This window comes from Pipistrellus kuhlii, unplaced genomic scaffold, assembly GCF_014108245.1.
Source record: "Pipistrellus kuhlii isolate mPipKuh1 unplaced genomic scaffold, mPipKuh1.p scaffold_m20_p_8, whole genome shotgun sequence".
Lineage (NCBI taxonomy): Eukaryota > Metazoa > Chordata > Mammalia > Chiroptera > Vespertilionidae > Pipistrellus > Pipistrellus kuhlii.
In genome coordinates, this window is record NW_023425584.1 from 31,570,995 (window position 1) to 32,134,103 (window position 563,109).

The following is a 563,109-nucleotide window of genomic DNA, read 5'->3' on the forward strand; positions in this document are numbered from 1 at the left end:
TTGAAGCCTAACCAATCTTGGGAAAGGGAAATACCCAACTCCAGCCCCCTCTAGCCAACTTCTCCCACTCGGGGGGAAAAACTGAGAAATTGGTGACGTTGACGGTCCAGGGGCACGGGTTCACCAAAAGAGTTGAGATCAGTCATCTATACTAAAAAAAGAGTAATATGCTATCGATAATTAGACCAGACATCTTATGGATGTCCTTCTGGACAAAGCCATGTTGGCAGGGGCTGAGGCAGAGGAGGTTAGGGGCAATTAGGCTGGCAGGGGAAAGCAGTTAGGGGTGAACAGGCTGGCAGGGGAGGGCAGTTAGGGGCAATCAGGCCAGCTGGGGAGCAGTTAGGGGTAGGCAGGCTGGCAGGCAGGTGAGTGGTTAGGAGCCAGCAGTCCTGGATTGTGAGAGGGATGTCCGACTGCCAGTTTAGGGATTGTGCCTAAACTGGCAATCAGACATCCCCCACAGTGTCCTGGATTAGAGAGCGTGCAAGCCGGGCTGAGGACACTTCCCTCCCCCCCCCCCCCCCCCCCCCCCCCCACGGTTCATATGCACTGGGCCTCCAGTAGGACTATAAAATGCTTCCACTCTTTCTACACCTTCCTACTATATTACTAAATGCCTACTCACCAGAGTTCCTTTACTCAATACATTTTAACAGTCATACTAAAAGGAAAAAACACAATTTAAATAGACATAGCAAACATCAAAATTAGACCCCGATATGGCAGGAATGTTGGAATTTGAAAACATAATTTTATTTTTTTTCTTACTGATTTCTTTTTTAAAAATACATCTTTTTGATAAGATTATTACAGTTGTCCCTCTTTTTTCCCCCTATAGCACCCCTCCACCCTATTCCCACTTCACCTCATGCCTTTACCGCGCCCCCCCCCCCCCCCCCCCCCCCCACTGTCCTCATCCATAGGTGTATGATTTTTGGCCAGTCTCTTCCCGCACCCCCCACATCCCTTTTTCCCCAAAGATTGTCAGTCCACTCCCTTTCTCTGCTCCTGATTCTATTATATTCACCAGTTTATTCTGTTCATCAGATTTTTTATTCACTTTATTTTAATTTTTATTATTTATTTTTTAATTTTTTTAAATTTTATTTATTTTTATTTAAAAAAAATTATTATCTATATACATATTTTAACATTGCCCCCCCATATATACCCTCCCTCCCCAGAGTTTTGTGTCCATTGGTTGTACTTATATGCATGTATATAAGTCCTTCAGTTGATCTCTTATCTCCCCCAGATCTCCCTACCCTACCTGCTGTAATTTGACAGTCTGCTTGTTGCTTTACTGTCTTTATATCTGTCTTTTGGATCATCAGTTTATAATGTTCTTTAATATCCATAAATGAGTGAGGTCAGGTGGTATTTCTCTTTCATTGACTGGCTTATTTCACTCAGCATGATGTTCTTATTTTTATTTTTTAAATTTAATTTTATTTTATTTATTTTATTTTTTAAGAGTAACATTGCAGTTATTTTCATACAGGTAATTTTTCTACCGCTTTAACATTTTCCTCTCAAAGATAAAAGCTTAGAACTGGATCACTTGGCCCTTCCTCTTCTTATCTCTGCCCAGTTCAAAATGCTTGCATCTCTTGATTGCCAGCATCCTCTCTGATCTGCAGTTAGGCTCTACACATTCAAGCCTCAGCCCAATCTTCTTTGTGGTTTTAGCTTTCTTTTCGAAAATCGGCCTTGTCTGCCCACCATAGCCACTGCTTCCTATCGTAGCGCCTCTTCCCCTGGGCACACAGGGAATCCTTCCCCTTCTTATACTGGGTCACTTTGTGAGGCTGATGCTTCCCACACTTCTTACAGAAAGTCCTTCGGGTTTTAGCCCCATTGACCATCTTGGCAGTAGAGCCGTCTGTACAGTGGAAACGGGAAAATCGCAGACCTCACTCCCCGCTTCGCTCCCATTCACTTGATTTTTAGATTCACTTGTTGATAAATATATATTTGTTGTTCATAATTTTTATCTTTACCTTTTTCTTCTTCTTCCTAGAATACCTTTCAACATTTCATATAATACTGATTTGACAATGATGAACTCCTTCAGCTTTTTCTTATCTGAGAAATTCTTTATCTGACCTTCAATTCTGAATGATAGCTTTGCTGGGTAGAGTAATCTTGGTTGTAGGTTCTTGCTGTTCATCACTTTGAATATTTCTTGCCACTCACTTCTGTCCTGCATAGTTTCTGTTGAGAAATCAGCTGTCAATCGTATGGATACTCCCTTGTAGGTAACTGTTTTTCTTTTGCTGCTTTTATTATTCTCTCTTTGTCTTTTGCTCTTGGCATTTTAATTATGATGTGTCTTGGTGTGGTCCTCTTTAAATTCCCTTTGTTTGGGGTTCTCTGTACTTCCTGGACTTGTAAGTCTATTTCTTTCACCAGGTGAGGGAAGTTTTCTGTCATTATTTCTTCTAATAGGTTTTCAATATCTTGCTCTCTCTCTTCTTCTGGCACCCCCCATAATTCAGATGTTGATAGCCTGAAGTTGTCCCAGAGGCTCCTTACACTATATTCATATTTTTGGATTCTTTTTTCTTTTCCAGTTGAGTGTGTTTTGCTTCTTTGTATTTCAAATTGTTGACTTGAGTCTTGCGATCCGGTAGTCTGCTGTTGGGTCTCTGTATATCATTCTTTATTTAAGTCAGTGTATGCTTAATTTCTAGTTGGTCTTTTTTCATCTCCTCAAGGGTTGCACTAAATTCATCAGTAGTTTCTAGAAAATTCTTGAAAAACCTTATAACCGTGGTTTTGAACTCTATATCCAGTAGTTTGCTTTCCTCCATTTCTTTCATTTGTGATCTCTTTCTTTATCTCCACATTTTGGCTTCTTCCCTGAGTTGATAGAGTGGCTTTGTGTGTTAGGTGTCCTATAGGGCCCAGTGGCTCGGCCTCCCCAGTTACCTGAGGTTACACCTGACTTTCCTTAGATTTCATACTTTTTGATTGCCTGCTGTCGGATCTATGATGGGAGGAAAAAGATGTAATCTTGCAGTTTGTCTGGCTATTGTTATTGCTGCTGCAAGATGTGATTAATTCTCTTCCCAGATTTCTACATCCTGAAATTAGTTTTTCTTTGTGTTTTAAGAAATTTTTTTGTAATCCATTCATATGTGTTTAATATGCAGCATGACAATTGATGTTTCCTTTTATTTATTTACAGTTTGATTTCCTCTTTGACCTACAATTATTTAGATAGTGACTTTCTTAAAAACTTTTAAGGTAATTGAAATTTTTATTTAACCTCTCGATCTTTATGTGGCCAGTAGGCTGGCTCCGGGGGGCAGTTGGGGGTGAGCAGGCTGTCAGGGGGGCAGTTAAGGGTGATCAGGCCGGCAAGGGGGGGGGCAATTAAGGGTGATCAGGCCAGCAGGCAGAGTGGTTAAGGGTGATCAGGCAGGCAGGCAAGTGAGCAGTTAAAAGCCAGTGGTCCCAGATTTCGAGAGGGATGTCTGATAGGGATTGTGCCTAACATCCCCCAAGGGGTCCATGATTGGAGAGGGTGCAGGCCAGGTTGAGGGACACTCCCTTACCCCATCCCCCCTACACAAATTTTGTGGCTTTGTCTAGAAGGACATCTGGAAGGTCTCCTGGTCTAATTAGCATATCACCTTTTTATTAGTAAAGATTATAGCATTATGGTCAAAGAACATGGACAATTAAATTTCCACTCAATTTTGTTGAGGTTGTTTTTATGACATTTTGACCAGAATGTATATTCTGTATTTACAGAACAAAGTGTTTCATATCTATAGTAAACCAAGTTTATTAATTATTGATAATAGTCAAGTTCTCTATATCCTTGTTTGCTTGATCTGTTAAAGATGGAAAAAAGTATGTTAAATGTATTCATTATGATAATGGTTTTGCCAGTTTTTTCTTGAATTACCTTTCTCCTTGTTTGTCTTAGTTATTTTGTAAGCTGTTATTCAGCCCAGAAATAGTTATGAACGTCTTCATTTTGGAATATCATTAACAAATAATCCTATGATTTCATTTATGAAGTGCTCACCTTCTCCTGTCTATGGAAGGCAGGGAAGTCCAATCCCGACACTGTGTCCAACCTGGTGCTGCTTTTCCCCACTTGCCAAAGTGGGGCTTCTCATTAATAGGAATGGAGATGAAGGTTTCACCCAGATATCATCAGCATTACACTGTTTCACTATTATGAGTTTGCAATACCTGTTCTGCATCACTCCATTTCACTAATACACCTCCTTTGCTTGGACTTTTCTGAAAACATCACTTGTACAAGGTTTTTGTGTGTGCAGCAGAAGCTTGAGAAGATTTGAGATATCAATGGGTGTTTTATGCCATGATGCTTGCTCCTGGCTTTATCTGTCATGAGGACTTTCTTTTTCATGTGTTTGCCAATGTTTTCTGCTACCAACCTCTCCATTATGCATATTTTTCTACTCTTTGGCAAACTTTGATCCAAACAAGTAGAAGAGATTAAATCTAGAACTAAGCTGGCCAATGCAATTAATTAAATATGACTTAAATATGAGTTAAAATGAAAAAAATTGCAAAAATTTTTCACACCACCCCCAGGATTTCACTTCAATAACCACACATGGCTAGTGGCTTCTATATATCTGCTTCTATAATGCAGATATATAACATTCTCATCATCACAGAAAATTGTACTGAAAATATTTGTATAGAATAATACTGCCATTACTTCTTGGCCTTTTGGCTAAGATCAAGTGTAGAATAATACTGCCAAATTCCAGCAGGACTATCCAGGTGTATGTATGTGTAGATATACCTCTTTCTTATTCCAGTTATGCTCATCTGGTAAGTATTAGATTAGACCATGGCCGGAAAACTGCGGCTCTTGAGACACATGTAGCTCTTCCACAAAATACCATGGCCTGGCGTCTATTTTGAAGAAGTGGCGTTAGAAGACGTTTAAGTTTTAAAAATTAGGCTCTCAAAAGAAATTTCAATCGTTGTACTGTTGATATTTGGCTCTGTTGACTAATGAGTTTGCCAACCACTGGATTAGACAAACATGTACAACACAACACATTATTATATAAAGAAGTCCCCTTCTTTCAAATTGTGGCCCTTTTGGGCCTGTCATAAATAAGAATATAAACCTATTTCTGAATGTTTTTCATTTAATGGCAGATCACTTAGCTCTGAAAGGATACAACGGAAGCTTTTCTTATCCCTTTTAAGAGCCTGATGAAATGCTCACCTTCTCAGTCTCTGGATGGCAGAGCAGGAAGTCTCAGAGTTGAGAAGGCCTTCTTGGATACTATAGTTTTTGTCGTTTCACACCTTAACCTCAAAGGAAGTGATTTTTTTCTGGGATGGAGCACTTTAGTTCCTAAAATTCTGAAGTCATTATAGAGTGGGTGGAAGGAGTTGAGGATGATACTTTGGTTTGAACTTTTTGGGTAATCTAGGAGATGATCTATGAAAATCAGAGGTGTTTTTTTTCACACCACCCCCAGGATTTCACTTCCTGTAGATGTGTTATCTCTAACCATATCGGCCTAGGCCCTTGGACATGTCTTGGGAGGGCCCTTCTCTACCTTGAGCTCCTTTTATGCCCCTCCAGTGGAAATCTGGTGGGCAGGCTCTTTCATCTCTTACTTGGTTAACTGAAATGGGAATTAGGATTATTACTACTATGGGTAAAAGACGTTTTGCTCCATGTTGGAGAAAGAGGTAGATAATAATTTTATCTTCCTCTAATACCCATGGGTGTGGATAGAACCATTGCTCTGATGTAGACCTCTCCCTCTATCCATGGTCCTTTTCCAGCTCCTATTTTGTTTTGAGTTCTACTCACTCCATTCTCTGACCCTAACCCTGTGCCACTTCTAGCTGCTGTCCCAGTCTCAGGTTTTGCTGTAGAGGACAATCTCTCAAAGTCAAGGCAAAGAGCTTAAGGGTTAGAGGTGATGCTGAGAGGCAAATTAAGGACATGAGAGAAACACACAAACTATGTGAATGCAAGTACATGCCTGCCAGACTGGACCTTTCATGTATGGCCTTCCTTCCTTTCTGTTTTCCTTTCACAGAGAGCCCTTATCATGACCCCTTGACTATCTAGTACCTTTTCCCTCTCCTCTGTCTCCTACTTGTAGTCATTCAGCTGTGCTTTAGGAGAAATGGCCCATGCACCTACCATCAGGGGCCAGAGAGGTCCATGAGTATGGCAGCAAGACCTAGGCAGAGACATGGCAGGTGAGCAGAGACATGTGGAGTCAAGTCATCTGTGGTCCCAAGTCATAGAGGATCCCCTGAAGAAGGAGCAGGCTCCAAACTTTAGCCTTTGCTTGGCCAACTCCTAATTATTTCATTAAATTTTTTATTTTTTGTTAATCCTCACCTGAGGATATATTTTCCATTGATTTTTCAGAGAGAGTGAACTATAGCAGCTGGGATTCGAACCTGCAACCCAGGTACATGCCTTTGACCTGGAACTGAACCTGCGACCCTTGATGTGTGTGGGCCAATGCTCTATCCACTTCAGCTAGGGTGTATAATTTATTTTTTTAATTGCCCAAATGATGCATGAATACATTCTCTTCTTGTAACATCTTACATTCTCGTAGCATCTTACAAGAATATGCTCTTCATGAAAAAAAAAAAAAGAGAAAAAAGAGAAAATAAAATAAACTTATTTAGTCTTAAGATCATAAATCATAAAGCTAAGTAAAGAGTCATTTGATTGCCTTGTCTGATCCCAATCCTTTCTCCTAGTTCCCACAAGTAGTCACAGTTCTCAAGTAGGTATGTATCTTTCCAGAGCTTTTTCTTATTGACCTTATCTATCTATAGAAAATAGGTAGGATTATTTTGTGCTTTTCAGTTTTTCTTTTTCATAAAGATATACTAATCACTCTGCAGTTATAAACAGATCTCTCCATATTGGTTCAAAGGAACCATGTGCATTTTGAAATTGCTACACAGTATTCTCTAGCATGAGTACACAGCAGTGTATTTATTCATCTCTGGTTGATGAACATGTTATCTCCCAAATTTCATTATTGCAAATGGGCTGCAATGAATATTATTGAATATACTTAATTAATCACAGGATCAAGGATCTTTCTTAGGTAGGTACAAGAAATTAGACTCATAAGTATATGCATTTACATTTGAATCTGTCAACTTGAACTGTAGAGAGAAGATGGACCCACTAACAGCCACTGACATTATTACACACCCACTAATAGCCTGTCGAAACCATTGTCTCCATATTATCAAATGTTATATCCAGAATTTCTGAATGTTGCATTTCTCAAGTTCCTTAGTGATGCTAACTATCTTTTTATATAGCTATTGGGCATTTTTATTTTTTCTTCTGTTCATTACCTATTCATGTCCTTTTCTTTAAGTTGTTAAGGTTTTACTTGTTAATTTTTTGATAATCTTTATGCTTTGGATATTAATTGTTGGCCTGTTATAAATGTTTTCTCCCAGTGTCTCACTTGTCTTTTATAATATCTTTTATTGTACCAAAGAATTTTATTTTGATGGAATGAAATGATCATTTTTTTAAAATGATCAATTTTTAAAATGACTTCATTTTTGTATCTTATTTAAAAAGACTTCCAGATGGTGGTGGGGAGTTGCTGTTGCATGTGCGGTGGGCACGCCCTGCCACTGAAACCTGGCCATGGCAAGGCAACTCTCCCGGGAGCAGAGCATTTTCTCATTTGGCATCAACAGCATTTTATATCAGTGTGGCATTTACTGGTCTGAAACCTTTACTCGAGTGCAGAAATATGGTCTCACCTTGCTTGTAATTACTGATCCTGAGCTCATGAAATAGCTACATAATGTGGTAGAACAACTAAAAGACTGGTTGTACAAGTGTTTAGTTCAGAAATTGGTGTTAGTCATCTCCACTATTGAAAGTGACGAGATCCTTGACAGATGACAATTTGATACTGAGTGTGACAAGACTGCCAAAGATGAACGTACACTCAGAGAAAAGTCCCAAAAAGCTATCCAAGATGAAATTCTCTCAGTGATCAAACAGATCACAGCAACTGTGAAATTTCTGCCCCTGTTGGAAGTTTCTTTTATTATATTCACTTGATCTGCTGATCTATATAGACAAAGATTTGGTTGTTCCTGAATAGTGGGAAGAGTTACGACCACAGTTCATTAACAATTGTGAGCAAGTCCGTCTGCATTCCTTCTCTACTACAATCCACAAAGTAAACAGCATGGTGGCCTACAAACGCCTGACCATGACTGGATATGAGACCAGAACAATAATGAAACTCTCAAATGTGTTTCCTGAAACCAAGTCAACTATAGTTCATGCTTTATTCCATGATTAATTTTTAGATGTGGAAAACTTAACATCATACTTTACTGAGTTGTACGTAATTGTTCCGTTTTTTTGGTACCTGTTTAACTTTCCATAGGGTTGACATAATTTTTCACACACTGTTCAGAAGGGAAGCAGCAGATTACATCAGCACTGTAATGTCAATTCCTTTAAAGGTAGTATCTGCAGATGGAAAATTTATTGTTATGAAGCTTAATTGCCTTCCTAAATCAGACATTTTTCTTTTTTCATAATTTTTTAAAATATATATTTTTATTGATTTTAGAGAGGAAGGGAGAGGAAGAGAGAGATAGAAACATCAATGATGAGAGAGAATCATTGATCAGAGCTGCCTCCTGCACACCCCCTACTGTGGATCAAGCCTGCAACCCAGGCATATATGCCCTTAACAGAATTGAACCTAGGAACCTTCAGTCTGCAGGCCAAGGATCTATCCATTGAGCCAAACCGGCGAGGGCCTAAATCAGACCTTTTAGTCAAATAGCTTGACTCAAAATATGAAACACAGCAAAAGAAGTCTGAATATTCAGAATCTTTGTTTAGGTCCTAAAGTAATTGATATCCACAATCACAAAATATTTCTATGGTCCTTTTGCTATTTATTTCATTTGTATAGTTTTCATACTAAAAAAAAAAATCCCTCTAATTATTTTATTTTAATGTATATAATTTACATTTACAAAGCTATTACTATGTCTACTGTTTAAATTCCAGTGATGTAGAACTCCTAAAAATAAACTTTTGTGTTAATGTGGAAAAAATAAAAAGACTTTCAGTTTCCCCCAAGGTCAGAAACATATTACTCTATGTTTTCTTCTAAATTTACTCTTTATGTTTAGGACTTTAATATATCTGAATTTATTTCTGTGAATGGAATAGGAGGGGTCAGCTCTATTTTTTCTCTTAGGTGTTAACTGTGTGGAAGCTTTGTTGATTACCTCCTTGTTTTTTGCTCTTCTCTTTCTAGCAGTATTCTGAGTTTTCCAGTTGTGTGTTTTGTATGGGATTGCTCTTACCCTCACCTCTTACTGTGGAGCCTGCTTGGCTTAACAATCAATACATCCCATCCTCTGGACACAAGGCTTGAATGGTTCAGATGTTTGGGTAAATGACCCTTAAAGTTTAGGGCCAATGATGCATGAAGTAATGCTTGTTGGGAGCTTCTGAGAAAGAGGATTTTTGTGTGTGTTTTGTGGTGTGTTTGTTTTTTTTAAACTGTTGTTTCAGTCACCACTGACAAACCATCTTACTCCCACAAGGAACCTAATTTTAGGGTGAACTAGTCCAGTGGAAGGCAAAGAAGAGAGAGCAACAGTGATCAGGTTCTTGTTGACATCACTGATCTGAGGATCAATTGTGTTATAAAATCCAACCTACATTTCTTTTACACAAGCCAGTACATTTTTGTATTATTGAGTTGATTTTTATTTTACTTAAAGTAAAAATAGCCAGTGCTTCTCAGTGGTTAGACATTAGCCCATCAACAGAAGGGTTCTAGGTTCTAGGTTCGATTCCCAGTCAAGGATGGATGCCTGAGTTGCAGGTTCCATCGCTGGCATGTTGGGGGGCATGCAGGAGACAACCGATCGATATGTCTCTCTCACATTGATGTTTCTCTCTCCCTCTCCCTCTCCCTCTCCCTCTCTCTCTCTCCTCCCTTTTATCCCTCCCTTCACTCTCTTTAAAAATCAATGAAAAAAAACATCCTTGAGTGACATTTAACAACAACAACAAAAAACACACAAAACAAAACAAAAAAAAATTAAAAAGTATTTCTAACCAATTTAATGATAGTTGTCTCAATATTTTTTGCTAAAAGATTCATCTGTTAGCAAATGAATGGTCGGCTCATCCTACTCACTAAAAGACCCAGAATAAACATAAACAGAAAATTCCAAGAATCTAGAGCTAGGTAAGGATAGGTTTCCCAAAATACTGGCAACATGAAATTTCAGCACCTAGAATATACATATTAGGCACGTGTGATACAGCTAACTGAGAGCAGAATTATTGTTTTATTGGTCGTGTAAGCTATTTCTGGTGCTGACATGGGTGAGATTGTAAAAGGCAGTGAGTGCTCTCTGGGCTCTCTGACCTGGTGGACATCTCACCCTATGCAGACTGCCAAGCCAATTGAACGTGGGGATTGCCTTTGTGAAAAAGCAAGAAAGGCAACAGGAAGCCACAACCCCCGTATGTCCTCATCTTACAAATACCCTTTGTATCCCAATTATTAACTACCTCAGGAGTAAATAAAAATAAAAGCAAACTTCAAGAGAGTCCAAATCAGCATTTTCACCTGTCCCTTTATTTCACTCCATAAATCTCATAAGTATACGAGTCTCTTTTAGGATTCTTTGTCTGGCTTATTGATTTATTGTTTGTTTATGTACTAGTACCATACTGTTTTAATTCCTGCTGTTTTGTAACATTTAAAACAAGTTTTTATTGATTTTTAGAGAGAGGGGAAGGAAGAGAAAGAGTGAAACATCGATGTGAGAGAGAAACATCAATCGGCTGCCTTCTGTACACATCCTAACTGGGATTTGAACCTGAAACTTGGGTATGTGCCTCAACCAGGAATCAAACCAGTGATCTTTTGGTGAATGGATGATGCTCAACCAATTGAGCCACTCTGGCCAGGATCTGTTTTATAACATATTACTGACCCCAGTACACAAAATTAGTGCACGGGAGGTGGGGTGGTTCCCTCAGCCCAGCCTTCACCCTCTCCAATCAGGGACCCCTTGGGGGATCTTGGGCCTAAACCGGCAGTCAGACATCCCTCTTGCAATCTGGCACTGCTGGCTCCTAACTGCTCACCTGTCTGCCTGCCTGATCGCCCCTAAATGCCTCTGCCTGCCTACCTGATTGCTCCTAACTGCCCTCCCCTGCCGGCCTGATCTTGCCTCCAATGGCTCTCCCCTGCCAGCCTAGTCTCGCCCCCAACTTTCCTCCCCTGCTGGCCTGATCTCACTCCCAAGGGCCCTCTCCTGCCAGCCTGATATTGCCCTAACTACTTTCCCCTGCTGGCCTGATTGCCCCAAACTGCCCTCCCCGGCCAACCTGATCTCACTCCCAAATGTCCTTTCCTGCAGGCCTGGTTGCCCCCAACCGCCCTCCCCTGCCAGCCTGATCTGGTCTCCAATGGCCTTCCCCTACTAGCCTGATCTCAACCACAACTGCCCTCCCCTGCTGGCCTGATCTTATCTCCAACTGTTCTCCCATGTTGGTCTGATTGCCCCTAACTGCCTCTGCCAGCCGGATCACCCCTAACTTCCCTCCCCTGCCGGCCTTATCTCGTCTCCAAATACCCTCCCATGCAGGCCTGATCTCACCCCCAATGGCCCTTCCCTATCGGCCTGATCTTGCCCCCAACTGCCCTCTCTGCTCGGCCTCCATCACCATGGTTTTGTCTGTAAGGAAATCGGACATCCAGAAGATGGCTGGTGGACCCGGTCTAATTAGCATATTATCTTTTTATTAGTATAGATAGATTATATAGAATAGGATTGCTTAAGTGGGGAGGGAGGAGCCTTTTTCAGCAGGAGGAGATGCTCTTGGCAGACAAAGATATATAATCCCTATATTTGGATCAATAGCCAGCCAAATGCATTATGCTGCCAAACTGGTCATTAAAAAATTGAACCACTTTCTTACACCTTACACCAAAGCTATTGCCCTTAAAACCCCTCCTCAGCCCCCACCTTAGATTCTGCCTTCACCCAGATTAGGTTTTGACTGGTTGCTTTCTATGCCAGTCATCATCAAAAACTCCAGCCGAAACTGGTTTGGCTCAGTGGTAGAGTGTCAGTCTGCGGACTGAAAGGTCCCGGGTTCGATTCCGGTCAAGGGCAATGTACCTTGTAGGGGGTGTGCAAGAGGCAGCTGATCGATGATTCTCTCTCATCGATGTTTCTAACCCTTTATTCCTCTCTTTTCCTCTCTGTAAAAAATCAATAAAATATATGAAGAAAAAAAAAAAAAGCTCCACCTCCTAGGCAGCCATTGGCTTCTCACAGTTCATCCAGATTTGGTTCTGATTGGTCAGTTTCTATGCTTGTCAGTGTCTCAGGGCCTATCTCTGGGCCTGATCAGAGAGGCCAGGCAGATCAACAGCCCCAGCAGAAGCCTGGAGAGAAAGAGAGGTGTGGCTGCTGGCCAGGCTCTGAGAGAGAGAGTCAAGGGCTGATCAGACAGCTGCCACAGAGGCTATGGATAAGATCCTGCTTCTCTGTCCAGGCCTCTCTCCAGCCTGATCCACAGCTCCCTTGGGAGTTAGTGCTGGGTTGCTGCACACCTGCAACAGCAGCAGTGAGTGCTGCGTCACCACAGCAACCTAGCATTGACCACAGGATTGCCTTCCAGTTGGTCAAGTCTTCTGTCCTTAAGGACCCTGGGTGTTTTTGTTGATGTTGTTTGTTTGTTTTTAATTTTTTTTGCATTTTAATTTCTTTATTGGTTAAGGTATTACATATGTGTCCTCATCCCCCCATTATCTTCTCAACCTCTTCTCTCCCCCTCCCCCCTCATTCATGCCTCACTCCCGTGTTGTCTGTGTCTATTGGTTAGGCTTATATGCATACATACAAGTCCTTTGGTTGATCTCTCTCCCTTACCCCCACCCTCCCCTACCTTCCCTCTGAGTTCTGACAGTCTGATCGATGCTTCCCTGTTTCTGGACCTGTTTTTGTTCATCAGTTTATGTTGTTCATTATTTCCCATAGATGAGTGAGATCACGTGATATTTATCTTTCTCTGACTGACTTATTTCACTTAGCATAATGCTCTCCAGTTCCATCCATGTGGTTCAAATGGTAGGAATTCCTCCTTTTTTTTAAATAGTATTCCATTGTGTAGATGTACCACAGTTTTTTAGTCCACTCATCTGCTGATGGGCACTTAGGCTGTTTCCAAATCTTAGCTATGGTGAATTGTGCTGCTATGAACATAAGGGTGCATATATCCTTTCTGATGGGTGTTTCTCGCTTCTTGGGATATATTCCTAGAAGTATGTGGGTCAAATGGGAGTCCCAGTTTTAGTTTTCTGAGGAAACTCCATACTGTTCCCCACAGTGGCTGCACCAGTCTGCATTCCCACCAGCAGTGTACGAGGGTTCCTTTTTCTCCGCATCCTCGCCAACACTTGTCGTTTGTTGATTTGTTGATGATAGCTGTTCTGACAGGTGTGAGATGGTACTGCATTGTCATTTTGATTTGCATCTCTCGGATAATTAGTGACTTTGAGCATGTTTTCATATGTTTCTTGGCCTTCCTCCGTCTTCTTTTGAAAAGTTTCTATTTAGGTTCATTGCCCACTTTTTGATTGGATTGTTTATCTTCCTTTTGTTAAGTTGTATGAGTTACCTGTAAATGTTGGAGATTAAACCCTTTTCGGTGGTAACATTGGCAAATATGTTCTCCCGTGTAGTGGGCTTTCTTGTTGTTTTGTTGATGGTTTCCTTTGCTGTGCAAAAGCTTTTTATTTTGATGTAGTCCCATTTGTTTATTTTCTCTTTAATTTCCATTTCCCTAGGAGCAGTATCAGTGAAGAAATTCCTTTGCTATATGTCTGAGATTTTGCTGCCTGTGGATTCCACTAGTATTTTTATGGTTTCCCTCTTATGTTTAAATCCTTTATCCATTTTGAGTTTATTTTTGTGTATGGTATAAGTTAATGATCTAGTTTCTTTTTCTTTTCTTTTCTTTTCTTTTTTTTTTTTTTTTTTTTTTTTTTTGCATGTATCTGTCCAATTTCCCCAGCACCATTTATTGAAGAGACTGTCTTGACTCCATTGTATGTTCATGCCTCCTTTGTCAAATACTAATTGGGCATAGTGGTTTGGGTCAATTTCTGGGTTTTGTATTCTACTCTATTGATCTATATGTCTGTTCTTGTGCCAGTGCCAGTACCAGGCAGTTTTGAGAACAGTGGCTTTGTAATACAGCTTGATATCTGGTATTGAGATCCCACCTACTTTGTTCTTCTTTCTCAGGATTGCTGCAGCTACTCGGGGTCTTTTTTTATTCCGGATGAATTTTTAAAGAGTTCATTCTAGGTCTATGAAATATGCCATTGGTATTTTAATGGGGATTACATTGAATCTATAGATTGCTTTGGTTAGTATGGACATTTTGATTATGTTGATCTATCAATCCATGAATGTGGTATGTTCTTCCATCTGTTTATGTCTTCCTCTCTCTTTTTTCAGTGTCCTGTAGTTTTTTGCATATTGGTCATTTACCTCCTTAGTTAAGTTTATTCCTAGGTATCTTAATTTTTTGGTGCTATGGTAAATAGGATTGCTTTTTTAGTCTCTTTTTCTGTAAGTTCACTATTGGTGTATAGAAATACCATAGATTTTGTACTCTGCTATATTGCCCAATTCATTTATTAAGTCTAATAGTTTTTTGATGGAGTCTTTAGGATTTTCTATGTACAGTATCATGTCATCTGTGAATAAGGACAGTTTTACTTCTTTTCAAATTTGGATGCCTTTTATTTCTTCTTCTTGTCTGATAGCAATGTCTAGTACTTTCAGTACTATGTTGAACAGGAGTGGTGAGAGTGAGCATTCCTGTCTTGTTCCTGTTCTTAGGGGAAATGGTTTTGGTTTTTGTCCATTGAGTGTGATGCTGGCTGTGGATTTATCATATTGATATATAGCTTTTATTATGTTGAGGTATGATCCTTCTATTCCCACCTTGCTGAGAGTTTTTATCAAGAAAGGGTGTTGGATTTTGTCAAATGCTTTTTCTGTGTCAATTGATATGACTGTGATTTTTATCCCTCAATTTGTTTATGTAATGTATCATGCTTATTGATTTGCAGATATTGCACCATCCTTGCATCCCTGGGATAAATCCTGCTTGTTCATGGTGTGTGATCTTTCTAATATACTGTTGGATCCGATTTGCTAAAATTTTGTTGAGGATTTTGGCATCTATGTTCATGAGGGATATTGGCCTATAATTCTCTTTCATTGTGTTGTCTTTATGTGGTTTTGGTATTAGGGTGATGCTGGTTTCATAGAATGAGCTTGGAAGTGTTCCTTCCTCTTGAATTTTTTGGAATAGTCTGAGGAGGATAGGTTTTAGTTCTTCCTTGAATGTTTGGTATAACTCCCATGTGAAGCCATCTGGCCCCAGGCTTTTGTTTGCTGGAAGCTTTTTGATGATTGCTTCAATTTCTTCCATAGTTATCAGCCTATTGAGATTTTTAGAATCTTCCTGATTCAGTTTTGGAAGGTTGTGTTTTTCTAGGGATATGTCCATTTCCTCTAGGTTGTCTAGTTTGTTGAAATAGAGTTATTCATAGTATTATTTTAACAAGCTTTTGTATTTCTGTGGGATCTGTTGTTATTTTGCCTCTATCATTTCTGATTTTGTTTATTTGGGTCCTTTTTGCTTCTTGGTGAGCCTGGCTAGAGGTTCATAAATCTTGTTTATCCTTTCAAAGAACCAGCTCTTATTTCATTGATCTTTTGTATCTTTTTTTTTTTGTCTCTATGTCGTTTATTTCTGTTTTGATCTTTATTATCTCCTTCCTTCTGCTCACTCTGAGCTTTTCTTGTTGCTCTCTTTCTAATTCTTTGAGTGTAGAGTTAGATGATTTACTACCACTTTTACTTGTTTTTTGAGGTAGGCCTGTAAAGCTATAAAGTTCCCTCCCAGGACTGCTTTCATTGTGTCCCATAGATTTTATTAGTACCGCGCGCTAACCAATTGCGCCACTAGAGCCCCTGTGTCCCATAGATTTTAGATTGTTGTCTTTTTATTTTTATTGGTTTCCAGGATGTTTTAACTTATTCCTTGATCTAATTGGTAACCCAATCAATATTTAATAACATGCTATTCAGCTTCCAAGTGTTTGAATATTTTGGATCATTTTTATTGTAGTTTACTTATAATATTATGTCATTGTTCTCTGAGAAGATGCTTGGTATGATTTCAATCTTCTTGAATTTGGGGAGACTTTGCTTGCGACCCAATATGTGGCCTATTTTTGAAAATGTCCCATGTGCACTTGAGAGGAATGTATATTCTGCAACTTTGGGGTGAAATGTTCTGAATGTCAATTAAGTGCATCTGACCTAGTGAGTCACTTAGGATTGCTGTTTCTTTGCTGATTTTTTGTCTATAGGATTTATCCAGTGATGTCAGTGGTGTATTAAAGTCTCCTACTATGATTGTGTTGTTTCGACCTCTCCCTTGATATTGTCCAGGAGTTTTTTCTGTATTTAGGTGCTCCTGCATTGGGTGCATATATGTTTACCAGGGTTATATCCTCTTGTTGTATCAATCCCTTTAGTATTATGAAGTCACCCTCCTTATCTCTTGTTATGGCCTTCACTTTTAGGTCTTTTTTTTTTTTTTTTTTTGTCAGATATAAGTCTTGCTACCCCAGCTTTTTTTTTTTCATTTCCATTTGCTTGAAAGATATTTTTCCATCCCTTCACTTTCAATCTATGTGAGTCCCTTGTTCTGAGTTAGGTCTCTTGTAGACAGCATATATCGGGTCTAGTAATAATTAATGTCGTTTTCAACATTCGTTTAAAATCTTGCTTGGCATTGACTTGTATTGACATAACCTTCAAACACGTGGTATCTACAGAACGTGTGAAGTGCAATTAACAAGTTTTGCTTGAAAAAGTTTGTGTTTGGTTTGGTTTTTGTTGCAAAACTAGGGCTAAGAAGATGGTGGATGAAGAGCATATTCGGCACTGCATGCTTTACGAGTTCCAATTAGGAAGAAAAGCAAGTGAGGCTGCAAAAAACATCTGTAGTGCTCTTGGTCAAGATGCAGTTAGCGCCAGAAAATGCCAGCGTTGGTTTGAGAAATTTCGCAAGGGAAATTTTTCGTTAGATGACAAGAGTGGTCGAGGCCGTGTGTCCAATTTTGATCAAGAAGCTCTTCAAGCTCTTTTGGTGCAAAATCCTCAAATTACCCAACAAGAGCTTGCGACAACTTTAAATTGTTCACAAAAAACAATTTCCAGTCAATTGCGTGCACTTGGCAAAGTCCAAAAGTTTGGAAAATGGGTTCCTCATGAGTTGACCGACAACAACCGTAATCAAAGAGTCACAATTTGCAGTTCGCTCCTCTCTCGTCAAAACCGTTTGCCGTTTTTAGAGCAAATTGTTACCGCAGATGAACAATGGGTGCTGTATGTTAATTTGAAAAGGCGGCCTCAATGGTTGGACAAAAATGAGGCTCCGCAGCCCACCCAAAACCTGATTTGCATGCGAAAAAAGTGATGTGTGTTTGGTGGAATTTTAAAGGAATTCTTCATTATGAACTTTTACCATCTAACCAAACCATTACAAGTGCAGTGTGTAGTGCCCAATTGGAAAGGTTAGCCCAAGCTTTAAGAGAAAAAGAACCCGCGCTGATTAATCGGAAGGGCGTAATTCTTCACCACGATAACGCACGACCGCATACTGCAAGAATCACTGCTGAAAAACTGCGCCAGTTGGAATGGGAAGTTCTCCCTCAACCTGCATATTCTCCTGATATTGCTCCTTCCGATTACCATTTGTTTCGTTCTTTGCAAAACTTTCTTCTTGGAAAAAAATTTAATAATGAAGAATGCCTCAAAAATGCATTGACCGAATTTTTTGCATCAAAATCACAAGAATTTTACAACAGAGGGATTAAAATGCTTCCTGAGCGTTGGGCACAAGTAGTAGAAAACAACGGCAACTATATTGTTGATTAAATTTTGTATTGTTTAAATAAATTCGATTTTAAAAAGTATTAGAAACGACATTAATTATTACTAGACCTAATATATGGGTCATGTTTTTTTAATCCATTCAACCACTCAAAGTCTTTTGATTGGAGCATTTAGTCCATTCACACTTAAAGTTATTATTGAAAGGTACTTGTTTATAGCCATTTCTATTTTTTGACCCTGTGTTCCTTCTTACCTTTTTATTTCCTTTTTTTACAGCATTCCCTTTAGCATTTCTTGCATTGCTGGCTTGGTAGTGATAAACTCCCTTAGCCTTTTTTTGTCTGCAAAGCTCCTGATTTCCCCATCAATTTTGATTGATAGTCTTGCTGGATAGAGTATTCTTGGATTCAGAACCTTGCTTTGCATCACTTTGTATATCTCCTTACATTCCCTTATAGGTTGATGTGTTTCTGTTAAGAAATCATTTGATAATCTGATAGGGGATCATTTGTAGGTACCTCTCTGTCTCTCTCTTGCAGCCTTTAAGATTCTCTCTTTGTCGTTAATATTTGCCATTGTAATTGTGACGTGTATTGGTGTGGGTTTTTTGGGATTCATCTTGCTAGGGACTCTCTGTACTTGTATAATTTTTTCTTCCCCATATCAGGGAAGTTTTCTGTCATTATTTCTTCAAATAAATTTTCTAATCCTTGCTGCTCTTCTTGTCCTTCTGGCAGCCCTATTATACAAATGTTACTTAATTTTTCATTGTCCCAAAGCTCCCTTAGGCTCTCCTCCTGTTTTTAAATTTTTTTTCTCCAATTGCTGTTCAGATTGGGCTTATTTCTGTACTTTTATCTTCTAACTCACTAATTCGGTCCTCTGATTCTTATAGTTTACTGTTGAAGCCTTCCATGGTGTTTTTGATTATAGCTATATCGTTTTTCATTTGTTCCTGATTTTTGCATAGGTTGTTGATTTTCTCATCCATCCAGTGTATGAACTGTATGACCATTACTCTGAATTTTTTTCCTGTCATGTTGCATGCTTCCATTTCACTAATTTCCTTTCTTGGTGATTTCTTCTTTTCTTTCCTCTGGAGGTTGTTTTGTTGTCTCCCCATTCTGGCTATCACCAGAAGGTTCAAATTTCGAGTTGCAGGGGCCTGGGACGTGTGCAGTGGGGAGTTTTGCACCCCAAAGGTGTCACTGACGAGCTCTGACACCAAGATGTGCAACTGCTGTGAATTGGTGGGAGCCACATTTGCCCCGGTCAGAGTCACAGGCACTTAGTGTGGCCATGTTTGTGCACACAGGCGTCCTCAAACTTTTTAAAGTGGGGGCCAGATCACGGTCCCTCAGAGAGCTGGAGGGCTGGACTATATGAACTACTAATTCCTACTGTAACACCTCGGCTGCGCTCACTGCCCAAAAAACCTGGCAGGCCGGATCAGACTCCTCTGCGGGCCGCATGTGGCCCGCGGGCCGTAGTTTGAAGACCCCTGAAGAATCAGGAACCCTGCCTGTGCCACACTGAAACAGAGAACCTGCTGGTTTGTGCCCAAAATCAAAGTCTCCTCGTGCATGTCAAGAGTTAAAAACTCCGTGTGTCCGCACCAAGAATCGAGTATCAGAGTCTCTGTTGCTTGATGCAGCCTTGTGCTGAGAATTGGGGTCCCTGTGTGTGCATGCACCAAGAATTGGAGTCACTGGCACTTAGGGTGAATGTACTGGGAATTAGGGATCCCAGGCACACACAATGAGAAACAGTCTAGTCACTGGTGCTCATTTCTGCCTCTTGCGTGGAGATTCAGGTTCCCCCATCTGCTTGGAAGACAGGGTTGCACATTCACACTGTGTCAGCAGGAGGTCCACTCCTGCTCTGTGGAAAACAGCCTTCTGTGTGAGTTTGCCCCGAATCAAAGTCAGATGGCACTGCCGCCTAGTGCGGGTGTGGGGTCTTGTCATGCAGGTGTGCCCTGTGGGAAACAAACTCCCCCCGTCCACGTACCCAGGCTCAAATTCAGTGCTGCCCCCTGTGTGGGCTCGGAGTCTGGTCATGGGAAACAAACTCCCTGAGTTCACACGTTCAGGTTCAGATTCAGCACAGTCTTCCTGCTTGGGTGCAGAGTCTGGTCACGGGAAACAAACTCCCTGGGTCCCCAGGCTCAACTTTGGCACTGTCTCCCTGCGTGGGCAAGGGATCTGGCTGAGGAAAACAATCTCCCCAAGGTCACGTACCTAGGCTCATATTTAGCACAGCCTACCTGCCTGGGCGTGGAGCCTGGTTGCGGGAAACAAACTTCCAGTGTCCGCATACCAAGGCTCAAATTCAGGTAGAGCTGCCGCAGCTGTGTGTGGGCAGAGAGCCTGATTGTGTGGCTGGGGTCTGGCAGTTCCTATGCTACTGCTGTGGGGCCAGCGGGGAGGGGGATTGGCTTTGTGACTCACAGAAATCTGCGGCTGGGGTGCCTGGAGTCTTGGTGTCTCTGGGTCTGCAGTTGTGGTCGCAGATCTTTTACCTGAGCGGCTGTAGGGTCCTGGTTTGCTACTGAGACTAGAAGGGTGGTGGTGAGGCTAGAATCTTAGTCTTAAGCAGTTCTGTTCTTCTCCCTGGGATTTTATATATTAGGATTTTGATATTACATAGGGAAAATCTTCCACTATAACTCTTTTTCAAGAAACTCTTTAATATTCTTCCATATGAATTTTAGAATTAATTTCTGAGAATTCATGAGAAATTCTATAGGAATTTTTATTTTTATTGAATTGGGATATAATTTATTGATTAACTGGAGGAGAAATTATTTTTGTGGTATTTGGGACTTTGTGGTCCTTGCTGATTTTGTTTGTCGACTTTTTTCTAGTTACATTATTCATCTCCTGTTTTTTTTGTGTAGAGAGTCTCACATCGTCAAGAGGTACTATAGTCCTGTGACTAATTAAGAACACAGATTCTGAAGTCAGATTACTTGGTTATAAATTCTGGCTCTGCCATGTACTTTACTTGAATGAGTTAAGATAGGTAAAGCATCTCATAAAGCAAGCAATAATAACAATAATCATCACCGTCATCTATTTACAAATTACAACTTTGTCTTTTTTTAATCCCCATAGCTATTGGGACTTCAGTACAGTATTGAATAATAGCACAATTAACAGGTATTGTTGTCTTGTTTCTGACTTCAATGGTGTTTCTTCTAATGTTTCAATATTAAAATATATTTTGGTATAATCCTTAATTGTCCTAGTATACAAAGAGCTTGCTGAAACAGTGAATGGAAACTAAGCACTAAGCACTAGGATAACCTGCTCACAGTTCATTGGGCATAAAAAAGCAGAGCCACAGAGAGACTCCAGGCAGGCCCTATCCTCCTCTCTTGGTGAGTCCCATGCTTGGAAGGGGCATGGCAGAGATGTGCTTGGACTTTGTAGCAATGGAGAAGTCTCTGGCCTGCCTGTGCAAGCGCATATGCAGAGGTGTATACATGTATGTATGGGTGCACATGTGTGCTCAGACTGGACCTGGTCCCTTTGGGGGACTGCCTGGCTGTCCTTTCTCCATTTGGGGGGGATGGGTTTCTGTCTTTGGGGAAAATGGGCTATATCTCTTTTGGAGCCCAGCCTATATTAAAGTACTTCCTTTGAGTACCTCATTTATTGATATCAAGGCTCCTATAAATCGTGCACCTGATCAGTTTTCCCCTTTGAACTGGCTGATAGAAAGCTCAGGGCAAATAGGTGGTTGATCTCCAGCGAAAGTCTAGAATACTTTTGGTACCCATTTGAGATACAAATACACTGAGTGGCCAGATTATTACGGGTTCAGAGATCATAATAATCTGGCCACTCAGTGTATATTAAAAAAAAGAAAAACTTCTTGATTGTTTAAAAAGAGGTACTCTAGGTGATGACTGAAGCATCAGACCTGTGGTTTCCTTAACAGGAAGTGATTTAGATGCTGAAAGCTAATTTTAGATGAGTTGATATGGGGTTTTCAAACAATGTCTCAGGAGTGCTTTAATGCTCACGGCTCAACCCCTTGTCCTTCTCACTACAAGAGATTAGCTATTTCTCATTATCCTTGTCCCTGTCTAGCTGGGTGAGCTCATGTCCAGCTGGGCAGAGTTCTCGTGTAGAAAGGCAGGGTTGGTTTTCTTTGGATTCCAGGCTGTCTCAATCATTATTTTTGGCCTTGAATTCCAGGCAGACTCTTGTGACTCAGCATAGGCTGGCTGTAGACCAGGCTGACACAGGACCTTGTTCCTGGTGAGGACTGCCAAGCAGCTCCAAGGATCCTGTCAAGACAGAGCCAGCTACCCCAACCCAGCTGATGCCTGGGCCAGAGACAAGATGAGGCTTCTGGGCAAGAGAAGTGTTATGTTAGATGGCAAGCACTTAGATGGGTTGTCTTCTCCATGTCAGCTCCTCCCCAAGCCTCTTAGAAGGGTCACTCAGACCTATTCTGTGTGCTAGAGATCCCATCATTGCTTCCGCCCTGAAGGTTGGAGCTCCCGCTGGTAGCCGCAGACGCAACAGCTGCAGAGGAATAGGCACAGAACTTTCAGAGACTGGTCTTCCTGAGCTGAAGCCCCACTGGTCGGCATCCTCAGAGCTGCGTGGTTTCTATCTCTGCCAAGACTGCTCACCTCCGCAGGGTGAGCAATCTTGGTAGAGATAAAAGCCCATTTTCATCTGCTGTCCTGTCACCTAGAGCTTCCGTAGCGGCCCCTGCAGCAGAGAATACTGCCCCCATTCTCAAAGAAGAAGCTGGCCCTTGCCCCACTAAGAGAGATGGCCAGGGTTACAGTTAGTACAGGCAGCTCCATACTACTGAAGGAAGGAGCTCTGTATGTCTGATCCAGGCAGCAGCTGGCCATGAGCCCCTACAATAAACTTGGGGCCTCTGGAAAGCTGAGGAAAACATAATTGAGGTATCTGCCAGTGCCTGGTGTACCTCTTGCCCTGCTTTAAGGTGAAGTGTAGCCTGGGAGATGAGGCCAGGCCTCTAGGTCTTGTTGGGTAGTTAAGAGGAGACAGTTCTTGCCCTGGAAACGATGTAGACAGACATTTCCAGGGGCAAACAGAAGACAACTTCCTCTTTGGTCAACCAGCTCCCTGAAGAGGACCAACCAGGAGCCAAGGCTGGACTCAGATCTAGAGAGGAGAGCATTCTCACAGAAGTTCCAGTGTTTGTAGCCTAATGACATAGTGTATGGTGTGAGCTAAGTCCTGCTGTGAGAGCTCCATAGAATGTATCTTTGACCTATTTTTCAAGGGCTGTGGTGGCAAGAGGAATTTTTGGCTACATCATAAAGAGTTTTGTGGCCACCTCTGATAGACCCAGCTCAGGAAGTTGTAATTTTCCACAATTAGGTTATTAGTCACCAAAATGATCCCTGCCCCCAGCTCCTGGTGCCTGTGCTGCAGCAGGCTGACGGAGGTTGTCAGTATGCCACCAACTCCTCAGGTTAGGCCTCAGCAGCAGGCCAGGGCCCGGGAGGACTTCAATGCTCAGGTTGGGCCTTCTGTGTGCCTGCGTGTTGGTAGACTTCTGAGCCCCATTCCAAGACTTAGTGCTTTGTCCTCCCCAAGCGGTCTAATTTGGGCAAGAAATACCTTAGGATTCCAATGAAGGAATGTGGGTGGAGAGTAGCTCCCAGAAAATCCACTCAAGGGAAGGCCATGTACTGCACGGGACCAGTACGCTGAGGGCGCAGTCCGTGACTTTCTGGGTCATTTTTATTTTATGAATACATTAACAGAGGTATTTCATAAAGCACTTTCAGGAAACCAACAAGGCCCAGAGCTCCTCACTCCTTAGGAAGATGGGGGATCACTCCCAGATTCTCACGCAGGGAGACAGCATCAGGTGCAGCCCACACCTCTGTGGGAATTTTAGCTAGTTAGTCCCTCTTCCACACTCCTGGGTGGTCTCAACCCAGCTCCTGGACATAGCTGGGTGCCCTGAGGAGCACCCTGCTCCTGCAGTTCAGGGGGCACTTCCAGGCTCAGGACCGAGAGAGCTGGTCCTGAGCTGGGCCCAAAGCCCTGGGAACAGGCATGTACCTCAGTTGCCAGCTGGTGGCATTTACCTAAATGGCAAGGGCCCCTCCTCCCGCAGCCTGCAGCTGTCTCCGGCTTGGCCTCCCTGATGATCTCTCAGTCGGGTGTGGTGGACAAGAACACAGGGAAGCAGAAGCAGCAGGATGGGATGGGACTAAAGGACGTGGGATTTTCCTGGTCTTATTCCTATCAGAAGCAGTCGAAAAGTGGCCACAGGTGATTGTTTGAAAATAATCTCTCTTTTTCTGAATCCTGAACACTGCCTTGATTCTGGAGGGACCAAGGATAGGCCAATGTCCCAGAAATTTTGGAACCTCCGAGGGCCCTTTTCATAGCTGTGAAGTAACACAACCCACTACCCACCCTACCCAGGGCCCTGGTGCTGATGTGGGTCAGAGGAGGGATCTGAGAAGTAACTTAGCCTCCAAGATTTGGACTGTCTTTCAGGGTACAAAAGTCAGGAAAAGCGTGGCTTGTTACAGATGGGGAAGGGGAAGTAGCAAATGAGCAGGAACTGCTTTGAGGGCAGGTTTAGAGGGAGGCTTATCAGGTGAATGGTGGTTCATGGTCAAGATACAGAGAAGAAATCAAGAGGACAATTAGGTAGGAATTAGGTGGCCACTCTGCCCTCAGAAAAACGGGAGTACGAGTTCACAGGGAAGTGATATTAAATAACACAGGTGGGCAAGTCCCAGGCATTACAGTAACCTTCTTTCACAGATTCCTTTTCACAGTGTTTCTCATACCCCTTCCCCCTCCTTAAATAATGGTGCTGACCACAGTTGATGCCTTTTGAGGTGACTCAGGGCCTCTGCTGAGGCTGGCAGTTGTGCATTGAGTCTAGGCAAGGGTGCAGCTGCAGTGGGAGGTGGGACCAGCCTTGAATGGGCCAAGGACTACAAGTCAATCTGCTTTTGAATCCTTTGCTTATTCTTTCTGAGAGACTGGTCTTTGGAGTCCAAGAGAACTGGCTCCAATTCCTGACTCTGCTGCCTATTTGTAAGGCCTTAGACAGTTTCCTAACTCCTCATTTTGCCCCTGTTTATTTGTTCATTAGTTCATTCATTCATTCACTGAACATATATTGCCTGAGCATCTTCTATGTAACAGGTACTAGTTTGGGTTCTTGGGAGTCATCAGTAGAGAAAACAGAGAAGTTTTTTGGCTTCAGAGATGTGTATCATAGCACGAGAGGCACAAAATAGACAGCAAGCCTGATAACATGTTAGAAGGTGATCAGTGCTGTAGGAAAAAAATAGAACATGGTAAAAGGGACTTGGGATGCTGGGAATGGTGGTAGAAGGGGCTATAGTCTTAAAGAGGTGGACAGGGCAGATCTCTTTGAGAAAATAACATCTGAGCAGAGACTTGAAAATGGTAAAGGAATTAGGAAAGACCTAGTGCAAAGGTCCTGAGGCTGGTGTGTTTAAGGAACAGTGAGTGGGTCGGCATGGCTGGAGTGGAATGAGTGAGTGGGGAATGGCATAGGAAGAAGTCAGGTGGTGGAAAGATGAAGGGACAGATGGCATTGAGCCTTGTAGGCCATCATAGACCATTTTGTTCTGGTAAAATGCGGAGCCACTGGAGAGTTTTGAATAGAGCCGCATGATCTCTATTGGCAACAGAGATGGCAACAGGATCACTCTGGCTGCAGAGGTGAGAATAGACTCCACAGCAGGGCACAGGTAGAAACAGGGAAATTAGCTAGATATATCCACTGATGTATCTTCCAGGCAGGAGATAAGAGTGGCTTGACTCACCGTAAGTGCAGTGGAGGTGGTGAGTAATGGATTCTGGTTATATTTTGAAAGCAAAGCTATTAGGATTTGCAGGTGGATTTGATGGAGAGAGAGAGAGAGAGAGAGAGAGAGAGAGAGAGAGAGAGAGAGAGGAGAGAAAGAGAGGGGAGGGGAGGAGATGGGAAGGGAGGGGAGGGGAGGGGAGGAGAAGGGAGGGGAGGGGAGGGGAGGGGAGGGGAGGGGAGGGGAGAGAGAGCCAGTGTCAATCATGACTCCAAGGGTTTTGCTGTGGGCAGCTGGAAAAGAAGACTTGGCATCACTTGAGATAAGGAAAACTATGGAAGGGGCAGGTTTAAAGGAGAAGATCAGAAGTTCACTTTGGAAATGTAAAATGAGATAATATCTACTTCCCAGGGCTGAAGTGAAAACTAAATAAGATCATATATGAAAGTGCTGCAGACTAACACTTAACTAGTGCTCAGTAAGTGTCACTTCCCTTTCCTCTCTCATACAGATGGGTGAAGTGTAAGCAACTGGAAGTTGTCCAAACCAATTCAACTAATTGCCCTCCTATAGAAATAAGCCAATCAGATGCCCAAACAGTCTCCTCACAGGAGGTTTTCTCACCCAAAAGAAAACTTTCACTGTTGCTAAAAGGGTCTTTCGGTTTGTCAAAGGTTTCTTCCCAATGTTGACACACTGGGGTGATATGAGTTTCTGCATTAGTGGCACCTGGGGCCCAGGCAGCCTGTCATCTGTGTGTCGCCCTTTCCTGGAAGTCATTCTGTAGGTGTCAGGGGAGCAGCAAGCAGGACCTCCCCATAACAGTGAGATTAAGGGAAGGAGTTTCTCCCCAAGTTACACTTTTTTTAGTTAGCTGATCCCTCAGCAATGCACATTTATAGTCACAATGGAACATCTGATGAAGTGGACTGGTCACAAAATTCTAGGGAACTCTGTCCCTGGCTCCACACCACTTTCTAGCTATGACACATTTAGGTAAGTCATTCCATTTTTCTGATTCCCATATTGAATGGAGGTCCTTAACAGGATGTGTATAGCATAGCACTGTTTGAGGATTAAAAGTTATAACACATGGGACCTAGCATGAGGTCACCTTCACGAGAATGTAAGCTCCCTGGGGAAGCTGTTTTCTCAGAACCTATAGCATGCCTGATACACAGAGCAGCTCAATAAATATTTATTAAAGGATTTTTTTAAACCCTAGCTGGTTTGGCTCAGTGGATAGAACGTCAGCCTGTGGACTGAAGGTCCCGGGTTCGATTCTGGTCAAGAGCACATGCCTGGGTTGCGGGCTCAATCCTCAGTAGGGAGCGTGTAGGAGGCAGCTGATCAATGATTCTCTCTCATTATTCATGTTTCTATCTTTCTCTCCCTCTGCCTTCCTCTCTGAAATTAATTAAAAAATAGGTATGTATTAAAGAAAAGAAACTTATTGATTGTTTAAATAATTTCATGGTTAAGTCTTATTCTTACATAAACAGTCAAACTTAGTGCCTTGACAAGAAAAAAGAAATAAAGCTGGGACCGGTTTGGTTCAATGGATAGAGCATGGGCTTGGGGACTGAAGGGTCCCGGGTTTGATTCTGGGCAAGGGCATGTACCTTGGTTGGGGGCATATCCCCAGTAGGGGATGTGCAAGAGGCAGCTGATTGATGACTCTCTCTCATCGATGTTTCTAATTCTCTATCTCTCTCCCTTCCTCTCTGTATAAAATCAATAAAATATATTTAAAAAAATAAAAAATAAAAAAATAACATTAGTTAACAACTTCCTCTGAGCACCTTGAATCATTTGACTCAATAAAATTGCTGGAATGTGGCACATTACAATTGCAGAATGAACTAAACAAAAAAGGTTATGATAGGTATAGTAAGAAGTTTTTTCACAAAGTGTGTAAATGTGTATGTTGGAGGAAAGATGGGTGCCTGAAGGATGCTAACCAAAGTGTACTCTCTGTATATGGGATGCTTTGTACTTTACTTGGTTGGATTTTAAACAATAAACATCATTCTTAAGACAATAGAGTAAATGCTAACAAGGCTCTGAAATGTTTGAGTAAGATTTGGGTAGAGCCTGTGTGATGGATAAGCTTTCGTGTGAGATGGTTTTAGTGGCTATATTTCTTCCTCTGGGGGAAAGCCTGGCCCTGCTGTAACCATAATGAGACAGATCCAGCAGGGGTGTGTGAGAGGCGACAGCTTAGGAAAACAGATAACCTTCCTCAGAAGAGCCCAAACTTCCTTCTTACTCTGAATTTGCTGGCTGCTGAGACCCAGAGCGGTGCTCACTCTCAGGGAGGCCCTTTGCTCCAGGCAGAAATGTAGGAGAAACTCTTTTTTATTATGCCTCTGTATGCTAGTTGATGGTGTCAGGCCTCCGGGTAAGTATGGGACATCTTTGACAGCACCAGGATAACAAAATCTTGGTGTCCAGAAGTTCTTTAGGGCTGCCCATAGGACTGGCGTATGCGAGAAGTGATCTTACCCTTATTCTAAATTCTGGGGATTTGTTCTGGGCACTTGCCAGTGTGGGCATTAGCAAATGAATCCCAAATGCACAGGCTTCATTGCCCTGTGAAATATAGGACAAGAGAAAGACTTAAGTTTCCACATGCTCTCTCAAGAAAGCTTTCAAATTGCGCAAAGCAGAGCCTTGGGGTCCTCTAGATTAGGAGCCCTGGCATTGTCCTGATCCAAAAATATTCCCCTGGGATTGATTCTTAAGAGCCCAGAGCAGTTCAGTTCTTGAAAAATTATACAATTCTCATAATCTCTGACCCTTGGAGTCCTACTGCAGGATGCTAAGGGGCTAGTGGCAACAGCACTGAATGGCTCACCGAAACCCTCCCAGCCCCAGCAAGCCGCTTAGCTGTGCAGATGGGAGTGAGTTTTGGCAGTGGACCACTTTTGCCCCAACACTGAATGCCCACACAGCATCTGACATTGCCGTTTATGCAGCAACTATCCTTGCTTCTGTTTCTACCCCCTTCCTCTTGACACCCCAGCCCTCTGCTTTGCTATCTTTGGGCTTAGATGCTGAGTGAGGAAGAAAGCTCTCCTCTGTGGTGAGCAGTAGTGTGAGTAGGTGGTGAGCAGTGAGCCTCTGCTGAGTCTTCCTACTGGCAGCCTTCCCTTCACCACAATCCCCACCCTGGCCTGGTGTTGCTAACCTCCAACCCTCCTTTGCTCTCCCCTGGCCAGGAGCTCAGAAGCTATTCCAGGCAAAGGGGATACCAGTTTGGATGCCTGATGACCAATATGTTACAGCCTCAGGGGTGTCAGCCTGGATCATAGTCAGGTTAAGGTGCTGTGGCAGATAGTCAGTGGGCAAGCAGATATAGCATTCACCCCTCAAAGTTCTGGCAGTTCCAAATATGGAAGGGTACTTGCTGTTTAATTTCTCATGTGACCAGAATCAGGCGGCCCTGGAAGTGAAGGCAGAGCCCAGCTGAATCAGGCCCCAGGACTCCCTCTCCGTCTGTCCCCACTTCCTCCTGGACACTTCTGACTCTGTCTAAGGGCATTTAGCAGAGGCTTTCAAGAGCTCAGGTCAGCTGAAGAGCAGAGTGTGAGAAAGTTGAGGCAAGGAGCTTCCATCCGCCTCTCTCCTGTGCTCCATCCTGTGTCCTTTATTCCCTGTGACCCCACTGCCCAGTTCAGGCCATCATCCTGGCAGGACAATTATAATAACCTTCTTGCTGATCCCCCTAATGATACATTTGTCTGGCACAGTAGCTTAAGTCATCTTTTAAAAACGTAAACCCAGCCCTTGCTGGTTTGGCTCAGTGGATAGAATGTCAGCCTGTGTGGACTGAAGGGTCCTGGGTTCAATTCCATTCAAAGGCACATGCATGGGTTGTGAGCTTGATCAGGTAGGGGATATCCAGGAGGCAGCCGATCAATGATTCTCTGTCATCATAGATGTTTCTATCTCTTTCTCTCTCTCTTCCTTCCTCTCTGAAATCAATAAAAAAAAAAAAATTTTTTTAAATAATAAAAAATAAAAATGTAAATTCAGCACCTTTTTGTCAGTCAAGTCTCAATCCAATGTCACCTCCTCAGAAAGGCGCACATTGATCACCCCCACGCCTCCATGCATCATCTGTTTTATTATCGCCACTAGAGGGCCGGTGCACAAAATTAGCCCAGCCTGCTCCCTCTCCAATGTCTGACTGCCCATTTAGGTCCCATCCTGGTAGGACATCCATTTCACAATCCAGGACTCCCAACTGCTCACCTGCCTGCCTTCCTGATTGCCCCTAACTGCTTCCGCCTGCCAGCTTGATCACCCCCTAACCACTCCCCTGACAGCCTGATTGATGCCTAACTGCTCCCCTGCCAGCCTGTTTGCCCCTAACTACCCTCCTCTGCAGGCCTAGTCACCCCTAACTTCCCTCCCCTGCAGTGAGGACCTCTGGGTCTCCCCCCAACTGCCCTTCCCTGTAGGCTTGATCGCCCACAACTGCCCTCCCTTGCAGGCCTGGTCCTTCTCAACTGCCCTCCCCTGCAGGCCATCTTGTGGTGACCATCTTGTGTCCACATGGGGGCAGCCATCTTTGACCACATGGGGGCAGCCATATTGCATGTTGGAGTGATGGTCAATCTGCATATTACTCTTTTATTAGATAGGCTAGAAGACTGGTGCATGAGTGGGGCCAGTTGGTTTATCCTGAAGAGTGTCCCAGATCAGGGTGAGGGTTCTCTTGGGGCATGGGGCGGCCTGAGTGAGGGGCCTGTGGTGGTTTGCAGGCTGGTATATGGGATTTATTTATCTTCTCTAATTGAAACTTCGTAGCCTTGAGCGGAGCCAAGCCTCCTGCTTGCTCCTTGGCTATTTTTGTTGGGATTTACTTATCTTTTCTCATTGAAACTTTGTAGCCTGTCTTGGAGGCCTGGGCCAGCTAGGTTGTGTGGAAAGCTTGGCTTCCTCCATTGCAGGGGAAACCCAAGCTTCCTGATAGCTCTGTGGCCATAGCCATCTTGGTTGGGTTAATTTGCATACTCACTCCTGAATGGCTGGTGGGCATGGCTTGTGGGTGTAGCGAGGATGATTAAGTTGCATATTACTCTTTTTATTAGATGGAATTGTTCTGATCTTTGACATTATCTAGAGAATCCTTTTGTTTACTGCTTTACTGTCTATCTCTCCCACTAGAACATAAGCATCAAGAGGGCAGAGAATGCCTAGCCAGTGTGGGTCAGTGATTGAGCATCAACTTATTAATCAGGAGATCATGGTTCAATTCTCAATCAGGGCATATGCCTGGGTTGCAGTCTTGATTCCCAGTAGGGAGTGTGCACGAGGCAGTTGCTCAGTGATTCTCTCTCATCATTGACATGTCTATATCTCTCTCTCCCTCTCCCTTCTTCTCTGAAATCAATTTTTAAACATCTGTATTTTTTTTTAAATCTTTTTTTAAAGAAGACAAAGAATATATCTTGAATCAATTCTTTCATCCATCTATCTATTCTTCACAAGAGCTCACTGGGCTGAGTGGAGAAGGGAGAGCCTCTCTTTGGTGGTAAACAAGACATGAGCCTACTATGACCAGGGGATAGGGGGCAAGGGCTTCTTGGCAGGATGGTCATGTCTCTTTAAAAGCAGCAGGAAACCAGGCTCTGCGATAAGAAGCATGACTGCCAGTGTTGATAAAGGTGGGGAGAAGGCCAGAGGGTAGAGAGGTGAGGCTGCTCCGCGGGGATGCCCAGGCCTCTGTGGCTGGCCAGGCAGCACCACATGCTTCCTGTGGGGAACAAGGAGAGGAGATCCCCTCTGCAAAGGCCCTGAAGCTGGGGCTGCCCCAGATGCCTCACCCTGGTCCTCACTGGGGTGGCTGCTGTCCCTATCTGCTATTCACGGACACTTGTGCTCTTGGCCCTGGCTTCCTGTGCTCCTCTGTGTTTTAGCTCTCTGTTGGTAAAATGGCTCCACCACTCTGGTGGTTGTGAAGAGTCTGGGATGTTCCAGAGGAGGGACTTTGGAAATGGGGGGCTGGAGGCTCAAGGGAGAGTGATGCTCCCTCTGGAAGACTGAGAACATGAGGTACGAGAGCCAGATAGCCGGTAGAGGATAAGCCAGCCAAGGTTCAAGCTCAGGGTCTGAGGCAGGCATGGGGCAGACACTTGGAGGCCCAGGCCTAGCTAATCTCCTGATGCCAAATAACAAAGACCTGGCATTCCCCTCCGTATCTTATCCTGACTAGTTCCTGCCAAGTGGCAGGAGGGTAATGGAAGAGCACCTGGCAAGGAGTCTTGAGATGAAGATTCAAGTCTCATCTCTGCCACTGTAGCTGTGTAGCTGTGTATAAGTTATCATATTTTTCTGTATATAAGACACTCCCATGTATAAGACGCCCCTCACTTTTCCAACCCAAAATTAAGAAATTTATATTTTAAACATTTTGCTGGTTTTCCTGTTAAGGCCTTCTTCTTTTTTTGGCATCTTTAGGAGTTGTTCTTCCTGTTTTCTCCACCGTCTGATCATACACTCAGTGGGAGGAGGTCCAAATTGTCTCTCTGCAGCTCTATTTCTATGTTCTTTTGCTGATTACATTTAGTTTGAATTTTGCAGAGTAAGACAATCATGATATTTATCTTTTTATTTTCTGACATCTTTATGGGCTCAGAACACTGGGTCCACGTTGCATCTGCGCATTCTCCACCTCCACCTCTAATTATGGCATCAGCTGACATCAGTAGCAATAAGGCTTATGATTGGAGGAAACCTGCTTGATGAGATATGGGCAGTTACGGACCCTCTGCAGCTCCCTCCTCGGCTGACTTCCGTGTATAAGATGCCACTCAGATTTTCAGTCTAACAATTTTAGAAAAATATATCATCTTATACATGGAAAAATACAGTACTTCTCTGCTTAGAGCTCCAGTTACTCCATCTGTGAAAGAGAGTGTCATGATCTTTCTCTCACATGATTGTGATGAGCATTGAAGAAATGAAGCAATTCCAATGATTCTATGGGTTTCAGCACCTACTCCCACCAGGGCCATCTCTGAGGTGGGGATAGTAAAGGACAGTGGACACAGTGAAGGAAGCCAGAAAACCGCTGGCCTGACTCAGTGGCTTGCCCCACCCTGGCCTCTGGCCCAGATTCTGGAGGCTTTAGTCAAGGGGTAGGGGCCAAAACTGGGGTTTCCCTGCAGGTCCCATGGGGCAGAAGCATTATAGCTCTCTATAAAGCCCTCTGAACAGCAGGATATGGCCCTGCTGGGGAAGAGCTTGGCACTGCCAGAATGGAGAGGTGGAACAGTTGGACCCGCCCCCTGGGGAAACCCAGGCATGAGCTGGCACCTGGACCTGAGCACAGTTTCGGTCCACCCTGCCCCAGCAAGGCTCTGGGGAAAGCTCAGGAAAAGGGGCTGAGGTGATCTGCAGGCCAAAGGCTGCTCACACCTGAACCCTGCTCAGCATCCAGCCTGTCCAAAGACACCAGCCCCAGTGCCTGAACTATCCGGGTCTCTTCCATGCACCCTGAAGCTGTTTATCCAGAGGAGCTGAGTACCTGAGAATAGCAGAGTGAGGCCCTTTTCTGGGCTTATATGTCACAATAGGACAGAGGCTTAAGCTAATGCAATAACATCTTTTTAAAATTTTTTAATTTTTAATTTCAGAGAGGAAAAGAGAGGGAGAGAGAAAACAACAATGATGAGAGAGAATCATTGATCAGCTGCTTCCTGCACATCCCCTACTGGGGATCAAGCCTAAAACCTGGGCATGTGCCCTGACTGGAAATCGAACTATGACCTCCTGGTTCATAGGTTGATGTTCAATGCCTGAGCCACCAGCTGGGCAAGCAATAAAATCTTAATGGGTGATTTCTAACCATCAGGCTTATGACACATTGGGCCAGGAGCTGGTTTTGCCCATGGCATTTTGAAGATAGTGGGTTAATGCTATGATGTGCAGCTCAGACCCCCACTTATGAATGAAGGATTTATTCTACCAGCTGCTGGGGGGTGGGAGGAAGCTACCAGAAGACAGCCTCAGCTGCCAGCCCTCTTTGGGACTTGCAGTTGACTTGTGAAAGATCACATCTGCTTCCATCTAGGGCAGGGGTGGGGAATGTCCAGCCCTCGGGCCATACAAAGCCTGTGAAATCACTTGGTCTGGCCCTGCCAAGGCATTAGGGGTGAGTTAATTAAATGACCACATACAGCAGGCTAATTTTTAAGTTGACAATTTTGTATGGTTTGAGAATGATGTTATAAATATCCAAATGGCTCATGGCAGAAAACAGGTTCCCCACCCCTGATGTAAGGAGTTCACATCTAGTGATTGAAAGTGTGAGGTCATAGTAGGCATGGCTCCCTCCTCCATCATGGTAAAACTCTGCAGAACCATCGCAGGAGAGCTCTTAGGGCTCAGCAGGAACCTTTGTTGGAACAGCATGGCAGCTCAACCTCTCTCTGATCCTGCTTCCAGCCTCTCTTTTCCACGGGTGTTGATCCCAAGAGCTCTTCAGAATAAAGGTCCTGCTTACCAACCTTTGACTTGGAGTCTGCTCAAGCACTTAATTTATAGTGTTTGGTTCTGGGAGTGATTTTTTTTTTTTAAGGAGATGCTAAGATAAGATTTTGGAGTTAGATTACATGTCTGGCTGCCAGTGAGGACCAAGCCCTTTCCAGTTGACAGGTGAGGCACAGACAGCCTTAGGCACCAGGTAGTAGTGCAATTATAACTTTCACTCCTGTTGGAAGAAAATGCATTAGCTGGTGCAGTTTACCAGGTGTTTGAGAAACATGGGGGAATTACTACTCTAAGGACAATGAAATTGGGTAATTATTGCTAAGCCTGAAGACCCTCAGGAAAAGGTAATGAAAAAGGTTAGAGTGATTAATTTTCTTCTTTTTTTTTTTAAAATATATTTTATTGATTTTGTACAGACAGGAAGGGAGAGAGTTAGAGAGTTACAATAGAAACATCGATGAGAGAGAGTCATCGATCAGCTGCCTCTTGCACACACCCCACAAGGGATATGCCCGCAACCAAGGTACATGCCCCTGACCAGAATCAAACCCGGGACCTTTCAGTCCCCAAGCCGACGCTCTATCCATTGAGCAAAACTGGCCTCGGCTAGAGTGATTAATTTTCAATTACAAGCTAAGGATGAAAGCCCTAGGTCTCTGTGGTTCATATAAAGAGCTCTCATCTCTTACAATGGAAGACAAGGAAAAAGCTGAGAACCAAAGTCAAAGTGGTTGAACTCCAAAGAAGGTTAAACTCCAACCAAGACAAGTCTTCTGTGCCAAGGTCAGGGCCCTCGTTGGGAAAGAATGAGACCCTGACACATGGGGTCTCTTTTGCACCTGAAAATCTTGGATCATCAGATTCCTCGTTCCTCTGAGCCTACATAAGTGGCCCATTCATCCCTATTAAGAGCTAGGAACTCTAACTCTTGCCTAACTAAAGATGATGCAAAGTCCTCTATCTTACAAAACATATTCTCTCTTCCTCCCAGGATCTGTTCCCACCCCCACTCTTGGCCACTAAGGCAGTAACTAAAGTTAAGTCACGACATAGCCTGGCCGTAGATGTGCTGGACCTGCTGAGGGAGAAAAAGCTCAATACCTCAAAATGAATGCAGGAGCTAGCCCACAGGTGTGAGCAGGAGTTGAGAGAATATATAGAGGACTGGATTCTGGATCAAGAGGGCAGAACGGAAATTTGGATAAAAGAGTTTATGGATATGGGATCATTCTCCAAGGTTATAGTGTTTAAAACTGTGGCGATGACCCAGGAGATGGTGCAAATACACCATTATGATGGCTCCTAGAAGCATGGAAGTTTTTGATTCACTAGCATGAGATTCACTATCATGTCAAGCCAAGAGATTCACTTTACATCAAAGAATATGGAGGAGTAGGTCCATGACTGGTCATAACACATACTGCACCATCCCAAAGCTGTCAGCCTTCAACAGCTGCGTCATCTTGGAAATGGTGCTTTACAAGAATAATGAGCCATCATCCTAAACACAGTTCTCACTGCAAGTCAAAGACCCATATATGGAACCATGTCCCAATAGGTATAATGCAAAGGTCTGAGAACCAAAAAATAGAAGCAGGAATGGCCCCTTTTACCTTGGCCCCCAGTGACCACCTTGGGAAATTTATACTTTCCCATCTCTGTGACTCTGGACTCTGTGGCTTTAGATATCCTTCCACTGGGAGCCATTGGGAGACACTGTGAGAGTTCTATTAAACTACAAAACTGCTGCCAGGCACTTTGACCTTCTCATGGCTGGGAACTGGCAGAAAAGAAGAGTAGTCACCAACTTAGCAGGGGCACATGAGCCTGACATCAGGAGGAGGTAAGGCTACTACTACAAATTCTACACAGTGAGAGCCACTTGGCTGCCTCTTTAGTACCCCTCCCCAAATTTCGGAAGTTAACGGGCAGCAACCCCAGGCTAAAATGGAATCAGACCAGAAAACAGACCCTTCAGGGATTGGGTCATGCCACCAGAGAAGCCACCAGGATGAGCATATGTGCTAATCAAGGGAGAGGGAGAACCTGGAATAGATAGAGGAAAAGGTGAGTACCAGTTGCAGCCCTGAGAGCAGCTACAGCAGTCCATCTCACTAAGTTTCCTGCTGGAAGAGAAGCCCTAGTAGAGGGTTATTCTCCCAGCTGAGGAGTGCTGCTGGAACACAGCTGTCTGGGGATTTTCTTGGCTGAAAATATTTGTCATGGCTCCTTCCAGGGACAGCCTACATCTAATTACGGGTCAACATGAAGGAATAAAGGACAGGACCTTTCAGACCCTCAGATCTTTGGGCCCAGGGGATATGGAGGTTAGGAGAAAAACTGGCCAATTGGAGCTTAGCATTCTCTGGTAACACAGAAGCACAGGACTGCAGCCTCAGCCAGGCACTGTCCACATTGTGCCCACAGAGACTGGACTCAGAGTGATTCCTAAGGAGACCTTTCCCAGGACAAGCAGGGCCCTGGACCTGCTTGGTGGCCCCAGGAGAGAGATGGGGCAGCCTTTCCCTACCCCATAAGGCTGGGAAAGGGAAGTGAGGACAGGGGATTGGACTAATTTTTGAGCCTGGCTTAAAGGATAGTGAGGTCCTGGTAGACTTCTTGGTCCCTTCTTGGAGACTATGGTGTAGAGGGAATTATTGCCCTAGAAAGAGTCCCTCTAAAACACAGTGCCAAGAGGGAGAAACTCCATAAGCCTCTGGGCTGAGCTCAGAACAGAACTGCCACGTTCCACCCTGACCATAGCAGCTGGGTCTTTGTCCCTGCCAAGGACTCCAAGTCTGTCTGTCCATCTGTCTCAATCTGTCACTGCCATTGCCACTGTTTCCTGCTGGTCGCTCCATCTGTTCCTTCCAAGCTCTGTTTGAATTTATCTGTCAGTGCCAGGGATTCTGTCAGTGCTGTATATCGCAGTGGTCGGCAAACTCATTAGTCAACAGAGCCAAATATCAACAGTACAATGATTGAAATTTCTTTTGGGAACCAATTTTTTTTAACTTAAACTTCTTCTAATGCTACTTCTTCGAAATAGACTTGCCCAGGGCGTGGTATTTTGTGGAAGAGCCACACTCAAGGGGACAAAGAGCTGCATGTGGCTCACGAGCCACATTTTGCCGACCACAGATATATCTGATATGATCAAGAGCCATGAGCTGTGTCTGTTTGTCTGTCATTGTCATGGGCTAACATCTCTGCCTCTGGCTTGTGGATCTTTGGACTGGCCGACTCTAAGCAAAGATGCTCCTTCCCATTGTGGGGGTTCATGATAACTAGAGGACCCAGGTTCATGGCCATTCCTACTGTTTTCATTTGGTCATAGAGCCCAAGGTTGTATCACTCTGTCCTTGAACTTTGTAGGCACAGGAACCTGTGGGGTGACAATGGCCCAAGGGCATGTCCTGGGACTCTTGCACCTTCCTCTGACATCTACTTGGTTTCTTTACTGGTTGGTGTGCATTTACCAATCTTTACTGATTGGTGTGCATTTTCAGGGCTTAGATTGGTAAGAAGGGGTGTTAGTATCCATCTGAGCACAGCCCTTGTGAATCTGGACTGGGTGTAGCTGTGTCCCGGCCCCAAGGAGGGCTAGAACTTCTGTTTCATTTGAGGGCCTTGGAGGGGCCCTCAGCAACTGCCTCAAAGAGATTCTGATGAGAGATGGAGCCGAGGACTATGGGGGTCAGTCAAGGAAAGCTTCTGGGGATGTGGGAGGCAAGGGGAGACTGAATTCTTGAGTAGTTTCTGACTCAAAGCTCTGGCTCCACCACGGTAGCTGTTTTCCCGGCACATAAACGGGCCCTATCCTTTTCCAGTTCCGCTACCAGGAGACTTGGGGCTGCCCCAGGCTGTGGCTGGAGGAAGTGTGATACATTGCCAGGAGCTGGGCTTCCTTCCCTTCTGCTTCCTTTGAGATAGCCCCCCAATTAATTAAGTAGGAAAGGGAGCAGGCAGTGATGCTGCTGTTGGGCTCCTAGTTCCCCTGGCCCCTGGTTGGCCCAAGGCTATCCTCTTTGCTCAGCTCTCGGATGCTCCTGTTGAGAAGGACCACGATCACATCCTTGGCTATGTAGTAAGTACCTTATAGCTTGGTGCTTATCTTTGTTCCACAGAGCATTCTCTCAACTTTGGTAAATTCATGCTACCTTTTCATCCTAATTTCCACGAAACCCGTGTGTTTTTCTTTTAATCAGAGGTGAGAAGAGGCTTACTTTCATCAGACCCTGGACACAGCTGCTGCTGGCATCTATGCAGTGAGGGGTCCTTCGCAAATCTGGGGGATAGAGCAGGGATCAGAACAGACACTTCACAGCACTCCTGAGACCCAGGCCATGGGCAGGCAAGCCCCAGAATAAGTGTTGAGGAAGAGGATGCCCCTTTAGAAGACATGTCCACCCCCCCCCCCCCCACTGGACTCTGGTCTATCCCGTTGTGGGGGCCGGATATCAGTCATGTAGCTGGGATGCCTTCCAGGCACAGGGCCCAGGGGATGTTAGGAGAGCTGTGGCTGCTTTATGTCCCCGGAGCCCAGAGCTGCTATGAGGGAGAATGAGGGCTGTGAGCAATGAAGCTTGGGGGTAGGGTGGGGATGGGAGGGTGTAGGGGCCATGGGGCCACAGTGGCAAGGCAGGGCCTTAGACCAAAGTGCTTGGAGTTCACACTGAATCAGCGGCAGCCCATATGGGATACAGCCAGACTAATCTCCTAAAATGTAAGCACTTCAAGGGTGGGTTTCCTACTGAGTCTGGCAGAGTTCCTGCTACTTCCCAGTCACTAAGTAAATATTTGTTGAATTAATTAATCATACCTTATAGCCTGGTGAGAAACGCATCTGGCTGCCAGGGGAAGAGAAGCAGGAGGGGCCTTCTAGAGACTCCTGTGGGGCACTGGAGGTGCTCACCTGCATGGGAGAGTGGACTGGGCCACGGCAAGACTCTAGGATGGAGAGAACTCCAGATTTGAAAGGGGCCAGGAGGATGAAAGCACTGGCACATGTACTGACTAGGGGACTGAAGCCACAGAGGAACCCAGATCACTACCCAGGGCTGAGCCCCTTGGCCTGGTCTCTACTAGGATGGCAGCCACTCACAGTTTCCTCACGGCCTCCAAGAAGCTCAGAGGTCAGAGACTTGTAGACAAGGGCTGTACCCCACCGTGCCCTGGCCAGACACCATCCACATCCATGTCAGACTGGGCCGTCCCTCCACAGACTTGGCAGCACGGGGAACTGACGAGTGATAATCTGGCTAATTTCCTTTTGTTGAGCAGACTTCGCTGCAGCCTGTCTGAGCCAAGCTCCCCAAGGGCAGGCCCCATGACCTCCGCCCAGGCTTAGTTGGACGTGGGTTTTGTTTCCCAGCATTTGGGTGTCAAAATTAGGCAAGACTGAACCACGTAGAAAAGGCTTTCCAATAATGATGAGGACCTTTGGCAGGCAGCGTCAGGTCACATGAAGGAAGAGCAGACACCTAGTGTCTGATGGATAAGCAGTGTCTACAAAAAGCAGAAAAAACCAACAGCAGTGTTCTTTCTAAAAGACTTTTCCCTGGAAAAATGTTGGGCAATAATCACTAAAGCTAAAATATGTATATCCTATGAGCCAGTAATTCCACACCATTCCCAGCATATTCAACAGAAATGCATGCGTATACTTACCAACATATGAGCACAAGAATGTTTATAGTAGTTTTATTCATCTCGGCCAAAAATCAGAAACGGCCAAAACAGGCTATGGAGTGGGGAAATGCATCGTGGGACTTGGGATAGTCCCCAGAAATGGAAAGAACAGACCACAGCTACATGGGACAGCTAGAAAGAGTTGTACAGACATGACATGAGCAACGAAGTCAAACGTAAAAGAGAGCTCAGAAATGAAGTTCAAGACTGGGTAAAAGGAATTAGGGTGACAGCGGTTGGAATGGTGGCTGTGCATAGAGGGATGGCTTCTGACTAGGAAAGAGAAAGCTCAGGAAGCCTCTGGGGTGCTGAAATAGGTTCTCTGACTCGCTCTGGGTACTGGTTATGTAAGTTTAAACACACATACACACAAATTCACTAAGCTGTACACTTAAAAGTTATGTACTTTATTGGATAATAATTCAACTAAAAATAACATTTTTTTTAAAAAGAACTTTCCCGCCGAGACCAGTTTGGCTCAGTGGATAGATGTCGGCCTGCGGACTGAAAGGTCGCGGGTTTGATTGCGGTCAAGGGCATGTACCTTGGTCGCGAGCACATCTCCAGTTGGGGTGGTGCAGGAGGCAGCTGATCGATGATTCTCTCTCATCAATGTTTCTAACTCTCTATCCCTCTCTCTTCCTCTATGAAAAATCAATAAAATATATTTAAAAAAAAAACAAAACACCACCACCAACAACAAAAGAACTTTCCCCACCTTTAGAAGAACTGCAGGATTTTGAAGGAAATGCTGACCTTCCCATTGGGTGAGGGCCCAGAGGTGTGTTTGAGGGCAGAACCTGGGGAGTTTATGCTCATCTTCCCTTGAAGTTGAGAAAAAAGGAGAGAGATTTTCAACGAATCATCTCTCAGGTTGAAAGAGCAGGTTTAGGCCAGAGATAACATCAGTGGCAACAACATGAAACTGTTTCGCTGCTCTTATCTCAAACCACAGTGAAAAATAACATGTGAAGTTGCATTTTTCCTGGCAGCCATAGCTCCGGGTCTCCTCACAGGAGGGAAATTGGTCAGCTCTTTCCGAAAACAAAGACCATGCCCAGCAGCCCTTCTGAGGGCCCCAAAAAGGGGCTTCTGTGGGGCAGGCCTGATGATTCTACCTGCCTACCACCTGGGTGGTCCTGAGGAAGTCCCCAGACTCCCTTCCCCGGGGGTGGGGAGCTTCCAGCACTGCGGTGAAAAGGCCCCTTCATATCCCAGCTCCATCTGTGGGCTGGCCTTGCTCTGCGTCTCCCCAGAGGGACAGGGAAATCGGGGCACTCCCAGCAGAGAGGTTTCCCCGGCTCTCCCCAGAGGCCCAGGCTGCAGGGCTCTGCGTCTGCTAGGCCTTCTCATGTCAGGCAGGCTGGCCTGAGGCTGGAGCCTCCCTGTTCCTGCCATGATCCCACTGCACAGATTTGAAAGCAGATGGAGAAGAGACCTGCAGGCCCGATGTGCTATTTGTGAAGCCGGTGTAGCAAGCTTGGAGGTTCCAGGGCAGGCGCCATGGGATCCAGAGCGACCAGCCATGGGCTTTCAACACACACAGCAGCTTGCTCAGCAGCTCAGGCTGGCACCGTGTGTGCCTGGCCCATGCAGCCCCCGTCTTCCACTTCCAGTCACACAGACCCCAAGTTCCCAAGCACGTACAGGTGCAGACAGCGGGGAAGCAAGAGGAGGAAGGGAAATGAATTACCGGTATGTGGGTTCCAGGGCCAGGCCTGCCCACCGGGGCTGTGATGCAGGCCGGTATGTCGCCTCCATCGGTGACTCCAGCACAATGACAGTTGTGAGGTTGGGCGAGGATGCCTGGGGGCCCATACTGAGAGCTGCCCTGCCTGCTGAGGAGGAGCAGACAGGCCTCTTCTGCCTTCCACGCTGTCTCTGAAAGAGGGTCCCAGCGCCCGGGCCTTTGAGGTGAGCAGCCCCCATTGTTAGCTAATCACCAGCATGTTGACTGAACAACCAACTTGGGGAATCAGTCGGTGTGATGTGAGCTGCCATGAGGACCCCCACTTAGCTGGGGACACTGAGGATGCAAATTCTCTATAAGCCAGGGGACGGACCACATTACACCCACTGACCTTGGCACTTAGCCTTTCTCCTCAGGTCATGCCGTGGCCACATTTACGGCCATCACAGGGTAGAAAATCCAGGAGGAAGCTCCCCTGCCACCCTCCACCCAAGTCATCATCCCTTTCCCTTCCAACCCTGAGGTCACACAGGGTCACCCCAGCATCAGTGCCATTCTGGAACTTTCACAGGTGCCTTGTCGTGTTAGCTTCATGTCCATCATTTCATTCCATAGACCACATGTGTCAAACACAAGGCCCGCGGGCCAAATCCGTCCCGCCAGGCCTTGCAATGTGGCCCGCACCGCGCTGTCATCACTGCACTCCGCTGCGTTTCCATCACAATGACAGTTTATGACTGTTCAGTAAACCATTCGGCCGGCGATTTAGGCTGGATTTTAGATTTTGGCCCCTTCTCTGATTGAGTTCGACACCCCTACCATAGACTGACCATTGGCTATTTCTGTGGATGAACTTTTCTCCTTCTTTGTGATCCCTCTGAATGTGAACGTTGAGTCAAAGGATGTGGCTGTTATGAGACTACCATGTGGCGGAGAAGGGGGCTGTTCCACTGCTCAAGGTCTAGCATATGAGAGGGCTGCCCTGCTGCTCTGGTGCACACCTTAGATTTCTGGTTCCACCCTCAGAACTCCTGGTTTCTGAGGGGTGATGGGGTGAGCAGGCAGAGGAGATAGAGTTGAGGTGGTTCCTGGGGAGGCCTCTGTGAAGGGAGTAGGAGGGACTGTTTTACTGTCCTGGGAAATCTTGATGTGTGAATGAACCTGTTCCTCAGGCCACCCAGCCCTCTTCTCCCTCCTGGTCTAGAGATGGACCAAGCAATGTTGAGAGGTTGTCCTCAGGGTCAAGGTGGGCCTTCCCCGGGCCTGCTCATGGTTATCTCGCATGGAGAGAGAGAATTTGGACCTGCTCCCTGGCATTCTAGGAAAACGGGGGGTAAGTCAGGGCCTTGCCTCTTGTGCCCAGGTTTCCAGCCCAGAGTTCCAGGCTTCCAAAGTACCGGCCTCTCCTTAGATTCCAAGGCAGCAGTACCAGTAGGCTCCAAGGAAACTATGAGCTCAGAAACTGAGCACATCCCCCCACTCCCACCCCCACGTCCGGTTCCAGCCCTCAGCAGGTTCCCCACTACCATTGTCCAGATCTGAGCCTGGCTGTAGGGTAAACTAGGGCACATAGTTTGAAGGTAGTTTCTTGTGTGGGATAGCCACCTTCCCACCTGGACCTCCCCAACTTTCCTGTTTCTCAGGAGAGGTACCAGAGGCTCTCTGTCAGCCTGTTTCTCTAAAGTTGAGCCAGATGCTTTGAGGCCTCTAGTTTGACCAAGACTTTGAACTTTGGCCATGGTCTGGCCTCTGGGGTTGGAGTCCACCCCACCTTTATGGACTCTGGCTGAGAGACTGAGGCACCTGGCCAGGGTCACACAGCAAGCTAGCGGCAGGCCAGGCTCTGCACATCCTGCTGTCCCAAACACAACAGCAAGATGACAAGGATGTACATGCAAGCCTCTAGCCCTCTACCATTAGGTGCCTGAGGCCAAGAGGAAGCTGGGTCAGTGAAGTGGCAGGTCTTCCTGCCAATGTGTCTCGGCATGCACCCCCAGACCCTGCTGCCTGTCAGGGAGGAGTGGTCTTCAGAAGCCTGAGCGCCCAAGGGACAGGAGCTCACAGCCACTGGGGACAAGACTGTGGGCTTTCTTAGGGCTGAAACCACTCTTAGCCCCATACCGACCCTGACACCAAACCTGAGTCGCAGGGCCACCCTCCATGTTCTGAGATAATGCGGCAGCTTCACTCAGTCACACTTGCTGACCTCCTGCCTGATGTGGCCCCAAGAGGTGGAGTGGCCCAGGACTCCTAGGGCCAGGGAGGGGATGGGCAGGGCGATGGTGGCCTGTGTGCTGGCTGCAGTCTTCATCTGAAGTGTCACAGCTTAGCAAGGTCTATCAATGGGTAGACAGTGCAGACTCTGTAGGTCTGTCCTGGGCCACGTTGTGTTATAGCTTAATACCTAATTATATTCCAGAACAATCCATCTTTGTCTTTTCTGGTTTGGTGAAGGAGCCCACAGTCTGAGAGTTTTAAATTATAGGAAGTTGATTGTGGGATAATCCCACTCACTTCCGATAAACTGTTCAAATGATTAGATTAGAGTTAGACTTGAGGATGGAGGATCAGAGCACGGAAGCACTTCAGGATCCAAGTGCCTGTGCGATCACCACGGGCAGAGCCTTGTGCTCTGGGGTGTTTGGGCATTAGTAGTCCAGGAGGGCTCCAGTTGTGCAAGGAGGCGCCATGTGTGAGGGGCCCTGCAGGCCAGGTGAGGGGCTGTACTTTGAAGTCAGGTCTGGAAGAAGCTAGGGGTTTGGAGATGTCCTGGTCCTTGTGGGCCCCCATCTGGTCCATGTCCCCGGAGCCACTCCCCAGGGCTGACCCTTTGTGGCCACACTGAGCCTGAGGGCAGGAGGGTTGAATTAAACTTCAAGCTCCCCAGGAGCTGTTGTAGAGAAAAAGGAGGGAGGACCTGGGCAGGGGGGTCTGGGCAAAGACCAGATTTGAGTTCTGAAGGACACAGAGAGAAGTGGGGGCAGTAACAAGTTGCACAGACCTTGATGGGGCCCCTACTGTGTGACTACCAGCACTGGAGGGGGTAGCACTGGGGCCATGAGGTGGTTTCCCACTTGCCCTCCTGGGCCTCCTCCTGGGAGACCTCTGGGCCCTGGTGATGGTGCCACCAATCCCAGCCCCCTGCCTTTCAGTCCATCAAGGCCCGGGGAGACTGCACTCTGTCACCAGCGTTTCCATGCTCCAGCTTTATTGGAGCAGCAGGCGCTAATGCATCAGTTACAGAAATATTTCTTCAGGCACAGCCCCTCCATTACCACCCTCAGCCTCCTCTGCCAGCCCAGGGCCAGTACTCCCATCCATCCCAGACGTCAGTTCTTCCCGATGCTCCTCCAATCCCGTTTTCTGCAGCTTTAACCATATATGCCAGGCTCCCACGAGAGGACAGAGTCTCAGAGGCAACCCTCAGTCCTATTACATGATTTCCACACTTCTATGTACATAACAACACTCTTTAAGGCTTCCTTGAACTGTGCAAAATCACTGTCCTCAGAAGTACAGTTCATGTGTGATCTTTTTGGCTAAAAAAAAGAAATATATATTTAAGTCATTGTAGCAGGAAAACAAAGGGTCTCATGGTAAATTCCCCATCTGCTAGGAGGTAACTTAGCGTCTGTCTTAGGGAGGGCACTGGGGCCCATTTGCTGATGTGGAGCCCAGGGCCTTGGGGAAAGAGTCAGCAAGGTGTGGGTAGGTCACGGCTGCCTAGGACAGGGACACAGGGTTGAGTAGGGGACTATGAAAGCACTGGATAAAGAGAGTGGAACACCTCAGTCATTTCCCCACAAGCCTCCGGACCCCAAACCTCTGCATGACTGGGATTGGCACTGCATGGCCTTTTCCTCTCCCCAGGCTGAGTCCATGACCTGGCCTGTCTCAGACCTATTCCACACTGACCCCCGTACCCAGGGGCTTGGCAGAGAGCATGACAGACCTCCGGAATCCCCACTCCCACAAGCCCAGCCCCCATCAGCCAGTGGGCTTTTGAATTGGAAAGTAGTTCCAGAGGCCCCCGATGTAGCAAGCAGGGGCTGTAAGAAACCCTTTGCTCTGCTGGGCCTCTGGCTGTAGCAAGGAAAATAATGTGCCAGGTTCCCCCAAGAGCAAACAGCAACTTACTTGAAGCTTTGTGCAGATTTGGGTAAGGTATTTCATGTTCTCATAAACCTTTTGTAGGTGTTCATTCTTGTTACCTTTCACGAGGTCCTTTAGGGTGGAGATGAAATTCTTCATAAACTCCCCATAGCAGGACTCCTGAAACAGGGTTGGGGCACTGGGATGATGGAGGTGCACAGCACAGCACCGCCGCCTCATCCATCCCTGTCACCCCGGCCACAGGAGCCCTGGGCTCAAATTCAGGCCCTGCCCTGACCCTCCCACAGGAGGCCTCTGAGCACTGCGAGCTGTGCAGTGGGTGCCTGGTCTCTCCCCAGGCCCAGGGCTGATCTGGGGTGGCGATCAGAGAACCCAGCAAAGCTCGGGACCTGGCCATGGCTTCACCAGTTGGCTGGGCTGGAGGCTCCAACCTCAGACTCTCAGCTTTCTCCCCAGATTTCTCTCTCCAACAGCTTCTCTTTTCATCTCTTCCCTAGGTGCCATCTGGGGTGATGGCCTTTGAAATAAGGTCCATGTGGTAGCTGCTCCTTACCTGGCTGGTATTCTGGGGCTTTTTGAAGTAACCCTGGAAGCAGGAAAAGTTGGTCAGAAGCACAAAGGGCCACCGAAAGCCAAGTGATATTCGATGAAGACCCAGACTTACATTGTATGTAGTGTTGTCAGCCGAAAGGTCCTTCTGAATCTCAGCACAGACTGCCGTGTGATTGTCACGAGGCCCGCCCGTCATCTTCATCGGGATGGGATGGCTTTCCGAGCACCAGAGCACACAAGCCAGGAGCATGAGCAGGTACATGCTGTGACTTAAGAGCAATCCGAGCCCTGGGCTTGGCGACATTTCTGTGGGGAGGGATACCTATATATGTGGGTCTAAGGAAATGTTGAATCTCTTATCAGTCATCACCGCGTTAGAGAGGACCTTATCGCCAGGCAAGATGTGCTTTTCATGCATTTTATATGACCACAGCACACTTCATGGACTCTTGTCTTTGTTGAAATGCAGATTTGGTTTAAGAAATGTTATTCATGCTCACATTTTGAGTCATGAGCCCTCTGCCTGTGTGAGGGGCAGGTCTTTGGCCAGGACTGGTGCTATCTGAAGGTCTGGCCACAGCACAGAGTGGATGGGGTGAAGAGAGAGCCAGCAGGGGCTACAGGTGCACCAACCCAGCTTCCCCAGGCTCACCTGTCAGCGGGAAGGCTGGCCCTGCTCCCACCTGACACCTGGGACACACCCACTCTCTCACAGGCCACAGGAGGGACTTGGGGGAACAGGCGCAAAGCAAGTGGGGGAGGGTGAGAAGACAGCTGCTATGTTCTCGTCTCAACAGCCATGAATTTTAGGAGAAAGCACCTGATACAAAACTTCATGTAGCAACCTTCTGACTCTCAAAGATTAAGATCACCCATTTGGGGAAAGGTCGGTAAATACACTGAATGGCCAGATTATTATGATCTCTGAGCACATGATAATCGGGCCACTCAGTGTATACCCTATATAATAAAAGGCTAATATGCAAATTGTCCATTCGACCAGCAGGCAGGCTGGCCAACCTCCTCCGGGCCAGGCTGGCCGGACCCCACCATGCACAAATTCATGCACTGGGCCTCTAATTAATACACACACACACACACACACACACACACAGATTATGATGATCTGGCCACTCAGTGTATGCTGAGCGCTGATCCCTGTGGTTTGGTTCCTTTTCTCTGGAACAGCTAGACTGCCTGCTGGCTTCTCTTAGGAGTGGTGAAGCCCTGACCGTGAGGCAGGGAGTGGCCTCTAAGTGGTACAGGTGGTTTGCCTGATGCTAGAAGGCCTGTCTAGTCATCGCCCAGCCAAGCCAATCAACCCTTAGGCCTGCCCAGGAAGGAGGATGCTCCTTCTCTGGGGCAAGTTTCCCACTGACTGGGTCCCTTGGATTTTTAAGTGAACCTGGAAACTTCTCCCTAGGATGGGAGCCCCTGTGCATCCTGGGAAGCACATCCAGGAGTGCTGAATGCTGCACTCAGGCTGCTCCCCCCTCCCTTCTACTCTGACAGTGCTGTCTACAGATAATGCTTGACTGGCCGCAGGCCCCAGCCCCTGCCCCCGCTCCCGGTAACCTCCCACTATCCTGTAGGGAGGGCAGCACCACTAGCGTTTGCTCATGGTGAAAACAAACTGCAAAACTGCACAGATAAGAACAGAATTTTAATAATTTATTATGATGATAAGATATCTCGAATAAATACTAAGTAGGAGCATAAATAAATAAATAAATATTAGAATACATAAATATATAAATAAATATTAATGGTCCCTGCCAGTGTAAAAGTCCTCCACCCAGATATGGGTCAGCATGGCTCAGCACAAGTCCGTGGCCCCATGGCCTGGCCCATCCTGTGTCCCCTCCAAGGTGGAGATCCTGAGTTTCGGCTCTTTGAAGGTAGGAGGGTAAGCTCCCAGGGCTGGCTCCTGGACTGGCCTGCCTCACTTTTAGGCTGGCTTCCAGCAGTCAAGGGGGGTGGTAAGTAGAAAAGCATTCAAGTCCTCTTTGAAATTTTCGAAAGTGGTGTTCTGGATTTCACAGGAAGTTTCCTTAAAGAAAAAAAAAAAATAGAGAGAGAGAAAGAGAGAGAAAAAGAAAACTTGAGTCTAGGCATGAATGGGTAACATGAGGGGGGAGGGGAGAGCACCAGCGTGTTTATGTGTCTCTTAGGACTCAGAGGTCAGAAGGCCCATCTCGGGCCTGCCTGCTGACAGGATCAGGTGACATGTGTCACCCGAAGTTGGGGCCAGGCACCTGCAAAATGCTGGAGGCTGGTCTGCTGGGCAGTTGGGCCACTGGCTCTTCGGACAGAGCAGCTTGGCTGAGGCTGGCTCCAAACACCCAGAAAGGGCAGGAATACACAGCTCTGTTCCCACAAGAAAGGAATGGCTGGACTTTGTGCATCTGGATATGCTTCCGACCTTGCCCTCATGCAATCCAGGAACCCCACCAGGGCCCAGGGAAGGTTCCCTCCGGAGGTGGCACTTGGGCTCCGGAATTTCCTCTGTATCTTTGGCCTGACCCTGCGTTTCCTTGGGTTTGCCTCACCTCTGACAAGAACAGAGCAGCTGCCACTAGGGGGCGCTGTGGACTCTGGAGCTCCAGACTTTGAACTCCTTGAGCCTGAAATGGGCTGGGCTGCTCTAATTACAAATCTGTTAACACAGATTCCCTTTTGTGTCCCTAACAGCCACCCTCAAAGGTCTCCCCTCCGCAGTCCTCCATCCTCCAAGACCAAGACCTTCCTGTTCGGGGCGCTGACACAGGCACTCACCAGGGTAGGGGGGCAGTGCTGCCTGTAGTGGCTGGCTATCAAGGTCAAGGAGCCGTTGAGCCTGGTGAGGCTGCCCCGAAGGCCCTTCATAAACACCTCCAGGCGGGTCTGCAGGCACGTCGGCTCCTGTGGAAAATGTCCAGGCTTTGGTAAGCAGTGGCCAAGAGCCCTCCCCATCACTTCGCGTTCTCATCCCTGTGCCCTAAGAGTAAAGCCTGGGAGGTCCCAGCTAGTCTCAGGCAGGTCCAGTCATATATGCTGCCCTGACCCCCGTCCACTGTAGGCACTAATTCGACTCCACCTCACCACTCAGCTCAGGCCACCCTCAGCCCGCACAGCATATTCCCTTGGCCTGGCATCTCAAGAGGGTCTCAGCCCCTAGGAAAGGGGTCACTACCTCACTTTTCAGGGGAAAGGGGGCAGGGCATCACCTGGACCCCTCTATGCCCCTCTGTAGCCATCACAGTGAGTGGCCCGCGCCACAGTCCCTGCCTCATGACCAGCCCCTGCTTACCCACCTGTCCCCGGCGACCCCTGGCCCCTTGAATGCTAGGTGTGTCCATGGCTGCTCAGATAATAAGGCAGCTCATGGGACTGCCGCAGGGGCAAGGCAGCCAGCTGCCTGGGGGGAAATGGACCACCTTGTGAGAACCCACTTAACGTGGAGCCACCCACCCTCTCCCCGAACGGCAGAGGTCTCTGGGAAGGTGTGTCAGAGAAGAGCATCTTACCTGAGGGTTAAACACTTCCGAGACGACTTCTACTGTCTCATCCTATGGAAAAGGAAATGCGGTGTTATGAAGCTGGCAGGCAGGGCTCGTCCAGGCCAGGGGGGCTGGCTGCAAGGTGGCCCAGGCACGAGCCTCGCTCCCCCCCTCCCTCACTCACCAGCACAGCAGCAGGGTCAGTGCTCCGTCCCAGAAAGCTCAGAGCTTCTTTAATGGCTTCCACATGTAGGAAGGGCCGGGTGACGGGGCTGGGCGGGCGGGTGGGTGCGGAGATGCTGCAAACCACAGTGCCCAGAAGCAGCAGGTTCTGCAGCCACATCCTCCTGAGGACTTTAGCCTTTCTCTCTGAATACTGGGCTCACTGGCAAAAGAGCTTTTATATGCACCGTTAGAGGAAATGATTAATAGTGACCACAAAACTCCCGGGAGGTGGGGGAACTACCTGAACTGTGGAATCTCCTGGCTCTTATCAGCTTCACATGGAAGAGGTGAGCCTTTCCACAGGTGGTCACCATCAGGGGGTTTTCATTAATGAGCCCTTCCAAGAATTCGCAGCCCACCCACCTGCCTCCCTGAGCACACTGTAGCCCTCCCTAGGTGGTCTGGCAGCCCACTGAGCCTGCCCCTTCCATCTGCGGGGCTCCAGGCACAGCTTGGACTTCCTGGCCTGGAGTGACCGAGGAGTCTCTCGGAGACTCTGGAGCTAGCTACTACTCCCAAGCTCCCCATCCTGCCTGTTACCCTGAGAGGCATTTGGGCTGGCTGTGCCCACCCTGATGTCCATTCCAATCCCAGCCTCCCCGTCACCCTCTAGAGTCCTCTCCTCTGGCCACAGTGAGAGCTTGAGTGTAAGGAGGACTCTCGCTGCCCCACTCTCCGCCAGGCAGACCCCAGCCCAATTGCTCACCTCAGTTCCAGCCGAGGGCCCAGAGCAGTCGATAAGCTCTGCTCAGCCAGGGTCTTCTTCCCTACAGACCCTGTGAGCAGAGGAAACGACAACCATGTGCCTGTCCAGCCAGCGGGACTGCAGAGGGCTCCTTCACAGTGAGATCCCGCCCGACAGCCAGTCCTGGTTTATGCAGCCCACACTGAGCCCCAAAGCTGCAGAGGTGAGCTGGGGCTCTCAGCTGGGATGGGACCCTGAGTACGAATCCTGGCTCCAGCACACCTGGCTGAGTGACTCTCCGCTCAGCACGGGGAGCCTCACCCCCTCCGAGGTGGGCCGTACCTTCCTACCTAGTCCCCGCAGGCACCAGGAGCTTCCGGGGCTGGCGGTGGGTCGTGGCTGCATCCACACCAGGTACAGGGAACAGTGTTCTCTCTAACAAGGTCTCCCAGGCTTAATTTCCTACATGGCCTCCAGCTCCGGGGGCCTCTCCGTGGAACAGGAACTGTTTCTGGAAAAGCCACAGGCTCTTGAAGGGCTGACAAGTGTTTGGTTTTCACAATGAAGTTTGGAGAGGATAGCACGAGGTCAGTTTTGTGGTTGTGTTTTTTTCCAGTTAAAGTATAGTGGGCTTGTAATATTGTATTAGTTTCAGATGCACAGCCGTGATTTGACATTCACATCCCTTAGGATGGGATCGTAACACTAAGCCTAGTACCCGTTTGGCACCACACAAAATGATTGCGATATTCACTATATTTCCTATGCTGTACATTACATCCTGTAACTTACTTTACAACTGAAAGTTTGTACCTCTATTTCCCTTCACGCTTTTCACCCACCTCCCCACCACCACCCAGGGCAGGATGCATTTGTGTTTGCTGCCCACACTGAGTTTCATGGCCGTGGGCAGTGGGTCCACATGTGTACATTTCTGGGTGTCTGTGTACCCATGTGGTTGGAGGTGTCTGTAAATACAGGTGGGTTGAGGGGTGTATGTTTTATAGGTGATCATCTGTGTGAGCCCCCATGCCATGCCACTCTGATATGGAAGAAGCTCGCCACGCTGGGTGTGACATTTCTGGGCCCCAGAGGCTGATTTGGCCTAGACTGATGGGGTCAGACACAAGCCAGAGCAACATGCAGGACTCAATGGGCAGCCCCTGACGGCAGGTAGAACGCATGGTCTGAGTACTGTGGCCGAGAAAAGTAACTGTGACGGGAGAGTTGCATGGGAAAGCCAGGTCTTAGTCCTCTGGACCCCTCTCGGGTTCCTGCCAGAATCTGGGGCCACCATGAGGCCAGCCCTGTCTTTCTGAGCCTGGTGGATCATCCTAGAGGGCCAGGCTGGGGGTGAGAGTGTGGCACGTCTAGGCCCTGGCCCTTCCTCCTCTGAGGCCTCTGCTCAGCCCTTTCCAAGGAGCTCTCGGGGCACAAGGGGAATCAAGGATACTAGATGCCATGGAGTGGAGGTCTGTGTCTGACAGAGCCCCGGAGGCTCAGTGGTGGGGAGTGGGGTCCACAATTAGCAACTAAGCTGGTGACCAGGGAGGCAGGGAGCTGGTGTGGTCCCTTGAGATGGAAGGTCACTTTTCTCCAGGAAATGAGTTGATAATTAGTCAACAGATCTGTCCAATCAGCACCAGGCCCTGTTCTGGTGGGAGGTGGATGGGACTTTCCCACTGGTCCTCACATCTGGCCTGGGGACCTCTCCATCTGGTGAGGGCGGCAGACTACAGTGGACACTCCCATTGGGTAGTGCAGGCTGGGCGGATGCGTGGGGGAGGGGGGGGTTCAGAGCTGAGGGATCCCCTAGGAAACCACTTCTCCCAACTTGGGGGTCCAGGGGCACCAGAGAGCTTCCCAGGAGATGCTGTCCCCCACCGCACCCTGAAAGGGCAAGCAGAGTAGGTAGGCAAGTCAGGCTGTGGGAGGGAGGCGAGGACAGGGGGAAAGTACTTAGGGCACAGAAAAGCGAGGGTTTTAGGAGCAGGTGTGGTTGAGATGAAGCAGGCTCCAGAGAGCTTTAGAAGGTGGAATTTTGATAGGACATGGTGGTGTAATGGACTCATTCACTCAGTATTTACTGAACACCTACTAGGTTTCCAACAAGGGAGGGGGATAGGAAATGGTGGAAAACTGACAGGGTCCTGCCTTTATGGACCTTGTAGCCCTGTCGATGAAGGAGGGAGATTCATCTACTCACCTCCCTCCCCAAAGGTGCTTCTGGATATGAGTAAGAAGAGTTAGGCCTGGCCGGCATGGCCCAGTGGTTGAGCATCCACCAGGAGGTCACAGTTCAATTTCTGGCCAGGGCACATGCCCGGGTTGCGGGCTCAATCCCCAGTGTGTGGGGGTGTGTAGGAGGCAGGCGATCAATGATTCTTCTCATCACTGATGTTCTTCTCTCTCCCTCTCCCTTCCTCTCTGGAAAAAAAAAAAAAAAAAGTTATATAATAAGAGTTAGAACCACTGTCTAAGTGCCTAAGTTGGGGACCCAGGGGACAAATAGTGGGTCTGCAGGGTCTAAGCAGGCGTCTTCAAACTACGGCCTGCGGGCCACATGCGGCCCGCAGAGGAGTCTGATCCGGCCCGCCAGGTTTTTTGGGCAGTGAGCGCAGCCGAGGTGTTACAGTAGGAATTAGTAGTTCATATAGTCCGGCCCTCCAGCTCTCTGAGGGACCGTGATCTGGCCCCCACTTTAAAAAGTTTGAGGACGCCTGGTCTAAGGGGCCATGAAAAGGGTTAGTAGTAATTCAGAGGCTGCACGCCCAGGGCCCGATCTGTGTCCATGTCCACGCGGTCACTAAGGCCACAGAGGGCTCTTCGGGAAGAAGGCCGGAACAGGAGCAGAGGCCTGATAGCTGGTCAAAGGGCCGCCAGTGGCCAAGGCCCTGGGCGGGCAGGACCGGAAGGAGCGCAGGAGCCATCGCAGAGGTCCACGCCCACAGTGTGCCGTACAGGCACCGCAGTCCGCACGCGAAGGATGGGGCAGGCTATGGGTTTGGCGCTGAGGTTAGTGGGCAGCCACATATCCTTCTTCTGGAAAGATGACATCAGGGCTGAGGCCATTACACGGGCAGGCATTCCTAGATTGCACCGCATGGAAAGTGGCGGTGATACCATCTAGCGGGTGCACTGACTCAGGGGCCCCTGTGGAACCGTGAGAGCGTGGGGGCAGGACCGCGATGGGTAGGCAGTGTGACTCCTCTTTGGCCCCCTTACACCAGGGCCAGGAGGAAACCCTCTGGAAGGGTTTTTTATTTTTATTTTTATGAATTTTCCTCCCACAGGCTCTAGAGGAAACAGGGCCTGTGGCTACCCCAGGATCCTTATCACAAAGGAAGCCATCATAAGGGGAAGGAAACAGGCCTGAGTGCCTTGGTTCCCATGGGACCTCTGTACGGGCATCTCAGCTGACCTCACTCTTCCTGGGCCTGCCACCCTTCGGTGGGGTCCTGGTACTGGTGCCCTCCCAGTCCCACACAGCCAATGGTACAGACAGTATTTGAGCCTATATCCACCCCTGCTTCCCCAGTGTCTTCTGTTCTCTCAGGGACAGAAAACCAGGAAATGCTGGTCACCCCCCTCAGGACAGCTGTAAAGGGCGACTGCTCCAGGTGTTGGCAGAGAAGCTAGAGTGGCCGGTGACTGTCCCAGGGAAGCCCAAAGGCAGAGTTTCCACAGCAGAGCCTGCCACCCAGGCTTCTCTCTGCCTCAGGCTTGGGCTCTCCACCACCGATCCCTGAGTAACTCAAGAAAGTCCCTCCTCCCTCAGCCTCTACTTCCTCATCTGTCCAATGGGTCTAATTGGCACTGCCTCACAGAGGAAGCTGCTGCCTGACTTATGAAACTTTGTGGGGAATCCTCCCGGGGAGGAGGCAGGGCTTCAACCTTTCCTCCCCTCTCTCCACCAGGTTGAGAGGTGTCTGAAGCCCAAACATTTTCAGGATCAGCTGCCCCTTGCCCAGGGCCAGGCCCAGAAAGCATCTTTCTGGAAGGGAGTGGTGGAGTGGCGAGCTCAGCCTGCAGCCACATTTGGGTCTCCTGGGTTCCTGCCTCACCCTATGAGGTCCCAGGGCAGGGACAGCACCACGAGTGGCTCCTCCTTCTCTGGGAGGGCATTCAGGTCACTCCAGGCATATGAGGCAACATCTTCCGCCTTCGTGTTAGCAGCTCCAGGCAGACCCTTCCCACGTCTCCTCTGCCTAGGTCCCCAGAGGCGCACCGCCAAAAGGCCAGGCTGTAAGACCAAACCCCAGTTTGGGTCCTGCTCACTGAGTATCCGCAGACCCTGGGACTGGTCTGGGAGGATCTGAGGGTGATTAACTCCCAACCATGTGTGGACTTGGCGTCCATGCAACCAAGCCTCCAGGAAGCCCTACTACGTGCCCCACCTCACAGCACCCTGCGCTCCGAGCTCACATCTGGCGGTCACTTGAAGGAGGGGACTGGGAGGACAGGCCCACAACTCATATACACAGTGTGAGGGGCACCACCCAGGATGCACACCTGGAAGGCACAGCCAGGGGGAGCGGTCAGGAAATGAGAGACCCGATATAAGAGAAAGCCATGAGGGAACTCATTGACTGTGTGGGCCTGAGGCAGGAGGTGAGGAAGGAATCTGACCGTGAGGCCGTTTGCTGAGATGGGGAGGCCCAAGGTGGTCCGGGATTAGGGAAGTCAGTCCAGACTGGGCTGGACGTGGCGAGCTTGGGAGGCCACGGGACCTCCAGGAAGACAGATGTGGGACGTGGGCCCAGAGGCCATGTCTCGATTCCTCATGAGGGCACATGCCCGGGCTATAGGCTCTATCCCTGGTGAGAGGTGTGTAGGAGGCAGCTGATCAATGATTTTCTCTCATCATTGATGTTTTTAACCCTCTCTCCTTCTCCCAGATATCAACAAAAACATTTTAAGAGAAGTTAAAAGAGAGGGAAAATCATTAGACCAGAAGCCTTTACAACCCAGAGTCCTGCAGGTGCTGTCCCTGCCCTCTGTCGGACTGGAGTCCAGGCCAAGGTGCCTCCCTCGGGAGCTGATAAGCCAGAATTACGGTTGCAGATGTGGGTTTTCCGCTCTGGGCAGGATGGGCGGTTCTGGAACAAGCTTCCTTCATGACTTTCTGAAGTGCCAGGCTCTCTTGAACTCTCCCTGGGGCTCTGTTTGGTGGGCACATCTCTTCCTTCTGGTTCGTCAGGCCCCAGACGGCCCTGGAGGCCACCTCTGTCCCCTGTTATGCACCTCTGCCTCCGGGCAGAGCCACTGCCTTCTTCCAGCATCTCTTCTGGAGGCCTCCAGCCCCTCCGGGTGACCGTCACTCAGGCTGAGGGCCCAGCAGGAGTGATAGAGGTGACTGTGCACTAGGGGTTTGTGAGGAAAGGTGGTCCACAAAGTGTCTCTGAGTGGCTGGAAGGGTCCTTGGAGATCTCTTCTTCCAGCCCAGGGCAACCCACTCACGTCTCTCTCCCCTAGCACAAACGCATTCCCACTCTCCCAGCCGTGTCCCAGTAGGAGGGTGCCCAGTCCCTTGTGTAGCTTCCTGGGGGCACAGCAGCCCCCTTTGTGATGAATGCAGGTTTGGGGGTGATAGGCCTGCCTCCAAGCCTGGCCACTCCTCACTGCACGTGACTCTCGCCTCTGAGCCCCAGTCGGCTCATCTCCACATGGAGGTGGCTTTGTGGGTTGTTGGGGAGCTCTGGTCACATGTTTTGGCTGACTGGGTGCTGTACCCACCCCTACCCCCCAGCCTCAGACTCAATGTCAATAAGAGAAGGGAGAGATTGCTGGGGGCTGGACCAGCCTCCAAAGCTGTCCTGGACCCTGGAGATGATGGTGAATTTGGGTTCCCTGATGGGGGCTCCCTGTGCACGCCTCTCCCCAGTAGCCAGCACCTCCCACACCCAGCCGCAGGAGGCAAACCCCGCAGGGCAGCCTGGATGAGCTAAGGTCGGCTGACTAAGAAATGAGTCAGTCACGTGGATTTTCCTGGAAAGAGCCAACTGAGGCTACCAGGCCAGGGGACTCCCGTCCTGGCTGGAAGGAGCAAGTAACCACGGAGTCCAGCCCTCAGCCTGAGGAGAACAGGGGGAAGCGGGTGTGTTCACAGCCCCTCCGAGGGGCAGCAGTGGCTGTGGCTGTCCACTGTTTATTATCCATGCTCAGGAGGCCCGGCCTGGCCACAGGGAGGGGGCAGAGTCTGTGGAAGCAGGTGGGAAGAACACCCACCACCATCACCTGGGTAGGCCCTCACTCCCAGTGCTCTGAGTCCGTAGCCCACTCCCCGCTCCCAGATGCTCCTACAACTCTGGGCTGTGCCTGTCCCTTGGAACCTCCCTGGCCATGCCTTCCCTCCCTCCAGGGGCCCCCTCCCCAAGCCTCTCTGACACAAGCCCCCTCAGGGTGCACATCGTCAGGGTCACAGCCTGCTGTTCCTGGCTGCTCCTGGGTGGGCTCTGGCCCAGCCCCCATGTCCTCCAGGACATGGCAGAGCAAGACAGTCCCCAGTGTCAGCTGGCAGAAGCCCCAGGGGTAGCTGGGGGATGCGGGGAGGGTGTCTCTCTGCAAAGGTGGGAGGCCTCAGACCAGGATGCCATGGGCCCGGAGCAGGGAGTGCTCCTGGGAGAGAAGTGAGGTGCCAGTGTCAGCCAAGGCTGAGGGAGAAGCTGAGCCTGGGTCTTTGAGAAGGTGGGAGGGAGGAGGCCTTGACTGCAGGCAAGGCAGGTGATGGCTGTGACTGTGGTCCCTCTCATAAGCCCTATGCGGTGTGGGGGTGGGGCCAGCTGGGGGTCTAAGCCCCAGGGTGGGGGTGGGGACTGTGCTGGGCGTGGGGAGGGACACATGGCCTGCAGAGGAATTTGATGATGAATGTATGGTGGTTTGGTAAATGGGGGGTGGAGTTGAGGCACGGAGGCTGGGCTGCTGTCCTTAGGGCTGGAGCCAGGAGTCTGTGGAGCCAGCAGGTACCGCTGGATCCAATCAAGGGGAGGTGCCAGGTGGGCCGTGGGCCAGACCTCAAGGCTCCTCAGCCTCAGTAGGCATTGGCCCAAGCACTGTGGCTTAAGGATTCAGAGGCTCTGGAGTTAGACTTCCTTAATTTCTTCGTGCCTCAGTTTCTCTGTATGTAAAATGGGGCAATAATAGATTTCAGCGGGCCATTGAGAGGATTCTCTGAGTCTCTCGTTCTGCCTGATACATCTTCACCTCCATTAGCCTGACCTAAAATTTCCAAGAGGAAATTGAGGCCCCGGCTCCCGATGACAATGCACTCAACCCTCCACTCTGACCCACCGTGTCTCTGCCTCTCCCACGCTCCCATTGTGGGCCCAGGAATCCTTTCCTGCTCGGCTGGGCCCTCTTTCCTCCGGCATCTTTCTCCCTCTGCCCGGCTCCTTCCTGTGGGCTTTACACACAACCATCCTACCCTGTTTCCCCCAAAATAGGACAGTGTCTTATATTAATTTTTGCTCCCAAAGATGCGCTAGGTCTTATTTTCAGGGGATGTCTTATTTTTCCATGAAGAAGAATACGGTACACATTTATTGTTAAATTAAAATAAAAGAAATTTATTACCTGAATACGGTACGGTAGTACGGTAGTTGTCAACACAAACCAGACAAACTGTGAATCCTACAGTATCAAGAATTTACTCATTTATTCAATAACAATCATGTCATCATCTTCTGGAACATCATCATAACAATCCAATTCCTGAATTTCCTGGTGAATTTCTTGTGACTCCATTTATTTCAGAATCAGTGGACCAAATCTCTCATGGTTAGCCTAGGGGACCTTATTTTCGGGGGGGATGCTTATATTTCACTCAGAAGGAAACCTGTAAGTAGGTCTTATTTTCAGAGGGTGTCTTATTTTTGGGGAAACATGGTATCCCTGATATGGCCCCACCCTACCTCCTGGTCTCCACAGCCGCCAGGCGGGACCAGGGAGGGAGAAATTGGGGAGGGAACATGGCTGAATCTAAAGCTGCCTGTGGCCCAGGGTGGCGGGCCTCTTGGAGCAAGGGCAGTGAGCTGGGGTGCTCTGGGGGCCTGCCTCTCCCGGCACCCACACGCGGGCCCTATAAACTGCCTCAACTCTCCTAAGCCCCCCCTTGCCCTGAACTCTTAGACTTCCACATCCTGGCCCCCCGTGTCATCTGCTGGCACCCTTCTCTGCGCCTCTCTCCGCCTGACACACTCCTCCTCCTCCTTTGTGCATCACCTCCTGTGGGAAGCACCTCTGACGAGACCCAGAGCCCTCAGCCTCCACCTTGTTTATAACGGCCTCCATCACACTGCGCTGGGCCAGCTGGACAAGCGCCCGGCCTGGGTAAGCCATGGGCCCCGCGCCCCAGCCTGAGTAAGCCATGGAGGATCCATGGGTGTTTGCTCAACTGAGTCAAGTGTGGATTCGAGGCCCGGGAGGGAGGGCAGAGCCCCTCCTGGAGCAGGCGGCTTCTCAGGGAGGTACGGGCTGGGCTGGCCGTGCCTCTCCGTCCTCCGCTCCTCAGGCACTTCCTCCCTGGCACTTTCTCTTTGCTCTGCTTGCCTGCATGTCTATGTTTTTCTTTTCAGTTAAAGAGCATATGTGCTCTCTCATATTTACCTCCCAGCGAAAAACTAATATTTTCACAGCTAAAATGTAAAGTAAAATTCCTGGTTGAGGCAATCTACTCTTTTGCTGAAGTGGGAGGAGGGAACTTTGGCCCTCAGCCTGCCCTCCTCTGGGCCATGAGGCTCTGCTGTCCCCTTGTGGCCACTGGGCTTATGTACCTGGAGTGAAGGACAGCCTGGGTAGGCTTGGAGGAAAGAGTGAAACTGATAGACCTGCAGGGGGAGTCATCAGCCCTCCCAGACTGGTGACTGAACAGCCGCAGCTGGGTTGTGCTGGCCCCAGGAGAGTCTGAGGTTTGGGGTGAGCCCTCATGGCCAAGCCCATGTTCATCCCCGTCCAACGTCGATGGACTGGACTGCTCCATAGGAAGGGCAATGAGAGCCCCAGAGCATCTGAAAAGGCCCACCCGCCTCTCAAGCATGTCCTCTCCACCATCACCCCCACTCCTGCGGTGGGTCCTGCGGGCGCTGATCTCTCTCCCACACCTCTGGTCTCCCCGCCCCAGGCCTGGGTCTGACCTGACCCCTTACCGCCTCCTGCAGTCATCGGTCACTGACACAGGGCTTGGGGCTGAGGGATGCGGGAGGGAGAGAGACTGCGGGAGAGTGGTAGGCTCCTCCCAGAATCCCCCACCACAGGTCTCCCTTTGTTCCACCAGTGCTCTCAGCCTCTTTCGTTCTCCAGATCCCTGCGCTGGCTGCTGTTCCCTCTGTCCTCCCTAGTTGCCACGTGGCTGGCACTTTCTTGTTATTCAGGTTTCAAACCCAGGCTCCAGCACAGACTGGGGACCCAGACACGCAACACCACTCTCTCCTGCGGTCACCGCTCCCAACACAGGCCTGAAACCAAGGAGTTGCCCTCCTCTCTTCCCTCCCCTCACCCCTCAGATCTTACCAATTCCACCATCTAAATCTCTGAAGGCCTTGCCAGACCGCTCAGTCGAAAGCGGCCTCCCCGGACCCCTCCCACGTCCCCAGCGTCCGCGCAGGGCCTGACACAGGCGCTCAGCCAATGTCTGCTGGATGTGTGAATTGCACATCAGGAAAGAAATGCAATTCGTCCAGCCTGGGCAGTGGACAACCCAGAGGTGGGCAGTGTGCGAGTTGGTCTCTGAAGTAGGACCTTCACCATTCGAGTCAGGAAGGAGGGCATGCGAGGCGGAGGGGACTGTGTGGGGGAAGGGCTAGAGGTAGGAAACAGGTGTGTGGTTCATTTTGGAAGCCACGGCGTGTCTGTTGGCTGGGGCCTGGAGGGGATGGGTCGCTGCGGGAGGAAGGAAGGAGAAGCACACGTGGAAGCTGGCCTCCGATGCTTTCCTAAGGAGAAGGAAAGGTCCAGACCCGGAGGACTGGAAGATTAAGAATGAAGCCAACCTGGTTAGATTTGCATTTTCTAAAACTGGTTCCCCAAGAAAACACAGATTGCCAGGGTGTGGGTGCTGGGCCCCATCTGGTGGCAATGAGGCCTGGGGAGCGGGGTGGGCAGAGGGAGGGTGGGGAAAGTGCCGAAGTTACCAGGCAAGAGAGCACCTAAGAGCTGAGTCAAACTGAGACCCGGGCAACAAAGCAGTTGTTCACAGTGTGGTTTATTTTCACAGATGTATAGAAACTGGTTCAAAACCTGAGGTACAAAAGATCATGTCCCCAACGCCCCTCCTGATTTGTTCGGAAGGAGCAGGGCATGGCTCCTCTGCTAAAATAAATACAACTCACATTGCACAGTAATAAATAAATGAATACATAAATAGTCTCAATAGGATAAATATGATAACATAATTGCAACATAAATTAGATAAATAACAATTCATTGGACTTTGCTGGAGAAAATAAAACCCTTTGGTCCTGCACTATGGGAGACATATCTCAGAGTCTTCAGAGGTTTTGCTGCTTGGGACGTCCCAGGTTCCCATAGCGAGAAGGCCCAGAGGGATCTAGATTCTAGTGACCGCACCACTTCTTAAGGGCATACAGATACTCATTCAGTTTCCTCCTGAAATCTCCCCAGTTCCCCGTCTTGATACTGATCGGGTCTTCTTCCTGTGGAGATATCGGAAAGGTGGTATTAGATGAGGCTGGGTGGCAAGGCAGGTGACAGGCTGAGGGTCCGGCGGTGCCTGGTGGCACCACTTGCAGGGGCGTCACAGGGGGCAGCTTACCATGGGCGTGGGGGTGGGCAGGCGGGTCTTGAATTTCTGTGGAAGAGACCGAAGCAGACCGTCAGAGCCTCTCCTGGGGACGGGGCAGGCCCTGGAGAGTTCCTCAGTGGAAGGACCGGGCCGAGCGGGAGCCCAAAGCCCTCGACAGCTTCACCTACCTTAAGAAGTGCCCCGATCTTGTCTCCCCTGTCTGCAAAGTGATGGGCAGCATGCAGGAATGTATCCAGATTTAGCTGCAGAAAGCTATCATTCTAAGGGGACCAAGAATACGTGTAAGAGGGGGACCTTGGGGAGTGTCCTTCCCATGACCAGGCTGAAGTCCCCCCCATTTTCCAGGACTCCTTCAGGGACCCCCTTGGACAATGCCCTCCTCATCCCCTTCTCACCAGGCCATGCCCCAGAGGACACAGGCCTGGATGTGTGAGCACGGCCCAGGCAACGCCCACTCGCCGCCCACCGGAGCCCCTTCTCCATGCGAGCGGCACAGAGGGCCCCGGGGAGAAAGCGCTGGCCAAGGGACTTTCTTGCAGCCAACAGGGTAAATGCCCCGACTGCATTAGGGCTCTGAGGAATCGGGAAGAAAATCCAGTCCCCCCTGTTGCCCCCCATCATGGAACTGTGAGTGCCTGGGGCGGGGAGGGGGACTGCAGGCGGCCAATAAACTCAGCAGAGGTTTGACACCCCGTGCACTCAAGATGACATAGTTCCCATTTAGGAGAAATAATTGTGAATGATAATACCCACGGCTGGTCAGCGTGGAAAGCAAACTCAGCTTTTTAAGGGAAAGGAAAGAAGCAGGCATTTTCGGGGGTGGCGGGCTGGTTGGGGGTTCAATCTGCCAGTCCAGGGGCTGCCCCCTGAAAGCTGAGCTTACGGCCTCTGGTTTTATTCACCTGCCGCTCGCTGCCTTTTCGTTTTGTAATGAAAACAGAAACTTGTTAGCACTACAGCCATGGCTGGGGAAATGCCCCGGTCCCCTGATCTGGGCACTTCACGCACTGTGGGGCCATTTAACTCACAGCCACCCCACCGAGCTGGGTGCTGCTAACCCTGTTTACAGTCGGAAAAACAGATTTGGCAAAGTGGTGTGGCATGTCTGAGGTCACCCAGGCAGCAGTGCACCCGAGCGTGGGGCTGAGCTCTTACCCTCAGGATGAATTTCTCATTGGAGCTCAAGCGGTCCTGTGTGGGGGAGAGAGAGTGGGGCCATGAGTCCCGTTGGCCTGAGCACTGCCAGCCCTTCCCTGCCCCACACCAGCCTCTCCCGCTACTCACTTGTGAAGGCACCGGCGGCTCGTTGAGGATGGCCTCGATTTCGTTGATCAGCAGGGAGTCCCTACGGGCTGCCCCTGTGCCCCAGGGGCGTGGAGCACGAGCAGGAGCAGGCAGAGGGGCAGGGCGGGGAGGCCACTCATCTTCGGGCTGGCAGGCCGCATTTTGTCTTGTCCCGGTCCTTCGGTCCTTCGTGCTGTTCTGAAGTGCTCGAGGCGGCCTCCTGCCTTTTATAGGCAGCCCCAGCGTGCCAACCACAGCGGTGAAGGGGCGGCATTCGGAAGAATCTTTTATCTTGCATGGAACCTCCGTTGCCAAACCACAGACTTATTCATCACTTTCTAGTACTTGAGATCGGTGAAACTTGGAAAACATGTACCAGAAGGGTATCTCCTCATCTTGTCAGTGAGAAGAGATTGGCTGATTGTGGGAAGACGATGGACCTCTCTGACAGGTCAGGGACATCGGACGCTGAGCTTCCGACACAGCCATCCGCTGGACAGCGGCCCCCTCCATGGCACAACGGCCGGGTCCTGCAACCTGCCACACGGCTAACCGTCCGCCTGTGAGCTTGTCCCCTGAGAAGCACACCTCTTGACACCCCTCCCAGCTCGGAGTGACTGGGGGTAAAGCCCTCCGAGGGTTGCCTCATGGGCCTTGGGCAGCTTCTCCTTGACACTTTCTGCGTGGCAGGTGGAACTCAGGCCCCAGACATCCATTCTTTTATTGGTTCGGTAGCAGCACGGCCCAGCTCTGCCCTGAGCGGTGGGACCTCAGCCCCTCCTGGAGGGCTGGCCGCAGGTGCCGGCATCCCCCCTGGTCGCACGGAGGAGCTTGGTGCAGGGGCCTAAGCATAGGGATTCTCGAAGAAACTGTCACAGGGGAGAGGGCTGGCCTGCGGAGGTTTAGATGGTGGAACTGGTAAGATCTGAGGGGTGAGGGGAGGGAAGAGAGGAGGGCAACTCCTTGGTTTCAGGCCTGTGTTGGGAGCGGTGACCGCAGGAGAGGGTGGTGTTGCGTGTCTGGGTCCCCAGTCTGTGCTGGAGCCTGGGTTTGGCAGATGCAAGCCCAATGGGAAGGGTTTGCAGATCAGGGAAGAGGGCAGGAACTGACCCTGGGGGAGGCTACAAAGGACCAAAGAGACAGTAGCCAGAGAGAAAATAGGAAAAGCAGGTGGGTGGGGGCCCCTGCCCCTTGGGGCTGTCAGGCCCTGACAAAGATCCAGTGGTAAAGGGGTGCGGGTGACAGGGGGGTGGGGAAGAGTTCTGTGAGATGACTAGGCCTGGCTGAGGGTAAGAAGAAAGGATGGAAAAATCGGGGGTCGGAGAGGTTGTGACGCAATCAGCGTGGGGAGATGGGGGCAGGTTATGCTGAGGAAGGGGAATTTGGGTGTTTCGGGCTTCTGAGCAGGATCTCATCTGGTAAGACAAGGATCAGGATGTGGCTGCAGAGGGGTAAGTGAAGAGGCTGGGACACAAGTGCTGTGAGAACAATGCCTCTAGCCCCGTGGTCGGCAAACTGCGGCTCGCCAGCCACATGCAGCTCTTTGGCCCCTTGAGTGTGGCTCTTCCACAAAATACCAGATGGCCTGGGCGAGTCTATTTTGAAGAAGTAGTGTTAGAAGAAGTATAAGTTTAAAAAATGTGGCTCTCAGCGTCGGCCTGCGGACTGAAAGGTCCTGGGTTCGATTCCGGGCAAGGGCATGTACCATGGTTGCGGGCATATCCCCGGTAGGGGGTGTGCAAGAGGCGGCTGATCGATGACTCTCTCTCATCGATGTTTCTAACTCTCTACCCCTCTCTCTTTCTCTCTGTGAAAAATCAATAAAATATATTTTAAAAAAATGTGGCTCTCAAAAGAAATTTCAATTGCTGTACTGTTAATATTTGGCCCTCTTGACTAATGAGTTTGCCGACCACTGTCCTAGCTGAATACACAGCTACTAGCTCAGCATGGACCAGGCCCTGGGCTCCAAGATCTGGACCCAGAGCATCCTCAGAAGCAAGTGGAGTGTCTCAAAGGCATGTGTGAAATGAGGCCACATGTGGAAAGCCTTAGGACTAGGTACCCTGGAAGGCACAATTCATTCAACAAAATGTTTTTAAAAATCTATTGATTTCAGAGAGGAAGGGGGAGAGAGAGAGAAACATCAATGTGAGAGAGAATTGTTGATCAGCTGCCTCCTGCGCATCCCCCAATGAGGATCGAGCCCACAACACAGGCATGTGCCCTGACTGGAAACCCAACTGTGACCTCCTGGTGCATAGGTCCACGCTCAAACCCTGAGCCATGCTGGCCCTGCCAGGCTCAACAAACCTTTATAAGCACTTGCTGTGTGTAGGCACCATGAGTAAAACAGATACACCCCTTTGCTTAGGAAACACAGTCTTATGGGGAAAGGAACCAAAAGCCTGCTACTCCCATCTAGGATCTCAGACCTGAGGTCTTACAGGCTTTCTGATGAAAACTTGCATTTTGACAAGGTGATCACATGACATTTAAGACATCCTGATTGAAGAACTCAGCTTGGGCAGTAGGGGGTCTGGGCCCCAGAGACACAGCACTTGTTGACTACTCAACTGTGATTCAATGTTACCTTCTATATTCAAGTTTTGGGAAGCTGTGCACCAAACGAAAAAAAAAAAAAAAAAAGTGAATTCTTATAGAAAAAAATACCTTTATTTTTTAATTTATTTTTTGTTTATTTGTAAATAGGCTTTTGAGGGTATTGTAAAGCCCAGTGAGTTTTGAAGTGATGAAGGCTGAATGTGCCTGCAAATATTTCTCTAGAAGCCCTGACCTGGTGCTGCAGTGCAGCGGAGAGAAACCCTGCAGATCTTGATGTTTGTAGGAGAAGGAAGTTTAGGCTTCGGTTTAGGAGCACTGGAAACATTAAGGTTGTCAGCCAGGGAGGAGTGTAGTCCCTTGAAGGTTTGGGTCCAGGAAGCCCAGTCTCACTACTGTGGGGAAGAAGGCTGGGGAGAGGCAGGACAGTAGGGTGGCCAGTGAGGGACGGTGGAGTTCTCTGGGCCATAGATGGTAAGAAGGCTGAACTGGGTTGATCCTAGTGGGGATGGAGAGCTAGATGAAGGTACAGACTCTAGTAGCTAGAATGGCACTTAGTCAATGGCAGGCACTCAGTTCTTTCCATGGGTTAACTCATTTAATCCTCCTAATGAGCCTATGAGTCAGGTACTATTATTGTTCCCATTTTACGTATGAGAAAACTGAGGTTCAGGAGGCCTCCCCCACAGGTCACAGAGTTGCCCAAACATGGAAGTGCTTTAACCTCTCAGTGACAGCGGGCAGCATGGGCACTGGCAGCAGCAGCAGCAGCAGTTATGTCAGCCCAGCCCAGAGAGAACATCCTTGCAGACTGGGCTGATAGCAATGAGGAAGGAAAATGAGCTGAGGGTGCCCAGCCCTGGGCAGGCACGAGAGAGGCCCTGCTGGGCTGGGTCAGGAAAGCCCACTCAGGACTGCTGCCTGGGTCAGCCAAAGCCCACTCTGTCTGTAGGAAAGAGACCCTGTGGGTCCCAGGGTGAGTCTCTGGACCCCGTCCGATGGATCTCTGCAGGCTTGGCTGCGTCCCACCTGTGGCCGGGATCCACTCAGAGTGGGACACAATATCCAAGGTCCGGGCCCTTGGGGCCCCTTCCAGTCGTAGGTCCAAGCTGGATCTGTCCCTCAGGCCTGGCAGAGTTTGCTGGGGTGCCTACTACCAGCAGGGACCCAGACCTCAGTCATCATGACGAACTTCCCTGCCACCCTGTCCATGGCATCATGTGCCAGATTTAGTCACGCTTCCGCTGGTGGCCCTGACCACACTGCCTGGTTTTGTCAGTGAAGAAGGCAGATCAGGGTTCCTAGCCAGCCAAACAGTGCCATTAGGTGTCACATGTGCACCTAGGCAGAGAGCTCAGGAAAAAGCCACCTTGGTGGGCCCCGATGAAGAGGCCTGGCTTCCTGCTCCATCAGCTCTGTCCTCCTTCCCAGGGCCTGTACAGCCTTGGCCCGTGCACCCTCAGCTTTCCATCCCACACTCCTGGGGGCCCATCTGTGCAGAGTGGAGCTCCTCCCTAAGTCCAGTCTACTAGAGAAGGCAGGTGGAGAGTCACAGCATAGAACGATAAGCCTGGGGGAGAGGGGTGCCCAGAAGTGAAATCAATAGTCAGCCCGGACTATCGGGAAAGACGGGAAGAAAGGGCAGCTGAGACCTGAGACCTGGAGGATGGTTGGGAGCCAGGAATGTCACAGGGGAAGTGCTCCCAAGCAGAGTTGGGATTTGGGATACAAATCTTCTGTCTGTTGATCTCCAGCCTACTGTTCACAGCTCTGATACTGGGTAACTGGGGACAGCCATGCTACTCTTATTGTTATTAATAAATGTGTGGGCATATGGTGCCCGTCACCCTCCTGATGCCTACTTGGAACACAAAGATTTGGGGCGTGCATTCCTGTTGTGTTCATTGTATTTGTCTCAGACAAAGCCAGGATCAGGGGAGGGACAGCCAAAGAAGCCGCCTGAAAACCGAGGTGACAATCTTTGGGCTTAACACGGTGTTCTAGGCTCTTAAGGAATACTCTTCTAAGAGGTTGAGACCTCACACAGGTTATTACTGGCAGCCACGTGGATGACATTGCCAGGTAAATCCTGTCTGCTTCGCAGGCGGGGATGGGGAGACCACCACGGGTGGGCGGCGGGGTCAGAGCTGTGCAGGGACGACAGGAACAGACCCTGGTGGGCCAGAGGCACAGGCAGGTCCTGCTGAGCTGAGTCAGGCGGTCCTCTCCCCAAGCCCACTGTCTGGAGGGCAGAGGCTCTCTCCTCCCTTGGTAAGGGAGGTAAGACCATATGAGAATGTTCTTCAAGTTTTACTGATTTTTTTTTAAATATGTTTTTTTGTTGAGAGAGAGGAAGGGAGAGAGAGAGAGATAGAAACATTGATGAGATAGAAATATTAATGTTGATTGGCTGCCTCCTGCATGCCCCCTGCTTGGAATCAAGCCCACACACGCAGGGCTAATTTTAGCTATCTTGAGTTCCAGGCAGTGATGAATACGTTATGTATGCAGATTGGGTATATGAAAAATTTACAACCAGACCCCCCTGTGACTACTACAGAAAGTGGTCACGGGGATCTGATTGTAAATCCCTAACTGGGCCGATCATGTGGATAGTCATGGCCCAGTCATGTAACTCTTCTAGTGAAAGATTGATCTTTGCCACAAACGGCCCTGTTCCTCGTTCTTGTGCTTTTAGGTTAACACACTTTTGAAATTAGTATAACCACCCTCAAGAGAGCACATAATCTTGTTAGCTATCCTGTAATCCAATCCCCATCTGGCTTTCTCCCACCTCCATGTAACCTTCGTCCTGGTCCCTTCTTAACTTCAAGTGAATAAAAGAAATTGCACTTTGGCCAGTGTGGCTCAGTAGTTGAGCATCAACCTTTGAGTCAGGAGGTCACCGTTCATTTCTTAGGGCACATGCCTGGGTTGTGGGCTTAATCCCCAGTGGGGGGTATGCAGGAGGCAGCCAAATAATGATTCTCCTCATTGATGTTTCTATCCCTTGCTCCCTCTCCCTTGCTCTCTGAAATCAATCAATCAATCAATCAATCAATTAACAGACACACACACACACACACACACACATACACACACACACACACAGGATAGCCTTCGCCACTGTCTGATTGCTGGCCTCACACTCTCTGCCCACTGCTTGCCCACCTCGCTCAGCTAGTTCTCACCCCCACCTCAGCCTGCTGAGCTCACCCCCTCCCTACCCACAGACATGTCTGAGGTTAAGAGCATTGGCCCCTTATCATAATAGCAGTCAGCAGCTGTGTATCACTGCAGGTTGCCCAGGACCAAACCAGAGAGGGTTGGACCTGCATTACCACCATTCACCCACCACCCAGAACTGAAATATCATTGCTGACATGTACACATAAGGAACTGTTTGACATTGAAAGTGGGTCTCAAAAGAATCGGTGGCCCAGAAAGAAGCTCACTACAGACTGATGCATATGCCTTTCAGCATAACGATTATTGCTTGTCTCTGATTCTTATATTTCCAGTAGGACATGATCTCACTCATCTAGGGGAAATGGTATAGACTGATGAACAAGAACAGACCCAGAGATAAGGAGCCATGGGTCAGACTGTTGGACCTCAAAGGGAGGGTGGGGATAAAAGGGAGAGATCAACCAAAGGACTTATGTGCACACATATGAGCCTAACCAGTGATCAAGGACAATAGGGGGGGTGGGAGCATGAGGAGGGGATTGGAATATGGAGTTGAGGACAAATATGTGATACCTTAATCAATAAAGAAATAAATTTTTTTAAAAAAGATCATTGGCCCCGAGTATGTCTCCTTTTTCGTTATCATGTGTGCCTTGGCTGCAATGGTGTTCAGCTCCTTGGGTGTGGCTTTGGTACCATCAAGAGTGACACCAACACCGTGGCCATTTCCATCATGCAACCAGACCTGATCATGAAGTCCATTATCCCAGGGGTTAATTGCTATCTGTGGCCTGGTGGTGGCAGTCCTTATCGCCAACTCCCTGAATGAAGGCGTCAGCCTATGGGCATTTCCTCCAAATGCACGCTGGCCTGAGGGTGGGTCTCAGTGGGCTGGCAGCTGGCTTTGTCATGGGCATTGTGGGGGACACTGGCATGCAGCCCCTACTATTCGTGGGCATGATCTTGATCCTCATTTTTGCTGAGATGCTGTGTCTCTACGGTCTCTATGGTCTCATCGTTGCCCTCATCCTCTCCACAAAGTAGCCCCTCTCTAACCAGCCTCAGAATATGCTGTAAAAAACCACCCTCTCCTCATTCCAGAATGAACAGCCTGACACTCATGCACCGGGCAACTGCCCCCCTCACCCTCCAAGTAGTTGGTCTTGTAAATGGGCTCAGTGTCTAGTGCCCATCATCCGTTACCCCACACTGCTGTTAATCTCACCCGAGGATATTTTTCCATTGGTTTTTAGACAGTGGAAGGGAGGGGGAGAGACAAAGAGAAACATATCACATCGGTTGGTTGCCTCCTACACATGGGGCAGGGATCAAGCCTGCAAATGAAGTCACGCCCTTGAGTAGAACCCAGGACCCTTCAGTCTGATGCTCTCTCCAGTGGCCAAACCAGCTAGGGCTAAAAATAAAAACATCTTAAAAATAATATTGTGAAAAAATTTGTAATAATTATGTATGATGCTAGGTAGGTACTGGGAAATATCACAGAATCACTTTGTAAAGTATATGATTGTGTAACTACTATGTGGTACACCTGAAACTAATACAAGATAATATTGAATGTAAAATAATCAGGAAAAATAAAAAGTTTAAAAATTTTTTAAATACAAAAAAAAAGAGGCTAAAATGGTAAATTTGATTATATCAATATTTGGTACCCCAAACAAAAACGGAAAGATCGCCAGTATATACATAATAAACTGTAAACAAAAAAATCGGGCCTGCATGTCTTCTCAGTAGAGTCTGAGACTCTTCTGACATTTCCCATCATCTGGATCTCTCAGTGTGACTACAGGATCCTCAGAGCACCAGTGCAAGGGTCTTCTCTACCCTGATCCCTCATCCTTCTCCAGCCTGGGGGACCTTAGCTCCTTACTGATCTAGTGAATTTCTCTTCATCTTGAGGGTCATTTCATGGTCACTCTTCTGTGTGGCCATCTCAGTCTCCTCAATTACCCAGAGGTCAGTGCCTGCCCCCCCGAATGTCCCTGCTATGTCTGTTATCTCTGTTTATGAGACTATGTGTACCAGATCCAGAAGTTTCCATGGTGAGAAACTTGGCAGCTTCTTCCCTATGCCCTAGGAGTCCCAGGTGGGTGATAAGGGACTGAATGGCCTGGCAGTCTTAGAGAATAAACATTCTGGGCTCAGACACCAGGCAGGAAGGTAGCAAACAGGAGGAAGCACCATGTGAAGATAGCTCTAGTGGATATAGACCTATTGTTCATAGCAGGAATTGGCACAGCCAGCCCCAGGTTCTCCTTGCATATTATTCTCTTTACATTTGACATTTGGGGACCTCAGCTATGTTGATTTATTTAGATCTCCATGGAGCATTCTTAGGGTGGGAGGAAGAGAGGCTGGTGGAAAAGGTAGTGGTTCTCCCATTTGCCAAACCCTCTTTGTTCTAAAAGTTTTTCTAATTCTCTTTGGTTTTCCAGTATTTGAAGTGCAAGACATTTTATTTTATTAATTTTTTGCATTTAAAATGGAAAATAGAGCATATATGCAGAAAAAGGTACAAAACGTGTGCATACTGTAATGAATAATTATAAGGCAATCACCCATGTAACCAGAGCTCATAAAAATATAGGACATTGCCAAAGCTCCAGAATTCACATTTGCCTTCTAATCATGACCTCCGCCCTATTGGAGGTAATCTATTAGCCTATTGATTTTTTTATGATGATTATTTTTTGTTTTCTTTTAGCAATATCACCAACACATGCATTCTTAAACAATATAATTTAGCTTTGCCTGTTTTTGTTTTATTCTTTTCATCATTTATACAATTTTAATGTATCATTTGTATGGATTGAACTTGGTACTATGCTTAATAGTGATTCTGCTCCTGGAGTAGTTGACAAAAAAGATTAATATTTCCTCTTCAGTCCCGTTTAAATCATTCCATTTCCTCCTAAAATATTTGGCATCTCAGTTGTGGATATTAGATGATTTTCTAATTTTCTTGGTCTTGTTTTTTTTTGCTTTATCTCTGGACCTCCTAATTAACTCTTCCAAATGTTTATTTTCTCTCTTCTAAACTTGGGCTTTGGCTGTGGGAAGCAGGGTGGCTTGGACCTGTGTGAGGAGAATCCAGGGATCGGGGCTCTGGGGTTAGAGCTTGGAAGGCAGCTGCCCGATTTCCTGGGTGAATCATTCCTCCTTATTGCCAGCTTTGCCTGTTTTTAAAGATCAAATAAATAGATTTGAATATTTTCCTGTTTATATTGCAAACAAATCTGCTATAATATTATTCTGGTACATATATTTATTAGTAAAATAAATACACCCCACCCCCACACCACTCTCCAACTCCACAAGATGTCCATGTCCTAATCCTTGGGACCTGTGCATGTTATCTTATTCTTGCATAGGTGATTTAATTAAGGATTTTGAGATGGGAAGGTTATTCTGGACTATCTGAGTGGGCCCAAGAGAATCACAAGGGTCCTTATAAGAGGGAGTCAGGTGGGTCAGATCCAGAGAAGGAGGTGAAACAACAGAAGCAGAGGTCAGAGAGAGGGGGAGAGAATCGAAAATGCTACATTGAGCATTGAAGATGGAGAAAGGAGCCATGAGCCAGAGCATGCTGGAGGCCTCTAGAATCTGGAAAAGATAAACAGATTCTTCCAGAAGGAACATGGCCCTAGAGATACCTTGATTTTAAGACTTCTCCTCTCCCAAACTGTGAGATAATAAATTTGTGTTATGTTAAGCCACTAAGTTTGTGATTATATCTGGTGTACACACACATATAACTAGGAGTGGAATTACTAGGTTATGGAAATGTGTTCAATTTTACTAGATACTATTTAATGATTTCACAATGTTGTACAATTTTTTATATTCTCACCAGGAGTATTTGAGAATTCCTATTGCTCCATATTTTTGCCAACATGTGCAATCATCTGAAATTGTCAGGCTTTTAAAATTTATACTAATAGTTTTTTGAGTGGATAGAACATTGGCCCTCGGACTGAAGGATCCCAGGTTTGATCCTGGTCAAGGGCATGTGTCTCCGTTGCAGGCTCAACCCCCCGCCCTCGTGCGTGCAGGTGGCAACCCAATTGACATGTCTCTCTTTCATGGATGTTTCTCTCTCTCTCTCTCCCCCTCCCTTCAGCTTTCTCTAGAAATCAATGCAAAATTATCCTTGGGTGAGGATTAACAACAACAAAAAAATAATAATAAATAAATTTATACCAATCTGAAAGACACAAATGAATCTTATTGTGGTTTAAATTTGCCTTGTTTTGCCTGGGTGGTGTGGCTTAGTGGTTGAGCATTGATCTGTGGATTAAGAGATCACAGTTCAGTTCTCATTCAGGGCAGCATATGCCCAAGTTTCAGGCTTAATCCCCAATGTGGAATGTGCACGAGGCAGCCAATCAATGATTCTCTCTTATCATTGATGTTTCTATCTCTCTCCCTCTCTTTTTCTTTCTGAAATCAATAATAAAAATATGCATTTTTTTAAATGCCTTGTTTTGATTACTAAAGAAGCTGAGAACCTTTTCTTGTGTTTATGGACCTTTTGGATTTCCTCTATTGTGAAGTACCTGCTCAACCTTTTGCCTAGTTTCCTCTGGGATTGTCTGCAATTTTCCTAGTTGTAGGATTAAAAAAATATATATTCTGGACATTTCAGAGAAGAAGGGAGAGGGAGAGATTATGTGGATTATGTTGCAAATATCTTCTCCCATTTTGTTTCTTGTCATCCCATGGTATCTTTTGAGGAACCAAACTTCTTCATTTTAATGTGGTCAAATCTTTTCTTGTTGGGTAGTGCTTTTGTGTCTTGTTTAGGGATTCCTTGAAGCCATAATATATTTTTGGTATATTATCTAAGAACTTTATAGTTTTGTGTTTCACATTGAAGTCTTTAATTGATCTGGGATTGTATGAGGTAGGGCTCTCCTTTAATTTTTTCCATATTCATACTTCTTTGTTCCAGTACCAGTTTTTTGAGAAAGCTGTCCTTTCCCTGTTAATTTTCTTTACTTATCTCTATCATATTTCTAGGGCTCATATACATGTGGATTTGTGTTTCTTTCTGGGATTTATATTCTGTTCCATTGATCTATTTACCCTGTTTCCCCGAAAATAAGACAGTGTCTTGTATTAATTTTTTCTCCCAAAGTTGCTCTAGGTCTTATTTTCAGGGGATGTCTTATCTTTCTATGTGCTAGGTCTTATTTTTGGAGGATGTCTTATTTTAGAGGAAACACGGTACCTCTCCTTGAACCAATATTACACTGTCTTAAATACTATAATTTTATAATTTGTCTTGGTATCTGATAGAGCAAGTTCTCCCACCTTGACCTTTTTCTTCAAGAGTGTCTTGGCTATTCTTTTTTTTTTTTTTTCTTGGCTATTCTTTATCCACATCAATTTTAAATCCACTAATCAATTTCTCCCCCATTCCTACTCAACCCCCAAATCCTAGAACTTTGGAATTGCATTGATTTTATAAACAAGTTTAAGTAAAATTCTATCTTTATAATTCAGAGAAGACTATAAAATAGAACTTTAACCAAAGGACTTATATGCATGCGTATAAGCCTAATCAGTGAGCACAGACAATAGGGGGGTAAGGGCATGAATGGGGGAGGTTGGGTGGGGTAATGGGGGGGAATAAGAACACATATGTAATACCTGAATAAATAAAGAAATTTTTAAAGAATAAACCACTTTCATACCGTTAAAAAAAAATGCCTGAACTGAATAATAAAATATAACTTAGTAAAATCTGTGAGATGTTGCCAATGAAGTATATTAAACAAAGTTTAGAGCAAGGGTTGGCAAAATTGAGCCCACAAACCAAGTCCAACCCATAGCCTACTTTTTAAAATAAAGTTTTATTGGAACACAATCACACTTCCATTTGTTTATCACCGATTTCATTTGTGCTACAATGGCAGAACTGAGTAGTCAGTCCTGAAAGATATCTGACAAGCCAAATATATTTACTATCTGGTTTTTACATAAAAAATTTTGCTTTAGCCCTAGCTGGTTTTGCTCAGCGGATAGAGCATTGGCCTATGAACTGAAGGGTCCTAGGTTCAATTCCAGTCAAGGACACATGCCCAGCTTACAGGTTTGATCCCCAGTAGGGCATATGCAGGAGGCAGCCAATCAATATTCTCCTCATTGTTTCTCTCTCCCTCTCCATTCTTCTCTAAAATAAATAAACATATATGTGTATAGGTATATACACCGAATGGCCAGATTATTTTGACCATCTGACATTTGTAGGCAAATAGCTGTACACTGCATCAAATGGAATATGGAAGCTGAAGGCCTGTTTGAACATCTTTGCTGTCTGCAGTTACCAATATAAAATGCCTCCAATTCGCACAGGGACACAAGGATTGGACAGTCGAGCATTGGAAAAAAGTCACGTGGTCCAATGAATCACATTTCCAGTTGCATCATGCAGATGGCAGAGTGAGAATTTCACGGAAACAGCATGAAAGCATGCACCCCACATGCATGAGTACAACCCTTCAAGCTGGTGGGGGCAGTGTTATGGTTTGGGGCATGTTTTCTGTCATGATTTGGGCCCTTTAATTTGTATAGAACAACATCTGAATAGGACAACATACCTAAGTATCATTGCTGATCAAGTTCATCCTATCATGTTGATGGCGGATCCCAATGGAGATGGTTTCTTTCAACAAGACAGCATGCCATGCCACTGTGCTCCTATTGTACAGGAGTGGTTTCAAGATCATGAGGGAGTTTTACCTTGCTTTGTTGGCCCCCACAATCATCAGATCTCAATCCGATTGAGCATTTGCGGGACGAAGTTAAAAGAGCCATCAGGCAGCTGGTTCCACAACCTTAAAGTCTCACAGAACTGCACAGTGCTATTCATCAGGCATGGTGTCAGATTTCTCACATCCCCTTTCAACATCTCGTGGAGTCAATGCCAAGAAGAATTGCTGCCGTATTGAAGGCAAAAGGTGGACCAATGAAGTACTGATAGGATGGTCATAATAATCTGGCCACTCAGTGTGTGTGTGTGTGTGTTTTAATTTGCTTTAGAACCAATCTTAAAAAAAAAGAATGAAAAAGTAACAAGTTGCCGAGACCGGTTTGGCTCAATGGATAGAGCGTCAGCTTGGGGACTGAAGGGACCCGGGTTCGATTCCGGTCAAGGACATGTACCTTGGTTGCGGGCATATCCCCAGTAGGGGGTGTGCAAGAGGCAGCTGATGGATGACTCTCTCTCATCGATGTTTCTAACTATCTCTCTCCCTTCCTCTCTGTACAAAATCAATAAAATATGTTTTTAAAAAAAAGAAAAAGTAACAAGTTAAGCATCCATGGCTAGAAATTTGACAAAGAACAGCAAAAATAAACCCAAAGAAAATACATAAAAGGAAATAATAGCCATTTTCAGACATTAAAAAGATATATATATATATATATATATATATATATATATATATATATTTGTATTGATTTCAGAGAGGAAGGGAGAGGGAGAGAGAGAGAGAGAAACATCAATGATGAGAGAGAATTATTGATTAGCTGCCTTCTGCATGCCCCACTCTGTGGTTAGAGCCCACAACCCAGGTATGTGCCCTGACCAGGAATTGAACCATGATCTGGTTCATAGGTTGACGCTCAACTACTGAGCCATACCAACCAGGCAAGAGCATATTTTCAAAAGTCAAATGCTAAAAAAATTTATAAAAAATCCCAAGTGCCCATCAGCAGATGAGTGGATAAAGAAGCTGTGGTATTCCTTCACACCATGGAATACTATGCAGCAGTAAAAAAGAAGGATCTCCTGCCCTTTGAGACAACATGGAAGGACCTGGAGAGTATTACGCTAAGCAAAATAAGCCAGTCACAGTAAGACAATTGTCACATGATCTTACTCATATGTAGAATCTAATGAACAAAATAAACTGATGAACAAAATAGATCCAGGGACTTAGACCTGTGAAACAGAGTGTGGAATCTTAGAGGAAAGGTTGGGGAGGGTAGGTGGGTAGGAAATCAACCAAAGAATTTGTATACTTATATGCATAACCCAGGACACAGAGAACAGGGTGGTAAAAGGGGGGTTGGGAGTGGGCTAGAAGGGGTCAATGGATGGAAAAAGAGGATATATGTAATACTTTCAACTGACCAGATACTAGAGCATAAGTAAGTCTTCATAAATTTCAAAAATGACATCATCTAGAGGTACACTGTCCAATATGGTAGTTATTAGGCACATGCTAAAACATAAAACTTGGCTAGTCCTATTAAGATGTATTGTATAAAAATATACACCGTATTTCAAAGACTTAATATAAAAAAATTAAAACAATGTAAAATATAGCATTAATAATTTTTATATTGATTACATGTTGAAATGATACTATTTTTTATAAATAAGTTAAAACTCATTATTAACATTAATTTCTACCAGCCAATCAATAATTCTTTCTCATCATTGATATTTCTATCTCTCTCCTTTCCTCTCTGAAATGAATAAAAATATATATATATATTTTTAATTTAGGGAAAAAAACTCCTAACATTAATATAAAATTATAACCTCAAAATTTATTCAAAGAGGAAAATAAAACATGAATAATCCTATAGCCTATAAAATAATGGCTTCAGAAAGAAAATTCTGACCCCAAATGACTTCAACAGTGAATTCTATAAAACATTAAAAAAATACATAATTCCAGTCTCATACAAATACTTCCAAAAAATATAAAATGGCTGAAGCCGGTTTGGCTCAGTGGTAGAGCGTTGGTCTGCGGACTGAAAGGTCCCAGGTTCGATTCCAGTCAAGGGCATGTACATTGGTTGTGGGCACATCCCCGGTAGGGGGTGTGCAAGAAGCAGTTGGTTGATGTTTCTCTCTCATCGACATTTCTAGCTCTCTATCTCTCTCCCTTCCTCTCTATAAAAAATCAATAAAATATATTTAAAAAAATATATATATATAAAATTAGAAGACATTTCTATGATACCAAAACTAGGCAGACACTGTGAGAAGGCAGTATCACAACCATTCTAACTAGAGTGATCATATGCTTATCACCCAAACCACAGCACTTTTGAGGTTTAGAGGACGTGCTATAAACGATGATGCCAGGATGACAAGTATAAACTGGGGTGGTTCCAAGAAAATCAGAACCTAAGTTCCACTAACTCTCACTCATAAACAAAATGTAAAAATCTTTTTTTAAAATTAGGATACACCAAGAAGCAATACAAAAAATGGAAATAACATATATGGCCATGTTGGGTTTCCCTGAAATACAGATTATTTTAACTTTAGGAAATAAATGCATGTGATTCACCACATTAACTGATTAAAGAAGCAGACACAAATGCTCATCTCAATATATGTAGAAAAGAACATTTGCTAAAATCCACATCCATTCATGATAAAATCACTGGGCAAACCTAGGAATAGAAGGGAACTTCCTTAATCTGATAAAAGAATATACTTAGGGGAAACATCACTCTTAATGGTAAAATGATGAAATCTTTCCCTTGAGATCTATAACAAGACAAGGATGCCTAATACCATTACTTCTATTCAACAGTGTATAGGATGTTTAAATCTGTGTAGTTGTATGAAGATTTGTGCAAAAATAGGCCTTCCTTCCTCTGGCTTTGCTCCTGGCCACTTGGAAGCCTGCAAGTCTTCTCTCCTGGCTGGAGTGCCACTCCTGTAGCTATCTTCACCCCCTGCTCTCCTCCTCATAGCAGGTGTCCTGCTCCACCCGGCCACATTGTGCCTACATATGCAAATTAACCCACCATCTTTGTTGGGTTAATTTGCATACTCCTGATTAGCTGATGGGTATCATGGAGGTATGGTCAATTTTCGTATTTCTCTTTTATTAGTGTAGATATGCATAGTCCCTGGACACAGGCAGTAAGGTGATGAAGACCTGGTGGGGCAGTAGGGGCTGGGAGGAGTGAGATCAAGGGTGGGGACATGGAAGACACAGGAAAATAAGGCAAATAAAAGCAAATCATCACTATTCACAAAGGATGTACTTGTCTATATATATGAAAGCCTAAGCAACAAGTCAGTCAGCTGTCAGACAAGTTGACCGGTAGCTATGATGTGCACTGACCACCAGGGGGCAGACGCTCAACATAGGAGCTGCCCCATGGTGGTCAGTGTGCTCCCATAGCAGGAGTTTCACTCAGCTGACCAACAGGCGCCAGAAGCCTGGCTCATGGCTGGAAAGTGCAGCTGTGGCAGTGCAAGCCTCAACCTTGGACACTCCCCCTGTGCTCCCCTCCCCCATCTGGACTGGGACCGGGTGGCAGCAGGCCCAGTGGGGCTGGAATGAGCGGGAATGGCGGGGCACCCAGCCAGGCTCAAGCTCCTCTCTGGCTGCCTGCTGCTTTACGCACTACTATATCTCTTGGGACTGCTGGTTTTGGCCAATCCCTGAAGGCCAGGTCGAGGGACCCCATTCATGCACCGGGCCTCTAGTATATGAATAAAATAAATGGGTTTAGGATAGTTAACAGTCAATAACCAATAACAGTAACAATGAGGGAATTTGTGGTCACCCTCGAGCATTGGTTGTGTCCTGAGGGATCCAGAAAAAAAGTTTACAAGTTATCCCCACATTCCAAAAATACGTTATCATAGATGCAAAAAGACAATAGGCTCAGTCAATGTCAGAGTTGATCTTTGTCAGGGAAGATACCAGCCTAGGACATGACTACCCACCATAGACTGCTTTTTAATTAAAACATTTTAATTCCAGGCCATCTTTGTGGTTACTTTAGGTCTCCACACAGTCCTCCCCTGAGCTAGTCAGGTTAGCATGTGACCCCTTTTCATCCACAGATCCCTGTCCTTGAGAAACTCATCGGGGAGAGACATGTTAGGGGGTAATGGATGCTTTGGGAACAGTAGAGCAGGAGAAGGGAAACAGGAATGCTGATAAGAGAAGGGAGGGAGAGTGATTTTATACATATATATATTTTTTATTGATTTTTTTCTTTTTTTTCTTTTTTTTTTTTTTTTACAGAGAGGAAGAGAGAAGAGTAGAGAGTTAGAAACATTGATGAAAGAGAAACATCGATCAGCTGCCTCCTACACACCCCCCATTGGGGATGTGCCCACAACCAAGGTACATGCCCTTGACCGGAATCAAACCTGGGACCTTTCAGTCCGCAGGATGACGCTCTATCCACTGAGCCAAACCTTTTTCAGCGAGAGTGATTTTTAAATATGGTGGTCAAGGTGGTTCTACCTGGAGAATTGCAATGTTGTGAGGGGCTGTGGGAGCGGAGAGCAGTGCCTTCCCACCAGCTAGTGAGAACACATGGAGGGCTTCCCGGAGGAGGGCCCGGTGACGTGATTCTTGAAGCAGATGAGGAGTCAGCAGACTGAAGACAGGGAGAAGGGTCTTCCAGGCAGAGGAAGCAGCGTGGTCTTACAGAAAATTTCCCAGGGCCAAGAGATCAAAGAAGCTGACAACTCCATCATTACATCAGGAGTTTATTAGTGCCCAAACCGGTTTGGCTTGGTGGATAGAGCATTGGCCTGCGGACTGAAAGGTCCAGGGTTCGATTTCGGTAAAGGGCAATTACATTGGTTGCGGGCACGTCCCCGGTGGGAGGTGTGCAAGAGGCAGCTGATCGATGACTCTTATCGATGTTTCTATCTCTCTCCCTTCCTCTTGGTAAAAAAACAATTTATATATATATATATATATATATATATATATATATATATATATATAGAGAGAGAGAGAGAGAGAGAGAGAGAGAGAGAGAGAGAGAGAGAGAGAGGGAGAGAGAGAGAGAGAGAGAGTGTTTATGAGGGGAATATATATAAAAGAGTTTATGAGGGGCAGCAGCAAGAAGCCATGTGGCAGGTGCTAAAGTGTTATGTAGAATAGGGCAGGATAGACGGGGTACTGGGGCGTGATGTGCCCCCCTTAACCACCAATAAGGGGAAAACCCTTCGTGCTCGCCCAGGGCAGGGCAAGGGTCTGTTCCAGGAGTCAGCGTGCCTGGGGCAGAGAGGAGAGATCCAGCAGATAGTCTCTAGGCGCTTTACATGAGGGAGTCTGTGATCTGGCCCAGATCTAGCTGCATCTCGCTTGGAGCCCCTGCAGCGGTCACATCATGGAAGTGTCTCTGCGCATGTAACGGGCAACAGCCCAGAGGTGATGCAGAGAGTGGCTCCGGGGAGCGCCACAGACAGGTCACCCGGGGGAACGCAGGGGGAGCGTGAGTGAGAGGTGTCGCTCCCAAGGCCAGTGAGAGCTGCGGTGACAATCACAGGATGTTAGCCCACAGGTGGTCCCTCAGTACCTGCACCTGCAGCCCTGCTCTGCCCAGAGCGACTTGGTCCATCCAGGGCCCGAGCTGCCCCTCGCCAAGCATCGAGCTGGCTGCCACTAAGCCTACCTCCTAAGACAGAGCCATCCCTTGGGAAGGGCTGGGAGTGGGGCAGGGGGCCTCTTGTGTCTCTGAAGCCAAGACTAGTCTGGGCAGTTGCTGAAACTCTGACTGTGGCTTCTGATCTCAGAAGAAGGCAGGAAGCTGTGGCCAAGGCCCCAGCAACAATATTTTCTCATATAAAAGAAAGAGAGTGTGCGCCAGGAAACGTGTTCAGCAGAGCCCCGTGTCGGAAGGGAGCCTGGTGGTAGCAGCAGTGAACAGCGCCCCCCAGATGGCATCGCCCGCCATCAGGGCTGCAGGAGTCAGGGCGGTCACTGGGCCCTGGCAGATGTGGAATCTGTGACCAGAAAGCCTCAAGGTGATTCAAGACCTGCCCACGCACAGCCCAACCCAAAAGGGCTTCTCTGAACTGGGGCTTCCCATTGACTGTGGCCGCAGAGGTTTCTCGGGCCCTTTTTCTCTGACGCTTTTCCTCTGAAGCCGAGGACTGATGTGAGCCGCGATCTGGAGCCACAGTACCCAAAAGCCTCATGGATTACCCCCCCACACACCTCTCATCTGCCCCTGCACTCTCTCTCTGACCGAGAACTCTGGCCTCCATTGCAGGGGGGCAGAGCGCCCCACCTCGGTGAGGCCTCGACCAACCTCTGCTGCTGTGGAGGCCACACACACCGCTGGAATTCACACTGGGTCCAGACGCAATGAATGCGAGGTCTCAGGACACAGCAGTAACAAGACTGTATCCACACAAGATAATGCCAGGCAGTGATAAGGGTCATTAGAAGAATTAACTAGGGGGCCCCCTGGGGCCTGAGCCCTCAGGGAAGGCCACCATGAGGAGGGGCCAGGCAGCCATACCGAGGAGCAGTGCCGAAGCTTCCCATGGGGAGGGGCGTCTCTAGGGAAGAGGAGGCCAGGTAGTTGGGGAGGGGGCCATGGAAGAGGGTAAGCCAGGAAGGACGGCTGGGCCAGATCGCACAGAGAAGTGGTTCTCAACCTTCCTAGTGCCGCGACCCTTTAATACCGTTCCTCGTGTTGTGGTGGCCCCCAACCATAAAATCATTTTCGCTGCTACTTCATAACTGTGATTTTGCTACTGTTATGAGTTGTAATGTAAATGTCTGTGTTTTCATAATGTAAATATCTGCTCGCCTAAGACCATCGAAAAACAGATATTTACATTACGACTCAATAGTAGCAAAATTACAGTTTCCAAGTAGCAACGAAAATAATTTTATGGTTGGGGGTCACCACAACACGAGGAACTGTATTAAAGGGTCGCGGCATTAGGAAGGTTGGGAACCATTGGCATAGAGCTTGTAGGCTTGATAAGAATTCTCAATCCTATTTCACATGGGAAGGTTTTAAAGCAGACTAAGGACATGATCTATTTCAGGTTTCTCAAAGATTCGGCGAGCAGCTGTGACAGAACGCTGCAGTGGGACAAGGGGAGGCATGGATGGACTCATATATTTTCAGTCAGGCTGAAAGAAGTTGCTGTCGGACAGGCCATGGGGTGTGAGAGTGAAAGGAGTCCGGATGAGTTGAAGGATTTGGCTGAGGCGCTGGATGGATAGGAGTGAACTGAGTGGGAAGAGCACCGGAAAGCAGGTCTGGTCCCGGCTGCTCCGGGGAGACCTGGGCCAGCAGCCTGGGAAGAGTGGACTGACGCACGGGAAATGCACTGTGATCGGGGTCAGTTTGATTTTTGTGGCAAAGGGCATTTCTTTTGCTTTCCTCCTGTTCTCTGGATCCCACTTCTGCTGATGGGGGAAGCCCTGTGTCCCTCACCTCCATTCCCAGAGCCACAGTCCAACCTCATTCTGCCTGTACTTACAAAAGAAAAAAGGTTCCTTTTTTGAAAAGCCATATTACATATGTCTACTTGCATTCTTTGAGCGGGGAAAAAAGGGTGACATTTGGTTTTCCTTCTGGCCACAAATGTAATATATGTCTATTATAAAAAAGTTGGGAAAGAGAAAAACAAAAAAATAAAGAACGACAAAAGTTTGGAAAACTCAGAAAAGCACACACACACAAAAAGTTAAAATATCCTGAATCCAAAACTCAGAGGTAATCACCTTTTTTTGTAATCCTCACCTGAGGATATATTTTCCCCCCATTGATTTTTAGAGAGAGTAGAAGGGAGGGAAGGGGAGGGGGGGGGGAGAGAGAGAGAGAGAGAGAGAGAGAGAGAGAGAGAGAGAGAGAAACATTGATGTGAGAGAGTTGCCTCCTGTATACATAGGGTCTGGGATTAGGCTGGCAACCCAGGTATATGCCCTTGACTGGGAATCGAACCCAGAACCTTCAGTTCACAGTCCATGGGCTGACGCTCTAACCATTGAACAAAATTGGCTAAGGTCAATCACTCACTTTTGACACATCAGTTTGTGTCTTTCCTGACATTTTTCCAACCACATTTACTTTTTTAAAAATTGGAACTATACCTTACATTTCAGTTTACAAAATTTGTAATGGAATGTTCTATTCCATGAGAGCAGGAGTTTTATTTAGTTTGTTCACTGCTATGTACTAGCGTATGGTAGTCACTCAATAAATATTTGTCAGAAGAATAGATTTTGTAACTGTTTTCATTTGATGCAATGTAACCTTTTTTCTGATATCATATGTATTATCTTTTCCATCATTATTTTTTCACTTCAGACCAGTAATGTGGCAAAGTCAAAACAAGATTTGAGGGAGGCACATCTCACACAAGAACATGAGTACCCAATCATCACACTTCTGAACTACAAAAGAACCTCTTTGCCATTATTTTTAATGGCCGCATAGTATTTTGTCCTGTGTGTATTTTACCCACTGCTGTTGATAATGAAGTTTCCTTGAATTTTTTAGACTTTAGGTAACATCATGCTGAACATCACTGAATACTCATACAGCGTAGTACAGGCCTGGCGCACAGATTCGTGCACTGGTGGGGGCCCTGAGCCTGGCTTGTGGGGATCAGTGGGTCTCTGTGCAGCTGCAGCCTGGCCTTACCCACCAGCTCCTCAGGGAGGAGGGGAATGCAGGGGGAGGGGAGTGCAGGGGAGGATCTGCAGGGGAAGCTCATCCCCGCAGCTGTGCTCGCCAACCATGAGCCTGGCATCTGGCTGGCGCCTGTGGGTCAGCTTAGTGGCGCTCCAGCTGTGGAAGCACACTGGCCACTAGGGGGCAGCTCCTGCATTCAGCATCTGCCCTATGGCAGTCGGTGCACATCATAGCTACCTGCCTTGCTGGGTAGTCTGGCCGTCCAGTCGCTTAGGGTTATATATATACACATATATATACATATATATATACATACATATATACATATATATATGTATGTATGTGTATATATATATATATATATATATATATATATATATAAAATACTATTTCTGCACATTATTTCCTAAAGATAAATTAATAGAAACAGAATTGCTGGATTGAATGTGCCCACTTAAAATTCTATACATTTTGCCAAATTGCCCTCCCCCCCTCCCAAAGGCTGATCAATACCTATGTCCTCAGTCCTTTCCAATGGAATCTATTATCATGTTTTCAACTTTACTAATTGATAGGAAATTATTTTTATTGTACCTTATTTTTATTACCTTATTGTACCTTATGTACCTTATTTTTATTGAATTGTTTTGATTACTTGTAATATTGACTACTTTTTATGTTTATTAGCCATTTGTATTTTTTTCTGTATTGCTTAGTCATCTTTTTGGGTGAGGATTAACCTTTTCGAATGTGTTTTTCTCTTAGGATGTGTTTTGTTCTAATTGACTTGTAAGAGCTCCTCATATAATAAATATTTGGGGGTTGCAAAATTTTAAAATTTCATGTAGTATCTTCATTTAGTATTTGAGCTTCTAATCAATTGGTCTACTACTGTGCTGGTACCACTTAAGTTTGTGTTATTTATTAATTATTTATTGTGGCATTTTAATTTTTAGTATTATTCTCCTTTTAAAAATATCTCTTGGCCAGTACTGTACATGTAAGCTCTTTAAATTAAATTTAAATCCATTTTTGTTAAGTTTAAAATTGAGATGTAATTATAGAAACAACTTTGGAGAGAATTTACCTTTTTTGTTGTTGTTAATTCTCACCCAAGAATTTTTTTAAAAATATATTTTATTGATTTTATACAGAGAGGAAGGGAGAGAGATAGAGAGTTAGAAACATCAATGAGAGAGAGTCATCGATCAGCTGCCTCCTGCACACCCCCCACTGGGGATATGCCCGAACCAAGGTACATGTCCTTGACCGGAATCGAACCCGGGACCCTTCAGTCCCCAAGCCGATGCTCTATCCATTGAGCCAAACCGGTCCCGGCCCAAGAATATTTTTTTCACTGATTTTCTTAGAGAAAGTGGAAAGGAGGGAGGGAGGAAGAGAGAGAGAGAGAGAGGGAGATTGATTGATTCAGAGAGACACATCGATTAGTTGCTTCCCATACTCACCCTCACAGTGGCTGGGGATTAAACTTGCAACCCAAGCATATGACCTTGACGAAATCAAACCTATGATCTGAATGGGATTGGACTTGTACAGCACATGTATGGGGGATGCACTGGTATTTTGGGTGGATTCCCTGCTATCATCACCAACAGCTGTGGTTGGTGTTATTCTATTTCCTTTGGTGGGTGGGCCAATGCTTTAACCACTGAGCATACCAAAAAAGGAAAATAATTGGGAATTAACATATTGTATATGCAGGGTCTACATGAAGAACACTCTAAAACTTTATAGAAGATGTAAATGTGAATGGAGAGATGAACTATATCCCTGGATTAAATACTAAATATTGGCCCTGGTCAGTGTGGCTCAGTTGCACTGAAAAGTCACTGGTTTGATTCCAAGTCTGGTCACCTGCCCAGGTTGCAGACTCGATCCCCAGCGAGGGTGCATGCAGGAGGCACGGGTCGATGTTTCTCTCTCTCCTTATCTTTCTCAAAATCAATTTAAAAACGTATTTTAAAATGCTAAATATTACAAAAATGTCAATTCTCACCCTGCATCAAGCCTCCCCTCCATGGAAAGGAGTGGAGGAGGTGACAGCATCAGGCCTCTCCGCCATGGAACGGTGACCCTGTGGGTTTCGGTCTCACTCTCCTCAGGTGTTGGTGGTTGAGTCACCTCCCTCCCTCTTTACTCCTCGGTTTCTGGGAATTCACCCGCTGAACGTGTCCTCTCTTCCCCAAACACTTGGCCCAGCCTGCCCGTCCTGGGTGTTTTACATTCTATTACTTTTTTTTTCTTTTTTGGAAGATTTCATTCTACAGTTTAATATTTGGTTTTCATATTCTTTTGAATGGGATTGGAGTTGTACAGCACATGTATGGGGGATGCGCTGGTGTGTTGGGTGGATTCCCTGCTATCATCACCAACAGCTGTGGTTGGTGTCGTTCTATTTCCTTCCCTTGGGGGTTGCCCCCCCGCCCCCTCCCCCCGCACAAACCACAGGGAGGCTTCAGGGAGGAGAGGAAAGACTCTGGTTGCTGGGCTCACTCACACTTGCCACCTTTACCCACTAAAAATAGACTGGCTTCTGAATTCTGAATTCAAACCGTCTCTTTCCAAGAAATTAACTCCATAAGAAATCCTCAACTCCTAATCTTAAGAGATTTTATTGAGAAACTGTTGACTTGTGGATTCCTCTTTATATGGTTGCTTTTATTGTTTAAAGTATTATAAATAGTAGTGCATATGTCTCCTTTTCCCCCCATTGACCGTCCCCCAGTCTGGGGAGGTAAGAGATCAACCAAAGGCCTTGTATGCATGCATACAAGCATAACCAATGGGTGCACGACACTACAAGGGGGAGGGGGAGGGGGTTGAAGGCATGTGCGGGGGGGGGGGGGGGGTTAGGGTGGCAGGGGGAAGGTCTTTATATGATTATTGCCAGTTTTTCTATTAATAAGTAGAAAGAAAAGAACACAGGCTTGGGAGTTGAATGGCTTTGGGTTCAAATCTCAGACCTGAGTGATCTTCAGCTCTCTAAGCCTCAATGTCCTCATCTGAAAAATGATGTACGTTACAAGTGACCACAAGCAATCGTAACCCACGCAAGCCAGCTACAGATGGACCAGAGGGTCGCTGGGGAGTATCGCACATGCCCCAGAGGCAGGAGCGCAGCGGGCCTCTCACACTGGGCTCAGGGGTGTGGGTGCAGTCAGAAGTGAGGCCACCACAAGCTCAGGCCCCATCGTGGACTGGCTAACCATCTCTACCTGGGAATCGTTTTGAGATGCAATGTAAGAGACCCAGGAGGTTAGGAGTCCAGTAACACTGAGCCCTCTTCTAATCTTGTTCGTTTGTTTGTTTATTCATTCATTTATTTTTGTGCTGACTTCCTCCACCTCTCCCTGGCCCTATAGAGAACTCAACCATGAATTCCTCTGTTTCTCATCTCTGCATCTCTGGGCATGTTTGCTTTATTTTTCATGTCCTCTGCACATGTGCCCTGGCTGCATAAAAGGACTAAAATTCTCATTTCCTATTCCCAGGGAAGAGCTCAGGTGGCCAGCTCTTGGGCCAGTTATTGGTCACCTGGATGAATCCTCAATGACCAGGACACAGCGTCACACTGTGTGGACACGGCAGCTCCTGTTGTGAAGTTGTGGATGGTGAAGGGGTTCAGAACAGGCCTTCCCCAAATGTGCCACTTAGGCATGGGAATTATTGTGAGCTGAAGGCATTCGTGACAGGGTGAGACTCACAAGAAACTTTTACCTCCCCCTTAAGGAATTTAAATTAGGGGCCTCACCCATAATAGGCCTGTCACCATAAATAACTTCCTTCCTACCATCCCGCAGTGACCTTCCTCCCGCCTGAAGCCCCAAGGCACCTTACCTCCTCCTCAGCTCAGAACGTCACGTATATCTCATTTCACTCTCTCTGAACCTCCTGTGTGTGTGTGGAGTTTCGTGCACACATATGTAATTAAATTTGGTCATTTTTTATCAACCTGTCTTGTGTTGATTTAATTATTTCCTAGGGAAAAAGAACCTAGCAGAGGGAAGTTTCTTCTTCCCCCTCAGCGGCGGGAAGGGCAAAGTGAGGGCTGCTGCAGAGATAATCCTTACTATCTTGGATGGTAATAAATAATGCTTTTATCTTAGAGTTGCTGGGGGTAGAATGTGAGCTCACTGTGCAATCCCACCCAGATGAAGCTCAACAAACCTTTAGGTGTTGCCCGGCTGCTCATTCCATATCATCCTGGCACCCCGGAGATAGCTTCTCTTTTTTATTTTAGTGTAATTCATCTTAAAACATTTAATTCCTTTGTTAAAATGTCATTGAAAACTGTGTGCCTATATGTATATCTGATATTGGGCCTATGTTTTCAGTTTAAAATGTTGATGTCGCACCAAGTTTTGGAATTCTCTAGATTTACCTCATAAATAAATTGAATTGGATGACAAATAATGTTTCATAAAGCTTTAAATAATTTATATAATACCGGGATTATTTATGTTTTTAAATTTAAAATAATTCTCCCTAGGGGTAATGGATGGTACATTAGGCTGGGAGTCAGAATGCCTGAGTTTCAGTTTGGTCTTCCTCTTAATTTTCTGTGAGACCTTGAACAAGTCCCCGCCCCTCCATGGGCCTCTGTAGGGAGGACAGGACAGCTGGCCTGGATGTCCGGCCCCACCCAGCCTGCCTTTCTGGGTGATCAGCCTCTGGTCCTTGGGGTCATGTCTTTTAGGCAGAGACCCTTCTGCACCTTTCTGGTGCCACCAGCAGATTTCTTTTTTATTCATTGATTTGAGAGAGAGAAGGGGGGAGGGGAAGAGAGAGAGAGAGAGAAATGTAGTTCCACTTATGTATACATTCATTTGTTGATTCTTATATGTGCCCTCACCCGGGATTGAGCCCAAATCCTTGGTATATTGGGACAACACTCTAACCACTGAGCTACCGGGCCAGGGAAGGCCACAACCAGCAGATTTCTAGCCAGTGGTTTTCCCCACCTTGGAAGTGCTTTGGGTTGTGCTCTGTTTCTCTCTTAACTCTGAGGGTGCTCTTCCAAGCTCTGCTTTATTTTCCTCGTAGGTGATGTCCTAGGCATTGATGTTTTGGTTCCCTATAATGAGCTCTGAGAATTGGAAGTGTTCCGCCTGTCTCCAGAGAATGCACCAGGCTCTTCTGGACATTTTCTCCTTTGACTTCCCTGGCACCTGGCCCTCCTTCAGGGCTCCTCCTCCTACCTCCTCTAAAAGGTCTGCCCTGTCCTGCTCCCCTCCTTCTCAAACACCTTCCTGAGATACATGAGTCACTCTGAAGGTCCTCTCAGCCACCTCCAGCCCTGATCTCTGCTCAGGCCCAGCTCAATCATCTAATGGCCACGAGAGAAGGGGGAGCCTGGGGCAGATGCCAAGAGAACCGGGAGGTGAGAGTCCAGGAGCACTGACCCTCTACTCAGACTCTGCTGGGCAGGAACATCATTTTGACTTTCCTAATGATCTTCCATGACCTGCTTCTCCCTGTCCAGCACCCCAGCCCTTTTTGAACCAGGAGAGGGCTCTGGAAATGGCTTATTTTAGACTTTTGCTTGTTAAATGTCTATTCACTGTAGGAAATTTGGAAAATACAATTAAATGCTAAAGAAAAAAAACATACTCTCCCACCACTCAATGATAACCACTATTAACTTTTCCCACGTTATCCATGAACATGTAAATGCTTTCAAACATAATTGGAATCACCTTGAATGTACTGTTTTATAACCTGTATTTTTCAATTGGCCACATGCCACAAACATCTTTCTGTGTCACTGTGTAATCTTCTGCATCATCATTTTTATGGGGAGCAGAGCATGCACTATCCCTGAATGTACAGAAGTGAATGCAGCTTTGTGATTGGGCATTTGGGTAGTTTCCAACTTGGCACTATTATAAATAATATTGCAATGGCAATCCTTGTGAACAAGTAAGTCCTGATTTTTTTCTCCTTCATGTGAATTCCAATGCAAACTGGCCAGTGTGTAGTGAAAGGTTAAGAATTTGTTGAGGTTGTAACACACCTTGCCAAGCTGCCCTTCAAAAGGGTTTGCAGGCGGTCAGATCCTCAGATGCTCACACATTCTCCTGACCTCTAACCTGCTTTTATTGCTGAGATTATCTAGCCAAGCCCTGGGCTGAGCTCCCTCGGTGGACCCCCAGGGAACTCGTCTGGATTCTGGCTAAATGAGGATAGTGATGGCGGGGCTTGGGGCTTCTAGGTGAGTGAGGTCAGTTTATGGAATGTTGGTCCTCCCTCCTCTAACAGGGATCAGCACCCCAGTGACATGTCTAGGACGGGGGACTCCACCTCAGTCTTTGAAGGAAAGAGACACAAAATTGGTGGTGATATTGAGGCATTAGCTTCATCATTCACCTAGGTGGGCAGCCAGGCAGAGAAGGGGCAGCATCTCTCTCTCTCTCCCTCTCCCCCTCTCCTCCCCCCCTCTCTCTCCTCTCTCTCTCTCTGTTTTAATTGCCTGTCCATGTCCTTTGCTTATTTGTCTTCATTTTCTTGATTTGTTACATGTCAAAGCATTTTTCTGTGGCTGGTAGTATAAATATTTTTTTATACTACCAGCCACAGAATAGATACCAGCAAGTTATCTATTTATCTTTAAAAAATTTTAATGGTGGTTTTTAACATGCAGACATTTAAATAGTCAGATCTTTTAATCTATTTGTCTTTTCCTTTGTGGTTTCTGCCTTCTTTGTTGTGCTTAACAAGATTTGCCCTACCTGCAGATGGTATAAAATTCATCTATGTTTTCTTCAAATGTTTGTGCATCATTTGCAAAGCCTTACAAATGTGGTATATTTCCCATTAAATCCTGATCCAATGCACAGGTGTCTGTCTCCTCAGGGACCAGTGCTGGGGCTTGGTCAGCCCTAACTCCCAACCCTGTGGCCTCAGGGCAAATTCCAAGGCCTTTATCTTTGTCCTTCTATGGCTCTGGGGAAATACCAGGAGCCCGTTAGTTGTTTTATTAATTAAAAAAAAAAAAAAAAAAAAAGACAAAGACAAAGTGGTTGCTTGTGTCTGTCTGGGTGGCTCATCAGAGAATTTTTTTTTAAATATTTTTTTTATTGATTTTGTACAGAGAGGAAGGGAGAGAGATAGAGAGTTAGAGTCATCGATCAGCTGCCTCTTGCACACCCCCTACTGGGGATATGACCACAACCAAGGTACATGCCCTTGACCGGCATCGAACCCGGGACCCTTCTGTCCCCGAGCCGATGCTCTATCCATTGAGCCAAACTGGTTTCAGAGAATTTTTAATTAAAAGAAGTCTCACATAAGTGGGTTAACTCATGTCTGACAGCTGGGCAATGGCATTTCAATAGAGCAAGTGCCCTCCACATGGGCAGGGCCTTCTTTGTTTGGTTGTTCACAGCCTCGTCCCCAGCACATACACAATTAAAAACTTATTTCCTCACAGTTTTAGAGCCTGGAAGTCTAAGATAAAGGCATTCGCAGTGCTGGTGTCTGCTGAGGCCTCTCTCCTTGGCTTGCAGATGGCCATCTCGCTGTGTCCTCACGTGGCCTCTGCTCAGTGTGCATGTACTCCCCAGTGTCACTGTCTCCTCTTAGATGACACCAGTCCTCTTGGATTAGGACTCCACTCGAAGGAGCTCATTTAACCTTAATAGCTTCCTTAAGACCCTGTCTCCAAATAAAATCACATGGACAGCTAGGTCTTCAACATATAAATGAGAAGACACAATTCAGTCCATAGCACATATGTAAAATGCTAGAAATAATGCCGGGCACACACTAAACACTGTATAAATGTTTGATATTATTATTAGGAATATCGCACTGGCCATTATCCTTGGGGAATGAAATTGCAAGTGATTTTAGTTGATGTTTTTTTTTAAGTGATTTTAGTTTATATTTTTCTGTATTTTCAAACATTTCTACATTGAATAATTTTATTAGTCGTGGTGGGAGACGCTACTATTCAATATAAGACATGGGTGGAACATTTGCTTATAACTCTTCAACCATTTCATCGTATATTCAAAGACTTTGCTCTGATAGTGTTTCAAGTTCTTGGCTCAGCTCTCCAGATTGGTGGTTGTCAGAGTAAAGAGAAACCAAGGCCTGGCTCAGCCCACCCGGGCACACGGGCCAGAGCTTCCATCTGCAGCAGTGAGGGGGTGGGGTGCAGCATGCTGTGTGCCCTGCCCCTAGTCACACCCTCTAGAGGGCTGGCAAGACATTAGCAATAGGGTCATGAGTAGGTCAGTCAGAGTTCTTGGTTGCAAACAAAATCTATATTGACTCTTTTAAGCAAAAAAAAAAATGAGCATATTAAAGAATGTTAGGTAGTTCTATAGTATTGGTGGGAGGGTTCCAGAAACAGGGTCAAATCTTGATTTCCAGAAACAACTCTACAAACCATCCACTATCTGTAGCTTCTGCTGCCAGCCTTGTGCCAGCAAGATGGCGACCACTTGCAGGACTTTCTTCTGTTCATTGATGACTTTGGAATCAAAGACTCATGGAACTTTGTCTCATTGGTATTGACTAAGTCACTTATCCACCCCTTTCTGCAAGGGAGGCTGGAAGAGAGAGTTTTCTGGGCTTTACCTTGGGAAGAAGGTACTTACAATGTGAAAGAGAGGGTTAAATGTTGGCAAGTTCAGATAACAGAGGGTCCACCATTGTTAGAGAAGCATGGCTCAGGGGTCCTAACTGCAGGAGACCTGAGCCCAGCTTGGCTGAGGCCATCCTTGTCTGGCTCTTAGGGCCACTGGCAGACTGGATACTGGGCCTCATCAACCAGAGAGTGGTCACTTGTGATGAAAAAGAGTCAGCAGAGTCGTGGCAAGTTAGTCCTTACACCTAGAAGCCTCTAGATCAGCCCTAACTTGTACCAGTGAGCATAGAAAGAGGCAAGGGCTTGGCCAGAGTTGCACAGCTTAACAGAATCACAGGCAGGGCTGGGTGTGGTGTCCTTGGCCCACTTGAATATTTCTTCCTCCAGGAGGTCTTCTTTGGGTTAGGCTTGGATCAAATGTGTGTCATCACCTTCACTACCCTGGGTTGCTGTTACTCCTGCATTCTTTTTGTCTCCCCACACCCTAGCATTAGCTTAGTGAGTGTTTGGGGGAAGGAAGGAACTTATTCCTATCCCACTAGATTCTTCCAGCTGGTCTACTCATTAAAACAATATAAAACAATCGAAATGGGTTTGGCTCAGTGGTAGAGCATCAGTCTGCGGACTGAAGGGTCCCAGGTTCGATTCCGGTTGAGGGCATATCCCCAGTGTGGGGTGTGCAAGAGGCAGCTGGTTGGTGTTTCTCTCTCATCGACATTTCTAGCTCTCTCTCTCCCTTCCTCTCTGTAAAAAATCAATAAAAAATATTTTTAAAAAATAAAGCAGGGGAAAAAATATAAAACAGATTAATAAGAGAAAATGACCAAATTTCATTGGACTCCCACATACGTGAGAGGTTCAGGAACAGGAAGTTAAAATGAGATATATGTGACAGTCTGAGCTAAGAAGGTCAGGTGCCTTGGGTTTCAGCGGGGAAGAAGATCATAGCAGAATGATAAGAAGAGCAGATGTTCAGTCATTAGAAGTTTTCCCTGCCATAAAATAGGTCACGAGAAGTACTTCTGGTGATAACTCTTATCATGGGCAAGGCCCTTAATTTAAATTCTTTAAGGGAGAGATAAGTTTCTTGTAAACCTGCTGGGTCTTCAATGGCTTCAGCTCAAAAAAATTTACATGCCATAGTGGCACATCTTGTATTTATTCACTTACTTATTTTTTGGAGAGAGGAAGGGACAGAGAAAGAGGGGAAAACACTGATGTGAGAGAGAAACATTGATCATTGCCTCCTATACACACCCTGACCAGGGAATGAACCCACAACATAGGTATGTGCCCTGACCGATTGAACCTGCAACTTTTTGGTGCACAGGATGATGCTTCAACTGACGGAGCCACCTGGCCTGGGTCTAAGCGGCACATCTTGGACAAGAGGGACTCTTTCAGGTGCATGAGTGAGTGAATGAATGAATGAATGAATGAATGAAAGGAAGTCTGGAGGCCAGAATGGCTGGTGACCTGAGGAGGATGCTCTTCTCTCTGGATTACAGACTACAGCTCTGTTGAATGGAATAATGTTCTCCAAATTCTCTGGGCCAGACCCTGTGCTAGGGCTGAAGACTTGGTCAGGATCAGCCTGCCCACCCTCTCAGAAATGCTGATCTGGAATGATGTAGGTGTGAAAAGAGATGCCACTTCTGTGGCTGACCTTCTTAAGAAGTTCAAGGACCCTCGAGCCTAGCCTCCATTTCTCTGGGCCCTGGGTTCCCTCCTGCTGGGTTCCACGGCTGCTGTACTCATGCATTCTGCAGGCTTCAGAGTCACCACTGCCCAGGCCAACAGATGGTCCATAGATGGAGACCCACAGAGAGGAGGGAGACCTCAGGAGTCCAGGAAAGGAAAGAATAAGTCCCCTTACACTGATAGTAATAGGCCCAGAGAGGAGAGATACCTGGCCGTGATCCCACAGCCTGACACAGGGCTTTCCTGTCCCCATCCTTCAAGTGGGGCCTGACAATGTCAGAGGAAAAGAGAAATACTCAGTTAAGCTGTAGAGTGTCACAGCTCCAGCACAGGTTTTTGAATTAAAATATTTACAAGTAGCAGAGGCTTCTGAGGAAGAGTAACTGGATGCGCCATTCTGCAGGAGGCCAGGCTAAATGTGTCCCATGACATCACTCTAGGGAGGAGGCTGCCAGGAGCCATGCAAGGGCCTGGAGCAGTTCTATGGCGGAGTGCTGCAGAGGAGGCCTGGGCCTGGGCCTGGCTGCTTGGCTCCTGGGCCCCCTGTTCTGTGAAGAAATGCTTTGCTGGACCCTGGCTTATGGAGAAATTGTCTGCCCACCTCTCTATTCCTATCTGGTCTGCAGGGATACCTTCTTTCTGCCCAGTCTTCTGGTTTCCCAGGGGTCTCCTCCTGAGCACCAGCAGGTTTCAGTTAATGTGCTGCTAGTGAGTGTGGAGGGGGCATTCTGACAGTCATGTGACACCCTCTTGGAAGAGCCCTGCCCAACTTGGAACATGAGGGACTCCATCCAAATCTTGACTGGACTGTTAGAGATCCAGCAGGAGCAGCTTTCCCAGGTGTCCAGATCCTGCGACGGGGAAGACGGTGGAGGTCCTGCTGTAATTATGGGAAGGGTCTCATGAGTAGACATGTGCACACTTGCACCTACAAGGTGTACACAGACAGCCCTGGGCACACGATGCCATGTTCTGGCACTGCAGGCACAGGCCCCTGCACAAATCCGTGCCCCAGCTGTTGAGCTGTGAGCACACATGCACACGGGGTAGGTGGTCCCTGGTGGGTTTGAAGGGACCCCTGGCTCTTCCACCCTCTGCTGCCTGACCTTTACTCTCTGGCCTCCTGGCCTCTTCTTCCTAGGTCCGTTGATGCCGGCGCTGGGAGGACGGTAACATAGAGCCAGGGTTGGACTGCCTGAGCACTGTCCTTGGTGCTGGAGGCTTAGTGGACATGCAGGTTTTGAGAACAAGCACGGAGTAGTAGGGAGGAGTGACCTTGAAATTCACGTGTAGGTCAGGGCCCAGCAGAATATCTACACTTCATTCCGAATAACATAGGCTTCCTCCTTTCCATCACAGAACTGAAACAGAAGGTATCCAACCCTTCAGCCAGCAGTGTGCCGCTCTGTGGTAGGGGATGACTGTGTGGCCATTCATTGTAGCTGTGAGGTACGTAGGATTGTGTATAAAGATCACGTTTGCTCGTGTCCTCTGAGACACCTGTGGTGTGATTCCCTGTGGCTTCCTGTGACTACACGGAACCCCCTCTGACCTTGGGTCTAATCTTCCCATAGACCCTGCCCCTTTGCTGGAGCCTAGATAGGACCTCCGCCCCTTTCTCCTCTCTGCCTTGCAGACTCGACACCCAAGAGGATCCAGGTATCTGCAGATTCGGGTCTCAGGTCTGCGTCAGCGGGGGCCGGCCCACAGGCAAGTGTGCTTCCCAGGACAGGTGACCGCGACCCCTCCGCCCCCCGATCCTGCCCGGCCACCAACGCCAGGCGCGCGCGGTGAGATCCGCGCACCGGTGGGTGGGGAGGTGCGGCCGCCCCACGCTCCCGCACCGGTCGCCCATGCGCTGCCCTCCTGTCGGTTTCCCCAGAACGCCGGGCCCTGACGTTGGGGGCAGGGGCGGGGCGGAGCCCGCAAGCCGGCGCCGCGGCCTCCCTCCCCCGCCCGCCGGGGCCTCGGCAGTTCGGCTGCGCTGCGAGCTCGGCGCCCCGGACCCGCGGGCTGCGGGCGGGCAGGCGGGGGCTCCGGCGCGGCGCTCGGCGCTGGGCTGGCGGCGCGGGGAGGGGGCGCTGCGGAGCAGGGCGGGGGCTAAAAATACCCGGCGGCGGCGGCGCGGCGACTGCTGGACTGCGGAGCTGCGGGGCTGCGGGCCAGGGAGCTGTGCCGGGCCGGGCCGGCTCCGCGGACGGACATGCTGACCTTCTTCCTGGTCTCGGGGGGCTCTCTCTGGCTGTTCGCGGGTAAGTCCCTGCCCCGTCCTTGTCCCTGACCCCCGGCCCCAGCTGCCAAGGCGTCCCTTCACGCCCCACCCCCGCCCCGGGCCTCCCAGCTGACCACCCCCCAAATCCTGGCGGGCGCCGGGAGGGCTTGGGAAGCAGCTGGGAGGGTCTGCAGGAATTAGGGGCCTTGCTCTCTGCGACCCCACGACAACGTCCCTCCAGTTCTCGCGGCCCCCTCTCGCCTGATGGCGAGGACCATCAGACTAGGCCTTGAGCCCACTCGTCCCCCAAGACCCAGTCCGGGGACGGACTTAGCACCTCCTTGTCAATCTCTAGGGTCGGAAACCGAGGGTGTCGGCCCCAGACGTGCTGCAGCAGGTCAGCAACGTACCCAGGACTGACCTGGGGCTTCCTGATCCTGGTAAGGGGGTCTCCTAACCACCCGTCCCTGCCCGCCTCCCGCCAGAGTAGAGGTTTCAGCAAAGCGGGGTCCGTTTGGCTCCTCAGTTTTGACCAGGGCTTATGTCCCCATCACCCCCCACAGGAGTCACACTCTCACCCCTGCAGTCTCTCAGGAGGCCGTGGGCACCTCTTCTGCATCCCTGCTCAGCACTCCTCCCCTTCTCTCCACACACACCTGGGGTCTCCCCACAGGCCCATTGATCCACCAGGTCTGCGGCCTGCACCAGCCCTCCCCTCTGTGAGCCTTCTGTGTTATCACTAAAGGTCCCCCACCCCAGCCCCATCACCCTCCGGTGCAGATTCCGCCTGATAATGTCTGGGAAATGCTTGAACCTCAAACTGGTCTTACACCGCAGCTAGCCCAGAGCAAATGTTCTATGAATTTTAGTGTTTATTATTTTTACATTCAAACAGCGGCATCAGAGGAGGTAAAAAAAAAGATACCTTTTGAGCCAAAAAAGTGGAGGAGTCCACCCTTTGGAATTCTTACCTGAAACTTGGCCTGCTATTTAATATTCATAGCAAATCCTAGGAGGTTGGTGGTGCTTTCTGCTTTTTACTGAGGTTCAGAGATGAATTGATTTGTCCAGTGTTCTACGGATAATATCTGGAAGGCTGGGGTTCCATCTGAGGTTTTAACTGACCAGTCATTGCTAAATGTTTGGCCTGAAACTGGAACGTTAGTGGCCCAAGGTCCCCACACCCACTGCCCACTGCCCAGAGCCAGGCCACAGGGCCACCTCCCCTGAGCTGGGGAGCTGGGGAGGCCTCGCTAATCCCCTTCTCTCCCTAAGCTCCTTCTGTCTGTCGTGTCCACGCAGGCCACGCTGGGCCCGATGTGCTCACCCAGCAGGCAAGGTCAGGGCTGCAGCTGGATCAGGGGTAAGGAGTAGGAGTTATCAAAACGATGATGATAGCAACAGCCACCACTTACTGTCTCAGAGCGTTTCCCAACGTGTCAGGTGCCTCCCCGAATGGGGAAACTGCCTCACTGAGGGGCTGGACGGGACCATGGAGTAGGCAAACAGGGCGACTCTTGGTAAAGTGGCAGCTGCCTCCTTAGGGGCCAAACTTCTCAGTGGAAACGGGAATTTCCTCAAAGATGCCACACTTGGTCTGAGAGACAAGTAGTCTCCTTGGATAGAACACCCAGACGCCCACTGGGGCATTCCCAGGTCCCGTGTCCACTTTGCTTGGGACTTCAGCCTTTCTCTGGGGCAGAGGGGATTTCTAAGCTAAAACTGAGGACAAATTCTGCCTTGCAGCTCTCACTATCCTTTGCCTCAGCCAGAAACAGGAGACTCCCAAGGTGATGTCATCCTTTAGAAGGGTTATCTGCTTTTTTTAAATAAGGGTTATCTGGTTTTTTTTGCCACAATCTGGCCTCAGGGAGACAAGACTGCCTCTACAAGAGCCAGCCGGCTTCCACTCTGTCACCAGGGCCACCCCCAAGGTCGCAGCTGAGGCCTCCCACCTCCCCTTTCCTGAACCATGGAGTAGGCAAGCAGGGCGACAGGAAGAGCATGATGGACCAAAAGGGCGAGGGAGCCGCTGGAGGAGGAATGGGCTGGAGGAGGAATGGACTCTCTGGGAGAGGAAACCATGTGCTCTGAGCCCTGAGGGCGAGGGCTGCATCTGTCCTGCTCCCACCGAGGAAGCCAGCCCACATTTCACCTGTGCACTGAGTAGTAAACAGGGAAACAGATGAAATAGGTCCAGCATGAGTCAGATGCAGTGCCTGGTCTCTGTGCAGTCAGCACTCAGAGGACTGTGGGAGCAATGGACGGACACTCCTGCCTGCCTACGTGACACCACTGTGTAAAGTGGGAGAGTTTCTAAGAGGGCTCCCCTTTCTCTAGGCTGATGCAGCCCCATGCCCTAGGACAGGGCCCGGTCTGCTCAGCCATCTGCCCAGCCAGCAGTGACAGCCAAGTGGACCTTTGCAGCATCGAAGGGCATTTGTCAGAGGCAGGGAGGCCAAACTCCAGGTGGGGAAAATCAGGCCATCGGAGGTGTGGAGTAAGCACCGTGGCAGGGGGATGGGTCTTCAGGGTCTCGTGACTGGGGAGCCTCGGTTGTAGGTGGAAGTGGAGTCTGGGTGGGAGGGGGATTGGGAGAGGCTTTCATTTAGGGGCAGAGAAACCCTGGAGTAAGCTGTAGTGGCCAGGCCGAGCCAGCAAGGGGCAGTGCAGCCTGGGGGAGCAGCGGGCAGCTGTTGTGATGTGTGTGAAAATAGATGTGGCCCGAGGGCGGCCCATTTGAGGCTGAGCTCCAGGAAAGGGAAGGTGGGAGGCCTCAGCTGTGACCCTGGGGGTGGCCCTGGTGACAGAGTCTGGTGTGGAAGCCAGCTGGCTCTTGGTGTCCAGGGCAGGTGCAGGCTTGCACTGCCTGGCTCAGCTCAGCCCTATCCGATCTTCGCCCCCATCCTGAGCTCCCATAGGGTGGAGGACGGTACAAGGTCTGGGGCCATGCCAGAAGGCAGCTAGGACCTCGATAGGTGGTGGAACTCCAAGCAGAACAACTGAGAACAAACCTCGCAAAAGAAAGCCTGGGTTTGCACGTGGTGTACCATAATGTGGGAGAATTCTTACCCCGAGCCTTCTCATCCTACGCCGCCTGAGGGAGGACACAGGGGTGGCTCCAGTGAGAGCTCACTGACACCAGGGGGCAGCAGAGCAGGCCATTTCTGCTCTCTGGGTAGTTTTGTGTTCCTGTGATACGGGCTCAGAGGTTGACCTTCAGAAGGCTGAATGTGGCTCAGCCGCAGTTGGGGCCCAGGACTGTCCCATACACACAGCAAGCAGGATAAGTGAGCACGAAGCTCTGGCTTGTTTGCAAAAAGCGGCAGAAATGATAGGTGTTTGTATGCAAGAAGCTGCACTGTGTAACTAGCAGGTGCCTGGCACGTGGCAGGCACTCAGATATTTGCTGAATAAAGTGCCAGGGGAGGGGGGAGTTTTTTATGGGGGAAGTGCTGTTGCAGACATGCTGACTTGACTGCCGTTTCCCTGAGCACCTACCATGTGTCACACACTGCGTTCTACAAGCTCTCCCTTCATCCTCCCCACAGCACTGCAGTGCTCTCATCCCATGTAATAGGTGCGGCACTGAGACACAGGGAGGTTCACTGATGAAGCAGCTCCTCAGAGCTGTGAGCCAGGCCCCACTGTCAGACTCCCAGTCCAGGGAGGGGCCACCAGGTATGATCAGACAGCATCTGAGCCCCTTCAGCAGGTTTGTCAGGGCACAGGCGAGGGAGCGGTTCTTGGACAGGGGGAGGTTTAAGAGAGGACAGGTGTGGCCGAAACTGGTTTGGCTCAGTGGATAGAGCATCAGCCTGTGGACTGAAGAATCCCAGGTTCGATTCTGGTCAAGAGCATGTACCTTGATTGGGGGCACATCCCCAGTAGGGGATGTGCAAGAGGCAGCTGATCGATGATTCTCTCTCAAGGATGTTTTTAACTCTCTATCCTTCTCCCTTCTTCTCTCTGTAAAAAATCAATAAAATATATTTTTTGAGAGAGAGAGAGAGAGAGAGAGAGAGAAGACAGGTGTGAAGTGATAAGAGCAGTGGCTGGCACACAGGAGAAGGACTCATTGGTGTTAGCTAAAGTTATAGCAACGTGAATCAGGCCATCTTGAAAGGGGGCATAGGCTTCCCAGAAAGGAAGGGGAAGAAAAGGCAAACAGACCCTTGTGGGGAAAGATTGGCAACAGGAATGAGGGACACACTGAAGAGGTCACCAGGGCTGGTCTTTACAGGCCCTGGAATGCTAGGCCAGGCAGCGTGGACTTCATTCTGTGTGGTGACTGCATCAAGGACATACAGCCCAAACTGGGCACGTGGACAGCTAAGGTGACACTGTCCCTGCACCCCAGGAGCCATATGCATCTCTGGTGGCACACGTCCCACTGAACTACAGCCTTTGGCCTCCTCCACCAGCCCTTTGATCTTCTTGAGGGCAGGGCCAAGGTGCCTCCTCTCTATGCCCCAACTGAGGGCCGGGCACACAGTGTGCATCAGCATAATTGCATACATAACTAATATGATAATTTCCCTGAGAATAGCTTATTTTAATAACCAAAGGCCTGGTGCATGAGATTTGTGCATAGGGTGGATGGGCAGGGGTGTCCCCAGTAGGTGTCCCTCAGCCCGGCTTGTACCCTGTTGTAGTCCGGGACCCCTTGGGGGATATCCTCCTGCTGGTTTAGGCTCAATCCCTGGTGGAATCAGGTCTAAGCCAGCAGTCAGACATCCCTCTCACAGTCTGGGGCTCTCGAAGTCAGGGACCCCTCGCTCCTTACTGCCCGCCTGCAGCAGAGGCAGGAGAAGCTCCCACCAACCACCACTGCACTCACCAGCCATGAGCCTGGCTTCTGGCTGAGCAGTGCCCCCCCTGTGTGAACGCACTGACCACTAGGGGGCAGCTCATGCTTTGAGCGTCTGCCCCCTGGTGGTCAGTGTGTGTCATAGCAACTGGTTGTTCTGCTGTTAGGTCGATTTACATATTATGCTTTTATTATATAGGATTATATAGGCTAGGATTATGTTTTTATAAGCTATTTTCTCACCACAAGTCAACTAACAAACAACAAACCTTGAGTGTGCTCCTCCTAAGGGAGGTGCCGATGCCCGTATGCTAGAAGCAGTAGGGGAAAGCAGGTGTGAACTCCTGGCAGGTCAGCCTTCACTAGACGATCTTAGTGCTGAGAACCCAGAACAGAGGAGGAGCTGTTTGATGGATGAATGAATGACGGAACCTGCAGCTGTAGGGTGACTGGTTTCATCATTCATAGAGTCTCTGAGGACAAGAGCTCCAAGTTTCCAATCTCCCCGTAGGCTGGGAGCTCTGGCCAAGCAGAGCTGAAAGGAGGCCCCAGTCAAGGTCTACAGCTCACTGGATGGTCTGGTGAGATGACTCCACTCTCTACCTTGATCTGGACAGAGGGTCCCCCCCGCCCCAACAACCCCTTGGGCCCATGATGGGAGCACTGTGGGTGAGATGCTACTTTGTGGCCTAGGAGTTACTTCAGCATGCAAAGGGTGGTCCCCATCATCACCCAGCTACTCTCAGATCCCATGGTCGGTGTGGTCATTCCCAAACCTAGTTCCTTTGTATGGTTTCTGATTCACGTGAGGCTTGGGGTCTGTGACAGGCCAAAGGGGGAAGATGGGAGGTGGGCTGGGACAAATTCTGAGCCAAGCTGAGCCAGCTATTTTGAGACCCACTCTGTAATCTCAGAGCCTGAGGGATTTCAAATTCCAAGAAGTCCCACCTGTGTCTCTTCACCTGCTCTTCCTAGAGACACCTTTATTTTAGCAACTGCTGCTCCAAGCATTTTGCTAGGAGTGTCTATGGAGAGTTGGGGGTGGCTGGCTTCCGGTTTGCCATCTGCCCATTCAGGCATGCATTCTGAGATAGCTGCCTCCTGGGGCTTTAGAGCAGGAAGCCAGGCCAGGATGGTGCCAGTGAGGGAACAATCGGCATCTCAGTTTTATTGTAGATCCTGGGGATAAGCAAATCTGAGCTGGCACCTGTTGGGCCAGGAACAGACCTGGAGATTGATGGCTGTTGGAGGAATGAAGAGAGCACAGGTTGAATGAGCAGCTCTGGGACAGATCCCACTAACGAGCCCTGCCAGGAGCCCTGCCTTACTCCCAGGACCCGCAGCCTGGCCCCCTCCCAGGACCCCGCAGCCCAGAGGTGGGGCCCAGCAGCATTTGGTCCTGTGACAAAGTCCTGTTTTTCCTCCATTGTTGGGCCTAAGATTCCTCGGTGGGGCTCCTCCTGACCACCAACCCCTGTCCCAGCCGTGGCAATAAACAGTCCTTGGCAGATCCTGCCAAGTAGGCAGAAGGGCACTGGGAGGGACAGTGAAGTCAACCAGAGATAGAACAGCAAGGCAGCTAGAGGCTACAGGCCACTGACAGAGCTGGGGATGAGAAAGCAGCTAGAGCTTGGACAGAGAGAGCAGCAAGATTGGATGTGGGCCAGCCAGTGAGACTGGACAGGGGGCTGGTGAGAGGGTGGGATGGCGAGGCCCTAGAGTCCAAAGAGAGGTAGACAAGTCATCAGCACAGACCAAGGGCCCTCAGCTGGGACCCATCAGGCCTGCAGTGACCCCTTCACTTTGGAAGGGGCAGTGCTCTGGCCCCTAGAACTTGGCCTGCATGAAGCAACCTAGACCCAAGAACCCTGTTCAGTGGCTGGAGAACTGCAGTATTAATGTAAATTAATGTATTAATTTAGTACCTTCCGGCAGGTTGGATGTGGTTCTCAAGGGACACCTTCGACTCACCTGTCTCAGCCCCCTCCCTGCCTGCAGGCTGTCTCCCAAAGCCTGGCTCTGTTTGGGGTGCAGAGGGAAAGGGATGGGGGGGTGGGTAAGCGGGGGTGCGGTCTTCCCTGGCCAGCGGGCTGCTGGAAGAATTGGGTCCACGAGTCTCCGAGATCCTTGCCATAGCTCAGACAGCAGGGAAGCCTGTGACCTGTGAAGCCCCCTTTCCGTCTGAAGTGCCCTTTCTCCTCCTCCCCGGGGCGTGAACTCTCTGCACACAGCGTGGCCCCAACTAATAACAGGAAGATCCGGGGAGAGGAGCCCCGGGCTGGTCATCAGAGCTGGGCCCTGTTTTGGCGGAGAGGCTGACGAGGCCCGTGTCTCCTGCATTGCAGGTCCGTGGTGTGTCCACCAACCCTCCTGTTGGCTCAGAATGCCTTCTTAAGTGGTTTTGTCCCAGATTGCCTCTCAGACTAAATGGTCTTGCTGTGTCAGTGTCTCCTATTAACCGGAGCCAGTAGCATACTCCGTTGGGTACAAGACAGCTCCTGGTGACCCAGGGTGTCAGCAAGGCGGCATTTGTGAATGGGATTGAAGTCTGACCTTGCCGTGCCGTCTCTGTTGAGGCTGGAGTGTTCCAGAAGCTGGTGATGGCACACACAGGGCTCTGGGTTACCACAAACCCCACCCACGTCGCAAGGGCACTGGTGGCAGCAGCACTGAGTGGCAGGCGGAGGATACATGTGGCCTCCATCCTAGAGCCCTCTCTGGGCACTGCAAGGCCTGGTGTTTAACATCACACTTCCTTTCCCAATTCCTTTTCCCCCTTTACCATCAACACCATGAGACTTACCCAAGTTTCCTCATATAAAAATAAAGGTTGCTACCTCAGACCCATCCAGCCTTATTTCTGGAAAGGACAGAACCATCAGAGCGTCCGAACGGGGCCATCCCATTTCTTGGTCCCACTGCCCTGTCCTGACGGGGTGCTTGCCTCACAGAGCCCCCAGCTTCCTCTGGCAAATGGCGGGCCAGTGAGAATCCAAGTGATGGGTGCTCTCGGTGAGTCAGCGGGAGCAACGCCTAACAGCCTGCGCGGGCCAGCCAGGGCCTCGTTTTGCTTTGGTCTGAAAGAGATTTTTGTTTTCCGGTGAGAACAGCCCAGCCTGGACGGGCCGGAGCCAGTGGCAGGAATACAAACCCTTTCATGTGACAGGCCCGGAGTGGAGAGACGCAGGCCTGCCAGCAGCCGGCCCTCCCCTGCCTCTCCTTCCATTCACCCTGGCCTGGAAAGAGAGGCCCAGTCCTCCTCCGTGTTCCCTGCCCCGCTGAGGGCTGGGCTGCTGGAGCCCAGCATTAACCCTGTGGGTGCCATGGGCTCGCACCCACCAACAGCAGGACCCGGCAGCTGGGGCAGCAGCTACTGTGTGGCTCTGACCTCCGGAGGGTGAACCAGGAGGTGGCAGAGCCTTCACCCACCAGCACAGTGTTTGCTGAACTGAGTGCGATTCAGACTTGTTTCTGTTTGTGGCATTCAGGAGAGGAACTTTCCCCTGGGGAAGTCAGAAAATGGAGCTGTATCAAATGTGCAGAGAATTTACCTTTAACCAAAAGCAAAACTCTCTCTTCTCTGCTCGTTGCCTAGTCTGTGAAAAAACGACAATACCTGGGATGGTGGGGATAGGACCCTCAGGCAGGGATCTAAGGGCCCAGCTTGCCTAGGGCACTCTTGCATCTGGAAAGCCCAGGGTACTAGGTCAGGTGAGTGCCATTAGCTTGTGGCTCTGATTTCAAAGGCATGGGGCGCATAGACAGCACCAACCACAACCTTTTTCCTCCTGCAGCTAAATGGCCTCCTCCCAGCCTCAGCTTCCTGCCCCTGTCCTCAGTGCAGCCAGGCCTCTGCCTCCTTCCCAGAAGCCCACCATCTTACAGGCTCTTCCTGTGACTGAACAACCCCCTTCTGACTCTCCTTCCATTTCTCAGAGCTTTCCTTCCTACCTTGCTCCTCATCCTCTCTCTGCTCCCCGTCTCTGACCGGGGATGGGCTTTATGTTTTGTCTTGTGTGTGTTTCTCCTCAAAAGGGGCATTTTCGGATGCTCCTGAGTGAAAAAGTGAGCAAGCACAGCCCTCCCTTGCTCCCCCAGCTCGATGGCCCCGTATCCGAACAGGACTCTCCCTACTTTAAGGAGCTTCCCGCCAGCTGGAGGAGGTCACATCCTGTACCCTGCGGCCTGGCCACCTGCAGTTGAGCTCTGAGTGCCTGGCCCTGGCCGGAGCAGCCCGTGTTCCCTTTACTGAGCTTCTGGGGGCTTGTAGGGCTTGCAGTGTGTCACCAGTCTGGCCCCGTGGTGGAAACGGATCGCTGCTCCTGAGGCCGGGACCCTGGCAGCCCTAACGTGGACCAGCTGGTGGGAAAGAGGATCACGTTGCGGCCCAGGATTTGGCTGTCTGCACAGTGGGGCCTGGCCAGGGGGGTTCCGTCTGCTTGTGTGGTGCCATGGCCCTCGGTAGAACCCCAGGATCTTGGAGTGGAAAGAAGGGCCAGGAGGCCGAGACTGGTCTACACCCATCAACCCTGGTCATCGGACCCTGGAAATATTTCCAGAGGGAGCGCTGCCACTGTCAGCTCTGCTGCATTTCTTTGTTCTGAGAATTTTTTGGGCTTGATTTGTAGTAACGGCTTATCCCAGAGCTTACGAAAGACACTGTGTTTCCCTTTGCTCCTCTGTTCTCAAAGCTATTTATATTTTTCCGTTCCTGAACGTGTGTGAGCCTGGCTTCCCAGTGCCGTGCTCATGTGGGCTCATGGTCCCTGACCAGGTCGGTGTCAGGGTGAGTGAGGTGCTGGAGGGGTGCTAGAGTGAGGATGTGGGGGTGGGACAAGGCAGTGGAGGCTGCTTCCCACCGCGAGTGAGTGGCTGTGAGGAGGCATGCTCCCGGAGAGCTGGAGCTAGCTGGGACAGTGGCCCTCCCTGCACAGCGGTCAGATGCAGCCAACCTCAGCGGGGCCTTTCCACACTCAAGAGGCTTAATTGAACCTTCAGAGCTATAACCAGGCTCCTCGGGGAGGATCTGTGGGTGAGCCACCCCGTAACCCAGCAACCCTGACTCCTGGGCCCATCTCTCCTGGGGAATGTGAGTGGGGCTCAGGGAGGCTCTCAGGCCAACTCTGCCCCAGTCACTTGTGGTTCTGCGACTCTAATTAAAGCCCAGGAGGAAGGTGGAGGGAAAGCCCCTCTCACGGCGTAGACAGGTGGGTGCTGGGCCAAGGTCAGGATGTGATGGTGAGATTCGTGCTTCTCTTTAACCCGGCCCCTGGGCCACACGCTTCCTGGTGCAGATTTGCTGTGGCTCTATGGCCCTGGCATTCCGTGTAGTTTTCTGCCAGCTAGCGCTTTGGTTGTGGGCTTTCTGTCCCAGAAGCAGCCCCGAGAAGCATTAAAGGAAGCTTTTGTCTTGTTTGGAGGCATCTCTGAATGGAGACCTGCCAAGAAGGAAGGGGAAAGGGCTTCGTGGGCCAAAGGTGGGTCCACAGGCATCTGTGCCTTTAAAGCTTCCTCCAAGTGACTGGGGGAGGTTGGGTCCAGGGCCTGGTTCCCAGGGTGGGCAGCTGGTGCAGGAAGCTCTCCTCAGGTCAGGGGCTGAGCCATGGAAACTGCATCAGCCCCCGGGAAGAGTTGCACCGTCTATGGGCTCTAAAGTTGCTAGGCAGGTTGTACAGACGGCTCTCAAGAGGGAGCTCAGAGCACGGGGATGCTGGGATGGTCTTGATACAGAGGAGGTGAGTTGGATATGGGTGGACACCAGTGACTGGTCCTGGAAGGCTCAGAGGAACCCATGGTGAACAGGGCCTGGAGAGGGTGGGGTGAGCTGCGCCCTGTAGCCTGGACTTGCCTTTTCCTCTCTAGCCGTGGCCATCCCGTGCCTACTGTGTGCACAGCCACTCGCTGGTCATGGAAATTGGCTTGAGAATAGCCCACGCTGGATCCTACCCCCATCCCTTACTCTGTGGAAACAGACCTTGCAGGAGTGACGCCCTGGGAGTCCCTGGGACCTCAGTGTCCCAGTCTGTCTGCCAAACTTAGTTTTGGTTCCAGCAGGCCCAGGTGTGGATTTCCAGCTCCAGGTTGACCATCGCCCTAGCAAGCCAGGAAAATCTCTCCAGGCGGGTGTCAGGAGGACCGCTGTGCTGCCTGGGGTCTCTGAGCAGGTGTTTTAGCTGCCACTGCGCCCTGTTTCCTTCCTCTCCCCAAGTAGATGGGTGTGACCTTGTGGGGGTGGAGAGAGGAGAAGCCGCTGGGAGGGGCTCGCGGTGGAGTCTCCTAAACAAGATGCAGAGACCTGGCACCCCACCCCCACTCCCACTCCTCTCCACCCTTGCCACTCCTGCTGGCTGCAAGTCCCCAGCCCGTGGCTCAGGCCCTGCCCCTCGTCGGTGTCACAGATGGATGTGTAAAGAGGCTTTGTCCTAAGAAACCCATTTGGCAGGCTCCAGCACTGGAGGGGGTAGGGGGCATGCAGAAGGGTATGAACTGAGGCTCCTGCAACCTGGTAGAGTGGGAGTTAAGGCCGGATTGCTTGGCTCCGAGTTGATCTGAGCTAGCGCCGCCCCGTGTGCGGATGAAGGGGGGCGGGGGCAGAGGGGCCCTTCTCATAGACCTGCTCTCTGCCCCAGGCCCTGCCAGATCTGCTCCCAGGGCTGTCCTGCCCGGGAGCCTCTGCCACCACTGCTAACGCCACCAGCTTCCCAGAGCAGGCAGCCATTGCTGTCAGCCCTCCCCAGGAGGGCAGGCTTGGGGCAGGGACTTTGCCACTTTTGTGCTTTGATCAAGATGTGGTAAGTGCACCCCCTGGGCCCCACACCTCCTTTATAAATGGAGGCTGGTACTAGTGGGACCAGCTGAGCCGCCTCCCCAGGAGCCCGCGGAAAAGGTAGGGTGTGAATGCAAGTGCTTCTGCAAGTTGTTTTTGTGCCCTGATGGCTAGCAAAGGGATGGAGGGACCCCTTCAGCTAACTGCTGTGTGCCTGGTACCGCACTCTGTCCATAGGGGGGTTGAGATGAGGCCCAGAGCGTAAAATGACTTGTCCAAAGTCATGCAGCCATCAGGAGTCTGAGTCAGGATTTGGACCCAGGTCAGTCCAGCACCAGAACTCTCTAGGGGCCCTTTCCTTAGCTCGTTTGATGGGGACCCTTGGCCCCGGGAGAGATGGTGATTTCCCCACCCTCACCCCCACCCCCACTGGCTAGTCATGGGGAGCTGGGCAGGTTCTTTGATGATCCGGTGGCTTGCCTTGTGCTTCCCCACCCTTTCTGAAGGCCTCAGAGGTTTGCAGAGACCCTGGGCCATGTCACAATATGCCTCTCCACTGTAGGCTGACACAGAGGTGAGGTGGTGGTGATTCTAAGTGGAGGGAAGAATCTGAGGATCATAGAGGGCCTCAGGGCCAGCATGAGGAGTTTAGACTTTTGTCCTATTGCAGTGGGGAGCCAGATGAGGTTTTTGAGCAGTGGCATGATATAGGATCACGTGTGTATCTGGGAAGTAACTTTGGGATCGGTGTAAGCTCCTCTATTGCAGTGGGGAGCCAGGAGACGCGTGCGGAGGCTGGTGTGGGGGTTTGGCCTGCGCTCAGTGGCGGCTGCACCAAGCAGGGGCTATTGGGGTGGAGAGAATGGTCAGTTTGAGAGGTTTAGGAGGTAGTGCTGATGGAGCCACTGAGCTAGATTGTGAAGGTCTAGAACAGTGGTTCTCAACCTTTCTAATGCTGCGACCGTTTGTCTTAGGCGACCCTGCTAGTGGTTCTCAACCTGTGGGATGTGATCCACAAATTGAGAACCACTGCTGTAGAACCTAAGACCATCGGAAAAGACAGATATTTACATTATGATTCATAACAGTAGAAAAATTACAGTTATGAAGTAGCACCAAAAATAATTTTATGGCCGAAACCGGTTTGGCTCAGTGGATAGAGCGTCAGCCTGCAGACTGAAGGGTCCCAGGTTTGATTCCGGTCAAGGGCATGTACCTTGGTTGCAGGCATATCCCCAATAGGGGGCGTGCAAGAGGCAGCTGATCGATGATTGTCTCTCATCGATGTTTCTAACTTTCTATCGCTTTCTCTTCCTCTCTGTAAAAATCAATAAAAAAATATATTTATTAAAAAAAAGAAAATAATTTTATGTTTGGGGATCACCACAACATGAGGAACTGTTATTAAAGGGTAGCGGCATTAGAAAGGCTGAGAACCACTGGTCTTAGTGTTGGGCTTAGTAGGCTAGACCAGCAGAGGGTTTTTGAAGCCCAGCCGTGGGCCCCAGGGCCATCTCTACGGGGAGGTGCTTTGAGTGGGGCTTTGCCTCCGTCACTTGGAGCTACCATGCTTTCTGTCATCCTTCTTCCCATGCCCTCCCTCCCTGGATTTGAGAGCTATGACTTCACCACCCACCTTCCATGTGCCCTGAGTCAGCATAGGACATGGTGAGTGGGGGAGTCCTAGGTCCCCCATCCTATTGACACCACTTGGTTTTGGGACTGGTCTGTGTTTTAGAAGAGGAGGCTAGTTCCTATCGAGGGCTGGGTCCTCCTGCCAGGTAACTATTTACAAACACAGCTGCTCACTTGGCAACACCGGCACCACGAGGGTCCCTTGGGTGCCCCCCCAGCCCGTGCCCCAGGCCGCTGCAATCGGGATCCCCTCCTGGGCATAGAAGGAGGCAGCGATGGCTGAACCCCAGGGACCACCAAGCCCCACCCCAGGTGGACAGAGCGGGTGTGGAGGTCAGAGGAGGCAAAGGCCTGTGATATAATGAGATGAGACCAGACTCCCACACTAGATTTGCCCTGCCCCTTGCCAACGGCTTGGCGGCTCAGGCTGGCTCTGAGGCCCATGTCCTCAGAGGACCTGAATTTTCAGCTCTGCCCTACAGTATCTCCCCGATCTGAAGGGAATCTCAGGGTAAATGCAAGCAGTCCTGACTGTCTGAAAGGACCAGTGAGCCCGGGAGAATGACACCCCCTGATCTCTGCCCAGCCAAAGAGGGGTGCCGGGCCAGCCTCAGGGTAGAGGAGCTGCCGCCACTCGGAGATCTCCTTAGTGGTGGGCACTAAGTAAGAGCCTGGGAAAGAGTGGTGGCCAAGCCCTTCCCATCACCTGCCATCACCCCAGGTGAGTGGGCTGGGGTGAGAGGGATCCAGCCTTGAGAAGACAGCAAGTTCTTGATGTGAGGCCAGGAGGGTGCCGACCCAGAGTGTGCCTGCCCAAGAAGAGTGACTGGCCTGACCGGCTGGTCCCACTTGCAGGCTCTGATGGCCCAGTGCGGCCCCCTACCTCCTACAACCTGGGCCTAGGCCCTTCTGAGCAGAACTGGAGCTGGGTTTTTGTTGGCTCAGCACTACTGCAAAGGGGAGCATGGGCTGGGGGAATGGAGGGTGCAGTGTCGGCAGGGGTGGGGTGGCAGTACAATGCAAGGCAGTGGTTTGGGAGGCTGTTATCTGGGGCTCGAGTCCTGGCTCCCTCGCTCGCTGACTGTGTACCTGTAAATGGTAGGTAATTTCTTCAGTGGAGTCTCTGTTCCCCACCTTATAATAAGTCCAGGGAGCTACTGTGAGGATCCAACAGTGCAGTGTGTAGGCAAGGGCTTTCCAAGCCCTAGGAATTCAGGAAGTTTAGACAAGTTCTGTTCTTCCCTCTCCTTTGACGGTGACACTTGCTGACTCTGAAAGCTCAGTGCCTCTGGGAGACCGCCTTCAGGCTTGTGGCACTGACCCTTGTATAAGATCTCATGTGTTCAGGACTTTTTCCTGAATAGAAAATTGAGTTTGTTAAGTGTTCAACAAACTCTCTCAACTCCAGCCTTTGTATATTTGCTTCCCTCTGCTTAGTACACCCTTCTCTTGCGATCCTTTCGTCTCTGCCAAAAGCCTGCCATGAGTCCCCACATCTGAATCGGGCACCTCCTCTGGCTCCTCATGCCCGATCACAGCCCAGATCACACTGCACCGCACTGCCCGCTTCCTCATGCATCTTCCCCAGGGGACTGAAAGCAGGCCCACATCTGGCTTCTCCCAGTGCCTAACACTGAACTAGTGCAGAATGGGTGGGAGAGTGGATGGGTAGGTGAATGAGTAGATGGGAGGTAAGTAGGGAGATGGATGGGTGGATAGGTGAGTGGATGAATGGGTGAATGGGTGTTTGAATGAGTAGATGGGTTGGGGGATGGGTAAGTGAGTGGATGAATGGGTGGATGGGTGAGTGGGTGGATTGATGAGTGAGTGGGTGGATGGGTGAGTGGTGGATTGATGAGTGAGTGGGTGGATGGGTGAGTGGGTGGATTGATGAGTGAGTGGGTGGATGGGTGAGTGGGTGGATTGATGAATGAGTGGGTGGATGGGTGAGTGGGTGGATTGATGAGTGAGTGGGTGGATGGGTGAGTGGGTGGATTGATGAGTGAGTGGGTGGATGGGTGAGTGGGTGGATTGATGAGTGAGTGGGTGGATGGGTGAGTGGGTGGATTGATGAGTGAGTGGGTGGATGGGTGGTGAGTGGGTAGATGAAAGAGTGTATGGACAATGGGTGGATGGCTGGCTTTGGCCATTCTGGGCTGTACTCTGAAAACCCCAGCATTGCAGCAGATGCCACAAATGCCCATGTTCAGCTATAGCTTAGGGGCTTGTCAGGGACTTCTTGGGGCTTGTCTTCCCAGCTCATTAAGTTAGTTTCGCCAGGTAGATAAAACGTCAGTCAGCTCAGGTCCAACCCGAGTGCTTGTGGGGTATCTGGACCACCCACTCTATAGTAAGTAAATTACCTGCTGGGCCTGGCTGGGACTTGGTCTCTTCATCTGCATCTAAGGAAGTAAATGTCCTGAGGAAGCAAAGTGGCCAACTGGCCAGGACCCTCTGCTGAGCAGTTTGCCTTGATGCGTTCACTGTGGTCCAGGCTCACTCTGCGTTGGTGATGAAGAACCTTGATTTGATCACATGCCAGGAGCGGTTCATTCCTCAGAACTGATCTAGCTCAAGGAGGCTGCTGGTAAACGTGGGTTTCTGGCTCAGGAATTCAGAGAGATGCTCTGGCTGGCTAGGAGCTCACTTCCTCTGCTCTCTAGGAGTACCCAGAGCCTCTGGGCACCTTGGACTCAGGCAGCTGCTGGACCATCAGTAGAGCATAAACTCCTGTAGGACCATAGTGCCTGGGCCCTGCCACCTCTGCCCAGTGTTTGGGCCAACCTGCTGAGCAGCCTCCTTGGTCTGACAGGCACCCTCTTAGCCATCTCTTCAGACCCAGCCTGCCTCTATGCCAAATACAGTACAAGAAACTTGACATGCATGCCTGAGCGATCCTACACTATTTTAAAGAAGGGGAGGTGGAAGTCCAGAGAGGTGGAATATGCTCAACCTTGCGTAGCTTCTAAGCGAAGGAGGAGGGATTTGAACGGAGGAGCTTACTCACTTTCCCTGCAATGACTTTGCATATCGCTGACTTCATCTCTGGTGTGGTGATGCTACCATTTAGCACAAATACCATTTATTGGTGTTCAGCAGATCTCTGTTCCCTCATGGGTCAAGCAATTGCTGTTTGGCTCGTATCCCATGGCTGCAGAGTGGCTGCTGGGATTCTTATTGTTTCCCAAGAAGGGAAACCACAGCCATGCTTCCAAAGGTCAAGGGACAGTGTGGAGGGTGCCTGTGGACAGCCTGGAGCCACCTCCTCCCTCTCCTTCACCCCTCATCCTTTGGCCCCTGCTAGGCCTCACAGGGCTGGTAGACCTGTAAATGTCATACAACTATACCTCTCTGTCACCTCCTTTTTCCTCTGGACATTAGCTCATGGGATCCCAGGGAGGACAGCACAGGTGGGGACAGCTGTGCCTCCTGGTGTTTGGTCTAAGGAAGTACAGAGTCCTAGTGCATAGTGGTCAGCAGGCTGGGGCTAGCAGAGCAGTGTCTGGGCCCCACTCCAACTTCTCATGGCATCCAGCATCACCTCTAGTCCTGGTAGGTCTTTGGCTCTGACTTTTCTTTGAGGGGAGTCCATGGTGGGCCAGGGCGTGGGACTGAGGAGACCCTGCTTTGTGTCACCCATAAGACCCTTGGCAGGTAGGTGTCAGGGCTGGTCCTTGTCTTCTCAGTCTTCCTCAGGTCAGGGCCTGGGGCTAGGAGCTTTGAGATGGAGTGAAAGGACTCTGTACCCCTTCGATCTGGGCACTATACCAGGTGTACTCATATCTTCCCTCTCCGCACCCCAGGAGCAAAACACTGTGACCACACAGCAGAGGCAGAGCACCTGGGCCCTTGGACTCAGAAAGTATTGACTCCAGAGTTGTTAAAACCCCTGGATGATATGAAAGCAGCTTTCAGCGTGGCCCAGGGCCTGAGCATATGGTTCTCAGGAAAACTGGCTGGATGACTGACTATCAGGTGTGACTGCTACGTTCCGGCCTGTCGCCTTCCAGGCATCCAGCTTCTGGGATATACTGTGCTGCATCAGGAGACTGTACACCCCACTGGTCCCAGGGCCTGCCCCACAGTATATCTGGCCAAGATCATTGTGTCACTTGTGATCCAAGACAGGTGGGAGGACACACCCAGGCCTTCTCCCTCACCCGCCTCTTGTTTTCTGCAGAATTCATTATCTTGCTTCTGGAGAAGATGCAGACACAAGAGATTCTGAGGATGCTGCGGCTGGCCGAGCTGGGCGATGTGGGCCAGTTCTTCCACAGTCTCTCAGCCACCACCCTCATGAGTATGGGCGCGCTGGCCGCCATCCTTGCCTACTGGTTCACTCACCGGCCCAAGGCCTTGCAACCACCGTGCGATCTCCTGATGCAGTCAGAGGAAGTGGAGGTGAGCAGCGTTCCAGCAGTCAGCTGTGGAAAATAGTGGGCAGGCATCTCAAAGGTGGGAGTCAAAATTGAAAATTCTTGGACCCGAGATGGCTCAGAGAATCTTGATTTCCCCTGGTAGCTAGCCAGCAAGCCTCCTTGGCCTTGGGCAGGGTCTCCAACTAGATGCTCCTCTGTCTCTCCCAGACTTTCAGTCCTGGGCAGAGTCTTGACCTCGGCTTCTAGTTTGCCTCGGCTCATTGGTGCTTCAGTAGGAGGCCCAAGCAAGTTCTCAAGTGGCTGGCAGGTCAGTTCCCTTCCAGACCCTCCCTGTGCCCAGCCCTGGTCTGCTGCTACGGCCCAGAGCTGAGCCCACCCCGGCCCTCTGCCTTCCCGGGCCACACGAGAGGAAGAAGGTGCAGTGGCCCACCCTGGACAAGGGTGTTCTAAGCCAAGTTCAGAAGGACCAGTGAGATTTATTTTCCTATTAAGCTTATGGAATTTATTTTGCCTTTTAAAAAATTGCCTTTTTCTGAACTTTAATTCTGTTTATTTTGAGTAGATAAGATATTCACACAGTTCAAGAGGAACAAAGAGACACAAACTGGGAAGTTTCCCTGTCTTCCCCTAGCCTCCCAGTTATCCTCTCCTGAGAACCATGTTAACAATTGTCCGTGGGAGAATGTATAGGTAGCCACTCCCTTTTTAATGATATCATGCTGCGTCCACTGGCTTTTTTCTCTTGATGGTGCATCTTGGTGAGCATAGGCATGGCAGAGTTCTGCCTGGTGGGAGAGGGCAGAGATAGGGCCGGGTCCTCTGGGCACTTTTCCAGCAGAAGGAATGATGTGTGCAAAGGTACAGGTGTGTGATAAGCAGCTGGGGGCAGTGGGAAGTGGTGATCCTTATGGGATGGCTGGGCAGTGGAGAGAGGCTGCAGATGGGCTAGCAGAGTGGGGACAGGAATGGCCTTTGGTGACCTTGGGTTGGAAGGCTGACTACCTCTCCCTAGCCCTATGGTCTTGGCAGTGTGTTAACTCTCTGAGCCTCAGTTTCTTCCACAGTCAAGCGAGTAATAAAAAGAGCACTGCTTCCTAAGGCTGTGGCAGGATTTGCTGGGAGGATATAGAGAAAGCATTCAAACGAGTTGTTTTGGGTAAGTTTAGAATGACAACTCACCTGGACAGGCCAACAAGGCCGAAGTCACATGAACTGGGCAGGGACTCAGGGCCCGGGGCGGGGGGCGTGGACAGCAGCATGGATTTGTTTTGGGTCTTCAGCGGTAGGGACAGTTTGTGCCGAAGAAGGGTAACTGTGGCAGAGGCAGGTGTGAGGTGGCAAGTGGGGTGTCCGGGCTGGCGGTGACAGTGATCTGGATAGGGTCTGGGTGGGGAGTGGCCCTGGTTCAGTGTGGGGGAGCCACATGGGCACAGTGTGTAGAAGGCCACCCTTCCTGGAAGACTGAGCCCTTCCTTGCCTCTCACCCAGGAGCTTGGAAAGCCAGAGTGACTGCAGCGGAGTAGGCAAAGGAGAGAGTAGGAAATGAGTAAGGGGGCCCAGATCATATAGGGCCCGGTAGCATTTGCTGTGTGATACCGAGTGAGAAACATAATTTGGATCGTGTCACTCACCCCACCTTAGAATCCTCCCCTGTTCCCCTTTGCCCTCAACCCAAAGGCCAGACTCCTTGCCTTGATCTGTGTCTCTCTGGCCTCCATTTATCACTTGGAGCTCCATGAATTGCCTGCAGCTTCCCAAATGCACTTGTGTCTTCTGCCTCTGCATTTGCATTTGCATTTGCACTTGCTCTTGCTCTGGCGAGACTACCATTTCCTGCTCCTCATTCTGCCTCCTATGCCTCCTTCAAAACCCAGCTCAGCAGCCATTCCCTGACACACACACACCCGAACCTCTTCTGTCCCTGGCGTGCTCTCCTGCTCTGTCCTTTTTGTCACCCTGATTGCAGTCCACCTCTGATGGTCCCAGCTTCCCTCATTGGTGGGTCAGGTGCTCAGGAGCAGACACCGAACGAGCAGAACTTTCCGTTACAAAGCAGTTGAGAGCTGCCTCTGGTTTTGAGTTTGGCTGTTGTATGGCTCTCACAGACATTTTCCCCGAGACCTGATGTTTCAAGAGATGGCAGGCCATGGGCCAGCCCAGTGGAGCCCACGTCGTGCTCAGAGAAGAGATGGGGCTGTGGCACTGGAGGGTTCTGGGTGTGGGGAGTCTGAGGAGGGGTGGCAGGGAGGCAGGGGAGGAGGCACAAGAGGCCAATTCCTCTCCCTAGTTCAGGGCATAGACGGTGTTTGCTGCCTTCCCACTCTGGTTCCACACCACTGAGGGCCCAGGGCCTCACTGCCCTGTGCTCTCCACAGCTCCTGGGCCTCTCGGCTCCTGGGAAAGTACCTTTAGCTAGTCCTCAGAAAAGTCACATCATGTGAATGATGGATGGCATCCAAATGATTCTCAGCCTAGGGGAATAGCAGCAGCAGGTGATGGATGGGCTGAGGGGGTTTGATTGTGAAGTCAGGGATTGTCTGACTCTAGCCAACACTCTCTGCTCCATTGTATGAATGGAGTACAGGTGTTATAGCAGCCAGTGGAATTCTGGACATTTGTATATGTTCACCTGGTGTGTGGATTCTGTGTGTGTGTGTGTGTGTGTGTGTGTGTGTGTGTGTGAGAGAGAGAGAGAGAGAGAGAGAGAGAGAGAGAGAGAGAGAGATCGATCAGTGTATTGGGCCTGTGTGCATGAGCCTGTGTTGGTGTGTGGGTGCATACAGGTCAAATATGTACAAGCCATGTGTACATGAACTTGTGTATAGGTTGTGTGTATACAGTGTATAGGCTATGCATATGAGTGCACACAGCATGTCCCAGCCCCAACTGGGTATGTATCCAAGCTGTGTACAGACTGGAGCATGCTGGTGCCCTCTCCTCAAGCCTCCGCCTGCCTCAGCCAGCTTCTCTGACCTGTGCTTGCTTGTAGGGCAGTGATGGGGCCCGGCGATCCGTGGTTGGAGGTAGCCCTCATCTGCTCACCCACTACTACAGTGATGCCAGGACCATGTACCAGGTGTTCCATCGTGGGCTTAGACTCTCAGGTGAGAGGGACCATTGGGGTGTGGAGGAGCTGTGGCAGGTAGGGGGTGAGCCAGCATGGTGCTAGGGGCAGAGCAGATGAATGGCGTCCAGGTTCAGAGAAGAGAAGCCACTCTTGGTCCTCTGCCTGTCCAATCAGGAAAGTAGCTGTGTTACGTGACCAAAAGGTCGACCTCAGCTTTGTTCCAGCCCTAGGACTAACTGCCCTTAAGTGGTCTCTCAGCCCTCACTCTGTATCTTCCATTGGCAGCCCCTGGGCAGCCTTGAACCGCCAGGCCACTGGCTGGGCATGATTCTGAACCCGAGCCTCTGAGATGTCTGGGTGACCCAGGGTATGAGCCGAAGGGAGGTGGTTGCAGAGATCACCATGTTCTCTGGGGCTCATCACACAGGTCATGGTAGGACCAGCCCTGTGCCAGCCCCCATTCCTGGCGCTCCCTGATCCCCGAGGTGAAGGCACGTGTGTACTTTAGGCTTCTGGGGGTTCAGCAGGTCAGATAGGCAGCTGTAGAGGGAGCGGGGGTGGGGGTCACTTGGCCCATTGGCTACCCCACACTTTGGGGTGTCCATTCAGGTGTTTGCTGGCACCTCCACCCTGCCCTCCTCCTTTGCACAAGGCGGGTTTCTCTCTCTGCAGGGAATGGACCGTGTCTTGGCTTCAGGAAGCCCAATCAGCCTTATCAGTGGCTGTCCTACCAGGAGGTGAGTGACAGGGGACAGGCTCCGCTCTGTCTGTCCTCACAGGCCTGGCACTTGAAGGGCTTGCAGGCACCCTACTGGGTCTCAGGTCACATTTCCCTTGCCTGGCCCGTCTGCCAAACTCCCGGCAGCAGCTCACGTGGCTGCCAGACCCCTGCACGGGGAGTTGGGGAGGTCTCCCCGCCTGTAGGAGTCCTACCTGGGGGTCTCCCTCCCCTGCAGAAGCCGCCTTGCTTTTTCATCTCTTCCCCATATCCGTGTGCAGGTGGCCAACAGGGCTGAATTTCTAGGGTCCGGACTTCTCCAGCACGATTGTAAAGCAAGTACAGATCAGTTAATTGGTGTTTTTTCACAGAATCGACCAGAGGTGAGTATCTGCCTTGACTGGTTTTAGAAGTATCAATGGAGGAGGAGGTTGGGCCCTGCTCCCCGCTGTTTGTAGGGCCACACCCTTCTGCTCCCTTGGCTTTATCCCTAATCAGGAACGGACTTCCCAGCCAAGCTCCACCCACACCCCACCCAGTCCAACACACAGCAGCTCCCTGAGCCAGGGGAAAGGAAGAACCTGGGGAAGGAGCCCATGCCAGCCCAGGAAATCGGCATGGGGCCGTTTGGAGTCCCAGAATTCCCTGGAGCAAGCATGGTCTAGAACAGTGGTCGGCAAACTCATTAGTTAACAGAGCCAAATATCAACAGTACAATGATGGAAATTTCTTTTGAGAGCCAAAGTTTTTAAACTTAAACTTCTTCTAACACCACTTCTTCAAAATAGACTCGCCCAGGCCGTAGTATTTTGTGGAAGAGCCACACTCAAGGGGTCAAAGAGCCGCATGTGGCTCGCGAGCCGCCGTTTGCCGACCACGGGTCTAGAAGCCTGTGCATGAGCAGGCACAACCCATTGGCCTCACAGATTCCCTGCCACCTGCAGAGGCCAGGAAAGCGCCCTCTCACCACAGGATCTAGATCAAGGATCCTGCTGCCAGGGTTTCAGGGCAGTGCGGCCCTCCTATCTGCTCTGTGTTCTCTTCCCCCCCCCCCCCCCCACTCCCCTGTCTCCACAGTGGATCATCGCAGAGCTTGCCTGCTATACGTATTCCATGGTGGTGGTCCCGCTCTATGATACCCTGGGCCCTGGGGCCATCCACTACATCATCAACACAGGTGAGCCTACCACTGCCCCTCCCAGCCACTGGCATCCAGCCCCTGGCTTCAGCCTCTCAGGGTATGCCAGTCCTCTAACGCTAATCAGAAGCGCTTTGCTTCCGCTCTGGGCACCAGGGGCTTCCACCTCGGCCCCTGAGTGGCTTCCTGAGTCCAGTCGCCCCCAGTTAGACTTCCCCACCAGGCTCCTCCCATAAGGCCTCGCTGCCGAGAAGGAGCCTCTGCACCAGCCCGCACACGAGCTGCCCGCCTCGGGGGTCACTGCAGCGTGGGGGCAGGTGCTGGCGGTGGGAAATATCTGCAGCTGACCCGGGATGATAGGGGCCCAGCCAGCAGCAAAGGGCTGCTTGGAAACCGCTCCAGGAGATGCCGTGGCCTTCTGCCCTTGGCCCCGTCCAGCCTCCATGCATTTTCCTCTGTGCACAACACGTAAAATGCAGAGGGCCCGCCCTGCCTGTTTCCTTACACACCGGCGGTGGCGCCCACAGTCCCCGGTCCCGGAGCCCGGCATGTGCAGCCGGCCCGCAGTCACAGCCTGGCTCTCCTGGGTGGCCCCTGCAGCTAACATCAGCATCGTGATAGTGGACAACCCTCAGAAGGCCCAGGTCCTGCTGGAGCACGTGGAGAAGGAGCTGACTCCGGGACTCAAGATGATCATCCTCATGGACCCGTTTGAGGAAGCTCTGAAAGACAGAGGGCAGGCGTGCGGAGTGGCCATTAAGTCCATGCAGGCAGTGGAGGTGAGGGCTGCTTCTTTCCGAGCTGTTTGCTGGGCCAGCACAGGCCTCGCCTCTCCCCTCAGGCCCAGCGCTGTGGCAGCTGAGCCCAGTCCTGCCCTATGGGATCCAGGCCCCTGGGTCCTTCATTTGGCCTCCAGGCCAGAGTTTCCGAGTATCTGCTTCGCAGGTAGTGCCACGGGCTGTCAGGCCACGTGAGGGTTGAGACAGAGCAGGCCGAGCGGGGCTGGTGGTGGCCGGTGTGGTCGGTGCCCACAGGCGTCCTATGGGAGACAGGCTCAGTGGCTGGCACAGTTAATGACACAGGCGCCAGCAGGGGAGTGGTGGTGTCAGCCTCCCCATTTCCAGCCTGAGCCTGAAGCCTGTAGACGTGAGGTCTAGGAGTTATGGAGAGGTTTTTGCAAATGAGTCCCAGACCCCGAGCAAGCAGCAGAATCGATTTTTCTGGGCATGGCCTCCCCGAAGATTTCAGGTTAGTGGCAGCTGGTGCCTGCTGGAGCAGCACGGGAAATCCTGGCCCTTGGGGCCTCAGGCCCTGTGCTGGCCCCAATTCTGCCCTATGGGATCTAGGCCCCTGGGCCCTCCAGTTCCCCTCCTTTCTCCCTGCTCCTAACTGTACCTGTGCCTGTATACTTGCACCATCCATGGCTTAGGGGCCACACCGATGCTGGCAACCCCTATCCGCCCCTCCAGGCCTGACTAATCTGTAAGCCCAGGCCACCCAGCCACTCTGTCCTGAGCATGTGTCCAGATGTTCCATGGGCACCTCAAGCTGTCTGCCCCACTGTGCATGTGCACAGCGCCTGGCCTCTCCCCGGGCCTCAGGCCCCATCTGTAATTGGGGGGGAGGGGGGATAGCCCAGGCCTGGGTGTGCATCGGAGGAGAGGCCACTGAGGTGGTGACATGGGCCACGTCCAGGCAGAGAATCCTGAACTTCAGGGCTTGGTGCCGGAGCAAGGCATACTGTGCAGTTTGTTTGTTTGTTTATCTTATTACCAGTGACAACTTTTGAGCACTTAAAATCGGTATTTTCCTCCTCCAGGAGTGCGGCCAACAGAATCCTCACGAACCTGTGGTGAGCTCCCCTGCCAGCAGGTCTCGGTTGAGCAGAATGGTGTGTGGGGCCTGAGCGCAGGGCTCCGCAGACAGGCCAGAGCCACCACCCCACAGCGATCGGCCACGCCCTCGAGCAACCCAGGAAATGCCGCTCGGAGTGCCCAGAGGGCCTGGTACCAAAACACGAGGCTTGGGAGGAAGAAGACAGGGCAGCCAGCCCTGGCCACCCTTAGTTCTCCGGGAACTTTTCCTTCCGATGGCTCCCTTTTCCCTTCGAATGCAGTGAACTCCCCAGAGAATGGGATGAGCAGAAGCAGCAGCAAAACCAGTAGTGGACCCTGGTGCCGAGTAGCCTGGTGGCCGATGCTGCCTTTGTTCATCTTTCCTGTGTGCCACCCGCAGTGACGTGGTCTGGGGCTGGCTGCTCCCTGGGAGGGGCCGTGCAGGGGATTCCAGCTTTCTAACAGGCCTCCTTCCTCCAGCCCTCCCGCCCCGAGGGCCTCCCCACTGCCTTCAGCACCCGTGAGCTTTCTCCCCCGCAGGCCTGAGCAGGCCACGCCCCGATTCCCAGGGCCCTTCCCCAGCAGCCTCGAAGCCATCGCGCCCCAACTTAGAGAACTGCTCTGAGAACAGCGCCCCCCGCCTCTCTTGCCTCCGCCTGTTTGGGCTAGTTCCTTACCTGCCCTTCATCTGGAAAGATCTTGCTTGTCTTTCCATCTCTACTTATGTCCCCTTCTCTGGGAAGCCATCCTCTATGTGTAAGCAATTGCAGTGGGCTCGCAGAACTCTGTGCCCGGGGCCAGGGCCAGGGCCTGGTGCAGAGCAGTGCTGTTGCCACAGCGGGCAGCTTAGTTCCCTGGACTACACGTTCCATTCTCAAGCCTGGCCGCAGCCACTGGGGAGCAAGAAGGAAGGAAGGAGGGAACTGGGTCTCATCCACTAGAAAGGTCAGATCTTTGGTTGAGGCTTAGATGTGGCCATTGCAGCCCCATCCCACCTAGATTTCACCCCAGACTCAAGGCAGCAGGACCGGGTGTGAGGTGGTGGGACAGGTGGATGTCCGTGCCCCAGCTCCTTTTCCCCTTTCCTGGGGACTTGCCCGCCTGCAGGACACAGGCACACAGATGTGCTGACACACACAGCACACAGAGAGGCTGGCTGGTGGAGGGGCCCGGGGCTCTTAGTCCCTGGCTGGCCACATCCGGTCTCTTTAACACACATCTCTTCTCACCTCTGCAGCCCCCAAATCCCAACGACCTGTCCATTGTGTGTTTCACAAGCGGCACAACAGGTAAGCAGAAGCACCTAGTCACCAGCCGGGGCCACCTGCCCCCTTCCCTGGCAGCCTTGTCAGGTGACTGCTCAAGTCGCTGGTGCCCTCCGGAGTGGGCTGAGCCTTGCTCTGTGCCTGGCTCCAGATGTTGGGTCCCTCTCGCTACTCCCAGTGCTTTCTCACACATGGGCCCCGCGCAGGGCAGCACAGGATGGCTGGATGCAGAAGGGGAGGCGTGGGCTAGGAGGTCCAGGCTGGGGCTTGCCACTTCCCCGAGATGGAGCCCGAGGAGGCTGGGCTGCTGGGTCACGTCGTTCCCCTGGGAGAAGCAGCTCTTACCCTTCGTTTCCTGGTCTTTGTGTCAGGGACTGAGAAGGGGAGGGGGGGGGGGGCGGAGGTGGTGTCTGCAGGGAGGCTGAAAGTCAGTCCTGCCCCGCTGTCCCTGGTTTCGCATCTGTGCTGAGGGTGGTTAGAGGTGCCAAGCGGAAGGTGGGAAGGTGTGCGAAAGGGAGTGCAGGTGCTCTGCAGGCTGGAGCTGGTCCACGGTGAAGGCTGTCAGGAAAAGGACAAGGGAGATGAATGCACTGTGAGCCTGGTGTCGACAGAGGGGCGCCGCACGTATCAGCATCAGGGGACAGACAGCGAAGGCTTTCCGGGCGAGGCAGAATGCACACAGACACAGTCTTTCACCGTCTGCGCTGCCCCGTTCACCCGCTCACTCAGCCAAGTGAGCCATACGGGCCGGGGCTCCCGGGGCTCGAGATGGTTTTCTGCCATTAACTCAGGTGGGTTTGAGAATTCCAACACCCGCTGAGCCATTAGAGAAAAAGTGACACAGCACTCGCTCACCAGGAGCTGACATCCAGAATGCAGAAATGCCCTTCAGGTTTATACTGCTTTGTGTTGAGTTTCACAGCCTGACATTTTGGCGACATGTCCCTCTGCGCTGCTTGAGTTAGGGAGCAGGTCACTGCCATGGCCTTCCGCGTTGGGCCCTTGCCATTCAAGACTGCCCTCAGGCTTTTAACGGGTCACTCGGTCACAGAGGCTGTCCCCGTATCTGGAAAAGAACTTAGGATGCATAAATGTGCTGTTGCCCATCTGAAGAAGACACCCCTCACATCCAATGAATGGTTGCCTAGACGATGGAATCAATGAAAAGCTGAGCCGTCCTGCCCAGGCTTTGTTCTGCAGTGTAGTGGGGATTAGGGGTGGGGGTGGGGGTGGGGGGAGCGGAGGGTCGGAGAGAGTAGGACATACAGAGCTAGAAAATAAGGTAGCGATAAGTGCCACACCTCCCACTCCAGTGGTGTGGCTGGTGCCAGGACAGAGCTGGGCAGTGAGCAGGCCTCTTGCCTGATGTCACCCTGCCTGGCTGCACACTTGGGTTTCCTTGACGTTGGTCTAAGCCTGTGCTGTGCTTCTGGTCACATCTCCCTGTGAAGCACATGAGCCATGTGTGTCCTTGGCATCACAGCTCCGGGCGTGGCTTCCGGTCCACGCCCAGTGTCCCAGCTCTCAGCTTCAGTGGGGAGAGATGGAAAATATGGTCAGAACCTGACATGTGCCTCGTGGTTTTGGTGGTGGAATCATTCTGGAAAGACTTTCTCCTCGGCTATGATGGGACTTAACTCAGAATTACAAGTGTTCCAAGCTGTGGCTCGGTCTGCTTGCCTGCGACCTCTCCCCGCCCTCCCGGCTGGGCTGGCTGCTGGCTTGTGAGGAAGGCGCGGAAGTTCCGTCCTTCCTCTCTCCCTGTCTGGTGTTCCTCCTCCTCCCTTGCTAGTGAAGGTTCCTACGGGGAGGGGGAATGAGTGAGAAGGGGCAGCCAGGAGATGGTTTGAGGCAGACATTTAAAACTTGCTCTTTGTTTCATGGTTAGTTGCTGACTCAGTGCAATGTTGTCCATTTCTAGCCCCTGATTACAGCTTTCTGGTGAGGGTTGCAAAAACCATATTGGTTTACTTGATATATTGGGGGGGGGGGGGGGGGGGGGGATATTCTGCACATGGCCTGGCCACTCTCTTTTGGAGTTTTACAGCTATTGTACCTGCTGGCTCAGTGGAAACTTGTAGTTTAATATCTTTTGTGCTTGGACTATGTCCTTAAAGCATATAGAAGTCCTCTGAGGTGGGTGTCACTGTCCCTATTTTCCAGGTAAGGGAAGTGAGGAGGGACGGCTTGGTGGGCAGAAAGAGGCCAGGCTGGGACGTAAGCCCAGTCAGACCTTCCAGCAGCACACCAGCGCCGCGTCCTCCCTGACATAACAGGCTGGTCAAGCCAGCCCCCCTCCCCAGCCTGCCGGGCCTGGGTCCCCGCCAGGCCTCTGGTCCTCTGAGTCAGCCCTGGCTTCCCCACAGGTAGTAGTGCAAGGTCATGCCATGAGGAAGCACGGCCATCCGTGTCCCGTCCTGCCCAGGAGCAGGCAGGAGGGCTGCTTCAGCTCTCTGGGTGCTTCTGCTTACCTGTTCATTACGCTCACTCAGTGACCTCCTATGGGGCCTAATGGCTGCTGCAGGTACCGCCTGGGCCTTCCAGGTACCGGATGCAGCAAAGAAGTCTCCCGCCAGCACAGCTGGCTGCAGGTTTCTGGACACTAGATCTGCTTCGGCCCAGAGAGGAGCATAGGGTGCTGGGAGTGTAGGAGGAGGCCGGGGGCCAGGAGCCTGTGCTCCCTGAGGGAGGCCAGGAGGGTGAGGCTCAGGTCACAAGTGACCACTCCCTTGAGGCACCCCCACCTGTGACGCTGTGTCACTTGCCTTCTGGGCCTAAGCTGCTGGGAGCCTCCAGCTGGGCTTCAAGTACAGGCTAAAGGTCCCTGAAGCAGCATTCATCTGCCTACAACTCCGGAGGCATGGTGGACGGAAACCAGAGGCGCGGGTGGGCAGCGCTGGGTGTCTGGGACTGCGGACTTGGGTGCTGTTCTTAAGGAGTCGCCCTTGAGCTTCCAAATAATTTGCCTTCTTTGCTCTCTCTTTTCAGGGAACCCAAAAGGTGCAATGCTAACCCACGGGAACGTGGTGGCTGATTTCTCAGGCTTTCTGAAAGTGACAGAGGTGAATAAAGTCGACTTACTAATGCAGGGGTCCCGAGGAAATCCTCAAACCTCAGAGGTTTTGGGGGGTTTGTTTCCTCACCTCCCACACACACCCTCCTCACACACACACACACACCCCTCCCCCCGCCCCCCCACCCCCCCACACACCCCTCCTTCCGCCCCCGCGCACACACACACACACACACACCCTCCCCACACACACACACACACACACACCCCTCCCCCCGCCCCCCGCATACACACACACACACACCCCCCCCCCCCCACACACACACACCCCTCCCCCCCCCCCCCCCACACACACCCCCACACACACCCCTCCTTCCGCCCCCCGCACACACACACACACACACCCTCTCCCCCCCACACACACACCCCTCCCCCCGCCCCCCGCACACACACACCCCCTCCCCCCGCCCCCCCGCACACACACACACCCTCCCCCCGCCCCCCACCCCCCTCCCCCACCTCCCACATACACCCCTTCCCCCCCCCCCCACACCCCTCCCCCCCCCCCCCCACACCCCTCCCCCCACCCCCCCACGCACACCCCTCCCCCCGCCCCCCAGCACACACACACACACACACCCTCCCCCCACACACACACTCTCCACCTAATATAGTCTGGGCTGCCTTTCACAGGCAGGAATTTCTATTCTCTTTAGAGCCACCCCACTTTTACAGATGTTTTTAACCCCCAACACTGAAGTGATCCACACCTGATACATAATCAGTTGATTTCTGAGAGTGCTAAGACCCAAGAAGGAAAAAACACACAAACCTGTTTTTGCATTTTGAACTTCAAAAACCGTTCTACCTCTAGCTCTGTGCGAACCTTTATTTACAAAGTAATCTCCACTGAGTTGTTGTTCCAGTAGGTCAGGGTTTCATTCAGTCCTTTTGCGTTTAAGGACTACTAGAGTTTGAGAAACAATATCGACTGCTGGTTTATAAGGCTGTCCTTAAAGAGCTAAGTTGTAAAAGCTTGATATCTTGGCCCGAGTGGCTAAGAAAGAAGGACCTTTTTTCCACACGTGGTGAGTATCCGAATGTCCTGCCGTTTCCTTCAGGAGCAAGGGATGTACCTTTGCATTAAGTGAGGCCTCTGCACCTCTGGGGAAAAGCCACCGCCCACCCCGTGGCCGATGGCTGCCAGGAGCACATTCCCCACACAGTTAGCTATTTGATAGAGCCCTGGTCAGGAGCCAGGTTCCCAGACCTCGTCCAAGCTTGTCCAAAAGCCAGCCCAGGTGTCTGCACAAGGACAGAGAGGGGAAGTCCAGCGAAGGAAAGCCGAAGGCACGCTCCTCCCTGAGTCCAGCCCCGCTCGCCCAGCGCCGTCCCTGAGGTCAGTCCGGCCGTGAGCCGTGGGCTCCAGCGACATAGCAGGGCTCCCTGTTCTCCTTCCCTGGAAGGCCCTGTCTCCAAGCCGTGGCTTGTGAGGCCTGACTCAGCCATCTGCTTGGGGCTTGGCCTTGCCCCCTCCTTTGTTCAGGGCGTGTACCCCAGGCATAGTTGGTGTCCATCTAGGGTTTTCTGGGCCCCTTTTCCTGGGAGGACTAGCAAGGCTGACAAGCGGACACCTCTGAATGGCTGCCCAGGTGGCCCAGGGCAGACCCTGCAGCTGTGGGGAGGGGGAAGAGGCTGTCCGGCGCCGCCGACTGACTGGAGTGAGGTACAGGCCCTTCCCAAGAGGAGACTTCCCTGCGGAGCTCGGCTCTGCTGGTTTATATGTGCTTCGTTTGACTCCCCTTCTCCAGATAACCTAGACGCATTGGCGCTATGACCTAACACCGCTTCCTATGCTGCACTGTCCCTGTCTCTTTCTCTTTCTCCTCTCTCTCTTTCTCTTCTTCACCTTCGCGCGCGCTTGCTCTCTCTCTCTCTCTCTCTCTCTCTCTCTCTCTCTCTCTCTCTCTCTCTCTCTCCTCCCTTCCTCTATTTTTTCTACGCCTTTTCTCTCTCTCCCTCTCCTCTCTCTCATTTTTTTCCTCTCTCATCTCACCTTTCTCTGTGCCCCCCCATCTCCCCACTGCCCTCCCCCTCCAGGACCATTTTCTCTTTATTGTTTTATGACTCTCTTGTTGTCTTCCTGTCAGTGTTTCTTTCCTTTCTGTCTCCCATGCCCATCACCTGCAGAAAGTGATCTTTCCGAGACAGGACGATGTGCTCATCTCCTTCCTGCCTCTGGCTCACATGTTTGAGAGAGTGATCCAGGTAAGACACCCACCTGACTGACCGGGCCTTGCCTGGGCTCCTTCTGTTTTCTTACAGAGTCAGTGGGTTCCCACTTGTGCGGATGTGCACATTTCCTATTTGCCTTTAGCACACATGTTTGAGCGAATGGTGCAGGTAAGGCCCTGGCTTTAGGGAGGCACAGTCCATATCCAGAGCCCAGAACCCAGAGCCCAGAGCCCAGAACCCAGAACCCTGGACCCTAGCAGGGTGTCACTTGTCACTGGTGCCAGGAAGTAGACCTAACCGGCCCTGTTCTCAGAAGTTACCACAGGGGTCACAGGGGTCAGAGGATCTTGGCCACCTCGCCTGTCCCTCCTGGGAGCACTGCTCCAGGGAAGATCCCAGGTCTGCCCTGTCTTACCTGTGGGCATACTGGGGCTGAGAGAGGCAGCCCCAGCTGATGGCATTGCTCAGGGAGCATGGCAGCTCTTTGCAGAAGTGCTTTATCACAGCAGCTCTATGCAGTACAGCTCTGTTTATGGCCAAAGCAGGTATATTCTGTAACTTCCATTACTCAGGAACCCCTAAAGAAGAAAACAAGGCAGTAAAGGTGAGCAATCAAACTGTCATGACCCCTCAGGCTGTAGATGGGACTGGCGTTGTGATTGGCCCTGAGACAGGCCTTGTGGGGGTAGAGGTATTGGCGGGGTGGGGATCCACAAAGAATCCTCCCACGTGTGTCACTCCGGGACCATCCTGTGAACAAATTGTCTTCTAAGCCGCTCCCCTCTTGCCATGGGGGAGACACGGCATATCAGGGCATGTTTTTCCGCTTTCCAGGCCTAGATTAGAATGCCAGCAGTACCGTGAGCTAGTTTTGTGACTGGGAAGGTCCCTTTGCCTCTCTCAGCATTGCGTTTTTCGCCTATAAAATGGCAATATAAAATATTGTCTTCCTTATAGTTTTGCTATGAGCATTAAAGAAAGGAACATAGCCCTAGCTGGTTTGGCTCAGTGAATAGAGCATTGGCCTGTGGCATGGAGGGACTGGGTTCAATTCCAGGGGCAGAGGCCTGAGTTGTAAGCTCGATTCCCAGTAGGGGGTGTGCTCGGGGCAGCCGATCAATGATTCTCTCTCATCATTGATGGTTCTCTCTCTCTCTCTCCCTCTCTCTTCCTCACTGAAATCAATACAAACATTTTTTTAAAGGAGCATATATTAGGCCGCTGGCACATGGATAGTCCCACTAGCAGCCAGCAGGCTCCCCTTGGCCTCCTTGCCAACATCAGCAGCATGGCCAGTTCTCAGGGACACTGATCACCCTTCCAGAGTCGCTAAGGCGTCCCAGGCAAACTACTGGCTCTCTGAGACCTGACACCGACCCGGCCACAGAGTGTAGTGCAGCTTGGGGACCTGGGTGTGGGATTGAGCAGGAGGGGCAGGCACAGTGGAACCCACTGCTCTGATATCTCCCAAAGGCTCCCACCCGTCTCCTGCTGCTTCTCCCCGTGCCTGAGCGGGACCATGTGGGAAGGTGGAGAGGTGAGGGAGGGGGGCTGTCACCTCAGATGGTATTCAGTGTCTCATGGCAGCAGTCAGAGCTGGGGTAGGGGGTCCTGGGCGCCCTCCATGTAGGGCAGAACTGTGGATGGCTCTGTAGTGCGGCCAGGAGTGCCCACCCTGAGGGACTCCTCCCTTCCTGTCCTCCGCCTCCAGGCTGTTGTCTACTGCCACGGAGGGCGAGTTGGCTTCTTCCAAGGAGACATCCGTCTCCTCTCGGATGACATGAAGGCTCTACGCCCCACCATCTTCCCTGTGGTCCCACGACTGCTGAACCGGATGTACGACAAGGTGAGCCCACATGGCGTCTCTGGCCAGGCTGAGGGGTGGATAGATGCCTGTGTGGATGCAGTCCAAAGCCCCAGGCAAGCTCTCCAAGCTTCCTCCAGGTCTTAGAAATGGCCTCTCCTCTTGTATCCTCTGATCCTCACCTGTTTCCTTCCTATTTTCAGGAATTACTAGCCCCGCAATATGCTCACACCTCAGTAGCAATGACCTTGGACTGGATATCATACATTCAGTGATCTCCTATAGGGGCCCAATGGAGTGTGGCTTCTCTGTGGGATAGTCTGGACCTTCTTCCTGGGAGGGGTGTCTAGAGGTGGGACAGGCCCAGCAGCTGTTTCTAACTTGTGCTCCTCAGATCTTCAGCCAGGCAAACACACCACTGAAGCGCTGGCTCCTGGAGTTTGCAGCAAAGCGTAAACATGCTGAAGTCCAGAGTGGAATCATCAGGAGTGATAGTATCTGGGATGGAATCTTCTTTAATAAGGTTCAGGTAAGAGAATGAACAAGTGATTCTAGACACGCAAGTGTCTAATGGGTGACTTTACAGAAGAATTAGAGAAGTTCATCCCAGTGCCCTATAATCTTATAAAATAATAACTCATTTTGTCATGAAATCAAAGCTGAAGCTACTGTTGAGATCTTAAAGGACTCGTTTCTGTTATTTGGAGATGTGTTGTATGGTCAAAAGGCAAGCAGCAGGGAGGACTCCTAGAAAGTAGGTCGCTTGACTTCCACAGGCATCGGGGCAGCTGTGCCCTGGCGGTGAGGCCCGCCAAAGAGCTCCTGGGGCCTGAGGGTCCCCTTGGTCCTTTCCGTAGCTCTGGCCACAGTGGTTTTCTAGCAGCATTAAGTTCTTGGATAGCCAAGAATCTGCCTTTTAAAAAAATTATTCTTAAATTAATTTCAAAGAGGGAGAAATAGATAGAAACATCAATGATAAGAGAAAATCATTGACTGGCTGCCTCTTGCATGCCCCACGCTGGGGACTGAGCCTGCAACCTAGGTATGTGCCCTGACCTGGAATTGAACTGTGACCTCCTGGTTCATAGGTCGACACCCAATCACAGCCATTCTGGCTGAGCCCCAGAATCTCCCTTTGCTTTTCCTCTGTCCTGTCCCTTCAGCTGCTCCCAAACCAGCTGATCATGAATTGCTCATCTCTGGATCCTCACTGAAGTTTCTAAGTCCTGCATTATTCAAGGAATGTGTAGTTAATTAGTATCATTGCTCAGTTTTTCTTACTATATTTTTAGCTATGAGAATTAATATTTAAACTCTCTTGGCTCAACTTCCATAAACAATATAAAGTCCTCTTTGTCCACTGGATAGTAAATAGAGCAGTATTGATTTGTAAATGAAAAAAAGGCTAGGCCATTAATGTGGAAGTGGGAAGGAATTGTCCTAAGTAATTGTTTTTGGATGGTTGCAGATGATGGGAGAGTAAGGGAATAGCTGTGTATTTTAAGGAAACTAGAACCAAAATTATAGATTAATGGCACTTATCTCAAAATACATCATAGAGTTGGCCATATTGTACAGCTGATCGCATTGTTCATTTTGAAGAACAGACTTCTTCAGCTTGTGTTGAGGCCTTCTCTCTGAGCCCTACCCTAGATCATAAGTAGGGTCCAATTATTGAATGCTGACCTCGGCTGAGGCACAAACTTTGGCAGATTCTTCTCGCCCACAGGCCAGCCTCGGTGGGCGTGTGCGGATGATTGTGACTGGAGCAGCCCCCGCGTCACCAACAGTCCTGGGATTCCTTCGGGCAGCCTTGGGGTGCCAGGTATTTCCTTCATGTGGCCTTTTGGGGGGGACGGGGGCAGTAAGATGTGTGTGAGGACAGGGGAAGACTCTAGAGGCAAGATTTTAGTTTGATAGAAGCTCAATTCCTCTGAGGATGAACACATCCCAGTGCCACTGAAAGCCAGTATGACCTTTTGACATACTGGAAAGCCCGGGTGCATCCAGTCTGATAAACTGTATGTGGAGCAGCAGTGTGCTGGGGGGTCTGTAGCATGCCTGTAACAGCATCTCTGCATTCTTCATCCTGTAAAATATCGCCCAACCCGGAAAAGGAGCACTGGGGAGGGGGCGCTGAAAGTCCATTTGTGTTTTGTCATTTGACTCAATAGGTTTTGCCATTCCTTCATTGACCCATTGGATTAAATTTTATTGAGTTTTGACATGTGCAGGGGATAGTAACATGGCTGTGACAGAAGGGTTTTAAGTGAAGCAGGCGCATCTGTTTCATCCATGTGCATGCTTCATTTCTCCTGTGTTCAAAGCCCTGGCCTCTTCTACCCCAACGTGACCTGACCACTTACTTCTAAGAGCAGACTCTCCCACGTGGTTTATTCCTGCAAACACACAAGGCTCTGAGGAGAATGTCTTACAGAGACAAATAAACTATACAGTAGATTTTAAAGTACTTGCCTTTCATATATATTATACAAATAAAAAATAGAGTCAGTAGTTGAAAATAGGTCAGAAATCTTTACCCCAAACCACTTAAGCTTACCAACTAAGTGTGGTAAAAGTAGCTCTTCTTCCAAGCCCAGGAGCCACCCCTGTTATCTGTGTTCAGCTTCACCTGGGTCTACCTGCCTCTGGAGCACCTCCCCCCCCCCCCACGCCCAGCATGGAGCAGCAGGTGTCAGGTGGGAGCTTAGTGGGCTGTGTGCCTACACTGTGGTTTCCATGTTTTGCTTGAAGGTTTATGAAGGTTACGGCCAAACGGAGTGCACAGCTGGATGTACCTTCACCACACCTGGGGACTGGACCTCAGGTAGGATGGCCAGGAGAGGTAGGGATGGTTCAGCAGGCACTGCTGAGTTAAAACAGCTACAAAGTTTTCCCAGGGAAAGTAAATATACAAGGGCACATCAGAAAAAAAGCAGAAATAAAGAAATACATGAATGGTGGTTATGTCTAGGTTGTACCATTATGGGTCTGTTGTTCTCTTTGTTACATATTTTTGTATTTTCTTACTTTGCCTTTGTCCTTTTATTTTATAGATAAATGTAAGTCATATTTTTAAAAATAGCTGGGACTGGTTTGGCTCAACGAATAGAGCGTCGGCTTAGGGACTGAAAGGTCCCGGGTTCGATTTCGGTCAAGGGCATGTACCTTGGTTGCGGGCATATCCCCAGTGGGGTGTGTGCAAGAGGCAGCTGATCGATGACTCTCTCTCATCGATGTTTCTAACTCTTTATCTCTCTCCCTTCCTCTCTGTATAAAATCAATAAAATATATTAAAATAAAAATAAAAATAAAGAAGTGATAGATCCCAAAATATAACTCAGGAAAAATGATAATGTCAGTATACTAGATTTCATAGATTCTGAATACCACACAGCCTTGCTTATAATTGCTTTATTTTTTATTTTTAAATATTTTTTTTATTGATTTCAGAGAGGGAGAGAAAGAAACATCAATGATAAGAGAGAATCATTAATTGGCTGCCTCCTGCACGCCCCCTATGAAGATTGACCAGGAATCAAGCTGTGACCTCCTGGTTCATAGGTTGATGCTCAACAACTGAACCACACCAGCCAAGCACTTGTAGTGGTTTTGTTTTATTTTATTTTATTTTAAATTTATTTATTAATTAGAGAGGCAACTTCCTAATAGCCAGAGCACTATTTATTAAAGGGCCATTTCCAAGGCCCTTGGACACTACAATCTTCTATGACATTAGTGTCTAGAGGGCAATAGCAGCCTCAGGAAGGAGCAGATCCCATCCACTGCCTCACTCTGAAGAGACTCATCTTTCAGGGTAAGGAGGAAGCAGCAGGTAGTCCCTGTATTGTCTATCACACATTTAGACCAGATACTAGAAGACTAAAAACCATCCAGTAAAAGAATCCTTTAGGGCACCAACTTCCTCTATGCTTCCACTCTCATGCTTTAGTTTGCTCAACTGCAAACTAGAAAAACTTGGGATGATGGGCATACACAAGAAATATGCCCAGTAATGAAATCCTGTTTTCAGGGCACCTTGAGGTAGTCAGCAGAAACATGATAGGTGGAATCTAAATCAAAGTCTGATTTGGCCAAGACAAGTACAGAAGCATTTTTTTCCCTGAGTCTTATCTTTTAAATTCTAGCTGAGTAAAGCCTTTGGTGTATAAATTCTTTGATCTTTCTATCATGGGTAAATTTACAAGGACTGTCTTCTGGGATCCTGGTTCACTAACTTTTTTCTTATTGTTGCCATCATATCTGCCAATCACTCTCACGTATGCCCTTCCTTTTGGATACTTTCTTCCCTCTATGTCATTCTCTACATGTTCCTATGTAACACTTTTGAGTTTTGCCTTTTTTATTCATCCTTACCATAAAAACTTGCAAAGGCTATTGCATATGAGAAGATAGATGTCTTTGTACGAATTGTGGAAGATTTTTCACAATTAAAAAAATTTAAAAATTCCTTTAAAAGAGAAAACGGTGTCACCACCTCACTTTTTATCACCACGGCTCTGTCGCTCACTGTCCCTTCAGGACCTTGGCCAGCACCGTATTAAAGTGAATGTGACTGGAATGTATAAGATCAAGAAAATTATCAATAGAAGCTGTTTTTAGGGTCGAGTTACCTTGCCCAGATTTCTGTTCCTCTGTTACTCAGTGTAGTGTGTGGACCAGAAGCATCATCCCCTGTGTGCTTGTATGACACGCAGACTCTCAGGGTCCATCCCAGACCCATTGAATCAGAATCTGCAGTTTAACAAGGTTTCTAGATGATTCCTGGGCACCTTGGTCAACAGTCTGGTGACTGGAGGAAAAGCAATGATGACCTTATTTTATGAACCCCAAGCCAACACTTCTCATCTGACACAGGGGAGCGTCTCTCAATAGGGGCACGATTGTAAAAAAAAAAAAAAAAAAAATCCTTACTGTGTGGTTGATGTGGGTGTGAGCCCCACAGACTCTGCAGGTTGGTGCCAGGCTGGTGTGCCCGTCCAGCTCTTTAGGAATCAGATGTAAAACAAAGGCCCGCAAAGGCTGGCCTCTCCTTTCTCCTTTCTGTTTTATTGTCAGCGCTTGCCTATGACACATGCCTGTCTAAATGTGTTTTGCTTTTCGCCCATAATTCCCTACATTGACCACTTGGGGGTGGGGGATCACATGGCATGGAGGGTCTTCAGTGCGACATGGACCTGCACACTGACCAAGGCCGCATTGCTCTGGTGTTCTAGGGCACGTGGGAGCGCCTTTGCCCTGCAACCATATCAAGCTCGTGGATGTCATGGAACTGAACTACTGGACCAGCAAAGGAGAGGGAGAGGTAAGCTTCAGCATTTCGCCATCCATGTCTGTGCCGGCTGCATGTAATGAGTAAAGGGAAAAAATGGAATTATTTTTCTTTTCCCCTCTGTGTAGTCAGTCACTCTAAATTACTGCTTAATTTGACTCAACTGAATTCAGTATTTCCTCCCTCTTCTGTTTATGAAACAAAGCTATGGCAAGGCAGGTCTAACTCAAGATTTTAATTTTCGAATTTTTAAAAAAATCCTATTTTCTCCCTAAGTGGCACCGTCTGCTGCTGTGGATCTGTCCCAGCAGAAACATAGCCGTTTGCAGAGAGGCCAGGAGGGGTCGCTGCTCACTCATTCATTCCGTGCAAGTGGGCAGAAGCTGCCCGGCTGCCCGGTGAGGCAGCGGCTGAGCCTCTGGCGGAATCAGCTGGACATCAGTATCTGATGTGACCCCATCCTGTGTCACACAGCAGCACCTGCCGAAGGCCAGGGGGCTCCCAAGAAAGAAGAGATGGTGGAGGGAGGCCTGGGGCAGCCCGGGCAGACGGGAAAGATGGGGAGGATGCTGCTCGAGCGAAAGCTGGAGACAGCTCCGGCAGCCGGTGGCTGTTGCTGTCCCCTGTTGTCATCACTGCCATCTGCACAGCGGATTTCCCGGGGGGTAGCGCACAATTGCCCCCTGACAGCCTCCCATCAGGGACCGTTACGCTGTGGGCTGAGAGAAACCGGTGTTTGTCCCCGCAGATATGTGTGAGGGGACCAAACGTGTTCAAAGGTTACTTGAAAGACCCAGAGAGGACAAAGGAGGCCCTGGACAGCGACGGCTGGCTCCACACCGGAGACATTGGGAAGTGGCTGCCGGTGCGTGTGTGGGGAAGCCTGGAGCTCCAAGCGCTTGGGTGGTGGGTGCACATCTGATGCGCTCGGAGGCAGGGGTCTTCTCCCTGTCCTGCCTGACAGCTAGCCACTCGGCAACACCTCCAGGGATTAAGAGGTTTGTCTGTACCTCGCCCCCAACGCTTTCTCCTCCATCCTCCTGAGGCAGGAGATAGGGATCTTTGTGGGAGGGCACAGCTGGAATGTGGGGCCCACAGCCTACCCTTCACGGTCTCCAGAAAGGCCTGCAGGGCTGCGGAGTCCGGGAGGCGGGGTACAGGGAGCAGGAGCTCATAGTTCTGGGAGGCCTGAGGAAGGCCGCGGTGGGAGCCCGGCCGCTGGCCCCCGCCGAGAGGTGGCCCTGAGCAGGAGGAAAAGCTTGACGCTGCGCCCCTGTGGCTCCGACAGCAGGGGCTCTCGTGACCATGGGCAGAGCCTCATCCGTCTCTGGGACTCTGGGACCCACTTGTAGGATAAGAGGGTGAGACTGCGGGAAACTTTTTGGCTGTGGCCCCCCACCTTACAGCCCACAAATCAGCTAGTGTGCCTCATTCTGTCATTTATAAAATGGGGATAACACCACTGCCTACGTGCACAGTTACTGTGAGGAGTAAGTGAGATGATACATGTAAAGCAATTAGCACAAAGCCTGGCGCGGGGGAGCTGCTTAGGTGAAAGCTATGAGCAGAAAAAAGGCTCTGTTTGCTGAAACGGAGAGCCCTTGCCTGACGCAGCCCGCCCAGGGAGTCTCGCCCAGGCTCCGGCGGGCGTTCTGAGAAGCTGAGTTTACTGGTCACGCGAGTGGCGGTGAGCTCTCTCCGGGGCTGGCGAGCTGGTTGCCCCTGCTTGGGTCTGTGTGCTTCCCTTCGAGAAACGCTCGAACCTGCAGCAGTTGAGGATGTATCCTTGATGTGTGCCCTGGGCCAGGGACTCTGCTCAGGGAGGGACAGGTCTCTAGACAGCGTCCAATCTTAGACAGTGCTCAGTGCGGTCGCATGAACTGAGGGCCAAGCTCACCTGGGGAAAGGCAGAGGGGGACCCGTGCCTGCTGGGTCTGAGCTCAGGATATGCCCCGAGGAGGAGAGACTGGGAAGGACAGTCGGGGCAGGAGTAATAGCACGTGCTGAGTGGAGAGACATGGTGGAGTGAAGCTATCGGTTCTAATTGGGGGCCCACGGGTGCGGAAGAGGCAGATGGGAGAAGGCAGCGGGGCCCTGGACGCTGATGGAGGGCAGGTTGTCCCATCAACTAAGAAAGCTTAGGCTTCAGGTCCCTTCACTTGCATAGGCCCCGTCCAAGGTTCTGTACTTCATTTTATATCTTTTTTCTTAAAGAGGATCCTCAAAGTTGGAAAAAACTTAAAGCCTCACAAAGCCTTGGCTCTCCCAGCGATGCCCCATAACGTGGATGAAACCACCTGCCCTGCAGGGTGTTGTGAGCACGTAAAGGAATTCATGTGAAGCACCTGGAGTAGTGTTTTGCTTGCACTCAAAGCCCAAGACAACAGGCAGGCAGTCTGTGGGAGTTACAATTTTTAAAGTAGTGTTTAGAAATAGTACTAGATACAAGGAAAAAGGTATGTGTTTCTGACCCAGAAAGACCTGATTAAAATCCTGGTTCCCCTACCTCCTAGCTGTGTGGCTTTGAGGTAGTGAAGTAACCTCTCTGATCCTCCCTTTCCTTATCTATGCCGTGGAAGCGATGACACCCAGTGCCTAGTGTGCCATGAACACCAAAGAAGCCAGTGTAGGGCAAGTGTGTGTTGTCCAGCCTGGCTTTTGAGCAAAGCAGGGCCTCCTTGCTTATCTCTTCTGGAGAGGTTGCTCTGGTTCTGGTGGCTGGTACCGATGGGGCCTGAACAGAGTGTGTGCAAAGGGCTGGAAGTGGTTCGATGGAGAGAGGTTTGTGAGCGAGGGTGGGTGAGCCTGACTGCTGGAAGTCCCAGGAGAGGCAAATGGCAAGGCCATCTCCAGCGTTAGGGCCTGGGGACTGGGACAGGCGTGAGGAGGGCAGTGAGGAGCTTCCTTTGGGGGCCTGTTGCATATGCAACCACCCTTGTTTCTGACGAGAGTTAAGTTCTGGGTCTGGCACTCAGTGACAGGTCTGGCTGTCGGCTTAGACAGACGTGGGAGTAGCCAAGGAAGAGATAGACGGTGCTTAACCTCGAGGGGCATGCCAATGGTGGTGAGGGGAGTCCTGGAGACCAGGAGCACAGGCACTTACTGCCCAAGGGTGGCCTGCCCACTGCAGAGGCCCTGGCCACCCGGCTGGTCAGGAGGGACTCACTAGGGGCTGTGTGCTGTGGGTGGAAGGCACTCTTTGGGGTTGGGGCAGTAGCTGGGGCGAGAGTCCTGAGCATGGCCCAAGAGGGGAAATCTGAAGATGCCGTGAGAAAAGGGACAGCTGGAGCAAGGGGCTGGGCGAGAGGGAAGCCCTGGTGGGAAGGAGGGTGGCAGGGTGGGAGGGCTAGCAAAGGAGAGGGTAAATGCTGAGGTCATTCAGGGCAGAGCTTGAGTCATCAGTCTGTGTGCACAGTGCCTGTCAAGAGCAGAGAAGTCACAGAGGAGCAGATCTGGGTGGAGTCTGCAGGGTGGGGCAGGACAGGAGGGAGGGACTATGGCACTATGGAGTGATGGCTTGAGGCTCAGAGGATGCCATCTTTTTATGAAGCTGTTTGTCCAACTCCACAGGCGGGGACTCTTAAAATTATTGATCGGAAGAAGCACATATTTAAACTTGCTCAGGGAGAATACGTTGCGCCTGAGAAGATTGAGAACATCTATTCCCGGAGTGATCCTGTGGCACAAATCTACGTCCACGGGGACAGCTTACAGGTGAGTCCGCTGCGCTCCAGCCCTCCCACAGATGCTGGGCCTGCTGAAAAGCAGAGTTAACCAGAATGAATTCCTAAGTATTTGGTGTCTTATTAAGTACCAAATTTATTTATTACGTAGTAAACATTAATTTCTAATCAGACACTGTATTCATCTACATATTAGATTATGAGAGAAAATTCCTTGTTAAAGAAGAAATCTTAATTATGTGGGGTTTGATAAATTGCAACTAGGCGATAAGTTGCTTGAAGTTATAGTAATGGACACTCCCACTACTTTTAACTTCGTGTGTGTGTGTTTTTAAAATTTTTTTATTATTCAATTACAGTTGACATACGATATTATATTAGTTTCAGATGTACAATGCAGTGATTTGATATTTGCATAACTTGCAACGTGATTACCCCAGTAAGCCTAGTAGGACCCATCTGCCACCACACAAAGTTATTACAATATTGACTATATTCCCTGAGCTGTACACTACTGCTTTTGTCGTTGCTATTATTAATCCTCACCCGAGGATATTTTTTTAAATATATTTTTATTGATTTTAGAGAGAAAAGGTGAGGAAGGGAAAGGGAGAGAGAGAATCATTGACCAGCTGCCTCCTGCACATCCCCTGCTGGGGGTGGAGCCCACAACCGAGGTGTGTGCTCTCGAGAGGAATTGAACCTGAGACCCAGCAGTCCGGGGGCCAGCGCTCTAACCATTAAGCAGACTGGCCAGGGCTCTACCCACTGCATTTACTTATTTACTTATTTATTTACTTATTTATTTACTTATTTATGAGAGAAACAAGTTGTTGTCCCACTCATCCTTGCACTCACTGGTTGCTTCTTGCATGTGCCCTGACTGGGGATCGAACCAGCAACTTTGGTGCATTGAGATGACGCTCCAATCAACTGAGCTACCTGGCCAGGGCTTGTATCCATTACTTTTAACTAATGTCCTACCTATTTCCAAGAAGAATTTTGAAATAAGTTTAAGTAAAATTCAGAATTTCTACTGTTTTTATTTTGAAATATGCAAATGAGCTTTACAGATAAATAGATATAATATTGCAAAAATGGCACTGATGATGATATAGCCTAATATATTAAGCGAATATGTTATTTAATGTGGTTTAGGATTAAATTATTTGGAGAGGATTTATTATTATTATTCTGTTTTCAACATCATTTAGATTTAAAATTGGAAAGATCACTATGAATATAATCTTTGCATTAATTGGATTGCTATAATTAAATATTATGAAATTACTTTTAATAATTAAATGAACCATATCAATGAGATGAAAGACCACATTAATTAAACAATTTTAAAATGTCATGAAATCCTGAGAAACATATTTTGGTTCATAGAGTTGTTTGTTTACCATCCTGAAGATGTACTCATTTGAATTTAGCTTGAGAAATAAAGGTACATGTAGGTCTAACTTTATTGATGCTTAATCCCCTTAGGTTCATGCTTTATTAATTTTTTTTACAAAGTTAGGTAAATATCAGAAAATAGTCAAGAATCTGTGATATATTGGTGGAAACATTTCATAATATAGCCATATACTTACTTTTACTGTTAGACTACAGATCACCACTTTAAAAACTTTTTTCATTAATATAATATTGTATGTCAACTCTAATAAATGTTTAAAAACAATATAAGGGCTTTTGTGATTATAAAAAGCTTTTGTCAATTGTTTTATTTTGGTGATTGGTATATCTTGTACTACCGTGTTTCCCCAAAAATAATACATCCTCCGAAAATAAGACCTAGCGCATGGAAAGATAAGACATCCCCTGAAAAAAAGATCTAGTGCAACTTTGGGAGAAAAATTAATATAAGACACTGTCTTATTTCCAGGGAAACAGGGTAGTATCTTTAATTTTGTATCTATACAATAGAAATAGATACAAAATTAAAGATACTACCGTTTCCCTGGAAATAATGAAATTTTTCAAAAATATAATGTTTTTAGAAAAAAATCAAAATAAATATCGTGACTAGGGGAAAAGTGCTTTTGTCATGACTTGCTTTTTTTGTGTGTGTGTGTGGAATTGCAGGCCTTTTTGGTGGGCATTGTTGTGCCTGACCCCGAAGTCATGCCCTCCTGGGCACAGAAGAGAGGGATTGAAGGGACGTACACAGAGCTCTGTGCAAATAAGGTCTGTACCGGGGGGCTGTTTCCTAAAAGGTTGCTGGACCTTTTTTGATACTGCATTGTGAGAACAGGAAAACAGCAACTGGCGAAATTCGAACATGTAGGGAAATTTCTAACTTTATACATGGCGGGAATTCTAAACCAGGCTCACGTCTTTTTTCTTAGAAAGTTTGATGAAACTATTGAATTTTCGAGCCAGAAGTCACCACAGGAAGCTTGTCCAGGCCTCTTGTGTCGCAGCGTGCAGGAGAGGCCACAGAGGATGGCGGCCTGCCCACAGCCACACAGCTGGTTAACAGCAGTGTCAGCTGTGACAGAGGCCTTCTCCGTCCTGGCCAAGCTCTCCCCGAGTGTGAGGTGGATTATGTATCTACTGGGCTTGGAGAGACAGTCATGGAATTGAAAAAGTAACACGGTTCTTCATGCTTAGAGCATTAGGCACTCATACCTTACAGAAACCTCGTGTACATGGAGGGACCCCTGGAAGAGGATCTCTGTGCTCTTTCTCAGCCTCCTCCCCCCTCCCCCCGGTCACATGGTCCATTCCTCAGCAGCAACCACGGGCCCTATCGATTCCATTGGGTCCTGGGCTCTGCTGGGGGTTACGGGGCCTCTGGGACTCACCAGGCTGACCAGAGGGGCCACTTAAAAGCATCATGTTGACTTGGGGTGCTGAGCACACAATACAGTACACAGATGATGTTTATAGAATTGTACACCTGAAACCTATATAATTTTATTAACCAATGTCAGCCCAATAAATTCAGTTAGAAAAAAATCAAGGGGTCCCTTAGCCTGTCACTCCTTTGGGCATGCCTGGTACGTGCCAGATGAGAGGTGGCGTTGGCATGCTCCCAGGCAGTGTCGGCCCCTGCCGGAGGTGTGGGAGGGAGAGCGTGCTGTATGAAAAGTGTTTTTGATATAGTAATTTTGCCTGTATGATTCCATTCAGGAGGTGAAGAAAGCCATTTTGGAAGATATGGTGAGATTAGGAAAAGAAAGTGGACTCCATTCTTTTGAACAGGTAACGGCAACCTTCCGCAAACTCGCGTCAGCCCTTCACACGGTGATGAAAATTAAACTAGCCCACAGGGACCCCGCCCTGGATTCCCCGCCCTCCATGCTGTCCAGGGCCTGCAGGCGGGCTTAGCCAACAGACCCCTGAAGGCCTGTTCCATCCTGACTGCGGCAGCCTGCGTCCAAACTAAAATAGGTCATCTATCGAGTGAGACTGCTCTTTGTCCTCATAAATGTTCATAAAGCTGAAATATTACCCTGGCCTTCAGCACCAGATCATGTGTACATGATCTGTCTCCAAGATGCCTGCAACTGCCCAGACCAGAGCTCTGTGCTATTTTTACTTTTATGGGGACACTCTTCTTGACTAGCACAGGCAAGCTTTCCTGCTAGGACATCGGAAAAAGTGTGCTCCTTGGGCCAATGATCTATTAGCCCAGCATGCCCTCTACAAAGAGGAAGAAACAGAATATTTTAGGGGAGGACACAGTAGTTCTCTAAGACCTTTTGTCGTTGCTAGGTTGGGGTTCTTACTGTAACTGAGTTCATAAGCATACATATATCATTTATAAACCCGCGTTAGTAAAAATCCAAAAAGCAAAGTTTATCAAGCAGGAAAATATTAATATACTGATTTTTTATGTCTCCTAAGTATGTAATTAACATAACTGTTTTTCATAAAACTTTGCTTCTCCAATAGGGTACACCTGGAATCTATATAATTTTACTAACTAATGTCACCCCAATACATTCAATTTTAAAAAATCGAGTGGTCCCTTAGCCTGTCACTTTTTTGGGCATGCCCGGTACTTATTTGCCACATAAAAGGTGGTGATTGGCATGTTCCAGGCATTGTCAGTACTAGCCCCGTGTAGTATTAGGGATTTGCAAGGCTTATGAGAATTTTAAATTTTATATGCTCATTTTGATGATAATGTGAAAACATTTTTAAAACCAGTTTTAAATATAAAACTCTTGGAGCAATTACTTGCAATTAAAAAACATTTCCACAGTTTAAGACTAATTTTTTTTTTTTTAAGTTTTGAACTAAGGGAATCTAAACACAGTTATAGGGTCTGAGGATACTTGTTTTTAAAATAGATCTTTACATTAACCTAACTTGAGAAACATTGCATTACTCTCATCTGACATGCTTTAGGGCAAATAAGACCTGGATGAATAAATCTTCATAAAATTATAAAAATAAAAATTAAGGAATCTGAGATACTCAGCAAGTTATATTTATCTTTCTGAATGAAAGGTCAGTTCTGGCATAATAATTATTTAAATTTCTAAATTTGGTAGAACTGACTTTATTGCCCTTCCACAGGCAGCTGTTGACCAGATCGAGCAGGAATCACAGACTGGTGGTCGGAGGCCTGTCTGGTCCGGGCCTATGTGCTGGCCTCAAGGGCTGGCTCTGAGGGCACTGGGGATGCAGGAGGACTGGGACAGAATTCCTAAACTGACCAGTTCCTGTGGCTCCAAGGCCTTGCCCACCCCCTTCTGGGTTTGGGATGTATGACCTACCCCAGGGCATGTGGGGAATCATAACATCTAGAATCCTCTTCCTGGAAAAGACTACCAACTCCTAAGCTTATGCTAAAAAGGTACCTTTGGCTATGTCTCCAGTGTTAACCATTGTGCAAATTAGAGCTTTCATTAAGAGGAAACATGTTCTTGACCTTCCATAAGCCTTAAACAGAGTTACTGCTCTACTAATCTGCCTTCACCATGGTAACGTCTAATACAGAGAAGTCATGTGGCACCTGAGAGGCCCGAGTTTTATTGCCAAGTCTGTCACCTCTTTGTTGGTCTGTGGCATCCTCCCACCACAGCCAGTGTGTGCCCTCAGCTGACCACAGGAGAGCAAACCCCAGGCCTCATGCCAGAGGAGGGTCTGCTGTTGTTACAGAGTTCAGAAACTGAGTTAACCCATATTCCACCGTCAGCCTGTTCTGTCCCCTTTCCCGCCAAGATGAGTGATCAATTAAGGCCTAACACGAAAAAATCTACACACACACAGACAGGTATCCAAGTCCAAGGCTTAAATCATTCCATAAAAACTTTAAGAGTTCAGAATTACTGGGCAGGATTGATATGAATTAAACTTTGAATTAGAAAAATATTAATGTACTTCAATTTCCAGAAACAGACAGTTCCTGGAACTAAGCCAACCATTATTAATTTATGAAGATCTTTGAAAGATATATTTTAACGAGTAGGTAGGAAGCACTTAAAATAACTATCAATAATTTTTTAATGTAAGTATTTGGGGAAGTATTTGAGCATATTTAACTTTGGTTTAACCATTTTTCTTGACTTTTATGTGCTTTATTAGTTTGAATAGGCAACACAAAGTAAACTTCTACACTTAATAGATTTTTCAAATTCTGAATGGAAGCTCTTACGAAAAACATTTTATTGTATTTCCTATCATTGAAATGAATACTTATCTAATGAAAGTACCTTTAAGTTATAAATGAATTTAGCATTTTCCTATTTAATTTAAATGTTTTTCTACTCTATTCTCTGTCCTACATTATTCACTCTATGTTTATTATCTATAAGCAATATTGTATATTAAAAGTATTTCATTATAAATTATGAAAAGTGCTGTGCTTTAATGAGTTAGCATAAATTGACACTTTTTAGATATTTTATTCCAACACAATATTTATTTATTTATTTATTTATTTATTTATTTATTTATTTTCACACTGGCACATTTTAATTCATTTAACAGATGTTTGCCAGAAAGGAGTACACTGCACAATTCCTTTCTGAGATTGGCAACATGGTCTCTTTCTTTTTTTTTTCTTTTTTTTTTCTTAATATATTTTATTGATTTTTTTTTTTGCCCCCCTCCTTCCCTCCCACACATCCCCTCCCTCCCCAGAGTTTTGTGTCCATTGGTTGTACTTATATGCATGTATAAAAGTCCTTTGGTTGATCTATTATCTCTCCCAGATCTTCCTCCCCTCCCCGCTGTAATTTGACAGTCTACTTGTTGATATACTGTCTCTATATCTATCTTTTGGTTCATCAGTTTATAATGTTCTTTATCATCCACAAATGAGTGAGGTCATGTGGTGTTTCTCTTTCATTGATTAGCTTATTTCACTCAGCATGATGTTCTCCAATTCCATCCAGGTTGCTGCAAATGATGAGAATTCCTTCTTTTTTATGGCAGCATAGTATTCCATTGTGTAGATGTACCATCGTTTTTGGATCCAATCATCTGCTGACGGGCACCTAGGCTGTTTCCAAATTCTGGCTATTGTAGATTGTGCTGCTATGAACATAGGGGTGCATATATCCTTTCTGATTGGTGTTTCTAGTTTCTTGGGATATATTCCTAGAAGTGGGATTAGTGGGTCAAATGGGAGTTCCATTTTCAGTTTTTTGAGGAAACTCCACACTGTTCTCCACAGTGGTTGCACCAGTCTGCATTCCCACCAGCAGTGCACGAGGGTTCCTTTTTCTCCGCAACCTCACCAGCACTTGTCGTTTGTTGACTTGTTGATGTCCAACACAATATTTAAATGTATGGTACTTTTTTAAAAAAATCCTTCACCAAGGATATTTTTTCCATTGCTTTTTTAGAGAAGGGAGGGATGAAAGGGGAAGGAGAGAGAGAGAGAGAAAAACATCAATGTGAGAGACACATTGCCTCCACCATAAACCCCAACCAGAGCCAGAGATCAAACCTGCAACACAGGAATGTGCCCTTGACCAGGAATCAAACCCACAACCTTTCAATGCGTGGGCTGACACTATAACCACTGAAAAACACCTCACCAGGACATATATTGAGTTTTTTATCTGGAATACCAGTGAATGTAAGGGAGAGTTTTCTCAGCAAAGAAATCTTTGCCATCTCAAAATACCTGCCTGCCAAACTGTTAGCATCAGAGATTTTGAAAACTATTGGTGACATATTGAATTTTTTCAACTATTTGTATACATTAATTTTCCCCTCTTTTTATGGTAAAGTACACATAAAATTTTTATCATTTTAGCCGTTTTTATGTATACAGTTGAGTGGTGTTAGGCACACTTGTAATATTGTACAAACACCACCACCATCCATCTCAGTAATTCTTTTCATCTTGTAAATCTGAAACTCTGTTTTATCATTAAGCAATATCTCCCCATTCCACCCCCGTCCCAGCTCCTGGCAACCACCATTTTACTTTCTGTCTCTATGACTTTGATCAATCTAAGTACTTCATATATTTGTATTTGTCTTTTTGCCACTTGCGTATTTCACTTAACATAATGTCCTCAAGGTTCATCTGTGTTGTAACATATGTCAGAATTTCCTTTCTTTTTAAAGTGAATAATGTTCCACATTTTGCCTATCCATTCATCCACTGATGGACATTTTGGGTTGCTTCCACATTTTATCTGACCTATATAATGAAGATGTAATATGCAAATGTTCGTTACGCTGTGAAGCATAACAACTGACCTTGTAACGACCGGATCACGGATCAGCAGGAGGGTGAGGGCAGCGAGCTACAAGCAGGTGGCAGAGAGCTACAGGAGGTGGCAGGGCAGCAAGCTCTGAGGGGGAGTAGGGGAGAGGGGGGCGGAGGAAGCTACAGTAGGGCGGGGCATCAGGCGGAGAGCTGCTGGAGAGCGGCATCGAGCTACTGGTGAGCTACTGGCACACGAATTCATTCACAGGGCTACTAGTTGTGAATAATGCTGCTGTGAACATGGCCATACAATTGTCTTTTGGAAACACTGCTTTCAATTTCACTTCTGGGAAATACTCAGAAGTGGAATTACTTGGGTAATTCTATTTTTAAAAATTTGAGGGACTACCATACTGGCTTCCATAATGACTGCGCCATTTTACATTTCTACTAACAATGCACAAGGGTTCCAATTTCTCTGTCTCTTGACCTACACTTTTTATTCTCTGTGTTTTTTTGTTTGTTTGTTTGTTTTGTTTTGTTTTGTTTTAAATGACCATCCTAATGGGGATGAGGTGGTATATACATTGATTTTTGAAGTAACATTTCCTAATTGTGCCCATTGATTTTATTAACAGTTCTCACAGGACAGTAGCACCTGAAGCAGTGACCTCTCTCTCTTGTTTTCTGGCTTTTGTAACCTACATTCCAGTTTCTTTCTTCTTCACTCACTCCTCCCTGTCTCCCTGTCTCAAGTCTAGGCTGCAGTTCTGTCCTTCATGCTAATACTTTTATGGCCAATGACTAAGACTACTTGGTGTCTCAGAAGCATTTCAACTTTACATGAATACTTGATCTTCCCACCTCCAAAGAATCTTTCTGCTCCTCCAATTTTTTCTGCCCAAGCAGAAACTTAGAGCCATCATCATCTCTTCTTCATTACCACTTACCCAAATCAATTCTAAGACCTGTCCTTTCTCCCCCTGAAATCTATTTCTGTCTCCACAGCAAACTCGTGTCCCAAATCACCAGCAGTCTTTCCTCTTGGCTGGTCTTCCAACTTCAACTTTTCCTCACTTCAATCCATTCCTTACAGGTTAATCAATCTAAAGAGCCATTCTGATTCTGTTTCTTGCTGTTTAGCTTAAAAAATTATTTAGGGTATTATTTCCAAACTCCTACCTTGGCATATTAGTCCTTTATAATTGTGTCTATCTCTCCAGCCCTCTCTCTCTTCTTCATTTGCATTACTAGTATGTGCTTCAGCCTACACTTGCAATGTCCCAAATATGTTTTGGCACATGCTTCCTCTGCCTAGAGCAGTGGTCGGCAAACTCATTAGTCAACAGAGCCAAATATCAGCAGTAAAACGATTGAAATTTCCTTTGAGAGCCAAATATTTTAAACTTAGACTTCTTCTAATGCCACTTCATCAAAATAGACTCGCCCAGCCAAAACCGGTTTGGCTCAGTGGTAGAGCATCCGTCTGCGGACTGAAAGGTCCCAGGTTCGATTCCGGTCAAGGGCATGTACATTGGTTGCAGGCACATCCCGGGTAGGGGGTGTGCAAGAGGCAGCTGGTCGATGTTTCTCTCTCATCGACGTTTCTAGCTCTCTCTCTCCCTTCCTCTCTGTAAAAAAATATATTAAAAAAAAAAAAAAAAAGACTCGCCCAGGCAGTGGTATTTTGTGGAAGAGCCACTCTAAAGGGGCCAAAGAGCCGCATGTGGCTCAAGAGCCGCGGTTTGCCGACCACTGGCCTAGAGCACCCTCCTTCTACTCAGACCATATGGCAGCAACCACTCCCCCTGGCCCTTGCTATCGTCAAATGGATAAAGCCAATTTATCCTTCAGAGTTCAACTCGGCATCTTTTTTCAATGAATCCTGCCCAAGCCTGGGTTGGGTGCTCTATCAGAAATGCATTCACTCTTAACAGAAAACCTGACAGTGTGTTAAACACATAGGATGCATTTCTCTGTGTGTGTTTTTCTCACATAAGAAGTCCAAAGATAAGCCATCCAAGGTAGGTCTTCAAAGACCTGGGCTCTGCCTGTCTCCCTACTGTCCATTCTTAGTGTGTTGGCTCGTCACCTAATGGTCACAAGGTAGCTCCTACGGCTGTGGGCTTGGCTACTCTTCAAGGAAGGAAAAAGGAGATCGACAAATGACTGCCCAGTGTGTCTGCTCTACTGGGTGTGGCTGCACTCCCTGAGGGCAGGGGCACTGATGGTCACTCTGTGTCCTCAATGCCTGGCACAGAGTAAGCAACCAATTCATCTCTGTTGACTGCCTAAATGAATGAGTAGGACATGTCAAATAGGCTGACATGTTATTAACATAGTTTTGAGTTTTAAAAAGGCATAGTGGTTTTTGTTTTTTTTTATTGATAATAGCTATTCCCATGTTCCTGTTTACTTTTGCCATGTATGTTATAAATGCTGTGTTATATTCCTGTTAAAGATGTATTCTGCCTTTGGTTTTTAGGTAAAAGCCATTCACATCCATTCTGACATGTTCTCAGTTGAAAACGGCTTGCTGACGCCAACACTAAAGGCTAAGAGACCTGAGCTGAGAGAGTACTTCAAAAAACAAATACAGGAGCTTTACTCAACCTCCATGTGAAGTTCAAGGCAAGTTCTGCTCAGTACAATGGCCTGTGTAGCAATATTATAGTTATTCATGAAAGAGTCAGAATGATGCAGCTGAAAACGAATAAGCACGTGACTTCATGACTGAGCCTTTTCCTGCCCTGAGAGGTCTTTAACAATATTTTCTCTATCATCACCGAGTATACTTTATTTTTATTAAAATGATATTGTAGCAAGCTGCTAAAAATATTGCAAATGGCAATGTAAAAATCAAGACTTTTCTCAAGAACTATGTACCACTAAAAGAAATATATTCTCAATGTTCATAGCACTCCTATTAAACATAAAGAAAAAAACATAATTGATATGTTGTACTTAATTACTTGTGGACTAGAAATCAGATACAGCAAATATCCAGGCAATGTGGACTACCTCATTCAATAACCGATTGTCAAAAATCATAATTAGATCAGATCTAAAAATTAAAAGCAGGTGTGTGGAATCATACTAAAGTAAAATGTGATAATTCACATTCTACATAACTTTAGATTCTTCACACATGACAATCCTGTTGATGTGGGGGGAAAATTTTTTCTCTCTAATTTTTATGTTTATTCGTGAAAAATGCAAATTCGGATATTCTTAAAATTAATGTTATATTTATATAACGTCACAAAAATATTTAAATATTTTCTCATTTATAAGCTCATTAAAACATTCAGAAAGAACCTAGAAAAAAAATGTAATGTATGACTACTTCAAGAACAGTGTATGTACATTTTTGGACTTCTTACAACATTAATTCTAAAAGCTGTCTGTTGATGTTGACTCTACAATAAGTGGGCCTGTGGAGAAGACCTGGGAACAGAAACCCAGAATTATTTCTCAGGGCGGGCAGCAATTAATCTAACTATGTTCCTTGCAGTCTTCCATGTTCAATATGTCTGCCTTTGGCCTGGGAAACCCCAAATGGCTACAATTCTGAACAATTCCACTTTCTTTCAGCAAGACTAGCAAGGCATGATGCCAGGAGGAAGGAATGTTATTTCCAAGCAAAGTAATTTTTCCACAACATAATTTTGAATAATCTCTTCAAAGTACCCACGGAAAACTTTTAAGTCCGTCATAGATAAATATCTTCATGGGGCATAATTCCATTCATAAAATCTGAAATGCTTCTAAGCTTAACCACAAAAACCTCCTCTCCTGCATTATGTATTTAGACACTTCTTGCATCTGGGTGTCAACAATTTCACATAATTAAACCCAGCATGAGCAGCAATTAAAGTCAAAGCTACAGATGCTCCATCTGAGAGGGAAATGTCCCTAGGAGAGTGTTTTATTTTTTATGCTTTATTTTATTTTGTTTATTTGAGAGAGAGAGAGATTGATTTGTTGTTCTACTCATTTATGCATTCATTGGTTCATTCTTATATGTGCCCTGACCAGGGATTGAACCCACAACCTTGGTATAACTCTAAACCAGCTGAGAACCCGGCCAGAGTGAAAGTGTTTTCTTTAGAGACAGAACTCTGAAAGCAGAGATGGGGCAGTGTTCACAATCCAGAAGCCCCTTTCCCCTGGAACAAATCCATACTGTGAGTTACACGCTGCGTAATCACACAAGCCCTTCCATCAGTGATTATACACGTCCAGTTCGTTCTTGGCAAAAGTGGACCACAGATGTATTTATCCGATTTTTATATATATTCCTTTGGCATATTTTCTTTGCATACCCACTACTTGTACTAACAAATTTGACTTTTTGTAAATAAGCTAGTTCTATGCACATTAATTTTAAAAGGCATTTCTAAATAAACAAATGCTAAAATATGCCCAAGGCCACATCTACATAGCATTGTTGTTGTTGTTGTTGTTGTTGTTGTTTTTACATTTAATATATATTTGACTAATTAAAAGGGAAAATCATTATCTGAATTGAATATTCATACAATTTTAAAGGCAAATAGTTTCACATCTTGAAAAAAATGAAGCTGTTTCCCATTGTCCTTCCATTTAACATAACTACATAATTGGCTTGGTTCCCAAAAGAATTTTGACAATGTCATATAACTATCGATAATTTAAAACTTATTTTGATTCTGTTTATACTTCATAATAGTTAGATATGATTGAATATAGAAACGAAACAGTATGTATTAATGGAAAAATTCTTCTTGCTTCATATTTCCCAACTTTATTTAGAGGAGGAAAGTTTGTATTTCTCTTTAACCAACATAGAAAAAGGTTATGTACTTAAAACATTCACCTTCACAGTGGATGTCAGACCATTTTAAGTCTAAAGATATAATAGAGATCAATTCCTTAAACATAGACATGTTCTTAAACACATTTATCTGTAAAATGTGTGAATTACTAACACATTTGAATGTTTCTCATTCAAATGTGTTAGTAATTCACACATTTTACAAACGAATCTTGTGTATATTTTAAAATAGAATATGCACCAATTTTTTTCCCTTTTGCCATAAAAGACATCTCTATATTATACAGTGATTCCCCCAGGTGAGAGGAAACTCTGACCAGGTGTGGTGTGTAGGCCTAGCTCCAACAGTTAGGAACTCACAAACTCAGGAGTCCAAGGAATGAAAATATATATATATTTTCTTCCTCACATGAGTAAGTCAACCTTTCATTCCTAATTTAGGTAAAACGGCCAGCATGAGAAAAAAAATTAGAAGTTTCCATTGCTATTTTTATAGTTGGGTGATGTTTTAGCAACTTGAAGTTGGCACTTCACTTGATTGTATTACCCATCAGAGAACTAATAATCTTAATTTTCTGCAGTAAAGAAAATGAATTATTCTTTATTTTCCAAATATATAAAGCACAAATGTGATCTAGTTATTTAGAATACAAAATGCTACTAAATGAATGTAAAGAATGGAAAGAATGTATTTTTGCATGAAAACAGACTACTTACAAACCTGCTTAATTATCTCAGGAAAAAATGAGTAATCTTATAAAATTGATAAATTATATGTTGAGCTAAGTTGCTGCATTTTCTTGCCTGTTTTTATTTTAAAGGAACATATACATGAAAAGACAAAATGATCCTGGTAGTCTGAACTTTCTCTCAAGTATGCTGCACAGTCCTTTCTGTGAATCTACAATCAACTGCAGTGAGAATGGGGTTAGCCTCTGAGTGAGGACCAAGCCCCACATGGGAAACGCCAGTTAGACTCTATGCATGGTTATCACCCAGAGGCCATAGACAAATACCTGGCATACAAGCATTTCTAAACCTGATCCCAAACTGAAAAGGTTTTCATGACAGTTGCTTTTAAACATTTACCTGATTGGTTCTTTTCAATTTTCCTTGTTAAGTCATTGCAACAAATGCATGAGGGGAAAAAATGGCTATTTTTTTTAAGAATTGCTTATTCTACTTTCAATTTTTAAAAAGGAGATTAAAATATTACTTTTTAAATATGCATAAAAGTATCTCAACTATAGTTATATTTTAGTTGCTTTGTTATAATAGCATGCCTAACAAATATAAAATGCATTTATGAGAACTTTTGTAAAAAAAATAAAGATTTTTTTGTTTCTCAAAGTTACTTAGAATTATTATTTTACCTATTCGTATCATATAATCCCATGATGTTAGTATATTTGGTAATCATCCATCATATGTAGTGGGGGGGGGGGCAACAGTAAGATATGTACACATATAATACGTTAATAAAAAAAAAAATCATCCATTGTAGTACTCATGGCAAACATAGTATCAAGCCATGTCACTAGTCTGCATACTCCTCATCCTCCAGGGACCCCAAACTTCAAAGCCTATGGTTCCCCAAGAGGCTCTCTTTTGTTTTGTACATTGGCTGCTACCAAATGTGTCCTGGATTTAAATCTCTTTCATAATTTTAAAACAAAACAAATATGTTCACTCCCAAGTTTTGGCACAAAAAAAGAACAAAGAACTGTATTCAAATTTTCCACCATGATGGACCATAAACAGTATTCCCATAATGTCTTTAACCCACATACAAGATAACAGGCACACTTTCTTAAAATGGTGTGCTCTGCCATTCTAAATGATGCAGATTCTGCCTTCTCTAAATTTGCTAAGCCTCCACTCCTCTTTATTCTCACAGCTTTTAGTGGGTAATTGGCTCTACTCTCATCTCTTGTCTGGAATATTACAGTGCTCTCTTAATTAGTCTTCGTTTCCCTCCCATCTTGCTCAGATTTTGCCATCCATATTTCACAGTGACCTTTCTAAATTGAAAGTCTGGTCATGCCACTCTCCTGCTTAATATTCCTTCAATGACTTCCCACAGTTTCCAGAATAAAGCTCAGACGCCCTGGTTCAGCACACAAGGCCCCAAACCTCTTCTCATGCCCTTCCCCCACAGAGCCTTGGCTCCAATCTTAGCAACTACTTTTTGTAGTGTCCTAAAAGCATCATGTTCTTCTGTGCCTCCTATAGTCCCCTTTTTATAGAATGCCCTTTCCTTTAGTTACTCGACCTCATACCATTTATCTCTTAAAACTCAGCTCAAGTATTCTTTTCTCTGGGAAGCTGGCCACATGGTTGACTGGTTGATTGTCCCTCTGCCCACTTCCACTCACACTGTGAGTTGCTTGAATTTGTAGCAGAAAGTCTGGGCCATAGTGGGTGCTCAAGTCTATTGAATGAAGATACCCTTGTCCTTTTATTTTTCCCCATTTGTTGCTTAGCATTAAGAGTGTAATGCCTAAAGATACATTTCATCTAATACTTTTTTTTTTTTTTCATTCTTGACAAGTCTAAACAAACTGGTTTTCAGTTGTACCCTAAAGCCTGTGGATGGTATCACAAATCGAAGCTGCTCAGTGGATCACTAAACACATATACACACACACAAACATTATTCATAATGATTTCCTGAGCTCCAGGGAATCTTAAACCCACAAACTGGCTGTTTTCCAAAAACCTTTCTTGAGAAATCTCTTCAAAATTTGAAACTTGTTTTCCCATTGAAGGTAGCATCTCCATGACTGTCCCAAACCTAATCAAATCCATTACATGACTGAAATGAAACGCTGAGAGCAGAACCTGAGTCTAGCTATGGGAGCAGTCCAACAGGAAAATAGCAGAGGTTCAGTTAAAACTCCTGACTGAATGCCTGTATTGGTGTTTGTGTATTTGGGGATGGAGTGAGAAGACATCTATAATAATAAAAGGGTAGTATGCTAATTAGACTGGACATCCTTCTGGACATCCTTCCGGACAAAGCTGGGCTGGAGGGAAGCCCAGGTCCAGTGACAGAGAGAAGCTGCTGCAGCAGCCAGGGGACCAAAGACCTACCCTTAACACAAATTTTGTGCATCGGGCCTCTGGTATATATATATATATATATATATATATATATATATATATATATATATATATATATATATGTGTGTGTGTGTGTGTGTGTGTGTGTGTGTGTATTAGAGGCATGGTGCATGAATTTGTGCATGGGTGGGGTCCGGTCTAGGAGACAATTTGCATATTAGCATTTTATTATATAGGATATACATTTTATTATATAGGATATACAATTTGCATATTAGCATTTTATTATATAGGATATTATATAGGATATATAGCATTTTATTATATAAGATATACAATAAAATACACTACATTTTATTATATAGGATATACACCAGATTATTATGCGTTCAGAGATCGTAATAATCTGGCTACTCAGTGTGTGTGTTTATAGTCACACAATATTGAAGCATCACAAAAAAGTATAACTTTTGTAGTTTCGTCTCTACAAATGTCATTTTATTAAAAATATATTTTTATTGACTTTTTACAGAGAGAAAGGGAGAGAGATAGAGAGCCAGAAATGTTGATGAGAGAGAAACATCAACCAGTTGCCTCCTGCACTCCTCCACCCCCACCAGGGATGTGCCTGCAACCAATGTACATGCCCCTGACAGAAATCGAGCCTGGGAACCTTCAGTCCGCAGACCGATGCTATACCACTGAGCCAACCCGGTTTTGGCTACAAATGTCTTTTTAATATTGTGAAATGTTATTTTTTTTTAAGGATGGTTTTTATTTTATTAGTTTTTTAGTTTATTTTTATTATTGAAAGTATTACAGATGTCCCACTTTCCTCCCCATTGACCCCCTCTATTCTGTATCTGTACCCCCAGGCCTTAACCACACTATTGTCTGTGTCCATGGGTTATGCTATCTGCATATAAATTCTTTAGTTAAAACAAATAAATAAATAAAAGCCATAATTAAAACATGTTTGTTGTGATAACATCACAAGATTCACATAAAAAAAAGAAAATAGAAAAAAAAGAATAAAGTGTCATATTTCTAAAAAAAAAAAAAAAAAAAAAAAAAAAAAAAGGTGGTTATTATGTGCACAGTATGCTTATCAGATGCAGCCGGATGGTTCAATCTGGGTGTGTAGACATGGGGAGGTCATTCCTATGTTCCCTCCAATTAAGCAGAGCAAAAGAGCTGAGCCCCAGGAACCAGGAGGGATGTCCCCTGTGAAATCTCCCACCTTAACACAGGGGCTAAGGCAGTGGTCGGCGAACCGCGGCTCACTTGTGAGCCACATGCGGCTCTTTGGCCCCTTGAGTGTGGCTCTTCCGCAAAATACCACGTTGCAGGCATGCAGTACAGGGCTATTGACACTTTGTGGCCCATGCACATCAGTCGGTTTTCAGCTCTCCAAAGAAATTTCAATCGTACTGTTGATATTTGGCTCTGTTGACCAATGAGTTTGCAGACACTAGGCTATGGGATTCTGCTTGTCCTTGAAAAGAAACTTCTGGAACCCCAAATTGTCAAATGCTTGAGTAAATTCTCAAGTGCCACGGCCCCCAGATGACTGAAGCTGACTGTTCAAGAGGACACTCCCTGCGGCTTTCACATGCTGTCGTTCCCCTCTGACCCGCCTGCCCTGAGCTAGGCTGCCCGCTAGGCTCCCGGTGCTCAGAGACCTAGCGCTCCATGGCCCAGGAGCACGGGTTGGCCAAACTCATGGACAAAGAACAAGTTCTGTCCTGAAAGCATCCGTCAGAGGGAGCCTGCAGCGCCCCCCACACACACACCCGCCCATCAACCCCCTGGGCTCTCCCAGGAGGGCGGCCGTCCAGCGGCCTTCTCGCCCCGACTTCCCAGAAGCCTCAGCGCGCGGCGCGGCCGACATAAAAAGGCGGGAGCGGAGTGGGCTGGCCGGCTGCGTCTTGCGGCCTTTGCTTTTCTCCCCGCACTCCTCTCGGGCTGCTCGGCGGGCGCCCCTGGACGCGGACTCCGTCCGGCAGCAGAGCGGCTCCTCAGGAGACGACCACACAGGCCTGGAGGGCCTAGCGGCCCCGAGCCCCGAGGCCTGCGGGAGGATGGCACTGTGGCCGCTGCGGGTCTATTCCCGCAAGAAGAGGGCGGGCCAGAGGCTCAACCTGACGCCGGCGCCGGACCGAGGCCCGCCCGAGGCGGCAGAGGCCCTCCCGGGCCCGAGCCGGCGGCCCGCCGCCCGCTGTAAGCCCTGCCGGCCTGGCCCGGGTGGGAGCCTGGCGGTGCGGGTCCGGGTGGGAGTTGGTAGCCGGGCCTCGCCCCCAGGGACCCCAGAAGCCAGAAGCCTGGCCTCCACGGCGTTTGCCCTGAAACGACCCGCTCTCCCTCAGGCCGCAGAGGACGTGGCAGAGCCCCCGGGCTGCGGAAGATCGCCGAGAAGGCCGAGCGCAGCGGGCAGGGCGGGCGCAGCTCGGGGCTGCCCAGGTGCGTAGCCGCGAGGAACAGCCCCGTGCGTCCTGGCCTCCCCCCCAAACTTGCAATCCCGATTTCCTAACCGCTAATGGACTCTCCTTCTAGGAGTCAACAGGGAAAATAAGTAAATAGGAACTCCGATTTCGTTCTTCTCAGAAAATAGACCCAGAAATTTGACTTCAGAAAACAGTAATTTCTTTTTTAAAAGAGAAAATTTTGCCAACTTGCCTAAAAGCAAGTGAGAGAAAACACCCAGGAAAGCATTCCTGGCATCAGTTGGGTGTTGGTTGCAGTTCACCAGCTCTGCTCCTTCCTTTCCCCTAGTGATGTCCCCCAAAGAGCCTTCAGATTCTGAACGGTGTGCCAACAGGAAAGAGAGACATGGAAAGCCAAGTCCAGACGGTGCAAACTAATCGTGTTATTTGTTTGTTAGCTCTCACTTAGGAGTTTCAGGAGAGAAGAGCCTGCGAGAAAGTAGCACTAGTGAAGAGGAGACTGAGGATGAGAAGATGGCTCCATGGAGCGTATGTATGTTTCTCCTATGACCCGTGTATACACTTAGCGGACAAACCGGAAGTACCTCATGTACCAAAATGCAATGTGGTCTTTGTTCAATAGAGACTACATAACGTTTTAATGTTTTTATGAACATTGATGCTGAGTCTTCAGACAGAGCCTTGAATTTTTTATTCTGGCAGATTCATAGTCATGCGTTTTTGTTTTTTTCTTTCCCTTGACAAAAATTTCAGAATAGTTTGTCACTGGCTAATTTTCTGCATGACAGATATAAAACCTTTCATGTTTTCCCATTAACAACTAGAGACAGGATTTGTTACCTTTAGAATGTTATATAGCTTTTTGATCTACTGCATTTAATATGGACTCTGTTCAGTATTTTAAAGATGCATAGCAGTAGTTTGGAAAGACTCAGATTTAAAAATTTATTTGTGATTCATCTGATATAAGCATTAAAGATGATAGTTATGTTTCTATATATATTATATAGGAATATATATATTTCAGAGAGGAAGGGAGACGAGAGAGAGAGAAACATAAATGATAAGATATATAGATAGATAGATATAGATAGATAGATATAGATATAGATATAGATATAGATATAGATATAGATATAGATATAGATATAGATATAGATATAGATATAGATATATTGGCTGCCTCCTGCACGCCCCCTACTGGGGATGGAGCCCACAAACCAGGCATGTGCCCTTGACCAGCATTGAACCTGGGACTCTTCAGTCTGTAGGCCAACGCTCTATCCACTGAGCCAAACCAGCTGGAGCTCTTTGGTCCATTTTGAATTAATTTCTATACATGAGGACAAACTGTAATCCATTTATATTCATTTGCATGCAGATTTCCAATTTTCCCAGCACCATTTATTGAAAAGGCTATCTAGTCCATTGTGTGTTTCTGGCTCCTTTGTTGTCCAGTATTTTCTCTATAGCATGCTCTTGTTTTTTTTTTATTGAAGGGCCGTTTCAGCAATTATAACTAGTGAGTGTTCCTTGTAGATGATTCAAACTATTCAAAAAGTGTTTAAGCAGTTTCTTCTATTTTTTATATATTCTATTCTGACTGTGCCTTTTTTCATTTTACAAATTATGTTACTGTATATTCCTTTAATATTAAATACTCTTCAAAAATATGTTTTTGAACCCTGACCAGTGTGGCTCAGTTGGTTGGGCATTGTCCCATACACTGGAAGGTTGCCAGTTGGATTCCTGGCAAATGCCTGGGTAGCAGGTTAGAACCCGGGTAGGGGGTGTGCAGGAGGTAGCCAATCGATGTTCTGCTCTCATATCAATGTTTCTCTCTCTCCCTCACCTTTCTTCTCTCTAAAAAAAAAAAATCAATAAAATATTTAAATTTTAGTGTCTTGCGTAATGCTTTGTTTTATAGATAAATATGTTGTAATTTGAATAACTGTTCTCCTGTAGTTGGAGGAAAATTGTTTTCAAGGTTTTTCTGTTATAGATATCAGTTGATATCTTACTGCAGAACTTTTTTGAGTTCCTCGATTATTGTCCCAAGAAAAATACTTTCCAATGAGCCAAAGGTTGGATCATGCTTAAATTTTTTTATTCATGTTGGTAAATCAGCACCATCTTACTTGAAACTTAAATTTTCTATTTCTATTTCTATTTCTATTTCTATTTCTATTTCTATTTCTATTTATATTTATATTTATATTTATATTTATATTTATATTTATATTTATATTTATTTATATAAAAGCCTAAGCAACCATTCGACTGTTCGACTGTAAGCTAAGATGCACACTAACCACCAGGAGGCAGACTCTCAATGCACAGACATGGAAACCTAGAACAGACTGATGAAACTCAGAGGGAAAAGGGAAAGGAGGAGAGTAGGAAGAGATTAACCAAGGATCTTTTATGCATACTAGGGGCCTGCTGTACAGATTCATGCACTGGTAGGGTCCCTCAGCCTGGCCTGAACATATTGGGTAAAATTTGATAGTGAAAAGTGAAATATTGTTTCACTTTCCATTTCTGTGAATGCTAGTAAAAGTAAGACCTTTTTCTCTTATTTCATTGGCCATTTTGTGTTACTTTTTTGTGAAATAGTTGTTCATTGTATACTGAGATAGTTTATACTTTTATACACTTACATGTAACAAACATTTCCATATTTTTTTACCTTTAATTTTATTTCTGGTATTTTAGACTTATCTGTCAACCTTTTGATCTATTTTGTTTCATATTATCTTCTGGTTGCTGGGCTATCCATAGTAGTTAATTGGCAGTTATTTTGTTAACTCCCTAGATATGTCTATAATATTATATTTTAATATTTATTTTCAGATTTAATATTAAGTACCAAATTATATCTGTGATCAATAAGCTAAGAGAATCTATTATACATATGAAACTAGTATACAAAGTTGACATTAATTTTTCATTTTCAAAGTGACCAAATCAATGTGATAAATACTATAATATAAAAATACTCAATTTCATAATTTGTGTTATCTTTAATTCTTATTTCACATAGGATTCAATGGCTGATGATCTCCAGGTTGACAGTTCATCAACTGGTGAACTAGTATCAGGTAAGACTGTCAGATGTGAACTTCCTCAGTTTTCTTTCTTATAAGCATATGCATCAGTTAGTATCTCTGACACTTTTCCATCTCAGTGAAAGAAGTGTTTTTCTCTAGTCTAAGATGAGTCCTTCAGCCTGGGCTCTGGCCCTCATCTTCTAACAGACCAGTAAATTACAATTGTGATAAGTACTACAAAAAAGGGATTGACTTTAGTGTAACTAATTCAGTTTTGGTTGGGAGATTAAGGTGGGCTTCCATGAGGGAATAGCAATTTAATTTCTATCTGAAGAAGAGTAGAAATTATATATTCAAAGAGATGAATAGAAATTAACTGTGAAAAGAGTTCTATCACAAAATTTATTGGAAAATTCTTTATTCAAGTCTACTCTCACAAGAATGACTCTAAGACCTCTGAGTATGGGAAGTTCTGTGTTAAAATATTTTGCCCATTTTCTTACTGAGATCTCTGCCCCCCCTTATTATTAAACTAGAGGCCCGGTGCACAAGGTTTGTGTACTAGGGAAGAGGGGGGCCCTCAGCCCAGCCTGTGCCTTCTCACAGTCCAGGAGCCGAAAGGGGATGTCCACTGACAGCTTAGGCCCATCCTTAGCACTGCTGCTGCTGAGGCGCTGGCCAGCCTTGAGCCAGCTTCTGGCTGAATGGTGCTCCCCCTATAGGAGTATTAATACAATGACCACCAGGGGTCAGCTCCTGCATTGAGCGTCTGCCCCCTGGTGGTCGGTCAGTGCACATAATAGTGACCAGTCATTCTGCTGTTCGATTTGCATATTACCCTTCTATTATATAGGATTCTTTTACTGAACATTTATTTTTATTGATTTCAGGGAGGAGAGAGAGAAACATCAGTGATGACAGAAAATCATTGACTGGTTGCCTCCTGCACATACCTCACTGGGGATCAAGCCCAGCAACTGGGCATGTGTCCTGACCAGGACTCAAATTGTGAACTACTGTTTCATGGGTTGACCCTCAACCACTGAGCCACACTAGCTGGGCCAATTTTTTATATTCTGAATTCCATTGCATTTGCAAATGTTTCTCTTAATCTGTGGCTTGTTTTTCATATTAACAGTCTTTTTTTAAGAAAAAAATTTAAATTTGATGAAGTCTAATTTATCATTACTATTGTTTTAATGACTCATCTTTTTATTGTTATGTCAAAGAAATCTAAACCAGTATCATGAAGTTTTTCTTCTCTGTGTTGTTTTTTTTTTCTCTCGAAGTTTTATAGTTTTAGGATTTATATTTAGATCTATGATACATCAGTAGTTAATTTGTTATATGATTGAATATATGAGTGCAAATTTTTTGTTTTGTTTTTATTTTGCATATGGGTATTCAGTTCTGGCATATTTTTAAAAAAATAATATTCTTTCTCAACTGAATTGCCTTTGCATCTTGGATAAAAATCAGTTGCTCTTATATATGTGAATCTATTTCTGGGCTCTCTCTTCAATTCCTTTGACCTATTTGTCTACATTTAGGCACATTATTTTCTAAATGGAATTACTAGAATCGCCTTTCTTCTCTTCAGGTAGTTAGTGGGTAACTCACATATAAAATTTAGATTTTTGAGTCAAGAATTAAAACTGAACCAAAGGAAGGAATAAATTATAAAACTTTGAAAAATAATGGAAAAGAGTTATAATGCATTTTCTCTACATCAAAAATAATTATTTTCTAAGATGAAATTAAAATGCTTTACTAATAATATGTTTTTTCAATTGTATGTGGAAGCAATTTCACATTCTTAACATACAATTGCAAGTACATTTCTACAAATTTGAATTCTTAAGATTTTGAATTTGTTTACTATTTAAATATTTTGTCCTTTTTGATTGTTTATTCTACAGGATCAAGTTTGCAGCATGATATTTCTAGCTCTCTTCTAAGCTATTCAATCACAGATTCTTCTACAGAATTCAAGGGTTTTGAAGAGAACTTAAGTAGCTTTCCATCACCTGAACTCTTCAGAGGATCAGATTATTTAGGTAAGAAAATAATTTCAATTTTAAGTTGCTCCACTATAGAAATTGTTCCTTTGTCCACAATCTTCCAATAAATAATGATCTTTTTAAGAAAGCATAGTTTCCTTCCTCACCAAAACCTCCTTTTCACACTTAGGCTTTGGAGTTGGCAATGTGACTTACTTTGGCAATATGATATTAGTGAATAAAACATGCAAACCTTTGAAATATGTTTAAATGGTCATCTTGTTCTTTTATATGTTTGCCATCAAGAAAAGAATATATCCAATACACACAGAGGGAAGGCTGCCATGTGATGATGGAGGCAGAGATTGCAGTGATGCATCTATAGGCCAAGGAGTGCCAAGAACCACCAGAAGCTAGGAGACAAGGATCCTTTCCTAGAGCATTTGGAAGGAGCACAGCACGGCTAACACTGTGATTTTGGGTGTCTAGCCTCCAGAGCTATGAGAGAATACATTTCTGCTATTTAAAAGCCACCCAATTTTTGGTACTTTGTTACAGTAGCCGTAGGAAACTAACACACCACCTCATGGCCCCTGCCCTGACTGTTCCCTCTGCCTGGAATGCTTGTCCCTGAGAAGGTTGGATGGCACATCCTTTCTTTGTGGTATTTGCTCAGATGAGCCCTTATCAAGGAGACATATCACAAATAGCTGCAAGTCCCCACATGCAGCACTTTCCCCCCCTTATCTTTCTTTGTTATTCTTTAAAGCATTTCTACCACCTGACAGTTTGCATATTGATCCATCAGTTGTTTGTCTTCCTTCCCTGGAATGAAAGAACCCTGAAGGCAGCGGCTTTTGTCTATGTTGTTCACAGGTGCATCTTCATATTTAGGACATGGTAGGCACTCACTAAATATATCCTGATTAAGTGAATGGATGTGAGTACAGACAATAGCTGCCAAATTCCTCCAAAAAGGGGAGGAGAAAGTACAGTAAAAAGGCATTTGGCTTTGGAGTCAGATGCCTCGTACCAATCACAGTTATTTCATACCAGCTTTGTGACCCTGTTTAACCTCTCTGAACTTCAGTTTCTTTATCTGTGTTGGTCAGAACAATAGCACTTACATTAAAGGATAATTTTTAGGATTAATTAAATGATTTTGTCAGTAAGTAGTGGTGGATATAAATATTTTTATATAATACACATGTCTAACAATTCAAAAAAAAAAAAAAAGAATATATCCTAATTAGCTTCTGTGGGACTCCTGAATAACAGGCACAGAGCAGAATGGGCCAGGCAATCTGCAGAGTGAAGAGGGCTTCCCAGTTGATCAGTGGACCGTAATCTAAAGCAGAGCTATTAGAGCCAACCTGTAGACAAGGAAATAAATGCTTTTATGTTATGGCACTGAAATTTTGGAGTAATTTACTAGTTTTATACAGAAAAAGCCAACTTCTTCAGATAATGTATTGAACACAGAAGAGAGTGGATTTATTTATTTTATTTTTTTAAGTAAATATTTATTGTTCAGATTATTATTGTTGTTCCTCTCCCCCTCCCCCCCCAGTTCTCCTCCACCCGGTTCCCACTGCACCCTCTACTCTTACCCTCCACCACAATGTCCTCATTCATAGTTGTATGATTTTTGTCCAGTCTTCCCACATCCCCCACACTTCTTTCCCCCCAAGAATTGTCTACTCCCTTTCTATTATATTTACCAGTTATTCTGTTCATCAGATTTTTTATCCACTTGATTTTTAAATTCACTTGTTGATAGATATGTATTTGTTGTTCATAATTTTTTCTTTACCTTTTTTTCCTTCCTCTTCTTAAAGAATTTAAGCATTTCATATAATACTGGTTTGGTGGTGATGAACTCCTTTAGTTTTTTCTTATCCGTGAAGCTCTTTATCTGACCTCCAATTCTGAATAGCTCTGTTGGGTAGAGTAATCATGGTTGTAGGTTCTTGCTATTCGTCACTTTGAATATTTCTTGCCACTCCTGTCTGGCCTGCATAGTTTCTGTTGAGAAATCAACTGACAATTGTATGGGTGCTCCCTTGTAGGTAACTAACTGTTTTTCTCTTGCTGCTTTTAATATTCTCTCTTTGTCTTTTGCTCTTGACATTTTAATTCTGATGTGTCTTGGTGTGGTCCTCTTTGGATTCCTTTTGTTTGGGGTTCTGTGCGCTTCCTGGACTTGTAAGTCTATTTCTTTCACCAGGTGGGGGAAGTTTTTGGTCATTATTTCTTCAAATAGGTTTTCAATATCTTTCTCTCTTCTTCTGGCACCCCCATAATTCTGATGTTGGTACGTTTGAAGTTGTTCCAGAGGCTCCTTAAACTATCTTCGTATTTTTTTCTTCTTTTTGCTTTTCCGGTTGAGTGTTTTCTGCTTCTTTGTATTTCAAAGCTTTGACTTGATTCTTATAATCCTCTAGTCTGCTGTTGGATCTCTATATATTTTTTATTCTTTATTTCAGTCGATGTGTGCTTAATTTCTAGGTGTCCCTTTTTCATATCCTTGAGGGTCTCTAAATTTATCAGTGATTTCTAGAAAATTCTTGAAATACCTTATAACCCTGGTTTTGAACTCTATATTCAGTTGTTTGCTCCCCTCCATTTCTTTCGTTTGTGATCTGTTTCTTTGTCTGCATTTTGGCTGCTTTTTTGTGTTGATAGTGTGGCTTTGTGTGCTAGGTGTCTTATAGAGCAGTGTTTCCCAACCTTCTCTCATGATGAGAATCACCTGGTGGAGTTGTTAAAACACAGATTCCTGAATCCCAACTAAGAAGTGCTAAACTAGAATTTTTGAGAACATATAGGTAAAATTGCATACCTAACTTAGTGCTCTGTATATAAAATCTGTCTTAGAGCACTAGTTAAGTATACAATTTTACCTATATGTTCCCAAAAATTCTAGTTTAGCACTTCTTAGTTGGGATTCAGGAATCTGTGTTTTAACAACTCCACCAGGTGATTCTCATCATGAGAGAAGGTTGGGAAACACTGTTATAGAGCCCAGTGGCTCAGCTCCCCAATTACCTGAAGTGGACACTCTTAGTGCACCCATTTGTGGATTGTGTGTACAGCCTTCTTGTAGTTAAGTCTTGATTGTTGTTGGTATCACTGGGAGGAATTAACCTCCAGGCCAATTGGCTGTGAGGATCAGCTGTGTCTACAATAGGAGAACTTCTGTGCTGGAGACACCCTATGGGGCAAGACTTGCTTTAGTGGGGCTTTGTTGCTTACTGAGTCTTCCCTCTGAGTATGTCCCTTATGGATCTGAAGAGTTGTAATCTGGATGATCACACTCTGATCCCTGGGTACACTGGCTCTTGGATCTCCAAGGAGGTGCTAATTTATCCTCTGCCTGAGGCCACCCAGAAGGAGTTAGGAGATATTTGCAGATTCCTCTTCTTTGTTTGGGGTTGGAGGTGCCCAGATGAGGCCCAGCTGTGAAGCAGTGCAAGTTTCTGTGGGGTCTTGGGCCTTCTTTTGGAAGTTCTGGGGCTCTCTGATCCAGCTGTAGTTTGTTAGGCAATTTTAGATTGCAAAGGGCCAGGCCATTCATATGCAAATGGTTCTGTGCACAGCTTTGGTGGGGTGAGGTTTCAGGGGATCAACAGGGTGGAGCAAACAGTTATGGCTGATCCTTAGCCCTGTCCTAAGAGGCCCCGGGTCTCAGTGTCCTGCAGTAATTGCTGCAAGTACTTCAGATAAAGCTGCCCTCGAGTTCCTCCCAAAGCCAAACAGTGCAGTTTCTCCCAATACTATTCTGGGGCCTCAGAGTCTTGCCTGGAACTGGAGTTCAGAGCAATTAGGAGCTTGTGTCTCCCTCACAATTGAAAAAGACAACTGCATCCTCAGTTGCCAGCCCTTTCTGCATGTGTGCCTTCATACCTCTGCACTTTACTTCCACACCTCCTCAGAGTTTCAGTGTGGTTTTCTCTTTTCTTCTAGTTGTAGAATTTCCACTCAGCCAGCCTTCCTGTGGTTCTGGATGATGTCCATTTTAGTTTTGAAGTGGTTGTGCAAGGTAGTAATTTCAGGTGTTTACCTATGCCACTATCTTGGTTTCTCCGAAGATGGGGGATTTAAATGAAACTATAGCTCTAACTAGTTTGGCTCAGTGGATAGAGCCCAGTTCAATTCTGGTCACGGCACATGCCCATGTTGAGGGTTTGATTTAATAGGGGGCATGCAGGAAACAGCCGGTCAATGATTCTCATCATTGATGTTTCTATCTCTCTCCCTTTCCTTTCCCTCTGAACTCAATAAAAATGTATTAGAAAAGAGTAAATTAAACTGTACATTCTAAATTGTGGAACCTGCTGAAACCGGTTTGGCTCAGTGGTAGAGCGTCGGCCTGAGGACTGAAAGGTCCCAGGTTCAATTCCGGTCAAGGGCATGTACATTGGTTGTGGGCACATCCCCAGTAGGGGTTGTGCAAGAGGCAGCTGGTTGATGTTTCTCTCTCATCAATGTTTCTAGCTCTCTATCTCTCTCCCTTCCTCTCTGTAAAAAAATTAATAAAATATATTTAAAATAAATAAATAAATAAAAAATAAATTGTGGAACCTGTTTACCAATGCCTATTCCCATCCCAACCCAACAGCTCGTTTCTCTGCTCAGTTTCCAGAATACTAGCACCCAGACTTGAACCTTCCAGACTGGAGAATTGAAGACACTTTCCTAAGAAATCTGAGCAACCTTAAAAAATATATCTAAAGACAGTGACTACAGTAGTCCTTTGATGAAATTCACAAGAACACCCTACAGTGAAGCTAACCTTGTGACAAGCCACAATTAGGCCACAGAGAATCCACTGAGGCTTTTAGGGCTCCCTCTTAAATATTATCAGAGAGCCAGGGATCACCAGACTTCCGAGGAAAGTCTCTAGTATAAAACATAGAGATAAAAACAAAGCAAAATACGGGAATGCCATCAGAAAAGTGTTGGAATAGGAAGCCATGGATCCGCCTACCCTCATGGACACACCAATTCAACAGCAATACATAAACTAATCTCATTTGTGAGAAATAAAGAAACTAGTTGAGGGGCTTCTTAACCCCAGAAAAGCATGAAACCAGCTACATCAAATCCAGGAAGAAAATTTAAGACATCCATCCACCATAAACCCTACTTCCAGCATGGTGCCATATAATTGGCATGAAATCCCTAGCTCCAAGATAATCCCTGCAAGTGAAGGAAAGGCCTGAACCATGCATTAATTATTCTAAAATTTTTTTGAGCTACCCAAAGGATTGGAATTGTTTTTGTGTGTTCCAGAGTACAGTTGGGACCTGACATACTCTAGAAGCCTGATGAGTGCTGAGAACAAAAACAGCAGCTTGGTCTAGCGTGCCAGTTTTCATCTCATTTACCTAACAGAAAATTAAAAATAATCATCATTAAAGATCTTCAATGAGCTTAGGAGAGCAATGCATGAAATAAGTGAGAATTCCAAGGAAGGCATAGAAAACTTTTTAAGAATCAAACCGAAATATAAGAGCCAAGGAATATAATAAATGAAATGAAAAATCTAATAAAAGGATTCAAAAGCCAACTAGATCAAGCAGAAGAAAGAATTAGTGAATTCAGAGTGAAGTAAAATCAAACAGATCAAAATATTCCAGAGAGAGGTTTATTCACATAAACAATGTCTAAAAAATCCCAAATCTGGGAAAATAATTCAATTATAGGAAGCCCAAAGAACCTCAAGTAAGATGACTCAGAGAAATGTACACTAGTATACATAATCAAATTGTCAAAGAGGATTTTAAAAGCAGCAATAGAAAAGTGGCTTGATATGTATATGGGAACCCCATGAGACCATAAATATATTTCTTATCAGAAACCTTGTAGGCTGGAAGGTAGTGAAATGATATAGTCAAAGTGGGGAAAGAAAAAACTGTCAGTCAAGAATACTATAATTAGCACAACTATTCTTAAAATCACAATGAAGTGATAAGGACCTTTCCAGATAAAAGCTGAATGGGTTAATCATCATTTCTTGACATGCCTGATAAGAAATGCTGAAGGGAGTTCTTCAAATTGAAACAAGATTCTAAACAGCAACATAAAAGCATATGAAAGCATAAAACACTGGTATGTAGAATAGTTTGTACAGAATAGTTAATGCTGTAATTTGTAATTCACTTTTAATTCTAGTATAAAAGTTAAAAGATGGTATTTAAAATAATAACTATAAAAATATGTTAATTATACACAATGTAAATAGATGTAAATTGTAACATCAATAACTATGTGAGGGGAAAAGTAAAATGTAGAGTTTTTGTATATGACTGAAATTTTTATTAGTTTTATGTTAAAACTAAGTTTCATGGAAACCACAAAGAAAATACCTATAGAATATACACAAAATAAAAATAGAAAGATGTCAAAGCATGTCAATATGTACATCAATAAAACCCAAAGAATATGGCAACACAGGAAAAGGGACAAAGGGACTGCAAAAACAAACAGAAAAACAATTAACAATATAGTAATGGTAAGTCCTTTCCTATCAATAATTGCTTTAAATGTAAGTCGGTTAAACTCTGTAATCAAAAAACAGTGGCTTAGTGGATTTTAAAAAACTGACTCACTTTATATTTAAGGACACATGTTGAAAGTGAAGGGATACAAAAAAACATTCTATGTAAATGATGACCAAAATAGAACAAGAATGGCTATACTTAGATAAAAATAGACATTTAGTAAAAAAACTATCTCAAAAGATTAAAAAAAAAAAGGACATTACATAATGGCAAAAGGTTCAACTCGCCAGGAACATATAACAATTTTAAATAAATATACACCCAACATCAGAGTATCTAACATATAAAGTATACATTGACATAACTAAAAGCAAAAACAGGCAATAACATAATATAATAGTAGGAGAATTCAGATACCTCACTTTCAAATAATGGACAGAATGTCTAGATAGAAAATCAGAATTTCTTGATTTCAAAATATGTTGCAAATTTTATTTTATAGTAATCATATGGTACTGGCATAAGGAGACATAGACTAGCAGAACAGAATAGAGAACCCAGACATAAATCCATGTGTATACATTCACCTAATTTTCTTTTTTTTTTAAATAAATTTTTATTGTTCATATTATTACAAATGTTCCTTCCCCCGCCCCCTCCATTGCTCTCCTCCATCAGGTTCCCATCCCACCCTCTGCCCTTTCCCCACCCCACATTGTCCTCATCCATAGGTGCATAGTTTATGTTCAGTCTCTTCCCACATCCTCTTCTCCCCTTTTCCCCAGGAATCGTCAGTTCACTCCCCTTCCAAATCTCTGATTCTATTATATTCACCAGTTAATATTGTTCATCAGATTTTTAAAAAAATTTCCTTGGTTTTTAGATTCACTTGTTGATAGTTACGTATTTGTTGTTCATAATTTTTATCTTTATTTACTTTCTCTTCTGAAAGAACCCCCTTCAGCAATTCATATAATTCTGGTTTGGTGGTGATGAACTCCTTTAGCTTTTTTTTTATTAGTGAAGCTCTTTATCTGGCCTTCGATTCTGAGTGATAGCTTTGCTGGATAGATTATCTTTGGCTGTAGGTTCTCACTATTCATCACCTTGAATATTTCTTGCCATTCCTGTCTGGCCTGTATGGTTTCCATTGAGAAATCAGCTGACAATCGTATATATTAATAGGTAACTACCTGCTTTGTTCTTGCTGCTTTTAATATTCTCTCTTTGTCTTTTGCTTTTGGAATTTTAATTATGATTTGTCTTGGTGTGGTCCTCTTTGGATTCCTTTTGTTTGGAGTTCTGTGTGCTTCCTGGACTTGTAAGTCTAATTCTTTCACCAGGTGGGGGAAGTTTTCTGTCATTATTTCTTTCAGTATGTTTTCGATATCTTGCTCTCTCTCATCTTCTGGGACCCCCATAATTCTGATGTTGGTTTGCTTGAAGTTGTCCCAGAGGTTTCTTACATTATCTTCAATTTTCTGGATTATCTTGTCTTCTTGCTTCTGCGGAGAAGTGTCTTCTGGCTCTTTATGTTCCAAATCTTTGACTTGATTTTTGAGATCTTCCATTCTGTTTTTAGGACTCTGTATAATATTTTTTATTTCAGACAATGTATTCTTTATTTCTTGTTGATCCCTTATCATTTCTTGTTGATTCCTTATTAATTCTAGTTGATCCCTTTTCATATCCTCATAGGTCTTATCGACCTTTTCTAGGAAATTCTTGAAAAACCTTATAAGCGTAGATTTGAACTCTATATCCAGTTGCTTTTTGTCCTGCATTTCTTTCTTTTGTGATCTATTTCGTTGTCGCATTTTCACAGCTTCCCTGATGGGGCGGAGTTTCAGGGTGGAGCCTACAGCCTTGGCTTCCGTCAGCCCCGCCCTATGCAGCTCCTGAGTCTCAGGGTCCTTCAGTACACTCTGCAAGCACCTCTGAGAGAAAGGTGCCCTCGATTTTCGCCTGCTACCAAACAGTCTAGGCTCTCCCCCAATGAGCCCGGAACTGGGGTTCAGTTCAGTTGGAAGTGGGATTGGAGGTGGCCTTCAGAGCAGTCTGGAGCTCCAGTCTCCTTCCCGCCAGGGCTATCCCGTGGCACAGCCAACCGTCCCTTCTCTGCGCGCAATGTGCACGCCTCTGGGACCTCCTTTCGCCGCCCCCCCGGGGTTCCGCCTTACAGCCCAGCTCTCTCTGTTTTAGCCTGGGTCCCCGGGGTCTGGCCTAGAACTGGAGTTCAGAGCAGTCGGAACTGGGGCCCAGCACAGTCGGAGCTTTTATCTCCTTCCTGTTAGTTATCCAAACTGTGCATGGGCTGGGGACCTAAGCTGAAGTAGGAAAGGTAACCTGCCACTTGCATGCTATTGTTCAGTTTTATGCCATTTCTCCCTGCTTTGTTAGATTGGGAGCATCCCAAGTTGGAAGAATACATGCAATGCAAGAATTCTACTCTTCTAGATACCAGTAAAGCAGTAGCAATAGAGAATGCACCACAGTTTTCAAACCTCTCTGCAATTTTAGGTGAGTTTTATATATATATATTCATATCACAGAAGAAAACCTCAGTACTTGATTAAGGTGGTTTCTGTTGGTTTTCTCCATTATAAAATTACTAGTTTTTCTTTGTAGTTAATAAATATTTAGAAAAAGATAGCTTGAAATTCTGAAAATCCTTTCTCCTCAAACTTTCATTCACTAATATTACCAGACATCAGGGGAAATTGACTGCAACAATTATTTACATTTCAATAAGTAGAGAAAGTGTATGTGATTAAAATTCTTCATTAATTATCCTTCCATTTCCACTTTCCTGAGATTTTTAGGTTCTCTCTTTCTTTATTTTTTTTAAAATATATTTTTATTGATTCCAGAGGGGAAGGGAGGAGAGAGATAGAGAGAGAGAGAAACATCAATGATGAGAGAGAATCATGGATGGGTGCCTCCTACATGCCCCCTACGAGAAATCAAGCCCACAACCCAAGCATGTGCCCTTCATTGGAATCAAACCTGGGACCCTTCAGTCCCCAGGCTGATGCTCTATCTACTGAGTCAAACCAGCCAGGCCAGGCTTTCTCTTTCTATTGCAACTTTTCTATCAGCATTTTATATAGAGTTTATTTACTCCTGTAAAACCTGGAACTCTTGAGAGAAAGATGTTTTAAAGCACATGTGTCAAACACAAGGCCTGCGAGCCAAATCCGTTCCGCCAGGCCTTGCAATGTGGCCCGCACCGCGCTGTCATCACTGCACTCTGCTGCGTTTCCATCACAATGACAGTTTATGACTTTTCAGGAAACTATTCGGCCCGCGATTTAGGCTGGATTTTAGATTTTGGCCCCTTCTCTGATTGAGTTCGACACCCCTATTTTAAAGAATACTTTATCCTACCATATCTGTCAGATTATTCAACATATCTATTTTTCTTCTAAAATTATTACAAAGTCAGTTATTAAATTAGTGTTTTTCATATTTGAGTTTTTGTGCTTAGAGTAAACGATAAGTTAAATAATTAAAATTATAAAGTATGTTTTTATTTGTAGATAATGCAGCTTGTGAAGTACTTGCTGAGAAAACTTACCCTTTAACACCTGAAAAAACAAAGAAAAAAGCAAGTATTAAAGCAGAATAACTACATAAACTGTAAATTTTATTAACATAGGAGATACTTTTAACCAACACTTTTATAGGGATAATTTTTAGGCTATTTAAGTTAATAGTTTAAAACACTTTTTGCGTTTAGCAATTATATTACATTATTGTTACATGAGTATAGTATAACACATATAAGTTTAATGGAAGATAATTAAAATTTATAAATTTTCCAACTTCATTTTGGATAATTGGATGTCTATTAATCATTAAGGCAAAAATAAGACATTTTCTATGTAGCCAGAGCAGTGCTTTAGGCTGAGGAATATGTGTGAATTACTACATTAGGCCTGGAATCTACAGGTCTTTGTTATTTTTTTTATTTTTTTTATTGATTTTGTACAGAGAGGAAGGGAGAGAGATAGAGAGCCAGAAACATCGATGAGAGAGAGTCATCGACCAGCTGCCTCCTGCACACCCCCCACCGGGGACGCGCCCGCAACCAAGGTACATGCCCTTGACCGGAATCGAACCCGGGACCTTTCAGTCCCCAAGCTGACGCTCTATCCATTGAGCCAAACCGGTCTCGGCTGGAATCTACAGGTCTTTGGACTTTATTTAGATAGCAGGAGCTACTGTCTACATGGCTACTCAACACTAAATATTATTCTAAGTACTTTTCATTAATTATATCTCTCTTTATGCATTCCTGTCAGGTAAGCTTTTTGTTTGCTTGCTTTTTTTTCACCTTTTTATAGCTGAGAAAAATGAGGTTTACATGTTAACCACTATGTTTAGAAGCTTTGGTAGGTCTTTCTGGATCTAAAACCTGTGTTCTTTCCAATACACCATAATGTCATTGATACATTGATACAAAGAGGGCAAGAGTGTCAGCAGGAAGATTCATTAGTATAAAGTTACAAAGATTTTTGATGTCTAGGATGTAGAGATGACAAGAAATATGCATGGACTTTATAATTTTGCCTATAAAGTTCAAGGATTGAATTTAGAGATGGAGTGAGAGGTGTCAACAAAGACAGTTAGATTTCTATCTTAAGCAGCTTTGGTGGATAAAAGTGCTACTTAATGTGATAGGAAAGGCAGGAGGTCTGAGGGCACATGGAGATGAAAATGTTAGAAGAGCCATTGTCTATAAATGTGTAAGCCAGGAAAACAGAAAAGGAGTGTATAGCATTATAGATACTATTAAGTTCATGGAAATGGATAAAATCACCTGAGAAAGGATATAGAGTTCAGAAGAGAAAGGGGTTCAGGATCAATCCTTGGAAAAATCTACATTCAGATAGAAAAGGAAGAATGAACAGAGAGAAGGAGGAAAATAAGCAGAATATGGTATCATAGAAGCCAAGAAAAGAGTTTTTCCTGAAAGTGGGAGTGGTCAACAATGTTGAATGCTACTTGGAGGTCAAATTTTATAAAGGATTTTGAAAAATTGGAAGACTTCCAATTTCCAGTCCAGTATGTAAAGAAGTCACAACTCTGTCATAACAAGTAAAAACCTGAACAAACTGAAAAATCAACAACTCATTTTTTGATCCATGAAATAAGTAAAGTCACAGCACATGCTGCTGCACCAAAACTTGGAAAGACAGGTGAATATAGAGAATCACAACTTTCTGGTGCAAAAACACATGAACAGAAGCCGCCTTAAGAACCAGTGCTGTGGTGGGAAAAACAAATGTGGTAGGGAAATTTTTTGAGCTGAGTGTATTGAAAACCATTTTGTCTTGTAACATATTTTTGTATAGAAAATCTTTAAAAAAAATTTAATGATTTTGGAAAAGAAGGAAAAGGAAGAGAGAAATAGAAATATCAATGATGAGAGAGAATCATTGATCAGCTGCCTCCTCCACGCCCCTTACTGGGAATGGAGTCTGCAAACCAGGCATGTGCCCTGTCTGGGAATTGAACCATGATCTTCTGATTCATAGGTCAATGCTCAACCACTAAACCACACCAGCCAGACTAGAAAATCTTAGATTAAAAAAAAAAAAAAGATTTTAAGTTTAAAACTTTTTTTCAAATTGAGAGCATAGATAATAGGATAGTATATATCTTAATTGTAACAATTATATACTAGAGGCTTAGTGCACAAAATTTGTAGAAAAGGAAGGAATGTGACAGCCTGGCCTGCATCCTCTTGCAATCTGGGACCCTTCTGGGGATGGCTAACTGCCAGTTTAGGCCCGGTCCCACAGCAGGATCAGGCTTAAACTGGCAGTTGGACATTCCTCTCACAATCTGGGACTTCTGGCTCCTAACAGCTCTCTGGCCTGCCTACCTGATAACCCCTAACCCCTCTGCCTGCCTGCCTGCCTGATTACTTCTAACCACTCTACCTGCCTGCCTGATGCCTGTAACTGCTCACCTGCCTGCCTGATCACCCCTAACCATTCTGTCTGCCTTATCGCCCCTAACCGCCTCTGCCTCGGCCCCCACCACAATGGCTTTGTCCAGAAGGATGTCCAGAAGGTCGTTCAACTGTCCAGCCTAATTAGTATATTATGCTTTTATTATTAGAGATTACAACAACAACAACAAAATCTGAGAAGTGCTACAGGTTATTTTATAGCCTGTGGGTGGAATTTCATAATTATGAATTTGTTTCAGCCTGGAAAAGATCCTGAACCTAGAGACACAAATTTTCAAACAAAGTTAAGCTCTCATCTAAAAATTAAGGTTCCATCATCTCAACAGAGGTCTGTTCTTGAAAGCAATGCAGGCGGTAAATCAGTTACCAGTGTTCTGCTGCCTCAGCCGCTGGAACCTGCATTGGTAAGCACTGGTCTTTTACTATTTCCTGAAAAAACTATGAAAAGAAAATGTACTTATTGGGATTTGATATGCATAATTTCTTAACAAATGTAGGAGGAAATGCAGAGATGCTATACTTACAGCTGTATTCCGGTAAATGTTTTATAATTGGACTGATAGTTGACAGTTATGTCATTTGGTACAAAAATATTTGAACAGAATTAAGAGTTTACTAGTATATGGTGCATTGGAGCATGTAATACCTGAGAAGTAAAAGCAGGGAGGAAGCAGGATTGGGCAGGAGTAGCCTCAGTCTGACTCTTTTTTAATGCCAGATGGCAGAATTTTGTGGTTTTATTAACACAAATACAATGTGCACACAATCTGTCTATTCATTTTCTTTACTGCACAGCCTGGCATTAGATTGGGGACTCTGATGACCAGCTGGGCTGCTCTGTTTCACAGTGACATTGCGGTTCTTTGAGGAGAAGCTATGAGCAGTCTCAGCACAGGGAGAGTTGTTGTACATTAGCAGCACTTCAAGCTCCTTGATGTGGTGGACCAGGAAGCCACTTGGCAGCATGTGCTTTGTTTTCCCATTGCTCCCATAACCAAGGGCATCAAGATATGGCCTTTGAATCTTCTCTGCACCCTATTGTCAATGCATCTAGTTTTCCATCAGTTACACTTAATTTTGACATATCGGTATGACTGGTGCTGGATGAACTTCTTGGTCCTCTTTTTTATGATCTTGGGTTTCACAAGGGTCTGAGGGCAGCCATGGGGCTGAGTAGGAGATGGCTGCCACCTCATAGGCAGTGCTGAGGAAAAGAGCCCCAGTCTTCACTGCAGATCTGACAGAAGCTCGCCCAGTGGGGAGGTCTGGAGCAAAGATTGCCCATTGTAGGAATCTTATGTTGGGCTTTTGTGCTCACACATTGGCTGAGGTTTGCCTAAAAAGATAATGGCCTCAGCTGAAAGCCAAAGCAGATTCTAAATATCTGGGGACTAAGAGCTAGCTGCACTCCTTGCAGTGGAACAGCAGGTTCTTTGTTCAAGGTCTGAGCAGAGCACCTGCATGGCTACCACAGTAATAATAACAATAATAATAATAATAACAGCTATAATCAAGTATCTCCTATTCTCCAAGCAGAGAGGTTCTCTATAAATATTTTATTTGTAACCATTGCACAGTAATCCGTAGGGGTAGAATACTAGTAATCCCTATTGTTCAGATGAAGAAATTAAAAGATTTTATAGCTAATACATTAGAGAGCTGTCATATTCAGTGTACCAGGTAAATATGATCATAACATTTTTGTTATTTTTTAAACATTTATATATGTACTAGATGCCCCTTGCAGGAAGATTCCTGCAATAGGGCTTCTTGCTGCAGTCTCCGCTGCCCCACCTCCTTCTCTCCCTTCTCCCCCACCCCACCTGCTTCCCTTCCTTCTCTGCAGTCCCACCCCCCCTGCTTCTCTCCTTTCTCCTGCCCCTCCTGTTCCCTGCCTTCTCCCCCTTCCCACTTGCTTGCTTCTCCACAGCTTCGCTCACTTCTGCAGCACTTGGCTTCTACACTGTCTTCAGTCTTCTCTCCTTGACCGGATATGCAGATTAACTGCTATCTTGGTTGGTTTAATTTGCATATTCACCCTGATTGGCAGGTGGGTGTGGCTTGTGGATGTAGCAAATGTATGGTTGGCCAATTTGCATGTTTCTCATATATATATATATATATATATATATATTATATATATACACACACACACACACACACACACACACACACACACACACATATATATATATATATAGTGTATATGTATATTATTTTTTATTAATTTCAGAGAGGAAAGGAAAGGGAAAGGGAGATAGAAACATGAGTGATGAAAATCATTGATCAGCTGCCTCCTGTATGCCCCATACTGGGGATTAAACCTGAAACCTGGGCATGTGCCCTGACCAGAAATTGAATCATGATTTCCTGGTTAATGGGTCAATACTCAATCACTGAACAACACCAACTGGGCTTGTTCTTATTATTTTGATTAAGATTTTTTCTAATGAACTATCCCAGATTATATCTTGAACAAACAACTATTTTCAGAGTGTTATTTCCTCCCCCCGCCCCCCCACCCCTGTTAACTATCTCCCAAGGATATTTTTTCCATTGATTTTTAGAGAGAATATAAGGGAGGGTGTCAGGGGATGAGTGAGAGAGAAGCATTGATGTGAGAGAGACATATCGATTGGTTGCTTCCTGCTCCTACCCTGACTGGGCCTGGTGATTAAATCTGCAACCCAGGTATATGTCCTTTATTGGGAATCAAACCCAAGACTTTCCAATGCATGGGCCAACACTCTAATCACTGAGCCATGCTGGCAATTTCAGAGGTTTTTAATCCTGAAAGAAAGAAAAGAGGAAATAAAGGGAAAAGAAACCTAATAAACTTTCTGTTCGAGTTTTATCTCTGAGTTTGTGAGACCCTTGAGAATATGAAAAAGGACCAACTAGAAAGGCAGTTGATGGCTAGAAAGGAAGCTTCCTGTCTTCTCTCTTTTTGACTCGGTTACTGTTTTTTTCTGCTTTGCCTCTCTACCTGTTTCCTTGTCTTTGCTCTCCCTGGTTTTGTCTCTCAGTCTCAAGCTCTGTCTCTCTTTTCTCCCAAACTCTGTTTTGATCTCTCTGTATCTGTCCTTTGTGTCTCTGATTCTTTCTTTTACTGTCAATCTCAATTTTTCTGCTCAGTCTCTGTTCTCTGTCTTACCTTTCTTTTCCCTCCCTCTCTCCTCTTAATCTTCCTTTATTTTTTTTTCTGTCTTTTATCTCCCCATCTTCCCTATCTCCCCTTCCCTCCTCATCACCTCTTAATCCCCCCTTCTTTCTTCCTTTCTTCCTCTCTCTTTTCTCTCCCTTTTTTTTCCCTTCTCACCTCTCTCTCTATCCCTCTCTCTGACTGTCCTTCCTTCTCTTTCTTAAACTCTTTAGCCTCTGATCCTGTTTCTTTCTCTTCTCTGTCTCTCACTCTTGATTTGTCTCTTTTTGCCTCTGCATCTTCAAGAAATAGAAAATTAAAAAAGAAAAAAACCAGAAAATTAGTCTGTATCCTACTTTGAACTTTCTTTAACTTTGTTGTTCCATAAATGAAAGTATCTATATGCATTTAAGTGTGTGTATTTTAAATCTAGTATCCTTGCTACATGTTTTAACAGCTTCAGAAATAACTTATAATCTCCTTCCATAAAAAAGTACAGTATATGCTAGGAATTAAACAAATGCTATAAGTAAAATATCTTTCTTAGCAGTTAACGAAGATAATCAAAGCACCATTTCATAATCGAAAACTTAAATTAGCCTTTCTTCATATATTAGCAGTGATTTCAACCAAAGTATTCTTAAATAGTTGTTGCACCACATAAAGTTCTTTTGTGAGTTGTTTGACTAGCTCAAGCCAGAAAATTCTTTAGTTGCCTGTCTAATGGTTTAAAATGTGATTAGCAGATTAAATTTTTATTAGTATATTATGATTTAGTCTACTAATTTTATATTGTGTTTTTATGGTATTAAAGTAGTTTCTTTCTTCCTGCTATTCAATTCCCTATTTCACAAAACATTGGTAGAACACAAATCCCACTATTTCTGATAAGAAAAGCAGAGGCCTGTTGACAAGTACTCCAACTTCGCAAACAGCTGATTTAGAGGTAAGTATGAGTATTTGCATATGTAGAATCTATTTTCTTGCTCCCCTTTATTCTGTTTCTGTCACATCAGGGTAATGTTGTACACACACAATAGTATTTTTATTTTTCTGTTGCACAAACATACTTTCACTGAAAGTATTCTATATATTGCTCTACATAAAATAAAATAAAACATTAGAATACTGTAGCACCAACCTGTCTTGATATCTCTCTCTCTCTCTCTCTCTCAATCTCTCTCTCTCCTTTTCTGTCTCTGACTCTGTTTCTTTGACTGTCTATCTTAGTCTTTTAGCTCACATAAAGGGTAGATGGATTTCAGTTAATAAGCCCCTTATAAATATTAATTAGATGAAGACTAGGGAAAAAAATTATATGAAACTGAAGCTAATAAAAATACCTATTTAAATAATAACTTTAAAGCTAAACAGTATTATAATCTTCTTTATAGATTGATTTCTCCCCAGTTGAACATCCATCTTTCAGAGAACTATTTCCAAACTATTAGCAGTTATATTAACTCAGATAAGATTGTTCATATGTCAAATTCTAGGTCACAGTACTTTTAATGATATAGTATGTTTCAATTTTCCTTTAATTATTAAAAAAACTGGTTTGCAACATTTAACTTCTACAAAAGAGTAGTATATTCTTTTATAGATTGATCTGTCCTCAGTACAAAAATCATCTTTCGAGGAACTATTTCCAAATGTCAGCAGCTGTGTTAATTCAGATGAAATTGTTCCTGTGTCAAGTTCCCAAGAAAATTCTTCAAATGAGGTAGTAGTTTCAATTTCCCCTTCAAATACCAAAAGAAATTCTTACTATTATTATTAGATACCTTGTATATGAGACTTCAAAAAATTCTGTAACTCAGTTAAGGTTAATATCAAGTACATGTGGAATAAATTTTCAGTTACAATTCCAAAGAAAGGATTTTAGGCTGCTATAGCCAAAACAGTTTTTGTCCTCAGGACCAAGGGGCATTAAACAACCAGAAGAAACAGTATTAATCTACTTTAATCCAAAACTCAGTTTTTGTCTTTACATATAACTTGTGGTCACCAACTTCATTATGTTATTTGAAAATACTATGCTTTGTTAATAAATACATTAAACTCATTATTCTAAGAGCCATGGGGATGTGGGTGGGAGTAGTGAGAGGGGATGAATAGAAAAAGAGGTAGAGACAGGAAGAGCCAGAGAGAAGACGAAGGGATACAGAGAGAAAGACAGTAGGATGGGACAGAGGCAGAGAGAAAAAGAAATAAAGAGGGAAAACTTTAGGGTTGTGTAGAGGTTCAGTGTAGCCAGACCTCTCAGACTCACCCTGGGGGAGAGTGGGGATCCAGGTGCTGAGGAGAAAACTAGAGATGACTTTGTAAAGATAAACCAGGGTCAACAGAGTAATGGATCTTGTGATATATATTAAAAATTTTTAATTTTCTTCTTAAAGGGAGCCAATAAAGGATTATGAACAGGAAATGACATCAAATGTTCTTGTATAAAGTTTATTCTGGATCGAGAGGCAGAGAACAGATTGTAAAAAGCTGAGACTAGAGGCAATTAGAGGGATAATAACAAAGCATATAGCAGAAATAAATGAAATAGAGATACCCTGGGTGCTCTGCAGCATGGGTGACATGCTGGGGAGATGCACTCTATGAAGGCTCTACAGAATATGCTGAGCAGGGCCAACAGTCACTGCTGGAGGGGAGACTGGGGTTACCTGAGCTGGAGCCTCCTCCTTGGCAAGGGCATCTGGCACCATCTCGGTGAGGCCGCAGGACAGGGAGACAATGCATAGCCACCAGCTTCAGCGCCAGGATCAGTAAGGCTTGTGGGACAGTGATTTGTCAGCGTACGTCATGCTGTCCAGGTTGGGCGATCTGCTCTTCTACACTGTTGTTGAGGGACAGGAATGAATCCCTATCCACAAGTTCACTACTGTACTGAAGGCTACTGGACTGCAGACATCAGATCCCCCGCTCCGGTACTGCATGAGTCAGATGTACCACATGGTTCTAGAGTCCAGCAGTGGTGGCCTCTTGGACCGAGATCTCTTCCAACAGTGTGTGAGCAGCAACACTGGGCTCCTGACCTAGGGATTCTGAAAGAAGATTGTCATTCCTGATTTTGAGGAGTTCACCAGCCATGTGGATTGCATCTTTGAGGATGCCAGAGAGTTCACTGGAGGCAAAGTGGCAATCTACATCCCTCAGCTGACTAAGTCAAATCCAGACCCATGGCCATCCATAGTACACAGGGGCCACGCAAAGGTCCCCTTCTGCCTCCAGTACACAGGGGCCACACAAAGCACTGCCTCTAAGCACTGACTACATGCACAAGTTTAGGGGCAAGGAGCCCAGTGGCCTGCGCTACAACAAGATCGCCCTGAATGAGGAAATAATCCCCCGTAACCTCATGGTCAATACTGGAGCCATTGTCATAAGCTCTCTGATCAAGATAGACTGTAACAAAGCGGAGAAGTTTGATTTTGTTTTGCAGTATCTGCACAAAATGGCTGGAAAAGTAATACATGGGTTTCAGCAATGCCACATTCCCGTCAGAGAAGGAAATGGGATCAGAATTATGCCATCGGCTATTATCTAAAGCACATGTGTCAAACACAAGGCCCGCGGGCCAAATCCGTCCCGCCAGGCCTTGCAATGTGGCCCGCACCATGCTGTCATCACTGCACTCCGCTGTGTTTCCATCACAATGACAGTTTATGACTGTTCAGTAAACCATTCGGCCCGCGATTTAGGCTGGATTTTAGATTTTGGCCCCTTCTCTGATTGAGTTCGACACCCCTAATCTAAAGGAAAAGAAGTGGTTTCCTAAGGGGGTGGACATGATAGCTGCCCTCGAACTCTACTTCCAGCTGTGCTTCATGGAGCAGTGTCATGGCAGCATGGTGGGACCTGGCCCATCACAGGCGAGATAGAAACATCAGTAATAAGAGAGAATCATTGATCGGCTGCCTCCTGCTTGCTCCCTACCCCAGGCATGTGCCCTTTACCGTAATTGAACCTGAGACCCTTCAGTCTGCAGGCTGACACTCTATCCACTGAGCCAAACCAGCTAGGGCGTCATTAGTCTTTTAAGAAAAAAAATTTTTTTTTATTGATTTTAGAAAGGAAGGGAGAGGAAGAGAGAGATAGAAACATTAATGATGAGAAGAAATCATTGATTGGCTGCCTTCTGCATGCTCCCTACTGGGGATGCAGAGCACAACCCAGGCATGTGCCCTTGACTGGAATCTGGGACCTTTCAGACTGCAGGCCTACTGAGCCAAACCAGCTAAGGCCACGTCATTAGTCTTATACTGACTTGTTTGGTGTACGCAACAGAAAATATTTTGCTTTCAGAGAACAAGAAAAATAGGTTTACTTGTATTACACTTATTTGTGCAGTTATTCAGTGCCTATTAAGTTAATATTCAAGAAAAAAATACTAATTTTTATTAAAATGTCCTATTATTTTATGTTAATGATTACTCATTTATTTCAGCCCTTTGTATTCAGAATGTCTCTATCAAAATAAACCTACGTTTCTATGAAACTAAATCTCAGGTTTAGCATTTCTTTTTTTCTGCTGGCCCATTTATAGTGTCCTTGTCTAAGCCAGTCACTGTGTCCAAGGGCATGGAATACATTGATTGGCTAGATTGGGTCTTCTGGCCATCCTCCAGCTCAGAAATATTATCAGATCCACTTGATCCATACAGAAAGTAAGAGAACCAGAAGTCCCAAAGAATGGAAAATGAATGTTGGGCAGTAAAATTTTAAATGTCCACCAGACAGGATGATCTGGAATTTTACAGTAAAAGAAATTTCTCTATAGGCTTTATTTTAAATGAGAGGAGCCCTTGATAACTATATGTCTCTATTTTTCTGTTCTAAGAAACAGATATATCACTTTTGAAAGATAAGGTATTTCTTTATTCTAGATATTATCTACTTGATGGGAAATTGTCGAAATTACATGCGTTGGCAAATCAAGGAAACCTAGTGTTTGACTCAGAATTAAGTATAAACTGTGTTTTAATTCAATAAATCATGTAAACACTCTCTCCAACTTTGGAGTGCTTGAATCTCAACTCTATCATTATTTTCTCTAGGTCCTTAAATAAGTTATCCAACCTCTTGAAATCTAAGTTTTCTCATTTTACAAATGGGAATAAATATAATGTGCCTTCCCTGATTCTTGTGAATATTAAATAAGCAAATGATTTAAAACCAATCAGTGTCCAGAGTGAATAAGCATTTCATAAGTGCTTTTATTAATATTTATGAACTATGGACATTAAGACTATTTGCCTTTGAAATAAAATATAAATATACTATCTGGAAGAATTATGCAACATCTTTTCTTCTTTTTTCAGGTTCCTTTAAATAAATCAGAAATATGTTGTATTATTAGAGCATCACCAGGAACTAGACAATTGAAAAGTAAAGGTGTTATTGTAAAGAAGAAGAAATATTCTCTTCCTAAAGATATTCCTCAAGGTACTGTAGTATCAATGCAGAAAACACCTTTAAAAAACTATAAAACACATTTTCATTGTAAATTCCTTATATACATGGGAAGTTCAGTTATAAATTTTATTCTGAGAGTTCTTGCACAAGTGGAAATTGTAAAATTTTAATAGTAAATTTGGTCAGGTTTCAGAACCTCATTAAAATAATTGTTTTGAAAGTCAAATACTTCATCTTTTGAAAAATTAGCTAATGCCATTGAATTAAAATGTATGTAAGATGATTCCTCTTTTAACTATTCGAAATTTAGTGTTGCGGGGCCTTATTTTTAGTAGTATTCTTTTTAAAGGTATTGAGATGTTTCTGCGTTTACTTAACAGTGGGTAAAACGTTTTCCGTGACAGGCTTTGAGCTGAGCACCTTACCATATCTCGCTTATTTCTCACTATGACTTTATGATAGCAGTATGTGTACTATTATCCTCACTTTATATATTAGGAATATGAGGCTTAAAGTAGTATGCAATTTGTCCAACAACATATTCCTACCAAATGGTAGAAAGGAGTTCAATCTTTCCATCTAAACTCCAAGTTTAGATTTTTCTGTACTTCCCTCACTCCATATCAGTCCCCATTGATCCCTGTTGCAATTTCTTCCACAGAGCCTGTCCTGAGCTTTCCTGAATCCACAGAGATATTTTTCTTTTCTAATTTCCTTGAATACTTAATTCAGTGTTACTCATTTTTACACTTGATAATTTACTGCTCTCTGACATAATTTTTATGCTGACTTTTTATATTCTTTAGGTTATGAAGTTTTCACAGACAGAGACCACATAATAGACTTGTATTTCTATCTCTGATAACAGCCTAGTGGTAGGGAATAGTAGATGTCATATCAGTCAGGGTTCTACGAAAGAAACAAAATTAATAGGATGTAAATACATACGTAAGGGTTTGACTTAGTGTAATTATAAAGTATGGTAAAAACTCTAGGGCGGGCTGGAAATGCTTGGGCAGGCATTGTTGATGCAGTCCTCAGGAGGAATTTCTCCTTCCTCAAAGAAACCTCAGTTTTGCTCTTAAAGCTTTTCAACTGTTTGGATGAGGCCCATACACATTATCAAGGATTATCTCCTTTATTTAAAGTCAGTTATTACAGATGTTAACCACATATACAAAATACCTTTGCAGCAACACCAGCTCCTAAATTAGATTAATATTTAATGTAATTGGATAGATAGCTTAGCCAAGTTGGTACTACAACTAACCATCTCAGTTCACTCTGTGTCAACTACACATTCATACACATCTCCTTAAACCATATTTAATATCCAAATAAAAACAGTAACAAAGTCATACTTCTGTGTTCTAACATAACGTGACTATCCTACATACAACCAAAAATGTGCTCCTTCCCCAGAACAGGATTCAAAGTTCTTAAATGATGTTTGTTCTTTTCCTTGGTATTCTGTAACTAAGTTCTATATTATGAAGCTAACTATTATTAATACATCTTATATAGGATGATAGAGTATAAGAGAGGGAAGGAAATAAAGATATTTGCTTAGTCATGTGATCATAACTGGTATTTATAACTACCTCTCTCCACTACCCATTCCATATTCCCTCTGCCCTCAATAAGTACCTTAGCTAGTCATGATTATTTAAATGGTGGGGTGATATAAACTCTCATTTTTGAAGGATCTAGTCCTGCTTGGATGGGTTGTAGTTTTTCCATTGACCTTAATCACAGGGCATGGTAATATTACAGGATACCTTAAGGCCGTGGTCAGCAAACTGCAGCTCTCAAGACACATGAGGCTCTTTGGCCCCTTGAGTGTGGCTCTTCCACAAAATACCACAGCCTGGGCAAGTCTATTTTGAAGAAGTGGCATTAGAATAAGTTTAAGCTTAAAAAATTTGGCTCTCAAAAAAAATTTCAATCGTTGTACTGTTGATATTTGGCTCTGTTGACTAATGAGTTTGCCGACCACTGCCTAAGGGATCTTCTGTATTGCAGACATACTCTTCCATTGTGGAGTGGTATGATCTAATTTTCCCATGGTATTCAGGATCAGTCACCCCAACCAGTACAGGAACTTTCTTCTTTGCTTGTTGACCCAGAGGCATGAGGAGCCTAAAGTGGCCAGTGGCCGCCTTTACTCACAGTTCAATGGAATTATTGTTGTATCTTCTGGTGAAAGATTTCCTCCCTTTGGAACTAAGGCCTCTAGGCCAATAAAGCATAAAGTCATGGGAACAAGAAGCAAAAATTTTACTAGTTAGTCACCAGGGGTAATATTGAGTGGTCCCACTTTCATTTTCACCCCCTACATTTTTTGGATCTTTGAATTCTGGTTATGGGATAAACAGCACTGTATATTGGGTGCTATTCCAGAGCAATACAACCTTTTACCTTCTGGAGAACTTTGGCCCAGTCTGCAAGGTATTGCTGCCCTGCTAGTGCTGTAACCATCCATTCTATTAAGCTATCTGCTTCGGGATGATGGGGAACATGGTAAGACCAGTGAATTCCATGAACATGGACCTAATGCTGCACTTATTTTGCTCTGAAATGAGCCTCTTGATCAGAAGTAATGCTCTGTATTATATTATGCCATGATGGTAGATAAGGCATTCTGTAAGACCTTGAATGATGGTTTTGTCAGAAGTTTTGCATGCAGGGAAGGAAAATTACCATCCAGAGAAAGTATCTATTCCAGTAAGAATGATATGTTGCCCCTGCCATGATGGGAGTGGTCCAGTGTAATCAACTGGTCACCAGGTAGCTGACTGATCACTCCAAGGAATGGTGCCATATTGGAAATGGAGTGTTGGTTTCTGCTGCTGACAGATATAGGATACTCAGCAGTGGGTATAGTCAGGCTGACTTTAGTGAACAGAAGGTCATGTTGCTGAGACCTTGCATAACTTCTATTGTGGTCATTGGGCAATCACTGGAGCAAAAGGCTTACTGGTATCCACAGAACAAGTCATTGGCTTGTTTATTAAAATTCTCCTCTGCTGAATTTATCCTCTGTTGAGCATTCAGATAAAACACATATATTCATGTTTTTTTTTCCCATTCAGAGAAGTTGATCCACATGACTTTTCCATAAATTTTCTAGTCATGTTCCTTTCAAGTCCCTGTTCATCCAGCCAAACTATTGGCTATAGTCCATGAATATAATTCTAAAGAAGTGAAAAATGAGGTGCACTGTTCTAAGTTCTGTCTCACTGGGAGGATATCTCTTTGCCTGTTTCCTTCAGATTTGCCCCCAAGAAGAAGCTATAGGTACTATAGCAGTCTACTTTCAGGTGGTACTTGAATATCATGTAGAACCATATGTCAACCAAGCCAGACTTTTATTTTCCTCAGTCAGCTGATTGTAGAGAACTTCCCATAATGCCATGAGTGCAGGCTGAGAGAGGTTATGTAGCAGGATTATGGGCCATGGATATTTGGGCCACTTCCTCTTATAACTTACGTATGCCTTCAGGGCCTGCTCAGCCCAATCTTGTATATTACATTTGAATTTGATAATAGTGTTGCTCTTCACAGCCAGCTTTATGGTATGGTACACCAGACAACACTTAATTCATGACGGGCAACTCATCTCCTGTTATAATTGGTGGCCCATAGTTAAATATTCAGTCTCTATTAATGCCCCAAAATAGCCAAATACTTTTTCTCAAAAAGAGAGAGTAGTTATCCACAGAAAATGGCAGCACTTTCCTCCAAAATCCTAAGGACCTGTGCTGTGATTCATCAACAGGCTCCAAACAGCATCTCTGTCCACCACTGACACTTCAAATACAATTACTGTATTGGCTGCATCATATGGTTCACGTGGCAGAGCATCTTGCACAGTAGCCTGGACCTGTTGCAGAGCCTTCTCTTAGTCTTAGATCCTCTCAAAATCAGCAGCTTTTCAGGTCACTTGGTAAATGGGCTGGAGAACTACACTGAAATGAGGAATATGTTGACTCCAAAATCTAAAAAGGACCTCTAGGCATGTGTCTCTTTTTTGGTTGCCTAAAGGGCCAGATGCAACAACTTAGCCTTCACTTTTGAAGGCATATCTCTCATTTCACTGGACTTCAGGAAGTTTCACTGAGGTGGGCCCAGCAATTCCATTTCCCTGGAACCTGGAGACCTAGTAATTCCACTTCTGGGACTATATCCAACCATAACATGTACTATAACATATGTTCATCAAAACATCTGTACTAGAATGTTCATAGAATCACTGTGGTGATTATCCAGATGCCCACCAACAGTATAATGGGTAAGTAAACTATGGTACATTCATTCATTGAAGTGCTATATAGCACTGGGAGTCAGCAATATACAATCGCAGTATACATACAACATTATTGATGAATCTTACATAAAGAGCCAGGTGCAATAAAGTATTTTTAATATCACTTATATTTAGTACAAAAGTAGGCAAAAGTAAACTATCATGGAAATCACCATAGTGGATGCCTTTTGAAGACAGGGATAGCAACTGGAAAGGGTTTTGAGAGGGAATTCTAGGGTGCTGGTAGTATTTTGTTTTATTGCCTATCACATGTGTCAAACACAAGGCCCGCGGGCCAAATCTGTCCCGCCAGGCCTTGCAATGTGGCCAGCACCGCGCTGTCATCACTGCACTCCGCTGCGTTTCCATCACAATGACAGTTTATGACTGTTCAGTAAACCATTCGGCCCGCGATTCAGGCTGGATTTTAGATTTTGGCCCCTTCTCTGATTGAATTCGACACCCCTAGCCTAGATGCTAGCTATGTTGGTGTGTTCTTTATGAAAAGTCATAAAGTTGTACAGTTCACATATGTGTACATTTCAATATGTATGCTATATTTCAATAAAAAGTTAAAAAGTAAAAACAGAGAAACTTTGAAGAAAAAAAAAGAAAAAAAGAAAAAAAAAACAAAAGGAAAAAAACACACAGAGAAACTTCTGTTAATTTGATCCTTTTGGCTGTCATATTAGTTTCTGACATCAGGTAATATCATATTTCTGGATTTAAGTATGCAACAAATCAAAACAAAAGTGTGTCTGGGAAGTTCTTTTGCGTGTTCAGACCAAAAATTTTAGCTTAATTCTGAGACCTATTGATGCATGTTGAACCAATTGTGCCACCTTCTGGCTTCTTCCGACGCCCTCACCTCATTTAGCAGTCTCCTCGTTTAAGTAATTTCCTTTCAACCCCTGGCCACTTGTCTCTGCCTTGCCTTCAGTAAAAATAGCAAAGTCCCAAGCTAACTAGTGATCATGTTATTTTAAACATGCAACAGCCTATTTTTAGTCCTGGCATTTAACGTTTTAGCTAGTTTGGCGGTAATCTAATCAGCACTACAGAATGAAGCTTACTTTTGATGGACGAGGACCCTTATTCTTATGGTGTTTGTCCATTGGCTGGCACTGTGCAGATTAAAGGGAAAATGTGGTGAAAGCAAACCAGTAGAGGAGTCCAAAAGAGATGTGATAGAGGAGGTAGTATGGGTAACTTGAGATGCAAAAATGGTGACAACCTGGATAGAAGAGGCCTTACAAAACATCTTGTCCCAGGTTCCTCTGACCTGTAAATTATACTCTCTAGAACAAGCATGTCAAACTCAAAGGCTAACATGGGCCAAAGAAACAAGGTTTAAATTTATGTGGGCTGCAAAAATAAACAAAAGTTTCAATTTTCATAGAAACGTAGGTTTATTTTGGTAGAGACATGCTGAATACAAAGGGCTGAAATAAATGAGTAATCATTAACATAAAATAATAGGACATTTTACAATAATAAAAATTAGTATTTTTTTTCTTGGACATTAACAGGCACTGAATAACTGCACAAATTAATAAGTGTAATACAAGTAAACCTATTTTTCTTGTTCGCTGTAAGCAAAATATTTTCTGTTGCGTACACCAAACAAGTCAGTATAAGACTAATGACGTGGCCTTAGCTGGTTTGGCTCAGTAGGCCTGCAGACTGAAAGGTCCCAGGTTCAATTCCAATCAAGGGCACATGCCTGGGTTGTGCTCTGCATCCCCAGTAGGGGGCAGGCAGAAGGCAGCCAATCAATGATTTTTTCTCATCATTAGTGTTTCTCTCTTTTCCTCTCCTACATCTCTAAAATCAATAAAACAAATTTTTTTCCTTAAAAGACTAATGACGCCCTAGCTGGTTTGGCTCAGTGGATAGAGCGTCAGCCTGCAGACTGAAGGGTCTCAGGTCCGATTGCGGTAAAGGGCACATGCCTGGGATACGGAGCAAGCAGGAGGCAGCTGATCAATGATTCTCTCTCATCATTGATGTTTCTATCTTTCCCTCTCCCTTCCTCTCTGAAATCAATAAAAATACATATTTTTTTAAAAAAGATAATGACAAGGCAATTGGCTGTGAAAATATTTGCTGCTAGTATTAGTGGAGAGAAATGATGCGCCTGCACATAAGATGCGTAAGGGAAATGAATGCAATATGATTATGGTAGTCAATCATGAGGGAACATTGTAGTTCATTATTAACAATTATGTATAACAGGATATTGTAAAAATTAAGTTAAATTTTTATTAAAACATTTCTTACATATTGTTATATTGGCTGAGCCACAAACGTATTTGTGTGGGCTATGAACCATGAGTTTGACATGCTTGCTGTAGAATAAGGCACAGGAATCTGCAAATGGTAGGTTCTCAAAGTGATTCCAATAAGCACTAAAATTTGAGAACTATATAATTGATTCTCTTTTGCTCATTTTACACAAAAATAACATTGCCAGATCAATAAATGACTGTCCCAAGTTCATACTGCTGGGGCTGACCAGCAGACCCTGAGTGACAGATGAACAGATTACTCTGACACAGGTTTTGGTGAAAGAGAGGCTGAGGAAGGGTAGGTGGGATGTGGTTGGATGGGATGATTATCCACTTGGGAAGTTATTCAAAAGTTGGAATGGAGAGGATGACTGTGGTCCAAATTCTTTAATAAATGTGCTGATAGTGTATGAGGTCAGTTAAGAACATAGTAAGGAGGAGAAGAAGGTAGAAATACCCAGTGCTTCCCAAATGTAAATATACTTATGAACTATTTGAGGATCTTGTTAAAAATGGAGATTTTTATTCAATAGGTCTGGAATGAAGACCAAGATTCTACATTTCTAATAAACACTTAGGTGATGATGAAGTTACTGGTCCATGGAGCATACTTTGAATGACAAAGGTATAAGTCTCTGGTGGTCAAACTTAGCTACACATCAGACTTTCCTGAATATTTGAGTCCCTTGTTCAGACACTCTGACTGAATTGTTATTGAGTATGACCTGTATATCAGGACATTCAAAAGCTCAGTGAATTCTAAGGTAAAATGCAGTTTGAGAACCATTAATGTAGATAGGCTGATTAGGTCAGGGCTGAGGTGACAATAGGAATAAGTAAATCTGGCTCCACTCTGGATCTACTGGTACAAGATGTTGGGAAAAAAGGGCACAGAATTCTCTATTGGGAAAAATCTGGGCTCAATTAAAACAAAAATAGTAGGAAATTGCAAAGGAAAGATGGACAGGAAATTATGAGGGACTTCAAATTGTGTTGAAGGAGGGCAGGAATGAGTTTTTCCAAGTTACAAGGCTGGGGTTGGAGGTCTTTTTATGCCTACTGACTGCTGTCTTTGCTGGGCTTTCCACTGGAATGTTTTTGAGCAAGTCTTTTTGCATCTCCAAAGAGTGTCCTCAGCTTGTCCAGGATGGAGTAGGCCAGCTTTTCCTTTTTTAATTATTATTATTTTCATTTTTAATCTTTATTGTTCGGATTATTGCAATCGTTCCTCTTCCCCCCCCCCCCATACCTCTCCTCCACAAGGTTCCCACCCCATCCTCTGCCCTTACCCCTCGCCACACTGTCCTCATACATAGGTGTACAATTTTTGTCTAGTCTCTTCCAGCACCCCCCACAACCCTTTCCCCCTGAGAATTGTCAGTCCACTCCCTTTCTATGCCCCTGATTCTATTATATTCACCAGTTATTCTGTTCATCAGATTTTTTATCCACTTGATTTTTAGATTCATTTGTTGATAGATATGTACTTGTTGTCCATAATTTTTATCTTTACCTTTTTCTTCTTCTTCCTCTTCTTAAAGAATACCTTTCAGTATTTCATATATTACTGGTTTGGTTGTGATGAACTCCTTTAGTTTTTTCTTATCTGTGAAGCTCTTTATCTGACCTTCAATTCTGAATGATAGCTCTGTTGGGTAGAGTAATCTTGGTTGTAGGTTCTTGCTATTCATCACTTGGAATATTTCTTGCCACTCCTGTCTGGCCTGCATAGTTTCTGTTGAGAAATCAGCTGACAATTGTATGGGTCCTCCCTTGTAGGTAACTAACTGTTTTTCTCTTGCTGCTTTTAATATTCTCTCTTCTTCTTTTGCTCTTGACATTTTAATTCTGATGTGTCTTGGTGTGGTCTTCTTTGGATTCCTTTTGTTTGGGGTTCTCTGCACTTCCTGGACTTGTAAATTTATTTGTTTCACCAGGTGGGGGAAGTTTTCGGTCATTATTTCTTCAAATAGGTTTTCAATATCTTTCTCTCCTCTTCTGGCACCCCATAATTCTGATGTTCGTATGCTTGAAGTTGTCCCAGAGGGTCCTTACACTATCTTCATATTTTTTTCTTCTTTTTCCTTTTTTCTTTTCTGATTGAGTGTTTTTGCTTCTTTGTATTTCAAATCTTTGACTTGATTCTTGCAATCCTCTAATCTGCTGTTCGATCTTTGTATGTTATTTTTTATTTCAGTCAGTGCATGCTTAATTTCTAGCTGGTCCTTTTTCATATTCTCAAGGGTCTCGCTAAGTTTATTGGCCTTTTCTAGAAAATTCTTGAAAAATCTTATAACCGTGGTTTTGAACTCTGTATCTAGTAGTTTGATTTCCTTCATTACTTTCATTTGTGACCTGTTTCTTTGTCTCTGCATTTTGGCTGCTTCCCTGAGTAGATAGAGTAGCCTTGTGTGCTAGGAGTCTTATAGGGACCAGTGACTCAGCCTCCCCAGTTACTTGAGATGGACATTCTTGGTGCACCCCTCTGTGGGCTGTGTGCACAGTCTTGTTGTAGTTAAGCCTTAATTGTTGTTGGTATCAGTGGGAGGAATTGACCTCCAGGCCAATTGGCTGTGAGGATCAACTGTGTCTACAATGGGAGAACTTCTGTGCTGGAGACACCCTTATGAGATAAGACTTGCTTCAGTGGGGCTTTTTGCTCACTGAGTCTTTCCCCTGAGTGGGTCCCTTATGGATCTGAGGAGTTGTAATCTGGATGGTCCCACTCTGATCCCTGGGTACACTGGCTCTTGGATCTCCAAGGAGGTGCTAATTTATCCTCTGCCTGATGCCACCCACCAGGAGATACGGAGATATCTATAGATTTATCTTCTTTGGGTTTTGGTGGTGCCCAGCTGTGAAGCAATGCAAGCTTCTGTGGGGCCTTGCACATTCTTTTGGATGTTCTGGGTCTCACTGACTCAGCTGCAGTTTGTTAGTTAAGTTTAGAATTCAAAAGACCAGGTCATTCATATGTAAAAGCCTCTTTGCTTAGCTTGGATGGGGCAGAGTCTCAGAGTGGAGCAAACAGCTATGGCTTCATGGGACAGGATCTCAGGGCGGAGCATACAGCAATGGCTTCCTGTCAGCCCTGCCCTAAAAGGCCCTGGGTCTCAGTGTCCCGCAGTAATTGCTGCAATCACCTCTGAAAGAAAGCCACCCTCAAGTTTTCTCTGCTGCCAGACAGTCCAGTTTCTCCCTGTATGAGTCTAGGTCCCCAGAGTCTCACCTGGAACTGAAGTTCAGAGCAGTCAGGATCTTGTGTCTCCCTTCCGGTTTAAAAAGCCAACCAAGTACTCAGTTGCAAGCCCTCTCTGCATGCGTGTGCCTCAGCACCTCTGCCTTCCACAGTTCCTGTGAGTCTCAGTGTGCTTTTCTCTTTCCTTCTAGTTGTAGAATTTCCACTCAGCTAGCCTTCCTGTGGTTCTGGATGATGTCAGTTTTGTTCTTTAGTTGTACTTTTGAAATTGTTGTTCAAGGCAGCAGGTTAGGTGTTTACCTATGCCGCCATCTTGGTTCCCCCCCCCCCTTTTTTTTTTTAAACAGACTTTGGATTTTGTGTAACTAGAGTGGCCTGAGCATCAAGAGCTCTCTTCCCAATGTCTGGTTATTAATAATTATTGGACACCTGCTTGTGATGTATATGAAGTAATTGATTTTTATATCTTTTCTCCAGATATTATCATAAAAACAAATGGCAGGATGTAGCAGCTGTGGCTGAATTTTCAGTACTTTGAAGACATGAATCTGAAGTCAAAGTCCATAAAGCAGAATGTCTGCCTGAAATTATATGAAATTCAAAAATCAAAATTCTCTATTTGTGATAATATTCTAGTGTTAAAATTCTACTGAAATTTTTATAACTTACTATTAATCAGTTAAGAAAGAAACATTTTCCTGTATGCTTCTTAAATATATGTATTTGTATTGTAAAATAAGAAAAAATAACTTATAGGACTGCACATTAGATGATTTCAACTATTTATAAAGAGCTAACACCAGAGCTCTATGTAACTTCCTTTGATTGTTTTTTCCTTCGTATCAATTTAAATTAGTAAAGTTGTTAAAACCCTAAAAGTGAAAATGTTCATATTATGAACTATTTTTAACAGAATTTAATTGAAACTATGTGAGCAAGAGACCTAATTTCAGGTCTGACTGAAAGAAATTCTACACTCAAGGTTTGCTGAAGCAAGGAATGTATATATACAATAAATCATACACTAAATATTTTACATATTACCTCATCCCCACACAACCTTATTTAGCTAATTCTATATGTAGGATTTTTTAAAAAAAATAACTAACTTGTCACATTTCAACAATGTCCTTCTTACAAAGCAGATATTCTGTTGTCAGTTAACAAAGTACAGTTGTAGAACTGTTAGTGAAATTTTAACTCTGACAGTTTTACTAATGTTACTGTACATAAGAGTAAAACTTTCAAAGTTGCTTCCATAAGAATGAAAATTCTAAAATCAATGGATTAATTTGAGGGTATGTAACCTATATAGTATTTATTTTTAAATGAGTCACATAAAGATATTCTTGTAAATGATTTGACAAGGCCTTAAGCTAATAACAAACTATTTATAATTTTTGTTTACATTTTCATCTGCAGGTGAAATATGAGAAAGTAGTTAGGAAATGAAAAAGATCATTAAAGATGGTGGCTAGAACCAAATTCTGATCTGAATTCTAAATTAGTATTCAACTAAGTCATTAACTCTTGTGGTAATTTTAATAGCAAAAATGTGATAAGCAATGGGGGAAGGAGAAACTAAGTAAAAGGTCAGTTTCCTGCCTTCAAGGAGTTTATAATCCAAGGGCAAGGGGAAAGAATGAGAACAGATTATTTGATAGTTTAATCAGGTGGTAGATTCTTACGAGAAAGAATGATACCTGATTCTTAGACTGAGCCTAATGAGGCTGGAGGATATAAACATTTGAGAGTCTCATGTTGCTGTTAAGGAAAATACAGCTCAGAGAAATAAATAGTTGGCCAGGAACATGTAATTTAGAAAGTGACAGAGCCAGAATTTGAAAGCAGGACTATTTAAGTCCAATATTTTTTGTTTGTTTTTGAATTATCAGCTAGAGCACAGGAAAAGGTGTGAAGAAGGAAGGAATTACAATTGGTGTTTAAGGCTTAGGGGTGGAGGATATAATTTTAATTATGATTAAACTGAAGGAAAGTAGAATATGCCTGCTTACTGTTTGGCATATGTGAGAAGTCAAAGAGGATTCCTGCTGGCAAATCCTAGGAGAAGGTGTACTCTTACTCATACCTATGGGTAGGTCTCAGAGGTCTTTCAGTGAGCCTCCCTGGAAGAGCATAAGAAAAAGGAGTTCATTTCTTTCTGCATGTTCTCATCACATTTTCAAAATGGTTTGTGATCATTAGAAGGTCAACATTGGGACTGGACCCCTTTACTTCAGCATATAACTAATTAAACTTAATTTTTAAGCATTTAAAATTTTAGTTCCAAATTATACTTCTTGAAAAATAATCTCAGAACATAAGTACCCTGAAAATTCAATTAAAAATGTGTGAAAGGCCGAAACCGGTTTGGCTCAGTGGATAGAGCGTTGGTCTGTGGACTGAGAGGTCCCAGGTTCAATTCCAGTCAAGGACATGTACATTGGTTGCAGGCACATCCCCAGTGGGGGGTGTGCAGAAGGCAGCTGATCAATGTTTCTCTCTCATTAATGTTTCTGGCTCTCTGTCCCTCTCTTTTCCTATCTGTAAAAAAATCAATAAAATATATATAATTTAAAAAAATGTGTGAAAGGCCAGGCATGATGTAATTTCCATTTTTAAATATTTTTAAATAATTTTTAACTACAGTTGACATACAATATTAGTTTCAGATGTAGAGCATAGTGATTACACATTTACATAACCTAAAAAGTTGTCATCCTGGTAAATCTAGCATCCATATGACACCATACATAGTTATTATATTACTAGAGGCCTGTTGCACAAAATTTGTGCACTGGGGGTGGGGGGATGTCCCTCAGCCCAGCCTGCATCCTATCCAGTCTGGGATCCCTCTCACAATCCAGGACTGCTGGCTCCCAACCGCCTGCTTGCCTGCCTGCCTGCCTTATTGCCCCTAACCACTTCTGCCTGATCACCTCCTAATAACTCCCCTGCCAGCCTGACTGATGTCTAACTGCTCCCCTGCTGGCCCAGTAACCCGTAACTGCCCTCCCCTGCAGGCTGGTCACTCCTAACTGCCCTTCCCTACAGGCCTGGTCCCCCCCCAACTGCCCTCCTCTGCCTGCTTGGTCACCCCTAACTGCCCTCATTTGCTGACCTGATCGCCCACAACTGCCCTCCCCTGCTGGCCTGGTCACCCCTAACTGCTCCCCCCTACCCCTGCTTGTCTGATCACCCACAACTGCCCTCCCCTGTAGGCCATCTTGTGGTGGCCATCTTATGTCCAAATGGGGCCAGCCATCTTTGAGGCCATTTTGTGTGTTGGAGTGGTGGTCAATTTGCATATTACTCTTTTATTAGATAGGATTATATTCCCTATGCTATACTTTACATTCCTATGACTATTTTGTAATTATCAATTTGTACTTTTTAATTCCCTTTTTTCATCTACCCTCCCATCACCTTCCCATCTGGAAACCATAAAAATATTCTGTTTCTATGAGTTTGTTTCTGTTTTTTTTTCTTCATTTATTTTATTTATTTTGTCAAGAAAAAGTTAAAGGAGTTCATTACCATCAAGCCAGTATTACAAAAAATGTTAAAGATAAAAATATGAATAAAATAGCAATAACTACATACCTATCAACAATTACTTTAAATATAAATGGATTAAATGCCCCAATAAAAAGACATAGAATGGATAAGAAAACAAAACGCTTTCATATGGTGCCAACAGGAGACTCACTTCAAACTTGAAAACAAAGGCTACAGGCCAGCTAGTGTGGCTCAGTGGTTGAGCGACTTGTGAACTAAGAGGCAGCTGATCAATGATTCTCTCTCATCATTGATGTTTCTATCTCTCTCACTCTCCCTTCCTCTCTGAAATCACAATTTCAGTTTTATTGCCAATCTTTCCTATATCTGGTAACCAGAAGAGTCTGCCCAATCTTTTATGCTATTGGAAGCAAGTGGACAGAGACCCAGAGGTTCTTGGAGTTGTGGGGGAGCCTGAATATTCTACTCCTGTGTGGGCCTTGGATACATGGAACAGACTGACAGCTGTCAGGAGGCGGGGAGGAGAGGACTGGATGAAAGAAGGTGAAGGAATTAGCCAAATAACATGTGCATAACCCATAGACACAGACAACAGTGTGGTGAGGGCCAGAGCAAAGGGGTGGTGGGGGCTAGGTGGAGCTGGGCAAAAGGAATGGGAACATCTATAATATCAACAGGAAAAATAAAAAACAAATTATAATTTGAAAAAAAAAGGATAGGTCTTATGTCTAATCTTTCTAACTCAACAGTTCCACATTCATATAACATTAATAATTATTATTTTTTCTCACATTTTCTCCTACTTGACTCCCTAAACTTAAAAAGGCATCTTTAAGACACCTCCGCCCCTTTGGGGAAAGAAGTAGTGTTAAGTAAAAAGAAAAATATGTACTCCATTATTATTTTTTAAATATATTTTATTGATTTTTTTTTTACAGAGAGGATGAGGGAGAATCATCAATCAGCTGCCTCTTGCACACCCCCTACTGGGGATGTGCCTGCAACTAAGGTACATGCCCTTGACTGGAATCGAACCTGGGACTTTTCAGTCCGCAGGCCGACGCTCTTTCCACTGAGCCAAACCGGTTTCGGCTATACCCCATTATTAAACTTGAAAATATTTCCCATTTAATCTGCATAATTATGTATAGTTTTATGCCTTGTCGGTGACGGGTGTCATGGCAGGATCCTCTATCAGGCCCCATGAGCCAGCCCCGCGCTGTCAAGCTCTGAGTCCACACTTCCTGTGACCGGGCCTGAGGCCGCGGGCTCCGGGCCCGAGGGTAACGCCCGCGCGCTCTCTGCTCAGCGGGCCGTGGACTCCGCCCGGCGCCCCACGGAGGTGCGAAGCCCCAGGGGCTGTGATGAGGAGGAAGACGGAGCGCTGACTGTCCCGAGGCCGAGGGTGAAGGGAGCCGAAAGCGTCTGCATCCCAAAGTCCCCGGCCGCCCGCCCGCCCGCCCGGGGCCTCACATAGCAACTGTCAGAATCACGGAGGAACGGGACCCGCGCTCATCCCACGCTCGGCTTCCCCTGCCATCCCTCCTCCCTGCCCTGCCCCTCCCCTCTGCGTCCTCCCCCCCCCCCGCCCCGCCCTGCACCTCCTCCCCTCCAGCTTCCGCGCACGCCCCGCCCCGTGAGCTGCCACGTGAGGGCGCCTGCTCCCCAGCCAATGGGCGCCAGCCCCGCCCCACACCCCCACCTGGCCCCCCGCCCCGCGCGCCGCCACGTGACGCGGCGCCCTGCCAGCCAATGAGCGCGGGCCTCGCCTCGCGCCCCGCCCCGCGCGCCGTGGCCGTTTGAAGTGACTAATTTCTGTCATATGACTGAGGCGCCCATGGGGGTGGCAGGGCGGCTCTAGGAGCGGGGGCCTCGCCAGGAGGGACCCCGGTTTGGCCGCGGCTAGCATGGCTCCTACGCTGTTCCAGAAGCTCTTCAGCAAGAGGAACGGGGCGGGCGCGCCCGGTCGGGACGCGCGGGACCCGGATTGCGCGTTCAGGTAGGGCGCTGCGGGGCTGGGGGGCGCGGGGCCGACGGCCCGTGGCTCCGGGCTCCCGATGCGCCGGGCCAGTCGGTGTCCACGTCCACGCGGCGGCGCGGTGTCGGGAGTGGGGCCCGGGCCGCGGCCGGAGGGGCCAGGCGGCGGCGGCGGGCCTGCGCTGGAGGGTCCGAGCTTGGTCCTCTCTCCCCACCCCCCACCCCGGGGCGCCCCTTCCCTTTCCTCCGGGTCGGTTTGTTTACATCTTGCGCTGCAGCGACGCGCGGCGCCTCTGCCCCTCCGCCCCTCCGGCCCCGGCCCCGCGGCCTGGACCCTGAACGCAGGGTCCTGGACACGCTTTCCTGGCGGCGAGCGGAGTTGGGCGCGGGTTGGGTTGGACCTCAGCCGCCGTCGTCCAGGCGGAGAAGTCCTCCCCTCCTCCCCGTGACCAGTCGCCCTCTGGGTGCTCCGTTCCAGCTGGGCTGGTGGGGTGGGGAGAGCTGCACGTTTTGGCCAACCCGTCTGAGGGCAGGGGAGGCCGGAGGAGCGAGTGGGCACGGCGCCGTTCTTGCAGGTTTCTTGGAAACTAAAATTGGAACTAAAATGGGAGGTGTGCGGTTACCGGGCTGAGCGGCATTCATGTTTTCTAAGGAAAAAATGTGAAACCAAAGAGATGGTTACTACTGACCACAGACTTCATGAAGCTGGACCGAGTCAAATGAAGCGTGGCGGTGGAAAAGGATCATAGAATCATCCCCATTTAGAACGGTTACTAAAAAGGAATTGTTAAAAATGGAAAACGACAGCAAAATATGTTGTGATACGACGGGCTTTGCTAATTTTTTTTGGCTGCAAAACCTGTTGCTGGTAGAGAAACTTTTTTAAATTGTCAGGCCATGTAATAAAAACCCAAGTTCAAGGTGAATTTGGTCGCCAGTCTGCATTTGAAGAAGAGTTTACGTCTTTCAAAACAGCCTTCATACTTGTGCGGTGTGGAAACTCGTATATATAGCTAGGCTAAATGTCAAATATCACTCATACCTGGTAGGATAGTGGAGAACCCAGTTGTGCAGCGGTAGTAGGAAAAAATGAGAATCTGTTAGATTTTGCCACTGGCGAAAGTGAGAAATGACTACACTGGCTTAAAAGTTTTGATGTTAAGATTATTCACTCTTGCTAATGCAGGTTACATTAGTAAAATATTCAGGAATACATATGGAATTGAAGTAGTAGTTGGAAAACTTTAACTGACTTTAGGGGAAGAAAAATTTCAGTTGTGAATATTTTGGAAAAGTGCTCAACATCAGTTTTCTAGGTTTTGGCCTTTTCCACTGGGAAACAGATGTATTACCAGAGTCATTTATTGACTTAAAAAAAATTCTTTAGCGTTTTCTTTTTGAAAAATGAAAGTGCAGTCTAGATAACACGGCATTGAGTCGTCCAGTAAATCAAGCAGGTTTAGGAAGCATATTAAAAAAGTGACCATTGTATAGGCTTTCTATTTCTGGGCAAAGACAGACTTTAGGATACTCAAGTTTCCAAGCGTCTCAAATCATTCATGTGAAAAAAACATTTTCATGTCTGTTTTCTAAAAACGTGAAGTCTACTATAAAGTTGTGTAATACTACTTTAGAGTTGCCAAAGCACTTTCTCAGTAGTTATCTCGTGTGGTATTTCACAACCACCTTGTGAGATAGGACAAATAGCAGTATAGGTAACTACAGGGTCCTTTTTTTAGTGGAAGTAAGAATTATGTGTAAGCCTACATATACATATTGTTTAACTGCAGTATAATAAATGATTGCTTTCAAAATAAAGTGAGTATGAGTGTACATGTGAGAAAATAAAAACTGGTTAATGTCACAGAGCTAGTAACCTGCAGATCTAATTAACACACATCTTTTTAAAAACAATTTCATTGACCTGTAATTTACATACAATAAAACAGTCATTTCAAGTACATTATGACTTGTATACAGTTATGTACCTACCACCTGTGAAGTTTTGGAACACTGGCCTCACCCAAAGAGTTCCCTCTTGCCCCTTTGCAGTCAGTCCTTAACTCCTCACCTAGGGCAGTCACTGATCCGCTTTTTGTGTAATGACAAGTTTTGACTTTTTTAGAATTTCATATGAATATAATCATAGTGGTAATCAGGCTTGGACACAATTAACCATTAGTAACTAACTATACCCCAACCTCTAAGAAATCAGTTCCTAGAGGAAGTAATATAGTACTAGGCCCATTGGTGATAAGCTGCAATAGGACTCTGATAGGAAAGACTTTGATAAAGAAGCCTTGGTAGCCTTTTAATATTGTCTTTCATGGTTAACCCATTGGAAAAGATGGTTAGGGGTTATCCCATTCCCTTCAGTCTTCTTGCCTCTTAACGCTCTTCCTGCTTGTTTTATCTAAGCTACTTTGAGATGGAGGTGAGTGTGAAGGGTGTCACTGGGGGGATATTCCAGTCTTTTATAGAATTAAAACAATAGTTTGTTTTTATCCCATAAGGAATTTTGGGTAGAAGGTGCATTTTAGAAGGCATTGCTTTATGTTTTCTCCATCAGGCTGCTTTCCAGTGAAAGTAAGAATTAAGTGTAAGTGCAGTAACTACAGAACATATGAAATGATTGTTTTAAAAGTAAAATTCTTGGGAAAAAGTTTATTTTGCTGAAGAAGGTTGTTTCATAGTTAAATGTCTGGAGGACATAATTCATGTTTTGTTCAAACACAATTTCTTTTTCTTTTCTTTTTTTTTTTTAACATATTTTATTGATTTTTTTTTGCCCCCCTCCCTCCCTTCTACACATCCCCTCCCTCCCCAGAGTTTTATGTCCATTGGTTGTACTTATATGCATGTATACAAGTCCTTCTGTTGATCTATTATCTTCCCCAGATCCTCCTCCCCTCCCCACTGTAATTTGACAAACTGCTTGTTGCTTTACTGTCTCTATATCTATCTTTTGTTTCATCAGTTTAATGATCTTTATTATCCACAAATGAGTGAGGTCATGTGGTGTTTCTCTTTCATTGATTGGCTTATTTCACTCAGCATGATGTTCTCCAATTCCATCCAGGTTGCTGCAAATGATGAGAATTCCTTCTTTTTTTATGGCAGCATAGTATTCCATTGTGTAGATGTACCATAGTTTTTGGATCCAATCATCTGCTGATGGGCACCTAGGCTGTTTCCAAATTCTGGCTATTGTAGATAGTGCTGCTGTGAACATAGGGGTGCATATATCCTTTCTGATTGGTGTTTCTAGTTTCTTGGGATATATTCCTAGGAGTGGGATTACTGGGTCAAATGGGAGTTCCATTTTCAGTCAAACACAATTTCTATATTTTTGTTTTATTCCTATTGCATCAACATTTGCTCACATGTCTAGCAGGAATTCTTAACCTGTTGCAACAACCTAATTGGTCTTTGCCATCACTTTTGCCTTTCTCCAAACTATTCTCAATACTTAAAAAGTGCAAATTCTGATCATGATCAGCAGGCAAAATGGTATAGAAGTTAATATTTTCATTTCAGTTATTTTAAGAATTTAGAGAGATAAGTTACATTAAGTACTTAATGCAGTGCTTGCCACATGGCTTTCAGGAACCAGAAGTAGTTGTTATATGATGATCTCATGCTTATGTAAAACTACTCAGTTTAGATCCAAACTCCTTCAAGTGGTCTTATATGATGGTGTGTGGCTTTTCCAAAGTCTCTAGTCTTGACTTTAAAAAAAATTTCTATAAAGTCATTTTTAAAAAAACATAGCCATTATTCTATTATACTTAACAAATTTTAGATATTTATTCTTAAGCTACATTCAAATTTTCTCAATTGTCTCAAAATGTCTCTTTATAGGTTTGTTTGAATCAGAACCTTAAGAGTGAATATTGCATTTGCATTTATGTTGCTTAAATAATTTTTATTCTGTAACATCCCCCTCTTCCCTTTAAATGTCATTTGTTGTTGAAAGTGGTTCATTTATCTTGTAATATTTCCCACACTGTCTATTTGGTTGTTTGCTTTCCTTATAGTTTCCTTTAATTCACTGGTTCCCAGCAAACTGTTTTAATAAGCCCCTTCCAGCTAATTCTGATGCTCAAGTATGAGAGCCACTTGTCATAACCTATTTTCTGTTTCCTTCAGACTGGTAGTTAGAAACTTCATTAGATTTAGATTCAACTTTTTTTTTTTTTTTTTAATAAAAATATTCCTTAAATGATGATGTGCACTTCCTATCCATCAGAGTTACATAATGTCTGGTTGTCCCACTGTTAGTGATGCTAAGATTGATTAGTGATTTCAGCCTTATTTTTACTATAAAATTCTCCTTTCACTAATGATTTTACCATCTTTTGTTAATTTTTGCCAGAAATCATATCTTGTTAGGAGTTGTGACATGGTGATATCCTGAATCTTTAATAAGAACTTTTCTCTTATTATCTACTGGGTTACTCTTTGCCACAGGAGACAGCATAAAACTGTGATTGTTTTTCTTTATCGTTTTTTCAGAATAGTTTATGATGAGTTGTTTAATGAAGATTTTCATTTTAATAATCATCATCATCATGAGTTCCTGGAATTTACTGTATTAATCCATTATAGTCAAATTGTCCCATATTTGGCCATTGAAAGACTTCAATTTTTTTATGTGATCTCATTAGCCTTTGATAATGTCTCGCTTCCTTTTGACCTTAATTCATCCCTCTTCCTTTCCTATGGTTTTATTAGCTGGGACTTAAGATTCATGCTGTGCTGTTTCCCTGTTCTTGGTAGTAGCTTTTTGTTGTGATGATCTGCATTTATCATAAATACTCTTTTTTCTCCAGGAAGCCTTTTCTGATTTCTCCCAGTCTGAGTTAGGTTTCACTATAATTTCTTCCACAGCTTATTTCCTTCTATGATATTTATCCAGTTATCATTACTTGTCTGCATCTCTCTTCTTTGCTTGAGAGCTCCCACTTCAAGGTGTATTTCAGAGTTAGAACCCTTTGGAACCACCTAATGGGTTGTTTGTGGGGAACAGATATATAAGTTTCTGTCTGGAATAGTTACGTGGACACGATTTTCCGAGGGAGGATATAATATTGTGGAAGTCTCTCTTGAAACACCTTATCAAAAGTAGGAGCCTTCTTTCCTATTTTCTATCAGAGCACACTATTTATATTCATAGCTCTTTTTACAATTTATTTGTTTCCCCGAGAGCATATTGTTGTGTCAGTATACACAATGCCTGAGTATATGCTTAGTAAATATCTGTGGAATGAATATATGAATTATTTTGAGGGCAGATGGAGAGAATCAAAAGTTCTGTTTTGGACACATGGTCTAGTTTTAATTGCTAATGAAATATCTAGTTGAGAGATAATAAAGTAAATCTGGAGTTCACAGAAGTTGGGACTGGGGATAATAATTGGGATTTACTGTTGATGTTAAAACTAAGAGAATACATGAGATTATATAGGAAGAGGTTGTGGACAGAGAATTGGAAAGAACGGGACTTTGCTCTGAGAAATGAAAAATGTACAGATGTGGGAGAGGAACATCTATGAAGAAGGAATAGCGGAGAGAGGGGGAGAGCCAGGGGTGTGTGGTATTAATAAGCTTAGAAAGGGAAGTGTTTCAAAAATGATGGAATGATGAACTGTTTTGTATGTTGACTGCTGATAGGTCTTGTGAGATGAGCAACAGAAAAGAATCCATTGGATTTGTCAAGTTGGAGATAATTGGTGATGTTAATGTCTTGTTTTATGTTTTTCTTTTTTTTGAGGAGGCATATTTGGGGAGGGAGTAAGATAGATGTGGAGTAAATGGCTTCCCTCTTAAAGCATTCTATTTCTGTAGGAGAAACAGTCTGTAGTGCTGAGTTAATTTTTCTCTTTCAGTATTCTGATTTTATTTCACATTTTGAACTTCTGAAGTTGTTAAAAACTAGCTTTTTTTTTTAAAAAAAATCTTTATTGTTGAAAGTATTACTGTATTTTTCGGACCATAAGACACTCCGGACCATAAGACGCACCAGTTTTTAGAGAAGGGAAATGAAGAAAAAAAGATTCTGAAACAAAGTGTCCTAAAATATTTTATGTGCATTAAAACCCAACATCACAGTCATAAACACATGTAATCAACCCTGTAAAGTAAACAGCAGCATTTAGAACCATTTTAGAGCCGGGCATGCACACAGAGACCACACAGAGCCGGGCAAGTAAAAAAACTTTTTTTTTAAAGTATATGTGTAGGCTATATTTGGACCATAAGACGCAGGGACTTTTTCCCCCCACTTCTGGGGGGAAAAAAGTGCGTCTTATGGTCAGAAAAATACGGTACATGTTTCCTAAAAGACAGCTTCTTAATATTGTCAGTATCTGTAAGAATCATATTTCACAATTTTAAATTCTTTATTTTTGAAAGTATTACATAAGTCTCTCTTTTCCTCCATTGACCTCTCCCCAGCTTCTCCCACCCTCTAGCACATGCCCCCCCCCCCCACTGTCTGTGAAAAGTTTTGTTTTCTCAATGTGATTTTTTATAAAGACTTTCTGCATTCAAGGGTTTTTATTATTTTTAAAATACTACCCCTCCATAAATTACATCTTTTGATCTTATATTAGGAATAATGGTTATAATATTCTTTACTGAGAATCCTGTATGATATTAAAGTAGGAAATTGAGAATTATAAGTAAATACATGTCGGTGACCTGTGGTACCGATATTTGTGTTTAATTTTGCAGTAAGAATTGCAAATGTATTTTGTTTGATTTGCTTTTCTATCTCTTAAGTAGTGCTGTTAAATTTTTTAGAACCATGTTTATTAAAAGAAAATAGGTTAGTGACAAAGACAGGTTCAATAGTTTATAAAACTTGGACCTCATTTCCTACTAGTATAATAATTATTGTCTTAAACATGATTTGAAATTATCCTTTAGGAAATATTTGCCTTAAAAAAAACCTTCCTGTATAAAAAGTAACAGACCTTCTTTATTTAAAGGAGCCCTAAATCATTCTCACATGATCCTCTGTTCCTGTTTTTGGCACCAACGTGCTGTTAGTCTACCATGTTGAAAAATAAGAGAATCATCTTTTACTCCTCTCTGATTGCCACACTTTGTCATTGTTAAATCCTGCTGATTGAAATTCTGCAATATCTTATGTCTTTTCCATTTTTCACTGTCATCATCTCAGTTAGGCCTTTAATGCTTTTCATAAAAACTTGCCATAAATTTCTCACTTTTTCTGTGTTCCTCTCTACATCATTCTACTTGTTGGTTTTCTTAAACCAGGGGTCCTCAAACTTTTTAAAGTGGGGGCCAGATCACGGTCCCTCAGAGAGCTGGAGGGCCAGACTATATGAACTACTAATTCCTACTGTAACACCTCGGCTGCGCTCACTGCCCAAAAAACCTGGCGGGCCGGATCAGACTCCTCTGCGGGCCGCATGTGGCTTGCGGGCCGTAGTTTGAAGACGCCTGTCTTAAACCATGATTCTGACCAAATCATCAGAAATTTTCATTGACACCCTATTGCTTAACTAGAGGCAAGGTGCACAAAATTTGTGCATGGGGTGCGGGGGTGGATATCTGGGACCCATCAAGGATATCTGACTGCCTATTTAGGCCTGATCCTGGTGACTCCCAACCGCTTGCCTTCCTCATTGCCCCTACCGTTTCTGCCTGCCTGCCTGATCACCCCTAACTGCTCCCTTGCCAGCCTAATTGCCTTTAACTGCCCTCCCCTGCTGGCCTGATTGCCCCTAATTTTCCTCCCCTGCTGGCCCAGTCATCCCTAACTGCCCTCCCTTGCAGGCCTGATGGCCCATAACTGCCCTCCCCTGCTGGCCATCTTGTGGCAGCCATCTTGTGTCCATTTTTGACCAAATGGGGGCGGTCATCTAGGAGATCCTGCAACGCATCTGCCACCAGAATTATTATTCCCAGCAGTCCTGGTGCTCCCTGTGCTCTGGGTTTCCACTTCGGTCCAGGGGCTGACATAGAACTATGATTCCCAGAATTCCTGGTGCTTCCTGCACTCTTGGTTTCCACTTCTGGTCCAGGGGCTGCAGAGACCAAAAGGACTGCAAATTCCAGCCTCCTCCAGGCTGAGCTGACAGGACTGGACACTCCAGTGGTGTCCCTGGACCCTGGCTGTGTGCACTGGCCATAGGTTCGAAGCTGGTGGGGTTCCAGGGATGCCCGCTGAGTCATCCCAGCTATGCAGAGTGTGGGTGGATGTCCCACCCCGCCCCCGACTGCCCATAAGCCTGCCATCTTTGTCATGTTAATTTGCAAACTCACTCCTGATTGGCGTGGGTGTTGTGGAGGTACGGTCAATTTACATATCTGCCTATTACTCGTATAGATGGTCTCATTTATAGGATGCAACTGGCAGGCTCTTTGCAGTTTTGGGGCCTGCTTTCTTCCAACCTTATTTTGATCTGTTATATATAATTTTTAAAGATTTACATTTATATCCAGAAAATACATTGTGAGGTTTATAAGGAGAATAAAATGTATGTGTGATATGGCTCCCATAAACAGGGATTTTTGTATTAATTTTGACTAATTCCTGCTTTACAGTATTAAACATAGGATGCAGAAATGTAATTGGAATTGTGAATAATTTAAATATTTTAATTTTTCACCAAAGACATACCTGAACATAGGTAAAACATGAGACAGTAAATCCCTAGGTTAATATACCAGCTATGATATGAATGGCTCCAGGGCCCTTGGAACACCTGACAGACTAGCTAAGCAAGCTCATCACTTGTGTCAATTTGACTCTAAATATAGCACATTGAGCCTGGCCGGTGGGCCTCAATGGATTGAGTGCCATACCATGGACAGAGAGGTCCTGAATTTGATTCCTGGTCAGGGCACATGCCTGGGTTGCTGGCATGATCCCCCAGTAAGGGGTATGCAGGGGGCAGCTGTCGATGTGTCTCGCTCATCAATGTCTCTCTCCTTCTCTCTCTCTCTCTCTCTCTCCCTCCCACCCTCCCTTTCCCTTCCTCTCTACCTAAAAATCAATTTAAAAATATTAAGAAAATAAATATAGCATGTTGAATATTTTGCCCCCAGGCCTATAGAATTGTGGTAGGAATTTACTTATAGTAAACCCTCCTGATCTTAGAGGCAATTGCTTTTCCAATTATTTTGCTGTTTTTTTGAGGACAGTAAACCTTTAATTTTATGGACTTTGATTTAGTGGACTTCAGATTTACCAGGCAGAATTTCTGGTCTATATATCATAAATGAAAATTAACACCCTATTAATTTAAAAATGCTTTTAACCAAGATTTGGTTATGATTAAATAAACAGGTTATATTTGTTATCAATTCACTTTTGGTGGTGTTTTTTTTTTGTTTTTTTTTTAAAGAATCCTCACCTGAGGATATTTTTTCCATTGATTTTTAGAGAGAGTGGAAAGGAAGGGGGGAGGAAAAGAGGGAAGGGGGAAGAGAGAGAGGAAGGGGAAAAGAGAGAAAAAAAAAAAGAGACATCAACGTGAGACACATTGATTGATTACCTCCCTATGCGCCTTGACCTTGTCCGGGAATCAAAAACATGGCCCTTGGTTGTGCAGGCCCACCCTCTGATCACTGAGTCACCGGGGCCCAGCTTCACTATTTTTTTATTCAAAAACATTTTGATTGATTTTTAGAGAAAGAGAGGAAGAGGGCTAGAGAGATAAAAACAGCTACAAGAGAGAAACATCAATTGGCTGCCTCTTGCACGCCCCCTACAGGGAATTGAATCCACAACTAGGGCATGTGCCCTGACCAGGAATCCAACAGGTGATCTCGTTTCATGGGACAATGCTCAACCACTGAGCCACACCAGCTGGGCTTCGCTGTTTATTTTTAACAAATTTTAGCCAATAGTCCATGTGTTGGAAAGAACACTAGTAATTTTGCTGACATTAATAAATACTGCATATCTACAACTTCAGTCTACATAGAAATCTATGAGTCACCAAGCATAAACAGTTTTGGGGAATAATCAACATGGGATCATACCCGCATTGTACCCAGTAATTGTTATGATTTCCTGCAGCATTTTTAACTCAGGGGATGGTCTGTGTGCTAAACAATGCCCCAGCCATGTGCATTTGTTTACTCAGGGTGATGAGAATGTACGCATTTACTAGACCTATTCAGTATAAATTTAAAATTACAGTAATACATATAGAAAATTTTTCTGTGAAATTAAATTAAGTTTAATTACATAAATGTGTCTACATAAGTAAAAACAGGCAAACTAACTTGTCAGTTTTTCAACATGCATTAGGAAAAAAATTGCACTTTTGGCTTTAACAGACATCCACTCCCCCCAATTAATCTATTATATAAAGGTTTACTGTATTTACTTTTATATTTACACATTGTATGAATGTACAGTTTGTTAAGAAATGTATTCATCTTAGGCATTATGTAGTAATATCCTTTATTGGTAAAGGTTGAGGTCTTAAATAAACATGCACACACACACACATACATACCCTTACCCCTTCATTCTGCCAAAATTACAATGTTTGGTTACCTTAAGTGATTAAGTTTAGCTATCCTTCCTATATAATAAAGAGCTAATATGCAAATAGTCATCATACCCTCCACCCTTGCGCCCTGCCCCCTGTCCGGCAGAGCTTGACTTGAGACTGTGTTCCCCTTCCCAGTGCCGGGCCAGGGGACATGAAACTGCCCTCCCACCCTGCGGGGCTTGACGGGAATGGGGCCGGCTGGGTCTGGGTCTCATGCAATTTCGAGGTGTGCACACGTGGGTGGGGATTTGACTCTGGATCCTGTGGTGCGCACCAGCCTCTGTGACAGCTGGGAGATTTTCATATACATTTTACTAATTTTCTTTCATCTCCAACACTTCTATTGTAGAGAAAGGGTAAATAACAATATTAAAATATTTCCTCTAATTCCCTTTTAGTGTGCATGGATTTTGTGCACCAGGCCACTAGTACTATTATATTGTAAATGTTCATTACTGAGCTAAGTATATTATGTTTTCTTGTAGTTAACCACCATGGAGAGGGTTCACCTTGGTCTTTTTTTTTTAAACTGTAGCCAACTATTTCTACCAACACTTTCCCCCCAAATACCTCTCAAAACAACTTAACTCTTAGTTAAACCTATCCGATACTTGATTAGTTCACTTTTCCTTTTTTTTTTTTCTCTCCTGCATATGTCCTTGGAACCCTTTGCCTTTCTCCCTCTCTGGTTTGGACTGCTTGCCCTGAATGTCTGCTCCAAAGCATTGTCATGAGGCTTTCTTTGCCTTTCTCCTGGGAATTCCTTTGACTTTTTTTTTTGTTAGACTCTGTTGTCTGGCTTCCATGACTTTTTCCTCTTTGGATTATGCCCTTGTTTGGGGTGCATATTTCCTTTAGGAGTTTTCTGAGAATGAGTGCTTGGGAGGTAAATTTTTTGAAACTTTTTTTTTTATGCTTGGTTGGCAGTCAAGTAGATTCTATGTTGAGAATACTTGTAACTCAGAAATTTGGAGGATTTGCTCCATTGTTTTCTGGCTTTCAATATTGCTACTGAGAGGGCCAAAACCATAACTTTCAACCCCCAGGAAGCTTTTTTTCTAAGTCATAGATCAGTTAAGTGGCTGTGATAATGACTTAAGCAGAAAATGTGCAAACCAATGAATCCAGGATATACTCCTCATCTACCTCCTTTATTGCCCCTCTTATACTCCTGGGCACTATCCCCTTGCTTTAATCATCCCAGTGCCAGCTACCAGCCAAGGGGTTGTTCCTATACTGTGGAAATTATTTCAAACTAGCCAGTCCTAAACCTGCTTAACTTGCTTACCCTTACTCTGCCTTGCCCATCCTTTCCTGCAAAAACCACACTTTAATGATACATTTTTCTCTCCTCTAACTCCTGACCCACTCTGGCACTTCTTGTGACCTGGTGTATTGTGGCTTGCCTCCTTTTTCTAGGGAACTGTGAATATACTAGTCAACTCCTTTCTTCATGACAATCATATCTATGTCTGTGTCCTACCTTATCCAGTTAATTTGACAAATGTATGCACCTGCATAATGACACTACAATGAAGATACAGACTTTTTATCACCCCAAAAGTTCCCTTGTATCCCTTTTGTAGTCAGTAACCAATGTCCATTTCCCTTGACCCCCCAGACAACTTCTGATCTGCTTTTGTCATTATAGATTAATTTTGCCTATTCCAAAATTTAATGTAAACATCAGTAGAATGTTTTTGAGATTCATCCATGTTTCTGATTGTTTCAGTAGCTAATTGCTTTTTATGGAAGACCAGTATTTCATTATATTGATATACTAAAATTTTTTTATTCATACACAAATTGATAGATATTTGGATTATTTCTGGAGTGGGGGAAGGGGGAGACTTTTATGTATATAGCTGCTATGAACATTCATGTATAAGTCTTTGTATCAAAATGTTTTTATTTCTGTTGTGTAAGATACTTAAGTGGAATTGCTGGACTATAGGCAGGTGTATGTTTAATTTTATAAGTACCTGCCAAACTATTTTCCAAAGTGTATGAACCATTATATTTTCTCACTGGCAATGTATGATAATTCTAATTATCACTAACAATTGGTATCAGCCTTTTTAATTTTAGCAATTCTAGTGGTGTATAGTGGCATTTCATTGTAGTTTAATTTGCCTTTCCCTCATGCCCAGTGATGTTGAACATATTTTTGTGCTTATTGGTTATTCATGTATATTTTTTTGTAATGTGTCCAAATATTTTGCTATTTAATATTTGAATTCTTATTGTGAGTTGCAAGACTTTATAAAATACATATATATATATATATATATATATATATATATATATACAAGCTAAAATTTTATTTTATTTTTATTTATTTTAAAAAAATATATTTTATTGATTTTTTACAGAGAGGGAGAGAGAGAGCTAGAAACGTCGATGAGAGAGTAACATCGACCAGCTGCCTCTTGCACACCCCCTACCGGGGATGTGTCCGCAACCAAGGTACATGCCCTTGACCGGAATCGAGCCTGGGACCCTTCAGAAGGGAGACAGGGAGGGAGGAGCCGAGGGAAGGAACAGGAAGAGAGAGAGAGAGAGAGAGAGAAAGAGAGAGATCAGTTAGTTGCCTCTTTGAGGTGCCCAGAATGGGGATCAAACCCACAATCTGGGTATGTACCCTTACTGGGGAACAATCAGGGATTGCTGGCTCCCAACCGCTCACCTGCCTGCCTGCCTGCCTGCCTGCCTGATTGCCCCTAACTGCTTCTGCCTGCCAGCCTGATCACCCCTAATCACTCTCCTGCCAGCCTGATAAGACACCTAACTGCTTCCCTATTGATCCGATTGCCCTCTCCTGCCCGGTCACCCTAACTGTCCTTCCCTGCAGGCCTGGTTGCCCCCAACTGTCCTCCCCTGCCAGCTATCTTGTGGTAGCCTTGTAACCACATGGGGGTGGCCAGCTTGTGTGAGGGCATGGCGGTCAATTTGTATATTACCTCTTCATTATATAGAATGGCAAATGATGAAGCAAGTCCTATTTTATGATTGTGTGAGTGTATATGGGTACTACTATTTGGGAGAGCATCAGTTATACAAAGATAATTAGTATAAGCAAATTCTGATAATCCATTGAAGCATTATTGGAAGTTGTTTCCAATTTAAGTTGTTATTGTATCCATAATTAGGAGATTGATTTAATAAATTACGGAATAGCAGGACCTTGAATAATGTCATTTCATTCTATGTGGTTTCATTATACTGTTGATTAGATGCCTACAAACTTAACTTACGAATATCAATTAGTCTGTTGTGGCAGTGGTGGGCAAACTCATTAGTCAACAGAGCCAAATATCAACAGTACAATGATTGAAATTTTTTTGAGAGCCGAAAACCAACATCTGCACATGAGCCATGAAGTTTCAGTCACACTGTACATGCGTGCCCCATGTGGTATTTTGTGGAAGAGCCACACTCAAGGGGCCAAAGAACTGCATGTGGCTCGTGAGCTGCAGTTTGCCACCCACTGGCCTGTTGTAAAATTGGTTTTGTTACATTATCTCATTTAAAGGTGCAGACCTTTATATACATTGGGATACTGTGTAGCTATTAAATAGAATATGGTAACTGGATTCCTTGGTAGATATTTCCACATACATTAAGTTTAAAAAGTTGCAGGATAGCCCTGTCCAGTGTTCTCAGTGGTTAGAGTGTCGGCCCACACACTGAAGGTTTGAGGATTCCATTCCTGATCAAGGGCATGTGTCTGGGTTGCAGGGTCCATCACCAGCCCTGGTCACATCAGTGTTTCTCTCTCCCTCTACCCTTCAACCCTGCTCTCTTCCTTCTATCTAAAAAATGAATGGAAAAAAATTATCCTCAGCTAAGGATTAATAATAACAATAGCAAAAAGTTGCAGGGTAGTATACAATGTGATCATGTCTTTATTAACATAGTCATGTGAAGTATTAACCTGTTCATCTGTACATGTGGAGAAAGATTGATAAGAGGGTTTTTTACATTTTATACTTGCTGTTTATATTCTCCTGGCAGAAAGTCTGTTTCTATAATTTATAAAATATAAGTAATAAAAAAAATAACTTGCTCAAGATCCACACAATTGGTAAGTGGCAGAGCTAGGATTTGGAATTATCAGGCAACAAGGGTGAAATTTTGCAGAGGAATATTTATCAGTGAAAACTGATTTGCAGTGGAAAAATATTTAATTTTTTATTTTTAAAATTTACATACAGTAAAATTCCCTTTTCGGAGTTTTTAAAAAATAAGCTACTTATGGAAGAATAATGTACTTAAAAATATACACATTAATAAAATCCTAAATATGTATTTTATAAAACTAGAGAAAGAAATTTTGCTAAGCAGCCACCAGTACTGGAAAACATTCTAAGTTTGATAAAGGACAAATTATTGAGGTAGGACAGGAAGATGATGGAGAGATAAGTGAGGGAGGAAGAGATAAGCAAAAAGCTTTCCCAACATAACACCAAAATGCCAAGTACTGGTCACCATCAGAACCCCAAAGCATCATATTCAATTGGAGAAATATTTTCTGTACATTGGGGAAAGTGATCCAAGTTTTTTTTTTTTTTTTAAACCTGTAGAAGGATTTTGCTTTAGATAAATCTGATGTTAACTAGCTAATGTTAAATATGTCTCTTGAAAGTAAAGAATATGTCTTATAATACTTTTAACATAACATTTTAATTTTTTGCCCCACAACGCAACATTCACCAGTCTCTCTATAAAACATACTAACCAGTGAAGGATGACATATGAATGTATTATACCTTTATATATTTTAAGCTAAAAATGTTAAATGTGGTTTTTAAATTCTCACTTCACTAGACTTTTTCCATTAATCTGGAAGTCCCAGTTGTCAGATAAGACAACTTATTTTCCCTTTGATATATTTACTGTGCATTTTTAAAAAACAATAATTGTGAACATACCAACAATTTCCAATCATTTCTAGTAAAAAATACTTTTAATAAAAATTTTAATATCCAGTAATTGAGATATCATGACTGAAATTAATCAAAACATCTATATCTGCATGAGAAACAGAACTACATTTGCATCAGACAATTATTTACTCAGTTTATAGACAGTAAAAACTCGATTTTTTTTTTAAGGCAAGGACCCAATTCAATAACTTTTCCCCAACTTAGTGGTCAAAAAACCTTAGGCCAAAATATACACAAAATTATAGAAATAATTTACAGAAAAGTAGAGGAACCATAAACTACATGTAAAAATTGCATTGTAGCAAGTTTTTAAAGTATTGAAAAAAAATATATACATCACTAAAGTATCTCATGGCATTTCTGCCGGAAGTCACACATTAAAGCAAGTGCTTAAAAGAAATTTTGCTGCCGGGACCGGTTTGGCTCAGTGGATGGAGCGTCGGCCTGCGGACTGAAAGGTCCTGGGTTCGATTCCGGTTAAGGGCATGTACCTTGGTTGCGGGCACATCCCCAGTAGGGGGTGTGCAAGAGGCAGCTGATCGGTGATTCTCTCTCATCGATGTTTCTAACTCTCTATCCCTCTCTCTCCCTCTCTGTGAAAAATCAATAAAATATATATTAAAAAAATTTTTTGCTAAGCAGGCAAGATCGTCACTAGCAATGTGCTGTTATTGTAGCAATTTTGCTTTTCAATATAACTTAAACTGGTTTTGTAAACAATGGAAATTCCTCCCAAATTGACAACTTATTAATCACAAATTTTAGTTCATACGTAGTTTACTTTGCCTTTTCATGCTTCACTATTTTCCTAACTACTATAGGAAGACGCTGGAAGAGATAATGAATATAACAGAACTTCAATTAATTTGTCAAGTGAGTGTGAATGAATAACTATTTCAGGGGGTAGCACTTTAATCCTGGAAGCCTATATGTATAGGCTCTATGTACAAACAATAATTATTTCACTAAGGAATTATAATTCTCTAACCTAACAGGAAAATAATCCCATGATTTATATGTTAATCTCAGTTCCAAAGAACTGTGTTATCAACACTAGATAACCTTTAATCTCTTTATCTTTGGTCATACTAAATTCAATTATACCCAGAACATTAATAAAATCCTAATGACTGCCCTAGCCAGTTTGGCTCAGTGGATAGAGTGTTGGTGTATAGAGACTGAAGAGTCCCAGGTTCCATTCCGGTCAAGGGCACATGCCCTTGTTGTGGGCTCAATCCCCTGTGGGGAACTGCAGGAGGCAGCCAATCAATGATTCTCTCTAATTGTTATTTCTATTTCTCTTTCCCTCTTCCCTTTTCCTTCCTCTCTGAGATCAATAAAAATATATTAAATAAATAAATAAATCCTAATGACATTTACATTTCTTTCTTTCTTTAATCATTTATTTATTTATTTATTTATTTTTACATATTTTATTGATTTTTTTTGTCCCCCTTCCTCCCTCCCAGACATCCCCTCCCTCCCCAGAGTTTTATGTCCATTGGTTGTACTTATATGCATGTATACCACTCCTAGGAATATATCCCAAGAAACTAGAAACACCAATCAGAAAGGATATATGCACCCCTATGTTTATAGCAGCACAATCTACAATAGCCAGAATTTGGAAACAGCCTAGGTGCCTGTCAGCAGATGACTGGACTGTCATTTACATTTCAATGTCAAACATAGTATGCAACCCAGGCTTGTGCCCTCGAGCAGAATCGAACCCAGGACCCTTCAATCCTCAGGCCTTCGTTCTATCCACTGAGCAAAACCACTAAGATGGTTGTAGATTTATTTATAAGAGCTCTAACTTTAAGATCAGTTTTTGAAAGCATAAACCTGATGCCTATTTTTTTTTTATTTTATCCATTTCTATTATTTCTTATAAGATTTTTGAGAATTCATTCATAAAGGCTCTGTCATTATGAAGGAGTAATCAGGCCAACTAATAAAGGTCGTTCTCAATATAAAACAAAGCTACCTAGATTCATAGGTCTGCATATTGAAGGAGGTAATAAACAAGGTTAGACAATGGTTAAATATTAAGAATATACACACAATTAAAATTATCTGGAAATGTGACTTTAATTTTGGAGATCTAGAATATTAGTATGTCTGAAATATTTTAAGAAACACAGTCATTCCTTCCAACAAAAGCTCTCTTTCTGAAAGGAGACTGGGAAGCTCCTACAACAAGACAAACAATATTGATAATTTTCCTCAAGCTCTAACTACTGAGGATCATTAAATATCATCTATTAATTTATAACTTATGAGTACTCAAATGTTACTTATTGTAACAAATGAGTACTGAAATGAGTACTGATAGATGTGCTACATACTGCTTCTGTATTAAGGAATAAAGAAATGAACTTGACTTAAGATGCCAGTTTCTCGGAAGTTCCTAATTTCATAGAGGTATATTGCCAAAGTAAAAATAATTATGAACAAAGAAAGATTCTAATGCATAGTTAAGCTACAGTGGAACATTAGTGTTTGTTTAGTATCTAGTTTCCAGTTCCAAAGTACTATAAATAAGATATGAGACACCAAACAAACCTACGTAATACCAACTGGTACTAGAAGACAACAGGGCTTTTTACCCTCCTGGCAAACAGTTATTTTATTGTGCATGCTATGTTTTCAGAACACTGAACAATCTTTGCTCTAAGCTTTTAAAATTAATATGTAAACATATTAATACATATTTAACTGAAAATTTTAGAAGAAAGAAAATGAAAAATCCCAAAGCATCTTTTATACACAGATAAAACAAAAGAGGTATAAAAACTAGTTGACTAGAAATTAAATAACTATCTAATCTAGTAATTTCACATTGAATTTATAAAATATTTTAAGATAATTTGCTCTCCAGATACGTGCAAACATGTATGCTAGTATTTTTAATTTAGTTCTTATCGTAACTAACAAAAACTGAATTTAGTAAAGGCATATAATGTATTTCTAGTCCCTAGAACATTGTCTAGTTCTAAAAATTTTAACTCCTGAGAACTCCATTACATACTCAAAAGGAAAGCCAGACGACATAGTTGTGATACTAAATTTTTTTACTGCTATAAAGCCAGAGAAGAGATAGTGGTTGCCAGTAGTTAGGGAGGAGGAGAAGGGTCTGATTGCAGAGGGATAGCATGAAGGAATTCTTTGGGGCATTGGAATTGTTCAGTAAGGGTGGCAGTGGCTGTAATTATCTAGCTATGTGTTAGAACTAAAAATAAGTAAATGTTTTTGCATGTTCTTAGCAGCTTTTACAATAGCCAAAGGTGCAAACAGCCCAAATGACCATCAGTGGGTGGATGGAAAACAAACTGTGGTATATACATCCAGTGAAATATTATTCAACCATAAAAAGGAATGAAATACAGAAACACGCTACAATGTGGATGAACCTTTAAAACAATATGCAAGTAAAAAAAGCCAGACACTAAAGGTCATATATTATACAATTCTATTTATATGAAATATTTAAAACAGATAAATCCAAAGAGACAGAATACAGATTGGTGATTGCCAGGGACAGAGAGGAAAGGAAAGGAGGACTTTGAAGTCATGGAAATGTTTTGGAACTAGTTATAAATAGATAGATAAAAGTAGTGGTTGTGTAACATTATGAATGTACTAAATGCCACTTATTCACTTAAAAATAATTAATTTCATGTCATGAATTTTATCTCAAAGTATACACATAAATACATATATACAATATATGAAACTTCATATGTAAGCAACATGGTAATGATGGTAGTGGTGATACAGTTGTAATGATATGTGCTTTGAAAAACTAGGAAGGGCAGAGCATCTCTGCCTTTAACATTTAAGGAATATGCACAATACCTGCAAAGGTTAAATATATTCATATGCACACAAAAGACATCCCTCTGTAAAAAATATGGTCATAGCATAAAAGGAAAAGTAGATTCTCATTTCACTGGCAAATCTTGTTTGAATGCCAAAGCTTAAAAACGATTTCAGTAAACTTTTGAAATCACCGTTACTGACATTTGGCTTTGACAATTTTATCAAGATATGAAATTCTCGCCCTAACTGGTTTGGGTCAGTGGATAGAGCATCAATCTGCACACTGAAGGGTCCCAGGTTTGATAATGGTCAAGGGCACATGCCTGGATTGTGGGTTCAAACCCCAGTAGGAGGGCGTACAGGAAGCAGCTGATCAATGATTTTCTCTCATCACTGATGTTACTATCTCTCTTTCCCTCTCTGAAAACCAATAAAATTACACACACACACACACACACACACACGAGGCCCAGTGCACGAAGTTTAGGGGGTAGGGGGCCTCTCAGCCCAGACTGGAAAAATATTTAATTTTGTTTTTTAAATTTACACACAGTAAAATTTCCTTTTGTTCTGAGTTTTTAAAAAATAATTTACTTATGGAAGAATAATGTACTTAAAAATATACACACAGTACAATCCCACTCGCCCAGCCCCACCTGCCGACCACCATCTAATTAATTTCCTTAGTGCATAGCTTTTAAAACTTGGTTGCCCTCTCTACTTATTGCAAGAGCTTTGGGTGTTAATAAGTTCTCAGAGTAGTCTACATCATCTTGCATTTATTCATTTAAGTGAGACAATAATGATGGATAAGGCACAGGAAGGAAAACTAACATAATACCAGGTACATAGTAAGCACTATGCAAATAGTTATTGAGTGCATGAACTTAAAATCATCTTCAGTTGTGATGAGTGTACTGTATGAGTCAGAGATTATCCCAGACTCCTTGATGCTAAGTAAAAGTGGAAATGTATGGCTAATCAATTGGGAATAGGAGTAGAGGAAGAGAAGAGACCAGTTGGTTGGTATTTATCTACAAGTGCATAAAATTCAATTTTCAGATGATTGATGAAGCAGAAAAGTTGGTCAAATAGGATAAAAAGGTGAATTATTTAGGTGTTTTCTTTAGACATGACAGTTTTTAATGCAGACTAACATTTAGCCTAGTGTTTCTCAACCTTTTTAAAAAAACATTATTATCCCCCTAATAATCTTTTCTTAGACAGTTTTTCCTCTTAATGTCAAACCCCTCCCCCAGCCCCTTAACCGCAAAGATCTAATACCACAGGTACATTGTGTATTTGCTTATGTATTGTGGCCCTTTGGAGGCCACATTTATTGTAATATCTTAAAACATTTTTGTCTCCTTCTCCCCTCCCCAAGAACCAAATTTGGCTCATTGGAAGCCACCTTGTTTTCATTGAGAATGAATGATTTATCCTTACTTTAACAGTTAGTAACATGTTACAGGAATTTATATAGTCTTTACCCTGCCGCCATCCTCACCCTACGTCTCCACAGAAATGGTTCTTGCAAGAGTACCAAAGACTACTATATTGATAGATTCTATGGACATTTGTGCACTATTTCTTTTTTCACCTTCCTTGATTTAAAAAAATATATATATTTTATTGATTTTACTCAGAGAGGAATTGAGAGGGAGAGAGAGTTAGAAACGTCGATGAGAGAGAAACATCGACCAGCTGCCTCTTGCACACCCCCCCCTGGGGATGTGCCCGCAACCAAGGTACATGCCCTTGACCAGAATCGAACCTAGGACCTTTCAGTCCGCAGGCCGATGCTCTATCCACTGAGCCAAACCTGTTTTGGCCCTTCCTTGATTAAAAAAAATATATATATATTTTATTGATTTTTTTACAGAGAAGAAGAGAGAGGGATAGAGAGCCAGAAACATCGATGAGAGAGAAACCTAGATCAGCTGCCTCCTGCACACCCCCCACTGGGGATGTGCCTGCAACCAAGGTACATGCCCTTGACCAGAATTGAACCTGGGACACCTCAGTTCGCAGACCAACATTCTATCCACTGAGCCAAACCGGTTAGGGTGTCCTTTCTTGATTTTTGAAATGATATTTTACCATGGGTTTTCTCTTTTGTTTCTTTTTTTTTTTTTTTTTAAATAGGATAGTTTGTTGATTTTGAGAGAGAGAGTTATATCAGTGTGAGAGTGCAACACCGATAGGCTGCCTCCTGCACACCTTCCTACCAGGGATTGAGCCAGCAAACAAGGCATGTGCCCTTGACCGGGAATCAAACCAGCAACTTCCTGGTGCATGGAACCATGCCCAACCACACTGACCAGGGGTATTTATTTCTTTAATTAGCTATTGGTATCTCTTTGCTTCCAGAGCAGGCTCTTACCTCATCTTAACCAATTTTGGCATATAATAGGCACATGATCTATATGAAATGGATAAGTGAACTGTTCTACTTCTTATATCTTAAACTCTAGTGTTCTGTTCTGTGATTATAGTCTTCTATTATCTAGTTGGTGCTCCTGTATCTTTTCATGTTATTTAAGCGCTTTGAACACACTTCCTCCATTTTCTTTGAATCTGCTAGCCTCCAAACTTCACTGTCTTCCCTAACCAGCTTAGATCCTACTCTCCATCATTCCAGCTGTATTCTTGTCAATCTTATGCTCTATCCCTATAACCCCCTTTCCTTTTGTTCTGTCTACCTATCCAAATCCTTTCCTGGGCTCAATCTGATCCAAATTCACGCTGGCGAAAATGACCTGTGTAGTTTGTGACTGGTACATATTTATAGTTTTCAACCGCACGTAGGCTTTCAGCATTTCCCAGAAATTTTATATTTCCTAGTTAACATATTTTCTTTCTCACTACCTTTGTTGATTCTCTGCTGTTCTCACATTGCACATTTTTTATTTCTTTCCTTTTTACTTTACAAAAGAAATAGGGCTCTTAGAGACTGAATTCATTAAACATTTTCCATTTATAAGTACAAATCTTTCTGTACTCTTGTCCACCTTTACCTCCTTTTTTCCCTTCGTAGTGTAAGGGTTATTCTGGGTGAGGCTTGACCTTTTATTTGTATTCTGTATCCATGTTCAGATGTGTCCTTTTAAATAATCAACAGCTGTCACTCTATGATTCCTTTTCTTTCTCTTTCTTTGATAGTTTAAAATTTACTATTTCCTATTCCCATTCACTCCTCAGTCCACTGCAGTTTGACCCCCCTGTACTCATTACTCCTAGAAAGGTCCTTGCCATGATCACCAATGTCTCTTTGTTTCTAAAGCTAGTGGGTGGTTCTTAGTGACTATCATTTTTTATCTTCCTCTAAAATGCTCATTTGTTTTCCATGAGGCCACTTTTATGATTTGAGTTTCTTGTTTTAGTTTCCTTTGCATAACATTAAAAGGACAGTTTAGTAAAAGCAGTTCAATGGGATGCAAAATAGTGTAGTCTAGGGAAGAATCTCTGGTTTAGCTTCAGTGTCTTGGAGGTTCTTTCATCAGTTTCTAACACACGGACATTTGCTAAGGATTAGACAGGAGAAAACTAAAATTGTATATACTGTCAAGAGTTTGGGATGAAGATGTTTTATGTTGCCTGACATGCATTGATAGGTTAAGAATCAGGTTTTCTTAAGGAATTCCAACCAAGAGCTCTGACTTATGGATTGTGAGAAATTGACTGTTCAGCCTAATGTAATTAATGACACAGCTTCTGGAATGGCAGTTCTCCTATTTCTTAGCAACTGTCCTATCAGTTGTTGTGTGTTCAGTTCACCAGACTAGTATTCACAGCTTTTTGTTTTCTCTCTTGCCCTATCCTCCCTATCTCTCTCTCATTACATTAATCTTTTAAATTGTGAAATAAATGCATTATAATCTATATATAAACAGCTCATATGCAAAGTGTCTGTCCTACCATTGGACTGGTTGCTATGATGTGCACTGACCACCAGGGGACAAATGCTCAACACGGGAGCTGCTGAACTACAGTGACTATGCAGCGGCAGTTCTCAGGTGATGCCCTCCAAGACCAGAGAGGAGGGAGCCCGAATCATGGGGGCCATATGATTCCACCTTCGGCTGTGGGTGATGTTGTTGCTGGGGCACTGTTAGCCCTGACTCTGGTTTACTGCACACTTGCATTTGTGTTCCACACCCTGTATGACAGCAACTTTGCAGAGTGGCCTCTCACTTTAGGACCCCTTGGGGGATGTCGAAGAGCTGGTTTCGGCCCGATCCCCCACAGGCCAGTCTGAGGACCCCACATGCCAGAGGGACCTCACTTCGCAGACACTGGGGAGAGACCACGGGAGGTTGGCTCCAGGGCATGTCCAGCCCATCTTGCCCAGTTTCACCCACCGACCACCATCTTAATTAATTTTCTTTCAATGTGCATGAATTTGTTCACTGGGTCACTAGTAGTACATAAAAAAATGCAGCAGCTTTTTAAAAGTTTAACTATAAAGTAAATAGCAGTTAAGTACTATCTAGTCCAAGCATGTCAGACATGCTTGATCTAGTGAAAATATAGAAGATAGTGCCCAACCCACATGCTATGTCCTTTTCTGATTACATTTCCATCCCACCCCTACATTGCTCTTAGAGGTAACCACTTTCCAAACTCTGAAGCCATCACTTCATTTTTCTTATAATTTAAAAACTACACATTCCTAGATAAAACTTTACCTGATTTAAACCTTTATACAAATGGAAAAACACAGTAGCTCTCCCTGTGTGTGTGTGTGTGCGCTTGTTTTTGCTTTTAGATGGTACTTATTGTGTATTTCATAGTCTGAATATGCTGTAATACACCCATTCTCTTATTGATGAACATTTAAATTGTTTGAGTTGCTATTCTAAAAAGTGCTGCTGTGAACATTCTTATGTAATGGTGAACTTTTCTGGAATGGAATTGCTGGGGTCAACTTCAGTTTTATTATATTTTATCTGTTTTGTATCTAACTTAAGACTATTCTAAAGAGATTGATTATGGCAATGTTTACTCACACCAGCTATATATGAGATTTTGTGCCATATTATTCATTTATCACTTTTTTTTACTTGTTATCTATACTAAAAAAGCTTAGTAGCCCTTGCGCCATGCCCTCATGTAATCACAAGATGGCTGTCCCCATGTTGTCATAAGATGGCCCTCGTCATGTCGTCACAAGAAGGCCGCCCCACATCATTACAAGACGGCAGTCACAACATGGCTGGCAGGGGAGGGCAATAGGGAGTGATCGGGCCAGCATGGGAGGGCAGTTGAGGACAACCAGGCCTGCAGGGAAGGGTAGTTGGGAGCGACTAGGCCTGCAGGGGAGGGCAGTTGGGGGCAACCTGACCAGCAGGGGAGGACAGTTAGAGGTGACTGGGTTGGCAAGTGAGGGCAGTTGGTGGCAACTGGGGCAGTTGAGGGGGACCAGGTGTGTAGGGGTGGGCAGTTGGTGGTGACCAGGGTCTAAACTGGCAGTTAGACATCCCCTGAGGGGTCCCAGATTGGAGAGGGTGCAGGCTGGGCTGAGGGACACTCCTCCAGTGCACAGATTTCGTGCACTGGGCCTCTAGTTGTTTTATAAGTACTTAGTTGGTGTTATTTTAACTGAAAATCATTTTTGTTTTTACATTTCCATATTAAAGAAACAGTAGCAAAACTACTTAAAATTAATGGCTTGCTTTTATGCCATCAGATCTATGTCATGAAATCAATATTTATTTTATATTAAATGTACTTACATATTTTAAAGTAAGCTGTATTTAGATTAATATGGGATGACAGTGATTTATATACATTGAGTGATACTTGCCACAACTTTTATTTATATATATCTATAGGTTTCTATAGATACATATGTGTATATATAAATTTTTTTATTGATTTTTTTACAGAGAGGAAGAGAGAGGGATAGAGAGTTAGAAACATGAATGAGAGAGAATCATCTATCAGCTGCCTCTTGCACACCCCCTACTGGGGATGTGCCCGCAACCAAGGTACAAGCCCTTGACCGGAATCGAACCCGGGACCTTTCAGTCCTCAGGCTGACACTCTATCCACTGAGCCAAACTGGTTTTGGCACTTGCCACAACTTTTACTATTACTTTTTAATCTAAAATGTCATAGTCATACAAGGTTTTTCTTTTCTTTCTCTCTCTCTTTTTTTTGTTTTATCTTGTTTTGTTTTGTTTGTTGATACTCACCTGAAGATAGTTTCCCATTGGTTTTTAGAAAAAGTGGAAGGGAGGGAGGGAAAGCGAGAGAAACATTGATGTGAGATACACACATCCATTGATTGCCTCCTGAATGAGCCCAACTGGATGAAGGGATAAAACCTGTAACCCAGTACATGCACTTAACTGGAAATCAAATATGCAGCCCTTTGGTCATGGGCTGACACTCTAACCATGGAGACACACTGGCCAGGGTGATAGCTATTTAAGTTCTCAATCCTAAATAAATGGTTGCATTTTATAAAATGATCTGTTCTTTAGCAATAATACAATTTTGGGTTCTGTTATATTCATAGGGTTTTTTTTTAAAATATATTTTTTATTTATTTCAGAGAGGGAGAGAGAGAGAGAGAGAGAGAATGAGAGAGAGAGAGAAACATCAATGATGAGAGAGAATCATTCCTGCATGCCCCCCACCGGGGATTGAGCCCACAACTTGGGCATGTGCCCTTGACCAGAATTGAACTTGGACTCTTCAGTTTGCAGCCTAATGCTCTAGCTACTGAACCAAACTGGCTAGGGCTGTTATATAGGTTTTATTTCTAGAAATTTATGTGGAATATTTGTTAAATAACTCTAATGGGTCTTTATTTTTCTTTAAAGTTGGCCTTTGCCAGAGTTTGATCCAAGCCAAATTCGACTGATTGTATATCAAGACTGTGAGAGAAGAGGAAGAAATGTCTTGTTTGACTCCAGTGTTAAGAGAAAAAATGAGGACATATCAGTATCGGTGAGCATCATTTTTGATTTAATGTCAAATATTTTAATTGGAAAAAGTGAATAAAATTTTAATTATGGTGCTTTTGTTTGTCAGTATGAAACATCTTGGCCATGCTTTTTTTTTTTTAATTCAGAGCCCTTATTTTTAGATTTTTAAAGGAAGAAACACTAGCACCATAGAACATTTTCGTTTGACATTTTTCTTCCTTTTTTAAAAAAACCTTTATTGTTGAAAGTATTACATATATCCTCTTTTTTCTCCATTGCCCTCTCTCCTTTTTCCCCCCAGGCCTTCACCACCCTATTGTCTGTGTCTATGGGTTATGCATCGAGTTCATTGGTTGATGTCTCTTCCCCTTTCCCCCTTTCCCTCTGCATGCTTCTATATCTCTGGGTCTATTTTTGTTCATTAGTTTATTTGGCTCATTAGAATACGCATATTAGTGGAGAGTGATATCATGTGATACTTAACTTTCTCTGATTTGCTTATTTCGCTTAGCATAATTCTATCCAGTTTAATTCTATCCATGCTGCTGCAAATGGTTATGAGTTCTTTCTTTTTTATTGCCACATAGTATTTCATTGTGTAAATGTGCCACGGTTTTTTATATCCACTCATCTGCTGATGGGCACTTACTCTGTTTCCAAATCTTAGCTATTATAAATTGTGCTGTTATGAACATAGGGTTGCATATATTCTTTCTGATGAATACTTTGTTGTGTTTCTTAGGATATCTATATATATAAAAGCCTAAGCAACCGTTACAACTGAACAACCAGAACAAGTGGTCAATCAATCACTATGGTGCACACTGACCACAAGGCGGCAGACATTTAACATAGGAGCTGCTCCTGGTGGTCAGTATGCTCCCACAGCCCACCTCCTGTGGCCCCTCTCCCAGCCAGCCAACCTCCCATGGTCCCTCTCCCCTGGACCCCAGTTGGGAGGAGCAGCAGGTCAACCTTCCGCAGTTCCTATCCCTGCTAGCTAGCCCCTCATATATGCCCTGAAGAGGGGGTGGAAGCGGGGGGGGGGGGGGGGGGGGGGGGATAGAGGGGAAGGGCCACCGGCCAACCAACCTCCCAATAGGCCTTGATTGCCGGCCAGGCTGAGGGACCCCACCTGTGTATGAATTCATGCACCAGGCCTCTAATATTCTTAGAGGTGGGATCACGGGGTAAAATGGGAGTTCCATTTTTAATTTTTTGAGGAAACTCCATATTATTTTCCATAATGGCTGCACTCGTCTGCATTTCCACCAGCAGTGTACTAGGGTTACCTTTTCTCCACAACCTCGCCAGCACTTGTCATTTGTTGATGATGGTAGCCATTCTGACAGATGTGAGGTGATATTGCTATTTTTATTTGCATCTCTTGGATGATTAGTGACTTTGAGCATTTTTTTCCATATGTTTCTTGGCTTTCTATATGTTCACTCTGGAGAAGTGTCTTTTTAGGTCCTTTGCTCATTTTTTAATTAGATTGTTTTCCTTTTTAAAATATGTTTTTATTGGTTTCAAAAAGAGGAAGGAAGAGAGAGATAGAAACATCAATAATGAGAAACATATATTGGCTGCCTCCTCCCTGTCCCCCTACTGGGATGGAACCTACAACCTGCAACCCATGCATTTGTCCTGACCGGGAATTGAACTGTGACATCCTGATTCACGGGCTAACGCTTAAATGCTGATCCACACCAGCCGGGCATTGTTTTGACTTTTGAACTTTATAAATAAACACATTACTTCTATACAGTTTAAAAAGTTAACAGAACAAGAAAAATAGTTGAAAATTCATGCAAAATACTTTACAAACAGAAATACTATGTAAGTGTTGGCTATTTGTTTGAATTTCACTTGTGACACTGAATCTGGAATCTGGAATATGGTTATGTGTTCAGGTTAAAAGTTATGATTCCCCATGCCTGCCTTTATCGCACTCTTCTTCCCCTGTAAATAATTTAGTCCTAAAACCACTAGGTAGGACTGAACACTGATGTCAGGTGGTGGAGACATGTTGGATCAGAGCTGAGTACCAGGGCCCTGGTAGGTTGAGGAGGGCATCTACATAAGGTGTTGGTTGGCTAATAGGTTATCAGAGACCAAAGGGATAAGGAGGATATTCACCCTGGGTATCATTCATGTAAGTGAGGAGTAATAGGGGATATGAGATACTGGTTTTATACAAGAGAGTTGATAAAATAAATATATACTAAGGACAGTTAGGCTGTTTCCAAATCTTAGCTATGGTGAATTGTGCTACTATAAACATAGGGGTGCATATATCCTTTCTGATTGGTGTTTCTTGTTTTCTTGGGATATATTTCTAGAAATGGGATTACTGGGTCAAATGGGAGTTCCATTTTTAATTTTTTGAGGAAACTCCATACTGTTCTCCACAGTGGTTGCACCAGTCTGCATTTCCACCAGCAGGGCAAAAGGGTTCCTTTTTCTCCATATCCTCACCAGCACTCGATTTGTCGATGATATCTATTCTGACAGGTGTGAGACGGGGTACATCATTGTCATTTTGATTTGCATCTCTCGGATGATTGTTGACTTTGAGAATGTTTTTATGTCTCTTGGCCTTCTGTACGTCCTCTTTGGAAAAGTGTCTATTTTGGTTCTTTGTCCATTTTTTTATTGGATTTTATATCTTCCTTTTGTTTAGTTGTATGAATTTCCTATAAATGTTGGAGATTAAAACCTTATCAGAGATAACATTGACAAATATGTTCTCCCATAGGCTTGTTGTTTTGTTGATGGTTCTTTTGCTGTGCAGAAGCTTTTTATTTTGATGTGGTCCCATTTGTTTATTTTCTCCTTAGTCTCCATTGCCCTAGGATAGGAGCTGTGTCTGTAAAGATAATTGCTATAACATATGTCTGTTATTTTGCTGCCTATGGATTCTTCTAAAATTCTTATTGTTTCCCCATCTTATACTTAAGTCCTTTATTCATTTTGAGTCTATTTTTGTGTATGGTGTAAATTGGTGGTCTAGTTTTACTTTTTTGCATGCATTTTTCCAATATCATTTATTGAAGAGACTGTCTTGACTTTATTGTGTGCTCTTGCCTCCTTTGTCAAATATTAATTGAGCATAATGGTTAGAGTCGATTTCTGGGTTTTCTGTTCTGTTCCATTGGTCTATATGTCTGTTCTTGTGCCAGTACCAGGCAGTTTTGAGGACAGTGCCTTTGTAATATAGGTCGATATATCTGTTTTTGTTATCCCTCCAACTTCGTTGTTCTTTCTCATGATCGCTGCAGCTATTCGAGACCTTTTTTTATTCCCAATGAATTTTTGGAGATTTTGTTCTTGGTATTTTAAAAGGTGAAAGATTTATACGATCTGAAGAGAAACCAGAGTATTGCCGTTGGTATTTTAACATTATTACTTTTAAAAACATATTTGAAATATATATTTCATCATATATATATAATTGTTAAATGTCTCTTTTTCTTAGTTCTATGAGGAAAAAGACTGGGTCTGTTTTATTCATATTTGTTCCCTAATGCTCAGTACACATGCTACTCAGATGCTTTTGTTAATAAATAAAATGGTAGTTTGTAATAGTGGATCTGTCAGGCCAACTGATTTTGACTATCAAGTATATTACAGACTCATTAACTCTTATAATCTTCATAAAGTGACTTAACCTAGACTTCAGGTTTATCATCAGTAACATTGGGTTGTAATATCTACCATACTGAGTATTATAAAAAATATACTTAAGGTCTAGCATTTTATGGGTGAGAATAAATAACAAAGTTCTTAAGTTGTGGCCAAGAATATAATTACTGAAAATACCCATGTTTTTAGTGAGTGTTTAAATGAAACACTGTAAATGAAAATATCTAGTGATGTTCCTGATTTCAGAGTAGGCATTTAGTTATGTTAGCCTTGACTTTAACTTTTTTCTAATAACATTTATAACAAGTCAGTAAGCATATGCTAGCTAGTTCTAGATACTTACTTATGTATAAATATGTAATGAGAGACACACAAACACATACACAACCCTTAAAGTATTATAAATAACCTAGTCATTAGGTAAGGTTTTTCTCCCAATTAAAGAGATAAAGCTTAGAGAGAGGTCAAGTAACTTATCCAAAGAATCAGGATTTAAATTAAGTCTATTTAGTTTTAAAGCCCTTGTTTTGTTTTACAATGCCTCTCTCTTTACATTTTTGGTTAGAGATTATTTGGAATTACTATATGCTCTCTTTTACAATGCTGTTAGTCTTCCAAAAATTGTGATATCAGTCAGATTACTTCTTCTGAAAACATTTCCGAGGTCTGTTTTATGGAAGAGTGGACATGCTTGTTACTATGATAAAGCACTGGAATGCTTTTAGGAGTATCACGGACCTTGGTGAGGTGCAACTTTGATGGTTGTGAACTGTGAAAACTCAAGAACCTGTTGGAGAGGGAAAGGAGAAAAGAAAAAGAAATAGAAATACGTTCTTCCTCCATACTCAACCTTTTGATCCTAAAGTTAGATTTTATTAAAAATTCAATTGTTCAATACATTTTTATTTCAAAGGTTAAGTTTATATGTATGTTCATATAGTGAAATATACAGCTGTCATTTACATGTTTCCTTCTATTCCTGCATCTCTTCCCAGAAGTGTCGGGTCTAGTAATAATTAATGTCGTTTTTAAACATTAGTTTAAAATCTTGCTTGGTGTCGACTTGTATTGACATAACCTTCAAACACGTGGTATCTACAGAATGTGTGAAGTGCAATTAACAAGTTTTGCTTGAAAAAGTTTGTGTTTGGTTTGGTTTTTGTTGCAAAACTAGGGCTAAGAAGATGGCGGATGAAGAGCATATTCGGCACTGCATGCTTTACGAGTTCCAATTAGGAAGAAAAGCAAGTGAGGCTGCAAAAAACATCTGTAGTGCTCTTGGTCAAGATGCAGTTAGCGCCAGAAAATGCCAGCGTTGGTTTGAGAAATTTCGCGAGGGAAATTTTTTCTTAGATGACAAGAGTGGTCGAGGCCGTGTGTCCAATTTTGATCAAGAAGCTCTTCAAGCTCTTTTGGTGCAAAATCGTCAAATTACCCAACAAGAGCTTGCGACAACTTTAAATTGTTCACAGAAAACAATTTCCAATCAATTGCGTGCACTTGGCAAAGTCCAAAAGTTTGGAAAATGGGTTCCTCATGAGTTGACCGACAACAACCGTAATCAAAGAGTCACAATTTGCAGTTCGCTCCTCTCTCGTCAAAACCATTTGCCGTTTTTAGAGCAAATTGTTACCAGAGATGAACAATGGGTGCTGTATGTTAATTTGAAAAGGCGGCCTCAATGGTTGGACAAAAATGAGGCTCCACAGCCCACGCCAAAACCTGACTTGCATGCGAAAAAAGTGATGTTGTGTGTTTGGTGGAATTTTAAAGGAATTCTTCATTATGAACTTTTACCATCTAACCAAACCATTACAAGTGCAGTGTATAGTGCCCAATTGGAAAGGTTAGCCCAAGCTTTAAGAGAAAAAGAACCCGTGCTGATTAATCGGAAGGGCGTAATTCTTCACCACAATAACGCACGACTGCATACTGCAAGAATCACTGCTGAAAAACTGCGCCAGTTGCAATGGGAAGTTCTCCCTCAACCTGCATATTCTCCTGATATTGCTCCTTCCGATTACCATTTGTTTCGTTCTTTGCAAAACTTTCTTCTTGAAAAAAAATTTAATAATGAAGAATGCCTCAAAAATGCATTGACCGAATTTTTTGCATCAAAATCACAAGAATTTTACAACAGAGGGATTAAAATGCTTCCTGAGTGTTGGGCACAAGTAGTAGAAAACAACGGCAACTATATTGTTGATTAAATTTTGTTGTATTGTTTAAATAAATTCGATTTATAGTATTAGAAAACGACATTAATTATTACTAGACCTAATATTTTTTTCTACAAAATATGTTACTTATGTTCACCTTTAGTGGTTGTATTATGTTTGATTTAAAACTATTTTAAAACTTTTTGGGAAAATATGGGTATAGCTCACATAAACAAAAGATTTTTGCAGTTCTCAGTAATTTCTAAGGGCTTAAAGGGTTTTGAGACCAAATAATTTGAAAACTGTTATAGGATATTTATTAAGTCACTAGTAATGAACATCATCTAGTCCATAGTAATATAGAAAAATCCCCATCTCTCTCTTTCTCTCTCTCTCCCTCCCTCCCTCTCTCTCTCTCTCTCTCTCTCTCTCTCTCTCTCTCTCTCTCTCTCTCTCTCTCTATATATATATATATATATATATATATATATATATATATATATATATATATAAAAGCCTATGTGACTGAACGACCAGTCGACTATTTGCTATGGTATGCACTGACCACCCTGGTGGTCAGTGTTCTCCCAAAACCAGAGTGCCACTCAGCTGACTGATCCTTTCCCACAGCCCACCAGCCAGGTGGCAGCCACTCACACCCTCAGTAGTCCTGCAGGTCCAATCTCCAGGGAATGGGCCAGGCACCTCCTAGAAGTTGGCTTTGGGCACCATGGCCGCCTTTCTTTCCTAGATGCTCCACAAGGAAGAACAATATAAAAGTACCCGCCAGGTGGCCTCTGACAACCAGTATGAATGTCAGTGGGACAGATCTGGATCACCAGCCAGCAAGGGCATCCCACTGCCTGTTCAGAGGTCCAATCGCATCCTAGTCCTCGGGACAGGAGTCAGATGCAGGATTCATGACTGTTGAGTGCCGCCATGGCAGCACGAGCCCACTACAGGCCCAGCAGTGCCAGGATAAACAGGAGCAGCAGGCAGTGTTGGACTGTGGTTTTCAGCCCGATTCCCTGCAAGCCACCCTGAGGGACCTCACCCCTGCAGGAATTCATGCACCAGGCCTCTAGTCTATAATAATAAAAGTGTAATATGCAAATCGACCAAACAACCAAACAGCAGAGCAACTGTCCAGACAATCACACTATGACACCCACTGGTGCCAGGCCAGCTAAGGCGGGTGCGATGTGATTGATTGGGGGCCTGGCCATCGCCTCATGATCACCCTGCAGAGGGAGGCCCAGGCCGCTGGCCAGCAGGGTGATCGATCAATCAGATGGCTCCATGAATGCCCCAAAGAGGGAGGCCTAAGCCAACGACCAGGGAGCTATGTGAGGTGGATGGAGCCTCCCTCTGTGGGGGAAAGCCATTGCGGAGCCCTACCTGGGTGGGCAGGGCCTACCTCTTTGGGGCGATCCATTGAGGAGCCCCAGCTGAGTGGGCGGGGCCAATCTCTTTTGGGCGATTGATTGTGGGGTTCCTGGACTGTGAGAGGACACAGACTGGGCTGAGGGGTTCCCCCACCCCTGAGTGCATGAATTTCGTGCACCAGGCTTCTACTGGTTTAATTATGTTGTTGAGAAAAGTAAGATATAAACTTCTCAAGTAATTATAGTTAATGAGATAAAGAATAGTAAATAGTATTGGAGAGATTACAGTGAAATGCAAATAGTCATTACATTAAGGTTATAATATTTTGAATTATTTCTCTTGGATTTGCAAAAGTTTTTATGCTATAGTTAAATTTATGTATGGTTAAAATCAGTTAAAATATAAATGGGGATAATATCTCTAATTTCAGAAACTCTGTAGTGATGCTCAAGTTAAAGTGTTTGGGAAATGCTGCCAACTGAAACCTGGAGGAGACAGTTCTTCCTCTTTGGATAGTTCTATTACTTCATCATCTTCTGATGTAAAAGAACAGTGTCCTAAGTACCAGGTAAGATCATTGATGTCATTTATTTGTTCATTCATTCATAAATATTTTTGAGTACCTACAATATGTGATGTACTACTCTTGGGACTGGGGATATAACATGGATTAGTTTTACCCTCCTGAAGCCTACCTTTTAGTTGGGGAGGAAGATAATTAAAAAAGTAAGTTTACGTATTTAGATAAATCTTAGGGTAGTGGAAGTACAGAGAACTATAGATATAGGTTTTATTTCTCACTTCATTTTTTTTTTGGCTACCAGAATAATTTCTTACTTTATATACTTTTTAATTATTAAAATATGAAGTTAAATATAAAATAATTACACAGTTCAGCTGTAGTATGAAATTAAAGTATGATTGGAAGTATACACAATTGGAAATGTGCATTTTTTATTTTTCAAAAGTAATATTACACTTAAAATACAGAATTAGACCTAGCCAATTTGGCTCAGTGGATAGAACGTCAGCCTGCAGACCGAAGGGTCCCAGGCTCAGTTCTGGTCAAGGGGATGTATTTTGGTTGCAGACTGTTCCCCTGCCTGGGTCCTGATTCGGACTTGTGCAAGAGGCAACCGGTCAATGTGTTTCTATCACATCGATATTTCTCTCTGTCTTCCCCTCTCTCTTCCACTCTCCCTAAAAATCATTGGAAAAATATCCCTGAGCGAGGATTAACAAACAAACAAACAAACAAGCAAGCAAACAAACAGAATTAAACAAATAAGTAACTACATAGGAACTTCTCCATAAACTTGCTATATTTTACATAAGATCAGTATTTAGTATCATAGTAAGCAAAAGTGAATTTATTTGTGTCAACCAAGCTTGCATGAATGAGTGACAAGTATTTTATTCTTAGGGGTACAAAAATGGAATACTGTGCTTTTTAGTTGTTTGTAATTAGATAATTATATTTCTATGGAAACTGGCCCTTATGCCAAATAAATGTGACAGTATTATATGAAGAACTCCGAAGTTATTAAGTTCAGATACTAGGAGGTACCGGTACTATATTGTCCTCCTGCCCTCCTATATTCCTTCTTCACCTTTACTAGGATACCTTAACAATTTCCTAATAGTGCTGTGCTATAAATACATCTTCATATATATGCTAATTTGGACATTTTCTAATATGACAAATTGTGCATACTTGCCTTTCTGATATAATGCAGTTAAAAATTAATTTTAGCATGTGGATTCAGATGATAGAAACCCTGAAATAGTCAGTGATTGTAACTCATTTTGCACCAAGATCCCTAGAGATTTTCTTTTAATGTATTTTTATTGATTTCAGAGAGGAAGGGAAATGGAGAGAGAGAAACATCAATGATGACAATCATTGATCGACTGCCTCCTGCACACCCCACACTGAGGATTGAGCCTGCCACCTGGGCATATTCCTTGAACTGCCAACCAGGCATATGCCCCTGCCTATTTCTTCTGGTTCATAGGTTGACGCTCAACCACTTAGCCACACTGGCTGAGCGAAATTTTCTTTTTTAATGTACAGATTCCCAGGTCATGCACCCAGATAGTCTGATAGTTTATGGTCTTGGAAATCTGCATTTTTACCAAGAAGGTATTAATTATTGTGGAATATAGTTCTATATTTTATAAAATGTGATTTCATGTACTAGAACATTATATAGCAAAAATGAGCTTGTAAAAGGCTTTCATTTCTGTCATTAGCCAGAGCATTTTAGGTTGACAATAAGATATGGCATTGATCTGTAAAAACAACAACCAAACTACTTGATTATTAAAAAAAAAAAAAAAAAAAATCATTCTACCATGCTTCCAAAATTTTGTTCCTAGTACCCATAACTCTGTATCTTGAAATAAAAGTTTTATCTTAGGCTAGGCAAATCAGATTTATAAAAGAAAAAATGAGCTTTGTGCTTTTATTAAAAAAAATTTTTTTTTGACTACAGCACAGAGAAAGAAAAGGAACAACATAGCCCTCTCCAATTTTGACTCAGAGGATAGAGCATCGGCTTGCAGACCTAAGGGCCCCGGGTTTTATTCTGGTAAAGGTCATGTATCTAGGTTGCAGGCTTGATTCCTGGGCCTGATCAGAGTGCAGGCTTAAGATATCTTTTTAAGAAAGGTGACAGTCTGGCTAGTGTGGTTCAGTAGTTGAACATCAGCCCATGAATCAGGAGGTCATGGTTCGATTTCTGGTCAAGGCACATGCCTGGGTTGGAGACTTGGTCCTCAGTAGGGAGTGTCTTAAGAGGCAGCCAATTGTTATGCATTATTGATGATTCTCTCTCTCTCTCCTTCTCCCTAACTCTCTCTAAAATCAACAAAAACGTTTATTGTTGTTGTTTTTAAAGAAGCAAGGTAACAAAAATGCCAGTATGTAGATTTTTAAATCCCAAATAGGTAGTAAGTGAGCAGAGTCACAATATAAAAAGAAAAATAATGTCTAGATATATTCCTTGGCTTCCACTTGTAAAGTGGGGGCGGGAGAGGGATTGTTATCACTTTATTATCATCAGAAGAACCTTTTAAGTATTTTTTAAAAACTTCAAATTCTTGATTTTTCTACAATAGAATGGCTTTAGTGAAATTTGTAAATAATCATCATTTATTGTATTATTTATGTCATCTTCCTCATTGTGTTATTATATAAATCAGTTAGGAATTGTGTTGGGACACCCTCTATAACAGTGACTTAAGCAAATTAAGGGTTACTATTTTTAAAAAATATATATTTTATTGATTTTTCACAGAGAGGAAGAGACAGGGATAGAGAGTTAGAAACATCAGTGAGAGAGAGTCATTGATCATCTGCCTCCTGCACCCCCCCCCCCCCCCCCCCCCCCACACACACACACACACACACTGGGGATGTGCTTGCAACCAAGGTATATGCCTTTAACCGGAATCGAACCTGGGTCATTTCAGTCCACAGGCCGACGCTCTATCCACTGAGCCAAACCGGTTTCGGCAAGGATTATTTTTCTTACATGACAAGAAGTATGGTATACATGGATTTCAAGGTTACCAAGACTCCCTTATTTTTCTGCCTATACAGAATTAATGTGAACTTGCTGCCTTCTGGTTCTAATACGGCATCTCCATCTCTAGTGACTTCCATTTGTATCTTATTGACCAGGCCTATAACTAGATCTGAAAGCTGCTGGTCTAGCCATTTAGTTTCACCCATTGTATATAGAAACCAACCTTAAATCTCCTCTTTATAGAGGCAGCTCTGAAATGCATTTGTTTTTTTTTCAGGGCATATTCCTGCCCTGAAACAAATAGCACTTCAAAATATAAGGAATAGATATTTGATAGGTGATTAATGATAATTGCTACAGTATCTAAATAGTAACCAAATGGATGAATTCAATTTTTAGCTGTTTTTCTGACTCCTATGAAGACAGTTAAAGAAAAATGGAAAGAAATAACTTTTTGATCAGTTCTTTGAAAACAAGACATGACATTCCAGTATTTCAAATAAGTCCTTTTTAAAATACAAAAAACACAATGACCCCATTTATGAATGCCTATTTTGCACAGTAGGAATGGTAAAGCTATTCTATAAGTTATATGAATTGCAATTTTTATTCTCTTGAAGAAATATTGCATATGCATAAGATGTGGTTATTAATGCTCATTTGAGCATTATTTGTAAAAGCAAAAATCTAGCAGTGACCTAAGTACCCATCAGTAAAGGGAGCTGACTTGATAAACTTTGATATTTCCATGCAGTAGAATGCTGTTAAAAGAAATCCATGTATAGCGATATGGTTAGATCTATAAGACATAGTAAAATGAAGAAAATCAAGCTGCAGAACAGTGTAGAATAACTTAAAAAACCGTTATGTAGAACTGTAGCAAAGGAATTTTTAATAAAAATCAATATTTTAAATAGTCATAAGGTTTTAATTTTAAAATTTTACCAATGTTATGGTCATTGTGTAGGGTTCTCGGTGCTCTTCTGATGCCAATATGCTTGGAGAGATGATGTTTGGCTCAGTAGCAATGAGCTACAAAGGATCCACCTTAAAAATTCATCAGATCCGGTAAGGAATTTTCTGATTTTTTTCTTAATGAATCCACTTAGAATACTTAATATTTTTAAGATAATTGAATTTTCATATAGTTTTTACTCAGATTGAGCATGTCAGATTACTTAATTTATAATTTTCTGTGGGTTTAGTGTTGCTTCATGGCTGTTGTGACTGATGTGAAATCTGAGTTATACATTTTTCATTTATAATAAATTGAAAAGTTTCTTGTATTCTAGTTTTGATCTCTTTCTGTCCCTCTCTTTTTTTTTCCTCTAGTTCTCCTCCACAGCTTATGCTTAGCAAAGTTTTTACTGCAAGGACTGGCAGCAGCATCTGTGGGAGTCTTAATACGTAAGTGGTTATGGATGCAGGGAAAAATGAATAATTTAAGATGTGCAAAATATAAAATTAACAGACTGCTCCCTTAAGTTTGAAAGTTTATGGAAGTCAGATTTCCCCTCAAGTTTTATTGAGCTATGACAGACATAAAACATTGTGTAAATTTAAGGTATATACGGTGTTGATTTGATACATTTACATTGCAAAATTGTTACCATCATAGCACTAACATCTTCATCCTATAACATAATTGCATTTACTTTTTTGTGGTAAGAACATTTAAGATGTACTCTGCATGCTCTACAAGGTGATGCAAAAGTAGGTTTTATATAATTATTAGTATGGAAAATAATACACTAATTAATAAATAATAATATAAGAATAACCTCTGTTTCCCATTCTCACAACTGTAAATCTACTTTTGCCATACCCCGTAAATGTGTTTTTTTTCTTGGCTCTCAATTCCATTCCATTGTTCTATGTGGCTATTTTTATGCCAGTATCATACAGTTGATTATTATACAGTAGCTTTGTAGTCTCGTTTGAAATTAGGAAGTATCATGCTTGTAGCTTTGTCCCTCTCAAGATTGCTTTGGGTATTCAGGGTCTTTTGTGGTTCTGTACAACTTTTTTAAAAAATATTTTTTTATTGATTTCAGGGAGAGAGGGATAGAAACAACAATGATGAAAGAGAATCATTGATGGGCTGCCTCCTACATGCCCCCCATTAGAGATGGAACCCCACAACCTGGGCATGTGCCCTTACTGGGAATTGAATTGTGACGAACTGGTTCATGGGTTGATGCTCAACCACTGAGCTACACAGGCCAGGCTCTGTACAAATTTTAAGATTTTTAAAAATTTTATTTCTGTGAAAAATGCCACTGAAATTTTGATCGGGATTGCATTGAATCTATAGATGACTTTGGATAATAGGGACATTTTAACAATATTCATTCTTCTGTTTTATGAACATGGGGTATTTTTCCATTTGTTTGTGTTATCTTCAGTTTCTTTTAACAAAGGCTTGTAGTTTTCATTGTAGAGATCATTTATCTCCTTTCTTAAATAAATTTCTTCCTATTTTATTGTTTTTGATGCTATTGTGTTGTTTTTGAAGCAGAGTAATTTTTCAAACTGTTTATTTTATATTCTTTTTTCCATCACCCTTTGTCCTCTCTGTGCCCTCTTCCACCTCCACCCCTGCAATCATACAGTCACCATACTGTTGTCCATGGCCACGAGTTCTCTTTTTCTTTTCTTTTTCCCCTCCTCCTCCCAAGCTGTCTGCCTGCCATCTGAGTCTCTCTCTATTTTGATTGGTAGTTCAGTTTGTTCATTAAATTCTACATATGAATAAAACATTTATTTCTCTGACTGGCTTATTTTATTTACCATAATGTTCTCCAGATCTACCCATGCTGTCACAAAGGGTAAGGTTTTCTTCCTTTTTATGGCAGAGTGGTATTCCATTGTGTGAATTTACCACAGTTTTTAAATCTACCCATCTTCTGGTGGACACTTGGTTGCTTCCAAATCCTGATTACAAATAACGCTGCAATCAAAATTGGGGTACATATGTTCCTTTGAATTAGTGTTTAGAGTTTCTTCAGATAAATTCCCAGAAGAAAAATTACAGAGTGAATTTTTTATTTCTTGTTCAGATATTTTGGTGTTAGCATACAGAAACAGAACTGTTTTCTGTATATTGACTGTATCCTATAACTTTACTGAATTTTTTTCATTAGTTCTATCAGGGTTTTTTTTTTGTGTGTTTTTTTTTTTTTTGTAACCTTGTTAGGATTTTCTATATAAGATCATATCATCTGCAAACAGTTTTACTTTTTTTCCTCCAGTACTATACTATATAATAAAGAAGTAATATGCAAATTTGACCACAAAATGGCCACCACCAGGGAGGGCAGTTGGGGCAATCGGGCTGTCGGGAGCAGTTAGGTGTTGATCAGGCTGGCAGGGGAGTGGTTAGGGGCAATCAGGCAGGCAGGCAGGCGAGCAGTTGGAAGCCAGCAGTCCTGGATTGTGATGTCTGATTGCCCGTTTAGGCTCTATCCCACCTAAATGGGCAGTCGGACATCTCTTGAGGGATCCCAGATTGGAGAGGGTGCAGGCTGGGCTGAGGGACACACATCCCCGTGCACGAATTTCTTGCACCTGGCCTCTAGTCCTACATAATAAAAAGCTAATATGCAAATTGACCAAAAGGAGGAATGACCCGTTGCTATGACATACACTGACCACCAGGGGGCAGACGCTCAATGCAGGAGCTGCTCTCTGGTGGTCAGTGCTCTCCCATCAGGGGTGTGCCACTCAGCCAGAAGCCCTGAGTCAGGCGTTATGGCTGGTGAGCTCAGTGGCAGTGATGGGAGTCCCTCCCACCTCCGGGCAGCATTAAAGATTTCCAAGCAGGCCTAAGATGTCTGTCGGACATTCCCTGAGGGCTCTCTGACTATGAGAGGGCACAGGTCAGGCTGAGGAACCCCTTCCCTCTCTCCCTTTCTACCCCCCACACCCTCAAGCGTAAGAATTTCATACACTGGGCCTCTAGTATTGAATAGGAGTAGTGATAGGCATTCTTGCCTTCTTGTTCAAGATTTTAAGGAAAAGCCTTCAACCTTTCACCTTTGAGAATGATGTTGGGTTTAGGTTTGACACATGCAGCCTTTATTATGTTGAAATATGAAAATTCTATAATTCCTTTGTTGAGGGTTTGCTTTTTTTAATGAAATGTTATATTTTGTCAAATGCTTTTTCTGCCCCTACTGTGATTATTATATGGTTTTCACTTTTCATTCTATTAATATGGTATATCCCATTTATTGCTTTGCATTTGTTGAACCATTCTTGTATCCCAGGGATAAATTCCATGTGATCATGTTGATTGATCCTTTAATGCTCTGTTGAATTTGGTTTGCTAATATTTTGTTGAGAATTTTTGCCTCTATATTCATCAGGGATATTGGTCTTTACTTGTAGTGTCTTTATCTGGCTTTGGTGTCAAGGTAATTTTGGCCTCATAAAATGAATTTTGGAGTGTTCTCTCCTCTTCAGTTTTTGGAAGAGTTTGAGGATTTGGCATTGATTTATCCTCAAATGTTTGGTAGACTTTGCCAGTGAAATCATCTGATCCTGGGCTTTTCTGTTTTGGGAAGTTTGGATTACCAATTCATCTCCGTATTATTGGTCTATTCAGAGTTTCCATTTCTTTATGATCAGGTGTTAGTAGTTTGTATATTTCTAGGGCTTTATTAGTTTCTTCTAGATTATTCAGTTTGTTGGTGTGTAATTGTTTGTAGTAGCCTCTCATGATCCTTTTTATTTCTTTGATATTAATTGTAATAGCTTCTATTTCATTTCTGATTTATTTTAGACCTGACTCTTTCCAAATTAGTCTAGTGAAAGACTTGTCAACTTTGTATATCTTCAGAAAACCAGCTCTTAATTTTATTGATATTTTCTATTATTTTTCTGGTCTCTATTTAATTCCCCTCTGATTTTCATTAATAGCAGGTATTTGAATGCCATTTTGGTCAATATGTTTTTACTATAGCTTTGATGAGATTCTTCAAGAACTGAACTCTTGTTTCTTTTCATTATACATCGTTTTGCTTAAAATTGCAGAACTTACCGATGTTAAGTGGGTTCTTACTGTGTATCCTTTTGTTAACTTTGGACTTACTTTGTTCTTTCCTAGTTCCTTGAGGTGTACAGCGAGATTATTTATTTGAGATATTTCTTGATTTTCAATGTAGTCATTTTTTATTTTTATTTTTTGCTATAAACTTTCCTGTTAGAACTGTTTCTGTAGCATCCCATGTTTTGATATGCTGTACTTTCTTATTATTTGTTTCAAGATATTCCTTGATATTCTTTTTTATTTCTTCTATGACACATTGGTTGTTTAGGAGCATTTTAAAAAATCTCCACATATTTGTGAATTTTCCAGATTTCATTCTATTTTTCTTATTTCCAGTTTTCATATACTTATGGTCAGAAAAGATACTTGGTGTGATTTAGTCTTCTAAAATTTTCTGAGACTTGTTTTGTGATTTATCATTTGATCTGTTCTGGAGAGTGTTTCATCTGTGCTTGAGAAGAATGTGTTTTTTACTGCTGTTGAATGAAATATTCTGTATGTGTCTTTTAGTATCATTTAAAAGCATGGTTCAAGTCAATATTTCTTGTTGGTTTTCAGTCTGGATGAGCTGTCCATTATTGAGAGTAAGGTATTGAAATCCACTATTGTTGCATTGTCTATTTCTTTCTTTGTTTTTATTTTATTTTTATTTTATTATTTTTTAATATATTTTATTGATTTTGTACAGAGAGGAAGGGAGAGAGATAGAGACCTAGAAACATCGATGAGAGAGAGTCATCGATCAGCTGCCTCTTGCACACCCCCCACTGGGGATGTGCCCGCAACCAAGGTACATGCCCTTGACCGGAATCGAACCCGGGTCCCTTCAGTTCCCAAGCCGACGATCTATCCACTGAGCCAAACCGGTTTCGGCTATTTCTTTCTTTGGATCGGATTGTATTTCCTTAAATATGTTTAGATACTCTGATGTTATGATTGCTATATCTTTTTGATGAATTGACCCCCTTTTTATATGACCATCTTTGTTTCTTTTTACCTTTTTTTGGCTTAAAGTCTATTTTGTTTGACATATAGCTACCCCTGCTCTGTTTTGGTTTCCACTTGTGTAGAATATCTTTTTCTACCCTATCACCTTGAGCCTGTGTGTTCCTAAAGCTGAAGTGAATCTCTTGTAGGCAGCATATTGTTGGGTCTTGTTTTTTTTTACCCATCCAGCCACTCCATGTATGGAGGCCAGATTGCTTCCTCATTTGAGTTTAGTTGAAGAACAGGAAATGTGATTTATCTTTCTTTAATTTGCTTGGAGCTATATCTGGAAGTAAAATGTTGAATGCATTTCCATGTTATGTTGACATGCTGATTTTCCATTTTGCAAAGCATGTGGAGGTTGTGCTCTTCAGTTTTTAGATCCCCCTGCAGATTAACCCAGCAATTAGGAGTGACCTAGGCCAGTCATGGTAGGGCACAAGGATATTATAAATTACTAAAGTCCTGGTGCATGAAATTTGTATACTGGGAGGGAGGGTGTTCCCTCAGCCCAGCCTCTGCCCTCTCGCAATTCATGATCCCTTGCTCCTTACTGCTTGGTTTGCTGCTCCTTAGCACTGTCGTGGAGGCAGGAAAGGCTCCCACCACAACTGCTGAGCTCGCCAGCTGTGAGCTTGGCTTTTGGCTGAGCCGTGCTTCCCATGGGAGCGTGATGACCACCAGGGGGCAGCTCCTGCAGTGAGTGTATTCCCCCTAGTGGTCAGTGCGCATCATAGCAACCAGTCATTCTGGTCATTCCACCATAATGGTCGCTTAGGCTTTTATTATATCGACTAAAGACCAGGTACATGAAATTTGTGAATGGGGGGTTGGGGGGAGGGGGGTAAGGGAAGTGTCTCTCAGCCTAGCCTGCATCCTCTCCAATCTTGGACCCCTTGAGGGATGTCTGATTGCCCTCTCACAATCCAGGACTGCTGGTTCCCAACCTCTTGCCTGCCTGCCTGATTGCCCCTAACTGCTTCTGCCTGCCAGCCTTATCACCCCCTAACCACTCCCCTGCCAACCTGATCGACACCTAATTGCTCCTCTGCTGGCCCGATTGCCCCTAACTGCCTTCCCCTGCTGGCCTGGTCAACCTTAACTCCTCTCCCCTGCAGGCCTGGGTGCCCCTAACTGCCTTCCCCTGCTGGCCTGGTCAACCTTAACTGCTCTCCCCTGCAGGCCTGGGTACCCCTAACTGCTCTCCTCTGCTGGCATGGTCTCTCTCAATTGCCTTCCTTGGCAGGCCTGATCCCTCCCAACTGCCCTTTCTTGCTGGCCTGATTGCCCATAACTGCCCTCCCATACTGCCATTTTGTGGTGGCTATCTTTTGTCCACATGGGGACAGCCATCTTGTATGGTGGAGTGATGGTCAATTTGCATATTACCTCTTTTATTATATTGGATTATTGCCAAGATTAGAACAATGAAGCTAATATCAGGAAAATGGGCTACATGCCAGAACCTATTAATGAAGGACTGGGGCTAGCATGAAGCGGTAGTGGACCCCAGGGAGGGATTCTGCAGGTTCCAGATCAGAAACCATTGGGACACCCAGAGTCAAAAGCAGCAAGAGATAGCAAGAAGCCAACTTTGAATGAAGGAAATTCTTAAAAGCTTCTATTTATTGTCAATACTTTTAAAAGATTAAACTTTTAGGAATCAAAGGGAAATATTTTTTAATCCTATCATGGATGCCAAAGTTACTAAATTTTAAGAGTTTAATACTAAACTAGTAATTAGTGATCCTACATTGTCATGTCTGACTTATGATCTAATTTCCTCAGTTCCTTTAGATTTTCTAAGTTCTAATTGATATTTCTTAAAATACCAAAGAAGAATACTTTGGATTAAATGCATAAAGTGATTTAAATTTTTTTATTTGAATAATTTATTAAAAAAGGAAATATAGGCCATTTATGATGTGTGGACTAGAGATACTTTTTGGATATTTGGTTGGTTCTCTTTTTTCATTTCCTTTTTTATTTCTGATACAAGTTTAGAAAATATTTTCAGGGTCAAAATATGAGAGGAAAGTTTGTAATTTAAATCTGGGTCAGCAATATTTCTTTATAGAGGTCCAGATAGTAAATATTTTTATTTTTGTGAGCCAGACAGTATGTTATAATTTCTAAACTCTACAATTGTAGCATTAAAAGAGCCATATGCAGTGCATATATGAATGCATGTGGCTGTGTTCCATTAAAACTTTATTTACAAAATCAGGCAGCAGGCCCTTAAGATCATTAAAATTATTAGTTTCTTTCTAGTACTAATAGAGAAATTTAAAAAACTAATATTTCATTGGGATATTCTAATAAGGGCCATTAGGAGCATATAATAAATTTGGAATTTATATATTTTTCTTCTTCCCTTTAGGTTGCAAGATAGTCTTGAATTCATCAATCAGGACAACAGTACATTAAAGGCTGACAGTAACACAGTTATTAATGGACTACTTGGAAATATAGGTAAATAAGTGCTTCCTTTGGTTTTGTAAGTTTTAAAAATATTAACAGTATAACAGGGATTTGTAGTTTTTTCTTGATAATGTACATCTTTTATAAGACCAAAGAATTTCAAATATTAGAAGTGGAAAAGGCTTTTAAATTGTAAGTATATATTATATCTTTATTATTTGAAAAATATAAATTTCCTTTATTACAGCATAATGTTTATTTTGTATCTGAAGAGAGAATTGATAAAGATCTATCAAATTTGTTTTTAAGTTTGATGCATCTTTGAAAAGCCATCTGAGGAAGCCTGGTTTTAGTTATACTTTCTCCTTTCTCTCTTCCCTAACAATAAAAGTTAATTTTAAATGGTACTCATTTTGACATGTAATTCAAATGAGAAGATATTCAAAGTAGATGTTCTTTAAAAGATTTATTAGAGTAACAACTTACTTAGTAATTTGGTTAGTTGATTGTTGTAATTATTTAAGGTAAACATTGCAAAGTGACAAACTGTTTAACATTTCTAGTCATTTGCTTTATCCTAGAAAACAACTAAATTGCTGCTGACCATATTTCCAGGGAATAGAGAACTGCAGTATGTCAGAGTAGATAGCAGTTAGAGTAGAATGAATATTTCTCTCTTCCCAGTTTAGTGATAATTTTTATTTATAATTAACTTAAACAAATATGTATTATTTACATGACGTGGTAGAAAATAGTTTTTTCTTCCAACTTGAACAATATAATATTCTATTATTTTTTATAACTCATTCAAATGGACAACCATTTATTAAGCACCCACTGTGGGCTATAGTATCAGACATGCACTTCACAAAGTGTGTATATTTTATAGAAAAATAGAAGTTCTGCTTTTTTCTATCTTGATTATTTTATTGGCTTTTACAAAGTAAAGATGTGACAAGGAAATGACTGAATCTTTTTTCTTTATAATTGACACTTTTCAAAGCTTAAAGGGCTTATTAAAAGTTATATATTTTACTAATATAAATTCATTATTACTTATAAAGGTAATTATACTATAATACTAGATATACTCATCTCAGTTATAGAATAGAAAATTTATTTAACAGAGTACAGACTTTAAATACAGAACAGCTTTTATTTGTACATTCTTACTGTGAATCAAGAATATTTAAGCACCATTTCTTATTTTCTTTATATTTCCAATTAATTAACAAATACTTATCAAGTGCCTATTTTATGCCAAGCACTCTGCTAGGCCCTGAGGATATAGTAGTAAACCAGACACAGTGTCTACCTCAGTGGATTTATAGTTAGTGGGAGTAAGCATCAAATGCTCTGTAAGGTAATATAAGATAGTATGGATTGCATTAAGCAACAGGAAGGCTTTTGATGGTGTATGTGACAGTTTCAGAGATGAGGAGAGACTCGGAAGTTAGTGTCTTTTCCAAGATGTGAGTGGTTGTTCTCACATTTTTGGTCTTGGGGTCCCTTTAAACACGTAGAAATTACTGAGGACCACAGAGACCTTTGTTTATATTGGTTATGTTTGTTGATATATGTTATATTAGAAACTAAACCAGAAAATGTCAAAATATTTATTTAGTAATTCATTAAAAAATGACACTAGTAACCACTTTCATGTTAATGTAAATAACGTGTTTTTAAATAACTATTTTCCAAGACAAAAATAATTTAGTTAGAAGAGGGGCATTGTTTTACATTTTTTTAAATCTCCTAAATGTCTGACTTACTAGAAGACAGCTAGATTCTCATATCTACTTCTGTATTCAGTCTCCTGTGATATGTTGTTTTGGTTGAAGTGCATAAAGAAAGAAGGGTGGGAGGGAGGGAGGAAGGGTGGGAGGGAGAAAGGCAGGCAGGCAGGCAATCCATTCTCATGCTGATGTGTAGTTGGAATTGGAAGTATTCACCAACCTTCTGAAAGTGTTCCAGGGACCTCCTGGAAGCCTTTAGACCACATTTTAAGAACTATGGAACTATAGGATTAGATATATGGTGAGAAGGTAGAAGAGTTTTGATTGTGTTTAAATGTTGATGGAAAAGGAGGATGATGTTAGAGGATGAGGTGATACTTGGCCAAATAAGAAGGTCCTGGCTGATTTAGAAAAGTTAGTTTTGGAAGCGACGTAAGGAAGGACCTTGCAGGATTTTTCACTGAATAAGTCCCTAGCACATGGTAACGTTTGAATAAGGTTACCTATTATTACTGCTCAGGCATGAAAGGAGCAAAAATATGTGAGAATTTGATTAAGTTTGGAGGTAGGTTGGTAGAAAAAGGTGAATTCTCATCTGGTGAATTTTGTGTGTGCCTACATACATATGGCATATGCTGAGACTAAGGAAGAGGCAGGCAGGGGAGGAGTTTAAAGAGAGCAGATACATTTTGAAGGGAGAACTGAAGGAAGCTGAACAATGAAACATGGAAGAATTGTTGCATATGTACTATAATTGTAGAAAATTTTGTTATAGAAAAATATGTTAGTAATTTGAAAGATACGTTTGTCACTTTTTAGAAAGAAAGTTTCCTATTCTATCCTAGGTAAACCTCCTAGATGACTTTTTAGACCATCTTGATTAAGAGTAACAGGTGCCCCATCCTATGAATCTGGAAGTCACAGTTCAATTCCCAGTCAGGGCATATGCCTGAGTTGCAGGATCAATCCCCAATGTTGGGTGTACAGGAGGCAGGATCAGTGATTCTCTCTCATCATTGATGTTTCTGTCTTTTTCCTCCCTCTCCTTTCCTCTCTGAAGTTAATTTAAAAAATATTTATATATATTAATATATGTAATATATATATAAATAAAGAGTAACAGTAACATAGCTGTTTGCTTCCAGGCTGTAATGTTGCTCCTTTTTGGTTCTTTTAGACTATAATTTTCTCTTGGTCAAGTCTGTAGTTGCCAAGTTTTTTGAATAGCCTGGAGTCTGGCCCTGACTGACAGGCTGTATTGGTGGCCTGCTTCCTTAGTGGCTGATTCCTAGACTAGGAAGTTTTTTTTTTTTTCCATTATGTTGTAACGTATTACTAGGTTAGAAAAAACTATTTCTATACTTATTTGTCAATAGATTCCTTTTCTGTATTTGTTCTTTATTGTATGTTGTGTTTTGTTTTCTAAGCCAAGCATTTAGGTGGTTTCTTCTTACTGCCATTGCAGGATAACATTGTCATTTTAAAACTGACTTTTAAAAAGATAAATTTATTTGGCAAGTGCCAACTTATACAGGTAACATTACTGTGCTTTTTTGGCTCTTTAAAAAGATTGTTTAGGTGATGTACACAATGCAATGTACAGATCATGTATCATAGAAATGTACACTTAAAACCTGTATGACCTTATTAACCAATGTCACCCCAAGAAATTAAAAAAGGATTGTTTTATATTAGAAAGAATTTATATAGAACATTTAAAATAATTTTTACCTTATATAGTAGAAGCTTATTTATTTTTTTATACAAATTTATTTGTAAATTGGCATGAAATTATGTTTGCCATGACCAGAGGGAAAACATCCTGTTTTAGGAAAGTTTAAAAGTTTCTATTCATATATGTTGGTCTGCTTTTGTGCTGCTTTAGCTCACCTTTTATTCCTGATACACTGCAGCTTCTCTAACAGCTCTCTTTCACATGTATTTTACATTTTTGCCATGTAGGTCTTTCACAGTTCTGCAGCCCCAGGCGGGCATTCTCTGAACAGGGTCCGCTCCGCCTGATCAGGAGCGCCTCTTTCTTTGCAGGTTTGCGATGTGCGGTGTGGGTAGACTAGTTGGTGTGATCCAGTGGCTAGAATCTGTAGTTAAGCTGTGGAAACAAGAGAGTAAATAAATATAGAGGGTATGGTTAAGAAAACATTGCTTAGGAAGTGCAAGAACGTAATTTATTTGTACTGAATATGTTCTTGAAGTTTCCAGAAACTTTTATCAGTGGAATTGACATTGTTATGAATTTCAGTGTTTGTTACTTCTTACTCATTATGTAATAATGACTTTAACTTTAGAATTCCAAACCAAATTTTAGTCTAAATATTATAATCCAGTTAGAATTTCTAATGTGATACTATCTTGTTTCCATGGCTGAGTAGCTTTTGTACCATAGTTCACCAATTTTAGAAAATATCATGTCTTATTATTATTGTAAAATTTCTGATCTACACTAATTCATAAGAATGATTTCTCTTGGAGCTAAGATTTAGATGAACAAGCATCATTATAATTGTTCAGTAGAAGGCATATATGAGCATATTTGTTTATGTCATTATAGAGTGAGTGTGTTCATGCTTCAGTATTCAGGAAGTTGTATTCAATTTCTTATTATAATTAATATTTATTTTCCTTAGAAATACGATATATGAACAGTACATATTTGTTATAGGAAATTTGGGAAAATTGATAATAGGCAAAAAATGTTAACCATTTGTCAGTCAGGAATAACCCCCCCCCCCTTTTTTTTTTTAACAAAGTTGGGATCATACTATTCAAATAGTTTTCTTAAAAATTTTTTTATTCAGGCAGAATAATAGAGTGAACTATCATATGTCCAGCAGTCACAATTATTACTGTTCAGTAGCTTCCTTTTTATAAAATTTAATACTATATTGTAAATATCTTGCTATGTCATTGAATATGCTTTTAAAATACTTATTTTAGTCATCCTTGCTTTATATATTATAGATTATTTTCATATTACATGTGAGATCATTAGATAGATCTTAAAGCTTGTTCAGCTGAGTAATAGCTCATGGTGTTGGGTTTGTGCCATGCTATTGAAAAAAAATAAAGGAATGCAATGAGTGAGCATGATTGAGTTTGCTATTTAAAAGGAACGTCGACAGTTTGAATAGCAATATATTTTATAACTGACAGTCTTGTCTTGATTCACAGTTCACAGCAATCCAATGGACATGCCTGGAAGAGAGTTGAATGAGGACAGAGACAGTGGCATAGCACGCTCAGGTAATGCCAGGTTCATGTATTAACTCAGTTTTTTAATGAGATAATTGTTAGCTGACATTGATTTTCTTTTTTATCTTTGCCTTTATTCTTTAATTTTATGTATACAGCTTGTTATATTGATATTACAAGAGAATTTTAGAAACCGTAGAGAGAATATATTAAATTTAAAGTATTTCACTTATATTATTAAATGTACCTGGTAGAACATGGCCTAGATCATGCATGTCAAACTCAAAGGCTAATACAGTCCAAATAAAGAAGGTTTAAGTTTACGTGGGCTGCAAAAAAAACCCCACAAAAGCTTTAATTGTCACAGAAAATTTCAGTAGAGACATGCTGAATACAAAGGTTGAAATAAATGAGTAATCGTTAATGTAAAATAATAGAACATTCTAATTAAAATTCATATTTTTTCTTGAATATTAATTTACCCGACACTGAAAAACTGAACAAATTAATGATTGTAACGCAAATAAACCTATTTTTATTGTTCTCCAAAAGCGAAATATTTCCTGGTGCACATACCAAATAAGTCAGTACTAGACTAATGATATGGCAATTGGATGCTAAAATATTCACTGCTAGTATTAGTGGAGAAAAATAGTGTGCCTGAGTGTAAGGGAAATGAATGCAACATGAATATAGTAATCAGTCACTAGAGAACATTGCAGTTTGTTATTAATAATTATGTATAACAGGATATTGTAAAAATTAAGTTAAGAAATTTTTATTAAAACATTTCTCACATACCGTTACGTTGTCTGGGCCCAAAAAATATTTGTTGTGGGCTGTGAGTTCGACATGCATGGCCTAGATGAATGTACATTAGCTTAGGCTCAGCCAGTACAAGAAAAAAAGCATCGCTCAAGAGACTGCTTACTAGATAGTATAATAGAAAAACATATTGCTTATATCTGCTTCTTCCTAACTAGAGTTTGAATGGTTAGACTATCTCTTGCCCTGAATAACTTAAGCATTTTGAACTAATGTTACACTTTCTTTTTCTTTTTTTTTCTTTTTTTTTAAACAAATGTAGACTCTTCCAAATTTGTCTCACAAACTTTTGCTGAAACAAGGTGAAGCTTAAAAAGAAAATCACAGATTCTACCTTAAGGAGCAGAGTCTAATGAGAGAACAGTCAGGACAATTATCTGTAATGGTTCATTATGTGATATATTCTGTGTTAGATCCAGATAAGGAAACCTAACAGCCTGGGCAAGAGACAGAGGGATAATACTTGAGTTATGTCTTGAAAAATAATTAGCATTATCCAGGCAAATGCATGGAAGAAAGGTATTCCATTTAAAAGGAAACCTGTCTGTCAGGACTCAGAGATCAGTATAAGTGAAAGAAGAAATAATCCTAGGCTTGAGTTATTGTTAGTTGTGAGAAACTTTATTCACTGTGGTAATCCATGTGTATCATCACATATGTCCCTGCTTTCCAAATTGATTGTCCATACTTAACCATATATTGTAATCCCTACATTTTCATTAGAAAAATGAAGTCTCAAAAAAATTTTTCAGATTCCTGAACACTGATTTAGCCTAGGAAAAGTGTTAGGCATTCATATTTGAGAAACAGCATGATAAACTTCAACACCTAATTTTGATGGATAGCTAGAGCTGAGAAACACTAATATGAAGAGTCTACATCTTTCAAATAATCTTACCTTTCATTTCAAATTCTATATTTTTGTTCTTTGGAACTAATTGAGAGTATATTTTTCTTATTATTACGCTTGCTTCTATATTATATAGTTTTTCCTTTTGTGCCTGGAATTTATTCTCATTATTTTATCCAGCATTTTAGAGGTGAAAATTTCATATCTCTGTACGTCATTTTCTGCAGTTATAATTTGAAAGACCTAGGTAGATTGATGCGCAAGGCTTCTTCAAGCCATTAAATTCACATATGTCATTTAATTGTGTATTTTCTTTTTTTCTAATAGGGTTATTTTTAATGTTAGAATTTAGTAAAACATAGCTTTTCAAAATAGAGAGTAGCATTTGTTTTTTTCACTGAACCCATACCTATTTACATTTGTTATCATACCCAGTCTTACTTTAATTTACAAAGTTTTATGATATTAATTGATAAAATGTGATCTTTCAAGAAAGTAATTTAGAATTAATTCATTGGTGGTTCATATGTTTGCATGGTAGTTAAAGCCTCTCCCCTTTATTATTGAATTTGTCAGGGAATTCAGATGAACAAATCTTTATAAGGTCAGTCTCTTGAGTTTTCAGTCCTGGTATCTAACATGATATATCATGTGACATGCACCTTTTCATAGATGATAATAATAACTCCCTGTTTTAGATTACTTTATAAATTTTCAGTATGTGGTTATAATCATGAAGATGGAAATCTAAAAATATTGCCAAATGAAAAGCAAGCCCTTAATGTCTTTTTTTCTGTGGATCAAATGGGAAGGAGGAGATCATTACTAGCCCAAGGAAAAACAGAGTTGTAGTTTGTTAAACCTATGCAAGAAATAGAACTTTTAGACTGCAGGAAGGGTTTTAAGAAGAGAATAATTCCCAGTAATGGGATTGTCCTATCTAATAAAAGAATAATATGCAAATTGGCCATGCCCCACTATGCTCACTAGCCACACCCACCAGCCAATTAGGAGTGAGTATGCAAATTAACCCAATCAAGATGGCTGTGGCCACAGAGCGAGCAGGAGGCTTGGGTTTCCCTGGCAGTGGAGGAAGGCAAGCTTCCTGCACACCCTGGCCAGCCCAGGCCTCCGTTCAAGGCTACAGAGTTTCAATTATAGAAGATAAATAAATTCCAGATACCAGGGTCTCCGCTTGGGTCACTGGGGAGTGTGGCCAGCCTGCAACCACCACAGGCCCCTTGCCCAAGCTGCCCCATGCCCCAAAGGAATCCCCACCCTGATCTAGGACACCCTTCAGGGCAAACCAGCCAGCCGCTATCTAGGCAGCAGGTCTCCATCCTATCTAATACAGTTAGAGGTGACCAGGCCTGTAGGGGAGTGCAGTTAGGGGTGACCAGGCCTGCAAGGGAGGGCAGTTAAGGGCAATCAGGCTGGCAGGGGAGTGGTTAGGGAGTGATAAGGCTGGTAGGCAGAAGCAGTTAAGGGCTATCAGGAAGGCAGGCAAGCAGTTGGAAGCCAGCAGTCTTGGATTATGAGAGGGATGTCCAACTGCCCATTTAGGCCCAATGGTGACCTCTGTTGGAATGTGTCTGTCAACCATTAGGATGCTCCAGAGAGCAGGTGATAGATTTTACCTTTTTGTTTTGGAACTGGGTAGGTATAGTTGAGACTCTTACTAAAAGTGGCCAAACATTTACAAGCTTGACTATCTGTGCACAAATTATTCATGAGTACTTTGAAGTGACATCTTTAAGTGACATTTAGACACTAATTTTTGTTCTTAAAATCCAACTACAGCATTAAAATTGCTACAGCATTAAAGTTGAAACACATCATATTTCTTTTAATTTAAGGACTAAAGGTTCAGCTAAGCTGAGGGTAGTCTCATTGCCAAAGAGATAAAAGATAATGCTTCGTTTCACAGTAGCATTTTCTTCTGGGGCGGGGCTGGGGATAAGCTTGTCCAGAGGGATTGTCTCAGAGTCTCTTGCCAACACACTGTTAAAATATGATTTTTCTCTTCTGGGATCTTGTTCCAACAGTTATCTTATTAAATGGATATTGTAGAGAATTATGAAGCAAAATGGAAAATTTGAGTCACTGTCTTAAATTTGTTAAAAAGAAATTTATCTTTTTGTTTAGTTGTAATTGACTTATTCTTGTTCTTATTCTGATTTGTCAGCATCTCTCAGCAGCTTGCTTATTACGCCATTTCCCTCCCCAAATTCCTCACTTACCCGAAGTTGTGCCAGCAGCTACCAGAGACGTTGGCGACGCAGCCAAACAACAAGTTTGGAGAATGGGGTATTTCCTAGGTGGTGAGTTGGAACCTTCAATTTATATAAATAAGATTGAATAGCTCTTTAAACATACTTTCATATGGTTTTCAGAGATTGGAATCACATTTTATGTATTTTAAGTTTTTGTTTGTTTGTTTTTGGTTTTTTTTTATGACATATTTTTGGAGTATTAGTTCTAGATCTGTCAAATATGCCATTGGTATTTTAATAAGAATTGTGTTGAATCCATAGATGGCTTTGTTAGTATGGACATTTTAATGATGTTAATTCTTCCAGCCCATGAACATGCTTCTTTAAAAAAAAAAAAAAATCTTTATTGTTCAGATTATTACAGATGTTCCTCTTTTTTCCCCTCCATAGCTCCCCTCCACTTGTTTCCCCACCCCACCCCATGTCTTACCCCCCACCATTGTCTTCATTCATAGGTATAAGATTTTTGTCCAATCTCTTCCCGCACCCCTCATACCCCTTTCTCCCTGAGAATTCAGCCCACTCCCTTTCTGTGTTTCTGATTTTATTATATTCACCAGTCCATTCTGGTCTTCAGATTTTTCATTCACTTGATTTTTTAGATTCACTTTTTGGCAGGTATGTATTTGATGTCTTTTTGTTGTTCATAATTTTTACTTTTACCCTTTTCTTCTTCTTCCTCTTAAAGAATACCCTTCAGCATTTCATGTAATCCTGGTTTGGTGGTGATGAACTCCTTTAGCTTTTTCTTGTCTGTGAAGCTCTTTATCTGACCTTCAATTCTGAATGATAGCTTTGCTGGGTAGAGTAATCATGGTTGTAGGTTCTTGCTATTTATCATTTTGAATATTTCTTGCTACTCCTGTCTGGTCTGCATAGTTTCTGTTGAGAAATCAGCTAATATTCGTATGGGTACTCCCTTGTAGGTAACAAACTGTTTTTATCTTGCTGCTTTTAATATTCTCTCTTTTTCTTTTTCTCTTGACATTTTAATTCTGATGTGTCTTGGTGTGGTCCTCTTTGGATTTCTTTTTTTCGGGGTTCTCTGTACTTGTAAGTCTATTTCTTTCACCAGGTGGGGGAAGTTTTCTGTCATTATTTCTTCAATATCCTGCTCTCTATCTTCTGGCACCCCAAAAATCTGGATGTTGGTACGCTTAAAGCCGTCCCAGAGGCTCCTTACACTGTCCTCACACTTTTGGAATCTTCTTTCTTTCTGCCTCTCTGGTTGGGTGTTTTTTGCTTCCTTATATTCCATATCTTTGGTTTGACTCTTGGGGTATGTTGATCTACAGTTGAGTTTCTGTATATTCTTTATTTCAAGCAGTGTATGCTTAATTTTTGACTGGTCCTTTTCCATTTTCTTGGCATTCTCATTAAGGTCCTTGAAGGTCTCTTCAAGTTTCTCAGCGATTTTTAGAAGATTCTTGAGTAACCTTATAAATGTGGTTCTGAACTCTGTGTTGTCTAGTAGTTTACTTTCCTCCATTTCTCCCATTTGTGACATGCTTCTGTGTGTCTGCATTTTGGCTGACTCCCTGTGTTGATGGAGTGGCTTTGTGTGGTAGATGACTTATAGGGGCCAGTAGCTCAGCTTTCCCAATCTCCTGAGGTGGTCGCTCTTGGTACACCCCTTTGTGGGCTGAGTGCAAAGCCTTGGTGTAGTTAAGCCTTGATTGCTGTTGGTACACTGGGAGGAATTGACCTCCAGGCCAGTTGGCTGTGAGGATCCGCTGTGTCTATAATGGAAGAACTGCTGCACTGGAGACATGCTTATGGTGCACGCCTTGTTTCAGTGGGGGTTTTGGTGCTCACTGAGTCTGCCTCCCAAATGTGTCACGTATGGATGTGAGGAGTTGAAATCTGGTGTCTCACACTGACCACTAGGTACACTGGCTTTTGGATCTCCAATGGGGTGCAGGTCAGCTACTATCTGAGGCCACCCTGCAGGAGCTATCGTGAGAAACACAGTCCTCTCCTCCCTGCTTCAAGCTGGAGGCTTTGGAGCTGTTTGTACCAGGTTGCAGGTTTGCTAGGTTAAACTGTAATAGAGAAGGCCATTCATATGCAAAAGCTGTTGCTTGGAGCTTGGGTGTGTTTGTAGATTGTGTGGGGCAGAGTCTCAGGGCGGCACTAGGCTAGGGCATGGCAAACTGTGATGGCTGGCAGTGAGCCGTCTCCCCTTTCCGACCGCATCCCTTTGTCTCTTGCCCCAGCACAGCAAACAATTATTCTTGCGTACATCTTTGCAAGCAAGCCACCCTCACTTTCCAAACCAATGGCAGACAGTCCAGCTTCTCCTCAGAAACTGGATTTCAGAGAGATCGGGAGCTTATCTCTCTTTTGAAGAAAGCAATGGCTGCCACCAGCTGGGATCCACCGCCAGCCCGTATCACGCGCGCCCAAGTACCTCAGCATTTCAATGTTTGTACACTGAATGCTCTTTGTTCTTTCCGTCTAGTTTTGTCTTTTAGTTGTAATTTTGAAATTGTTGTGCACGGCAGTAGTTTAGATGTTTACCTATGCCACCATCTTAGATCTCCAGGCCCTTTCAGCCTTCTCTCTGTATTAAGTCTTAGTCGCACTGCTGATGAACCTGTGGGGAAAGGGCTGCATAGGTGGGGGCCTTGGAATATGCTTCTACTTGTTTATATCTTCTTCTATTTCTTTTTTTTTTTTTTTTTAGTGTCCTATAGGTTTTCTGAGTACAGGTCTTTTACCTCCTTGGTTAAGTTTATTCCTAGGTATCTTAATTTTTTTTGTTGCAGTGATAATGGGGTTGTTTTTTTAGTTTCTCTTTCTGAGAGTTCACTATTAGTATATAAAAATGCTATAGATTTCTGGATGTTAATTTTGTATCCTACTTTGCCGAATTCCTATATTAATCTAGTAGTTTTTTTGGTGGAGGCTTTACCTTTTTCTATGTGCAATATCATGTCATCTGTGAATAATGACAGTTTTACTTTCTCCTTTACAATTTGGATGCCTTTTATTTCTTCTTCTTGTCTGATCTCTGTAGCTAAGATTTCCAACACTATGTTGAATAAGAGGTGAAAGCAGACATCCCTGTGTTATACCTGTTCTTAGGGGAAACATTTTTAGTTTTTTCCCATTGAGTATGATGTTAGATGTAGGTTTGTTATATTATGGCCTTTATTATGTTGATATATGATCCTTTTATTCCCATTTTGGTGAAAGTTTTTTTCAAAAGTGGGTCCCAGGCCTGGCCAATGTTTCTCAATGGTTGAGCGTCAACCTGTGAACCAGGAGGTCAGGGTTTGATTCCTGGTCAGGCCACATACCTGGGTTGTGGGCTCAATCACCAGTCTGGGGTGTGCAGGAGGCAGCTGATTAATAATTCTCTCTCATCATTGATGTTTGTGTGTGTGTATCTGTCTCTCTCTCTCCCTCCCTCTCCCTCCCTTCCTCCCTCCCTCTCTGAAATCAGTAAAAATATATTTTTTAAAATGGGTACTGGATGTTGTCAAATGCTTTTTCTACTTCTGTTGATAATGATCATATGATTTTTATCGTTCATTTTGTTTATCACATTTATTGATTTAAGAATGTTGTAACAATCTTTGCCAGGGCTGACCAGCGGACTTTGAGCAATGGATGAATGATTACCCTGACACAGGTTTCCTATGAAAGAGAGGGCTAAGGGACTGCCTGGCTAAAGGAACTAGATAGCCTTGATTGCCTGCCTCTTCAGGCTTTTATTGTAGCAGCAGTTTTTTTTGTTTGTTTGTTTGTTTGTTTTAAATATATTTTATTGATTTTGTACAGAGAGGAAGAGAGATAGAAACCTAGAAACATCGATGAGAGAGAGTCATCGATCAGCTGCCTCTTGCACGTCCCCTAATGGGGATATGCCCGCAACCAAGGTACATGCCCTTGACCGGAATCGAACCCGGGCCCCTTCAGTCCCCAAGCCGACGCTCTAGCCATTGAGCCAAACCGGTCTCGGCAGTAGCAGCAGTTTGAGATAAAGTTTATCTTTTAGATACAATCATTAGGGTAAGTAATTTTTGGTGGACGATGTATCTGCAATGTCCTTATGCAAGGACACCAAAAAATTAAGCATAAAGATTCTGGTTTTATACCCAAGGGTCTGCATGTACACAGGCTTATTTAGAAAGGTCAAGGAACAATTAGGGGCAGCTGCCTTTGGCCAACTCCCCTAAGTCAGAATTCGGATAAAGGGGCAGCCGTCTTCACCCAACTTCCCTTTTTGGAATTTCGTCCTTACAGCCTCTCCAACCAAGTCTCCTGTGCTCCCCTACACCAACCTTGCATCCCTGAAATAAATCCCACTTGGTCATGGTGTATGTTTTTTTTTTTTTTTTTTTTTAATATATTGCTGGACCTGATATGCTAATATTTTGTTAAGGATTTTAGCATCTATGTTCATCAGGAATATTGGCCTGTAATTTTTTTTCTTTGTATTTTCTATCTGGTTTTGGAATTAGGTTAATGCTGGCCTAGTAAAATTATGTTGATGTATGAAATCTTTGAAATCTTCCTAGTTTGAGGAGGATATGGGTGTTCTTCATTGAATGTTTGGTAAAGTTCCCCAGGGAAGCCATCTGGTCCAGGACTTTTGTTTGCTTGGACTTTTTTGATCACTGCTTCAATTTTTTAGTTATTGGTCTGTTCAAGCTTTCTGATTCTTTGTGATTGAATTTTTGAAGATTGTATGTTTCTAAGAATTTGTCCACTTCACCCACGGTTTTTGGCAAATAGTTGTTCATAGTATTTTCTTACAATCCTTTTTATTTCTGTGGTGTCAGTTGTTACTTCACATCTTTTATTCCCAATTTTACTTATTTGAGTCTTCTCTCTCTGCTTCTTGATGAGTCTGGCCAAAGGCTCACCAATCTTGTTTATCTTTTCAAAGTACCAGCTATTGGTTTCATTGATCTTTCGTATTGTTTTTAAATCTATTGAATCATTTTTTTTTTTGTGGTAAAGTATGCGTAACATAATACTTACCCTTTTAACCATTATTAGATATATAGTTCAGTGGCATTAAGTACTTCCACATTGTTGTGCAACTATTCATGTCCAAAACTTTATCTGTCCAAACTAAAACTCTGTACCCATTAAACAATAATTAATCCCCATTCCTCCTTCCTCTTAGTCCCTGGAAATCACCACTCTGTTTTTTTGTCTGTATGAATTTGACTATTCTAGATTCTTCATATAATTGGATTCATATAATATTTATCCTTCATGTCTGGCTTATTTTACTTAGCATGTCTTCAGGGTTCATCCTTGTTTTAGCATAAATCAACATTTCATTTTTTTTAAATCTGAATAATAGTCCATTATATGTATATTCTACCACTTTTTTTTCATTCTTATTCATCTGTTGATATTTGGGGTGTTTTCATTTTTTTGCTATTGTGAATAATATTGATATGGACATGGCCATGTGTACAAATACCGGTTCGAGTCCATGCTTTCATTTCTTTTTTGGTCTATACCCAGACATAGAATTGCTGGATTGTATAGAACTCTGTGTTTAAGTTTTGAGGAATCACCATAATGTTTTCCACAATGGCTGCACCATTTTGCATTTCTACCAGAAAAGCATAAGAGTTTTAGTTTCTTTACATCAAGCATGTCAAACTAAAAGACTAAAATGGGCCAAATAAGCAAGGTTTAAGTTTATGTGGGCCACATAAAAAGCTTCAATACTCATAGAAATGTAGGTTTATTTCAATATAGATATGCTGAATATAAAGGACTGAAATAAATGAGTAATTGTTGACACAAAACAATAGGACATTTTAATAAAAAAATTTTTCTTGAAGATTAACTTACCTGACACTGAATAACTGCACAAATTAATAAGTGCAACACATATAAACCTATTTTTCTTGTTCCCTAAAAGCAAATATTTCCTGTTGTGCACACAAAACAAGGCAGTACGAGACTAATGATGTGGCAGTCGTCTGCTAAAATACCCACTGCTAGTTATTAGTGGAGAGAAATGGTGTGCCTACATGTAAGGTGTGGAAGGGAAATGAATGCAACACGATTATAGTAATCAGTTATTAGTGAGCGTTGTAGTTTGTTATTAATAATTATGTATAACAGGATACTGTAAGAATAAAGTTATGAAATTTTTATTAAAACTTTTTTCACATACCGTTATTTTGGCTGGGCCCCAAAAATATTCGTTGTGGGCCGAGAGTCTGACATGCTTGCTCTACATCGATGCCAGTTGTTATTTTCTTTCTTTCTTTTTTTTTATTTTTTTATCATCACAGCCTTCCTAATAGGTGTGAAATGTTATCTCATTATGGTTTTGCTTTGAATTTCTGTAATGTCTAGTGGTGTTGAGCATGTTTTTATTTGCTTATTGGCCATGTGTATTTCTTATTTGGAGAAATGTCTATTCAAGTGTTTTGCCCATTTTAAAATCAGGTTATTTCTTGTTATTGAGTTGTAGGACTTATTTATATATTCTGGATATCAGTTTCTTATCATACAAATGCTTTGCAAATATTTTCTCCCATTCCATGGGTTACCTTTTTTTTCCTTTAAATTTTTTTAAAGCTTATTTTCTTGGAGGGAGGGAGGAAGAGAGAGAGAGAAACATTGATTTGAGAGAGAAACATCTATTCAGTTGCCCATACCCTGACCAAAATAAAACTGGTGACCTTTTAATGCATGGGATGATACTCAACCAACAGTTTTCAATTTTTATGTAGTTCATCTCTTCTTTCTTTTGTTGCCTGTGCTTTTGGTGTCTTACCCAAGAAATGATTGTCAAGTCCTTCATAAAGCTTTTGACCCTCTGTTTTCTTGTAAGAGGTTGATAATCTTAATTCTTCTGTTAGGACTTTGATCCATATGCTGCATAATTTAATATTTTAGTTTTTCCTGTTTCTATTTTGGCAAGATAATTCATGCTTGAAAGGTGGTGTGATTTTTTTTTTTTTTTTTTTGTCTATGTTAAGTACTATAGATAATGACGCTTCTCCTTTATTTACTCCCTGTATTCCTTCATCTTTGATTTTACTGCTTTTATCAAAAACAGAAATAAGTAGATTCTAGAACAGTGAAGAGGTTGTATCAGACTCATTTATAAACCTTAAAATTCAGGCATATTTAGGTTAGTTATAGAATTGGGATTATCTGTATTTTAGTGACTTTTAGTTAAACCAAAGTGTTCCTACTCTCTTAAAATTTCTTATTAAAATTTGACCAGGAAGGACTAGCCAGCAGATTTATGATTAAAATTTACAATTGATAAGAATTTTTAGATTTACTTAATAAAACAGAAGACCTTTAGTTTGCCTTTATTTAATTAGCAAGGGGATAGAATTTAAAATTTAATTATTTTTATATTTTTTTAAATAAAATATTTGTTTTTAAGGTCTATAGAAGAAAGCTTTAATCTATCAGATGAAAGCTGTGGACCTACCCCAGGAATTGTGAGAAAAAAGAAGATTGCAATTGGAGTAATCTTTTCATTATCCAAAGATGAAGATGAAAATAACAAATTTAATGAATTTTTTTTCTCACATTTTCCTCTCTTTGAAAGCCACATGAACAAATTAAAGAGTGCAATAGAACAGGTAAGCATAGTCATGTTGTTGGTTTGTTTATATCCTTTATTTTTCTTTGAATCTTATTGTGTTTATTTATTTGACATAAAAATTAACAGGTACTATGCATATACCCTACAAACTGCTCTGGGAGATGCAAAATAAACCTTAACTCTTTAAGGGGCTTACTGCCTAATAAAAGACCTAAAGACATTCATCCATTCATTCAATAAGTAAATATTTGAGGGCCTATAACGTGTCAGGCACTATTCTAGAAACTAAGATAAGATATGAAAAAAGTGACACCCCTGACCTCATGGGACATCAACTGAACATATAAGCTACCAGATGGGATTAAGTACTGTGGAGAAAAATTAAACAGAAAAAGATTTATAAGAAGTGATTGGTGGAAGGATAGGTAATTTTTAGAGGCTAGTCTGGAAGGCTCCTGATAAAATGATGTATGGTCCAGAAATATGAAGGAGATAAGCTACAACTGTCTGAGAGGAGAATATTCCAGGCAGAGGCAAAGGTCCTGTGTTAGGAGTAAGCCTGATGCTTGATCAACAGGAAGGAGGTTGAAGTGGCTGGGTTAGAAGACAAGATAATATAGGGCCTTACAGGGCTCCATTTTCAATTACTCTTTTTTTTTTTAAATATATTTTATTGATTTTTTACAGAAGGGAAGAGAGAGGAATAGAGAGTCAGAAACATCGATGAGAGAGAATCATCGATTGGCTGCCTCCTGCAACGCCCCCCACTGGGGATGTGCCCGCAATCAAGGTACATGCCCTTGACCGGAATCGAACCTGGGACCTTTCAGTCCGCAGACCTACGCTCTACCACTGAGCCAAACCAGTTTCGGCGTCAATTACTCTTAAGAGAAATGGGAGACCATTGGGGGTTTTGAGTGGAGGAATGACATTATATGTGAGGATCACTAATGCTGGTGGAGAATAGATTTCTAGGAGCAAAGATAGATGTTGTAGGACCAGTTAGGAGGTTATTGGCATAATCTGGGCAAGAGATAATGGATACTCAAACTAACTTAATGGTGAAATAGGTGAAACATGGTTGGATTCTGGACATATTTTGAAAAACAGAGCTAATGAGATTAGCAGATGGGGGCCGAATTGGGCAGTAAGATAAAGAGCAATAGAGGTTGACTCAAGAATTTTATTTGAGCAGTAAGAAGGATCGACTTGCCAGTACTAAAATGGGGAAATTACAGGTAGAATATATTTGGCAGCAGCAGATTAGAGGTTTGTTTGAGATGCCTCCTGGACACCCAAATGGTTTTTTATACATCTAGAATTTAAGGAAAAGGTCCATGCTGGACAATCAGGAGAGAAGAGAAGAGTAGAGATCCTAGGCCTATTTGTGGAGCATTGCAGCAGTTAACATTTGAGGAGAAGCGACTGAGGATTGGCCATTCAAGTAGGAGGAAAAAGGAGAGAGTACTTTTGGGGGATAGGGCAGCTATCCAAGTGATGAAAGTGATTTAAGAAGGCACAAGTGATCAGTTGCTGCTGATAGTACATAACTTAATTTTCATAAAGTGGAAAATTGTAAACATAAGATAGAAAATAAGGATACCTAAAAAGGGAGAACAACCCAAACTTTTTTAGGAGTTCATAGGAAAGAAGTGGCAGGCACTATTCTAGAAACTAAAGAATTGTGAAAAAAGTAACACTATTGGGATGTTGTTTCATTTGGGCTGCATCTTAAGCGGTCGCCAACCTTTCGGACCTCATGAACCACCAGTTGTTGACCACTGCTTCAACTGTATTCTTAAACCACCGGTGGCCAACCTTTTGGAACTCATGGCTCACCAGTGTGATTCCTAGACCACCAATTGGCGACTGCTGTCTTAAAGCATATGTAGGATTTTTTAAACAAAACTTCAAAAATTAGATATAGTAGAATAACAAGAAAAACTGATATCCTTGCCACCCAAAAATAATTCATTAACGTTTTACTAGAAGTCTTGTCCAGGCCTTTTCTATGTATGTTAGAGGCCCGGTGCACAAAATTCATGCACGGGATGTGTGTCCCTCAGCCCAGCCAGCACTAATCTGGATGCCCAACTGTCTATTTAGGTCCGGTAGGATTGGGCCTAAGCGGGCAGTCGGATATCCCTCTCACAACCTAGGACTGCTGGTTCCCAAACTGCAGGACTGCCTGCCTGCCTGATTATCCCTAACTGCTTCTGCCTTCTAGCCTGACCACTCCCTAACCACTCCCCTGCCCGCCTGATTGATGCCTAACTGCTCCCTTGCCAGCCTGATTGCCCTTAACTGCCCTCCCCTGCAGGCCTGGTCACCCATAACTGCCCTACAACTACCCTACTCTGCTGGCCTGGTTACCCCTAACTACCCTCCCCTGCAGGCTTGATCAACCCCAACTGCCCTCCCTTACAGACCTGGTCCCTCCCAACTGGCCTCCCCTGCTGGCCATCTTATGGCGGCCATTTTGTGTCCACATGGGGGCAGCCATGTTGTGTGTTGGAAAGATGGTCAATTTACATATTACTCTTACTAGATACAATAGAGGCCTGGTGCACGGCTGGTTTGCCCTGAAGGGTGTCCCAGATCAGGGTGGGGGTTCCTTTGGAGTGTGGGGCGGCCTGGGCAAGGGGCCTGACGTTGTTCTTAAATATATTTTAGTCACTTTCCTTAGCATAAGTAACAAATTTTCTACTAGGCCATTTCTACTTTCTCACAATTATAGTTACAGTATAGTTAACATATTGGTGAATTTTCCAGATTATTTTTCAGGAGAAATTCCAGAAGGTGAACCAGTAGGTATAACTAAAGTTCTTAATCCCTATAACAGTATGCAGAGAGGAGATGGCTGGAAGAGTTAATGAATACAGACTTCAAAGAATCTAGAATGCTTAAGAGAAGTTTTGACTTTGTTTTTAAGGCTGTCTCCAAATTGTGCTTCAGGAAGATTAATTTGGCAGCATGTTTAAAATAGACTAGAGTAAAAGGCTTTAGATGGGAAGACCAGTTAGAGTAGTCTAGAAAGCAGAGGGTGCATTTCAGGAACTTAGTAGTGAATAAGAATCATCTGCCTCTAGAGAGGACAATGATGTTAGTTTATTCACATTAAATCAGTCAAAAGAAAATAGGTCTTTAGCAATGCTTTTTTTTTCTTTCTTTTTTTTCTTTTTTCTTTCACAGAACAAATGAATAAAGGCCATTTTCACTTTTTTAGAAGTTAGGCATTTTCTTTAGTCAGCTTCTGTCTCTCTTTGTAGTCTGTTGTTGCCAAAGTCAATATACATAATATTGAGCTGTGGTTGAACTGACCTTTTAAGTTACTGGGAGATGTGTTTCAAGATTTGTATAAAACTTGAAGTATTTAGGTACTATGGAACTCATTACAGATAACTTTTCAAATGGTAAAATGTTTTCACCATTTTTAACCTAAAGTTTATCTATCCTATATAATAAAGAGGTAATATGCAAATTAACCCTCACGCCCTCACAAGATGGCTGTTTATGACCACGCTGATAGGGGGTTAGTGAGGGACGACCAAACAACTGAACAGCAGGCCAGCAAGGGGAGGGGGAGCATGAGGGGTGACCAGGCCAGAGGGGGGCAGTTGAGGGCGACCAGGCTGACAGGGGGATGGGTGATCAGGCTGCCACGCAGAGGCAGTGAGGGGCAATCAGGCTGGCAGGGGGTGGGGAGGGGGGAAGGGGACAGTTAGGGGCAACCAAGCAGGCAGGCAGGCAGGTGAGCAATTAGGAGCCAGAGGTCCAGGATTAGGAGAGGGATGTCTGACTGCCAGTTTAGGCCTGATCTCTGGGATTGAACAACTGGTCCACTGGTCTCTATGATGCACACTGACCAACAGGGGGCAGATGTTCAATCAGGAGTTGCCCCCAGTGGTCAGTGCGCTCCCACAGTCCCTCCCCACAGCCAGCCAGCCCCAGTTGGCCCTAATACGGCTGGCTGGCCAACTTCCTGTGGTCCCTCCCACCAGCCGGCTGACCTAACCCGCGTGTGAATTCATGCACCAGGCTTCTGGTATACTTATAGTTGTGATTTGACAGTTACCATAAGAGATTTAACACTTGAAAATTTTGAATTTTGTTATAGTCATTAATGACCTTACTGTATAAAAGAAAGCCACTGTAAATATGTATGTCTTCCTTAAAATTTTCTAGATAAAAATGGTGGTAGAGTATTGTGGAAATATATGACTTTGTCTTTCACTTTCTTCCCCATATTTTACCCATAATGAGTATAAGAATTAACTATTTGATTGCTTTCAAGGCTATGAAAATGAGCCGGAGATCAGCTGACACCAGTCAGAGGAGTTTGGCTTATAATCGAATAGTTGATGCCCTAAATGAATTCAGGTACATATTCTCCATGTTCTCATAATATAGAGTTGTTTTGCAGTGTACACAAAAAGATTTATTTGTATTCTTTAACTTATTTCTGATAAAATTTAATTTTTTAAATTATTTTCTTCCTTTGTCAAAGGATAGTATAATTCTGTAACCTATTGGGTCCTAAGTTATTAAATATTAAATGTGCTTGGGATTGAGGCACATGAGGGAGCCATCAGCAGTGTGATTTTTAGTGTCGGACCATTTGACAAGCTAATATGACCAGAGGAGACCCTTATTCCAACAGAAATGTGGATTGTCCTCTGTTGGGCTATTAGATGTAGGGACTAGTTGTTATTTAACCAGTGATAGTAATCAGATTTTCTTGGATACATGGACTACAAGGATACATGGATACAGTGAATATGAATTTGATGTTGCAAGTCACTGTTGCTTGATCTTTTCCCTAGATCAGTGTTTCCCAAAGTGTGGTACACGTACCCCCAGGGGTACAGGAAGAGTTTGGTGGGGTTATGCACTGCACCGTGAGTACGAGGGGTACTCAGCGTTACGAAAATTATAGAAGGAGTACACGTATGTCAAAAATTTGGGAAACACTGCCCTTGATAATGGCAAAGTAAATAGTTTGTCTTCTACCAGTATTTTCTCGCACAACAAAGTTTGTGCCTACAGCTGCAACAACTGCTTGTAACTGCTCTCATTATGGCAAGCAAACATATGCATACGAACTTATGTTAGGGATCACAAAGTGACTGATATGTGTCTCCCTTTGAGAGAATCATTTCAGAATTACTTCATCCACTTAGTCTTTTCTCCTTTAGCCTGGAGAGATAGTATAGACTTTTTGCTTATTTGCCTAAGAATCCTGCAATATTGTTTCTGAGTTTTATATTTTGTAGCATTACAAGTTAATGAATCTTTGCCCTTGAACTTGGAGCTATTACTTAGTACATTATTGGATTACAGTTCCTTTCTGCCGTCACAAGCTTTGTGGCATAAGGCCAAGAGTCCCTTTTTGAGCTCCGAGGTAGCACTGTCATTAGAGACCCAGCTGAGGTTACCAGAATAGTAAATATTGTCATAAGACTCATTCCATTTAGAAGATTGATCTTGCTCTTAGGTTATAAACAGTATTTTTATTTAGAACAATTGAATTGAATACTTGCAAGTTAATTGCTTTGGTAATAAGGAAGTATGAATAATTTTAAGCCTTATAATTTTAAGATTGCATAGAATTTAAAACATGCATGAGTTATAAAATCATTGAAAATATATATCATGATTGAGTATCTTTCCTTTTATATTAGTGTGATTATTTTACTTTAGTCATTGTGGAAATCTGAAAGACTATGTAAGTTAACTAATTCTTACAATATCTAAAAAAACTGTATAAACTGATAATTTAAAAAATATATTTTTATTGGTTTTAGAGAGGAAGGGAGAGGGAGAAAAAGATAGAAACATCAGAGATGAGAGAGTATCATTGATTGGCTGCCTCCTGCAGACCTCACATTCAGGACTGAACCTGCAAATCAAGCATATGTCCTGACCAGGAATTGAACTGAAGGCTATCTGTAGAAGTGCTCTAATGTGTAGAGTTGATCTTCATTATTTATGAGTTCTGATTTTGTGAATTCATTACTTGCTAAGATTCATAACCCCATAATTCACTCAATGCTTTTACAATTACAATCATTTGTGAACATGCACAGAGCAGTGAAAAATTTGAGTGGCCTTACACACACATTCCTAGATGACATCAAACAAGACAGTGCTTTGTGTTCTTACTTCAGCTCTTATTCTCTCTACATATATAGATATATATAAATTTCTATATTTCTTTTTATATGTATGTCCTTTTAGACATAAATATTGAGTGGCCAGATTATTATGATCTCTGAACGCATAGTAATCTGGCCGCTCAGTGTATATCCTATATAATAAAAGGCTAATATGCAAATTGTCCCCTTGACCAGGAGTTTGACCAGCAGGCAGGCCGGCTAACTGCTCATGTCCCCTCCCCCTGGCCAGGCTGGCTGAACCCCACCCATACACGAATTCATGTACCATGCCTCTAATACATATACACACACACACACACACACAAACACACACACACTGCTGAGTGGCCAGATTATTATGTGATCAAAGATCATAATAATCTGGCCACTCAGTGTATATATTCATATATATATAGTACCAGTTAGGTTTTTGTTTTGTTTTTTTAATCTTTTATTGTTCAGATTATTACAAATGTGTTCCTCTCCCCCCCTCAATTGCTCCCCTCCACCAGGTTCCCACCCCACCCTCTGCCCTTTCCCCACCCCCCATTGTCCTCATTCATAGGTGCACAGTTTATATTCAGTCTCTTCCCGCACTCCCATTCCCCTTTTCCCCGAGAATCGTCAGTCCACTCCCCTTCCATACCTCTGATTCTATTATATTCACCAGTTAATATTGTTCATCAGATTTTTTAATTCCCTTGGTTTTTAGATTCACTTGTTGATAGTTACATATTTGTTGTTCATAATTTTTATCTTTATCTTCTTCCTCTTCCTAAATAACCCCCTTTAGCAATTCATATAATTCTGGTTTGGCAGTGATGAACTCTTTCAGCTTTTTTTTTATTTGTGAAGCTCTTTATCTGGCCTTCGATTCTGAGTGATAGCTTTGCTGGGTAGATTATTTTTGGCTGTAGGTTCTTGCTATTCATCACCTTGAATATTTCTTGCTTTTCCCTTCAGGCCTGCATGGTTTCTGTTGAGAAATCAGCTGACAATCATATGGGTGCTACTTCATAGGTAACTACCTGCTTTTCTCTTGCTGCTTTTAATATTCTCTCTTTGTCTTTTGCTCTTGGAATTTTAATTATGATGTGTCTTGGTATGGTCCTCCTTGGATTCCTTTTGTTTGGGGTTCTGTGGGCTTCCTGGACTTGTAAGTCTATTTCTTTCCCCAGGTGGGGCAAGTTTTCTGTCACTATTTCTTCCAGTATTCTTTCGGTATCTTGCTCTCTCTCTTCTTCTGGGATCCCCATAATTCTGATGTTGGTTCGCTTGAAATTGTCCCAGAGGTTTCTTACACTGTATCTTCAACTTTCTGGGTTCTCTTATCTTCTTGCTTCTGTGGAGAAGTGTCCTCTGGATCTTTGTGTTCTAAATCTTTGTCTTGATTCTTATGATCTTCCAGTCTGATTTTAGGACTCAGACAATGTTTTCTTCATTTTTAGTTGATCCCTTATTATTTCTAGTTGATCTCTTTTCATATCCTCATAGGTCTCATTTATTTTATCGGCCTTTTTTTTAGGATATTCTTGAATAATCTTATAACTGTAGTTTTGAACTCAATGTCCAATCTTTTCTTTTCCTCCATCTCCTTCCTTTGTGTCCTGCCTCTTGTCTGCATTTTAGTTGTTTCCCTGATTTTATGGAGTAGTTTTGTGTGCTAGGTGTTCTGGTAGAGCCCAGTAGCACAGCCTTCCCAGTTACCTGCGGAGGACAGTCTTGGTGTAGCCCTTTGTGGGCTGTGTGTGCAGTCTTGTTGTTAAGCCTTGCTTTTTGTTGGTATCACTGGGAAGCGTTGATCTCCAAGCCAATTGGCTATGAGGATCAGCAGTGTCTCAGCTAGGAGGGCTTCTGTACTCCGCTTGGATGGGGCGGGGTCTCGGGGTGGCACAGACAATCTTTGGTTCCCTGTCAGTCTCACCTTAGAAAAGTCCTGTTCGCGGTGAGTTTCGGAAGATTGGTTGTAGGCGCACGCACCTCTTTGGTAAAGGTGCAGACAAGCTTTGGATTCTGGCCAGTCCCTCCTTAGAGAAAGCCAGCCTCTGGGAGGGCTTCTGTGCTCAGCTTGGATGGGGCCGAGTCTCGGGTTGGTGCAGACAAGCTTTATTTCCCTTTGGCTCCTACCCAAGTGCTGCAGTAATGGCCTCTGGCTTCACACACCTCCGAGAGATCTCTGCCCACTGCCTGACAGTCTGGCCTCTTCCTGTCTGGAGCTGTCTATCAGAGCAATAGGGCAATTCTGTTTTCCTCTCGAACAAGAAAGCTAGCCGGGAGTAAGCCAGCAGCAATCTCGGTCCAGCCCTACCTCTCCGCCCGCCAGGAGTAAGCCAGCGCCTTTTCATGTTCACAATTCTCTGTACCTTCACAGTTCCTGAGGTTCAGTGTGCCTTCTCTCTCCTTTCCAGATGGCAGAGCTTCATCTCAGCTAGCTGTCCGGTGCTTCAGGGCAATGCCTCCCTTGCTTTCCAGTTCTAAATTCAAATTTGTTGTGGTAGGCTGCATTCAGGTGTCTACCCTATGCCGCCATCTTGGTTTCTCCAGTACCAGTTAATTTTGCATTTTGAGCTTTTTGTTAGTGATTTTGCTCTTAAAAATGACCCTCAAGTATTGTGCTGAAATGCTGACCTTTGTTCCTAAGTGCAAGAAGGCTGTGATGTGCCTTACAGAGAAAAATACATGTGTTAGGTAAGCTTCATTCAGGCATGAGTCATTGTACTGTTGGCTGTGAATTCAATGTTAATAAATTTATATAGAACAAGATTATGTATTTATGGATTGGCAAATATGTGACCCAAAGGCTCACAAGAGCTTTAACCCTATATTTCCCCTAGGAACAGTGACTCAGTGTTCACTAATTCAGTGTTCACATCATTACTGATGTGACTGTAGAATATTACTGCAAACAATGAGACTATCACGCTTAATTTTATTTATATATTTCTTATTTTTTTAAAATATATTTTATTGATTTTTTTATAGAGAGGAAGAGAGAGGGATAGAGAGCTAGAAACATCAATGAGAGTCATCGATCAGCTGCCTCTTGCACACCCCCTACTGGGGATGTGCCCGCAACCAAGGTACCTTGGTTGGAATCGAACCTGGGACCTTTCAATCCGCAAGCCAACGCTCTATCCACTGAGCCAAACTGGTTTCAGCTATCATGCTTAATTTTAAAACTAAGTGGTTATTAAAAATTACAATTAGACGATTTTTAAACTAGGTGATTATTTGAGACCAGAAAAATTAATGAATCTTGGGTAGTTGAGAAGAGGAAGGAAATGATTCACTTGTATACAGAAGTCCTGAAACCTAGAGAAGCAGGAAGTACATTTTAGTTAGCATAGCTTCCTCTCAGAAAGATGTGGTCCTTGGGTTTTTATGTATATTTAATGCATAACAACAAGCAAAACTAAATTATATGCACAGTTCCCTTACATCTAAAGGAGTCTTTCGTTCTCTAAGGACAGATTAAGAAAAATGAAGAATCAGATGACTGAAAATACCTGCCCTTCTTACCACTGAAGGACAAGGCATAGTCATTAGTGGGAAGAAAGCACCATTACTTTCTATATCATTGATGACCACATAGAATTGTATGTAGTGAGGAGCATTACTCATAATTTCTTTCCCTTCTTTGCACCTGATACACTTTGAGATCATAGTACATATCCTTAAACACCAAAACACTAAGGCCTTAGTGTTTCTCAGTGGACCACTATACTAATATTAGTGATCTGCCCCTGGCCAATGATACACAGGTTTTTAGTAGACACTAATACACTGAAGAAATTAATAGCAAATGAATTGACCAGCTCATTGATTCATTTATACTGTGTTTCTTTTAATCCAAAAGTAAATTCAAATGGTTAAGAAACAAACAAATATATATATATATATATATATATATATATATATATATATACACACACACACACACACACACACATACATACACACACACACACACACTCTGAAAGGTCTAATAATGAAAAATAAGTGAATCCCATCCAACCTCTCTTATTCCCTCAACTATTTCTTTTTTAATTTTATTTAAAATATATTTTATTGATTTTTTTACAGAGAGGAAGGAAGAGGGATAGAGAGATAGAAACATTGACCAGCTGCCTCCTGCACACCCCCTACTGGTGATGTGCCCGCAACCCAGGTACATGCCCTTGACCGGAATCAAACCTGGGACCTTTCAGTCTGCAGGCCGATGCTCTATCCACTGAGCCAAACTGGTTTCAGCTCCCTTAACTACCATGTTTCCCTGAAAATAAGACCTAGCACAACTTTGGGAGAAAAAATTAATATAAGACCCTGTCTTATTTTCAAGGAAACAGAGTATTTCTTTCGTTATTAACCTCCATATTGTTGTTTTTAAAAATATATATTTTATTGATTTTTTTTTACAGAGAAGGAGGGAGAGGGATAGAGAGTTAGAAACATAGGATGAGAGAGAAACATCAATCAGCCGCCTCCTGCACACCTACAGGTGATATGCCCGCCACCAAGATACATTCCCTTGATTGGAATCAATTACCCTTGAGTCCGCAGGCCGACGCTCCATCCACTGAGCCAAACTGCTTAGGGCTACCTTCAAATTGTTAAGCAATATCTGGACATTCTTAGTATGCTTTAAAAATAAGCATCTTTACATATCTCTAGTTTATATTCTAGTCATATTTTTCTCTGTAAAATACCTTTAATTCTCTTCTATTTATTTTTAAGTTTTCAGCAATGATGTTATGTCCTGTCAGGAACTCTTTATTAACCACCCTAATCAGTTTGGCTCAGTAGATAAGAGTGTTGGCCTCCAGACTGAAGGGTCCATGTTTGATTCCAGTAAAGGGCACATGCCTGGTTGCAGGCTGGATCCCCAGTAGGCGATTTAAAGGGGGCAACCGATCAATGATTCTCTCGTCATTGATGTTTCTATCTATTTCTCCCTTTCCCTTTCCCTTTCTCTCTGAAAGCAATAAAGATATATTTTTTTAAAAATTCATTAACTTGTATCTGTGACTTCTATCGATTGGAATATAGTGTGTTCATAATGGGTCACAATTTAGTGAAACTTGTTCTTTTCCTTTTTTGGATTCTAGGGGCTAGAAAATTATGCTGAAGTGGGTGCTAGCTCTTGTGGAATTATCAGAGAACTAGAGAACAATTAGATTCTTAAGACCCAACTTTACAGGAGTTTAGTCTGGTGAGAGTATAAGGACTTAGCTGAATAGATTCTAATGTAAAGGAAAAGAATTGACATTTTAAAGTTATCCTTGAAGCCTTCAAGAGAGAGTAACTCACAAGACTAGCTGTTGCTTAAATAACTGAAATAAGCATAAGAGCACTACCGTAATTACTGAATCCTTTCTTGTGTTGATTCAAGGAAAACTTCACAAGGTTGAAAGTTAAAATATAGCATGCCATTTATAGTGTCCTCATCATCCTTCAGAACTTTACTAAAAATTGTCAGCTTAGGCAACTAGATGATGCAAATAAACTTAGGGTTTTTGTTTGTTTTTAATATATATATAAAGAGAGGAAGGGATTTCAGAGAGGAAGGGATAGGGATAGAGATAGAAACATCAGAGAGGAAGGGATAGGGATAGAGATAGAAACATCAGTGATGAGAGAGAATCATTGATTGGCTGCCTCCTACACGCCCCCCCCCCCCCCCCCCACACACACACACACACACACTGGGGATTGAGCCCAAAACACAGGCATATGCCCCTGGCCTGAATTGAACTTGGGACCCGTCAGTCTGTAGGCTGTTCTTCTGTCCATTGAGTCAAACAGCTTAGGGTTAAATCGTTGTTTTAACTGGGTATATGGATAAGCTACTACCCCATTTATAATATCTTTTCTATGTTGCTCGTTATATTTAAATACAGCATATACCTTAGAAATATAAAACTGGAAAGGGCCTTAGAAATTATCTAGTCCTATCCTTTTACAAGTGGAGAAAACTGATGCTTAAAGTAGAGAAATAACTTACCTAAGGGCACACAGTCATTGGGGACCGAGCCAATGGCAGAACCAGCATATTATGAGTTTATATGCAGAACATTTTCCATGGTACTGTGCTGATGACCAAAAAAAAAGGCAACTTGATTTATTGTCTGTCTCCTCTCAAAAGCTTTAATAATCTAGGTGTGAGGCCCAAGATGGAAAGGTAACCTTATTTTAAGGTGTGTAATTCTGTGAACTATGAATTTCTTCTTTTTAGGACAACAATTTGTAATCTTTACACAATGCCACGAATTGGAGAGCCTGTTTGGCTTACAATGATGTCGGGGATTCCAGAAAAGAATCAGCTTTGCCATCGATTCATGAAGGAGTTCACTTTTCTAATGGAAAATGCTTCAAAAAATCAGTATGTCTGTCTTTACTTATCTGAGCTATCTTAAATATCTTAGTTATTGTTTACTATAGCTAGATGTAAAATTATAATCAAACTCAGTTATAAAAGTAAAACAATTAATCATTATCTTTGTAACTTTTAGATATTAATAAAATGAATTCTAAAAGATAATGAAAAAACAGGGTATGGAAAAAGGCCACAGAATTTTATGAATAAGAAACAGTAAAAATGTCTATATGTGAAATTAAAAGTCCTGACATCTTACAGAAAACTCTGAGGCTTTCCATTTTTTGTGAATTATATTTACTTTTGCTGTTTCATACCGTAAAAAAGAAATTTAACAGTATAAACAAATGCCAGGATTCTAGTGATTCATTTTTAAAAATATATTTTATTGATTTTTTACAGAAGGAAGAGGGATAGAGAGTTAGAAACATCAATGAGAGAGAATCATCAATCAGCTGCCTTTTGCCCCCCCCCCACCCCTTACTGGGAATGTGCCGGCGACCAAGGTACATGCCCTTGACGGGAATCGAACCTGGGACCTTTTAGTCCGCAGGCTGACTCTCTATCCACTGAGCCAAACCGGTTTTGGACGTTTTTGTTTTTTTTTTTAAATAGTGGTGGGTGTGTTTTTCTTTATTGTTGTTTTTAAATATGTTTTTATTGATTTCAAAGGGAAGAAGGGGGAGAGAGAAACATCAATGAGAATCATTAATTGGCTGCTTCCTGCACGCCCCCTACTGGGGATTGAGCCCACAACCCAGAATAGAAATCGAACCATGACTACTGTGGTTTCATGGTTTCATTTTGACTGGACCCTGTGATCCATTTTTTAAATTATATTTTATCATGTTTTTTTCCTCAAAATTTCCAGAATTCACATGAGTAATTCAAATTTTCTTTTTAATTCTCTTTGATGGTAGATTGTTTAATACTTTCCTTCATTTTACCATTCAGTACTTTGGAAATGTATAGAACTTCTGGTTTATATGCTAATAAATTGTGTAAATTAAACTTTGAAAAGAATTCATAGTTTTTCATCTAAAACTGCATATCTGTTTTGTAATTATGATCAGAAATAGTTCCTTGTGAATGCTGTCTTTATTTCAAGGATTTTCTTTGACTCACACACAACCAAAAAATTAAATTTCGTTTTTATCCCAGTGATATTCCTATCCTTTACCCTCTCTTTTTGTATGCTGTTTGGCCATGTGCGAATATGTACTTTCTTTGCTTTATTCTGTCACTCTATTTACCTGAGGTTTCATGAAGGCAGATTAGAATCTGATAGGATGCATTTTGTTTTCAGATTCTTGCCAGCACTCATTACTGCAGTTCTGACCAATCATCTTGCCTGGGTTCCAACAGTTATGCCAAATGGACAACCACCTATAAAAATATTTTTAGAAAAACATTCCTCTCAGAGTGTGGACATGTTGGCAAAGACTCATCCATATAACCCACTTTGGGCACAGCTGGGTATGTAGTCTGATAACCCTTACATTATGCGTTATATATACTTAGACTTTTGTGTAACTTTTTGGAGTTATTTTATAGCCAAAAAATACATAAATAAAAAAATAAAGAAAAGCAAGTCAATGTTAAAGCACCTGTTCATTACATGTCATTTTATATCTGCTGAATTGTCTTATCCTTCCTTCCCCATCTTATGTTTAATACTAATGGCCTGATGCATGAATTCATGCTCATTGAAAGGAAATTAATTAGAAGTATTTTAATATTACTGTTTGCTCTTTCTCTATAATAGAAGTATCAACCAAATTCACGATCACAATGACAGATTGAAACACACATGTGCAATTGATGCCAGCTAGAGCTTTATATGTATTGCGCATGCACGAGCCAACTTAGCCTTTTATATATAGAACAAACTTGTTTAATTTGACCTGTTTTCTGATTTAACTAAACTTTTTCCAGCCCAGTGAAGCACCCTAACTTCTCTTTCAGATAATTGTCAGCAACACAGCAGTAAATAGCAACACAAAACAGATTGTTATTGTAGATCACGCAGGGAGAACAAAGGGTAAAATATTTAACTGCAGCAGTATTTGAATATATTCTGCACAGTGACAAAACCTGAAGTCATTTTCAAGGTCCACAATTTCTTACTTCTTTTCAGTCAGGTCAAGTTTCTAAACTTTCTAAATTTCTGTTTTCCGGCTAATGAAAAGAAAATAGTATTGCACTGAGTCTCCTAGCTACCTACTCCAGGACTTCTGTGAGGATCAAATGAGATGTGGCATGGGAAAACACTTTATATAAATTTGGTTAAAGTGTAAAATGTTTGTACCTGGCTATAAAGCAAGTTGTGTTCCTGGACTGAAGAAACTCCAAGGATGCTAGTCACTAGGGAGAGGAAGTTGGGCATTGCTACATGATGTCATTACCTAGTGCCCACAGCAACTGTTTCCAGGCTGGGCTGGGGGCCGCATTTTGCGCATGGGGTCTTGGCAGCATTGGCTGCGGATTTGGTAGTGTATAGTTCTGGGGTGGTAGTGGGGCCTGTGTCCCACTTCAAGGAAGCTGAATGTTGTTTTGTCGGCGTCATGTTTATGGTGCTGTTTCTCTGTAAATGGCCAGTGCACATGGCAGCTCCTGCTTTGAGTGTCTGCCCCCCTGGTGGTCATTGTGTGTCATAGCAATTGGTTGGACTGTTAGAGTGACACTTAGCATATTAGCCTTTTATATAGAGAGATCCCTTATAGTTAGAGAGCTGCAGTTGGACCAAGGGAAGCAGGATAATGGTTGGTTCATTAGTAACTTCAGGACCTTAAGGGGGATTTGTGTTCGATCCTTTGCCTAGAAAGAATAAGTCAACAAAGTCACTCATGATAGTTCAATAAATCTAGTTAACTGAAAAGCAGTCAGAGATTTATATTGTTCCACTTTTGTTTGATTGTTGAGTAATTTTGGAAAATGTTACCCTTTGTGCTAGGCCTCAGTGAGTAAATGGTTAACAGGAGAGAAGGGATAGTTGTTGAGTAGACAGTCATTAGGAAGGCAGTGTAGCATGGTGCTTAGAAAACACAGGCTGTGGAATCAGGCAGACCACATTTGGATCACAGTTCCTTTATTTGCAAAGTGGGTATAATAATAGGTATTACATACTTCATAAAGTTATGAAAGCACTTAGGACAGTGACTGGTAAATGTAGCTACCCTTACTCTATTGCTGTTAGGTAATCAGGGAAGAATATGATGAAAACATCTTGGTGACCTCATAGAAAGTTCCTTTAGGTTGTGTTGGTAAGTTATCTTGCCAGGCAGATTGTCATATGGCTTATTAATTCATGTAACCAACCTCCCTTCCTTCCCTTTCTCCTTCCTTGCTTCCTTCCCTCCTTTTCTTCCTTCTCCTCTCCTTTTTTCTACTGAATTACAGTCACTAATATACAGCAAACACATATGTAAAGTATATAATTTTGTAAGTTTTGATGTATATGTCAAAATATATGTCTCTGAAACCATCATTAAAATCATGATGGTGAATATATTCATCACTTCTGAAATTACCTCATGCCCTTCCTCCTGTTTTTCACCACTCTTCCTGTTCACTGTCCCATATACCCAAGTAGCCGCTGATATGCTTTCTATCACGATAGATTACTTTATATTTTCTAGTATTTTAAAGAAATGGAATCATAGTAGTATATGCTTTCATTTGATTATTTTGAGATTCACCTATTTTTTATGTATTAATAGTTCATTTTTTAAAATTCTGAGTAGTATTCTTTTGTATGGTTAATAACTTTCCTTTTTTTCAAATCACACGATTCAGTAATATTTTGGGGGGGGACATTACAAACCTATTTTCAATTCTATAGTTTTATATTGAGTACATGATATATTTAAGGCTCTGTACAAAGAGCAAAGAATATTAGAGGGTATAAAATTATATCTGGTCCTTACCCTCAAGAAGTTGACAGTATTATTCTATAGGTAATGAATATGTGAGAAATAATGATAATCAAAGAGGAACTATGAGCGAAATAAAAAATTCAGTGGGTGTTCAGTTGGGGAAACTTTTGCCCAAGGGAGGATGATTGGGTTGGTAGCTTTGGACTGATAAAAATATAGAGGGAAGGGAACAAAAATAACATGAGTAAAGAGTTCTAGGTGTTGAAAGTTCTGAGCATATTCGATTTAAGTAGTCTACTTTAAGTGGGACTTTGAGTGCATAAGCAGGTAACCTGGAGAAGTAAAGTAGAAATAGTCATAAAAGACTCAGTTGCCATGCCAAAGCAGTTCAATTTATTTAGTAATTAGTGGGAGCCTTGGGCATAGTTTTGAACAATGGCATGATGGTATTAGGGCCAGTGTCTTAGCTTAAAAAAGAAAACTTAGCATAATACTGTTTGTAGCATACCTTTATTTGAAACTTAATATGTCTTCATTCCTTTAAAAAGTGTGAAACTTTTCTAAAATTTAAATAGAGATATTAAATATTTATAATAACAACTTTCAGAATTTAATTAAATTTAAACTAATTACTTTGTATTGTCCATTTTAAAGTCTTTAAACCTATTTTGGTTTAAGTTGAGGTATAGCATAAATATAAAAATGACATTGTTTACTCTTAGTTAACAATGTAATTATTATAATGTAATTATTGTTTATGTCTAGTATGGATACAAAAGTGAAAATGAACCACATAGCTAAATATGTTGCCCTTTGTTTTCCTCTTAGGATAGGTCTCACCTGCCTTTTCTGGTCTGTCCTTAGGACCCAACCCTTGAGAGAATGGAAGGGAAAATGGGCTTTTTAAAACCATGGCTGCTATAGGGTTCTGATTAGGGTAGCAAAAATTAATGTTTGGTGTTATGATTTAAATCAAGGAAGGTGAGGTGTATGATGTGACCACTCTAGCTCTGTTCCATTCCACCACCACTTCTTTCCTCTCCTTGTGCTTCCCTTCTCTGCATTGAATGCAGCTACAGAATATTTTCAGGCAGTACTTCTCCACCTAGATGGAGGGCTCTACTTCTCTACTTGGGGCCTGACACAGAATATTCTTGTTAAATTCAACTTTTACAACTGACTTTTTGCTTGAGGTTTCAAAACCATAGCAACTACTAAAGGAGGAAGATGGAAAACCCCTGCATTCATCTTTCTCTTTGATTTAGATCACTCATCTTATCCTATTCTTCTGAATAGTTGCTCACCTATTAAAGAACTAAGAATAAAACCTGAACCCTCATACAATAAGAATAGGTTTCCAGTCATTGAAAACAGCTTGCTTAGCTGCATGAGTAAAGGATGTGTCCATTAACTTGTTTTTCCATTGCAGGGGACTTGTACGGTGCTATTGGCTCTCCTGTAAGGTTAGCAAGAACTGTGGTAGTTGGCAAACGACAAGACATGGTCCAGAGGCTGCTTTATTTTCTTACTTATTTCATAAGATGCTCTGAACTTCAAGAAACCCATCTTTTAGAAAACGGAGAAGATGAAGCCATTGTTATGCCAGGCACAGTAATTACAACCACGTTAGAGAAAGGTGAAATAGAAGAATCTGAATATGTGCTTATCACAATGCATAGAAACAAAAGCAGTTTGCTCTTTAAAGAGTCAGAAGAAACAAGGACTCCTAATTGTAACTGTAAATATTGTAGTCGTCCACTCCTTGGGCAAAATTCAGAGAGTGCTTTGAGAAAAGAGAGGGAAGATATTCAAAACAGCTCTAAGGAGTTGCTAGGAATTACAGATGAGTGTGGAATGATTTCTCCTTCTGACTGCCAAGAAGAAAATGCTGTTGATATTGAACAGTGCAGAGATAAATTAAGAGCTTGCCTTGACACCAAGTTAGAGACAATTGTTTGCACAGCATCTGCTCCAGTTGACAAATGTGCATTGTTGAAATCAGGCTTAGAACCAGCAGAAGAAACATGGCAGAGTGATGAATTGCTGGATTCTGGTAATCACACAGGCAAGGTGCAGAGACCCACAGGAATGATAGTGGAAAAAAAACCTCCAGATAAGCTTGTGACTACTACATTTTCTTGTGAGGCAAACCAGACAAAGGTTACTTTCTTGATTGGGGATTCTATGTCACCTGACTCAGATACTGAACTCAGAAGTCAGGCTGTGGTGGATCAGATTACCAGGCATCACACCAAACCACTGAAAGAAGAAAGAGAGGCTGTTGATCTGCATCAAGAAACTAAACAAACAACTAAGGACCAATCTAAAGAGTCCGATATACCAATGGTTTCTGGAGAGCACTGTGAACTTCCCTGTTGGAATCATTTAGAGCCAGAAAGCATGAGCTTATTTGATGAATATTTTAATGATGATTCCATTGAGACCAGAACTATTGATGATATCCCAGTTAAAACAAGTACAGACAGTAAAGAACACTGCTGCATGTTAGAGTTTTCAAAAAGATTATGTCCACAAAATAGCAAACAGAACAATGAACTTTGTAAATGTGTAGAAGCAGTTCATCAAGATTCATGTAAAACCTGCTACCCTCAGCAGGACCAAAGAGGTGCACTCTCCCTTCTTGTCCCCCATGGGGATAAAGAGAGTTCAGAGAAAAAAAATGCTGTAGGAATTGAATGGGACATTCCAAGAAATGAAAGTTCAGATAGTGCCCTTGGGGATAGTGAAAGTGAAGATACAGGTCAGGATATGACTAGACAAGTAAGCAGTTATTATGGAGGAGAGCAAGAAGATTGGGCAGAAGAAGATGAGATACCTTTTCCTGGGTAAGTAGGAAGTTTTGATCTATAATAGGCCTTATGTTGATATGTACCATTGTTTTATTTAGTTTGTCTCTAAAGGTTGGTAGTAGCTAATATGAAAGACAGATCATTGTTCTGGATGATTATGTTATCATGTCCTATTACTCATAGGAAAGATTAAAGGCTAAGCCCCACAGGCACTTCAGGAAGGCTTTGTGGAGGCAGTAGAGAAAAGTAATGTTGGGGTGTAGGAGACTTCTTCTTAGGAGTTTTCAAGCCATTCAAGAGTAAATAATCATGCTCCAAAAAGGAACCTATGCTGGGTCTGGCAACTAGGGAGAATCACTGAGAAGGTAATAAATGGCTGTTACAAATAAATTTGGCCAACACTAAGAGGAAAACGGGGAATATATGTAATATTCTGGGTCAAATGTACAAGAAGATTCATATTTGAAAAAAGTTAGAAAGCAAACTTTGGATTTGTGAGATATTTAACTACTTTGTTTTGGATGATGGTTTTCATAATCTGATTGTATTAAGAATCTTTTACATAAGGGACAGCATTCCTAAAGTCTATTATGAAAGACTTATTACTCACCTCATTACAAAGTTGTTCATCAGACCCTCTTCTCTGGAGTATTTTGTGGATCTGACTGGACTTTTTTTTTTTAGGTCAAAGTTAATTGAAGTGAGTGCTGTTCAGCCTAACATCGCCAATTTTGGAAGGTCCTTGTTAGGTGGCTACTGTTCGTCTTACGTGCCTGACTTCGTTCTTCAAGGAATTAGTAGTGATGAGAGGCTCCGTCAATGTCTGCTGTCAGATTTGTCCCATGCTGTACAGGTGAGTGACCATCACTGCTCTTGAATTTATTTAGAATGATCTCTTAACCAGTGGAACCCAAAATCACCTTATATTTTTATTACACTTCACTGTAATACAATCATTGTTCTGTGAATCAGTTACCAATAACTGTTTGTATCTGACACCATGAAAGTGAGTAGAGCGTTCCAATATCAAGTTATCACTAGATTATATCAATAAAATCGCAAATGCTTAAATGTGAATAGAATTATTTTCTTAATTTTATTTTCATTTTATTTTTTGCTAGATTATAGAAGTACAATTGATTTATGTATGTTCATCCTGAACTCTTTTATTAGTTTTTGTAATTCCTTTGTAGATTCTTTAGGATTTTGGTACGCACAAGCTCATGTCATCAATTCCAGTTTGACATCTTTTTTAGCCTAGAACCTCCATACAATGTTGCCAGAAGTACTGAGAGTAGACATCCTTGTCTTGCTCTTATTTTAGAAAACATTTAGTCTTTTATTAATAAGTATGATATTAGCTATAGGCTTCTTACAGATGCCGTTTATCAGGTGGAGAAAATTCCCTTCTCTTCCTAATTTTTCGAGTTTTTTTGGTCCTTCTCCCCTTTTAAATCATGAATAGGTATGAGATTTTTTAGGTGTCAATTGAAACACATGTGATTTTTCATCTTTAAACTGTTAATCAAGATTACATAGATTCATTTTTAGATGAAAAACCAATCCTTTGTATTTCAGCGGCGGGGGGAAGGGGGGGCGATTCCACTTGGTCATGGTATATATAGTACTTTTTATGTGTTGACTGGTTTTGACTTATTAATATTTCATTGTGAATTTTGGAGTCTTTGTTCATAAGAGATATTCATCCACTGTTTTTCGTCTAGTTTTAATATAAGAATAATACTAGCCTTATAGAATGAGTAGGGGGAAAGTGTCCCCTTCTCTTTCTCTTCAGATTCTCTGGAAGATTGTTGTTGCTTTTATTTGTTTCCTCTAAGTGTTTGATAGAATTTACCAGTAATGCCATCTGGGTCTAGAAGACATTTTCCTTTTCAAATACAGGTGCTTAAAGCTAGAAAAAAATTTAATGAGAATATGTTACTTTATATGATTTATTTTTTATTGATTTTTTAGAGAGGGGGAGAGGGAGAGAGAGAAAGAGAAACAGAAACATCCATTTGTTGCTTCACTTATTTATCCATTCACTGAGTCTCAGTGCACAAAATTTGTGCACCACGTGTGGGGGAGGTTCCCTCAGCCCGGCCTGCACTCTCTCCAATCAGGGACCCCTTGGGGGATGTCCGACTGCCGGGCATCATGCCTAAACAGGCAGTTGGGCATCCCTCTCACAATCTGGACTGCTAGCTCTTAACTGCTTGCCTGCCTGATTACCTCTAACCACTTCAGCCTGCCAGCCTGATCACTCCCTAACTACTCCCCTGTTGACCTGATTAACACCTAACTGCTCCCCTGCTGTTTTGATTGCTCCCAACTGCCCTCCCCTGCCAGCCTGATCTCAGCCCCAATTGCCCTCCCCTGCTGGTCTGATGGCCCTCAACTGCCCTCCTTTGCTGACCTGATTGCCCCTAACTGCCTCTGCCTGCCTGATACATCCCAACTGCCCTCCCCTGCCAGCCTAATCTTGCCCCCAACTACCCTCCTCTGCTGGCCAATTTGGTTTTGATTGGTTGGTTTCTATGCTAGTCAGGATCAAAAGCTCCACCTCCTAGGCAGCCATTGGCTCCTCACAGTTCATGCAGATTTGGTTCTGATTGGTCAGTTTCTATTCCAGTCAGTGTCTCTGGGCCTATCAGTGGGGCCTGATCAGAAAAACGGAGCTGATCAGCAGCCCCAGTGGAGGCCTGGAGAAAAATGGATGCACAGCTACTGTCCAGGCCCGGAGAGAAAGAGAGAGAAAAGTGCTGATCAATAGCTGCCACAGAGGCTATGGATCAGACCCTGCTTCTCTCTTCAGGCCTCTCTCTGGGCCTGATTTGCAGCCCCCTCATCAGTCAGTGCTGGGTCATTGCACCTGCTTCTGCAGCAGTCAGTGCTGGGTCACCATGGCAATCCAGCACTGACTGCAGGACTGACTTCCAATTGGTTGAACCTCTGGTCGTGATGGACCCAGAGTTTTTGTATATTAGGATTGGTTGCTAATTGTAAGTGCCCTGATTGGACATCAAACCTGCAACCTTGGTGTGCCTGCACCACACTCTAACCAACTAAGCACTCAGCCAGGGTCAAATGAGAATATTATATATATTTTTATTGATTTCAGAGAGGAAGGGAGAGGGAGAGAGAGCTAGAAACATCAGTGATGACAGAGAATCATTGATTGGCTGCTTCCTCCACGCCCCCCACTGGGGATCAAGCCCACAATTCAGGCGTGTGCCCTTGCCCAGAATTGAACCTGAGACCCTTCAGTCTCCAGGCTGATGTTCTTTCCACTGAGCCAAACCTGCTAGGGTCCAGATGAGAATATTTTAAATTGCTAATTCAATTTATTATTATAGATCTATTCTGATTTTCTTTTTCTCTCCGAGTCAATTTTGGTGATTTTTGTCTTTCTAGAAATTAGTTTCAATATATTGGAATAAAGTTGTTCATAGTAAATACTTATAATCCTTTTCATTTCTATAAGGTCTCTGGTGATGTCCTCTCTTTTATTTGTGATTTTTGTAATCTGTATTGTTCCATTTTTTTCATCCCATAAAGGTAGGGGATTCTCTGAAGAAGAGCTCATTCATGCCTTGATTTCATTAGTAGGTACTTTTGGCCCACATACATCAAACATCAGCAAGCAGTGGCCCATGGTACAAATACACTTGCTTTCTATAAATATAGTTTTATTGAAATGTGACCACACCCATTTATTTATATATTCTATGACTATTTTTCTGCCTTGACAGCAGAATTGAGTCATTGAAACAGTGATCATACATCTCCTAAAGTCAAAAATATTCTCTATCTGGTTCTTTATAGGAAAGGTTTTCTGATTCTTATTCTAGCTTAGGGATTTTTGATCTTTTAAGGAAATAATTTTTGTCTTAATTGACATTTTTCTGTAATCATTTTATATTTCATTGTTTTCTATCATTTTATTATTTCTTTCCTTCTAATTGCTTCGGGTTTAGTTTGCTCTTTTTCTAGCTTCTTAAGGTAAAAGCCTATGTTATTTGAAACATTTTTTTTTCTTTTCAAATATAATTGTTTTAAAGTTAGAAAATTTCCTTCTAAGCACTTTTTTAACTGAGTCTCATAAATTTTGATGTGTTTTCATTTGCATTCACTTCAAAGTATTTTATAATTTGACCCATGGCTTATGTAGAAACATGATGCTTACTTTCTAAATGTTTGTGAAATTTTTTAATTTCCTTTTATTATTGCTCTCTAAATTAGTTTTATTGTGGTCAGATAAGATACTTTTAAACTTACTAAGACTTGTTTGATGGCCCAGCATGTGGTCTATCCTGGAAAATGATCCATGTGCATTTATTTATTTTTTAAAAATATATTTTTAAATTGGTTTCATCAATGATGAGAGGGAATCATTGATTGGCTGCCTCCTGCACTTTGGACTTGAGCCCACAACCCAAACATATGCCTTTGACTAGAATAAAACCTGGGGCCTTTCGATCTGCAGGCCGATGCTCTTATCTACTGAGCCAAACTGGCTAGGGTGGTCCATGTACATTTAAAGAATTGTTGGGCAGAGTGTTCTATTGATGTTAGGTCAAGTTGCTTGATAACCTATGTCCTTGCTGATTTTCTGTCTAGTTGTTCCATCAGTTATTGAGGGTGGATATTGGAGTTTCAAACTGTTGCTGAGTTTTCTATTTCTCCCTTCAATTCTACATGTCACTTTAATAAGTTTTTGTTTTAATAAAACTTTCCTTCTTTTCACCCAACTACCCATAATCATTAAAAAAGAAATGAAGAAAGCCATCTAGGAAAAAAAATGGGTGAGAAATTCGACTCAGTGAGCTAGCAGACAATTGTTAGTCAAAAAGGTTTAAACTGTGTCTGTAGAAAATTAAAGTTGTATATTTTAGTGCTTTATTATATAGTAGGGGAATATGGTAAATCCAGGAAAACTTAGTCACACTCACATTCATTATATTTAAAAAGCTATATTGCTCAACTTTTTAATATCAATACTTATTGACTTTCTAAGAAATAGTTTCTGACCTCAAGTTACTTACTTAGTAATGGAGAAAATAAGGGAAGTAAATGAATAAGTGTAGTACAACATATAAAAATAAATACTTGAAGAAGATTTAGAAAGTAATGCTTCAGAAGAAACAATTTATATCAGTGGATGGTATTTGCTCTTCTGGGTGAAGGAACCATTTCTATATTTTCAATTCTGTCCTCCCAGTGCCTAATACAGTGCTGAGCAAGTACTTGATTAGGAAATCCCATGTGGGTCCTTGAAATGCTCTCTGTGTTTTCTTGTCTTTCCTTATGCCTGATCTTAGTCACTCAGTCTCTTTTCTTCCTCCATCTATACCCATTATCATACATGGTGCTCTTTATTGTTCTCTCTGAAAGCCTGACAATGGATGGGGTTACTGTATCCTATTGAGGACAAAGCATTTTGGTGTTGAGTTGCTACCTGCTAAATACTAGGGAAAAAAAGTCATAGTAATAAGCATTTAGTATTTATTGTGTTCCTGCACATGTGTCAAACACAAGGCCCGCGGGCCAAATCCGTCCTGCCAGGCCTTGCAATGTGGCCCGCACCGCACTGTCATCACTGCACTCCGCTGCGTTTCCATCACAATGACAGTTTATGACTGTTCAGTAAACCATTCGGCCCGCGATTTAGGCTGGATTTTAGATTTTGGCCCCTTCTCTGATTGAGTTCGACACCCCTATGTGTGTATTAGACACTTAAATGTAATACCTCATTTAATCTTATAATAATCCCCGTAGTACTTATTATTATTATCATTACTCTTATATTTCAGGTATAGATAGGTAATGGAAGTCCTGATCTTAATTAAGCCTGTTCTTTTTTTCTTTTTAAAAGAAAATATATTTTATTGATTTTTTAAAGAGAAGAAGGAAGAGGGATAGAGAGTTAGAAACATCAATGAGAGAAAAACATCAACCAGCTGCCTCCTGCACACCCCCCATCAGGGATGTGCCCACAACCAAGGTACATGCCCTTGACCATAATTGAACCCGGGACCCCTCAATCTACAGGCTGATGCTCTATCCACTGAGCAAAACCGGTTTCGGCAATTAAGCCTGTTCTTACTCTATGCTTCTAAACTTGTGTGCCATACTGTCTCTAAAATAGATGAACAAAGGTTACTTCAAATGCAAAATTGGCATTACAAAGCTTGCAAGACTTTTTCATTAGTAGTCCCATTCTATTGCTCTTGGAGCCTTTTCACTATGGAAATAAATAAATAAATAAATAAATAAATAAATAAATAAATATTTTGTCTTCTGCCATCTATTTCAGTAACTAGGTTTCTAGTGTTTCATATTTTACACACACACACACACACACACACACACACACCTATACATATATGCAATTTTTAAAATATGTATTGTTGAAAGTATTACAGCTGTCCTCTTCCCCCTCCATGTGGCTCCTGCCTCCTCCCCAGGCCTTCACTGCACTATTGTGTGTCCATGGGTTATGCATATATGTGCATAAGTTCTTCAGTTAATCTCTTTCCACTCCCTCACCTATGCCTTCCCTCTGAGATTTGTCAGTCTGTTCCAGGATTCTATATCTCTGGATCTATTTTGTTCAACAGTTTATTTTGTTCATTAGATTCCACATATGTGTGAGATCATGCGATACTTGTCTCTGACTGGCTTATTTTGCTTAGTATAATACTCCAGGTTCCTCCACATTGTCTCAAAGGGTTATCCATTTGGGAATTATCCATATTTCTCTCCCTATTATCAACAGCAATCCTAGCTATACTTCAATGTCATATCCCTATGTCCCTTCTACTGTGAAACTCCCAGTCACACAGAACTTCCTGTGTCCCTCTTATACTACCCCAGCACTTGGTTTCTATTTCACCTGTTACATGTCTTTTTATTTATTTTTAAAAATTTTTTTAAATGTTTTTATTGATTTCAGAGAGAAAGGGTAGATAGAAACATCAATAATGAGGGAAAATCATTGATTGGCTGCCTCCTGCATGTCCCATCTTAGGGATCGAGCCCAAACCCAGGCATGTGCCTGACTGGGAATCAAACCTTGACCTCCTGGTTCATAGGTTGACGCTCAACCCAGGTCAATGGCTGGGCTATACTTCTCTTTTTATAGCCAGGTGTATTTATTTATCTTTCTCATAAGACTGTGAGCTTCATTTTCTTTTTCCTTAGCATCAAACAAAAAGATTTATTCAAAGCGATTGTTCATTAACTGTGCAAAGGAATATACTTTGAGAGTGCCAAATATGGGTTTATCCAGGAGGAAACTTACATTCTTAACTATAAAATTGTAATAACATAAAACTTGAAAGGAAAAAGGCTATTGGGTTCAAGTATTTCAAATTATTACTTATGTCTCAGTCTTATTGCTGCTAATCTGGTTTATGGCCAGTGTTGAAGAAATTCTTACCTTTCCAAAGATAGAATTATGTTGAAGTATTGAGCATTGTAGGGCTCATCACCTCTTTCTGATAGTGGTACTGTGACAAAATTGCTTTTGGTCTTTATGTGTAAACTATAGGAAGTCATGAGCACAGCCATGTGCCTATGGTCCTATTATCAGTATATGTGAGTTAAAAATACTTTTTACTATGCATTAAATTCTCTAATTTTAAAATTGTTGTTTAGGTAATTGCTTGTGATAGAAATGCAAACAATATAAAGATATACAAAGCAAAAATAAAAGTTGTTCTTTAAAATCTTAATATTCCATACTTATTTAGAGATCTTTATGATAAATAGTTTGAGTATTTTTTTTTCTATTAGTTATAGATCTGTATTTTTAAAAATGTAACTAGGGTATAATGTGTGTTTGTGTGTGTGTGTGTGTGTGTGTGTGTGTGTGTAGAGGGACTTTTATTTCGATTTAGCCATATGAGTATCTGTTGACTTGTTTCCTTTTAACTTCTGTATCCATACTCTGGATATACATCTTGATAAAAAAAGAAATACCTAGTGAATATAGCCAGCAGGGTACTTCATGTGATCAAGGAATGGCCCCTGAGGTGTTCAAGCAAATTAATGTCTGACAGGTTTGGATATTTAGCACAGAATCTTAACATTGACTTGTTCCTGTCAATCCCTATTCTATATATTTTAAAAGTAGTTAGCTCTTTCAAGGTAAAAAAAAAAAAATTCTTACAATTGCCTGGTACATGGCTGATACTCAGTAAATTTGTTGAATGAGTAAATGGTTAAAAGATCAGTGAAAGTCAAGTTCTGGATTAAAGACTACAAGATTCTGGTAATGCATCTTTCTACCTATGATGATTGGCAGTACCTGTCATAATTTAAAATTCTTTTATTCTAGTTGCATTTCATATCTCTTCCTTGTCTCACTCCATTAGCATTATCTTTGAAAATTTCATTTGCTCATTGTAAGATGAATTCTTCTTTTTCCCCCCGCAGCATCCAGTGTTGGATGAACCAATAGCAGAAGCTGTCTGTATTATAGCAGATATGGATAAATGGACTGTGCAAGTGGCCAGTAGCCAGAGACGAGTGACAGATAATAAACTGGGAAAGGAAGTATTGGTTTCCAGTCTTGTTTCCAATCTGCTTCATTCCACTCTTCAGCTTTATAAACATAACTTGTCTCCAAATTTTGTAAGTGTGTCTAAGGCTTGAATTTGAGCACTGTAATAGGTGACTAAACTATTTAGTATGTGCCTACATTGAACCACTACTGTTAGCTTCTTCATTGTTTTCCTGAAAGAAGGTGTTTGTGTTCCTGTAAAGGCCCGTGTGTTGGATCCCTAACCTCCAATGTGATTATGATATTTGGAGTCGGGTCTCTTGGAGTTAATTAGGGTTAAGTAATTAATTAGATAATGAGGACGGGGCCTTCGTGATGAGATTAGTGGCCTTATAAGAAAAGGAAAAGAGAAATTGCATTCTCTCCACCATGTGAGGACACAGGGACAAAACAGATGTCTGCCAGTCAGGAAAAGAATTCTCACTAGAACCCGACCATACTGGCACCCTGATCTCAGACTTACAGCCTCCACAGCTGTGAAAAGATAATTTTCTATATAAACCACTGTGATAATGTTATTTTGTTATGGCAGCCCAAGAAGACTAGAAAAAGAAGGGGATGTGTATATGTCTTATAGTATATTCTATTATTTCAGCAGCCATAATTTAGTACCTGACTAGTATCATGTAATGTAGGGACATGCAATGTCCCTAAGTTTTCTGCAGAATGCCAGTGCATTCTGGACCATCATTGTCATGCTACGGTTTTGATGATTCCTCTTCATAATACCAGCAACCTCTTATGGACGACACCATTTCCAACTTTCAAGATTTATTTCTTCTTAGGAAAACTGTAATATAACATAGTTAAAAACCACTGTGGATCAACATGATAATGACTATATTTGACAAACCCACAACTAACGTCCTGTTCAATGGTGAAAGAATGAGGATTTACCCTTAAAATGGGAATAAGATGTAGATGCCCACTTTCACCACTTCTATTCAATGTAAGTAAGTCCTAGCCAGAGCAGTTAAGAAAGAAAAAGAAACAAGAGGCATCCAAATTGGAAAGGAAGAAGTAAAAGGATCTCTGTTTATAGATGACATGATCTTACACTTAGAAAATGGAGATTCCACAAAAAAAACTAATAGACCTGATAAATGAATTCAGCAAGGTGTGAAGATATAAAATCAGCATGCAAAAATAGTTGCATTGCATTACACTAGCAATGAACAATCTGAAAAGGAAATGAAGAAAGCATTTATAATATTATCAAAAGAATAAAATATTTAGACATGAATTTAAGGAGAATAAGAGATTGGTACACTGGAAACTATAAAACGTTACTGAAAGAAATTAAAGACAAATAAATGAAAAGTTATCTTCCATATTTCAAGGATTGGAAGGCTGGGTATTATGAAAATGACTACACCCTCCCCAAAAGTGACCTATTGTTTTAATGAAATTCCTATAAAAATTCCAATGACTCTTTTTTTCAGAAATGGACCCAACCTAAAATGTGTATGGCATCTCAAGGGACCCTGAACAAACTAAAACAATCTTGATAAAGAACAAAGTAGGAAAACTCACAACTCCTGGTTTTAAAACTTACTACAGAGTGACAGTAATCAAAACAGTATGATACTAGCATAAGGGCAGACATATAGACTAATAGAATATAATGGCCCCAAAATAAACCCTCATACAAAAAATGAACTGGTTTTTGATGGGGAGCCTTTTCAAAAGACAAAGACAAAGGAATCTTTTCAAGAGCTCATACTGAGAAAACAGGCTGTCCACATGCAAAAGAATGATGTTGAATCCTTACCTACACCTACAAAAATAAACTGAAATCTAAAATTTAACAAACCTAAATATAAGTGCTAAAACTATACATCTTTGAAGAAAAACATAGGGAATAATCTATGACATTGGATTCAGCAGTGATTTCTTGGATTTGACTCCAAAAGCACAGGCAACAAAAGTAAAAAGTAGATAAATTAGACTTCATCAAATTAAAAACTCATTTGGTATCAAAGGACACCATCAACAGTAAAAAGACAACCCACAGAACAGAAGAAAATATTTGCAAATTATATATCTGAAGAGAGATTGATATCCAGAATATATATTATTATAAAGCCCTAACAACCCAATAATAACAAAGGCACAACGAATAGATATTTCCCCAAAGAAGATACACAAATGGCCAAAAAGCACATAAAAATATGCTCAACATTATTATTCATTGGGAAAATGTAAATCAAAACCACAATGAGATACCAAAGAATATTTATAACAAAGTATTGGCCATGATGTGGAGAAATTGTATCCTTTGTGGGAAAGACAAATACCATGTGATCTCTCTTAAATGTGGAATATGATGGGGGGGAAATAAACTGACAAAAAAATATAGAAAACAGGCAGGGAGGGATACATGGAACAAACTAATGGCTGTCAGAGGGGAGGGGGAAGGGAGGACTGGATGAAATAATTGGTGAAGGTATTAGCCAAAACACATATGTAACATTCAGACAACAATGTGGTAATAGCCAAAGAGAAAGGGAAATGGACAAAGGGGAGCGGAAATGGGAATGGAAAGAGATTTTGCTTGGGGCTGTAGTGCACAATGCAGTGTGCAGATGATGTCTTACTGAGTTGTACACTTATAACCTGTATGTTTTGCAAACTGTCGTTACCCCAATAAATTCAGTTTTTTTTTAAAAAATGTGCTCCAAATTATAGTTTATGTTGGAGTAACTAAATAGAATTGTCAAAAATGCTTTCAAAATTGCCATCACTTAGAATTGGACACAATTTTTTTACCTGTTTCTTGGTTTCCCCTAACTGCAGTGTGTAATGCATCTTGAAGACCGGTTACAGGAGCTGTACTTCAAAAGCAAAATGCTGTCTGAGTACCTGAGGGGCCAGATGCGAGTTCATGTCAAGGAGCTGGGAGTGGTTCTAGGGTATGTTCATGGTTTCTTTTCTGGCTTTCATATTGTGCTGTCTTTTTTTTTTTTTTTTTTTTTAATTTCCTTATTGATTAAGGTATCACATATTTGTCCTCAACCCCCCATTCCAATCCCCCCCCACTCATGCCCCCACCTCCCTATTGTCCTGTCCCCCACTGCTGCCACCAGTTGCCTCCCTCTGCGGGAGGCGACTGGCAGGATGATGGGGGAGGGGAGGGGCAGTGCTGACCCACTTGCTGACTGGCCTGCACCTTGATGTTCTCTGTCACCTCCCTCTGTGGGGTGACCGGCAGGGCAGGCAGGGCAATTGGGGGACTCCCACTGGCACCCACCTTGGCTGGCCTGGGGGCAGCTCCTGTGTTGAGCATCTGCCCCTGGTGGTCAGTGCACATCATAGCTATGAGTCTTTCCACCAGTTGTTCTGCCATTCACTCAATTTGCATATTATATTATATAGAATATTGTATTTCTTAGATTTCTTGCCCTGATGCATGGTCCATCAGCAGGTCAGTGAGATGCTTTCCTACACTCATGATTTCAACATTGGGTTTCAGATCCTTTTTTTAATAAAATATTTTTATATGTTTTTATTGATTTCCGAGAGAGGTAGGGAGAGGGAGAAATAGAAACATCAATGATGAGAGAGAATCATCCTTTGGCTGCCTCCTGCATGCCTCCTAATGGGGATTAAGCTCACAACCCGGGCATATGCCCTGACTGGGAATCGAACTGTGACTTCCTGGTTCATGGGTTGATGCTCAACCACTGAGCCACATTGGCTGGGTAGATGTTGTTGTTTTTTTTAAACTTTGGTTCTGTTTTTTACTGACTGAAATATTTCCAACTGTCATTATCTTTAGTTCTCTTACCTTTTTCTTTTGGCCAGCGTGACCTGGGTCCTTTATGATTGAGGTATAGTGACTTGGGTACAGAAAGCCTGACTAAGATTTTTTTTCTCTTCTCTTAATTTCAGGATTGAATCCAGTGATCTTCCTCTTCTGGCTGCTGTAGCAAGCACTCACTCTCCATATGTTGCCCAGATACTCCTTTAACATAAAGATTGTTTGGAACGTTAAATAAATAGCAGACAAAACATGCATTATGGCATATCCCCCCCCCCCCATTAGATTCTGATCTGAATGAGTCAGTCACCTGTGTATCCTGCATTACAGTGCATATTGTGTGTTCATTGGATGGATCATTTTTTCTTTTTGACTGGACTTTTTGGGTGGAGTTAGATTTTTAACCCAGTGGAACTAAAGCAGCATATGTAATTCGGGGGGAAACATTTAGAAAGGCCAAAGTATAACTTAGAAAATTATATAAAATGAATGACATTTAGGATTTTTATATGATCACTACAGTGTTTCCGCAACTCATAAATAGCAACAGATGTCTCATGATTAAATGACTCACAAATAGTCATTTCATTTGTTTTAATTCTTTATTTCTAAGGTACATAGGTTTATAAAACCTTGATTATTTCTTATATTGTCAATTCAAAATAGTTAATTTGGGGGTATTTTTCAAAGTGTTTTAAGTAACCTGTTAATGATAAGAAACTTACAAGAATGAGTGTAAATCTGTATTATGTCACCCACCCAAGTGTACATATGTATCTAGTTTTTTAAACAAGCAGAAGTAGAAATATAAGATTGGTAAACATAATTTTTTTTTCCAACCAGTTTCATTGTATATAATGTTGAAATGTTACCTTGTGGTGATTTTCCTGTTTCACACACCCTAAAATACAAGTAAAGCCAATCGCTTTTTTCAGGCTGATGAATGTAAATTCCCAAAATAGTAATACTTTATATTATTTGTTTATAAGTATAAGCTAATTCTTATAAATGTTAATATTAACATATTTGTACCTAATTTAATAAATTAAAATTAGGATTAAAAATTGTACCAAAGTATTGGCAAAAATAATATTTTCTTCAAAAGTGCTCAGGTAGCCCAGGCTCTTGCTTTTGGCATTAGCCATCCTTGAACCCATGGGAAATATTTTTCTTTGTTTCACTGCTTTATAATATTCTATTTACACTAAATTGAACTCATTAATTCTTAAAATTATTCTCTTTTCTTGATTTTCCCTTCTTCCAGAAACTATTTCCCCCCCCCCCAGGGATTTTTACTTTTTAATTATTGTTATTCTGTATATACTGTAGAGTGTTGCTTCTGAGAAAGGCTAACATGGAACCAAACTCTTGTAAATAATGTAAATAAAAATAATGGGTAAGTAAAGTTTTCAATATGCTCTACTACCTCAGTTTACTTGAATACTACATTATAGTTTATTCTTTAATTACCTGGTCTAAGATACTTTAATTCTAGAAGTGAAGTTGATTTTTGCTTTCATGCATATTTTTATCATAATTGGTTAGCTTTAAAAAAGAAACTACTTGCTTATCCTATTAATAAATATTTTCTATATAATACATTCATTCTTGCTGTTTCAATTTTCAGTAATTAAGAACGATTTTTGTGGTTTAAGCTTTGACTTTTAATTTATAGTGGTGGATCACATTTTGCCTTGCTCTCTATGTATGCAAGAACTCTCCAACCTATATTTAAGAAGAAATTATTGTTTTAATGGAATGTAAATCTGAAATTGGTATGCCTGCAATCAGTTTGGCCTCTGTGTCCTATCAGCTGGCCCCAGTTAGTGCTGGAGTCTCCCATGGATGACTTTGCTGCCAAAGAATGTTTATGGATATATTTTCATTTGCTTAATATTCATATTCCATTCATTAATGAAATTCTTCACTATTTTATTGTTTGGAATTTTATAAATCAATCTCTTGGCAAAATCAGAATATAGAAAAGTTCATATGTGGGTCATTGTACATTATGTTTTGTAGTTTAGAATGATATATAGCAGATAGATAATGTCTGTTTTGCATGTTTTTTTAATCATCAAGCTATTCACAGTCCTATCTATTTGAAATCTAATAAATTATTTAGAAAATTTAGTCTTCAATAAGTGGATGTCTCATGCTACTGTTACTCTTAAAGCTTTGCTTGGAAGGAAAAGGCCTATAGTTTCTTATAGAATTATTAATCCTTATAGGATTCCTGAGCTTTACAATTCCCAGCCCTTCTGTAATTTCTGTTACCTTCATCATAGTCATTTTTTCCTTACACAAAGACCATGGAGTAAGCTGCTGCTGCTTTTAAATATGGTCATTATGATGAATGTGAAAGAGTTTTGGACTGTTTGAAATACTTTTTCAACTTCTTATGGTACAGATAGACATGTGTTACATATTTTTAAAAACCTGTTTGTTGCAATAGAAAATAAAGGATCTTTTACATTACAATTTAAAATATTTTTTCCTTTCATATAAGCTAATTGGTTTGATTTTAAATATTATTGGCTTTTATTAATATGTCTTAATTTTGAGCTTGAAATTGTTAAGTGCAATAAACATACCAGCACCAATTTAATTTTGTTGCAATTGGCATACACTGGGATTGATCACTTAAAAAAAAAAAGGGTTTTACACAATGTCTATTTCTGGTAGATGTCTTATGAGATCCTTCTGCTTTCTTTAAGTTATTTAGATGGTGGGATAAATGTACATACTGTTTCTTGTTCTGTATACATTTCTCAAATGTGCACCTGTATTATAATAACCTCCCAGTCCTAGGGGAAATTTGTGCAATAAATACACATGTCAATTTGAAGTATGATGTTGATTTTTCTTTCATGTATCTGATGTCTGGATTCTTTTTTTCAGATGTGACACTTCTAGGCATGTAACCTTGTTTATAATGTCCTCTTCTAATCGTAAATTTATGTTTTGGTAATTTAGTACAATCTATGAGGTTGAGAATCAAGTGAAAAAATGAAATGTCAGGAATTTATCTTAATGCATGGCATACCCCAAGTATTCATTAATTTGTGGCTGCTACTGTTTCTAAGCAATCTGTCCAGCCTCCTCTCTATGGCCCCACCAGTTGTGGGGAGAATTCAACATACAGTGTTCCAAATGAAAATGTAACATAAAAATACTGGTATATTACATTTGACCTAATCCTTATGATGGCAAATTGAAAATTTCTTTAAATGCTTTTATTAAAAGAAACTGAAAATCACTTAAAATCTAGAAAAAGCTATGTAAATGTTTTAACGAACATTGTATCCAATACAAAAGACTATTGACTTTACAATTAAAAATTGGCCAGTTGTTTTGGGTTCTAATCCTGATTTGCATTTGACTCAGCAAGTCTGTCCTCTTATCTACATACATTGTAGGGAAGTCTGCTCTTCCATCTGTCCTTAGTGTCTGCTCTGCTGCAGTGATTCAGCCCTGAGTAGGCTGTTGGGAAGCTGCCTTAGTCAGGCTGGGTTGATTTGGGCAAGAGGCAGAATTAGACAGGGGGCTTTTTGTAGTGCCTGTTTTCATATCGTGTTACACTTATCACTCTTACATTTGACCAAAGAGAGTAAAGTGCACTGTTTTAAAGCAGAGGAAATAGCAAATATTTGGGAAGCATCCATCAATTATTTTAGAGATTTATAATTGGTACCTGTGTTGATATTTGCTGTTTTCTTACTTTTTTGAGAAACATAAAGGAATGATTTTGTTGATGAGAAATAGATACAGAAAATTTAATCTGAGTTTAATAGTGTTTCCTATCAGGTCCATTTTGTTTCTCAGACTAGAATGGTTTCCAACTACTATGTGGTGACAGATGAAGATATACAGGATTTCTTTATGTGTCTTTGCCAATGTGGATGATAGGGGAAGAATAGCAAGTGGGACCAGACCAAACCTGACCTGAAGGTGCAGTGAGGGCTGGGGAATTGCAACTCTGAATGAGAAGGACTTACTGGTATAATAAAGTAAAATAAGGTATGGTAAGGAGTTAAGCACTTTTTCTTTAAAAAAATTTTTTTTTTAACTTTTAAAATTAAATTTATTGGGGAGACATTGGTGACTAAAATTACAGGTTTCAGGTATATAATTCTATAATACACCATCTATATAGTGTATTTTTTTTTCTTTTAAGATTCAACCAGTTTTTATTTTGCCAAAATTTAATAAATTACTTGAAATCAGAATCATTTTTTTCTCTTTCACATATTAATGCTGGTGAATCCTGTTTTAGAGATTGCCTTTCATCTCGAAATAACTATGAAAGCTTTCACGTCTCACTTTTTCCCCCAGCATATCAGAGCATAATATAAGATAGTAATATAATATTTAGGTATGTGTATAGTTTCCATGTATATTAACAGTTTTTAATTGTTTTAAAATAAATCTTAATAAAGTTATGTCTATATATTTAATTCATTTTTCCTTGTAAAGTACTATACAGAAAAGTAATTCAGAAGCCCCCTCCTCCATGTATCCTATTCTCATTGAAGTCCTCCCCTTCTCATTTTTATAATTACCAATTTGACTTCTTGAACATCATTTTCTTGCTTTCTCTTTATAGATTTATCTGAGTATGCATCTCTAAGTGATATACTTTAATTTTGCTTGTGTTTGAACTTTGTCTATATGTAATTATATTTTATTTTTTGTGTTTTGATTTTTTCTTTTAACATTATGCTGGAGAATCATCCATATGCTAGGTAGTTGATATTCTGATGAACATTTGGATTATATCCTGTTTTTGGCTATTTTGAACAAAAGAACATTTTTGTACTTTTCTGTTGTACTTGGGTATTCTTTAGAATATATATCACAGAGTTGACTTGTCATACAGTATGTTAAGTTTCCACTTTACCAGATACTTTTCCCCCCCAAAGTGGTTTCCCAATTTACAGATAACCAGTTTGTGAGAGTTCCTGTTGCTCCACATCTTCATGAATACTTAAATATATTTCCAAATAGTTAATGGAAGAAATTGGCTTTTATAAAAAACCTATTAAATTCTTCTGACTTGATTACTGTTTTAGAGAAGTCACTTCCTAGAGGTAAAGTAATAGAATATTTCTTGAATTGGGCAGGCAACATCTTAAGTGTTTCACATGAATTTTCTCACAATCTTAAGAGAATTCCAAAGCAATAGGTACTTATTCCATTTTATTTTTTAATTTGATATTTTAGAGAAAGGGGAAAGGAGATAGAAACACTGATATGAGAAACATTGATTGGTTGCTTCCCGCATGGGGATCCAATGGTAACCTGGGTATGTGCCCTGACCCAAATAGAAACCATGAATGACCCTTTAGTGCTGAACCACACTGGCCAGAGGTAAACCAATGTTCAGAGATAACTTCACTGGAGTCTCTTACTAGAAACGACGTTTTAAAGACACAAATTCTGGTGTTTGTCCCTAAAGTCTAAGCTAATGATCATCATGCTTTATTTCTTGTTCCCTCTTTCAAATACTATTGTTGTGGCTCTGAAAACTGATCCGTGAAGAATGGAAAAGATAACCTTTATGATCTTAGGCAGACCTTTGAGAGGATATATTTACACACCTACACACAAAATGTTGAAAATGGGTCTTCAGCAAGAGGCAGCTGATCGATGTTTCTCTCTCATCGATGTTTCTAATTCTCTTCCTCTCTGTAAAAAATCAATAAAAAATATATATTAAAAAAAATAAAATGGGCCGTCAATGCTTCATGATCTCTCCAAAATAACTTGCTTTCCAGAATGTCTGAGCCATAACCATTTTAAGATTTTTGTCCAATACTCAAAGATGTGTGCTAATACCGTATTATGTTGTAAACTTAGTTTGAGCAAGCCTAACGACCAACGGAAAACAAAACCCTTATCAACATCAGCCATTATCGGGTCTTAGAAACGTAAATGTCGCAGCCTGAACTCTTTAAAGTCTAAAAGGTCATTTTTTTTCTGACCATCCCATTAAAAAATTACCGTGAATAACGTCATGATCATAAATGTATTGAGCTGTGGTAATTGCTGTAAGCAATAGTAAAATGTACCTAGATGTGATACACAGCCCCCGGGGAGCTTAAAATTCAGTGGGAAGGACATATCTATGGTGGCTCCAAAGTAAGCAATTAGTGACCAATGGGGCCCATCTATGCATTAATGAGATAGAGATGCAAAGGAGGATGAATTTGGAAATGACTGTTAGTGATCTGGTGGAAACAAGCCTCTGCAGGTGGCCGGCTGCCCCGATAGTGGTCTGTTTTTCTTATCAATGGGCCAGTTTGTTGGGAAACTTGTATGCAAAATGTAGTACAAAAGCAGTCACTAGAATCCAGGCAACACAAGCCCTGCTGCCTAATGAAGGGGTTGGACGGAAGGAGGTCTGCCCTGGACCCTGGTTATGTGAACGGTCAGACTGCCTTTGCCAACCAGCAGTAACTGCTGGCAACAGGCAAGGCGGTGGTCCACCCGCGTAGCTGTGATTTCTCTGCCCTGATCTCAGGATATCCTCCTTCTGACAAGTACTTGGTGGGGCTCTTCCACAAACTAGTCATTACCAGAAACGTCGATACGAAGCCGCCTGAAATTGTTTGCTAAAAGGTGGCTTCGACTTCCGTACCTTCCCCGAGGGCGGGGCGTGCGCCTCGGGCCTGGCCACGCCCTGGGCTTCCGGATCTGGGTACAAACAACTCCAACTACAACGCCATCCCCGCGGTTCGGTCTCCACGAGCTATTTCTCCCTCCGCGGGTATCCGGGCCCTCCAACCGGAAGTCCGAGCAGCCCAAGCCTCACCTCCGAGGCGGATCCCGTGAGAGGTTTAGGTGAGGTCTCGCGACGCGTGTTTAAATCTCAGGAAGAAGAGCTGCGAGAGGGTTAACCGAGCCGCCCCAGTCCTTACGTCACCGCGGAGCCACGCCCTTGGGCGCGCGTTTCTGGGCGCGCGCGCGCGCGCGGCGCCTGCGCACTCGCCCTCCCCCTCCTCCGAGCTAGCTCCTCTGGCCAGTCGCGCGTGGGCTGAGACCCTGGGCGGGTGTTGCGAAGGCTTGTTTGTTGGAGCCGGGTGCCCGCCGCCGTCCGGAGTTGTTTCCTCGCCGGGGATGGGGTTCAGACCCCCTGCCTAGGGTGAATGGGCTGTCGCGAGCGCTGCTGAGGGCTGGCTGGGAGCTCGGGGCCGGGGCCGGGGGCCGGGGCCGCGACCATGAACTCACCCGTGGACCCCGGCGCTAGGCAGGCGCTGAAGAAGAAGCCGCCGGAGCGGACCCCGGAGGTAAGGCCGGCGGACCCGGCGCGCGTCCCGCTGTCAGACCTGAAGCCGGCGGCGGCTGTCCCCTCGGAGGCTCACACCTGCTGCCTGGGCAGAGTCTGTCCTCCGCGGCCCCGACCCGGGCCTGCCCTCGGGCGGGCGGGTGACGACCACCTTTCCTCTCCCGCTAGCCTTGCCGCCTTCCCCGCCTACCTCCCTGCCCGGGACTTCCTGGTGTTTTCCACTAGAAAGCATCATTGGCTCAGTCCTTACTTTCTCAGGGTAAAACTGTAGGTTTCTGAGTAATATTCACTCGTAGGTAAGTAGACTGGAAAACGAGATAGGAATTGTAAGTAAAGTGTAACAGCCATGTTATTAAGAGATAACATCTCTTGAAGGGTGCCTGAAATACTGTACGAGTGTTTTAAAAACGTTGCATCCAGTCAGGTGGTGAATTCTGGTGGAGGACGATGCATATTTAGAGGTCAGTTATGAAGGTACTTTTTCACACTCATTGGGAAATTTTACAATATTTTGTGCTTGGATTCAAACTTTCTGTATTGGGTTAGCTTAAATGATTTTAATTTGGCCTTAAGACTGGTTTTCAAATACATAACTAAAATCTGTTAACCTGATAGAGTGCTTAGGTTTGTGGATTTTTTGGGGGGCAGGTTTTCCTTGATTTGGAGAAGTTTCTGTAACAAGTTGTATATTTCCTAAATCAGAAAGCAAAAACTAAAAACATCGTGAAGGATTGTTGGATTGTCTTTTGCACAGTTGCAATAAATGAAGTGGAAGCTTTGGTTAATTCTTCCTAAATCACTTTTGAGTTTTTCAAAGTTTCTCAGTAACGTTGGGCTGATCTTTCGTAACATAACATTCTTCAAGCCATAATTGTAGTTAGGATGAGTAGAACTTCGTTGTTGAAGATCCCAATCTGTGTAGAAACAGGCAAACACTGTCACTCTCCAGAGTTCTTTTTTGAAATCTGCTTTTATAATCCCAAATGCTTTAATTTCCCTGATATTCTTAAAGTAATTGTGAGCTAATTGAAAGCATTCACCTTGGACAGGTGAATCTGCCATAATTTTTATATCATTAGAAAATGTCATGCAAGGCTTGCAGTATTTCCTGTCAGTTTTTTAAATACTATTTATGATACTTTCACATTTCAATGGGAACATCCTACTTTTCTCTTTTTAAAAATACGTTTTTATTCAGAGAGGAAAGGAGAGGGAGAAGGATAAAAACTTCAGTAATGAGAGAGAAGTATTGATCACCTGCCTCCTCCATGCCCTCTGCTGGGGAACGAGCCCGCAACCTGGCAAGTGCCCTCACCTGAATCAAACTGTGACCATTAAGCCACACCGGCCTGGCTCCTACTTCTCTTTAATAGCGGAATTACCTAATTTGAAATTGCCTGTTTTTGAGCCTTACGAAATTTTCTAAACTGTTCACAAAATTATGTTGGCCATTATGTGCCTTTGTTAAGTACTTTATCTTGTTTTACTGGAAAGGCAGCGTGGTGTTTGCTCAGTCCCTCACAGCGGGTATCCATCAGAGCAGCCAAGCCTCACCTCCGAGGCGCAGCCCCTGAGAGGATTTAGTATTTAAGGGAATACTAAACTACTGCCCACAATACACAGACTAAAGCATTTACATCTAGCAGCATAGCTTGTTAGAGTGTTGGCCTGCGGACTAAAGAGTCCCGAGTTTGATTCCGGTCAAGGGCACATGCCCAGGTTGTAGGCTCTGTCTCGGGGGGGGGGGGGGGGGGGGGGGGGGGGGGGAAAGAAGGGTGGTGGTGGGACAGGACATGCAGGAAGCAGCCAATCAGTGATTCTCATCATTGTTGTTTCTCTCTCCCTCTCCCTTTTCCTCTCTCCTTGACCGGAATCGAACCCAGGACCCTTTAGTCCACAGGTCGATGCTCTATCCACTGTGCCAAACTGGCTAGGGCTTGGTTGCATTTTAAATAAGATGGTCAATATTGTGCTGGTACAGATAACTCTTAATTAAAGGCATGATACACATGATGGAGTTAGCCATGGGGCTATCTGGGGAAGAGCTTTCCAAGTAGAATAGTTATTGCAGAGGCCCTAATGAGAACATGTCTGGTGCATTCAAGGCATAGCAAGAAGAGATGAAGTCAGAGAGGTGATGGTGGTGGTATAGGATGAAACATATCATGTAGGACTTTCTAAATCATTGTAAATTCTTTGACTTTTTATTTTGAGTGAGGGGACTGCCAAAAGTTTTGAAGCAGAAAAGTGACATTATCCTACTTTTAAAAAAGTTTCCTGGCTGCTTGCTGGTTTGACCGATTGCGCTAACATAATTTGTCATGGATTGGGTGTGTGATTTGAGGGAAAGTGAAGAATTGAGCATGGTTTCAGTGTTTTTGGCCTGAATAACTGGAGTATTGGAATTACCATTAAAGAGTGTTGGAACTGCCATCAGGTGGATGGGGGAAGCTGCAGAAGGAGTAGGGGTTGGGGGTATTCAGAAAATCAGTTTTGAACATGCCATGTTTGAAATGTCTATTAGAATTGTTGAGGAAAGAGTTGCATATAAATTTCTATTTCGGGAGAGAGTGTTTGGAGATAGAAATATTATAGTAATTAGCCTAAAGATATTAAAGTCATGAGGCTAAATGAAATTGCCAAGGTAGTGAGTATACATAGAGAATAGAAGAGGACCAAAGACAGTGCTGGGGCGCTTGACCATTATCCTATTCTAGAGGCCGGGTGCATGAAATTTGTGCAGGGAGGTCCCCTCAGCCCGGCCTGCACCCTCTCCAATCTGGGACCCTTTGGGGGACATCCCTCTCACAATCCAGGACCACGAGCTTCTAATTGCTTACCTGCCTACCTTCCTGATTGCCCCTAACTGCCCCCTTCTCCACCCCCACCCCCCAGCCTGATCACCCCTAACCACAACTACCTGTCTGCCTGATTGCCCCTAACTGCCCCCCCAACCCCCCGCCTGCCTGGTCACCGCCAACTCCCCCACCCCCTTGCTGGCCTGGTCACCTCTCACTGTCCCCCCTGCTGGCCTGGTCACTCCCAACTGCCCTCGTCCCCCCACCATCCTAGTTGCCCCCAACTGCCCCCTTCTGCCAGCCTGGTCACCCCACACAGCCTGCTATTCAATTGTTTGTTTGTCCTTCACTGGTCACCCCATGCAGCCTGCTGTTCAGTCCTCCACCAGTTGTTTTGTTTGTGGTGGCCCTGGCTTTTTATATATTAGGATACTAAAAGCCTAATATGCAAACCAACTGTATGGTGGAACGACAGGTGGAATGACCGGTCACTGTGACGTGCACTGACCACCAAGGGGTAGACTCTCAACACAGGAGCTGCCTGCAGGCCCCCGGCCAGCCAAGGCCAGTGCCAGCGCCCCCCCCCCCCCCCCGATTGCCCCGCAGAGGGAGGTGACCTGTAGTGGGGGGTGAGGCCTGCTGGTGGTGGCAGGGGTCACTGCCAGCTAGTAGGCAGTGCCAGGCTGGCCAAGGAGGGTGCCAGCGGGGGCCCCCTGATTGCCCCGCAGAGGGAGGTGACCTGCAGTTGTGGGGGAGGGGTGACCAATGGTGGCAGGGGTCAGGGCCAGCGCGTAGGTGGCGCCAGGCTGGCCAAGGAGGGTGCCAGCAGGGGCCTCCCTGATTGCCTTGCCAGTTGGCTCTGATCGCCAGCCAGGCCTAGGGACCCTACCTGTGCACGAATTTCATGCACCGGGCCTCTAGTAAAGGAGAAAAGCAGAAACCTGCAAAGAACAAGGATGGAAGCCAGCCGTGCAGTAGAAGAAAGAGAGAGAGAGAGGTAGTGTCCTTGGAAGCTAAGCAAATAAAGTGTATAATAGATGGGCATACAGTTCCTTCATTTATCTTATTGTTCCTTGAATACCTATCAGGTGCAAAGAATTATGAAAAAAATATACAAGTAGATAAGAATCTGTGTTTTGAAATCTTGTAATTAGGTGTTTGTATCACATCATTAATGAGTAAAGAATTCTTTTTTGGGGGGGGGCAAAATTAACGGTTCCTTTATTTTGAACCATCTGTTGTCCTTATGTGAAACCATCAAGTCAAGCATAATTGTAGTAAGCTAGACGCTGAGTGTAGAAACATGTTGAAAGTATGCCGTTTAGAGCTGTGCTCTAACAGTTTGTACTTTCCTGGCCATTTCTCCTACTTCGCAGCTTCAGCCTCCGCAGCACACTGCCTTTCTTGAGCTAGCTCTGTGATTTCCTTTTCCACTTAGCAAAGTTTTTTTTGTTTTTGTTTTTAGTGGAAAAGTTTAGACTTAAATACTCTGTGGGAAGTTAGGGCTCTAAAACAACAAAAACTATTAAGGTATTCATTTTCAAAATTGAGACCTCACCTCAAAATTCAACACTGTTCTTTTTCTATACACCCTTTTCCCCCAGAGTGAGCTCCTTATTATTCTCTTGTGGTGTAGTTCCCTTCGGAGTGCTTAATACCATGTTTTACACATGTTAAGTGATCAATAAATGTGTTAAACAAGCTCAGCCAGTGTGTCTCAGTGGCTGAACTCCGACCCGTGAACCTAGAGTTCCCTGGTTCAGTCTCCAGTAAGGGCACATGCCCAGGTTGTGGGCTCGATGTAGCTAATAGATAGTTCTCAGTCTGATGTTTCTCTCCACCCTCTCCCTTCCTCTCTCAAATCAATAAAAACGTATTTTTAAAAATAAATGTTAAAACAAAATTTAGAACTAATTTTGTAAACTGCTTATGTTAAAAAGAGACTACTTTTTAGGGCTGCTGATCATTTCTACTATGTGCTGCATTATGTTGACAGACTCCGCTATTCTGCTTTAGCTGCCAAAGTGCATTCTTTGTAGTAGTTCTTGCTTCTCGGAATCACATGATTTCAAAGTCTGGAATGGGTGTGTCCGATTGGCAGCACTTGGATCATTTGCCCAAGTCCTACATTTACAAAAGTTGGAAAAATGAAAATCTGCTGTTTTCAGCTTCCACTAAAACTTATAAGCTGAGTTATTCTCCAAAGAGAAGTTTATTTGTGGCCTGACTTTCTTGGTAGATGTGTTTTTGTTTTTTTTTACCATATTGCACTAGGAGTTTAGTATAACATTGGGGCCACATTAGCCTACCAGCTATTTTATACATATATATTTTTTGGAATGCAGCCATACCCATTCTTTTACCTACTTTTTATTTAGGAAAAAAAGTAATATTATTTAACAGTTTTCTGACTTAAATATTTTCACATAACAAAAGTTTTTATATCACCATATTACATATATATGTGTGTGTGTGTGTGTGTGTGTGTGTGTGTGTGTGTATATAATATCTCCAAAAGTGAACAAGAACAAAAAAATCAAAAGATGCCCTTTCAAAAAAAATAAGTAATGTCTCAAAAAAAAAAAAAAAAAAAGTGAAATGTCTCTCTTTTTTCTTCTTTCAGGAACCTGAAACGAGTTCCTCTCTTAATATACAAAGTCCATACACTATTTATAATAAAACTGCCCTCTGAAATCAGAGAAGCAATGAGAGAACATAAAGGCAGTTATTTTTCAGGAAAACAAAAACAGCCCAGCTCTACGTTACAATGAAAAAGAGACCCATTTAGTAATAAAATGAACACAATACTGGTCTGAAGTGCTCACAGGAGGTAAAAGTGCTGACGCTCTCTCCGAAACGGGAACGAGTGCTTATATTTCTAAAATATTGTTCAGCTACATAGAGGCCCGTATATATATGTACATATGCACTTATATATAGAACATATAAATAACTTCAGAGGGGAAATTCACATGAAGAGAAAACTTTCCATCTTCGTAATGCTTCAGGAAGGACGCCCCCACACGTGAGGGCTTGATGTGGGACATGCTAAGTGTGATATTTACTTACTTTTTAAATGGCTGTTTTCATGCTACAAAGGCAAAGTTAATACTTGTTGCAAAAACCATATAGCCCCCTCTCCCAAAACCTAAAATATATATATCTGGCCCATAATAAAAAACATTTGCCAACCTCTGATAGGTATAATGCTGATACTTCTATTCAAGCCCAGGCAGTTACACTTATAGATGCAGTTGGAGAATATTGTTCATATGGACAGATTGTTCCTCTAAAGCACATGTGTCAAACAAGGCCCGTGGGCCAAATCCGTCCCGCCAGGCCTTGCAATGTGGCCCGCACCGCGCTGTCATCACTGCACTCCGCTGCGTTTCCATCACAATGACAGTTTATGACTGTTCAGTAAACCATTCGGCCCACGATTTAGGCTGGATTTTAGATTTTGGCCCCTTCTCTGATTGAGTTCGACACCCCTACTCTAAAGTAAGGAGATTGAAGGCATACAAAAGGACAAACTTTCATAGATTTGAAGAAGGGCTTTTAGAATCTAACACTGATAAACTTGTCAGTCTCTAAGACAGACTTGAAGAACCACATATTTATTTTAAAACTTAAGCATTATATTCTTGCTTGGACTTTATAATTGAAAAGTGAATTTATAATTCTTTGTCAGCTAATCATGGCATTATCAATGGTGTATCAAAGATGTCCTCTGACTTGAGAACAGAGTAAATAATCCTATATAATAAAAACCTAATATGCGAAGTGCCTGACCGTGTGTTCGACTGTTCAACCAGTCGCTATGATGCACACTGACCACCAGGGGGCAGACATCTGGCTGATAGGTGACCTTGCTGCTGGGGTTTGGCCAGTCGGGACTGAGCCTCTGCCCTGGAGCCCTCCCGTGGCCCCTCCCCAGCTGGCAAACCTCCCGCTGCCGGCTCCAGCCGGGAGGTACACCAGCGGGGTCCCTCCGCCTGGCCCGTGCCCTTACACAATCTGAGCTGAGGGCCCCCCCCCCCCAGCCCAGGGCACGGATTTTGTGCACTGGGCCTGTAGTATATTACAAACCCCACAATTAAGTTATCTTTGTTGTTTTAAACAATTACCTTAAATAGGAAAAAAAATTCATATTTACCCATGATTACCATTTTCAGTTTTCTTCATTCTTTTGTGTAGATCCAGATTTCCATCTGGTATTGTTTTCCTCCTTTATGAAGTACTTTTAACTTTTTTTAAAAAATTAATTTTTTTAAATATATTTTATTGATTTTTTACAGAGAGGAAGGGAGAGAGATAGAGAGCTAGAAACGTCGATGAGAGAGAAACATCGACCAGCTGCCTCTTGCACACCCCCTACCGGGGATGTGCCCTCAACCAATGTACATGCCCTTGACTGGAATCGAACCTGGGACCTTTCAGTCCACAGACAGACGCTGTTTCTGACTTTTTAGGACATAATCCTAGAAGAAGGATCACTGGGTCAAATAGCAATTACATTTTTAATTTTTTGCTGAAACTCCATACTGTTTTTCACAGTGGTTGTGCCAGTCTACATTCCTTACCAACAGTGTAGTAGTTTTCCTTTCTCTACACATCCTTGCCAGCACTTGTTTTTTGTTGATTTATTGGTGATAGCCCTTCTGGTAGGTGTAAGGTGGTAACTCATTGTCTCTTTCATTTGCATCTCTCTGATGATTAGTCATTTGAGCATTTTTTCATATGTCTCTTGGTTATTTTTATGTCCTCTTTGGAGAAGTGTGTATTCCGCTCTTCTGCCCATTTTTTTGTATTTATATATTATATTTATATATATTTATATAATGGTATAAAATGGCTGGGTGGTAGTCACGGAGGGATGGAAGAGGCTGGCCTATGATAGCAGATGGGAGAGAAGGAAAGTGTCAGGCCCTTGCAGTTCGGCCCTCCCCATCTGGGCAGGCAACACGCAGTCAGTTTGAAGAGTTTGGGTGGGGATGGGGCTCAAGGGTTTGTAGGGTTCATCTGCTTTCTTTTTTTTTTTCTTTTTTCTTTTTATTGATTTTGTACAGAGAGGAAGGGAGAGAGATAGAGAGTTAGAAACATCGATGAGAGAGAGTCAGCTGCCTCTTGCACACCCCCTACTGGGGATGTGCCCGCAACCAAGGTACATGCCCTTGACCGGAATCGAACCCAGGACCTTTCAGTCCCCAAGCCGACACTCTATCCATTGAGCCAAACCGGTTTCGGCTCATCTGCTTTCTTCATCATCCTTGCTTAATTTAAGTCTTTACTGATGGCACTAGTTTGCTATCCTCTTCTTTTCTGGAAACAGAATTATCTTTTTTCTTTAAGTCCTCACCTAAGGATTTCTGTTGTCTGATAATTCTTTTGTGTATCAAAAAAAAAGGAAAGCAGCGGTGGGGAGCAGTCTGCCCTGGTATTAAGGCATTATTCTTTGGAAGTACATTTAATGTAATTTAAACTACATATAATCACTGTGCTAGAGAAAGGTTCCCCAACTCTTTCACCGAGTGAACAATAGGATTGTCTCACTGGATGAACTGAGTTATCTTCAGTGGTTAGCCAGGATGCTTAAATATTTGGGATTTTAATTTCTGGCATTAATTTTGTATAGGCCATCAGCCATACTAGGGGGAGTTGAGGGAGTTCTTTTCAGATCTCTTATAATTCAGAGATTTTATGATTCTCCTAGATCACTGTTCTAAATGATTGCTTATAATCATAATTGTTGGGGTATCATTATATTTTAAAAGTATATTTGAAGTAATCTAAAATAATTTCTATTCTTTAGGATTTAAACACTATTTATTCTTATCTTCATGGAATGGAAATATTATCAAACCTCAGAGAACATCAGCTTAGGTAAGTATGATGCTATGTTTAAGAACTGTGCTATGTAGTTATTCAAATGAGTTTAGGTATATAATTGCAGGGCCCCCTCTTTTTTAAGGACTTTTTATAGAATGAGCGTGAGGAATTTGTGTTTTTCATACCAGTTTTTCTTAGCCATGGGAATCCATATAACTTTTGTCTCCCTCAAAATCTTAACTACTAATAGCCTATTGTTCAGAAATCTTACCGATAATATAAGTAATTAACACATTTTAATATGTTTTTAATTGATTTTTTTTAAGAAAGAGGGGGGAGAGAGAGAGAGAGAGAAATATCAACTGGTTGTCTCCCATACTTGGCCTTAACGTGATTGAACCCATAACTTAGGTATGTGCCCTGACTAAAAATCATACCTGCAACCTTTCAGGTGCACAGGACCATGCTTCAGCCAATTAAGCCACACTGGCCAGGGCTGACCCATATTTTATATGTTATATACTGTATTTTTACAATTAAGTAAGCTAGAGAAAAAATGTTAAGAAAATCATGAAGAAGAGAAATATATTTATAGTACTTATTGAAAAAAGTCGGCATATATGTGGACCTGCTCAGTTCAAACTCATGTTGTTCAAGGGTCAACTGTAACTATGTAAACCAAAGCACTGCACTGTGCTAGCCTGTGAAAATAAAACGTCTTTGTTTATATTTACTATGTCAGATGCTTAATTTTAATTATGCTTAAATATAACTATAAATTACTTTTGCTCCACCCTGAATTTGTAAAAACAGTTTGTGTGCTATTAAAACTGCTATTTTAACTTTAGATAACATTGTAATTGAAATGTATTTGCCTTCCATGGCCAGGTTATCCATCTCTTTTTCTGGCTGTTTTTATTTTTATTTTTTAATGTTTTTATTGATTTAAGAGAGGGGAAGGGGGAGAAGGATAGAAACATCAAGGATGAGAGAGAATCATTGATCTGCTGCCTCCTGCCCGACCCCTACTAGGAATCAAGCCTGCAACGTCTAGCATGTGCCCTGACTGGGAATCAAACTGTGTCCTCCTGGTTCGTGGGGTGACCAACACAACCACTGAGTCACACCCGTCTGGCTGTTCCTTAAGTTTTGGGTTATGGACCAGATTACTAATTAATTCTTTGGAATTTATTATTTTCTGTTTCCTTTAAAACAATTCAAGTGTTAGTGTGTATCAAATAAGAAAGAAGAAAACTGAAAATTAGAACATTTAGTAATACTAAGCATATATTTTAAATAAAGGTAAATTTATATAATTATTCAACAGAACTTGTGTGTTGGTGCGTGTGTGTGTGTTTGCATCTGTCAGTAACTGTTCTTCACAAAAGGATTCAGTGTGAATTGACAAGTTATAGGATGTACATAAAGAGAATTATACTTGTTGCCACTTAATATCTAATTGTTTTTTAAAATGTTGCATTTAATGTATATATTTCTAAACTATTATAGTTTAGTGAAAAATGTAGTGGTAGATCTGATAATTTCCTATTGAGGTGATTATAACAGAATTTTTTAAACAAAATTTAAGATAAAAATCTTTAAAATTTTTACTTTTCAAAATAGATTAATGTCTGCAAGAGCACGCTATGAGAGATACAGTGGCAATCAAATTCTTTTTTGGTAAGTACTTTTATAATTAGCTTAAATTAATTGCTTAAATGTTTAAATATTGACTTTTAGCATTGAAATTCTGGAACAATTTCTGTAGGACAGATTGAAATATATTCACAAACTATGAAATATAACAGGCATCAAGTGTACAAAAGGTGTACTGTGTGCAATGGTTAATAATTGGGGAACTTCTGTAATATCGTCAACAATAAAATAAAATACACACACACAAACACACCCCCACACACTCACACACTGTGTAATTCTTACCCATGTGAACATGCAAAATATGCCACGTCTCAAGAAGGCTGTAGTCAGTTTTCTTGGAAAGGTGGTCATCTGCAATACTAGAATATATCTATCGCTGTCTATTAGTTTTGCCTCTTTTGAATATCATACAGATAAAATCTTCGTTGGGCTTTTTCTCTCTCTTAACTTTACAAATGTCTGTATTTCTTTCATGTTTTTGCACTCATTCTTCTTTTGTTGTTGTTGTTAAGCCTCATCCAAGGATATTTTTTCCCCATTGATTTTTAGAGAGTGAAAGGGAAGTAGGGAAGGAGAGAGAGAAAAAAACATCAATGTGTCTCACATTAATTGGTTGCCTCATGCACACACTCTGACCAGGGCTGAAAATCAAACCTGAAACCTAGGTTCATGCCCTTGACCAGGAATCTAACTTTCGACTTTTTGTTGCTCAGGCTGAGGCTCTAACCTCTGAGTAGCCGCTGGCCAGGGCTGCACTTATTCTTTTTCACTGCTTTATAGTATCTTGTTTTGTGAAAATAACACAATTTGTTTATCCTGTTAATATATATTTAGATTGTTTCCAGTTTTTATTATCATGAATAATAGTTTCTTTGAACATTTTATTCATATCTTTTTATGCTTTTATTTACTCATTCCTGTTGGTCATATTCTTTTTTGTTTTGTTTTTTAATATATTTTATTGGTGTTTGGGTTTTTTGTTTGTTTTTTTTTACAGAGAGGAAGAGAGAGGGATTGAGAGTTATAAACATCAATGAGAGAGAAACATCCATCAGCTGCCTCTTGCACACCCCCTTCTGAGGATGTGCCTGCAACCAAGGTACATGTCTTTGACCAGAATCAAACCTGGGACCCCTCAATCTGCAGGCTGACACTCTATCCACTGAGCCAAATCAGTTTCCGCCCTTGTTGGTCATATTCTTAGTAATAGAATTATTGGAACCTCACATGCTCAAATTTAGGAGATTCTAATAGAATCTAACATGCATTTCATTTTATTATCTCATTGTGATTTTATTTTACATTTCCCTGCTTAATAATAATGATGAGTAATTTTCCTATTTTTATGGGCTATTTGGATACCTACTTCTGAAATTCTGTTTCAAATTTTATCATATTTTAATTGGGTTGAATGTCTTATTTCTGTAGATTTTTAGAAATTCTTCCTTAATTCTCTATTTCAAGTTCTTTGTTGGATACTTATGTTGCATATATCTTCCCACCCTGTGGCTTTCCTTTTTACTCTAATAATGGCATTTTGAAGAAGAAAAATTCCTAACTTTCTCAATTTTTCCTTGTCATAAGTACTTTCCATATCTGATTAAAAACAAAATCTATTCCGTCCTCAAGATTATTAAGATATCCTTTTTTTTGTGTGCTACAGTGGCCTCTTTTATTATATAGACTAGTGACCCAGTGCACAGATTCATGCACAGTTTCGGCGATGAAGTAGATTTTAAACATGTTGAGTTTGAATTGTCTGTTAGATATACAAGATGACATGTCAAGTAGAGAGCCAGAAAGATATATAGTTCTTTACTCAAGGAGAGATTTTTTTTCATAAATACTAGAATCTTCTTCATATTAAAATTGATTGAAGACTTTAGGTATGGTAAGTAAAGATATTTGAGAGAAAGAGATTAGTTTAGATTATAAACTAACATCTAACAAGATTCTGGGTTTTTACTGGAGATTTAACTAAACTAAAATGCTGATGGACTTAAGTTATCTGATAATCTTTAATTTTATTCCTCCAACATAAAATGAGAGATTGGGCAGACATTCTTATGTCCTTCAGAATGACATTGAAAAGAAGTAGAGTGAAGATACATTGATAAATGTATGCATTTCAAATAATATTGTCTTCAATATACTGAAAAGTCATTAGAAGTAGGATTTCTAATATGCAGATATAGTACAATATTTAAATTAATCTCTAGCATATATGATGATTTAGTACACAAAAATGATGAATGTGAACATAGTCTGTGTTACTTAATTTGTAACGATATGCAATATTAGAATATATTTCATGTTCTGTTCTTTGTATTGAATCCATTTACATGTGAATGTGTATGTTTATTTACTCATTTATTTACTTATTTATTTAAATAGTTCAGAAACTATTGCCAGATGTTGGTACATCTTGCTTTCTGGATCTGTGCTTATGAAAGACTCCATGGTCTTGCCTCCTTGCAGGTAAGTTTACATTTGGTGTTTAGTACATGTGGCAGGCAAAGTTAACATATCTATTTATTTTATCTGTTATGTTAAACTAATTTATGTAGGATGTGTATTTTTCTCTCATTAGGTGATAACATTTTACAAATGTCTTTGCTTATTGATAATTGGCAGTACTTGGCAGAAATCAATGGGTATTTCATATTCCTTTATTTTTTAAAATATTTTTTATTGATTTCAGAAAAAAAGGGAGAGGGAGAGAGAGAGAGAAACATTAATGATGAGAGAGAATCATTGATCATCTGCCGTTTGCACACCCCACACTGAGGACTGAGCTTGAAACCTTGTTGTGCCCTACCCAGGAATTGAACCATGACCTCCTGGTTCATAGGTCAGTGCTCAACCATTAAACCATGCTGGTCAGGCAATATTTTGTATTTCTGAGGAAACATATGTCTTTAAGTTTACACCGTGACATATAAATCTGTAGTTTTTATATGAAATTTGGTCTGATTTATCTAATGGTTTCTGGATACGTTGTTCTTAATGGTTATATAGAGAGAAATATATATATATATAGTTAAGAAATTGGTTTTTGGAGAAAGGCAAACGAGATATAATAATAAATCCTGATTTTATCATTTATTAGTGATCTGACTTTGGGCAAATTTCTTGACAAAATGAGGATAATAATAGTGCCTCAAGTGTCTTATGAGATTGGCAGGCTACTACTCAAAGGTCTCAACAGAAGTTTATAGATGTTGACACGCTAGAGGCAGATTACCTGAGTTTATATCTGCACTTTACTACTCCTTGAGCAAATTACTTAATCCCTTTTTATCTAGGTTTCCACATCTGTGAAATAGGACAGTAATAGAACCTATTTCATAGGCTAATTTTGAGGAATAAATGAGTTACTATATAGTAAAGCTCTTAGAACATTGCCTGACTGTTAATAAGTAATTGGTAATTATCCAGATAGTTGTATTATCATTTGTTCTGACAGTAATTCTTAATATTGTGGGGCCTCAAATTATGATTTGGTGACATAAAATTTTTTTAGAGACTTTTTTCCAATAATGTTGAGAAGATTTTTATTTTTCCTTTATTGATTAAGGTATTACATATGTGTTCTTATCTCCCCATTGCCCTCCCACCCTCACCCCTCACTCATGCCCTCACCTCCCTAGTGTCTGTGTCCATTGGTTAGGCTTATATACATGCATACAAGTCCTTTGGTTGATCTCTCCCCTTTACCCCCAACTTCCCCTACCTTCCCTCTGAGGTTTCATGGTCTGATCCATTCTTCTCTGTCTCTGAATCTGTTTTTATTTATCAGTTTATGTTGTTCATTATATTACACAAATGAGTGAGATCATATGATATTTATCTTTCTAACTGGCTTATTTTGCTTAGCATAATGCTCTCCAGTTCCATCCATGCTGTTGCAAATGGTAAAAATTCCTTCTTTTTTACTTCAGTGTAGTATTCCATTGTGTAGATGTACCACAGTTTTTTAATCCACTCATCTGCTGATGGGCACTTAAGCTGTTTCCAAATTTTAGCTATACTAAATTGTGCAGCTATGAACAAAGGGGTGCATATATCCTTTCTGGTTGGTATTTCTAGTTTCTTGGGATATAGTCCTAGAAGTGGGATCATTGGGTCAAATGGGAGTTCCATTTTTAGTTTTTTGAGGAAACTCCATACTGTTCTCCACAATGGCTGTACCAGTCTGCATTCCCACCAGGAATGCAGGAGAGTTCCTTTTTAGAGAAGAGATTTTTTTTTTGTCTTTTAAGAGAGTAAGATTTCTGATTACAACTAAATTAACTTAGTTGCAAACATATTAAATTTAAGTATCAAGGTACAGTTTACCCAGTGAATGATATGGGACATAATAGTTTTGATACCATTTTTAAAGTCTTAACATTAGACCTAAAAGTCTCCATCATTGGCCTTTGGTTATATGAAATCTGGGTTTCTTGAGTAGTAGAATAAAACATAGTTGACTGTTTTTACAAATAAAATAACATAGTCGTTTGGTTATTTAAGGAATAGTGCCATAACAGAGGCTCAGTTTGGTCTCTACTGTTGACAGATAAGTTACCCAGCAGCAGTGGGGTGGCTGGGGAAAGTGCTTGATTGACACCCAAAGAGAACGTTATTTCACTAAGCTGATTACTGAAAGCCACCTCTACGACGGATACCCTTTGGGCTTCCACATGGGGTGCAGAAAATCTTCAAAGCCCATTCTGAAAGAGATCCTTCTACCTACCTCTTCCTACTTCTTTGTTACCAGTCTCCTAATCCTGTTCTTTCCACATCCCTGACCATTCAACCAAACCATTAGTAATTGCCCATTTAGTTCCATAATCTTTTAGCTGAGACAAAATGAACAGATGTATTGCTTGAAGTTCTGTTCCCTAGGAGGATTTTCCTTCACCATCTTCCTCCAGTGTTACCTCTGAGTGTGGCTATCCACTTTTGGGTGGTGTCACCTCTTTGTGCAGACTCATTTGTAAAACAGGCTCAAGTTTTTTCTTCCTCAGTCAACTCATAAGAGGTGGGCATAGATACAGATTGAGGGAGGAGGCAATGCAACAGGAGTTGGTGTTGAAGGAGTCTGAGCCACCTGATCATGCAAGATATTCTGGACCTGGGTAAACTCAGTCTCTTATATACCATATTTAATAATAGGTTGCTAGCTACTTCTCATGCCCAACCCTTATGGCTAGGTTGCAGTTCCTGATGGGAAGTTGAGGCTATAATCACCTGATATGATTCGTGATTAGACTTTCAGTCTCTCTCAAAACCCAGTAGCAAGCCAGAAGTATGTTCCTGAAAAGCATTAAGTACTCACTTAACATTGTAGAAGTTTTTTGGAAACTTATTTTAAGTGAAATGACAAAGCAAACCAGTTTTACTGTAGGCTAATTGATGTATACAAGAATTAAGTTTTTCTGGCATATTTCTGGCCACAAAAACATCATTAACCTTCTAAATAAAAACCTAAAACACTTCTATCGATAATATTAAATGTTGAAACATACAGCATTAAAACAGAAAAAGATTGTCTTGCCTTGAATTCAGATAACTGATTTGTTTAAAAAGGGCCAATATGTTGTGTGACATGGAAAGATATTTCTTGGGGAGGCAGTTCTGGAAATGGATTCTACAGATAACCAGGAATAGGGAGGCAAAAAAGGGAAGGAACCAGCATTTCAGTTGATTTTCTCAAGCTCCAAAGCATTAATTTATTTAGAAAACATTTTTTGAGGTGCCTGCATGTGTCGGACATTCTGCTAGTTATTGGGATTGAGAAAGGTTTTCACCTTTAAGTATCATTGTCTATTTTCTAAAGACATTTTTTTTTTTTTTTTTTTTTTTTTTACAAAGTAATAAATTTGTACTATTCAAAAGTCAAAACAGGTCCTGACCAGTTTGGCTTAGTGAATAGAGTGTCGGCCTATGGTCCTAGGTTTGTTTCTGGTCAAGGGCACATACCCGGGTTGTGGGTTTGATCCCTAGAGGAAGGCATGCAGGAGGCAGCCGATCAATAGTTCTCTCTCATTATTGATGTTTTTTAATCTCTCCCTCTCCCTACCTCTTTGAAATCAATAAAAATATATTTAAAAAAATATATAATAAGTATTTTAAGAAGTATTATTCTCACTATTATTGTCATCCACATCATTAAACTAATTTGCATTGATAAATACCTATTTTTATTACGTTTTGCATATCTTTCTAGTGTCTAATATATTTTTGAAATAAAAGCAGTATTTATACTTATTTTTCCTATTTCTGACCCAAAAAGAAATATTGCTTCGTTATTTTGAAGTAGATGGGAAAAATGAATGTTTATAAATTTCTGTGAGTTACTATAAATTGAACATTTGCCTAATCACTACCAAAATCAAGAAATAAATATTGTCAGCATTGTAGAAGCTGTGTTTTCTCAAATTAGCTCTTTGAGAAAGCATGTCTTTTCTCAAATAAGCTCTCCTCCTCCCCCAAAGATCATCCATCATTTTCCTAAGTTTTAATCAGTCTTGACTATCTGTCAAGTTTTAGCCTGAGGTCGTGCAACCTAACATTGTAGTTTAGTTTTGTTATTTTCAATCTTAATATGAATATAAACGTGCAATATTCTTTTATGTATGGCTTCTTTGGTCCAATACTATGTTTCTCAGATTCATCTGTGTTGTTGTAGGTAGTTATAGTTCATTCTTTCTTATTGCTTAGCATTTTATTGTTTGTGTTGTTGAGGGCCATCATTAGTAAAGTAGCTGTGAACATTTTTTATACATTTGACCCACATGTGCATAAATTCCTGTACAATATACCTAAGGTGTATCTATATTCAGCTCTCATTGTTAATTTGCAAGTTGTGTTCAAAAGTGGATGTACCAATTTACACATAGTAGTGTATGAGAATTCCTGTTATTTCACATTCTTATTTTTAATATTTTTGATGGATTAATGTTAGTTATTCTGTTGAGAATATATATATATATCATACATTTGATATGTATATTATTGATTGCTGATGAGTACATTTGCATAACCTCTTTTGTAAAGTGCTTTTTAAAATTTGCTCTCCATTTTTCTACTGCATTGTCTTTTGTTATTGAGAGGTAGCAATTCTTTGCATATATTCTGAATAAGAGTCCTTGATTGGTTATGTATGCTGCAAATATCTTTTCCCCACTTCGTGCCTGCATTATTTGTTCTCATGAACATAGGTTCTTTACTATAGTTATTCAGTCTTTTCCTTTGTGTCTTCTTTGCTTAAGAAATATTTCTGTACCTGAGGATATTTTCCTTTATTTTTTTTTTTTTAGAACTTATTTTCCTTTCACATCTACATCTATAGTCTACTTAAAATTAAATTTTGAGCATGATATAATGTTGCATGGTTTTTCATATGGATTCCTGTATTTTATTCAATGCCACCATTTTTGTAAATCAAATATCCATATATTTGTGTGCCTGTTTCTGGGCTCCTACTAATCTATCCATTATATTTTGTCTATCCTTGAATACTACACTGTAGCTTTGTAATGTAAGGGAGGGAAAATTTCCTTCTACCCTTCTAGTTTCTTTGGCTGGTTTAATCAAAATAATGTAGGTTAACAGGAGAAAAACAAATATAATTATACACAAGGGCCCCACAAAGTCAGTTAAGGTGTATATGTTAATCTGAGTTAAGGAATGGGATAGGGGCCTGTGTCTTCATAGGAGAGAAGGGTAATTCAGAGGATAATAAAAGCAGATGTTTAGTAATTAGATGTTTGTCCTAACACAGATAGATCGCTCAGATAAGAAGCTACATCTAGTAACAGCCCTTTCTCTGGGGCAGGTACCCTGTCTAAATCCCTTTTTTTTTTTTTTAATATATTTTATTGATTTTTTACAGAGAGGAAGGGAGAGGGAGAGAAACATCGATGAGAGAGAAAAATCGACCAGCTGCCTCCTGCACACCCCCTACTGGGGATGTGCCTGCAACCAAGGTAAATGCCCTTGACCAGAATCAAACCTTGGACCTTTCAGTCCGCAGGCTGACACTCTATTCACTGAGCCAAACTGGTTTGGGCGACATTTTACTAATTTTCTTTCTGGCACTTCTATTATAGAAAAAGGGCAAATAGCAATATTAAAATATTCCCTCTAACTCCCTTTTAATGTGCATGAATTTCGTGCACCAGGTCACTAGTTTATTTATAAAATCGCAGAGGTAGAAGTAGTATTTCATAGAAGAAATGGGCTTAGGAAACAGCTATAAAAGCAAAGGAAGGGCCCTTGGAGCTTAGAAATTAGAAAGGTCAAAGTGAAGTGCCTGGGGGTTGGGGGAAGGTAAAGGTACAGGCATGCTCTCAGGAGGGAGAGCATGCTGGGTCCTTCGTCCTAAGGGTTTTAAGGGTGAAGATTTTAGGAGAGGTCCCAGGGGATATCTCAATAGTATATTCATCTGTTTTCTAGGTGTGTACTTTCAGGTTAGGGGTCTCCACTGATTGATTATTTGGTCCCAGGGCAGGAGGTCATTATTCAATGTAGCTGGTTCTGAAGTGTGGCATTGTTTATCTGGTTTAGCTGCTTTTCTGGTCCTGGAGCTGAAATATAACTGAGGCCTAGATGTTATCTCTAGGGAGGAAAGGTCATGGTATCCAAACTGCAAGACCAGTGATATGCTAGGGGAGAAATGAGGTCCCATCCTATAATTGTCTTTGTTAGGCACTCAGAAATTTCTGTCCTGGTGACCATCTGTACCTGGCCCAAGGTCCTTTCTCTGCTTATGTCTGTCTAACTGCCTACCACAAACCTACCATAAACCTTTTTATAGGCCTGGGGAATGACTACACACCATGACCTGCCTAGTTAGGAATTTATGTTAAATCACCCTGTGAGGTTACTTTAACAGCGCCTTTTTGGTCCACACTATTATGTATTTTGAGCTACTTTTTTTACAGGGTATGATATATAGATATAATTTTGTCTTTTAATCTATACATATTCAGTTGTTTCAACATCTGTTGACCTAACTTTAATTGACCATATATTTGTGGGTCTATTTCCCAAATCTTTACTTATTTTCATTAATTTATTTTTCTATCTGGTTGCAGAACCACGTTATTCTGATGACTATAGTTTTATAATAAATCACAAACTAAGGTAGTATGGGTCCTCCAACTTTGCCAAATTGTTTTGCTTATTACAGGTTCTTTGCACTTACATATAAATTTTGGAATCAGTTTTTTTGTTGTTGTTGTTTTTTTAAAAATATATTTTATTGATTTTTGTACAGAGAGGAAGGGAGAGAGATACAGAGTTAGAAACATCAATGAGAGAGAGTCATCAATCAGCTGCCTCTTGCACACCCCCTACTAGGGATATGCCTGCAACCAAGATACATGCCCTTGACTGGAATCGAACCCAGGACCTTTCAGTCCCCAAGCCAACGCTCTATCCATTGAGCCAAACCGGTTTTGGCAAAATCAGGTTTTTTTTATTAGTCTATCAAATTGAGGGAGTTTTCCTCTATTTCTTGTTTACTGATAATTTTTATTATGAATGGATGTTCTGCTTTGTCAAATGCTGCTTCTGCATCTATTGATATGCAATTTTTCTTTTTTAGTCTGGTTATATAGTGGATTGCATTTAATTGATTTTTGAATGTTGAACCAGCCCCACATACCTAGGAAAATCCCACTTGGTTGTGTTGTATAATTCTTTTTATACAACTTGACTCTGGTTCCCATCGACACCCCAGACTCTGATAGGAGGAAGATTTTCATACACATTTTACTAATTTTCTTTCACAGTTCGATTCCTGGTCAGGGCACATGCCCAGGTTTCGGACTAACTCCCCAGTGTGGCCTGTGCAGGCGGCAGCCAATCAGTGATTCTCTCTCATCCTTGTTGTTTTTATTTCTCCCTCTTCCTTCCTCTCGAAAATCAATAAAAACATATATTTTTTTAAAAGTTAGAGATAATCAGGTTCTATGACAGTCTAAGATTTAATTATATGCTGTCTGTAGAAAATTCTTTACTTTTAAGAATAAAGACGTTGAAAGTAAAAGGATGGAAGAGGATTTACTAGGTAAATTGTATTCAGAAAACTAGACTACTGTTGAAACCTTCTGATGTTCTCTATTGCAGCTGTTTCATTCTTCATTTCCTCTTGATTTATACTCGTATTGGTGTATTTCTCATTCAAGCTCTTTATAATTTTTCCTGAGTTACATGTAATTCCCATTCAGATGTTAAAGCATCCTTGTAACCATTACTCTGAATTCTTTCTCTGACAAATTACTTGCCTCCATTTCATTTAGCTCCTTTTCTGGTGATTCCTCCTTTTCTTTCATTTGGGGGTTGTTTGTCTCCTCATTTTTGCTATTCCTTTGTATTTGTTTCTATGTATTAGATCAAACTGCTATGCCACCCAGATTTTTTGGGTTGGTCTTATGTAATAGATACTTTGTGAGACCCAGTGGTGCAGTCTCTCAGATCTCCTGGGCTGGGTGTTTTAGGGAGGCCCCCTACTTGAGATATTTGTGTTCTCATCTTGTAGTTGGGTCTTGAATGTTATTGTCTGGTTTGTGGATGGTGTCTCCTCTCGGGGTATCTGATTATGTGGCTTACTTCCTACCACACCATGCCAGCCGTGTGTGGTTGTGCTGACCAAACAGCACAAAATACAACATAAGACAAAACATGACACAGAAGGAACAGAACATATATGTACACAAGACACATATAGCACCATCAAAAGTAACATCAGAAAGAATATATACACCCCTATATCCATAGCAGCGCAATTTATAATAGTTAAGATTTGGAAACAGCCTAAGTGCCCATCAGCAGATAAGTGGATTTACAAAACAAGATACATTTACACAATGGAGTACTATACGGCAATAAAAAAGAAAGTACTCTTACCATTTGATACAGCATCGATGGAGAGTATTATGGTTAGCTAAATAAGCCAGTGAGAGAAAGGTAAATGTCACATTATCTCATTCATATGTTGAATCTAATGAACCAAATAAACTGATGAACAAAAATAGACCCAAAGACATATAAGCATGAACAGACTGTTGAACCTCAAAGGGAAAGCAGGGGAGTGTGGATAGTAAGAGATCAACCAATGTATGCATAACCCGTGGACACAGATAATGGGGTGATGAGGGATAATGGGTCATTTGTGAATAACCCATAGGTCAAGGAGGAGTTAACAACAGAAATTAGAAAATGTTTTGAAATGAATGAATTTAAACACATATCAAATTATATAAGACAACTAAAGCATCTTAGAGGGAAATATATGAGAAAACAATAATGGTCTCAATTAGTCATCTTAAATTCTATCTCAATAAGAATAGTAAAGTAAGCTCAAAGCAAAGAGAAGTAAATTAATGAAACATAAACCAGAAAAACAATAGAGAGAAATCAATGATTGAAGGGTTGGCTCTTGAAAAGGTTAACAAAATGATAAATCTTGAGACTGATTATGTAAAAAAGAGAAGACACAAAGTATCAAAATCAGACACAAAAGAGCATATTACTATCCTAAAGAAATTAAAAGTACAGGTTATCCTTGAACTACTCGAGTTCAGGTAATGACCCTCCTTTTCAAGTTGAGTTGAAAGGTATGTAATAGTGTACTGTTGACTGGAGGAAGCCTTATTCAAACCTAAAACAGTCAACAAATATTTGCATGTTATATACTGTATTCTTACAATAAAGTAAGCTAGAAAATAGAAAATGCCATAAGAAAATGATAAGAGAAAATACATTAAGTGAAAAAAAATGTGCATGTAAATGGACCTGTGCAGTTCAAAGGTCAACTGAGTTATTAAAGAATTTTATGAGCTATTTTATATTAACAGATGGGCAGATTTTACAAAGATAGACATTACCATAAATACACTCAAAAAATAATGGAAACTTTGAATATACTTATAAAAGGTAAAGAAATTAGTAAGTATATTCCCACAAAGAAAAGTCTAGGTCCAGGTGGCTTTACTGTTAAATGTTTTTCAAACATTTGAGGAAGCATTATTACATATCCTGTGCAAACCTTTTGGAAAATATGGGAAGAGAAGAAACTTTTAACTTATTTTTGGGGGCCAGTGTTACCCTGATACCAATGCTAGACAACACAAGGAATGAAAACTACAAATTATCTTTCATAAACATACATGTAGAAACCATTAACAAAAAACAGGAAACCAAATCCAGTAAAATATATATATATAAAATATATTTTAATTTATTTCAGGGGGGAAGAGAGGGATAGTAAACAAAAAATTTTGACAAATTTAAAACTTGTTCATGATAAAATATTTTAAACCTACTAAATTTACTGAAGGAAACTTCCTAATTATCATGTAGGCCCAGCAGTGTTTCCCAAAGTGTGGTACGTGTACCCCCAGGGGTACGGGAAGAGTTTGGTGGGGGTACGCGTTGCACCGGAGTTTGGTGGGGATATGCACTGCACCGTGCTTAGCTGTACCTAATTCTACCTTCTCATGAGTACAAGGGGTACTCAGCGTTACAAAATTTATAGAAGGGGTACACATATGTCAAAAGTTTGGGAAACACTGGTAGGGCATGTATAAAAATTTTATTGCTGTGAGAATTTTATAATTTCCATTTTTTATTTATGTCATCATTTCTAATTTATTTATGGTGTTATAGTAAGGTCTTTTTTTTTTTTTTTTTTTTTTTTTTTTTTTTTTTTTTTTTTTTTTTTTTTTTTTTTTTTTTTTTTTTTTTTTTTTTTTTTTTCCCCCTGTTTTGCTATCTGGGTTTTTCATCAGTATTTACAGAAAATACTTTCCCCCCATTGAATTGCCTTGATACTTTTATCAAAAATTAATTGAACATGTATGTGTGGGTCTGATTTTGTTATCCTTTTTCATTGATCTATAAGTTGATTCGATGCTATTCTATCTGAAGTATTCTAGGTTTACATTATATCTTGAAATTTCATAATATAAATATTCCAGTTCTTGTTTTTCCAAAATAGTTTCAGCTATTTTAGGTTTAGATTTCTATGCAAATTTTGGAGTTTTGACATTTTCCTAAGGCAACTTTTTTATTGCATTTAATACGTAGAACAACCCATAAACAAGATGTATCTCATTTTATTTGGGTCATCTTTAATTTCTCTCTGCAGTGTTATATAGTTTTTTAGTTGGTAGTTTTTTAGCTGTCTCGTGCATCTATACTAGTAATAGCCTAGGTGGCCTTCACGCCCTTGCGGACGCCCTCACATCATCACAAGATAGCTACCCCAATGTCATTACAAGATGGCCACCACAAGATGGCTGGCAGAGGAGGGCAGTTGGGGACCATTGGGTCAGCAGCGGAGGGCAGTTGGGGGTGATTGGGCCAGCAGGGGAGGGCTGTTGGGGGTGATTGGACCGTCAGGAAAGCAGTTAGGCATCAATCAGGCCAGCAGGGGAGCAGTTAGAGGCAATTAGGCTGCAGTCAGAAGCAGTTAGGATCAATCAGGCAGGCAGGCAGGCAGGCAGGCAGGCGATTCGTTATGAGCCAGCAGTCCCAGATTGTGAAAGGGATGTCCCAGATTGGAGAGGGTGCAGGCTGGGCTGAGGGACAACTCCCCCACACACACATAGATTTCATGCACCAGGCCTCTAGTATTTGATAAATTTATCTCTTAGTGTATGTTCTTATTGTATTTTAAATGGAATTAAAAGATTTTTTTATAATTTCATTGTTGCTAATCCTATATAATAAAAGGCTAATATGCAAATCGACCAAATGGCAGAACAACCAGTCGCCATGACACACACTGACCACCAGGGGCAGACATTCAATTCATGAGCTGCCCCTGGTAGTCACTGCCGCTCAGCCAGAAGCCCTGAGCTGGGTTCACAGCTGGCGAGTACAGTGGCGGTAGAACTTGGAGCTTCTCATGCCTCTGTGGCAGCATTAAGGATGCAAGGGCTCCTGGATTGCAAGAAGGCGCAGGCACACACACCACCACCACCCACCTACCCCCCCACCCTGTCCCCTGAGTGCATGAATTTCATTCACTGGGCCTCTAGTATACAATAAAACAATTTACTTTTAGACATAGTGTTTTATAAATGACATATTTCTTTATTTAGTATTTTATATTTTATTTGCATTATTAATGGAGATTTTTTCAAATATTTGGTTTTTAGAATAAATTATACATATAATATAATTGGCCATGGTACTTAATTTTTACATATATGATATTTTAGATTGCTTTTTGTAATTTTATAAGTCACTCTGCATCATATGTTTACCTTTTGTATCATATAATTATCAAGTATTTTATTCCCTACCTTTAAAAGTACTTAGTTTACTTTTTAAAATTAAAACATCAATTTATTTCTATATAAATGCTTTCTTGTTTTATTTCATTAGAAATGTCCTCCCAGATGACAAATATAAAAATAGTTTCTTTTAGAATCAGTCCAATTTTAGTTTTTTCCAAAGAGCTAGTCAGTGACTCCAACACTATTTTTAAATGAATCACCTCTGTTTCTTGCAACATTTCTTTATATAGTCTAATGTGAATATTTTTAATGTTGTTTATAGCTTTTATTTAAAACTGCTCCCAAAATAATAATTTACTTTTATAAAATATTCCATAATTGTGGCTTTAGTCTGTATTAGGAGTGTTTTTACTTTAATTCAGCACATATTGATAAATGTTTAAAATTTGAGATTAGACAAGGAGGGGTCTTCTATAATCAGTTTTAGAGACTAGTTAAAGGCAGAAATTTTTAAAGAATTTTCACACTGAACTGTATTGAGGTCAGTTATCTCTTGATTTTAAGAAAATCTTATTAATAAAAGTGATAGGATCAGAATTTATTGGTTAACAAGTGGAGGGGGGAGGTTTGTTTGTTTTCCTATATTGATATATTTTATTTGTAACCCTTACTAAAGAAATTGTTTTTCTGTTTTTATAGTTTTGGTAAACAGTTTGGAGGAAAAAGAGGATGTGATTGTCTTGTATTAGAGCCTTCAGAAATGATTGTGGTAAGAACTTTAAAGAATGCTAAATTGTTTTTTGATGTGCTTTAGTTTCAACTTTAAATGTAGTAGGCTTTCAAATACTCAAGGAGGTTCCATTACTATGATTTTTAAAATATTTTATTAAGTAGCATCAGAACTATTTACCAAGTTTGACACATTTTTATCTACTTAAATTTTTATTTTTTATTTTTTTGATTCTTGAGAGAATTTGAAATATGATACAATTATATATAACAGGTTCCAAATTTGGTCATTTCTTTTACCACTTCTACCAGAAATTTTAAATAAAGGCTTTAAAGTTTCAAGTATTTTCTCTTTTCTCTTCAATGTACTTAATAATAATTGAATATCTATGTTCTGTGCCTTCAACTTGCAGGAAAGAGAAAAAAATGAAAGACAATTCTATTTAAGAAATGGCTTAGATCTTAATAATTTTACTTTAAGAGTGTACTTAAGGAATAATTCTTTACTTTTTTCTAAGAAAGCTAGGTAGTTGATGTAACTTGAGAAAACACTGACTCTTTTTTAAGCATTAGAAAAATCCAGAACACAGCTCTCTTTTACCTTGTTCTGAGATGACCTTACTAGAAAATAGCTTATACTGAATGGGCCCATTGTCCTATTTGCATCTCATGTAGATGATCATGTCATTTGATTTGATTTAAACTGTTGAGAAGTGAGGTTGAATTCCTAAGGAAGCATTTGAATGCCAGGGCACTAAAAAAACTAAACAATTTTCTAAGACTATAGTCAGATTGACATCTTCAAGTAGTTTCTGTTTTCTCTCCCCCAAACTGCATCATCTACACTATTGAGAGTTAAGGGTTCTATATTTTATTTATTGATTGATTGATTGATTGATCTCAGGATAGAAGAGATAGAAACATCAGTGATGAAAATCATTGATTGGTTGCCTTCTATATGCCTTACATCTGGGGATCGAGCCCACAACCCAGGAATCGAACCATGACCTCCTGGTTCATAGGTTGACACTCAACCACTGAGCCACGCTGGCTGGGCGAGTGTCCTATGTATAATAATAAAAGGGTAATATGCTAATTAGATCAGACAGCCGAACGACCTTCCAGGTGAAGCTGTGGCTGAAGGGCCCAGGCAAGCCGTTGTGGCTACCAGGACCAAGCCCCTTGCACGAATTTCATACCTTGGGATTCTAGTATTTTATAAAAAGAAAAGGATTTTAAGCTCTTAAAAGGCAAAGATTATATGTCTTATTTTGTATAGTACTGCCTGCATAATAAGTATTGAGTGAATTGTGCTTGAATTAAGTTTGTTCAAGGCTTAGACTATGTATTTTATGTTTATTTTCTTTAAGTGTTGTTATAGATGGCATATTTATTACAGCCTCGGAACTATCTTATTTATCTTGTTATAGATGGCATATTTATTACAGCCTCGGAACTATTTTTATCTACTTGATAAAAAGAAAACTATCTCAGGCACTTCTGGTTTTCTTATTTATCAGTTGATATTACCCCTCCCCCCCCTTCCCTTCCATACTTTATGGGGAAAGAGTAGTGCTTTTACTATAGTATTTACATTGTTTTATTGTGATACAATACAATTAACATAAAATTATCAAACTTAACCATTTCAGAGTAATTATTAAATTAGTTTTCTTTTGAAATTAAAGGGAAAACTTTTACTTTCTCCACCCCAAACTTGGAGTTAGCCTTTTCTCTAAGGAGAGAAACTGAGATCTGACTGCCAGTTGTTGTCATTGCTCTATGTGACTAATTGCTATTAGGCCTCTCAGGGAAGAGAGCTAGAAAATGTCTGAGTGTATGTATACACTACATATATGTGTATACACTTGTCTGTATTTGTTTTCTAATCTGTATATCTGTTTAAAACCCAGAGTTTATTTTGTTTTTTCCTTATTCATATCTTCTCTATCAGTGAGAAACTTGTTTTTCAATATATTTACTTACACATAAGGCAGTGTAAGAATAGCTTGTTCAGCCCTGGTTGGTGCTGCAGAGGTTAGAGCATTGGCCCATGCATCAAAGGGTCTCGGGTTCAATTTCTGGTGAAGGGCACATAACTAGGTTGCAGGTTTGATCCCCGGCCCCAGTTAGGACATGTGAGGAAGGCAAGCAATAGGTGTGTCTCTCTCACATCGACATTTCTCTCTCCCTCCTACTTCCCTCCCTCCTTTCCACTCTCTCAATGGAAACAAATACCATTGGAAGACTTGCTTGCCCATAACATTGTAGAAAGCACTATTAGCTATAGTCTTTACATACACATCTTTATATATTTTAAATCTACACTTTGTTTAAATTTAAAAAATGCATATTCCTTATAACCTACCTCTATATCAAAATACAAAGTATTCTCATCACCCACCCTATAAAGTAAGGAACTATTCCAAAAATTAGAGGGGCCAGGCAAAAGGACAGAGCATCCAGATTGAAGATTGAAGTGACTTACATTGACCAAATCTGGGACAATTTGGTGTAATACAAATTAAAAAATCATAGTAATTGATAGTACCTCCATGTATAATACTGGAATTTGTAAGTTCTACTGATAAGGAAGGAAAAGGAGAGAGAGAGGGAGAAAGGGAGGAAGGGAGGAAGGAAGGAAAGAAGGGAAAAGGAAAGGTTTTCCTAATAGTCCAAAGACAAATAATAAATATGGATCAAAAGATTAAGTTAGAAAATCATCAATGAATGGTAAAACTTGTGGCTCATGTTTATTGGAAACAGAACACTTACATAGCCTCAGAGTTATCTCCCCACAGACTACTTACAAAGGGAAAAATTATCAGGTTTCTGATGGGGAAACGAAAAGGATACCATTGTAACAAAAATCATCCCCACCACTATCAACATAGATACAAACTGATATCATACCACTCCTGATTCATATGATTCACTGAGGACTAAAATCATTATCTGTTATATTCCTGCCAGAAATGCATACCTGAATCTAATTATTAGGAAATATCAGACAAATCAAATTGAAGACATTCTATAAATTGACTGGTCTATACTCTTAAACTATCCCAATGTCAAGAAACAGATGAAGGAACAGTTCCAGATTAAAGGAGAAAAGAGACACTACTAAAAGCAACGCTTGATTTTATACTAAATATTGAAAGGAGGGCATAGGTTAAGTGTTGGTACAGTTGATCTCAGATTATTAAGTCATATTTCCTGATTTTGATAATTGTACTGAGATTTTGTAAGACAAAATCTTTGTTCTTTGGAAATATATGTTGACATGTTTGGGATCAAGAAGCACTCTATTCAATTTATACTCAAATGTTTTAAGGGGGAAAATGCAGATATACACATAAAATTTTTAAAATCACCAAAAAATCACATTATGTATATTAGTATATATATTTTTGATTGGTGATTTTTAATTCCAAGTCCACATTTTATTGATGATCAGCATGGTTTAAAATGCTTTATGCGTTATAGAAGAAAATAATCCAAAATAATTTCAAGATTTTTATTTCTGAGATTTCTGAAGGATTTGTCATTTTATCATATTGATGAATCTTCTTGTTTTTCTTCAGTTATTCACTATTTTAATATATTTTGAAAAATGTATTGAACATTTTGAATCAGTACAAATCTTTTGTGCATCTGAAATTATTAAGAACTCATAAAAATGCTTGGTCTGAGTGTATATATGTTTATAAGTATATGTGTACTATTTTGATAAGTACTGTCATGATTTTATTATGCACTATATATTTATACAAATTTGAATAATTCCACAGGTAATTGGGAATACTGGTACCTGTGATAAACACCCTCCTGGTTATCTGAAATATTAGTCATCTTAATCTAGCACATTATATGGAAATCTCCTTGTTTTAACTTATGCATATTCTCATATACTTTATTGGGGACTTGTTTTTTCTTATATCTCTGGCCCATTTTTCTACTTGGATTATTTATTTGTTCATTACATTATAAGCTTTACATTAGTAAGTTAATGAGCCTTTTTATTTATAAATTTATCTTTTGTTAACTTTATATCTAACATGAATTTTTGTCATTTATTTATTTATTTTGTTCTACTTTTATCCTTTTATGTTACGACTTTTTGATTTGCAGTCATGCTTATTAGAAAGACCTTCCCCATGACAATATCATTGATCTTTTAACTGGCATTGCTTTATAGAAGTTTATTAGTTCATTATTTTAACTTTTAAATCTGACTTTACTAGGTAATCAGAGAAAATAGTAACAACTTAACTACCGCTCTTTCAATATTTCCTCCTAAAACAACCGTATAAGAAGAGTAAAAAAAACAACAACATATATATATATATGTGTGTGTATATATATATATATATATATATACATACACACACACACACACACACACACACACACTACTTGTAGCATAAATTGAAAACAGAGAATGCCCAAATTTGAAAATAATTGTAAATAAAAGTAAAACCACTAATCCCTAGCATGTGATCTCTCACACTCCCATCTTACTCCTATCTCTCAATGAGGCTCTGTGATGAGCAAAGGCTGACTAAGCAGAACTGCAGAAAACAGAAGATGGAAGCTAGCAAATGGATGTCAAGTTGACCTGCACTGCCAGAAAGACTGACCATCTCATTAAGTTTTAAATTAAATGTATGTGTACATGTGTAGGGAAGTTATTTTAAATTATGAGTAATTTGCAGAAGTATTCTAAGTGCATAAACTCAAGGTTAGGACAGAAGATAAAAAGAAACAAGTTTTCTTTGGCATTGAAATGCTGAAGAAGAAAAGTACATGGGGAAGTTTTAGGTTTCTACAAGACAAAGTGAACACAAAATCAAGGTCTTTACCCCTCCCACCAGCAAAACAAAAGGAAAAATGCATCCTAAAATATCTGGACTTCAAAATATTCGACAAAGGAGGGAACCTTTTAAACTAGGAATCTTATAAAAACATCCTAGTACCATAAAAAGGTAAAAAGAGAAAATTAATAAATCCATATGTAGCTGTTACAAAAATATAAGAAGATGATATTAATTACATATCAACGGTGAGAAATTCCTCCCCACCCCAGAAAAATAACCACAAACATGAAAACTGATGACACTCCAGACAGAACAACATATATTCAATCAAGCATTTGAGGATATTATATAAAAAACCATGTAAAATCAAATTTTAAAACCAAGCAAAGAAAGTGGGCAAAAGAAAATGGAGTAAAAGGAGTATGAACTTAATAAGGAAATAGAATACAAAGAAAAATTGTATTTGGAACAAATAACTTACAAGGTGCCCCAGGTAGAGTCTATTCAAATGAAAATTTACTAGTAATAAGGTATATTGAAAGAAAGGAAGGGAAAGAACCAAGTGAATAAAATTATACAAAGAATGAAGTAAAAAGTGTTAGATACACTGTATTATATTCTTGAAAGATACTGAGAGAAATCTTAAACGTTCTCACCACATAAATGAAATGGCAATTATGTGTCATGATTGACTTGTTAGCTAAGTGTTGTCTGGTAATGTTTTGCATATATAAAAGTGTCAAATCACATCATCTTAAACTTATACAATATTATACATCTGTCAGTTATATTGCAAAGCTGGAAAAAAACAAGTACTAAAGAAAATAGTGGAAATTCAAACTATTAAATTTCAAAGATAAAAAAAAATCCTCATTATTTCTAGGCCAAATGTTATATAACTCCCAAAGACAAAAGAATTACACTAGTTTAGACATTTTTAAAATCCACTAAGGTAACCAAAAATAGGCAACAATGGAGGGGCATTTAAAAAATAACAAAAACAAAATGTGACCCAATGATTTTGTATCCAGCCACAGCTTTTTAGATAAGTAGGTTATGGAAAAGTAGCTTTCAGCATATAAGAACTTGAGGAATAATGCAGAACTACTTTTAAGGAATCTGCTAGAGGATGTTTTATCCAACTAAGAAATAAATGGGAAAACCTCAGCAAAAAAAGTGATGATGAGCATTTAAAATATAGAAATTTGCTACGACTAAAAATAAGATAGGGAGGGATGTGAGGGAAAGACTATTGAACATATGTTACATGTTGTGATAAAGTAGAAATAAGACAACTGGAAAAAGGAAGAAAAGGAGTGAAATAGGAAAAAGGAATGTTCATTGATTATTTTGTGCATTGAATAAACAATGGATGAAAGAGTTAAAATACCAGGAAAAGCTGCTAAGTTAGAGAATATCAGGTCTGGGATTTGATTTTCCTGTATTTACAAGCTATCATTTCACTAGTGACCCGGTGCACGGGTTCATGCACATTGAAAGGAAATTAATTAGAAATTTAATTAGAAATTAAAAAGTGGGGCGAAACTGGATGAGGTGGGCCAAACTTACTCTGGAGTCACCTCCCGTGGTCTCTCCCCAGCCTCTGCGGAGTGAATGGGCTCCCTCAGCCTGGCCTGTGGGGATTGGGACAAAACCAGCTCTCCAACATCCCCCGAGAGGTCTCAGAGTGCGAGGGGACACTGCAAAATTGCTGTCGCACAGGGTGTGGAATGCAATCGCAAGTGTGCAGTAAACCAGATTCAGGGCGGACAGTGCCCCAGCTTCATCATATCCCATGGCTGAAGGTGGAATCGCATGGCCCCACGAGGAATCGGGCTTCCTCCTCTCTGGTTTCAGGGTGTATCACCTGAGAACCGCCACTGCTAAGTCACTGCAGCTTGGCAGCTCCTGTGTTGAGCATCTGCCCTCTGGTGGTCAGTGTGCATTATAGCATCCGGTCAGACAGTGGGAGGAACACAGCATATTAGCCATTTATTTATATTGCAATATATATAGATGGGTTTCTGGCTCAAAACACTTGGGCCAGAAACAAAAGACTTTATGACTCATGATGTAACAAACAGAATAATGATTGACATATTTCTGTAGGTTTCCTTTGTTCCCCAAGTCTCATGGAGTTAATGCTAGATGGCCACATGGATGCCAAACACATAGTAGGTTTGCATTGCAGCTAAGAAACACTGAGCTTGGGGAATGTACTGGTGTTACAGTAGGCAAGCTGCTCTTAATTCAGCCAGAAACAGTACTTATCCTTCAGGATTTCTTGCTGCAACACAACTCTGAAAAATAGTTAAGTGAATAGCAGTTAGGATTTAATATTTTTGGCACACTTAGCAAAATGTGTAGAAGTACAAGAAAGACTCTCTTTACCAACAGATGGTAAAAGGTAATAAGAAAACAGGCAGACAATAACTGGCATTGGCAATGGTACAGAGTAGTGATTTTTTTCAACCAGTGTGCCACAAAAATTTATAAAATATGCAGTACCTGACTTATTTAGTGAAAGGCACTGACTTCTTTTCCCTTAGATTGTAAAAAAGAAAAAAAATTTACAAGAGCTAACACCAGTGCTGTGTTGAACCATAAATATATAGGTTATATATTAGAGTTACATCTTATTGGTCATGTCATATAATAAGGTTCTGTATGATTGGTTATTTGTTAGTACCAGAAATTCTTATATACAAGTATAGGCACCTGCTGTTTTTAAAAAGTCACTTTGGAGCCAAAAGGATAGGAGCAGTCGTTTTTATTATCCTATACAATAAAAGGCTAATATGCAAATTGTCCCCTCAACTGGGAGTTTGACCAGGGGGCAGGGCTGCCAACTGCCTGCAGCCCTTCCCCCAGCTGACTAGACACTACCAATGTATGAATTTGTGCACTGGGCCACTAGTTATGTAAATAAAAATTAGACCTATTTTTTGTCAGATTGGCAAAAAATATATATTTTTAATGTACTACAGAATTTTAGTAATTACCGTATTTTTCGGACCATAAGACGCACTTTTTCCCCCCCAGAAGTGGGGGGAAAAAGTCCCTGCGTCTTATGGTCCAAATATAGCCTACACATATACTTTAAAAAAAAAGGTTTTTTACTTGCCCGGCTCTGTGTGGTCTCTGTGTGCTTGCCCGGCTCTAAAATGGTTCTAAATGCTGCTGTTTACAGGGTTGATTACATGTGTTTATGACTGTGATGTTGGGTTTTAATGCACATAAAATATTTTAGGACACTATTTGTTTCAGAATCTTTTTTTCTTCATTTCCCTTCTCTAAAAACTGGTGCGTCTTATGGTCCGGAGCGTCTTATGGTCCGAAAAATACGGTAGTTTATGTGTGCCATGATATGAAAAATGTTGAGAATCCGGTATAGAGAAATGTAAGCTCTTATACATTGCTGGGAGAAATATAAAATGATGAGACTACTTTGAAAAACAATCTGATAGTTTTTCAAACAGTTAAAATATAGTTGCCAGGTGACCCCTCAATTTCACTTGTTAAGTATATACTCAAGGGAATTGAAAACTTAAAACATAAAGTCTTGTTCACTACTGTTCATAACATTATTCATAATAACTAAAAGAAACAAACCAATGCCCATCAACTTGATAAATGAATAAACAAAACGTTATCTTCCTATATAATAAAAGGATAATATGCAAATTGACCCTAATGGTGGAATAACAGGTTGCTATGATGGGAACTGACCACCAGGGGGCAGACACAATGCAGGAGCTGCCCCCTGGTGGTCAGTGTGCTCAGCTACAAGCTGTGCTGACAGCTGCAAGCTCAGCGGCAGTGACAGGAGTCTCTCCCACTTCCTTGGCAGTGCTAAGGATGTCCAAGGGCTCCCGGGCTGCCAGAGAGATGTCTGTCAGCCACCTTAGGCCTGATCCCCTGGGGAGCAGGCCGAAGGCAGTAGGTGGACATCCCCCGAGGGCTCCCAGACTTCAAGAGAGTGCAGGCTGAGCTGAGATATACCCCCACCCCGAATGCACGGATTTTCGTGCACCAGGCCCCTAGTCCTATATAATAAAGAGCTAATATGCTAATTAGACCAGACAGCAGAATGACCTTCCAGAGCAACCTTCCACACGACCTTTTAAAACAACCAGTGGGCGGGGCCATGGGGCCTGAGGCAACTGGGGCTGCAACTGCCTGGCTCCTTGCACTAATTTCGTGCACCAGGCCTCTAATATGTCCATATAATGGGAAATTGTTTTGCAATAAAAAGGAATCAAGTATTGATATATATTTCATTATGAACTTTGAAGACATTCTAAATAAGCCAAACACAAAAAGCCACATATGGTATGATCCCATTTTTATGAAATACCTGGAATAGGGAAATTCCTAGGGACAAAAAGTAAATGCTAATAGATATGAGATTTTTTTGTTGGGGGATGGTGAAACTGTTCTAGATATTAGTTGTATAGTTCTGTAAGTACATTAAAAAGCCACTGAATTGTACACTTCAAAAGGTTGAATTTTATGGTTTGTGAATTATATCTCAATATATAAAAATTGCAAACCCTGGCTGGGTAGCTCAGTTGATTAGAGCGTTGGTCTGATATGCAAAGGTCCTGAGGTTGTGGGTTTGATCTCTGGCCAGGCACATAAAAAATCAAACAATGAATACATAAATAAGTGGACCAACAAATGCATTTCTCTCTCTTTTTCCCCCTCCCTCTCCGTTTCCTTCTTCCCCTCTAAAATCAACCAATCGATAAAACAGAAAAAGGTTATAGTATAAAAAAAAATGTAGGTCTTCCTAAGTACAAAAAAAAAAACTTTTAATTTGAAAGCAAGGAACATTTCAGAGAGAAATAAATATAGCCAAATACACATAATTATAAAATGTTATAAATTTGAGATAAATATTTATCATACCAGTAAATATAAATGTACTTCATCTACCTATTATAAGGAAAATGCATTATTGTCATTAGGAGTCAACTTTTTTTTCTAACAGAGTTAATACCAAATCACATATATTAAGTAACAATTCTAGTTCAAAATTTGAATAGGAATTGTCAGTATCAACATAAGACTTTAAAAAAAAAATATTTTCTAAGTTGTTTTACTTTATGAAAAAATGTTATCCCCTGGGCTTTTCATTTTAAAAGCTTGGAAGGAGTGCCCACCAAGTAGTTTTAACTATTCCTATAGGTTAAAGAACCCAGATTATGGTATGTAAATACCATTACTCCATTTATAACCAGGATATAACCCTTCATGAAATAATGGATAACATCACATGTGGAGTAGATAATTATTTGACTGGGATTTCTTGTGTCAGAAAGCAGAGAAGTACAAAAACTTGGGATTCTGTCAAAAGTTCATAAAATCTATCAAAAGGTATCTTGAGTGTCAAAAAATGTTGCTAAAAGTTTATCAGAAACTTTTACTGTATTTGTTACATTGATTTATGCCTTTTTCCTCCTTTGTCTTTTAATATAATTTATATTAACAGATTTTCTAATATTAAATACCCTTGCATTCCCAGTAAAAGTTTGACTTGAGTTATTTATCTTTTTTTCTGCATTTCTGGGCCCAATTTGATCATAGAGTCTAGGATTTTTGCACTTCTTATTGAAAGATGTTAGCCTATGCTTTTCATTTCTAGTTCTCTTTTGTTATAATTTTTTATCAGGATGCTGTGAGCTTTAATACTTGGGGACTGTTGCCCTTTTTTTCTGCATTTTGGTGTAAAATTGGTTGTGTGTCATTTTTTTTTAACCTGGAATGACTTCCATGTACCTTCGTTGTGATTGTTGACAGGCTGGATTAACTTTACCACATTATGTGCTCGTGGTTTTTTTTCCCTCTTATTTTTGTTTTCTCTTATAGTAAGTACTCATCCTGCCATTGTGTTTGGTCTATTTTTTTATGCTACTTCTAGCTCTTTACTCATTTTTTGTTTTGTTTTGTTTGTTTGTTTTAAAATATATTTTTATAGATTTTAGAAATGAAGGGAGAGAGAGGAGGAGAGAGAAACATCAATGATGAGAGAAAATCATTGATCTGCTGCATCCCACATGATGTCACTGGGGATAGAGCCCAAACCTAGGCATGTGCCCTGACCGCAAGTCAAATCCTGACCTCCTGGTTCATAGGTCCATGCTCAACCATTGAGCGACACTGGCCGGGCTCGAGCTGTTTTTATATGCCTTCCTAAAATAACCAAAGTTAATAAGTAGTGAACTTATAAACGTTTAATGCTGGTGACTGTATCCAAATGTAATTGCAATTATTCAGTATTTTAGTTCTACTGATTTCTGCCATAATTTTTCCTTATTGTATTGTTTTATGCAATCATTATTTGTATAAAATACTTATACAAATATTTGATAATGTACTTAGAGTTTTTTCATTTTAAATATTCTCATCTCTGAAACATTACTTATGTGCACATGTGTTACGTCTGAGATATCCCCTTTAAATTTTTCTTTATAAAGGTGTTTTGTTGGCAAACATTTCAGCTGGGTGTTTTTTTTGTTTGTTTGTTTGTTTGTTTTTTGCCTGAAAATTGCTTTACTTTGCATCCTTCTTAAAGTTGATTTTGCTATGAAAGCAATTTTAGGAGAAGAATCTTTTTTTGTCTTCAGCACACTCAATATATTCTCTTTACTGGTATCCATTGTTTTTTGAGATGCCAGTGATTATTCTAATTACCCTTCCTTTATAGCTGATCTATATTTTTCCTCTGGCCTCATTTAAAGTTTTGTGTTTACCTTTATTGTGTGAATTTATAGTTGTAATTTCTAACTATCCTGCATTGGATTTATTGGGCTACTTTCGGTTTTTGTGTTTTTTTTTTAAATAGAAAAAGTCATTTTCTTTCTTGATATGTCTCATTCCTCTTTCTTTAACATCTTCTTGAAATTTGTTTACATACATGTTTAATCTTTTCAGCTCAACCTCTATATCTCCTATGATTTCTTATATTCATCTCTTTCTGACTGTGCTGCAGACTGTTTTTGTTTCAGGCAGGATATTCTTGTCCCTCTTGTTACTCACTGCTTGTTAGCCTGGTAGTGAGGAGAGAGGACAGATACTTAGGGAAGAATTTTTTTTTTTGGCCTGGTCAATTATCAACTGCTTTGTTATTTATAACCTCTGGCTCATTTTCAAGTTTATCTTTGAAAGTGTTTTTCAAATATAGCTTTATATTTTCTAATACTTCCAATACATTGAAGTGCTTGCAAGTATGATTCTGCTGTGTGTGTGTGTGTGTGTGTGTGTGTGTGTGTGTGTATTATAGGCCTGGTGCATGAAATTCATACACTCCTCAGCTCAGCCTGTGCCCTCTCATAGTCCTGGAGCCCCGAAACTGATAGCCCCAAAGAGGTGGGCCCTGCCCACCCAGCCAGGGCTCTGTGATAGATCGCCCACCTGCCGCAGCACTGACGCTGAGTGGCCTGGGCTGCCCTCTGCTGGGTGATTGTGGAGCAATGGCCAGGCCCCCGACCAATCGCATCGCACCCGCCTTGGCTGACCTGGTGCCAGTGGGTGTCAGCATATGTGTGCATTCAATAAACGAGTCATAATAGTCTGAGGAAAGGAATGTCTCTGGTGGTATGGATGGTGTGTCTTAAGTGATTGGTAGTGTTTCAGCATGTGAAGATAGAATGGGTAGGATAATACAAAATTGATGAAATAGTTACTTAGCAGAATATGTTACTTATCTATGAGGACCATGAATAGTTGCATTGACTTGGCCACTTACTCTTGAACTCTCATACTAAAAACACAGCAGCTTAGACATCGGTTCTTTCTGAGAAATCATCAGGAAATTTTAGATAAAAGCTCATTAGAGCTTTTCTGTGAGGTTTTGTTTTTTGTTTTTTTTGTGTGTGTGTTTTTGGTGGGGAGGAGCTAAGAGAGAGTTTTTTTCCAGGCTTACACACCTAAGATAGAGTGATAAAAAACATTTTGGGAATGGCGTGTATGTAACTTTGACTACCCAATATAATAGTTTAAATTTTATTTGGTGACCTTAGGGAGGTCCATTGTAGCATTTTGAATAGGAGACTTGACATAATGATTTATCTAGGTAATTTATCTGATCGTGCCAGATGGAATTAGAAAGGAACATGCCAGAAACAGCAGGATCACCTATTACTATATTTCAAGACTGAAGTGATTAAGACTAGAATAAGTAGTAGTAAAAATGTTGGCAATGAGAATAGAGTCAGACTGGACCTTGCTTCAGCAACTTCAATACTTGAGTTTTGGCTAAAATAGTAATTCAGAGCCAAGACTAAAACTATGAAAGTTTATTTACCAAGACACAGAGGTAGAATAAATGAGCTGTAGAAGGAATGGGCTCAGGAAACAAGTTACAAAGACAGAAAGGGCCCTTAGAGTTTAGGAGACACAGGGCTGGGAGGCAGTGGAGAGGACTGGAAAGGTGTGGGTGTGTCTCTGAGAGGGAAAGAATGCTAGGTCCTCAGTCCTGAGGGCTTTTAAGGATGGAGATTAGAGTAGGTCACAAGGGATGATCTTAATAGAATATTCATCAGCTTTCCAGGTGTGTCCTTTCAGGGTTGTGGTCTCTACTGATTGGTTGGTGACAGGGCAAGAGGTCATTAGTTAGTGCAATTGGTCCTGACTCCGCCATAGCATGGCTTGTCTTGTTTTGCTGCTTTTCTGAGCTTGGAGCTGAAACACAACTGAAGTCTACCATGTTTCCCCGAAAATAAGACATCCTCCGAAAATAAGACCTAGCACATGGAAAGTTAAGACATCCCCTGAAAATAAGACCTAGCTCAACTTTGGGAGAAAAAATTAATGTAAGACACTGTCTTATTTTCGGGGAAACAGGGTAGAAGTTATGCCTAGGAGTCAGTGTTTTAAGGGAGTGGCCATGCAAGTTCCAGGAGGCTACTCTTTGGCCCCTTGTTCCTTCTCTAAGAAAGAGGTTACCACATCACTAGCAACAAGCCAGGGAGTAGAGGGTCAGGGGAGTTAAGCTGCATGGCCAGCAGTATGCTCGGGGAGGAAAAGTTATCTTGGGGGCAAGATCCTTGTTTTCCTAATTTTGTCCTGTGTTAGGCATCCAGGGCTTTTCACCCTGGTGACCTTCTATGCCTGGCCTACGGTCCTTGGTTTGCTCATGTCTGTCTAACCGCCTACTATAGTAACTGTCCTTTTTTAAAATATATATATTTTATTGATTTTTTACAGAGAGGAAGGGAGAGGGATAGAGAGTTAGAAACATTGGTGAGAGAGAAACATCGATCAGCTGTCTCCTGCACAACCCCGACTGGGGATGTACATGCCCTTGACTGGAATCAAACCTGGGACCCTTTAGTCCACAGGCCGACGCTCTATTCACTGAGCCAAACCAGTTAGGGCAAGTCCTTCTTCCTTAAAAGAAAGCATATTGTGAGAGTGATTTATAAAAAGAATTGACAAGTTCTAAGAAACAACTGAAGATAAAAATTGGAAATGTTGATGAAATTTCATACTTGGGTGACTGGGAGTTTTTTATATTAGCAAAAGGTACAACATTGTAGGAAAAGTAGTTGGAAAGGTGGAAACGGAAAATGTTGCTTATTGGATGTGAAGCTAATCATAAAGTATGCTTTAGGACATATTATTTGTAAAAGTAAGTTTTAAAAAGTATGGTTTAGTCTGTGATTAGACAGACAGTGTGGTCTTGAGTCTGTAGCATAATTTATAGAGATAGGCCTATATTCCAACTCACTTTTAGTAAGTATTACTGTTCTGTGACTGGAAAGTCACTAATCTCTTTGGGTTTTACTTTGTTCATCTATAAATTAGAGATAGCAATATTTGCTTACAGGGCTGTTGTGTGAACTAAATAGTTTAATGTATAGGCACACCAGACCATTTTATGCCTTTGATACATATTAATTTTTCCTTCTTCCTTAAAAAATGCCAGCCTCACGCTTGGCTATTGTCATACATTAATAAGGACACCAAACACTAATACATTAGTGTTTATAAGTTCACTGAAATAAAATTTTTGATTGTTCACTAAATAAAATATGTATATGATCAGGCAGCTTGTAATTAGTCTGGCAAAGAAGTTATAATTATTGAATGTGTAGGTGTAGTTAACAGTCTTCATTTCTGGTAAGTGACTTTGCTTAGAGTATGTTTGTGTGAGCAAGAGAGACTATTTCCTGGAAGGAAACTGTGGTCTCCAGGTATTTATAATGATGTCACCTTTAATCTTTTTTGAACTCATGAGCATTATACAGACAATTTTCTTGAGGCAGTTTCTTGCAAGAAGTGAATGAAGCCTCCTTATGAGCTTGTTAAGACTCCATAGACTGTCAGTAATATGGAAAAATTGGATGTTTAATCAAGAATGTGAACATGTGTTTCAGGTAGAGAATTCCAAAGATAATGAAGATAATATACTCCAAAGAGAAATTCCTGCCAGGCAGTCTCGACGAAGGTTTCGGAAAATCAACTATAAAGGAGAGCGCCAAACAATTACTGATGATGTGGACATTAACAATTATCTTTCTGTGAGTATATTTAAGAATATTTTGTGGCTCTTCCTTAATTTTCATATACGGTATTTTTAATTTATATATATTTTGGTAATATCAACACTTTGGGCTCTACAATTAAAGTTTGGGGATGGTGAATATATCTGTAATTTTTAAAAATACCGTATTTTTCGGACCATAAGACGCACTTTTTCCCCCCCAAAAGTGGGGGGGAAAAGTCCCTGCGTCTTATGGTCCAAATATAGCCTACACATATGCTTTAAAAAAAAAGTTTTTTTACTTGAACGGCTCTAAAATGGTTCTAAATGCTGCTGTTTACTTTACAGGGTTGATTACATGTGTTTATGACTGTGATGTTGGGTTTTAATGCACATAAAATATTTTAGGACACTATTTGTTTCAGAATCTTTTTTTCTTCATTTCCCTTCTCTAAAAACTGGTGCGTCTTATGGTCCGGAGCGTCTTATGGTCCGAAAAATACGGTACTTCTTCTCTGTTGAGTTGGGTGGAAATACTCTACCAATGAGAGTTTTGTTTTTGCTTTAGTTTTTATTCTCCATTTAAATAATGTAAAAAACAATCTTACTGTATTTTTTTAGACATATTTGTGGATTTTCCTGTATTTTTATTGCCTGAATGGAATATAGAGTCCTGGAAACTCAGGCAATAGACTCATTGATAATGCTATAAGGCATTCAAAAGAAAGAAAAAAAGTAAATTCTGCCCTGATGTGTGAGACAGATATACTTAATATGTGTTATTGCAGAAACATATGCAAGTGGTGTTCAAGGTATATTTCACATGCAAATATTGAAAAAGTAGATGAAATACTAATTTATGTAACACCAGAAGGAACATAAGCTGTTTCTTCAGAAATCTTTAGTTTTTGTAACTGCAGATAAGTTCCCTTTTAGATGGAAAAGTAGTTGAATCAAGAAGTAAGGATAATTTAAAGAATAAATCCAGGTTTATTTTATCAGTTTTCAAAAGACTTATGATCCCCCAAAATATAAAAGCAGTCTAGAGATTGATCACAGCAAAATTCCTGAGGGTATGTTTAGTTCTTTTGGATATGAGAAATAGAAATTTACTTATTTAATGTTAGGAACAAAGGATTATTTATAGAGGAAGTTAATTTACTGGAATAAGTGTTAACTTTAAGGCAGCTCTAAGGATTTAGTTGCATTTGCCTAATTTTACTGATCCAGTACATTCTACTTCTGACAACAAACAGTAACATGATATAGTACCAAAAAATTTTTTACTACGTTCAGACCATACAAAATTCAGTTTCTACTCTTCTTATTTAATAATTTATTTTTTTATAATAAATTTCTCCATCACTAATTCATTTAAGCTAACACTTTAAGTTTTGCCTTCCTGCACAAGTAATATGTGTCAGTTTTAAATGTGTCTAAATTAAAACTATACTAGTCTCACAATCCATTTATGTAACCATTTTCTTAATGTCATGGTGCTCCATTATAATAATTGCCATAATTTATTTATTCAGTACCGATATTAGGTCATTTAAATTTCTCTAGTTTTTCTATACTTTTAGAAAAATAAGGTGCTAAATGTATGTGGTTATATTTGTCCATATCTTGGTTTCTTTAGAAAAAACCTCAAGGACTAGGATTGCTAAATTGAAGTATTTCTAATTTATGCTATTTTGTTCTCCTTGCATGAGTTAGAGTGTATGATGGGTGTTTTTTAATTGAATTTATTGGGGTGGCATCCTATATAATAAAAGGCTAACATGCAAATTGACCAAACAGCAGAATGACTGGTCACTATGAGGCGCACTGACTACCAGGGGGCACATGCTCAACGCAGGAGCTGCCCTTTGGTGGTCAGTGCACTCCCACAGGGGGAGTGCCACTCAGCCAGAAGCTGGGCTCATGGCTAGTGAGTGCAGCGGTGGTGGCAGGAGCCTCTCCTGCCTCCACACAGCACTAAGGATGTCCGACTGATGACTTAGGCTCGCTTCCCACGCAGAGCAAGCCTAAGCATCAGTTGGACATCCTCCAACGGCTCCCGGACTACAAGAGGGCACAGGCCAGGCTGAGGGACCACACACACACACATAAGTGCACGAATTTCGAGCACCAGAGCTCTGGTTGGTTAATAAAATTATACAGGCTTCAGGTATACAGTTCTATAATACATCATCTGTATATTGTATTATTTATCACCCCCAGTCAAGTTTCCATCACCATTTTTCCCTCCTTTGCCTTCTATCTCCCCCAACATCCCCTTTCCTTTGGCAATTATCATACTATTGTCTGTCTATGTGTCCACTAGTCTTTCTTTATTTTTTCTTTGTTTAATTCCTTCATCCTTCTCACCTAGCTCCCAACCCCTTCCTCTCTGAACATCGTCAGTCTGTTCTCTGTATCCATAAGTCTATCTCCACTTTGTTAGTTTATTTTTATTATGAGTTGGATTGTGTAGTTTTTGTGTATTTTTAATTGCTTGCTTATTTTAGTCTCAACATTAGTGTGTTCTCTTCCCAAGTTTTTTGGTATCTGAAAGTTGTCGATCTGAAGGATCGTCATTTTTAAAAAATGACAACAGCTAACACAGTAGCCTTTCAGTCTGAATGAATCAAAACAATATCCTTTTTTTATTGTCAAATCAACAAAAATATTTTTTTGTTGTGCCACAGAATTTTAGTAATTCGTTTATGTGTGCCATGAGATGAGAAGGTTGAAAATTACTGCTGTAGTTTATTGTTCTGGGATAGTATAGCAGGTAGTAAGCATGGAATGACACTCTAGAATCTACTGTTTTATTTTAGACTCACAAATTACTAATGCAGCAAGGAGCTCTTTCTCATTTGCTACTTCTGTGATTACACCTTATGTTCCCTGCTCTCCTGCAGTGCTCCATGTTTTGTTTGGATTCAGAGCATATTTAGAGAGATTAAGACAGATTTGTCAGTCTAGCTGAATTAAGAGTTGATTACTAGGACCAGATCATTTAACCACCTTTATGTTAGTACTCTGAATAATGGCTAGATATTTCACTTGACCATGGATGTGACATATTAAAATTTTTAGCAACATGTGTTTGCTTTCATGGATTCTATGTGTCTTATTAATCAAGCCATTCCTATAATAAGAAATACAATCCTACCCCCAACCTGCTCATGGGAAAATAGAGGACTTTGCTACAAACATGTGATTATTGAAATCTCCTCCTAAAGAATGTCTTAGTCTGTTCAGAATATTATAACAAAATACCACAGATTCAAGAACTTGTAAACAACAGAAATTAATTTCTCACAAGTCTAGAGGCTGGAAATCCAGTATCAGAATGCCAACATGGCTGAGTTCTGATAAAGGCCCTCTTTTGGGATGTAGATTGCTGACCTCTTCCTGTCTCCTCACGTGGTGGAGAGGACTAGTGAGCGAGCGCTCTGGGTTTTCTTTTAGAAAGGCACTAATCCCAATTATGAAGGTTTATTCCTTGTGACTTGATCACCTTCCAAAGATCCCCACCTTCTAATCACTTTGGGAATTAGTTTTTCCACATGGGACTTTTCGTGGAATATAAGCCTTCAGATCATAGCAGTGTCCCAACATTTATCTAAGGACAACCCATTTGGACTTCCAAAGAAACTAGTTTCAGATAAGTAACACCCTTTATATGGGTAGGTTAGTAAGAGCCAGAGCCTCAGTTTGAGGTGACAGAATAGACAGTAAGCTAGAAATCAGATGATAAGGTTCTTTCTCAAGCACTAACTTGCTATTTTAAGGAATATGTAAGACCCTTAGTCCCTGCATCATGTGTGGGAATTAAACTGCATAGTAAGTTGGATTTTTGTTTTTGATTCTTATATATAGACTGACAACTTCCTTTTCTGCATGGCAAAAGAGGGCTAGGGAGCTCTCTGGAGTCTCTTTTATAAGGTTACTAATCCCAATCCCAGGGCCCGTATGACCTAATCACTTCCCAAAGGCCCCACCGTCACTTTGGAGATTAGGATTTCAACATTTTGAATTTCAAAATTTTGAATTCAGACTGTAGCAGAGCACCAGTGAACAAACAATTTAAACAGTTACTCAAGTCAGAATGAAGGAGGTACAAACACCCCTGTTTGTATCTATTATCAGAATTTTCAATTTGGCATGTGTAAGTTACAGTCACTGGTTGATGAAGAAACTGTCAACATTGTGAATTTTTTTTGTATTTGTGAACTTGATGGATCTTGATTGTTTTCAGTTTTACTTCATGTTTGGTAAATATTGTAGAATGAAAGAATGAGTGGATAAACAATCTTCTATCACTTCTAAAGGAAGGAAGTTTAACTCGTGTATAAGATAGTGAGTGCTGACTAGATAGACAGCTACTGAGAAATTTGGAGCCCAGCTCTAGAGTCTGTAGCTTCCTCTCACTCTTCTAGTATTTACAACCCAGAGTGCTTCCAACAGAAGGGGTTTGCCGCTCTTTTGACTGATGAATTTGCCGACCACTGTCCTAGGAGAATTCTGATTTTCATTTGTCTTCTGGGGAATACGTAGAAGGTAGATAGGAGATTCTTGTATCTAATTCAAATGGACAGAGAATAGGCAAAGGGATGAGATTGTAATCAAACTAAGTAGGACAAAGGCCTGCCTATAGCAGATTTTTTTTTTAATTGTGAAGTAGAATGCTCATTGTAGAAATGTAAAAACATATAGAAATATATTAGGAGGAAATAAATTTGCTGTAAACCTCAAAACCAGATATAGCTCGCACTGATAATGATTTTTGAAACGTATCGTGCTTAATTCAGATCTTTTACCTAATTTAGATAATGCTGAATATTTAGTTATATATCCTGACTTCCTGCTTCTCATACAATTAAATTTCCCCCTAAACATTATTTTTTATATTAGTATTATATTGTGTTAGTGTAACAAGATATTCTCCTGCACCTTTCTACTTTTCTATTACAAACAACTTGTAGGAATAAATCTATATATGACTGACTTTTTCCCCCTCTTAGGATTGATTCATAGAAGTTAAGTTACTGTGTTAAGAATATGAAAATTATTTTTAGGACTCTACATAAGTATTGTTAACTTCTAGGTAGTCATTATTTAAAATTGTCTCATTTACTCTGTGTGAACTTTAGGAGTGTTAGGAGGAGAAGGGCAGGATTGCCTCTAAGGTTGTCAGGGACAGTCATCCCTTAAAGGTGACACTGATTCGTATGGATGTGCCCAGGGAACCAGAATTAGGAAGATTTTTATCATACTTGAAATACTTTACACAATAATTGTGAAAGAAAACCCTTTCGAAGATTGTTTACAACGACTCTGATACTGATGTATACCAGAGGTCAGAGATAATGATTTGCAAGAGCGTTCCAGTTGTAAGGGGAATAACCACTCAGATATACAAACAAATTAATGCTGATTGTTATTGCCTTTTAGTTTGATTCGTTATCTGTTTAATAAGCTGTGTTCAGCATTTGGCTTCCATAGTATTAGAAAATGCAGCATGTAAAAGTAGAGAAGAGATGTAAAGGTAATCTCTAAGATAATCCAGAATTTACAAATGGAAACAGTGTTTTCAGTTGTTTAATTTTTTAAAATGAGATTTCTTTTCCCAGTCATATTTATATATAGCTCTGTCTTAATTATTGGCAGCTTTTATTTATTGAAGAAAATCATACACTTTGTTAAAACTTTAGGTTTGCACATAGTATGTAGCATGACTGATTACTATCAATATATATGTATAGTGTATTCTTGTTTTTATGTGTGTAGGTGAGTGAATGAAAAAGGCTTGATACTGCCGCACAGTGTTAGGGAAAATAGAGCATGGTGGTGCTTTTTATTGTTCCTCCAGTTTCACTGATTCTAATTATAGAAGCTTACATCACCTTAGTTGATGATGAAGGCTTCCCTCTCCCTTTTTACATTTTCTTCCTGGATAACTCCCTAAGGATAGATCATCTTTCATAGTGCATATGTGTCCTGCTGGTGGGCTTGACAGGGTTTTTAGCAGGATGGTGGTGATCATTTAGTGCACAGAGATAGGTGACAGTGTGCTGCAGCACTGCTCTTTACAGAAGAATAGGAGGGAGAGTGTTGGTACTCTGGCTTCCCTCCTTCTGAAAGGCCAAGGAATAGATAAGATGCAGTTTAAAAGCAGGATTCCTGAGGGGCACTCGTAATTAGCGTTAACCATATTGTGTTAGCTACAAAGATTCATATGTTCAGGTTAACAAGGGAGATGGGACGGGAAGGAGTGGAAAAGCTTGCTGTAATTCTTTACAAGAGCTTGTATGTTACCTCTGACATTATTGTAAAGTTTCATTCATTTTCCAGAAGGATTAAAGTATTTTTATTACATAAATCAGTTCATTTAACAGCTTATACTTGAAAGACCAAATACAACTAAAAGGCAGACATGAATAGCCTGCTTATTTTATTTTGTAAAAATACATATTTTTGTTGTTGTTGTTCCTCACCCTTTGGTTTGGTTTCTCTAAATTTTGATTATATTTCACTGTGCTGGTGAATAAAACTGTGTCTGAGATTATGACATACTTGGTTTTTATTATTATTGGGTTTTGGTTTTCATAATGTCTAGAATATATATCTTCTGATAACCTTTTCCATGATGATCTTTTTCCCCTTTTCATTGTGGTTATTTATTGAAATAAAAGGAATATTTATTGTTTAGTAACTATCAGAACCCATTTTGGGCTTTCTATAGAGTATGATTTCAAATGTCTTGCTCTGTATTTTTATTTAGAAATAATTTATTCTGTTAACATTTTAATTATTAACTATATAGTGTTTATGTTTTTATAAAAATAATTTTTAATGGTTTGAAACATTGCAAGGCCAACATACATGAATTGCTTTATTTTGTAGTAGTGTAAAAGGCCTTTTGAAAGCTAAAGATTTCATCATTGTAGCTATGCATCATGCATTTTATATGCAGGAGAAATATATTCTTTTGAGGAGGAAGAATATATTCTTAAATAGTTATCCTACGGTGACGATTCTGGACAGTGTGTAGATCAGGGAGGGCGTGCTCTGTAGTTACTTCATTTGAATTGGTAAGATAATGAAATGAGGTCAAGATAATATTATAAAAGTGATGAGTGAAAATCATTTATTCACCTAATCATATATTTTTAGTTGTTTGATAAATTACTGGCTGTTTTCTTACAAAGACACTTTATTTCTTCCTTCAGTAATTAAGAAGTTAAGTCGTTTCTGGAGAAACATTATGGTGGAGAGTGTATTATTATAGTAGTAGTGGATTCATCTGCTGAACATTGAATTTAGCCTGTTATTTATTTCATGGTATTGTTGCATAGGGAGATTTTGCATGCTAGGATCACCTTATAATTCCCTAAATGGCAGATACTTATGAGACGATAGGTAGACCAAGGAATAGGATGATGTCATCCTCCTCACAGTCCAAACTAAAGAAAAAGAATTGCTCCTTTATTGAATTGGTGTTTACTGCTAGTTCTAACATATGGCATTAGTGGATTGCATTTCACCAAGAGGGCAGCAGTTTTTTGAAGCAGCTAAGAAAAGCTAGCTCAGCTTGAGGCTCCTCCTTTGTGTGCTATCAACATGATTTATAAAAGGGGGCAAAGGTGCCCATTAGGATTTTGCTTTTTGATTTGGTGGTAATTTATCCTATTGGTATTATACATGAATATAATTACTGTCTGCCACTGAAACAGAAAATGTTTTTGAGATATATTACTAATGTTTCTGTACAAAATGCTAGTCTTTTAGATATTTATCTTTAGGAAATGAATGGCTTCATTACATACAAAGTGCCTACTTACCATTTTTCTATTTTAAAAAAATGAGTCATCAAAATTAAATTTTAGTTAATTTATTTGTGAATGATTAATATTTTGTTGGACATTCTAACCCACTGTAGTTTATTTAAATTAGGTAAGTTGAAAAATGTTCATTGGTCCTTGAAAATCAACCTTTACATATTTTCCATGTTTATTTTATTTTTAGAAAACCAGAGTCGTGCTTATTTGTATTTATGAGATTTAGTTTTATGCATAAATGCAAATTTGGGGTCTTCTTTTTAAATTTTTGCAGAAAACAAGTCTTAAGTTTTATGGAAACCTAAATTAAAAATGATCACATATTTTTAAATTATAATTTGTCTTTGTTCAGAGTAATACATAGTTTTACCAAAGTATATTCTAGTCTTGTAAGTAGCAGCCTAATTCACATTATCATAGAGTTATTCAGATTGTGACTCATACTTTGCACGGGGTTGTTGAAAAATTTTCTCCAATAAGATTTTTTCCCTATGGCAGTCAGTGGAGTCCTTTGTAGTACTCAGGTAGTAATTTCTCCTCTTACTGTTACAAACCTCTTCCCCCAAAAATAGTGTTAGGTGAATACAGAAAAATTGTTCTATTACTTTGATATGCTTATTGATTGTTGTTCTCATAATTTTGCTACCTGGAGGTGAACTAACTGTAATGTACCATTGGAAACTATGTCTTCCTTTGACCATTGGGAGGCACCATTACAACCGTAAGTGCAAACTCTTTGTGGGAGTAGCCTTGTAGCAGAAGCATGAAGAATAAGGGTGGGTACTAGAGGAATTGTGTTTCCAGATTGGAGAGGGTGTGGCAAAATTAAAGGTTTTTTAAATGTTATTTTTATAGAAAAAATGAGACTTCTAGCCCAAGCTCAATTTAGAGGCAGGGTTTATCATTTTCTTCTCTGATTCCTTTTGAGTTGCAGTGGCTTCCCGTCTCTTTCTAGGAATTGAGCATCGGGCTGCAGGAAAGTACCAATTTACATAGATCATTCTTTCTCAGAGGATTTGATGCATGCTGCAAGTGGAATGTAGTGCCTGTGATTTTTTTTTTCCAGCTTTCCTTTACAAAATGAAATTCTATTGTTTCCATTTAAATGTACTGTTTACATACAAATCTTAGTACCAGTCTTAGATATTTTTAATTTTAATTTAGAGTGGTCCTGAAGGTTTTACCTTTCAGTACAGCTATTTGATAAAAAGGAAGTTTTGTAAGCAGAAAGTCTTGGATTAGTAGTATTACAAATACATGTGTGATATCTGAGATCTAGGCTGCCGTATGTATTTGCATTGCAAGTGTATCTTACCAGAACTAATTATTTTCCCTTGGGAAGATAATACTGTGTTAAATTTGAATAATAATATTAGGGATATGGTTTCTTAAATAAGCCATGTATCAATAAACAGAATTAAAAACCAAAATGGATTTTAAAAACTGTGAAATAGAGAGGTGCTTAAACCAATTTTTTATTATTATTATTATTTTTTTACTTATAGAATTTAGCTTGCTGACATGTCTAATGGAAGACTGTGTGTGTGTTTTTAAAATAAATTGCTCTTTGGCTGCATCTGCAGATACAGTAGCCAATTGATCTAATGCAGTTTCTGAAGGCTTTCTATACAGGTGATGTCATCCTTTTAGCTCTATTCTCCTCCCACTCTCTTTCCTTCTTATTAGATATTTCATCTTACTGCAGAGCATAGAATCAATAGGAGCTTCTCCTTAGGGAGCTGCTGTGAAACAGGCAAGGACAGTAGGAATTAAGACACTAACATACAGTCTTGCTTTAGCAAAAGATGTAGTGTTTTTGTACCATATTATATATAAATTTCAACCAGAAAGCCAGGCTTAGATCAACAATTCTTAGTGATGCATTAGAACAAGAAGCAGTACTGCAGAGCTGTGAATAGTGAATGTGAAAAGAGAAATTTGTAATTTTGAAGATTCTCAGGCATGCTGCAGGACAAACCTGTTAGAACATATGTCTTCTAACTACCATTTGCTCAACGGTTGATTTTTTTTTTTTCTTTTTTAACCTCTGGTGGTAAGAATATAAAGAAGAAACTTTCGTTTTAAGGATACAGTGTTCTGGTTGCTTCTGATGCAGAAGAATCACTGCAGTGCTTGCTCTACAGAATGAAATAAGTTGAAGAAAAGACAAAGCTGTATTATAGAGAGGAAAGGTTTCTCAGAATCCAGGACCCAGATTTGGTGCATGTTGCCTTATTTGCTTTCATTGTTACATTATTTGTTGTGTTACCACTGCATGTCTGTGCCAGGTGTCTGAGGTAGCATGTGTATGTCTGTGTGTTCTGAGCCAGAAATATAAACATCTTGATTTACTGTGATTTGCTTGTTTAAAGTGAACATTTTGATGAAAATTGTTGCAGTTTTTAGAACAATACACTAAGCTACTGAAAGCTGATTTCCGTTTGAAAGGGATTTGGAGAAGCTGTCTATATATATATATATATATATAACACTACAAGTGTTGTATGATTTGTAAAAAGAAACTTAATAGAATTTTGTCAGCATACTCATCAGTGTGGCTCTGGTTTGAAAAGGAAACTACCCTTTCCAGCCCAGGAAATGGCTTTTCTTGTTCGCTGTTATGCCAATTGTCTTCAGCCATGGGCCTCCAAAGTAAGTAATTGTTATTTTCTTTTGAGATTGAACTAATCTAGTTATTAAATTTAAGTTCTGTTTTGAATTGCTAGTGAACTTTATTGTGCTTTTTTATTTTTTTTAACTTTAAAAATAAGAACTACAAAGCAATCTAAAAAGCCCAATTTCATGCCCATTTTGTTTTTCAATTAAAGAAATCTTTATTTTACTCTTAAGAGGTTTGAAAAATACCTTCATCATAATCTATAGACTTAAAATGCAATGCATTGAAGTGTACTGTCTTAAGATTGAATCATCATTTGGTTATGGCTATTGCTGTACTTTTCTGAGATCATACCCTTAAATGTACTCTTGAATGTATTATTGTATTGCCTCATTTCCTTAAATAGTTGATATATTGAGCTATGTTTTTATTATACATTTTCACTGGTATGGTGTTAGCAAATAAAATTATTAAATTGTATTATTTTTTGAAAACTGAATAATAATTCTTAAGCAGTAAAATAAAATAGAGAAAATACTCATGAAAAGTAATTATGAAAATATTTTAATACTGTTTTTAATTATTTTCAAAATAGTAAGTGAACAATTGCTAGCTTGAAACCATTTAAGATCATGTTATAATTGTCATTTAATGCAAACATATTAACTCAGAAAAAAGCATACTGTTATATATCAGGACATGCTAGGTTTTAGGAAAAATACAGTATAATTTAATAAATTATATTCTTAGTGGCTCTTTATATAGATCTGAATTTGATGCCACTCAAGTTGTCTTTCCTGCTAGATACGTTTCAAAAACAGGAAGACAGAGAAAAATGAATTTTTGGTTTGATTTCATGAAACTAAATGTTTTAGTAAGCACTGTAATTGTAATATAGACATATTAAGAGTTCTTTAAAGTCAGACTAGAAACAGGCACAATAGAGGCATTTCTTAGCATGATCTGAAATCATGTCTTTGTTAAAAGGTTGTCCTATTGATGGTGACGAAGGGAGAAATACTAAGATAGCATTATGGTCTACTGTTTTATCTGAAAGGTAGCTCTTTGCATATCTTTCTTAGAAGCAGCTTCTAGAAGGACATTTAAATTGACTGTCCATTTGGCAAACACCTGATTGAAATATAAAGAGATGGAAGGAAGCCTAGGTGCACACTTCATTTGTGCTATTATCTGGTAAGACATGGGTGGCCTCTAATGTATTATAAATGCCACCTGTAGGGCCCACACATTGCTGATGCTTGAGAGTGGCACTACTAAGATTTAAAAATGACGAGTAGATGAGAAATGGATGAGACCAGGTGAAAATCCTTAAAGAAAATTAAGAATAAGATATAGAGGTTGCTTTTTTAGAATAGCAGCAAATAATAGCCTTTGGGAGTGCTGGTAACCAACTTTAGATTTAAGATTTTAAAAGTATAGAAAAGCCAAAAAAGATTTTAAAGATAACTGATTCTAAGGTTTCATTAATACCAGCAAATATTATCTGGGCAGGACTCTCTGACTGGTACTTGACTGTGTAAATTAAGTATTTATAATAGAGTACATATCTTCTTCCCTCTCCTCCATCTCTCATGTTACTGTTGATGGAATTTTAACTCTGGATTGTGAGTAAACACATTAAACTTGTGATTAATTTTTTATATTCGCTACTTTTGATTTTCCAATACATTTTACTGGTTTTATTTATTAATTCCTGGATTTTCCCATGCTACTACTTGGATTTCATTACTTCTGAACTCATTTATTTTATTGAGGAAATAAGTATTTCTAGCAGCAAGATTCTGGAACTTAAGTCCTTATATATTCAAAATACTTTATTTTATATTAACTCTTAAAATAATTGTTTTTATTAAAAATAATTGTATATATAATAATCATCCTAAAGTCTTTTTCCTTTAGCACTTTGAAAAAGTTAACGCATTGTCTTCTGGCATTCATTATTGGGGATGAGAAGACTGGGCTCCTTATGATTCTTGTTCCTTTGTTAATACCTGTGTTTTACTTTGTTTCTGTGTTGTGTTTGTTTTTGTTTTTTGTTAATCCTCACCAGAGGACTAACAAATTTTTTTTTCCATTGATTTTTTTTTTTTTTTTTTTTTTGAGAGGGTGAAAGGGAGGGGGAGTAGACAGAGAGAAACATCAATCTGAGAGAGACAAGTTGATTGGTTGCCTCCTAAAGGCACCCTGATTGGGGTAGGGATGCCGCCTACAACCTAAGTATGTGCCCTTCACTGGAATCAAACCTGAGATCCTTAGGTTCTAGAGCTGAGTTCTAACCACTGAGAAAAGCTGGCCAGAGCTGTTTCTCTTTTATCTTTTATCCTTGTTGATGCCATGAAGTTTTACATGGATTGTCTAAATTTTATTTTATTTTGTTTTCCTTTCTTGGCAGTTGGAAATCTCTCAAGCTAAAGATTCCTATCTGTCTAAATTTGTTATTGCTCCAGATGTTGCAACTGCAACTGTGCATCTGTCCATAATGTCTCCAAATATTTGTTTTATCCTTTGTTCCCACTTTGATCCAGTTTGATCTTCTGGCTTTTTAATTAATTCATTCTCCATTTGTGACCAATTGCTATTTTGCTAGTTATCTTTAAATTTCCATAATTTAATCATCATATCCTTCATTTCTGAAATCTAAGTGATGCTGTTTTACAATTACCTTTGTTTAATAACTTGTTTTTATTTTATGAATACTATTCTTTTTCCTCATTGTCTTATTATCTCTTTCTTCAGTTTAAATTCTTCTCTTAGTTGAGTTTTTGGAGTTTCTTTCCCTTGAGTGATTCTTAGTTGTGAGCTCCCTTTCTTGGTCTACTTAAAGTTGCTTACCCTAAGTGACTGTTCAATGAGTGAAGGAGGTATTACCACTTTGGCTTCTATATTCCTTCTTTGGGTGTTCCTGCAGTCAGCCACTGGTCTAGGAAGTACTTGCACTCTCATTTTTACACAGCTAAATTTACAGGTAATTTCTTGGCCTTTATCTTACTTTACCTGTCTGCAGCATTTGACTTAGTTGATCACTCCCTCTTCCTCAGTAGACTTTCTTCAGAGTCAAAGTCAGAGTCTTCACCATGACTTCCTAGAGGAGTGGTTCTCAACCTTTCTAATGCCGTGACCCTTTAATTCAGTTCCTCATGTTGTGGTGACCCCAACCATAAAATTATTTTTGTTGCTACTTCATAACTGTAATTTTGCTACTGTTAATGAATCGTAATGTAAATATCTGTGTTTTCCGATGGTCTTAGCCTCTACAGCAGCGGTTCTCAGCCTGTGGGTCTCAATAATTTTATGGTTTGGGGTCGCCACAACATAAGAAACTGTATTAAAGGGTCGTGGCATTAGAAGGGTCGAGAATCACTGACATAGACAATGATTTTTGACTCCCCTCCTGCTCATTCACTCTGGTTTTCTTGCTTGTCCTCAGATTTGCCAGGCACTCCTTTTTTTTTTTTTTTTTTTTTTTCTCTCATTACATCTTTCTTCACTTTTAATAAACTCATTGTTAATGCACATATTAATTGAAAGCTGCTCTGTGGTTTAAAAAAAATAAAGTGGGAGAAATATGTCTTCTGATACTTATTGATTTATTTAACAATATCCTCCCAATCCCTCATTTTTAAAAATATATATATTTTATTGATTTTTTACAGAGAAGAAGAGAGAGGGATAGAGAGTTAGAAACATCCATGAGAGAGAATCATTGACCACCTGCCTCCTGCACACCCCATACTGGGGATGTGCCCGCAACCAAGGCACATGCCCCTGACTGGAATCGAACCTGGGATCCTTCAGTCCGCAAGCCAGCCGATGCTCTAGCCACTGGGCCAAACCGATTTTGGCATCCCTCATTTTTTAATAAAAGTGTAATGAGTTATGAATACATGTTTCATCTTCGCATGCCTCAGGCACAGTGCTGGTGTATACCGAGGCCACTTTGATTAGATATAGCTACTTCCTCTAAGGCACACGTGTCAAACACAAGGCCCGCGGGCCAATTCCGTCCCTCCAGGCCTTGCAACGTGGCCCGCACCGCGCTGTCATCACTGCACTCGGCTGCGTTTCCATCACAATGACAGTTTATGACTGTTCAGTAAACCATTCGGCCCGCGATTTAGGCTGGATTTTAGATTTTGGTCCTTTCTCTGATTGAGTTCGACACCCCTACTCTAAGGCTTTTGAGAAAGTTTAGACATCTCCATAAAATAGGCTCCAGGCTGCTTTGGTGGTTGTAGAATCTTTTCTCTCTCTTAGTTGACATTTTTATGATATGTCACTATCTAGTGGTAGAAGCTTCTTTATAATTCTGGTAGTTTCCTTTTGATTTCATAAAGCTTCCATCTTCCTGTTTCTTGACTAACGTTTCCGGTTTCCCATAAGTTTAATTTTCTACCATTTCATCTTCTATACTTCCAGAGCAATCTTTTTAAGAACCAAATCTCTTCTATTCATTTTCTTGCTTAAAACTCTTCAGTAGCTTTTTTCTCGTTCAGGAAATCTAAGCACCCAAGAATGCTACATCTGGTCCTTCGTCTCCTGTATCTTCCGGTATAAACCTGTACCTGAGCTACAGTGGTTTGCTCACTGTTTACTTCTTATTCACTAGAAATAAAATATGAGCCACATTTATAATTTTAAACCTTCTTGTAGCCACATTAAAATATTTTAAGGTGAAATGTAATATATTTATTAAGTTTTTAAAACATAATAAAAATGTAGTAGTGATTTAATTACTAAATCCAATTTGTATTTTACACTCACAGCATGTGTCAGTTTGATTAACCACACACTTCAAGGGCTTGGTAGCCATGTATGACTAGGGCTACCGTATTGGACACCGCAGTTCTGATCTTTGTCGCTACTATTCAGTACATTTAGTCTATATTGGCTTCCTTGGGACTCATCTTAAATATTATTCTTCCTGCTCTCTATCTCCAGTGAAAATGGGGTCTTTCTAAGCTACATTAGTTATTTTCGTATTTTAATTGTCTTCTTTAATCTCAAACCTCATGATGTTTTATTATTGCTTTTATGACTAGTATTCTTGTTCAGTAAATGGGAAATTAGATCAGCAAGTTTGATATAAATTTATTTATATTTATAGTAACTGAGTATAGCGTCATGAAATGTCTTCCAATGAGTAGCACACGAGAACTTATAGACTTTATAAAATGCATAGGAATCATCGTTATTTCTTGGTCTTTTAAATCAGGTTAATGGGTAGGTGATTTCGGGATAGGCCCAGTGCTTCTCTGTCAGGTAGCTATGTTTTAAAAAGCATATTCTAATAATGCAGCTTGGAATTTAACAATGGATCTTTGAGGAATGCTATTCTGTTGGGGAATTGTGCAATTTTAAACATTGTTTTTACTTACAGAGCCCTTTGCATGCCCTTCTCTTAAATGAAATAATGCTGAGATATGGGTTGTAAGGGGCAAAAAGTTCCAGATAGTCAAGTTTCTTATAAAAGAGTATATTTCCCTATTAATCGTTCTTAGTTGTGAAAGCTTATTCTTAAAGACTAAGTTTTTAAACATGAGGTGAGATCTTGAACGTTCATATAATAATGCTCTTGTGCTATACACAGCTGCATTTGTGACAATCTAGATTCAAGTAGGCTTCCTTGGGACTCATCTTATATGAACTCAAATTATATGAACTCATCTTAAATATTATTCTTCAGCCTGCAAAAATTAATTGGCTTATGAATATTTCCTAGATGGATGCATGGGCTTGTCCCAAAGCATTATTTCTTACATTGGAAAGATGTTAATAAGAATATTGGCCGGGGGGATAGGGGGTAAGAATATTGGGAAAAGTTTGGAGAATGATGAGTGAAACAGATATCTTGATTGTGGGACTGGACTTCTTAGACTATCCATAAATATGCTTGTTGTAAAGAACTAAGGAGCATATAGTATAACATTATTTTCTAAGTGATTCAGCTATTAAACCTCATACTCCCCCCCCCTTTTTTTTAATACATCCATGAGTATTATTCCAAAGTATAAAGTTGAGGAAGTGCTGCCCTCACTAAAATACTGAATTTGGCTGTGATGAAACTTCATCTGTTCATATATTCGAGGGAATCTGAGCAGCAGTGATAGTGTTTGGAAGGCAAATGTATTCATTTATTCCACAAATACTTAATGTATAGGTTCATGTGTAAGCACTATGCTAGACCTTTATTGAGTAGTAAAAGTAAAGATACAAGTATATCATTTTAGAGTTGCCTGGGTGTGTGTGTGTGTGTGTGTGTGTGTGTGTGTGTGTGTGTGTGAGGGGGGGGGAGAAAGGAATTTAGATGCAGAAATAACATTATCTTTGTATAATTGGGATATAGACAGCATGAATGCTGCTTTCAAAGAAATGAAGAAAAAAAACACACAAGTATTTCACTTCCATTGATTTCTCAGCTTGTCTCCCATACAGGTCCTTATGTTGGGAGTTTTTTTGTTATCTAATTTATATCACTTTCTACAGTTTTCAGTGCTTATAAGATAAATGCTTATTCTCAGCTTTCCATTATATATCAAGTATATTAGTATTTGTCACAAGGCATTCTAATAATACTCATTTTTGAATCTTGATTACATTTTTTCATCATAAAAAGTCAGATTGTGTACTATGTTTATAGCAACTGTTAGTTGCTAAGGGTTATAGAATTTTAACACATTCCATTGTCTGGCCATTTTTAAAAGAGAAGGTAGGAGAAAATTTCTCTCACATACATGTGTATGTATTTGTTTTCCAATACATACATAAAATGTCAAATTATTTACAGAATTGATAGAAGAATGCTTTCTCCATTTGAAAATAAAGTATTTCAGCTAGATATTGCAGATAAAGCTATAATTACTTTGGATCATCAGTCCCGATCTTTCTTCTTCATTAGAAATATATTTTTTACAGTTTACATATTTGGGACATGTAGTGAGCCCTCAGATGTTAGCTGTGCAATCACCATCATTATTATTTCCATTGGATAAACAGATTGAGGGGATTCCTAATGAAAACCTTAGTTTTTGAAGTAGAAAGCAATTGCTATATTATTATAAAAATGTGTCCTCTCTCACTTTTACACTGAGCTCCTTAAAGGTCGGGTCCATCCTTTTTCAGCATTATGTTACCAGCAGAGATCCTAGCACAAAATAAGAGTTTATCAGAGAATACTGGAATCAGATAGATCTGAGTTGAATTTCAACTCCACTACTAACTTGAGTGTGAGGTCTTGGGCAAGTTGCAAATCCTAGTGCCTCAGTTCCTCATCAGTAAAGTAGGGAGGATAATAATGCTGCCTTTTAGGATCTAGTGAGGATGAAGATTGCTCAGTACATTTTAAGTATCTTTTCTAAGCCAATTTACAGATTTTCTCTTCTGGCTTTGGCTTATTGTGTTACTTTTATGAATGACCTTCTCTTTAGTCTTATCTCTGTAGGAATCTGGGAGTATAGAATATCTCCCACACCACAACCAAACATCTGACATTTTGAAACAATTTTCAGTCTTTACCTTTCAATCTATTTAATTCTTACATGACATTTAAAAAATATATTTTTGTTGATTTTAGAGGGAGGGAGGAAGAGAGAGAATATCATGTGAGAGAAAAAGCATTGATTGGCTGCCTCCCACATGCTCCCCTCCTGGGAGTCAAACCCGCAGTGGAGGGGTAGAGTAGGGGAGCATCTGCCCCGAGCAGGAATCAAACCCCTGACCTTCTGGTTCCTGGGATGACACTCCACCAGCTGAGCCACTCTGGTCAGGGCGTGTTTTTTTCTTTGTATCTAAACAATAGAAACAAAGTGGGAGGAAGATCTCTGAGTTGAGGACTCATTTCCATCAATATATTTATTTTAATTTTTATTTTGTATAAATATTTTCTAACTCCAAGTGTGACTTCACTGACCTATGGGCTATTTAGAGGTCTATTTTGTAATTTGCAAATACATGATAATATTCTAGTTGTCTTTTTTCACTTATTTCCACCTTATTTGCACTGTGATCATGGGATATTATCATTTCAAGATATTACTGTTTTATTTTGCTATTAGCTATCATTTTGTATTAGTGTTTGTGCCCATATGTGTATATAATACTATTCCCTCCCTTTATGGTGGAAACAGCTGATATTTGTGGTGAGGGAAAGTTTTTTTCTGAAATACCATTACGAATAGTAATCTTTTTTGAAAACTATTCAGTGGGTTTCCACTGTAGGCTTGCCTAATAGTGTCAGAGTATTAATTTAGTTATCATTTCCTAAAATTGGAAAATTCGCGTAGAAGTGAAGTTGTTCAGTGATGTACATCAAGTAAAAGTTTGTTGTAGAAGTTGCATTGTGTCAAAAACTCTCTTATAAAAGTGGTTTGGTATTTAGAATATCTTAAATTATTTTTCTTCTTCAGCTTCCAGCCGATCTTACGAAGATGCATATCACAGACAACCCTCATCCACAGGTGACTCATGTGTCTTCCAGTCATTCTGGTTGTAGCATCGCTAGTGACTCCGGGAGCAGCAGTTTATCTGATATCTATCAGGTAATGCTTTATGTGTTATGTGTATGGATTTTTTTATTCTACCAAGTATCCCGTGCTTGTGCTTTAGCTGGTCACATGTCTTTTAAGTAAGGTGTGAAATTCAGGCATAATGTTTGGGGGAAAATATGCTTTATTTACTGTTTGAGAGTTGGAAGTCTAATTAAAAAGGTGATCCATTTTTTTTTTTTAATATATATTTTATTGGTTTTTCACAGAGAGGAAGAGAGAGGGATAGAGAGAAACATCAATGAGAGAGAATCATCGATCAGCCGCCTCCTGCACCCCCCCCCCACTGGGGATGTGCCCGCAACCACGGTACATGCCCTTGACCAGAATCGAACCCGGGACCCCTCAGTCCGCAGGCCGACGCTCTATCCACTGAGCCAAACCGGTCCTGGCAGGTGATCCATTTTTTGAGGGTGATTAAATATGACCCAGCAGTGTATGGACATAGAGGTCTTTTATCCAGATGAAACCATATGTTTGTCTTGGTAAAAATTAGTTATTGAGGCCTCATTGGTGTGGCTCAATGGTTAAGTGTTGGCCCACACACCAAAGTATCACAGGTTCAGTTCCTGGTCAAGGGCACATACCTATCTGGGTTGCAGGTTCAATCCCTGGCCCTGGTCAGGGTATGTGAGGGAAGCAACCAATTGATATGTCTCTCTCACATCAGTGTTTCTCTCTCTTTCTCTCCCCTCCCCCCCTTCTCTAGACTTCCTCCCTTCCACTCTGTCTTTAAAAAATCAGTGGAAAAAAATATTCTCCTATAAGGATTAACAACAACAAAAAATAGTTATTCAAACAAACTTATAAAAAGGCTGATTTTAATTATTACTATATAAATCTTCTATAAGTAAGATTATGAAGAAAATTAGAGTTGCTTTTGTATTTTAAAGGCTCTATTACATTTTCTAGTAGCCACATTTAAAAAATAAAGGGAAACAGGTAAAATTAATTTTAATAATGTATTTTATTTAGCACAATATATTCAAATATTATTACTTTAACATTTAACTATTCAATAGTATTTAAAAACTATGAATGAGTTACTTAAATTTTTATACTGTTTTCAATAGCCAGAATTTATTATAAATTTACAGCGGTAATCTCAATTTAGACTAGCCACATTTCCCCTTCTTCCTCCCACCCCTTCTATTGTTTCTTCTCTCCAGTTTTATCTCCTACATGTCTGTCTCTGCTCTCCCTCTCCTCTCTTCTTCCTTCCCCCCCCCCCCCCCCCCGCCATCTCTTCTCTCCTCCAGATGATACTTTTCCTACAACGATTCTTTCTCCCATAGCCTTCCTCCAAGCCCCCTCTCCCCCCGAGTATATGCACATACACATGTACTTTCTTTCATACTGTATCACTGTTGTACCTTTTCTATTTTTAGGTGTGTTTGGTATACAAATATTTATATCATCTTATTGTTGCCTACAGTATTCAGTACTGTGACATGCTGTACAGGCTTGAAACCTAGGAGCAATAGGTTATACCACATAGACCCACTGTGTAGTGGGTCTGTAAAAGTGTTCTCTGTGACCACATAAGCACAAAATCCCCTAACTCCTCAGAGCATATCCCTGTCTTTTAGTGACACATGACTGTACTTTTAGATAATCTGAGGGGTACATTTAATCCCCACCTATATTTTTTAGCTTCTATGTAGGACGTAAACATTTTCCTAAAAATCCTGACGTTATAATTATTACCCTACAGCTTGATTTCTTAATTCAGAGCTCTGCTGCCCGGTCTTCTTTAGGTCCCTGGTGTCACATTTCCACTGGGATGTTCTTTTGACATCCCTTCTAGCTTTGTCTACATGTTTTTTTCACTTTAATATTTTTGTTAAGATTATTATCTGTGCTGTAGTCAATATCTGTTATCTTTGTGTGTGTTTTTAAATTTTTACATGAAATAAAGTGCAAAAAAAAAACACCCAAAACAGTTACAACTTTATTTAAAAAGCTTCAATGCGTCACTGTTACCTAATTTACACTCTTCATTTCAAATTTATATTCAAGCCTTTCCCTTCTACCCACAATTTGCAAATTTGGTTTTATATCCACTATTCTCCACTTGCACATTGTAGATCTGGTCCATGACTAACATAATGGCTACTCCCTGACCATGTACCTTTCCCCAGTTCAGTGTGTGGTGATGCTGTGAGCCAGCATCTCCACCTGGATGACGTTTCACATTGTCTCACGTCTTGGAACCTCACAGCAGTTTTTCTGTGTCATGTCTCTTTCTTTTCTCATGTTTGGTGTAGATATGTTACGTGTACTCTTGACTTTTTTTAATCATAGTACATTGTGGGGAGTAGGGGTTTTTTTTTCTCCTGTTTTTTTTAAAATATATTTTATTGATTTTTGTACAGAGAGGAAGGGAGAGGGACAGAGAGCCAGAAACATCAATAAGAGAGAGTCATCGATCAGCTGCCTCCTGCACACCCCCCACTGGAGATATGCCCGCAACCAAGGCACATGCCCTTGACCGGAATCGAACCTGGGACCCTTCAGCCCCCAAGCCGACGCTCTATCCATTGAGCCAAACCAGTCCAGGCAGGGTTTTTTCTTAATTGTATATCCTATGCTGAGTTAAGCACAATTTTGGCACTTAGGAAGTAAGCTAGAATTTTTTTTTCTGTTGAATTGCACTTATAGGTAGAAACCAGTATTGTTTCCAAGACTAAAGCTTGATTATCTGATAGGAGGCTTTACTTTGCCTGCCTGTCCTGTTGTAGAGATTATGGAATGGGCCAGCCTGGACAGCACGATTTGAAGGATTGATTTTACAGGATTCTCATCCTGACCAGAAAGACAAAGAAGAAACATAATGGCTAAGTGGTCCATGAATAAGGTTAAAAGAAATACTGAAAGTAAGAATGCAAAATACAGACGCACTGAAGACCTAAGGTTCTGGCCTAATACTTGCTCTAAATTTGAAAATGTGATTTTTATAAATTTGTGTAACTTTTTGTTCCTTTATTGTAGTTTCATGTTTATCTGGATGCAAACAGGAAAAGGAAATCCTCTGGTGGTTTATTTGGGGAAGGCCAAGTCATCAAAAAATCACCTCAGACTGTCTGCCTCACCAAATTATATTTATACATACACAGAGAGACTTTCATACTGCAGGAAAGGAAAAACACAAGAAGTTTAATATTTGTCTTATCAGCCCTTCCACTGATAATACTTTTTTTTTCATTTGGACTTAATTCATTTAGTGAAATCTTCTTGATGGCCTGCTGTTTTAAGGGTCAGGATAAAGTGGCTGAAAGGCCAGGGCTCTGGTCTTTTGGGTACCCTACCTTCATGGATATGGCATCTTCTCACCTACCTTTTTTATTACAGCTTTTGATATCTCTGAGGCCCTGTTGAGTTTTATTTTTGACTTTTTGCCTTCTCCTTGCTTTAGTTTGGGTATTTTTTATTGCCCTTCTTCAAGTTCATTCTTCTTAAAGTTTGGGGTTTTTTTTTTTTATTGAGATCTCCCATTTTTTCCCTAATTATTTTTGTATTTTCTTTCAAATCTTTCAACTTCTTGATAATAAATGTTTATAGATCATGTCTTCTAATTCCTTTATCTCTGTCATTCCTGGACCTCTTTATAGTGATAGATTTTTCTCCTGTGATAGATCACATCTCTCTATAGTGATAGATCACATCTCTCTGCTTCTTCACCTACCTAGTAAGTTTTTGTTATATGTTGGACATTGAGGATACATTTAAAAAATTCTTATCGAGTTACTGTAGGATTAAATTTTCTTTTAAGAAGTTGTATCCTCAGAAGCATCATTCAATGACTTCCAGTCCTGGTGGTGATCATCATATCTAACTTTACCTAAAGACATGCTTGCTTTTGTTTTAGTCAAGGAATTAGACTTTGGACTTCATCTATGTAACTCACTTTATTTTACTTATTTTTTAATTACCAAAACTTTTAATTTTCTAGTATGTTTTTGGCCACTTTTTTCTCATTTTTATTCTTAATTCTTATTTTGGCACCATATTTCTCTTGTATATACTTAACATTTTAACAGTTTAGTATGTTCTCATAACTAATTTTATTCATCATTTTGTATCCTACTTTGAAAAAAAGACAGGCAGAAGTCAATTGTAAGGATAGATTAAATTCTTTTATTTGCACATGGCCTTAAAAGTTTTCTAAAAGAGTTCTTTAGTAATCTTCTCCCCATCCCTACCCATGACTTCCATTCTCTCTAAGGAACTATTTTCTTAAATGTCTTCACTCCTCAAGCAGATGACAGTACCCCTATTGTCCATATAATTGAACTACATTTTGCTTTTTTTGTTATGAGCCATCCATCTTTTTATCACATGTTACCTAAAAGTTGAAATAATCTGGGTCAAGGGATGAAAACCTGGTGAGGACAAGGGTAGTTTAAAAACTCAAATTTATAAGGTAGATTGTCCTTGAGAATTGATAAAGTGGAAAAAGGCTATTCCTGAGCTTCTGTATTCTGAAAAATTATACTGCTTTGTTTTTTAATACTACTTTCTTGTATTAAAATCAGTGTATGTAAATAAACTTGTGGAAAAATCATTTTAGCATGTACAGATGTTTAAACTACTGTCTTTGAAAGGGGATTGTAATCTGCTAGCAAATTTGTGGTTCTGAAGGTATATTATTCAGAAACTAGTAGTCCTTCACACAAATCCATGCACCAGTAGCTCTCTGTGAGCCTGGCCACTCTGTGCCCACTGCCTAGAGGCCCATCCGCGGCCATGTGCAGAACGCTTGTCTTGTCAGCAAGTATTCCACCAGGCCACTCACGCTGCCCTCTCTTAGCAGCCACTCCCCTGGGACTGGGGGAGTCCAGCGGGGCTGAGAGGACTGGGCACCGCCATTTTGTGGCTATGGGCGCCACCATCTTTGTGATAGAGTGATGGTTAATTTGCATATTACCCTTTCATTAGATAGTATGTACTCCACTAAAACCATAAAAGTCCATAGCCAGAAAATAACTCAGGAGAGCATACTAGTCATAAGGTAGGATTGCTCTTACATTTTCCTTAACAGCTTGTCTATAGATCTCAAGTTGAATATTTAATCTGGTTTAAATTAGTTGTTTCTTAAAGCTGTGCAAAAATCTGAAGGAACTATAAAACAGAATCTTAGAAAACAAATTCAGTTGTGGGTATCAGTTTTAACTTTGAATTAACAGTAGCCAAAAAGGGTAGTTTATTGATCCACAGAGAAAGCAGAGACAGTTCCAGCCTCAGGGAACCTGAGGATGCTTGCCAGGTGCGTCTGCCCATCTCTCTCTTGTCCTTTGGTGCTGGTAGCTTGCTTGCTCTTCTTCCCTCTCTCCTGTGGTACTTCCTGTCAGATGCTCTTTGTGTCATGTCTTATCCTGCCTACTCCGTTTCTATTACTTTGTTGCTCTGTCTTCCTATGTCTGCCTTTCTTGTTAAGTGTATTTCCCATTCCCCTGCCTCTTTCTCTGCCTATAGTTATATTTTCTCTCATGCTGCTCTGCATCACATTCTTCTGATTCAGGAATCAGAGAAAAAAGGACACTCTGCCCTCCAGTTCCAATTACAAAAATCCAGACAAAAGGTCTTTCTATCTTAGCTTACATAGCCATGGATTGGGCACTGTTCGCCACTGTAATCTCTCGGTTAAGTTGGAGGAGAACAGCAATTCCCTGAAAGAAGGAAGATCCTCTTTCGTGCAGAGTAAACAGTAAATGTTTGATAGTAGATGAGACTTAAATATTTGAAGATTATGTTCAACTCATTTTTTCTGTAACTGCTTCAGGATTCATGCTTTTTTATTAATATGTACCAAGAGAGTGCAGTATTTAGAAATTTGCCAGTGATTCCACTTCAGGACCATTCTGTTTTCTAAAAGATATCTTCGTTATTTTCTATAACTGATATTTAAGTTTACAGGTGTGTGTTTTTTTATCTGCTAGTTCCTTTATAAGTATCTGAGACTAATGTTTCCAGAGTTGAGGTTATAAATATAAGCTTATATTAAAGATTGGTTAAAATAATCTCTGTTCTCTTTGATTGACACAATATTAGATTCAAGTAAGACATTGGAAAGTCATGAATATTTGTTGAGTCCTTCACAGTTGGTCTATTTTAGCACTTTTCAGTACTACTCTTTACCTCTTTTATACGTCTCTTCTTAATTTACATGATTACTTACCTTACTAAATTCTAAACCTTAGTGGTGAAAGAATGGTATTTTATATACAGCACCCAGTATATTAGTAAACTCATAAGTACTTATAAAATGATTGTTGGGCCAAAGCTGGTTTGGCTCAGTGGTAGAGCGTCGGTCTGTGGACTGAAAGGACCCAGGTTCGATTCCGGTCAAGGGCATGTACCTTGGTTGCGGGCACATCCTCGGTAAGGGGTGTGCAAGAGGCAGCTGGTCGATGTTTCTCTCCCATCGATGTTTCTAGCTCTCTATCTCTCTCCCTTCCTCTCTGTAAAAAAAAATCAATAAAATATATTTTAATAAAATAAAATAAAATGATTGTTGGTAAACTCTTTTATTTCTTGCACTTCATGCTTTAGGAAATGTATTTTTTAGAAATGGAAGTATTTGTAGGAAAACAGGTATTAAAACATTTAGTGATGTTTGAGTCTCCTAACCATTTTTTATTTACCAAGTCAGATATATCACCTAAGTGTCATATCATGGAATGATGAGACTATTTTGGGCAGAGAGAAAACATTTTATAAATAAGTCTCATTTTGTTTTTGATACAACATAAAATAATGCCTAATTCTTTATAACATTTGGTATTGAGGTATAGTTTTGATTAATTCAGACTGTGACATAATTTTTATAACATGAAGGTTTCTTTCTGCAGGCGACGGAAAGTGAAGTAGGAGATGTAGATTTAACACGTCTTCCAGAAGGACCTGTTGATTCTGAGGATGAAGAGGAGGAAGATGAAGAGATTGATCGAACAGATCCACTGCAGGGGCGAGATCTTGTCCGAGAATGTCTTGAAAAAGAACCTGCAGACAAAACTGATGATGACATTGGTAAGAAAAATATCTGTTCACAATAAGAATTTTATAGTTTAATTTAGATATACTTACCTATTGCTGCATAACAAATTACCCCCAAACTTATTGACTTAAAACAACACACCTTGGGAGGCAAAGTGGGGTGGAATGCATAGGGGACATTTGTAATAGAGTCAATAATTAAAAAGCAATACAAGCCAAAATTGGTTTGGCTTCGAGCGTCGGCCTGCAGACTGAAAGGTCCCAGGTTCGAATCCAGTCAAGGGCATGTACCTTGGTTGCGGGCACATCCCCAGTAGGGGTGTGCAGGATGCAGCTGATCGATGTTTCTCTCTCATCAATGTTTCTATCTATCTCTATCCCTTCCTCTCTGTAAAAAATCAATAAAATATTATAATAGTAATTAAAAAAGCAATACAGGAAAACCCCTCACATCTTCTCATACATTTTCTGGGTCAGGAATTCAGGAGCAGCTTAGCTGAGTGGTTCTGACTCCGTGTCATGAGTTTGTAATATGAAGGTTGAAGTCATCTGAGGCTTTGCTGGGCTGAGGTGGCTACTGACATGGCTTTTGGCACAAGACCTCAAGTCCCCACCATGTGGGTCTCTCCAGAGGCTGCCTGCCTAAATGTCCTCGCAGCACGGCAGGCGGCTTTCCCCCAAAGCAAGTAATTCAAGAGAGTAAGGCGGGTGCCACAATGTCTTTTATGATCTGGCTTCAGGAATGACATATCATTATTTCTTCAAGGTTCTATTTGTCACACAGAGCAACCCTCATATAATATGGGAGGGGAATGCATGAAGACATAAATATCAAGAGGGAGTTGTCATTTAGGGCCATTTTTGAGGCTAATTGCCCCAATAAGAGAGCTTGTTTAGAGGGTCTAACGGTAGCACAGACACTTGTAAGCCCTTGATTGAAGAACAGTTCTCCTTTGTTGGGGATGGTCGTCCTTTTCAAGCGTGCAGCCTTGGCATGGATGCTCATGGGAATGTGAGGGAAGAAGGGGTCACCAGCCTAGCCTACCACATTAACTGAATCAACCCTGAAAGTCACACAGATGTCACAACCAGACCACTCTCACTCACATCCTGGCTGCCCAAATTTATAAAACCAAAGCTTTGATTCCATTAAAGTGGTTTTCCCTTTTGTGCTTATAAGACATTTAAAACATAATACATTGGTGTCCAATGTCTAAATTAGCTTTTTTTTAAAAAATTTTCTGTTATGAAAAATGTTTTTCTCTAGCTTGAAGAAATATATATGTTTATAATTTCTGGTTAAAACTGAATTTTCTTCTATGTAATTTGTTACAGAAGTAGTAACTTCCGGAAATTAACTAATGCTAAAGAAAGAAGAAAAAAAATTCTAAAGATGCTAATGTTAATTTTAAAGACAAAGATTACTTAGTTTCGTTATATATTGTTGATTCAATTAAGATTTTATCCTAGATTTTTCTGTATATGGTTATACTGCTGCTGTTCAAATCAGAAGATGCTGGTATTAATAGTAATCATAATCTGTATGAGTATAAGTCAATACATTTGAACATGCCTTGCCACTCTAATGATATATAGTTAAGTAACCTGCAGTTTAGTTTCATAGTGCGAATATTATCTGGACAAAAACAAAGTGCTTTTTTTTATGATGAAGAATTATATGCTATCTATTTTCACAAAGCTTTTTTTTTTTTTTTAATTGAACTATAACAAACTCCCAATTATCTGTGGGTAAATAGCACCTTATTGTTATTTCTGTGTCAGCCCATAGCTGACTGCTTATATATGTTTCTTCTGAATATTTATCTTTATTATTCATGTATAATATTTATACCAGGGAATAACCTAAGGCACGCACTTATAAACATTTGTTGGTTGAAGAATTACCTTGTGTTTCGTTGAAAAATCTTGATCTAGAATTTACATTTGTTATTTCTAATTAATTATTAACATTTGTTAATAACATTTGTCTATTAAACTCTAGCCCAGTAAGAATTAGATGAAATGCTTTTTCACTAATCTATTAGATCAAAAGACATCACTGTACTAACCACTATCTAGTGGCATCTCAGGCTAGGGAAATTAAATAACTCTCTAGCCTCATCCAAATCTATAGTTTCCCAGTTCTATCTGGAGTTTGTGAGTTCTGATATCTTCCATGTGCCTATATTTTCATGTGAGTCTGAATACATCTATTAACCAAATAACTCATTTTTTTAACCAGCGTATTTCTTGTGCTTTGATTTCTCTACTTTAGCAGCATATATTCATAAGTTGATTGAGAAATTGGGCATTGAATTCTAGATTTTATTATATGTTTAAAGTGTCCTTGATGGTCTCTGTACCACAATTTCTGTTTTTTAATAGAACAATTACTGGAGTTTATGCACCAGCTCCCCGCTTTTGCAAACATGACCATGAGTGTAAGGAGAGAACTCTGCTCAGTGATGATTTTTGAAGTGGTAGAGCAGGCTGGAGCTATTATTCTTGAAGATGGACAAGAGGTAGGTTAACAAATAAATGTTACATATTATTTAGTATGGGAGGTAATTTTCAGAATAATATAATTTCCATAAACTTGTGTGAATCTTGACTTAAAATTTATACACTTTGTTTTAAATGAACGCCGAGTTTTCAGTTGTTAAAATTTCTTAAGAGATAGGTTTTTAATTTTATTTTTGTATTTTGTCTTAATTTTTATTTCCTAGTATAGAATAAATGTTTAATAGTTAATATTTATTGGACCACATTTGTTTTTACTTCTCAAATTAAGCCATAAGGTTTTTTTAAAAATTCATAATTATTATTCTATTTGTATATTTATATCATTTTTTAAAATGTTTATTAGGTATTTACTCAACTGTCCTTATCCCTTTTGAATGTTAATGTTCTTTTAAAAAAGAGTGAGGTCGGCATTGATACAGATGCCTCCCAGGGGACTGCTATCAGCTAAGGCCTTTATGTAGCAATTCTAATGTCCAGAAATGCTCCCTGGCAGTCATGGATAGGTGAGGGGAGACTGCAGAGAAATTGAAAGGTATTATTGCTGTTAGAAAGTACTTCACTATTTTTCTTATCAAACTGATAAAAATTGCTGAGATAGTAGTCAGTGAACATTATGTATTGCCAGTATTTTTTCTGGAAAGTCATTTAGAAACTTTTAATATTGGCCCCAAATTATTAATAGTTTTTTACCTATTATTCCCCTTATGAGTGTCTTTCCTTGGGACATTATATAAAAAACTCAAAGATTTATGCCAAGAGGTGATCATTGCAGCATATTTATAATAGTGAAAATTGGAAGTGACCAAAAGTAATACAATTATAAGAAGGGGTTAACTGAATTATTATAAACCATGGGATGTAATATTATGTACATTAATATTAAGTCATTTTAAAGTTTGATGGAAATGCTTTTCAAACTCCACTTGGTGATTAAAAGAAGAAAGAGTAAAATAAGCTTCGATGGTTTGCATAGACAGGCATCAGGTATTACTGACAGTATTTAGTAATATAATCAGACCTTCCCTTTTTTAAATTATACAAGTTCTATTTATTGATTATTTTTTCAAGTTAACATATAGTTATCTTTTTATTAAAAAAAAAGAATTCTTAAAACCTGTTGTTGTTTTTTTTCTCTATAGCTTGACTCATGGTATGTTATTTTAAATGGCACTGTAGAAATCAGCCATTCAGATGGAAAAGTTGAAAATCTCTTTATGGGAAATAGTTTTGGAATTACTCCCACTCTGGATAAGCAGTTCATGCATGGAGTTGTTAGGACTAAAGTAGATGATTGCCAGGTAAGCTATGTCTTTGGTCATACACTCTTGTTTGTTGACTTAAAATGGCTGAGCCTGTTTTTCCTTCCTTAAAATACAATAGCTTTATTTGAAAATTATCAGTTTCCAAAGTTCACAGTTAATAAAGGAAATTAGATTTTATATCTCACATATTTGTGAGACTGAACAAATTGTAAAATTTTTTAAGAGGGTATACCAAATATTGGTTTGTTAAATTTCTATATGATATTAACCAGTTCATTCTTTTTTCTTTTCTTCTTTTAAATAAAGGAAAGAAATAGGAACTTCTAAGTTGTTTCTAATTCCTGCTTCATGTTTTCTTTGCATAGTATCAGTTTTGAGAGTAGTTCACTTCTCCTTTTAGAGCAGAATTCAAAATCAAAAACTCCTTGGTCTCTGTGCATGAATTATTTATTTTATCTTAATTTTTGTTAAGAATTAAAGGGATTAAGTCAAAAAGAACTGATGCCACTTGATTTCCTACCTTTGTGCTCTGCCTTGGTCCGTAGTGATGTATTTATGTACTACAGATTTGTTAATTGTCCCCATGTTATTCTCGGACAGTTTGTCTGCATAGCCCAGCAGGATTATTGGAGAATTTTAAATCATGTGGAAAAAAATACCCATAAAGTTGAAGAAGAGGGAGAAATTGTTATGGTGCATGAGCATCGTGAACTAGATCGGAGTGGAACCAGGAAAGGACACATTGTAATCAAGGTGAGTGTTTTTACTTATTATTCTAGTGACTGGTAAAATAAAGCTTTAATCGTGACTAGAAGGCTTTGAACCACTTTTTGAGTAGTGCAAGATAATTGATTAACTTAGAAATCTAATTTGAATAATTATTGGTACTTTTTGCCTTTTTTACAGTTGATTTTTACACATTTTATTGATGATGGTTGACATTGCTATTTAACAATGGATAGGATATTATTTTAGGATATACTGGTCAAAGTTCTTCTCCTTAAATTCATTTTGTGATCCATTGATAATAGAAGTTAATTTCATCAAAGATGACAATATTTAGAAACAACAGAAAATGAAAGGACCAGCCATAAAGGCATAAGGAATCTTAGATGAAAATGCAGCAGTGCTTAGTGGATCCTTATAACGTTGAAATAAACATTAACTTCTCTGAACCTTAGTTGTCTTGTCTGAAAATGCAGATGATATGAAAGGTTTTATTAGGGCTAAGTGAGGTAAATAAAAAAGATTGCACATTGTAGAATCTGAGTACTGATGCCCATGATGTTCTTCCTTCTAATTCCCTCTTTTCTACCCCATACCCTTTTGTCCTCTGATCACCCCCTCACTCTCCTGTCTATTTAAAACCCTCTAGATATAAAAGAGAGCAACCCTAGTTGTAAGAGAAGAAATAATCACATGTTTCTCTTTTAAAGTTAATCTTGGTTGCAAAATAAGTAAGTGTTACAAATGTAATCGCTTATTTAATAATAAGAGGGACTGATGTCAGATAGGAGTCAGGCTGTTCCTCAGTTTTTGTTTTTGTTTTTTTCTATGATAAGTATAAGTTTTGTATGTAGAAAATTGAGCATATGAATCGATTGCCTGGTGGAACTTATGGTTTTTAATACTTTATTTTTAAATGACTTTTTCAAATTTATAGAGAGCTCCCTGACTCAGATTCTTCAAGTGTTAGCATTTCACTGCATTTCTCCATTATCAGCAGTCTCTTTCTGAACCACTGAGAGCAATCTGCAAATGTAATGCCTCATCACTCCTAAATATTCCATTATGTATTTCCTTAAAACAAAAACACTCTACTGTATAAATAGCATAGAACCCTTCAAGCTAGGAATTGAGCATTGGTAAAGTAAAACCATGTAGTCCACAGACCCTACTTAAGTTTTTAGCAACTATCCCAGCAATAGATCTTTTTTCCTTTCTGGTCCAGGATCTTATCTGGGAACACAGGAGCATTTAGGTCTACTCCAAGAACAGTCTTTTCCTATTCATATTTTCAGTAGTTATACAGAATACAGATCTTATATTTTGTACAGTCTTTTCCTATTCATATTTTCAGTAGTTATACAGAATACAGATCTTATATTTTGTAGTATGGCCCTCAACCAGCATATATCTATTCAGTGTTTCTTGATGACTCTGCTCAAGTCATGCATTCCTAGCAGGAATTCTACATAAATGGTGTGCTCTTTTCAGTGCCTCGTATCAAGGAGCACATGTCAACCTGTCCCACCACCTTAATCACCTGTTTGTAACTTTTTTCATTGAAAAGTTACCATTTACCCTTTGTAATTGATAAGTATTTGGAGGAGAGATGTTCTGTAGCAAAATGTTCTACAAGTCTCTCTCCACCAGTCCTATTGACTATTCCTGCCTAAAATGGTGATATTCCTATTTCTACTATTTTTTTCTACATTTATTGTCATTCTATAAAGATGAGCATTCTCTTATCATCAGTGTTGTTTCAATGGTCAAATTTTCCCAGAGTTGGCCAGTAAGACTCTCTTAAGACTGATTCCTGTATCCTTAAACACACACACACACACACACACACACACACACACAAACTCAAAACAAAACACGTTTTTATTGATTTTTAGAGAAAGAGAAGGAGGGAGGGAAAAGGATAGAAAGATAGAAACATCTATGAGAGAGAAATTTTGTCAATTAGCTGCCTCCTGCACACGCCCTACTGACCAGGAATCGAACCGATGACTTCTTGGTTCCTGAGTCAACAGTGCTCAACCACTGACCCACACTAGCCAGACTCCTGTATCCTTTTGACAAACCACTGACACACACTGGCCAGGCTCCTGTATCCTTTTGACATGTCACCATTTTTTGAGAGTTTCCTTACTATCTAGCAAAGCAAGGTGTTCCAGGTTCACTTTATATTTACAGCTTTGAAATCATTAACTTCTCTAGAGTTTCCTGGATTATTCTAGTGGAGAAGAGCATTTGAAAACCAAGATCTGGGCATTTACTCATTGCCACTGAAGTATCATTGCTTTGCAAGCAGGTCAAGTGGGCTGCGAGTTTGACGTGCTTGTTCTAGTGCCTCTCAGGCAGAGCTAAGAAATCTATAATAATAAAAGCGTAATATGCTAATTAGATTAAACTACCTTCCAGATGATCTTCCGGACAAAGCCGGGGCTGTGAGGGAAGCCCGGGTCCCAGGTGCCAGAGGGAAGTCCGGGTCCTGGATGCCAGAGGGAAGCCAGTCCTGGCAGCCAGGAGAAGGAAGGCCTACTCTTGCACACATTTCGTATGGGCCTCTAGTATATGTATATTTTAACTATAAATACATACACATCTATAACTTCTGTATATCTATCCATTTATCTATAACAATCTTGAGTTCATACCAATACTTCCAATAATTACTATACAATAGGTTTTTGTTTGGTTTGGTTTTTTATATATTTTTATTGATTTCAGAGAGAGAGGAAGAGGGAGAGATAAAAACATCAATTGGTTGCCTCCTGCACGCCCCCTACTAGGGATCAAGTCCGTAACCCAGGCTTTGTGCCCTAAGCAGGAATCAAACCCTGACCTCCTGGTTCATAGGTCATCACTCAACCACTGAGCCATACAAGCCAGGCTACAACAGTTTTTTCTAGTTTTTCCTTTCTATATTTGTAAATAACTTTCCCAACAGTGGCTCTTTTTACGCTTTGTATAATTACTTATTTGTTCATCATAACCAATCTCTACAGCCAGCAATCTCCTTCACCAGGCAGCTCTATCCTCACTGTCTCCCAGTATCCAGCTTATGGGATGCTACTGAGAACTTCAATGACGTGCTTTTACATGACTCTATAAAGTTTTAAATATATGACCTAGTCTCCATAGCTCTCCTGTCTCAATGACTTAGCCTAGTCCCCACAAGTATCCTGCCTCAATGATTTAGCCCAACTATTTTCAACCTTTTTCATCTCATGACACACATAAACTAATTATTATTTTTTAAATATATTTTATTGATTTTTTACAGAAAGGAAGGGAGACAGAGAGCTAGAAACGTCAATGAGAGAGAAACATTGACCAGCTGCCTTTGTCCATGCCCTTGACCGAAATCGAACCTGGGACCTTTCAGTCTGCAGACCAACGCTCTACCACTGAGCCAAACTGGTTTCGACTAAACTAATTTTTGAAATTTCTGTGGCACACCAAAAATATGTTTTGCCTACCTGACAACAAAAATAGGTATAGTTTTAATTCATTCACACCATCCACCTATTGTTGTGTTGATTGTTGTCATATTTTTATTTGACAACGTGAGGGAAAAGAGTTCAGTGCCCCTGATTAGTCAGATATTGCATGTTTTAAAAATTATTAGTGCACATAAATTGAAAATCACTCATTTAGCCAATCAGAATAATGGCCTTCAACATGTTGATCATTTCCACCCATGACTTACATACATGATCTAAGAACCAAATTTTAAGTGACTTCAAATCTTGATTAGCCTAATAATAAACCCAGTGTGGTGCTCGTAGATTGTTTTGGAGGGTGGGAGAAGATTGGGAATGACCTGTGTTGCCTTTTTCCTTAATTAGGTTAAATGAAGAGCCTTATTTCTGACTTCCTGTTAGAAAATTATTTACGTACATTGGTAGTAATAGGTGCTTAAAAAAATACCTTAGATATGAACACTGTTAGGATTAGTGTATGTTTTCTATTTAGTTATTTTGATCCATGAATTGTTTGGATGAATGAAACAAATTAAAATTTGAGGTTATGGACAGCAGTCATGTTTTTATATTTGGCTTAGCATCTGGTTTATTTCTGTATTTGTTCTGAGTACCTACTTTTGAAAAGGCTGCAAAAGTAATTCTAACATTGACTGAGAAGCTCAAAGATGAGCAATAGGTAAATGTTATTTACATTCCTTTTTATAAATTTAGAGACAGGCAAGCAGTTAATACTCTGAGTTATGTAAAAATTCTAGAACTTCCGGTTCCTCTAAGATGGTGAATTAACATAGAGAAACTAAAGAAGAGGAAACTTCTATTCTGGGAAGTAGCAGCAATAAAACAAGCTATCCTGAACTGGTGTGCTGTCCTGTAGCCTGAGGCAGAAGATAATTTGCAATAGATTAATTAATTTGGAGGAAAGTTGTCAGTGTTTTGTTGTTGTTGTTGGTTGGTTGGTTTTAATGGGATTTTTAAATATATATATATATACACACACACACACACAAATTTATTTTATTATTTATTTATTTATTTATTTATTTATTTTTGGTTAATCCTCATCCAAGGATAGTTTTCCATTGTTTTTGTTCTGTTTTTTTTTTTGTTTGTTTTTTTAGGGAGAGTAGAAGAGAGAGGGAATGACAGAGAAATATCTATATGAGAGAAACACATGAATGGTTGCCTCCTGTACAGGCCGAGCAGGAAAGCACTCTGCAACCAAGGTGTGTGCTGTTGACCTGAATAGAACCCGGGACCCTGTGGTCCGCAGGCCGATGCTCTATCCACTGAGCCAAACCAGCTAGGGCTAAAAAATATATTTTTATTGACTTTAGAGAGGAAAGGACAGGGTAAGTGAGATAGAAACATCAATGATGAGAGTATGATTGATCAGTTGCCTCCTGCATGCCTTCTACTGGGGATTGAACCTGAAACCAGGCATGTACCCTTTACCAGAATCAGACTCAAGATCATTCAGTCCACAGGCCAATACTCTAGCCACTGAGCCCAACTGGCTAGAGTAGGATTTTTTTGTTTGTTTAAAGTTTTAACTCTCAACTCTTCCTTCTGTTGCCTTGGGTGAATCATCATTACATCCCTCCTTTGCAGTATAATTGGCAGTAACAGTCCACACCAGGGATAAATCAGTGAAATTTAAACGCCCTGCTACAATGAAATGCCAATAAAAAAATAAAATAAAAAACCAGCTACAGCAGAATAAATTTTTATTCTTTTTCCTTTTTTCTCTGTAAACCTGGGGTGGGGAGCCTTTTTTCTGCCAAGGGCCATTTGGATATTTATAACATCATTGACTTACTGTAATTCACTTACTATAAATTTATATTGCTATGAAAAAAAACTCGTAGATTTACTGAATTTCAATTGCTGCCTGCGGTTGCCTTGGCAGGGCCAGCCCAAATGATTTCAAAGGCCTTACCCAGCCATCAGGCTGGATGTTCCCTGCCCTGCTCTAAATCTGGATGCTGATGGATTACAGCCTATAGAGACTACCTAATACCTAAGCTAAGTGTTTTTAGGGAGAAACTCTTCTTTGAGGACTTGTCTAATGGAGTGGCTACAATGGAAAGTGATTAGTAGCAGTTCTTTCATATTTGAGCTATTTGTTTATTTTTTAATCTTTTCTATCTTTGAATTTTTAGGCAACACCTGAACGTCTCATCATGCATTTAATAGAAGAGCATTCCATTGTGGACCCAACTTACATAGAAGATTTTCTATTAACTTATAGGACGTTTCTTGAAAGTCCTTTGGATGTTGGAATTAAACTATTGGAATGGTTTAGAATTGACAGCTTAAGAGATAAGGTTTGTATTATAAGTGTAAAGGACGTGGAAGTGATTTTAACCATTAAATTTTATTCATAAAACCTTTTGCAGTTGATAAATTAAATCTTTATTTTATTTTTATAAAATTCAATTCACCTAAAAAAAAAAAAAAAAGTGAGCTAGTATTGATGTATCTCTGTATAGTTAACTTTATGACAAAACTAGAGGCCTGGTGCATGGTGGAGTTGTCCCTCAGCCCAGGCTGCATCCTTTCCAATCTGGGACTGCTGGCTCCTAACCACTCACCTGCCTGCCTGCCTGATTGCCCCTAACCACTCCCCTGCTGGTCTGATTGATGCCTAACTGCTCCCCTGCTGTCATCATCATCATCCCCAACTGCCCTGCCTTGCCAGCCAGATCATCCCCTGCTGCCTTCCCCTGCAGGGCTGAGTGAGGCTGGGTAAGTCTGGATGCTGCGGGGACTGGGTGAGGCTGGATGCTGTGGGGACTGGATGCTGCGGGGACTGGGTGAGGAGGGGCTGAGGATACTGGTGGACTCCAGCTGGATGAGGTGATCCAGAGGGGACTGGGGGACTGGCTGGCTGAGGGGACTGAGGGACTCTGGCTGGATGAGGTGGGCCTGAGGGGACTGGGTGCTGCCATCTTGTGGCTGTGGGCACCACCATTTTGTGAGGGCATGATGGTCAATTAGCATATTCCCTTTTTATTAGATAGGATAGTGTGTTAAAAGTGGATATGAGCTTATAAGACAAAAACAAAAATAAGGCTGTGATGTAGCTGCAAATTCAGGGAACACAATAGCCACATGTGAGAGTATTGCTGAACTTTCTCAAAATAATTCATTGTTTCTGAAAGATATTTAAAAGTTGATTAATAGTTTAGAAAGAATATTTACCAAGTAAATTTTTTTAAGAGGGTTTAGATTGTAAGCTGCAATATAGAATATGTTGATTTTTCTTATAGAATCATTTGAAAACTGTTGGTCTTTTTTACCTTAGTTTATATCTGCTGTGCCTTATTTAAATCTACCTTTGAATATTTTTTGCGTTAAATAGTTTTCTATTTTAAATAGATTATCTTAACCTCATTTCCTTTTTTCTTTTTTCTTTTTTTTAATATATATTTTATTGATTTTGTACAGAGAGGAAGGGAGAGAGATAGAGAGATAGAAACATCGATGAGAAAGAGTCATAGATCAGCTGCCTCTTGCACACCCCCTACCCGGGATATGCCCGCAACCAAGGTACATGCCCTTGACCGGAATCGAACCCAGGTCCCTTCAGTCCCTCTATCCATTGAGCTAAACCGGTTTCGGCCTTAACCTCATTTCATGGGGTGTTCATACATATATAATGGAAACACTGGTAATGCCTTGCAAATTGGTGGAATTCTGTTATTTTAAGAAACATTAAAGTAAGTCTATAATTGCTTAGTGTGTCTGAATTATATTTTAAAGGAAATAAGTTAGAATTAGCTGGACTGCATTATTCTATTGTTTAAAAAACTAAAATGTCCAAAACTATAGGCTTACCCCTCCCTTTCCCCCCAGGATTATAAAGAGTTACTTTGATTGGTGGAGAAATAAAGGGTGCTAAGAGTGAACAAAAATTATGTAGCAACAACTAGATATCCACGTGCCAAAGAATTAACTCAAAGTGGATCAGAGACCTAAAATAAGAGCTAAAACTATAAACTCTTAGAAGAAAAAAAGGGGTACAAAAATCATAACCATGGATTTGGCAATGTTTTCTTAGATACATGATACTCAAAGCACAAGCAATAAAGGAAGAAATAGATAAATTGAGTTGTATCAAAATTAAAAATGTGGTATAGCCATATAATAAAATATTATTTAACCATAAAAAGGAATGAAACACAGATATGGTCCTTGAAAACAATATGCTAAGTGGAAAACCAGACATAAAAGTTCACATATTGTTTGAAATCCACAATAAGCAAATACCACAGAAAAGCAAGTTAGTGGCTGCAGAGAAGCCAGAATAGGAGCTAACTGCTTAATTGGAATGGGGCAGTGAAAATGTCCTGGAACTACCGTGTTTCCCCGAAAATTAGACATCCTCCGAAAATTAGACATCCCCTAAAAATAAGACCTAGCACAACTTTGGGAGAAAAAATTAATATAAGACACTATCTTATTTTCGGGGAAACGGGGTAGATAGTGGTGATAGTTGCACACCACTGTGAATGAGCTAAATGCCAACATTTAAAGTGGTCAAATAGTGGTTTTATGTGTATTCTATCACAATTCTTAAAATATATGACATACTTTGCATAGTTAACTAGGCACATCATTCAATTCAACTTCCATTTGCTAGCTTTTAATTTTTCTGTTAATTTGTGATACAAAGTAAAAGCAATTCATAACTTTGAAAGCTCGCAGTATTTATAAATGAAATAAGTTTCAAATTTGTTTTTGGTTAAATGGTCCTGGCTATGGCAACAGTTTTTATATGTTTGTCCTCAGAAGCTTGCATTTTAGGATATTGTCTGAAATATATATCTCATGTTCTTACATGTTAACATCTAGGTTTGTGTATTCTCACTGAGGACAGAGTCTTGGCTCTGTGTTACTTTTATTCCCAAGCTCAACTAAACCATGTGTGTCTGTTAGAATGTACCTTTTGAGTACAGGAAAGGAAAGAGGGTGTTAGTCATGTGTAGGAAAGGGAGGAGAGAGGGTTAACCGTAAAACTTAGTTTTGGACATGTTTTTGGAATCTTTTGTGAAAGAATGTCTCTCATAACCTCATACTGCTTTCTTCATGTTTCCACAGGTAACACGGATTGTCTTATTATGGGTAAATAATCATTTTAATGATTTTGAAGGTGATCCTGCTATGACTCGATTTCTGGAGGAATTTGAAAAAAATCTGGAAGATACGGTAAGGCTCAAAAGAATTTATCTTTTTTTTTTTTTTTTTTTTTTTTTTTTTTTTTTTTAGAGTTTAGGGATTCTTCCCCCATTCTCCCCAGGAACAGCAATTCAGAACAGCTTTCATCTTGTGTGTCTTGAATGTCTGTTCTGAGAACTTCCATATTCATATTCTGTTCTATTCATCTCCCACTCCAACCCAGAAAAACATCATGCTTCCTCCTGACTCTTCTGTTTCTGCTATAAGACTAATGATAATATTTTCTCCTAGTCACCCAGGCTTATAAACTCCTGTGCATATGTGGTCTCCCTCTCTGCCTTGATTTCTCTTGGTCAAGATGTACAGAGTTGCTCAAGTGACCTGGGTCACTATACACATATTTCCCATGGTCTGTCTCAGCCACTTCTTCTTTCTTCTTTCTCCTTTCCTTTTTCTTCTTCTTCTGCCACTGATTTTTAGAGAGAGTAGAAGGAAGGGGACAGGGGAGAGAGAAGAGAGAGGAGAGAAAAAGAAACATGGATGTGAGAGAGACACACCGATTAGTTTCCTCTTGCATGCGCCCTTACCAGCAGCAGAGATCAAATCTGCAACCGACCCTTGACTGGGAATTGAACCTACAACCCTTCAGTGTGCAGACTCACACTTTACCCACTGAGCACACTGGCCAGGGCTCAGCCATTTCTTCTTCACTCCCCAATTTAGGCCCTCATTTTCTTATGCCTAATCTGTTATAAAAGCCTCCTAGAATTGTAGTTCTAGTCTCTCTTCTTTCTAATTCATTCTTGTGGTCAAAAGATTGTTTTTAAACCACAAATGAGATGACTATTACTCTGTCAATAAACCGAAGTGTTTCCTACCAAAATAATTCCTCACTTGTATATTCAGGTCTCTCATGTACATTTTAGCCTTTTTTTCTATGAACCCTTGATTATAGCCAACCAGGTTACTTTATCTTCTTTTCTAAAGTTCTCTCAAGCAGTAATTCTCTTCTTCAAGTCTTCCAGATGTGCTTCAGGGCCTGTCTTAGATATATCATTTCTACATTAGATTTTCTGAGTCATCCTTCTGCATGTGATTTCACTTGTTCTAAATATTTAACACCTAAAATAATCATCTCAAGGTGCTTGCAGTAGCTATTTATAAATATATTTTATTCTCCTAGCTAGATATAAAATTTTGGACTGGAACTGAGTTGTCTTTGCTTCAAGTAACTGCAATTTCAGGAAGTAAATAATAATATAGCTGAGGAATCATTGACTAAATTAACACCCAAAACCCATCACTTGCTATATGTGAACTTGGACAATTGCCTAAACTTTTGTGCCTCTGTTGTCTTATTTTATAGATAGCCATCCCTAGTATTTATAGATAATCGTCCCTAGTTTGGAATGTTATGAGGATTATAATGAGCTAATGAGTGTAACAATCTAAGAACAAAACGGGCACATAGCAAATGCTCAGGAATTATTGTTATTAGTCATAGAGTATAAGTAGATTGAGTTGCATAAAGAGTGGGAAATTGGCAGACTTTTGTCCCTTTTTCTACTCCTTGGTTCCTTTAGCCTTTTGGGCATCACGTCTGCTTGTATGCAGAATGGGAGTTTGAATGGAACTGGGAAACCTGACTAAGAGGTCATAGAGGCCTCCGTCATTTGGGTCTTCCAGTGCTGGCTTGAATATATATTCAAGGAGCTAACGGAAGACAGAACGGACCTTACGATCATGGGACTCCCCTCCAGGAATCAGCTAGTCATCAGTTATTTATGGAATTCTACTTTATACTTCAAAGTGTTATATAGAATCAGAACAGGTGTAAGACTTGGTCCTTACCCTGAAAAAACGTCAGCTTTTTGTTATGGACATGACATTTATACATATTACACTATTTGGGAGTAGTTGGATGTTAAACTGGTATTAGAACATAGAAGTTAGAATATTACTAAGTTTAAAGAATATCTAAAATAATATGGGAATAACATTCTTGGGAGAGGTGGAGACATGACTGTGTCTTTGAATATTAGTATTTGGAAAGGTGGTTCAAGTCCTGTAAGGTTTTAAATAAATGTTTTAAAATGATTTGGGTTGTATATAACAGCCAGGAGATAAGCAAGATAGTACAGTAAGTATTAGTCAAGATTTAGGAAATGAGGAGTAATCCCTCATTGTCATCCCCCTCGAAATGAAATATCACTTTGAAATCTTTTCTAACTTGTAATTATCTAGAAGTTTTCATATTAAGAGATTCTTAAGAGTGCTGTAGGGTGGAAGTTCTCTCTCCTTCACTTTTATTTATCCCAACTTACACTTTCTTTACTCTGCTTTAATTCTAATAATTTTAGGTGATTTTTTAAAAGCCTATTGGAGTAGTTACATAAATTTGTAAACATTTTTCCTTTTTCTACTTTCTAGAAAATGAATGGTCATCTGCGGTTACTGAATATTGCATGTGCTGCGAAGGCTAAGTGGAGACAAGTTGTGCTACAAAAGGCCTCCCGGGAGTCCCCTCTGCATTTCAGCCTTAATGGAGGAAGTGAGAAGGGATTTGGTATTTTTGTCGAAGGAGTAGAACCCAGTAGCAAAGCTGCTGATGCAGGACTGAAACGTGGTGATCAGGTAAGTCAGCAATTTTCAACCTTTTTCATCTGTGGCACACATAAACTAATTACTAATAGAATTTTGTGGCACATCAGAAAATTTTTATTTTTTGCCAATCTGACAGAAAAATAGGTATACTTTTTATTCATTCAGTTGTGTTAGCTCTTGTCATTTTTTTATTTGCTGATCTAAGGGAAAAGAGGTAATGCCCCTGACTAAATTGTGAAGTGTTCTGTGTTTTAAAAATTGCCGAGGTAAGTGATAACCAACCACTTAATGCCTTTTTGCCCTAGGATGTTGTGACTCGGTTGGTTGGGCATCTTCCTGTGCACCAAAAGGTTGCTGGTTTGATTCTCTGGCAGGAGGCAGCGATTAATGATTTGTTCTCACATCAATGTTTCTTTTTCTACCTCTCTAAAAATTAAAAAATAGATATATATATTTTTTTTTTACTTAAAACCTTTTTTTATAATCCTTACCCCAAAATATGTCTCTACTGATTTTAGAGAAGGAGAGAGAGAAACATCAATGTGAGAGGGAAACATTCGTTGGTTGACTGCCACATGCACCCTGCAAACCCACAACTAAGTATGTGCCCTGACTGAGAATTGAACTTGCCACCTTTTGGTGTACAGGACAATGGTCCAAGCAACTGAGTCACCCAGTCAGGGCTAAATTACAGTCTTCTTATAAAGTGATATGTCTGCTGCTACCTTTGTCACCTGTTATTTCTTCAAATAAACGTGATCAATTTAAGGAAGTATTGTTTGAGCTTTTTGAGATGTGGTATTTTAAAATGGCTTACGTTAAAATGTATTTGTCATCTATCTATAACTTTTAATGGGAAGTTTGATACAGTATGGCCAGAAACAGTATGGTTGTCTGGGAACTATCAGCACGACCTTTTTGAATGGTCCTGCCCATCCTCTAAGAGTTAGGAAGCTGTATATCTGGCAACTTCAGAGTATTTCAAAAGCACCTTTGGAAGGTTAGAAGGAGCAAGCACTTCCATTCATAACATTCTAAAATGTAAGTGGCTTGAGATGACCATAAATGATGGTTTCAGCTTACATCATGTTCATATGATAATAGACTACAATTCATAAGCAATGAGCCGGGTAAGAGACTAGTAGAAAGGAGATACTGGAAGAAAGTTAGTAGGGATTTATTCTCTCCTTATAGGCCTTAAGTAACTGTAGAGCAGCATATTTCCAAATCGGATTACTGACAACCTTATTACTAAAATATTCGATTCCTAGGCTCACATCAGTCCTATTAATCACATTCTCCAGATATAAAGTCTGTGAATCTGTATTTTTAAAAAAATATATTTTATTGATTTTGTACAGAGAGGAAGGGAGAGAGATAGAGAGTTAGAAACATCGATGAGAGAGAGTCATCAATCAGCTGCCTCTTGCACACCCCCTACTGGGGATATGCCTGCAACCAAGGTACATGCCCTTGACCGGAATCGAACCCGGGACCCTTCAGTCCCCAAGCTGATGCTCTATCCATTGAGCCAAACCAGTCCCGGCTGTGAATCTGTATTTTTAACATAGCTTTCCACCGCGTTTCCCCGAAAATAAAACATCCTGCAAAAATAAGACCTACTTACAGATTTCCTTCTGAGTGAAATATAAGGCATCCCCTGAAAATAAGGGCCCCCCCCCAGGCTAAACATGAGAGATTTGGTCCACTGATTCTGAAAGAAATGGAGTCACAAGAAATTCGCCAGGAAATTCAGGAATTGGATTGTTATGATGATGTTCCAGAAGATGATGACATGATTGTCATTGAATAAATGAGTAAATTCTTGATACTGTAGGATTCACAGTTTGTCTGGTTTGTGTTGACAACTACCGTACTACCGTACCATATACAGGTAGTAAATTTCCTTTATTTTCATTTAACAATAAATGTGTACTGTATTCTTCTTCATGGAAAAATAAGACATCCCCTGAAAATAAGACATAGCGCATCTTTGGGAGCAAAAATTAATATGAGACTGTCTTATTTTTGGGAAAACAGGGTAGATGATTCTCATATACAACAAAGAGTGTTTTCCCAAATCTAGCTAAATCACTTAGAAAGCTTGCTTTTTCCCATTTTAAAATTTTAGTTAGTTCATCCATTAATTAAGAATGTAGCTTTATATTACACTTAACTGAACCATACTATTTTTTTATGATTTTTAGGCATTCATATTAGAAAAATTGTTCTGTATCTCAGAACAGGAATTCTCAGCCAGGGGTGACTTTGCCCCAAGGACAAATTGGCAGTGTCTGGAGATATTTTTGTCATGACTTGGGATTACTACTGGCATCTGGTGGATAGAGGCCAGGATGCTGCTGTACTGACTATAACACCTCACAATAGAACAGCCTCCACAACAAAGAGTTATCCAACCCAGATGTAAAAAATGCAAACGGTTAAGAAACTCTGATATAAAGTTGTAATGATCCCCTTCTTTCGTTAAGGGGGCTTTTTAAAAAATAGAGATTTCTCAGCCTTACCTGGGATCGCAAATTAAGAATATCTAGTATTTAGGATACTGGAGTCAGTATATTTATTATTCCAGTAATTTATTGTGAATACATTTAAGAACCTTATTCTTAATAGAAAAAAAAAATACTGAAATCCAATTATTTCATTTCTGAGAGAGAAAAAATAATGCTTCTTCTTTTAATCCTCCCAAGTACATTGAAATTACCTGAGATTTTATATCTAACTAGAGGCCCAGTGCATGAAAATTCATGCACTTGGGAGTCCCTCAGCCTGGCTTAGCCCTCTCACAGCCTGGGAGACCTTAGGAGATGACACACTGCAGCTTAGGCCCGCTCCCCTGTGACCGCCTCTGCAGAAGGCGGGGCACTGGGACAGGGACGGCCCAGCGCAGCCTCCTCTCCCGTGACCTCTGCTGAGGGGGGTAGGGGGGGCACCGGGACCGCCATGGCTTTCATGGTGGCACAGGCTGCAGATTGTTCCGGAAGGTTGTTCCGCTGTCTGGTCTAATTAGCGTTTTAGCTCTTCAGTGGATAGAAAGTCGGCCTGTGGACTGAAGGGTCCCTGGTTTGATTCTTTTTTTAAGAATGCTTTTGACATATGCATTAAGTTTTATAATTTTATTACTTATAATTATTTAGACATTTACACCTACCTTACTAATCTCATTTATCACCTTCATTTCATCTGTGCTATATGTCCCCATTCATTGGATTCATCTCATTGTCTTCTAGTACTTTTCTTAAGAAGGGCAAATGGGTACTATAGTTTTGTGTGTCATTGCGTGTCTGATAATGCTTTTATTCGGAGGAGTATAAAATTCTTTGGTCACAGTTATTTTTCCCTCATGGATAAGTATTATATCATTTTAGTGCTTGTTGCTCAAGAGAAGACAAAACCAACTTTTATATTTATTTTTTAGGTAGCTTTGGTCCCTACCTCCACCCCTTTAGTAATACTTATAGCTTCTTGTTTTCTGTCCTTGGAATTCAGAATTTTCATGAGATATGTTTTTAAAATCTTTTTAAAATTTTTTTTTTATTTTTATATATACTAGAAGATCCAGTTCAATATATAGAGTAGATATTTTCAACTCTGGGAATTTTACCTCTGTTATTTTTTAAATTTATTTTCCTACTACTTAGTTTCTCACTCTATTTTGTATCCTTTGGGAATCTTTCTGTCAGTTCCTGAGATCTGTCCTCTGTGCTTTCTTTTTTGTTCAATATGTTTATTTCTTTATCCTTTTCCTTTGGAATTAGTGTTCTTGCACACTAATTGTGTGATTCTGAGGCCCAGCAAGTTTGAGAAGCCCTTCTGTTTGAAGTATCAGCAGTGTCACATGGAAGAACCAAATTATAGTTTGTGCTGCTTACTTTTGGACTGCCTGGTTCAACGGTGACAGGAAATGTTACTAGATGTATTCAGAGTACTATTTTTATCTCTTTTAAATGCAATAAATTTCATTTAGAATGTTTCATAAAATTTGTATGTATACACAGGCAATACTTTTTATGGACTGATGGCATGATTAAAAATTTTTCTTCATAAAAACCAGCCTATGTTATTTTTTTAAATTTCTCTAATATGGTTCCAGAGAAATCATATTATAGCAGAGATTTAGGGAAATACAACAATATTAAGAAAAATATTAGTAATCCCACTTCTCAGAGATAACCATTGTTCACTTACAGGCATATTTTATTTGTTTCATTTAATTTATTTTTTTTACCATTAAACTTAAGGTTTCAGAGGTAACTGATACTGTTTCTGTCTTAATTTATATTTTTCAAATACTTTTCTGAAGATAATGGAAGTAAATGGACAAAACTTTGAGAATATTACATTTGTGAAGGCCCTTGAAATTTTGAGGAATAATACTCATCTTGCACTTACTGTAAAGACCAACATTTTTGGTAAGTTTTGTTTTAAAACTGTCTGAGATTTTTTTGTAATAGAAAAAGAATCATTATAATGTGAAGGAGAATAGTAAAATGGAAACATGTTTATAGCTATTTGAACATTTTTAGGATCTTTGGTGTTGGGATTGTAGTATTTTATTTATATTTTTAGACAGACTGAAAGGGAGGGAGAGGGGAGAAAATCAGAGAGAGAGACATCTATTGGTTGCCTCCCACACATGCCCCAACTGGAGCAGAGAGCAAATCGCAACTCAAGTACATGCCTTTGACTGTAATCGAACCCGCAACCCTTCTATGCAGGGGTAGAAGCTGTAACCACTGAGTGCACCAGCTAGGGCTAGAAAGTTTATTTTAAAATGTGTACAGCCCTGACTGATTTGGCTCAGTGGATAGAGCATCAGCCTGCGGACTGAAGGGTCCCAAGTTCAATTCTGGTCAGGAGCATGTACGTTGGTTGTGGACACATCCCCAATGGGGAGTATGCAGGAGGCAGCTGATCGATGTTTCTCTCTCATCAATGTTTCTAACTCCATCACTCTCCTTTCCTTTCTATAAAAAAATCAACAAAATATATTTAAAAATAAAATAAAACATGTGTACAAATATATTTAGTCAGTCATTTATAAAATGTCTACTGAGAATCAATTATGTACTTTATAGTAAGATACTGAGTAAGACTTAGAATGACCCAATGAAACTAAAAGTCAGAATTAGGTTTCACCCTCCACCTAATGTGCAAATCATTCTACTTCTAGTGTTTTAGCTAGGTTTTTTAAATAATAATACGAATGCCAGATTAGATGTTTCATGGAAATAACTTGAGTAAACCATTGAATTAAGCAGTAAATTATAAATTTATAATATCATCATATTCTACTTTTATGTAAAAATGTTGATTATTATGCCTGAAGTGTGTTTTGATCCTGTTTGTATTTGATTGAACCAAAGACTAAGCCTGTACTTTTTTCTATTTGTTCTTTTTTTAGACATTTAGAATGACTTTGTAATTTGGTTTTATTAAATGCCATTGAGTTTTCCCTGAAATTCTGAGAGGGGAAGCAGTAAAACAATTGGAAATTATCAAAGAAAATTTGAATCTTTACAAAGTAGAGTGGAAAAAGTTTCTCCTAGGTCCTTTTGGTTGCGGTTTGAGAAATAAGAGTTGAATTTAAAAGCTATGGGTATGGAAAAGGAAGTGTGTCTGTTTTTTTCTTCTTTGGCTCCTCTTTGTACTGCACTTAGTCATAATGAAAAATGAAACATGTTGTTTTTCCTCATTTCACTTGAGTTCCTTTTACTGAATTACCTCATGTGAAGTCATGTTAAGTAACTATCTATTTGCAATTCCTAATATTATATTCATTAAGCAACAAATAAGTAAGCCTTGACAGATTTTGGATTTCCTAGAGTTTGGAACTAGTACCTAGAAACATAAACTTTTGGTTTAAACCAAAAGGATTCTGATTTTTAAAAATAGGAAAGCAGAGCTTGCTCTATTACCAAGACCAAATTATTTAGTCTCTTCAAGCTTCAGTTTCTCCGATTCTGTATTTTATAGGGTTCTTATACTTTTAACTTTTTGTACCTAGCACATAATAATTAGTAACTGATATCAAATATTATGTATAAAGATAAAATATATATATAACATACTGGTTAACAACATGGACATTGGGAGATGTAAAATAGAAAGGCTGCAATACTACTAATAGAAATGTCCTGTGGAAAAAAAGTGACACTGCTTTTAGACTTCTCTCTGTTCCAGTTTTTATGCCAGTACTCACAGCCATCCAAACTCCTCCTTCCTCTAGTAGACTCCCTTTGTCTGATTCACATATTATGTTTAGACTCAGCAAATGTCCCCAGAGAAGAAAACAGCTGGTATTCTCAGCTGACATTCTTCCTGCTCTGGAATTTTAGTTCATATGTTCCTCTTGGCTTTCAAAACTTTGTAACATCTTTTAAAATCCCACCACTCAGATAATTTATTAGTATTTAAATTTTTTTCAGTTTATTTTTATTGATTTCAGAGAAGAAGGGAGAGGGAGAAAGAGATAGAAACATCAGTGATGAGAGGGAATCGATCGGCTACTTCCTACACTCCCCATATTGGGTGTTGAACCCGAAACCCGGGCATGTGCCCTGACCAGGAGTCGAACCACAGCCTCCTGGTTCATAATTGTATGCTCAACCACCATGCCATGCTGGCTGGGAAGCATTTTAACTTTTTAATAAAAGTAATACACGGATATGTTTTGAAAATTAAAACACTAAAGAAAGATGCATCATGGAACTATATTGTGAACAGTATTCTTTATCTTTCTACATCAGTTCATACAGATTTACTCTTGTATAATTGTTATGGCATAGAATTCCATTGCATTATCATCGCAATCTATTGAGTTGATGTCAACTCAAATATATGTTTTAGGTTATTACCAGTTTTTGCTATTTACAATTATGTAATAAAAATTCTTTGTACCTATAAGTTTCTCAAAGTGGAATCCGTTTCCAAAAGTTTACCCCAGTCTGCATATTACACTTCATTCATCAGTGTATAAGCATGCTGTGGCAGTGGGCATAATCAACTTTAGTTATTGTTGTATTCTTTAATAATGAGAGTGTTTGAGCACTTTTTTTATGTGTGTTATAAAGTCTTTTTTAAATTTTTATTGATTTTTAGAGAGAGAGAGGAAAGGGGAAGAGAGAGAAACAATGTGAAAACAACACATTACCAGCTGCCTCATGTTCCCTGACCTGTAATTGAACTAGCAAAAAAAAAAAAAAAAGACACACACATGCACTCGCATGCACACACACACACACACACACACACGCTGCCCAACCAATCGAACCACATCGGCCAAAGCTGTAAAAAGTATTTTATTTGTCAATTTTTATGCTGAGTTACTCATCTTTTGATATGTTTGAATATCCTATCATTTTAAGGATTGTAAATATTTCCCCCAAATTAGAAATTACTTTGTACACTGTTGAGTCACCTTATATACACACTACAGCCATGAATATCCGATGCACACTCAGAGATTTACTGTTGCTCTTAACATTTTCTTTACCACAGAGACTTTGAACTAGAGGTTTCCTCTACTAGAATTATTCCTTCTTCCCCTCCCATTGCCTAATTAAAAATCTACTCACTTTATTGACCTCTTCGTACACAGTGACTTAAGGAAATTTTTCCCTTTTTTGCTATCTCTATTAGTTCCTCTCGTTATGTTCTCTCTGTCCCTTATGTCCTCTCTGTATTGTAGACTGTGTTCCCCAATAGGAGGGCTCTGCAGACATCTAGTATAGTGCCTGACATATATTTATAGGTCGGCAAATATTTTTGAATGGATGAATATCTTCATTTTAGCTCAAAAAAAGCATTTTTACCTTTACCACGTTGTTTAAAATAAAGTGAATATAAAAATAGAAACTGGAAGGCCGTTATTGTATCTTAATAAAGCAGAGAGAGTATATTTGAAAGGTGACTTCTAAAGATTTCCATTGTTTTGAAGGCAAAAATGTGCTTTTCATAAGCTTACAATATACTTTGGTAATGTGAAATCATTCTGGTTGAAACTTTCAAAATGGTCCAGTGTTACAACTAAAAACCAAATTATTTATGGTGGTAAGGTGTTAGTACTTAATTAAGGCTTTGTTCATTTGAATCTTACTTATTAGTCCTTGATGTAGTGAAAAACTGATTTATCCCCCGAAATAACTGAGAAGTATCACAGTTCTCTGTGGTTGGGGTTTCAGTGGGCATATTTATACAGTTTACAGCTTGTCTTCTATGGAGGTACAGAGTAACTGTTAACCTTCAGTTCCACATCTCGGGGGCTGAAGACCTGAATATTTAAAAATATGCAATCACCATCTTTCATTCAGACACCCCCTACCCCCAAAGGCACCACATGTTTTTAGGAAAGTTTACTTCTACTTTAGCATTTATCTTTTTAGTGTGTGCTTTTTTTCTTCTAGCAGTTGATCTGTCTTATTTAAGAACACACATTTTAAACGACCACCACCACCAAAAAAACTTTTTCATGATATTACTTAATGAAAAAAAAGGTGATAGATTTTTCTAAAATAGCTTCTAGATATATAGCCTCTTATAGATATTTCTTTCTTTTGCCTGATCCCAGGGAGATTAAGCTCCTCTCACAAGTTGAAAAGTGAATCTTGGCAAAGAGATTGCTAGACAGGCAAGTCCCCCAATGCACTTGTATTCTCCTAAGGATGAGGTAACACACCAGACTTAGGGTCCATTGAAAGTTATCTAAGGACACTTGATTGGCTTTTCACTTCATACCACTGTAGTGAATGTTTTTTAGTTGCTTTATTTTACTGAGTGACATTAAGTCTGTGAGTGTAACATTGAGGAAGTTGTCATATGTTACCAAGTGTAGCATCATTATTTCTGGTAAAAGCAGGTCAAGCAAAGTTCTTCCCATTTTTTTAATGGCTAACTTTTGCAAAACTGAGCCCAATGTAGTACTTATATCTCATCTCATCTCATCATTACTAGTACAGTGTTTCCCTGAAAATAAGACATCCTCCGAAAATAAGACCTAGCGCATGGAAAGATAAGACATCCCTGAAAATAAGACCTAGCACAACTTTGGGAGAAAAAATTAATATAAGACACTGTCTTATTTTCGGGGAAACAGGGTAGCATAAGTAATAGAATCTAAATATCTATGATAATAAAAGGGTAATATGCTAATTAGACCGGACATCTTTCGAATGTCCTTCCTGAAGAAGTCGGGGCCAGCAGGAAGCCAGCCCTTGGTCCCGGGTGTCTTCGGGCGGCTGGAGGGAAGCCAGCCCGGGTTCTGGGTGCCTGCGGGTGGCCGGAGGGAAGCCAGCCCTGGTCCCAGGTGCCTGCAGGCAGCTGGAGGGAAGCCAGCCCTGGTCCCGGGTGCCTGCAGGCAGCTGGAGGGAAGCCAGCCCGGGTTCTGGGTGCCTGCGGGCGGCCGGAGGGAAGCCAGCCCGGATCACGGTGCCATAGCGAAGCCAGTGCCTGCAGCCCATGTCCCAGGTGCTGGAGGGAAGCTGCTGCTGGCAGCCAGGGGAAGGCAGGCCTGCCTACTCTTGCATGAGTTTTCGTGCATCGGGCCTCTTGTCTGCTTTAATAAAATCTGAGTTGATGAGCAATTATATAGCTTATTTTCTAAATAGGAACCCCTGAACTTCTTAAACATGTTGGCTGGCTGTCTACCTCCTTTCCATTTTCCTCACTTTTTATTTTTAATCACTCTTAGACAATATTAGCAGTATAGTCAGGAACAAAAACTGCAACGAGAAGTGGATATAACTGATAAGGGAAGGACATAAATTTCATGAATAAATAAGGCTGTGATAGGTCAAGTGATTTAAAAAAGTGTTTATCCTCAAAATTTGCTGTTGACATAAAAGCTTTCTAACCTGAAGAAATGACAAGTTTATTTATTTATTCCCACAGTGTTCAAAGAGTTACTTAGTAGGACTGAACAAGAGAAATCTGGTGTTCCTCACATTCCCAAAATTGCTGAAAAAAAAAGCAATCGCCATTCAATCCAGGATGTACCAGGAGACATTGAGCAGGCACCACAGGAGAAAGGAAATAAGAAACTAAAAGCAAATACTGTTTCAGGTGGAAGAAACAAAATCAGGAAAATTTTGGATAAAACACGATTTAGTATCTTGCCTCCCAAACTATTTAGGTATGTAATGCCATTCTCAGTCATGTGGGCATTTTCTTGTTGACTATAAATTTTTAGTTGGGGGAAGTGAAATTTGGGTCAGTTTTTTTTTCTTTTTCTTTTTATAAACTAATACATCATAAAATCTATAAGTGATCCAAGTAAAAAAGAATAAATTCTGAATATCTCCCCATCTTTTCATTGAAGTTACCAGTTTTAGATTATATAGTCTTCTATCAGCCTTCTTTTGAATTTTAGAAACAACTGCCATTTTATAAAATATTTTGGGGGGAAGGGGTATATTTTTGGTATAGTTTCAGTCCTTTTACCTACAAATTTGGACACCTTAAATCTTGGAACACATTCACTAACTGTAGTTTTTGTTTTTTAAATTAACTTTCTCTTATTGCACTATTTATTCCCTCTTTAATTCTAAAGTTGACCTTATTAATCAAATCTGTTTCTATTTCCAAAATGAGTGAAAGTTCAAGATTTTCTATGTAAATTAAAGTCTATAAAATACTGATGAAATCAGTCCACTGAAGTGTCATGACTGGAAATGAGTCTGGCATATATTATGTCATGTATATTCTACATTATCTATTTCTTTAAGCAATCAAAAAAGTTCTAATCAAATACAGTACTTAAGCAGAGTAGGCCGGCACAGTCAGGGGGAAAAAGAAAGAATATTCAAACAAAACATGCTCCAAGAAAATACTTATTTGGCTTCTGGATCCTGGCAATATGACAAATGATAATTATCAAGCTGAAAAGAGGTAGTTCCTACCTCTAAGGGATTCATACCAGAAACCCTTTCACACATTTATTATACATTAGGCACAATGTCCAGAGATAGAAATATGGAATGGTCAGTAGAACAAGTTTCTTGTCCTTGAAGAGTTGGTTATCTGAAAGGGAAAGCAGGCCAGTGGTGCATTAGAGGATGACAAGTGCTTTGATAATGTACAAAAGCCGGAACAAGCCCGGTAGGTTTGAATAGATTGTGTGTGTGTGTGTGTGTGTGTGTGTGTGTGTGTGTGTGTGTGTGCGCGCGCGCGCGCGCGCGCGCGCGCGCGCGCGCACCTAAAGGTGAAGCAGAAGAGATCAGTAAGTGCTAGATTATGAAGGATTTTTAATATTATGCCTCAGATAAGGACTTTATTATGTCATACTAGGGAGCCAGAGAAGACTTAAGATGTTACAAGATTTGTGCTTTTAGGAACTTGTCTGTTAGAGTATTTGTAGCGTGGGGTTGGAGGTGCAGCAAAATTAGTAATAGCGAGGAGACTAATTAGGAGGCAACTTCGAAATAGGTAAATGTCAACTCTCATCTTTTACGTCAAGATCTCAAAAGATTTCCTGATTGGGAAATGTTCTTGAAATGTTATTTCTAGTCTGGGAAACAAATTTGCCCTTCATTAAATTTGAGGCTCACGGAGGATTGAAACATCCTGAGCTCTGTTCTTGAGGTCACTCATGTCTAGAACGTTTATTACTCATTCCTTTCAGAATACTGCTCTCCTTGAGGTGAATGTTCTATAAAAGTCATAACTTTAAAATAGCAAAGTTCTTATAATATGAGCATACTGTAGCAGCACAGCCAATACTGTAAGAAAAGTCTTGTTCTAACTAACAAGCCTTGAGTAAGAAGAATGAATGAGGGCCGGCTCACCCTGAAGAGATTGGGACAATTTGGCATGAGCAGAAGTCACTGGATGAGGCTCTGCGGGAAAGGAAAAGGGATGGAGGACTAGAGGCAGAAAAGAGTGTACAAGGAGAGTTCCTCAGGAGGTAGTGCCCTGAGTTCCTTTTCCAGAAACCCTGGTGGGTTGGGTCTGGAAAACGTATCTTCCTTAAGTGGTTCCCATTTTCAACAGTGGCACAGTTGTGACGTGTCATCAAAAACTAGAGTACACTGATTGTAACTGACTTTAGCTTGTTAACTTCACATTCCAACCAGCTATATTCCAGTGTGAGATAGCTAAATCAACATCTCCACTGTGTCTTCTTCAGGAGTATGAATTGGTTACTCCTCTTGGATTCCTTGCCAGACAGTTGGACCTGTCCAGAAATGTCTGAGCTTAGAAAAAGTCCCTGAGTTCAAATAGCCTACAAGAGTTATTTTTACTTTTGGTTTACAGGATAAGTATATAAGAAATGCTATTGTGTTTTATTGGTCTAACTGTGTTGTGACTGTATTTCCAACAGTAATCTTTCCTTCTTCATTAGCCTAAGTGGGTTGGGATTCAGATTGGGATTTAAATACTTAGAATCATTTCATATGGACCAAATATTTTAAAGGACGTTTCGAAGGACCAGATTTCAAGACCTTTTCAACCTAATGTCTCTATGGATGTTTTGGACAGGACCAAATGTGTGCCAATCTTTTACTTCTATCTTTGGTTACAGTAGAGACATGGAAATGTCCAAGGAGCAATTAATTAAATATTTTCAAGCATTATTTATTTATATTGGTACAAAAAAAAAAAAAAGATTTAGTAGAAGTTTTACTTAAACTCAGAGGGATTTTTTTTTTTTTTCATTAACAAATATTTATTGAGTCTCTTGCTTTGTGCCAGTAGGAGACCTCTGGCTGTGAATACGAATATGAATAAAATGCTGCTCTTCAAGAGTTCATTTTAAACTAGCTGTCTCTTCTAAACATGATTTGGTTAAGTAAAATGCTATTTCAGCCATATAAATACCAAGAAATAGATTATTTTAATAGAAATTATAAAGGTTTTCTATTGGAATCCATTTTGCAGAGAGAACTGTTTTGTTATTTTACTTTCCAGAGTAGCCGTTTTTCATTTTTGAGAATGTATGTCATATTTCTTGATACTTAATCAATTAAAATAAATTTAGACAATCCTTTTTTAAAAATATATATATTTTATTGATTTTTGTACAGAGAGGAAGGGAGAGAGATACAGAGTTAGAAACATCTATGAGAGAGAGTCATCGATCAGCTGCGTCTTGCACACCCCCTACTGGGGATATGCCTGCAACCAAGGTACATGCCCTTGACCGGAATCGAACCCGGGACCCTTCAGTCCCCAAGCCGACACTCTAACCATTGAGCCAAACCGGTTTCGGCTAGACAACCCTTTTTGTTATACAAGCAAAAGAATCACTAGATAGAAAACTTCTATAGAAAAATAGAGTACATGAAACATGTTCTGCATCAATAATAATCAAGGACATAAAATTTAAACAGGAAACTGTTTAATTAAAGATTGAAAAAAATAGTTAAGGACAGAATTTGTAACATCCTATATAATAAAGAGGTAATATGGCAATTGACCCTCACGCCATCACAAGATGGTGGCACACATAGTGGAGGCTGGGTTCCCATAACACAATATGGCTGTGTCCACAGTGGAGGCAGGATTCCTGTAACGAGCAGTCAGCAGGGACCTGCTGGATGGATGACCTTAAAGCACGCCGTTCCACCCGGTGGGGCTTGACAGGGGACCTGAGGCTGCCCCTTGCCCCTGTCCAGCAGGGCTCGACAGGGTTGGGGCCAGCCGGGACTGGATCTTGCCCAATTGGGGTGTGTCCAGCCAGGTCTGGGTCTCACATGATTTCAAGGTGCATGCAGGTGGATGGGGACTTGACTCTGGGTTCCATGGTGTGCCCCAAACTCTGACAAGAGAAAGATTTTCATATATATTTTATTAAGTTTCTTTCATCTCTGACACTTTTATTATAGAGAAAGGGCAAATAGTAATAATAAAATATTTTCTCTAATTAATTATCTTTTAATTGCACAAATTTCATACACCAGACCACTAGTACTATATAATAAAAGCCTAATATGCAAATGGACTGAACAGTCAAATGACTGGTTTCTATGACACACACTGACCACCATGGGCAGACGCTTAACACAGGGCTGCCCGCAGGCCCCAAGCCAGCCAAGGTGGGTACTAGTGGGGACCCTCCGATTATCCTGTCGGTCACCCCACAAAGGGAGGCAACCAGCAACGGGGGTCAGGCCTGCCAAGACAGGTGCCAGTGTGGCCTCCCAATGGCCCTACCGGTCCCCTCACTGATCACTGGCCAGGCCTAGGGACCCTACCCACTCACTAATTTTATGCACCATGCCTCCAGCAGAGAAGATAATAAGCTTATCTTCTCTGGAAATATAAAATGATGCAACCTTTCTATAAAGCATTTGGTTTTTTTACAAAGAGGAAGGGAGAGGGATGGAGAGCTAGAAACATCGATGAGAGAGAAACATCAACCAGCCGCCTCTTACACATCCCCCATCGGGGATGTGCCCACAACCAATGTACATGCCCTGGACCGGAATCGAACCTGGGACCTTTCAGTCCGCAGACCGACGCTCTACCACTGAGCCAAACCGGTTTCGGTTCTATAAAGCATTTGTTCAGGTTTTTTATGAAGAACTTTAAGAAGGTTCATACCTTTGATTCAATAATTCAATTTTTAGTAATTAGATTTAGGTTAATTTATGGATGTCTCAGTAATATCATCTACTAGAGGTCTGTTGCATAAAGAGATTTGTGCAATAGGCCTTTCTCCCCCCAGCTGCCAGCACCGTTTTCCTCTGGCACCCAGGACTCAAGCCTTCTCTCTGGCCAGCGCCCTCAGTCTTCACTTTGGGCAGAGCGCTGCTCCTGTAGCTCCCTCCGACCTGGCCCTCCCCCTCATAGTAGGTGTCCCACTCTGCCCGACCACTCTGTGCCTACATGTGTGCTTCCCACAGGCCCAGAGCAGCTGGGGGGGCAGGGCTGCCGTTATCTTTGTTGATCTTTGTTGTGTTAATTTGCATACTCCTAATTAGCTGGTAGGCGTAGCGAAGTGATGGTTATTTTGCATGTTTCTTTTTTATTAGTGTAGATAGTAAAGCAATCTACCTAATAAAAGAGTAATATACTAGCCAGGACCGGTTTGGCTCAGTGGATAGAGCGTCAGCCTGCGGATTGAAAGGTCCCGGGTTTGATTCCGGTCAAGGGCATGTACCTTGGTTGCAGGCACATCCCCAGTAGGGGGTGTGCAAGAGGCAGCTGATCGATGATTCTCTCTCATCAACGTTTCTAGCTCTCTATCTCTCTTCCTTCCTCTCTGTAAAATATCAATAAAATATATTTTTTTTTAAAAAAAAGAAAGAAAGAAAGAAAGAAAGGCCTGAGCAAAGACAGTAACGGCAGCCAGGGAAGGAAGACCCATTCTTGCACGAATCTTCATGCATCGGGCCTCTAGTTGGTTAAATAATTGGGATACATACACTGAGTGGCCAGATTATTATGATCTCTGAACGCATAATAATCTGACCATTCAGTGTATATTCTATGTAATAAAAGGCTAGTTTGCAAATTGTCCTCTCGACCAGGAGTTTGACCAGCAGGCAGGCCGGCCAGCCACCTATGTCTTCTCCCCTTGGCCAGGCTGGCCAGACCCTACCCATGCACAAATTCATCTACTGGGCCTCTAATATATATACACTGAGTGGCCAGATTATTATGCGTTCAGAGATCATAATAATCTGGCCATTCACCCTATACTGCAAAACTGACTAGAATACATGTTATGGTTTTTACTAAGGTGTGGTTTTTATTAGTAATTTTTTCTTGCTTGCTAGTTTTCTGTATTTTTTAAGTTTTCTGCTTGGAATATTTTTTAATGAAAAAAAATTAATGACTTTAGTTCCCCCCAATTTCTGAACACCTATGTTCCATGACTCTGGAAGGGGCACTTGGTCTCTACCTTTTGCATCACATTTCTCTAAGAGTAGAGGATAAGTTTTCATAGAGATACTCTGAGAAAGAATGTCTACATCTGTGAGATGAGCAAAAGAAAGTGAATGCAAGGAACAAATAAGGACAGATAATTCTCAAAATCCCTAGCCATGGCATAATTTTAAAATGTAAGAATGCTCCTGAAAATTAGAAGTTAAAAAAAAGATATTGATTTTGAATAACATTTGTAAATTAAGGCATAGCAATGTGGTTTTTATTGACCTGAGATTATTTCACAATTCAGGAACTCTGATCGCCTATGTTTTTAATCACTCAGCTTTTGTTTTCTTTAATCACAGATTGTCTAAGTAACATCTTTATATTATTCATTGTAACAGTCCAAGAAACAGACTGCCTTATTTTCTTATTAGAAATAATTGTTCCTCCTCATTTCTTGTCAGCATGGTTTTTTTCTTTTAATATTGGGATTATTTTTATTTCCATATTGATATTTACACTGCCTTTTTAGTTTCATAATATAAAACTAAAACATACTTTAAATAAATTTAGTGTCAGGGAATTATTAAGGAATTTTTCAAAACTGTCTTGTTTCTGTTACTGCATCACCTCAGGAGACTGTTTTGGTAAGAAATGGCATAATTACTTGCAAATAGGCTTTATTCAGCTTCCAAACAAGCATGGATACTTGGCCAATTAGATATTACTTAATTCATGTCATAGCATGAGTTGTACCTAACATGACTATAGTTTTCATTTATACATGCTCACACCTTAATTAACATTGATTTGTAACCAGCTTTAAATTATAGCTACAGTGTTAAATCTATTGCTTATTTAAAAAAAACAAAAAACAAAAAACAGAAGTAATATTAAATAAGATCAGTAAGAGAGTTAAGAACTTGGAATATTTTGTACATTTCTCTTAGTCTCTAAATTTCAACTTATTGCAGCTAATACAACCTATTTTAGTAGGAAATTGTAACATTTTAACATTGTTAAAGTTGTTTTTAACAACTTTTAAGAGATTAGTAGGACTGACTAATCTCTTTTAGCAGTTTGCTTCCTTGGATTCAGTTATCTGACCCTCTGTGTCCAAAAATTGGCAGGTTTGTTTACAAAAATTTATAAAAGACCATAATATTTTTTAAAAGTCTCTTATTTACTATATAATTTAAATTGTTGCCAAATTACTTATTAAGCTGTAGATACTATATCTGTGAAAGGCCCCTGCCTCCTTTTTTTCTCTTAAAACATTTAGTTCTGATCTTCAGGAAAATACACCTAATTATAAGCAGCCAGTTTAGCACAAGCTCAAATTACTTATTAAATAAGATATTTCCTTTGCTTTTTCTGTTAAATTAGACTGCCTTCTCTACTCAGGGAAACATTTTCTATTTTTTAGTGCCTTTACCTGTCATACCCACCCCGACCCTTACTATATTTCAGTGTGAATTGCTTAAAATCCTTTCTTATTTCTACTGTTCGATTTTAATTTTGGTAAAAATACTTCACCATCTTCTTAAAAATAGGAATCCTATTTTTCTCTATGTCATATGTTCACCTACGTTGCCTAATTTAATCCTTAAACTAATCCTGGGAGATAGTACTATTTACATTTCTAGATGAAGAAATCAAAGACTAGAAACAGAAAAGTCCCTGAGGTCACACAACTAATAACCCAGGTCTGTCTGACTTAGCTTGCTATTGAAATGCTTACCTTGGCTGTCTTCTATGTCGTGATGCTTTCTCTGACTGCTCTCTTGTCCTGGCTCTTTCTTCTTTGTCTGGCTATTAACACTCCTTTAGTTGTTTATTTAATAAACCTCTACATTTCATCTTGCATAGTTTCCTAATCTGCCTAAATCCATTTTTTTACTCCTAATATATTCTAGCTGAATCCCATATTACTCATTTTTCATTAATCCATTCCTTGCTAATAGGTAAGTATTCTGTGATACCTCAGTTTGTATGTGTAGCAAGGTCTAGGTAGAATGCTACATTTAATAAAATTTAGATGAAAATTAATATTAACCTAAAGCATTGATTTTAACATAAGCATAACCCTTAGAAATAAGTGGTATATTGATTATTGATCCAGATGGAAACTTTTTATGGTTATTCATTATTTGAATAGGTCTGTTTTACTAGCTAGCGCTGCTGTAGGGCCTAAGACCATCAGAAAACACAGGTATTTACATTAAGATTCATTAACAGTAGCAAGATTATAGTTATGAAGTAGCAACGAAAATAATTTTATGGTTGGGGTCACCACAACATGAGGAACTATTAACGGGTCACAGCATTAGAAAGGTTTGAGAACCACTGCTCTATGGAGTGGTAAAACTCTTAGATGTATAAGTTAACTTTTATTTGAGTGTCATTGTTAAAAAGCATTTTATTGCCATTTTCATTATTACAGTTTCCCTTTTTTAAAAAAAAAAAATCTAATTGTTAAATTCACCACTTTGAGTTGATTCTATATGCCTTAGTGCACGGAGAACAGTAATGTTTATTATTAGAACCTCAAATACTGTAAAGTGATTGTGACATTCTTTTGAAGTGACGGAGGCTTGAGCCAATCACAAGACGACAGCATTGTGGGAACGAGACACTGTAGACACAGTCTGGCTATAATGCCTATCCCTGGAACACTGTCATCCAGCAGCCCGGATCTCCTGCAGCCTACTACCAGCATGTTGGATTTTTCCAATCCTTCAGGTGATTTCTTTGTGTGTGATTTTTTTATAGCGATATTGTACCAAGTGGACAAATAGATGGTTAGGCCTTGTGCAACAAATGCTAGGTTTACTTGCAGATTTCTTTTCCTACCTCTAGATTAAGACTTAAGAAAGCTAAAGAGAAGATTTTGTCTTTATGTCTAAGCTGAAGTGATACTTCCTTCAATGTGGGTATCTTTTGATAACCCCAATCCAAACAGGGGAGTGAGAACAGAGATACTTCTGAGCCAAAAACAAGCATGTTATCCAGGGTGTGGATATGGTCACTTTAATCTAAGTGGCCTGACTTAGATTATATCATTCTCTCTGATATATAGAAAAGGGTTCATAATGTTCTACAAACACTGATTTTCCCCCATCATCTGAAGCTAAGTTTTTGTCATGTATTGTAAAAGTACTATAGCACCTTTTTTTATTGGTGCTCAAACTTTCAGTGTCTGGCATCAAGTTAATGGTTCTGCGTTTGTTGATACACAAAGGCAGAAATTGTCATTTAACTATATAATTTAAGATTTCATTATGAGGAAGAAACACTTCGGCTTTGAAAAATTATTCATCACTTGCAATGATTTGAATGGCTTTCAATAAAAGACGCATACAGGTAAGAACTGAAATACATAACTGGGTCCAAGAAGAGGAGGGAAAAAAGATCGGCATTGGCCGGGACCGGTCTGGCTCAATGGATAGAGCGTCGGCTTGAGGACTGAAGAGTCCCGGGTTTGATTCCGGTCAAGGGCATGTGCCTTGGTAGCAGGCATGTCCCCAGTGGGGGGTGTGCAAGAGGCAGCTGATCGATGACTCTCTCTCATCGATGTTTCTAACTCTCTATCTTTCTCCCTTCCTCTCTGTATAAAATCAATAAAAATATATTTAAAAAAAAAAAAAAAAAGATCGGCATTGTGTGCTTCAGCTTCAGTACTGAAATTCCTAGCAGCTAGTGTACAGTGGGCACTCAACTCACATAAGTCTCAGTATTAGAAAGGAGGAAATACAAGAGTAATAGAAAAGCTTATACTTTATAGTAACTTAAAAACTGTAGACATAACATAAAAATTAGTGAAAGTCATTCTACACACTGTTTCTTTTTATTTTACTTGCCTCTAATCTGTCTTTGGCACATCCTGCTCTCTACGTGACTACCACTGTGTTTTCTCTAGAACAAAGATTTTATAATTACCTTTATAGTTACCTTATATATTTCTAGTGACTTCTGTATTAAGATTCAGTCATGAGATAGAAACCACTTCAGATATTTGATCAAAGTTAATTATAAGGAGTTGTTACCATGGTATAAAGTAAACTATTTATCTGAAAAGGTAACTAAGCAAGCCTATCAGGGTCCAGTTTTCACAGCATGTCATAAACCCTTTTCTTAGCTTCCTGTGCCTCCATTCTGTCCACTGACACCGCATCCATCTTTCCTGAGTACGACATATACCTTCAGAACTCTCTTTGCTCCTGCTGTTCACAATGTGTGGTGGTCTCTCCCTGCATATCCTGCAAACTTTTTCTTCTTCCTCAATACTCATCAGGGAAACCCAGGTCCCTTTGCAATAGTTAGTCCCTCCTTTTCAGAAATCTCCAGAAACAAAAATTTTTGTTGACTCTCAATTGCTTATCATAAGAATTTATTTCCATATCTGTGTGAGTGTTCCAGAGTAGTACTTCTTATTCTGCATTCACAAGTAAAATATTCTCACATTATCAAAACACAAATACAGTATTCACCCATGCATACCTCAGAGATATTGCAAGTTTGATTTCAGACCACCATAATAAAGCAAACATCACAGTAAAGTGAGTCATAGTCTTTTTGCTATTGGAGGATCTTGGCCTTCAGTTTGTAAATGCCCGTCATCTGTGAAGCTCAGTAAAGTGAAGTGCAATAGAATGATGTCTGCCTGTATTTTCATAAGACAAGTTTTTAGGGACATCTGATTTATAGATTGAATGATCCTATGACTATATGGCTGTATTTTTGCCACCAGAAGAGTATGTTGAAGTGGGATTAAGATGATGAAGAGTGGGTTGTAGAAAAAGGAGAGAGAAGAGAGGGATGTTGGGGATTTGGCTGGGGGGAATGGGTGGAAGAGATTGGAGTGTTAAATTTTAAAAACTAAGCCTCATGGTGCTAAAGTTTAGAACTCCTAAAAGGAGTTGCTACTAAATTTTATTTCAGATTGATTGCATACTTTTCTCATTGAAAATATAGTGAAAAGATTGAAGATGCTTTTTTAAAATCCATTTAGGAAAGATCTGTCTGCAAAGCTTAGTCTGCAACAATATAAATGACCACATATAAAATTGGTATTTAACTTATAAATTATATTTTTAAACTCCAAAATGTGCAACTTTATGAAAGGCTTTTTATGGTGCTATTTATATTTATGTTGAATAAAATGTTCATTATCAATTCATTTTAAATTCAGGTTGGATTATATATGAAGCACTGGATTTTATATATTGCAGTATATATATGACATCAGCCAAGGTTAATTAATTTGATCTATTTTTATCGCAACTATGTTTATGCTCCATGTTTAAGTTACTAGAAAGTAGGTAAAAAGCTACAGAACTGTTGAATAGTTTGTTTTTGATTGCTGACCTTTTTGTGGTTTTGCTTTGTTTTTGCTGCCTACAGCTATTGGCTTTTACTGTAAGTATTTTGAAGATTCTATGCTTTTTATTGCTTATGTTTATATGTCTTATTTATTTAATTGTCTTGAACCACCACTTACTCTCTTAAATACAAGCAAATCCCTGAGAAAAAAGGCTTTGCCCTTCTCATTTATTACTGTGTCTCATTTATTACTGAACATTCTTGGAACATACTAGGAACTCCATAAATATTCAACAATACCACTTAAAGTGGAAAGAAGATTGAGTCTTTTTCTTTTTATGATCATCTTAAATACAGAAAAAGTTCTCTGGTTTTAATGTAACCTCGATGTCAATGTATGCATTCTTCGTATATCTCATTTTCTTTTATTTTACTTAGGCAAGATTAAAGTTAGCACTCTACAAATTTTGCCTTGGGGTTAAAAGTCTAGATATCTGAGAATCCTTTTCTAACATTTACCTATCAGAATTTTATGAATGAAGTGGGAATTATAAGATTAATAAATGCTGTATTTCTCAATGATTCTTTTAAAATATCTATTTTGCCCTTACAGAATTATATTTTTAAGTGTAGTCTAGCTCCAAACCTAAAATTTGAACTGATTAACTCATTTTCGTTGATTCAATTTGATTCTAGTCTCATATTTATCGTTTATATAATCAGTTAATATTTGAAAGTGTGCCACATTTCAAGTATTATCTTTGGCATGTATGATTTTCTCCCAGTAATAAACATGATTGTAAAGAATATATATGTATTATACATCTAGCAGTTCTAAAATAAAAAAAGAGATTTACACTGACACTGATATTAGTGCAGAGAATTCTTTTCTCTGTCTCTGGAATGTTTTCCAAGTTGTTATTTTTATTAGTAAACTCATCAGGGTTTGTCTTAATCCTTTGAATAATCCCATTTGTGGGTCTTTTCTGGAGGTGCCCATTTATGATGCCCAAATCCCTCACACATGACTATACAACAGTTTGTTGCATTGGGGGTGAGTGGGAGGTGGCTTTAACAGAGTATGACTATTTTTCAGCAGATACAACTCTCTGTTCCTTCCCAGATGTGGTTATAGTATGTTCACAAGAGAAGAGAAAATTAGGGGTTTGAATAATGAAAATATATGTAAAAAAAAAAAAAAAGAATTGTGGCTTCCAAGTTTTATGTATAAGTATGACCCTAATTTTTATCTTTTTGTTTTTCTGTGAACATGTATTAATATTTTGTCACCTGAAAAGATAGATACATTTATTAATCAAATACAACAGTAATTTCTGTTTATCTGAAATAGAAATGTATATTTCACTGTTGAGAACAATCATTGTGTTCCAGATTGCTTTTTGAACAGGTGAAAGTAATATCCTGAAAATAACAGGGCACATTTTTTTATTTATATAGATATTCCTGATCAAGTTATAAGAGTTTTCAAAGCAGATCAACAAAGTTGCTACATTATCATCAGTAAAGACTCTACAGCTAAAGAAGTTGTTTGTCAGGCTGTTCAGGAATTTGGTTTGACTGGTGCATCTGACACATATTCTCTCTGTGAAGTTTCTGTTACTCCTGAGGGTGTCATAAAACAGAGAAGACTTCCGGACCAATTTTCCAAATTAGCTGATAGAATTCAGCTCAACGGAAGGTGAATGTGCTTATTATTAGTGAATGTACTTTTTTCTAGATGTGTTTTTGAAGATTCCATGTCAAAACCAATATTAAATAGAAACATCATGTCTTAGGGCCACGAGTTCTCCCTACAATTGAAGTAGGATTTCTTTTGGCCCCAGCTTTTCTTATCTCCATAATTTTAGAAATGTACTCAAAATGGCTATCAAAACATAGGAAAAGTAAAGGGAAGACAGGTTGTTAAATATTTTAGCTCTCTTTCTAAAATAAAGTTTTAGAATCACTGATATAGTTCAGTCTCTGTTTTATACAGAGAAGAAACTAAATTATACATATATTTACATGTATCTGATTGTATTAATTTATAAATTTGTCTTTAATGTGACCATATGTACTTTGGGCAAAAGAAGCCATAATTTTCACAATTTATCTTCTAAGTAGTTATCCTTTTATGAATATGTGGAAATTTAGAACATTTTTAATGTTTTGACAATAATAAAGAAGGAAAGTACCCTTACAAGTATAAAATCACTTACAAAAAACAATTTTTTCCTTTTTAGGTATTATTTAAAAAATAACATGGAAACCGAGACCTTATGTTCAGATGAAGATGCTCAAGAACTAGTTAAGGAAAGTCAACTATCCATGCTGCAGCTCAGTACCATTGAGCTGGCCACTCAACTATCAATGAGGGACTTCGATTTGTTTCGTAATATTGAGCCTACTGAATACATTGATGACCTTTTTAAGTTAGATTCCAAAACAGGAAATACTCACTTGAAAGAGTTTGAGGACATTGTAAACCAAGAGACATTCTGGGTTGCCTCAGAAGTTTTAAACGAATCGAATCAGCTTAAACGAATGAAGATTATTAAACATTTTATTAAAATCGCACTTCATTGTCGAGAATGTAAGAACTTCAATTCCATGTTTGCAATAATAAGGTACGTTCGTACAAATATATGTACAATTTTGTTATGATATTAGGCGTGAAACTGATTTTCTGCTTAGGTATTAATGACTAGGAGATAAAAAGTTAATAGGTTTTTACTTGTAAAAACTAATATATGTCTTCCATTTTTGTGATTCTGGCTTTTTTTCTTTGTTCCTCCCATCTTTCTGTTACTTAAAACATTTTTTGGGGGAGGTTGTGTGGGTGATTGTTTTCCATTTTTCCTCCTTTTTCTTTGCATAGTGCTGCCCAATGGTTGGTCTTTATTTATCATCAGACTTCTATTCTGTGCATCTTGCAGTACCTCATCTCCTGGTACATATAAACTAATTGCTAAAATTCTGTGGCACATCAGAAATAATTGTTTTTTCTGATGTGACAAAAAAAAATAGGTATGATTTTGATACATTCACATAGATAGCTATTGTTATGTTTGCTGTTGTCATTTTTTTAATGTGATAATATAAGGAAAAGAAGTCTGTGCCTCTGACTAAATAGTCAGGTATTGTATGTTTTAAAAATTGTGGCAAACCAATTGATAGTCGCTGGTCTAGCTAAATATTTGTCAATTTTGTCATTTCAAAAAAACAGTTCTTAGTTTCATTGATCTTTTTTATTGTTTTTCTGGTATGTATTTTATTTTTTCTGTTCTGTATTTATTTTCTTCTTTATTCTAATTTTGGGCTAAGTTTCTTTGTGTGTGTGTGTGTGTTTGCTTTTTTTTTTTTTTTTTTACAGTTCTTTCATACATATAGTTAGTTTATTTGAGACCTTTGTTTTTTGTAATATGGATATTTATCACTATAAATTTCCATTTTGGAATTGTTGTTATAGCATCTCATAGCTTTTGTTATGTTGTATATCTATTTTCCTTTGTTTAGAGATTTTTTTAATTTCCCTTTTGTTCTTTGACACATTGGTAGTTCAGGGGTATGTTGTTCAGTTTGTAGATTTTCTAGTTCTCCTCTTATTAATTCCTAGCTTCACACCATTGTGCTTGGAAAAAGATACTAAGTATGATTTCAATCTTAACTTGACTAAGCGTTGTTTTGTGGCTTATCTTAAGATATATCCTGGAGAATGTTCTGTGCATGCTTGAGAAGAATATGTATACTACTGATGTTGGATGAAATGTAATGGTTATAGTGTCAATGTTTCCTTACTAGTTTTCTGTCTATATGATCTATTCATTGCTGAAAGTGGGATATTAAAGTCCCCCACTATTATTGTATTGTTGTCTATTTCTTCTTTCAGATCTGTTAGTGTTTGTTGAATATATTTTGGCACTCCAGTGTTGGGTGCTCATATATTTACAATTATTATGCCTTCATGAGGAGTTGGCCCTTTTATCATTATGTAATGTAAATGACCTTTTGTCTCATGTTAACGTTTTTGGCTTAAAGTCTATTTTATCTGACAGAAATACAGCTAGCCCAGCTCTCTTTTGGTTTCTACTTATCTGTAATATTTTTCCATCCCCTTCACGTTGAGCCTCTGTGTGTCCTTTAAGTTGAAGTGACTATTTTGTAAGCAACATATAGTTGGATCTTGTTTTTTTATCCATCCAACCATTATTTTGATTGGAAAATTTAGTTCATTTACATTTAGTATAATTATTTATATATAAGGACTTACTACTTCCATTTTATATCTCATTTATTTTCTGGCTATTTGTAATTCTTTTATTCTTTTGCTGTGTTCTATTGTAAATTGGTAGTTTTTCATTGTGGTGTTCTTGGGACACATCATAGAAGGAAGGGTTTTTTGTTTTTTTTTTGTTTTTGTTTTAATGTTTTAATTGATTTTAGAGAAAGAGGAAGGGGGGGGAGAGAGAGAGAGAGAAACATCTATCAGTTGCCTTCTGAACACACCCCAGCTGGGGATTATACTGATGACCTTTTGGTGCACAGGGCAATGCTCAACCAACTGTCACACCAGCCAGGGGCCTGAAGGCAGGGTTTTTAGGTAAAGACAATAATGCTGGTAAAACTAGAAAGCAGCAGGAAAAGAAGACAGCCAAATATGAAATGGATTGACTCCATAAAAGAAGCCAGAGGCGTGAGAGTACATAAAGGAGAGTACATACAGGGCTGTTGAGGACAGGATTTTGTGGACATCATCATTCATAGATTTCCTCAGGAGTTAGAGTGGACTTAATGGCATGTAACATACCCATGCTCTCTATCTTTTGTGAGTCTGCTATAGGTTTTTGCTTTGTGGTTGCCATGAAACTTACATAAAACAATTTATAACAGTCTATTTGATGCTAATAACTTCAATCACGTATAAAACTCTACCCTTTAACTTCTCCCATTTTATGTTTTTAATGTCGCATTTACCTTTTTATATTGTGTATTATACAGTAGCTATAGTTATTTTTTGATACTCTTGTCCTTTAACCTTTATACTCTATTTGAGTGGTTTACATACCTCAAATTACAGTACTGAGATTTTGCAGAATTTTATTACCTTTGTCAAAGTGTTGTATATTTTCATGTGGTTTCACATTACTATTAGTTATCATTTCATTTCAATTTGAAGAACCCTTTTCAGCACTTCTTGTAAGGCAATTCTAGTGCTGATGAATTCTTTCAGCTTTTGTTTTTCTGGAAAGTGCTTTATTTCTCTAGCATAGTTTTGAAAAGATTATTCTTGGTTGGTAGTTTTTTTGTTCGTTTGTTTGTTTGTTTGTTTGGGTTTTTTTACAGCACTTCGAATATATCACCCATTCTCTCCTAGCCTATATGATTTCTGCTAAGAATTCTGCCACTCTTTTTTCTCTACTGCCTTTAGAATTATCTCTTTCTTTGATTTTTGGCAGTTTTATTATAATGTGTTTTGAAGAAAGTTGTTTTGCATTGAAATAATGGAGTGAAGTGATCTCACTTTCTGAACTTGAATATTCAGGTCTCTTCTCTGGTTTGGGAAGTTTTCTGCCATATTTCTTTAGACTTTTTGCTTCCTTCTCCCTCCTAGAACTCCAATGGTTTGGTTATTGATTTTTTTTTTTTTTTATGGTTTTCTTTAGATTATGTAGGCTTTCTTTACTCTCTCCCCCCCCCCCAAACTGGGTTATTTCAAGGTTCCTATACTCTGTCTCACTAATTCTTCTTTCTATTTGGTCTACCCTGGTGCCAATGCTCTGTATTACATTTTTCATTTCATTGAATTTTTCAGCTTTAGATATTCGTTTGGTTCCTTTTTCACTTTCTATATTTTGAGTATGTATTATTTTCCTAATTTCATTGAATTGTCCTGTGTGTATTTTTGTAGCTCCTTTGAATTTCCTTAAAACAACTATTTTGAATTCTTTAACAGGTAAATCATAGATCTCCGTGTTCTGGACTTAGTTATTGGAAGATTTTTGTGAACTTTTGGTGAAGTAATATTTTCTTTATTATTGGAGTTTTGCATTTTCATTTTGTTTGGTTTGGTTATGTGTGTTTTTTTGCATTTGAGAAAGCAGTCACCTCCTTTAGTTTTTTATTGTCTTCAAGATGGAAAAAAACTCTTTCATCAACCTTGCTGTAGATTTTATTGTTGTTGTTGTTGTTAATTCTCGCCCAAGGATATTTTCCTATTGATTTTTAGGGAGAGTGGGAGAGAGAGAGGGAAAGACAGAGAAATGTTGATGTGAGAGACATCGATTGGTTGCCTCCTGCACGAGCCCTAACCAGGGTCCGGGCCAGGGAGGAACCTGCAACCAAGGTACCTGCACTTTACTGGGATGGAACGGGGACCCTTCGGTGCTCAGGCCAACACTATACCCTGAGCCAAACTGGCTACAGCCATGGTGGGCAAACTGCGGTTTGCGAGCCATATGTGGCTCTTTGGCCCTTTGAGTGTGGCTCTTCCACAAAATAACACAGCCTGGGCGAGTTTATTTTGAAGAAGTAGCATTAGAAGAAGTTTAAGTTTAAAAATTTTGGCTCTCAAAAAAAATTGCAATCATTGTACTGTTGATATTTGGCTCTGTTGACTAATGAGTTTGCCAACCACTGGGCTGGGGCAACCTTTCTATAGATTTTGAGGCTTTCCCAGGTGTTGTATGGATACATCTGCTCTATGCTTCTTGCTTTCTCATGTGGCAGAATTACGAAGCTTGTGTGTCTTCTCTCGATCCTGTAACACAGCGTGCCAGTTGCTGGTAGCTTCTCTTGTTTTCTTGAAGGTGGTCGTTTATGGTTTCTCCTTTGCCTGCAGACACTGCGTATGCTGCCTCTACCAGAGCTTGGTCTCAGGACCTTACACAGGGAGCCAGCAGCAGACCAGGGGGAGGTATGGGTTTGGTACATGGTGCGCTGCAGGTACCCGTGGGAGGGATCTGTGGGTGAGGTGTTCCCTTTGTCTCCTGGGTGGGCTTCCTATTGTAGTCCAGAAGCAGTCAGCAGGAACTGCATCCCTTTTTAACACCCTCCAGGAATCTCATATTCCACACACCTGATGTGCACCTTCCCCTTAGTCAGGGAGCTTTCACTTTAATGCTCTGGATTGTGTGAGAGAGAAATGTGTGTCCTTGGCAGTGTCCCACACAGCTAAGGAAACCAAGCATTCACTCACTGGCTTTCCCTTTCTCCCCTGGGAGAAACCGTGGGCAACCTAGTTTAGCCCTGATAGTGCAGGGTGAAATGATGTTCTTTTTACCTATTAGTGCATCCAAACTTTTTGTTTTGTTTTGTTTTACTCCAACCTAATGTTGGAAATTCTCTTCTGGAAACCTGGACTTCCACAAGGTTCTCTTGTCTGTGGGTGACTGCCCAAGTCTGTGTTTTGCAGGTCTTCTCAGATCACAGCTAAGAGGGGCTAAAACATGCCCAGTCTCGTGTAGAACACTCCCAAACGTGCACCAAACTTAGCTACCTGTTATTCGATACACCTGTGAGTGAGGCTCCTCCTCCCAGATCCCATGGAGTATGGTGCTGGTCCCAGAACTCCACCAGAGGCACTTTGTTCATGGATATGTGCCACATTTTTGTGGTTGGGTGGGAGAATAAAATGAGGGACATCTTATACCGCCACGACGCTGACATCACTCTTTCCAGTTATCTCTTGGTTGAAGTTTGTGGGAATTAGTTTTCTGAGCATATTCAAGTACCTTTCTGTTGCCTTTGAACTTCAGTTCACAAATAGATAATATCTTCATAAAGTTATTTCTAAGTAAAACAAACAATATTGTGATACTTTGTTTATTTTAAAGTTAAATGTGTTTTATGGAATTATTATTTGTCTATTAGCATGTAAACTATAAAGTAAAGGCTATAAGTATACAACTATAGGTAAGTAATGTAGTTTCTCTGAAAGAGGATTTCCTTGTTTTATGATCAAGGAATCCTTTTTATTTATTTGTTTTATAGTTCTCTCTATTTATTTCAACACATTGTTTTAGATTTATTAGAGAAACTTGCTGTATGCACTTTACCTACCTGAGCCCTCTCTCTTACCCAAATCTCTTTTTAATGTTTTTATTCTCATCCTTGGCAGTGGCTTGAACCTGGCATCTGTAGCACGACTCAAAGGTACTTGGGAAAAGTTACCAAGCAAGTATGAGAAACACCTGCAAGATCTGCAAGACCTTTTTGATCCATCTAGAAACATGGCCAAGTATAGAAATATTCTTAGTAGTCAAAGTATGCAGCCTCCAATTATTCCACTCTTCCCTGTTGTCAAGAAAGATATGACATTTCTACATGAAGGTATTTGAAAGTTCTTTGAAAATTAGCATATTTAACTTCAGCTAATTCAAGAGAATTGTGATTTATTATATTGAATACTAGTGGCCCAGTGCACGAATTCATGCACCTTGAAAGTGTGGGTCATGAGGCTGCAGTAGGCACAGGGGCGGGTCTCAGCCCATCCTCCACGCTCCCACCTGGCCCCTCCCACCACGGCCTTGGTCCTCTGTCTGCTGGCAGCTGCCCTCCAGCTACTGCCTTCTCACAAGCTGATCTGTGGGGCCAGCCTTGCTCGCATCGTGCTTTATTCTGGATATTTTCTTCCAACCTGTTGTCCAATTAATTCTCTTTTTAGCTATGTCTAATTTACTATTAAATTTATCAGTGAGTTTCTAATTCCAATTACTCTTGTGTGTGTTTTTCCAGTTTTACAGTTTACATTTGTTTATTTTTTCGTCGTCTTGATCTCTGCCAGAGTTCTTGGTAGTGGTTTTTTTTTTTATATCTTTGCACATATTCAGTATAGTTATTTTTAAATCTATCACTATTAACTCCATAATCTGGATCCTTTGTGGGTCCCTTTCTGTGTTTTTTTTTGTTTTTTGGGGTGTTTTTTTGTTTTTTGCATTTTAATTATGTTATTTTTTTCTCCTGAAGGTCCTGGTTATTTTTGACCAAATAAATACTGTGTATTAAAAAATTACAGAAATAACCTGGTTTCAGATGATGTTTCATTCCTCCAGAGAGAAGTGATACTTTGCTTGTGCCAAGCAGCTAGGGGGTCTAGCATTCCAAAATTACTTCATTTTCGCATTTTGAGGTAGTTTAACATTGAACTTTTACTCCAGTCTACATTCAGTTCATTATTAGTCACCAGGATTTAGCCCTTCAGGATCTCAACCCAAAGCATTGGAGGCTTATCTGGACTTGTTCTTTCCTCCAACCTCAAAAGATAGAATGGCACTCCTCAGTTTTGCAGCTCAGCATCCACCTTTTCTGAAATCAGCAGATGTCCCTAGAGTCTAGTATTGGGAAATGCTAAACCTGCCCCAGATCTTCATTCTTTCAGATCTTCACTGCCTGGATATCTTTTAATGTCTTAAAATATTTGTTTATTTTCAGCTTTTGTCCAAATTTTCTATTATTTTTCATCAAAAGTTCAGATTACCTAATTTTACTGACCACCCCCCCCCCCTTCATTCTCACTCCTTTTTCATAAGATCTTTTGACATGCTCCCTCAAAATATGTTTAGGTGACTTGAAAGCACTTTTGGAGATTATTTTGTTTCCAACTCATGTTGAAACCCTAAATAACGCGTATGTCCCATGTATAGCTTCTGTTTACTGTGAGACGGGGGCCCACCATGTGTTCTAGACCTATATGGTTCTCAAACTTGTCTTCTCGGACTTGCAGTTCCATAATGGCACCTCAAGGGCTGCCACGGGAGATAACTGGGTTATGCTAACTGTTAAAGACAGGTGTGGGCCCTAGCCAGTTTGGCTCAGTGGATAGAGCATTGGCTTGCAAACTAAAGGGTCCCAGGTTCGATTCTGGTCAAGAGCTCATGCCCTGGTTGCAGGTTCAATCCCCAATGTGGGGAGAGGAGGGTACAGGAGGCAGCCGATCGATCGTTCTCTCTCATCATTGCTATTTCTATCTCTCTTCCTCTTCCTTCCTCTCTGAAATCAATAAAAATATGTGTAAAAATAAGAAAAGATGGGTGTGGAAAAGAACAACACTGCTGTAGACAGATTGCTCTTTGAATTTAGTCTTTGCCTTGTGTTTTGAACTGGGCAGGCCAACAAATGAGCTTTTAGTCTGGTCTTTACTCTCTTCAAAGAAAAGTAAACCATTTTGAAAGTTATATGAATCATTCTCAAAAAACTATTTAACAGTACAGAAATAAAAATTATGAAGCTTATGAATGAGCAAATTTATATTAAAGTCATGATTGTAAATTCAAGTTCTGGGAGAGGCAAAATGAATGCAGACTAAAAAGTGTTTATCCTTGTGAGTCAGCCACCTCTTAATTTTAACTAATTATTGCCATTTGGGAAAACATACCTACTGTTATTTAATCTCTCATCTAACCCTTTTCCTTTTTATCTTTAAGAGAAATCAGAAATTCTTGTTTTCATGGGATATCTTCTTCTTCTTAAATGTTAGCAACTCACTTAACAATTTGTCAAGCATTGTAAACCAGAGAAAACTCACTGGGTTAATTAAGCCCAAAGCTCATTCTTTGTGACCTCTGGTTAAAAAGTTTTCATTGGGCTCAGTAACTGGAGAGTTAGATTTGAGTAGCTGCTTGTTTTACTGGTTTGCCTATAACATAATGAAATTGGTTTTAGAAGCTATGCTGTTTGTCACTTTCCAATATTCATAATTTTTACTACCCCTAAAAATACAATTCCTCCCTATAGCTCATTCCCTGGGAGCAGGGTTGAACCATCTATGGTTTATCGATTTTTAAAAATACTGGTAAGAGTGACCGTTTGAGAAAGAAGGTTATTTATACCCCCAAGAATAATAAATTGGCTTCTGCAACCTTTATATAGATATCTTAATTTTGAAAATTAAAAACTTTTATTTTTATTCCATAGGAAATGACTCCAAAGTAGATGGTTTAGTAAATTTTGAGAAGCTAAGAATGATTGCCAAGGAAATCCGTCAAGTTGTTAGGATGACTTCTGTTAACATGGACCCAGCTATGATGTTCCGACAGAGGTATGGTAGTGAAGTGTGTAAAGTGTTACAGAGTGGCATCAGGAGTGAGATATTTAAAATATTTGTCATTTTTTGACCATTTACCATGGTTATATGCTGTACAAAGTGCTTTACACAATCTCAAAGTAATAATTTATCACAGTAACCTTTAAAGGTAGGTAATATTGACCTTCCTTTTACATATGAAGAAACTGAAGTTAAGAGAGTTAGGTAATAATGCCCAGGATTACATAATTTTTTGAGATTTGAACCCTAGTTCTGCATTACTTTTTAAAGCACATGGAAGTTCTGTATTGTTATTGTTACTTAAAATATTAACTAACTTCATTATAAGTTGCTGATCTTTACTGAAGTTTCCGCAGAGGACAAATGCTTTCTTCTGATTTCTAATCTAATTTGTAAAATATTAATGTGCATATGTCTTTTGTTTTTACTGAATATTTTTTTAGTTCTGGTTCCATCTAAGTCATACTTTATTCTTCTAAAATACATTCTTTTTCTCAAGTCATGGTACTCCTGTTTATTTATGTGTAAGTTCTTTAAACAATTCAGAAAGTGCAGATTTAAAATGTTCTTTAATAAAAATGGAAAATATTATTTTTATTAGTAGTCCATATTAAACTGATCTTCTAAAAATGCCTTGTAAAACTGATTTTTAATGTAACAACAAAGACTTCCTCAAATTCTATGGAACTTAAAGCTGTTCGCAATAATTTTTATAATTTTCAGAATAAATGATAGAGCTTTCATTTTTGGCCTGATTATCCTTTGGGCCTATGTGTATAGCTTCAATACATAAAGAGCTTTAGAAAGAAAATATTTACAAAAGCAGACACAAATTCCTTTGACTTAATAAATACAGTTTAGTAAGAAAACAAAAGTATTTGGTTCTTTAAAAATCATAAATGGAATTTTTATAACCAAACAGAATTAGTGTGTGTCAGGATTGGTTTTTTTGGTTTGGTTTGGTTTTATTTAAATTACTGTTCAGGGGCCTATGTTTTTGTAAGTAGTTGCTCTGATGGTTGGTTGCTCTAGTTAAGAGATTCTCAAGCTGTGGAGGAAGGGTGTCAGATCTCCCCTGCCAGTCACTACCTGTAATGAGAGAGGTGATTGCTCAGCAATGCGTAAGCAGAAAACAGCAAGAACCAGGGACCAAAGCAGATCTAGAGGAGGGTTTGTTTATTTCATTGTTTGTTTTTTTAAGTTTTGTTGTTGTTGTAGCATGTCCCTGTACAGTGGCCCCTCCACTGCATGTTGTCTTAAACATGGGCCTTCATTTATTCTCATACATGTTAGCACTTTGGCTCCTGAAGACATAATGAATCTGCAACTCTGCCAGACCAGTTAATAATATACTAAGTACAGCTATGCTTCAGTAATGAGCAAAGAATGAAAAACTATGAAGAAATTAATAAATTCAGCTATTTTCTTGGGAATAGCATGGGCCAAGTAGAATATAGTATAGAAGAAAGTAAAACATTTATAATTAGATTGCACTGAACTTTTCCTGAATCAGTTTTGTCATCCAATACTAAAATTTATTATTTTTCTTTAGCAAATAATTGTCCATTTTGGTGGTGCATATTATGTAATGTGGACAAAGTAACCCCTTTATTTTAACAGTAATCAATTTGCTGGCTGAAAAACACTTTGGGACTGCCCACAGTGGAACTCCCTCAGTGCACTAAGGCCAATTAGGGATTGAAAGGGGTACAAAAATATGGATAAATAAATAATAATAAAAATTTTAAAACCGCCTTTATTTAATCCAATTATAAGGATATACAATATGATAAAAAATTTTGATATGTTTTTACTTTTTTAGGTTGAATTTCCTGGTTCACATTTCTTATAAAATTTGAATGTTGTTGAATTTGCCAGAGAAATTTCTGCACTTAAAAGTGAAATTATATTTACAAGTTCTATTCCACAATTTAAGGTTTTTTCCCCTAAATACCTTCATTTTACAATTTTAGTAAATGTTTTTCCTTAAGCTTCTTATTAACATAAGCCTCTAGATCAGTGGTTCTCAACCTTTCTAATGCCACGACCCTTTAATACAGTTTCTCATGTTGTGGTGACCCCCAACCATAAAATTATTTCGTTGCTACTTCATAACTGTAATTTTGCTACTGTTATGAATCATAATGTAAATACCAGTGTTTTCCGGTCTTAGGCAACTCTGCTAGCGGTTCTCAACCTGTAGGTCATGACATGAGAACCGCTGCTATAGAGCCTAAGACCATTGGAAAACACAGATATCTACATTACGATTCATAACAGTAGCAAAATTACAGTTATGAAGTAGCAACAAAAATAATTTTATGGTTGGGAGTCATCACAACATGAAAAACTGCATTAAAGGGTTGAGGCATTAGAAAGGTTGAGAACCACTGCTTTAGATGAATTAGGTTAAAAATATAATTGTTCTAAAAGCATATTTTAAAAATATTGTAGGGGTTTTTGGCTTTCAATACCTATCATAATTCGTTTTACTCCTCTGCATTCCATTAAAGACATTGACTGTTTAAGCTACCATTTTTCCTAGTAAAATTTTTCTGTCCTATTCTGTCTTCAGAGTTTTTCTGGTCTCAACTGTTGTCTTTTTTCTGTGCTTCCTATTCACACACATGCTTCAATGTTTGTGGCTCTTGCTTACAGGAAGAAGAGGTGGCGGAGTCTGGGGTAAGTGTAGAGATGAATGCAACTGGAATGAAGGTTGTGCAACTCTTACCATATACTGCATCCTCTTCATTAATGCACGCACATAAAGTAGCATGCGTTCTATTAACCCTGTCAACCTACATTCCTGACAAATGCCTTTTGCTAACTAGGTGAAAGTAGTGATAGAGCTAGCTTTTATTTTCTTTACTTTTTTATTATTGACATTCCAAAAGTCCCTTTCTTTTATTAATGATGATCGATGATGATGATGATGATAGGAAATATTTGTTGTGGGCTTACTATGTGCCATACATTGTTCTAAGCACGTTATATGAATTATTTAATTATTCAGACCACGCTATGAGATGAATACTGTTATTCCCATGGTACAGACAGAGAAGTTAAAGTTGTCCAGATTCTTAAAACTCTCTAGTGGTGGATCCAAACCTAGGTAATCTGGCTTCATAGTCCACACATTTTCTTTTTTTCAAATGTCATGTTTTATAAAAATAAATATGTAAGTATAAAAATGGATAAGAGATTTTGTTATAAAGGTTAAGTTTTGACATCAATTTTCCTAAAAGAGATAGTCCTTATCCTAACTATACTATAAAATTGAGTTAGTAAATAATTGAAATCAAAGATGACTTTAATTCTTCAGATCTTCTAATACCATTAAACTTACAGCATTGATTGAATTTTATTTTAAATTTCTCCTACTTTTAAAGATCCCCTTATCTCTCTTAAAACTGCAATATAATCAGAAACTGCCACCTTTTGTTCAAGTAAGTTCAGATCTCTGCTTACACGTAGCTAGATACCTATTTAGAATGGAATTTTTAGGACCTAATAAAACATCTATGTAGCCTTTTCATTTTTTGATGGAGAAAGATATGGTGACCCTAACTGGTTTGGCTCAGCTGATAGAGCATCTGCCTGTGGACTGAAGGGTCCCAGGTTTGATTCCGGTCAAGGGTACATGCCTGGGTTGCGGGCTCAATCTCCAGTAGGGAATATGCAGGAGGCAGCCAATCAATGATTCTCTCTTGTCATTGATGTTTTTATCTCTCTTTCCCTCTGTCTTCCTCTCTGAAATCAATAAAGATATATATTTTAAAAAATACAAGCAAGAAAGAGAGATGGTGTTTGTGGAGGAAAGGATTGCATAAGAAAAATTTTGTTAACTTAAGATTGTAATGAATCATGAAGTAAGATGTTTCTATTACATGTTAGAAGGATTTTTGATGAGCCACTTACTACTTAAGTCCTGTCTTGTTTATGGTCTTGTTTTCTGTTGAAGTTTTGTAAACTTGAATTTTCTTCTGCCTTTTCCTCCCTTCTTTGTGTGTTGTTCATGTGTTTTCTTCTGTATTATACATTTATGCATTGGTCTTTTCTGGTTCTTCTCACTGATAATAGATATTGAATTCTAGCATTACTATTATAAAGAGGAGGAGTTGGTCAGTATATCATAGTGGGAATTTGGGGTGTTTGAATGCTTTATGCACCACATTCACTGATCGTTCAGTTTTACTATATGATGCTAGCAGACACTAGGTATTTACACCTTTGCATCAGAGCATTTTCTGTTTTGGAACTAGAAGACATTTTGTTGTCAATTTATCACATTGTTTTCATTTATTAGAAATGTATATATGTTTGATTGTTTTTTTGTGTGAGTGTGTATGTCAATGTCAACTAAGATAAAAGTATTAAATATTTATATTAAGAAGTGCTTCTAAATTATGGGGCTTGATTTAACTGCATTTCTTTAAATCTAAGACATTAGTTGTTGGACACGAATTATTTTAGGTACCAATAAACTAATACTTGATAAAAGAGCTCTTATATAAACTTATGTATTTTTATCACATAACAGTCTTTTATATTCATAAAAAGGAAAATATAAGCAAATTAAATTGGTTAGGTCTTTCTAAAACTTTTTCATATTAAGAATATACATCTTCTAAATCACTTTTAGAGTTATTAGTTTCTGGATTTTTCTCCCAAACAATTTTGCCATCAAATGTGTTGGTAATGCAACATTTTTTTTTTTTTTAAAAAGTCATAAAAGAGGTAAAAGCTTCTGGTGCTATGCTCTTAAGCTGGCTTTGCAAATACTTACAGCTAGCCTCCTTTTAATACCTGCTTTGAAAATGTTGTTAACTTGTCAGATTCACCATCTCCTTAAAAATCATTTGGTTCCTGGGTTAATAGAGTAATTCACTAACTTCATTGTATTTTCTTGCAAACCATTCTGCAAGCTTTTGAAGTTTTCTGCAAGTGTAAATTGGTCACAACTATGTCACAGTTTCTGCCTGACCAATAGCAATTGAAAGTTGCCATAAAAATGTCAGATACACTCTATTTCAAAGATCTTAAAATTGTGAAAGAAAAAATATATAACACTTTTACAACTTTGTTTCACTTAATTTACAATGAAAACACTAGTATTTTAGTATCTGTTTTAAACTTGTTATATGAATGCTGAAGAACAAATTATTGTAAGCTTATGGTCTATGTATTAAAAATGTTTTTGTGTAAAAATCAGGCTAATTTAGAAAACTCATAGATACCTTTGTTATTTTGGAATGGCAACTGCCTTTAAATTCAAATTCTTCATAAAACCTCAAGTTGGCTTGCCTTGTTAGGACAAATAGCATTGTGTTTCAAGTTTTCCTCTGGTTTTAGATATAGTCATTGTACGAGAGCATTGGTTGAAGAGACTAGAATTGGGTGGAACTAAAGCTAGTTTGAATTGTGATTATTTCTGCCCAGCTTGCAGTTCCATCACATCCGACACCCAGTCCTAGACCCACATAAGTCCTAAACCATATATGTGAGTAGAAGGATTGAGTAGCTTTTACTTGCATGTCTGACTATATTGAATTGAGTATAAATCCTATTATTTTTCTTACTGGTTATCTCTGAATTTGGGGCAAAATCTGGGTGCTTGTAAAATTGGTCAGTATGCTGAGAGAGGGCCTGCTGCAGACCGGTTCAGTGATAGCCATAACCTGTCCAAAGCAGCACGGACAACAAAGCTGCTCTAGAACTTGATGCTGGAGAACCCTGGTGCGGAGATCTGGCTGAGGACGGACCTGCCCTGACTCTGGCTCTCACATATATTCAGAGTAGGGTGAGCACCCGGATCAGAAGATGCTTTTACTCTTCACAGTTGTGCCAGGGGTTACATAGGCACAAACACAATCTGATTAAATTCATTGCTAAGGGAAGAATTATTCTTTTGAATTCTGCACTTTGCCAAATCTTAAATCTTAGAAGATTGCCCTATATGCCATATTACTTCACATTAATGCTCTTCATCTTTTAACCCATTTACATCAGCATGCAATAAATAGTATTAACAGAACAAAATTATTTTCATCTTCGGCCTGCCATGTTTAGTTCTCATCTTTACAGCCCCTTGTTGTGGTCTCCATATACTTACAGGTCACTGAGTCAAGGCAGCACCAACTCAAACATGCTAGATGTTCAGGGGGGTGCTCACAAAAAAAGAGCACGCCGTAGCTCTCTGCTGAACGCTAAGAAGCTGTACGAGGACGCCCAGATGGCGAGGAAGGTGAAGCAGTATCTTTCCAGTCTGGATGTGGAAACAGATGAGGAGAAGTTCCAAATGATGTCATTGCAGTTGGAGCCTGCATATGGTACTTGTGAGTACAAGTTTTCTCTTACGTGGCACTAAATAGCACAATAAAATAAAATTTTACTTCTCTAGAATTGTGCTTGAAGTACCAAGAAAATTAACTTTAACTCACAAAAGATTACTGGCATAAGCCAATAAAACATTTTTGAGTACATAGTTTATTCTTGTATTATTAATCGTATTTTCCATACGAACAACTGTAAACCTACTTTTGCCCCCCTTTAATTATCCGTGCTATGAATGAAAGTCACAAGATTCTATGAAAATATAAAACTTAGCTTCTAATCTAGTCTATGCAGAATGGCAGGATATTATTAGGGAAACCAATAGTGGGTTGATGCCAGATCCTACAGGCCTGTCAGGCCTTGTTTGGGGGATTCGGATCTTGATCCTCATAGTAGTGGCAGGTCATCTGAAGGTTTGTGTTGGGCATTTGGAAAAGGAAAGTAATATCAGATTTTCACGTTGAAAAAGCCTGCTTTTCTATGGGGAATGGCTTAATGGCAATGGAACTGATGTAGTGAGGGGATATTTCAGTAATATAGGTGAGAGGATGTAAGCTCTTCCAGCCCAGGAGCTCTGAGAGCTGCAGGCTTTGATGCAGACCCGCCCAAGCCCAAGTCCAAGAAACACCACGCATAAGTAGTCCCCAAAATGGCACAGAAATGGCATCAAGAAACCCTAGCCACAAAGATATGACTGTCTTAAGGGTATGGACCCCAAATTCCTGAGGAACGTGCTTTGCCAAGAAGCAAAACAAGTAAGGCCTGAAGAAGATGCAGCTGACAACACCAAGGCCAAGAGTGCACATGCCATAGCTATCAGGGCCCTCGTAAAGCCTAAGGAGGTCAAGCTCCAGATTCCAAAAGGCAGCCGCAAGTTCAGTTGACTTGCCTACATCTCTTACCCCAAGTTTGGGAATTGTGCTTGTGCTCACATCTACAAGGGTCTCGAGCTCTGATGGCTAAAGTCCAAGGCCAAGGCTCAAACCAAGGCCTAGGCTGTAGCTGTGGCTTGGTGTGACCCCTGGGCTGCTGTCTGCATGGGCTTGGTGTCCTCCTGTGCAGTTTGTTCAAAGAAACCTGAGACAGGATCTGTCCCACTAAAAATATATAGATAAGATTTTATAGATAACATTTTAAATTGGCCTTAGGGTGATGGTGGAGGTGGAGCTAATGAACTTAATGGATTCAAAAAATACATATTTAGGAAGCAAACTTAACTATAATTCTACAAAAATTTTAGAAGTAATATATGAAGTTATTTTTAGGAAAATTAATCTATTTTTTTGTGTTGAAAGGTGGTTTTAGAGTAGCCATTTATTGTCAGTGGTAATAACCTTGCCTAAAAGTGCAGAATTATGTGTTTCTTTTTCTCTTCTTTTAGTGACCAAGAATTTAACTGAAAAAAGATTAGCCAAATCATCAGAAATGTCTCCAGTGCCTATGAGGTCAGCTGGCCAAACAGCCAAAGCCCATCTGCATCAGCCCCACAGAGTAAGCCAAGTTCTTCAAGTGCCAGCTGTTAACTTGCACCCCACCAGGAAAAAAGGGCAATCAAGAGAGCCTGTCACATTGAGTGAGTATTCACAGTCATTTCATTGAAATTCCCAGGGGAGTTGGAATGAAAAATAATTACTAATGTAAGTGATCAGGAAATCAGCTATTATATTTTATGAAATGTAATCATCACTCAAGAATTTTAAAATGTTGCATTTTGCCTGTAGGTATTTGATGACAGCATACATATTTTAAATGCTAACATTGAGATTCCTATAATCATATCAACCGAAAACCTAACAGCAATACACTTGGGTACAAAGGTGCATTTAATCAATTACATAATTCAAATAAATGCAACCTGTAAGAATGAAGTTGCTTATTCTAAAAGTGACTGTATGTTGGTTTTTCATTAAAGACTACTTCTGAAAACCCTAGTTAGAAGATAAGAACAGCATGTAAAGTACATAAAGTATAAGCCATACTTTTTCCCCCTCTGTTAAGCCATGTAGACATTATCAACATTACTTTTATTTGTGGTTTTGACAGTATCACTATTTTAGCTTTTAGATGGGAAGCCCAATTAGATTTAGTTCCTAGTATTATTACTTAGTCTATGCATTATATACAGGATCTATTTAGTAGAACTGGTGAAATGTGAATGTTATTTGATTTGTTTTGTGATCCAAAGTTGAAATGTCTCTATCTTTGCCAGTTGGTAACATTGATACACAAACAGATAATTAATAGAATGAGTTTGCTCTTGCCAGGGGTCTGTACAGAACCTATAAACAACAGAAGAGGGAGAGCTTTTAGGGTGGGCAGTGGTAAGGTAGAGTTTCAAAGAAGGCTTTTTGGAGATAACACCTAAGCAGAACCTTAAAAGATTGATGGAAAGAGCTAATTAGGCAAAGATTCCAGAGAAGTTACTTCAGGCAGAGGAAAACCTTGATATCTCCAAGGAGCTAAGGCAGGCAGCTGCCTCTGGGTACTAAGCTGTAGGAAGATTGTTGAGTCAGTAATAATTAAAGCTGACACTTGTAGAGCATTTACTGAGGGTCAGACACAGTTCTAAGCACTTTGCTAACTTGATATATTAATTTAATATTTATAAGAACCTTGTGATAGGAACTACTCTCACTCAGCAGGGGAAGCCATAGAGGGTTTAAGTAACTTGCACATTACCAGGAAGTATTGGAGCTGAGAGTTGAGCCGAGGCTAACTGTACAGAGTCTTCTCGCTTTTTTAGCCACTGTACTAAACAGCCACCAAGGATGAAGAGAAGTGAAGTCATAAGCATGCTGAAATTGTAAAATGCGTGCTAAAGGGAAGTTGCCAGTGGGCAGCTATTGAAGAGATTTGAGCAAGGGAATGTCCAGTTCATTTTGGAGAACAAGAGTAGGGGGTGCAGTGAGACTAGAGAGAGAGGCCTGGATGGGAAACTAGTATAATAATAAACTGGAAGTTGCTCAGAGCCTGAACTAGTTAGGAGGATGTGAAAATGAAAAGAGAATTGGATGCAAAATTGAAGTTGATAGATTTGTTTGTAGGAGTGAAAATTGAGATAGGTCTGGCTCTGGTTCCTTACTTGGATGTCATCACCCGAGATACATTATTACATGAACCAGGTACTCCCCTACCCTCTTGTTGTAATATGGCCGTTATCTATATAATAAATGCATTTATATTAAAACTAGAGGCCTAGTGCACAAACTCATCCACAGGTGCGGTCAGGCCAGCCCGCCCCAATCAGGGTTAGTCAGGCCGTTTGGGGGAGGAGCTGAGGGGGGTTGGTAGGCCGGCCCTGACCCCTGTCGAACTCCTGATCGAGGGGACAATTTGCATATTAGCCTTTTATTAACTAGGATGGCATTATTAAGTAAAAGCAGTGTGTGTTTGCTGCAATTTGAATTGTTTCAGTGTTATAGGACTGCTTGTTACTGCAGAATCCTTGTCAAAGTTGGGCTTGCTTTACTGTTGAGTACAGTGTCAGTAGCTCTTTGACATTTCTTAGAGATGAATGTGAAAATGCGAATATAAGGAAACCATTGCTAAGTTTGATCTGTACTTAACAGGACCAGCTGCTGGACAAGAATAATGATAGAACTTTGCAGGAATGTTTCCAGTGGGCTCCATACTATTCTTCTATAAATTCATAATTCTTTCTGTTGTCTACTTCTCTCCTGTAGTGTGAATTTAGTGCTCTTGAAAAGGGCTGGACTGGCAGCCCTGCAGCCTCTTCTGTGTTCCCACAGCACAGATGCACCACAGGTAGTCACAGTGCCAACATCCCTACACTGCTCCTGTCACATGCCTCGCCCTGACTTGGAGAGGCCACCTCTAGAGGGGAGGGAAGAGTTTGAATCCATGCCTTCTCTATTAAGACTTCCAACAAGTGTGTCAATTGTGGGGGCTGGGACTTAGCTGTGAAATCAATGTCCCTTATGTCACAAAACAAACAAAAAGAACTGTTATAATCTGGTCTGTGCTGACTGGCTGAATTTGAACAAATAACCTAGAGGTGAGAATCTCTGTATTCCATTACCCAGTCATTTAGTCCCCGTTTGTCATTTATACATTTCAATTGAATACACTAGCCATTGTGTATCATGGCTTTAGTTATGTAGTTATTTAGGCAACTGCTGACATTTAACTGCGACATGATGCTTATTTTGGGGGCTTTATTTTTAGGTACAAGTTCACCTCAGAAAGTTTTAGGAACAACTGAAGAAATGAGTGGTAAGAAACATTCCGAAGACACTGTTTCCATGACATCGTCCGTACATTCCAGTCCTCCTGGATCTCCTCAAGGTTCCCCACGCAAAGGTAAGATGGTAGAACAGTTCAAGCTAGTTCTTACTTTACCAAACAGTACTTTGTAATATATTTTGTTTTTCAATCTGTCTTAGTAACAAAATCTGAAGGAAAGCATAACTTCTGATTCTTTTTGAACTTTCATGTTTTGGATTGAATTGTTCATATACTTTCCAGGTATTAGGTAGGACTCCTGTAAGAATAGACAGTTGTTTTGTTCTGTGCATATTCTTGATGTTTCTATTCAAATTTCCCATTATTTAAAATTTCTGTGGAGTATTTTAAAATAAGAATTTCTACAAGAAATTGTTTTTTAACCAACAAGGTTTAGGAAAAGAAACTGCTGGGGCTGAGCAGCAGACCCTGAATGATAGGTGAATGATTATACTGACACATGTTTGTGTGAAAGAGAGGGCTAAGGGGCTGTTTTGCTTTAGGAGCAAATAGCCCTGTTTGCCTGCCTCCTTAGGCTTTTATTGTAACAACAGCTTTAACTAAAATTAACCTCTGGATACAATCAGCAGGGTAAGCATCCTTGAGAAAACACCTGCATCTATAGTATCTTTCAAATAAGGATGTTTTGAAGTCGAAACATAAACGTAAAGATGCTAGTAAAACACCCAGGGGCTCAGACTTGTTGGAAAAGTCAAGGCATTGTTCCCAGAGGCCTCTGGCCTTTCAGAGAATTCTCCTTATAGACTTTGCAACCAAGTCCCATGATTCTCCACAAGAAACAAATATTTAGGTTGAAGCATTCCTTTCTTTAGTAATGGAATATTAACTTTTTATTAATCGTGATTTAAAATAACCAATACCCTCTGGATTTTTACATTTATATTTATAATAGGACCTCTTGAGGTAAAAAAAAAAAAAAAAAATCTGAAATCACTCTTGTTCATTTGCATGTTTTCATAATTCAGACTAAGCTCCTCTTGAGTAGGCTGGGCAGTGCCCAGAGATGTCACTATGTTAGCATGTAGCATTCTGAACGATGTGGGTAGATTTTACGTTGGCCCACCCACACTCTGGCTGTTCCCTGTGGGAAAAGGCCTCTTAGTCCTGGCATTGTCTTTGCGGATGTAAAAGAATTGCATCTTGAAGTAATCACAATGCAAGGTAGTACATGACAAGGGAAGACAAGCTTATGAATTCTAGCAGGAGTAAAAGTTTCCAGAGCTTTCTTCAGCTCCTGTGTCCTAAGATTCATCTCACTTTTAGAGACCTTTTCTTATTTTCACTCACTCTGTGACAGCAGTGTGAGACAGTAATATCAGATCTGATTTGGATCCTGACTCTGTCCCCTCCTATTGCTGTGTCACTACAAGCAACTGATTTATAAGGTCGGGTTTCCTATCTAAAATGGGGGAAACCACCTATTTTAGGGAACTTATATGAGAATTGGATGAAATAACATATATAAAGGCTGATGCATGGTAAGTGTCCAGAAAATTGAGTGTCTCTTCTTTCCCTCTTTCTACCCCAGGCAACATAGCTCCATTGCTGACCTGCCCTTTCCCCGTTCACATAGCTGAGACTGGCCAGAATTTTCATTCAGAGTTTACTAAGAAAAGCTTTGTAAAAATCAAATAAGACAGAGAGAGAGAGAGAGAGAGAGAGAGAGAGAGAGAGAGAGAGAGAGAGAGTGTGTGTGTGTGTGTGTGTTTTTAATAAAACACAAGTTTCTGATCCTGTTGTATGTAACTCATACATGATTTTGTGAAGCTCACGAGTCTGCTTCATCGCTTTACTGCCTCTGGTCCTTTCAGGCGGGAGGAATGAAGCTGGGGGCATTGCCAGTCACACAGATGAGCCGGTGAACAGTGCCCGTGCGCCTCAGTGCTCTCTGAGGAACACCGTTACACCCGCCACCGCCTCGGTGTTCAGAGTCCCACTGTAGACAGTTCTCTAGCCAGTGTGACTTGTAGGAGAGGTGTTAGGAACAAGAATTCCCCTACTGCTCTTACTCCCAACTGAAAATTCTCTCTCACTACTGGAAGAGAGAAGTCTTTCCTCCGTGTGACCTCCCATGTGTGACCACCAGGCCGTCCTGGTGTTTATTGTGAGCCTGTCATAGTCATGTTGAGAATCCTTAGGAACCTGAAGAAATTTTTTTCTTAAACAATTTCCAATTGTTCTTACATGTATTCCTTTAAAAACCCCCACAGAATATTTCTGTATATTTCCATAGACAGATTTTTGCCTGTAATCCTGACTGAACAAAAATGCTATTAAACTAAACATACATTAAGATCAGTTCCTAGTTCTTGCAAAACTTTGGAATTAGTTCTTTGTTTTCTAACAATTGAGAAAATAAGCCTATCTTCATATTTTATACAAGATTACACAAGAACTTTTTTTTATATTTTATTTAAATATAGTTGGTGTACAAAAATATACTAGTTGCAGGTATACAGTACAGTGATTCGATATTTGCATGCCTTTCAATGTGATCAGGCCCTGAATTTTAGTAATCATCTGTTGTCAGGCAAACTTATCACAGTATTATTGACTATATTCCCTTTCACCTTTTTCACCTATTCGCCGACAAACAAGAACTTTTAAAAAGTGTGAAGTGAAGAGTCCTTAACTTTGATCTTCCCCAGTGTTTAAAGAAGGCAACCTTTCTACTTTGGAGATATAATAGGATCAGAAATTGTGCTTTATAACATTTATTGTGTCTACTATTTGTATGTCCTTTCTGATTTTGCTAAACTTTTTCTTAGCAGAATGACTGAACATTCTAGAGATAGTTACTTTTAAGAAATACTTTTAAAAATATTTCTGCTTATGATTTTACCAGCTTCGCTACTTTCATTACCAGCTTATTCTGATCAAGGCAGTCCTTATCCTGTGTTCTGTCTTGTGATGACTGCTCTGTAAACCTATATAGTAGGCTCTCCATGCACTAACTGATATGTGGCTAGATTTCAATTTCTCAGATATTATCACAATGTTAGGTTTTTTTCTTTTCTTTGGTGGTGGGGTGGGATGTTAGAATTTTTAATAGTGAACTGTTTTATAAGCCAGGCTAATTGTGATTAATTGGAAAGAATTAATTGACCATGACAGGGTTTTTGCATCTCTCCCTCCAGTTGGCAGTATGGTATCTGACCACAGCATCCCGCTGCACCTCTCAGGGTCTACCTCATCCCCTCCCAGTGAGTCCAGCACCGAGATCAGTGGCCGCAGCTACCCCGGCATAGGTGGGGTTTACTTGCAAAAGAAAATCCTTCAAATTACCAGGAGCACAGCCAAAAGAACAGACAGTACCAAGAAGGCCACTGAGGAGAATAGAGACAGGACAAGTTGTGAGAACACAGCCAGAAAAAGAATGACATCCCCGTTTAGAAGATTTAGGGAAAGAACTCTTTCAAGGGAGAGACTAGCCAACAGCAAAAAAGAGGATGCAGATCACAATCAAGCCACAGAAAGCTCTGAGAAAGTGAAGGATGTTGGAAGCAACATCACAGATGAGAAAGGGAGTGCCATCTGCAATTCCAATAGCCGAGGCAACAGTAACGCTTTAAACTGCTTCCATACGCGATTCAAGTCTAAAAGGAGGAAGACACTCTGAAGTTCCTTACTTAATTTTAGTGTTAAATTTGTTTTATTTATTCGTGTAAATGGAGTTTAAATTAAGTTATTTGTCAAACAAAACTTAGGCAAATAATTTAGTAGAATACTATTTATAAGTATTTTATGATTAGTGTTATAGATCTTCAAGCAACAAAGTCCTATTGAATTAAAGTGCCTTATTTTCACATGTTATTTTATTCATGTTAGTAAACTTGATATTCTTATATTCTGTAGTTGACTTTATTTCCTACCAGAAGCAGCTAGGTCTGTGAGTAAAATAAGTAGAAAAGGCTTTTTAGGAACCAGAATTTACTTTCACATCAAAACCCTGGCCAATGTAGCACCATTGTAGCTCAATGATTGAGATTCGTCCCATGAACCAAGAGGTCACAGGTTTGATTCCTGGTCAGGGCACATGCCCAGGTTTCAGGCTTGATCCCCAGTGTAGGGTATGGAGGAAGCAGCCTATCAGTGAAGTTCTCTCAATGATGTCTCTCTCTATCTCTCTACTTTCCTCTCTCTCTAAAAATCAATAAAAACATTTTTTTTTAAAGAATAAAACTCCCAATAATTATCTGATCAGATAGAACCTTTACCTCAGAGAATTTTATTGCTATCTTCTTCCTGCAACTACTCACAAGCTAAAAGAAAAGGAAGTGTTTGGGAGGCAACAAACTGTATCTTGTCCACATACACTTTTTTTGTCTTCCACTTCCCGTACATCTGATTGGAGGAGGAGGAAGAGATGGTCTCACATAGCAGGTAATCTGGAAAGCCTGTGAGACAATATAGTTACTCTGTTCCACCACAGACCTCATAAATTTGAATTGCTAGAAATGGGTCCAAGAATGTGTGGTTTAATAAGCTTTTCAGGTGATTGTTAAAATTGACATAGCAATGTTATGCCCTAGGCTAAAAGAAATTATTTTTTTCTTTTGAGAATTTTTAATTTAAGTTTATTTTTATTGCAGTTTACATTCAATATTATTTTGTGTTAGTTTAATGTGTATAGCATAGTGGTTAGACAATCATATACTTAACAATGTGCTCCCCCCAATATTTCCTGTACCCACCTGGTATAATTATTATATTATTAGTGACTATATTCCCTATGCTGTGACTATTTTGTGACTACCAATTTGTACCTGTTAATATCTTCACCTTTTTCATCCAGCCCCTTCCCATATGGCAATCATCAGTCTGTTCTCTGTATCTATGAATCTCATTTAATTTTAAGTTTAATTTATTTTTAATTTATTTACCACATCTTGAAACTTGACCAGTTAATTCCTAATGGGCACTGATAAATAGTAGTGACCTCAGATCAGAGAACTGGGGTAGGAATCGAGACTGACTTGTGCCTGGCCCCATAAGCTAAATATAAATCACACGTTTTCTGAGTCTTAATTTTTCTCTTTGAAATAGTTAATGGAACTGCTTAATGTGGTTATTGTTCAACACATTTTTAATGACTTGAATTATATGTATGTGATTATAAAGCCTATAATTCTTGAGATTCTCAGGGATTGAACCAAAGGTTATACACCTATTGAACCACATTCTCTAAGCGTACAAGAAGATAATTGTTCGCGTCTTTGAGGCCTGCTCCTTGCTGGGATTACTATAGCATTTTCTTTTATTTCTAGGCAAAAGAAGTTTGGTTACTTTTCTAACACTTAGGAAAACCAACTCTTACGTATACCTCACTCCATCTCCAGCCCTTTATTTCAGAGAATGCAAAAGAAAGCCTCTCTAGCTATATCTGCTGTGCAGTAAGTCGTAAAACAATTTAAAACAGGTACATGCTGTGTTTTTTCATAACACATTCTTATGTCAGTTCAGCTGTTCAATAATAACATTCTGCAAAGTTGATGAAAAAGGAAAACTAGGTATAAGATTAAATCTAAAACCATTTTTTTTAAAAATACTAAAACAATGGCTTTCAACTTGGGACAAGACTACTTAGGTGATATAAGCATAATATCTGGGTAAGTATATGTAGTTTGAAAAAGCAAAAATATTCTTTCCCTTGAGTCCTGACTCCCCTTTCAGTCTATATGCCCCTACGTCAAGGTGGTATAAAGACACTCAGGTCAGGCCACGAAATATTTATGTTAATCAAAGGAAGGGACATAGAGTTAAAAAGAAGTTGAGAAACTCTGGATGTCTACTTTTTAATGCTTTCTAATATACTTAAGCCTCTTGTTTTATTAGATGCTTATAACTCTATGAGAACCTGGGGCAGAGAGTTGGACTAGTTTCTCTGTAATAATGGACTTTTATTTTTTTATTTCTTGAATTTGGGGTTGAATTGAAATGGTGTGGGTAGGTAAGTGAATGAATATGTAAGGGAATGTTCTTTCCCAATCATATTCCCCCACTTGTTTTTTTAGCTTCATAGTTTGATCACTTGTCTTTTTTCTTTAGGTTACACACACACACCATCAGCTAAATTGGACTTGTCTGACTCCAGCCATAGTGAGATTTCTTCACGGTCCAGCATTGTGAGCAATTGTTCTGTTGACTCCATGTCTGCAGCTCTGCAGGATGAACGGTGTTCCTCCCAGGTGGCAGCAATCCCTGAATCCACGGGGCTGTTGGAAAGGACAGAGCACTCCTCAGGGACGGGAGACCATCATCAGCGTGGCCCCGGGTAAACCTCCTCGCCTATATTTATATCATAAAACCTAAGCCACGTGGCCACTGCACAGTTCTCCAGCACTGCTCCATGGAGTGTGTGCAAGAGGATCCTTAAAAGAATATGAAGGCCAAGCCTGTAGTCTATACTGAATATGCAAATAAGTACTATTTTGAAATATGTCATGGGTGCTCGTTTCTTAAGTGTTACTGAATTCAAGTTAACTTTCTATCACATGCACCTTTTCAATCATTAAGAACGAAAAGTGAAGTTGTTTAGATATGGGGACCTGGCTCTCAGGTTAGAGATTGTTCAAAAAGATTGTGTAGTGGAGCCGAAACCGGTTTGGCTCAATGGATAGAGCGTCGACCTGCGGACTGTAAGGTCCTGGGTTTGATTCCGGTCAAGAGCATGTACCTTGGTTGTGGGCAAATCCCCAATGGGGAGTGTGCAGGAGGTAGCTGATCGATGATTCTCTCTCATCAATGTTTCTAACTCTCTATCCCTCTCTCTTCCTCTCTGTAAAAAAATCAATAAAATATATTTTAAAAAAAAAATTGTGTAGTGGGAGGTACCTCTACTGCAGTACACACTGTAGTCAGATTGGGGGAGTAGACCATCCTTGATCCTTAGTCTCTGAAAGTGTGATTTAAGGAGTAAGAATTACCAGCTAGCAAAAGAGTTTAACTTTTCGCCAAAACCGGTTTGCCTCAGTGGATAGAGCATCAGCCTGCAGACTGAAAGGTTCCAGGTTTGATTCCGGTCAAGGGCATATACCTTGGTTGCGGGCACATCCCCGGTAGCGGGTGTGCAAGAGGCAGCTAATCGATGATTCTCTCTCATTGATATTTCTAACTCTCTATCCCTCTCTCTTCCTCTCTGTAAAAAATCAATAAAATATGTTATTTTAAAAAAGGAACAAAATTTCTTTTTAAAAAAAGTTTAATTCTTAAATTTCTCATTAGAGTTGAGCAAAATGGAAATTTTTGAGAAAATTAATTTTAAGTTGGTAAATATTGTTAGATCTGATATACTTTAATATGAAAAGTGTAAGCTGTAGTAAAATATTATCATCATATTTATAAAGGCTTCTAAACTATGATTTTCTAGGCCAGAGGTCAGTCTTTCTATTAGTAAATAGTTTAGGTTTTGCAGGCCATAAGTCTGTTGTAACTGTTCAACCTTGTTTGCCATAACAGCCTTAAACAATATGTAAACAAATTGGCACATTGTGTCCCAATAAAAGTTTATTTACAGAAACTAGCAGAGAATCTGGCCATGGGTCCTAGTTTGCTGGCCCTGCTGTGTACTATAAGTCGGGGTTCACAAACTTTTTTTTTTAAAGGGCTAGATAGTAAATATGTTCGGCTTTGCAGGCTGCATATTGTCTTTGTCTCAAATTCTTTAGAGCACATGTGTCAAACACAAGGCCCGCTGTCCAAATCCGTCCCGCCAGGCCTTGCAATGTGGCCCGCACCGCGCTGTCATCACTGCACTCCGCTGCGTTTCTATCACAATGACAGTTTATGACTGTTCAGTAAACCATTCGGCCCTTAATTTAGGCTGGATTTTAGATTTTGGCCCCTTCTCTGATTGAGTTTGACACCCCTACTTTAGAGTATTTTGTTTTATTTAAACGCTTTAAAATGTAAAAACCATGCTTTATTCCAACCATACACAATGAGGCTGTTGGCTGGATTTGGCCCATGAGCCTTTATTTGGGGGTCCCCTGCTGTAAATAATAGAATTCATTTAATAGTAGGTAACTGGGAAAGTTGCTATTTATTTAGTGTTGTACTCAGCTGACCTCAGAGGTACACTAAAAAATAAGCTAACCTCAAAGGTGCATTCCTGCAGCTGGGAACTCTTAATTCTGCATGCATAGAGAATATCTAGCATTATTTTGACCAAGAATGAAAATGTATTCTTAATTTTATTCATTTTAAGCCACATTTTTCATTCTCGTTTAAATTCAATTCAAGAAAAATTCTGAGGAAACCTTACTGTTTGTATTTCTTCAGTGTATGTTTCTAAGCTAAGTATTAACATTAATGCCAGTAGTGATGATTGATGATAGGTCATTTTTTTCCACAAGGTTATTTTGGCATAAACTCTTATGATACACTAGATGCCCTGTGGACACATTGGTACACCAGTGTGGTCCCTCGGCCTGGCCTGCAGGATCGGGCCAAAACTGGCTCTCCCAACATCCTCTGAGGGGTCCCAGATTGTGAGAGAGCGCAGGCCAGGCCAAGGGACCCCACTGGTGCACGATCAGGGCCAGGGAGGGATGCAGGAGGTTGGCCAGCCGGGGAGGGACCATTGGAGGGCTCCAGGGTGTGTCCAGCCCCTCTCACTCAGTCCCAATCGGCCGGACCCCAGCAGCAAGCTCACCTACCAGTTGGAGCGTCTGCCCCTGGTGGTCAGCGCACATCATAGTGAGCAGTTGAGTGGCCTTAGCACATCATTAGCATATTACGCTTTGACTGGTTGAACAGACAACCGGGCACTTACTATATTACATAGGATGGTCTGTAGTCTCTTGGATGCATTTAATACTTGAAATGGACAGAAGAAAGGCTTCTAGTAAACCAGTAAATTACTTTTAATCTTGTATCTTCAATTTTAGGTGGACACTCTTAAAGCCATCTTCAATTAAGAGTTTAGCTGTCTCATCTTCTATGAGCAATGAAGAGATTTCTCATGAGCACATCGTTATAGAAGCAGGCGATAGTGGTCGTGGAAGCTGGACTTCCTGCTCAAGCAGTTCCCATGACAACTTCCAAAGCCTTTCAAACCCAAAAGGCTGGGATTTTTTGAACTCCTTTCGACATACCCATTTGGGAGGCCCCATTGCTGAAGTGGAACCCACTGACTGTGAGCCCTATTCCTGTCCTAAAGGCTGCTCCAGAACTTGTGTTCATTGTAAAGGAGGCCTGGAGGCTAATCGGATGAGACAGAGTTGGGCCTCCTCTGGTTCTCTTTCGGACACGCACGAACCAAACTATGGCACAGTTAAGCGGAGAGTGTTGGAGAGCACCGCAGCTGAGTCATCTGAAGGCTTGGACCCCAAGGATGGTGCTGACCCAGTTTATAAAACTATTACTTCAAGTACAGAAAAGGGCTTGATTGGTAAGTTCTGTGTTCTCTGGTGCATCTGTGGCATTTAGAGATTAAGGGGTAAAAATGGCATCTTGGTTTAGAATTTTTTTATTGAAAAAAATCCCATCTCTCACTTCAACTCCTCTTCCCTCTTCAAATAATTTATTTTTTTAAAGTTCATGATTTCTCAGGAACTTTGGAACAGCTATTAAAGCCTATTAAAATGAAAAGGCTGATGTGAAGGTATTTAATTAAGCGGTATAAAAGTATTTAATTGTTTAGAGTTTTTTTGTTCATTGTGGAAACACTGCATTACTGTGCAACATTAATAAAGGGATTATATTCTTTGTCACCCATAAATTGTTTGGACCACAGTTGCTCTTCATACATGGTAGAAACTTTCAGTCTGATATTACTTTTAGGTAGTACAAGTGAGAAGAAATGCAATAAGGAAATCCAAAGCATTTTTTCAGAATACTTTTCTGAAACACATCATGGGTGCACAAACTCCCGCTTGTGGATTCCGTGCTAATTACACACAGCTTGCTTGGTCTGTTCTTTTAGTATTCAAGTCATCAACTACATTTTTTCCTTCCTTAAATTATGTAAATATGAATATAACAGCTCTGGTTTTTCTATTTATGTGGAATGACTTTGTACCAATTATATCATAATCAACTCAATTCTATATCTTATGATGTCACTTGAAATTTTTAAATTTCAATTTAATATTTGTTAAATATTATTAAATTTCAATTCAATTTAATGATTTTTATAGCACATCTATAGCACATTTGTTTTATATTGGTAAAATTACTTTAGTTTTTATTAAATACAATTTTTGGGTGACATTGGTTAATAGGATCACACAGGTTTCTGGTGTGGGTTTCTGTTACAAAGATTCTGTATATTGCACCGTGCGCCCACCACCCAAAGTCAAACCATCTTCTTTCACCTTATACGAGGCCCCTTTTATCCCTAACTCCCCACCCCGTCCCTCTGACAACTACCACACTGCTGTTCGTGTTCACAAGTTCAGTTTTATTTCCCACATTGAGTGCTATCATATGGTTTTCAGCTTTTTTTGCCTGACTTACTTCACTAAGCATAATATTCTCAAGGTCCATCCATGTTGTCACAAATCAGGGTATTTTGTGTTTTCTTATGTCTGAGTAGTATTCTATTGTATATATGTACTACATCTTTTTTTTTTTTTTTTTTTGAGAAAGAGAGGAAGGCCAAGGGAAAGAGAGATATAAATACCAATGAGTGAGATACATCAATCGGCTGCCTCCTGCACTCCTACGGGGGATCAGGGCCATAACTCAGGCATGTGCCCTGACCAGGAATCGAACTGATGACCTCTTGGTGCATGAGTCAGTGCTCACCACTGAGCCACACCAGCCAGGTTGTACCACCTCTTTATCCAGTCCTCTATCAAAGGACACTTTGGTTGTCTCTACGTCTGGGCCACTGTAATGAACATATGGATGCATATAACTTTGTGAATACATGTTTTTTTAGTTTTTCAGGTATTTTCACCTAAGAAAGGGATAGCTAGGTCATATGGTAGCACTATTCTTAATTTTTTGAGGAGTCACCAGACTGTTTTCATTCCAATGTAAAATGTATCGATCTACTTTCCCACTAGCAGAGAATGAGAATTCCCTTTTCTCCACAACCTCTCCAACACTTGTTATTACTTGTTGGTATAACCATTCTAATAGGTATAAATAAGGTGGTATCTCATTATAGCTTTGATTTGCATTTCCCTAATTTCTAGTAAGGTTGAACTTCTTTTCATATATCTGTTGGCTGTTTATATATCTTCTTGAGAGATTTGTCTGTTCAGGTCCTCTACCCATTTTTTGATTGGGTTGTTTGTTTGATGTTGAGTTTTATGAGTTCTTTATATATTTTGGATACTAAATCTTTTTTGGAGCTATCACTTGCAAATATCATCCCCTGTTTGGTCTTCTGGCTCTTTGCTTTGTTTTGGTTTCTTTTGCTGTACAGAGCTTTTTAGTTTGATATAGTTCCATTCATTCCTTGACTTTGGGGTCAAGTGCATAAAATGTTCTCTACAACCAAAGTCCATAAGTTTATTACCTGTGTTTTCTTCTATGTAATGTATTATTTCAGATCTTATATTTAGGTCCTTGATCCATTTTGAATTAATTTTTGTACATGGGGACAAATTAAAATCCAGTTTCATTCTTTTGTATGTGGCTTTCCAATTTTCCCAGCACCATTTACTGAAGAGGCTTTCTTTATCGTGTGTTTCTGGTTCCTTTGTCAACAAATATCTGTTCATATACATGTGGGTTTATATCTGGGCTCTCAATTATGTTCCCTTGATCTGTGTGTGTTTTTTTGGCAATACCATGCTGTTTGGATTATTATAGCTCTGTGATATAAGTCAGATTGCATTATTGAGTGGGTTTTTAGTTAATTCATTTTTTTGCCGAGGGTTTTTTATTAAAGTTTTCTACATAACCATAGGATAGATATATAAACATGAGTATGAACGGATATATCCTTCTTGTCCATTTGGGATAATAGATTTTTTAAAATATTTTATTCTTTCATTTCTAGATGACTGGTCACATTACTTTTATTCTTCACTCTTGTCTTTTTTAAAAAAAAACAAAACACATGTTTTTACTAGAGGCCCAGTGCACGAAATTTGTGCATGGGGGGCAGGGGTCCTCAGCCCACCTACCCTCTCTCACAGTCTGGGAGCCCTCAGGGGATGTCCTACTGATGGCTTGGGCTCGCACCCTGTGTGTCTAAGCCATCAGTGACCTCCCTCTGCAGAAGGCAATCTGGCTGATCAGGGGAAGGCGCCGCCCCCATCACCCTGCTGCTGCTGCTACCAGTGCTGGCCACCGCAGCCGCCAAAGTGTTTTCATCAACACGAACTCCAGTCCCTTCACCGTGAAAAATGACAACTTACTTTAGGCATTTTCAAGAAGTCTCTTTCATAGGATAGGGTATTTCTTTCTTTCTTTGTTTTTTGCTTTTTTTTTTATCCTCACCTGAGGATATTTTTCCATCAATTTTTAGAGAGTATGCAAGAGAGAGGGAAAGACAGAGAGAAACATCAATATGAGAAGGACACTTTGATTGGTTGCCTTCTGCATGAGCCCTGACCTGAGCCCTGGCCAGGGAGGAGCCTGCAACCTAAAGTAAAACTGCTAAATTGGGATACAATCTGGCTAATGTCCTATAGGTCAGTGGTCGGCAAACTCATTAGTCAACAGAGCCAAATGTCAACAGTACAACGATGGAAATTTCTTTTGAGAGCCTTTTTTTTTTTTTTTTTTTAGAGAGAGAGGAATAGAGAGTTAGAAACATCAATGAGAGAGCATCATCAATCAGCTGCCTCTTGCATACCCCCTACCGGGGATGTGCCCACAACCAAGGTACATGCCCTTGACCGGAATCAAACCCGGGACCTTTCAGTCCACAGACCAACGCGCTACCACTGAGCCAAACCGGTTTTGGCGAGAGCCAAATTTTTAAAACTTAAACTTCTTCTAACACCACTTCTTCAAAATAGACTCACCCAAGCCATGGTATTTTGTGGAAGAGCTACACTCAAGGGGCCAAAGAGCCGCATGTGGCTCATGAGCCAGTTTGCCAACCACTGCTATAGGACAATAAAATCATCACTTTTTGAATTGGTGTGTCTTCTAGACAGAAATTAGTTACTACTTTAAAAGTCTAAAAATTCTTTTCATCTTCTCACTTTGCGAGTTATGTGTTTCATAGTAAAGGAAATGATCTTTCTGTGGGCCTCTAATGCCCCAATTATACTGAAAGGACTTGCTGTCAACTTTTTACTCCGGGCCTGTGCTGGGCTACAGCCTGTGCTCCCAGGCTGCTTGGCGGGGCTGCCCTGGCCTCCCAGGGTCAGCAATGGTCCCAGGAGCCTGCAAGCTTGGTGCCCATCATGGGGACCCAGGCCACTCGGTGCTGCCCTGCCCCCAGCCACTTTACATTTGCATATGCAAATTAACCTGCCACCTTCGTTGGATTTATTTGCATACTCATTTCTAACTGGCTGGTAGGCATCACAGAGGTACGGTCAATTTGCATATTTCTCTTTTATTAGTGTAGATTGATTTCAGAGAGGAAGATGAAGAAAGAGATAGAAACATCAATGATGAGAGAGTGTCATCTATTGGCTGCCTTCTGCGCACCCCTTAATTGGGGTTCAGGCCCACAATGCAGGCATGTGTCCTGACTGGGAATCGAAGCGTGACCTCCTTAGTTCCTAGGTCAGTGCTCAACCACTGAGCCATACTGGCCAAGCTTGTCTTCTTTTGACATCATCTCCATCTCCTCCTTGTTCCATCCTCCACAGATGGGAATGAAAATCCTTTCTGACCTTGATACTACATGCAAATTTTACAGTTCTAGAATTTAGTTGTGGACAAACTTGATCCTTTAAAGGGAGAATTAATATTAGAATTATTTAATGTTTTTTTTTAATTTGTTCTGCTTAAATGAAGTTATTGTTTGTGTATTAAAAGTCACTTCTATGATCAAGGAATTGTCTTTTGTTCTGTGGGTTCTGTAGGCTGGTCTTAATTTCATTTAAAGAATTTGCACTCCGTGTAACCTATTTCTAATGCTTTTGAAGCTTTACCTTAGTCCTAGGGTTTATAAACTTAGGGAAAAGAATTTTAAGTCACCATTATTTTTAACATCCACTGAAAATCAGAGAAACTTGATTTAAGATGGATTTCCTAAAATTATGTTAGTTTTTTCTTGTTCACTTAATCACCGAGCAAAAGTTAGAATAAGGCCCTTAAAGGAATTAGTTCCTTTATTATACCAGGAAAGTTAAAGTGGTTTATATGCCAGAACCAACGAATTAGTCCAGCCAGGAGTTCCGTAACACAGGGGGGAAGGGAGAGCATCCTTAAAAAGAGGGCCGAAAGTGATTTCTGTGAAAACCCATCTAGATATTTAAGGTGGACTCTTAAAATGTTTGTGACTCAGTCATCTTTGGGGTTACTATTCCTTGAGGAGTTTGTCACACACTTCTGTGATTTGAGGGCTGAACTGCCGAAGGAATCTGTTAATCTGTCATCTCTGTCTCATCCTATTTAATGTTTATAAAACCTAAAGTAACACACATATTTTAAAAACAAGTTTAAATATTACATTTGTTAAGCTTTTTTAAAAATGTTTTTAATCTGCTATCACTATATTTAAATATACATATTCATTGTGTCTGTTTTTTAAGTTGTTTTGTCATTGTAATAAGTTTCAGTGTTTTTTTTTAATTTCTTATATTTTTCATTAACATGTCCATTGCTTATTTTCCATGCCAGTGTACTGTGTCACCTCCCCCAAGAAGGAAGATAGATATAGGGAGCCACCTCCCACTCCTCCAGGATACATGGGGATCTCGTTAGCAGACCTAAAGGAGGGACCCCACCTACACCTAAAGCCTCCAGAGTACAGTGTGGCCGTGCAGAGGTCAAAGATGATGCAGAACAGCCTGTCTAGACTGCCATCGGCATCTCTCAGTAGCAACCTCATGGCCTGTGTTCCATCGAAGACTGTCCCTCAGCCTCAGAGGCATAGCGTGCAGCCGTCCCATCCTAAGCTAGCAGACGCGGCTGACGCAGATAGCGAAGCAGACGGTATGTTGACAAACTCCCGTAACGGCTCTTAAATGAATTGCTGAACACATTAAATGGCCTTTATACTGGTATTTTAGATAATCAGAAATGTTTTCTTAAATGTCTCAGAAATCTTTAAAAAAAAATTCCTACATATGATGGTGTGTTTTTTGTTTTTTTTGTTTTTTTATTGATTTCAGAGAGGAAGGGGTGGTGGGGAGAGAAAGAAACATCATTGATGAGAGAGAATCATTGATGGGCGTGCCCCGAACCTGGGACCTCTCAGTCCACAGGCGACACTATTCACTGAGCCAAACCGGCCAGGGCGATGCCATGTCTTTTAAATGAAAGAGATCAAACTGCTTGGTTGTGTACCCATTCCCCTTCTTTCAACTCAAATGGAGTATTATTATATATGATTGACAGCAGCTCGGTCTAATTTTGAGAAGAGGGACTTGACATCATTGGAGTCATGGTTTACATGAATGTATGGAAACTTGAAACTGGAAGTGTCAAAATGCAAAATTATTTGAAATCATGCTATTGGTATAGCTTCTTTTAAGAGCAGAATCCTTCATTGACTTGGCAGCTGTGGTTTGCTTTGTTAAAAATAAATTAGTAAATATCCTCTTAAGCAATAGAGTAATAAAAATAATTAAAAAGAAGTTATGAAATTCCAGTTTACTGTCAGTTTTCAGTGTGATCAGAATTCATAAATGTCATTACAAGAAAATCTGGACCTTGATAGGATCACTGAGAGGATTTCTTTGTTGAAATTGACTAATTTTATAACAAATCTAGATTATGCATGAATATGCTGATCTATCACTTAATTGTATTTTTTTTATTTTTAGAAAATGAACAGGTGTCAGCAGTCTAGCCTTTGGATGGCCCATTTGACGTCGAAAAGTCCTGGAGGAAGGAGTGGGCAGAGCCACCTCATGGTTCCACAGGCCGGCAAACAGCACCCGGCTGCTGCTGCTGCTGCTGCTTCCGCTCCCCAAGGTGTCGCTCCCTGTCCTCTGAGTCCTGCCTCCTTTCCTTAATCCTGCACATGTGCCGTCTCCTCAGCCGTGGATGTGTGCCTGGATACGTCCTCACCTACGCACCAGACCTGCCTTGGGACCAAGTTACTAGAACAAATCCAGACTCGAGTCCTCCTCGTGTATAATATTACATCTCTCTAGCTTTTCCTTTAACAAGTTATTTTTTTAAATAGTAGTGGTAGTATTTTTAAGCCATAGCTTGGGCTAATGGACAAATTCAAAATGTCTGCCAATATTGAAAATATTCTTGTGTATTTGAAAAGTAACTTATTTGAAATGTGCTTTTGTTTGTATTTGGAAGCTCTCATTTGTGGATGTTTGTTTGAGACCATAAGACTGTCTGGTCTGGCCTCACAGAAGTCGCCTTTGTAGGGTGATACGCTTGATCTGGACAGAACTCTAGCTCCGATGCGAGTCAGGTCTCAGTCTGAGTGGAATTGGATGCCTTGCACTGGAGGGGTAGGAAGAAAAATACTCCTGTGCTGGTCTCGATTCGGACGGCCAAGTGCAAGAATGAAATCTCGATGTTAAATAATGTATTCTAAGGCTTTTTGAACTTAAATTCATGCTGCATCTAACTAAAAGTATAAATCCAGTAAATAGAGAATGTGTTCTAGAGCATTCTACTCCATAGAAACCCGAAACTAAAAGTTTCTCAACTCAGATATGGAGTTCTTTTCTAAAGGATGTCATCCTTGCTGGTGAGACCCTGAGGACGAATTTAGCTGTGGGCAGTCTCTGCTGCACCTCCCCATCTCGGGGCCTCCCCCCTGCCGGCAGTGAAGCCCATTAGCTCATGAAGGTACATAATTGGTTGGAATTTGGGGGGTGGGGAGGGAGGTGCTAGGATTATGGAAATGAATTATCTCTCAGTTCCCAGTCTAGCCTAAGACAGAAAGGAAATATATTTTTTAATAGCCTGTTGGGCATGGCACTCTTAGGTATTTATTTTAAATTTTAGTGGTTGTTTAGTGGACAAGCTAGACTTTCCACATTTTTTACAAGTAAAATATAATGTGTTCTCTATCTTACATTTTTAAATGTTTTTTTGTTGTTGTTTGCTATTTTGTGTGTTTGTTTGGTGTGTGTGTGTAAAGGCAAGTGAGAGCTTAATAAACTGTGGCTACCAAAAAAAAAAAAAAAAAAAAAGCCAAAGCTATTGACGTGCACTACCCAGATCAGCTTGGAGCCAAATGGGTTTACCTGTGCGTGCTGGTCCCCACGTAAATGTGTAGGGTTTAGTGTTCATGACTTTAAGTGTGTGCTTTTTCGTGTCGTCCCTGCCTCTGTCCCTGTGTTCTGCCTGTCCCCTTCCGTCTAAAATCCTAAGTCAGTTCCAAGTGGTAAATGGCAGTGGTCCATCTTTTCCATCTAAGCGGTGTCTCTTCATTTTAGGAAAAGCAGCATGTCTGAAAAATTTTCCTGGGCAACATAATGTTAACCTGAAACATAAGCCTTAGAAATACACCCCAGGCTTGTTAGAATGACGCTATTGGCTCCGTAGCCTTCTGGTCCATTGACATGGAAAGTACCCCCACCAGAATCCCGGTTTGAAAGTCACACTGCTGTGATTTGACCTGTAGCAGACGTTCTCTGATCACATATATTTCCTTCACTGATTTGCTTCATTGTTTTCATGTCCAAAGTGAAATATATTTTGGCTACAACCATCTTTTCATCAAGGTTGGGTATTCTGACATTTTCCATTCGCCACCCTGGAAAAACGTGTTCTTTGCACAGTGTCTATTTATTCAGCGGGTCTTTCAACACAGTGGGAGCTTTGCACACCGCTGTCCTTAGTGGGGTCAGTAACATCTTGTTCAGAGTTGGAGGCTTGTGGTTTGGTTCTTGCACCTTGTAGCTGCCTTTCTTTCATCAAAGCTCATACTGTATTTGGATCGGCTGATCACATTGATCAGGAACTAAAGCCAGATGCTTTGTAGTGTGATGTGAATGTATCCCTTAAAAAATCATGGACTTTTGATTTTTATATTTTAGTTAGGGTACATTCCTGCCTTCTCGTCACATGGCAAGACCAAGAGAAGCCTTAACCTGTATTTGATCCCATTATAAATCCCCATTTGCTTTTGTTCTTATTATAAAGTGACCAGACGTCCCGCTTTTGGCGGGACAGCCCCGATTTTTAACAATCTGTCCCTCAGCATTTTAAAAAAAGTCCCGAAGGGACAAATTGTTTAAAATCAGGACTGTCCCGCCAAAAGCAGGACATCTGTTCACCTTATCTTATTATATAAATTTATAACTTTAATAAGACTCATGCCTTCATCCCACCACAATTCTGAATTTGCCAGGACTACTAACTAAAGCAGTAAATCCGTGGTGCAAACTTTTGCCAAATTAGTTTCAGCATAGGCTCTTCAATGATGAAAGATTTGCAGAATTAGTAAATCCAATACATGCTTCCATAAAAGTTTATTGTAATAGATTTTTACTCCCTCCAGATGATACTTTCAGTATGATTTTGGGGAGGAAAAGCCGTAAGCAGTTTTCCATGAGGGTGATAAGTCATAACGTCACCTCTGCATTGCCTCCTGGAGGACTCCCGGCTGGACTGGGGCAGCGGCCCAGGGGGTTAAACCCAAACGAACCTAATTTTTATAAAGTGTTTCCTTCCTTGCAAAAGAGCAGGAGGGTGTCCTTGTGTATTTAAAACAAGGATTGTTACTCTGATATGTTTTAAATTTCTAAAAAAAAAAAAAAAAAAATTAGATAACTCAAGTAGATGTGTCGTTTTAGAATTACCTTAAAAACTAGAACAAATGGAGAAATAGATTTTCAGAAAAGTGTCATAGGACATTTTCAAATTTAACTTGGTCCCCAGTTCATATTTAGCTTTCATTGTGCTTTTTAAAGGCTTTTTTATTTTTATACACAGAATGCAGTTGTACTTGATCTTTCAAAAGTGAAACATGAACTTCAGCAAGAGACAAAAAGCTGCACAGTCATAAAAGCTTAATAGCAATTATACTGCACAATTCAGTGATTGTCAAGTTTCCTGTAACAAGCAATGTTTGTCTCCTATTTTGATACCTCTTAAACTTATGTCTTTTAGAAAGACGGTGCCTCTGTATGCTTTTTGTATTTTTACTGAGTGTAAATATTTGTTATATTTTTGGTTAAGAGAATGTAAAGTACCATTTATTATCACTAATACATTGGTGAAATCAATAAAGAATCTACATTAGCCTTCTCTGCACTTAATTGCAAATGTTATGGCAGCGGGTAAAATAATTACACTGGCACTCAGAGGGCCAGTCCAGGACCCACACTGGTGTGAAGGCCTTGTTTTTTAAGTCTTCAGGGAAATTTGAATGGGCCAACTATATTCATAGTATCTATAAAGATAATCTCATTTTTAAAACAATACTTAGTTTATTTGAATACAAACCCAATAACAATGTCTTAAACCTCGTTGGGCTTGTTTTTCTCTGATGCAGTGACTCCACGGTGACTCAGGGTCCTGACCTTTGCACCTTGGGCATCACTAGTGTTTCATGAAGGAAGGGCTGAAGGGGAAAGGTGCATGTGAGTCTCTTTATTAGCAAAACAGGTTTTCCTGCAGCTCCACTTTCATATTTCTGCTTGCATTTCACTAGAACTGTGTAGCGTGCCTGCTAGCTGCAAGGATTCCTGGGAAATGAACTAATTGGGATGAGCAATTGATGACCTCAAATAGAAGTGGGATTCTTGAGATGCGGCAGCCAGCCACGCTGTGTGTGGAGCGCCTCCGCCTGGTCCTCGCTCCTCCGGGCACCACGTGCCTGCCGCACCCGTGAGCCTCGGCCCACAGCCAGGCCCCGGCTCTCCACCCTTGCTTGGCACTACCTGCTCCTCCAATGGCTCCTTCTCTGGAAACCCCGTTCCTCATCCGCCAAACCCAGCAAGACTCTTCTGAACTCCCGGCCTCTGACATCCCTGCTGCCTGTCAGTGTGCGGGTCTGTCCTCCCCTCTGACCCGGTGACTCATCTGGGTCACCAGCACCCCGCATGCGGGGCACACAGGGAGCTCGGGAAGTGTGAGGAGTGGGTGGTGAGGGTGTGGATGGGTGGTGAGGGCTTACCTGAGGAAGTCAGTGAGGGAAGGCCGTGTTGGGGTCGCGGAAGGAGGAACGCACGAGGCCAAAAGGGGTGAATTGTAAATGTGTTACATCTGCTAGCGGAAGGGCTGAGGCCAAAATGGCATCAGCTGGGAGCAGGGGAGGGGCATTTACGTGTGTCTCCCGTGGAGGTCAGGGTCCCTGGTCAGGCCAGGGGCGGGTGGGGCCAGGTGCAGGCGGTTTTCTGGAAACTGAGGGCTGTTCGTTAGGAAACCTATAATGAGAACAACAGGGACATCACTGGGCGGACAAGAGCCCCCAGTGGGCTTCGTGCAGCACAGGGACGTGCCCACCGCGTGGGAAGGACTGGGGCACCGACCAGAATCGGGTTTCGGACGTGAGGAATGGAACGGACACTGAGCATCCCAACTTAGTTTCTCCAACAAAGCAAGACGGGCGGCGGCCCACCTTCAAACCTCACCAAGCCCGCCGCTTCCCCGGAGCTACCCGTCAGTCCAGAACCCCAACCGGGGCCTAAGGAGCTGGTGTCCTCTCCACCGGATTCCCGCCCCCACAGGCGCGCCGTCTATTGGCGGGACGGGCGGAGACTGGCATCTTTGAGAGCCTATCTCTCTCCGATTTAGGCCGTGGGCCCCGCCTACTAAGGAACGAGCCTTGAGTGGTCCAGGCTAGTAGGAGTCGGAGTGTCTATTGGCTGGATCGCAGTGACTGACGTCATAATTAGCCTATCACAGCTAGGCTCCGGGGGGCGGGCTCCTGTGCCAGACCCGCCTCCGGAGAAAACAACAGCTGCAGGTAGTGGAGAGGGAGTTCCCAGAAGTCAGTGGGCTTTCTGGCTGCACGGACCGGGCTGTTTGCTGCAGGACCTGCCTCCTAAGGAGGCATGAGGACTGGAGAGGCCAGGCTCCTTGGTCCTCAGGAGGCTGGAGGCCCAAGACAGGAGGGGATTGAGGACCCGCAGGAGGAGGAATGAGGGGCCTAGACTTCTGGGTCCGAGGGAGGAGGGAAGGCGGAGGAAACTGGGAACCTGAAAGGTTGGGGGCCAGGGGTGGGGGGCTCCTTGGTCCTCAGAGTCGGTGGCCTGTCCACAGACGACAGATTTGAAGTTCAGTGTTTCATGCGGCTGTTTATGGGATTAGAGCCAGGCCTTGTCCCCAGGCAAGAGTTCTGGATTCTGAGGTGGCGCTTGCCTGGAGAGGACGAGGAGGAAGCTCAAGAGAAGCTCTGGCCTCCATGTGCCCTTCCCTCATCCCTACGAGGGGAGCCGGGGGCAAGGTGCCATCTGCAGAAGGAGCCCACAGAGTGGGAGGAGGCCTAAAACTCACCTGGAGACAGAGAGAAAAGCATAGATACCAGTGGAGACATTAAAGGGTTGAACTTTTTCTTTAAAAGTGGGATTCTTTTCGAAGAAGCAGGAAGGTGGATACTGAGGGGGCACCCACGGCCTGCCTGCTGCTCGCTCCTTTAGGAAGCGTGTGTGAACCCAGCAGCTCCTCTTACGGGATCAGATCTCAGGACCTGGCAAAGGAAGAGGAAGTTCAGCTTCCGTGTCCCTTTCTAAACCTTCCCCACCTCCCTCTGCACCTCCTGCTTCACCCCTTCCCAACACAGCAGGGGTTCCCAGGCCCTTCCTTCTCTTAACCATCTCTCCACGGTGTCATTCGTTCATACCTTTATTTGGAAAACATTAAACTCAAGTGTAGTAGGTTGAATAATGGCTACCCCAAAGTACAAAGCCTCCCTCCCTGGAACTTGTAAATGTTACTCTGTTTGAGGAAAGGGTCTTTGCAGATGTCATCAAGCATTCTGAGATCAGGAGACTCCTTTGGATCATTTGGGTGGGCCCTAAATCTTTCACCAGTGGGCTTCAAAGAAACAGGGAAAGAACAGACATAGAGGAGAAGGTCATGTGAAGACAGCGGAGAGATGTAGCCACAGTGAAAGGATGCTGACGGCCACCGGGAACCAGAAGAGACAGAGATTCTTCCTTAGAGCCTCCAGAGTGCCACCCGGCTGACACCTCGGTTTTGGACTTCTGGCCTGTTCTGGTAAGCCACCCAATGCTGGGTGATTTGTTACAGCAGCCCCAGGAAACTAATACACATTGCTGTGTTTGTGTGACATTGAGGACCAGAGCCTGGATTAAAGGGTGTGGTGGTCCCCAAGTATACCTCATGAACCACCTCCCCCACCTCCACCCCCTACCCTCCCACCCCCGACTAGAAATTACAAAATTGGGCCCTAGCTGGTTTGGCTGCGTGGAAAGAGTGTTGATCTGCAGACTGAAGGGTTCCAGGCTCAATTCCGGTCAAGGACATGTACCTGGGTTGCAGGTTCAATCCCTGGCCTTGGGGGGGGGGGGGGGGGATGGAGGGAGGGGTGGGTGCAGAGGCAACCAGGTGATGTGTGTGTCTCTCTCTCCCTTTCACTCTCTAAATATCAATGGGGAAATATCCTCAGATGAGGATTCACAACAACAAAATTACAAGATTCGGAAGTTAAGAAATATACATCCCAATAACCCAGGGGAAAGTAGAAATTATTTTGAACTGAATGAAAATGTGAATATCAAAATATTTTGGGTGTGCTTAAAGCCGTACTTGAAGGGAAGTTTGTAGCCTTAACTGCATCTTAGTCGAAAGGCAGCGGTCACTCTTGGATTTCGGGTCAGGGCACATGCCCGGGTTGCAGGCTGGGCCCCCGGTGCGGGGCTGCGGGAGGCTGGCCGTCAGCGTGAGTCCCACATTGCTGATGGCGAGCCCCTCTTGGGGTCTTGCCTTGCCGGAGTTGGGAATGGGGGCGGGAGGTGCAGGGGAGAGTGCGGCGGCCTGAGCAATGGGCTTGTGGCCGGGATGGTGGAGGTCCGGCTGGCAGGGTGTGGGCCAAGCTGCCCGGGTTGTGGGATTCGGGTCCGTCGTTTTCTGGTTGCCGGCAGGTTGTCGCTGGTTAGGATCCCGCTGTTCGCTCGGTGGTCTTCATGAGGGATTGGGAGAACTTTAAAGATGTAAGAAAGCCCTAACTGGTTTGGCTCAGTGGATAGAGCGTTCACCTGCGGACTGAAGGGTCCCGGGTTTGATTCTGGCCAAGGGCATGTACCTTGGTAAAGATGGAAGAGAAAAGAGCTCAGAGCTGCAGACAAGCCGGTGTGTCCCCATCTGCACCCCGCAGGTTTTAGCGCGGACAGCCTGAGGCTGGGCGCCCGAAGATGGCAGGAATCAGCCGGGCTGGGGCCCGCAGCTCTGGGCTGGCTGTGTCCATCCCCCTGGCTGGGTCCCCGCGGCTCCGTCTGTGGCTCGGAAAGTGGTGACGTTGGTATGTGGTTACCTGGCTCTGGGCCTGAGCAGCCTCTTTTCGGGGGCATTTGTGCGCGGGGCGGGTTCCGTTGGCTCCTTAGAGCCCGCCGCCTCCCAGCACTGATCTGCCCAGTGTCCTCTTTTTGCGCCAAATGTAGTGCTTTCACCTCCTTCCCAAACAGAAATTTCAGGTCAGAGCTTTTCACATCTGCTGTAATAGCTTTGCCTTCCTTTCCCTGTGTCCTGTAAAGATCTCTTAAAGCAGAAATTAGTTTGGAATTGTTTGGAATTCACAGTATTTTGAGAAGAGACAAGTGTTAATGGAGAATCAGTATTCAGGACTGTGGTTCCTCTCAGCCATGCCTGTCTGCAGCCTGGATACAAAGGGGCCCCACGCTGACCTGACCTCCCTAGGCCTGCGTGGGGCCTGGAAAGCTCAAGACCTAAAGGAACCACCGAGGAGGGTCTGGAATTAAAGCCTTTGATTAAACAGCAGTTCATGGGGGCAGTCATGTCCCTGCATCTTCTCTGACAAAGATCAACTTCAATTTAAAAATATATATATTTGCCAAAACCAGTTTGGCTCAGTGGATAGAGCATCAGCCTTCGGACTGAAAGGTTCTTATTCGATTCCGGTCAGGGGCATGGACCTTGGTTGCGGGCATATCCCCAGTAGGGGGTGTGCAGGAGGCAGCTGATCAGTGATTCTCTCTCATCGACGTTTCTAACTCTCTATCCCTCTCTTCCTCTCGGTAAAAAAATCAATAAAATATATTTTAAAAAAATAAAAATAGCCGAAACCGGTTTGTCTCAGTGGTAGAGCGTCAGTCTGTGGACTGAAAGGTCCCAGGTTCGATTCCGGTCAAGGACATGTACATTGGTTACGGGCACATCTTCGGTAGGGAATGTGCAAGAGGCAGCTGGCCGATGTTTCTCTCTCGTCGACGTTTCTAGCTCTCTATCCCTCTCTCCTCCTCTCTGTAAAAAATCAAATAAAATATATTTTTAAAATAAAAAAATAAAAATAAAGAGTTAGAAATATCCATCAGCTGCCTCCTACACACCTCCCACCGTGGGTGTGCTCGAAACCAAGGTACAAGCCCTTGACCGGAATCGAACCTGGGATCCTTCAGTCTGCAGGCTGATGCTCTATCCACTGAGCCAAACCAGTTAGGGCCCAACTTCAATTCTTACTGAGCCTGTCTTTTTCATCTAACAAACCAGTGAAAAGTCAGGGTAACTTCCCCTTTTCCAGATCCCTCAGGGCACGACCCACGGTGCCAGGGCAGACTGCAGGATGCCTCATTGTTACTGTTACCATGTTCACCTTTGCCTGCTAACTGTCTGTGCCCACCGTGTCAGACGCTGGCCTTGGAGGTGAGGCTGTCTGGCTGGGACATCTGTCTCAGGAAACCGATCGCTGGGGTGGGTTCCGCTGATCTGGCTGGCTGGGCCCCCTCCCCCGGGAGAGGACCGGTCTCTGCCAGGGGTAGACCAGCAGCTGCTCCCGGCTGGAACCTCCAAACTGGCTCTCAGGAAGCACGTGTCTTTCGTTTCACTGTTTATCCAGTCCTGTTGTGGGGTCGAACCCTGGGTTCAAAATAAGACCACCGGAGGCTGATTAATTAAAAAAGCAGGCAAGGATTTATTGAACTGGCCAGGACGGCCGCGAGAGCACCACACGCAGGTGGTCTCCACACAACTGCCCCGTTTCAGGGGTAGGCAGTCCCTTTTAAAGGTTTAAACCGCAAACATTTTCCTTTTGTTCCTAAAGACTAAATTCTAAAGACTGGGGACAGCCCGCAGGGTTGGTTCCCAGTCACATCCTGCTGGACGTGGGAATGTGGCCCTGTCTTGCAATAGCGATAACACAGAAGCAGAGCTCAGCGGTTAGACTCTAAAGGTTATCTACAGTTTCTATCCCTGAAGCTACTGAGTCAGTGGGAATCAATCTCCTGTGGTCCTGGTCCCAGGCAAGGGAAAATTGCCTTAGCCTCCAGGTCTTCACCTGGAAGCTGAGGTAAGTACCCAGTGTTTTAATCAGATGCAAGAGCCAGACTTAGCAGGGTTAAAATTCAAATAGCAATTTTTACCAAAGTATGGTTGCCACTATATTTCAATCCCAGCTATTCCTCCCATTTCCCCCTCTTACTTTCTCCCCCTCCCTAACCTGTCCCTGTAGAGTCCCTGTGACCCCTTTGTCTCCACCACTGATGGTAATTTGTAAGAATAGGTGAAAGCCCGCCCTCCGGCGAGCATTATCCCAGGATGTTAAGATACTGCTTCTCGGCAATTGTCGACAGTTTGACCCAAACTCACAAAAATTCTTCACAGCTTGTGCTGCGGTCTTGATCCAGCATCTATTGTAGAAGGGCTCAGGAATCTGGAGAAGCGCTGTGTGTGAAGTAATCAGAGCCCAGAGATGAAACATGATTTTGGGGAATCAGAGAAGACTTAGTTAAGGAAACTAAGTTCTCCTTGTCTCAGGACCCCTGGCTATTTATTAACATAAATTGTTGTAAGGCAAGGTAGATCATACGCATTAGGGTTAGTAAACAGAATCCATTGTCAAATTGGAAAATTGCCTACTGCTGTTCAGGTGTTTGGCCAGCAGGAGGCAATAATGTGTAGATTGAAATGCCCTGAGCTGTCTGGCAGCAAGCAGTCATTTTAGGCATCCTTTGCAGGTTTGGGGAAATGCCCTCAGCATCTCCCGATGGTTCAGCCCTGCTGACTGGCTGGAAGTGGCTTCCGGCAGGTTTGAAAGTTTTCTTACCTTAATAAGACTTTTGGCCGAAACCGGTTTGGCTCAGTGGATAGAGCGTCGGCTTGGGGACTGAAGGGTCCCGGGTTCGATTCCGGTCAAGGGCATGTACCTTGGTTGCGGGCACATCCCCAGTAGGTAGCTGATCGATGACTCTCTCTCATCAATGTTTCTAACTTGCTATCTCTCTCCCTTCCTCTCTGTACAAAATCAGTAAAATATTTATTTTTTTAAAAAGACTTTTGTATTAAAAATTTATAAGTGATCAGTTTCCTTTGGAGTACAAGGGAGAACGTTCAACATCACGGTAGCACTACATGAAAATTGAAAGATAATGAATTAATTGGCACCAAAATAGATTAAATTAGAATGACCTAGTTGGAAAGTTTCAGAATCGTTGGTTTTCTTTTGCTTCAGACAGATTCCCACTGCTAACCTGCTTTCAGACAGCAAGGTTCCTTAGCAACAGACTGAACAGATGAGCTAAAGGTGACAGGGCCCCGCCTCATCGCTAAAAGGTTGGGCGTGGACCCGTGGACTTGCTGGCAGAGCACCTTTTTCCCTGGAAGAAGCGAGAATGTAGATTTTAAAAGGCGGCGATGTTACACTGGAGCCACTGGGCGGCGCCATGCTACAGTGTAACTCTTCAGGAAGGTGCGAGCAAGGCCATTTAGACACTTTCCCAGAGAAGTCCGCGGCGACATATTTCAGGAAACCAAAGCACTTCCAACCAGGAAAACACAGAATTACAGGTTCTCTTTGGATAACATTTGGGCATGAATGGAAGGTCAGTATGGATGGAGCCATTTCCAAACACGGACCTGGGATCTGGGGGAGGGTGGTTTATTCCAGGGCCCCTCAGGGCCAGGCTCCAGGACACAGAATGGCCCGGTGCTGGCCAGCAACGAGGAGCAGGTGATGTCGGTATAAGAGCCATTACCTTGCTGAAACCGGTTTGGCTCAGTGGATAGAGCATCGGCCTGTGGACTGGAAAGTCCCGGGTTCGATTCCGGTCAAGGGCATGTACCTTGGCCGCGGGCACATCCCCAGTAGGGGTTGTGCAGGAGGCAGCTGATGGATGATTCTCTCTCATCGACGTTTCTAACTCTCCCTTTCTCTTCCTCTCTGTAAAAAATTAATAAAATATATTAAAAAAAAAAGAACCATTACTTTTAGGATTTCAACGTAGGAAATTGGGGTGGTGGGAACAAAAACGTCGGTCTGGCAGGGAACAGCTGCACAACAGGACTTGCTATACATGTGCACGGTGACATGATTAGCACAGGTAAGCTCGTTAACATATTCATTACCTCACATAGTTACAATTGTGTGTGCTGAGAACACTTAGTATCAACTCTTAGCAAATTTAAAGTGTACAGAACGGCATTCTTAACTGCAGTCACCATGGCGTCCAATACCACATTCTAGTCTCTGCACCTATCCACCAGCATCTCCCCACCCCCGCCCCGGAACCAGCGGACCCCACCGGCAGTGACCGGGCAGTGTTTGTCTTTTGTGACTGACTGACTGACTGACTGACCGCACTGAGCAGAAATGTCTGCCAGCCGAGACCGGTGTGGCTCAGTGGATAGAGCGTCGGCCTGCGGACTGAAGGGTCCCGGGTTCGATTCTGGTCAAGAGCATGTACCTTGGTTGCAGGCACATCCCCAGTGGGGGTTGAGCAGGAGGCAGCTGGTCGGTGTTACTCTCTCATCGATGTTTCTGGCTCTCTGTCCCTCTCCCTTCCTCTCTGTGAAATATCAATAAAATATCTATTTTAAAAAAATAGAAATGCCCTCCAGGTTCATCCATGTTGTCAGGTGGCAGTGTTTCCTTCTTTTAAGGCTGACATTCTCTTTGGGCCCCCCCCCCCCCCCGTGACAGACACGCAGGTTGTTGCCAGGTCCTGGCGGGTGTGAGCAGTGCTGCAGGGAGCGGGCGGCGGCCTCAGCTCAGCTCCTGGTTCTGAGGGAGCCGCGTCCTGCCCTCACTGGGGGCGCCCCGCGGTGAGGCCTCCGGGGGAGACGCCCGCCCGGCAGGTCACAGCCGCTGAGTGTGTGTGTGTGTGTGTGTGTGTGTGTGTGTATGTGTCCCCCCCCCCCCCGCCAGGCGGTGCTGTTTGCAGCTCGGGTCTGTCCGTTCACAGCGATGGCGAGCTCCTGTCACTGTTAACTGTGCGGCCGGAGGGAGCTGTGCGTCCCCGGGCCTCTCTCTCCTCCCCAAACAGGCCGCAGCCCCCGCCGTCTCTGCTGCCGAGGGGCCGGATCCAGCACAGTGATCCCCGGCCTCTGAGAGTGCCCTCCCTGCGCTGTCATCCCCGCCCCTGGGGACAGGCTTTCCCTTCCTCCTCACTGCCCCCTCTCCCCTCACCTCTCTGTAGCTTTCTACCCTAATTCTCCAGAGCCTCTCCTTGTCTGGAATCTCTTTTCTTTGCCCCGGAGAGTCTTGGCTGGCCCAAACCTTCCTCTGGTGGTCATTTATCCGACAACCTCAGCCATCTGAGATAAACCGAGATGCTCCAAAAACCGAAGTGGATTCCGTATAGAAAATGCACTGAGGTTACCTCTGGGCGGGCGGGCGGGCGGGGCCACCCGAGCGTTCTTGTTTTCTGGGTTAAACGGCAGGACGGCAGGCCGTTCGCGTTTAAGACGGGAGGGGCAGCTGGAAGGAGGCGCCCGCAGCCGCGGCCGGTGATGGGGACGAGCTGAGAGGAGGCACCGAGGAGGCACCGGCGGCAGCAGCCACAGGGCAGGGCTGCGCGGTCCCCCGGCGGCTCCGGGGGTGAGAGTCTGGCTCCAGGGCTGCATCCGATGGTCTCGCAGGCCATTCCACTCTGGGCGGGAGAGAGAGAGGACACTTTGCCTTTCCAGCCTTGAAGTTCATGTATATGATAGAGCCATGATCATCAAACTGTGGCTCGTGAGCCACATGCGGCTCTTTGGCCCCTTGAGTGTGGCTCTTCCTCAAATACCAGGCCTGGATGAGTCTACTTTGTTTTTTGTTGTGTTTGTTTGTGTGGGGTTTTTTTTAATATATATATATTTTATTGATTTTATTTACAGAGAGGAAGAGAGAGGGATAGAGAGTTAGAAACATCGATGAGAGAGAAACATTGATCAGCTGCCTCCTGCACACCCCCAGCTGGGGATGTGCCCGCAACCAAGGTACATGCCCTTGACCGGAATCGAACCCGGGACCTTTCAGTCCGCAGGCCGACGCTCTGTCCACTGAGCCAAACCGGTTTCAGCTGGGCGAGTCTATTTTGAAGAAGTGGGTTAGAAGTTTAAGTTTAAAAAAATTGGCTCTCAAAAGGAATTTCAATCATTGTACTGTTGATATTTGGCTCTGTTCACTAATGAGTTTGCCAACCACTGTGGATTATAAATATAGATTTCAAAAATATCTGTGCATATAAAATAAAAGCTCTCTCGTCCACAACAAAACCACAGCTTTAACATGGCCAAAGGACTTGAATAAACATGTCTCCACAGAAGAATGTGAATGGCCGATAAGCACATGAAAAGGAGCTCCCCCCCCCTCCTGAGGGAATGCCAATGGGAACTCAGTAAGATGGCTGCTGTCAGAGAAGGGCTGCACCTGGTGGACCTGGTGGACCTGGTGGACCTGGTGGGACCCGGTGGGACCTGGTGGACCTGGTGGGACCTGGTGGGACCTTGTGGACCCGGTAGACCCGGTGGACCTGGTGGGACCTGGTGGGACTCGGTGGACCCGGTGGACCCGGTGGGACCCGGTGGGACCCGGGGGACCTGGTGGACCCGGGGGACCTGGTGGACCTGGTGGACCTGGTGGACCTGGTGGGACCTGGTGGACCTGGTGGGACCCGGGGGACCCAGTGGACCTGGTGGGACCCGGTGGACCTGGTGGGACCCGGTGGACCTGGTGGGACCTGGTGGGACCTGGTGGGACCTTGTGGACCCGGTGGGACCTGGTGGGACCGGCCGTGGGTGCCAGCGTGGAGGCTCCCGTGGCCCAGAGCCCTGCTGCGCGACCCAGGAGGACGGAGCGGAGGCCCAGGCGGACGGAGTGGAGGCCCAGGCAGGTGTGTGCACGGCCGGTGGGAGGCGGGCGCAGCCCCATGCCCCCGCAGGCGCCTGAGGACACAGTGTCTCAGGAGGGAGCTTGGGCGGCCTCAGCGGGGAGCAAAGCAGACTCGTGCTGCTTGGCTGAGCCTGAGCGCCGAGGGTAAGTGAGGAGCCGCGGTGAGCCAGGCGCTGCGCTGTGGTTTGTGTGAGGCGCACCTGGGAGGCCTCCTCAGACACAGGAAGGACAGTGATGGCGGGGGCGGGGGCGGGGGTGGTTAGTGAGCGTTAGAGTGTCGGTTGTGCAAGATGAAAAGGTTACGGAGATTGGTCACACCGCAGAGTAAATGTGCACTTAAAAATGGCTGAGATGGCCCGGCCGGTGTCCCACTGGCTGCGTTGACCGATGAACCATTTCCCTGTCAGGGCACTTGCCCGGGTCATGGTTCAGTCCCCAGTGGAGGCGTGCAGGAGGCAGCTGATCCGTGGATGTGTCTCTCTCTCCCTCTCCCTTCCTCTCTCAAATCAATAAAAACGTATTTTTAGAAATAAAATAAGTAAACAGTGGGCATTCAATAAACTGGCGTAGGAAAGCTGAATTAAAAAATGGATAAGATGATAAATGTCGTTTGTGTATTTTTACCACAGTTTTCCTAATGCCCAGAACCACTCCAAGAAAGATGAGGAAGTATGTGTGGGAGCGGGGAGGGGCGCCCGCAGCACCGGGGGGCCCGGCCCTGGGTCCGAGCACGTGCAGGGCCTCCAGAGGCCGCCTTGTCGTCGGCACTGAGGCTGCCAGGCTCCGCTCAGGGTCAGCCTGCCCAGCCCTTCGTGTCACTGTGCCCCTGGGCTCCCTCTTGCTAAGGCGACAGCAGGCTTGGGCAGAGGCACTTTTCTAGCGTCACCACGTCCTGTGTGAGCGCGCGGGTGCCCCTGAGGCGGGAGGCGGCGAGTGGGCCAGAGCTCCTCTCGGAGGTGCCAGGCTCAGGCCGGGCCTCGGCTGGGGCGGCAGGTGCTCCGGGCCCTGCAGGACTCGGCGTGGAGCAGACACGGCTCTCACCCCACGGCCTGACCTCGGTACAGTGCCCTCAGTTCCGGGCACTCTGGGCTACTGTTTATTTTCTTTCCAATATTTTTTATTTCCCAATTAAAACCACATTTTGCACTGGTTCTCATTCCACGCTGCTGGTTTGGAGCAGAGCCTCTGGGCTGGGAGCAGTGTTGGGTCTGGGCCAGGACTGCCCTGCGTCCCAGGATGGAGAGCCACAGGGGGCAGCCGGGGGCTTAGCAACCTGCGCTCCGCTCTGCCTGTTGTCTTCTCGTCTGCAAAGCTGGTCTCCTCTGAGATCAGCTCTGGCAGGCAGCTGACCAACCGTGTCCTTAACCCCAGATCTGCATCCTGCCCTGCAAGCTTCCCCGCCTTCCCTCCCCTTATCACTCCCCCAGGCCAGCAGAAGAGGGAAGTTGGGGGCGACTGGACTTATAGGGAAGGGCAGTTGTGGGGGGACCAGGCCTGTAGGGAAGGGCAGTTAGGGATAATCAGGCTGGCAGGGGAGTGGTTAGGGGGTGATCAGGCTGGCAGGGGAGTAGTTAAGGGGTGATCAGGCTGGCAGGCAGAAGCAGTTAGGAGCCATTAGGCAGGCAGGCAGGTGAGCAGTTGGGAGCCAGAAGTCCTGGATTGTGAGAGGGCTGTCGCAGACTGGAGAGGGTGCAGGCTGGGCTGAGGGATACACACCGTGTGTGAATTTCCTGCACGGGGCCTCTAATCATATAACATTGGTCTTGTGGTGATGAGACTCCTTTAGTGTCTTCTTATTCGTCGTGAATAGCTTTGTTGGGTATCTTGGTTGTAGCTCCTTACTATTCATCACTTTGAATATTGGCTGCCACTCCCTTCTGGCCTGCAAAGTTTCTGTTGCGAAATCAGCTGAGAATCATATGGATGTTCCCTTGTAGGTAACTAACTGCTTTTCTCTTAAGATTCTCTCTTTGTCTTTTGCCCTTGGTTTTCATTTTCGTTTCTCTGGGCTTCCTGCGCCTGTAAGTCAATTTCCTTCACCAGGTGGGGGACGTTTTCTGTCATTTCTTCAAGCAGGTTTTCTTTTTCTTTCCTCTCTCTCTCTCTCTCTCTCTCTCTCTCTCTCTCTCTCTCGCGCGCGCTCCCTCTCTCTCTCTCTCTCTCTCTCTCTCTCTCTCTCTCTCTCTCTCTCTCTCTCTCTCTCTCTCTCCCCAAAAATATGGAACACTTCACGAATTTGGGTGTCTTCCTTGGGCAGGGGCCATGCCAGGCTCTGTGTGCTCCAGTCTTAGTGTACGTGCTGCCCACGCGGGCACTTCCCTCGGGCTTTCAGTGTCCGGCTCTCCCCCGCCGGCGCCCATAAGGCCGGTGTTGGCACGCTTGAAGTTGTCTCAGAGGCTCCGTACAGTTTCTTCAAATTTTTGGATTTCTTTTCCTTTTGCTCTTCTGATTGGGTGTTTTTTGCTTCCTCGTGTTCCACATCATTAATTTGATTCTCAGAAGCTTCTACTCTACTGTTGAATCCCTGTAAATTGTTCTTTATTTCAGTCAGTGTATGCTTACTTTCTGGCTCGTCCTTTTTCATGTCTTTGACTTTCTCACCAAGATCCTTGAAAGCTCACTGAGTCCGTTGGAGGTTTCTAGAAGATTCTTGAGTAAACTTATGTGGTTTTGAACTCTGTATCCAGCACTTTGCTTGCTTCCATTCATTTGTGGCATGTTTCTTTGTCTCTGCATGTTGGCTGCTCCCCTGTGTCTGTTTCCACGTATTGGGGAGAGCTGCTGTGCCCTGGAGTTGGTAGAGTGGCCATGTGTACCAGGTGCCCTGTGGGCCCAGTGGCTCAGCCTCCCGGCTCCTGAGCTGGGCTCTAGGGCTCCCCTGTGTGGCCGGTGCACAGTTTGTAGCTGAGCCTTGATTGCTGTTGGCGTCCCCGATTGGCCGTGGGGAGGGCAGTGGGAGAGCCGCTGGGCAGGAGATGAGGCCCAGCCGTGAGGGAAAGCCAGGTCTTCGGCCTTTCACTGGTAGGATTGGGCTGGCTGTCGCAGCTGCAGCCTGTTTGGAGCTGCACATTGGAGGGGTGGGTCTCAGGGAGGCCCCAGGGCAGAGCAAACGGTGTGGGCCACGCTGGTCTCTCTGGAGTCGGCCCTGGGCCGGGGGCGGGCCCAGCACAGAAACAGTGGCCTCTGCGGGCACCCTCGTCTGGAGAAAGCCGTCCGAGTTCCTGCCCGGTGCCAGGCGATCCCCTCCTTCCTGTCCGTGTCTGGGCCCCCGGGCCGCCGTCCGGGAGCTCGGAAGAAGCAGGGGAGCTGGTGCGCTGGCCTCTGGGCCTCCAGCAGCCGCTGTGCCCCTCAGCCCCGATCCCCGCTGGTTTATAACCCAAAGTTACAGGGACTTCCCGCCCCAGCTCTGGAACCCGGGGCTGGGGACTGGGACCCCTTGCTCCCACCAAGCGGGGCTTCCACAGAGACGATTTCCCTTCCAATCACAGACCACAGGCGCCCCCGCCCTCATGTGCTTTCTGCTTTACTTCCTCTCAGGCGGTTCTGAATTATGTGTTTCCGTTGTAATTTTGATGTGTTTGTGAGAGTCAGCGAGTACCTAGGCGTTTACCTAGGCCACCATCTGGTTCTCTGGTTTTGCCAGCTCCCCATTGGTGTGTTTAGATGGAGTGGGAGAGCGGGAGGAAGGGGTGGGGGCTGTGGGCGGAGAGACATGGATTGGTTGTCTCCTGAACGCACCCCAAGGGCGGCCGGGGACTGAACATGCAACCAGGTATGTGTCCTCAATCAGAATCCAACCCCAGACCCTTTGGAGCGCAGGCCAGTGCTCTAACCACTGAGAGACACCAGCCAGGGCTCCCCGACTCCCTTTTTTAAGGCAACTATTCCTTCCCTAACCTATCAGGTTCTGGTGGGACTGTGAGTCCTAGTAACACACACACACACACACACACACACACACACACGTGTACATGACAGCGGGTGAGCCCGTGTGAGGCCTCCGTGGAATCCCTAAGTCAGGGTTAGGTCCTGTGTGACCCCAGGACACCTCTCAGCCGCTCAGACGAAGATCCCCACTCCCCAGCCTCTGGCCGGGGCCAGCTGTCTGCCCCCACCACCTGCTCCTCGTCTGTGGAAGGGAGAGGAGCCGCTCTTCACTGCAAGGCCGTGGGCGGAGCAGGCCCGGCCTGGGCGTTTACCACCGTGTCCGCACCCCTCCCTCCGGTCCCTCCTCTCGGGGACCCGCCAGGCCTGCCTCTAGCCGCCTGCCTCTCCTGGCGCCAGGTCTGCCACGTGCCTGGGCAGGCTGGGAAGTCCAGCGATAAGCCATTAGTGGAAGCCCTGCCTGCCGTGGAGCTCAGAATTAATCTTGCCTTTGCCGTCGTTCACCCGCAGCCGGTGCCGCCCATCTTCTCCTGCTGCTCCTGCTGCTCCTTCCCCCGACGGAGAACGGCCCTCGGCAGCCTGACAGCCCTGAGCCCGGCCGCCCTCCGGCCGGAGTGTGACTGAGGCAGGGGCCCTGCTGCCTTTTCTGTTTGGCTTCCCAATAGCAGCCATCTCAGTGGGTGTGAGGTGGCATTGCATTTCCCTAACTTCCCAGCAGACCGCGGGGGCGCCAATAGCAGGGAAGACAGAGCCGCTGCCTCCGAACCCGAGTGGAAAAGACCATGAAGTTGCCGGTCCTGGTAGAACCGTCTCTGGCCGGGCATCGGCTTCCTGGGGCCCCCGGCTGCTGCCCTGGGGTGTGCCCTGCCCCGGTGCGGCCGCGTGTCACACGGAAGCCGTGTCAGGACTGCGTCTGACCGTGTGCGCGGCGTCTGACCGTGTGCGCGGCGTCTGACCGTGTGCGCGGCGTCTGACCGTGTGCGTCATGTCTGACCGTGTGCGCGATGTCTGACCGAGTGCGCGACGGCGTCTGACCGTGTGCGCGGCGTCTGACCGTGTGCGCGGCGTCTGACCGTGTGCGTCATGTCTGACCGTGTGTGCGCGATGTCTGATCGAGTGCGCGATGTCTGACCGTGTGCGCGGCGTCTGACCGTGTGCGCAGCGTCTGACCGTGTGTGTGCGGCGTCTGACCCTGTGCGCGGCGTCTGACCGTGTGCGTCATGTCTGACCGTGTGCGCGGCGTCTGGCCGTGTGTGTGCGGCGTCTGACCGTGTGCGCGGCGTCTGACCGTGTGCGTCATGTCTGACCGTGTGCGCGATGTCTGACCCTGTGCGCGGCGTCTGACCGTGTGTGTGCGGCGTCTGACCGTGTGCGCGGCGTCTGACCGTGTGCGTCATGTCTGACCGTGTGCGCGGTGTCTGACCGTGTGCGCGATGTCTGACCGTGTGTGCGCGATGTCTGACCGTGTGCGCGATGTCTGACCGAGTGCGCGATGTCTGACCGAGTGCGCGCGGCGTCTGACCGAGTGCGCGACGGCGTCTGACCGTGTGCGCGGCGTCTGGCCGTGTGCGTCATGTCTGACCATGTGCGCGATGTCTGACCGTGTGCGCGGCGTCTGACCGTGTGCGCGGCGTCTGACCATGTGTGTGCGGTGTCTGACCGTGTGTGTGCGGCGTCTGACCGTGTGTGTGCGGCGTCTGACCGTGTGCGCGGTGTCTGGCCGTGTGCGTCGTGTCTGACCGTGTGCTTCATGTCTGACCGTGTGCGCGGCGTCTGACCGTGTGTGTGCGGTGTCTGACCGTGTGCGCGGCGTCTGACCATGTGTGCGCGGTGTCTGACTGTGTGTGTGCGGTGTCTGACCGTGTGCTTCATGTCTGACCGTGTGCGCGGCGTCTGACCGTGTGCGCGTGGCGTCTGACCGTGTGCGCGGCGTCTGACCGTGTGTGTGCGGTGTCTGACCGTGTGCGCGGTGTCTGACCGTGTGTGTGATGTCTGACCGTGTGTGTGCGGTGTCCGTGTGTGTGCGGTGTCTGACCGTGTGTGCGCGGCGTCTGACCGTGTGCGCGGCGTCTGACCGTGTGTGTGCGGCGTCTGACCGTGTGTGTGCGGTGTCTGACCGTGTGTGTGCGGTGTCTGACCGTGTGCGCGGCGTCTGACCGTGTGTGTGATGTCTGACCGTGTGCGGTGTCTCCGGCTTCACCTGAGACCGTCACCTGGGGGTCCCAGGGCCGGTCGTCATTCGTTTGCCCCTGAGTCGCTGCCACACCAGGCGGGGAGGAGGCTGTGAAGCATCAGGCGTCACCGCACTGGGCTGGCGAGGACGTGTGGGTGGTTTTAGGCCGGGGCGGCCGTTGTTAACCTGAGCGTCTGACCTGGCCTCTCGGGGCCGCTGGTCCTCGTGGCCGTCCTGTTCCCATGTCCTCTTACAGGACCTCAATCCCGGAGGGAGGCATCGTTCCTGCTGCAGAGTGCTGGGCACAGCTGGTCTCCACCGGGTCTCTCCCGATGCCCACCGAGATGGAGGAATGGCAGAGGCAGGGGCAGCGGCGGGCGGGCGTGGGCGTTCTCAGCTGCAGGTCCAGGCGCAGCCTGAGGCAGAGTGGCCCTTGGTTAGACTTCATCCTTCGCTGGTTCCCCTTCCGGTTTCCACTCCGCTGCTGCCTCTGGAGGCGTTGGACTGACCCGTCTTGGGGCTTCCTGCCTCTGAATAGGAAGGACCACACGTTTGTCTGTCTGTGGCCGGCTTGTCTCACTCAGCACAATGTCTGTCCGCAAGGCTCATCAGTGCTGAGGCACGTGTCAGAACTTCCTTCTTTTGTGAGGCTGAGTGATGTTCTGTTTTGCAGAACATTTTATTTTTTCATTCAGTTGGTGGTGGACTCTTGGGTTGCTTATACCTCTAGGCTATTGTGGAAAATGCTGCTGTAAACACGGGTGTCGGAATGTCTTTGAGAGACTGCTCTCAGTTCTTTTGGAGATACGCGCAGAGCGGGGCTGCTGGATCGTGTGGTAGTAGTAGTTTTAATTTTTGTTTGCTTTAAAATGTTTTATTTTATTGATAGTATTACAGATGTCCCCCAATTCCCCACCCCCCTTCTCTCCCTCCTCCCAACCCCTGCCCCACCCAGGCCTTCACCAGACTACTTACTGTGTCTCTCGATGATGCATAAATGCATGTGAGTTTTTGGTTCTCTCTTCTCGTCCCCTGCCTCCATTTTTAATTTTTGAGGAACCTCCATATTGTTACACCATTTTAAAATTCCCACCAATTTCTCCATGTACTCACCAACACTTGTTTTTTCTGTTTGTGTTTTCTGATAGTAGCCATCTTAATGGATGTGAGGTGATATTTCATTATGGTTTTGATTTGCATTTTCCTCATGGCTAGGACGTTGAGCATATTTTCATGTACTTATTGGCCATATGTATGTCTTTGTTGAAATGTCTATTCCAGTCCTTTGCCCATTTTTTAATTGGGTTTTTTTGTTGTTGAGTTGTAGAATTTTTTTTTTTCTCTCTTATTAAAAAAAAAAATGTCATTATTGATCTGAGAGAGAGGACAGGAGAGGGAGAAACACCGATGAGGGAGAAATAGCAATCAGCTGTCTCCTGCATGTCCCCTACTGGGAATCGAGCCCACAACCGGCATGTGCCCTAAGTAGGAATCACCCAGCCACTCCTGGCGCATGTGACGACCCTCAATCCGCTGGGCCACGCCAGCTGGGCTGTGGGACTCTTTATTCTGGACAAACACCTGATCAGCTGTATCATTTACAAACATATTCTCCACACTCAGGCTGCCTCCGGCTGTTCTTTGATGCAGCTTTTCGTTCTGATGTAGTCCATTCTCTATTTCTACTTCTGTCGCTAGTGCTTTCGGTGACAGGTCTAGAAAATCATTGCCAAATCCCCCACTGTTTTCTTCTAAGCATTTTTCTACTGTTGGGTCTTATGTTCACCTCTGGTTCATGCTAATGTCTGTGTGCGCTGTGGGGGTCTGCTGTGGTCTCAATGTCTGTCCCTCCCCCTCACGGGTCCTAAGTGATGGTTTGGAAGGGGGGCCAGGTTGTGAGGACAGAGCCCTCCTGCAGTGAACTGCTGCTCTGACAACAGGGCAGCTTACGGACAGGAAGAGGCTCTTGCCAGGAGCAGCCATGCTGGCACCTTGTTCTTGGACTTCCCAGCCTCCAGAACTGAGAAGTGTTTCTGCTGTTTATAAGCTACCCAGAGTGTGGTATTGTACTTTGTTACAGTGGCCAAAACAGGCCGAGACATGCCTTACCTTTATTCTTTTCCTATGGATGCCCAGTGTTCCCAGGGCCGTTTGTTGAAAAGACTGGCCCTACCCCATTAAGTGACCTTGGCATCCTTGTTGAAAATCATTTCCCCATACAGAGTTTATGTCTTGATGCTCCATTCTGTTCCATTGGTTTATATGCCTGTTTTCATGCCAGTATCACACTGTTCAATTACTGTAGATTTATAAGTTTTAAAATCAAGTACAGTACCTCCAACTTTGTCTTTAAAGATTTTGGCTCTTTAGGATCCCTTGATATTCTAGATCAGTGGTTCTCAACCTTCCTAATGCCGCAACCCTTTAATACAGTTCCTCATGTTGTGGTGACCCCCAACCATATAATATTTTCGTTGCTACTTCATTACTGTAATGTAAATATCTATGTTTTCCGATGGTCTTAGTCTCTACAGCAGTGGTTCTCAGCCTGTGGGTCACACCGTTAGCGGGGTCGCCTAAGACCAGTGGAAAACACAGATATTTACATTATGATTCATTTAATAGTAGCAAAATTACATTATGAAGTAGCAACGAAAATAATTTTATGGTTGGGGGTTATCACGACATGAGGAACTGTATTAAAGGGTCATGGCATTAGAAAGGTTGAGAAGCACTGCTCTATATGAATGGGGGAAAACGCCATTGGGATTTGGATAGAGATTGAATTAAATCTGTGGATCACCTTGGATTGTCCGAACACCTTAACATTAGGTCTCGAGTTGTGAAAGAATACACAATGTCTTTCCATTTATACCTTCTTTAATTTCACTAATATTTTGTAGTTTTCAGTTGGACCAGTCTTTTGCCTCTTTAAATTTATTCCTAAGTATTGTATTTAGATGCAATTGTAAGTGGAAATTCTTTTAATTTTTGCAGATTGTTGTTAGTGGATAGAAACACCCGGTTTTTGTGTGTTGATTTTGTACTTTGCAACTTTGCTGAATTCATTTGTTAGCTGTGTGTGTGGGTGAGTGAAGTCTTTAAGGCTTTCACATATCAGACCCATTGTCTGTGAACAGAGATAATTTTGTGTGTGTGGTTTTTGGTTTGTTTTTTTTTCCATTTTGAATGCTTTTTCTTTTTCTTGACTAACTGCTCTGGCTAGGACTTCAATATTTTGTTTTATAATTTCTATCCCTGTTGATATTCTCATTTTTTGAAAATCTCTTTGTTGATGTTGCTTAGTCTGTCCGTTTCTCATTGACTCACTAAGCACATCTGAGAGTTTTGGGTTGAGATTTAGGTTATTTGAAACAAGTCTCTCTCGGTCTTTACTGAGTGGCCTCACACCGCAAGGGGAGACCTTCCTGATGGACACCTCCCCACTTAAAGCTCATGGTCCTCTCCGCCCGTTATGGATGTGCACGACCCCTGGGCCTGCAAGTGCGTGTCCCCAACCCCGCACCCCTTCTCCCCCCCCACCCCCCCCAAACCCAGCTGCTTCTAAAGCCTCCGTTTACGCGTCTCATTCCTGCTTGTGTGTCTGTTGTACCCTCTGCCTGTGTGCTCTCCCACCCGCATCACGGGCTTTATTGGTCCACATATTGTTGTTTATTGGGTGTTTCTGTGGGGGAAACAAGGGCCTTGTCAGCTGTCTGATGATGTCACTAATATTGTTTAAAAAGCGCTCCGGGGATCTCGGGGCACAGAACGAGGGCCGAGGCGAAGGCACGATGTACAAAGGCTGAATTGTTTAGATCGGTGTCGGCAAACCGCGGCTTGCGAGTCACATGTGGTTCTTTGGCCCCTTGAGTGTTCTGACGCCACCGCTTCAAAACAGACTCGCCCAGGCCAAACCCGACTTCTGCGCATGGGCCATGAAGTTCCAGTCGCACTGTACTGCGCGCCCGCGCATGGTTTTTTGTGGAAGAGCCACACTCAAGGGGCCAAAGAGCCGCATGTGGCTCGTGAGCCGCAGTTTGCCGACAGCTGGTTTAAATGGATGAAAGAAGAACATTAAGAAAAGGGTGAAGTTCTTAAGATTTTAAAGGAGTATCTCCTTTGCTATTCCCTTCGAGGAGCAAAAATAAAACCCTCTGATGCCCGGTCTTGTCTGGCTCAGTGGCCATAGCGTCGGCCTACAGACTAAAGGGTCCCAGGTACGATTCTGGTCGAGGGCATGTACCTTGGTTGTGGGCACATCCCCAGTAGGAGGTGTGCAGGAGGCAGCTGATAGATATATTTTAATAAAACAAAATAAATTTTATTGTGCCAGGAGTCCCTTTGGGGCCCAAGGCCACTGGACACAGGAGATCTGCAAACAGCGAGCGCTCTGGGGGACTCAGGAGCTCGGATTTACGAGGGGAAACGGGGTTAGAATCGCCTTCTCCTGACTGTCCTGCCCTCACCTTCCAGTGAGGAAATTATCCTCCTTTCAGGGCCCAGGGCCCACCCTCGGCACCTGCTGGGAGGTCCCAGGCCAAACAGCTGGATCTGCTTACTCAGGAAGTAACTTTCCAGTGCACCTGGTTTTGTTCTTCTAGGCATCAAAGGCGGGCCATAGAGAAGCCTTTAGTTTAAGATGAAAAGATTAACCCTTTGCACTCCGCTGTCCCCTCTCGGGGGACATCGGAATTCTAGCATATCACTCGGATGTCCCCTCTCAGGGGACATTGCAGTTTATTAGTGATTTCGGGGAATTGAGTTAATTCAGCGCACGTTTCCGCCGCAAAGTAGCGTTGAGTAGCCGGTAGCCAATGTCCAGAATGGTTCGGAGTGCGAAGGGTTAAAAGGACGCGGGCAGAGATCAGGAGGAGCCAGGAGGTGGCCTGTGTCTGGTAGAAAGTACTTGAAACGCAAAACTGCAGAGTCTGTGAACACCATAAACACGAAATGTGAAGGTGCCAAAACAGCGAGATCAACCTGAGCCATTTAATGGTCTAAGTCAGTGGCCGGCCAACCGTGGCTCCGAGCCACATGCGGCTCTTTGGCCCTCGAGTGTGGCTCTTCCACAAACCGCCACACGCGGGCGTGCAGGTCCAGTGCGATTAAAACCTCGTGGCCCGTGCGCAGAAGCCAGTTTTCGGCCCAGGCGAGTCTGTTTTGAAGAGGTGGTGTTGGAACACTCCAGGGCCCAAGAGCCACAGGTGGCTCGAGAGCCGCAGTTTGCCGACCACTGGCCCAAGTTCTCCCGGTGAACCATTCTGAATGGAGACAATAAACCGAGTTTCAGCCGTATTCTTTGCAGTCGCTGAAAGCCTGTAGTAACGATAGAATTTCTTTCTTGTCCATGTACATTTTGTAGGTTTTTGCATTTTCACAAGTTTTAGCCAATTCCAGGTGCCGTTTCTAGTTGGTCCTATTTTTTGTGCTTATCGGACGCGCCCTTCCCTCCACGTTCTGCGCGCGTCCTTGAAAGAGTGCGGGAGAGCACGGGCTCCCTCTCCTCAGCGGGCGCTTACTGGCTGTCCGTGTTCCGTCTTACACGGAGCATCACCTTCTCCCATTTCCTTCGAGTCTTTGGCCACAAGATGAGAATACAATTATCAAAGGCTTCCGAGATACTCTTTTCTAGTATTTTTCTCATCCATTTTTATAATTTAGAACATTGTGTGACAATTCTCATAACATAGACCTACTAGCTGGTCTCAGGTTTTGTTTTTTTTAAATATATTTTATTGATTTTTTACAGAGAGGAAGAGAGAGGGATAGAGAGTGAGAAACTTCGATGAGAGAGAATCATTGATCAGCTGCCTCTTGCACACCCCCTACTGGGGATGTGTCCGCAGCCAAGGTACATGCCCTTGACCGGAATCGAATCTGGGACCTTTCAGGCCGCAGGCCGATGCTCTGTCCACTGAGGCAAACCGGTTTCGGCTGGTCTCAGTTTCTGACCCACTAACCAGGTGTATGTGGTGTGCACACAGATCTTGGCTCTAGTCCGGGGTTTGCTGGCCGTGGCAGTCAGGGCTGGCAGACCCTGTGGTGGGTTGTCCTGGGCGCCACGGGTATTGAGCAACTCCCTGGTTTCTCCCCGCCAGGCAGCAGCACCCCTGCCTCCGGCTGTGACCAAAGTCATCCCAGACTCTGCCCAGCGCTCCTCGGGGACAAAACTGCTCATAATGGAGCTGACAGCATGGCTGAGAAAGAAAGTTCTTAAATCCTGCATAACTGAGGACAAAATACTTCAGCATGGGAAACTGAATAGGAATCTGACTTCTTTTTGTAATTTTTTAAAAAAATGATTTGAAAGAGGAAAGGAGAAGGAGAGAGAGAGACAAACATCGATGAGGAAAAACCATTTATCGGCTGCCTCAATGCCCTACCGGGGATTGAGCCCACACCCATGGCATGCACCTTGACTGGAACTGAATCTGGGGCCCTTCAGTCCGCAAACCAATGCTCTATCCACTGAGCCAAACCAGCCAGGGCTTGCCTTCTCTGTTATAAGCCATTTGTGATGTTCCAGACAATGAAAACTTGGAGAAAAGGGATATTTCAATAACAAGTCCTAAGTCCTATTTCCAAACATTTACGCCCATTTTTGACTAGGTGTTTGTTAAATTAAAGGTGAAGTTAAAGAGAATGATAAATTATTTCTGCATGAGATAAGAATGCTATGAAGTCAGCAGTCGCCACGCTTTCGGACCTCACAGACTACTGGTTGGCCACCGCTGCTCTAAGTGAATTCTGGTAAGTAACTCCTTGAAAGAAGAAAACTACACTGAAAGGAAAAACCCAAACCAGGTTTGAAAGAAAACATTTATTGAATCAATACTTTCTTTTTAATATCTACAAGCCGACACCGAACTCACTTTATTCAAGAATGAACACAATGTACAAGAAAAAGAGTGCTGATATTATAAAAATATGTCAATTTTATCTTTTGGGTGCTGAGCAGAGTCATTTTAAACAAAATCAAGGCAAACTTGTTCTCAACTTGTTCTCTATAATGAAACTGCTATAATTCAATAACAATGAGAGCTGGAATACGCTCAGTATCTCTGAAGGCCAGGATGCTGCTGCACTGGAATGCTGAATCTGACTCCAGAGCGAACAGTCCGCTCTGCGCTCATTGGCACGGCTCGGGCCTAGATCACGAGGAAGCACCCGATTTGCAGAATGCAGGTCACTGATAACAGAATCCATGTCGTTAAACCTTCATTCATTTTCCCTTGCTTAACAGTTATTAGCATGTATTTCAACAAAGTACTAACAGTCTATCCTATTTAATTAGCTTCAATTTCAAAATGAGATACGTTGCTATGGGGACCAAATGACCTCCAAAACTTACAACCCATGAATGTGGGGATGCTGGCTGCTTCCCCCTCTCTCAAATCTTCCTAAAAGACGTGCTCAAGGTTCCTAGCTTAGAATTTTTGGTAATTTTCTCCTTGATTCACTGGCACCTTCCTTAGCTGGTGCCCTTGCACACAGTGTGGCCAGCACAGTGCAGCCTGCGGCCACCGTGCAGACACCCCAGGCACATGGAGTATTTTGGTCCTTGGAGAAGCAGAAAAAAATAGCGATTGGAAAAGCAAAGCAAATCATGAGTCAGGGCAGAGGGACCCTGGCTCCCTGTACTGTGTCCCAGGCATTCTAGGACAAGTATAAAAATTGTACTAAAAATCTCTAAAGTCCAGGTAGAAGTAGACCAAATGGCACCAGTGGGGCAATGTCAGGGAAGTCCAGTCCGTCTTAAAAAGCGGCACAGCCGTGCCGCTGGCAGCACACAGGCTCTGGCGTTTTGCAGAATGCAGTGCCAACTGTGAATCAGTGAGACCGGATGAACTATAGTTAAGAAGTTGTTAAACTGCAAAATACGTATTTTGTTACTAAGCATGAATGTTTTTCCTTGACAGATCCTCCCTGCTGGAGACTGCACTGCGGGCGGAAAGCCACAGAGCACAGGACTGAGTATCTGGCGCCCCCTGTGGGGGGAGAGTGGCGGGGGTGCTTTCACGTTTTGCCTCACAAACCTAATGTTTATTCTGTTACATTTCACAAGGAGTTGGGCTAAGGGTAAGGAAATTAAAAAAAGACAGAAGATGATCACTTTCAATATTACCTAATTCCTTAGGGCTACGTTTTCAATGAACCCCCATTCGCCGTGTGAAATGTTAATCTGACCACATGAAGGTAGAGCTGAACCAGACACGGGATTTACATGTTAACAGACACAGCCACCAACTGGCTAAATGCTATGTCCTGGCGGGAACAAGAAGCATTTGCAGGTTTGTGGAATAATAAGCATATTCCGCAACCAAAGCTAAGGTTTTCTCACCAATTCCGTCAAGTCACCAGACAGGTTGTTTTCAGTGGCAACTCCCAGGAGAGGCCAGGCGTTCAGCACACCCTGTTGGGCACGAGGACCGCAGAGCGAGCGGAGAAGCGAGGGGCTGTGCTCAGCCCACGGAGGCGTCACCCCAGCCGGGACGCGCAGCCATTCTGCGCCCTCCGGGGCCTCGCTCCCAAATAAATAGCGAACATTCACAGCAGCATGAAGGCCTTACGAACGCAAACGTGCCTTGTACTAGAATCCTCACTAAGCAGACGAGGCCGTGTTTCGAATGAGCCGCAGTTCCCACCGGTGGCCGCGGTGTGTGTGGCGGGCACCACGCTGGCTAACAGCAGCATCGCCAGCCCGGCTCCGCACACAGCGGCTTCCTCGGGCTGCAGACATCATTCTGCGCACGTTTCAAGTGACTAACAATGATCATTGTGCTTGTGGGTCTCAGACCTTCCGAAATATACATAAATGGTGACACGTTAACAAATAGTAGCAGGTCCTTACTTACTAGTAAAATCATAAGGCAGGCGAAAAAAGAAATGTTAAAATGGGAAAAAATGCAAAACAGCGCTAGCATTCACAGAAAAGATCATGCTACGGTCAGATCCATGTTGATAAAAAATGAAGTTTAAGCCACAATCTAAGAAACTCTGTCCAGGAGTCAAAGGCATGCGGCCAGCGGAAGGAAATGCAGGATTCACCCGGCAATCGCTTCTTCGGCGGAACAGTGCGTCTCACTGGAGGGCCACGACAGGACGGACAAGACGCCATCGGCCTTCATTTTGTAATTGAAAAGAAAAGCAATCACACACAAAAATTAAAGAATAGAAGGAGAAACACAGAAATTCACAATGACCCACAAAACCAAAGAAACATCCAAGTTATCTTTACACTTTGGGGATGCATCCTTTTAAGAAGTTGATAAAGATTTATCAACCAGCACAGTTGATAAATTTTAAAAATAAAATTACTTCACATGGGATTTTGTGCAATATCAATGCTCAAAATAATAAAGTCACCCTTGTTTAAAGGACCCCTGAGTTTCGTCTTGCCACCAGAATCTTCCAGCCTCCCCAACCAGATGTCTTAATGTCCTTCAAGTTCTTCACAAGGAAAAGAGGAACCTAAAATTAACATCCAAACTGCAGCAGCGCCTACTCCCATCTTAGCACACTGCGGACCAGCAGTTCTATTGCCAGCGTTACCCAGTGGCCCGGTAAGTTTCTATTGAACAAGTGCAGAAAAAGCTTTACATAACGTTAAAGGCACGCTTTAAAATTAAATACCCATTGCATTATGAAGTTATTTATTACAGTTTTTTTACAAGCTAGTGTGATAGTTTGTAAAACACTGTAATGTCATGATCCATCTACAGTGTGTTAATATTTAGGCAAGTAAAACATTTTTGCCTTTTGTTCACAATTTTTAAAAAAAGAGGGAAAACAAAATACAGCTAACCCTTGAAGAACGTAGGGATTGGGGCAGTTCTGCACTCATCCCCAGCACCGTTGAAAATCTGTGTATAGCTTTGACTTCTCCCAAAACGTAAATACTAGTAGCCTACTGTTACAGCCTACAATTATACTGACCGGAATCCTTACCAATAAGGTGATTGACACATAGTTTGTACATGTACTATTATACAGTGTATTCGTACAATACAGTTAGCTAGAGGAAATATACATTTCCAGTATCTATTGGGAAAAAACCACCACCACCCATGTACAAGTGGAACTGCACAGTTCAAACCCGTGTTGTTCAAGGGTCAGCTGTATGCATCTTTTAGCCCCGCTCAGTGAAGGCCGCCTATTGGCCAGCCGGGCGGCCCCGGCTGAGCGCGGAGTACTCACGGCGGGCGGGCTATCCTGCCTTCGTGTCCACCAGCTGCATCTGCACCCCCGCGGACACGCCGCCCCCGTAGCCGCCCTTGGACTGCATCTGGTTCTGAATGGAGCTAACCTGCACGACAAAACAGGGCCCGAGTCAGGAACTAAGGAAGTGCAACTAAGTGATTCTTGTCTCAACGTTTTGATTCCTTTTTTTTAGAAGGGTACTTTTTTATAGTAAAAAAGCTGTAATAGATTTTTAAAGTCATAAAATCTGTGCATATAAAAGCCTAAGCCACCGTTATGAATGGACAACCAGCAGGTCCTCTGATGTGCAGTGACCACCAGGAGGCAGATGCTCAGGCAGGAGCTGCCCCCTATTGGCCAGTACACTCTCACAGCCAACCTCCCTCAGTCCCTCCCTCACAGCCAACCTCCCTCAGTCCCCCCCCCCCCCACGCTGGCCTCCTGGATGGCCAGCCAGGCCAAGGGACCCCACTGGGCCTCTAGTTTTATTTATTGAATTTTTACAGAGAGGAAGGGAGAGGGATAGAGAGCTAGAAACATCGACGAGAGAGAAACAGTGATCAGCTTCCTCCTGTACACTCCCTACTGGGGATGTGCCCGCAACCAAGGTACATGCCCTTGATGGAATCGAACCCGGGACCCTTCAGTCCACTGGCCAACGCTCTATCCACTGAGCCAAACCAGTCAGGGCTAGTTTCAGAATAAAATAAAAGAATTTTTAAAGACAACATTTTTCTGACTGAGGGCAGATAGTGAGGCTTGTAACTGAAACCTTTTTTTGCTACAACTCCCTCTCCCCCTACCTTCTCTATTTTGCTAATACAAAAAACCATTTTTGTAATTCACGAGGCACTTGGTAACATTCCAAAAGAAGTCAAAAGTATACAAATTAGCCCTGGCCAGTGTGGCTCAGTGGTTGAGGGTTGACCTGTGACTCAAACTAGGAAGTCATGGTTCCATTCCTGGTAGGGCACATGCCCAGGTTGTAGGCTCAATCCCCAGTGGGGGTTGTGCAGAAGGCAGCCTACCAATGATTCTCCCTCATCACTGATATTTCTATTTCCCTCTCTCTTTCTTTCTGAAATCAATATATATTCAATATATATGTATATATCTTTAAAGTATACAAATCAGCTTTCATTTCCTCCACCTTAAATGCCTTAATTTACATGCATCTCACACTTATGATTGTCTCAATTACTTATTCTAGAATCTGAAAAAGAAAACAGAAATTGGACCAACCCCAGATAAATTGTAAAAGTCCATGTGGTAAATTTTATATACCTGATACAGTCTTAAAATAGTCTGATAAACTAAAAAGTCTAAGAACGCAAAGATTTGGACACAAGTCCAGATTTATTTATTCCTATTGGAACTCTGGTGAACTGTCAGGCTTCTTACCGGTTAACATGATGATCTCTCCTAACTACTAGTACTTTACTGGGCTACTTTCTGATACACCGGGATATGTAAATATTGGGATATTTTCTTTCTTTGCTGAAAAAAAGGCAGTTATTTGCACATTGTGAAGTACTCTTAGTGTGTCATTATCATTCCAATTTTACACCAACTAGAAGCAGTTTGGAAGCAAAGAATAAGGGAGTCCAGCCAGGCTGCAGCAAACGGAGCAACAGAAGGTGGTGACTGACAGTGAGGCGCCAGCACACCTGCTACATCAGAAGCCAGTGCATGGAATTCGTGCACCTGGGGGGGGGGGGGTCCTCCCCTGGCTGTGCCCTCCTGCAGTCTGGGAGCCCTCAGTGATGTCCGACTGCTGGCTCAGGCCGCTCCCCCCGGGAGAGGCTCCTGCCACCACTGCTGCACCTGCCAGCCGTGAGCCCAGCTCAGGACTTCCAGCTGAGCGGTGTTTCCCCAGTGGGAACGCACTGACCACCAGGGGCAGCTCCTGCATTGAGTGTCTGCCCCCTGGTGGTCAGTACGTGCCATAGCAACCGGTCATTCTGCTGCTCGGTTGATTTACATATTAGCCTTTTATTAACACAATAGAGCTACATTATAGAGTCACAGAACCCTCTTCCCGCAGGAAGTTAGTGTGAAAGGCAGTCTTGGGATGAACAGTGTGTTTAGGGGAAAAACAACTGCAAGTCCCAAACCATCCAATAATCCAGTGTGGCTCCTCCACACACACCAAGCCTAGGTCCGAATTCCAGCTGCTCAGGTTTTGGGAAGGACAAACCTGAGAGGAAACACTTCCTTGGATAAACAGCATGTCTGTAGTTTTGCCTTATTTGTACTATTATTGCCCAGGAAAATGGAATTTTCTCATGGATTTTGGCTTCTATAGGTTAGAACTGTCGCTGATAGTTCAGGAAACGGATTTCACAATCCTCAGCCTGCAGTGAGAACGGAGCTGGGAGACGGAGTGCTGGGGCGGCCTATGGCTTTAAAGATGCAGCAAGCTGGGATAAGCAATGGCTGCAAGAGGCTTATCTGGGTCTAAAGAGCGAAAACACTTCAGGAAAAACCCACTCAGTAAGCAGAGAAGCTGCCCGGAGGCTGCAGGGCAGAGCCTCCCTGAGGGCCGCTGACCCTGCGCCTCCCAGCTCTGCCCGCACCAGGCAGGCGAAAGGGCGATGGGGACAAACTCCCCGCGGAGACCAGTGCGGACGGGAGTCCTGAGAGAAATGCTGAACTGTGCACAAACACGATTTAAAAGCAAGCACCACAGACTAAACAGTAATGTGTCTGTGTACAGTTTAAAAACCTGAAGTGGTGAAGACAGTTATAGATAAGAAAATAAAATGTATCACATATAATAAGTTTCAAACCATGCGTTCTAGTAACAAGTCAGAGGTTCCCCTTCAGTGTCTTCACACGCGTCGGCCTGAGAAACGAAGCCGCTGACGACACGTGGGCGGCAGCGAGTGACAGAGCCCTCTCCTCCCACCTGCCAGACAAGCTGCTTCCTCTCAGAGGATACACACCAGCCCTCTGCTTACTAGTCACTAACCCGCCAGGCTTGTTTGCTGTGTCCAGGACACTCACCCACCTATTTTAAAGCACTGTTCTCTTGTTAAGCCTTTTGTTAACACTGTCCAGTGAATGAGTGTATACACATAATTCCGTGTTTATAAAAGCCTACTGACTTCCCGGGTTAAACGCTTCAAAGATCACTTAGACATCTGTTTACTGTAGGCACCGGGGAGAGACCCTCGAGAGTAGCTTGTCTCTGGGCAAAAGTGAGGCAGAGCCCTGACTTAGAGAAAATTAAGGAATAAGAGAGTTCAGCTGATTAAATTGAAATTCTATTCTGAAATTCACTGAAATCTCTAGAAAAGACAGCCAAAAGATCTTTTATTTTTACTTCTCATTCTTCCTAGCTTGTTGCCAAAACCGCTGACAGTATGTGTTCATATTCGATGTCTACAAAGGCATCTAGTGTAACATTAAAAACACACACCTGTGTCTCAAGACCTCAGTGCATGTTCCACCAGCGTACTTACTGAATTCATTCCGCTGAACAGGTCCCCTGATCCTACGTGAGCTGTGTGTACGAAGTTTGTTGGTTCTCCAATCATACTTCGGTCAATCCGACGACGCCTTTTCTAAAATATGAGAAGAAAATGATCTTATTACCAAAAAACTTATTCTGATGGCTATACATACTATGGATGAATGGCTCTGTTTAATAATACAATAAGTTTGCCCAGGAGCCCTGGCTAGTGTGGCTCAGTTGGTTGGAACATCATCCCACACTGGAAAGGTGGTGGGTTTAATTCCTGGAAGAAGTGCATAAGGGAAGCAACTGATCCATGTTTCTCACATCAAAGTTTCTCTCCCTCCCTTCCTGTCCCTTCCCCTCCCTCCCTTCCTCCTTCTCTCTCCCTCTCTCTCTCTCTCTCTCTCTCTCTCTCTCTCTCTCTAATTTAAAAAATGTCCTTGGGTGAGGATTAAAAAAAAAAAATGCCCGGGACACAAAAATACCTGAATCTTGGATTACCACAACTACTTAAAATGATTGGTAAAGCAAACTAATAGGTCATTTAGAACTTTAAAAAGATGTCTTGGTCTAGCTTTGGCCATTGCCACATTAATATAATGAACATTTAGTTTTATTCTATTTTTTAAAAAGTGAGACACATATAAAATTATCACTAACCATTGTTAGCAAACACATTGCGGCTTGAACACAACATTCTGTATTGTATTCATTCTGAGTACAACTTTTCAGCGATGTTGAGACAGTCCCGAGTTTCCCATGACCAGAGACACTGACCTAACTGGGAGGGGCCCTGGCATTGCTGGCTTAAGTGTCCCGATGCCAGCTCGGCTCATCCCTGTCCAGCCTCCTCCTGAAATTGCAGTTTGCCTCAAAACTAAGACAAATTTTGCATGAACTTGTTGGACAGGGCTGCCTTGAACCTATTTATCTCTGTATCCACTGAAATGCTGCTGGGACCTGACAGCTCCTAAATACGTATCACAACAGACCCAGGCGACAGCTTCTCGGGATTCGCTCGTGAGTTTCACAAAAGCACAGAAGCAGGAAGTCCACGCATTAATTTCAGAAGCCGGTACGCACTGTTCACTGTCCTCCGCTTTTGTTGCTGCAGAGCAGATTCCCAAGATGGTGTCTGCTGACTGCACTTTCCCCAAAGCCTACTGGTGTGCGCGGGCCGCCTGGCTCAGCGCGAGGCCCTGCGCAGAGGGAGCCTGCTCCAGGCCACCAGCTCTGACCGTCCCTCGTCTGTGAACACAGGGCAGCATCTCCTCCGGCAGAGTGTCCGGTGCTCAGCCCCATCTCCATGCTGAGGGTTTCCCTAAATGCTGAGTCACTGCAGGACGATGCTGGGAGAGAAGTCACCTGGGGCGCTCACACCACCCACCTCACCCTGAAGTGTTTCCTGAAAGAATGAATGGTGGATGTGATTGTGACCTGACACGCGTGGGAAAGAGCAGTATTAAAATAACACTCTCTGCTGGGTCACAGGCTAACTCTCTCCAAATTCAAGAAGACTGAAATCGTATCAAGCATCTTCTCAGACCACAATGACATAATATCAGAAATAAACTACAATAAAAACAATAAATTCAAACACTTGGGAGCTGAATAGCATGCTATTAAACAATGATTGGGGTACCAAAAAGATCAAAGAAGAAATTAAAATAACATTCTCAATACTGAGGATGTTCAAAAGCAGGTGACTGAACACTGATTCAGGAGACTACTCTCACACTGGAAGGCAAAGGCCAGGAGACTTCCACTTGTACCATAATGTTACGCTGGGTAATTAGTTATGAACCTGAAATAGTAATTTTAAACTTGACCTTTACTGAGCTGAGAGTGAGACCTTTCCTTCAGTGCTGGCAGGTTGTTCGTGCTCTCTAGTCACACCGGTTTTAAGGTATAAAAATGGGAGCTTCCAGTCCTTCCCTCCCCAAGGCGAGAGGAGCACAGCTCTCAAAGCAGGGCAACGATCAGACTGGCTTTAAAAGGCCGCCCCAGCCGGTGTGGCTCAGCTGGCTGAGCATCTCCCCAAATGCCAGGAGGTGCCGGGTTTGATTCCCGGTCAGGGCCCATGCCAGGTTCGGGCTCGATCCTTGACAGGAGGCAGCCAATAGATGCTCTCTCGTCAATGTTTCTATCTCTCCCTCTTCCTTCCTCTCTCGGAAATTAATAAAAACGTATTTCTTATTTTAGAAGGCTGCTCCATCAGTTACAGGTGGGCAGCAGGTTGGAGGGGCCAAAAGAAATTATAATGTTGGTGAAAAAGATTAGATTCAACTATTAACAGAGACGGAAAGAGGTGAATAGAGCCAAGAGGTGTTCAGCAGATAAAATCGACAGCCCTTGGCTGCTGCTGGACTTGGGACGGGAGGAAGGGTAGGGCAGGGAGCCGCAGCCTCAGATCTGAGGAGCACGCGCAGCTCCCGGTGAGGCCATCCTGGAAGAGGACCGGCTCTGAGAAGGTGGGAGGCTCAGTCTTGGACACTCCTGAGTTCCGGGGATCAGTGAGGCACACAGTGAATGACCCAGAGGCCAGTGGACACACGGACACACAATTCAGCAAAAGGCGAACCTGGAGGTGAGGCACCGAGTCACAGCGGCTGAAGCTGCCAGTGAATGGCTGCCTAGGACACGCACCAGGCGCCAGGCAAGGCTGGGCAGGGGGAGATACACCAGCACAGAGGCCGAAGAACACCCTGCCCTGAGGAGGAAAGCCAGGTGCGTCTCGGGAAGTGTCATGAGGGAGAAGGCAACCTCAGTGCGTGTCAGAGGAGCAGACAGCAGGGGGCCGGGAGGCAGTGTCCAGGAGGAGGGAGATGCAGAGATCAGACACCGGAGAGAAGTCTGACGTCTGGTCTGGACGGGGAGAAGACAGACGGTGGGAGCAGAAGGGAGAAGAAATGAGGTCAGATTGAAAGTTTTCCCTGAAGATGCGAAAGACTTGATGATGCTTAATTTCTGATGAGGTAGATCCAATAAAAGAGGAGAGACTGACGGTAAAGAAAAGGGAAGGGTGAGCAGCATTATAAAGGGACAGAGAAGGCTGAAAGGATGAGACCCAGGCTGGCCAAGGTGTTCCCTGCCTAGAACATTCCCAAAGTCTAGGTATTTTACATAAGATATTTTAAAATACAAACACTATTTTCGAGGCACATGTAGACGTTTAGAGAACGGCATACTTTTCTCAGTGTGGTGTGTTACGAAGACGAGAGAGACAAGATTTAAGTCATGGGCACCAGGGGAATTCCAGAGTCTGCCTCTGCAGAAAAACAGGAAGTGGCGCGCTCAGCTGTCATCTGTGCTAACTGCTGTCAGGAGCAGCGCCACCGATGTTCCTGGAAACATGCTTTACTCCTTACAGGGAACTTCATTGAGAACGTCAACTAATTCTTGCCATCCTTAAAATGTTAACTCTTACTCTGCGTAAGGTCAAGAACTAGAGGTACACAAAAATGAACAGCTGTGTCAGGGTGGAGGGGGTTAGGGAAAATGTCCCTTCCTGTGACATTTCTACATAATTACTTGTCACCACAGTGAAATCACTATTAAAGATAATGACCCAATAACTTGGGGCAGATGCAGGAGAGGGATTAAAAAGTGCCCTTGCCAAAACCAGTTTGGCTCAGTGGACAGAGCGTCGGCCTGCGGAATGAAAGGTCCCAGGTTCGATTCCGGTCAAGGGCATGTGCCTTGGTTGTGGGCACATCCCCATAGGAGGTGTGCAGGAGGCAGCTGATGTATGTTTCTCTCTCATCGATGTTTCTAACTTTCTATCCCTCTCTCTTCCTCTCTGTAAAAATAAATGAAATATAATTAAAAAATAAATAAAAAGGTAAGTGCCCCTGTGTGGACATGTTTGCATCCTCATGCGAACAGATCAACCATAAAAGCACACTATGGGACAATGGGGAAATTAAAAAACTGATTGGATATTAGATGATAATAAGGAACTATTTTTTTAAATATGTTTTTATTGATTTCAAAGAGGAAGGAAAGGAAGATAGAAACATCAATGATGAGAGAGAATCACGGCAGCCACCTCCTGCATGTCTCCCCACTGGGGATCAAGCCCACAACCCAGGCATGTGCCCTTGACCAAAACTGAACCCGGGACCCTTCAGTCTGCAGGCCGACGCTCTATCCACTTAGCAAAACCAGCAGGGCAATAAGGAACTACTTTAAATTTATTTTGGGGTATGGTAATAATACCATAGTATATCTTCAGCAATAAAAATAAATGACTATTGATATATCTACTACAGCATGAATGAATCTCAAAATAATTATGCTGAGTGAAACGGCACAAAGGTACATTTAAAGGAAATGTTAACTAGTGTATGTTGATGGAAGACACATCAGTGGCTGCATGGGGACGGGGAAGAGACGGATTACAGAGATACCTGTGAACTTCTGGAGGTGGATGGATGTGTCCACTTTTCCGATTGTGGTGGAGGCTCTAGCAGGGGTCCTCAAACTTTTTAAAGTGGGGGTCAGATCACGGTCCCTCAGAGAGCTGGAGGGCCGGACTATATGAACTACTAATTCCTACTGTAACACCTCGGCTACGCTCACTGCCCAAAAAACCTGGCGGGCCGGATCAGACTCCTCTGCGGGCCGCATGTGGCCCGCGGGCCGTAGTTTGAAGACGCCTGCAAGGACACATCTGCTAACTTACCCAACTGTACGCTTTAAATTTTAAATATGTGCCACCTACTGTCAGTCATGCCTCATTACAGCTATCTACATCTTAGAGATACACACTGCAATGTTTTAATGTGTTTAAACTCCCTGATTTTTTTTTTTGGGGGGGGGGGCAGTAATGGGTGAAACAAGATGGCCCCATCGATTACTGTGGAAGCTCGTGCTACAAACATCTGGTGGGAGAGGGGGCGCTTATATCCCCCTGTGTGCGGGTGTATTTGCTAATTTTCCTAAAAGAAGTTTCTTACACACCTGTTAATTCATTTAGTTTACTTCTACTCTTACAATTTCATGTCCTACTTCCATCAGAAATTAATCATTTTCTCTTCATTCTTTCTAATGCCTTACAATTCTAAAATTACTCCCTACCCATTTCCTGCTCTCTTCCCAAAATGATTAAAAGGTATACTTTTAAGTTTTAAAAAATATACTGCAGAGCAACCAATAATCATACAGCTAGCTACAATATCAATTTGGCTTACGTATTCATTCATGCACTCACATTACAAGTTCCTTCTTTGAAAATGAAACACACCCCTGCCGCCGCCGCCCCCCCCCCCCCCCAATGGCTTAAATAATAGTCCAGTGGCAAGGGGTTCAGTGCCTTCAGAGGCCCCACTCCATTTGCCCTCAGCTCTGCCCTCGCCCTCCGCGTGTGAACGTCTCTCCGGCCGGTAGCTGCATTGCTGCTGCAGTACAGGCCTTCCACCTTTGTGAGATGACACAGAGGCATCCCTTTACTGAAAACAAGGCACAATTTCCCCTGCGGTCTCCATAGAACTTCCTCTGGCATCCGAGTCCTATGCCCAGTCTTTAACCAAGCCCTCTCACCCACAGGATGTCATACTTGGGCCAAGCTCTTGAACCCAATCACTGCACAAGGAGAGGAGACTCCGGTGCTGGCACAGAGCCTCATCAGGGCTCACCATGAGCACAGGGTCCTCTGCTCAAACCTTGTGGCTCCCAGGCAATGGGAAGGAGGCGGGGGCAGCACAGAATGGATGCTGTGGTTATAACAATGTCCATCAAGGCAACTATGTTAACATTTAAAAATTACTAGGCAAATATTTTTAAAATTTGGAATGTAAAATTCAGAGAGGATTATTCTGTGGCTATTATTCTAAAAGCTCCTTCTCTGGTTCCCTATTAATTTATCTGCTTTTTTGTTTTGTTTTTATATTGTACTAGAGGCCCAGTGCATGAAATTCATGTGGGTGGGGGGATTGGTGGTCCCTCAGCCTGGCCTGAACCCTCTCATAATCCAGGACCCCTCCCCTCAGGGGATGTCTGACTGCTGGTTGCATGGGATCAGGCCTAAATCAGCAGTTGGACATCCCACTTGCAAGCTGGGACTGCTGGCTCCTAACCTCTCACCTGCCTGCCTGCCTGCCTTAACTCCTCTGTCTGACTGCCTGATCACTCCTAACTGCTCGCCTGCCTGCCTGATCACCCATAACCACTTCTGCCTTGGCCCCTTGTGGCTTTGCCTGGAAGGATATCTGGCTGGCTGGTCTAATTAGCATATTACACTTTTATTATTATAGCTTCTCCAGCACATCCTAGGTCCCTTTTCTTCCCTCTTCCATGTGTTCACTTCATCAACTATATGCTGATGATTAGTAAATCTCTTTTCTCTTTCCTGGGTTAAGACTACATATTCAACTGCTTAGCATACACAACCATGTGACCAGAGGATACTCAAACTCCCTATGCTCAAAACGGAAAGCATTACCTTACCGCCTCTTCATTCCCTGTTTGGCAAACACCTCTCCCAATACTTCCAGCCACGTTTGAAGGCTATCCCTCTTCCTCCTCCCTCAGACTAGCACCTCAAACCAGCATCTGTGGATGCTGACCTTTACCACCCCATCGCTGCCACAGCCTTTGCCAAGTCCCTATCACTGCAGCTGTCCCCTAACTGCTTTCACTTTTAGAACCTTCTGCCTCCTCCCAATATTCTTCACCGTTACCTAAATGTACCTTTCTGAAGTACAAAACTGATCATCTGTCACTGGCCCATTTAAAAACGTTCAGTGGCCCTGACCGGTTTGGCTCAGTGGACAGAGTCGGCCTGCGGACTGAAAGATCTCAGGTTCGATTCAGTCAAGGGCATGTACCTTGGTTGTGGGCACATCCCCAGGGGGGAGTGTGCAGAAGGCAGCTGATGGATGTTTCCCAGCAATGTTTCTAACTCTTTATCCTTCTCCCTTCCTCCCTGTATAAAAAATCAATAAAACGTATTTTTAAAAATTAAAATAAAAAGTAAAAACACTCCGTGGCTTTCAGAAACTTTGAGGGTAAGTTCAAAACGCCACACAGCCTACAAAGTCCTGTTAATCACTCCTACCTCATCTTCTACTACTTCCTTCCCTGCACTCGGGGCTTTCATGTGCTACTTGCAGTTCCCTAAATACGCTCTCACTTCTCTGCCTCTGCCTGGAGGATTCCTTCCTGCTCCTTCACCCGGCTCAGGCCTTCCTCCCCACACCCTCTAGTCTGGGCTCAGAGGCTCCTCTCCGCGCTCCCAGAGCACCTGCCATCACCTTCCACCGGATTCAAGCCGCCCCTGGATGGAAGGCACCTCCTCTACACACACACAAATGCCAACCCCAGGGCCAGCGCCATGCATGGCCACAGCAACTCAGCAACATACTTTTTTTGAATGAATCCATCTATGAATGTATAAACGTTACATCCACATAGCTTTTAGGACTTAACTTTTCAAACACTTTTTTGTAGCAATATAAAATAAGCCACGTCCCTCACATTTTTAGAATAATGACCAAGTACAGCTTCTAGAAAAACAGGGATTGCCTAATCACTGACAAGTTAACACTTCCTCTAAAGTGATTCTCTGGGCAGCTTAGTGTGCGAACACATGCCCCTGAGGAGCAAATGAAGGCCAGGACCCCAGGGTGATGGGGTAGTATGTCCCGAAGTAGTCCTAGAGACTGAGAGTGAAGGAAGAAAGTGCCTTCCCACTAGGGGAGGGACAAAAAGCTGGGACTTTGAGGCCATAAGACTTCAGCAAATAACGAGCCTTCCCAGGACACCCACTCACACTGATCTCCCGCTCTGGGACAAACAACCTTCTCCCCTGGCTTCAGAGCCCGTGCACTCACCGGAGTGCCAGCAGGTCCTCACGTAGAAGGGCTTCTAAAGAAGTCATTTCTATAAAAGATGAGAGCCACACCCTAGATCACCACAGAGGAACCAAAACACCCAGCCTAGTTAGTTATAAGCAGTTCATTATCTAAGTCAAAGTCCATAAAGACAAGATATTTCTTGCTGGAAATATTTAAAAATAGGTAGGTTGCTGATAATGCATTTAAAACTCAATTCTAGAGATCAACCAAAGGACTTGTATGCATGCATATAAGCCTAACCAATGGACACAGACCACAGGAGGGTGAGGGCATGAGTAGGGGGATGGGGTGGGGAGGGGGCAATGGGGCAATAAGGACACATATATAATACATTATGAAAAAAATGCAAAAACATGCGGGGACCGGTTTGGCTCAATGGATAGAGCGTCAGCTTGGGGACTGAAGGGCCCCGGGTTCGATTCTGGTCAAGGGCATGTACCTTGGTTGCGGGCATATCCCTGGTGGGGGGTGTGCAAGAGGCAGCTGATCAATGACTCTCTCTCATTGATGTTTCGAACTCTCTATCTCTCTCCCTTCCACTCTGTACAAAAATCAATAAAATATATTTTTAAAAAAATGCAAAAACAAAAAACCAACTCAATTCTAAGTGCAGTGCTTTAGAATTTAGTAGGTTAACTAACCCCTCCCCAGGTAGTATAAATTTTGAAGCGGGTGACAGATGAGAAGTTTGCAGGAGGCCCCTGGATTTGTTTGTTTTTTGTTTTTTTTTAAATAGCTAAGCAAGTTTATAGTGACCTTTTCAAGGGCAAAATTGCTAAAAAGCAAAACAGAAGGAACTAGCTGTTCTCATCTCAGTGAGAAACCTAAGCAACACATGGAGTTTATTTTTCTCCTTCTATTTCAAGTTAGTATCTGGTTTAAGTACAAACTGAAGTACAAAATACGTTTTAAAAAACTCACCTAAAATAGCGTAAAGAACTAGTGACAGAGATTTCAGGGCTTTGGAGAGTGAAAGCCTCCACGACACCACGGTTCCCCCCAGGGTTCTGTGCGTGGTCCGTGTGGGGAGCTGGGAAGCACTGGCATACTGCGCAAGGAAAAGCTCCTGTTCATCGATGGCCTGCATTTATTCTAGTACCGGGAGACCTTACTGGACTCCGGCCTCTTGCACTGTAAGATGATACATTTGTGCTGTTTTAGAGCCACTGAGCTTGTGATAATCTGTCTCAGCAGCCACAGGAAACCAACGCACCTAAAAAGATCGCATACTTGCCAAGGTCCCCCAGTGACTCCCATAGGCCGAGGCTTCTTGCTCACTGTTCTTTCCTTCACACCACTGCACTGACGGTTACTCTAGAATAAACATCTTTGTGTGTAAAAAAAGCCATGTGATTCCCCCAAAACATTTACTATGTAAGAGAAAGATCAAATTGCTCCTAATCAAGCCAAGCAGTGTTTTGTGTTTTTAAAAAAATATATTTTATTGATTTTTTACAGAGAGGAAGTGAGAGAGATAGAGATCTAGAAACGTCAATGAGAGAGTAACATCAACCAGCTGCCTCTTGCACACCCCCTACCGGGATGTGCCCGCAACCAAGGTACATGCCCTTGACCGGAATCGAACCCGGGACCTTTCAGTCCACAGACCGACGCTCTACCACTGAGCCAAACTGGTTTCGGCCAAGCAGTGTTTTATAATTTCCTTTCTTGTACTGTTTTGTGTTGAATTGCTTCTTTTTGTTTGCTTAACTTAACATAAAACATTAATTGTTCCAACACTGTCCACAAACACCTTGCAGTACAACTGGTTAAACAGCTTATTAGTTCACAGAGTATGAATTTTCACTAATGTTCTGGGTAAATTTCTTTTCTTTCAGCACAGTCCTTTAACCCAGAAATCCTCGTGTTGTCCCTGTATTGTCACTTTGATAATTTATTCTCCTCAAATATCTCTTCTCTCCTCTGTGGAATTCTAATTGAACTCCCGGATCAATCACCTAATTTTTTAAAACTCTTCCCTTGTACTTTCTATATCTCAATTTGTTTCACTTTCTGGAAGATTTCTTTACTTTCCAGCCCTTCTGCCGGACTTCGTGGTTTCAGCTATTCTATCGTTTTTGAACATTGACCGGATTTTTTCTTTCTCTTTCCTTTACATGCACATTGTTTTTGTTTGATGAGTTCAATATCTCAATCATCTGAGGAATATTCATTTTGTTTTATTACAGTTCTTTTCCAACCCATTAGCATGTACTTCCTCCAGTTCTTTTACTCGGTTCATTTATTGAAAAGTATCTCTCATCCAGGGTTTTTTCTCCTTTCTCCGTTCTCTTTTTCTTTGTGGGCTTTATCATTTTAGACATTTTTTTGTTTGTTTACAAGTTTTACTCTTTTAATTTACATGCAATAAACTGAAATATCTCAAGAAAAATGATCTTAAATATGTTATTATACATGCAATAGACACCAATTATTCAAGAAAATCATCTTACGTATATTACATGCAATAAACATTAACACTTCAATAAAAGGATTTTAAGTATAATAATATTACCAAAACTGTACTAACATAGAATATCATAAAAGTTGTAGGAAATATTAAAAATTTGCAAGTAACAGAATTACTTCTATTATATTCTAGTATATATTTTCCCCCTCTGGCTCTATTTCTGTTCATCAGTTTATGTTGTTCATTATATTCCACAAATAAGTGAGATCGTGACATTTATCTTTCTCTGAATGGGTTATTTCACTTAACATGATGCTTTTAAAGTCTATTTTGTTGGATGTGAGTAATGTTACTCCAGTTTTCTTTTTCTTTTCCATTTGCATGGGAAAATTTTTTCCATCCCTTCACTTTCATCCTGTGTGTGTCTTTTTTTTTTTTTAGGTGTCTTATAGACAGCATATAGTTGGGCCTTTTTTTGTATCCATTCAGCTACCCTACACTATTTGATTGGAGCATTCAATCCATTTACATTTAGGGTTATTATTGAGAGGTACTTAATGCTGGCTTGGTGGTAAACTCCTTTATCCTTTTTTGAGTCTGGGAAGCTCTTTATTTGGCTATTTTGAATGACAGCCTTGCTGGATATGGTAATCTTGGTCTCAGACCCTTGCTTTCCATTACCTTCAGTACTTCATGCCATTCCCTTCTGGCCTGTAGAGTTTCTGATGAGAAATCAGGTGTCAGCCTTATGGGAACTCCTTTGTAGGTACCAGTTTTCTTTTCTCTTGCTGCCTTTAAGATTCTCTCTTTATCTTTGTTAGGATTTTAATTATGATGTGTCTGTTTGGGTTCTTCCTGTTTGGGGTTCTCGGTGCCTCCTGAACTTGTGTGACTTTTTCCTTACCAGTTTAGGGAGGGTTTCCACCATTATTTTTCAAACACCTTTCTGTTCCTTTCTCTTTCTGCCTCTTCTGGCACACCTATCCTAATATTGATACGTTTCACATTGTCCCACGGCTCCCTTAAGCTGTTCTCCTGATTTATAATTGTTTTTCTTTTTGGCTCTCTAATTGAGTGATGTTTTCAACTCTGTCTTCTAATTTACTGATTTGATCCTTAGCTTCCCCTAATTTGCTGTGTATGTGTTGTGTTATGTCATTCTTTATCTCAGAATGTTCTTTTTTCATAGTTACTATATCTTTTTTCATACTGTTGAGCATTTTTAACATCATTACTATGAACTCTGTTTCAGATAAATTTCTTATCTCTGCTTCATTTCTCTTCTTCTGGAGAATTCACTAGTTCTTTTCTTTGGGGGTGGTTTGTTTCCTCATTCTGGTTGTCTGGGTTTGGACTGTGTTTTAGGTAGATGCTCTATCTTTCAATCTCTAGTGCAGGACAGTGTTAAAGGCTGTTTCTCACTAATTGGAATAGGCAAAGCCTCAAAGCCTCCAGAGACTGCCTCAGTCTACAGACTAATAGGATTGCAAGTTGAATTTCCCCCAAGCAATAGTCCTCAGGTGTGGTGAGTTTTTTCAACAGGGTGGAGCAGTTGCTTCTGCCTGGAGGCTCATTGTTACTTTTAATATTTTAAATGGTCTCTGGGCAAGATGTTTTCCAATAAGGTGTGTTGACTGTCTTCCCCCCCAGGCTAGGCAGATGTCTATGTGGGAGAGATGTCCTCTGCTGTGTGAGGGAATGACTCAGCCCCGGAAACTTGGGGTGTCTGCCTTCTGAGCTCTATCCCCTGAGTGCCCAGTCCTGGGTTCTGCTCTCACAGCTCCAGTCCACTTCATTCTCCCTCTGCCAGAGCATAAGGTGGATGGCTCCACAGGGAATTTCTGTGCATTGGCCCTAAAAGAAGGTGCCCAAACTTTCAGCTGCCACTCCTTGGCAGACAGCACCCCACCGCTTTTCACATCTAGATGTTATGGGGTCCCCTCCTCAGTTTGGTGCTGTCAGGGAGCCCAGCTTCGGGATTAGACCCCAGAGTTCTCAGTGGCTCCCCTCCAGAGCTGATCTCTCTCTCTGGGACTTCAGTCGCCCGCCCAGCCCTTTCGTGCCTCTGCCCCTCCTACCAGTCTCTATGCCATCTCCATCTTCAGTCCTTGCGTATTGGGGTTCTCTCCTGTGAGTTTTCCATTGATTATTCAGGAAGCCTTTCCTTATTTCAGTTGTAATTCCAGCTTGTGTCTGGGAGCATGTCTATGCCTTTTGTTTTATTTTTCATTCAGCAGAGACCTTTTTTTTTTTTAAAAGCAAATTCTTATTTTAAAAACATCTTTAATTAAGATTGATTTTAGAGAGAGTTAGAGAAACATTGATCTGTTGCCTCCCGTATGAACTCTGACCAGGGATCAAACCCAAAACCTGGGTATGTATGTGCCCTGAATGGCAATCTAACCACTGACCTTTCAGTGTATGGGACGATGCTCATTCACTGAGCCACCCCAGCCAGAGATACATTAAAAAAAAAACACAAAAAAACCAATTCCTTAATGTCATGTAAAGTGGGGTTGCAGAGAGAGAGATTATGTGTGTGCTCAGTCCAACATCCTCTCTTATATTAGACAATTGAATCTGTCTTCCTGGTAACTAAAAACAAAACAAAACCACCTCTGTTCATTTCAAATAAAACGTACTTGAAAATAACTGAGATAAAAACAAAATAAAGCCAAAACCACATTATTTAAAAAGAGAGGAAACACTTTATCAATTCAACATCCATATTAGGAGCACTTACTATATGGCAGGGACCAGCTGAGCACTTTACATAAATTATCTTATTTAAAAATGCTTAATCTATTATCTACTTTAAAATACTGAATCCTATGAAACAAAAGTATTACTTCTATTTTTCTTATCATTATCCCTATTTGCAAAGATTTAATTAATCTACTCAAGGTCAAACAGTAGATAAGTATTGGCACTGAAATTCAAACCCATATCTGAATATCTATAAAGCCCATAGAAAAGCAGATCTCATATAAAGAGGAGAAAAAAGAGGGGAAAACTTAGTTTTTCATAATTACCTTTTAACCTTGGAGCTCCTAAAAATGAGGTCAATTTCTTATAGCTAAACACCACTTAAAGAACATTTGTCTTATGTTTCTTACTAATTTTATCTGTTCTTAAGATAGGCAAGAAAATGGCTTTTTTTTTTTTTTAGAGGAGGTTCTGTTTACTTATTCTATGAGCCAGACTCACAGACAGCTAACACTTTCTATTATCTCAAAGAATTGCTAGTATATGCATACGTACGTAATAGAGACATGCAAAAGAAGTATTTGTGTATGTTAAGATGTCAGATAGATAAAGCAAGAACAAGTAAAACCAAAATCCAAACCATACAAAACACCAGTCTTTACCTAGTTTTGATTCATTAGTCTTAAAGTTACTTGCTAACTTTCTAATTTAGTTTCCAAATCTGCATGTGTGTATGTACATGCATTTGACTACACAAATGTTTGCTTAGATGCCTTTAAGAGCTAAAATTTTATGACTGTATGAAAAATTTCAGTTCACAATGAAAACAAAACAAATCACAAATGAAAACAAAATAATGTCCCAACTACTAAAATGGAGAAATAAGAAATTGCTTTCAAGGAAATAAAAGTTCAATCTACAAAAATAAATAGAACATAAGCAAAAGAAATAGCTTATCTAAAAAAAATCAGAAGAATATTAATTATGTACAAAGATTATAAGAAACCAGAGTACATGGTACTTCAGGAGACATAGCCGAGATCATAGAATTTGTCTTGCATATGAGAGGGTCACTAATAAAATGGATCCGGCAGAAACTGGTTTGGCTCAGTGGATATAGCATCAGCCTGCGGACTGAAAGGTCCTAGGTTCGATTCCAGTCAAGGGCCTATACCTTGGTAGGGGGTGTGCAAGAGGCAGCTGATCGATGATTCTCTGTCATCAATGCTTCTAACTCTCTACCCCTCTCCCTTCCTCTCCGTAAAAAAATCAATAAAATATATTTAAAAAATAAAAAAATAAAATGGATCTGTAATACCCATTCTACAAGTTTAAGGCAGATAAAAATTCTGAATACAGAAAAATTTTTTTACCGTATATTTACATCACTGATAAACAAATTCTTAAAAAGTGTTTCTGAAAATGTTCAATATATCAAAGACACCATAAAAATCAGGCCCAGATAATTAAAATACCACTATACCATCAGTCCTAAGAAATTATTTAAATTCTAATTTCACTTCAGTCACAGATTATGTAAAATTTGCATAACCATTTTATTTTTCAACAATGACTAGTTTATTAACTAAACTTTACCTGCCTCGTATCGATTATTTTTCTTCTGATTTCAAAAATACAGTTTGAGTTCTTTACGAGTATGACTTTCTTTCCTATTTACACATACACCATGTGAGATAAGAACCTAATCCACACTAACTCTAGATAAATAATGGCCTAATCCCCTTCATTCTTGCTGTTTCTAGGTTTATAAAACCCAATAGTCAGTAAAACAAAGCTTAATGCTATTAGTGTATGAGAGAAGCAATTTTATTTTAGGTACTTTGAAAATTCCCCGCCTTATTAAAAGATGCAGACTTTCATATCATTTACAGGAATGACAGAACTTGTCAATGAAGACTGTGTTTTCTAAACATAACAATCTCCCAGATGAGTCAGATGACTTGCAAACAACAGACCTTTTAAGAAACGTTTCGACATTCACAGAAGTGGCCAGTCAATAGGAGCACACACTGACTACTTAACATGACCTCCCACGATGAAGACTGTCTTTATAAAAATGAGGACAAACAGTATTTTCTAATGATCATATAGGAAAAAAAATTCAGTGGGGCTTATTTGCCACATATGTGTATTTTTTAGTTACTTGATCACATGAGTTTTCTAAAATCACAGAATGCCCTCCGCTCAAATTTCCTCTAGCCACCGTTCAGAGAACTGTTAGGTCATCCTCTCAGGCTGCAGTACTAAGGTCTTCTAGCAACCCCTAACTCTCCACTGAACATATTAAAGCTTATCAGGACTCGCTGGCTGAGTGCAGGAAGGGGAGAAGGTAACTCAATAGCATGGAGTGAACAGTACGGTCAGTCAGTGCAAACTCTGAGTTTCAGTACCATTCAAACCACTGGAGAAAGAATATGTTCTTCCACTTGGGTTTTTACTCAAAACCAGCCAATGAGTTTCCATTTCACAAAGAATAAAACCCAAAGTCGTTTCAGGGCTTTTAAAGCCATACACCATCTGGCTCTTAGCTACCTCCATGACTCTTTCCTGCCACTGTCCCCTTGATTCACAGCCACTCTGCCTTGAGGTTCCTCTTAACACGTGAAGCGCCATGTCAGCCACCGGTGACTGACACTATACTTTCTGTTTGGACCTGTCAGTCTCGGGTCGCCAGCCCTGAATGAAATCAGGAATCGCGGGCTAAATGGAAAGAAAGACAAAACCGGCTTGGCGCTTAACGTGTTAACATACAACCTCAGCACTTCCAGACTCTTGCACACTCTAGTCCCTCTGACTAAAATGCTCTTTCCCTAGGCACATGTGTGCCTTTTTCTTAGTCCCTTACTCAAATACCACTTCACATGGCCAGGGTGGCTCAGGGTTGAGTGTTGACCTATGAGCCAGGAGGTCACAGTTCCATTCCCAGTCAGGGCGCAGTAGAGGGTGTGCAGAAGGCAATTGATTGATGATTCTTTCTTATCATTAATGTTTCTCTCTCTCTATCTCTCTCTTCCTATCTGAAATAAATCAATCACTTTATCACCTATACACCTTAATACCAACATTTCCCCTTCTCTATTATTTTCCTGCTTTCTTTTTCCAAAGAGCAGTTATCATCACCTGATATAATATACACTTGTTTATTTATTACATATTTCTGCCACTGGAGTGAAAGCCATGATGGCTGAGACAATGTCTATTTTGTTCACTGTTATTTTGTTAGTACCTGGCCCATTGGAGAAATAGCAGTTTTATTGTATGCACTAATAATGATGACTGTACATGTCTAATTAAAATAACACATTTCAGAGACAAATAGCATCATAAATTATCAGTACCATGTGGCAAAAACATTAAATGGGGAAGGCATGTAACATGAATAGATGAATATTCATTGTGGTTTTTTTTTGAGGATACCTTAGAAGTTTATGTCCTTGATTGGGGTGGTCATAACAAGACTGTGTGTGTGTGTGTGTGTGTGTGTGTGTGTGCGCCCAAGCTCACCAGACTGTAAACATTAATTATGTGCAGTTTTTTTGTGTACCAATTATTCCTCAATAAGCGAGGGGCAAAGAAGCCCTCCTACACTCTAATGCACAATAATAAGGAGGTCAAAGAATTCACTACAGTCCTGTAACCAGCTTATGAACCTTTCCATTTTTAAAAAATTGTGTTGTAAGGCAACATCCAATTTTAAATGTACAGCCTTAGCTATATCTAGCAATAGCAACTATAGTATTTATACTACCATCAATTAAAGAGGTTTGGATTACTACCGCTAAAAAAAAAATGGGACTGTATTATACGCTCCTAAAATATAGGAGTCAGAAGAAAAAGTATGATTGTTATGCTACTACAGAAAAACAAAGTCTACGTTCTTCCCAATGGTGGGTTATTCTTTTTCACACACGGAATGTGCAAGAGCAGGGGGTGGTGAGGAACGAGTGGGAGATGGCATGCGGCACTTAATTTCAGTGAATACTTTAGAAAACTTTCGAGATGACTAAGCAGCTTTCAAATAAAGCACTCTTGATACTGCCTAATGGAATGGCAAGGCTATGTTTTTGTAGACTGTAAACAAACATACATATAATTGTCCATTAAGTGCCAACAAACAAGCTATTCTTCCACTCAGTAACCACAAGCCCTGTTCAGTTTTGTGTCATATTTCTCAGCAAGTCCAAAGACTAAGAAATCAGATGCCCATGGAACTCATGTGGAATACAAATATGTATTATTAAACAAAAACACAATACTGACATGTTATATGTGTGCAAAAAAAAACCTCACGCTGCATATCCTTTGTACAGCAAAAAAATGTATTTCTAACGCTTCATTTATAATCCCAAGGCTGTATGCTCCTGATATTTAAATTTCTAACCTATGCCTCACTATTTTAGCTACTTATGAGTACTTAGCTAGAACAGGATTCACTTTGTTGCATATATTATGAATATCAGCAATAAAGTAATCAATCCTAAAAAAACATGGCGATATGGTTTCTGGTTTGTGGTCTGGCATGTCAGAGTTTGGAAAGTGTCATTCCCATCCACACAACAGAAAAAAGTTAAAGTGAAAACCAACAATTCTTTGTACAGCCAATGGAGAACTGGTATCACAGAGAGAACCACTGCCCCCAGAATTGGAGAGAGAGGCAGATACAAAAGAATTACGAGTTCCCATGAGGAAAAACCTCCGGGTATCCAGGACCAGAGTGTAACCCATAACCGATGAGCTGCTGGAGGATTAGCGTAGACAAGTTTGAGAGTAAAACACCACGGGTCCAGTCTTAGGGGGACCCCACAGTTTCGCCTCCAGGAACTCTACCATGTTCAAGTGCAGAGCAGAGAAAAATCTCCAGTGTTTTTCAGCAATGAGTGGGGAATGGGAGCCATTTTTACATAACCCAGAGCATCCTGCTTCTTACAAAGCCTATCCTGAAGAGAAACTACTTTACCAGAGCCTAATCAACGGGTTTTACCAGAAACTAACCAGCCCTGAGGAAGAGCCTTCCATATAGGGAAAAAGACCCAACTCCAGTGCCCTCAAGCCTTTTTGCATGAACTAAGTAAAAACCAAAACAAAACTGAGAAGTACCGTGTTCAGCACAGCCCAGGGCAGACTCACTAAGACGGAAATCTAAGCACAGCAGCACATAAAGTTTCCTTTCCCTCCCCACCCCTCCCCAACATCCGTAACATGGCTCCTATAGAACAGGGGAATGTTTAAGAAGTCTCTAGGGAAACTCAAAACACATACAAGTTCACTGAAGGAAATTTTACCCTCCCCTATAGCTACGGCAAACAGTATGGCCTAACCCCTATCCAAATAATTATAAAACCTCATAATAAAGACCTATTTACCTCACTTCCTTTTACCCAGTATTATCATGTCTAATTTCCAATAAAAAATTACAAGGAATATTAAAAGCAAAATGGCAACAGGATTCAAGTATTCCATAATCTTTAAAAAATGTTAAAAATATAATCCTTGGAATTATCAGAGATAAATTATATACAATGACTTAAATGTATAGGTAACCATAAAATCACTAAAGTACACAGTCATTTTATATTTAAGTAAATTACAACCTAACCCTTTAAAGTCAGGAGAAGCAAGAATGCTCAACCCTTAATGACACTACTCAACATCATAATACTGGAGTTCTTAGTCAGTGCTGTAAGATATCAACAACCCAAAACGTTTACGTATCAGAAAAAGCTTTAAAAATGTCACTATGTCGACATATTTAGAAAATATAAAGTTTTCAGTAAGGTGTCCGCATAAAAAATTGGTACATAAAATTATTGGTTTCCTATACATTAGTACAATCCAATTAGAAAATATAAAAGACAAATAGAATTTCATGCAGAATAGTAATATAAAATCCATAAAATATCTAAAAACAAATTTAACAAGCAATGTACAAAATTTAAATGAAAGGGTCTATATAAATGAAGACACATGCCATGTTTCTCAAGGAGATTACTCAATTTTAAAGATGTCACCTCTTACTCTAAATGTAATGCAATGCTAAATTAAACACCTATAAAAATATGCATTATGAACTATCTCATACAAATAAAAACATGAATAAAATAGTAAGTGATCAAATAATAATCCACCTTAAAAAATAAGACGTTACCAATACAGCTGAAAAAGATCTATGAAAGAGATCTCTTCTATGAAGCAGCAAAATACACTACCAGCAGCAATTAAAACAATGATAGCATATGTGTAAACACATGTACCAAAAGAATAAAATGTATTTCAGAAATGGACTAATATATGAAAGCATAGTATATAATAAAGATGACATTTCAAATTACTAATAAAAAGATTGGCTATTTAATGACTGTCTTTAGACAAAGAATAATTAAACCACCCCCCTCACACCACACAAATCAACCAAACTTCCACACTTCACAGATCAAAGCCCTAAATATAAGAACCAAAATCATAAAAGAAAGTAGTGAACAAGAAGATAGTGGACAAGCAGCACCAGGAATCTGCATTGCCACCCAACAACCGCAGGGGCAGACTGAGCCTGACGGAGTCTGTTCAAGGCTCACAACCACCAGCGGAAGGCTTGGAAGGTAAACCAGTTAATTTCAGTCAATGTCAGCCCTTAGCACAGTAGCATTACCCATCAGCCAACTCTTGTGTTCCCAGAGCAGCTCACACAGCTGTGGTAGCCAGAGTAGGCAAAAAGGACCCGGTCCTCCAAATATCTCCACTTCTGGGCACAGAGAAGAGAGACAGGCAGCCGGCATCGGAACTCTTCACTTCTTGTCTGGCTGAGTGACTTCCAGGGCATTTAAAAAGCTAGCGCCTGCCTGGCGGGCGGGTGTCTCAGTGCTTGAGCATCAGCCCGTGAAGAACCAGGGAACCGGGAGGTCAGGGTTTGATTCCCGGTCGGGGCACATGTCAATAGGGGGCGTGCAGAAGACAAATGATCAGTGATTCTCATCACTAATGTTTCCCTTCCTCACTCTGAAATCAGTAAAAATATATATATTTGTTTTTAAAAAGTCAACAACCGCTTTTCCTCCCCCCAACCTCCATTTTTCATATTTTACCTTTTGGGGAGACTGAGACATTCAAAAACAACTGCATATATGAGGAAAATTAGAAATTGACTGTGAATACCCAGGGAAAGTCTTAGAAAAGATCTTAAGATTATACCTCGTTTGTCCTTTTAAAACATAAACTCACTTATTCAGCCAGCCAGCCAGCATGTAATAGATTTTCCAAGGTATTAGATTTGATCCTTTAGATACAAAGTAAATATGGTCAGGGCCACTGTAGAATTAAAAATGTGGAGGGAGAGACTAGAGAACAATTATTACTATATAAGAAGTTCCATGCTATAATAGAAAAATGAAGTAAAGAGCTAGTGGGAATGCAGATAAATATCTGCTAAGTCAGGAGATAGCTGGGAAGATTTTGTAGAGGTGACTTTTGATCTAGAATCGATGAAAATGGGAGGCTGGAGGGCAGGATTACGGCAGAGGTGACAATATGTGCATAATTTAGAAGACACAAAAAACATGGGGCATGTGGCAAAAAGAAGCCAGCTAAGACCACTTACTACCTAATATGAATGATTTTGAGCAAAAAACTGGATCTATTTCAACTGGAAAATAAGGATAATGGTATCTTCCTCCAAGGGTGTCTGTGAGGAAAATGAGATGGTAAATTGAAAAAATGTGAGTACAGTCTGGTCTGGCTGTCACATTCTGCACCCCTGATTTCCGAGGCTTACCGAGCTGTTTTACCTCCTCCTCTCACTTTCCCCCCAGAAGATATCTACTTGGTGAAAGAGCACAGCCTTCCCAGTCATGTACAATGGTCTAGCACAGTTTTGACACCATTTACTCAAAAAAACATTATTTTTCATCCCTTCTTCTCCCCGTTTTTTAACTAGATTTTCAGAAATCCATTGAACTACTCTCTGTGACACTCCTTAGAACTGCCCTGCAATTACTGCTAGGGTCCTGATTCTCAATTTGAGCACCAGCTGTATCCTATCTAATAACGAGATAATATGCAAATTGGACATCACTCCAATACAAGATGGTCACCACAAGATAGCCGGCAAGGGAGGGCAGTTGTGGGCAATCAGACCTGTAGGGAAGGACAGTTAGGGGTAACTGGGCTGGCAGAGGAGGGCAGTTGGAGGGGACCCAGGACGGCAGAGGAAGGCAGTTGGAGGGGACCCAGGACAGCAGAGAGGACAGTTAGGGGTGATCAGGCCGGCAGGGGAGCAGTTAGGTGTCAATCAGGCTGGCAGGGAGTCATTAGGGGTGATCAGGTTGGCAGGCAGAAGCAGGGGCAATCAGGCAGGCAGGCAGGCAGGCAGACGAGCGGTTGGAAGCCAGCAGCCCAGGGATCCCAGATTGGAGAGGGTGCAGACGGCGCTGAGGGACATGAATTTTGTGCACCAGGCCTCTAGTCTATATAATAAAAACCTAAGCAACCTTCATGGTGGAACGACTGGACAACCCATCACTGTAATGCGCCGCTCAGCCAGAAGCCGGGCTCTTGGCGGGCAAGCACAGCTGCCATGGCAGGAGCTTCTCCTGACTCCGCGGCAGCACTGCCAAGCGGTGGCAGCAGGAACAGAGGCTGGGATGAGCGTGAGCAGCATGGCGCCCACCTGATTTGGACTCCTCCCTGGCCATCTGCCATTGGCACACTGCTGCATCCCCCAGGGGTCCCGGACTGCCAGCTTAGGCCGGTCCCGTGCCATTCTCTGTAGAAGGCACTCAGTCTAAACAACTCAGTGACTCAGGGAGCGCAGGGAACTCAGAGTGAGCCTGCCTCTGCGCTTGACTCACCCACTCGATGGTGTTCGCAGGACAGACCGTGGTGGCCCAGCCCATGCACGTGCAGCAGCTGCTGAAGCTCAAGCAGCAGGCTGTGCAGCAGCAGCAGGCCATCCAGCCACAAGCTGGCAGTCAGACATCCCCGAGGGGTCCTGGGCTGAGAGACCCCCCACCGCATTCCAGTGCACGATTTTCATGCACCGGGCCTCTGGAGTTTCATAAGCACCCACCCAATCTGTATGTGTATTACTTCATACTTACAGGTTGAGGCTGTTCTGCAATACAGCAGTTGAAACACAACCAGAATTCACTCATGCTTATAGTCCAAAGTATAAATGAGCACCAAGGAAGTTTCCAAATCTCTACTCGGGAAGCTTCACAAAGCAAACTCCTCAGTATGATGATGTCCAAATAATAATCTTAATACTTCTCTGAGTTTTTGTTCTTGGCAGTCAAGAATCTTATGTAGTCAAATTAAGAAAAAGACAGAATGTTTCCTTTCTTTGCTTGTGGTTCTACGGAGACTCGTTTCTGAACCACCAGGAAGGTATAAATGTTGTCTTGGCTCAGGTAGTCTAGGAAAAAAAAAAAAAAAAAAGTAAAGAAAACAAGTTACTTATTTGTAGAAGCTTTTATCTCTTTCACTTTTTTATTGTTGGCAGTATTACAGATGCCTCCCACCCCCGCTTTAACTTCCTCTGTTCAGCCCCTACCACCCCCCATATTCTTACCACCCTATTGTCTGCATCCATGGGTTATGCATATCCTATATAATAAAGAGGTGATATGCAAATTGACCCTCACACCCTCGCACAAGATGGCCACCTCCATGTGGACAAAGAGGGCCCGTCACATGATGTCCGGCAGGGGAGAGTAGTTGTGGGTGATCAGGCTACCAAACCAGGGCAGTCAGGGCAACCAGACCAGCAGGGAAGGGCAAGTGGGGGCAACTAGGCCTGCATATGAGGAAGGATAGTTGGGGAGTGGGGGACCAGGCCTGCAGGGGAGGGCAGTTAGGGGCAACTGGGCCAGCAGGGAGGGCAGTTGGGGGCAACAGAGTCTGCAGGGGATGGCAGGTGGGGGGAATCAGGCCAGCAGGGGAGCAGTTAGGTGTTGATCAGGCTGGCAGGGGAGTGGTTAGGGGGTGATCAGGCTTGCAGGCAGGCGAGCAGTTGGGAGCTAGCAGTCCCAGATTGTAAGAGGGATGTCCCAGATTGGAGAGGGTGCAGGCTGCGCCGAGGGACAACCCCCCTCCAGCAAGATTTTAATAAATTGATATTCATTCAACAATTATTTTCAAGGCTTTTTTGAGTATCAGGTTATTAGGGGTATAGCAGTGAAAGAAGATAGAAATCCTTGCTTTCCCAGAGCACTCTATTTTATGACTATAAAAGTTTAAACTGTTTTAATAAGTTTTTTAAAATCACTAATTCAAACACCATATAATAGTTTCTAATTCCAAAAAGAAATACTGATCATTTTCCTATAGGTTTCTTCAATTGAGACTTTTGTTCTCAAAGATGACCCAGATAATAAGTAGCATAGAAATCAACTTTTTAGATATTCAAGCAGCTATAACTCATCAATAATTGTAAAAAACAAAACAAAAACAAACTATCACCTTCTCCACTGAAATTATAATTGTACATGAGAGATTATCAAGGGTTAGATTAGACTGCATTTATTTTATTTTATTTTTTAAAATATATTTTATTGACTTTTTTTTGCCCCCCACCTCCCTCCTATAAATACCCTACCTCCCCAGAGTTTTATGTCCATTGGTTGTACTTATATGCATGTATACAAGTCCTTCGGTTGATCTATTATCTCCTAGACTGCATTTTGAATCAAGACGTTAGGATCCTGTTCCCACTATCAGCAGAATAAGTTTCAGTCAAACCAGTTTACTAGATGTACCAGTTAATAATGCAGATTTTTTTTTTTCAATAGATGGAATTACACATATTTTGATATATATGTGATTTGATATGTATGCTATTTTGTTGTATTGACAGCAAGCTTAAAAACTTCATAGTCAAATTTGCTGAAGGTGTTAACATCACAGATATTTTATACTTAAAAATGCCAAATTTTGTGCAAAAGAAAAAAAAAAGAGCATTTGTTTTAATTCATTACTTTATTTTGAAGAAAAGTGCTGCTGAATACTTTGGGAAGCTTATGGTGAAAACGCTCCATCTCAAGATACTTGTGAACACTGGTTTAATCACTTTAAAAGTGATGATTTCTATATGAAAGACAAAGAAAGTCTAGGTCAACTGAAAAAGTTTGAAGACCAACAATCACAAGCATTGTTGGAAGATGTGTCAAACTTAAAAACAACTTGCAGAAAGATTCAATGTTGCTCAGCAAACAATTTCCAATCATTTACAAGCAATGGGAAAGATTTTAAAGGAAGGAAAATGGCTGCCACATCAACTGAATGAAAGATAAATGGAAAACTAAAAAGTCATCAGTAAAATGTTGCTTCAACAGCATGAAAGAAAGTCTTTTTTTGCATTGAATTGTGACTGGTGATGAAAAGTGGATTTATTTTGAGAATCCCAAATGCACAAAATCATGGGCTGATACAGGTCCACCATCAACATCGACTCCAACGCTATGGGAAAAAAATGCTCTGCATTTGGTGGGATCAGGAAGGTGTGGTGTATTATGAGCTTCTAAAACCAGGTGGAACCATTAATACTGATCACTACCGACAACAAATAATCAATTTTAACCACGTTTTGATAATAAAACGACCAGAATAGGTCAGAAGACATGGAAAAGTAATTTTGCTTCATGATAATGCATCATCACACACTTCAAAAACAGTTAAAGACACGTTAAAAGATCTTGCCTGGGAAGTATTAACCCACCCACTATATTCACCAGATTTTGCTCCTTCAGATTACCACTTGTTTTGATCGATGGCACATGCACTTTCTGAGTAGCCCGAAAACAAGGAAAGTTCTATTGGGATGTTATCTACAAATTACCTGAAAGATGGGGGAAATGTGTAGCTAGCGATGGACATTACTGTGAATAAAGCACTTCTGATGTTTCTCTTGAAATTGTCGTGTTTTCTTTGATTATAAAACCCACATTAACCAATACACCGAGTACACCCTGAGGTAGCCAACCAAACTACATCTATGAGAACTCATGTCTGGCTATCTTCTGTTAGACGGAGCCTATCTTTTCTTTGTAACTGATAATCTGTATACTTGAAGGTTGACCTTAGCCAACCATGTTCCAAATTTCATGCAGAAGATGATTCTGAGATTATAATGCAGCAACAAAAAAAAAGGAGGAAGTCTATTTCCAGTCATCTCTAAAACCAGTTTGACCTGTTCACCGTTTCCCTCTAACGCCTGGAGTGGGTTTATATCACCTGCAGGCTACTACAACCAGAAGGGAAGATGTCCGGTACCCAGCTGGACATACAGCTCTGTAGCCAAGCAGCAGCTCTGGAATCATCAGATTATAACTGAAGCAATGAATGCCAAACTCTCGGGAAAGCACTATCATGAGAAGCCAAGAGACCCTAAGGAACAGCAGCGTTTAAAGGATGACTAGAGAAAGGGAAGTTTACAGAGGAGAATTGGGTGTTATCAGAAAGAAAGAGGAGAACTAGCTAATGTGTTGTCACTGGAGCGTGTTTAAGAAGGAACTGAGGCCTGGCCAGTGTGCTAAGTGGTTAGAGCACCAACACTCACACCAAAGGGTTGCAGGTTTGCTCCCCCCCCCACCCCCGGTCAGGTCACGGTCAGGTCACGTACAGGAGGCAACCAGATGATGTGTCTCTCACAGCAATGTTTCTTTCTGTTTCTTTCCCTCCCTTCCATTTCTCTGAAAAATAAAGGGGAAACTATCCTCCGGTAAAGTTTAAAAAAAAACCAACCAGCCAAACAAACAAACAAACAAACAGAAGGAAGTGGCTACCAGTATTAACTGCCTCAGTGACAACAAAGTCTGAGAAAGGTGATGCAGACACTTGGTGGCCTGGCGATAGCAGCTTTAGTGAAGTAGTATGGGCAGAAATCAAATTAGAGTGCTTTGAGAAGTAAGAGAAGGAGAGTTCAAGTGTAGAAAATGTTTGCAAGAATCTGGATCTTAACTTTTAAAATATAGGGTAGGAGGTAGAGGAAGGGGGGGGAGGGGGAAGCAGTCCTTGAAATGAAAAGATCAAAGGTGTATTAACTTTATTATTCAAAGAAAAAATTTTTGCCCCAAGTCATAAATGATCAATCACACGTTTATAAATGTTTGAAAGAGCTGTCATTCATTTATAAGCTATGGCAACTCTATATCAATAATAGGTATATTACAGGATCACAAAACCTTGAGCATTAAGTGAAATAAAATTTATGTTCACATAAAAATGACATATTATGTTTTAAGCATATGTTCAAGGAGGAAAATCAGAAGGAAGAAAATTTAGTTAAAATTTTGCCATAGTAAAAATTTATTTTCAAGCAGGGATGAACATTCCTCATCTCACCTAAACTCCAAACTAGGAAGTGGCAGTCCTGAAACTGGCTTTGTCCACTGAATTAGGATAATACTGTGAAAGTTTATAAGCTTAAAAGAACAGTATGCTTCTTATATCTCCTTCCTAGAAAGAATGTAAGAGCAAAAGGCTAAATTCACAATATCACAAACATTATTTCAGGGTTGCTATTTAACATGTTTAATTCCAACCTGAATCAAAGACCTTGGCCATTAAGAATTCATTGTGAAATAAAATCTCCTTCAACCAATTCTATGAGAACAAACATGCCTTTGTTTTAAACTGAAAATTCTTTATACTCATCATTGTTGTAGCACAGTCAGATATGGAGCTACACTGAGGTTTCCAAATCTCTGTATTTGAGAGCTGATGTCTTAGAGATATATGGAGCTACTCTGATGTATTGATTATTTCCATCATATTTTCTCATCTACATATAAAGCTAGACAATTTCCTTTTTACTTATAAATTATCTTTGCCAGAAATCCCCTTTAAAATTAATTTTACCATTGGAAGGTGTATTTTATTTCTTCTGTTTAATATACTTAAAATAAATAGCTTCCTAATTTATAATCCCTATGTAATAATCCTTTGTCACCCCACTTTTTCCCAAATTCAAATTTCTTCCCAATTAGAGTGAATTTTGAGAATTTTAAATAAAAGTTTTTCCCTACTCCATGTACTATGAAAATGACATTCACAGTATTCCCTCTTTCTTAATGGTTAATGTAAGAATGACTGTTAAAAGTACAATAATGTGTGCTTCTATTTTCATAGATGAGACAGAAAGGATATACAGCTTTAGTTAAGTATTTCCACCTAGAAAATAGATCTGCTGAAATGTATATTCAAACACCAAGGGGATGTTTGTAACTCCACCTGTTTTTTTGTTTTTTGTTTTTTTTTAAAAATATATTTTTTATTGATTTTTATACAGAGGGGAAGGGAGAGAGATAGAGAGCTAGAAACATCGACGAGAGAGTGTCATCGATCAGCTGCCTCTTGCACACCCCCTACTGGGGATGTGCCCGCAACCAAGGTACATGCCCTTGACCGGAATCGAACCCGGGACCTTTCAGTCCCCAAGCCAACGCTCTATCCATTGAGCCAAACCGGTCCCGGCACCACCTGTTTTTATTAAGTAAATATATAAACCTTAAGATGTTTCAGACATGCCTCGGACTGTCAAACAATACGTTTTCCATCTTATTGCTCTTTGAAAAAACTTCCTTTTTAGAATTTTTTTTCACAAGTGTAAATACTTAAAAACATTTATATATAAACACCTTTAGAAAAGTATTGAATTCAGAACAAAGAGTTTTAACACTGCCACTAATATCCTTCTTTAACTGAAAGTTGCTTAAAACATATCCATATTGAAAACTTGATACTTTTTTAAATCTTAAGATAACTAGAGCAGTGTTTCTTTGCAACATCAACATCTGAACTTGGCTTTAACACAGCTCAGCACATTCCACACATAAATAAGGACTCAGACTGGTCTACTGCACCAGAGAGTATTTCATAAACGCATAAAGTTTAGACATTTAGCAAAGCTTGAAGAGACGTATCAAGCCACTTAATGACTGGCAGAGCTTCCTTGACAGGCATGAGTGAGAGTGTAATAGTAGTACCTCTTGTCCAAAATAAAATACTCGCCACCATCAGCTTCCTTCCCTCCTCACCTTCTGCACCTAAATCAAATGTTGCAGGTATGAACGGTTGTGTTACTAACAATTTAAAGAATTTATGTTCCAACATCCTACTCACAATTTAACAAAACTGTTTTTTAGGCCAACATCTAAAGAAACAAGAATAAAGCCTCGATTTGAAAAGCAGGACAATGATGCATACCTTTAGCCAGTCTGATCCCTTATTTATGTGCGGAATGTGAACACTGACAGCGTAGCATTATCTATATAAAATAAAACCCCAATATGCCAATAAACCGAATGGCGGAACAACCGGTCGCTATGATGTGTGCTGACCACCAGGGGTACACACAGAATATGGCGGGCGTTGGCAGGTGAGCAGGGGTGGTAGACCACAGCGGGGCATAGTCACTGTCATCGGGTGAGCCTCTGGTGGTTGCTGAAAATTCTTTTGTCCCACATAGCACTTGCACCTGCTGCCGTCAGCAGGTGGCAGTAGCCAGCCCCTGATCACTCGGTGTCATCAGCAGGTGCCAGTAGAGGCTGCCAGTGCCTATCAGCCCAGGGCTTCTCCACCTCCTGCTGCTCCTGGAGCCTGGCAGGGGCATAGAGGATGGGCCAAGAACCACCCCTATGCCCACCGCAGCCTGGCAGACCACAGTTCCGTTCAAGGTGCACGAATTCATGCACTGGCCCCTAGTATTTTATAACTGGTGAGAGCTTGTCACTCGCCCAAGCTAAATTTCTAAAAATTAAAGAAATACAACTGTCAGAGAACTTTTATTTTAAAGTATACTAGTAAATTGTAAACTTTTGATTCTATTTCACACAAATTAAGCATGCTAAATACCTTGAATTGACGTATTTCAGGTTTTAAAAATACATATTTGGCTATACTGGCACTAAGAGCAGTTTGTATTTGCTAGTCCTCAGATAATCACAAGGTAGAATTCACAAAGTCAAGTGTAAGTTTTAATTTAACTCCTTGTCTTAGATTCTCATACCACAGAGATAGAACACGTTTATATTACACAATGGCATGTAGGTGCAAGCTTGCAAAGATGCTATGGTTTAGAATGCAGACTGAGCTAGTCAGTCTAAGTTTGGATCCTTGATTCCTCCACTCACTAGCTACATGACGTCGAGCAAATTACTCAACCTCTGGGCGTCTCACTTTGCTGTTCTATAATATGATGTTTGTAATTATATCTACTTCAAAAGTTTATGTGAGGATTAAGTGAGCAAACTTAAATTGCTTTAGAATAGTACTTGGTACACAAGTCTAAAGAAGCGTTAATACTTTGTTACTCTGACCGTCATCATTCTTATCATATTTTTGTGCTTCACCCAGGGAACTGAGCAGAGACAAGCTTTCTGAGCAAATGGATAACAATTTTTACAGTCAACTTCCTTTTCTTAGATGGAGCAGCACACATACAGAACACATAAGTCTATTTATTATAATTTTGGTAAAAGGAAAAGTGAAAAAAGAGAAGTATTAAGTATAGTCAAGAAAATAAAACTTAAGCCAATTACATTAATCCCCTTGATAGCAATGGCATATTTTCCTCAAAAGCAAATTTAAATGTATATAGTATTTGTATGTTAATGTGTACAGTAAAATTAGCAATATGATGATTTTCAGTGGATAGCTAAATAAGTAATTCTAACTTAGTTTAGCTACTAGTTATTAATTATAAAAAATTTATATCTTCATATCATACATTGTTTAGTCAGGTTTTCTCAGACTAGAAGGCCTTGGACATCAAAGGATTAAATTTTCAGAAGGGAATGTTAGCTCAGTACCTAATTACTGCCTGAACTGGCTGCCAAGTGTGTTTTTCAAAATAAAGGATGAGGAGAGGTAATTAAAAAGGCCTAAAGAATGAGAAGTATGTGTAATTTGTGCTTCTTGGTCAGGACTGGAATCCCCTATCAATCTCTAGGGGACACGAAAGTCAACTGAATACAAACTACAGTCACTTATCTGGATGTGGAATCAGGTAAAGTGGATAGCAGTCTTTGATACTATGTTTCAGATGCATCCCAAGAGAGGAAAAATATCACTGTGATTTACATTTGATTCCTAGCTGCTTTGTGGCAAATGCTTTAGAACTTTTTGTTCACTTGATATTTGCTCCAAATAAATTAGGTATTTTCAGCTTCCACTGATTTTTTGGCTGGGAGAAACTAATACAAAATTAATTTGCTGACAATAGAACTATGTTAATATTACTAAAAAAAACTCTTCATCCCAATATGGTCACAAAAATTGTATCACCAAAGTGTCTAATATCATACCTGGCAGAAGGTTAGAGATGACTTATGTTATTAGGTTATCAAGTTTTCTCACAAGTCAAACATCAAACGATAGTCTCTAGCACCTGATACAAAATGTGCTCTAATTTTAAAATGGTTCAAAAATCTTCGTGAAAGAAACTATTATCTAGAGTAGGGGTGTCGAACTCAATCAGAGAAGGGGCCAAAATCTAAAATCCAGCCTAAATCGCGGGCCGAATGGTTTACTGAACAGTCATAAACTGTCATTGTGATGGAAACGCAGCGGAGTGCAGTGATGACAGCGCGGTGCAGGCCACATTGCAAGGCCTGGCGGGACGGATTTGGCCCGCGGGCCTTGTGTTTGACACATGTGATCTAGAGAAAAGGCCTTTAGCTCTAAGAATTACATATATAAACAGTATCTTTTAAGTTCCAGGCGCAAGTGATGAGCATAAACAATAAAGCTTATATTTTACTTATATATTTCATTATTAAGTTAAAGATAAGCAATGACAAAACCTGTGACAAATGCATGCCCACTGCTAAAGATTAACCAGACTGTTCAATTAATGTAAGCTTTGGAGCTCAGTTAAACACAAATTATTTTGTCAACGGTGGCTTAGGTCTTCATATGGTTGACTCTAAAGCTACATAGGTATCCTATTCTTAGGGTGTACAGTGAGAAGAGAAAAAAACAAACACAGAAAAAAGTAAGCCTAATATAGGTATACTAGAGGCCCAGTGCACCGACGCATGCTCCGGTGGGGTCCCTTGGCCTGGCCTGCGCCATCTCACAATCCAGGACCCTCGAGGGATGTGATACTGCCGGTTTCGGCTCGATCCCTGCAGGCCAGGCCAAGGGTTTCTAGTATGCATTTAAGATCTTTGGTTAATATTCTTCCTGCCCTCCCCCCACCCCCCTTCCCTGAGATTCATCAGACTGTTCCATGTTTCCATGACTGTGTGCTGAGCGTCTGCCCCCTGGTAGTCGGTGCACATCATAGTTACCGGTCGAACAGTTGGCCGGTTGCTTAGGTTTTTATATATATAGATGGCTCGTCACTGGGGAAAGGAAGCTGGGCGTTGCTATGTAATATCATTACCTGGCACCCACAGCCACCGTTTCTGGGCTGGGCTGGGGGTGTATTTTGTGGTATGGGGTCTCGGCAGTGTCGGCGAACTTGGTGGGCTGTTGCTCTAGGGTGGTGGCAGAGCCTGTGTCCCATATGGGGGAAGCCAAGTGTTGCTTTGTGAGCACCAAGTCTGTAGTGTCATTTCTTTGTGTGCACCTCAGTAGCTCCTGCATTGAGCATCTGCCCCATGGTGGTCAGTGTGTGTTATAGCGACTGGTTGGAAGGTGGGAAGGATACTTAACATGTTAGCCTTTTTATATAGAAGTCCTAGCCATAGCAATCAGACAAGAAGAAAAACTAAAAGGCGTACAAATTGCAAAGGAGAAAGTAAAACTGTCATTATTTGCAGATGACATGATACTGTACATAGAAAACCCTCAACACTCCACCTAAAAACTGCTAGCTTTAACAAATGTAGCAGGATACAACATCCAGAAATTGATGCCCTTTTTATACACCAATAATGAATGCTCAGAAAAAGACTAAAAAACAATCTCGTTGCCCTGGCTGGTGTGCGCAGTGGTTAGAGTGTTATATGGCTGGTAGGAAGGACGTATCTGTTAGGATGTTTTCATACACATGTGAGATAAAATCCAAAGCCAGCTGGAGTGAGGAACTGGAGGAAGATTTGATCTAGCAGCCCAATGGGGCTGACGAGGGTATGCTTTTCCTCTGCACTACTCCGCCCGTGATGGCTTCTTATTCAACTGACTTTTCTTTTATAGTCAGAACACAGCTTCCAGGAATTTAATAACTGTACACGTTCGGACTGAAATTCAGCATAAACAAATAAGTGCCTTTATCCCAGCATTTTTAGCAAAAGCCCCAACATTCATTCTGATTGATCTGGCTTAGATCACATGCTTGCCATGTTGGCCTTAGGTTAAGACACATGTTCCATTCCTATAGTCTCTTCATAACATTCATTAAAGACAACACATTAAAGTTGATCTTAGTTATTTAAACCTCTGATATTACTAAATAATGGTATTACCAAATTAAAACTGATGGGTCAAGCACATCATATAACTTTCTCTATCTTCATAAAGTCATTCCCCAGATTTTAAGCATAACCCATCAAGACCAAAAAAATAAAAAATAAAAGTAAATCATTTCCTGAATGTAAATCACTTTTTGAAGGATTCAGAAAGTGCTACCAGCTTACCATGCAGTTTTATAATTTTTAACAGAACTGAAAGCAACACCATAGATTTTTCAGGAAGAAAAAGAGGCTGATATACCATTTTTTCCAAGATTATAATAACAGAATTTAAAGGAAACAGAAAAGAACATAGATGACTTGAGTTAGGCTAAATAAATAAATAAATAAGCGAACAAATGTATGTATGTATGTATGTATGTATGTATGTTTTGTTTCATTGAGCTTTGGAATACAAGCAACTAAATAATCCATCCTGTACTTCAAGACGCCTCTCACCATATGAGACCATCACCAAACCTGCCCTGTCCCCAAGTCTCCCACTTCCTGTCACCCCGCCTCTACACACGCTCTCACAATTAGGTCCTAAGAACAAAGCAGAGATGCACACTTCAGGGAGTTTTTTTGCAAATGCACATTCCAAAGCCAAACAAACAAACAAATTCTGATCATACTTCTTACAAGCCGTGTCCTTCATTCCTATAATAAGCACAGAAAATAGAAGTCAAGTTATTCTGTTTTTACAACAGAGAAGAATGCAAAATTTATTAGACTGAAAGCCAATACTCCAATATATAGGACAGGAGCTGATTTTCATGGTAAAATTGAATAAACACAAAAGGCTAAGTTCAAGCAACATTTTTAGAGTAGAACTAATCACTTGAAAATATGTTCCACACCAATCATCTTAAATCAAAAGTCAAATTTCACTCATAATCCTAGAAGGAAGCAGTGTGGTTAAAGATAAGACTGTAAATTAGAAGAAAACCTCTATAATAATTTAATTCTGTGGATTGGTTTTTCAAATACTATTCAAATAATTCAATTCAGTAAGTAGGCACTCGTGGTTTTATTAAGAACAACATACTAGTGTTAGACACAGTAAGGATATAAACATAGCTCTTGACTTCGCAAAGTGTATAATGTGCTACAAACGCAATATACACAAGCATAAATTACCAGAAAGCACAGGACATAATCAAGTAGAAACGCATGAAGCACAAAAAGATTGTAGGTAATCAAAAAGGGGAGAAATCAAATAAATCAGGATGATTTCCACAGCAAGTAACCGCATCGAAGGGCAAGAGTACTTAAGTAAGGAAATTAGTTGTGTCACATAACAGGAACCCACTATTAGGGGGTTCTATTAAATGGGTTTCAGTTCTAGTCTGTGCAATTGTCTTGCCTCTGTTCTCCTTTACAGAAGGGCATCACTTTCAGGCTAGTAGCCTAAGTGAATACAGCAGTTACAGATGTTACAACCTGATAAAACTAGCTGTAGGGAGAAGAGGGATCATCTCTTTCTCTCACTTCCTTCTCAAAAGTAAAAAAAAAAAAAAAAAAAAAAAAAAATTCCTTCCCAGAAGTCTCTTGCAGACTTCCCTTTTATTTTCAACTGGCTAAAACTTGGTTTCATGCCCATTCCTAAAATAATCCCATCCAAAGGCAATGAGATCTACCATAGCCAAGTTCAGAATGGATGCTAGTAACTATCATGACCATCACTTCATTTTGTTGTAGATGTTGTCTGCAGGGCGCAGTGGCTATAATAATAAGTCCTCCCAGCATAGAGAGTCTGTTCATAGAGTAATATTGCTGCAGAACACAGTTGCTGGCCTAGTGCATATGCTATGTGAACCACTTTCTAGATCTTGTAGAAATCTTCCTCTGTATTCTGAGGTAATATAGCAGAGGCAGCTACAGAAGGAGAAGGCCTTGTTTCATGTTACCACACTTGGGAAGAAGGCACGCTTTGATGGGGTTCCTTGTATATTATATATGCATTGATCGTAAGTATATACAAGAAACATCTCTCTGGATTTTGTCAACCTTTGTCCCTAGTAGTCATACTGGCATCAAGAAGCTTCAACTGATTGCCCATGTTTGCATGTAGATCATTCATCTTCCTCCCTAATCGCCCTACTATCGAGATCTGTTGTGGATGGCATGTTCCCCATCACTTGATGGGCTGTCAGGTGTTTATTATTTATTTTCCTCATTGTTCATGCAAATGTAGAGTCATTTCTTCTGTGGCAACTTCTTCAACTATTAGTTCTTAAAAGTCTAAGGACGGAATCTGGTGATCAGTCTAGTATTCTTCCTCCGTGATCAGTACAAGATGTGCCTGTTGGTGGGCTGGCAGGTGACAGGGAAAGTTGTTGGAGACCTTGGGGACCATTAGGTGGGACTGATTTTTGTTTTTGTTTCTGTTTTGTGGGCTCAGCCACCCTGCATCTTTAAAGATGATTTGTGTTTTTTAGTCATCTACTATTTGCCGAGTTGGTGGCCTGCTGCATGGTCTTGTGTGTGACTTCAATGATGCAGCTACTACAGCCAGTGTAATGCCACGTGAGTTAAGAACTGAGGAGATTCGGAGTTGAGAAATGAGGAATTAAAAGTAGTTCCAATAAATAAAGCAGAAGTTTCTAACATAAAACTTTTGGTGGATTGATTAACACCAATTTTTTTTAAGAGGACGCAAAGGAAGATTTATGGGAAACATTCTTGTTTCAATCCTCAGATTGATCAAGCAAGGTAAAAGGGAAATGTAGTGCTATAAATCATCTGCAAACCATGCAGTAAAAAGATGGCAGGGGTGCCATGGCTGTTTGGTGCATTAACTAGAGCACTGGCCATGGACCGAGGAGTCAAGGGTTCGATTCCTGGTCAAAGGCAAGGGGCTTGGTTGCAGATTCCATCCCTAGCCTCAGTTGGGATTGGTGCAGAAGGCAACCAAATCATGTGTCTCATGTTAATGTCTCTCTCTCTCTCTCTCTCTCTCTCTCTCTCCCTCTCCCTCTCCCTCTCCCTCTCCCTCTCCCTCTCCCTCCCTCCCTCCCTCCCTCCCTCCCTCCCTCTTCCCATATTCTCCAGTGAGGAGATAATATATATATATATAGCAGGGCTCGGTCTATTTAACTCATTTCATATTTGAAATGTCCTATACAGAGAAGCCTTAAATAGAACCAACACCCAACATATTACTTCAAGGAAGAAAGGCCTTGGAGGATGGCATCATTTGGACTGGTGGAAGAAATAAAAAAGAAAAACACAGAGGCTTTTGTACCTAACTGAAGAAGAAAGTGAAACTGCAATCATAAATACACTGTTAGAAGCAAAAAATTCTCTTAAGCTGGACTGCTGTCATTATCATACGAAAGTTAACTTACTATTTAAGTCAGTAAATGGTAAAAATGTAGGATGAGGAATCCTATTTTTAAGGAAAAGATTTAAGTTAGCAGCAAGGATATTCAGACTCACCACTCCTTGTCAACAGTCACCCACGAAGCTGTCTCTGGGCCGGAAGCATTCCATGTTATGCATAGAGATGACTGCAGACTCACTGTCAGTAGTTGTTCCTTGAAGGTTTCTTCTCACTTGGGTTGAGGTTTCACTCAAAAATCCAAACTCACAACAGGACCTATCTGCAAATGAAAACGAACAATTAGGAGGCAGAATGTTGCAGGGATGCCCAGTCAGTGTGGCTCAGTGATTGAGTGTTGGCCTATGGACCAGGAGGTCCTGGTTAGATTCCCAGTTAGGGCTCATGCCAGGGTGCAGAAGGCAGCTGATTGATTGGTGAGTCTTTCTCATCACTGATGATTCTCTCTCTCCCCCTCTCCCTTTCTCTCTGAAATCAATAAAAAGATATTTTAAAAAATGTTGCAGAGAGCAACTCTCCCCTTCCCTATGATTAACTGATTCATATGAAAATTGAAGTTAAACACCAGATTCACTAAGCAACATGTTCAAACTAAGCAACCTTTACTTCAAAGGTTGTAATGTACTTATTATAGTTACCACCCTTTCCCATCATATAAACTGATCATAATATCCACAGTGTACAAGGTGTTCTTTTTTTTTTTAAATATATTTTTACTGATTTTAGAGAGGAAGAGAAACATTGATGAATGTGAGAGAAAAACAGTGATTGGTTGCCTCCCACACTCACCCCAACTGGGGTTCAAACCCGCAAACTGGGCATGGGTTTTGACCTGGAGTGGCACCAGCACTGTCGTGGTGCAGTGGACAATGCTGGACTAACTGAGCCCCATCAGCCAGGGCCAGGTGCAGCTCTCACCAAAGGTTCCCCACTGGGCAGAACCCAACACACGTTTGTTTAGCAGACCCACACAGTGTGAAAAAAGACAGCTGCCGACATTTGTATATCAAAAGACAACATAAAAAATCACGATTTCTGAAGTAACTTGAAAACAAACAAAAAACAGCAGTCCGGACAGTATGAGGCCCACACTGGCACATGGTAACAATCTGCTAGTGATCAGCAGCTGATCTTCAGCCAGGTCATGGTCCTGCTGAGCTCCACAGGCTTCATCACCATCACCACTCTCTCACACAGACCCAGCTCAGTTATCGCTCTGGCCCTGTTGAACTTGCAAACACTGATATTTACCGTATTTTTCGGACCATAAGACGCACTTTTTTCCCCCAGAAGTGGGGGGGAAAGTCCCTGCGTCGTATGGTCCAAATATAGCCTACACATATACTTTAAAAAAAAAGTTTTTTTACTTGCCCGGCTCTGTGTGGTCTCTGTGTGCTTGCCCAGCTCTAAAATGGTTCTAAATGCTGCTGTTTACAGGGTTGATTACATGTGTTTATGACTGTGATGTTGGGTTTTAATGCACATAAAATATTTTAGGACACTATTTGTTTCAGAATCTTTTTTTCTTCATTTCCCTTCTCTAAAAACTGGTGCGTCTTATGGTCCGGAGCGTCTTATGGTCCAAAAAATACGGTACTTATCATAGCTCACAGGCAAAATGTATTACTATCAAAGCCAAGCATGTTTCTGCCTTGAGGATACAACACAGGACAGGATAACCACTATGGCTCTGGAGTCAGAGGGCCCTAGGCTTGAGCCCTACTTCTACCTAGAATTAGCTGTGTGACCTCAGGCCTGTTTTTAATCTCTGGAAAATGTATCTCTTTATTTACAAGCCTCCAAATAAACATATAACCACTTAATACAACAAGCATGTCTAAAATCTAAGCCCAAACTGAATTGATAATCCCAACTATTTAAATAATGGTAGCTTGAAATTTCAAGATTCCATATGAGGAATATTAGTATTTCATTAAAAGGAAAATGAAGACAAAATGGTGGGGATGCTACACATCACTCCTGGTAAGGCTGGTGCCTTCTTGATCAATAAACCTTCCTCACTCCAAATTCAGATGTTTCAAAAGTCAGGCACACAAACTTGGGACTGGTAATAGAAACCCAAACAAACTCACTAATAAGAGAGAGCAATGAAAGCATGTCCACACAAAGAAAACTGGCTAGAGGAGGCAGTACATGATAGCAATTAAGAAAACAGGCTCAGGAGCCAAACTGTCAAAGTTTAATTTCTGGTTCTGCCACTTACTAGATGTGTTGACTTTAGTCATTACTCACCATGCCTCACTTTCCTAAACTGTAAAATGGAAATAATTCGTAAGGCTACTGTACGGTTTAAAATAGGTTAATGCATATAAAAGGCCTACAACATGGGCTGGGACTAAATAAGTCTATAGAAGTATAGCTATGGCACCTTAGGTGGTGTGGTTCAGTGGTTGGGAGCATCAGGCCTCTCACCAGGAAGCCTTAGGTTCCATTACCGGTCAAGGGCATGTACGTGCGCTGCAGGTTTGGTTCCTGCCTCGGTGGGGGCATCTGCAGGAAAGTGAACCAATCTGTGTGTCCATTTCACATTAATGTTTCTCTATATTAGGGGTGTTGAACTCAATCAGAGAAGGGGCCAAAATCTAAAATCCAGCCTAAATCGCGGGCCGAATGGTTTACTGAACAGTCATAAACTGTCATTGTGATGGAAACGCAGCGGAGTGCAGTGATGACAGCGCGGTGCGGGCCACATTGCAAGGCCTGGCGGGACGGATTTGGCCCGCGGGCCTTGTGTTTGACACATGTGCTCTCTATATATACCCACTCTATATATGTCCACTCTAAAAATCAATGAGGAGCCCTAACCAGTTTGGCTCAGTGGATAGAGCATCATCCTGCGGACTGAAGGTTCCCAGGTTCGATTCCAGTCAAGGGCATGTACCTTGGTTTCAGACACATCCTCAGTAGGGGGTGTGCAGGAGGCAGCTGATGGATATTTCTCTCATCGATGCTTCTAACTCTCCATCCCTTCCCTTCCTCTCTGTAAAAGATCAATAAAATATATTTTAAAAATAAATTAATAAAATAAAAAATTGGGAAAAAATATTCTCAAGTGAAGATTAGCAAAACAAAAGTAGTATGGCTATCTAAAGGGGAATTGGGTTTAATATATGATGCAACATTATAATAATCCTATATAATAAAAGGCTAATATGCAAATAGGCCGAACAGTGAAACAAGCGGAACTGAACAACTGATTGCTATGATGTGCAGTGACCATCAAGGGGTGTGCACAGAACATGATGGGCATCGGCCATGGCAGAATGGTGGAGCAGGTGAGTGGGGCCGCCAGAGCAAGACAGGACATTGGTCACTGTCATTGGGGTGAGCCTCTGGTCTAGGGGTGTCGAACTCAATCAGAGAAGGGGCCAAAATCTAAAATCCAGCCTAAATCGCGGGCCGAATGGTTTACTGAACAGTCATAAACTGTCATTGTGATGGAAACGCAGCGGAGTGCAGTGATGACAGCGCGGTGCGGGCCACATTGCGGGATGGATTTGGCCCGCGGGCCTTGTGTTTGACACGTGCTCTGGTCATTACTGAAAATTCTTTGCTCCCGCACACCATGGTCACGCCCAGTGCTTGTACCTGCTGCTGGTGCCAGCCCCACTTACACACATAGCCAGTGCCACAGCCGTTGCTCACACCCACTGCTGGCACTGGCCCTGCAGCCAGGGCTGGAGTCACCACTTGCACCCACTACCAGCACTTGGCACTGGTCCCAATTGCTTGGCACCATCAGCAGGTGGGATCAGTGGCTGCTAGCCCCGATTGCCCCAATGGATTCTCCACCTCCCCACGCTCCTGAGGAGTGTTGGGGCAGCAGCTGCTGCTTATATCCACTGACAGCATTGGCCCCAATGCTGGTGCAGACTCCAATCACTTCACACCATCAGCAGGTGCGAGCGGGGTTGGCACTGTCAGAAGGGGGAGGGAGGGAAGCAGGAGCAGGTCTGCTGGCAGAGAGGAGACCAGGAGCTGTGATAGGAAAGGTCAGGCAGGGGTGTAGAGGATAAACTGAGACCCACCTCTGTGTCCACTCAGCCTCATGACCCACAGTTCCTTTCAAGGTACACAAATTTGTGCACTGGGCCCCTAGTTTTCTTAATAATATTCAGAGAACATTTTTAAATACATACACACACCCACACAATACAATGTAGTGTTTAATAGTTTATTTGTATTTTGTTTATGATCAATATTAGGTTATTTCATTCTTTCTGTTTCTGAGTGCTATGGAGAATTGCAGGAAAGACATTTTACCTTCCTGAGATTTGGATTCTTTCAACAAAGATAAATGAAGACAATGCTACTTATCTCACAGGATTACTGTGAGAATGTAGTAAAATGTATGAAGTATTTACTTAGTACAATGCTTGGTACATGATAACTAAAAACTAATACTGTATTATTAACTACTAGTGGAACAAGTACATTATAACAAGAGTGACCACGGTCCTTATTTGCTTGTGATAGTCCCAGTGTATACAGGTTTTCACAATGTAATTATTAATCACAACCATTTCCCTTTCTATGTCAATATGTCCCAGTTTAGATGGTAAATTATATGGTTACCCTAATGTATAACTGAAATACTTTTAAAAAAAAATATATATATATATATATATATCTTTATTGCTTTTTTAGAGAGAGTAAGGAGAGGGAGAGCTACCGTGTTTCCCTGAAAATAAGACATCCTCTGAAAACAAGACCTACTTACAGGTTTCCTTCTGAGTGAAATATTATATAAGGCGTCCCCCGGAAAATAAGGCCCCCCTAGGCTAAACATGAGAGATTTGGTCCACTGATTCTGAAAGAAATGGAATCACAAGAAATTCACCAGGAAACTCAGGAATTGGATTGTTATGATGATGTCCCAGAAGATGATGACATGATTGTCATTGAATAAATGAGTAAATTCTTGATACTGTAGGATTCACAGTTTGTCTGGTTTGTGTTGACAACTACGGTACTACCATACCAAATACAGGTAATAAACTTCCTTTATTTTCATTTAACAATAAATGTGTATCGTATTCTTCTTCATGGAAAAATAAGACATCCCCTGAAAATAAGACCTAGCGCATCTTTGGGAGCAAAAATTAACATAAGACACTGTTTATTTTCGGGGAAACAGGGTAGAAACATCGATGAGAGAGAAACATCAATCAGCTGCCTCTGCACATCCCCCACTGCAACCAAGGTGCATGCCCCTGACCGAAATCGAATCCGGAACCCTTCAGTCCACAGGCCAACGCTCTATCCACTGAGCCAAACCGGTTAGGGCCTGAAATACTGTTAAGATTTTCCCTTTAGTTAGCTCTTCATCCTCTTAAATCATCTCCTATTCACACTTTAGTGACTTACCCCTTTACTCTCCCAACTCACCATCCCCATTTTACACACACACACACGCACGCACACACGTACACACAGCTCTCCTTATCTAGGTGCTTAGTGACCTGGATGCTTCAATTTCAAGTTCCTCTGTGGTCCCATACTCTTCAACAACATCAGGTTTCCCAAACATATTCTTTCTCTGTCCCTTTAATCTGTATTCCAGAATAAAACCTAGCGACCTAAAAATACCAGCACCACCACCACCAATTGGTTAAAAATTTAGCTTGTTTAGGAGTATCTATATTTTAACAGGTAGCCCCTAGAAAGACAATGCCTTAACTCAAAGTAGAGAGTCTCTAATAACATGATTGTCAGACACAGTGACAGCTGATTAGGAAAGATCACTCTTTGAATCAAACAATATAGGTTGGTTTTTACTAAATAAAGGTATCAGAACAGCCTTGACTTCCTCCTTTTTACTGGTTCCCAATAATCCAGTCAGAACAAAGGCTCTGGGAAAACACAGATTTTTATCTCTTTAGTTTGCTGAACCCCTAGTACCTAAGTGCCTGGCACAAAGCTAATGTTCGTACTTATTGAATAATGGAATGTCTTTACTTAATCCTACAAAAGAAAAACGTGATGACTAAAAGATACAACATATCTTCCCTTTGAGGCAAAATAAACCATAATATCCAAACTGACCAATTTGTCCTCTTTGTCTTTTATTAATGTTCTATATTGTATCAAGTAAGATTGTTGCATTTTATTATTTTTTAAATATATTTTTATTAATTTCAGAGAGGAGCCCTGACCAGGAATCGAACTGTGATCTCCCGGTTCTTAGGTCGATGCTCAATCACTGAGCCACTTTGGCCAGGCAAGATTGTTCCATTTGAGTTTGATTCAGATTTGATATAGTCTATGATATACCCAGTAGTGGCTAATTTAATCCAGCCTCTCTGACAAAAGTTTCATGGTCTTTGGAATATTAACCCAAATAGTGGGTACTTAATTGAGTCTCTGAACCCCTGAATGCAGTGGTCTTCTTGAACTGACAATATCATTAACATGCAATTTCTTCAACCAGCTGTGCATCTTCATTCAGCACAAGAGTGACTCAGTGTGGTATTATTTCTGGTTAAAAAAAAAAGAAGAAAAATCAATGAAAAAAATATCCTCAAATGAGGATTAAAAAAAACACAGCACCACACCAGGGCACCAAATGAATAACTAGGAGAGATGAGGAAGTCTCCTGGGAGCAAAGTAAAAAACACTAAACAAACTCCTGGCAAAACTCCTTGCATAATCAATCAACCAATCTATCTTAGATTTAAAATTTGGAAGTGAAATTGCGCAGTGGCGTGTAAGTACAGGTGTTGCCAAGTTTACTAAAATTAAAAAAGACCATTCTGACAAGAAAACTTACCCAATTTGGCTAGCGTGACTGACAATGAGGACTAAAATGTTTTATAGCAATATTTCCCATTAAGGTAAATAAGCAGAACACACATGGTCAAGAGTTTTGGCAAGATCTCTACTGATAAAAGGGTAATATGAAAATTGGCCGGGACACCCTAATGTTAATGACAGAACAGCAGGTTGCGTGGGGCAACCAAGCCAGCAGGGGGGAAGGGGTGTGTGGGGGACAACCAAATGATTTGACAGGCTGCATAGGGTGACCAGATGGCAGAGAGAAGCAGTGGGGGGCGACCAGGCCAACAGAGGGGGGCAGTTGGGAGCAGTCAGGCCGGCAGGCAGAGGCGGTTAAGGGTGAACAGGAAGGCAGGCAGGTGAGCAGTCAGTTAGAAGCCAGTGAGCCTGGATTGTGAAAGGGCAGACATCCCCAGGGAGGTCCCGGACTGGAGAGAGTACAGGCAGGAATTTCATGCATAGGGTCTCTAATATTCTTTAAAAGTATACACAACATATAATACTCTAGAAATTAATTTTATGCAACTTTTTATTTTATTTTATTTTAAATATATTTTATTGATTTTGTACAGAGAGGAAGGGAGAGAGATAGAGAGTTAGAAACATCGATGAGAGTGAGTCATCGATCAGCTGCTTCTTGCACACCCCCTACTGGGGATATGCCCGAAACCAAGGTACATGCCCCTGACTGGAATAGAACCCGGGACCCTTCAGTCCCCAAGCCGACGCTCTATCCATTGAGCCAAACCGGTTTCGGCAATTTTACGCAACTTTTTAAAATTAAGATGAAAAATTTTAGGTGTCAGTTCTATAATACCTAAGGAAGTACAAAGTCCCTCAAAAAAATTTTTAGATGCACAAAAATGATTAAAAATTACATTAACTTGCTGACATGAAATAGCAGTGCTCTATAACTAACTAGAATAGCAACAGAGTATTAATTCTTTAAAAAGAATCAATTTGGAGTAGCTGGAGAGAAAAATAGAGACCAACCCTTCAATTTCAGTGCAAAAAAATTGCTTATATCAACACCTAATTCCTTGCTCCAAGTACCCTGTTTCCCCGAAAATAAGACAGTGTCTTATATTATTTTTTTCTCCCATAGTTGCGCTAGGTCTTATTTTCAGGGGATGTCTTATCTTTCCATGCGCTAGGTCTTATTTTCGGAGGATGTCTTATTTTCGGGGAAACACGGTAGTCAACAGGTATCTCTAAAGCAGAGTTAAATTTCCAGGTCAACCTAATGCTCTGTCTTGCAAACAACAGTTGCCAAATGACCCTATATCCCCAGCTCACTTTCAAAAACTTTCTAGTGACGAATCCAAATTATAGTATTTGGAAGCTTTTTAAGAATAAGGATTTTTTTTTTTTTTTAAGTCCTCACCTGAGGATATGTTTTCACTGATTTTTAGAGAGAGGAGGGGAGGGGGTAAAGAGAGAAACATCGTTCTGCTGACTCCCATACACATCGTGAATGGGGATCAAACCCACACCACCACAGTATGTGTCCTGACTGGGAATTGAACCTGCAACCTTTTGGTGTAGGGGAGGACACTCCAACCAGCTAACCCACCCAGCAGGGCAGCATAAGGCTTTTTATTTATTTCTTTTTTTTTTATTTGATATATTTTATTGATTTTTTACAGAGAGGAAGACAGAGGGATAGAGAGTTAGAAACATCAATGAGAGACAATCATCGATCAGCTGCCTCTTGCACACCCCCTACTGGGGATATGCCCCCCCAAGGTACAGGCCCTTGTCCTGGATAGAACCCGGGACCCTTCGGTTCGCAGGCTGACACTTTATCCACTGAGCCAAACCGGTTTCGGCTTTATTTCTTTAAAATATATATATATATATATATATATATATATATATATATATATATTTTTTTTTTTTTTTTATTGATTTCAGAGAGGAAAGAAAAGGGGGCGAGAGAAACATCAATGATGAGAATCATTGATCGGCTGCCTCCTGCACACCCCACATTGGGGGTTAAGCCCACAACCCAAGCATGTGCCCTTGACTGGAATGGAACCTGGGACCCGTCAGTCCCCAGGCTGACACTCTATCCACCGAGTCAAACCAGCTAGGGCAGCATAAGGCTTTTTAATAAGGTGCTTATATAGTGAAGCTACCCAACAGTCTGACATGAAATATGGGAGGTATAAATATTTTCTAATAGAAAAGTACACTAACTTGTAGTAGTCTCAAAATTTATGAGAAAATAAAATTTGTAGGAAGCTTAATATCAAAAAAGCATACATCTTTTCATTCTAGATTATAAGGAGAAAGCTATAATTACTAGCTCATACATCCTTTTTAAAGATTACCACGGTATTACCAGTTTCTCCTATGTTGACAAAATAACTGAGGTAGCATATTTGAATTAAAAAAAGAAACACTTAATTAATTAATTCAATTCTATAAAAAAAAAAGCAGCAATTAGGGGAAACAGTAAGATAATTTTACAATTACAGTGGAACCTCTTTCCTTTAACTAAATTTGCTCTGGAAGGCTGTTGGAAAACCAAATCATTTTTTCCCATTAGAAACGTTAATTGATGATTCCCTGTTTTAATATTTTTTATATACAGTACATGTCTGCTATACTGTCTAATCTATAAACACTTTAAAATGAAAAAGGACATGAAATGTAAATGAAAATGGAAAGGAGATATACAGTAAAAATTAAAATTTAACAATAAGCAGCAACAGAAAAAAAAAAACACAAAAAACCACGAAACTATTCATAGCACAACATCCTGAGATTTTAACAGACGTAAACTGACTCATATTTATGCATCCTCTCCTTTGTCATTTGAGAGAAGCATGACAGATATCATGAAGGGTTGAGAAGCAAATTGTTTGAGATGAGAGAGGTTCGAGAAACAAGGTTCCACTGTACATCTTTTGGCAATATTTCAACTATTCAACCCAATATTTCACCTATTCAACACTGTAAAAGTTTCTACAAACATTAGAGTTTATTTCCAATTAAAAATATTAGAACTGACATGCTGTTTTATGAAAGTAACAGAAGAGTAATAGAATATAACAGAATTGTAAAACAGTAGAAAATATTAGAATTGGCATGCTGCTTTATGATAATGACAGAAAAATAATTGCTCACATTAAAAGAAAATAAAAATTTCTGAACAAATCAAATATAACTTGTGTTTTTATCTTACCACCTTCCAACTATACTGCACATAAAGCTTTATCACCTAATAAAGCTTTATCACCAGAAGCTGAATGTTAAAGATGTTAGATTAGTCAAGTAGCATTTGGCATTCATTCTTTCCCACCACTCCCTATACATGCCTTCCTGTACTTCAGGGGGAGGAAAGCTAAAACAAAACAAAAATTAAAAAAAAAAAAACTATTTCCCAGATTTTTCCTTATAGTAAGCATTTGGAATGTAAAGCAGGTCCTGCCAGTAAAAAAGCCTCCTATGAGATCTGGAAAGCACAAGCTGAAAGCTCTTTCTATTGCTGATTTAAGTGGTAATCATTTCTCAGTAGAAAAGGCCACATCAACTACACTAGTGGCCTGGTGCACTAATTCGTGCATTGAAAGGAAATTAATTAGCAGAAATATTTTAATATCTCTATTTGCCCTTTCTCTATAATAGAAGTGTCAACCAAATTCATTACCGACAATGACAGATTAAAACACACATGTGCAATTGGCGCCAGCAAGAGCATTATACGTATCTCACATGCGCAAGTCAACTTAGCCTTTTACGTATATAGGATAAACGTGCTTAATTAGACCTGCTTTCTGATGTAGCTAAACTTTCTCCAGCCCCATAGAGCACCCCGACTTCTCTTTCAGGTAACTGTCAGCAACACAGCAGTAAATATCAACATGAAGCAGATTATTATTGTAGATCACACAGGGAGAACAAAGGGTAAAGTATTTAACTGCAGCAGTGTTTGACTATATTCTGTGCAGTGAGAAAACCTGAAGCAATTTTTAAGGTCCACCATTTCTTACTTCTTTTCAGTTGGGTCAAGTTTCTAAGCTTGAAGAGTCTCCATTTTCTGGCTAATTAAAAGAAAATAGGATTCCACCGAGTCTCCTATCTACCTACTCCGGGACTGCTGTGAGGATCAAATAAGATGAGGCATGGGAAAACGCTTCACAGACATTTGGTTACAGTATGAAGTGTTTGCACCTGGCTATAAAGCAAGTTGTGTTCCTGGGCTGAAGAAACCGCTAGACTAGCCGCCAGGGGGAGGAAGCCTGGCATTGCTGTCATTACCTGGGTGGACACTCAGCACGTTAGCCTTTCATATAGATTGCTTTTTATTCTTTACCACACAAGACATGTGTTCAGCTATGTATGTACCATCCAGGAAGTAGCAATGAGGGGTAAGAGAAAGGGCTACTTTAGCTACTTAAAAGATAAAGACTTCAGAGATTTGTGAGCAAGCAATAATTCAGCACAGCAAATCACAGGGTCAAGAACAATAAAAATTTAAAAAAGCAAGAAATCAGCAGTCTATTCTAGGTATTGGATGCCACTGTGGTAAAATGAGTTACTTAAATTACACAACCCTTGCCCTAGCTGAGGTTCGATTCCAGTCAAGTGCAGGTACCTTGGTTGCAGGTTAGACCCCCTGCCAAGGTTGGGGTATCGAAGGCAATCTCTCACATCAATGTTTGTCTCTCCCAGTCCCTTCCACTCTCTATAATAATCAATGGGAAAATATACTCAGGTGAGGATTAACAAAAATTAAATTAAATAAATTAACTCATTAATTATACAACCCTTAAAGAACCCTTGATTAGCTTTAAAAACTGCTATTTTAATACCCAACTACTTGACAAGATTGGGACTGATTTCCAAAGAATGCAATCCACCTATATATATTTGCAATTCTTCCACAAGAATTTTCACATTCATGAAACAAAAAATTAACTCAAACATTAATACAAGAATTCTTATACTGAAATTTTCTCTTTCCAAGAATGCCCTCACTCCTCATTCTGACATATAAAAAGGGTAGCAGCATCTAATAAAAGTGTCATAATTTGAGATGAAGGCCTTCAATAGAACACATTTTTCTTCTAAAATTATTTAAATTTTCTTCTAAAAATGCAAACTTATCTACAACCCCATATTTTACCCTGGAGCTATTATTAAGATTATTCTACTGTACATAAAACCATGTACTGTTTTCCTTAGCTGGTATACTACAATCAGGCTATTGTGCAATGGTAAGAAGGCTCTTAAGAAAAAATTACTGCTGAAGTAATTCTTGTCTCGAGGTGACTTACCACATTCTACTCTCCATAAACACCACTGTTTTTAATCACAACTTTACTTAAAGCTTTACCCTCAGTCAAAAAATACTTTCACTTTTCAATAAGATCCTTTCAAACTGAAGTGATAAAAACTAATGCTCTTATGACCATCATATTTGCTAAAGGAGAAATTATAGAGCAGTATGTGTACTAAGACCTTACTTTTGTGGAAAAAACAAACACCACAAAACATTTATTCATTGATTTATCCAGAAGTACTTTCATCAAAACATTACAAATGGTTATCTTAGGGTGGTGGGATTATGAAATTTTTTTTTCCTTTGGCATATATGCATTATCTGATATTTTGCATTAAACACAAGCTGAGGGAGAAACCAAGATGGCGGCATAGGGTAGACACCGGAATGCAGCCTACCACAACAAATTTCAATTTAGAACTGAAAAACAGGGGAGGCATTGCCCTGAAGCGCCAGACGGCTGGCTGAGAGGAGGCTCTGCCATCTGGAAATGAGAGAGAAGGCACGCTGAACCTCAGGAACTGTGAAGGTACGGAGAACTGTGTGCACGAAAAGGCGCTGGCTTAATCCCAGTGCGCAGAGGAAGGGCCGGAGCGAGATTGCTGCTGGCTTACTCCCTGCACGCAGAGAGGGTGGGCCGGGCTGAGTTCGCTACTGGCTTACTCCTGGCGCGGAGAGGGCGAACAGCTAACGAGGCTGGCTTTCTTGTCCGAGAGGAAAACAGAATCACCCTATTGCTCTGATAAACGGCCCCAGACAGGGAGAGGCCAGACTGTCAGGCAGCGGGCAGAGATCTCTTGGAAGTGTGTGAAGCCAGAGGCCATTACTGCGGGACTTGGGGAGGAGCCGAAGGGAAAACAAAGTTTGTCTGCACCAACCCGAGACTCCGCCCTACCTGTGGCTGAGCACAGAAGCTCTCCCAGAGGCTGGCTTTCTCTAAGGAGGGACTTGCAGGAATCCAAAGCTTGTCTGCGCCTTTACCAAAGAGGTGCGCCCGCACCTGCAACCAATCTTCCAAAACTCTCCACGAACAGGACTTTTCTAAGGCGAGACTGACAGGGAACCAAAGATTGTCTGGGCCACCCCGAGACCCCACCCTATTCAAGCAGAGTACGGAAACCCTCCTAGCTGAGACACTGCTGATCCTCACAGCCAATTGGCTTGGAGATCAACGCTTCCCAGTGATACCAACAATAAGCAAGGCTTAACAACAAGACTGCACACACAGCCCACAAAGGGCTACACCAAGACTGTCCACTGCAGGTAACTGGGAAGGCTGTGCTACTGGGCTCTACCAGAACACCTAGTACACAAAGCTATTCCATCAAATCAGGGAAACAACTAAAATGCAGACAAGAAGGACACAAAGGAAGGAGATGGAGGAAAAGAAAAGATTGAACATTGAGTTCAAAACTACAGTTATAAGGTTATTCAACAATATCCTAAAAAAGGCTGATAAATTAAATGAGACCTATGAGGATATGAAAAGGGAGCAACTAGAAATAATAAGGGATCAACAAGAAATGAAGCAAACATTGTCTGAAATAAGAGATATTATACAAAGTCCTAAAAACAGACTGGAAGATCGCAAGAATCAAGACAAAGATTTAGAACACAAAGAGCCAGAGGACACTCCTCTGCAGAAGGGAGAAGATAAGAGAATCCAGAAAGTTGAAGATAGGGTAAGAAACCTCTGGGACAATTTCAAGCGAACCAACATCAGAATTATGGGGATTCCAGAAGAGAGAGAGCAAGATACCGAAACAGTACTAGAAGAAATAGTGACAGAAAACTTCCCCCACCTGGGGAAAGAAATAGACTTACAAGTCCAGGAAGCCCGCAGAACCCCAAACAAAAGGAATCCAAGGAGGACCACACCAAGACATATCATAATTAAAATTCCAAGAGCAAAAGACAAAGAGAGAATATTAAAAGCAGCAAGAGAAAAGCAGGTAGTGACCTATAAAGGAGCACCCATAAGATTGTCAGCTGATTTCTCAACAGAAACCATGCAGGCCAGACGGGAATGGCAAGAAATATTCAAGGTGATGAATAACAAGAACCTATAGCCAAAAATAATCTACTCAGCAAAGCTATCACTCAGAATCAAAGGACAGATAAAGAGCTTCACAAATAAAAAAAAGCTAAAAGAGTTCACCAAAATGATATGAATTGCTGAAGGAGGTTATTTAGGAAGAGGAAGAAGATAAAGATAAAAATTATGATCAACAAATACATAGCTAACAACAAGTGAATCTAAAAACCAAGGGAATTTAAAAATCTGATGAACAATATTAACTGGTGAATATAATAGAATCAGAGGTATGGAAGGGGAGTGGACTGACGATTCTCGGGAAAAGAGGGAGTGGGGGTGCGGGAAGAGACTGAACAAAAACTGTGCACCTATGGATGAGGACAATGGGGGATGGGGAAAGGACAGAGGGTGGGGTGGGAACCTGGTAAAGGGGAGCAATTGAGGGGGGGAAGAGGATCACATTTGTAATAATCTGAACAATAAAGATTTATTAAAAAATAAAAATAAATAAATAAATAAACACAAGCTGAGACAGAACAATTTGAGTTATAGTATACGTAATCTAGGTGTAGCCCTAACCGGTTTAGCTCAGTGGATAGAGCATCGGCCTGCAGATTGAAAGGTCCCAGATTGGATACCGGTCAAGGGCATGTACCCTGGTTGTGGGCACATCCCCAATAGGAAGTGTGTGCAAGAGGCAGCAGATCGATGTTTCTCTCTTATCGATGTTTCTAACTCTCTATCCTTCTCCCTTCCTCTCAGTAAAAAAAAATCAATAAAATACATTTTTTAAAAAGAAACCTAGGTGTAGTTCATCAATTCAAATCCACTTACTCATAGTTAACAAATGCAATTGTTGTTCAAAAAATGTTAGTGAAATTGCCTGAGCCAACAAAGTTCAATTTTTAAACAATTTACTCAGATAAAATTGAGAAACAAGACAAAATCATTTTACTGACTTAGAGGCACCGACTAATAGAAGATATCACAGAGTAGCAGGAAGTAAATGATCAGAGAACATATGTAAACACTTTAGAGGACAATGATAGGCAAAAGAAGAAAAGGAAAAAACTCCACACCCCCAAAAAACTGAACTCAGGTGTATTTATGGAAAACATTCTGAAAAGAATATTTAAAAAATTATCTATTAGTATGTGACTCAAATTGAACCAACTCTTCTTTCTTCACTAGAAAAGAACGCCTTTCAATGGGCTTAGCACTCAATAGCAAAATCAAGAACACCTTTGCCTGCTATATGGCTCAGTTGGGTGGAGCGCTGTCCTGTACACCACAAAGTTGCAAGTTCAATTCCTGGCCAGAGGTTCGATCCCCATTTGGGGTGCATATGCGAGGTAATAGATTGATGCTTTGATCTCAAATCAATAAAAACATATCCTCAGGTGAGGATTAAAAAATAAGAGCACCCTGCCGAAACTGGTTTGGCTCAGTGGATAGAGCGTCAGCCTGTGGACTGAAAGGTCCCAGGTTCGATTCCGGTCAAGGGCATGTACCTTGGTTGCAGGCACATCCCAGCTGGGGGGTGTGCAAGAGGCAGCTGATCGATGACTCTCTCTCATCGATGTTTCTAACTCTCTATCCCTCTCTCTTCCTCTCTGTAAAAAAATAAATAAAATATATTTTAAAAATAAAATAAAAATAAGAGCACCCTTAGAGTCATCTCAAGGTCTTCTGTGGCTGCTGTGGAATGAACAAGTTAAACAATTAAGTATACAGTTAAACAATTCATATACTAACCCAGAAACAGCCAATTTTTACATATTAAATATATCTAGAAGTAATCATGAGATGTGAAGTGAATGCGACTTTGAAAAAACAACTTAAAGAGATCACTAAGGTAATTTCACCAACTTCCATGAGAAAATTATCATTAAATGAAAATAAATAACTCTACTAGGTTAAACCATGAGAAACTGCCAATATTTCAAGACTTTTTTGCCCATAAAAACAATGATTTCATATGGTCACAAGGATCGGCTAATCAATATTTAACAGCCACCTCTCTGGAATGAAGGCCTTCGTTTGTAGCTTCTGCTGATTCTCCTGCTGTAAATAGTCCCACCACAGCCAGGTGCAAGGAACAAGATAAAGGAGCTCCCAGATCTCTTAAAGCTTATAATCTATTTGGGGGCACAATAAAAAATTTAATGCACGATTTCAAGGACTGACAAATGCCATGAAGGTGATGGGGGTGGGGGGAGCAGCTATCATAAACTGAGTGGTTAAGAAATTAGGTAATATTTAAACTGAGATCTTAAAGAAGCCAACCTCTCAAAGATCTGGGGGAACGGAAACAACTTGTGTGAAATCTCTAGTGGAAGAACAAGCATGGCATGTTTGAGAAACTGAACAGCTAATGTGCCTAGCTGTGGTGAGCAAAGATGAGATACTCCTACAAGTTTGTAAATTTGTATTTCCTGGATGACTACAGTTCGTATTTTATTCTGAGTGGATTGGGAAGAGTAGCTTGATAAATGTATTGAATGCATTCTTTTTTAAAAATCCTCACCCAAAAATACGTTTATTGATTTGAGAGTGAGGGAGAGATAAGGAAAGAAAGGGGGAGAGGGAGAGAAAGGGAGAGGAGGAGATGGTGAGAAATATTGACAAATTGCAGTTGCCTCCTGTTTGCACCCTGACTGGGGATCAAACCTGCAGCCTAGGTATACTAGTGTGCCCTAACTAGACATTGAACCTGAAACCATTTGGTGTGTAGAATGATGCCCCAATCAACTGAGCCACCTGGCCAGGGCTGAATGTATTCTTTAATGCATTATTTTAATGACCTCTTATGAAACTTAGGTCACAGCTATGAACTGAATTCACTTTTCTCAATATGATCATTTTGGTTGCCTCACAATCTATCTAGAACCGTGGTCAGCAAACTGCAGCTCGCGAGCATCACATGCAGCTCTTTGTCTTCTTGAGTGCGGCTCTCCCACAAAATACCACGGCCTGGGCGAGTCTGTTTTGAAGTGGTGTTAGAAGAACTTTAAGTTTAAAAAATTTGGCTCCCAAAATAAATTTCAATTGTTGTACTGCTGATGTTTGCTTCTATTGACTAATGAATTTGCTGACCACTGATCTAGAACATTATGAAGTTAAAGCAGCAAGGCATGGTAAACCTCACACAATGGATATAGCTAAAATAAACTTAGTGGTAGGACTGCACATCAGCTCAGAAATAAGAATCTTATTAGGTGTTTTAAATGTGAAATGCTAATATGAATTCAGGTAGTTCAATGACATATTCCAATGAAAAAAAAATAAATTCCAATTAATTTGACCCAATTAGTCTATACAAAATAGATTAATTGAAAATCATAGGCAAACATTTGTAATGTTGTCATCCAAAATAACTTCACATGGTATGTAAACTTTTGTAAAATTATCAGTTTTGCCGAAACCGGTTTGGCTCAGTGGTAAGAGCGTCGGTCTACGGACTGGAAGGTCCCAGGTTCGATTCCGGTCAGGGGCATGTGTGTTGGTTGCGGGCACATCCCCGTAGTGTGCAGAAGACAGCTGGTCGGTGTTTCTCTCTCATCGACGTTTCTGGCTATCTCTCTCCCTTCCTCTCTGAGAAAAATCAATAAAATATATTTTAAAATAAATAAATAAATAAATAAATAAATAAATAGCCGAAGCCGGTTTGGCTCAATGGATAGAGTGTCGGCTTGGGAACTGAAAGGTCCCGGGTTTGATTCCGGTTAAGGGCATGTACCTTGGTTGCGGGCATATCCCCAGTAGGGGGTGTGCAAGAGGCAGCTGGTCGATGCTTCTTTCTCATCGACGTTCCTAGCTCTCTATCTCTCTCCCTTCCTCTCTGTAAAATATCAATAAAATATATTTTTAAAATAAATAAATAAATTATCATTGTTTTAATATGAAAATTTTATATTTTAAAGTGAAAAAATGTAATACTAAATCTAATTTATAAATATTATTGCTTAAGAAGTGAAAATAAAATAGCAAGCATATGCAACTTTAAATTACATTTGCATACCAATAAACTGTAAAGATATATATAAACACACATATGTCCACACCTCTGACAGCCATGAAAATTAGGTCCACATTACGGTAACATGAAAGTCCTTCAGATAAGTCAACAAATTACTACATATTGCACAAAAATAGGAAAATGTTTAAACTGGTTCACAGAGAATAATTTATGCTTACACATAAACAATTATGTATTCATTCAGAAACTTCTACTAAGCCACCTATTTCAATAATTTATTTTAAATATTTTTAACTAACCAACAATGAGACCTATAGCTCAGAAAGTTTTTAAAAATCTTGTCTCAGCAGAATGAAATACTGAAAGTTTACATATCATTAATTTCCCTTACACTCTGATTTCCCACCTAAAAAACACTTACAATGCAGGTTTTAAAAGCACCTAAATATATTCAAGCACTTTTCACTTAAGAACACAATATTTAGCCCTGACTGGTTTGGCTCAGTGGATAGAGGGTCGGCCTGCGGACTGAAAGATCCCAAGTTCGATTCCGGTCAAGGGCATGTACCTTGGTTGCAGGTACATCCCCACTGGGGGGTATGCAAGAGGCAGCTGATAGATGTTTCTCTCTCATTGATATTTCTAACTCTCTATCCCTCTCTCTTCCTCTCTGAAAAAAATCAATAAAATATATTTTAAATTTTTAAGAAGAACACAATATTTACATCCGTGTGATATTTCTCTCTATAGACTTGTGTACATTAATGTAGCTAGCTGCTAGCTTACCACAGAAATACAATAAATGCCACCCATTTTTTGAGAGGGCAGTAAATAAATAGCATCTCTTTGGATCCCATAACCCTGACAAAAGAAAAGTATAATATAATCCAACTTGAGTGTCTAAGTCCATGTAAATCATTGACACTCAGAATGCAAAAAAACATAGCCTAAAAGAGATCTGGGCAAGTCAAAAATAGTTTTTTTGTGTATTTTTAAATGTTGTTGCCTTACTTACAAATCAAGCTTTTTTCTTCTTCTCTATTCCTTTTATCTTACTTGCCTCTGGGCTCCTTTTCTACAACCCTTACCGTTTTCCTGTGTATTTTCACATTCCATAGCAAAAATTGATTTGAAACTTACCTTATCCTCTAAATATGTCTTTTCTTAATTCTTATGGGACTATATGGTTTTAGGTGAAATACTTTTAGTTACAGAGACATAAGCTGTTACCGAAGACATGAATAACAAGATAAGTGGCCATTCATTTAGCTGATATGAATGCCTACATGTGCCAGTCACGCATGAATCCTGGGCATTCTGCAGTGAATAAAACAAAGTCTTACCCTAAGGACAGGAACACAGGACTGTGTTTGGTAGGTTAAGAAATTTCAAGGAGGCCTATGTGCCTGGAGTGAAGTAAGCCGAGGAGGAATCAGTAGGACATGTGACAGAGGCAGGAGAGACATCACCACTGTCCGCACTGCTGTATTCCAGCTTTTACTCTAGATTAGGGGTGTCGAACTCAATCAGAGAAGGGGCCAAAATCTAAAATCCAGCCTAAATCACGGGCCGAATGGTTTACTGAACAGTCATAAACTGTCATTGTGATGGAAACGCAGCGGAGTGCAGTGATGACAGCGCGGTGCGGGCCACATTGCAAGGCCTGGCGGGACGGATTTGGCCCGAGGGCCTTGTGTTTGACACATGTGCTCTAGATGATATGGGAAGTCACTGAAGGGTTTTAAACATAAAAATAATCAGGCCAGCATGGCTCAGTGGTTGAGCATCTACCTACGAACCAGGAGGTCACAGTTGGATTCCTGGTGAGGGCATATGCCCGGGTTGCAAGCTAGATCCCAAGAGTGTGGCATGCAGGGGGCAGCTGATCAATCCTTCTTCTTATCACTGATATTCCTCTCTCTCCCCCCTCTCCTTTCCTCTCTGACATCAATAAAAATATATTTTTAAAAATAATTAAGCTTTCGTTTCAAAAGGATGGTCTTGGTTGCTGTGTGGAGAACAGAAAAGAGCGAAGCAGCAGGGAGACCACAAAGACGACTACAAAAAATAGCACAGGCAATAGAGGGCAGTTGCTCAGAGAGGGGGCAGCAGTTGAAGATTGCAAATTGTGGGTACATTTGTTCTCAAGGCAGATACAGGACATACTTTCACGCTACATTATTTTGAATTGATACGGAGTATGAAAGAGAGGAGTCAAGAATATCTATGAGGCCTGGCCAGCATGGCTCAGTGGTTGAGCATCGACCTATGACCCAGGAGTCACGGGTGGATTCCCAGTCAGGGCACATGCCCAGGTTTCGGGCTCAATCCCCAGAGTGGGGCGTGCAGAGGCAGCAGCCAATCCATGATTCTCATCAGTAGTTTCTCTCTCTCTCCCTCTCTCTTCCTCTCTAAAGCAATAAAATCAAAGAATATCTATGAGGTTTCAGCCAGAGAAAGTGAAAGATGCAACTGACATTTAATAAGATGAGGAAGAGTGGAAAAGAAACAATCATTGAGATGAGGGAGGAAGAAAGGATAGTTCAGTTTTGACAGGTTAAATTTGGGATGTCTAACTGGAAATGTTGATTCGGTCATTGGGTATGCCAGTCTGGAGGTAGGAAAGAGATTCAGATTAAAAATAACATTTTTAGTTTGAAGAGGATAATTCCAGCTGGAAGACAGAGGAGCTCACAAGAGAATACACGTAAGCGAGAGGCGCTCTAAACATGGAGCTCAGGAAAGCCTCGTGTTTTAGAAGTTGGGGCAATGAAAGGAACCAGCAAAACAAACTGAAAATAAGCACAGTCTCAGAAGCAAAGTAAAGGTTTCAAAGAAGATAAATGATCAACCACGTCAAAGGCTGCTGTTGCTAATTCCAGTGAGATAAGGATTGAGCTGACTAGGGAATTTATCACCAAGGAGGTCACTAGTAAATCTCAACAAGAGAAGTTATAGTCAAGTAAAAAGAAAAAACGGGATTGTAGGAGAGCCAAAGAGATTGGGAATACTCGTGACCACAATAACACCTTTGGAGAGCAGTCGCTGAAGAAGGATGCGGTGCTGGGGAGGTTTTTGTCATTGTTTTTAAAGATGGGCAATATCGCACCATAAGAATATGCTAACAGGAATAATCCAGCAGCAATGGTAAACACTGATGATTCAGTGCACTGGCAGGCAGGCAGGCAAATGGGGTACATACTGAAGCAATGCAAAGCCCTTGACAAGAGAAGGGGTAAAAGCAGATTGCGGCAAGTCACAGCAAAACAGGAAATGCAGAGCCTGGGCACAGATGGAGGAGACATGCACAGGTCGTCTTCTGATTGCTTTCATTTTTAGTGCACAGGAAACAAGGCCATCAGGTGAAAAAGAAGAGAACATTTGTGCAGGCGACCTGAGGAGGTGTAAAGCCGTCGTTCTGGGGAGTGGGAGAGACTGTGGGAAGCAGGGAGGGCCCTCCTGCAGCCAGTGTCATAAATTTAATGAGGACCAGGTCAGCATGGGTGTGTTTTCCATGACACACTCCACTGCCAGGCACAGGCACAGGCCAGAGAGATGGTGAACCGGAGTTTGCTAGGTGAGTACAGTGAAAAGGGAAGTGCTATCAGGGACCTGAGGGTGGGTAAATGGGGGAAATCACAATACTGGGCATGGAACAGTAAAAAGGTGGTAGCAGCAATGGAGTGTAGGTCCCAGACATGAAAGTACCATTCAGGAGGATACTTTACAGAATGAGCTGGAAAACTGGATGAGGAGGTCCTGGTGAAATGCTTAGAACTGCGTGGTATGAAACACCTTAATGAAGTACAGGCAGGTCTGGTTAAAATGCTATAGTGCTAGCCTGGCTGGCATGGCCCAGTGGGTTGTGCACCAACCTATGAACCAGGAGATTATGGTTTGATCCCCAGTGAGGGGCATGCAGGAGGCAGCCAATCAATAATTGATGTTTCTCTCATCATTAATGTTTCCATCTTCCCTCTCCCTTCCTCTCTGAAATCAATCAGTCTATCTACCTACCTACCTACCCTGTTTCCCTGAAAATAAGACAGTGTCTTATATTAATTTTTTCTCCCAAAGTTGCGCTAGGTCTTATTTTCAGGGGATGTCTTATCTTTCCATGCGTTAGGTCTTATTTTCGGAGAATGTCTTATTTTCGGGGAAACACGGTATCTATCTATATAAATGCCACAGAGCTATCAGACTAAAGCAAAACCCCTTCCTGAGCAAAGTGAGCCTGAAGAGGAGGGAAACTGGAAGGCTAAGGAACTAGAGCAGAATGAGATCACAGGAATTGCAGCTGGAGGTTTCCAGACATGGAGACCCCATGAAAACCATTTCCGGCAGGCACTCCTGGAGAAAGTCAGCTGTGAACAACCTGACCAACTGAAGGCACCCATAGCAGATCATGGCAGCACGAGCCAATCCCCAACCTCCTTTCCCAGGAGCTGAAGCCTGGACAGGGGAGGATGGCAGACTGAAGAAGAGCTAGCAAATAAAAAGAGGTATGGCTATAATAAGACTACTAATAATTAATATAAAACCACTACTGGCAAGTAAGTAGAACACTCTTTATTACCTAAAAATAACTAGAAAGGCTATCTAATTTTCCTAAGAACCTGAGAGACAGGCAAAGACTTTAATCTACAGGGAGGGTTCCAAGGTATGGTGAGAGAAAGTCAGTCATTTTCTGCTTAAACTTGTATCAAGTTCCACCCACTGAACACACCAGTTCCAGGAATGTCCACGAATTCCCACTACATGTCAGGTGCAAAATATACACAATTCATTTTTGCTTTGAAAAACAAAAACTGGAAAAAGAAAAAAAAAAGTCAAATGAAACAAAATGATTTTGTTTTAGTAGAAGATGCTTACAAATATTCAGTCATAAAGATTCAATAAGAAACCTTAGCATGAATTTCTAAGAGTGTAACCTACCACACAGAAATATCAGTGCTCATCATTTAGTCGTGTTCAGAGACATCGAATTTAATATGGAGTTAACAATGCTTTCTAGGAAAAAGAGGGAGATTTTTTGTTTGTTTGTTTGCTTTAATACCATAACCCATTTTGATTAAAATACACAAGTATTTTAAAGTGTCAGGATAAAGACAATTTATTACATCTTTGGCTTTCAGTTCAGAAACTCCCTTTGGATGGGGCCCTGAGCAGTTTCAGCTAAACCCCGCTCTGTTCATATTTGCTAGTAACTGAAAGGTTCAAGTATACTTAAGCTTTGAACTGAGGAAGCAGGATAAAGTTAATTATTAATAAGCTAAATTCCAAGTTTTCTCAGGAAGTATGAAAAACAAAAAACAAATCAGAATAAATGTCCTCACCTCACTAGTAAGTATTAAGGATAAGCATGTTTCACTCAGTTCCTCTCAAGAACACAGAGGGAACCCATACTGTCCCACTCTGAGACAGATCTGACATTTAACATTCAATATAATATTGAAATATTTCTTTTTGTGAGAAGTGAAATTAAGAACATTGTAACAGATCAAAATCAATATGCATTTGCAATTGTGAGGAAAAAATCTTATAAAGCCTTAACAAAGTATCTCAAATTCATCCTAAAGCAAATGAGGAACGTAAACACTTTCATGATAATAAATTAAAAAAGAAACAAAACACAAAAAACACACAAGTGGGACCTAAAAGCACAATAACAACCTATTCTGTAGAACAAATGTGAGAAATCAGTTATAAAACACTTTGGAACTGTTTTATACCAATGTTAATTGATACTCTCTCACAATCTATACAACCAAATTGGACACAGCTACAACGTACCATTATCAGCATCATTCGTAATTACTTTATTATACCTGACTAAATACTTTCCAGGTTATTCTAGAGTCAATGATTCTCTCTCATCATTGATGTTTCTATCTCTCTCTCCCTCTCCCTTTTGAAAATAATCTCTGAAATCAAAAAACAAGATTAAACAAAAACACATTTCTTATAGAAAAGGAATCCACTGTTTCTCCTTGGAGATTTTAAACCAAAAAAAACACACAAAAAACAAAAACCTCTCCCCCAAATACTCACACATACCCTGATGAACATTTCAGATATCCAAACAATCATAAAATAGGGGGATCCTGGAATTTATTTAGCCTCAGGACATATGAACTACTCCAAGGTAGGGATACTTTAAAAAGACTTGGTACTTTTTAAGGTACAAAAAAATTAGTCACCATGGGTTCTAATTTCTTGGAAAAGATATTCTAACATGTGCCAGTGCTGTTGATTGTCAAGAATTCTGATGAAGTTCTTATCCAAATAAAACATGCCAAGCATTTTTTATTCAACATATCACAGCTTGCTTACATTGTTCTTCACCATCACTATTCTCATTTATTGCTAGATTCCTTATCAGAAAATGATAGATTTCTCAACAACAGACTATCAGGAGTATACTGTCAAATAACTCTATTAAAAAAAGTACATTTCAAGGAAAACTATTACTAAAATTTGAGAGATTACTTCCTCTACTATTATTCCTAGAAACAACCAAACAAAGCTAACAGCCAATAAATCTAAAGATCTGACAGTACATTTACATGTACACATTACCTTAAAAACATTAAGTCAATAGGGTTCATTCCAAATTCAAAAGCTATCTGTAAAAAAATTATTAATCTACATTATTTTATCATGATCAGGATTGACTTTAAAGCACATTAATTTGACTTCTGAAGAAGCCAAATAAAAGTTTTTTTAATCACATATGTTCAGAATTAATCAATACTACAATCCCATTCTCTTTTTATCTCATTTGTAATACTAGAGGGAAATATCCAAATATGAAACCACAAATTATTATTTCCTTCCCTTTTCAACATTATCAAGTCAAATACTATATTATTTGTATATGGTGAATGGTCAAAATAAAATTTATGAAAAAATGCTTTATCTTAAATATTTAAAAACAGCCGAAACCAGTTTGGCTCAATGGATAGAGAGTCGGCTTGGGGACTGAGAGGTCACGGGTTCGATTCCGGTCAGGGGCATGTACCTTGGTTGTGGGCGTATCCCCGGTGGGGGGTGTGCAAGAGGCAGCTGATCGATGACTCTCTCATCGATGTTTCTAGCTCTCTCTCTCCCTTCCTCTCTGTACAAAATCAATAAAAATATATTTTAAAAAAATAATAATAAATAAATATTTAAAAACATTTCTGCCTAGCCCGAGTGGATCAGTGGTTGAGCGTTAAACCTATGAACCAGGAAGTCGTGGGTTCAATTTCCAAGCCAGGGTTGCAGGCTCCATCCCCAGTGTGGGGCATGCAGGAGGCATCCAATCAATGCTTCTCTCTCATCATTGAGGTTTCTATCTCTCTCTCTCCCTTCCTCTCTGAAATCAATTAAAAAAAAAAAAAGACAAAACAAAAACACCTTTCTTATAGAAAAGGAATCCACTGTTTCTCCTTGGAAATTTTAGAAAACAGAAAATGTTCCACAGCAAAGATTATTTCCAGAAAACAGAACCAGAAGTGCATTACTCTCTCAATCAATACACCGAACCAAAATCATCCAATATGGGAGACGGAATAAAAATACTAATTTGCTAAAACTCTTCCATCCTTCATTTTAAATTGCAGAGTGATTTGCATTGTTAAACCGATACCATGAAAATGAACCAAAAATCTTAGCCCTATAAAGTTACCTTCCAAAAGACTGTTAACGGATCTACACTTCCATGGAGCTTCACCTGTCATCTTTCCCAGCCTTCGGTAGGAACTAGAGGTAAGACAGCCCCCACTGCAGCATGGACAATGAGGAAAGAACTTCACACTCAAGTTTTAAAAAAGAGTAATTGTGGGTTTTGTTTGCCCCTAGAAACCCAGCATCCAACACAGGTGTCAGTACATAACAAGTGCTTAATGACTATCTGTTGAGTAAATAGAGATTTCATTATATTAGTGCAAAATCAGTATTTCCTCCCCCCCCCCCCATCCCTTATAGAGTTCTCCCTTGCTCAAAAAGCAACTCGAGATCATTCCAAGGTCCTCTAAAAGCACATGAACTTCTTTATTCATAATGAAATTGAAAGCTGGGTCTTCCAAAGAATAACAAAATATCCAAGCACCTCTGATAGTCTACATTCTTAAAAAAAAAAAAAAAAAAAAGGCTTATTTTCAAGAAACAGAAAATGACTACCAACTTTCCTCAAGGTGAAAAATTCTACATTTCAAACATCTTCTTCCACGCCTGCAATAATATCTGATCGCTCACTCAACGGTATGTATATGCTGGGTAAAAACAAAACAAAAAAAAGCATATAAAAACAAACTCCTGTTTGCGAATGGTTTTTTCCTTAGTCAAGAGGGTGTCTGTCTAAATTTTACTAGAGGTGAGATCAGCTTTGTCTGATGTCTCAAGACTCATTCATTCATTTAACACATTTTACTGAGCATCTACTATGTACTAGGCCCTTTAACCAAAACGCGTCAATTCTGTACACTGGCCGCCTTCACCAAGTTCCCCTACAAAAGCTTATCACTTAAAAGAGCTGCCGCTGAAGAGCAATGCCAACGCTGGTTCTTGCAAGCCAGAAGTCAGCGCACCGGGGCTTCTCGGCGTTTAAGGCGGCGCCCGGCGAGCCGCTACCACCCACCCACCCACCCACCCACCGTACCAAACCCGCCGCGAAGCAGCCGCGCTGGTACGGCAACCTGTACGAGTGGCGCGGCTCCTCCGGGGAGGGGATCGGTTCTCTCCGGGCCACACGCCGGGCGCCCCCGGCGAGCGTCCCGGACCCGGGGCCGGGGTCCCCGCCGCCCCGGCCTCACCTGCGGCACCGGCCCGCTCCGCCCGCCGCCGGCTCCGCCCTCCCGGCTCCCGGACCCGCAAAGTTGGGGGTTGGGGTCTCCATGTCCATTCCGCACCGGCTGGCGGGGGGCTCCCTCGGCCGCCGCCGGCCGTGAATGCGGAACGGAGCGGGCGCTCCTCGGAGGTGAAGGAGGGCAGCCCCAAGGCAGGCGCTGCCCGAGGACCTCACCCGGACCCGAAAATGGAGCCGCAGGCGCAGCCCGCAGCCCGCAGCGCGCGGAGGGCACGACCGGGCCGCGCTGGCCCCCGAGCCCCCGGCGGCAGGGACTCGGGGCTCCGGGCCCCCGCCCCGCGGGCCGCCGCCGCGAGGCGTGGGGGCCGGCGCCCCGCGGGCGCCGCGCGGCACTCACCGTCGTCTTTGTCTCGGCCGCCCGCCCGCTCCGGCCGCAGCCGCTCTCGGCGCCGGCTCCGCGGCTGCCGCCACCCCCACGCCCGCAGCTGCGCTCCCCGGCGCACTCGCCGCTTCCTGGCCCCGCCCTCCCCGCCCGGGCCCCCGCGAAGGCCGGCGAGGGGCGGGGCGAGGGGCGGGCGCGCTCTCAGAGCCGCCGGAGGGCCGCGCCGCTGCGCAGCTGCCGCAGCGCCGGCCCCGCCCCCAGCCCACAGGCTCCGCCCCATCCGCAGGCCCCGCCCCCGGAGGCTAGGGGCGTGGCCTTTTCCTGCACCGGGCGCCGCGCCGCTCCCGGAGCTCCGCGGACTAGGAATCCCCTCCGAGGCGAGGCGAGCCGAGGCCGGGGGCTGGGGCTGGAGCTCGCGCGGGAAGGGACGCGCCAGAAGATGGCGGCCGGGGCTGGTGGGGGCGCGCGGGAGCCCCTCCCGGCCCGCGGCGGCTGCGGCCCGCGCCCCCTCCCAGAACCGCGCGGCGGGGCGGTGTCTGCGCTCAGAGCGGAGCGGTGGACTCCCCCAGGCGAGCGAGGCTGGTGCCGAGTCTTCCCACCAGTTACTTAGTGGTCTGTCAGTTGGTGGCAGTTAAGAGATGCCCTGATATCATCGGACCACTGCCTTTCCCCCTCCCCCCCTTTTTTGAAGCGAATATCAGAGCCCTTGAATCCGTCATCAGCTGGCTTAGGGCCGAGACCCATCCACCTGGCATAGGGAATGGATGAAATCAGTTGTCTGCCGAGACTCCTTTAGGTGTCCATGTTACATATCCCCAAATCAAACACACGAGTGCCCCCATCTAGTAGCCAACACTTTGCTATCATAAAATGCCTATACGCTTCAAGCCTACAAGACTTGGGATATAGGCATGTACATCTTCCCCATCTCCATCGACTACATCAGCGCGACATTGGTTTTCTCTTTCCCCTAGGTTTAGAGTTCTCCCTTGCACAAAAAGCAACTCGAGACCATGCCACAGTCCTTCTAGTTAGTTGCTCTGGCCAAAAACTGCAGCCATCCCTGGCTCCTCTCATTCTTTTATCTTCACCTCCAATCTGCTAAGCAAGCCGTTGGTAGTTGCAACTTCAAAATAAATCAGAATCAGACCACTTGTTACCTGCATTACTTCCATCTCTGGCTTTCACTAGCCTGTGGTCTCCCTGCCTACCATTACCTCAGTCTATTGTCAAAACAACAATGAGCACATCCTCTTACAAGAAGTCAGCTCCCATCTCATCCAGTCAAAATCCTCCAACGGCTCCCAACTCATTCTTGCCAAAGGCAGGGTCTTTCCCACAAAGCCCTTGGCTTTGCCTTTCCCTATCCTCCTCTGACTACAGCTCCTTGTCAGGGAAATATTCCGTTCAGACTAATATTTAGGGCCCTTGCCAGAGCCATTCCCGCTGCCGGGAACATTCTTCCTCAATGTCTACCTTCACTTCTTTTGCCTCCTTGCACATATCTCACCTTAACAATAATGCTTAGCCTGACCACGCTAAAACTGCAACTGTCCAAACCCCAACTCCTAATCCTTGCTTTTTCTTTTCTTTCCATGGCTCTTTGAACCTTGTAACAATCTTTTCTTTCTTTATTTTGTCTGTTTACCTTTTAGTGTCTGTCTTCCCAATTAGAAAATGGATTTTTTTGTGTGTTTTGTTCAACTGATGTATCCCAAGTGCCTACAGTAAATGGAAAAAAAAATTTAAGTCCCTTGAGATAATAAAAAGTTCAAAACAAACAAAAATCAATTTTCTATTTTTAAATTTCCTCTTGGTTCCAATTTCTATGTTTACCATAAAAGCCTTATCTATATTGTAATTGATTTCCTAGTTGTCCTGAGTACAGTGATAACTTGACATTTAATGAAATTTTCCTAACCAGTGATATCCTAGTATTCTATTTCTCTGAGTGGGAATAATGTGATAAACTAGAGGAAACTCAAAGGTATATTAATTCTAGAAATTTCCTAGGACATACAAAACAGAAAATTCTGAATGTGATATATGTATTTGTAATCTTTCCTCTGAATTACAAATGTAGTCAGCATGTATGAATGCTTTAAGTTCCTATTATTTATTCATAAAGGTTAATATTCATTAAGTAAATATTTATTTTATTATTTTTCATATTTTGTGTATAACATATCATATATGATTGAATATCTTGATAATATCTCAATTCAGGTGCTATTCATACACCCCTCCTGTCAGTAGAAAAAAAGAAAAATAAATTCAGAAGAATTTCATTTAATGGAAGGATACCATTTATATAAAAGTCTGTATTATAATTATTTGCTATAAATATTATATTTATAGCATAGTCTCTTTACATATTTAACTTATCCTTTATGATTTAAAACAATTTAAGGCTACATATTATCCCTTACAATTTAGATTATTTTTAAGGTCCCAAGTTCGATTCCGGTCAAGGGCATGTACATTGGTTGCGGGCACATCCCCGGTGGGGCGGGGCTGGAGGAGGAGCATGCAGGAGACAGCTGGTCGATGTTCCTCTCTCATTGATGTTTCTAGCTCTCTATCCCTCTCCCTTCTTCTCTGTGAAAAATCAATAAAATATATTAAAAATAATTAAATTAAATTAAATAGACTACTTTTGTTTAAAAAAAAAAACAACCATTGACAATGTGTTTCATCAATTTTTCAGAGTCAAAATTATGTATCTGGCCTGTCCTTAAAATTGTTACCAAATAAAATCTTATTACAAAAGGACAGGGTAGAAAACAGACACTATTCACAAAGTATACATTGAAAATGCTACAAAAAGTACATGGCAACTCTTATAATACAAAAGGAACTGTTTTTGCACACTTACTAGTTCATAAACAAAAAATGACCTCAACAAAAATATCAATAACATGGTACATCTGCATTGTAACAAATAATGGAAACATTAACATTGAGGACAACAGCAAGCAATGTGTTGGTCTAACCCACTGCTATCACTATTCATGAGTTCACATAGCTGCCACGCTGGCCTGATTTCCTCATCTTTTACTTAAATAAATTTTCCTTCAAAAAATTTAAAGCAAGTATATTTTTTTCTTAAATGTATGCTACTAATATTGTATTAAAACTTCTTTCTAAAATTTGATGCCAGGTAATTTTCACATACAGGAGAGATGGTAAATGGAGTCAGAGTCTAGAGTTCTACCGCTACTGGATAATTAGCTGGGTGACCCTGAGCAAGGTCCTTAATGTTTCCAAACCTGTCCTTTCTTCTCATTTAATGAGTCCATAATATACTTACTTCCAAGAATTGTTGGAAGAAATCAGTGAGACAACTCAAGCAAAGTTCTTAGTCCTGAGGCTGGCACATGTTAAGTGCTGGTAAATACTAGCATTATCATTTCACAAACATATAATTAAGCTCATTACCCTATATTTGCAATACTGAGAAAAGAGCTCATAATAGGCCACAAATGGGATGGTTAGAGTGCTACACCAAGATAGTAGAATATGCAATTAACTGAATATTTTTTAAGTGGCACTAACATTTTTTCTATTGCCATTCTGTGCCAGGTACAATTCTAGGCAGGCACAATTGAATGACAAGAGACGTATAGTTAGTAAATAATTATTTTTAAAGGAGTATGACCATTTGTCAGGGATGCCTCTTGTCCTGGATTGATGGTTATTTGTGCACCTTTTTATTCTCAATGTGTCCAGGTTTGGATGACAAATTATGTGATCACCTCTAGATAGAAGTATGTACAGTGATTGAGGTACAGAGAGAATTAGCAGCTCTGTGTAATGCTATTAAGACTTAAATTGCTCCTTGAAAGGAACATTTAAATTTGCCAAGTGCCACTCTACCAAGACTGGGAAACATAGCAGCTCTACATAGTCCACAGAAACAAACACAGGGGGAGCCAAAATGAGGAGACAAACACGTAACAAATGAAAGAACATAATAAAACTCCAGGAAAAGAACTAAACAAAATGGAGACAAACAATCTATCAATGCAGGTGCAAAACACTGATTTTAAGGACGTTCAATGAACTTAGTGGAAGAGTAGATGAACTTAGTGAGAACTTTACCAAATAAATAGAGAAGACAAAAATAGAGATAGAAAAATAAAAAAAAGGATGGTCAAAAATTAAAATATAATAACTGAAATGAAGAATACCTTAGAGAGGATCAACAGTAGATTATATGAAGCAGAGGACAAAATCAACAATTGGGAAGATAAGGTAGTAGAAACACCCAGTGAGAACAGCAAAAAGAAAACAATAATTTAAAAATATGAGAATAGGGTTAAAGGACCTCTGAGATAATAGCAAAAGCACCAACATTTGCATGAGAGGGGTACCAGAAGTAGAAGCAAGAGAGAGAGCAAGGAAGTGAGAAACTATTTGAAGAAATAATTATGGAAAACTTCCCTAACCTGATGAAGGAAATAGACCTACAAGTCCAGGAAGTACAGAGTTCCAAATAAGATAAACCAAAGAGGCTCACACCAAGACACATTATAAGTAAAATGCCAAATGTTAAAGACAAAGAGTATCTTAAAAGAAGCAAGATCAAAGTAGTTAGTTACCTACAATGGAATTTCCATAAGGCTGTCTGCTAATTTCTCAACAGAAATTTGGCAGGCCTGAAGGAATTGGTATGAAATATTAAAAGTGATTAAAAACAGGGACCTATAACCAAGATTACTCTATCCAGCAAGACTATCATTTAGAATCAAAGGACAGATAAAAAGCTTCCAGGACAGGAAAAAGCTAAAGGAGTTCATCACCAGCAAACCAGTATTACCAGAAATGTTAAAGGGACATGAAGAAGAAAGAGGAAGAAGAGACCTAAAATATAAATAATAAAATGACAACAATTACATACCTTTCAATAATTACTTTACATTTAAATAGATTAAATGCTCCAATCAAAAGACAGAGACTGACTGAGAGGATAAGAAATGGACAAGACTCATGCATATGCTGCCTACAAAAGACCGAAAGACACACAGAGACTGAAAGTAAAAGTATGGAAAAAGATACTTCATGCAAATGCAAATAGAAAAAAAGCAACAAACTGGGGTAGTAATACTTATACTAGACAAAATAGACTTTAAAACAAAGGCTACACCAAAAGATCACAAAGGACCCAAAATTCTACTTCTGGGTGTTTATCTGAATAAACCCAAAACACTAATTTGAAAACACATGTTCATTATTTCTACCTAGAGGCCCAGTGCACGAAACTTGTGCGAGATGGTGTGTCCCTCAGCCCAGCCTGCATCCTCTCTGATCTAGGACCCCTCCAGGGATTGATTGAGCCTAAACCGGCAGTCAGACATCCCTTTTACAACCCAGGACCACTGACTCTTAACTGCTTGCCTGCCTGGCTGCCTGCCTGATCGCTCCATAACCTCTGCCCTGCTGGCCTGATCAATGCCTAACTGCTCCCCCACACACCAGCCTGGTCGCCCCCAACTGCCCTCCCCTACCACGACCTGCCTCCTCTGCAGGGCCCGCCTCCTCTGTACAAGGCGGCAGAGATGCTGGGATCAGCCTTCTCCATGCTGTGGAGTGGCTGCCAGGTACTGCCTCCGCTGTGCACACAGCCATCCTGTGATGGCCATCTTGTGATGACATGAGGGCATGATGATCACCTAGGCTGTTATTAGTATACATAGCCAAGATACTGAAGTAAACTAAATGTTCATTAATAGATGATTGGATAAGGACGGTATGGTACAATAGAATATTGTTCACTCTAAGAAGAGTGAAATCTTGTCGTCAGGACAACCTGATAACCTAAAGTAATTATGCTAAGTGAAATAAGTCAGAAAGAGGAATAGGTGGGGTCTAAAAACCAAATTAATAAACAAAACAAACTTATAGATACAGAGAACAAACTGATAATTGTCCGATTAGAGGGGGTTGAGGGATGGATAAAAAGGGAAAGGAATTCATATGTGCAAATTGCCAGTTATAAAAATAGTCATAAGGATGTAAAATACAGCATAGTGAATATAGTTAATATTATTGAAATAACTATTTATGGTGTCAGAAGGGTACTAGACTTATTGAGATGATAATTTTGCAAGTTATATAAATGTCCAATCACTATGCTATATATCTGAAACTAATATAATATTGCATGTCAACTGTAATTGAAAAATCAAGAATAATATCTTAAAATACAAACAAATAAATAAATAAATTGGCCAAGCAGACCCAAAGAAAGAAGAAAGGCAGAATATTTCATTTTTATTATTCTGAATCAAAACCAAAGGTTTTCTATACTTAACAAACTAAGTGAATCCCCTTGATCAATGTCATATAAATAGTTTAGGGGTTTCATATTTTTTCCTGATGATGTAATAGGGGCATTCCAAGACACAAATAATACAGCATGTATTCATTTATTTATATAGTAAATATCTATTGAATCTCTATTATGTATACATGGTCTGTTTTCAGTGTGACAGAATATACAAAAAAAAAAAATGTGTAAGACACAGTGAAGCACTGTAACATCCAGTGGCAAACACCAAGTATCTTAGTTAATTATTCAATCAGATAATGAGACACATCGCACTTGAAGTAACAGTATGATTTGGACAAGTGGTTGACCAACTCAGAGAACTGTGGTCCATGGCCCTTCTCGTGACTGAACCAGTCAAAGGTAAGGGAGGGAACCTGAGTCAAACCTAATACTTTTACCCAGAGCTGACCCTTGCTGCTCATCAAACCACAACTATTCATTGAATGTCTGCTATTTGCCAGGTAGCATACCAAGTGCTGTGGGAAAACTTCGCAGAAAGCATGGCCTTTGTCCTTAATGAAATGTCACACAGCAACACTTGAATAATTAGACCCCGTAGCCTTGCGAATGCAGTGGAGGGAGCTGTACTGGTCAGAAAAGTGTCTTGGAGTATAATTGGAAGTGGGCCTCTGGGAAGAAGGGAGTCAGATCAGTGTGTTCTAAACTATGGATTTGCACACCTCTTGTGGTGAGAGAGATGGATTTAGGTAATAGGTAATGCTACACTTCAGAGGAGCCGAGGTGGGGCAAGGACAGAGAGAGGTAGTTTGGCGTACATGCAAGCTTGCCTCGCTTCAACGCATTGCCTGTGATACAGCTGCACTGTCGCCCTCAGCTAAAAAACAAACAACAAAGCAAAGCAGGAAAAGAGTTAGGATTTGTAATAAAAAGTATGACTCTGGGCACAACCAGGAGCCTTTCTGAGGATCATTCTGATAGGTCAGGTTACAGACCACCGTGATTAAGAATTTCATTTTTCTAAACAGTATGTGTCAGGTAATTCATATTTAAAGTCAAAGTTAAAAATATGAGTCAGCTAAAACACACCTCGCAAGTAAACCGCAGTGGCAATGAAGAGAGAAGGGACGTGGCACGTCAGGGAACACGAAGCTCCAGTAACTGGCACATAACCGGTGAGTTCTCAGGGGGAGCAAGAGCCTCGGTGGATGTTGAGCTGAGTCCTGGCAGGTGGCTTAGAGAAGGGAAAGAAAAGAGTCCAAGAGGCAGGTAAACATGAGGAGCGGAGTCGGCGCTGGGCAGCAGGCAAGGGGGAGGTGCTCCACCCTGCACCTCGAGGAAGCGCCCTGGCCCAGAGGAACCAGCAGAAAAGGCCCGGGTGGCCTGTTAGGAAGCCCTGCAGCAGGCTCCGCAGGACTTCCAGCTCCATGATTTACAAGGGCTTCAGCAAGAGGAAACGTAGGGGCTCCAGCGTACCTCCAGGTGCCTGGACATTGAGCCCTTAAAACAGGCAGGAAGCCCAGTCGCCGGGGCTCCGTGGCTGACCATGGACCTATGAACCAGGAGGTCACAGTTTGATTCCGGGTCAGGGCATATGCTCAGTTTGCCAGCTCCATCTTCTGTGTGGGTTGTGCAGGAGGCAGCCAATCAATTATTTTCTCTCACTGATATGTCTATCTCTCTCCCCCTTCCTCTCTGAAATAAAAAAATATATAAACAGGCAGCACAGAAACTTGACACTTCCTCCTAGAGATCTACGTGTTGTTTTCACAAAGAATGCAGATGATGAGTAAAATTCAGAGGGAAAGTTGGAAGAGAGGGAAGATGGCAAACCAGGGTTCTCTCCATCCCATCTTCCACTCCTCCCCCTAGTTGGTGTTTTATTTCTTTAAATATATTTTACTGACTTTTTACAGAGAGGAAGGCAGAGGGAGAGGATTAGAGAACCAGAAACATCTATCAGAGAGAAACATTGATTCAGCTGCCTCCTGCACACTCCCTACTGGGGATGTGCCCACAACCAAGGCACATGCCCTTGACCGGAATCGAACCTGGGACCTTTCAGTCTGTAGGCTGACACTCTATCCACTGAGCCAAACCAACTAGAGCAGCCCTACTTGGTGTTGTAGTGTCTGATGGTGACTCAGCTCCTGCTTTTGTCCCCACTACTAGGGACTGGAGCTGGAGGATTCAGATTCTTTGCCCCTACCACTGCCCTATGGTGGGACATGCCCTAAGGATCCCTAGGACTGTATGAGCAGACTGCTGAATGCACTACCCACTCCCTCCAATATCCCATGCCCTCACCCCTGAAGCCTGCGGAGAGGATGACATATTACCCCCATAGTTATGTTACCTTATATGTCATCGTTGACCTTAAAATAAGTTATCTGGGGGTGGATCTGAGCTCATTACATGGCCCTTAAAAGGACAGTTTTCTATTGCTGTGGAGACAACCTATTGATAGTCTGCTGTGCTGCAGGCTGTTGGCAGAAGTAGAAGTCAGAGACATTTAAAGCATGAAAAGGATCTGATGTGCCATTGCTGCCTTGTAGATGGGGCTTGGGGCACATGACTAGGACTACAGCTGGCCTCTGACAGCTGAGAGTGGCCCCTGGCAGACAGCCAGCAAGGAAACAGGGGCCTAAGTCCTGAACCCGCAAGGAACTGAATCCTGCCAACAACAAAAGTTCTCCCAGTTTCCAGATGAGAACTCAGACTTCCAGGCACCTAGACATCAGCCATGTGATACTGTGAGCACTGAATTCAGCAACACCATGCTGGACTTCTGACCTACAGATAACATAAGCTAATAAATGGGTGTTGTTTTAAGCCACTAATAGTCACTTGTTACACGGCAATGGGAAACTTACACAAACACTGTCACTGAATTAACCCTTCTCTAGACAGGCTGTGAGGTGGCCCTGCAGCCTCCAGTGGAGCTGAGCATCCACTCTTCTCAATCCACAAAGACCAATAGGTCAGTTCTCAAGCAGTAATAAACAAGCCCGGGTCGTTTGTGATTCTGTGGGGGGAGGGGAACCATGAGAAAAGACTGGAATTTCTGATATGTGAGGGGCTTGCATTTTCTTTTGGAAAATAGACGTTAGTTTGAAGTAGCAGATGGGTGAGACCTCACAAGTGTGGGTGGTAGAATTTCTGGTAGCATATGGTGCCGGCCTCTGAAAAGGAAAGGCAGTGTTCTCTAGTGAAAAGTGGAGGATGTCTAGGATAAGGTGGATATGAGTGTGCTGCTCTGCACATGGCTCGCTGGCTGATCATGCGCTTGTAGGAAGTTTCTTTCTATCTGTTTGTTAATCCTCACTCAAGCATATTTTTTCCTTTTTTTTTTTTTTAAGAAAGAGTGGAAGAGAGAGGGAAAGACAGAGAGATAGAAACATCAATGTGATAGAGACGCATCTCGCACGTGCCCCAACCAGGGCCGGGGACTGAACCTGCAACTGCGGTATGCGCCCTCAACGGAAATCAAACCCAGAACTGTTCAGTCCTCGGGCAGATGCTCCATCCACTGAACCAAACTGCATAGGGCTGTGGGAAATTTCTTAACCTCCACTGAACCCCAGACTACTTATTCTAAAATAGTGCAGCATTGTTTTCACAGCTTCCTTGCCATGTTTTTAAAGCAAAAGTAACTAAATATACTGGAACAGAGCTATCCTATAGCAATGTAATGCATACCACACATGTCTTTAAAAATTTTCTAGGAGCCACATAAAAAAAGTAAAAATAAACACAGGAAACAAATTTTAATAATATATTTTACATGACCAAATATATCAAAATATTGTCATCTCAACATGCAATCAATATCAAATAATATTGGTATATTTTTATTTTTATAAGTAAGCCTTCAAAATTGTTTGTATTTTTTATACTTATAGCACTTCTCAATTCTATATAGTCATGTTTTAAGAGCTCAAGAGCAACATGTAGTTAGTGGCTCTGGCATTGGACAGACAGTTCATTACTAGACCTCTAAATAAATATTTAAATACATTCTCTTTTATGTTTTGTTAATTACAAAACAAGTATATTGGGTGATAAATAGATAATTATGGATATATGAGAACACACATTCAAACACAACACTCTCTGGCACATACCAAACCCAAATGGTTTTCTTTTGTTTTGCTTTGTTTACCATCTTTTAGTTATGGTGAGTCACACTTCAGCCAGGGAATCAGGGTATAAGTGGTACATGGGTTTCCAATTTCAAATTCCACAACATACCACAAATCAGCGCTACATAGCCAAAGTAAAGTAATACTAGGAACCATGATAACTAGGTTAAACAAAAACCTATCTTGCACAAAAAAAATACACATTAATTTTTAAAGAAACTTTAGTAGAGGATTATATATTTTTTTCCTTTGCTTTTCCTTTGAAGACATTGGACTAGATTTGTGGAGTCTACATAAGCTTGTTTTTCCTTCCTAAGACAACATCTCCATTATGTGAGAATTAGGACTAAAGCAAACCAGAACTTGAGGGAATTAGGAGCAATGTATAGCAGCCACGTAAAGACTCACACAAGCCGAAACCGGTTTGGCCCACTGGGGATATGCCCGCAACCAATGGAGGCAGTTGTTTGATGTTTCTCTCTCATCAATGTTTCTAGCTCTCTATCCCTCTCCTTTCCGTTCCTCTCTGTAAAAAAAATCAATAATATATATATATATATATATATATATATATATATATATATATATATATATATTTAAAGACTCACACAAAATCTGTGATGCTTCTACTGGGATCTTCAAAGATGGTTCAGGCAGTGACCGTGGCCCTAGGGTAAATACACTCAGGTAGAAAAAATAGGACACATCCAAAAACGTGTAACAAAGGTGGAATATTGAAAGAGATACCAAAAAGCATATAACGAATATCCGTAAGAACAGAATTCTTTTATGGGGATGAGGGCAGGTTGCCTAGAAAAGTGTCCTTTGTGAGAGGTTCTAAAGAATGGTCTTCAAAATATGGTTCACAGGGCTCAATTCAACTCAACAGACGTATGCTGCTTACCTACCGAGTGGCAGACCCCAATGCAGGCAGGAGATTTACAACCTAGGCACCTAAGCTGTTGGGATGGGGATGGAGAATGGTAAAAAGACAAGTAAACCAGCAAGACAAGGCTGCAGGATTTTAGCAGTTCTTTGCACCTCTGATGTCCCTCTGCCTCTGAAATCTTCCCAGCTCCTCCCTCTTGTACCCACAACATCTTGCTTCTTCTCCGTTTCTGAGCCCCATTGAGAATACAAGTCTTGGTCTTACCTTGCTCTCAGGCCGGCCTGGCCTTGGGATGCACGTTTCATTCTCTGGCCTCCGCCATGCAGCCACAAGACTCAGCCCGGCCCCTGCTCTGGCTCTAGGGCTGGTCAGGAAGCTGCTGAATCAAGATGCTGCCACCACAGCTTCCGGCTCCAGCACTACTCTAGTGTGAAAAGGAAGTTGGGCAGTTTGCTGAGTATTATCATAGAGATAGTTCTAGGGCACGGTATTTGACCCAGCCTGTGGAGATCCAAACAGGATTCCTAACAGTGCAGGTGCTTGAGAGAAATTATCCGAAAATAAAAGGAAGAATTAGATTTTTTTTTTTTTTTTTCATTAAAGAACATGTAAGAAACGAGGGAGAGATGGGAGTGTGGTGCCCTTAGGGAACTGGAGGATGAGTACAGGGTTGGAGAAGGGTACACGTGGGCCTGGAGAGGAAATGATGCTGGACCTGCAGAAAGAGACGAGGTCATATTAAGGAGTACGGCTCTATTTAGAAGATGACAATAAGTAGGCAGAAAGACAAAATGTACTAATGATGTTGATTTAAGAATAAAGCTTATATGGACACATCATTAATGCACCATATATAACCTTTGAACTTAAAAATATTCTTGCTCAATTACTTCCTTGAGAAGTTCCAGGTGGCATTCATTCATAAAGGGCAGTATATGAAAAATTAAAATGGAATATAGTACCTACATGATAATTTCATGTTCATCTCCTTACTTTTAAGAAATCATCAGTATTGTGGAGGTTAATTTCTTCTTAGTTAATTTTTCACTGATCTGAGCAGTTATTACCTTTTTATAAACTAGAGGCCCAGTGCATGAAAAATTCATGCACTGAAGGTAGGACCCTCAGCCCAGCCTGCCCCCTCTCACAGTCTGGGAGCCCTCAGAGGTGGGAGGGAACCTGGCAATCAGGGGATGGCGACGCCCCATCACACCTCCTATGCTGTCACTGCCGGCAGTGCAAGCATTGGCTGGCCCTGGTTACCTGAGCCTCAGGCGGCCATGGGTGGCTGGGCAGCCGCCATCTGAGGCTTGTTTGTGCCTCAGGCTGGCCCTGGGTGGCTGGGGGGCTGAAGGGACTGGGGGACTCCGGAGGCAGGTGTGTTCCCTAAGGAACGCATATTCCCTCCTTATTGGCTGTGGATGCCACCGACTTTTGCTATGGTGTGAGGGTCAATTAGCATATTCCCTCTTTATTAGATAGGATAATGGCACACATATGAGATTCAATGAGCAATATCAATTCCATGACTTATTCTGTTATTCATTTATTGTTTTCTAGACATTTTTTCCCTGCTCTTTGGTCTTGTTCTCACACATAGAACTGCATATTCTACTGTGGAGGTCCAAAAAGGATTCCTAAAAGAGCAGGTGCTTGACAGAAATTATCCAAACATAAAAGGAAGAAAAATAGAGAAAAATTATGAGAAATTCTTAGAAGAGGCAGATGTCTTAAGAGAGAAAGAAAATTAACTTTGGGGAAATTAACATTTTGATCATTTGACAAGTTAATGAAAATTTCTTAAACGGGGAAAAGATGAGTGTTTGCTTTGTTGTATGTGTGTGTGTTTTTTTAAAAAAAATAATTAGCTTTAGTATAAAGAATGATCTCTACAGCGACGTATTGGTTTAGAAAGGTGAAAAGGACTAAAGAGGCTAATTAGTTTCTTGCTCTAGCTGATAGGGGTGTCGAACTCAATCAGAGAAGGGGCCAAAATCTAAAATCCAGCCTAAATCGCGGGCCGAATGGTTTACTGAACAGTCATAAACTGTCATTGTGATGGAACGCAGCGGAGTGCAGTGATGACAGAGCGCGGTGCGGGCCACATTGCAAGGCCTGGCGGGACGGATTTGGCCCGAGGGCCTTGTGTTTGACACATGTGCGAGTCTAGCAAGACTTTCCCAACATATTCTTTTGCCCACCAAGAAACAATTTCAATTCTAATTTTGTATTCCATTAACTGATAAATTGTGAATCAATAATATAGATATACAAAATATTAAAGTAAGTCATGTATTTGTTAAGAATTCTGATAAATATAGTGTTATTCCCTGTTCTTATGGAATATACTCTGTTTCCCCAAAAATAAGACAGTGTCTTATATTAATTTTTGCTCCCAAAGATGCGCAAGGCTTATTTTCAGGGTATGTCTTATTTTTCCATGAAGAAGAATACGGTACATATTTATTGTTAAATGAAAATTAAGAAAATGTATTACCTGTATATGGTACGGTAGTATGGTAGTTGTCAACACAAACCAGACAAACTGTGAATCCTACAGTATCAAGAATTTACTCATTTATTCAATGACAATCATGTCATCATCTTCTGGAACATCATCATAACAATCCAATTCCTGAATTTCCTGGTGAATTTCTTGTGATTCCATTTCTTTCAGAATCAGTGGACCAAATCTCTCATGTTTAGCCTAGGGGGGCCTTATTTTCAGGGGGATGCCTTATATTTCACTCAGAAGGAAACCTGCAAGTAGGTCTTATTTTTGGAGGATGTCTTATTTTCGGAGAAACACAGTAATACAATAATCCTATATAAAAAAGAGAAAATATTCAAATTGACCATCTTTCCTACACACAAGATGGCCACTCCCATGTGGACACAAGATGGTCTCCACAAGATGGCCAGCAGGGGAGGGCAGTTGGGAGGGACCAGACCTGCAAGAGAGGGCAGTTGGGTGGGGGGACCCAGGCCTTCATGGATGGAAGTTGGGGGGACCAGGCCTTCAGGAGAGGGCAGTTGGGGGGACATAGACCTTCAAGGGAGGGCAATTGGGGGTGACCAGGCCGGCAGGTGAGGGCAGTTAGGGGGGACTAGGCAGGCAAGGGATCGCAGTTAGGGGTGACCAGGCCTGCAGGGGAGGGCAGTTGGGGGTGACCAGGTCTGCAGGGGAGGGCAGTTAGGGGCAATCAGGCCAGCAGGGGAGGGCATTTAGGGGCAATCGGGCTGGCAGGGGAGTGGTTGGGGTGATGAGGCTGGCAGGCAGAAGGGGTTAGGAGCAATCAGGCAGGCAGGCAGGTGAGCGGTTGGGAGCCAGTATTCCTGGATTGTGAAAGGGATGTCCATGGGATGAGGCCTAAACAGGTAGTTGGACATCCCTTGAGGGGTCCCAGATTGGAGAGGGTGCAGACTGGGCTGAGGGGCACATACACCCCCATGCACGAATTTCATGCACCAGACTTCTAGTTAATAAATAATAATATAAGAACAATTTCTTTGTTTCACATATTCACAACTATAAACCTATTTTTATCTATCCCTGCATCTTCACTTATTTTTACATAGTTTTATTACTTCTGTATGCATTTTTAAAGTACATTTTTTAATTTAATGGACTTTTTTTTTTTTTTTTTTTTTTTTTTAGTAGTTTTGGGTTTACAAAAAATCAGGTGGCAGATACAGAGAATTACCATATAGCCCTCATCCCTCACCTCAAAGTTCCCCTATTATTAATATCTCACATTAGTGTGGTATTTTTGTTATAATTCATATTTAAAAAACAAAACCAAAAAACTTTTTCTCCATATAAAAGGTAACTTGACTCTACTATGAACTAACCAATATGAAACATATTCTACCAAGAAACATTGAGCATCAAAGATAAAGAAAGAAAACTCTAGCCGAAACTGGTTTGGCTCAATAGAGTCCGGGGTTCGATTCCGGTCAAGGGCATGTACCTTGGTTGTGGGCATATCCCTAGTAGGGGGTGTGTAAGAGGCAGCTGATCGATGTTTCTAAATCTCTATTCCTCTCCCTTCTTCTCTGTAAAAAATCAATAAAATATATATTTTTTAAAAAAATAACTCTAAGTTCTCAAGGATAGAATGTGTGACTCAAAATTTTTATACTCAGTTAATTGTTTCTCAGGTATAAGAGCAATATAAGAACAATTCTGAATATGGAAGAATTCAGGGAATATAATTCCCATGAGTTCTTCACTTTCAATTAACTGAGAGATAAATGAGGAAACTATAGCAAAAGGACAAAGTATGCAATATTAAATTCTTTTAACTCAGAGAAAAGAACAAAAATAAATCAGGTTTGTAAAAATGTAAATGTTGTAAGTTTTGCTATTAAAGAAATTTTACTGTTAACAAAAGATGGTACAGAAAGAAAAAAGGTAAAGACTTAGATAATATATATAAGAAAATTCATTTGGTATTGGGAGTGTAAAAAAAATCCCTCCAGGTGATTCTAATATACAGCAAAATTTAGGAACCACTGCAGTATGAGACTAATGACAGTTACTCTCCTGTTTAAGCCTCAATTGTCCATAGTAAGTATGCCAAACATTATTGATTTCTACCAATGTCAGGCCTGTTGAACAAGGGAACAGCAGTGGACAAGAATCTATATGTTAAATCTTGTATGAGAAAACCAAGTGTTTTTCTTCTTGTTGCTATAACACATTGTTTCAACGTACAATTGGGAAGAACAGGTTGTTCTTGGCCACAAATCTGGCTAATGGTTATAGAAGTTACCCACAAGGTTACAATGAATAAACACAATCAGCATGCATTGTTCCTAGAGCATCTATATTAATCATAGGGACTGACAAAAAAACTGTAAGCACAGTACAGTCCAAACACAAATACATTAGAAAATAAACACACACACACACAACAACAACAACAACAACAACAACAAACAAACAAAAAAAAAACCCAGGTAGAAATAACTTGTATAAGCTCTGAGGATGCTTGGTGTCTCTCCCTTGGGAGAAGAGGAGTGAGGAACTGACATAAACCCTGTCCTTTCTTTCCTGTCCCATCATTTTCGTATTCCATTCTGGGTTTTTCCCATCAGCCCATTTGCTTGTTTGTAGTTTTTTGCTACACAGAAGCAGCGAGATACATTCCAGGCTTTCTTATCAGCCTATCAGGCTGGTTGTAATTCTGAGCCATTGGTACAGCCAATATCTTGACTTTTCTTTGCCATTTTCTCTGTACGCTATGGAAACAGCTCCTGCTGTCCCTTATTTTGGTCCCTGCCCATCCCAACCCAGCCACCTCATAATTTTGGGTCCCTAGCTTTAGCCATAAAGAATACACATTTAGCCAAAACCTGTTTGGCTCAGTGGATAGAGCATCGTTCTGAGGACTGAGGGTTCCCAGGTTCAATTCCGGTCAAGGGCATGTACATTGGCTGCGGGCACATCCCCGGTGGGGTGTGTGCAGGAGGCAGCTGATCGATGTCTCTCTCTCATCGATGTTTCTAGCTCTCTGTCCCTCTCCCTTCCTCTCTGTAAAAAAAAAAAAATCAATAAAATATATTTAAAAAGAAAAGAAAATACATTTACTTTGATTGTTTTTCTGGTAGAAAACTACTTGAAGTTTCCTTTTTCCAGTGAATCCACTGTCCTGCAGATGGCCTGCTTGTTTTAGGTTTTGAGGACCAATAGATCTTGCGGCTGTGATCTAACCTCTCGAGGCTGGGAGCAGATTCCTCAAGAGCCTCTCTGGATCTCGGGATCATGGAAGCCTGTGGCCACCCCACTCACTTCTGGGTTAGCAGACACCTTGGCCTTACCCCTCTGAAGCTTTAGACACCTTTTCAATTTCTAAAAATGTTCTTTGTGTGCTTGAAATTAATGTGTTTTCTGCAGGTGTGAATACAGTTTTCACCATATGTCCTTTAAGTCAAGCTAGCTAATCACATTGTTTAAATCTTCTTTACATTTTTCATTTTTTTAGTCTGTTTATTATATCAATATTGAAAGAGGTATCTTCTTATCACCCACTATGGTCACAATTTTATCTAATTCTACTTGTACTTATGTTAATTTTGCATTTTATTTATTTATTTCTTAAATATATATATTTTTTAATTGACTTTAGCGAGACAGAGGAAGGGAGAGGGAGAGAGGAACATTGATGAAAGAAATCATTGATTGGCTGCCTCCTGCATGTCCCCTACTGCGGATCAAGCCTGCAACCTAGGCATGTGCCCTGCCTGGAAATCAACCAGGGACCTCTTGGTACGTAGGATGACTCTCAATCAACTGAACCACACTGGCCAGGGAGTCAATTTTTGCCTTTTAAATGTGGGGACCATGTTAAGTCCATACAAATTTGAAATTTATATCTCAGTGGCGAATTGGAACAGGACCTTTTATCATTATGAAATGTTTCTCTATCTCTAGTAGTATTAGAGCCTGATATTATTAAAGAACATCAACTTCATTTTTGTTAGTATTTGTAGATATAATTTTTTCCATTCTTTTGCTTTCAATTTCAAGATACCCACTCAAAACAATAAGAGTTTGTTGAATTCTAATGTGAAAACCATTTTAGTGGCACATTGAATAACTCCATTGTTTTCTGGCTTCTATTGTTGTTGCTGGACGTGTGGCTCCTTTAAAGGCGTACACTGCAGATATGTGCCTGGGCAGCAGGAACTCCAGCTCAGACAATTTAGAACAACTGTTCCTAGATCAAAGTCCTCTTTCTCAGGGCCTGAGATTATGAGCCTCCTGGGCTAACCCAAAACACAAACTTAATTTCTGAGAAGCTTTAACTTTTTATTGACATCAGAACCTCTTCATTTCACCAAGAATCTTTGCTTTAGAAATGACTAAGTTCTAAGATCAGGATTAACCACATAATTTTGTGCAAATTGAAAATGTGGAGCTTCTTGTTTTAAAAAATATTAAGAATATCAAGACAACAATAGCTGAACAGTAGCAAGTTCAGGGTCCTTCTGAGTGTTGGGCCTTGCACAACGACAGAGGTTGCTCACCCATGAAACTGGCCCTGCATGACGTAGACTCTGCTTTGCTGACCTGATCTATTATTTTCCTGCACAATAGATCCATTTGTTCCATTAGTGCTGCAGTGAAACTCAAAGAAGAAAGCAAAGAAATGAGTCATAGAAATTAATAACCTTCTTATAAAAATATATAGACTCTTTCAAGAAAGAATATATGAAAAATAAATTTACAATTCCCAGGTATTAATTTCAGAAGACAACTTACCCTAATTATATAATAAGCAAGAAATATTGTAAAGAGTCTCATTTTGGCTTATGTACCACAACTATTACCACTTTGAAGGAAGTAGTATTGAGGCAGAAGGAAAAAAAAATCCAGAATTCAATTCTTTTAAAAAATATATATTCTATTGATTTTTTACAGAGAGGAAGGGAGAGAGATAGAGAGATAGAAACATCGATGAGAGAGAATCATTGATTAGTTGCCTCTTGCACACCCCCTACCGGGGATGTGTCCACAACCAAGGTACATGCCCTTGACCGGAATTGAACCTGGGATCTTTCAGTCTGCAGACCAACGCTCTACCACTGAGCCATACCGGTTTCGGCCAGAATTCAATTCTATTTTCTTTTTGTTTTTGTTTTGTTTGTTTGCTTGTTTGTTTGATCCTCACCTGAGGATATTTTTTCCATTGATTTTTAGAGAGTGGAAGAGAACAGGAAAGAAAGAGAAATTTTGATGTGAGAGAAACACATTGATTGGTTGTCTCCTGCATGCACCCTGACCAGGGCCTACGCCAGGCAGTGCCTGCAAATGAAATACATGCCCTTGACCAGAGTTGAACCCAGAACCCTTCAGTCTTTCCACTGAGCCAAATCGGCTAGGACCAATTCTGTTTACTGAACATTTTTTCATAGCTACGACCCATCCTTTAGATTTCATTATGGAAACAATAACTTAAATAAAATAAATGCATTCCAGGAAGTAAAAAATAGTTGTGTGATGTATATTTGGGACGATTTCCAGCTAAATCAAACTTGGATATCTAATAAGATATTATATTATGCTTACATTACATTGGGAAAATGAAAAGCAATAATGTTCATTCAACAAATGTTTATTGAGTGCCTACTATCTGTCAAGTAGAGAGATAGTAAAAAAAAAAAAAAAATGATTATAGCCGAAACCGGTTTGGCTCAATGGATAGAGCGTCTGCTTGGGGACTGAAGGGACCAGGGTTCGATTCCGGTCAAGGGCATGTACCTTGGTTGCGGGCATATCCCCAGTAGGGGGTGTGCAAGAGGCAGCTGATAGATGACTCTCTCTCATCGTTGTTTCTAACTCTCTATCTCTCTCCCTTCCTCTCTGTATAAAATCAACAAATTATATTTTAAAAATGATTATATATATGCATATATATCAAAGATTAATGCTAAAGAGAAAAAAGTAATAGGAATAGAAAGCAGAGAGAGGTCAACATTTTAAAGAGGTGGTGGTCAAGGTGGATTTTACTGAGATGACATTTGAGGAAATTCTTGAAAAAGATTCAGGTATTGTGAGAGCTTTTATTGTGTTTGTGGATATGAAAAGATTGTAAATAAAGAAGATATAAATGATGAGATGGTCTGGAAGGTGATAAGAGGGTAGATCCAGGGACATGGGCAAAGGGGCCTTGTAAAGGGAAAAGACAATATGCTTTCTGAGATCAGAGAAAATGACTTAAAAATGAATTCAGAGTACCCTAACCTGTTTGGCTCAGTGGATAGAAAGTCAGCCCAAGGACTGAAGGAACCTGAGTTCGATTCTGGTCAAGGACATGTACCACAACTCCAGCCGGAGCTGTGTGTGGGAGGCAACCAATTGATGTGTCTCTCTCACATTGATGTTTCTCTCTGTGTGTCTCTCTCCCTCACTTTCACTCTCTTTAAAAATCAACAGAAAAATATCCTTGGGGGAAGAATAACAAAACAAAACCAAAAAAAATGAATTCAGAATAAAAGGGCACTGCAAATTATGCAAAAAAAGTGAAAATGATATTAGCAATCTTAGATCATGTGTGGCATATGACAAAATCTAAAGAAATAGTTGTGATTAGTAGAGAAAAGAAAGTGCATAGTATAGAAAGGTAAGAATATATAAATTGAAAGCTGAAGTATGAAATATGGAAAAACAAACTTACCTAGGATAAAATATAAGAAGACAATGTTTAATGAATTATTAATATCACAGCTTATAAATGAAGTGCCATGCAAAATTAGATCATAATTTTATAATCTTGAAGAAATGTAAAATAAATGAAGGAATTTGAGGGGGGGTGCAGGTGGGCTGTGTAGAAATTATCTAGCATGCACAAGAAATTTTTTATTGTCAATAAACACTGGTTTAGATTTTATGTTCTCTGGCAATAATGGAAAAAAATGAATTACATTATGGCATATATTGTTCATTTCTGACAAAATCATTGATATGGACATTGACTTTTCCAGAACTAACTTAAGCCAAATTTACCACAAGTCCTTTGATGTTTAAGGGAAATCAGATAACATAATAGGTAATATTTTTACCATGATTTTCTTAAAACAGGAATTGCTGCTATTCAAAATTTTATAAACCAGAAGGCATAACATGAGATCACAGGTAAACAAGGGTATGAGCTCACAATACAGGGATGTTTATCTTAAAGAATCTCACTTAGTTCTGAGTAACATTTACCTAGAGTTAAGAGTTATCTACAGAAGGTTTAAGAGTTATGCTTGATTGAATCTATCTATCTATCTATCTATCTATCTATCTATCTATCTATCTATCTATCTACTTTCCTGATAGCTTTTACAAAGTCCTAAAATAAATGGTCAGTAAAAATTAGATTTACAGTTTGAGAAGTAACCAGGAAAAAAAAAACATACAAAGGAATATTAGGAGTAGAGAAACTTGATACTGCTATGTTTATGAATAAAAGAATTGAATGGAAAAGTAATTTAGATTCTGAGCTAAGATAGAACATAATAAAAATTCATAACATTAAGTTTGAAATTCAAAAAAAATGTTGCATAAAACATAAAGAAATATATAAAATCTGCAACTAAGCCTATAAAAGAGAAAAATTCCCCAGGTGCCAGAAATGAAAGTTCAGTCCATTCTAAAATGGGAATGGTAAACAAGAATCTAGGTTACTTGTTTTGTGATTTCAACCGCTACTAAGGCAGATTACTGAATACAAATGTTAGACTGGGGTTTAATAATCATCGAAGAACATAACCTACAGTCTTGAACCTTTCAAAGCAGAGATATGGAACCGATACTAGCACTTCCCATAAAAAGCAATGGCCTGTGAAAGGGTTTCTTCTCTGAGTAGAAAAACTCTGTCAAATCACAGAGGAGTTGAGGAAGTTTGCACTGAGCAGGACTCTGGCATGGAGACCCCCACTCCCCCACTGAGTATCAAAACCTAAAGTTAAGCCTCTCTCAGATGTGGAATCTGAATTTATTCTACCCCTACGGTGAGGGAATGCCCAGCTGAGTCATTAATATTAAACTGGTGCTGGACCCCAATGAAAAACACCCAGGGTGCTGGCAGTAGCTAATCCAACACTGCTCTACAGGGATGCTACTTCAACAATGGACTCAAAATTCCACACTCAAGGTTCATGACAAAAAAAATGACACTCACTCAGCATACACAGTAAACATGACAAAATGTAGGAGATTAGATTACAGTGCACAAAAACCCAATAAAGAGGAGGTTAAGCAACCTCAAAAAGTTAGTTATAAAAACATTTCTGCAAACTATCTTTCAAGCTACTTTAAAAATTAAAGAAAATTAATTTTAAAAGAATAATAACCTGGCCAGTGTGACTCAGTTGGTTGAAAGTTGCACAAGGAGGTCGCAGGTTCTATTCCCAGTCAGGGCACATGCCGGGATTGAGGCTTGATCCCCAGTAGGGGGAGTGCAGGAGGCAGAGGATTAATGTTTCTTTCTCACGGAATTGGCTCAAGTCTGGGAATTTTTCCAGGGGTCAAGACTCTCTGTTGTGATTCAGGTCAACTTCGGCTCCTCTGAACTAGAGTTTTAGCCTTATTTAAATTATACTCAATGTTGCCGAGACCGGTTTGGCTCAATGGATAGAGCGTCGGCTTGGGGACTGAAGGGTCCCGGGTTCGATTCCGGTCAAGGGCATGTACCTTGGTTGCGGGCATATCCCCAGTAGGGGGTGTGCAAGAGGCAGCTGATCGATGACTCTCTCTCATCGATGTTTCTAACTCTCTATCTCTCTCTTCCTCTCTGTACAAAATCAATAAAAAAAATATATTAAAAAAAATTATACTCAATGTAAATGACACTAAGTTACTATACTAAGTAAGCAAGACTTTGGTAGACTGCCTATCCAATTCAGACCTAGGGACACCATGCGCATTAGCCAACACCAAAGATCTCCATGGATCGACTTGTTCTGAGTTACTACTTTGGCTCTGCTTTCCATTACCTTAACCACGCCCACCTTGTCTTAGGAACTGCCATGGTGCTGGACACCTCTGGAACTTTTGGTCCTAGGTGTTAGTGAACAACCAAGTAAGTGTGGATAGAAAAAAAGAGAGGGCCCGGGACTGAGCCTGGGGTCCTTCAACATAGGAGTTGGGGGGGGGGGGGGAATCAAAAGAGTACAGTATACTGGAGGCCAGGGAAGAAAGTACACCAAGGAGGAGAGAGTGATCAATACCATAAACTGTTGCTGGTCAGGTAAGAGGAGGTCTAAAAACTGACCATTGTCATGATCAATATGAGGTCACTTGATGGTCTCAACAAGCACAATTTTGGTGGCATGGTGTGGGCAAAAGCCTTACTGGAATAGGTTCGGGAGAGAATTAGAAGGGAAAAATTGGAGACAGAATGTATGATGGCTATTAAAGAGTTTAATTGTAAAGATATTGTGCCGTAGATGGAGGGGAGAGCATGTCAAAAGGGATTTTTTGTTCATTTTATTAAAGACAGTAGAAATAATAGCATGCTTGTAGGCTGATGGAGAGTGAAAAATTAATACCATGGGCTAGAGAGCAGGAACAATTGGAGCAACTTTACTGTCTAATGATTCCAATGCTAATCTCTTCTGGTGATGCCCTCATGCCCACACCCAGGAATAATGTTTAACTAGCTATCTGGGCATCCTTTAGCCAGTTAAATTGACACGTATAAATTCACCATCACACCCAGGCAAGTCAATATGCACTATGCAAAGTACAGCACTACAAATTCTCCACTATGCAAAGCACAGCACTACAAATTCTCCACTATGCAAAGCACAGCACTACAAATGCAAAATACAAAGGAAATGAGAACTGGGACCCCACCGTGTATGTTCTGTTGTGTGAGCACACTAGCAGGATAGAGAAGCTTCATGCCTCACAGAATATCCTCTGACTTTTACAAACGATTTCTAAAATAGAGAGGAAAATGTTTCTACGTGTAAAAATGAGTTCTTAATTTTTCTCTATTTGCAGCCCTCTTTATATCCTACTTCCCATCAGGTGGGGTGGGATGAGATGGAAACAGGGTGGGTAGCTCAGTTGGTTGGGGCGTCATGTGATGCACTGAGGTTGCAGGTTTGATCCTGGTCAGGGCACATACAAGAATCAATCAGGAAATGCATGGATTAGTGGAACAACAGATTGATGTTCCTTCTCTCTCCCTCTCACCCACCGATCACTAAAATCAATAAGTTAAAGAAGAGGAATGTAGGTGAATTTAATATTTTATTAAGAATTAGTATTGAAAAGAGCATGGCAAGCCACCCTTGACTTGAATGTATACACAAGGTCATTTAAATAACCAAACTCTCCCTGAAGAATATTTACAATAAATGTCGTGTAAGGTTATAACTTTAGTGATAACTAGCAATATTAGCAGTGTATCACTCCCAAACATTTCAAACAGCTCTGACTCATCATTACATAATGCTCAGATGCATGACTTCTACCAGAAATTGTTTAAATTCATAAGAAAGAGTAGCTAAGTTTTTCTATTTAGTACATCTGGTGTAGATAAGAAATTCTCAATTAATCAAATTTCAGTATTGGTATGGAATCTTATAATGCAAAAATAAAACAAACTTTTCACCCACACACATAAAATCAGTAAGGAGTTCAGTTCTTAGCAACTCAAAAGTCCCTAGTGCCGAGACAGAGGATTCTACAGTAGGCGAGAACCCAGGTTTTGCCTCTGTAAGCCGGGTTGTATGCAGGGTCAGGTTATCTAGCCTCTTTTGGCTTCAGTTTCTTCATCTGTAAAGGAACAATAACTGTCCCTAATTGAAACTGACACATTTAACCTATTTAACAACAGTGTCTGCACATTAATATGCAAGTTATCATTTGCATTATTTGATAATGACCTGAATCAAAGAAACCAGAGATACTGATAAGTGAAATTTAAAACAAACGAAATGACCGGAGGTGAGGACTCACACATCACTGCACTTGCCTTTACGTTTCCGGTGCGTGTCTAGTGCAGATGAGTACCCCACAATCCTGTTTGGCCTCAGATGACACACTGTCTTCTCCTTGTCCAGCTGTTTTATCTCAGCAGATTTCAGTGTGACCTGGGCACTGGCATGGACACAGGACCCCGAGCTTCTCAATTCCATGTCCAGCGATCCCCTCAGAAAGGCAGATACAGATGACAACATCCCTTTTCACCTTCATCCACCTCTTATCCAGTCTTTGCTTGTTGCCACGCTTCCAGATTTGTTCTAGATTCAAGTCTTCAGGTCTCTTCCCCTAAAAGGTATAATAAGCACTGACTCGTTTTTTCGATTATGGAATTAAACAATTGTCACCCCACCCATTTTTTTAAAATAGTACATTATTTTCTCTCCTTCCTAGCATAATTTCTTAGCTAATCTAATTGACTCATCATTACCTTATCCATTTACTTAAAAAAGGAGTTCCTTCCTTCCTTCCTTCCTTCCTTCCTTCCTCCCTCCCTCCCTCCCTCCCTCCCTCCCTCCCTCCCTCCCTCCCTCCCTCCCTCCCTTCCTTCCTTCCTTCCTTCCTTCCTTCCTTCCTTTTCTTCCTTCCTTCCTTCCTTCCTTCCTTCCTTCCTTCCTTCCTTCCTTCCTTCCTTCCTTCCTTCCTTCCTAGTTCTAAGTGGAACCCAAGTGACAGTAACATATGATTCTTTCTTTTCTCTGTTCTCATCTAATTTGGAGCATCTTCAATTGTATGTCAACAACCATCAGAAAGATTTCTCCCTTCTTTTCTTCCTAAATGTACCTGGGCATGGACCTCCCTGTAGGGACTGGGCATGTGTCTGCAGGATAAGTAGTAGGGGAGGGTTTCTGGAAGGCGCACAGATGCCAACTAGGAAAGTTGACTTTTCATTGATCTGACAAACACTCTACTTTCTAAACAATATTGTAAATCAAATAAAAATGCAACTTTCTACATAAAACAAAAACTCCTCTGAAATGGGCTATTATCATAGATGATTATTCGTGTTCATCTATGTCCCTTACCAATGGGCATCCTCTAATCCACTGAGGGCCTGAATAAAACAAAAAGGGGGAAGAAAGGTCAGTTTGCCTTTGGTTTGAGTTGAGACTTCCATTTTTGTCCTCAGACATTGGTGCTTTCAGTCCCAGGGCTTTCAGACTCAGAGCTGGACTGACACCACCAAGCTCCCCTACCCACACTCTCACTTGTGGGCCATCAGCCTGGGCTGGATTACACCGCAGGCTTTCCGGGTTCTCCAGCTTGGAGATGGCAGACTGTGGAACTTTGTGGAAATTCTCCATAAACAGCATGAGCCAATTCTTATAATAAATGTAAATATTCTATTTGTTCTGTTTCTCTGGAGAACCCTAACTAACACACTGAGTGACAGAATGGACAAGCAGAAAATTTAGTCTCAGATGAGATACTCCTGAAAACATTCTGGCCTTGGAGACACACAAGTGTTTGTAACTTGGGAGAGTAAAGTCAAATACACACAGGCCCTGATAATGCAGAACTGTGCTCTGCAGACGCAGAGGAAAAGTGCTGAGGCCACCACAATCCTTGCATGAAAATACCACTTCATGAGTGGCTCATCCTGAGTACAATTCCAGTAATAGTTCTACCTTGATTTGCTTTGTGATCTTAAATAATTTATTATCTTCTGTCATCCTACTTCATTTTCTGTATCTATAATAGGATATTCTACCAACGTGCCATAGAGTCACATTAGCTAAATATGCTGTCGTGATGAAAATAAGTGTTAATGTGCTGCTTGCTTGGAAATATATTTCCTGAGAAAAAAATCAAAAGTATTTTTTAAAACTTTTTAATCCTATGACTAGGATTATTCATAAAACAAATGACAATTAAATGCAAGTGCATGAGCAGAGTATAAAGTGCTGACAGCTTACATTTATAGAAATTCAATACTTCTAAGTAATTCCTGTATCAACCATTACTCAGCCACACTGATATAAAATTTAGAGGAATGAGAGTGATCAAAAGCAGAAATGATTAAA

At 41.7% G+C, this 563,109-nt stretch overlaps 6 protein-coding genes, 1 long non-coding RNA gene, 2 other non-coding genes and 4 pseudogenes across 36 annotated transcripts; 7 read left to right on the forward strand and 6 right to left on the reverse strand.

Annotated features, from left to right (window-relative positions):
• Positions 1–1,423: 1,423 nt before the first annotated feature.
• Positions 1,424–1,941, reverse strand: LOC118711089 (annotated as a pseudogene).
• Positions 1,942–7,669: 5,728 nt separating this feature from the next.
• LOC118711272 lies at positions 7,670–8,544 on the forward strand (annotated as a pseudogene).
• A 39,495-nt stretch (positions 8,545–48,039) lies between these two features.
• Positions 48,040–50,219, reverse strand: CSF2 (colony stimulating factor 2). Its single transcript, XM_036424361.1, has 4 exons — positions 50,049–50,219; positions 49,892–49,933; positions 49,161–49,286; positions 48,040–48,435 (listed from the first exon to the last, which is right to left on the reverse strand). Exons 1-4 carry the CDS (start codon positions 50,205–50,207, stop codon positions 48,334–48,336), a joined length of 429 nt encoding a protein of 142 aa, XP_036280254.1. The 5' UTR covers positions 50,208–50,219; the 3' UTR covers positions 48,040–48,333.
• An 18,993-nt stretch (positions 50,220–69,212) lies between these two features.
• LOC118711475 lies at positions 69,213–69,733 on the forward strand (annotated as a pseudogene).
• Positions 69,734–83,652: 13,919 nt separating this feature from the next.
• On the reverse strand, positions 83,653–83,756 carry LOC118711981. The gene has a single exon (XR_004985918.1). It is a non-coding gene; the product is annotated as a small nucleolar RNA U13 (small nucleolar RNA).
• Positions 83,757–96,377: 12,621 nt separating this feature from the next.
• Positions 96,378–151,949, forward strand: ACSL6 (acyl-CoA synthetase long chain family member 6). 10 transcript variants are annotated; one of them, XM_036424223.2, is made up of 22 exons: positions 96,378–96,552; positions 113,904–114,124; positions 117,092–117,206; positions 117,842–117,906; positions 118,169–118,270; positions 118,965–119,064; positions 119,626–119,804; positions 120,845–120,877; positions 122,098–122,149; positions 125,114–125,187; positions 127,329–127,406; positions 127,464–127,541; positions 129,085–129,219; positions 129,572–129,706; positions 130,907–131,002; positions 131,932–132,004; positions 134,415–134,503; positions 135,219–135,335; positions 138,041–138,184; positions 140,245–140,346; positions 141,295–141,366; positions 148,269–151,949. In XM_036424223.2, the coding sequence occupies exons 1-22, from the start codon at positions 96,504–96,506 to the stop codon at positions 148,404–148,406; spliced, it is 2,247 nt and encodes a 748-aa protein (XP_036280116.1). In that variant the 5' UTR covers positions 96,378–96,503; the 3' UTR covers positions 148,407–151,949. The 10 variants fall into 10 exon arrangements, with proteins under 10 accessions (XP_036280116.1, XP_036280109.1, XP_036280108.1 ...); XM_036424216.2 differs by lacking the exon at positions 127,464–127,541 and having other exon boundaries at positions 148,269–148,414; positions 151,421–151,949; XM_045576513.1 differs by lacking the exon at positions 127,464–127,541 and adding an exon at positions 96,868–96,952 and having other exon boundaries at positions 96,398–96,552.
• Positions 151,950–155,643: 3,694 nt separating this feature from the next.
• MEIKIN (meiotic kinetochore factor) lies at positions 155,644–182,378 on the forward strand. The gene is made up of 11 exons (XM_036424299.2): positions 155,644–155,882; positions 156,029–156,122; positions 156,544–156,634; positions 159,150–159,207; positions 161,076–161,213; positions 170,063–170,182; positions 171,202–171,269; positions 173,882–174,046; positions 177,650–177,730; positions 178,388–178,507; positions 182,115–182,378. The coding sequence occupies exons 1-11, from the start codon at positions 155,744–155,746 to the stop codon at positions 182,376–182,378; spliced, it is 1,338 nt and encodes a 445-aa protein (XP_036280192.2). The 5' UTR covers positions 155,644–155,743.
• LOC118711202 lies at positions 179,382–180,674 on the forward strand (annotated as a pseudogene).
• A 14,962-nt stretch (positions 182,379–197,340) lies between the features above and the next one.
• Positions 197,341–293,752, forward strand: FNIP1 (folliculin interacting protein 1). 6 transcript variants are annotated; one of them, XM_036424589.2, is made up of 18 exons: positions 197,341–197,519; positions 223,637–223,763; positions 231,362–231,499; positions 235,429–235,529; positions 235,794–235,868; positions 242,879–242,970; positions 246,618–246,701; positions 247,845–247,916; positions 251,726–251,861; positions 259,201–259,402; positions 263,660–263,745; positions 271,753–271,899; positions 273,200–273,369; positions 277,198–278,614; positions 279,263–279,431; positions 287,018–287,215; positions 289,941–290,056; positions 291,036–293,752. In XM_036424589.2, exons 1-18 carry the CDS (start codon positions 197,428–197,430, stop codon positions 291,112–291,114), a joined length of 3,501 nt encoding a protein of 1,166 aa, XP_036280482.1. In that variant the 5' UTR covers positions 197,341–197,427; the 3' UTR covers positions 291,115–293,752. The 6 variants fall into 6 exon arrangements, with proteins under 6 accessions (XP_036280482.1, XP_036280484.1, XP_036280483.1 ...); XM_045576318.1 differs by lacking the exon at positions 197,341–197,519 and adding an exon at positions 219,102–219,132; XM_036424591.1 differs by lacking the exon at positions 287,018–287,215 and having other exon boundaries at positions 197,343–197,519.
• Positions 269,893–272,457, reverse strand: LOC123651746. Its single transcript, XR_006740628.1, has 2 exons — positions 272,371–272,457; positions 269,893–270,012 (listed from the first exon to the last, which is right to left on the reverse strand). It is a non-coding gene; the product is annotated as an uncharacterized LOC123651746 (long non-coding RNA).
• A 4,137-nt stretch (positions 293,753–297,889) lies between the features above and the next one.
• Positions 297,890–440,402, forward strand: RAPGEF6 (Rap guanine nucleotide exchange factor 6). Of its 11 annotated transcripts, XM_045576314.1 has the most exons (31): positions 297,891–298,193; positions 306,803–306,873; positions 308,443–308,499; positions 310,873–310,956; positions 323,418–323,487; positions 338,647–338,790; positions 357,626–357,757; positions 364,615–364,792; positions 367,145–367,281; positions 368,422–368,580; positions 369,145–369,297; positions 374,921–375,085; positions 377,862–377,969; positions 380,370–380,573; positions 384,865–384,973; positions 390,450–390,690; positions 397,007–397,018; positions 398,956–399,113; positions 401,775–401,789; positions 403,152–403,392; positions 403,937–404,320; positions 409,810–410,021; positions 412,605–412,728; positions 415,393–415,416; positions 418,849–419,069; positions 420,449–420,640; positions 423,253–423,387; positions 429,379–429,604; positions 432,219–432,721; positions 438,037–438,351; positions 439,185–440,402. In XM_045576314.1, exons 1-31 carry the CDS (start codon positions 298,125–298,127, stop codon positions 439,208–439,210), a joined length of 4,869 nt encoding a protein of 1,622 aa, XP_045432270.1. In that variant the 5' UTR covers positions 297,891–298,124; the 3' UTR covers positions 439,211–440,402. The 11 variants fall into 11 exon arrangements, with proteins under 11 accessions (XP_036280481.1, XP_045432270.1, XP_036280477.1 ...); XM_045576315.1 differs by lacking the exon at positions 415,393–415,416 and having other exon boundaries at positions 297,892–298,193; XM_036424572.2 differs by lacking the exon at positions 397,007–397,018 and having other exon boundaries at positions 297,892–298,193.
• A 15,381-nt stretch (positions 440,403–455,783) lies between these two features.
• LOC118711923 lies at positions 455,784–455,886 on the reverse strand. The gene has a single exon (XR_004985877.1). It is a non-coding gene; the product is annotated as a U6 spliceosomal RNA (small nuclear RNA).
• Positions 455,887–466,433: 10,547 nt separating this feature from the next.
• Positions 466,434–536,441, reverse strand: CDC42SE2 (CDC42 small effector 2). Of its 4 annotated transcripts, none has more exons than XM_036423845.2 (6): positions 536,295–536,441; positions 509,192–509,272; positions 495,375–495,688; positions 473,297–473,398; positions 469,830–469,938; positions 466,434–468,754 (listed from the first exon to the last, which is right to left on the reverse strand). In XM_036423845.2, exons 3-5 carry the CDS (start codon positions 495,426–495,428, stop codon positions 469,840–469,842), a joined length of 255 nt encoding a protein of 84 aa, XP_036279738.1. In that variant the 5' UTR covers positions 495,429–495,688; positions 509,192–509,272; positions 536,295–536,441; the 3' UTR covers positions 466,434–468,754; positions 469,830–469,839. The 4 variants fall into 4 exon arrangements, with proteins under 4 accessions (XP_036279738.1, XP_036279737.1, XP_036279739.1 ...); XM_036423844.2 differs by having other exon boundaries at positions 509,109–509,272; XM_036423846.2 differs by lacking the exon at positions 509,192–509,272 and having other exon boundaries at positions 536,295–536,416.
• Positions 536,442–563,109: the final 26,668 nt, after the last annotated feature.

Coding starts and splice junctions, on each gene's coding strand:
- CSF2 (XM_036424361.1), bottom strand. CDS start 50,207: ATGTGGCTGCAGAACCTGCTGCTTCTGGGCACTGTGGTTTGCAGCATC. Junction 49,934..50,048: donor CTGACCCTGCTGCTGTGCTG/GTGAGTGAGGGA, acceptor CCTTTTCCATAG/GATGAGACAGTAGAAGTCGT. Junction 48,436..49,160: donor AGCACTGCCCCCCTACCCTG/GTGAGTGCCTGT, acceptor TTTTTCTTTAAG/GAAACTTCCTGTGAAATCCA.
- ACSL6 (XM_036424223.2), top strand. CDS start 96,504: ATGCTGACCTTCTTCCTGGTCTCGGGGGGCTCTCTCTGGCTGTTCGCG. Junction 119,065..119,625: donor CCACTACATCATCAACACAG/GTGAGCCTACCA, acceptor TGGCCCCTGCAG/CTAACATCAGCATCGTGATA. Junction 127,542..129,084: donor TGTTTGAGCGAATGGTGCAG/GTAAGGCCCTGG, acceptor CTCCGCCTCCAG/GCTGTTGTCTACTGCCACGG.
- MEIKIN (XM_036424299.2), top strand. CDS start 155,744: ATGGCACTGTGGCCGCTGCGGGTCTATTCCCGCAAGAAGAGGGCGGGC. Junction 155,883..156,028: donor CCGGCGGCCCGCCGCCCGCT/GTAAGCCCTGCC, acceptor GCTCTCCCTCAG/GCCGCAGAGGACGTGGCAGA. Junction 161,214..170,062: donor CAGAGGATCAGATTATTTAG/GTAAGAAAATAA, acceptor CTGCTTTGTTAG/ATTGGGAGCATCCCAAGTTG.
- FNIP1 (XM_036424589.2), top strand. CDS start 197,428: ATGGCTCCTACGCTGTTCCAGAAGCTCTTCAGCAAGAGGAACGGGGCG. Junction 223,764..231,361: donor ATGAGGACATATCAGTATCG/GTGAGCATCATT, acceptor CTCTAATTTCAG/AAACTCTGTAGTGATGCTCA. Junction 251,862..259,200: donor AATGGGGTATTTCCTAGGTG/GTGAGTTGGAAC, acceptor TTTGTTTTTAAG/GTCTATAGAAGAAAGCTTTA.
- RAPGEF6 (XM_045576314.1), top strand. CDS start 298,125: ATGAACTCACCCGTGGACCCCGGCGCTAGGCAGGCGCTGAAGAAGAAG. Junction 364,793..367,144: donor CAAAACTGATGATGACATTG/GTAAGAAAAATA, acceptor GTTTTTTAATAG/AACAATTACTGGAGTTTATG. Junction 380,574..384,864: donor GACTGAAACGTGGTGATCAG/GTAAGTCAGCAA, acceptor ACTTTTCTGAAG/ATAATGGAAGTAAATGGACA.
- CDC42SE2 (XM_036423845.2), bottom strand. CDS start 495,428: ATGAGTGAATTCTGGTTGTGTTTCAACTGCTGTATTGCAGAACAGCCT. Junction 473,399..495,374: donor TTGCAGAACAGCCTCAACCT/GTAAGTATGAAG, acceptor CTCATATTTTAG/AAAAGGCGTCGTCGGATTGA. Junction 469,939..473,296: donor TGTTCAGCGGAATGAATTCA/GTAAGTACGCTG, acceptor TTTGTCGTGCAG/GTTAGCTCCATTCAGAACCA.